Below are 552,765 nucleotides of genomic sequence, written 5' to 3' on the forward strand. Positions count from 1 at the left end.
CAAACATTTTATGAATTATCTAGAAAGACCACCCACTGACAAGGCAAAGGTCAGAGAGAGATCACCATCAACCACTTAACTGCATTTTGAGAACAGTCATAGCAGAGTAGGAAAGAAATTATTTGAGGTTTACTGAAAGAAGTGATCTAAAAGCCAGATTGTCATCTGTCTCAGGGTTAATACGTCATTTAGTAACATTGTGGCCAAATGGCTTTTCCTGAGTAGGTTGTGCGTAAGCTTTCCTCTTGGTTAATACTACATTTATGCAGCAGTATTGGTTTTCAGCTGCAACCTGCTGTTTGCAAAAGGTTTCTTTGTTATATATTATTTTAAAACCAAGACTAACTGACACTATAGTATGGTAATAACATTGACAACAAAAGCGTTGTCCATTTTATTTCTACAAATATTTGACACTCATTTACTGCAACAGGGAAATATTTGTTTAATTTGCATGATCAGAGCAAACATTTTTGCTGTACTTTAGGCATTTTATGGTTTTAAGAAACCTTCCGTTTTCAGATCTGTACATGGTTGGCACATATTGGATTACTGAACACCAATAATTTGTTGCAAAGAGTATTCAAATTTTGTGTCATGAATGCAGGAAAGACGCACCAATGTGCAGCTGATGCCGCACTGCAGAAACTGGAAGTGCAGTCCTACTCTGTGGTGAGTATTCAAAACACTCAAGTACATTCAGATTAGCACCTTAAACTACTCATGTGATAAAAAGTGTTATAAAAAGAGTAGAAAAACACAGACGATAGCTAGCTAGATAGTCACTGTTACAATGTGCCATTGAAGGTTTGTCATCACAACGCTGTACTTGTAAATTCAAACCTTCTGTGACTGGAAGTTGTTTGAACCAGTGATGCATTCAAATGACTTAAATAAATTAAAATAGTAGGGAAAACTGCTGAAAGACTTTTGTGGGCTGCAAACATATTTTCATATGAAAATAAATCTGTCCCAGAATTATATAACATTGTAAAGTAAACAACAAACAAAATTATATATTGCAAAATATTTTTTTAAAATATCTGGTAGTTCCTGATGGATACTAAATAACTTCAGTGCTTGGTTGACATGAATTACTCGCAATTCTGCATTTCAGATATTGATTTGAAAGATTTTTCCTCAAATAAGGCGTATGGTGAACAAACAAAATACAAACAAAATATTTTGTTCATTCAGCATGTTACAGTTAAGATTTCTTCAAAAGAGAAGGCTTCCTTCCACAATTAATTATTTTCTCTTACTTTTTCCACTACGACATTTCAGTCACAGATGGGGTTACACGTCCTCATGAGATCTACTTACTACTCGTGCCCATCTTCTCTTGCATATCAGAGCTTCTTTGCATGGCCTAATGTGTCCGAGTCACAGGGTTTTGGGGGAATTGCCTTGTGGGTAAGAGGCACTCAGAGGCCATGGGGAGGCAGAGTCATCTGTTAGGCCGCACAGAGTCTCAGTAGGGGTACGTCGAAATGGAAATGTAGATGATGAAGATGCTCTGGTAGGTAATGCGTCCCTGCAGCGAGATGGTGGTGGCCTGCACCTTGAGACGTACTAGTCCTGGTCTGTTGAGAGCCCTCAGGGTGAAAATGATCCCCCTGCCTGCCTCGTCTCTGATGCCAAACACTCGGCCCAATGCACCAGTCATTGATTCTTGCTCAAGTACTGTGAAAGATGTACGCTCTTGCAGGACGCCTGACTCGGAGAAAGCCGACAATCGTACTACATTGTGATTGGCTGGAATGCCAGAGGGGAGAGTGAGCAGCTTGTACTGCAGGAGCAGAGGAGAGCCTCCTGAGGCACAGTCCCGAGTGCAGGGTCTGTAGCATGTCCTGTAAAAACGTTCACCGACACATAAGCATTAAAATATTTTACAGCCACAATAACACACATATGTGAAGTATGTACAGTCTAAATATGACATTTAAACTACTTCAGAGTCATGCAATGTACCCGGGGGTTCGTCCACTCTGATAGGACGCAGGGCAGGGTGTATCCAGACACTGGTATCCCCCTCGAGTGTTGAAACACATCTGATTATGTCCACACTGGATGCCTTGCTCTGCACATTCATCTATGTCTAGAAGCAGAGAAAGGGGTTTACTGTGATAATTTAAGACCTAGACATCAAAAAGCTGGTGGCAGTGAAGGCAGACTGTTGTGTTGCCTCATGTCGCCTGTGTCTCGGCCAAAAAGTTGCATTGAACAGACAAGAAAGACCACAGCCAACTGCCAACTAGCTTTCGTTATTCAAAAAGGGAAACCACAAAACTGAGAGGACGTATTCAAGACACTACTTTATCAGTTAGCACATTAACAACACAACTCGATACTGAAAGATCAATGAATGTTTAGCGTGCGCTACTGCAAGAAAACACAAACCGTTTCTGCTGAAGAGCTCAAAAGTGAAAATAATCTTACCTTATATAACAAGTTTGTTTACTTTTCTCACAAGCAGGCAAAGGCCAAAACTGCAGGACACACTGCAAAAACTAAGGCGATAGACACCAACAGCCCAGCACTGACCAGTGGCCAGTTTGGTGTGTCAGGGCCCTTAAGGGGAGGAAGAATGTTACGTAATTACAGTTTAATGAAAGTTGTACCTTTACAGCTCCTGCCATTGGGTAAGAGCTGGTAACCAGGGGGGCACTGGCACTGGAAACTGCCAATGGTGTTTCGACACTCGTGTTGACATGGCTTCCTGAGCAGACACTCATCTACATCTGTACACAGAATAATGTGAGGTTGACCAGACATGATATGGATGTACTTTTGTGATATGAACGCAGTATCTGACAGTTTTGATGCACACTCACCAACACAAGTGCCGTCTCTGTTGGTGTAGCCCGTAGGACAGCTTTGTCTGGTGATGCGAGACACTCCTTGAGAACGTGAAAGGATCGGCCTGCCGAGAGACGACACCAGCTGTGGGCGAAGTCTCGCCCTGACTCTGGTGCCATTGGTGAATGTCTGCCTTCTCTCCAGTCCCGCACAGGAGCGCCCGTCTCCTAGCAGCACCGTACCAGGAGGGCACTGGCACCTAAAGCTGCCAGGCACATTGCGGCACTGATAGGCACAAGGATTTGGCGTCTGCTGGCACTCGTCGATGTCTAAAAGGTAAATCAAAGCTCATCTCGTGTGCTTGTGCCATAGGTGAGTTGTATTCTAAAACAGACAGCAGATATCATACCTAGACATGGCAGGCCTACTCCCTGGGATCGGTAGCCTCTAGGACAAACACATCCGTAACCACCGATTGTGTTCTGACAGATCTGAGTGTAGCGACACATGTGACTTCCATCCTGGCACTCATCAATATCTGAAAATGTGCAGTTGACAAAAATACAACAGCACAAATCTCAGCATTACAGTGCTTTACATATGCATCTCCTGTCACTGTTCTGATCAACTTAATTAAAATTTGAAAAAATGCTGAATGTAATAAAAGAATAACCAACACATAACTATGATATTTTTAGCATAACTGTGAAAAAGCAAACATAAAATAATGATTAAGACCATGTTGGAGTTGACTGGAGCCTCTAACTCATGCCTGTGATGCTATTGGGACTAAAGAGTTTCTTCAAATGAAGACCACACTATCATCAAGTTTGTTGCATTCTGTTATAATGAGGATCTTTTTGCTCTTTGGTCAAACGTTTTTCTCTGAGCACCAATTAATGGACTTTTAAAACTCTTTACCTTTCTCTGTGGAGGACAAACAGAGACGTCTTGCTGTTTTGTGCCCTAAAGCAATCCTTTGAAATCTGACCTGCTGTTATGCAACGTGAAATGCTTTGTCGAGATCTGGAGAAGCTGCCAATAATATCACTAATAGTCTTGTTGGCTTCTATGGATTCTACTAATGCAGACAAGACCAAGTGATGTGACCAACCATGTCAGATGTCTAGGGGTAAATTAAGCAGTGAAGGTTAGGGCTGGGTATTTTTTTTTACTACAATACTAATACCAGTGCTCTTAAAGTGATATAGACACCAATAAAGTGCATTTGCTTACTTTTTTTTCTACTTTTCTGTTAATGAAAGCATTCAGGTACCTAAAATATCCAGATGCAACAGGGATGTAATATAGCCATACGCATGCTGAACTGCCAGCACCATCAAATACACTTGACTTCACCACTCCACAGACTGTGCACACATCGCATTAAATGCAAGAGCGCCTCAAGCAATTGGCCATGAACAAAACCATACAAATAGTCTTTTCTTCTAGATGTGGGTACAATCGAATGCACATGTCATTTCACTTGATAAGTTTCAATACTACTTGATATTGATATACATCAGTTGATACCTTAAATGTATCATGTACTGATACCCTGCCCTAGTGACATCACAGATGTTAACCTCTTTAAGCCCCTCAAAGCATAAATGAGTTGATGCTGTGTTTCTGTATTAATTATGTCATGATTTATGTTTGGTCCAATATCCCATTTAGCACCTAAAGAATTTGGATAAAAAGTAAAGTATGATAGCCACCAACCCATGCAGGCTCCATTTTCTGATTTGGTCATGCCAGCTGGGCAGCTGTCGAAACACTGGTATCCTCCCTCTGTGTTACGGCACTCCTTGTGAGCTGGGCAGACGTTTCTCATGCACTCATTGATATCTGTAAGAGTGCAACCATTTCAACAGAGCTTTTAGTTATCCCCTTCTGAAATATCTTGATTTGAAAAGTACAATTAATTCATTTCCATAACTTGTCTACGCAGTTAATAACCCGTGGGAGTCCCACTAAGTTTAGGTGACAGACCGATGCAGCGATGTCCTGACAGCTGGTATCCAGGGTGACAGATGCAGCGGAAGGAGCCCAGAGTATTGAGACACTGGTGCTGACATGGGGAGAGAGCAGACTCTTGGCACTCATCCACATCTGAAACACAAAATTGACACATCTGGCTTTATAAATCTACTGTGCACATTTGGAATGTAGTATAAGATATGGTAAATGGTAAATGATCTTTATTGATTATTGCATGAACAAATATAATTGGATTCACCAAAAAAGGGACATGCATCACAACTAGTAGAAGATAAGTGGTAATGCCTTCATGTGAAATGTCGTGCAGACAGTATAACAGACAAACTTGCCTTCACAGCTGGTTCCTGTGATGCTGGGCTTAAATCCTGGTCCACACTTGGCCTGGCAGCGATATGTTCCCACTGTGTTGACACATTGCTGGTTGTAGTGGCACATGTGTGAGCCCTGGGAACACTCATCAATATCTGGTATTAAGTAAAACACAAGCATGAGGCCAAATAATACAAACAACAAAACTAATGTTTTTTCCATGACTTAATGTGACAGTTCAATGCCAAAACAAAATACATATTTTTCCTCTTACCTGTTGTGATATTTATCATACTAGATTGTTTTAATGTGTCTGCCTTTTCTCCAATATAATGGAACTGTATAGCACTCGGCTTGTGGTGCTCAAAGAGCCAAAAAATACATCTGAAAAAACTCAACAGCTGTGTCTCTTTCCAGAAATCATGACCCGGTTACTCCCGATAATCCACAGACCTTGTTGTCAGCATTTGCATCCAGGAACTATTTTCTCTCTTGCTTACATTTGCCTACAGTATCACCGTGCAGAAGGACGAGGGCATCTACTCCTTCAAGAGAAGCTAACTGCACATGACACAGCAAGATGTAAACATTAATGGTGTCCTTCTCAGTTGTGCTGTAACTTTAGCTAGCTCAGATGTGCTAGGTGAGCTAGCAATAAGTGCATGCTTCCTTCTGCACAGTGATCAGCTGGTAGATGTAGTCTGGTAGTGAGAAAATAGTTCCTGCATGAGACTGCTCACAACAAGCTCTGTGAATTATCTTGAGGTACCGAGTCATGATTTCTGTAAAGAGACATTGCTATTGAGTTTTTCAAATGTATTGCAGAGTGCCATCTAATTCCATTATACTAAAGAGAAGGCAGGCATCTATACAGCCAATATCTCAAACACTCGGCAACTAACCAAAGCAATCTAACTGATTAAAAGCACTACACAGTTAAGAGGAAAAATATGTTTGGGTTTATTGAACTATGAACTGTCCCTTTACCTCGGACATTACCATTGATTATCTAGTAATAAATCCCAAAAATTTCAGCAAGCATGTTTTATGTCTCACCATGGCATGTGTTGGACTCTGTAGAGATGGTGAAGCCAGAGGGACAGGCACAGGAAAAGCCTCCCATGATGTTGTTGCATGAGTGAGAGCAGGGAGACTGCAGCGCACATTCATCTTCATCTAATGACACATTGAGTCACAATAATAAAACGGATAGAGTGACAAATTTTCAACGATAAATGAGGCATAAAAAAGGGAAAGCAGCTTACCAGCACAGTAAGAGGCTGTGTCAAGAACGAAACCTTTAGGGCATGCGTCTCCATAACCATCTGCAAACAGAAAAGTTCAGAGCTGTTTCAACACTAAGATCCAGTATTTCAAGTGATGTAATGGGACTTTCAGTGATGTAATGGTACGCTTTAGTGAAAAGTTTTCAATCATTGTTATTTTTCCCCAGACCTGGTATGAGAAGGCTGGTTGTGATATGGAAGTCCAAAGTGAGAGTGAACATGTTGTAGACGCTGTTCATCCCGGAGACTTTGAGCAGCTGGAGCAGAGGGCCCTGGCGCTCCTCCTGGCCCTCATAAATAATAGTGTGATTACAGCGCAGCACCATGGGGTTTCCTCCTCTCTGGTGGGCCTGCGATGACCATGAGTACAGCTGCCCCTGGCCCGTCTGCACATATGACTCATCAAACTCCTGCTGGACACAAAACAAATCGGGTCAGAGAAATGGAAAAGGAACTTACGCATGTCAACAAATTCTCTGGTGAGACACTGAGGTCTTTAAATACACATAAGGAGAGCAGTGAACGCACCTGAAGGCTCAGATGAGATGATGTTAATGAAGGAGGCACAAAGCCGTTAACTACAATGTCGATTAGTAAAACTCCCTCTGAATCCAGACCTCTGGCAACATGGGTCAAACGCAGGATCTCCCCTGTTTAAACAGATTTTATAAAAAAAAGTACTTTACAAGCACAAGGGAACATGACGAAACTGTTTTGAAGTAAGAACCTCCATGTGTAAACTCATGAATGTCAGCGGTAGTGAGTGGTGCCATCTGCTGGTCATTTTATAAACTACAAAAGAAACTTGCAGAGATCAGACAAAAAAAAACAACTTTAGGATTACAAATGCTGTCTTTGTGTCTGTGTGGTTTGCACTGAAAACACACCACACGTTATACAGAAGTTAGTTAGAGTTAGAATTATGCAGGCTTTGTAGATAAATAACTTATCAGTATGCATTCGTGCTACATGCATATTTTTAATCATGTAACAGATGAACTGGCAAATTTTCCACAGCCTTTCTTGGAATATATGTTGACTTTAAATTAATCAAAAGCTCAAAATATCCTTTGGCTAACTCTCATTCTTGACATGCATACAGTATATGTAAAAAGAAAAAGGATCCGGGGCAAAACCTACCAGTTTCAAACTCCAGCTGAGACTCCTGTCTGAACTGGCCCTCAGTGAAGGAGTAGCCGTTTCTGGTTGCTCCACTCTGCAGCACAGTGGTCCAGTAGATGGGAGCAAACGCAGACACCAGGACCCGCAACAAGGGACCTAGAATCAAACAGCATCAGCTCTTGGCCTCTTACAAAACCACAGAGATACAATACATACAGTTTACACAGAACGAAGACAACATATGAAAAATGAGCTCTCAGAGAACAGAACATACTCCAACTGTCCCTCAAACTGTAAGTCATTACTGAGTGAAATAAGATTTTTTTCTAAAAAAATAAATAAATAAATAAAATATCAGGGCTTCCACACACACAAGGTCAAAACTTTCCCATGACTTTTTAAGATACCATTATAAATTTCAACAACCATTCACAATGCCTAACATTAACATTACTCCATCCCAAAAATGCTGTGTAATTTAAAAGTAGGTAGTGGTGTACAGCATAGGTATGAAAACTTTTGGATTTATGACCCTACATGTTAAAATACACTGTTAAAACATTATTTCTCTTATTTAAACATATCAGATTCGACATATTTTCAAACATAATTTCAGCAAGGTGGCATACATGGAGACAGAGACGGAATGGTGGGAGATAATCAAGATATATGCGTGATAAACAAAATGTCACAAATAAGCACATATTAGAGCTACTTTACACTAACAGCTACAGAAAATGAATTTGCTAACAGAGGGGGAAAAACCCTTCTTCAAAACTTTAAAGGATTTTACTAATTCCATGACTTTTCCAGGTTTTTCCATGACCATTGGAACCTTGTAATATATACTTTTTCATCCAAAAAAGGCAATATTTTTTAAGCTAGATGAGTGGCATTTCATGAATTTAAATCTGAAAGCTTTGGCTTTAAAGCTTGCCAAACCTTTACTGTGCACTTTTAAATAAGTGTGTCAACAAAGTAGAACTAAATCTTGGAGTCTGTTTCAATAACATGTTTGATTGCCCAACAATTATGTTTATACACTTGTGTCCAACCAAAGACCATCGTACAACAACAATTAAAGTGATTTAGAGATATTTCTGTTTGGACATGTGATATCAACCCGGGGGACATAATGTGCGATCACTCACCCACACTGGGAGGGATGTTGTCCAGGCGTGCCTGCATTGTGCTGCTCCCCTCTTCAACATTGTCTGTGATGTTGGCCTCCAGGAAGGACACACCAAACTCTCTCTCATTCACCATGCCTATCAGACTGCCTCTGGTCTTGCGAGGAGTCTCTCCTTTCAACACCAAAGAGACGTGCACTTAAATAATTTGCAATTATTCATAACATATTTTATTTTCTTCGAGCTGATACATGTTCATTAAATGCCCCAATCATCTCTTTAAAAATACTGTAACAACACACAGAGCTCAGATGCCCCGAAATGCCCTTTTGGTGTGTGTCAATCGTCTGTGAGGTAACCTTAATAATATTCTGTTCACACGTGAGCATTCAGTATGACAGTGCATAGGTTATGACCAGGACACGACATTATGTTCATTATGAGTTGTAATGTGTTGTGATACACTGAAACAAGGACATAATAATTCCAGCTATTGTATAAAGTGAAGAAAGACAGAAATAAATAATTCGTACCTGGACAGAGACCAGTTTGACATTTCCTAGAGTCGATACTGGGACCACTGCATGATCGACCGCCATTGGCTGGTTCAGGGTTGTTGCACAATCTGATTCGTTCTTGAAAGCCTTGTCCACAGGTGCTACTACACGGACCCCACTCCTCCCAGTTTGAGTAGCCTCCATTGACTATGTTAGAGAGAGAGAGAGAGAGAGGGAGAAGAGAGTAGGAGTTTTGAGTTTAGATTGTGAGTTTAGATTATTTTCAAAAATAAACAAACTTATAGAAATGTTTTCTGAAGGTAGTATAAAAGTGACAAAAATCAAAGCAACAAGAGACACTGAAATATGCAAGTCATTGCAGCCCATTTACACATATACAGACATTCTTTGTAAACTGATATTTTCTGACATTGTTTACATGTAAATGGAGTTTTAGGTCACTAAAACTATAGTTTTCTAAATGCAGATTTTTTAGAGAGTACCCGTGTGGACATGTATAATGAGCATTTGTGAAACTATAACGCCATCTCCTTAATTCACGCGATCACGCAATTGTTGCTTTGTGTCATGGGTGGTAGCATGCGTCAGAAACAACAACACAGACAAACTCACTTACCAGTTTGTTTTTGTTTTTGTTAGCACAGCTTGGATTAATGACTACTTTACACTTAAACTAAGTATTGTTGCACAAACAGAGGCATCTGCTGTGGCAAGTGTTCAGCAGAGTTGTTTTTGTGTTCCTGTGTAGACAGATATTTTTTACTACGAAGGTCGTGTGGAAATATATATATATAAAATTTTTAACAGAGGGGAAAAATGTGTTTTTAAGAACATCTGCGTATGTGTGGAAATGGCCTAAATGAAACTAACATTTGTCAAAGAAAAGAAGACAAAATGCATAAATAAGTGGAGGTGGGGCGACACTTTCTAATTCTTAGAAAGGGAAGCCAAGAGGAACAACATGTTATTACTGGAATGTGTGGTTGTTTATTTTTCTAATTAATGTCATATCCTGTGACGATGTGTGTAATTATAAACACAGAACTCACTCTGAACCTTGAGAGTAATGGTCCTCTCAGCTGTTCCGGCTTCACTTTCAGCCACACACTGGTACTCGCCTTCATCTGCAGCCTGTACATCAAACAGGTAGAGGAGGAGAGTTTGGCGTAATTGGCACTCTGAGGAACAATTTTCCTCTGATGGGGCCACAAACCTTCAGAACAAAACTATGTCTTAGATCACATCTAGTTTTATGATGAAAGAAAGCTGGCATTATAGCAAAGAAAGCTGGCGTTTTCCAGTCGGCAGTTCCACTGAATTCTTTGTCATAATAGATATTATTGGACCAGAGAGAGGAAATTTCACATTAGAGTGCTCTGTGGGAAGGACAGTCATCCGTCTGTGAGAAAGTCTCAACTGCAGGCTGTGCAATTACAGCAGCAGTTAGAGACCTAACAAGGTTACAGGCTAAAGAAAGAGGGGCAGAGTCTGGGAACATCCAGCCCTCTGTTCATCTCCTCCCTCTGTTGCTAATGCTGTTAGCCTTTCTGACTGAACTCAATCTGATTTAGGTGGGAACAGGACACTGCAGGACAGTCACACACTGTTCCTCCACCCAAGGGGACTGCAGATGAAGCTTGAGTCGGATGAATACTGTGCCTTTGTTTTCCAAAACATAAAACATTTATTGATTTAAGTAGCTCAAGGCGGCTTAATCATTCAAACTTGGTTTAACGAAACTTGCCTGGAGAGAAGGCAACTGCTCTAAAATAAAATTTAAAAAAAGAACCAAAAATAGAAGGAGCTCTGTATTTACACTGATGCTGTAAATGACCAAAGACCCGTTGTGAAGTGCTTGCATTCTGATGGAGCGGAGCAGTGGTTTTCCGTCCCGGAGCCAGCGGAGTACCGGGCTGGGGTCTCCGTGGACTGGACAGTCGAGCATAGCGGAGCCACCCTGGACGACCGTCTGAGACATGTGGGCTTCACCCTTCAACACCGGAGGCTCTGGAGACACACAGCATGTTTTTACAAGATCATCAAGCCGATTTAAATATCTGTAGAGAGTAAGCAGCCCAGAATAACCCTTGACACGAAACTCACCTCTGATACGGATAAATGACAGCGCTCGGATGGAGCCCACACTGTTTTCTGCTATGCACACGTAGGTCCCAGCGTCACTCGTGGTCACATTCTCAATGATCAGGGAGCTCCTGCCAGCCTCGTCCACAGTGGCACCTGGAACATGTTTACAGGATGGCAGCAGGTACTTAAAAACTCTTAAATACACATTTGCGGATAAAAGCCCTAAAAAGTATTAACTTGACTGTCGACTGTGTGGGTTTAAGAGCCTTCTGTTGGCAGACATGAAATATTATATTTATTAATATGTTTTTTTTTTGTACATTTATATCTACATACGAAGTGGGTCCTCTCCCATGGAGTCTGCCATGTTGTTTCTACAGTAGCCCAATATGAACAAACCAAACACTGGCTCTAGATAGGCCTCCATTTGCATTTTTACATCAGCCACCATAGTTATCCTTGGCAGATGGGAGAAGTTTAATTTCTGCAGCCTCACTGATAGGTACCAATAAATCCCACACACCGCTCCTTTAAATTCACATTGGTTAAGTCTTGAATGCTTTTGAGTCACGTCACCGCAAGAATTTTTAGTGTTGGTGCTATGGAAAATCATTTTAACAGCAGGGAAACACTATTCCACAGGGGAACATGTTTCGACATCTGTATACCCTCAGTGACCCTATTTTTCGCCCTCACTATGCTTCACAATTCATTTTGAGCTGACAACAGTGTGTTCACTTCAGAAACCCATTGTGTGCAAATAGCAATCCTCTGATAAATAAACAAATAACTATCCTAACACTAACAAGAACACCAAAAGACAATACCATTCACACATTAAAGTGCTTTACATATCATCACGTGCTGCTTCCTCACACACAGAGGTTCAATTATTTTTCAGTTTGTTCAACAGATGATTTTTGTCACATTAGCCCTGTACTAGTTTGGTAGTATTCAATTGCTTTGAGCGTGCTGTGTAAAAGACGCTCCTACCTGTGTAAGGACTGTTGTTGACAGTCCAGGAGATGACAGGAGAAGGTGTCCCCTGAGCATGACAGGACAAAGCCAGACTCTGCCCTTTGTTCAGGGTTACATCCCCTGGCAGCTCCTTGAAGACAGGCCTCATGTTGATGGACAGGCGGATGTCTTGCCTTGCAGAGCCTGCTGCATTGGTGGCTACACATGTAAACACACCAGTATCCCCTGGCTGTGTGGAGAAAGCAATCAGAACGTATTCTTATGCCCAGACCTGGACAGAGATGCATATTATAATGCAGTGAAGAACATGGGTTAACCGGCTAACCTCAGCCCTCTCGATAATCAGCTCTCCTGATCGCAGGACGGTGAATTTGCCTGGAAGGTTCGGCAAAGGAGCGCCATTCTTCTCCCAAGTGACTCTGGGCTCTGGCGAACCTTGAGCAGCACACGGCAGCAACGCCTGAAACCCTTGAATGACTGACAGGTCTGTCTGCGCAGGAGGAATCATGGGTGGCACTGAAATGCAACAACATCAATTTTATCAATAGAACCATTAAAGCAGCTACATTCAGTCTTAAGGGACATGAAACTGGGCTCACCTTGAATAACCAGCCTCATGTCGTGGCTGGCTCTGCCGGCGAGATTTTTGGCAGTACATGTGTACAGGCCTGCGTCACTGCGCTGGGTAGAAGTTATTGCCAAGGTTCCATTGGCAAAGATATGTATATGAGCGCCGTCAACCACAGGCCTCCTTTCCTTCTGCCAAGTAACTTCAGGTTGAGGCTGTCCGTCAGCCACACACTCCAGACTGACTGGCTGGCCAAGCACTGCAGTGTACTCCACACGAGGCACGCTCAGCACGGGTGGAACTGGAGAAACATGACAACAGCCAGTATAAATGAATTTATAAATGTCCAACAGAGATTTTTTTTAGGATTTACAAGAAATCAGTTTATCTATGTGAAATTATCACACAGAAACCATAATTTTCTTCCCGTATTTGAGATTGTTACCTTGAAGAACTAGTTTGGTCCTGCCAACAGCTACGCCCGCTTCACTCTTTGCCAGGCACTGGTAGGTCCCCGCATCACCGAGCGTGACACGAGAAAACTTCAGAGCTCCATTTGATAGAACAGCAAGCCTGTGACCTGTAATCGCACAATATAGCCTCATTACATGAGCATAAAGTCAGACCCTGTCCCACAGATTTCAGGGAGATGTATGGAATTTGACAGTAGAGCTGAAATGATTAATTTATCAGTTGTTAGCTATTAAATTAATTGCCTACTAATTTGATTACTGATAAATGTTCACAAGGAATCAGGAAGGAAATAACCTGTGGACGGCACAGGAAAAACAGTCAGACAGAATGGCAGGACAGTAAATGTTATGTTGTGGTAGTGGTGCTGCATTGTTTACAAAGAACAGAATAAAATATATTAAATTCGATAAATCTGTGTTTGTTATTGTATGGAATTTTGTTGGTAACTGTCCAAATCACCTGTGTTTCTCCTTGTGAGAAGGAGCTACACAAGATCTGGTTGTAAATTATGTTGCAGAGGATAACTAAAAGTCATTTTAATTTTCGACAGCAATGCCATCTATTGTTACTGTTACTGTAAAGTCAAAATTCTCTGATTCCAGCATCTTTAAAGGGAATATTTTCTGGTTGATTTTCTCCTCTGCAGCAGTAAACTGAATATCTTTGGGTTGTGGAAAAAACAAGACATGTGAGGATGTCATTGTGGGCTTTAATAGACATTTCTCAGCATTTTGTGATATTTTTTAGACTAAAAAGCTAATCAATTAAATGAGAAAATAATCAACAGATAATCAGCAGATAAATAGATGATAAAAATAATCAATTAACTTCATAAATTGCTATCCATTCCGTAAAAAAAAAGTTGAAAGTATTAATAATGTTCTCACAGTACACAGTCATGCACTACTAAACCTATAGTGTTACTGCAATTTAGTTTATTTCAATATTAATGTTTACATGACTATGACAGATTCCAAATGTCCATGTGAGCACGAGTGTCAGCATTTTCCGTACAGTAACAATGTTTTTTTAAATATGATTGTTCCAAGTGCTTGTATTTAATACATCATTACCTGCCGCTATGGGAACGCCCTCTCTTTGCCAGGTGATGGACGGTCTGGGAAAACCATGAGCCTCGCAGGGCAAAATGGTCCCATGATGCAACACCACTTGTACCTCTTCTGCCATTGGCCTGATCTCTGGGGGCTCTGAGTACATCGCAGAACAAATTGTTATATGTGTTTTACCATATGCGTTTTAACAGATTTCCACAGCAGCATGCAGCGATCTGTGACCTACCTTGCACAGAGAGAGAGATGTGTTTGTGAGCCACTCCAGCTGGGTTGCGAGCTGAGCATGTGTACCTGCCAGCGTGGCTTGGCACAGCAGCAGTAATCTCCAACACTCCTGCATTAAAATTAGTACAAATGATACATAGTCTAATGTTGCGTTCCAGGACACCATGATGTATGATATTATAAAGAGCCTTTACACATGTTATCTTACCAGTGGGAAGGACACGATAACTTCCTCCTCTGGCACCCAGTTTGGCTCCACCCTTGGTCCAGGTGATAGTGGGCTGAGGGCGTCCTTGTACGTGACAAGGCAACACCACAGGAGACATTTTCACAGCCGTGACTGTCGTGACATCGTCTTCAATAGACGGAGGGACTAAAAGAGCAAAGAGCAAAGTCATCAATCCAATCATCAGCTGTCTACTCTCTGCTTGTTGTGCAAAGCTTAGAATCAATACCTTGCAGGATGACCTCAATGACCCTGCGCTCCTCCCCAACATCATTAACAGCAGTGCACTCAAAGTAACCTTCATCCTCATTAGACGGTGTCAAAAGAACCAGGGACCCAGAGGACAGCAGCCTGGACACAACAGAGCAATTACATTTTTATGGCTGTGTGTATACACAGCGTGTATTTAAAGGGAATCTGACCAAAGCTGAGTCTTTACCTGTATGCACCAGGCTGCTGGCTGATATCAAGTGGAGTCCCATTCCTTTTCCAGGATACTGTCGGTGGGGGTATACCTGTTGTCTCACAGCTTAGAGCAGCTCTAATCCCCGTGGTCACTGTCACGTTGAATGGACCCGGACCAATAGAAGGACCCACTGATAGCAGACAGAAGAGATTCAGACATGCTGACCACAATACTGTATTTCAGGGTGTTTTAACAATAAGATGTCCTAAAAAATATTAAAGCATGACAGCATGACAATTTCACTATGATAACAACCAGAACCAACACGTCTCTATGTGTGACCATCAAATTATCAAAAAAACACAGGCAGTCATGAAATATTTCTTAAGTTTTCAATATTTACCAAACACCCGTAGATCCACTCCCCGGTGATCTGAGCCAGCCTGATTGGACACAGTGCAGTAGAAGCGACCAGCATCACTCAGCTGAACTTCATGCACACGCAAGGAACCCTCTGATAACATAGTGTACCTAAAACAAATACAGAAAGATTAAAGGGACTCTTCAACCTAATACCAAAATAATATATATTTTCCCTCTTACCTGTAGTGCTATTCATCAATCTATATTGTTTTGGTAGGTTGCAGAGTGTTGGAAATATTGGTATTAGTAACTCACACCAAAATAATCTAGATCAATAAATAACACTACAGGTAGAAGGAAAAATATGTTATTTTAAGGTCAACTTTAATTATTCCATAGACATCACAACATGTAGCTATGTCTGTAGTTTTGTTTTCACTTGGAAAAGTAAAATATAACAAGGACAAATTGTACAAGTTTCCTTTAATCAAAAAGTTAGGACCTACTTATTGTTATCATGAGTTATGGGGAAGCCATCTTTCCTCCAGATAACTGTAGCTGAAGAGTCACCCTCCACCTCACAAGGTAAAACCGAATCCTGACCGACATGAGCCGTCACCACTGAGCTGCTCTCCTTTATCACTGGTGGTACTAGAGGAATAAAAAGTAACATATCCATGTAGTGACTTGGGTTTAGTTTGTTGAGCTATTCCAAAAACCTAAGTATTTAAATCAGCTTATCATTGAGAGGTCGACTTACAGAGGATCTCCACCGTGAAAAACAGACTTGTGCTTCCAGCCATGTTGGTGACCACACAGCTGTAGTGGCCGCTGTCCTCAGGCCTGACTTCCTGTATCTCCAGGTACTGACCCCCTGCCAGCCGCTGGATACGACTACCCAGCTGACACAACAGGAGGAGGGTAGAAAAAGAGACAGCGAGAGTCAGAGGAGATGGTTTCTACTTCAGTACCTGTTTTGTTTTGTTTTCCATGTCTCTGTACCTGCAGTTTGGCCTCATCCTTGTACCACTCTATATCAGGAGGGGGGTCACTGTCAGCCAGGCACTCCAAGGTCAGATGTCCATTAACTGGCACTGTCACTGTTCTCACATCACCAGAGCCAAGGAGGGTTGGCGGGACTGAAACACAACCAGATTATTAAATGTTGGACCTCACAGAGGCAACACACTTAAGCACTCAGACTGAAAAATGCGATAATTCCTATATGACTGAAATGCTTCTTTAAAACAAAGAAGAGTCAGGTAAAGGCATGTGGCTATGTGGAGTAGATAAATTCAGAGGGTAGATCAGAGGTCAGATGTAAAAATCACATGTTTGCACTAAAAATACATGCTGAGCTTTCCACACAGAAGAAAACATTTATAAAGAAGGATGTGAGGTAATAATGTGTCTTTCACCACACATGATTTACAGTCAGTTGACCCAGGTATGTCATAATCAAAGCAAGAGGTTGACATCATGAATTTGGAAACTTTTACTTGGAGCATTAATCTCAGCAGCTTAATATGTCTCCACAGTGTTGCGTGTTCTCTTATTTATGGAAACATCCTGTTATTCTAGCGTGAACAAAAAAGTAGAACAAATGATGAAATGAGGATGCTGCATAATGTTATATAAATCAAAGCTGTCTGTTTCATGAATCACAATTTGCATTAAAATGTCCGTATACTGTATTAGCGTCATGTTGCGTGCATTACAGCAGTGCGTGACCGTAGCTGGAAAATGCTAATGCCAGACCAAGTCTGTTGTGCAAACACTGATTTTTACTCCAGAATGTACAAATGGCTTTATCCATCAAGTCCCTGGTGCAAGTAAGAGAGTAAGTTAAGAGAGAGGGGAGGGGACATGATATATTACTTCCAAGTTAAACAACACGAAAGTACAGCTTGTGTCACCTTGGACTCGAACCCAGTGGTTTTTTCCATCCTCTCCAGCCAGGCTGCTGGCCAAGCAGGTGTACAGACCTGCATCCTCGACCTTTCAGGGAGACAACACCAATCAGCTCGAGTGGTTCTTGTATAACAATACTGTATTTACCTTGAACGATCCTGTTAAAACCACTTTGAGTTGTTTGGTCGTGTTCATGCTTTTTTGCAACTTTTTTTTATTCCCATTCACAAATACATACAACATATTTTTTAGAAGACTGATTTTAAAAAATTACTATTCGCCGAAAGTTAAACTATTATCAGTTATTCTAAATAGTACATATACTAACACCCACCGCATGTTTTGTCAGTTCTTAACTATCGCAGCTTTAACTATGCGATATTATCAGATATTGTTTGTTTGTGATTTACCTGAATTTTGCTAATCCTGACAAAGTGTCCATCCTGCTGAACAATGTCAGTTCGTTCCAAGGGGCGACCATCTTTGAGCCAGCTGAGGGTGGGAGGAGGGACTCCCACAGCAGAGCACTCCAGCTCCAGCGGACTGTTTACTGCTACAGTCAGCTCTTCTGGGGAGGGGGAGCTGGTTATCTTTGGAGGCTCTGGATAAGAAAGCAGAATGTTTTTGACTTAGTTGTTGATAGTGTTAATATCTAACTAACTAACTCATTACATTATCCCTATAATATCTGGATTGACATCAGTTTTTTTTTTTTGTGTGTGTGTGTTCATATGCCTATAGCAAGCATTTATACCTAAGAAACCTGGAAAAAAACTGGTTTGTCTCCATTCAAAAGCATGAAATGACAACATAATGAGCAACTTGGCCAAATGTTTTGCAAGCTGAAAAAAAATAATAATGAAAGGTGACCAAAAAAAAATGACATGAAAATTAACTATGGTTGTGAGTTAGATATAATCAAAAAATAAAAAATAAACTAGAGAAAATATCAAAATAACTATATTTATAATTCTCATAAATCTATATTTAAAATATGTCACACATATACACACACACACACACACACACACACACACATATATAATAAAAAGCATTTCTTTCTTTTCATTTCTTTTTTCCTTTTTGCTTATTTTCTGTTGATTTCATTGTAACTCTTTACAGATTTTGATTTTGCTCATTTTTGGGCCATCTCTTGTTAAGTTGCTAAATGCCTCCTTCCCATGTTTTTGAGTCTTAAAAGGTTACATTTACAGATTGTGTTAGGATTACCGAGCACGGTAAGGTTAAAGCTCTTGGTGCTGCTTCCAGCCTGGTTACTCGCCACGCAGCTGTACAGGCCTGCATCAGAAGGCGCTACGTCAGGCAGCTGCAGCCGCGTCTCCTGTCCGTCCAGCAGCAGGTTGCGATGAAGGGACAGTGGCTGGCCATCCTTCATCCAAGTCAGTGTCGGAGGGGGAACGCCACGCGCTTCACAGGTTAATGTCACTAAGGACCCCTGGACTACTGTGACTGGCTCCACTGGTTCAACATGATCCACACCAGGGGGGACTGTGGACCACACACACACACACACATCTGCATGAAACCCTCAGATCCAAAACATGACTACAGGGGAAAATCAGTAGGTGGTATGTTATGATTGTACCTTGGACCTGGACATCATAGCTAAGCTCAGCGAGTCCAGCTCGACTGCGTGCCACACATGTGTAAAGTCCAGAGTCAGACAGCTGCACAGGAGAAATCCTGTTTCATGAAGAAAGGGAACATTTAGCATTACCTCACCTTTAAATCTGTTTACGAAAGATCACCTTTGTATTCTAAGCTGACCTTAGCACAGAGTCACCAGCTAAGAGGCGTGTACGAGGAGAGAGTAGCAGAGGGCGTCCGTTCTTCAGCCAGCTGATCTGAGGTGGAGGGTTTCCTGTCGTCTGACACTCCAGAGTCACAACACTGTCCTGTGTGACCTGTAGCTCTCTGGGCGCGCTGGTCTCACCAGAGATGGATGGAGGGACTGTGACAAGTCAAATCAAATGAAACATCAATCAGAAACATCAGCCCTAACACAGATACACATAAATTATGTTTAAACTGACCTAGTACGAAGAGGGTGTAGATTTTGCTCTCCTGTCCAGCTGGGCTGACCGCCAAACAGGTGTATGTCCCAGAATCCTCGGGACTCAGCCTCAGTAACGTTAGCGTGGTGCCATCAGGGGTCACACTGCCGGGTTACAAATTCTTAATATGTTTTCACATTAACATTGTGTTACTTAATACATTTTTTCTGTATAAACTATCTGTCCACCCCACCTCAAACCTAAGCGTTAGTTTCCCATCATCATTATCATCATCGTCCCACGATTTTCTCACAGAACCTCTCTCTGTCTCTCTCTCTCACACACACACACACAGACACAGACACACACACACAGGCCTTTGCTTTCTCTGGCTGATGCAGTTGCAATGACCACAGAAGCTGCTGAACAGCTGTAAAACAGCTGTTGATACTGTTCCCCATGATGAAATTAGGCGAAGGACTGTAAATGACTCCATTTGTCTATCCACACATCCCTCTGTCATGAACATTATCTCTCACGATGATGATTAATATTTCATTTTCTAAAACTGTTAGGGAGTGGTTTTGATCGATTCTTGTGCCGCTTGTGGAACAAATTCAACAGCTCTGAACGAGCAAAATTCACCGCATAAAGTCTTTCATATTACTGTTACTTCATACTGTTCACATTTAAAGCCCCGGCAGTAAACAGGGAATGTGAATGACTTACGCGATGTGACGGGCATCTGATCCCTCTAAAGTCATTCCATCTTTCAGCCAGCTGAGGCGTGGGGTGGGGGTTCCAGTTGCTCTGCACTCCAGGGTCAGCTCCTCTCCCATGGGCGCACTTACATCAGATGGGTGTTCAGCATCCAGAATGGTAGGCGATACTGGGTGGGACAAAGATTACAGCTTAATGCCACTGAAAATCACTGTTTTTATGGGTAATATGTATAATTTTCTGGGGTTATTATATCTAATTTTGCTCAAGTTTCTAGTTTACCCTGCACAGTGAGTGTGTAGTCTTTCTGTGTATGTCCCTCGCTGTTCTTGGCCACACAGGTGTATTTTCCAGCATGAGACAGAGTGAGGGGCCCCAGCTCTAGCCTGTTGCCTCGAACAGACCACTGCCACTGCAGACTGCTCTCTGGACAGAAAATACATCCACTTACACAAGCTTTTACCTGTGAAACATACTATTACTATTCCCTACCGTTGCCTCACTCGTACCAATAGGAGTTCCATCCTTGAGCCAGGTGATGCTGGGCACAGGGACCCCGGAGGCTTCACACAGCAGGGCCACATGGGAGCCGAGGGTGTAGTTTAGGGACTCATGCAGAGGGCCGTCCAAGACAGGTGGAACTGTGGAAATGCATTTGTATTATAACGAGTTATAATTTAAATAGCTACTTCTACTGCTACTGCTACATCTGCTTCTGCTACTATTACTGCTGCTACTTTGAACATTTTTGATCGACTACTAGTTCTGCATATTTTAAGCTAGCTAACGATTTAAATGTCAAAATGTTTTGTTTTTTTAAGGATGTTTAAGCTTCTATTTAATTTTTTTCTACTTTTTGCTTTTTAAAGTATGAAGCATTTATCTTTGCCCTTTTCAGTTAACTTCAACTCTGCATCAATGCAGCTTCAATTTCTGCCAGACTTTCTGATATTTCACACAATTATTTTTACATTTCTGCATTTTCATGGTTTTGAATTCATTTCAGCTTTCAGCATTCACAGCATTTTCCATATGAAATGCATTTTCTAGTGTAGAAAATGCCGACCACTCTCTTCTGAAGATAGTTGTTTACAGTGTTACTTTGAGAACATAGCAGAGGCATTCTCACCATGAATGGTCAGTCTGAATGTCCTGTCCACCTGTCCAGCCACATTGGATACTTTGCAGGTGTATGTGCCACCATCTGCCATCTAGGAACCGAAAACAGAAGGTTGTTGTGGTGAGGGAGGGGGCAGTTTGAGCACAGTCTATAGGAAAAGAGGGGACTTGGCTTATTCCCACTATGCTGGCTGGTTCATGTGTTCTGAATCAGCTAAATTAACTTAGAATAGACACGTTCAGAGGAGGGGGGAGAGCTGCATCTTATTACATATGAAGCTACTGTATGCCTCCACTTTTCCTAGTCTTTTCCAGTCTGTGTAATATGGATGCGTTGTTAATATGTTAGCGTGTAAAGTCTGGAAATCACCGTGAGCCCCTCTGAGTCCTTAAAAGACTTCTTGTAATGTTTTGTTTACGCCTCAAACATGGGTTATGTAAGGCAATTTTCTCCTGACCTGAACTCCTATGATCTCCAGCTGGTGAGGATCCATCTTGAGCCCGTTCCCTGCGGCCAGTTGCAGCCCATTCTTGTACCATGTGACCTCGGGCTCAGGAACACCGTGTGCTTCGCATCTGAGGGTGACCGAGGAGCCAACTTGCGGGGTGAGCGTGTCTGACTCAGCATCCAGACGGGGCTTCAGGGTGGGCAAGACTGATGGTTTGCACATGAAGACAAGGCATGATCTCACTTTGCTACATTCAGAATCACTATGATTCACTCGCAAACTATCCTCAATCACAGCTGGCTTGGGGTAAACAGATTTTTTAAGCCTAGACAATGTTTTGAGATTTGATCATCTGTATATGTAGCTGAATTGTGCAGATGGTGTCATGATGTGTTTGCTCACCATAAACACTGAGGAGAATACTCTTCTGGTCCTGGCCAGCTGAGTTGGTGGCTGTGCATACATATTGCCCTGCATCTTCCAGTCTCGCCCGGGGCAACTGCAGCATCTGGCCACCTGTAATACATATATATTTAACATGATATAAAATGTAATATCTGGGCCATCATTAGATTCAAACAAAGGAAATGCTCCTGACAAAAGAATTATTTGGCCGTTGCAGAGTGGCCGAGGTCTGACCTGGCAGAATGTGGATGCCAGTGCTGAAGTGGAGGATCTGCCCGTCTCTGGTCCAGGTGATCTCTGGAGGAGGGTACGCTTGGACGTCGCACAGCATTGACACCATGTGGCCCTCTATCACACTAACCTCCTCCTCCTTTGGGCCAATAATTTTTGGAGGCACTGAAATAGATACAACAGTTATGTTTGTACCCTTAGAGAACATAATTCATCAAAGATCATTCAGAAACATCCATTATGAATTACGTGAAAGGCACTGGTCCTTGTGATTCCATGGGAAAGTGAATACACAGAGGTAGAGTATATTTTTAGTTTAACAATTGCATGATGTGTTCAAAGTCAATGAACAATGGTTTAAAATAATCCTGATCTCAGCATTGACCAAATTAATCATGTTTATGATTTGTGTCATAACCGAGCACCCGTTTTTTGAGTTCTGGACTTTTCTTACCTTGCACTGTCAGACTGAAGAGCTTTTCAACTGTTCCCACCTTATTCTCAGCTACACACAAATACCCAGCCATGTCTGAAACCTGGACACTGAGGAGCTGAAAGATTGGGATTGAGGCGTTATCCTCAGTACAACACAGTCACAGTTGGATCTGTTTACAAGCTGATATTTGTCTGAAAGTCAACAATGACTAACCTGCAGCTGAGTCCCATCTTCACTGATGTGGTGCTGTGAGTCTGCGTGCACCGGCTGCCCATCTCTCAGCCAGGATATGACTGGGGCAGGGTGTCCAGTCACATCGCAGTGGAGGACCACAGTGCTGTTGACCACTGCTCCCATTTCCTCCATAAACTCCTCTGATGCTCCCATGATCACAGGAGGGACTGAGAAGGGAAAACACGACTGATATCCCCATCAGAAAATATTTTGTATCTCTTCCAATTGCAATATATTTTAATTACAACTAAATTATGCACTTGCTTACCCAAAATCTCCAGCTCAAAGTGCATGCGGTCCTCTCCGGCCTCATTAACAGCCTGACATGTGTACTTCCCAGCATCTTCTTTCTGCACTCGGGCAATTTGTAACACCTGCCCACCTGAAAGAACCAACCCACACATTCAACAGCAGATTTACCCATGCACATTAAGGCCCTGCCATGCATAACAGCCACACTACTGCTTTAAACTGATATCACCCTCTCTGACCTGGGAGGAGTACCACTCCATCAGCAGAGGTGAGTTTTCGTCCATCCTTGTACCAGCTGAGCTTTGGAGGTGGGATGGCATTACTCTCACAGGACAGGCTGATTGGATGACCCAGGACCACCTCCCTCTTATCTACCATGTCCTCGTTATCGTCACCCTCATGTCCCAGAGCCCAGGCCGCTTCTCTGTTAGTCACCCGCTGAAAGATGGGAGGAACTAGCAAAACAAGAGCATGTTTATGACAGGTCACTTTCTATTAATTCCCAAGGATTTAAAAAAAAAAAATCTAAAAATGTAAATCTATAAGTTTCTGTAAAATATTTTTTTTACACTGAACTTAAACACACCCTGAATGGTGACATGAAAGTCTCTCTTGTCCTCTCCTGCAGAGTTGGTGACCACGCAAGTGTACTGCCCCTCGTGGGACAGCATGGCGTTCTCTATGATGAGGATGTGCCCACTCTCCTGAATGCCGGCATGGACATTTCCAGTCAGCAACTAAAGATAAAAAAAAATTCAGTTGATATAGTTGGGGTGGAATATAGCTCCTATTTGCAATCTGTGGAAAGTTTATTTCTTCAAGAGCCATTAAAGGAAATCGCCAATAGAGAACACCAGAAGTAGGTCCTAAAACCTGGAAATGTAACATTTTAGCACCTCTGGTTTCCTCTATCAAAGTAAATGGGTTTCCTGAATAGGTTTTTAGTTAAAAGCATGAAATAAGGTCTGTGCTTATTACTAGCTGAAGAGATTTTCACCTTTGATCTAGAACGTAGGAGAAATGTCATCCCTGGGGCACTCTATGATGTCACACATTAAAGTCTAATAACAGGACTTAGAAAACACACCTTAATCTCTGACTGAACTATTGGCGGTTGATTTTATTGTGGGTAATGCAGGAGCCAGGTTTTGACTTGAAGAAGAATGCAGGGAATAAAAAAGATGTTATCTCTGTTTCTGCTGCACTAATTTTTTTTATCTTTTTTAAATAGCAATTGCTAACAATGTTATAGGAGAGCAATCCTACATTGGTAGAGTGCTCTTTTATTGCTTTCCAGTCTCACCTCAAATGTTAGTATAGGTATCAGTATCAGTGCTGGGTTTGAAAGGTTAGGAAAGCATCACTGGTTCAACCAAACATCTATCAGGTATTTAAATATCTGGCTTTTATAATGATGACCAGAAAAAAAACAAACAAAAAAAAAATAACATGGAAACAATACATCTAATGCTATCCACCTAAAATCCACATAATCCTCATGCATTTTCTGCTGCTCCCTATTTGGGGCCTGGTTTAACATGCACACAAGCACACACACAAATGCTAAACATTTAATGTTGCAAAAAATCAAGCTGCACATGAAAACATGCAGGTCAAGGAAAAAAACAAACAGGGCAAAACAGTATTATTACAGTTTATTACATCATATTTAATGACTGGATTCTTCTTCTACATTTTTTCCCATAAGGACTCATAGCACAAAAATGTGTGGAAGTGGCTTGTGCAAGAGGATGTAAATTCTGTTGAGGCGGTTGCAATTCATACTGAATGCCAGTAGAGGCTGATAGAGGTTACAACTAGCTCACTTAAGAAGTACATGTTTGTGGTTTTAAGAGATGTGTGAGAATAAGACACCAACCTGACCGTCTTTGAACCAATTAACCTTGGGCTCAGGAAAACCTTTGCTCAGGCAGGAGAGAGTTAAACTCCCGTTGATCCGTACTTTCTCTTCCTTACCACCAAACATTAGCGATGTAGAGTCGCCTTCTATCTGTGGAGGTACTGATGAGAGGGTGAAAAAACAGGTGTTTCATTAAAAGTTCTGTCTCAGTCACTTTAACGTGTACGTGACTCAGATGTCTCTTACCCAGAACACTCAGGGAATAATGTTTGACGGCGGTGCCGGCTGGATTTGTGGCCCTGCAGGTGTAGATGCCAGTGCTGTCTCCCTGCGCTGAGCCCAGTCGCAGAGCCTGTCCGCCACGGGTGTATGTGGACTGTGGGCTGGACACGATGGGCTGGTTGTCCTTCAGCCAGGTGATACTGGGTGTCGGTGAGCCCTCGACATCACAGGGAAGAACTGTGGGGAAACCCAGCACCACTGACACCTCCGAGGTTTCGTTGGGGCCCTTGATGGTGGGGGGAGCTGGAGGGAAAGCCCGAAACATGTCAATGATTAACAGCCAGTAAGATTTTTACTGGCACATAGTGCAGGATGAATAGATCCTCAGGGGATTGGCCTGTTTTGTGCAGGAGACCTTCTAAAACAGAAATGCAGTGTCCAATACTCTGAGCAATTACAGCAAGGGCTCTGTAGGTAACACAGAAATCCCTGAGCGCTGCATGAAGAGAATTCCATCTGTGGTCATAGACCGGGCAGTATGGTGTAAGTCGAATTATACAACTGTGCAGGCGAGGTCTACACATGAATTAAATATTGTGTTCACTAACTTTAAACACTGCAGCCACAGCAAGTTCGGAAAAGAAATCAACTCAATATCCCAGTAACTTTTAAAGGATTTTTTTGTCATCTATGTTTATTTTCTTTATGTGGGGAAAGAAAACAATTGAGAATATAAGCTGAATTCATGCCAGAGTGTATGTGTCTTATATAAGGTAACAACCTTGCACTGTGAGCCTGAACTGGCGCATCTGAGTTCCAGCGTTGTTACTGGCCAGACACTGGTAAAGCCCCTGGTCCCTAAGTCTCACTGACTTCACCTTCAGCACCTGGCCATCTTCCAGAAACTCCACATGAGGGTCTCCATCGCGGGACAGCACCCTGGAGAGAGGAAAGAACAGTGGATTAGATCAATACTATGGGTGGGTGGTGCTGAATGTCACATCAATAAACTGTTTGAGTGATGCTCACTCTCCATCGCGGCTCCATTCCACTCTAGGTGCTGGCCGTCCGCTGACTCGACACTGAAACTCCACCTCCTGGGCCAGTACCACAGTTAACTCCTGCAGCCGGGATGCTCCTGATATCACTGGCGGAGCTGTAACAATGTGCACATACATCACAAATACACTGGTTAGCACACATGGTTTTATGTATTTAGGGCTGGGACAATGCAAGGTCAGGCGCTGGGTGCTTCACCTGATGATCCTGTTATTTATGGAAGATATCTGCCCATTGTGATTAGTTGTTCCTCATTACATGACATATTATATGTGTTACTGCATTCCAAAAGTTGAACTTTTTTGTTTATCATAGGATGCAGCCTTCTCAAGATAAAAAATGGGCATTTGGGAATTAGAATGTCTACCCCAACAATGTTGTTTTGCACTGGAGCACGCCTTTCACATGTCTATATTGACAACAATGGATTTGAAGGTGCAAAAAAACACAGCATGTGTACATTAGCTTTGACTTTAATGGTTAGTCTAGTCTAGTTTTAGGTGTATGTTACATTAAGTGGAGTATTAAAGTTCAAAGTTCGTTAGGGGCATTAGACCACTGTTCTTGACAGTCCAAAATAAATAAATAAATAATAAATAATTTTGACTCTCTTACTCAATGTTATCGGTATCCTTACATCTGTCTTTCCCCCACTCTATTCTTAAAATACTAAATAACAGTGTCAGTCCGTGACAGCTGGTTTATGAGCTCACCTTGCACCACTATGTGATATTCTCTGCGGGCCTCCCCAGCTGAGTTTTGAACCGTGCATGCAAATCTTCCTGCATGTTCTGGCTGAACTCTGTAGATTCTCAGCAGCCTGTTTCCGTTCTGCAGATGGACCCCAGGACTGTCCACCTGGATGTACAGTAATCATTATAGTGCATCCTTTGTGTTTAATTGTAATTAAAGCAATGACCACTTGGTGGCATTGTACAGCTAAACATCAACAAGGTATATTAACATGCAGTCCACATTTGACATTAACTGTAGATGGGAGTTCGGGGTGAAAAGCACTCACAGGATGACCATCTTTAGTCCAGGTGATTGTTGGGGAGGGGATCCCAAAGGCATCGCAGCCCAGAGTAAGAGGCTGCTTCAAGGTGACAGTGAGGTTCCTTGGCTGCCCATCATCTTGGATCTCTGGGGGAACTGTACAAGTGCAAACGATTTTATTTACACTATGTTTCAGTTCAGTTTAAGATATTTTGTCAGGCCGGAGAAAAATAGAGGAAAATGACTTCTCACCATTTACTTTCAGCCTTGTCTTTCTCTCCACAGAGCCTGCCTCATTGGTAGCCACACACTTGAAGTCCCCGCTGTGGCTGGCAGACGCTGTGCTAATTATGAGAGCTCCATCCCTCGCCACAGAAAGCTCTGATTGTTCAGGGTGTATCTCCAGGCCGTTCTTGAACCAGCGCACCTTGGGATGAGGTGAACCTGCAGGTGCGGAGACAAGAGAGGAATTGTGAGCCAGCATAAACTGAGCTTTATTGATCACGTCTGACAGAAAGAAAAGTTACTTCCATCTCTGTGCTTCTCTACGGGGGAACTTAATGGGCAGGCAGCCCAGACTAGAAAAAGCCAGCTCTACATTTATCTGTTGGACAGCGGGACAGCGGGGGAGACATTGCCAAAGTGGGTCCTTGTAGCCTGCGAGCTTAAGATTTCAAGGTTAGAGTCACATAAAATAGAAAGACACAGTGTGCTGGAGAGATGCAAGATGTACGGTTTAAAACACAAGCATCAAGATTTATCACCAGACACTGAGGAGAGTCTTGAGTAGTAAGAATAGGAGTGGTCGGAGGAGTAGTTCAAAGGCACTGGTGTGTACGTTTAGGAGCCTGAAACAGATGTGTTCTGTGGATTACTGGGTGGAAAAGAGGTGGAAATGGTCAAGAGGAGAAAGGTGAAATGGGGGAGAAGGTGGAAGATTTTGTACTCAACACAACAGATTTCTGGGGACAAGGACAAACGCAGTGAGTCACCATGAAAGAGCAGGGCAGTGTAGGGGATCCAAATGCCACAGCTCTGTCTATTTACAGAGGTGTTACATATACAAACACCATGGACGAGGAAGGGAAATCAAACACTGAGTCCTTCCTCAATCCAAAAAAATACTAACCGCAGGACACACAGCACCAGCAAAGGTGATGTTATCGTCCATTGCCTCTCCGAACACATGTTTACAGTTAAGGAGCTCTAAGCAAATTCATTATCTCATTGCTGGGAGGAAACGCATACAGATGTTAGGCTTTAGATGTTAACAGATCTCATTAGTAGACTTTGAATTTACTTGTTGGGGCTGACGAAGTCGGAGATTATCTCTTCCATGTGTTTCTCAAATAATTACCTCGATCAAATGCAATGCGCTTGTTGGTGAATTAATAATATCCTCCTGGCAGAGACTGCGCTTTATCTCTCTCATACAGATAGATCTCAAGAGAACAATGAAGGAATCCTTGTTTCCTGCTGCTGGCTGCCTCTCTGGGGTGTCAAGAACATCATGCATTTCTGTGAGAGCCCTCAGTGGCCTGGTACAGTCTGCCTGTCTGCCTGCCCGTGTGACTTGGATGGAAGGAGGGCTAGAGTGGCTTCATCTTCCTCTTCCTGTGCTTCACAGTGCACCTCAGACATCTCTGTCCTTCATCTGCCAGCAGCAGCCTGTAATTAGGATTCCTCTCCCAGCAGGCCCCAACGCAGAGGAAAGCAGATGTGGCTCACTGAGGCAGCAGGCAGACTGATGTTCCAGCTGTTGCTCTACATTGGACATAGCCCTCACCTTCTCTCACCGTGCTGGTAACCATGACACAGCTCCACACAAACAATACCTGTTTGAAACAGGCTGTCAGATAGTAAGTATCCATCAGTGCATCGACAGACAAACACACTCACTGTGTCTTCATAAAATAGCGAGCTCTGCTCATCCCTCCAGGACTTTACCTTGTTCACACTGTCAGAGATGTTAAAATATAGAGACAACAGCGTGCCTTTGGGTGCTGCGATAAAAAGGAGGATACGCCTTTAAAGATAGCAGGGAGCTTTGTTTCTGATTTGACAACTAAAAGTTTACATTGACAGCGAAACCTTCCTTTGATGGTGCACGAATACACACATATCTTTTCTACATTATACATGGATTTTTCTCTTGTGTCATAAAAACCAACTGAAAAATGATGCATCCGATTTAGACTCTGAAAACCTTAGTCACGACCTGTAAATTGTACCTCTTCTAAAATGCCAGACCTTTTATTGCCACATTCTTCTAAGTTTTTCGGAGGCTGACTCATGTGTGAATCATTTCATACCTTCAGCAGGGCAAGGGATGATGACTTTGCTGTTCGCTACTTTCTCCATGATGGCATCTCCAGGTTCTGCAAAGGACGGGGCCTCTGTGAGGACAGAAAAAGATGTTGAGTGCTGGTTCAAAGTGAACAGTAAATTGAAAATGTAATGAGTATTAGTCCAATCACTAATAGAGGTTCTGGTGTATTTAATTAGGGAGTCTCAGTGAGATCAAGAGCATGAAAATATTCATCAGACTACCCCACAAACAGCATCCAAAAACATCACTTCTGAAGCCAGACAACCAACAATCAATCAGCAAATATAATTCATAACACTAATGAAAAGACTAATTAAAAAAGCATCAGAAGGCACCACTTTAAAATCTCTAAGGTACAGGAAAAAATCTCGACAGAAGCTTTCATTTCATTCTATTTAAAAGGTGCATACTAGCTCTACCATGGTTTAGTACAAACACATCTACTTGATCTTAGGGGTAGGGATCTCGGGAAAGCATCAAAGGGAGACTGAAGATGAGTAGCAGTCTGGGATAGAGTGGAACCAGGGGCATATAAATATGTCATTTGCATAAAAGCGGGAATTGGAGTACTGCTTAGGAAGAATAATGTTATCTATGTATAATGCAGCATTTCTCAAATTGTGAGGCGGACGCCCCTGAAGGGCACAGAGGCATGACAGGTGGGGCGCACGTGACCGGGGCTTAAAGGGGAACATCACCTAAATTAGGAATTCCAATGTTATTTTGATGGCCTAAGGACATTCAATAAATATTTGTGAACATTAGCTACTCTCTTTCAGAGCCGCACACCAGAGAAGTAAGTCTCAACTTATGATGTCATCAAGTATAAAGTCTGGAGCTGCTCCATAGATGATGAATAAGAGCTTGCTTCTGTGAACCCACAGAATGTTCGTTTTCTTTTTTTATACCCAAATGAGCTTTAATCTATATAGTGTTTTCAGTCCTGAAAAAGAAAATGTACCCATATACTCTCAATATTTCCCTGCCTGATTTCAGTGTCATCTACAACATCCTTCCCGATTCATTGTCTGTGGAGCAGACTTTATATCTTACGACATCACAAATTGACTTTTTAGGACTCCAGGTTTAGAATTTGGGGAAAAACTGTTCATGTGTACTGAAATTTTTAGACTACCTTAGACCATGAATTTGGAAAATGGGCGTAGTTCCCCTTTAATGGGATACAGATCTTATATTTTGAGGAACTAATTTTTTGACATCTGATTTTTTTCACAGTGGATCAGTAAACAAATTGTACTTTGGCAATGACAATGATGTTCATTTACAGATAGTCTTCAAGTTTACAGAATGAGCAGATAATTGACAGGTATGAAAGAGCTTGAAAAACTTTCTACATTTAAATGGGGTGGGGGTGGGTGGGGGCTGAGAGAAAAAAGTAATGGACCAAGAGTAGACCCCTGTGGCACCCCACCAATTGGCTACAATTGGCGACAACAGTCTGAGTGCAGAACTTACACAAGTTGATGGAGGCCTAAAAGACAGGTCGGTATACAGTACTCCATCAGAAGTGCTTTTCATATGGTCAGTTAGCTTTGGTTACCCCAACTCCCAGTCCTTTCCAAAGTTGGATTATGGGGGGGCCTGTCTCCGACCATTTTTGTAACTCAACAAAACCAACAATCTGTCATTCATGTCAATGTTTAAACTTCTTTCTCTCTAGCTCTATTCATTCTACTTCTTCATTCAGCTACAATAACTTTCTGTAACGTCTTTGTTAACAACTGAGTGAAATATTACAAATGTATTCCTGGAGAGAATGAAATTGTACTCCATTACCACCATACTGTAAGTTTCCCCCTTCCCCATGACAGCTGGTTTTTCTCTCCTCTATCAAGTGTGGCCATGTGAAACAACTACAAACACTTGATTTCTAACGTCATAGGACAACACGTGGCGCGAATCATTTCTTATCAAGTACAACCCGGCCTTCATGCTCTTGCAACATGGAGCTACTGTGCCTCCAGAGAATGCACCCCTAAAGACTGGGAGAGCTTAAACTGGGACACTGTCAGTGTATATAAATCCTCATATTGCAAGTGCTAGGAAATGGTTACTTAAATACGTTTTCCATGATTCACAATGCTGTACATGCAGCAGAGTTGTATTAATTTATGCTTATTCGCAAAGTGAACAAACAGGGGGTCTGCACTGCAGATAATCACCAAGAATTTCCAGCTTGATCTCCAAAGTCTCCTGTCCCGCGCTGTTCCTGGCCACACACTGGTAAGTGCCCTGGTCAGCCAGGCTGACCTGCTGGATCCTGAGTGGCGAAGTGTTCTTGACCCCAACAGGAAGTCCATTGTGAAACCAACTGACCTCAGGGCTTGGCTCTCCCTGGACCACACATGGCAGAGTCACTCTTTGACCAATCAAGGCTTTCAGGAGGGAAGGTGCTGGCTGAATTCTGGGTTTAGCTGAGGACAAAAACAAACATCCTAAATACATGTCTCACCACACCTGTTACACATCTATTTATTGACATATCTCAGATATTTTACATACTTTATGTTAGAAGTGACGTGTTCATATGAAAACATAAAAAAACTAAGGTTTCTAGATCAACTTTCTAACAAAGTTGCACAGAGTTACCTTGAATGTGTAAATTGTAGCTCAGGGACACGTTGCCTGCTGGGTTTTCTGCAGTGCAGGTGTACAGTTTACTATCAATCAGGCGCACATCAGTGATCCTCAGAGAGCCTGAAGGCAGAACAGTGAACCTGGAGAGTGGGTAGGGGTCAAGGACAAAGGGATGGAGAAAGTGCAGCACTATGAATCACTGAAAAACTACAGCCACTGTGTTTTAGGGGAATGAGTGTTTGTTTTGAAGCGATATTTCCCTCTCGTGTCTTATTTACATTACAGCGCATGACTGCATCTATATGAGCACATAAATATTAAAATACTTATAAAGGCTGCCCAGTGTTTATAGTATTGGTAAACCTTGACGGTTGTGTGTCTGCGAGGACACATTTCAAGATGTGGTTTTGCTTCTGTTTCTATTTTTAGTAGGAGATGAGTTGATGAAAACAGTTCCTGTAAACAGATTCAGAAAGTGTATTCCCAGCACAGCTACTGCCAGAAGCACATTGATAAAGTGATTCATTAGTATGCAAATTATGTATATAATATTTGCACATTTTGAGGAATTTGTGAAAAGAGAGGAGCATAACACTACATTGTCCATTGTACTGGATTTACTTCACTTTAAAGTGATTTTCTTGGCTCTAAATACAAAACAAAGCATGAAAGAAAGTCACACCAATAAAGACTTTAAATATGTTGTAACTATTGATGACCTCTTTGCATGTGTGTTGTTGGGTTGCAAGAAAGAAAAATGGATCTAGTGATGAATGAAAGTTATGGATAAAGAAAGCACTAAGTGGAGAATGGACCATAGCCAGGGCCTTGTAATCTCTGGTGAGTTGTTACTTTCACAATTACAATTGTGCAGGGTAATTACAGTGCAAAAAAGCAGCCAAAGTTTGACCTTGTTGGTGTCTCTGTGGGAAAGGTCATAGGCTCATACAAATCAATGCATTTCTTTTTGTTGACAGTAGTAATGTGCACAGCTGCTATTGTTTGTTTATCACTTAGGGGTCAGGAAATACAGATAATCTGAAATCAAAAGGTTAGCCTGATGGTGGTTCTACATGGAAGCTCACACAGATCTCCATTAGAAAGCAACGTTTATGCCAAGCCATTCATTCCTTTCATAGGTGTTTGTCACTGACAAACAAGAAGACAGGTGGAGGTGATCACATACATTACCCTCCACTCCAAAAACATGATTTGTAGCAAAAACAAAAGCAGCAGTTAAATGTAGGTTAAGAGTACGTAAATGTAGGTCAGCAACTTTAAAGGGGTGTGTGGTAACGAGAAGTGCACCAGAAGCTATCCAGCTGTATAAATGCATAATATGCGCAAATGTAAACACACCTCTGTGATTTATCTTAGATAAGTGTGTATGCTAAGCAACTGAATTCTAACAATAACATGTTCATGTTAGTGGAAATGAGCTCGAAGCACAAAGAGCTCTCTATTTCAGCTGCACATATGGTGTAATGTCGCTCCCCCACCTCCTCAAACAGCCTTAGGAGAGACAGCAACATTGGAACCAAATGACTGCCTCTGCAGTGGTCTGTGCTGCTCGCACTGCAGCGCTGCAGCTCGGCAATACCACAGTGAAGGCTGACACAAGCTCAAGCACACAAGACATGAACCACCCCTCTCGCCCGTCCATCACTCCCCACATTGGTGTCAAGTCATCTGTGTACACAGTCTGACACAAAGACTAACGGGGACAAATTGGCCTCATCAGAATTGGGTTTTAAAGTGAACAAATCCACTGACTGAGTGTTGAAAAGCTCTGGGTCCTGACCCATCCCCCTTCTACCTTTTTGTTAGTGCTAACCTTTTTCATGGCTATGGCTATGGCTAAATCTTACCGCCCACTGCTTTAAGTTATTTCAACAATCAGCACCCCCTGGTCATTTCCTCTAACCCAACAGTGTAGCTGGAGAGAATGAATCTCCCTCCTTCACAGCGTGCTTGTTTCCGCAGGTAGCGCATATGCAAAGCATGGCCTGATGTGGGGGTTGTTCACAGAGATGTGTTATTCTCATCAGACAGGACTAGTAAAGAGTCAGCATGTTGTTTTACTGCTGAAGCACCCCAGGGAATCTGAACATCAGGCAGACAGGGCTTGTATCTCTTCCTCTGTCAGTTCGTTTTCCTCCCCTCTTCCTGGCACCCCCTACTCCACCCCCACCTTCTTCTTGTTCTTCCTGGCCCCACACAAGTCATACTGTATCTGAGTCACCGTAGCTTACAGCCCACTCCGTCATTCTTCTATCTAGCCCCAAAACCATTCAGTCTGGTGTCTGGCCTGAGTCTGTCTGTCATCTATGCAGTCTGTGTCCCCAGTCAGCCAGCCTTGTCTACACCCAGAGTGACCACACATGAAAGTCAGGAATCGGCGAACCATGTGGGACCAGATGTTCCTCCTCAGTTTAGCCAGAGAGTGAAGCCCGCACACAGCTCTCCGGCAGACTGTTGCAGCCTCCGCCTAGCTGCCCTTCAAAAGTCATCACTAAATGAACTCCAAACATTAGCAGCAGCTCTGAATGGCAGCCAGCTTCAGACAGAGACCATTGTAAAAAGCTGAGTCAGAGGTTTTTGTCTTTTGTTTCATGAGGTTCAACTAATTTTTATTGCATCATTGACAGAGTGAGGTAAGACTTACCCAGCTGTGACAGGGGGGATGGGATGCCCATTTCTGCTCCATGTGACTAATGGAGAGGGACTTCCCTGGGCCTCACATGGGAGAACAATCTCTGTTCCCACCTCTGCAGCCATCTTCACTGTATTGTCATGGCCAGTCACACCAACTATCTTTGGTGTTGCTAGAAAAGAGGGAAAGAAGTTGCAAGAATACAATGTAAGCTTTAAGTTAAACATGCTTTGAATTACTAAAAATGTTTCATACAGTGAAACATACAGTCATATAGTCTGTCGACAGAGGTCAGCCTTTGTTAAGTCAAACACTGCCATGTTTGGGTGACTGCGGTGGAACATTTATTTGCCTTACTGTTGACACTGAGCTGGATTTCTCGGCTAGCGTAGCCCACAGGACTGGTTGCAGTGCAGATGTAGATGCCTGCATCATCAGGGGTGGGGTGGGGGATGTGGAGGTATCCATCAGGGTCAGACCGCAGAGTAGAGTGGTCCCTGGGCAGAGGCTGCCTTCCCTGGAGGAACAACAGGCGTAAGAGCAGACAGAATATACTGTGGATAAAAGCTGTCCGCACAACAGTGCTGGGGACACTAAGCTCGATTTAAGGTTTACAGCCCAACCTTTGATGTCTAATGTAATTACAGAGCGCCCCTTTAACTTGCTCTCTATCCCCAATACATGCTTGCAGGAATGCAGCCTGCTGCACAAGCACTTGCTTTGAACATAAAATTGCTTTTACAGATACACTTTTATCTGACAAGAAAAGAAATTTACTTGACTCTTGAGTGCTCTTCTGAAAATGTTTGGGAGAAAGCAAGGAAGACAAATATGGCTCAGTTCAACAATATGTACGTTGACCTCACTCAGTAAAGCTGGCTATGTAACGGTGTGGGGTGTTTACTCTTGCATGATTTTTGTTTATTTGGAGAGACCCAAAACTGCTTTTAATGACAATATACATCTATCTGTGTACATTTGATCATTTGGGAATAAAGTCATTGGATTGTGCCTAAAATAAGTTCACACTGCAGTCAGTATCACAGCTAAAAAGACACTGTTGTTGTATTTCTGTATATGACACATGTAGTGATAACATCTGATGATAAGCTGCATATATTGCATTCTGGGTGAATTAAGAAGTATTTAATTGCCGAAAAGATGGCCTTTTAATGAAACTATGATGTCCACGCAGTAGAAAGATGCTAACACTTTTGAAATTGATGCTACATCACCAGAGAAAAGAGAGAAAAAGGATGTTTTTTCTTAAGACAACCTACAACTATCAGAATGCACTGCGCCGCACCAGGCCAATAAAAGCTCCTGCTGGTGGGTGACTTCATGCGAACTCGTACGTGTGAAACAATGTTGGCCAGCTAGCAACAATCTCATGTTTCTGACAGCATTTGAGGCGAGAATCTTGGTTTATATGTGATCAGTGCTGCTTACTTAAACTGTTAGAGCTCTGTTTTTTCGGCTGTGCTGGATATCTAGGCACTGGTTAGATGGAGGGAAGTTTACCACAGTCCATTTACACTTACTACCCGTATAATTTTGATACAAAGCTGATTGAAAATTGGCAAAGTATCCCTCTGAGCATGTTGGGTTTGCACTAGTTCAGCCTACTTTGATATTAACCTTTGAGGCGTGATGTGATTCTTTTTTTATTCAAGTGTTGTACTGGAAGGTGCTGAAAGCAAGGCTTTAAATAGATTCCTAAGGTACAATTACAATCCTGAGTGATTTCTCACAGTCAAGCTGCAATATGGTAAAGTTGCCATGGTTACCTCCCTCCTGGTCAGGTTAATCAAATCTTGATTGCAATGCAAACTGTTATTGTCGGTGGTATTTTTAGAGTGTTCTGACAAACCAGATAAAATATAAAGCCAGAGGGAGAGACAGTTTTGTTATATGAGCACTGGAAAATGAAGGTAAAAATTGAAAAATGTAATTTAAATAAAATGTAATATTATGTTATTAAGGCTTAAACATTATATAAGTTAAAGTAGTAAAGAGAGAGCATTATTAGATGAAGATGACTAGTATTACTATCATTATAAATATGCTAAAGCTGATCAGATTAAGAGCCTATTGACGACTGGTTTGGCTCAAATTTTAGATCCCACAACTGCTAAATAACTGGATACTGATCTTTTGTTTAATTGTAAAACCTGATAGGGCTATTACTTCAACAGTTATTTACAAAGTCTTAATGATGATTCATTTTCAGGCGAATGAACTCAAAGTGATAACGTTGTGGGAATAAGAAGTAGCCAATTCGTCATGTATTGGTTTATGGGATGCAGCCAAAAGCAATCATTAAGAAAAGTGGATTCTGACAGCGAGTGTGATATCCTACCTTGGACCAGACAATATTTGGCTTGGGAACTCCGGTGGCCTTGCATGACAGTGTGATGGCAACACCCTCGTTGGCTATGTAGTGGTACGGACCAGCGTTGATCTCAGGGGGCACTGTGGAAGAAGTAGGTCACAAAACACAGCTGTCTGACTGGCTGTGAAGAAGCGGGCCCACAGCATTATCACTGGCCTTAACCAGCCAGCAGTGTCAGTGCTTGAGGCATTTCTTCATTACAAACCGATGATGAACCGTAATCTGGCCTGTCTGTCATTACATGCCTATGAACAAAAAGACCCTTTCATCAAAGCATGCAATAAATGAACCCTCTCACTTTAATAACAGCAGGTGGCCAAGTCATTGACATATCGTTGTTTTCCACGGTGAGTCAGCACATTGTTGGCATGACTGTGCAAACCATATACCCCAACACAGCTAGTGTCTCTAGTACATAAAAACTGTTTTCAGGAATAAGAACTTCAGGGAGTAGTTTGACATTTTGGGAAACTGGTTCGTTTGCTTTCTTGCTGAGAGTTAGATGAGAAGATTGATACCACTCTCATGCTGGTGTATGTCGTAATTAATAGGCTGGAGCCAGCAGTCAGTTAGCTTAGCAGGGGTTAACAGCTACCCTGGCTCTGTTCAAAGGTAAAAAAAAAAAATCTGCCTACTATTTCTTGTCTGTAGCAATAACATCCTGGAGTCTCTGCTGGTTGCCTGACAACTGCTCCCAGTCAAGAAATAGTCAGGTTTACATAACCGCCCCACAACAACTTTAGGTGTTAAAGGTTTGAAACAAAAGAGATATAATGTGTTCATTAGCTAGTGAGCTCCATTAGTCCCTGATTACAGCCCTTATGCTAAGCTAAGCATACTGGGAGCTGGCTCTCCCTACACATTTACTGAGGTACACTTAAGATAAAGCTAGTACCAGTTTAGATGGTTACCTTAGCTTAGCATAAGCAGATAGCCTGCTTTAGTCGGAGGATAAAACAAGACTACGAATCTAAAGCGCTGATAACAGCTCGTCTTAGCTTTAATGTTACATAGGCATAACAGGGCTTTTTAGTTAAATGCTAACATCAGCATGCTAGCCTAACACAGTGACAATGCTTATGTATGGCGAGTAGGTCAGCAATGTTATTCATCTTAGCTTAGGGTATTAGATTGCTCACATTTACTCATAAGCAGTAAACCCAAAGTACAGCTGAGGCTAATGGGGATGTTTTAATAGTCATAAATCAAATCAACAGGATTCATGGCCCCTTCTGCTGAAGCATGACTTTTCTGTGATAGAGAAGTACTCATCAACAAAGTTGTGAGGGTCTTGGACTGAATGCAGCAGACCGTGCGAGGATCTGCACAAACGGCATACGACGAGCTGCCAGTCAGACCAGAGGGGAGAATGGAAACCGAAAGCACCAGACGAAAAGAGGGTGGAGAGCCAGCATCAGGGTGAGGTTGACCTGCCTTGGACCAAGAGTTGAGTTGCCACTCAAGATAACAAGATCAGTCTTGAAGAATGTGCATCTTCCGTAACAGCATATATCAGCAAATGTGTTGATGAGGTGGTGATCACAAAGACAGTGACATCATTCCTGAGAGTTGTTGAGAGTGAATATAAACAAGTCCGCCAGCACCGACAATATTCCTGGACGTGTACTAAAAACTTGTGCTGATCAGCTTGTAAATGTTATAACTGACATTTTTAACATCTCACTCTCACAAAAGACTGTTCCCTCTTGCCTCAAGACAGCCATCATCTAGTCTTAATGACTACCGCCCTGTGGCTCTTACCCCCATTCTGTTGAAGTGCTTTGACAGCACATCAAATACAACATCCCTGCCAGCCTGGGCCCTTAACAGTATGCCTTCAGAACCAACATATCCACAGAGGATGCCATATCTACTGCTCTTCACGCAGTCTTTACTCACCTGAACAATAAGGACAGCTACATCACAATGCTGTTTGCTGACTTCAGCTCAGCATTCAACACAATCTCTCCCATGAAGCTGATCGGAAAACTTAACACTTTGGGCGAGAGTTTGAATTGGCAGTCACACCTTCTCTACATTAGTGCTCAACACCAGAGCCCCCCAGGGCTGTGTGCTCACCCCCCTTCTGTTCACACTGTACACCCATGACTGCACTCCTAGACATAAGAAGAACGCTACTGTGAAGTATGCGGATGACACCAGCATCATCGGCCGCATTTCAAACAATGATGAGTGTTTTATAAAGGAGGCAAAGACACACACCCCTGTCTACATCAGTGGAGCTGAACAGGAGCAGGTGAACAGTTATAGGTTCCTTAGGAGGGCTAAATTCCAGAGCAAGATCCTGGTTGACTTCTACAAAGGAGCAATAGAAAGCATACTGACTGGAAACATCACAAACTGGCATAGTTTGTGCATGGCCCAGGACAGCTACAGCAGGTGATTAAAACTGCCCAGAACATCACTGGTTCCCATTTACAGAGCATCAGCGACCTCCGTGAAGGGAGGTGTCTGCACAGAGCCCAAAGGATACTGAAAGACAGCAGCCACCCCAGCCACAGTCTGGTTACCCTGCTGCCATCTGGAGAAAGATACAGAAATATCTGCTGCCAAACCACCAGACTACAGAGCAGCTTCTTTCTCCAGGCTGTGAAACTCTTCAACTCCTCCTTTGACACCAAAAAGCACCAAATGTAGCAGGATTTAGGATCAACTTTAATTTCATTTCTTCTTAAACCACCTTTAAAGAAAAATGACAATAAATCTACCTTGTACCTTCAAAACCCACCTACCAGCACCTTTAAAGCTCACTTATTTACATATGACTCATTTGATCAGTTTAATGTCTACACAAGCTTAAATGTGAAAATGTTAATTTGTGGTTTTACAGGGGGTTATGTACTGGAACAGGCCAATGACTTCCTGGAGTATCCCCAAGTTACCTTTGGACCGAGCCTAGCTGTTTTCCCCTGCCTTCAGTCTTTATGCCAAGCTAAGCTAATCATGTGCCGACTCTAGCTTCAAAGTCAGCGTGGGTGAGGTATTGATCTCCTCATCTTACTCTTGGCAAGACAGCAAATAAGATGTCAGAATGGCTGACAGATCCCTGAACTTACCATGGACCTCCAGGCTGACTGTGATGTTCATGGAGCCTGCTACATTCACCGCGGTGCAGACATATGTCCCAGCATCCTCTGTGACGGCTCTTTCAATATACAAACTGCCATCACTCCTCACAAACATCCTCCCATTCAACTGAACCTGTGCAAAGGAGAAATGGCTGCTGTCACAAAGGAACATAACGACTGTCTGTTTGAGGTACTGCACATATTTAAAAGTTAAATACTACTCAGTCTTACAGGTTTTCCATTTTGGGACCAGTGTCTTTCTGGAAGAGGTATTCCATCCAGCAGCATGCAAGGGATACTCAGGGACTGACCGATGCCAGTGGTGACCAGTGGGGCACCTTGGGCCAAGAGAGGGGGCTCTGCAGGAAAAGGAAGCAACATAAATACTAAACAACCGCAGGAAAATGTGGGTATTTTAAGGCCACAGTCAGATTTGGAGTTGCTGCCATTGTTTCTAAAATATGGTGGTGCAGAGAGATAAGAGAGCTTAAAAAAGCCTACCCAGTCCAGTGACACTAACTCTGGCCTCTGATTTAATGGCTCCAAACTGGTTCTTGGCCTCGCAGATGTACAGCCCTTCATCATCCAGCCAGACACCTGTAGCCAAACACAGAGTAAACCAGCACTGAGCAAAAATAGATACACAGTCCAATCTATACATCAGAGACAAGCAGCATCTCTACACTTACTGAGAAAGAAAACTACTTATCTAGAAAAAAAGTCCATGTTAATAGCAGTTAAGTACTCTACTCAAAAACAAGTGGTATTATTGGGTTGACTGTGCTGTAATTAAGAGTTAAAAATAGAAAAGAATGGGATTAATGGGCTTGCCTCAGCTGCCAGCCTGTTGACACACATCTACCGCTCGGTAAATTCTCTGGAGATCACATGTTGGAACATCAACATATGATTCACTTCTTGTGTTTAGATAGTCAGGCCCATGTTTGAATGGGTGATGACAAGACATTACGCATTAAAGCAAAAAAGTGAGGAGCAGAAGGGACGAGGGGCGGAGAAGTTTGTGTGTGACATAGTATGGATAGACTAATTTTCTAAAACAATGACAGGTAAAATAAATAAATAAATAAATAAAGCCATCTGCAATAGGTTGAGCTAATTAGGTGAGATGGCAGCCACAACTGAAAACAATGACAGGAACAGCCCATTCAAATATGTCCATTCCTTTCTAATATAGCAGTACACACACTATAAACATTTAGACTCGGGAGCACGAAGTGGTTTGAGTGGCCCAAATCAGTCATAATGTAGGCTAAAATACCTCCAGAGTTCATAATTTAAATTGATATTGCCCTGATGGGAAGGCAGAAAAAGTACTTGGACAGAAGGACACCAACACTTGCCGAATTCAAGTGATGGGCCACTTTTTTTAAAGTTAGTCTTTCACGGATCAGAAGCAGGGTGGATGCTTAATGTTTTGAGAGTCACCTACATACTGTAACTTAACCGATGGCAATGACATCTTGTTACCCCCCTCTTGTAAGAAAGGCTGAATTTAATATGAAAGGCTGCACCTCTTCTATATATAATCACTCAGAAAATGTCAGTCATGCCAGTCAGTGCAAGGCCACCATGAGGCGGCATTAGCCTGCACTGCAGACCAAAGCTCTTTGCTGTGATAGTGTTTCAGGGATAACTCACTCTGGATTAGAAGATGTCCGCTCTCCAGCTGCATTGTTTTACTGTGGCTGTCTGTCCTTGTAAGAATCTGCCTGCCATCCTGTCTGCGCCAGGTCACCGCCGGCTGTGGGAAACCTCGGGCGATGCAGGGGAGGGTGATGTTCTCCCCTACGCTAGCTGTCACGTCAACCGGTGCCTCTGAGAACAATGGGCCCGCTGTGAAGGCAAGAATGAATTTTTCCTTTGTGTAAATCTTGAGAGAAAAAATAAGCTTAATGTGGAACACCAAAGTGTGGTCTCACCTCCAACCTCCAGACTGACAGTGCCAGCAGACGTTCCAGCAGAGCTGCTGGCTACGCAGCTGTATTGACCGGCGTCAACCTCTTGTACCCCTTGAATGTGCAGGGTCCCGCGGTGTACATCTTGTTCAACAAAAGGAGCAGAGCCCACCTCAAGGTCACCTGGAAACACACAGAGAACCAGTCCATTGCTTTCTTGCTAGGCAGTCGCTTTTATTTACACACCGTTTTTTTAATGTATGTATTTTATTTATTTTTACAGAGACAGATAGATGATAGTTCATTATACAATTATGCCCACTTTCCTCTACCCACAAGCCCTCCACAACCACCCTCTAAGTCCATGGTGCGAGTAATTTAAAAAAATAAAAATGAATAAATAATAATAATTTAGATTCATTAATAAGAGACAAAATAAGCCCATTTTTAAAAAGGCAAAGTTAAAAGTCCAAAGATTTACATGGTCTGATTGACATTTTAACAATAAGCAGGTGGTGACATATTACATAGCAATTCGCACTGGAGATCTAAACATTAATATACATGGACACGTTCAACAAATACATTATAACTCAATGTTAGCAACCAATAGTACCTAAAGTACACACTGTTTTTGACCTCAACTCACCTTTGAACCAGTGGACCAGAGGAGGGGGGATGCCTGTGGCTTGACACCCCAGAGTCACATCACCACCAACAGATACAAGTACGACCTGCTGTGCCACTGTTATCTTAGGCACCTCTGAAGGATGAAGAAGAAAGCTTATGAAGCAGTTTGATTGTGCATTCTTAAAGATTTTTCATATTATAGCATTTTACCAGATTTAAAAATAATAGTAATGTTGGCTTAGATGAATAAAAGCTGCAGAGGCAAATATAAAAACTAAGCCTACATTTCACACTAATTCTATCTCAACATAGCAGGGATAGATTCAGACAACCGAGCTGAAAGGATGAGCTGATCTATCTTACAAAGCTCTCGCTGCCTTGACAGATCAATGTTGTTAAAAATGACATTCAGAGACAAAAGTGTGTATAACACCAGCACGCCCCAGGAAGAGGCTGCCACAGTCCATCAGTATTGAGGTTTCTGTCAACCACTAACTGACATGCCTTGACTGAAACTTCAGGCTCACAACTGTCAGCGCTCACACAAACAAGGAGAGAAATATCCTATTGTGTAAGACAGGGCAGCATGTGGCCACGCTCGCCTGTAATCTACTCAGGGCTGGTGCACAACTCACACTTGATATCATTCACAGACTGATTCAGCACGAATTTTTCCTGAAGAATAGTCAACAACACAGATAAAGAAGTATTGTTTTAGTTGAAGTTTGAAAATTAATGCTAACAAAGATTATTCAGATTTTAGTTTCAAAAATGAACGAGAATCCAATTGGTAAAAAGGATAATTTCATCAACAGCATGTCTCCACATACGCATGTTCAACATCTTGACTTACCTGCATATGTAAGTGCCACAGACTGAGAGGCACTCCCAGCCTCATTGGTGGCCAAACATGTGTAGTTCCCAGCATCCTCTGGTAGGGCCCCTCTAATGGTCAGAACTCCATGTTGGTGGAGACTCAGCCTGTATCACGCAATCGACAGAATTCATGTCTGCTGACTCTTACTGATTGCATGTGCAGATGTAAATTGGCAATTCATCTCTAACCCTTTCTGCTATTCTTGGGTATCTTGAGAGAAATTTTTCTTTGAATATGTATTTTACACAGGCATATTAAGTACTTGTGGTTTGGAAAAAAGATTTTACATCAGTAGATGTAAATCTCCAAAGTGATGCAAACAAGATGTGGCAATCGCGCATGTCGTTAAAGTGGAATGTAATGACTCTTAGAGTCCTCTGTGCCGGAGGTGTTGAGTGGGCTGAGAGTTCCCTTACCTCGGCCGATTAGTGAGGAACATGTTTCCATGACTCCAGAAGAGCTGGGGAGGGGGGGTACCGGTCGCCGAGCAGACGAGGCGGATCTCGTCCCCTCGAGAGAAGGCCCGGTCTTGGGGGTGGACTACCACAGAAGGAGCCTCTACAATTGGAGTCAAACAAAAACAAATGCTGAGGATGACTCAGTGCCTTTTCATTGTTCCATGATGTCATTTATAACTTCCTTATCACAAGTTTAACAACAGTAAACTCCTGATGATGTGGTCTGCAATGCAATTACAAGCACATACCATGTCTGACATCATTGGAACAGAAGTTTCACATTTATATGGTTATTTTTGAAATTCACTACAAACATCTGAGCATGCACCCACAGCTGGAGCCACACTTTTCAACATGCATCAATTCTGGCTGATGAGGAACATTTTCTGACGAGGAAGTGGCTCAATCTGCGAGGGGGTTAAGCCAATAATGGAAAACAGATGACGGAGGCCAAAGAGGAGCCAGGAGGCCCCCAGTGTGTTAAGTGTTTAAGCAGATGACCCACAAGGTATTGTTCTAGCGTACCTGGGACGAGAAGCCACACTTTGATTCTGCTGTCTCCGTGAGCGTTGGTCGCCACACAGTGGTACTCCCCAGCATCCTGAGTCCGCACCCCGCTGATCTGCAGGGAAGAGTCAGACAGCAGCTTCACCCTCCCAGCGTGGGCCCGGATGGTACGACCCGCTCGGTACCAGGTCAAGTTGTGGCGCATGGAGCCTTCCACCTGGCAGGACAGCACAGCCACTCCTCCCACGGAGGAAGTCACATTCACTGCCGGCTTCAGGACAGGAGGAGGCTCTTGTTTTTGTGGAAATGCAACCAAAACATCAAACTGGTGTTATCAGCGGTGAACAAACAGTGCAGAAATAGTTTACTCTTTAATACAAATGTTTGTGCTGGCATGCTTTGTATCATGTTGATGTTTCAGCCATGAGATAAAAAATGTCTGGAAGTCATTTCAAAGCCTTGCTGTGACTGAGACGAAAGCAGCCAAGATGGCTGAGGAGGTGTGTGTGCTTGCATTGTTGTACGCGTGTGTGACATACCTCTAACAGTCAACTGTGTTAAGGCACGTCCCTGTCCTGCACTGCTCTGCGCTATGCACTCATACAGGCCTTCATCCTCAGCTGAAGCATGGGCAATCTCCCATGATGCTATTGCAGAATTCCTGCAACAAAAACACGCTTGGTTCATTCACTGTAATATGACAATAGCAACAAGATCCCATTTTACGTCACATTCAATTATCATCTCTGGCACAAACATACACACTGGGAATAGTTTTCACCACAACTCAGCTTCACTTCATGAATGTAATTCAAAGCAGAGCGTCAACACAGAGAGAGAATAGACGCTTTGTTAATTTTTCAAGATGACACAATCGAATATGTAATGTGCACAAAATTGACTGTATACATGTTTCCTGACAGAGGAGCCAATAAATCTCATCAGTCAAGCAGCACTAATGCTTTACAGACATGCTCACTGGTAAGAGTAGTGAGTGACCTAATTAGTGTATTTTACAGCAGGTAATGGGCGAATTAAGCTGCAGCATCTGCAGGAAGGCAAGCCAAATGTTACAAAGTGCTGAGCGACTCACTGAAAGAACTTCTCCTCTCCCAGTGCAATCCCACTCCTGGTGAATCTTAGCCTGTAGGGGACGTCACTCTCCACCGAGCAGGCGATCACAGCAGGCTGCATGTAGAAGCCCTTCACCACATCAGGCATGCTCACAGCTGGGGGATCTACACAAGGGAGCAAACAAAGATTAAAGGTCAACAGAGAGATTTATGAGGTGTGAGAGACACTGGAGTGGCTTTGTTAAATGCGTCTGGCAAGGAACAGGGCCGTCTTGCCTGGAACGATGTTGGTGTAGGAGACACTGGACAGCCTCTGGAAGCGGTACCCCTCCTCGTCTTTACCCGTCACCTTGATGAAGAAGCTCTGGGAGGGGGTGCGGATCTCCGGGAGACTCCACAGTCCTTGCTGGCCAAGGTCAGAGGGCAGAGGCGCGGGGATCGTGCGTAAGGAGCGGCCTGAGCCTGACACAAGCTCTACATGGCTGAGCTGACCTGGAGGCTTGAGGCCTGTACATTTCAGCAAAACATGGGCTGGAAGTCCTGAGAGAGGAAAAAGAGACAATGAAGTCATCATCTGCACATGTTCTCAGTCAAATAGGACACAAAGCAAACAGGGACATTTTGTGGCACCTTTTATTGGCCTCTCTCTGGTTTGGTTGAACTCTGAAACAGGTATACTGGAAAAGCCGGCCCGAAAGTCTAGATTGCTGACTCCTGTGACCCTCAGAGTGTGGCGCCCACTGCAGCTCACCTTTAGAAAGAAACCATTACTATTCAATTAGCCCATTGAATGGAACAGTCAAAGAAACATATTCATGGATTATTCACCAGAGCAGTACCTTCAGTTTCCAAGCCCCAGGTCTGGGAAACTTCAGGTTGACGACACGGGCGGAGTTGGGAATGTTCAACAGCTCTTTCAGGCCCTGCTCAACTCCAACTACACGACCTAGTACACAAGGACAGGATATATTCAAAGAAAATATGTCTTTGCTTGTTTGGGGCACAGAAAATATCATTAATTGACATGGCAGGAAAGAAAACAATATTAATGTGTTGTGTACCGAAAGGATCGCTGAGCTCGATTTGCGGTGCTGGTCCACTGAGTGACACGGTGACCTCTCGAAGGCTGGGGTCAAAGGGCACTTCCCATTTGTTCTCCTGAGCGCTGTCGTGGTTGGAGGACAGCAGGTGGACCTTCATGGCTTGAACTGTCTCCTCTACCCACTTTAAAACCTGGCAGGAGGAGAAAAACAGAGCAACATGTCACACTGATGGTGACACATTCGTCAGTGGACAAGGCTGGGACGTGTCAAACGCAAACTGTCAAAGATCCTTTCTCAACTTAGAAAAACAGCATGAGGACAGGAAGGACACAGTTGTGGCCTTTCCCTGAAAGCCCCCATAAACCCTTTCCCTGCAAGAAAAGCGCAGCAGGCTGCTCTTTGTCTCCGGACTATTCTTTCATCGCAAAAGTATTCCTCAGAGGGATTTTGCCTAAACAAAGGAAAAGTGAAACAGCTCAACTGTCAAACTGATAACATACAGTTTTCTGCACTCTCAAGCATGTATTCCCAGAGGAGCGTCTCTCACAGTTGAAGTCTGTCAGGCAGCAGTCCCCCTCCTGCAACACAGCTTTCATGAATCATGAGGTTTGTTCCTCGGAATAGAAAGCAGTGGTGCCTTTGTTTAAGAAATACATTTTAACTGTATACTCCACAGTATCAGCCTGACTAATGTGCAGGATCGTTTACGGACAGAAATGCCTGGCAGTTTCCCACTTTTCTGTTGAACCAGTTAAGCTTAAGAAGCCAGATGAGGTCAGACTGCGACACATTAGGATTGCAGGAGCTCACTTCTTAAATGAGTCATCCAGCACTCAGAGCAAAGATTACGCTAAGTCAGAAATAATGGTGGACAGTTTGATTACATTTAATGGCAAAAACAATAATTACTTAGACTATCATGTCTCAGAGACTCTTCAGAGAAATATCTCACAGTGTGGAATTTCAGTTTTGACAGGTGCTTGACCTTAAAAATCATTATCATGGTACTGGGGACACTTTTCTTTTGTTTTCTCTAAAATGAAAACAGAAGCAGAAAACCCCACTGATATTTCACAGTCTCATTTCAGTGGCCACAACAGACCAAACGTCTTCCATCTTCCCATTACTTAACAAGCAACTGCTGTCTAGTATTTGTTTTGACCTCATATGGAGAGGCATTATGGCTGAGCTGTGTCTGTAATGAAACAAACTGAAAACATTTCTCCAGCGGGGCTCTTGGAGACGGTGCCAACGGCAACACATTCTGAGACATTCACGAAAACGAGTGAAAAAAGTGAAACAAGAAAAAGCCTTTGATAATTTAATTATCAAGGCCTCCTCCGCTTTTTGTCTATCGCGTCCACTGGGTACTGACGGCAGCTGGTTCCTCTGGCTCGTTTTACAACTGGAAACAGCTGTAATGTCTGCCACATGTGTAGCCATCACCAGCAGAGCAGAAAACGGCGAAGAAGTGACCTACATCTGCCCCAGGACAGTGTCTATTTCTTATGCAAGAGAGCGGAGAGGAGTGGGCATTACTCAGATAAAAGGAAGTGGAGTGCAAAGATGGGGCGGCTTGCTTTCCGGGGCCATGGTAGGTCTGGAGGAGCACGCTGAGTCCTGCGGCCACTCCCTGTCTCAACCACTGGGAATGCGGAGGATCTTAAGTCCTGTGAAACCTCATCCGGCGTGTCTCAGTTGAACGGGCTTACAGGGCTGTTACAGGAAGGACCCCCCTCTGCTATTCTTAGAAGCATGACAGATGGGCCACAGAAGAAGGGTTAGCTAAGGCTGGGGTGATTCTGTATTCCCCATACTCGTCCAGGTGCATTACCTGCTAAAGACAAACATGGCCTTGCAGTGGTTAAGCACAACAGTTTGACTCCAGACCTCCCGGCGGGGAGGGGTCAGCTTAGTCCTTACCCAGGCTTAAACACCACAACTCCTGACATTTGCAGGAAGATGTCTCGCTACAAATCAAAGCTATTAGAGCGAATCAGTCCCAGATGGACCCCCGTTCCTTCTCAGTAGGAGTTTCTACACACCTGCCAAGGCTTTGCCTGCCACAAGTGGCCTGTATTTGAGAGGCAGCGACATAAACGGTGCCTTTATTTGGCGCACTCAAGAAGACGAGGATGAATGTTACCTGGGTTTCACTTATGTCTGACAACAATTACCAGCCCCTTAACTCACTACTGCATCCACGTAATGAGGAAACCATAAGGGCAATGTTATAAATGACTCTTCAAGGCACTTGAGTTGAGTGTGTGTGCAGCTTGCTGGGTAGAAACACATAACAACCGGCCATATCCTACGCTGCAATACCACATCTACATTACATGCATATTTAAAATCCTGTTTCTGTCTTAAGCAGATATCACAGTGGACATGTGGAGGCTCAAACATCACAGCCCTCATTTTCATTTAGCGCTTCAGGCTACGGATGACTAAGGATGGCATCATCACCACGAGGAGCACAGATCATGGTCCCAGTTTGGCAACACATTACTAGCAGGGCTTTCTTGCTCTTGGTAGCGGATCCTCACATTGATCATAAGTGGTCCAGTTTAAAAGAGCGTAAAGAGCGTGATACATACAGCTGACAATGAGCTGTTGTTTAAGCACTTGGAGCCAACTCCACTGGGGCAGCTGTGTTGGAAGGAGGGAAGCCGTGACAGATCATATCCTGGGATTAGAGAGTAAAATAAGCAGTCTGTTTTCTCTCCACTCTTCCCCCCCAGAGTCCGCAAAAAGATTTTGTATATTTTGATTCGGCCGCACTTTATTAAACTGCTATTAAGGGAGAATATTTTGGTTACATTTGTAGTACTTTTGAGGTTTTCAGGATTAAGGGATTTGCATTAATTCGGTAAAAGCATGCCACCCAAGAGCTATAATCACACAGGTCTAAAAAAACGACTGACGAGCAGTAATTCAGTGTGGGTCCAAGAAAAATGTGTTCATAAGTATGCACGTGTTTACATGTAACAGTACACTAAGAACATGTCAAAATACTTTAGGCTACTTCAGCACAAAGCCATCTGGGGTTGAGGTGTGAGGGCTAGAGTGAATTTGGTCTCTTATTCCCTTAATATCGCAACCCAGAAATCACATTCAAACACTCCTTAGACAGCTGGCAGGATTATGGAGTGATAATGAACTGAGCTGCCCCACACACAGCCATTGTATGTTTAGCTACATGCAATCGTGACTTGACAGGAAACAGACCCACGCGCACAAACACATCAGAGTTCAGGGGTTCAGTGGGCCACCAGTGTGCAGGGCCGTTGGCTCCGGCTCAACGCTGCCCAGCCATCTCCTGTGTTGACATGCAGGATACCAGTGTCTCTTCCAGAGGAAACTCTGGCTTCTTTTACGTCTGCCGGGGAAGTGAGCCCTGCTGTCTTTGGCTTCTTAGACAGGGCTTCTGTTACATGCTGCTTCCGATATAAAAGAGTCGCTCACCCGTATCATATGAACAGGAAGTTTAATATCAGCATCAGAATCATTTGATTACACTAAATGAAATCACCATTATTACATCAGTGGGTCAAATACGGTGTGTTTCTCTCCTGCAGTTCTACATTATTAGGTGATACAACAGGGCTGAATTTTACTTTAATAAATAATTTATTGTGTATATATGGGTTTAATAAGGCTTTGGTGACTGCAGTGCCATGCACTCTCTCATACTCTCACCTCATTGACCTGCTGCTTGTCTAGATGAAAGATTTGTCCAGAGGAGGTGGCAGCGATCTCCTCGTACGCCCTGTAGCCGGGCTGAGAGCGGTCCCCGCAGTCCCCGGTCAGCACAAATACCACCTGGGAACGAAAGGAGGGGGCAGGAAGAGTTAAGAGGATTACTACTGTTCAGTGTTTGCTTTCTACCGACTCGCTTTTCACTTGGCTCCAAAGTGACGCTAATGCTCATTGTCATGCTTCACGTAGAGGCTGAGACTAGAGTAACTTTGAAGAGACTTTCCCCTTGCTCCGCCGGGCGTCGGGGGAACTTCATTGGAATGTAGATCTTTCACAGCATGCCACGGTATTCCTTTTATTCCTGTTACAGAGTGTGATTAATGCAAAGATACTCAAAACTCTGTGGGCCCAGGCTTTTTATTTAAACCTTTAGATTTAAAGGTTCTTACATGGAACTGCTCACATCAAGGTGGATTATTTTGAATAACGGGGTCATGATTGCTGGAAAGAGACATTCCTGTTGAGTTCTTCAAATGTGTTTTTGCACTTTAAACACCTCAAACCGAGTGCCATGTAGTTCCATTATATTGAGGAGAAAGCAGACAACTCTAGGGCTGATATCTCCATCACTTGGCAACTCACACCAAAACAATCTAGATTGATAAATAGCACTATAGTTAGGGGGATATGTCTTTTGGATTTTGGGGTGAACTGTCCCTTCAACTGCTTTCCTGCTAGCATCATCTAAGCAACATTCAGTTCAGTATGAGAGAGTTAGATAAAATGCTTGCATTCATGTTTTTTGTATCATTTTGTTGCCGTCATCAAGAAGGACCCTCCATCATGTGTGATGAATATAATATATATATATAGTGCCAACACTGGACTAATGCAGTATTTAAGTCTCCAGCTCTGATCTTTGTGATCATCACAACCACGTCCACTTTCAAGGACTTTACCTGTGATTGCCGGAGCTGCACCAGCTGCAGAACATCTCTTTTTAGGCGGTAGTCTTTGGCTCTGGCATCAGTGAACACGTAGATGAAGGACCCAGGCAGGGAAACCTCCAAGGCTTTCTTTATGGCTCCTATGCTCATCTCGGGGCAGTCGCCACCACCCTGTGTGACAGAATCGCACAGGATCAAATAGTGCTGGAAGAAATAAACTCTAAATATCTTAATTTTAACTTAATTCACACTGATTTTATCCTTAAACAATCTGCCATAGTTAAGCTTCTGGAATAGAGGGTCCCATTTAGGAGAGACACAGATTAACATTACATAAACATTTAAAACGTAATACTTAAAGCAAATACAAAAAAACCCACAATCTTAGTCAAATCAATATCACTGCCTTACTTCTGCTTGTGCTTATAGTGTGTCTTGTTAGCAAAATTCAGACACATATTGCTGTGTTACTGATACTTCTGAGTCAGTATGTTGACTTTATGATTCTTCTCTACACAGCATTTCCTCTTTATTCTCCTTTCTGGCCACAGTAACTCTTGTTCTGTAAAAGTTACATAGACTCTCTTTAAGTAGTTACAAGTCTTCACAGCTTTAGCTCACATTAGTGAGGAACAAAACAGCCGTCCCGGGTCCTACAGAATAATCATGTCATGTGTTCTGATTCCCACCTGGACAAACAGTTCTTGCAGATCCTGCTGGAACTTCGTTGGGTCAGTGGTAATGGACACAGGGCCGATATCTGCAAGGTGGAAATGTCGTATATCACAACAGACACTTTTAAAATGAACAAAATTACATCCGCTTAATAGCAGATGCTCTGGCTGCTATAAAATAGAGTTTGCCTATATATATTCATCCCAAAAGAATAAGGGCTTTGGTTTAACCTGTCTGGATATTTCTTGAAACTCAACTAAACAACTACATCAGAACAAAGGGTTTAGTTGTTCCTTCTCAGCGGGTCTGCCTCTGTGAACAGAGAAAAAACATTCACAGCATCAAATCCCATATAAACCACAGTCTAATTTATCAGGACCAGAGTGATGCCCTGTAGCTTTTGTGCGAGACATGAATATCAATCACACATACCACACGGCACAAGAGTGGTTAGATTGGTGCACTGACAAAATCACAACGCTCAGGTTTTGTTTCACACAAATCGCTTCAATCTGGACAAAGTTCGGATGGCGATAATAATTTTCTGCAGCTGTAGTCAGCATTTTCTACAGAGCGACTTCCTCAAGCAGCAGCAGCAGGCTCCAGTGTGATGGATAAGAACCTGTCAGGGCCTGACACTAACTTGGATGCCTTTTGGGGCCATTTGCTGAACAGTAAACATTAACCAATACACAGAGGACGCATTGTTTTTGCTATAGAACACTGCTGTCTATAAACACAAGCCTTTCATAGTTATTACAGAGAAGAATCTTATCAGGTAGGGTGGAGCCTCATGATTTCTGTGTGTCTGTGCTTGCCATCCTGACTGTCAAATACCATTCTGAAGTATCTTTGTGAGACTAATGATACTGAGCAGGCAGACGTGTGTCAAGCTGATGACATTTCTAACTCATTCGCAATCTATTTTTCCAACAGCGGATGCTTTCAAGTCCTCGTCTCCTCCTTGAGAGGGGACTGTGAAACTCTGACAGCACTGTCACGCCTCTTTTGTCAGCCACCACGGCTTCGTTGCAATCTTGGAAGTTTACAAGGTCCCCAAGGGCAGGGCACATTAAACACAGACAAAATGTGTGGTGTTAGTGCAGCCTGAGCACACCATCCCCCCCTGACTGGCTAAACTGGGGGGCTCCGAGAGTTTTCCGGAGGCTTGGATGGAGGTGAGGGAGGGGTGGGGTTGGGTGAATGGTGGTGGTGGTGGTGGGGAGTGGGGTAATTACACACGAGCAGACAGCATATGCTTCTCATCAGTGCTCAAACACCCTCCCCCCATTAGAGCACTATTATTTTCAAGCTGCAGCTTTCACAATATTAAGAGGACAGATGCCAGAGGTGAGGAGCATTACCTGTCCCGCAGACTCCTCACTCTAAAAGCCAACATATTCCAGAATTTGACTTCAATGTGCTGCTCCACTGTCCAATGCACATCTACTTAAACAGCTGTAACATGTGCAACAGGTCCTGAGATGTGTTGCAGTTGTGATCATTAAAAGTAAAACTATGTAGATGGCAGTTACAAAAAAATACCAAATCAAGGGCTGTGTAACCAACATGCTGAGTTTGTAATATTTCAAAAAAGAAGGCAGCTGTGTTGCCTGGACCTGGCAACACAATCTGAGAATTTTAGCAGTTTTTTCACAGCTTCAATGAAGCTAAATTTTGTGCAATACTTCACAAATATATTAAGAATCGTGATTTAATATTCAAAATAAAGGTGGCTATTGTGTAAATGGCTGTTTTAAGAACAAAGTGTGTTTGGTAAAAAGTACCTGGGTCATGGAAGGGGACCAGGACAAAGTTTTTAATGGGTCTGGTCCTCCGGCTGAGGGTCTTCTCCAGGATCCGTGAGGCGCCCTCTATCACCTGTTTCAGATCGTCGTACATGGAGCCGGTAACATCGAACACAAAGGCCAGGGTCGAGGCGCTGTCACCGGATCCATCATCCTCCTCAGCCCGGGGGACTGCCAAGAGCCTGTGCGCGCCGACACAGAGCGCCAAGACTAGGCACTTTAATAACACACCGGTCATCTTTTTTTAGATAAACTGCATCTGTCTGCTGGAATGAGGCGAATCACATAAAAAAAAAAAACAATTTAAAAAGTTGCAGAAAGTTTCAAAAAAGTTTAGATCACAAGGCTATTCAAGGTCTGGGACTGCTTCCAATCGGTAGAAACGAGATCTGGAACAATACGGCTCAGCTGAAACACATTAAAATCCAGAGTAAAATACTTCCACAGGAGTACATCCGTGCGTAAAGTTTGGAGGAGTGTGTGGACTGGCTCTGTGTTGGAGAGCCCCTGGAGAGCTCTGACGCTTCAAACGGGGGCGGAGATGGGTATTAAAAGGTTCCCGAGACCCAACCTGATTTTTGTGTGTGTGTGTGTGTGAGTGTACCTCGACCCCACTGTGACTTCCACGTTTTAACCCTATCCTGCACTCAATTCGATTTTCTCCCTGGTGACGCGGTTTTCCACGGCTTTGCGCGCATTACCAGCGGAGTGTATTTTGGACATGCCGAGAACATTGTCTCAGTAACAGCCTCGTTTTTATAAATAGCCATCGTTTATATTCAGCTGACACCAATCTAATTTTATACACCCTGAGAAATCTCCCCTTGGCATATGAATGGGTGGAATAGCTTGACATGCCACACAGAAATGTCACATCCCCTTTTTACTGTGTGCAATATCTGATCTGGATAAAAAATGCGTTATTGATTATTAAATATTATTCACTTGACGCCTTGCTATGACACATCTTATCTAGGGAGATCACAGAGGAAGTCAGCCTTGATCTTACAAATGTAAATAATTCAGTGTCTTCTTCCAAATTTAAGTGGTAGGGACCCAGAATATTTTTGACACAAGGAGCTTCAGCCTCACTTTTTGCTGCATTTAGTACAGATGCTACATTTAAAACTTCCATAAAGATGTACCCAAAGGACAGAACAGTCTCCGGTCCAAAGCTCCTGACCACCTCCTCCTCCTTCTCTTAATATCACTTGCATCTGTCCTTGATGAGAGGAAAACAGGAAGCAGGTCTGAGCAGGCCCAGTGAGCAGCCTTCACACAAGCGCCACAGAGCCTCATTAACCCTCTGATCAACGCAGACACAGCACAGTTTTATGCAGTTCATTGTTCGTTACACAAGCAAACAGCACACGGAGGGAATTTGCATGTCATATTCTGTGTATCAAAGCATGACACACATTCAACATGACATTATTCTCCACCAGTGAAGCAGCTCAGTGCAAAACTGGGCTGATCGTCTTTTCATATCTGATTACAATGCAATTTTGACATTTTGCAAAGACACATTTAAGCCACAGCCATTTCACTTATTAGGGGTGGGCAGACTGATACCAAAATATCGATACTACAGACATGTTTTGTCTCTCTTCCACATTAAACACATTTGTATTTCATTAGAAAATTGTGCAAACAATGTTCCGTTGTACTGAACACATCCAGTACATGTTCTGCTTCTCCACTTTAACAAAATATGGTCGGGCACAGTGCACCATAGAAGACAGGCTCCAGCAATAAATGTTCAGGTATGTAGTAGCCTACTGAAACTTATATCTTTGTCCAAACAGATCCTCATTTTCAAACTGTAACTGGTCATTGTTTGTTTACTTCAGCAGACAGATTATTCACCTCATAAATTGTATGTACCTACATGAAAGTGCATAAGTCGCTTTTAATGATAAATAGTATTTGCATCAGCATTGATATCTGTATTGGATCAAATCCAAATTTCTTAGTATCATCCACCCCCATCCGTTATGTATCAAACCAATCAGCTGCTTAAAATGAACCACAAACCTGAACATAAACAAAATCAAACGTGTTATCTATTCATTTCAAATAGAAATACTAACAATGCAGGGATAGGAAAGATAGCCACTTAAATGCATTTATTCTGTGCTCTTATACTGTTAATCAACAGGAGAATGACATTTATCATTTAGTAAATTCTCATTTGCATAAGGCATAAAATCAGTGAAGCTGACAAAACATCTTAATGCTGTAAACTAGAACAATCCAAGAATGGAAAAAAAGGCATCGTCACATGCTCTGGCCTCACACAGGACAAATACAAAGTGGACAATTGCAACCACGGAGCTCGCAAAAGCTTTACAACCAGAGTTGATGTCTGTTTGTGCCTCTCAATGACCAGGGCTTTGTGTGTGCTGAGGGTGGAGAAGGATGCTCTCAAAGAAATAATGAGCCTGCAAGCAGTGAGAAGCCACCGTGTTCTTAGTCGTGTCGTTCAGGATGTGGCTGTGCAACACTGCAGACACTAGTGCTAACGGGGAAGTGAAAACACAAAAGGATGCAGAGACCGCAAACATAGTAAAATAATCCATAGAAAAGTCCCCGCTCCGTCAACACTCTAAAAACCCTGTTCTCTCAGGAAAGGAAACTTCAGAATGTGAGAGTAAAACAATCCCACAATAATGAAAAATACAGTGCAATACATGTCAACACCTTTGATAAAAAATAAAACTCCATTCCATACTCATGAGGAAATTCCCATAATCGCAGCAAAGCAGAAAATAAATTACCGCTCTATTTACATTATACACACTATAGGCCTACTGCTTTGTAACTTTTAGTGTTCACGTTATAACCAAGTAACACATTTTTCCAGATTCTCTCGGGTTTCAAGTCTCTCCACGTAGTGGTGAAGCAGCAGCACAGTTCCTCTGAGAGATTCAAGTGCATCCCCTTGGTTTACAGTATGTGAATAAGATGCACACGAACATCTGAGGGGGGAATTCAGTTTCTGAGACTGTCCACAGGGAAACCACAACACTGCGTTTGCAGAAATGCTCGTACACAACACTCAGGGGTGTACGCGGTGCCACATAGCTGTAGAAGCACAGATAAATGGCTGAGGGTTTTGCTGACATGTTTGACGTCTTCGCCACATCAGAGGATATATTTGTTTACAATCCGAACTGGAAATGTAGACGAACAGCTACTTGACACGAATGCTGTACGGCCGTGCGACTATAGTTTGCAGTCCACTTCTGGGTGAGTTAAATGCGGCTTCCTCCTGTCGCAGGTGTGATGGTGCTGGATTTGGCGCGTGGATGCTGAGCTGGATCCATCTGGGGAGTTGTGAGAATGATCACCACTGAATGGATGACAGTAAGTGGTGTCATGAAATGTGGGTGTGTAGAGCATGCAAGAGAAATCACTAAACAGAGCTGCTGCATTACTAAAATATGTCTTCACGAGCTTGCTTCACAGTTGACAAAACGCTGAGCAGGATGTCGGCAACAATTGGCAGTGGCCGGTGCATTACATTAGGCAGTGAGAGTGGAGGGCTGTCTCGCTCTTCACCCAGCACTGCAAGACTATTTGATTGCCAGCAAACAAGTGGGCCATTTTGAATTATTCATAGGAACAAACTGAGAGCAGAAAGTGGCTTCTTCACTTTGGTTTCAGCCCACGGACTGAATTCCTGTTCCTTTATTCTTTGCTCAGATGAGTTAAGAATTAGAAAGTATTATCCTGGAGTTGAAGCGTGACCTGGGATTGAAAATCACCCAAGCAAAGAAGTATGCAGGTGCTAGCTCATTAATACCCCACTCACCTTACATTCCTACACAAGTCCATCATAGAGAGACAATGCCTGAACAATAGAAGGGTCTGCCTTTGAACCCTCCTGAAACTCCTGCAGAGTCAGCTTTCCGTCTGCATTCTGGAAGAGGAACATGACACAAAATGAAACTGAAGCCCTTTAATGTTTTAACGCAGAGTTACCAGCAGGGGGCAAAACAGGCTCTTAAGCTAAATCATGTTACTCCTGTTCTATGCTGCTGGACTGGTCTTTGCTTCAGTGCACTTGGATGGTAGCCACTCTGCCAATACAAATCACTAAGTGCTGCTGTGCTGCACAGCTAGTCCAATGGGCTGATCTTGGCAGTGCTGGGAGGACAAACACACCCATGCAGGCTGCGTCTCGTCTTTCACTGAAGCTGAGTAGATTCTTGGGGCAGAGGGAGTGGGCATTTAGCACCGAGGGCTAGTGGTGGAGGAGACTATATATGATGTTTATAGACCGCAGGAGGTGTTAGTGACGCTGGGATAGCTACAGCTAACAGCTCTAAACTTAACAGTGTCCATGTCAAAGCCCTGAGGGTGGCAACAAAGGCAGATTCAGTCCTTTTATGAATAATCATTACTGCACTTGTATCCGTGTCAAACAAATCTTGATACTAAACTGCAGAAAGTAACAATCAATGGTACAGAAACTAGTGCACTGTCATTTATCATTTCAGTCTTTTGATATTATTAGAAAAAAAAAAAACTAACCTTGTCCATCATTGCAAAGATACGGTCCACTCGCTTTTCTGGTGTGTTTTCTTCTTCTGGCAGCTCCACAGTGTTCCCCTAAGATAATAAATCATTACATTCTGTAACATTCAAACAATTCAGATTTATGTCTGATGTCTGGTCAAACTTACCACCATCTGATATATGGCATCTACGATGTTCAACATCTCATCTCGAGTGATGTAGCCATCATTATCAAGGTCATATAATTTAAAAGCCCCTGTATGGAGAAAGATGTCAAATTATACTTTGGTAGGTGAGATCAGAAAGCTACTGTGACTTCAAAATAAAGATTAAGCTATATATTCATTGATTACAAAGCAAACTGTTCCATTTTTTTAGAAGTGGTGAACACTGAGTACTGACTGGCAGCCTTTCATGTTGACAGTAGTGATCACACTTTGCATCAGATTTTAAACTTGTGATTACAGCTTAAATTGCAAGTTGTCCAGGGTGTTCTATTTTCAAAAAAAAAAACTTGTCGACCTATTGGGTCATGACCCCCAGGTTGCATATGCCGGCTGTATCTCGCTATTAATCTCCTATTTGCCGTTCTAAAAGAACCCACTGGTTCTCTTTCATATGCAGTTTGTGGCAGTCAGTCCTGAATCCCGTCATTTAAATGTTAAATAACAGGGGAGGAGGGAGCATCCTCTTACATCTCAACTTTTCATCTAGAGTCCCCCGGGAAGTCACTGACAAGGCCTGGATGAACTCAGAGAACTCGATGCGTCCATCCTACAGAGTGACAAAAGGGAGAGAGAGAGAGAGAGAGAGAGAGAGAGGGAGGATGGGGGAGAGGAAATGGCCCAGAGACAAGATGAGCATCTTGCTTCACACTTGCTGTAGCTGTGCTTTCATGAGCTCCTTGCTGTTCTTTCATGATGTCCTTGCTGTACTCTGTTTAAAACGGGGCCAGTCGTTTGCTCCAAGTCAGCTGCTATTTTTTGCCCTGCACCTGGCTCTCTCCTGAGGCTGAAATATGTCACCTGTGGTCATTAGGAAGATGGATGCGACTGGCTAGTCGTCTAAAAGTTACAGCACACAAACAACCACTGTATATTAAGGCTGAAGATGTTTTCACACTTTTCTGAGGGTTCTGCATCATGAATAGGCACGGCAGAAAATTCTGTATGACAAGGTAGAAAATATTCTGACGCTTATTTCCTCTGAGCTTTGTTAGAATCCCATGCACCGAGTCTTACCACAGAAGCTCAAAATTTCCAATTACCCTCTCAAAATTGTGGCCTTCAGCGTTCTCCTGTGAGGCCACACTTGTGCAGCAGAGAGAGACATCTGCTCACATGGATAACAATCAAATGCAAAATGAAAGTGGCTCAAATGTCCCAAAATCAAACTGATTCATCAAAGTTATGACCTTCAGCCTCAGGCATCTGTGTGAGACTTGCTCAAATTAGTCGCTTAAAGGCGCTGCATAAAAAGCACGCCATTCACAAAAGTGAAAATAACAGCCTTTTGGGAAACAAGCAATGCGTATAATTGGACGTCCTGGTAGTGAAGCCTTCAGGCTTTGGTCAATTCATATTCTCACTGGATACCGAAGCATTGCATCAAAAAAAAAAGTTTTCCTACATTCTGCTTCGACAACTGCCTACCTGTGAGCAGAACACAGCTCTACTTTCAGACAACAGCCAAGCTCTCTTCGTGGCCCTGGGGTCAGCTAAATTTATCTCTACCAGACATCTGACCAGCCAGACAATGCTAAAGTCATGCATTGCTGATTGTATAAGTCATAAATACTGTTAAGATCAATACATTCTTTAACTATGGGGTGCCCGACGCTAATGAAGGTCACAGATAAACATCAGACGAAGGGGCTGTCTGATCTCCCTGACACAAAGCCTCTTAACTCAAGTCAATAAACCTCCAGGGAATCACCAGCATCCCAGGAGCTGTTCATCTACACTTTGTCTTCCTGAACACAATTTGAATAATCTACAGCTGTGGTGAGGTGGATTACTCCAGACAAATGTTGCTTACGAGAGTTTGGCCTTGTTAAAGCGTACGTTCTCAACAAATCCTCAAATCCTTAGAGGATGCCCCCACATAACAGAGACAAGAGTTCCAGAAAATACATACATATACTCCTCTTGAATTATAATTTGGCAGACACTCTTGGAAACTGATTCTGGCACAAAACTGAGGCTCACAATTATGTGTTACTACTGATGCTATGAGTCATCTTCAGTTCTCTGTTTATGCATTTTTTTAAGAACAGAATAATTTGTGCTGCTGACAGTGTTGGAGCAGAGAATTATTTCAATACAAATATGCAGTGTTATGATGTAAATGTGAATTATACTATTATATTTGTACACACTTTACAGTTATTAAAAATACAAAAAATAAAACTAAAAACTGGGGCAATCATTACACATAGAACGATGTGTAGACTACACTGCCTACACTCAACATGGAATTTCACATTTATATATTCTGATAAAACTTTGGCCATGAATTTGGATACATTTTTAAATGTCTGTATACAAAAAAAGACACACTAAAATGGAGCCTCCTCAGACACAGGGGAAATACAGGTGTTCTAGCACAGACAGTGTGATAAAAATCAAGTGTTTTTCTTACCATAAAAGGATGTAAATTGGTTCTGTTAGAAACCTCAAATACAAGTATGAACCTGTAAATGAGCTTAAAAGAAAATTCTCATTATTTCTAACCACCAAAGGTGGTTGAATATTTTTTTCTTCCTTGTAATAGGACAACAAAGCATATAAAATATATTACAAACCTTATTTTCATCAAATACATTGAAGACAAATGACGCAAACTTTGTGGGATCTCCAAAAGGAAAGAATTGCTTGTATATCTTCTGAAAGCCCACAGCGTCCAGCTGCCCACTTGGACAATCTTTAATGAAGCCTTTGTACCTATAAAATAAAGCACAGACAGAGATTGTTTTAAGGGTTAAAAATATCATTCATAATGCATTGAGAATACATAATCAAGATGAAAGTGGACTGAAGTCACCTCGTCACCTCAACAGCAGTCATTACTGATTCATCTTGAAAGAGTGTGCCAGATCAAAAAGGTAAAGTGCAAAGCTATTTGTCTCATTCACAGATAAGAAGATCACTCTAATCCAATAGCAAGCCCAGAGTGGTTAACTCTAATCAAATTACTCTCTAGTCCTCTTTTGATAATATGCGTGGCTGATAGATAAGTCTGTGAGCTTCCTCTCGCCCCCTGGAAATGACATATCTAGAGAGCGTCTTAATATCTCTATTAGCCTAAATATAGAAGCATCTCATAAGCAATTTCAAGCACAGTCACTCAGAGGTAGGCAGTTTCCTTGTACATCGTCATAAAGGAACACAGCAGCCTTGAAGTCTAACTGGACTGTAACAGGTCAGGGAGCGAGGAAAACAGTGTTAGACTTTACAAAAATAAATGCTAGATGAAAAGCAGGAGAAAGAGGGGAATAACAGAGGAATAATAGCACTCTTGTTTTAAAAAGCCTCGTAAAAAGCTTTTGCTCTTGATCAACAGCAAAAATGACGCACGTTCACACAAGGGAGCACTGCGTGTTCGTCTCTGATTCAGAGTAAGGCTGGGCTGTAATTACGGTCAGAGAGAGAGAGAGAGTGTGCTCTGATGAAGAATGAAGGCCAGGACAGATCTTTCCCACTCACACTCTGGCTCCTCGCTCCTCTTAAACTCTTTACTTTTAATCTGCCTTGGAGATAATGAAGCCAACTCCATACAGTCAAAGAGACGGCGAGGCGCTTTGAGAGGCAGCTGAGAAAAAGTTCAGCAAGAAGAGAGGCGAGAAGAGAGCAGAACCATGTAATTCTTACATTTGAATCAACTGGAGATATGCAAGGAAATGAAAGCCTAGCTCACTGTAATGCATAATACAATCTAATTGGTATTCAAAGTGCAGAGCGCACAATGCAGATCATAATCCAAACCTGACCCATTTCACCTGAATTCTTGAGTCATTTTTAATGTGTGACTATGGAAAATTATATCAGGCAACCAACATAAAAGGCTGAATTCTACTGTAACACACTGTGCCGCATAGTGTATATACAGTATAGTGCATTTAGTAGGGATTTTTTACTACAAAAAGACAACAGTATAGCTAATATATTTGTAGTAAAGTCACCTATTTTTTGTCGCCCAGGTGTAACCATAGTGAGCAACAGCTGTCATCAAATGGGAGAATATTAACTTCAAGTATCAGGTCAAGTATCAGCCAATTTAAGTTTATCACAGACAAAGTAAAATTGGATTTGTATTCCAGTGGTGATATGCTTAAATCAACATTAAATATGATTTATGCTGGAAATGCAGAAGAGAACATGACACATATATGCATGCATTATGGAAATGTCCCAGGGTTTCTCCCCTGTGGAGGAACCTTCTGGACTATATTGGTAAATAGTTAGAATGTGAACTGCCCGGTTCACCAAGAATTTGTCTCCTCTGTGACAAAACTGTAGCACTGAATTTAAATACATTTTAATTTAGGATATTAAAAACTGGCCTAATAACCTGTTTCCAGATGATTCTACGGTGTTGGAAGGAACTTAAGTTCTTACACTATATATACGTAGAGAGCTAAAATGATGAAAACTATTGCATGCAGAAAGATGTTGGGAAGACCGAACAGAAAAAAATGACATGATTAATGAACAATGGGAGAGTTTCAGCAGATGTATGTCTGGAGGGAACAATTTGACCTTGTAAAGACACTGATGATGCGGTATAGCACACTTGTGAGTGACACATTGCACTAGTGCCTGGCACATTACGGTGACTAAAAAACTGCCTTTTTTGTATTATTGTCTGTCAGCACCTGTTAGTGTACCTGTCTGCTTGTTTATTTTTATTTGTTGTTGTCTCATTATGTTTCTGACTTTCTTGTAAAAAATGTAAAAAAAAAAAAAAAGTAAACTTTAAAAAAAAACAGTTTCAAAAATGTGTCTTTGGTTGGAGTGATCACATTAATAGAAATGAATACAGAAAAAACATAATAACATCAGAGACAGCAACAGTCTGGGAGCTCTGATTAAGACTCAGAGGTCAAAACAGGTCTGCATTTTAAACCATTATTATGCCTGATTTAATAAAGGCTTTTAAAAGGGCACTCTACCAGTTGTTAGAGCTGACCCGTGTACCATTTTTTTGGGCTCCAGAGCTTCAGTAGTAAACCGCAGAGAAATACTAGAAGCTTCCGTTTGGGAAGGACCCACTTAGACAGTTCTTCATTCTAGGCTGAGATAGACAGCATAGCACTGTCTTTCAGTCTAATTAAAGGCATTCATTTTTAAGCACTCTATTACTTTACAGTCAGTAGCCGACTAATTAATTTTGCCAAACTTACATTACGATGCAGCACCATTTAAAATATTTTCTCCGCCCTCAGTTCGGATTTGAGTGGATATGTTTATTCATTATTTCAAAACATATGATGCAGGTATTGAACTGCGCGTGAAAATGCACATAGAATCTGTCCGTTCTTGATTAAACAACTCACTTTTTGCGCTCTACTTTTCTCTCTTTAGAACACGCCATGTGAAATCACAACTCTGACTCACTTCTTTCTCCAAATATTGTCTCTTGTCTCTCCTCTTTGTGTGTATGTCATTCACTCGAGTCACAGTGCTTATCAGAATGCACAGATTTGACTGGCTGAGTAGCATTACGCGAGATCATTAAACACAAGCAATTTGTCGATGAGTGTGCTCGTGTGCTTAAACCAATGCTGCAAATGCTGCAGCAGTTAAAACAGAATCACTTTGTCAAAATGTAATCTTTTCTCTTAATCATTAATTGGTTTCAGGTCTGGGTCTGACAAATAACCCTGATAATGTTACCAGGGTCATCTTGACTTGGGCTTGAAGTCATACATTTTTTAAGGAAAGTCTGCATTGCAAACTGAAGGTATGGCATTTGGAAGAAGTCTCAAGCTTAGTTACATAATGCTAAATGTAGGGTCTAAAGGGAAAAATTATATATTGCTGCTTTGATTTTGACTGATTCTTTACTGTTTCTTATGAGTCACTCAACTTCATGGTGCAGTTCTAAATCACTCAAGTGCCCCTTTAATAAAGACTGTTTCCTTGCATGATAGTTCCTGAAGATTTCTTTTCTGTGGCTGGTTTATACAATTATAAGAGAAAGTTATTGCATGTGAAAATAATAGAGCAGTGAGTTAAAAGAGTACTCAATCATTTTAGCACTGCACATCTATTACACTGTTCAACTCACAATGGAGGCTTTTTTTTTAAAAAAAGAGGATCAAATATTGTGCAGAAGAATCAGAGATATTGTCTTCTTTATTCCTCACATTCTTCTTCCTTCTTTGTATTGTTATTTTATAATAATAGCCAAATTCAAGAGATCCTTATCAAAACTGTTTGGTAAAATTATCTGTACTGAGTAAAACGAAACAAATTAAAATCAGTCGATATGTAGGATTTTTATTCAGTATCAGTATTGGTGGGGCTCCAGTCAAATTCTTCAATACACTGTTTGAGTTTTCACTCATCAGATATCCATTTTACATACATGCAAGTATGACTACAACATTTCAGATACTACAAGAGGGGTTACATAAGCACAAGACACATCTACAGTACATGGGTACAGTAATAAGGCACTGTAACCAGCATAAACATGTTTGCCCAATGTCAGCTATTCATCATAACAGAATCACCTTCATATGCCAAGAACAGATCATGTACAAGAAATCTGACTGGGTGACACTAGTGCTAAGACACACACAGTCAGACTGTACTTGAAGTGGTGTAACAGTGCAACTACGCACTGTACTTGCAGGGACATAGCAGACGTGACATTGTGCATCAGACCACACTGGGGGGCCAGCATGAAGATTAAGTATTTATAACTGGCACTGGTTCCTACTCCTTGGCATCTACCATGGTGGTTTGCTAAAGAGTTGTACAGGATGCCTCTCTTGCTCCTGACTAGCTGGCAGAAACATCACTGCGCTATGGCATTTTGTTATTGATTTCAGGTGAGCCTTGAGCATACTAATGATGTTCCCTTAGAGGAGAATTAAGAAGGGGAACAAATTTAATGCACAACACAGGCATTTATCTAACCCCGCTTATTCTTCTATGTCTGTGCCTGTGCTCTAATTACACGCCATCTGGCATTTCCCCTGGTAAAATTCCCTCTCATCCCTCACACTCAGCCGTGTTGATTGCTGCTGATCTTCAAGTGAGGACTCATGCAAACTTGCTGTAAAAAACAGTGACAGTGATGGTGAGCTAGCTGGCTGCACAGCCGGGGGGTGTTGGAGATTTAGGGGGGGGGGGGTATTCCACCTCAGTGCACTCAGTCAGCCCTTAGAGACAAGGCAGCTCTGAGGCTCTTGACCTGCCAATGCCCAGTGATATCTAATGCTGCTGCTGCTGCTGCTGATGCTGCTGCTGCTGCTGCTGCTGCGTGGCCGTGAATGTGCCCTGACTCCTTCCCCCTCCCATAAGCCCCCCAACAGGGGACATGAACAGCGACTAGGAGGCAGAGCTCTTCTCATGCATGCAGAATTAGGATGTGAAATGCAAAACCAAAGCAGGAGAACTGAAGTGTGAACATGGAGTGATCACTTTATTACTGTGCTCCCTCTTATGATATGCGCGATTCTTTGTTTTTCATTTCCAAAGAACAATAGCCCAAGAGTGGCATGCAGCAAACAAAAGCGTTGACTGCGCTCATGCTTGAATCATCTCTGTAAATGAAGATGTATTGTCTCTTTATCCATGTGCCAGCAGCTGTCAAACTGTGCCTTCAGAATAACATTCAGAAATACACACCTTCACAGTAATGATTACTCTCACCTTTCACCACAGTTCAGTTCTGTTACTCTGTTTTAGGGCTATGTTTTATATTTTGATACATATATATATATGAATATAAATAAGTGCATGATACAACACTGTCAATACAGCCTCAAATCACAAGAGCGAGACCTCCACAAAGTGATGCAGGTCGCACTGAATAATAGGTACAAAATCCGACAGAGAGGATTACTAATCGGTAACCTTGTGGAGGCTCTGTGGCTACGTAGCGATTAAGTGCTTGAAAGTGAAACAACCTCATGCCCCAGCCGTTCTGCAGTTCCCAGACATCCCTTTCACAAATAGAGCAAAAAGGTTGTTGAGGAATGCATCATGGAAATGTTTTGTATCGGTGTTATCAGTCTTCAAAGTCATTCAGCCTCAGTAAGGCTTCAAAGTCATTCTATTTTCAGAACTCATCTGTCTTCAGGGTAGAGTGAGGGAGATGGCTCCAAATCAACTATCAAACCAAATGTAAGTACACTATCCGTGGTTTCAAGAAACCAAATCCTGGGCAGAGTATATCAAAGTGGGTTTTTTAAGTGGGTCAAGATAAGACCCCCCTGATTCCTGTGAGCTTTGCCAGTAAAAACACAATTGCTAATATATGACTAGCCTCACATTAAGAATGGAATGAAAATCTCATTAAAAATTAATGCACACTTACCACTGCTGCACCTCTTTTTCTGTAACTGTAAGAGAAACAAAGAGTGACATTAGCTTAGAGGAAAACTTTGGTTGTCCTAGAAAAAAAAAGTAGCTTGCTGTTAGATACAACAGAGGAGCCAAGTAGTAGCATCGTTAATCATCTTGGCCCAGTCCTTTCACACATCATCTGACTCTACCAAACCTACTCAACAGTGTCAACATGCAATTATTGGAAAACAGCCGTGCTTAGCTGGGTGTAGGATTCATCGATTCTAGCATACTATCAGAGATGAATAATAATAATTTCTGCTGGCCAGGATAGTAGACGACAAGTGGGAGTAAACTCCAGGGAGCCACAAAAAGACAAACAAGGAATGAAGGGTGAAGGAATGAAGGTCAGCCACAGATTTAAGAAAGAGAACAGTTAAAGAGGCAGGATGTATTATCATGCCCACACACACAAACAACATTATCTGCCAGTATCTAATCAACCAATCCCTTATGGCTTTCCCTCGTCTTTTTACTTTCTCTCAAGTAACCACAGCAATTTTCAGCCTCTCGGCCTTTGGGGCTGCTAATGAAAACAAGGGCTGGAAATCAATAGCATTAGTTTAACCAGGTGGTCCTTTGAGAGAGACTTTCTGCGTTCATGCCACTGTAAGTCTGAGAGAGCCTTCCACTGTACCACTTCTGTTGAGCCTTGGGCGAAGCAATAGCCTTATAAACACAACAAACAGCTTGTTGGTTAATTGATAATGTCTTCTACTGTAATGTTTAACCTCACAGTCACAGTTACTGCAAAGGTAAGCAACCAAGGAAACAAAGCCAGCTCATGCCAAGACATTTACTTGTCAACGTCTGAAATTATCCAACACCCTCATATCACAGGGTGATATGGTCAGCAAATAAAAAAAAAAATATTAATGACAAATATATTCAACACTTTTCAACCATGTAAGCATGAACAACTTTACATGTATGTATTCTATAATGCGTGACTGCTGCAGCGCTGGAGCAAAATCATACTGAGGCTATCAATAAGAAGGCCAGGTTAGGTCGCCTTCACCTGCATATATCTCCACCTTCAATTTGTTCTGTTCCGCATTTCACCAAGAAACCCACTGCGTGACCCTTTCCTGGGTAATAAATGTTAAGGTCAATCTCACAACTGTCAGCCAAGCCAAGCTACCATTAAATTGGCCTCAAAAGTCAATGTAGTCAAAAATTGAGGCAATTTACCATGGCTTCGATCTAATAAAACATTTTATTACATAAGTCGGTCAGAAGCAATGGGCAGTAATGCAATAAGCCCATTGCAGGAGAGTGCTGGGCCCACTCAGCTAGTTGACCCTGCAGGGTCTGCTAGCACACATCGTGCTTGCTCTCTGTCACTTTGAGCGTCTTCATGGCTTTGACAACTTACAAAATCATCATGCTGTTACATGAGCCTTGCCTACATCCTGCAGACATTTTAATAAGACTGCTGGTATTTCTGCGTGATGCCAGAACAGTCATTGGGAAAAGCATTTCTGGTTTGAATAAAGCTCTCCTTAAGTACAGGTGAGGCTGCAACCATTTTCCACAGTTTTCACTCGGAGCAGAAAAAACACCATCTAGCCAGGGCCTTGGCACAGCTCTATGTTGTGTTTGATCAGAAAGTGTTTTATTTTTAAACACAAGGTTCTAATAATTTTCTTTTGAAGATTCGGGGGTTTTCAAACCTACAGCAGAGCAGCAAATGGACATCTTTTGAACTGAACAGACCTTTATTTTTGGCCTGGCCTTGTTGGTTGCCTGTCGACACAGAGGGCATTTGCAGGGGGGAAAAAAAACCACCCTACCTCTTCTACCACAGAAACATAAAGCACATAGACACAGATGAAATTTACTAAATCCCCAATCTGTCAAGAACCAAAGGAAAGTGTAGACTAAAATGGCAGACAAGGCCTCTCATGGGAGAGCAAGAGAAAGAGGCAACAGGATGAAGGAAAGCAGAAATGATAGGAGTCTCAAGTCAGGCAACAAAGAATGATCACGCTGGGAGAGAAGCTTGGTGCCCCTCTCAGCGATGCTAACCAGATAAGATCCTAATTATACTATTCCATTCCCAGCTCAAAGAGGGCAATTAGGGGATAAAGCGAAGGAGACAGGGCGAAAGGGTAAGAGAGAAAGAGAGGGAGAGTGTTGAGAGAGAGAGAGAGTAGAGGACAGCAGCAAACAGCCCAACCCAGCACGAAGCCCAATCTTCCCCCACAGCAATTTCCTGCCACAACAGCCTTCCATGGTTCTGTTGTGTAGAGACCCACTACACAAATAACACTGTCATTAAGCAGCCAATGGATGTCAACTCCCACCCACACCTGCACACTGTACTGCTCAAATAATAATAATAATATTAACACTGGGCTCCAAAAATAACATGCAAATGATTAAAACAAGGTCTCCCGAAGAGACATCATTGAGATAATTATAAACGTGGTCTCAGCGCAAATTTTGATTGAAAACTGTGGGAAGGGGAAAAAATATTTTTTTTGTTCAGCAGGAGATCATCAGTGAATAATTTGGTGCTAGCAAGGTTATAAAAGCAAATGCAGCATATGCAATGTCCCAGGAAGTCGACAGGAACAACACATCCATGTACTTGCTATGTTGCAGACTCACTTCAGTTCTTGTCTTTCCCACCAATCCCACCATTTCTGTCAGTCTCTGCAGCAATGCCACTTAGAATTCTGGCATGTATAGCATTGCATTGGTTAGACTGTTTATATTCTCTAAACATCTTTCTCTGTCTCTGTATTCATATAAAAACATACAGAGGGTCCATGTCCTGCATATAAAACCATGTTCTCATCTCTAAAACCCCTAGCTTGATAACTCATAACACTTCAGCCTTTCCATATTCATAAGTCCCTTCAGCGTGATTTAAAGATGCTGATTGCAACTTTTGCCAGGCCTTCACCAATCACAATTTGCTACACAACATTTAAATGTAAATTTAAATCAAACGGGGAGCTTATTCCCAGCTGACATTTAGCTGTAGCTCTGTTCTGTCGATAACAAGAAGCTGGTGTGGAATCCCAACACATCCTTGCAGGCAGGGCTATTTACTGTTGAGACTGTATGGAACACAGTGGGCGGACAATTTGATTATTGATTTCAGGTATCTATCACATACTATAGTCCTTTACCTTAAGCCAGAATGTTCCTTTGTCTGAGTCAGGTGAGAAAAAATGTTTTAAAGACAGAAAAAAAAGGAAGAGATGTATAGGTACTCACAGTAGGTCTTCCTCGTCAACTCCTCCACCACCTCTGGCTTGAGCTTGCTGTTTGATTTACCCATGATCTTCAGCTCTCCTCCACACCTCCAAATCCACCTTGGCACACAGCACCTGTTACTACCTCCTCTCCAGTCTGCTCCTCTGCCAAAAAACATACACAAACGAGGGCCAGTTTAGCTGCAATGATACCAGTGATATAAGAAAGACGCTTTTGTTTTGTTTTGTTGAAGAAAAAAAAAAAAAAGAAACTCCCATTCAAGCTACAAGAATCTATGGTTCTGTGTAGTTCACTCTAGCTGCCGTCATGATCTGCTCAGTCATCAGCGCTGGCACTCCAGACAGGCGAGTCAAACCCCAAGGGCCCTGTGAAGAAGGGGCCGGGCAGGTTGTTGAGTCTATACGAGCGCTGCTGAGTGCCTATGTGTTTGCCTCAGTTCTTCATAGCAAGTCTGTGGGCGAAGAGTGGCGTTTGGATGCGTTGCTACCTTCGTCCTTGGATACAAGAGTCACTCAGTGGCTGGGTTAAGCACACTCACTCCCTCACAGTCATTCTCTGTTCTTCTCACTCCTCCCACCCCTCCTTTCCCACCACTATCTCTACTGCTCTGGGTAAGTTACTGTAGAAAAGAATCCTCCCTCTTGACAGCTGAGATAAGGAGGTGTGTAAACTAAAACACAATGAACAGAGCTGGCTTTGGATGCTCCCCGCTGTACTTTGCACTCACTCAAAGCCTTAACTCTAATCCCTGGAATGTATACAGAGATGAAACAGTTAAAGAAAAGGTAAAAGGTTTTACTAATAATTTATGAAAAGCAAAAAGAAGTAAGGTTTCTACACAGTTTTCCAGTTCTGGATGCCAGCTGAAAAGAGATCTGGTCCTGCTCTTAAAATAAGTGTGTGAGCTGTCTACCAAGCTTAGAGGCGGATTTGAGGAGTGACAGTTTTCTTTTCTTCTCCATTCTGACTCATAATTCTCCCTCCTTCCTGGCCTCACGACAGCATGGTATGGTGATTTCCTCCTCTCTGTCACAGCAGACAGGAGATGAGGGATAATGGAATTTCTTTGTATCAAGGGCCTCGCGTCGGCATGCAGTGACGCCTAACCACAGCAGCTGTCTGAGCCACAGAATAGGAAGCTACTGAATGCACTAGGCACCTTCACTGCGAACATCTGTTCTCCGTGTCCATGGCCAGTGATGTCCTTCTGAGGGATGCCATGCTGGTAATCACCATCTTGTGTTTGCTCAAGCCTTGTGGTCCTGGGTGTTACTTAGACACTATGAAAATAAACAGACAGCCGTTACAAAGGGAATGCCAAGCTTTTGCCGTTTTCTTGTGCAAATGGGCTGTGTTGACACGTAGAGCCACAGATACATGAGCACTTGACTGGAAAAACACTCAAAAGCAGGCAAAGACCTTTCCACTGTCTGCCACAGCTGCTGAATACAGCCCTCAGACAGGGCACAATGTGGGGAGTGCTGCTGATGTAAGTGCTGAGGCTATCACTAAAGTAAACTGCTTTAGCAAAATTTAAATTACAGTAAATCCTAAAATGTTCGATTCCATTCAAGTCTTGTGAAAACGCTTAGCTAGGAGAAAACTGCATAACTAAAAACACGCACTTGTATTAATAACAAACGAACGGCTGAATTAAAGCATACAAAGGAGCGCTTTGTTTCCATATATTCATACTAGTTTTGGTTGACAGGAGTACAGAAACATATAGTCGCGGCAGCAGCAGGTGGGACGTTGCCTGGCAATTCCATAGCAACACACAGTTTATGGCTACCGGACAACAGCTTTCAGTGCGGGAAGCTTGCTAGTCATTGTACTCGCAACGTTAGATATACCCTCGCTGCTCCTTATTGCGAGTTGACTAAAAAAAAACAAAACAGAAAACTCACCTTGAAATGAACAAAAACGCTTTCACGTAAATGGACTTCAAGGTTTACCTGAGCTACGGAAGCGGAAAGTCACCGTCCAAGTCAGTCCCAAAGCAGAGAGACAGACGCTGTCCAACGCTGCTGTCTCCGTCCGCCGAGTTCCGGAGCGACTCGCTGCTGCGCGGATGGCCGCTCGTGCTGCTCTGATGCCGCCGTCAGGGAGTGACGTTGCTGCTGGCCAACTCAGCTCTGCGCGAGAGAGACACTGACGTCGCGGTACCATTGGTCATACAAGGACTCTTTGTATGCCTTAACAGCGTTAAAACGTGTCAGCTGGTATGAAGCACTGAGTCAATGTACCTAAACTCACTTTTTAACGCACGCTCTCATTTTCAGGGTAGAGCTTAAAGGCAGATATGGCACTTTTAGGGAGCTTGTGTGCCCATTTTTGTGATGTGAGTGAGCTAATGTCTGGGATAGCGTTTCGATGGGGGCTCACATAGCTCACAGATAGCTCTCTTTTGTTTTTGTGCTATGGACAGAGATACTGTGCATTTTTATTATCTAATCACTATTGCGAGCTCGTTTAACTGGAAATTTAAAATGAGAGAAGTCCTCTAATTGGATTAAAATTATATCAGTGGGCTAAAACAAATTCTTGCTGGAAGGATTATAAACAGGTCGGAGATCACACACACATTTTTGGGACTTAGCATTTGACCCATTGTATGTTAACTTCAGCAATCTCATAAGGATAGACAGGTTTTTGATTTCATGGGCCCCTGTTACCTATTTCAGATTGTCAAGGTGATAAGGTGCTGATTTCAATTTGAATTTGGCCAAAAATTAATCATCATTTCTTTCAATGTATTTTTATTTTATGAATTTATTCTCTTGAGACTCCTCTTTGTGGGAGCAGATGTTGCCATGATTTCTTATTTGTATGTTTGTTTGACAAACTGTGGCTAGTTCTTTTTTTTTTCTTTCTATTTTCTGAGAAATCAATTGCTATCCTTATTGGGCCTTAGGTATGTCTGCTCAACATGTTTTTTATTATTTATATTTTTAAATATTTATTTATTTTTGTTGTTTGTTTTGAAGGCTATGATATAATGTTAAAGATAAATTTATAGCACTGAAGTAGCTATTTAAAAGTGCTTTCTGCCAGTTTAGCACTGTAAGTTCATTGAGTTGGGGACTCAGAAGAGAAAAAGAATGGTCAAAATTGATGAGATAGGAGCTGCAATAGCCTGAGTTTTTGTCCTTAATAAGGCTCATGCACTACTATTCCCATAATGCAACTCAATATTCTTTTGTTAGACCCTCTCTATCTCTGTCCAGGTCATTCAACTGCACCTACAAGGTCTTAACACAAATTTCTGTTAAATATTTGACATTGTTATCTCCCCATGATGACATCAACTGCATCATTTTCTCAGATTTCAAAAAGCTCCCTTCAGAGCTACAAAGGACATTATACAACTGATTTAACAGGCTGAGTAGTAGAGTTGTTTCGATACCAGTACCAATATCTGAAATGTCTCCCATACTGCCTAACGCTGGGTCGGGTATTGGCGGGCACAAAAGTCTATGCACCAGTCAGATAACATGTAATTTGTCGATAATTTTTAAAGCAGCAAATCAATTCTTCTTTGCCGCTCTTACACAATACCTACACAACAAGTTGCACTATGCAGCCACTAGCAACTACTGTTTTAAAGAAGCAAAGAATTGATTTCTGGTAAAAAAATATTTTTAAAAAAAATTTAAAAGTGCAAAATGTCAAACTGGATAAGAAAAGAAAGTTCTGTGGCACCCATTCTCTGTATGTTGTTGTTCATGTTTTACAAAGCATTTCACCAGAGCCATGCCAAACAACGATAGCAATCAATTCACATCATTACATTACATTTTTGTTAATGCAGTGGTATCAGATTGGTAACTCTGTATCGTCCAATACGGAAGTTCAGGAATCAGAACAGTGGTACTCTACATTACAATTAAACTGATGTGTATGATTAGAAGTGATTTTAAAACTTTGCTGTGAGAGTTATTTCGGTAACCATTATACAAAAACTCTGCCAGGTCCTATGGGAGAAGTCTAAAAGCTTGAGAGTGGGATGTCAATTTGAGAGAGCAGGAAAATTCAGGTTGAGTTTATCTAAACATAGCCTACTATAATTACTGATTTGGAGAGCACAAGGCCAGCTGAGAAACACCACAGTATAGGAATGAAAAAAAAAAAAAAAAAGATTTCAGATGTACTACTGCATTTGCCAAGGGAAAAGGAAAGAAATTCAGATTGAAAGATGAATACTCTACAGTCTGCACATGTATTGATTGCTTATTAGGCTACATGAGGGACGCAAGGACAAGTCATTTTTTCCCAGCAGTCTCAATTTATCACATTGGTTCCTCATGCTTGTTACTTGTGCTGCTTGTGTTTGAGTCCAAACTTTGCAGACGGACCTTTTTCATGTGCAGCTTATTAAAATTCTGGTCCCATCAACCGCATGCCAACAGATGTTCAATTATAGCATTTGCCCATTAACAACTGCTACACTATCATTCTACAGCCCAATAGGAGCTTTCTGCCCATTCATGGGAGGGTTGGATCTAAATGTAGGCTGTGTGGCTTGGCCATCTTAGTATTCAGTGCCCTTCCCTGCAGTCCCCTATTGCAGTCAACTGCAGTTACAGTGGTCTCATAGGAATAGAGGGAACAGGGCTGAGCACAGGAGAAAGAGGCCAGGCCAAAAATGGGGGTAAATTAATGGAAAGTTTAAATCATTTCAAGCTGTAAACCTGAAAGCAGGTGTGATTATTTTTAGGAAAACGATTTATCTTAAACTCCAGCTATTTGGGTTAAAGTGAACTCAGATTACTCTATTTATTTGCACAGTTTACCACCAACAACCATTTAGCCCATACATTCTGGCTATATTAGTGTCATCTAACAAATTAACTGTACATTAGGAGAGGTAGTTTTCAAGGAAATGCCATAAATTAAGACAGCGGATTAATAACCGAATCGATAGACGTCACAAGAAAAATTGTAACACAGTCAACAATTTCTAGATACCATATTAAAACATGCCACTAATTCCCATTCCCTATTATCTTATAGTCATATACATGAAAAAAGTGAGGAAATTCTATTTCAAAGCATCAAATACTGACAGTCATTCCTCCTTTTCCCTCCTATCATTCAAACGTACATTACAAAAGCGCTCCCCCTGAAAACGATTAGGTGTAATTACTTGCAGATATTTGTCCATTTATCAGAAACCACACTCCCCATGATCATTAAATCATCATCAGCACAGGGGCGTCATTAAATGCCCCTGCAGCGTCTTTGCATCACCATGATATGCTGACATGTGCTAAAACAGCTGGGAGACTACTGGGAGAAAACCACTACCCGGAAAATATCTGTATATTTTGTAGAGCCACTGAGTTTTAGCACCCTCAGTATTGCATTACAGGCTGGAAAGTCGTCATGTCAGGGCTGGCATTTTACCATCAACACAATATTCATCTTAATTAGCAGCAAAAACACAAGGAGGTAGTAAAAACTCCATCAGCCAGAGGAAATATTCTTAAGTTTACACGTTTTCTTATGTTAAAACTTGAAGACAGAGTCGCTCCCACATAAACAAAGCGCATAACGATTTAGAGGAACATCCATATATTTGGAAAAACGGATGTTATGACCGTTCGGTGGTGATATTTTTATGTATGGCTCTAACTTTGATTCAACACCTGATCCATCACTTTGGCAGTTTTATAAATAGTCACATACCTAACAGAAATGCAGCTTCAGTGAGTCACACATAAAAGGCGTGCTGGATTTAGCTAAAACAACTGAGAACTTGCAAGATTAAAAAAGCAAGACGTTTGATTATTTTATCACTCACTCTGTGCTTAGTAAGATGTCCTTGGCAGCTACTTAAAGGACCAGCATGTAGGATTTAGGGGATATATTGGCAGATATAAAATACAATAATATGTTTTTTTAGTGTATAATCACTGATGTTCAGGAGGGGGAAAACCTCCTGAACATCTGAACAAGAAAAGGGTGAGCACACATTAGCAGGTGCTGGGCTGGCGGCCTGTCTGTGACATGCCAATCAGTGTAGGAGAAAAACTGACAAGTACCATGACACTGCTTTACTCAGTGTTTTTACTAGTTTAAATCTGTGGGTCCGTTTGTTTCGGAGAGAGACAGACCTGCGGATAACTCAGCTCCTGGGCGAAAACCTCCTTAACGTCTGGTTATCAGAGAAAAAGAGTGAGCAGGTGCTGGGCAAGCCGCCTGCCTGGGATGCTCCAAACATCATCGGAGAAACACTGATTTGTAACAAAAAGATGTTTTATTCAGTGTTTTTACTGCTTTAAATCACCAGTTTTGTCTGTTTTGGAGAGAGAGAATCCTCTGCGGAAAATGTGACTCTCCTGAGTTCACACTTAGCATTTGGGAGAAGTTGCAGCTAGTTGCAATCTGCAATCCTCACTGCTAGATGCCACTACATCTATGAGTAATACAGATTTGTATTTTAAACGTAAAATAGTAAAATTCTAACATCGACGCTTATCCTCCATACATTATGGAAACAGAAAAATACTTTGGCTGAGGCAAGTCAACATTTGTAGTTTTTTTTGCACACATGAATCTTTGACAACAGCATGACAGATGGAGGGAATAACAAAGGGCAGCAAATGAGCCAGAATCCTTTTATGTACAAGCCGGAGCCACTCAACATAAATGCATCTCAAAATGAAACACTGAGAGGTTGGGCTCCACAATACAAAATGTCATAAGCCAAATGTCTGTCCAAAAGGTTGTAACAAAGAAAGAACACACCATTTGAAAGGTTTTGGAGGATATCAATAATTAATTTTGACAATAAAATGTAGCTGCGAGAGAAGGACGCCAAAAATGTGGCTGAATCTATCTCACAGAACACTTCTTTCCACAAGCAACTTCCTCCTCCTTCATCAACGGCAACCAAACAACATTTTCCTGAGGCGTCATCTGTTGTGCCCACTTGAGTATCCCATATGGCTCGACATATATAATTTAGGATCATAAATATACAATCCCTACCCTCTTCTGAACAGACATGGGCATGAGGATCCAACGACACTTAGCGCAGTCTGTTGTGCTCGGTAAATCCAGCAGGGCACAGAGGTTTTAGTGGAGCGGCGATGCTGGTGTAATGCCTGTGACACCCAGCTGTTAATTCAGACTGACAACAGGCAGATATCTGGCAGACTAATGGCAGATGGGGCTTGAATCCTAGCTTCATGGAGATAAACTATACCCCCTCAGGAAGGAGAAGGGGATGGAGGGGAGAAGAAAGAGAGAGCAAACACTTTTTTTTTTTTTTGCAAGATGGTGAAACAACTTTTAAAGGTTTTTCCAAAAGGTGGACTATATTCTGGCTTTTTTTTGGACGTTTGTCTCATTATCACAGCGGCAGGTAAAATGTTGCCCATTTAGCAAGCTGCGTTAGAAGCAGGACGCAATCTGTAGGGCCCACTTTTACTGTATTTATCACCATCAAAAGCCAATAAAGTAGTGGAGTGTAATGACATATTTAAAATTACTTCCCCTTCCACCAAAATTATGAGAATAAAAGCTCTACTAATAGTTAGAGCCCAGTTAAAGTAGCAGGGGAAAATAATTATCACCAGAGGATAAAGCTTGTCAGTTGTAGTCTTACTGTTGTTTTATTGCTTCCTCTGTGAATGTCCTGCCTTCCAAATAAGCAATTTAGCATTAGATAAGGTTTTATGTCTGCTTTGGACATAAGGGATGTTATTTTGTGTTATTTTGTTACACTCTTGTGGGGCAGAGTGCGTGTGTGTGTGTGTGCGTGTTTCTTCCTCCCAGTTTCTTTCAACTGCAGGATCGTGTGTGCCCTCTATTGGCTACAACAGGCAACAACACACAACATTTCTTATGATAATTGGGATTAATTCAGCAGTGATTGCAGCAGTGAAAGGTCTAAATATAAATACGGGTTGCATCCAAAGGTGGATTTTGGTTACTAAATAAAGCATGCAGCTGCCAACTCTGATTCCCTCTCATCATCACAATGTTTCAAACACAAAAGTCTGCTAGTTTTCATTGCTCAGTGACTAAAGACAGGAAATAACACAAATTAGTCATAGTACAACAAAGAGAAAATCCACCCAATGAGAGCTGTCCTACTGGTCCCAAAAGTTTGAAAAAAAAAAAAAACTAGCAAATGACGTGTGCCACCCATCAACTTTGTCCCTACTGTTTACACAAACACGTTACTCATACCCTCTTTGCTGGGCTCCGTCCTGCTTAAGAGCAGAGTCACATCTTGTCCTGGTGGTAAAGCAGAGCAGGTAGACGCACAGGAAGAGGGGGAAACATGTTTTTTACGACTCTGCTCCGTCTGCTGTTACTGCGGCCTGGCTTCGCTGCTCTAATGACTTCTCCATTGGATGGGGTAGGTGGAAAGCTGCGGGTGAACAGGAGCACTGCGGTTAGTGATTCCGCAGCTCAGGACTTCTGCAAAGTACATTGAACTCTTCAACTTTAAACTGTTTATCATCCTGTGAAAACCCACGACCTGCAGAGAGTCATGACTGTGTTCGACTAGATTTACATGTTAAAGAAAAAAAAAAAAAAGCTCTAAAATAGTTTTGTGTTTTTATTCACTATTTGGGACACGGATCTAAATTTGGTTACACAGGTTTGAGGCTGCTGTTTCTAAAGGATCTAAAAATGGTGTTATGTTTTTGTGTCCTCTTTGAGCTTTTTCATCAGTCCTCCAGTCAAAGAGACACAGTTTCTGCTCCTGGCTATTCTGATGCCTCGGGTAGGTCTCTCTATGACTAAACTGTAAAAACAGTTTGAAGACTCAAAGATATCGTTTAACTAGAAAAACAGTTGGGCTACTACACACATGCAAATTACTGGTGTATGATGTGGTGTTTTCCTTGTTCACAGCAAATGAGCGGCTGCGTCGGTCGGCTCTGATGCCTGATATCACACATTTGGAGCTGCTGGTGGTGGTCGGGCCTGATGTCTATCAGGTCCACAAGCAGGATACGGAACGATACATCCTCACCAACCTCAATATTGTAAGTCTGAGCACAGCAGCCTGGGTCCTGTTGATTACCATTTGAGTGCCTTAAAGCCAATGTATGGGAAAATGTAGTGAAACCAGGGATGTTAAGAGTACTAGAATGTTTTACTCAAGTAGCTTTATGTACTTTACATGTAACTTTTGCAAAAAATGCACTTGGATTAAAGTAAAAACTAGGTTACTTAAAATGTACTCTAACTAGATGTTACTGTATTACATTTTTAAAAAAAAAAGATATAAAGCATTTAAAAATGTATATATGGTACAGGATCTCTTCAGGTATCAAGACACTTAATTTGAATGCCTTTTGACAGCGTTTTAATATCATTTTTGACCAAATCTAAGGCCATTTTTTTGTCAAATCATCTTTTTCTTATTTAAGCCTTGCAAGTAAAAATAAAGGTGATTATTGAGCTTCATATGTGGTCCAGTGCAGAGGTAGGTTTTAGGCAGGCATATGGTTAATAGAGTGAGTTAGGTTCATAGACATTTTTCCAACAGGTAAGAGCAAGTATAAAGTAAAAGGACATTATTATGTTAAGTGAAGGGTTTTAAGATTTTTAACATAAAAAATGTGGACGTTCAAGTTGAAGAGCTTGCACCATTATTGTAAAAAATAAAATTAAAGATGAATAAATTACATAAAACGTCTGTGACAGTTAATACCTAACAAATTGAAATTTAAGACTACTTTGTGACTTATAAGGCCTAATTTACAATTGAAGACTTTTTAAGGACCTACAGACACCCTGTCAAATTAAAGAACAAATCTAGCCTGCAAAATAACAAATCACACCACTGAGCTCTTCTGTCCAACAGTACATTTCCTCTCTGAACAGGCCACTACTAAAAGGTCAACATTGGTTATACAACCAGTGCAAACTTTGTAGTATTAATCTGAAAGTAAACTACACTCAGAAAATTGAACAAGAATAAGCAACAATGGGCCTAAATACCCACAATGCACAATTTTCACAACTGAGTATCAGTGTTGTGCTCACCTGTCTGGATGGCGTGCAGTCAGTCTCGTGCTCCAGGTTCGACGCCGCTCGTTCATTCTCATGCCAAAATAAAACGTCTCTGAGGTCCCCCAATGCCAATTTCAGTTTCCAAACATTTTGAGTTGAGACTGAGACAGAAATTTACAGCTACAAACACAAACTTTTGTTCATGTCGCCGGACGAGTAATGATATTTTCCTACTAAAGACGGCTGATGTGCTCATGTTGGGACTTGCAGGCGATTCCTGTCAAAATGTTTCAACAGACACCGTCAAATGAATGAGACAATGAGGCGAAACTTTCAAAACACTGGTTTGAAAGTGCTACAACGTTACAAAGTTTCGAATTTGACATAGATAAAACAAGAAAACGCTCCTAGCGTCCCTGAAACTTCGCCATATCAACAACAGGCCGACTGTCTACCGACAACAAACAATTCACCTCACCGTCATATCACTCCGCCACCCTTAACCTTTAGCCTTAAAATTGCAGGCAAAGTGCACCGTGTTATGTAGTCCCCTATCCAAAATTAAGGAACGCAGGCGTCGTTACCATTATTGTAAATTATTTCAGTAAACTTTTGAGGGTAATCTACAATATAAATCTGCAAAAAAGAAATATTAATTTGCCTCAAGCCATACTGGAATAATTATTGGATTCATTCTATTGCATTGCTGTAGGCCTACTTGAGTTAAACAAACAAACCAAAAAAACACAGATTTTTTAAAAGTACACAAGACATTACAAGTAACCTACACAGAAAAAAACCCACTTTGTTACAGCAACAATAGTACAGATTAATCTGATACTTCCACTCTGAAGGGAACAAACTTAAACCAATTTATTTACAGCACTGTCGGGTTGACACAAAGAGTAATAAAGTTAGAGAAAAATCTATTTAGATGTTGTTTGTTGAAATATTTACATAACCAGACGTGCACTCCAATGCTATAGTCCCATAACGCTCTGAACATCCCGAAATATATTCATCTGACATGTATTCCTATTTCCACCCAGGCCTCAGAGCTGTTGAGAGACATGGCCCTGGGAGCCAACATGAGGGTGCACCTGGTCCGCATGATCATCCTGACAGAGCCAGAGGTGAGTGGCTCAGTGTTATAAGTTCAATAGAATCAAGTTTATAAATGGCAAGATTTTAGAGGTAGTGGAGTAATATGATATTCCTTTAGCTGTTTTGTATTTTGAACACTGATATTTACTAAGCCAATGCTGTTATTCAGTGACTTTTTTGTGAGCAATGACACTAATCTTACTTAATCAGTTTCTTACTTCTGTTACTGTGCTCATTCTTCTAGCCAGAGATCCAAATGTCTACAAATATCACCTCCTCTCTTAGAAGTGTATGTGACTGGGGCAGAAGGATAAACCCCTCGAACGATACAGATCCACTACATGCTGATCTTCTCTTATACATTACAAGGTGTGCTACATGTAGCCGACTGTATTAGAAGTAGGTGTTTTATTAATATTCTATGAATGAACAAAATGTTTTAATATATGTCTACCATTATAAAAAAAGGTACGACCTAGTGTTGCCGGATGGAAACAAGCAGGTCAGGGGTGTGGCTCAGCTGGGAGGGGCTTGTTCCAGTGAATGGAGCTGCGTGATCACAGAGGACACCGGCTTTGACCTAGGTATCACCATCACTCATGAGATTGGCCACAGGTAAAGCAGACACATGATGAATAGTGAATCTACATTTTCTACAATATCTGATTCAAGTTTACATCGCAGCTTTAAAATCTTTTCAGGAAAACTTCCTTTTACAAATCTATAATTTATAAATAAATACAATTTTACACATTTTCTAGAAAGATGTAATTTGGCATTAATTGTACAGAAAGCGGAGAAAATGTTTAATTGGTACACCTTCATTTAATTATTTGAATAAAATGTGCAATAATTCATTAATATTTACTTATATTTAAATGAAGATTATCATTTAAGGACATTCCTATTTTCCCTATAATTAGCACCAAATAATAAGGCTCACTCCAGGGAAGTTGTTATAAATTATTAGAAAATTGCAGACCCATGCAAAAAAAAAAAAAATTAAATTGGTGCAGCTTGAAATATAGTGAATATAACAGCCAGTTTTAATGAAGCAAATTCTTACAGTGACCGAAGTTTTCATGCATTCACTGCAAAATGGGATGAAAACTTAAAATATCACCACCAATTTTTAAAAATTTAAACATCCAGTGTGTAGGATTTGGGGGGTACATTGGCAGAAATGAAATATAATATATGAGTGTTTTCTTTAGTCTATAATCACTTAAAAATTAGAATTGTGTTTTTGTTACCTCAGAATGAGCTTTTTATATCTACATTAGGAGCTGGTCGTCGTACACAGAGATCTCCTTGTTTCTACAGTAGCCCAGAATGGACAAACGGACATTTGTGTTTTTGCATTTTCATGTTTTTGATGTGAGCTTCAGAAAAAAAAAAACGGATTTTGTGACATGAAACATATTCATCTCTCATTAAAATCCTCCTGAATAATAAAAACTAAAGGACTTCTGACCAGGAGTTTCAGTTGCTTGCAATTCACAGTCCTCACCACGAGATGCCACTAAATCCCCCTAAATCTTACACACAATTCCTTTAATTAAAGATTGCTTTATGATATAAGAATCTCAAGAAATAAATGTTGAAATCCATACAATAAAGTACATTTAACATTTTACATTCAATCTACTTTACCCAGTTTTGGAATCAACCATGACGGCGTAGAAAATACCTGCAGCAGGAGTGGGTTTATGATGGCCTCAGACGGAGGCTACAACAGTGTGGATCTGACCTGGTCTCCCTGCAGCAGACAGCAGCTGTTCACATTCTTCAGGTGGGCCAACCTGTTCGGAGCAGCTGTGCATGAAAATGCTTCTCATTTATCATGCAGACCTGGGACTGTTGAAAGGGCATTTCATCTATAAGTCATTAATGTTTTCACTTCAGGTTGTTTTAACCGATTCCCTTCTCACATTTCGAGAAAGGTCGAAGTTATATTTGGTTGATTTGAAATTCATTGAAACCTGATTACATCTTAAGTATAGGAGCTCTGGGGGTAGTTTCAAAATGGCTATAGTCTAGACTTGATAATGAGATGCCTCTTGTATGAATGTCCCCAGTGAAGGGAAAGCTGAATGTGTAAAGGACCTGCCTGCACTGGGAGGATCCCTACAAGACTGGAAGCCTGGTCTATACTATGGAGTCGATGACCAGTGCCGCATAGCATTTGGCAGCACTGCGAGAGCCTGCTCCTTCACCAATCCTGACCTGGTAAATCACCTGTAATACCAGCTTGATACCACACGGTGGCATTTCACATCAAAAATATACATTATTACCACATTTGTAGTCATGTTTGCAATATTCGTCTCCTTTTTCATCAGCCAGCTTGTCGCGTCCTGTCCTGTCACATTAACCCGGATGATGACAGCTCCTGCAAACGTCTCCTGGTCCCACTTCTGGACGGGACAGAGTGTGCACCTAATCAGGTGTGTCATCAGTGATTCATTCTGGTGCAATCGCTCCTCAAGTGAAAGTGTTATTTACTATGACCAAAACATGTTTGTTCATGAGGTGCATTTCGTCTGTTCCAGTGGTGTCTGAAGGGGCGTTGTGTGTCTTCAGGTGAGCTCAGCTCCTCTGTAGTGGTGCATGGCTCCTGGTCTAACTGGTCTGAGTTCTCCCCCTGCTCACGGACATGTGGCGGGGGAGTCACTCACCGCACACGGAAATGCAATAACCCAAGGTAACAAATGTGATCAGCATCCACCATAGTGCTAAAGATCCTGTGACTGTACTTTTTTTTTTTTTTTTTTTTTTTACATATTATACACAATTTACTGAAATAGCGACAATAACACTTGTGTCAAATCTAATTTTTCAGACCTGCTTTTGGAGGGAATTACTGTGAGGGAACAGATATCGAGGCTGAACTTTGTCACCAGCAGGTACTGTTTACAATAGGCCTCCGTACAGTACAGTAGGTCAACACTATTTATTCAGTGGATCACTGTACCCACAACTTTTTGGTGAGCAGTCCACAGCCTGTACTTCTGTAACAAGCCTCAAAAAGAGGTCTTGATGGGATGAATCAGAGAATTAGAGGCAATGAAGTCATTTAAAAGTGAGACCCTGAGCTTGGGGCAAAGTGAGCGATATTCAGATGAATTTTAGATCCTTCCTTACTGAATGCCTACAGTGGTTTGGTGGCTGAAGTTGCAGCAGAAACCATTATCAGGCCTGAAAAAAAATCTCTGTTTGTCCTCATCTGAACACACATGTTGCAGACATGTGAACGTACCCAGCTGGAATTCATGGCAGAGCAGTGTTCCCAAACAGACCTCCACCCCCTCTACCTGCAACCAAACACTGCCTCCTTCTACACCTGGATCCCTGCTTTAGGCTTTGCACAAGGTAGGCTTGACCCTTCAACACCTGCAAAGACATCAGTTTTCTTAAGCTACATTCACATGCTTTTTACAGGCATTTAAACCCTGAAACCTGAGAATATTGGTTTGATATTTGTCAAACACACACAAAATGAGCAACTTGGCTATAAATATCCCACAAACTGCAAAAAAAAAATAGCAAAGGTGACAAGGAAATAATCTAAAAATTAGCTGGGGGGTGGGGGTGTCCAGAAAACTATATTTATAATTCTCTTAATTTTATATTTAAATTTATGTTACAGAAAAAGATTTTGTTAGTACTTCCTTAAGATAGTTTTACTGTTTTTTTCTTCGTGTTTTCAGCTAATATTCCTGTGGCTTTTTACTAATTTCTTGTTAATTTTTGGCCATTTCTAGTTAAGTTGCCCATGTTACTGTGTTTTTTCAAAGAAATCAAGCCAATTTGCTCATGTTTCAAAGAGTTAACGCTTTTTTTCCTTACATAAAATGAACCTCATCGCTTACATTTTTCTTCTTTGAACTCTTCTCGTCGTAACCAGGAGATGAGCAGTGCAGATATATGTGCCAGTCAAATGGAGAAAACTTTATAGTGAGCCGTGGCTCTCAGTTTGTGGACGGGACTCGCTGTGAGCCAGACAACCTGCCTCCCTTTGGCTCCACAGCTGCCTGTCTAAGAGGCAAATGTGAGGTAAAGAAGACTAAGTCGATGGCAAAACAGATGCAGTCTTTCACACTTTTGTTTCACACTCACCTCTTTAAATGTGCTGTTTATCTCTGATCAGCTGTTTGGCTGTGATGGTGTGCTGCACTCTGGGAAAGTGAGGGATGTGTGTGGGGTGTGTGGTGGAGATGGATCGTCCTGCAGTTTGACCTCTGACTCCTACACTGGCGGTCAGGCCAGAGGTAGAAAATAACAGCATGTAACTATTCAACACACCACAGAATTCAGCACATTCAATAATACAATTAACAGCAATGTTGGTAATTGATTACTCACTTAAGTTAGATAATTTAATAAAGCTGTAGTTGATAACTTTTCTAAAATAAAAAGAAGAAAGAAATTGAAGTTACTATATGCTGAAACTGCCACTATATTCTGACAGTTGTATAGGAGACAAATAACCTGTGAAAAATAGTTCTTCTATTGGCATTTGCAGGAATCCACTGCATCTAAACAAAAACATCCACTCAGAAATGACGAGTCCCTGATGCCACTGTCAACCATATCAATCACTACTCATAAACTACAATCAACTCTAAAACGAAGCTGCACTGATCAAATATGATGTTACTGTTACTGCGTGTCCTATTTATTGCCTGAAATGTTTTCATGAACATATTTTAGTGTACTGTTTAGCTGTAAAATGAGAATGTTTTCTAACCCGGCTGCCTTGTTGAAAACAGTCAAGTCAAAATTGACTCTCTCGTAACTCTCTTGTGTTACAGCTAAGCAGTGCACTAAAATATCTTTTTGAAAAGATTAGAGGTGAGAAATAGGTAATGTTGTAACATGTCTTGATTCATATTCGATCAGTGCCCCCTAGTTTGACAGTGTGACCGCAGTTCAAGAGCAATGACTGACATGATTGACAACTGCATTACAGACTCCTCGGCTCTGATTGGTTGTTTTTGTTCAGACGCAGCTGATTCTTGCAAATTCCTTCATAAGCACTAGGAGGCAGCAGAGACACATGATTATTTTCACTGACTATCCACCTCATGTCAAAATAGAGTGACAGTTTCAGCAAAAGTGACAAAAAGTTATCCTTATAAAATGTATCGACTGTATCTTTAATCGCAAACATAATCAAAAGATTTATCAGTAATGATGGTTGCAGCCCTAACTTCTGTATCGTCTTCTCTGAGTTATGATGAGTGCTTTCTGTTTCAGAGTACACCACCTTCCTCTCTCTGCCTGTGAATGCCACACAGGTTCATATTGTCAACAGGGCACCTCTGTTCACTCACATGGGTAAGAGTCTGCACTTTACAAGAGATTTATGTTTTCTACAAAACAGTTAACAGGAACTAAAACTTGGGAGTTGTTTTTGACGTGTGTCCACAGCTGTAATGTCTGGGGATCAGTACATTGTGTCAGGGATGGGGATTATGGCACTGAATATGACCCACCCCTCCTCACTGGATGATAACCACCTTGAGTATCACCTCCACCTGACCCCTGACCTTTTGCCTGAGGTGGAGGAGCTGCTGCTGCCAGGACCGCTGTCAGAAGAGATAAACATACAGGTCAGGAGAGAGAAAGAGAATATTTGATAGACTTTCTTCAACAACTGAAAACTTTCACACATTACATCTCTATACAACAATAAGAAAAAATACTCAGTGGAAATCAAATGGGAAAACTATGTGTGCAAATTTAAGTAAGACACAACGCGCTCACTCACAATTAAACCTTTTGAGACTGGGTGCTGAATCCTTAAAGTGGATATTAATGCAGTTAAAAAACCAGGACAGCACCCTGGTAATAGCATTTATTATTATTCTGACACAGACCAGCAGGGGGAGCCAACATTTTTATTATTATTATTATTATTATCATCATTATTATTATCATTATCATTATTATTATTATTATTACTATAACTATTGCTATTACTATTACCATTATTATTTTGTGTATTTATTCTATTTTTTTAATTATTATTTTTAAAGATGCAGAATCACAGTAATATGCATCATTTGAATCATTTAAAAAAATAAAAATAAATGTTGGCCATGCTGGGATGCACTGTAGGTGTTTTCATGTGTGGACTTATAATTAACTCCATCTGTGGGTTTTCTTTGTATTATTGCCATATGTACAAGCTGAAGAAGGGTGTCTGGCTCAAAATGTCTGTATGGCAATAATAAAAAATGCTGTAATCGGAGTGCTGTTCTGATTTTGACTGCAAAACTATGTGTGCGACATCTAACATTTATGATTATTTTTCTCTTTACAGGTCTATCGCAAATATGGAAAAGAATATGGAGAGAAAACAAATCCAAACATCAGTTACCAGTTCTATGTACCCACCAAAAATAGCGACTTGACAGACATCACACCAAAAGGAAAATGGGCTGTCTTCACAACACCCTGCTCTGTCTCCTGTGGATCAGGTAAGTAACTGTTAATGACGAGTCAAATTGAAAAGCACAAAAAGAATACCCAGCATGTCATTATATATTCACAGGCTGATTGCACATTATAGTCTTAGCTCTCTTGTTTTATGAGCCAAGTGGTTTTACAAATGAGATGAGGCATTTGTATGATAATGTGCAGCGATATTGACCTTTTTAGCAACCTTTTATCCCGTACTTACAGTGTCTGACTATTACGAGGACGCTGCGGTGTTGAATATGCCAAATCCATTTTTTCATTGTTCTGATCTAAGATGTTTTTAGTGGCAAATACCACCAAATGTCCACTGAACTGATTAACTGCATAATCACAAACTGTATAGCAAAAGCAATTATGTGAAACAATTTGTGTTGGCCATATGTTAATATACAATTTTAAAGGGACAGTTCACCCCAAAATCAAAACTATACTGTATATATATATATATTTTTTCCTCTTACCTTACCTACCTATTGTAGTGCTGTTTATCAGTCTAGATTGTTCTGGTGTGAGTTGAAAAGTGCTGGGGATATTGACTTTAGAAATGTCTGCTTTCTCCAGGATATAATGGAACTAGATGGCATTTAGCTTGTGGTGCTCAAAGCTTCAAAAAAATACATTTCAAAAACTCAACAGCGACATCTGTCTCCAGAAATCATGACCCAGTTACTCAAGATAATCCACAGACCTTGTTGTCAGCAGTTGCATCCAGGAACTAATTTCTTTCTACTGAAAGACACCAGACAACTGAATTACCAAATAGAAGGAAGTATGCATCTACTCTACTGGAAGAGAGGTTCGGGATTGTGATAGTGTAAGATCTTCCTCAGTTGAACTGTAATGTTAGGTACCTCAGTGGTGCTATGTAAGCTAACAGTTGATGCACGGTCCCTTCTGCATGGACATACTATGGTAGGAAGAAAATAGTTCCTACATAAAACTGCTCACACCAAGGTCTGTGGATTAAGTTGAGTAACCGGGTCATGATTTCTGGAAAGAGACATTGCTTTAGAGTTTTTCAAATTGTCCCTTTAAGCTCTTTTTTCTTCTTACAGGTGTACAGAAGCATGCAAATATCTGTGTAGATGAAAATACCAACAACCATTTGGAGGAACACAACTGTGAAACACCTCCTCCACCCATTCCACTCCACACAAGCTGTCAGCTCTCACCCTGTCCCCCCAGGTTAGACTCATACTGTTTTTTCCCCTTGGACTGACATACAGCTCAGCACAAATGGTTATACATGAATAATTTACTGTTTTACAGGTGGGATACGGGGGTGTTTGGGCCTTGCAGTGCCTCATGCGGTGGAGGAGAGAGAGTGCGTTCTGTAAGATGTGTTCAGGAAGATGGAGCTGACGCGGTGGAGGTTCCAGATTCTGAATGCCCACCTGACACAGCTCCAAATACTATTGCAAAATGCAACCTGGAACACTGTCCTGCCAGGTATGAAATCTACAATGTAGTTTTGATCAATAGGTGCCCAGGTATTTATTAAATGTAGAATTATATGAGGTGAAATATCTTATCTTGGCAGGAGATAATGCCTAATTTCAAGTGTTAGGAGATTATTTTTATAGGAGTTTTTATGTAAAAAACTACTTATGTGTTTACAGATGGCATGTGTCAGATCCAGAGGAATGTTCAGCTGTGTGCGGGCCAGGAGAAGCAAAACGCGTCGTGTCATGTGTCCGGCCAGAGGATGGTCGGGATGTTGAAGTGGATCACAGCTTTTGTTCTTTGCAAATTAAACCATCTGATTCTGTGCCCTGTGTGGTTGACGTTTGTCCCATTGGTTGGGAATCTACAGGAGAGGTAAAGTATTAAATCACCCAAACCTCATTCTTATTTCAAATTGTGAATCATGCCTAAACACTATCTTTCTTGATCAGGAACAGCCTCTGCTGAAATCTGGTCTGTCACCACGCTCTAGACAAGCTCCTGTGTACGTCTGGAGTCCTGTTATCAGTCAGTGCTCAAAGACCTGTGGCAATGGTAAGTGAAAAAAATATACTCACCATCACTTGGAAACAGCATGTCCTCATCAGATAGGATCAACCAAAGCCTGATGCTTGTGTAGGAACCCTGCAGGTGTGGTTCTCATGTGTGGACCACCAGACCAGACTGAGGGTGACTGACGTCCACTGCGATGCCTCCACCAAACCTCCTCCTCAGTCTGAGAGCTGCAACACATCTCCCTGCCCCCCAGTGTGAGACACAATACCTAACATATAACACACAATATTCATGTGTAATATAATGCAGTAAATCTCTTTAGTGCTTTGTCTACATTTTAGAGAAAGAAAGTCGGTTGTTAAAAATAAGGGTTTGGAAATTACAGCCGCACAATATTTTTTCCAACAACCAGGTGGCGCTCTAAGCAAGGAGTCTGCAGTGTAACATGTGGAGGAGGGGTGGCCAACAGGGTGCTGTACTGTGCCAGAGAAACAGAAGGGGAGGAGGTGGTGGTGGAGGATTCAGAGTGCAGTGACTTTCCCAAACCCACAGCAGTGGTTTCATGTAACGACCACAGCTGCCCAGCAAGGTGAATCACGCACAAACACACATGTCTGAGATCATCTTTTTGCAAAGGCAAAAAAATATAAATACCACTTTCATTCATCCAGGTGGAAGGTCTTCAGCACATCGGCCTGCTCGGCTTCCTGTGATTTGGGTGTAGCTCAGAGGACGGTGTCTTGCTTCCAGTTTGTCCAAGGCAAAGAGAGCGTGGTGTCGGAGGAAAGCTGCCGTGCAGCTGTCAAACCAGCCACCACAGTGCCCTGCCTGGTGCAGGTGTGCACCTTTAGGTGGGAGGTGAAACCATGGAGTCAGGTACATTTCAAAAGAGACACATGGACTGGAATTTGAAGATTAGATTACATTGATTAAAATTGTAGAGTCAATTGATAGTCAATTGATAACTATTTTAATAATCTATTAGTCACTGAAATCTTTTTACTCATTATTCGATTTGTGTGGTTTAAGACCATTTACTTCAAATAACTTTACATCCGCTTTACATCACAGACAGTCATGTTGCAAACCTTTTTACTGTGTTTTTAAGATAAATGTAATTGTTCCTCCATTTAAGGCCTCAAGCAGTTTTAATTTATTAACTGAGTTTTGAAACTTCCTTGAGATGTTTAATCCATCACAGTGATTATTTTAGATCAGTCTGCTTTCAGATTGCATTACCATACGATGATAATGTAACGTGGATAAAATGCAGTAGTTGACAAAGTACTCAGGTATACTACATAAGTGTAGAAATACAATGTTACAAGTAAAGGTCATGCACTCAAAATTTCACCTAAGTAAAAGTGTGAAAGTATTAGCATTAAAATAAAAGCAACTTACAATTTTAAAAGTGAAAATACTTATTATGCTATTAGAATAATTATATTTATTGATGCATTAATGTGTTCATTAATATAGTGTTGCAGCAGGTAAAGGTGAAGCTTATTTTAACTGCTTTATACACTACTGGGTACCATAAACTATAATAATATACACTAGTTTAAGCTCATTTATATTTTGGATTAATAATCTGAATGTGCAAAGTAACTATAGAGTAAAGCTATTGAATAAATGTAGTGGAGTAAAACGTACAATATTTACCACTGAGATGTAATAGACTATATAGCAGCAGAAAGTGGAAATACACAAGTAAACCACAAGTACCTTAAAATCGTACTTAAGTACAGTACTTGAGTAAGTGTACTTTGTTTCTTTCCACCACTGATAAAAAGTAATGCAGACCTGATGTTCACAGTGATGGATCACATGACTCAAGCAATTTTCTGCAAATTGATTTTCTTATTGTTTGGGGAAAAAAAGATTATCAATTGCTATCCAGAATTTGAGAAAAAAATCCATTAAAAACATTAAAATTGCACTTATGCATTCAAACTTGTCAACAAACAAATGAAGTATAACTAATTTCTTACTAAAGAGCGAAACTTGCAATCACAGCGGTATGGACGGACCTTTAAGAACAGATTTTTTCTCAGAACTTCTCTCTTTATTCCCAGACTTGCTACTTTTTTCTTCTTTAATGTGAGTCCTTGTTTATTGTGTGATGTTTTGCTCATCCAGTGTTCAGTCCCCTGTGGATATGGGATCCAGTCCAGAGCTGTGTCCTGCATGGGCCCGTCTAAGCCGGAGCCCCTCAGCCCTCTGTTTTGTATGCATATGCCTAAACCCATCACCATCCAGGGCTGCTACGCTGGTGGCTGTGGAGATGTGCCACCCACCTCACATGCCACCACTGCAGTTACACCTCAGCACCCACTGGATCATCCTTCTCCAAGTCCAACAGAGGCAATCACCGCCCCACTGGCCACTAAAACGACTGCCCCAACACCTAAACCCAGTTAGTCCACATCAATTAGCTGATGTCAGTGAGAGCTCAATGCAGCTGCAGAATTAATATGACCGTGTGTGCTTCTTACCAGGTGCATGTGGACAGCTGCTCCTGGAAGAATCAGGCGTGGTGGACTTGAAAGACGTGACCAGTAGCTGCACAGTTTCCATAGGTCGACCTCTGGATGAAGTCATTCATGTTAAAGTGGATTCTGGCTCCTTGGACTGCAGAAAAAGTATGTTTTATTAAATATATAAAGGATGATATTTCCTATAACCGTTGCAGCTAAATGAACACGTGTTACTTATGTGTTTTTACAGAAGAGTTTGTTGCATTTTTCGACCGACTGGCATTTGTGAGAAAATGCGAGCAGGTAGCGGGCAGCGAACTGACCACCAGAACCAATGTCCTGCTTGTGCGTCAAAATGTGCTCACCCCTGGGAACGGGGTTGTGTTTACCTACAGTTCACAGAAAAACACAAAGAAGAGCCATCATCGGGGTAAGAGTGCGTGTGTGGGCAGTACATGCAGAGCTGGTGTGGCAAGTTTTTGTTTTTGCTATCCAAAAGGCTGACATGTCTTACAACTCAAAAGTTTGGATGGGAGGAGGCTTTGCTTGCTGTTTTGAATGGGTGCAACTGTAGGTGAACTGAGCCCAATGTTTGAGTCTATTGCAACATAAAGATTCAAAATTGAATCTAGAGAGGTGTATGCAATATTGTGAACACTTGCAGAGTCTAATGCAATCCCATACAAAACCCTGCAATAAATACGGTGAAGCTGAAAATACTGTAAAGTTTAAAATGTTCTTTCCTTGTTGTGATTGTCCAACTGTGTTTTCAGCCTCTCACATAGATTTCCTGCATTTCTCTATTCAACATGATATTAAACTGAATATTTTGGGGGTGTTGGACTGACAAAATAAGACCTTTATCTTTATTTTAACCTTTTTTTGTTATATTACTCTATTTCATATACCAAGGGATTAATCAACTAATTGAGAAAATAATAGGTAGATTATTGATAATAAAGAAATCATTAGTTGCAACCCTAATAGTCAGGGTGGTGTTGATTCAGCTAACACATGTTTGTATTGCGTACTCTAGTGTGATTGTGTTTAGTCTCCTTCACCTACCCCATGAATTTGGAGGTGGCAACATTTTAGCACATTTAATTGCCTAGATAATGACTAGAGTTGAATCTGACACAGTTTTAAGAAAAATAAACCGTTTAAACTTAAGAAACGTAACACTCATTAAAAGGCGACTGTCAAGGTGTTTGGAATATTTTGTTGAGTTGAACTGTATTGTGTCTTTGCCCCGCAGATTGTGACATTCAGCTGTTTTCCCCAATTGGTGTCTTTGAGAATCCAACTACAACCAGCACTAACCACACCTGTCGAGTCCTCATCAACGCCCCTCCCTCAGTCAAGATCAGAATTCAAGCGCTGCACATTGGATTAGTATTCAACTCCACCAACTCCCCGTCTACATACATTATGGTGTGGACCAGCTTTAACACACATTCTTTCAATGTACTGCACACTTAATAGGAAAAAAGGGTAATAACTACTGCACTGTTTTGTATTTCTTGTTCAGATCCGGGACATGGATATGTTGAAGACCAACGTGTTTAAAGGCCAACAGCTGTTTCAGTGGCAGTCCTCTGGAAATATGGCTGAGATTGAATTTCATGGACACTACCTACATTCCAAAGGAAGCTTCAGAGCTGAATATTCTTTTGTGCGTCGTTGATACTCGATATTAACTATTTTCAGGAACTATTTTCACTGTTTTTAAATTTCTGTTCAACATTTATTTGGTCAAAGGTCCAGTGTGTATGATTTGGTGGGATGCATTAGCAGAAATGTAATGTAATTTTCAAGACTTTTTATAATCACCTAAAAATAGGAATCATTATGTTTTAATTTCCTTAGAATGTGCTGTTTATAGCAACATATGGTGCGTGTGCTCCTTACGGAGTCCACCATGATGTTTCTACAGTATGCCGCTACAAACAAACCAATCACTGGCTCCTGATAGGGCCGTATTGTTTTTGTGTTTTCATGTCGACATTGTAGTCCTCCTACACAAATGGCAAACCAGAGAAGTTTCAGTGAGTTGCAATGTGCAACCTCACTGCTGGGTGCCACTAAATTCTACACACTAGACCTTTAATACTTACATTTATGTAACAGCCATTAAGTTCTATTCTGTTGAGAAGAAGCTTAAGCTGGATCCTGTTTTTGTTCCATTCCTAAGTGCAAACAATTTTTAACTCTAATAAATAATAATCCAACTAAACCACTCAAAATCTTTAAGTCAAGTAAAGACAGTATCATTCTGCAGCAGGACTAAGTAAATTATAAATAAAAAATAAATATCAAATTTTGTGATTTAAAGTTTATATATAACACAACATAATAAAATATAGAATTTCCATCAAAGAAAGAATTGCCTCTCATCACATATGCAGTCACACATTGCACTTCCCACAATCCTTCGATAGCGGGTTTCCCCCTCTGCACCAGCACACTCAGTACATTGTGCGTCTATGTCGGCGTGGCGTTCTGCCAGCGACTCCGGCACCGGTTCAGTTCCAGCTCCCATACAGCCCGGCGGGACGCAAACAGCAACGCCAGGCTCCTGTGTGGGATCACTGCTTGGCTGTAGCTGTGTCTTCCAGGAGAGCTCTCATGGCCAACAGAGCATCCTCTACAGCCTGGGCAAACTTGGCAGCGTTGGTCTCGTCACAGCTGTTGAAGGCCGTGATGGCGATGTTGATGTGCTCGTCCATGGGATTGTAACACACTCCGTAGCCATCTGGCACCATCGGACCAAAGCACATCACACAGTCGGTCTTCGAGCCAACCTGGACATAGGGACGGGAGAGATGAGGGCAAGCAAACAAAGACAATGACAACATAATCATTTGCTCAGTAATAATAGACTGGACTTTCTTAGATACAAATATACCTGGCTGGTGGAGAGATTGTAATGGTGCGCCACAGCAAATGAGGTATCCATGAATATTTCAGGCATGGAGGTCAGGTCTTCAATACTCAGCATCTTAAGCCCGAGGAGGTGTCGGTCTATGGCTTGTCCATGAATTGCCTAAAAAAATTTCAATGTGTAAAACTGAGATTAATGAGATGGTGTTAAAAGAAACAAACAAGTTATGTTGATGATTTCCAGCTCTCACATCATACGTGTTGTCCTTATGTGTCTGAATGGCGTTCTGCAGCAGCGCCAGCCTCTCTGTGTTCTGTTGGGAACATTTACTGCTCAGTCAGACAGCTTATACGCCTTGAATTATACATTTATTGAGAAACTATAGTACTTGTACCTGTTTAGCTGGGTCTTGCATTGCTTGGACAAACTTAAACGACTCTGCAGTCGTTGCACGGATTGCATCTGTTCGGCCGCATTGGAACATTCGTAACGATGCACTCTCATATGTAGAGCAGCAAAAATTATACATCCTGGAATTCAAAAACAGCACACAGTATACATCATGTAATATACTTAAAGGTTCAAATAGCTTTTTGTCGCAGTTGCAAAACAGTCACTATATCCAGACAGTAGTACATGAGACAGATAAACTGTGAAAAAATCATGTTCTTCTGATGGCAATGACAAGAACTCATTCTGCTTTAGTGAGAAAAAACAATCAGAGCCAGGAGGGCTCACTAACATAAGTCAAGCATGGCTGATATAGAAAAACTCATTTTTCCTATAGCCTACATTGTTATATCCACTTTTTCCCCCACCTAATTTTAGTGATCATCAGGTCTCTTCTGTTGTGGAATTAACATCATATTATACATACTCTTATCGCTCTTATTGCCCACCAGCAGATGGAGACATATAATGCAATATAATATTCAGTCATTGTGCAAAATAAGAAAAATACTTCAACTTAAGGTTGGTGTTTTGTACATGTTCACTTTGTCAATTTAAAAAAATGGTTTGTGATATCACAGAAGTCAGCATGTTTGCTCTTTTCGATTTTTTCATTTTAAAGCCAAAATCTACTGATACTGATGATGTACCAATATTATCTTGCATCCTTAACAAAGACAAAAACTAGCTTTCACTTTCACAAAAGAAGCATGAGGTCTTCTCTGATTGGTTGTTTTTGTTCAGGTATGGTTGATTATGCAAATTATATCAGAAACACTACAAGGAGGCAGAGGAACATGATTTTTTTCACAGATGATCTGTCTCATGTACTACTGTCAGGATATAGACACTGTTATAGCAGAGATGACAAAAAAGCTTTAATGTCCATGTCCAACATCATTTTCAACTATGAAAAGGGGATTTCTTACCGGAAATAGGCCAGTTGAAGAGCCATTTGCACAAAGGCATCCGGACTCAGCTTATGTTGCTTTGGCACAGTTTTTCCAAAATGAGAAAACATAAGCACCTTCACATCTAAGTCATGCACCATTCTGAAAAAACAAAAACAAAAAAAAAATGAGTCAAACAAAATATTAAAAACTGATATTGAGACAACAATAATAATCATAACAGCACTTTACATACATGTTCATGTTTTGTTTGGCTTTCTCAATGTCTCTCTTGACCTCCGGTGTAATGTTGAAACGCAGTTTCAGAGGCATGGGCAGGGGAACCATGGGGGTTCGGACTAATTCAGTTCTCTGCCTGTTGAGAAAAAATTTGACATAGTCAATCTGAAATCATCTAAAAAAAAAAACCCAGAGAAAACGCTCATATAATAAGGGGAAGAAGCTTACATGTATTTAACAACGAAATCGATGAGAAACACAATGGGTGGACCCTCAGCAGGTGCGTGTTCATACACAAGACCACATGTGCCGTCTTCACCGACAATGAACTGAGGATAATTGACAAGCACGTTCAAATTCTCAACAATTGATATGATACTGTTTAACATTTCCAATTTAATGTGTCTCAAATTCACCTGTATTGTCTTGTCAAACCAGCGGTTGCCGCTGTTCCAGCGAGCTCCTCCACCATGCAGCATCTGGGCAGCAACACGGCTCTGATACAGTTCGTCTGACACACGTGGCATCGGGGCATCCAGACAAACCGTGAAGATACTTTTCTGGATGGCACGCACTGACTCCTTATTTATCTTATCTGAGGAGGAACACGGGAATACAACAGCCTTTAAGATTACATTTTATTTAAAACACTCATCTGGATTCTTTACTTTATTTATTCTAAATAGAGAATAAATTGAGGGATACTGAACGTTTTGTCTCAGGCTCTTTAAGTTTTTGCCTCTGCTGTGCTCACCCTTAATCAGGTTGTTATAGGCTTTTCCCCAGGTGTTACGGTGCTGTGATGTGAGGATGCCAATAGGCTCCTTGTTAGTCTGCAAAGAGGAGTTCCAGATCTTCTCCAACTGCATGTAAATCTGGTCGACTGTCAGCGGGGTGCCATCGCTGTGGTACACATCCAACACAAAGAACTAGAGAGAAAGGCCACGTCTGGTTAATTCAGCCGCAGATCCAGTATTTCTTTAGCAGTTGTACCGTTGATAATGACATGACAGACTCAGTTTCTGTTAAAATATTGAGAAGGAGAAGAACAGCAGTGCCGTCTAGAATACCTGGAAGTTGTGGACCACGGTGATATGAGTGACAGTTTTATTCCCGCTGGCGTGGTTAACAACAGTATCTCTCTTTGGACCAGGAACTCGACAGGATGATAGGATCTGGTAATACTGGTTCATGCACAGCGGCTTTCCACTCAGGTACTCCACTGGCAGGGTATCACTATGACATAGCAGCTTACGTTATACTTTTCCAGTGTCGTAAACCAACATTAAGTCAAAATGATAATGAGCTTTCTGCTATAACAGTATGATAACTGCATTAGTTGAAGGCAAACTCACGTGTCAATCATTTTTTTAAATTCCAAAACTCCTGCAATCAGTTTAGCAGCAAACCTGCACAGAAGACATCATTGTGTTATTGAGAAACTTATGATGATTCGATGGCTTGTTTTCTATGAATGTTCACATGAGGGGTGCACAGACAACACAAATGACCGGCGGTTAACTCTGAATGGAGACATTTACAAGCAAATGTCATTCCATCTGACCTACTGTACCCGGCACACCTAAAAGTCTAGCACTGGCTTCACAGGAGTATTTTTCTTTGGGGCCAGCGTGCTCACTGCATATCCCGTGGGTCACAGTAGTCAGAAACAGCTGAGCAATGCTATGAGCGCCCAAAGTGCTTTAAATAGCCTGCGTGTGGAGAGAAGCCTGCTCCAAGGTCGGCACGAAACTCCAGTTTCATATGAGCTTGTTTATACTGCACTTCAAAACAATGTAAATCACTTCAGGAAACAACTTTATGAGTGTGCTGATAGTTTGACAATTAAGGTAATTAACCGAAATTAAGGGAACCCAATGAATTTTCAGCCACACATTAGAAGTGCAGGCAACTCTTTTTGGATTGTTTGTTTCATAAGATAAACATTATTGTTACTGTGGATCCTGGTTTCTCACCTCATCTGTCCTTGTCGATCGTGGAAGTGCATGCGAGGCAGGACAACACCAGGGCTGGTGTAGACCGCCACCGGCATACGGCAGTCCAGATAGGCTGACTGCATCCACCACTCTGACAGCTGCATAAAGAAGTAGTCACAACGCAGGATATAATTACTTTTATATATATTCCTCTATTGCTTGTCTAGATTACACATCAAGGCAGGATTACAATTATATAGATGACGAATACAGAAAAACATTCAGCTAAAAAAAAACACAGATATCTACCCAGTTTTCTGTCTTGCGTGCCCTTCGCTCCAGGCCTTTCTGCAGCCTTTCCCCAACGCCACCCTTGAGGAACTCTTTCACCAGCTGCCGTGTGTGTTCCAGCTCCTCTTCACTGACGATGGGCTCCAGGGCTGCAAGGTAACGCTCACATGTCTGCTTCAAGGGCGGCACAGGCAGCTTAGGTAAACTTTCCTGATTCACCAGGGATCTCTCTGGGATCTGTGTTACTGGTCTGAGCAGGCGACATGGCTTCACCATGCCAGGCCGCAGCTGAAAGACACAATGTTAATCAGCAAAATTCTCCTCTGTCATTAGAGATTAGGATTTTGCTTATGTATTAACAATAACGTATATCACTGATAAAGTTTCAGAGCTGCTCTTTTGTCAGCAAGGATGGATTATAGAACAGGTCTGCTGGTACAAGCCCCGGGGCCAAAAGTGCCTGGGGCCCCTCTGGACTTCTCCTGTCACATGTGTCACTCACATTAACTCAAGGAAGGGACTCAGCATTATCATCAGAGACACAAAATTGACCGCAGGGATATTCAAAAAGACCACAAAATGATGGCAAAAAACTACAAGAAGGGGAAAACAACCACAAAGAGACACAAAGTGACCAAACATGGCACAAAATTACCCCAAAAAGACACAAAACACCCACAAGAAATCAAAAAATGACATAAGAGGAGACACAAAACCACAAAAAGATGCACAACGATTGCATAAAGATGTTAAATAATGACAAAAAGAGACAAAACCACAACAAAGTCTTTGTTTTTTGCTCCTATATCGGAGAGGTGATGGGTTGCATATGTCTTCTAACTCTCCCATGATCGTCAGCTGTGTTAACCAACTACATTGCAATACTGCTGATTCACTGCCATGATACAAAAGTCAAAGTGTGTCCTGATAATCTCACTATGTAAACCAGGAGATTGATTGGGCTGGATTGATGGTTGCCGTCTCACAAAACCAGGTGTCAACATGTTGTTAAATAATAAGTGTATGCAATTAAAACCTCAAATAGTGCAAGTAAGAGCAAGATTTAATGTTGTGAACAGCATTTCTGATTATTTGCAAAGTCATATCCTTTACAGTGTGGTGATTTAAGCTGTGAAACTGACACCAAAACAACCGAGGGAAGCAGTCATACTATTTGTTTGGACCCGCTGGTCTCACCTCGGCCAGTTTATAAATAGAAGGATGACACAGTTGAACCTCTGAAATGGTAGCTAAAATAAACACACATGAAAAGTAAGATGTGTCAGTGTCCTCATGCTGACTGGGTGTTTCCAGTATTAAGTCTGACATTACAAAAACAAAGATTTAAAATAACGATTTATAGATAAATTTGGATAGGAACTCATCAGACCCTTCGGAGAGTGTGAAAAGAAATTGGATCTCGATCACATTAATTTATTACATTTGTGGTGCCAGGCCTCTAGGATGGCACTAACGAACTTCCGGTAGACTCTTTCAAAATAAAATAATGTTTTGTTTTCAGCAGTGCATGGCACAAACAACGAATAGACTGTAAAGAGACTGTTAATACTTAGAGGGGACACCGTATCGAATGAAACTACTGTTATAGTGCCTTTTCCGGTGTCTTATGTTGAAAGCACGCGCAGTGGGTTTTGCTAACAGCTATGCTAACTGCTAAGCTAGGCTAACGTTATGCAAAATGTCACACAGCGGTGCTGCCAAATAACAGTCTAAATGAACACCGTTTCAAAACAAAGAGCGTACCGGACGTTTTGGCAACCTACAGTTGTGAAACACAAGTAACATTTTAAACTAATATTGCCATATTGTTGTTGTCCCGTAAAGCGCCCCACCCCCTTCACTCATTCTGGTGCCATCCAAACAAACATAACGTTACTGTGTTTGTTATTACGCACTTAAAATACATGCAGACTGACAAAAGCAACAGACTCACCGCGGACTTCACCAAAACACTCAGCATCTTGTCAAACGGACGCGTTTAAGTCGTTGACTGTCCCGGGAATATAGATGGGAAACCCTCGGACAGTCATGTCTCAAGGACAAGCACGCCGTGTATCGTCGGCTGTCCGCCCCCCTCGGACCCACCAAGCAAAGACAACTGCGAGCTCTCCACTAAAAAGCCCTGCCTTTCCAAGTGGAGTTAGGTGCATGCGTGCCTGCCGTCTCAAAAATATGTGACACAAAATCTTTCAGCAATAAGCTGCCTTGTTTAATCATGCATTTCATTTATTTTGGCCTAAAGAAATAACAGATCCCAGTGATCATTAGAAAGCATATATAAACTATTATCGTTTCATTGTAGTTATGGCAGAGTAAAAAAAATAGGCTATAGATATGATATCCCACAAAACTGGTGGTAAAATCATAGCAATGGGGGGAAAAAAACAAGGTCACAACAAACCCCTTATATGTACATCTACCATAAACTCACTTTTCTGCACACTTAACAAGTGCAAAGTAATATATTTCATCAAGAGTTGAAGTTGTGATTTAAAGTCAATACGTCAGTGTTTTTAAATTATGTTATTTTTATTGATTAATAAAAGCAGGCCCTGATATAAATAACACATTTACAGAATGATATTCTGCTTTGATCTGGTGCATGAGGCTGTACAGATCTTTAGTGGCCACATGATGGAGCTCTTCCAACATCTTTCCAGAGAAACAGCGTTAACTCATTTCTTCAGGAAACACAAACCAAAGACAGACTCCAGCACCCCGAAACAAATCACCAGAAAATAAGGGTTTAAATGAAAGTAACAACATATTGTAACTGTGTGAAGAAATTGCATCAATTGGCACGAGAAATGTTCATGTGCAAAAGTAATCCAAAATGGACATGATTGCTGTTTATCATCACATTTCATCAACATTTTTCAATAACAAGGGAGATAGAGAATTGCAGTCGTGTCATGGTTTATTTGAAAGCAATAAAATAAAACGATACAAAGAAAAAAACAATCATACAAATCAAAATGCTTCGATTGCTCTGGTCCAGCCGCTGCCTGTTAACAGTGTATGTTTTAAACATATTGTTTGTGTGGCGAATATTTGCTCAAGGTCCGTGTGCTGCCAACTCACAAACTCAGATAGTCCACCTGAACCCAACACTGAGATCAGGTTGGAGATGTTCGTGCTGTCCAACTGCTCCGAGTCTGAATGTAAATCATCATCAGTCCTCATCCTTTTACACGGCACCGGCCCAAAGTCTGGCAAATAAAACTCTGGATCAACAATATGATAAGTTGTGTCCATCTTTCGCTTTTTAGCGTAGCACTGCGCGCCCTGCGGCTGTTTTGACTGCGCGCAACAGTCTGAGTGGAAGTATCCATTCGTGACAGTAGTCACCACATGCGTGTCCAAGTCCAGGACAGTCTTTTGGTTGGCTTGTGCGTTTGGGATAGGTAACTCCCAGGAGGATTTGTCTGCACAACTCCAACAGGCTTCCGAAACCATGAGGTCAGAGTCACTTGGTGAAACCATTGCGCAGGCAGATGCGTCTTGGTGCGCCACCTCTGCAGGCTGGCCGTTGGGCTGGTGCGCTCCGCAGTGCCAAGTGTCCGACTCAACCCCAGTAAAGTTGCAGTAGAAGTCATCGGCGAACTCTGATAAGCTCCCAGTCAATTCAAAATATTCTTGCCTTTCGCGGACTGCAGCAACATCCTCATACTGGTGTATCCTCTGCGTTTGCGACAAGTTTTTGCTCATGTAAAACTGCCTGGCGTTTCTCAGTACGTACGTTACCAGTAAGTTCTTGTGGAGCTTGATGCCTCCTCTCTGCGTCCTGGAGCTTTGGATTTTCCTCAAAGAAATGGAGATCAGATTCTGTGCGTCAAATGCACACTCCATCCTCAGGCGGGCCACCCGTTCTTTGCTCTCAGTCTCTCAAATCGTTTGTTTCCTCACTGAAGAAATATGTATGTCTTTAGTTGAGATTCCTACTAGATTCGTGTAGACTGTGTCCATAGCGCTCCATGTCTTCCCAGTAAGGGCATGGATTTGCAACTCTCATCTTTCCTTGCCACGCCCTCACGTAGACATTGTCCAATGGGAGGGAGGCGGTGCTTCTGTTATACGCAAATATCACTACTAGCCTCATTCAGAATGCACGTAGGAGCGGGCATGCTGCATTTCACTAAATGTGTTCTGAGCTTTTTAAATCTCAGTGCGGACAAAAATCATCACAATTACTGTCCATGCAGAAGAGAAAAGAGCAGAACAGACCAGAACAGACCAGACCAGAACAGGACAGAACAGAACAGACCAGAACAGAACAGAACAGAACATATAGTTCAGAATTACAAAAGAATAGGATACATTAGAAAGTAATAAATTACAATAGAATGGAATATGGTGAAGTGTAACTGAATAGAATACAATACATTAAAACACACAAGTAAAGAAAGAATATAGCCTATAGCAGGAAGTAACAGAATAGATATGAGTAGATTTCAACAGTAGTTACAATAGAATAGAATGGAGAGTAATAGCATCAAATGGAATAAAGATTTATAGAACAGAATGGAATAGAGAGTTATAGAATACAAAAGAGTTATAGAATAAAATGGATCAGGGGTAATAAAATAGAATGGAATTGAGAATAATAGAATAGACTGGAAGAGAGAGTAATAGAATAGACTGGGGAAGAGTATTACAGAATAGCATTAAACAGAGAGTGATAGAATAGTATGGAATAGAAAGTTTTAGAATAGAATGGGGTAGATAGTAAAAGAATAAAATGGAATAGAGAGTAACAGAATGAAATAGAATAGAGAGTTGTAGAACAGAATGCAATAAGCAGAAACAGAATAGAGTGGGATAGAGAGTTATAGAATAGAACGGAATAGAGAGTAATAGCATAGAATAGAATAGAGTTATGGAATAGAATGTAATGACATAGAATGGAAAAGAGAGTAGTAGAATATAATGGGATAGAAAGTAACAGAATACAGTGGAACATAGAGTTAAAGAAAAAATGGAACAAAGAGTTATAGAATAGTATGGCACAGAGAGTTATATAATAGAATGGATTAGAGAGTAATACAATAGAATGGAATAGACAGTAATAGAATACAATAGGATAGAAAGTAACGACATACAATAGAACAGAAAGTTATAGAATAGAATGTAATGGAGAATAATAGGATATAATGGAATAGAGAATAATGAGAACAGTAATAGAGTACAGTAGAGTAGAGAGTTATATAACAGAGTGGGATAGAGAGTTATAGAACTGGATAGAATGAACAGTATTATAATAGAATGGAACAGAGAGTAATAGAATGGAATAAAGAATAATAGCATAGAATGGAATAGAGAGTAATAGAATAGAACAGGATGAAAATGATAGAATACAATACAACAAAAAGTTATAGAAAAGAATGGAAAAGAGAGTTATAGAATAGAATGGAATGGAGAATAACAGAATAGAACAGAATAGAGAGTAATAGAACAGAATGGAATATTGAGTAATAGAATAGAATGGAGTAGAGAGTTATATAATAAAATTAAATAGAACGTTTTAGAATAGAATGGAACAAACAGGAATAGAATAGAATAGAATAGAATAGAATAGAATAGAATAGAGAACAATAGAATACAATGGGATGTAGAATCATAGAATAAAACAGAGAGTAATGGAATGGAATGGGTTATAGAGTTATAGAATATATTGGACTAGAGAGTAATAGAATAGAATGGAATAAAGGACAATAGAACAGAATGGAACTGAGATTATAGAGTAGAATAGAACAGAACAGAGAGTGATAGTATAGAGAGTTAACAGAGTAGTTAATTACAGTAGAATGCAATACAAAGGTTGACAACGTATATTATAATATCTTTGATATTAATAGAATGGAATAGAAAACAGCAGAGTATAATAAAGAAGGTAGAAGAAGGTGGTTTTATTAGTCATTTTTCAAAACAAAGTTTAAAAAAAACAAAATTACATTTGTCCATCCTGCTACACCTTTGGAGAACATAGAACGTATACTCAAAGAATAGAATAGAACACACTAGAGAGTAATAGAATAGAACAGAATAGAACATACTGAAGTATAATATGATAGAACAGAGAGCAATAGAATGGAACACATCAGGGAGCAATAGAATAGAAAATAATAGAACATTTTAGAATAGAACGGAACAGATTAGAACACTTTAGGGTATAATATGATAGAATAGAAAGTAATAGAATAGAATACCAGGGAGTAACAGAACAGAAAAAAATAAAATATTGTAGAATAAAGAGTGCAGAATATAGTAGATAACATATATGAGTACAATAAAAATGAACATCGAGTTATAGAAAAGAACATACTAGAGAGTAATAGAACAGAAAAGGCAGGAAAAGAAGAGAATCTGACATATAAGAGTACAATAAAAGAAGCAGAGAGAAATATAATAGAACAGAGGCTACTAGAGAGTAATAGAATACAATAGAACATATCAAGGTAATAAAATAGAGTAATAGAACACTATAGAACAGTAACAAAATACAGTAGACTAGAATATTGTACATTAGAACATACAAGAGAGTTATATGATATAATAGAGTAAAGAGTAACTGAACTGAACAGAATACATAATAACATATGAGAGATTAGAATAGATTAGAATAAAGAATAGGTCAGAGTGGAATAAAACAGAATAGAAACACAAAAGTAGGAAAGAGTAGTACATAGTAGTAATTACAGTGAAACAGAAATTGATATAGAGTAACAGAATGTAATACAACAGAGCATAATGATCTGATATAATATAATACAATGTACAAGAGTGATAGCATAGAGCATATTAAAACAGAATCTAGTAAAGAATAAGCTAACACTGTTGAAACGAATAGAATATACAGTACTAGAGAGATAAGGAATGGAATCAATTTGATAAATAATAGTACGAGTAATAGAATACATTAGAACATACAAGAGAGCAATGTAGTACAATAAAATACAGTGCCGTAGTGAGTGATAGAAAGGCAATAATGCAATACAATACCCCAGACAGTAATGAAATAGAATAGAATAGAATATAGTTAAGAGTAAAAGAACAGAGTTGAATAAAGAGTAACATGATAAAATATATAGGAGAGTAATAGAACACCATAGAGCTGTTTTTATACAAGTAAATTCAATTCAAACTGCTTTCGATAGCCATACATACCCTTAGAGAAAGACCAAACAAAATATGTCACCAACACAATGTTAAAACTAGAACAATACTAGAGCATGAACAGTGCAGAATCTAAAACCCAGGGTAAAGGCAAACTAAAAATTGTAGGGTTGGATCACAAACTTGAAAATGTCAACATTTTCCACTTTCCTCAGATCCTCTGAACGACTGTTCCATGAAGCAGGGCCATAGCTTCTGCAGCTGCACTGAGAAGCGAAAACCTTAAAATAACATAGAGCAGAGAGAAGAGAAGGGACATGCAACAATATTCACTTCTATAAAGTAGCCTGCTGTACTACACTATACTACTCATACACGTTAAACTCATGCAAGTTAAACATTCTCACATATAGTACGTAAGTGTAATACACATATAGGCGCGCACACACACACACACACACACACACACAGGGTAAATTATGAATGTACTGTCTGGGCCTGACAGTGATGTCATTAGGCCTGCCTCTGATAATAGAAATATTGTCACCGCACGCCGATGTGTGAGGTAAAAGCTCTTTGTAGAGAGATTATCTGTCATCCGTGCCCCACATCTGTTTGTGTGTACACACACAGATGGCTGACATCATACTGAACACCTGGATATGACTTTGATTTCCTGCCAAATACGTGAATCAGGAGGATAGCCACTATTATGGTTATCATGCTCTGATAATGGTGTAAATTGGAGTCAGACATGTGCACTCTCTCTGGAATATGGTTTAAATGGCAGAGAGTAGATTGATATCTTGGTTTATGGTGCAGTGTGTTATTGTATGACATAGCATTGTGTTTTTTAGCTTAGTAATTTGTAGTGTAGTACAGTATAGAACTGGATAAATTGGTTTAATTTCATTTTCAAGTATCCTGAATGGTATTAAGTATGTAAGGGAAGTTCCAGCTGATGGCAACTTAATGTAATTATGCACTTATGACCTGCCTCTCCCTATGCTGTAATATACAATATTCTCATACTACTGTCACTGTCTAAATCAAACTGAAACAAAGGTTCTGGAACATATAATATGGTGAAAGTGACAAGGAAAGTATATCTGTAGAAACCTCTTGCTTTATTTTTTTTTAATAATCACAAAACATATTTAAATATTATTACAACTAAAAACCTAAACAATAGATGGGGACAAGTGTGTTATACCTTCAGAGCAAAAAGGGTGCACATGCACTTAATACAGTTTTGTATATCATCTACCATGTTTTGGATTAAGTCTTGCATTATGGGTGGCTAAACGGCAATGCAAGTGGGGAAAAAGGGGGTAGGTGCCAAAATGTTACACTGGAAAATTAAAAACATAAATAAATAACTGTAACAAATCATTTATTGAGCATCGCTAGAGAGAAACCTCAACCTCCAATCTTTGAGAGACAGAGCCAAAGGTCAGACCAAATGTCAAATGGACCTAGGATCTGTTTTGAAAATACTGCTATACTTACAAACACCCATGTTGACTTGAGTAATCTTACCAAGCTCATCACGTGAAGACTTAACTAATCAAATGCAAAAATACATACAGTAGTAATGGAAAGAATAGGGGTGTCTTTTATCACTATTGATCACTTGGATCTCAGTGTGCATAAAAAAATAATGTTAGAGAAATCAACTTGCCATTCTAAGGTTAAATTGTGTTTTAAATGTATCTGTGTTAGTAGATTAAATCTGAAAACAATTCTTCTTGACATTTTCAATAAACTGCAAATGTGTATTGAGTAATGACTAAAACATATTTATGCTTTGGCTCATAAATAGACAATAGACAAACTTGGATGGATGATCTTAAAACTGTCTCTAATTATTAAAAGTTCATGATACTTTAATCTCTGAGCATGGTGACTCTATGATATCTTGAATAAAACAAGATGTTAGTATATTGTATTTTTGTGGCATAGTGCAGTAGGCTATAGTATAGATACATAGAATACACTATAGAATACACTACAGTATATCTGCAGTATCATTGCTGGAATAAGGTGAGTATCAGGCTGAATCCCCCAAATACCATTTAATGTTTGCATATATAAATGGAGGGAGATTAGACATATGATTTTATTTAATTCTTTAATTAATTTATTTAGTTTTGTCATTAACAATGATGAAACTGAAACTAAGACTGTGATTTTAACATACATACATACATACATACATACATCTATATATATCATACATATACATATACACACACACACACACACACACACACACACACACACATATATATATATATATATATATATATATATATATATATACATATAGTCTTTATTTGTCCCAGAGGACATTTTTTCCACAAAGAATCATGCATATATATAGTCCACAACACATGACATACAAACTTCTATTTTCATAATATGTACAGTATAGTACAATTTAGATTGTATAGTTATACTTAGAATGACCACTAAACTACCTTGTATATTGTAATCCTACTCAATACATTTACCTCATAAATTCGACTTTTGTTGTGTATTTTGACATGTCTCATTTTTTTTTTTCAATTTTCATATCACCTAATGCAGTTTAATAGATCATCTTCACTAATTACAACTTCTAAATGTACTGTAGAGGTGTGTTAAAACACAAACAGCTACAGTTCAAATCTCACCAAAACTAAAAGTAAGTTTGGCTATTATGCATGGGAATTACATTATGCAGGTGTCTATTTTTCTTACATGCAGTATTACTGATGATATAATATAGCACAGTGTAGTATTTCCAATGACAATTTTGCAGTGTGTTTTAGATAAATAAAGAAAATTAGTTCTGTAACAAAGATTTACTGTACTCACATGTTTTGTTTCAAGAAGTGAAAAAATAACTTTTTATGACTAAATAACTAAATATGAACCACACAGACAACAGAGAGAAAGCCTCTTATAATTTTAAAGCATTTTTAGGTTTGAATGATCCTGTTATAAGACAACAAGCTGTACATACTGTACCAGCAATAGAAGATTCTCACTTAAGACAAACAAAATATTCCCATTACCTTGAGTTTTGTAAAAACATGAAAAATATCGCTTTAACCTTGATATGAACAATAAATAAATCTGACACTTAAATATAGTTAAGAAGTTAAAAAAAATGTATTAAATTGTATGAGCTGAAATAAAAAATAATATAAATGATACAAGATGTTATTTAAATAACTTAGATGATCTCACCTAAAAAAAAAAAAAACACCTAAGATGTGTTTCTTCATTAGTATTCAACTTATGTTATGACAGTTTCTTCACACTACTTGAGTTGATGAAGGATTTTAGGCACAATGTATCAGCCAGAAATCCTGGACAACAGACTCAGCCCCACCCATAACCAACTGCATCTTAACTCTAAAGAAACTGAAAAGTCAAGTTGTAAAAATTGTATTTCCGGCACTTTTCTTATTAATAAATGTATAGTTTTGGAGTTGGTGGATGACTCCAAACTAAAAGAGAATCACCGCTTAAACAAAGAGAATTCAGCTTTTCTATAGTGCGTCCTCCTAAACACAGAGCTGAGATATGCAGCTCTGTAGAAGATGCACACAATTACTTCAGAGGCGGGGTGCTTTATTTACATATGCAATATGCATAAGCAAGGTTACTGTGAGGGTGAAATAACCGCGAGATAGAAGCAGAGAAAGAAGGAGGGGTTTGGTATGAGTGTGTGATGTGTGTGTATGTGTGTGTGTGTGTGTGCATGTGTTTGTGTGGTGATGGAGAGAGGGTGTGTGGGGTTGGTGAGGGGGGAGGCAGAAAATTGGTGTTATCAATATTTAACCAACCCTTCCAGCATATTTATGGCAGACAATAGAGCAGACCTGCAACTGTCTCATGTGAGTGGAAGTGTATTTATTACAGACTGAAATAGAGGCTGTAAATAGGATGTTCATTGATATGTCCCCGCCACACTAGCATGGAATAAGTGAGGAGCCCACCACTTGGTACGCCATTGTGACGGTTGATTGTTACCAAAATAAACTATTAAAGCATCTACTAATTGCGCATCACAACCCCTGAGCACATCACAAATATTCATTAGGCGGACATTTCTACATGTGGCGAGCAGATGTATGTAATTCAATCAGTTTGAGAAGAAGAAGAAGAAGAAAAAAAAAAGAACTGAAAAAGCTATGAAAAGAGGGAGAAGAAATAAAATGTCTGGAGCTTTTTTTCACAGACCCATGGCCTCTCTGAAAATGTTTCCATGTGTTGTGTCTGAGCACACTGAGAGCAAAGAAGGAAAACATTCTCTCCTCCAAACCACATGCAACAGATTCTTTCTGAAGCCAAATAAATCAACCCTGTGTTTCAGATCATGTGACACTTTTTTGTGCTTTGTGTTATTCCCAACATATCCTGTTTCAAACACCCCCTCCCCCCAACCCCTGCCCCTCCACACCCCTATCCCAGAACTCGCTCACACGCACGTACAAACACTGCACTCACACACACTGCACTCACACACACACACACACACAAAACATGCACGTTCAGAGTTTCCATTTCCTGTGCGTAAGATCACCTGTACAGACAGAATGGCGTGCTTCAATGCGACATGCTCAGGCAGGAAAACAGGAAAAGGAGTTCAAGGGTGTCCAACATGAAATACTCACAGAGTTAGGGGAAACCCAGAGCTTGTGGCAGAACTCCAGTTTCTAAAGACACTAAGTAAAGTTTCACTAGTGCACTTTTTCTTCTCACTTTAGCACTGCCATCATGCGCTTGCTTGTGCAAAAACGTTCTAGAAGTGTTTAAAAACTGTCTGCTCGAGGACAATCAGTGCAAGTTAACTAGATTATGCAGCAACATACATAAAAAAATCTTTGCCTTTCTAAAAGAATAGTTCAGACTTTTGAGAAATAAGTTTATATTGCTTTCTTGCTGAAAGTTAGATGAGACGATCCATACTTCTGTATGTCTGAATGATAAATATCTAGCTGTACCCAGCACAGTTAGCTTAGGTTGGCACAAAGACTAGACACAGAGACAAACAGCAAGCCTGGTTGCATCCAAAAGTAAAACAAGACTTAAAGTTTACAGCCACGCTAGCAGGTCTGTGCAGTTATACCAATAACTAGAGGTGGACAATGTGTCTTCACTTCCTCCTACTGTACAAAAATAAAGACAAAATATTGCAGATATGGCCGCTGCCATCTTGCGCAGATGATGTCATTTGGAGACAGAATCTGCGCAGTAGCAATGTCCGCGGTATCAAGTTCCAACAGGTTTTTATCCCACGTCGTCACACTTTGCCACTTTGCAGTGGACTTCTGCGTCCACATATTAAGTATCATTCTGTGTCTGCTGTTGACATTCTGGGATGCTGCTACTGTGATGTCAACGCAGGCACATGGCTCTCCATGTGGTTATGTTTAGGCAACAAAAGCATGTGGAAACCAACACTGGGACATCAACAAATGCACATACTGGCACAGATGGTTAGGTTTAGGCAAATGAGGCACATGGTAAAGTGTAAAACAGCCAACACATCACATTCAGACAGGCGACCACCAGATTCATATAAAAGTCCGGGATTTGCTGGATCCACCCACCGCCCCTCTCGCCTGCCCTGAAGGGACTTTTGCACTGCTTTTATAACGTCGTTACCAGCAGTGTTTTAGCGGTCACCCAGCAGCATATTATGCAGATGTGAAAGGTGGCTTTTGGTGTGACGATCTTACGCAGAAAGCACTGCAAAAGTGACAGTATTGGACAAATTCAGAATGAGAACAGGCTGCAAGCTCCTACCCATACACCAGAACGAGCATCGCCATCGACTGCCAGCACACAAACTGAGACACACAGCTATCACTCGTGACATTATAGCTTACATGCCCTTTCATAGCATCACATGACTACTTGCAACCCAATTCTTCAGAAACATGAACACATCAGTGTAATAGGAACTACCTAAAATGACAGAAACAATATTTGGGAAAACATTTTTTGAAGTGTACTTTGACCTTTAAGTTTGACCCATGTCCCTTTCGCTAACAGGGGGAGGCCTATATTTCAACCAGCTACCAGGGGGGCATTATTATGTTTTGGATTCACTATGGGGGAGCTGTCATGTCCTCCATCTTTAATGTAGTCTATGCAACATACTGTTAGCCTAGCTTAGGGTAGCTAGCCAGCCTGGCTGTGTCTGTAGATAAAGAAGTCTACAGTTACACCAGTGTCTCTGTGCAGTTGTTGCCCACTTATAGACACAGCAGTGGTTTTTTTTGTGCTAGATACTAATGTCAGCATGCTAAAATGCTCATAATAACAATACTAACATGCTTATGTTTAACATTCATAAGAGTTAGATGTTCACCATCTTAGTTTAGCCTGACAGCATGCTAATATTTTCTTGTTTCTGGGGAATACGCTGCTTTGCTTTCTTGCTGAGAGTTAGATGAGAAGATCGATACCACTCTCCTCTCTGTTAATCTTATCTGGTAAATATGAAGCTGGAAAACCAGCAGCCAGTTAGCTTAGCTTAGCATAGTTTAGCATGGAAACAGGGGGAATCAGCTGTCCCAAGATTATCAAAATGCACTTACTAGCACCTTGAAAGTTCACTAATTAAAATGTTTTTTTATCTCATCGTTAATCAACACAATAAGTAACAAAATAAGCACATTAACCCAAATTTTTCATTAATGCATTCCATATTTTCCTGACATACTCTGCTATATCCATCCCCCATTTCTTTCCTCTAATCCATAGGTTTCACTTAGCATGTACTATTGTTATCTGGTACTTCCTGCTATATGTGACATGCCATACTGATCAATCGCCCCTGTTCTCTGTGGGGTAACACAGTGTTCCCCTGTGCATCTGACAGCCATCCCTAGCCCATTTACTGTCAAATGGGCTCCGCTCTCTTTGCCTGGGCTCAGATGCAGATTTATGCCAGAGCAATGCCGGTTCTTGCATATTAGATGAAAGCCTTGTTTGCATATACCCGCTCTCTCTCTCTACCCCCTCCTCCTCCTCCTCCCCTCCTTCCCCCTCTTTCTCTCTCTTCCTTTTTTCTGAGGCGTCACTTTAATATGTATGCAAATGGGCTGCGCTCCACGGGCAGATATGTGTGGAGTCCTGTCCTGCAGTCAGGAGGTGTAGGAGAGATTGTGTTTGTATTTATGAGGCATGGGCCCTGCCGCTCTTGGGAGAGAAAACGCTGCGAGTAGTGTGGTGGAGGCTCTGCAGTGCAGGCAGAATGCAGATATGCCAATAACAGAGGTCATGGTTGTCACTAATGATAAGAGGAGACAATTAGACAATAGCATAGCTGTAATGTAACCCCCCCTTACACCCTCTTATACACACACACACACACACACACACAAACAAACACACAAGCCCTCATATCCCTGCTCTGGCATGAAGCGAGCTGACAGACTGAAGGAGGAGACGCTTCTTCTGGAATGTTCTTTATATTGCAGCAGCTCTTCTCCTCAGCTCTGCTCAACCTGGATGGGGAGTCCTGGGTGATTGGTGTGGGTAAAAAACCAATCTATCGATCCCGTTCTTCCCTCATGGGGGTGAGGATCACTGTCAGGGGCTGAGGCAGAGGAGACAAGGTCAGGTCACCTATGAGAGAGGCACCCTTAACCCATTTTATCAGTCTGATGCTTCCCAGACAGGCCTCAAAAGCCTGTGATCAATAACGTCTCGGTAACAGTTTCAGAAACTGAAATAAATCAACAGCTTTCAGTTTGTGGCATCATCTTCAGCTTAGCGTGTGTTGAGTAAAGTATGTGTGCAGTGGCCTACAAAAGTCACAGATCTGATTTCAAATCAAAGGAATTCATTTCAGTGCGTGTTGTGAAATTAGAAGAAAAAAACCTAAATGAAAATAACAATGAATGCCTGGTATTATGTTCAAGACATTATAATATCTTGGCTTGGTGCCAATCAGCGATCTACTAAGGCAACACACACACACACATACACACACACACACACGCACACGCACACACAAATCAAATGTCTGTTTCCTCTCTCTCTCTCTCACACACACACACACACACACACACACACACACACACACACACACATCCCCTTCCTCCATCATGAATAAACCATACTGTGTCTATGAGTCATATACCACCCCCACATCCCTCTCTCTAACCCACTCCCCCTATTCGACGCTGCTAGAGTAAAAAACGCTAATTAACGTGATGGCTAGCTCCAGCTCCTGTCAGCAGCTTGTGGGGGCCTCTCAACCAGCCAGGCTCCACTGGTCTCTGGTTTGAGCAGCTCTCTCCCCAGCCGCCATCTCTGGAGAACCGGGGCCCCCCTCATTCATATTCAGCCCCAGTCGCAGGCACCTGGAAGCAGCCAGCACCACCTCCACTACCACCACCACAACCCCCATAATGTCTATCACCAGCCCCCCAGTCGCGCCCACCTCCTGTCAATGCTGGATCCCCCTACTGACACCAGCGAAACCCACCCATTTACCCCACCCTCTCTCTCTCTCTCTCTCTCTCTCTCTCTCTCTCACACACACACACACACACACACACACACACACAATTATTTCACTTTCTCAAACTAGAGTTCAATTGAAACACAAGTCCAAACTGAAAAAAACTCCATTTAGGAGATGTGGGAGCTAGAAACTCCATCTAGGAGATGACACAACCCAACTGATGGGTTGAATCACCCAACGGTGGCGAGAGAGAGAGAGAGAGAGAGAGAGAGAGAGAGAGAGGAGCTGCGTGCCTTGGTGGACTAGCTCGGTAACCATGACAACGCAGCCGGGAGAGCAAGAAACAGGAACATACAGAATCTGTTTCTGCTGAGACTTGCACATGTGGCACAGTACTGCTTCTCCTCCGAGAAGAAATGAAGGGGAGGCATGTGTGTGTGTGTGTGTGTGTGTGTGTGTGTGTGTGTGAGAGAGAGAGAGTGTGTGTGTAGGCCCCTTATGAAACATACATGCTGCTTCTCCAACCAAACTCACTGGCCTGTCCTAGTCACAGAGTGAGTCACAACACAAAAGATATTATGGTGAAACTGAAGCACACAACCCAGTGTTTAGTGGCAGGCTTTCTTCTTTTACTCCCCCCTCAAACTAACGAATAAGGTGAGGTAGAGGCTGCATGTGAAGAGAAAAAAGATTCAAAATATAAAGGCGAGAAATAGCAAAAAAAAAAATTCCCTCCACCGCTGCTGTTTTTTTTGCCTATTTTCTCTCCCTGTGCCTCTCCGCCGCTCCCCTTCTGCCTCTCTTTTCTCTTTCCTCTTGCTCCCTCTTTCTACAGGCTCAGTCTAACCTCCCCCTCCCCTTTCCTCAAGGGAATAAAGGTCGTAACGCAAATGATTACTCAAACCCGAGTTGCCATAGAAACGCAGTCATGTGACTAGAGCAGGCATGCATAGACCACAACAAAGAGGTGGATCAGGAACCAGCTCTGGAAAGAGCTGTAGCTCGCCTTGCTGGTGCCTCAGTGCATTTCACTCAAATTCAAGCTTTTTAAAAATAGGCGAGCAGCATGAAACGCAAGGGGGAGAGAAAAAGCAGAGGAGAGAACGACACTCTAAAGAGCGAGGACAGAGCGAGGCTGTAATGAATCTAGGCTGTAACACTGCAGTGTGCCATATATTCTACCATTCACTAGCATACCAAGGGTGTGTCCTATTCATCATGTCCTTCTTGAGGCAGAGCTCAGGCGCCAGTTGTCTGGAATTTCTGTGAAATGGCGTCAGTTGTAGAAATGTAGAGGGTGGTGGATTCGTGTGCTCCTAAAATAGGAGTTAGAGTACGGAACGGTAACTTTTTCGGTGTGCTAGGCTTTCAAATGATCCCCCCCCCTCCCCTCCCCAGCCTCCAAGAGCAAGAACTGCTTTGTGCTCAGTGTGTAGCTAGCAGTACTTGTTGGAGCAGTTTTCTTTCCAAAGAGATTTGAAAAACAACTACACCTAAGATTAACAAAAAGTACCAGCATGTAGTGAAAACACATTTTGGAATAGCATCAAAGCAAAAGATGTTTCAAATAGAGTAAAAGTTGACTTAAAAGTAGTGTTATTGTGAAAAAGGAAAATCTCTCATCATTTTACATCAAGTTTTGTATTTAAATCTTGACCTTTTTATCCCTGAATGAATTTAGCAAACAGAAAAACGTGCAAAAAACCTTTCGATATAACCTGAAAGAATGAAGTCAAATGAGTACTATGAGAGCTGCTGAGCACAACAGTCAGTGTGTGTCAGTTTAAAGGAGGAACCAACACCTGGAGCAGAATGAGAAGGTGGCCTGCCCCAACAGGATTCAGTTATCCTGCATCCAATCCACCCCCACCGAGATTAGTCCTGTGCCCTGGGTGAACCCTGCGACCTGCGACCATCTCTCACAGACCAACCGACACCCCCCCACAACACACACACACACACACACACACACACAGAGAGAGAGAGAGAGAGAGTCAAAGCTCCACATTTCACACTGCCTGAGCCAAACAACAATAATGCTATAGGAGATCACATATGCAGCAAGGAAGCCACTATGAGCACAGACTATGTTGATATCCAGAAAGAGTTTCGTCTTTGTATTAACAGCCATTAATTCTGGTGAGCTCCATCAACACTAGAGGAGCAATAGGACGGGGCGCATTTTTTTCTGATGAAGTCACCACATCTGCGGTTATGAACACTGTGTGTTTCAGCGTCTGTGCTCGCTTTCTTTTTCTCTCTTCCCACACACACAGATATCTGAATCCACGCTTGCCTTCACACCAGCAAACACACACAGCACGGTCTGTAGATGTATTGGCAAACACATAAACACACAATCTAAAGGGGGTGCGAGGGTGACCCCCCCCCCCACCCCCAACTGACTGCTGGCCATTTCCCTCCAAAGTCCACCTCGGCTCCCATGGGGTTTTCAGGCAGCAGCTGAGTGTTCAGTGATGTCTGCAATCATCCCGTGTCTAGACAATGTCTACTGAAAGACAAGGAGATGCACATTCGGCTCAGGCTGCACTCTATAGATGAAAAGGCCTGGTAAAGACCACAATGTCTTTCAGTTGGTGACGTGGTGGTTAATGAAAAGGTTTGGGCCAGACTAGGAACTCAGCCAACGAGCACCAACGTTGACAAAATAGGGGAGCATTATTTTTGGAAAAATGTGGAAAAAAAATCTGGTGAATTTCAAATTTAAAGTATTATTGTCCAAATTTACCAAAAAAATTGGAAAAAAAGATGTTTTGTTCTACAGGTTTTATTATCATGGCTGCACTGGAGTAGTTCATTTTTGTGTTGCTCAAGAACCCCTTATTTTTATGAATTGATATCAATAAAATGAGTTTTTAAAGGGTTTATCCTTTAGAAAATCCACTCTTCTATGTAGAATTAAGTGTCCTTGTACAGATTTTCATTTTTTTCTTAAGTATGACAAGAAACTTTCATACTCTGTACTGCTAAAGACGATGATGGTGTCAGGGACAGCTTTAGACCAAGAAGAAATTAAAAAATAACAAAAGGCTACCTGTTTTTTGTTTTTCTTTTTTTTTTAACGTGGAAAAAACATTCTCTATAGCAGGGGTCTTTTTCAGGCCAAGGGCCCCTTTGCTGAAAGAGGGACAGCAAGGACTCCCCACTACATTGTGTATATTGCCTGGGTCTTCAACATGGGGTCCTCAGGGTTAAAACAGGAGGGCCATCAAATTATGGTTTGGTAAAGCAGTTTATTTTTTTTATAATCAAAATTTTAAACATGTCCGAGAATATACATTATTATAAACCCAATATAAAGACTCCTGTTAGCTATATTGTGTGACATTGAGTTGCAAATCGAAGTGGGGCTACAATATCCTGTAGGCTGCCTAAAGTGCCATTGCATAAACATACCCATTTATGGTGCATACAATACTGAGCTATTAAAATAATAATTATTGGCAGATTTATTTATTTATAGATATTGAGGTTTTTTTTTAAGGTGAACAGCATTTTAGTTTCTTGCTCGAAGTCTAAAACTATCAAATCTGACTCACAAGAATGGCCACATGAATGTACATGAAATAATAATACAGTTTACTGACCAATATGTTACAATCATAGACTGTATGGACAACATGTCCCCTCTTACTACCCCACTATGCTTATGAGAAGCTAAAATTTCTGGATATATATGGCTGCTGAAATCTTGCGCTGGTGTCCTAATTCAGAGCCTTAGTCTGCAGATGATTTCCGCAGTGAGGGAGTTACCACCAAAACATTCATTCGACCAATCACAAGCATCCCCAACACGAGCGCACAGATTGGCACACACAGCTGTCAATCATGGTGGAAAAATCCCCTTTTTGTAGACTTGAATTACTCATTAAAAGCAAACTTATCATAAAAACGACCACTTGAACAAACATCAGGGTGATTAGAAATATATTCAGCGACAAAAACAACCTTTGGGAAAAAATTCTTTGGCGCATACTTCATATTTTTAGTTTGGTCCTCGTCCCATTCACTAACATGGAGGGGCGGGCTTTATGACCTATACTGCAGTCAGACACCAGGGGGCGATCAAGATAGAAAAGCTTCACTTTGGGGGAGACATCATGTTGTCCATCTTTATATACAGTCTCTGGTTTTAATAGCATGTAACTGTTAGCTAACTAGTTTACCTCACTGCTATGGATGCAAGTGTGCATTTTCTAAGATAGCGAAGGAATGGCCTACTTTACGCTGCCTTACTCTACCTCTGATTGGTGATTCTTTCGCTACCATAGGATCTGCAAATTTGTGTTATGGCAAGGTGCTGCGAAGGAATTCAGCGCTAGCTAGCTAACATGACTGCATAGGGATTCATAGTTAACAGTTAGCCTATCATTATAAAGTCCTGCAGGAATTAATCCTAAAACCTGGAGATGAGTAAACATTTTAACACACATGGTTTCTTCGTCTTTAAGTCAATGGGTTTTTGGTTATATGTTTGAAATAAGGTCTGTGGTTAATACAAGTTTAAAAGGCCTAAATGTTAAGCTTTTAGTGTCTTAAAAAAGGCGACTGCTAACAAGTGGCCAAATGAAACGACAGAAAATCGTCACGCTGTAAAAAGCTTTACAGCGTTGGTGTGGTGGTGATTTAAAGTCTTAACTTTTGTTTGTCACAGGGCTAATTTCCTGCTATATTTTAAAAGCCAAGGGGCAAATCTTATTGTTTTTTTTGTTGTTTGATGTTTTTTGTTTGTTTTTGTTGTCTTTCATTGTGAACTATAAATTATTATTATAATCATTATTTTAGAGGCCATGTTATCTTTGCTGATAAAATGTTAAGATTCATGTTAATGTGTATTTTCATACATATTTTAATTTTTGAAATTAAATAAATGCATTTTAACCTAAAGAAATGATAACTACCTGAAAGAAAGAATTTTAAATAAAGACCGGAACATAGCAAGTATGTTATATAAGCTTTTCATTTCAAAAAGCAAAAAGTACATTTTTGAATCATTGCGTCAACCTTGTTGACCATAAAGCCTTAAAAAGTGTTAATTTGTCAGTCTTGAGCCGCGTGTTGCCCTCCATATACCTTAAAATTCAAATTTGTTAATATCAAACTTTCTAGCAGATATCACATTACTATCGGGATCTTATTTTGGAATGACTCGTGCATGTGACAAGATGATTTGAAGAAAATAAAAGAACCACAACACCAGCAAAAATGCACAGAAGCTAGTGAAGCAACGGCTGAGAGACACAATGGGTTGCAGTGAAAGAAAAGGCTATGAGAGAATGAGCAGGTGTGGTGGGAAAGACCCATGGGCTTCAGGGAGAGAATAGATCAATAACTAATTTCAGTACCGAGCTTCACTCGCACTGTTTTCCAATAAATGCTGGATGGAGAGTACTGCCTTAGCCCTCCCCCCACTATCTCTATTCTATCACCTTCTACAGGCAGGGATTGGACTCTGTGGTAGAAGGCTGTTTTTTTTCTTCTTCCCAGCATTGTGATTGTTGGTTGGGTGGATTATGTTCCTACAGCTAGTGTATTGTATAAATGTAATCCAACGTTGCCATTTCCATTTCCATGTGTCCTCCATGAGCGCTCACACAACCATTCCACATATGCCGTCTCTGTAACTTTTTTTTTCACCGTTCTGCCTCCTGCAACCCCCCTCCCTCCCTCGCTCACTCTCTCTCCCTCATTCGACCAGGGCCAGTGTTGAGGTTTTGTCAAGAGATTCAGACAGACAGGAGAGTGAAGCGTGTGTCATGCAGGGCTGCTGCTGCTGCTGCTGAGGCTCTTCTCCTCAGAGGCTGTGACCTAGATAACCAAGAGGAGCTGGAGCGCTTGCAAGCCTTGGAGCCACTCCAGCTTCAGCAATGTCAGGAAGGGGTTAGTTGTGTAACACAATGTCCTATTTAGTTTGCTCGTCACACACACACATGGACGCAAACACATATGTACCCTATGGTGTTCCTGTACCGTCGCAGTATGTTTCTTCCAGCCACTGTTTGTTTATTAGCAAAGACGGAACATGCAGAATAGGGTTATGTACGTGTGAAAAAGAGGGAGAAGGGGCCCTAAATTCATCTGAATTTAAACATTAGCATTAAGAATGCTTGGTAAAACTTTCCATGCCAGCAGCCACTGCAGCTACACAGTGTCACAGTAGAACCATGTCAAAACATCTACAGGCTTCCTGCTGTTTTGTAGCATTTGATTCCTGCTTCTTTCTTTTAGCATTCGCTCAACTGAGGTAAATATGTAGCAGTTATTCCTCTATAAAAAGGTAACAGTGTGTGGCAATAATAAAAAGACGCTTTAATTGGAGTGCTGTCCTATTTTGACTGCTTTGATATCCATTTTGAGGATTCAGCACCCACTTTCAAATAGTTATATTGTGAGCGAGCATGTGGTATTCCTTTTTTTTTTTACTAGCCATTGAGTTTGAGCATCACATTCAGCGCTGCACTGCCACTTTCTGGTCAGTTATAAACAGTAACATGTTGACAAACATAAAATAATGTGATTTCACTGGATATAACAGGCTATCAGGACACTTTGTGAGACACTAGGCTGTTTTTATTGGTCCACTTTCATGTTAAGCGAGAAGACACACAATTCCACAGTACACCACCATCATGTTGAGGAGATGAAATATAGATGGAGCCCACTGCGCTGGAACAACTTAAATAGGCTGCACTGTGAATAACTAAATCTTTGACCCTGACATCTGAGCTGCTTCTGAGACGCAGGAACAACACTGCCATCTGGTGGCTTTTATTGTGTATTGCAGCACATTTTACACATTGATATGACTCACTCCACTGTACATTACTTTAATCACAACAGTGAAAACTTTGTAGTTTGCACAGATATGACTTTGTGTCCTAAAGTAAACATACACACATTTGTCTGTAGATTTGGCACAGACGACACAATAAGAATTTTAAAAAAGGCCCCAGTCGTTTGTTAGGTCTAGGTGCATTTATGGACAAATGCTGAGATATTTATATTAATTATTACAGGCCTGGTCAGTCTCCTAATTTAAATTTAAGGCAGTACATAAATTAGTAGCTTATATCATCAGCGCCGACTATGTTGGGGCTTGAAGCAGTCCCAGCCAGGCTTTGGTGTATATGTGTGCTCAGGAAGGATAAAGTCTTTCAGTCTATCTGGTAATGGCAAGGCTTTGACTTTGTCTTCCAGGGGCCACGGCTGTAGGTGGCTCCTTATGAAAGCCCTACAAAGGCATCCCAGAGCAGGAGGGCTCGTGTCATGCTCTACTACACGCTTGTGCAGGTCTACCAGAGCCTGAGCATAGGGGTGAGGGTCTGCATCGGGCACAGGCAGCTCCAGCCTGTAAGGCAGATGCGGCGTGGGGTCATCCACCCTTGCTAAGTCGAGCAACACCTCGGCTTGCTCCAGCAGCTCGGAGGCGTGACTTTGATCAGAGCACTGCTGCAGGGCTGCTTGGAGCCGCTGGAAAAGGAGGCTGTAACCTGACCAGCAGGAGGAGACGTGATAGGAGCAAACCAAAGAGGCTCCACTCTGGATTAAGAGCACAGCCAGAGGGAAGAGCAGGTCAAAGTGCTCCAGGCTCGTCTGTGTCAGGGAGGGCTCGCCGTCCTCGTTTAGACAGCAGCTGGGGTCCACACCGTGAGCCAGCAGGAGCCGCGTGGTTTTTAAGCAGAAGTTACCGATCTCAGCAGCGTCCTCCGCACTGGCCTCAAGAGCCTCCTTAACCAGAAACACCAATGATGACTCAACTGTTTCACCGTCTACAGTGGCAGCATTAATGTCAGCACCTGCGGTGAAGAAAACATCAGAATAGCATCACATCAAATCTAAATCAGTTAACAACTGCACAACTGAATAATTATTATGTCCTTTATGAAAATAACTCTTTGAGTATTTACTGGTTACGGCTCTTTAATAAGCATTTACTGCTTATATTAAAAGGGTTAAAAAAAAGGAGGGAAAAACAAACTTCATGCATGAAGCAGGAACAAATGCACTTGAATTAATTTAAAAAGCCTTTATTCAAAACATAGATGGGTTTCAACCCCAGAGTCTTCATCAGGGCGCAAAGGTCTGCACCCTGATGAAGACATTGAGGTTGAAACCGGTTGGTGTTTTAGGTATTTTTAAAGCAAGTAGCCATGTTTTGAAAAGTCTTTTTAACTTTATTCAAGTGCATTTGTTCCTGCAGTACACGTGAGTGCCATGTTTTTTTTCCTCCCATGTTTTGACCCTTTTCTTCAGAAGCACCTGCAATTGTTCTCACATAAAAAAGGAGCGTCCAGTTAGACCAGAGGGGGAAAACGAAACCAAAAGCGCTGGACGAAGAGAGGAGAATAAAGTGGATGAGATGCGATTGAGGCTCGCTTAGCAAAGGGAGATCAGAGACTGCTCTGCGTACATCTTCACAGAGACCTGTTTAACCCCTAACATCCCGGATCAGGCTGTTGCACTGGATGGGCAGACCTTGTTGGGAGCCATAAGGACACAAGACTCTGATGCAAATTCAAAAAATGCACTGCAGGAAAACTGAATGATGCCACCAGCAGCAACATGCCCAAGCAACTAGATGGAATTTTCATAGTAGCTGCTGAATTTAATCAACTCATCCTTCAGCTCCAAAGATGTAGCAGGATCAAGGACAAATGTAATTTTGGTTTTACTTTGTTAACTTTGTTTAAAAAATGACAAATAAATCTACCTTCCACCTTCTACTTTCAATCATCAGTAGGCAGGAAGCTAGCATCCCAATCTGTGTCTCTATTCTCATTTTTTTCTATACTTATTACTACCAACCTTATCTGGGGCCATTATTGCATCAGGACTGACTGCAAATGTGTGTGGACAGATGTGTAACTCTACAGTATCTCAGTCCGTGTGTGCGTAATGAGTTTTGTAAATGTGTACAATAATCTCTAAATATACTGAATTTTGTGAATGTGTACAGGAAACTGCAAATGTGTATTCAGAATCTGTGTGTGTGTAATCAGATTTGTGAATCTTTGAAGATCAGAAGGTGCATTAAAAATTGTACACGTGTAGCCAAATCTGCAGTGGTGGAAGAAGTATCCAGATCCTTTACGTAGCATAATTACAAACATCACCCTGGGAAATTTTTTTGTTACAAATTAAAGTGCTATTTTGAAAATGTAACTTAATAGTAAGTGAGTATAGTCATGAAAATGTACTTAAAGTATTGAAAGTAGCCAATTCAGACAAATCTTTAAAAAAAAAATTAAATCCCCCACAAAAACCTCAAATTAAAAAAAAACATAAACCTGTAAATATGTACATAGATCTGTGAATGCATAGATAAATCTGTATGCATGCATAGACACAAAATCACAGGGTGCTGCCACCCACTGGCGATATGTAGGCTCATCTGTAGAGCTACTGAGGCACAGTGCGGCAGAGCAGTACCGGCAAATGTCCTTACACATCTACAAATCACCACAGACATCTTTGCCACGGCAGAAGTTAGGCAAAAGTCACATGTAAACAAACAGGCAATTGAGAGACCTGCCTAGATTGTAACTGGACCTTTCAGCCATAAATATCTACGTATGCATACTAATTTGTCTAAATATTCACAGATTCTATGTACACATTTACAAATGTCAGTACACATTTAGAGTTTCTTCTACACACTTACAAATCTGATTAGGCACGCATGGATTGAAATACAGTAATACAGTATACCTCTTCAATAGGGGTCGACAGATTATTGGCCTGGTCGATTATCAAGGCTGATATTTGGAATTTTGCAGATAATCTGTGTCGGCAATCTGTGTTTGTTTAAATGATCTGCAATAACATTCATAAAAAAATGTGCGTAATATACTCAACCAAAACCAGGGAAGGCATTCTGCATGACATGCAAAAATGTCAGCACGGGAGGAACTTTTACTTTGTAAAACCTCAGGGAGCTATTTTTATTCATTCATCTTTTATTTAAATTTTCACTAAACTTTATAAAAAAAAAAAGTTGTAGGGAACTTTCTGTGTATGATCTTAAAAAGTCTCAGTTTTGATTAAACATTTGCAGAAGGCATTTAAACAAAGTTTTTGGTTGGAGTTTGTCATATTGCTTATTCTACTTTTCAACTGAAATATTTTCATTTTTATTAGAAGTGCATTTTAGTTCCAAATATCAGCTATCGGTCTCATTAAGTGCTAATAATCGGTATCGGCCCTGAAAAACCAATGTCGGTTGACCCCTACTCTCCACACACATTTGTAAATAGTTCTGCTACAACCTTCTTAAAACGGCATAAATTTTTAATCCAAATAAATAAAACAAATTATTTACCTGTCTGACAGATGAGGGTACACATACTAATCTATTTTTGTTAAATCCGTTGTTTTCCGATGTTACTGACTTAAAGATGCACGTGTATGATGATCACAGTCAGGATTTATGCTGGACTGTTTTTGTTGACAGCCTATATAGTCGCACACAACTGTCAGACATATATTTGCAATAGCTACATAAGGCCCTACATTTAAACAGCAGTAAAACACTTCAAATGAAATAACTTGGTGAATGAAGATGCCATTAAACAGAGTGACTAATCAGAGGTTTAATGGCAGAGTCAACGGAGGAAAGGGACTCAGTGTGCCAAGCGTCACCTTTAGGTCCACAGTGAAAAGACCCAGCAGCTGCAGCAGAGCTGCTATTCATCATCTTCTGTGGTGGGATGAAGCATATCTCAGATGCGATCTACGAGGAGACCCCCGGTGTGTGGAGGTCTTCCTGGAGAACGTGATCTTTGATGCCATCAGCTAACTGCACCGAGCATGCTAAGAGGAAGGCCGTGTGACTGCCATGACGTGACGTACGCGCTAAAGACGCAGGGAGGCTCTCTGTATGGCTTCGGTGGATACATAGATGCATCTGTCATTAAAATCCTAAAAATGGGTCTGCATAACATACGTTTAGGTATGAGTTGTCTTGACAACGTATTTTTAGGTCACACAATTGTTATTAATGAATTCATTTATTTGGCCTGTTTCTCACCTGGCAATTTGGTCGTTGATATCTTCATAAACTCCACATGATACCAGCAAAAGCCTAAAGTCAACCCCACATGCCACTTATCGTGAAGGACTGGAAATCTGTCTCTCAACCAAGCAGTGGTAGAGCAAAATCAGCTTTGAGAAAATTCTACAGTTAAAAATCTTGTCAGTCCGTGGCTTTTATGCCTGAATCACAGGATTGGTTCTACTCCATCTTCACTCATGTTTAAAAGTGAATGTGCATATTTTAGGCTGACAACCACTGACAGTTTACTTTGATCTAAAAATGCATACAGGTGGGAAGGTATGCATAATAACACAAGTTTCTGACAGTAGTGGTTTGACCGTGATCCTGCTTGAGAGGGTACTCGACTGACCAGAAGTGGACAAGAAGGCAAATTGAAGATGATGGGTGTTTTACAGTCCGTACCTCTCTGAAGTAGAAGTTGGATGTTCTCTGTGTTGTGCACGGTGAGTCCATCGCTGCTTGCCAAGGCGTGGAGCAAAGGTGTTTTTCCTTTGGAGACACGACCAAAGTAATCGGTTTTTAGAATAATGATTGAGTGACAGAAGAAACATTTTTGAATAATGCTCGGCAATGTAAATGTACCATGTTTATCCCTTGCATTCACATCAGCACCGAGGTCCAGCAGGGCGAGCAGGCAGGGGAGCCTCTCCGACTCCTCGCTGGCAAGATCCAAAGGACTGCTCTCATGGATCTACCAAGGAATATTTGTTTTATTTATATAAACCGTAAGAAAACAGAGAAGACACCACGAGAACAAGAGAGGATATGAATCCAAGTTCAACATTTGCCTCACCCTGTCTCTCTTTTCAACGTCTGCTCCGTGCCCGACCAGCAGCCTCACCATGTTTGGCCTGTTCCTCAAAACTGCTATATGTAGAGGATTGTAGTAGGACACTGGGTCTGGAGAGCATAAACAAACATCTATAATATACAAACTGAGTTTTATCACAGAGATAAAATACAAATCAGACAGATGAACACTGATGACAATAATGCATTTTCTTTAAATGATTCTGGGCAAAACTTTACACCGTACTTTCGTATAATGCTGGCTATGGAGACCGATTGGCCTTAACCCAATGCATATGTTTGAAGAGTTTTTGTTGATTTGTGTTTTCTGTGTTTGCTTGTGTTTGAAATATTTACTGAGTGCTGTAAAGGAGCAGATGTGTTGACAAACTTAATATTCTGCAAATTTGTTTTCAAGTTGTTATCTGTTGGGCTGTCTCACCAATTGTACTTGGCAGCAATCCAGCTTAGCAGCAGACAATACACATTTAAACTTCATTCTCAGTTTTGCGTGTCACAGAACTGCACCTGCACCTGTTTGTGACTTACTAGGTGCATCTACTGTGTGCATTACTGACAAATTCTCTAATATGTATATATTAAGGTCAGTGTCCAGAGTATTGAGTACAGGTCAGAGTCGATAATCAAATGCTGTGTGATGGCACAGTCATTTATATATCAACTTAAACCTCCTGTGTAGCAGCAGACATTAACAAATGAAAATATTCATCTAACCCTGATTAGTAAAGGCAAAACTGTTTTAGAATGGTAAGCCATTACATATCCCTTAAGGCCCTGATCACAGTGAGACACATTGCAAAAAATGCATCTCCAAACAAAACCACGGTTTTCCTATGGTTTGGCACTCCTGGTTCCACTGCTATTTTGCACCATGCATTGTGGTTTTCCAGTGGTTTTTAAACATGCATAAAAGTTGTACTGCTTGTGCATGTCACGCTTGGGTCAGAGAGCCAATCAAATTAAGCAAGAGGCGGGCTTTACTACTGTTTTGATGCTGATGTGATAGAAACAGTGCGATGGCAAATGCAGACGGAATACTGATATTAATGATATTTAATTACGGTGAAGGTCACCCCCATTATTCAAACAATGTCTGGCGAATGCTTGCATGGAGTTGTGTAAGCAGCCAGATCAATCCCTCTGTTGAGTATAATGCTATTTGTTATGCCAATAAAAAGGCTAGCTGGCTAGTTAGTGCCCCACTCCACAGGTGCACCGTGCTGTTTTGCACGACCCATCTCTGAAGCTGCCGCACCTGCAGAGACATGTCTGCGTGTGAGCAGGGCCTAAGGCGGCGCAACTGTTAATGCATACCATGATAAAGTTACAATTATCCCATAACCACAGTCAACTGTCAAACCCCTTCCATCACTCCATAAACAAGCACTGAGGATAACAAATGAAATGGCACCACTGTTTAATTCTGAAAAAGTCCAACTTGCTAAATTATGACAGCTTTATTAACTTTTTTTCTTTTATCAAACTGATTTTCAACCATGTCAACAATCTCGTGTCAGCTGCACTTTGTCAAAATGACACAAAATAACAGCAACAACAATTTAGCAGCCACTAGAGGTTCAGAACATGGCAACTGCAGGATGGCATAATGAAAAACGTTTATCATCTTTTGCAGCAAAAGGAAAACATTTTTGGAATACCCCACCTACAGAAATAAGAACAAAAAACTGATCAATAAACATTTAAGGTGAAACAGCAGCTAAAACAAAACCAAACCTGCATGTACACAGACAGAGAAACAGATACACAGAGATGGTACATACTGCACACACAGACACACACACACACACACACACACACACACACACACACACACACACACACACACACACACACACTAATAAAATGATGCACATACACATATACTGCCACTGATTAGGAAGAACACAAACATGCACCCATATACATAAGCAACACATGTAAAATGACTGTTATGTGATGTATATGTTATTTTCATGTGATCATGTCAAATGTATGAGAATGTCACTCTTTTATGTGCTCATTTTAACTTATGTACTCCTGGTATTGACAATATGCTGTGACTTTTTTTTAGCAGATAAGCCTCAACAGAGAAAGGGATCACACAGAAACACACAAGAACACTGTTAGTAGCAGCCATGACTATATACGCTGTTGCTTCAGCACAGTGCCAGTCACAGAGCTGGCACACGCTATTCTTAAACATGAAGGCCAACGATGATAACTTGAAAAAGAAAAGAGAAACTTTTACATTTTTTTGCATGCTATGTGGGAGAATTGTCAGTGTTAACTTTCTGGAAAGAAGCATTCAAGAAATGTAAAAGATGAATGGAGCAGCCTCTGCCAGGATCCACTAATTATGTCCCTGGGGAAAGACATTTTTATTACCACCAGAGGTCACCACAGCAGAGTCTGGCAGAGCCCTGGCAGGTTTCATCACAGCTGCAAGACACACTGCACTTTCCACCACAATTTACTACAGGGATACTTATTCTCTCAAGTGTATATGGATGACAAGTTGCTCATTTTACAGTATGCAGTTCCTTGTGTAAAATGTGAAAATGACAGGTCCACTCATGTTTCGTGTGTCATTATTTTTTTTATGCATTCACATGACAAATTGCATGTGGCAGAGACTCAAGAGCCTCCACTGAAACTGGAGCAAAGTAGAAGCTACTGTGGAAGGCTAGTTACTAGCCATTACAGCAAAAATATATTTCCCTTGGGGGAAAAAACGGATTAAAGGTTTAAAGTTTTAAAACTTTAGCACACTTCCAAAGTGTGATTGTCCCTCAAACTTGATACCCCTGCTGTTACAGAAACAAGTCCTAGATACTGGGGAAGTACGGCCGAATAAAACCAAGTTTTAATGATAGTACTGCACTTAATTCGCTACGAGGACAAGATGTATTTTTGTACAACAAATTACACAGAAGCTAAACGATGTACTGCTGTGGACGGGGGTCAGCAACGAAATCTATCTAAATATATTTCAGCCACCTAAAAAAACAATAACAGTTTAAATGTACGCTGTATTGAGAATATTTTCACTGCTCTTCCTCTCTGTCAGACGGCCTGTTTGGACCCCATCTATGCTCTCGTCACAACCTACCAGACTCCTTTGAACAAAAGAGTGCATTTAGCTTACTGAACGCAGGAGCTGCTGGTCTACTACTGCATCTATCTGTTAATTAGTTTCTGCTATCGTGTAACTTTGGTGAATCCAAAGTAACTCTTTTAAACGCCAAAGTCACACAATCACACAAACAAAATAAATGTTTGAGGCAGCGGTGGACCAGCAGCTCCTGTGTTCAGCCATGTTAAATGACTGTTTCTCTCAATGGAGTCTGGCTTTGAAGAGAGTGATACATTTTAAAGTTGCATATCACTGTCTGACAGCAAGGTGAAGCAGTGAACTTGGTACTTTATTAGATGGCTAAAATACATTTTGTTACCGACCTCTCCACAGCAGTACATTTCTCAGCTTCCACACTTCTGCCTGTTTCTCAAAACTGGGAGCGCACCGTGCCGACTGGCATCTACTGTTTTGTAATCTACTGTCAATGGATAAGTAAACCGCGGTGTCTTTCTAGACCCTGATTTAAATTTTGAATTCCACATAAATAACCACCTTAGAAATATTGCCAAAGTTCAATCATTTTTCAACCAGACATACTGAGAGACTCATGCACGCTTTTATCACCAGCAGGCTTGATCACTGCAATACCCTTCTCTCTGGCCGACCTCAGAAAGCATACAATAAACTACAGATTATTCAAAATGCAGCAGCATGTGTATTGTATTTGCATTGTGTTTATTTATATAGTTGTTTCTCTTTTTTATTGTCAGGCACCTTGTATTGCAATTTGTCAGGAAAGGAGCTTCATAAAAAAAGAAAAAAAACACTTGATTTCTCACCTTCAAAGTTTAGATCAGCTCCATGGCGTAGAAGGATTTCAGCTGCGTACCCCAGTCCCCTTTCTGCCACCTTAAACAGAGCGTAGCTGATGCCTTCATCAAACACTTCTGACTGGGACTCCCGCTCTAGGAGCTCTGCTAGAGAGCTACAAATACCAGACTCATCCTCAGGGCTTCGGAGTCTGGACACAAGAGCAGAAAGCTGTGTTAGTCCAACTGAAATGCAGTAAGTGTTTCTTTTTAAATGTACAAGCAGCAGTTAGGACACTATAGCTAAACAACTGCAACAGACAACTGAACATGAGCTACATTTTATTAATGATACCATTTATATCATGATCAAAATGACCTGCCAGCTTAGACTGAGAGAAATTGTTTTTGATAGCAAATGGAAAAAAAATTGATGGTCTACCACACAGTGGAATAAACGTTTGAACTAACTGATGTATATACTCTTTAAGAGACTGTATATATATATATATATATATATATATATATATATATATATATATATATATATATATATATATATATATATAAGCCCTTCTTTGAAAATGGACATATGTAATGATGATTTTTATTTTTTGTGCTTCTTTTTGTTTCGTTCTTCTTTCTATCTTTCTGAGGGGTATACTACGAGGCAAGTTCAACAGAGCCGGGCTCTCTTTGACTGAGGTGACTCGACAAAACCCCTAAGGCTTCAGTCAGAGCTAACAAGATACCACGAGTTGGTTATCAACTGTCTCTCAGGCTTTCTGCTTCAGACTCTTCACAGAAAACATGTCAAATGACGCAATGGATTTCACAGACTGAATGATATCTGTGATAAATACAGACAGACTCATCTATCAGCTGTAATGTAACAGCAGCATAAAAACAGACTTCTTTAAAAAATGGGCATGTGTAACCATGACTGTTCCTTTTTTTGTTTTTCTTTCTATCGCTCCCTTTCCAACATTTAAGATGAAATTTCTTGTTGCTTGTTTGAATCTGTTCATTAAGTATTGGTTCTCATCAATTTGTGTTTATTGCCATTTTGTTTTATTTTTATTGTCCGTTTTTTACATGGTCCAAATATCTATCTATCTATCTAAAGAAAGACATAAATTAAACTTGCGATTGTGTTGACAAACTAAAACTTATCAAACATTACTATTCAAAAACAAGAACAGGGGTACATTCTCCAAACACTTATCAGAAATGAGGAAAAGATGATTTTGTCATTGTCAACTATAAAATCAAAGTTACTTCAGCAAAACTCAAGTTTCACTGGGTTACAAAAATGCTTGATGTGACTCAATCGCACATCACAAAATAAAAAAATAAATGAAATAATATTATGACTTACCTGTCCTCGTGACTTCCGTCTCCCTCCTCCAGTCCAACCACACACATGACAGCGTCTACCAGCGGCTGATACTCATATATAATCCTGCGAAACCCGTGGAGGAAAGGCATGGCTCCTCCGCTCCTCACTACTCTCGTAAGTCAATACTGAAAACACAAACGTGCAAGAAAATACAAGTTTATATCAGCAGCTTCGCTTCAGATCAACCTGCGTCACGTTACGTCGAGGTCAACCGACAAACGTCGTCTGGACACAGGTGACACTTAGTGCAAACTGGCTGTTGTAGACGCTCCCCAATAGCCTAATAAATGTATCTTTGTCATTTCTGCTCACAAGACTAAGTTTGACTTTACTGTAAACATTAACTTACGTTCAGTTTTACTTGCTAACTTACGGCTAACTTAAGGCTGAGAAAAAAAAGTTACAATGTAGCATGTCAGCTAACTTAGCAGACGTCGAGCGCCACACACACACCCTTGCGTTGATGTCTAACGTTGAATGTATCTGTCATTTAATTGATAAATCATGAATTAACGAGTTTACGATAAATTTCTTTAACAAGGCAAATCAAGAGAAACTCACGTCAGTCGTTTACCTTCAAAACAGGAAGTTAGCTCCCCTCACTCCCACAATGGCCCGACAGTGTTTTCATTCCCCTTCAAACCACAAAGGTAACGAAGGTTCCTCTCTACGCTCAGTCCTTGAACACTGGCTAAACTTTCCTGCATTAAACAAGACGTGTCCAGCTTTCAACTTTAAAAGACCACTAATAAATGAGCAAAAAAAAAGAGGCATCTGGGTATACTCATATACTCTAGGTTCTTTTTTTTAATGGCAGATATCTGTTCTTTTCTTATCTTTTCTTATTTTTTACTGTCCTTTCTTTATTTCCTTCTTTTTTAATTTATTATTTTTTTTTACAACATTCATAGACTATTTGTATCCAACAAGACATTTATGAAAAATAGTGTAGGGTTTACTTTATAACTGTATGAGTGTACTTAGCAGTTATAATAACATGAATAATATTTACACAGGACTGGTTATTGTGAGTGTTTTGGGTGTCCTAACATGATGGTGCTCACCTGAAGGGTTTACACCAATATGGCACGTGAAAAATTCAGCAGCATCTAGCAGACAGCACAATATTGGACCTGAGGCATATTGTCAGCTACACCATTAAAACTGTGGTGATAAGCTTGGATAATTACAGGTTTACTCAGGAAGCAGCTCAGACTTAAGAAAAGAAACATTCCCTTCCAAGCAGACATCCCAACTGCAAACTGTGAACATATGTCAGACACAACGAATGTCCCCTGTTGGTTAATAAGCAAGTTTCCACATTTATTTATTAAAACAATTTATTTCTTTATAACGTAATGGGATAATTGTCTATAAGTGCCAAATTTCAAAAATCATAATGAACAAACGTGTTCTGTCATGTTTTTTGACAAACAATAATAACAGCTATTGTCTCATTGTGTCTGTTCCTTCTGGAGATCAAGTCATTGATTACCATTTGGCATTTTTAGTTTGATATACTGACAAAATGTGACCAACAAAATATTTCATTAACAACAAAAACAGTTCTAAAAAAAAAAATACATTGTCCATATGGCACATTAGTCCAAGACAGCAGCTTTCAGATTTTTTTTTTTTTGGATGACTACTCCATTATGCCGACAGCATCTGGCTGGTAACAGTCGCCTTTGTCCTGTTTAGCAAACAAACCCCTGCCGTGCCTGGGTTTGGTGACAGATGGCTCGCTTTGAGAGCCATTGAGGAGTGCTCTCTTACAAAAGATGTCATTTTTAACACTTCCGTTAGTCTGATTTTGAGCACAGTGTATGTTAATGCATTTTAACACAGCATATGTTGTTACTGACATACTGTATTGTGCTGCGGAAAGTAATTTCTTGCTGAGGAAGACATATTAGTTAAACTGACACGTCCTTCTTAAGAGCGTGACTTGGCTACTGGTAATATAATTGAAGTACTTTTATTTGTATTCTGAAGTGTATGAAAACAAAGAGGATGTGCTAAATATGGGAAGTTTGGATGGAGGGGCTCGACCGTGACGATAGTTGCTGCCAAAACAAGTGGACGTGTTTGCAGCACTTTAGATGAAACTCATACTGTCCCTACATTGTACTGATAAGGTATACGAAACAGATTCTATGTCATAAAATGTGTTATAACAAGATAAGAATAATTTAAATGACTACAATTGTATGTGTATGATGTAGGCAAAGCACAGTATCTTGTATGACTACTGATCCAATAATGGTTGATTCAAACTCTGTCTTTAGGTGGCAGCAGTGCATCACAGGCCTACTCATCAGCTCTCTGAGCTTGGAATCAGTGGTACACATCTGGCAGTATACAGCACATGCATGAGCGCACGGTTTTACACATGCATGGAGGCAAACATTTAAGCCATCATGTAAATGTAGACATGAGCAATGCAAACAAGCAGCTCTGGGAGAATCTGCTCAGCATACTGAGAGCTCCCCCTCTGAAGTGGAAAACAGAATGCAGTAATTTAATCAAGGTCTGATTAATTTTGTCGCTTTCAAGACCGTTTTTATTTTCACATCCAAGTCACCTGATCAATAAAGCACTGTTGCCTGAATGGATGGCGCCCTGCTCAGAGTCCCTCCAATGTGGCTGAGGTCTCTTTTGCTGTTTTCCAAACACGCTCAATTTACCCTCAGTTTTCGAGCCATGTGCTCATGAATAATCTACTTTGCCTCTCCTTTTACAAATCTGCCACCGATTAGCGCTGAAGTCTTTGTGCACACACCTGTCGGGGGGTTCCCCCCCTGCAGCAGACAGTCTTTCTTTCCCACTCTGAAGTTAATTTCTACCTTTGCCACCATGTGGTCACAAGAGCATACTGTTTCTTGTCAGACAACAGCAACAGTAGGTGGCAACACATACGGTGTTTAGCCATGAAAAAAAAAAAAACTTATCCCAGCTGCAGGGCCCCCTTCAGTTCTGAGGCTTAGCATTCATTTGGGATCTTGAGGAAGTTTGGAACATCTCCATGGCACAGCAAGTGTCAAGATTGTTCACAAAGTGTTGCATTTTAAGTTCCCATGGTTGTCAAAATGTAAGACTTGAAACAACTTTTTACAAAAATCCACTGAGCCACTCCTATTTGTATTCTCCTGGAGGAAATACAGAACATGCACACGGGAACATGACCTGAACTACTGAGCAGGTTTACTGTTTTCAGTCCTCTGTTAAAGCTTGACATTCAGCCAAAAATGAGCTCAAAAAGTCAAACATTTCACAGTGATACAGAAATGCAACTTTTGTCAATACCTGTCCTATTGGGAAGAAAAATGGGACCGATTACCCAGGGGTTGAAGCCTGTAATGAAAAGTTATTGGTTATTAAGTTATTAGTTCAATAACTAAATTATAATTGGCTGAATTAATCAGTTAAAAGCATAGACTGTATGTAAAGACGGACCACGTGTCCCAACTTACCCTCGCTATGCTAAAGTGGAGCTAAGATATCACAGATATGACCACTAGTGATTTCATTGGGGGCCAGAGTCTGCGCAGTAGCGATCTTTGTGGGGGTGGAATTCCCACCAAAACGCCCCGACCAATCACAAGCAGCGCCATGGAAAGCAAGCACATGGATTGACACCTACGGCTGTCAGTCATGGTGGAAAACCTCTTTTTTGTTGTATTAGATAACTCATTAAAACCAAACTTATCAGAAAAATGATCACTTGAACAAACATCAGGGTGATAAGAACTACCTTAAATGACAGAAAACATTTTTGGGAAAAATTTATTTAGTGTGTAATATGAGTTTTTTATTTGACCCATGTCCCATTCACTAACAAGGAGAGGGCGGGCTGTAAGACCTGTACTGCAGCCAGCCACCAGGGGGCGATCGAGATGTGTTAGCTTCACTTTGGGGTAGCTGTTATGTCCCCCATCTTTATATACAGTCTATGGTTAAAAGATTGAACTTTGTATAAAAAATATTGCAAGCTCTCTGAGGCCTCTCCCACCTCTCAAAAGAGAAATTTAAAAAAAATGAAAGAAAGAAAATAAAAGGAATATAGTAAACATTGTAATTTTTTTTAAAAAAAAGGTGCCTGGGAGAGACATGGATCATGAGATGAAGGGCAGGGGGCCCCCAGAATTTGGTGCTACACCCCTGTTTAATACTAAATGTGATGAAACAGCTCACAGGGATTTTAGAGATCAAATAGTAACGGTGTTAGTTGGTAGCAAAGCTTTGTCAAAAATATAACCCTTTGTGCTGTTTGTCCTTTTCTTCCTGTCTAATTTTGAGCTGGATTGGTAGGATGGAAGCAAAGATAGAAAAAAAAAACAAACAGCGAAGATAACTGCAGTTCCATTCCTATACCCCTTACCAGTAAATTGGCTCTTTATCAAATTTAGGCTCCATCTATCAATACAAAGAACGGTATCGAAATTACTTTGTTGGCCACAAATCATTGGCAATAGATTGAGCCTCTCTTGAAACAAGGCCATCATTTATCTGGTTCACATTTCCTCCTGAGGTGAAAGGGAGCAGGACACAATAAGACTTTTTATTTGTTCCCTAGGTGATAGATGTAACCCCCGCGAACCTCTGATTACGAGATTACTACAAGTAAAATAAGAATCTATTAAACATTTAGACCTGTTGGCACCCTTTGAGATTCCCTCTATTTCTATCAAATAGTGCTGTCAGGGGAGCTGGAGGCGTGGGGAGTCTCCCAACACGGAGGAGATTTACACAGCTACAAAGTATTCTGGGCCACGCAAAGCTGTGTAGTTTGTCCCAGGAGGGTGATGCATAAAAGAGGAGTTAATTACTGTGGATACAAAGTACTTTTAAGATGTAATAAAAAAGGACCACATAGAGAACTCTCTGGCTCCTGAAAAAGCTGCACACTCGGTGAGGTGAAAGGTGATAGAATACCAGTGGTGAAGGTGAAGGTGGAGGCAGCGAAATGATAATAGAGCGGCAGGGCATTGTGGTTTGGTCTCCCTCAGTTCCATAGCGAGAGCTGGAATTATCAGAGCAGCAGGTCTGGGCCTAATATCCTTTTGTGCTGGCAGCGTATTGCCGAGTGAAGATTGTGGAGGGAAATAATCAGCCCTTTTAAAGGTCAGGGGAAGTTAAGCACACCCAAAGTAGACCATGACACATTCTAGCTGATAAGAAATAACTGTCTGCAGAAGGAAGAATGAGGGGAGTTCACCTTGTTCCATTTATGCTATCATGATTGCTCAGCTGTCAATCAAATATAATGGCACATATGCAGTCCACCCAACTACACCTATAGGAAACTCTCGGCTCCAGTTAAAGGAATACGTCACCCTCAGAATGACCATTTGTAAATCAATATGCCTTGCCATGGTACCTTGAATTCAGGGTGGAAGTTTGTTTTCCTCACATCCACTAAAAATGGAGAACATATTGATTATTGATTGATTAAGGACAACAGCAAAAAAAAAACATGCAGTATAATCGAAGTCCAATTAACCCAACTTTATGCTCAGTACTTCCCAAAGACACTTCTCAATTTTGACGATTTCAGGATTTTTCTGTTTACGTATTTAATTACTAATTTGCTAACCCAGTGTTTTTTTATTATAATGTTATTAATTAGTGACCACCGAGACCTGAGTACTTTTTTCTCATGCATTGCATGGCTGCAATTACAATAACGAATCCTTGATCCTTGACACATGCATGCTCACAAAAAAAACAAAAACCTAGTATTGGAGTCTGGCTTTGAGGAGAGAATAAATACATTTCACTTTTAGTTCACTTTTGAATAGAAAGGTTTTAGTGAACATGCATATGTTTGGGAGGCACTGAGTATACAACTGGATTAATGAGACTTGGATTATACTGCACGAGTTGTATCAGAGTTTGTAAACAGATGTTTTGATATAGTTTTGCTGTGGTAAAATGTGGCCCCCAATATATTAATTATTTAATATGTTTCCCATGGAGAAACATATTTCTTTGTGAATTCAAGGTGACACGGCAGGACTACTTGATTCACAAATGGTCATTTTGTCAGTGAAGTATTCCTACAACATACTTTGAGGCAAGTGGAGTACTGCATTGAAATACTAACAGTGTGTTCACAGTAGCTTGATAGCAGTGTGTAATATTCGTGTAACAAAAACATCAGTGTAAATTGCATTGAATTAAACCTGACATACTATTTGGTTCAAAGCATAGACTGTATAAAATACAGTAAAATAATGCATGAAGCCACCGGAACTCCACCCCTTGGTTTATGAACTCGTGTTTTAAAGCCTTGAGTTTGGCATTTCTACAGTCGCTATTTCAGATCGGATTTGGATTTTTGGAGCCAGGATGGCCATAATTGGATGAGAGGTTGGAGCTGTGGAGGAGTGAGGGATGTATCTGACTCATAGACCATAGCGACGCCTTGTAGATGGCCTGTCACTCAAGTGGCTCCACCCTTAATTATGTATAACTTTTAGCCTTCATTAAATGTAAATGGATGAGTTATATTTTTTAAAAAATCACTCTGTACAGTTTTATTTATTATTATATATTATTTATTTATTTCTGCTGTAAAGTTGTGCATTTTAACAAGGGTGTCTATGGGGTGGTACTCATTTTTGGAGTCAGTCTCAAGTGGCCATTAGAGGAATTACAGATTTTTCAGTCCTGAAGGGTGCTATTTTATCATAAGATGATATGGCTGACATGTCAACAAACACTCGGCTATTTACACATTTAGCTGATATCTAGCAACATTAGTATTTATTTGGACTTATGTGAGTGGCCACCAGTAAAATGTCTGTCCAGTATTCAGTCCTCTTTCAGCTCTGATTTTGGTTTCCCCCAAGTACTGAGAAAAATAAATGCTCTATTTTACATTCACAAGCTGGTTGCTAATGTTGCCTTTGAGCTATGAGTCAGTTTCTAGAGCTTTCCCCCCTGAAACACGGCCATCCAGCTAATACACTATATGGCACACAAATCCCTGTAAAAAGCAAACTTTACTGCCTTTTTTTTGCAGAAAGACATGACGTGTTATTAAGTGAGCCTTAGAGATGTTGTTTGGTTTATTTAGTAACTGTTGGACAGAGCCAGGATAGCTGTTTTTCCCCGTTTCCAGTCTTAGCGTTAAGCTAAGCTAACCAGCTACTGTAGTTTACAATTGAATGGACAGAAATGAGAGTACATTTTAAAATAGAATTTTCTTAAAAAAAAAAAAAGGAATATGTGAACTTTCTAAAAATCTAACCATTCCTTTTCTATAAAAATTTTGGATTGCAGTTGCTAAAAAAAACCCACCCTATTTTTGGTCTCATTCTGTTTGCAGAGTTGTTAAATTGCTGACATCTTGTTATGAAAAGGGACCACCATTGCTGTCAGTTGAGTTTAGGCAGCACAATAAAAGACAAATCATGTGGGACTGGTGACTTACAGCACTTTGGGCTATAGGAAGGTCACTCTTTGCCTTCCCTCTGGGCATCAGTCTTGAAAACAGAGTGACGGCCCCAGAGAGGCTGATAAGTAAATACAGTTTTAATGGGCTGTGAATGGCTGGTGGTAATCTGCGCAGGCAGGAAGTGGGCAAGGCACAGAGGGCGACAGGGCATTCTGCTGCGGTTATTATTAATGCTATCATAGATCAGATAGGCCAGGGGAGGGGAATGAAAGGTGGTGATGAATTTGGGCCTCCTGTCTACCAAGTGACTGGAGGACAAGCTACTGAGGCTGGTTAAGGTCATGGATGAAGGATACCACCCAAAAGAAGACACGGGGGACGATTCATTATGTATAGTATAGGGGATAGGATGGTGTATACCCCTGAGGCCTATTGAAGGTCATGGGTTTAAAATGGGAAAGTTCAAAAACACAGCATATAGCGTGTTTCCACTCAACTATATGGTATCCTTAATATCTGAATATCCAACAAAAGACACACTGTAGGCTGTATGCATAAACATCAGGCCATTAATTGTTTTTCTTAAGATAAACTTCTGTGCCCTTGCAGGAAACTAACCTCCAAACATTCCCAAAGTAAAATATGATCGATGTCTGGAAAATTCAGTATGCTGTATGTTTGTGTGTCTGACATTTCAGTCTTCGGTTGAATTTCAAGGTATGAAAGCATCCAGATCTTTTTTTTTAAGTCATCAAAGACACGAGACCTTTCTCCAGACATCAAAGTCTCACGACCTGTCCCCAGAGAGGTCTGCCGATCTAAACTTCGCATATGTCAAGAAAACGTAGTCGCGTGTAATTTTGCCTCCTAGATATGTCTTCAAATATTGCCTACATCTGTTTCACAAACTCCATATTTCTGATGTGTCTTATCATCTTTAGGAGGGAGATGGATGGTGTGTAAGGGTTTTTTTTTCTTCAGGAAATGGACTTACCATGTGTAGGAATGAGAGAGGTTCGGCTACTTTTTTTAATGACTTGCAGCTACAGACAATGTAACCCAAGCCGCTCGGGCTCTGTCTGGTGTTTTCTCTGATTTCCAGCTGTTGAATGGACCGCAGTGTAGCGTGGGCTTCAAGGGATTTGTCTGAGTGTCAGGCTGTAGACGGGCTTCTTTTGGACAGCTACCAGCCTTTGTGTGAGTGATGTTCCAGCCCACCATTACAGCTAGGGAAGTGACTGCTCTACATCAACAGTTTTCTCCATCCACCCCACCACCTCTAATGCTTTTTGCAGCTGCACACGAGTGGATTTGTTTCCACGATCAAATTGCACACATTCAGGGGGAAGCGAAAGGTTGGCTCCTTAAGGAGAAAAATGGAATTTGAAGTCAACTAGAAAGGATGTATTGAAATGAGGACAAATGCAATGGCTATAACTGTGATTTCACAACCAGGAGTAGTATCCACACACACTCTGTTTGAAGGGCCTTTTTTTGACATACATGCTGCATACAGAGTCAAAGTATCAGGTCCGATACCACTTTTAGGCAACTTTGTGCTTTGCTGATGCACTTAAAGTTAGCTTGGCAGTAGTCATAAATGGACTGACAGCATGTTAGATGAGATTTAGATAGGGTCTGAAAGCTATATTCATCGAACTGATAAAATCGGTGCTTTTGCTGTCAAAAGTGTTTGGTGTATTTGTAGTCAAAACATGCATGTATATCTCCACATAAAGCACTCTCATATTGCACGCATACAATTTCAGTTCTAAAATGGTTAGGTTTAGTATTCGTCACCTTGTTGTGCGATTCATGTTCGATTAATAAACATTGCCTCCCTTTGATTGTGAGAAAGACGCTCATGCTGTTCTGAGATGCATGATTTTTCAAAGTACAAGCCAAACTCATGTTAGGTCCCCGAGTGATCACAGCATGGCAGACAAGCTGAGCAATGAAACAAACACTCATGAAAAGAATGATTAGACTGCTGGGTTACTCATCTGATATTTCTGTATTTAGCGTCCATGGATCTTTCTTCATCTTTCCTTCACAACACCATCTGGCCTGAACTGAAAAAAAAAGTTGGCTCACAGTTTAATCAATTATCAGATTACAGTAATAAACCACATTTGGTTTCATTTTCTGCCCTAAATGGTTTCAGTTTTGAAGAATTCATCAGCGGCAACAATTAAGTTTTGGAGTTGCAACAAATCCTTTCAAATTAAGAAACTACACACAAGACAATCGGTGTTATATGGAATCATGTGTTAAGTTGCAGAGTTTAGAGGCCCATGGAGCCACAGTTTGCTGATTACAGTATTACCCATAATACATGTTTGTCAGACGACTTTATGAACAGAGCTTGTAACCTTCATTTAGATTACTAGAACATATGAATAGGCTGCTAATGTTCAGTCAGTACTATGGGTACCGCCTTGGGTCCTGGCAATGCGGTTTAACTTAAATGTGTTTATCATAAGCCCTTTTTACACGGAGATTGCTCAATGGGGCCACCATAAAGTTGTTGTCAACAAAACGTCACACCTGTCTTCTACATGTCCTCTTTTACATGGACATTGATTCAGTGCTGTTAGTACCTCTGCTGCCAGCTTAAAGGTGAGACAACTCTGTCCCCCCATTCTGCACTCTACTCTACTACTTTTTATAATGAACAGTGAGGCAGAACAACAGCATGACATTCCTGCCTTGAACAGGCAGTGGAAAGGGGGCTATTGAGTGAACATCACAGAACATGCTAGAAGCATTGATGGGAAAGCTAAAGTTGAGTGTATGTGGAGAGGATTAGAGTAAGAGTAAACGAAAAGGCAAAAGCCACCCAGGGTGAACAAGAAAAGAAAAAAAGGAGAGAAAGAAAAAAAGGAGACAAAGTTTGCAAAAATGCACCTTTTGTAGTCTGGGGTTGTTATTTACCATTAGTGTTGGTTTGCTATGTTGTTTATTTGTGTAAATAATAATAATAGTAATAACTTGGATTTGTTTAGCTTATTTCTAGGTACCAAAGGCTGCATCACAAAGTAAGAAAACCAAAATAAATAAAAATATTTTTAAAAAGAAAATAACCAGAAATAGTAATAGTATTGATTTTTGGATTTCTCATCAGCTCTTGTTCTTGTTTGTAATAAATACAAGGTAATGGTGTATATAATTTTGGGATGTGTGTGTGTTTGGGGTGGGGGGGGGGGGCACATTTGCCAGATGTAGCAAATGTGCTACATCTGGCACTGTGTGTCTCTAAATAAAAATGGAACATAAAATGGATGAATGAATGAATGAATGCATCCAAATGTGACAAAGACAGTAGAAACTCAGTGTCACAGCCCTCACTGAACACTGCAGTGACTGACTGCATCCCTCTAACATGACGGAGTCGGGACGTCATCAGCCACACGCTCTCATCACATTGGTGATTTTCTCCCTGTCGGTCACTTTAACCGCAGGTCTCTAATCGGATCTTTATGGTGCCCTCGGTGTTAAGTGTCTTATTGCCTTCTGCCCGCCTCCTTCACACCTGAGCAGCTCTGTTCAGTTCACTTCCCATGCCACACGGGGTCACTAGTGCCTGCCAAGTGGCGCAATCATGCAGCCAGTCGGACATGTTCAGTAACAACTTTAAAAGTCATTCTTTTTGTCCTACGAGGGCAACGGTGTCTCTGGGAAACTGAGGCGTTTAGTTAAGAGGCAAAGTTATGACTTTGGTCAAATGCGTCCTATTTGGAGATGAGCTGCCCTTAATAGAAAAGCATTTGAGTTGAATGTGAATCGGTCAAAATAGTTTAATATAAATATTTATGCGTATAAATATCACCACTACCTGTGAAGAGCGGTGTGTTGCTGGAGCGCCACACGCCTCCCGATGTGTGCCAGTGCCAGTTAGTGTCACTGCTGTAGGCTTGCTTCTCCTCTGCTCCTCTCGACGCGCATTGGACGGCTGACAGCGCGTATAAGCGCCACTGAAACTCTACCCTACTGCCTGTCTACATAAACACCGAAAGATGAAGACTTGAAACTGGACTTTCGCACAATATTTGAGCCGCTTGGTGCCAGAGTGTAATTAGAGGTGGCAGCTTGGACATTTGGCTCCGGGATCAGGGCTGTGCGCGCGCTGCTGTGGCTGCTGCTTCTGCTGCTGCTGGAGTTGCGCTCAGGTCTTGCCTGGGTGTGGATGTATCCTTACCTGTGTTGCAATGTCAACTTCTTTACTTTTATATATTAGACTGTAACCATGCATGATGCCGGGTGGGAGCTGCCTCTGTTCATGGTCATGTTTCGGACTTTACGCACTGCATAGCAGCCAACTTCTGGTGCCTGGTAATGCGGAGGATACAGAGCAGACCAACTGACCAACTGAGGACAAGGGATTGAAGACGTTCCCAGTTTGGCAGTTTTTGTTTTTGTTTTTTTTTTTTTTTTTTTTGGAGGAAATTGTTTTGGAGCTCACCGAGAATCACTGTGAAGATGAATTACAACAGATGGTTCACCCCGGGTTTACGCATGTTATCAGGCGTCTTTCTCTCCCAAAAATGTTTAAATGAGTGATACAAAGCTGAGCGCAAGTTCCCTCTCTTCAGTTCTTGAATTTTCCACACAAAAACAAGTAGGGAAGACACGAGTGAAAAAGCTTTCTGAATTGTTTTGTGCGCGCACTATGATTTTTTAGCATTTGGAGATGACTAAATGAAGCGTGCCATTTTTTTTACTGGAAAAGATGCTTTTCATTTTCTACTTACAATGCTGCAAGTAGATTTTTTTCCTTTGAATTAAGCCATTTCGGCTTCCATACAATTTTTTGGGGGGATTGTCGTTTGCCAGACGGCTCTAAGAAACATGTTGCATATCCTTGCGCTTCAGTCGGCGGTGTTACTTTTTGGAGGTAAGCACAATGTCAACCTATTTGCCTTCTAGTCTACTGCTTCAGCTAAAGAAATGTGTGTTTCTTGCCAATAATATGCAGCCAGGCATAAAGAAGTTAAATAGAAACTGTAGCCAACACATAGCACGAGTTCAAACCAGGTTTAAGAGAAAAATCCTCCCTGAGACACACAGGTAACACAGGGGTCTCAATATCTGAACATATGTGCCACCACTCTGTGTTTTTTTGCATTGTAGCTAATTGAGTTACACTCCATGACAGCAATTAGAGTTCATATCTAGGCATACATTATGTATTATGGGGAACCCACTGCACCTGTACAACATATCCACAGCAGCTCTGGCCTTAAATAACATTTATCTCATGAATATTTCAATATGACAGGGATTCTCCTGTGTAACAGAAGCATGGTGGCTTTATTACCTCTTGGCTTGTCAAGTTATTACATCAAAAGTCACTTCAAAGCCCATTATTATTTGATGGGAAAAGTTACAGAGACCTGCAGTGGTGAAAGATCTTTATAGCTCAGATCACAACTTGACATTTAACGGTGCCGATCCCTGCATGTTGGGGACAAGATATCTGTTTTTTTCTCTCAATCTTTCTTGCCCAAACAGTGCTGTACATTTGCACATGACTTTGAATCAGTTGTTAAGTGGCACAAGGAGGAGAGCGGTATTTATTTTGGAGCCAGAATGTGCAGATAGTGGGGCAGCTGGTGGTCTGGCTTAATGAATCCCTTCGTCTTTCTTGTGGGAAAAGGGTTTAACCTAAAATGCTATTTGGGAAATTTTTATCTTCTACACTGTTGTGACTATTTTCTCTTGATAATACCTGTCTTTCTTTCTTATTTACAGATAGAACTTTACACTTAATGTATTGGAGTTAAGTGAAAGATTTATTCATCTTTGCAGCTGAAAAAATTCAATTTATATATCCACTGTGCTGAAAAACATCTTATTCAATAGCTGCGTTTGCCTTTTTTGCCCTGAGAGCAAGAATCATCATGCAATTGTATTCATATAAAAACCCACAGCCACTCATATCAGTTATGGTCAGATTAAAAGAAACACTTACACTGAGTTCCTTACAGAATTAAAGGTCATGCATTTCCAGAAGGTCAATACTAAACTGCATCTTGCATGTCTATTGTGCACATGCACCTTGATTATGCTTCTTCCTCACAGCTTAGACGATGACTCTGATTTGACAGTGCCTCTATTATGAGTGCTGACTCACAGGCTTGAAGTCGACGGTAATGATGTTTGCCATATGCCAAGGCCTTCTTGCTATCCATACACAGTGTGATCCTAATTGAGCATTGTGTGTCATAAAGCTGCAGGACACAGCTTCTCACTGTGAATAGTGATGAAAATTGATAACACACTCCAGGAAATGAGAGGATCAAATCCATGCTTGAAAAATGCCTGCACAGCACAATGAGGCCATAATTAGGAAGGGGAACCTTCTGGTATTCTGGTGACTATACTCTTTGTTTGGAGAAGCAGAAATTTTATCAGGGCGGGGAGATCTAAAATATTGCCTTAAAATCTGCTGAATAAAATGTCATTGTGATAAAGAGAAGATAAAAACTTAAAGGTCTTTTTCAGCTTTCAGAGAGCTGGCCTTGTTTCTCATATTTTAAAGAGTCTGTCCTCTCTATTAATTGAAGCCGCTAGGTGTGTTCCAGTGAGACACCTCGCCGGGATTCCTGAGTGGAATATCCAATCTTCCCTCCCTTCGTCTTATCCTTGAGCTTAACAAGATCCAAAAGGGGATCAAGCAAGGATAGCCTTCAGTCTACATCTTTAAGTACTAAGCACACAGCCCATGCCGTCTTATGTCCCCGCTATGTGTCTGTCCTCATGTGTCTATATCCCCGTTAAGGGATTCGTCTTGTCCTTTAGGATTTTTTTTTTTTTTTTTTTGTGGAACACCAACATTTTATCAACCCAGCAGTGATCCTTAGTCCCTTTCTCGGCGGAGAGTTTTTATCTGTAATTGTCTCTCACAAAGATCCACTGCTGTGGTCCTGCGCCCCAGTGCTGTGGCACACATCCAGCTCCTCTTCTCTTTGCCCCTGGCAGTCCTTTAAGCCTTGCAACTCATGTCCTTGAGCAAGCAAGCACCACGAAATGAGAGAGACAGAGAGAGAGGGAGAGAAGTGACATACCGCATGCACAGAAAAGGGGTTTGTTTTTTAAAACTCGCTGGAGAAGAAAAATGTGACTCGAATCAATGGACTGAAAGTTGTCTGTGTGAGATTTAGTGTGAGTTCAGTTGGAAATCTCAATGGTGCAAAAACATGTTAACTTCCAGCTGAGGGAGCGCACGATACCGATAGTTGTCGTCATGCTTTTAAAAAAATGGTTACAGATTTTCTTTGTTTGCACCCATTCATATGGCAGTAATTCTTTGGTTTAGGTTGTTGCACAATGTCAAAATGAAATTAAACTATCATCAGGATGGTTTTTGTTGAATTAAAAATGATCACCCGGCAACCACAAAGCCTGATTCCATCCACACTAGTGGTGCAGATTCATTGAGAGCTACTGATCCTAAATCCAGTTTCAAACCTTTAACAGCTCATCAATTATGCCTGTATAAGAAGCATATGGTCATTAAGATTTAAATGAGTTTGTCTTAAGTGGGCTTCCATTGGATAAAGACCTTTAATGTCATTTTTCCTGGTTTGCTGGCGTTAGCACGGTTATGGTGTTTATTCACGGATCAGAGAACACGAAGAGAACAGAAGAAATCCCTGGCTTGGTGGTATTCTTATCAAGTCTGTGCTTTGAGCAGACTGTGGTACACTTTTTAGATTTGTGAGAGAGGACACTGATAAAAAGAGGCAGATTTTCCCCCCCTTCTCTCAAATCCAATTTTGGCGTGGCTCTGGTGTTTTCCGCAGTTCTCTTCATGGAGAGAGAAAGGGAAAGAGAATCACAGTAGCAGCACGACGTAAACTGGGGTTTGGACTACTTTGCTATGTAATTACCGACCATCACAAATGTTTTATACGACTGGTTTGTGTGTCAAACTGTGCACCTTTTGTTTGTTTAATGACCGTTTTATGAAACACACTGAGTAGGTGGACTCTCATTTAAATCCCTTGTACAGCTCTTTCATGCTCATTATACTTAAAGTGTGTGTGGGAGGTATACATTGTGGCTTTCCAATCACTGAGTCAAAAAGGGGTTTTTGCCCCCATAAATTCACATATCATCAGTGTAATGTCCTATAATATTCCCACAAAGCACATCTGCCCCGCGTTAATTGGCTCTCTGTAACTGCCGTGATCTCATTTTCAATTTAATCAAATTTCATGATTAGCGAAGGTGAATGGAGGAAATCTGCGTAAAAGCTTTAAAGGGAGGGGTTGTGAATGTGTGTGTGTGTGTGTGTGTGCCTGAGGAGGGGGTCATTGTAATAATTGACAAACATGCTGATGCAGTGTTTGTGTGTTCTCTCATCAGTGGATAGTTGTGTCTGAATAGAGGACTTCCCCCTCATAAATCTGTCGGGTGAGTTCACAGCCAGACTGTGTGCTCCGGGGACGCTGCGTCGACTAGGCGCGGTGCATCAGAGGGAAAACACCAGAGACCAGCAGCTCGCTTCAGACTGCACGCTGTGTCAAACTTGCACTTCGGTGTAAATTCACTGTTAATCATGAACTCAGGCTGCAATGGACATTTTAATTTAGAATTACTAGGTATCAGATTTGGGACGCCTAATTTAAAACGCTTGTGTGCTAGAATAATGTTGAAACAAGACTAAGAGTCTGAAGCTGTGCAAGCAGTTCTGTGAGACTACTCACAATGACAATGGTCAGTGCTGATGTTTGTGGGTCCTCTGCGCAGGATTTAGGGGATATATCGTCAGAAATGGAATGAAATTTAATAATAAGTATGTTTTCTTTAGTGTATAAGAATCTTTATGTTTTTATTTTCCTAGAGTGAGCCATTTATATCAACGTGGGGAGCTAGTCATTGTTCATGAGATTTCTTTTCTTTCTACAGTAGCCCAGGACAGACAAACCAACAATGGGTCTAGACAGGACCATTTACATTTTCACCTTTTATCATCTTGACGTCTTTGGTTTAGCCATTATAGTCAGCAGCCCCTCCAGGACAAGCATTGGAGAAACACTGATTTGTAAAATTAAACTGCTTTATTCTGTGTTGTTACCACTTTTAATTACCTGGTCAGGAGGAGACCTCTGCGGAAAAGTCAGCTCCTGGTAAAAAAAAAAAAAAACCTCTTGAACAATTAACACTTAAGGAATACTAACAAGGAGTTCATGCTTGGCAAATGGAATAAATTTCAGCTGGTGGCAATCTGTAAAAACTTTGACCAACTAGTGACACAATATGAAGATGTAGAAGTTCATAAAAAAGCCATTAGAATTCATCCACAGGGAATCATGTAAGGCTGTACCAAATCTGTGCCTGGACCAAAGCACCACTGCTGTAGAGCTCGAGAGCTAGTTATTCAACAGACCTATGAAATATTTTTAGTTGAATTAAGAGACTCTTCTTTTGAATAATGATGAAAGGAAATAATAACTCTGCTAAAATATAATTGTGTTCCCCTAATACTTAACAGCTTAGAGGAAAGACACTGGGATGCAGTTTTAGTAACGGTTTCATCTCTTAAAGGGGACCTTTTATGCTCGTTTTCAGGTTCGTATTTGTATTTTGGGTTTCTACTAAAAAAAACCATTATTTTCATTATACTGTCTGTCTGAGGCGCTCCATTTTAGGACCTGTCTCTTTAATCCCTCTTCTTCTAATATACTACGCCTGCCCCCTGAGATTTGGTGATTCGGATCATCACTCGGAGACCCCTCAGTCGACTGAAATTGCCACAAGTCGAGTAGTCGGTTTTGTTTTACTTGTCAGTGTGCTGTGTAGTGAACAGCTGGGGATGTTTTGGTCCCTAGACTTTGCTTCTATCTTCCGTCTTCTGAATTTACATGCCACAGTAATTTAATACAACACAGTCTCTGGCTTGTGTTTGATAAGTAGTGTTGGCGATAAGTGTTGTTGCACACTGCCGATCCGTCATTACCGCCGTTAGATTGTTTACTATATTGCATACATGCCACTGTCACACTGAACCTCCCACTGTGCCCCATTGAAACTTCAAAATTTTGTATGGAAAAAAATCCATCAAAAAGTCGTTTTGAACTTCCAAATCTGATTTGACTGACATTATTCTGAGTTGGGTAAAGCCTTACACAAAGTTAATTCTGCTCTGATTAGTCAGCATTTCAGCTTCTTCCGGGTCTTCTGTATCTCTCTCTGTCTCTGCATCGTCATTGCAGCTGGTGAATTGACAGAAAAGTGGTAATGGAGTATATCGGTTCTTTCTACCTTGAAAATTGCCAATAAAAGCCTTTACACCACAATCTTTACAACTCCACATGTTTCAGCAGGAATATGATGAGAAATTTGGGAGAAACTGACAAAACTGGCAGCCACAAATACCCGTTTTCCTGATGTTAGTATGTAGCTACATGTAGCAGTGTAGCTTATATTATGGTAGCGCTTGCAAAAGCATGCCTGGAGCAGATAACCATATAAAGAAATCTGTCATGAGCTGACGTCTGCTTGTCTTGAAAATAGAAAAAACAGTTGTAAAAGAGTATACAGAATAATCTTGAGTTCTGAGGTTTTTGCTTACAGGGATCACTGTTAGATATATTTACCTTATTATTCGAAACTTCTCTGTTGTTTAATATGAACATCCAACACTGTAACATTATATGACGGAAAATAAGGAAAAGCATAATAGGTCTCTTTTTAACTTGTGGCAAGGAGATGCTTTCTTGTGTTAGTTTACTTTGCCCAGTGGGTCTTAATACAAAAACTCTGCTACATTTTAACTATAAAGTACTAGTTTTCCCAGACACACACTGCTCACACATCCTAACAGTGTTGAGATATGATGCTTTAGTTCCTGCAGATAATGTCCCTTAAAACCCCTATGCATGTACTGTCTTTATATTGTAACCTATTTCTTTTACTGTAAATGTTCGTGCTGCTTTTTCTGATAGCTGAGCGATTTTTTTTCAGCGTGAAAGAGAGGAGAGAATTATATTTGACTGTTTTGTTGTAATGTGAAGGCTATTGAATCATGGGGTACTCAAAAAACCAAACCAAAAAACAAGACTAAGAAGTGATTATGTTTTTATTACTTCAATACATTAATAAAATGTCATCAGCCTGGGAGCTTTCTCCAGAAACAAAACTTCTAGGACAGCATCCCACAATATTAGGTATTAATGTAATATATAATGCACTGAGGCTCAGACAATTTGAATACACCCAAGAACTTCAGTTGCTTGTAACTTGAGGTCTCATTTGCAAGCACAGATGCGAATAGGAGAAAAAATAGCATCAACATTTGTGCTAAATTAAAGAAATAACATAATGAAATTGGTTTCAAAATTATTATTTTGTATCAGAGGTATATTTTCTCTTTTTTGACGCAGTCATTGCATGGGTTTTTATGTTCTGTTCCTTAGCGGGGTCTTGCTTCCTTCCTGTCAGTGGGGATGCATCCATAACTCCAATTGGTTATGCATTTTTGATTTGAGTAATCACAGGCAGGTGGCTGGACAAAAGGCTGTCACTACATCTGAGAGAGCGGAGCACTTGGTTGTGTGCGGAGCTGTCACTGTCTATCAGAGGCATCAGAGCCTAATGCATTAGAGGCAATGATCTGACAGGTACATATTGTCAAGGCCCATTGACTTCTTTGTGGTGTGGCTGATTGATTGTCGAGATTATGTTAAAATGGGAGCCGTGCGCCTCTTTGTGATTCAGAGCGGTGTGCTCATGCAGTAGAACGCCAAACGGCAGCCTTAAAACTACCATTGAATTTTAATTTTAAAATATATTAGTTTTATCCCTTGAGCAGTCCGTTCTGTTTGTGAATAATCACTATTGTCTGCAGCAGCTGGAACAAGACTGGGGAGTTTGTTGTGCCCTCTCATCTGTGACAGCAAACCGATGTACAGCTGCATGAGGAATGACTTATGTTAGATGGAAAGGTGCTTCTGACACAGCACATTTTATAATCTGAAACAAAGAGCATTAGCCTAATCTAAAGCTCTTTTGGATATAAAAAGAAATCACTGCATGTAATCAACATATTTATTGTCAGTGAAGCAGCTCTGGGCTTTATATCAGCGTGACTTCACAGATTAAAATTTCAGCTGTGGTGGCTCACTTTTACTGATGTTTGCTCCTGTTCAGAATAATGACATTGTTTTTCTATCTGAATTATTAGACAAACACACATGCTTATCTCTTGTATAATATCGCTTCACACGAACCAAGTATCAGCAGTGTGCATTCACAGAGCAACAAAGCACTATCACAGTATCACAATACACAATAAAAATTTGAGATCATCAGCATCTGTGTTCGCAAGTCACAAAAACTGTTTATGTTTTGTCTTTTTTTCCAAAGAAAAATAAAGCGATAGTTTTTTGAAATTTTATTTTATCCATAAACATCAGATATAGTCAATGTCACTTATGCCCATAGGCGACGGCAGAGTAGCGATTGGTTGGGCTACAGCCCTACCAGAAATAGCCTTAGCCCCACGTTAACCTACCATTGAACAACCAAGAAAAGTACCATATCAACTCCTTTAATTTCCATCTATGTTTGCCTGTACACTGTGCTCTCCCACTGACACGGTCCAACAGCGCCTCCGCATCCTAACAACGTAATGCGGTGTCGTGTTATCACCTAATACATCCATGGTTATCACTGACTTGAGATCAGTAGGAAAGCTCGGACACGTTGCGTCATGACGTCACTCGTGCGCGGCCGCACCTTCGCCATGACATTTACCGCCTACCGCCGTCAAAACTAGCTAGTAGCTAACCGAATTTAAGTTGGGAAATTGAAATGTGAAAAAATGGACCGTTTCAAACGTCAGCGGACAGAAAATGTGCCGGGCATGTTGGATAACTTTTCATCCACACCTGAGGAGGAACGGGACAGGGAGGAGCCCGCTTCTTCCACCTGCCAAAGCGAGTGAGTTTAAATATATTTACATCAATCAAATCTGTGTCTCCCTCTCTCATTTTATGTGTGCGTGTGTGACACATGGTTTAAAAAGGTTTAGGGGCCGGCGTGTGCGTTATTACCCGCAGAATAGAGGTCCACGTCTGTTGCTTGGTGTTGTAAAAAGGAGTCAGTGGAGTCACCTCAGTAATCACCTCAGCTTGTGTATTAGGCTACTTCTTGTTGTTGTGAGGGCGGTATTACTTTTCATGTATTCATTATGAAATTTAGACATTGATTTGAGCCCCACCGGTGTATGGATTAGTCCCGCCTTTATATAGCTCAAAATAATTGTCTGTTGTTGTCACTGCTCAGGCCTACTTTAATTTTAAGATGAGATAAAGAGTTCTATGGGATTTAGTTTACATGGACTGTAATGCAGTAATATTTATTCGAACCTGACTGTTTAATAGTCTGGACTGACAAACTGGCCGATATAACATGTCTCAATTACACAGTTTGTCCACAAAAGAGCAATGAAAAGTTTATTCTTCAGCTTTAAATTTTCCCAGGGTATATACTTAGATCTTTTTTTTTTAAAACCTACATGAGTCGATTTTTTAGCCACTAGATGGCAGCACAGCAAGCTGTAAACTCTGACATATTATTAGTCTACAGAATCAAGTTGATTTAGATGGTGCTAGAGCAGCGACGCAACCCCCCACCAGCTACATGACTCTCTCAGCTACACCAGCTACACGATATATTCCTATACCACTCCTAATAAAGGGTCCAGCTCCAAAAATATGAAATAATGCATGGCTGCAAATGTTTTAATTGTGGCGGGCGGCCACAAATAAATGAATGCGTGGCGAACCCTGTAAAGTAAATGAATGAAGCAGATTATTGGTACATTTGGCCTCATATTTTTTAACTACAACACTGCGTTGTATCATGGCTCAAATATCCGCTGTGTTGGTGGATTTGTTTGTACTGGTGGTGGTATGTAGGTGCTTGTCATGTAGGTTAGTACGGCAAACTTGTTAGCAAACACTTGCCTGACATCCAGCAGACACGGAGCAACATGAGCATTTATTTGAAGTTGTGTTTCAGACCACCAGCACATTTAAGTCAAATATTCACTCTCTGTGTAGCTGTTTTGTTCCCACAAACTCCTGCAGGAAATACCTGCCTTTTAGCTTCTGAATGTTCCACTATGTGTATTAGCCAGCTGCTAACTTCTTATCTGTGTGCAAGTTTATGCAAAGCAGGTTGTGAACAGTGTATTTATCAGAGCTTTTTTTCAATGAAAACAGCTGGCTGCCACTACAAACACGGTTGATGAAAGCAGTGAGTGAATCCAAACAGTATATGGTCTGTAAAACCAAAACAAGCTAAAAGATGCCAAAACGCTGTGAAGGGAATTGCAGAGTCACCATGAAGTCACCATGAGTGACTTCATACACATTACTTATATATAGCTTATATTGTGTGTTTATGGAAAAAGGAAATTGATATTGACCTTTTCAGTGCAATGCACATATAACGTATATGCTTAGTGTGACTATAAGTGGTGTTCAATTAGACTATACGTAGGCGGCATCTATCAGCTTGCATTCAAATAAGACCAGCTGGGGTGAAAGAAAGTTAAAATCACTTTCCTCCGTGCGGTGTTGATTATGGGATGTGTTGTTTCCTTGCTGCTTTGATTTTTAAAGCCAATACTGGACAGAAACACTTCTACAGAACAATCATTTGTTCATTCACTACAACTCAGTTGAATGTAAATGGCCTGAAGTACACTCTGACCATTGGCTGGATGGTACTTGGTGTAATTGGAATGCCAGTGTATGTGTGCGTCCCCAATCAGTCTTGACACAATCACCGCTTCCTAATCAGTGTGAAAGTAATGGCCACCTCAGAGTACAATCAGTGTACAAGTTAGTCTGGCAGGAGTGGCTCTAACTTAATGAACTCCCAAGAGTGAACTCCCTGAGTCAGCGTGACTGTGTTCATAGACAAGGAGCACAAAAGACCTCCTATGCACTTTAACTTTCTAGATCTAAAAAGCATTGCCCTTTTATTTGTATATCACATGAGCAGCAATGATTTCATGCTGTCGTCTTGCCATGGCTGTCCAGCTGCCTGCAGTCATCGCTTTTTGGCAGCCTGGACTGTTCATGCTTCTTTGTTTCTCTCATGTTAGGGGACAGTGAGCTGATCACAGGGGAGGATTAGATTTGTCCAGTCACAACATAGACGGCATGGCAATAGTGAATCATTTGTCCTGTGGTGCTCAGTGGTGTTGCCCAGGCCAGGAGGGGCAGCGCTGGCAGTTAGCAGATCCTGCCACAGCTTGTTGTGAAGCGCTATCTGCTCCTGCAGATTCTCCTTTTAACCCCAAGGCCCTCGATTTCACACAAATTGGAAGAAGCTGTATCAAGCTGAGACAGAATGACCCCATTAATAATGAAGGGTTAGCCTCAAAAATATTACAGTTAAACTCAAATTGAGAAATAAAATTGTATAAGGATGTTAATGCAACACTGAATGCTGTCTTTCCCACAGAATTAAAATTTGGATGAGTATATTAAAATCATAATTATATTCATTAAACGTACCAGTATCATGGCTTATGGATGATAATGTCATTCCATCTATCACTTTGGCCCGGACAGAAATATCTCATCAAATATTGTACAGGCATTCATGTTCCCCAGAGGATGAATCCTTATGACTGACGTTAACCCCTTTGAGTGAAATGCCTTTAACAATTATTGGACGGATTGTCATGAACTTTGGAACGAAATTCATGTCCCCCTCAATTGGACTTACTTTTTATTGGGCACAGTTATCAGGTAAAAATTTAAATTTGTTCAATAAAAGCATAGTGCCTGCCAACACATATTCACCAATCTCGACTGTACTTTGTGTTAATTGCAAATTAGAAAATCTTTATGTACTAATACGCTAAACTAACTTATTCCTATTAACAATCGGTACACATGGGGCGGCCTCTAGCTCACCTGCTACAGTGTGTGCCCCATATGCTAAGGCCTTTGCAGAGGCCTAGGTTCGATTCCAGCCTGTGGCCCTTTGTTGCGTGTCATTCCCCCTCTCTCTCCCACATTTCCCGTCATTATAGCTCTCCTATCAATAAAGGGAAAAATCTCCCAAAAATAATCTTTAAAAACAACAACAAAACAATCGGTACACACAGACAAGCACATATGAATACAAATGTAAAATGTCAAGGCCACACCCTGTTTTGGGGGGTAGAAAACTGAAGATCCTGTAGATGTCAATGCAGGTTGACATGCATGGATTATAATTTTGACAAATTTGTATGCATTTATTTCTTGTTAAGCTATTGTTTTTTTATGGCTATGTCCAATAATTGTTTTACAACCTTGCCTGAACCTGAGTGTTTGTGATAAATTATTAAATTAAGGTTGATCACCAGCATGTCCCTTCAGTACTCCCATCCAAGTAGATAAATGACCCAACACAATGGCCGAGTATTGCTCATTTGGACATACGATTGAATCAACAAGTACTGTTGAGCTGAGTCTGTAAATAACCACTCTGTCAAGTGCCAATTGTTAGCTGGACATGTGAAAGAAAGAGTGTGACAGTCTTGACAGATTGGACATGGCCAGAGAACAAATTGGAGATCAGTGTTTTTGGAATTATTTTTGATGCAGCCAACTAAACAGCAACACTTTGGCATAGCATAATAATTGGAACTTTTTTAAAGTGAAATTTTGGAGACTAGTTTCAAAACCTCTTTTTCAAACAGCTGTTGCCGTTGATGAGGAATGCTGAATTCCTGAAAAAAGGGGAGCGGTGACGAGAGCCTGTTGTGGATGACGTATTGCCAGTCTGAATCTATATTGGCATTATCATTGTGAGCATGTGCGCATGCAGCATTTAACTTAAAGCACTGCCGTGCTAAAATACAGAATTGCAGAGCCTCGAGCATGGTTTAGGACCCATAGTCTTGTTTTTTAGTATTTTTTGAAAGATGTCAAAAAAGGTCATGAAAGTACACTACAATAGAAGACAAAGTGAGGAAATATTTAAAAAGAATTCAACAGTTCTGGGAAAAGTTGAGAAAAGAGGGCTGGAGGCAGATCATTGACTGTTTTGAAGGTGCTGAGTAAAACCTTTGAATTGACTCTGACCTTTATTGGCAGACAGTGGAGGAAGGCTAATGTGGTGGTTGTCTTTGCATCCATTAAAAGCCCAGCAGCATTTTTTACAGCGGTACACTATGGACAGTAAAGAGTTGTATGGATTTGAATAATGATACAGGCATTTTTAGGCATAGAAGTCATGTGGCAGTTTGTATCCTTTAATGTCGGCCTTACACCAAATTACTTTTCAAGCACTGAAATAAAGTGATGAGTTTTGTTAAAGTTATTAGATGCAGAATGGATGCCTTGGAGGTGCAAGAAAGTGAACAAGTTTCAGTTCTCTCAGTCTGTGGAAAAGGAGGTGAAACTTGTGGAGATGTGGAGTGAAGAAGAGTCATTCGTTAACTCAGTGTATCTAATCCACCAAACAGCACTTACTTTCAGGAGAAATTGTTATTTTTGAAACCTTCTCCTCACGTTCTGACAGTCTCCTCCCACAAATACAGAGCAGTTAACCAACAGCGGTTGGTAAGTTGAGGCGACAACATCCAGAATAGATTGTACTGATACCAAATTGAACAGAATACTGTCAACATATGATCCCTCTTATCTTATGTTTCAAGAGTTATGTGTTTTTGTGGACACATAAGGAATTGCTAATTTCATATTCTCAACTTGAGTTTGGCTGAAAATATTCCACCAGGAGCAGGATGGGAAATAATCTCAAAAGGAATCGAGTTGTAGTCTTGCAAATAATGACCCTGCAAGATCCCCAGAAAAAAATTTACATTGCATGACTAAAAACTCACATTATGTTTAGCTATAAGAGGGTGTCAGACTTTAGTCTTTTAAAAGTCTTTTCAAAGTCTATTAGTGCATGGTATGCATAAGTATAATGTGGCCAAAACAATATTAAGATTTGATTTGGATCTTTTTTGGCTCTGAAATTGATTTGGCAGGGTGAAACGCAGACGTATGATGGAGGCCTTAATATGATTTGCTCAGAGGTTAGCCTAACGACTCCCCTGCATAAGCCGGGGATAAGTGCAAACAAGCAGTTGGCAAGTGCATCTCTGCCCTGCTGGGTTGCATTTGATTACTATTGCTGTCTTGTTTCATGCTGTTTTTGTGTATTCTTGGAGAACCTTGAAGATTGTTGTGTGAAGGCCCTGTAATTAGATGTTCTGGGACTAAGGCAACCACTGAAATTCAGAGTGATGTAATCTGTGCTCCATCCTTAATTGCACATGCCATGTGCAGGATGGCTAATATAGCCCGCGAGAGTGAAGAAACTGCAAGCTTTTTGCCAGTTGATGCCTTTCAAAATCATATGGCATTTCTCTGCTGGGTTGTATTTTTTTATACGCTGTCTGGAACTAACACAAGCGTATATTGCTTTGACTTCTTTGTGAGTTTTATCACACAAACAGTGCTACCCTGCATTCTTGAAGCAAGCATGACCGCTTCAGCAATATCCGTGCCAAAGGACAGGGAAAAGCTGTGAGAAAATGTGGCTGCATGATAAAGGAGAAAGAACCTATAAAACAACTAAGCATGTCAGGTGTTGTACTTAATCTGGTCTTTTCAGAGATGGAGGCCGAGGTGGTTCATCTAAAGAAATATTCAGGACCTGAACTGCATGTCGACAAGGCAACTTTTGTCCAAAAGAGAAATATGTCTGGAAATATAATGTGAGCTGACCAGCAGATAGAGGTGGGCTGATCTCTGAGACGGCAGCCTCCTGCGAATGAAGACAGATGAGAATTGAAGAATCACTCTCTGACTGTTCCTGTGATATGGCAAAGTAAACATGAGCTCACCTCTGAGACAAACACTGAGAGACAGAAAAACATAAGTGCAGATCGTCTCACACAAAAGCATACAAAATACATAAAACCTGAAAGCGTAGGGTATAGGAGAATTCTATCAATTATTTGATAAGGGATCTGGAGTCGCGCTCAGTTTCATACAGGGAACTGGGAAGTGAACTTGCTGTAATAACTGTGCAGTGACTATATACAGCACTCAGTGTTGAAGAAAGGCTTAATCACTTTAATGTTTTGGGTATGACTAAACCATTCTGGACATGTTTTTTACACTCTCTGCTTAGAGATTCCCCCACATGTTTGTCTCCTTTTATCTGCTCAAATCTCTGAATAAAAGCCCCAACATCAAAAACAAGACTATCCTAAACTACGCCTGGACTATGGTCTGTTCACTCAGTAAAGGGTCCTACTATAAGAAATGTACATCATGTCCTGACTGGATGTGAGATGAGCGAGCGTCATCATTGTTTTCTACTAGAATATTTGTACTGCCCGTGTGCAGCGCAGCACAGCGTAATGTGGTGCACTGTAATGAGCTGAACTTTATTCAGACACCCGTTTCTGTTTCATTCTGTCATTCAATGGACAAGGAATGGGCGATTCAAGAGGTTGAAATGAGGAAATATCTATACAACACCCTCTCATTTAATTTCCTAAAATTAAATAGGGTTCACTCGAAAGAGTGAACTATTGACTGTAGTCTATTTGAAGATAGGGTTGCTGCTAATAGTTCCCACTTTAATTTTTACGTGTCTTTTGAGCTTTTAACCAAAGGTGATTTTCTGTCACTATGTGGTAGACAATAAAGTTTTTTTGATTCTTGATGTACTTTATTGTACATTGCACATGCACTTAAACTAATGCACAAGTTGATTCAGTGCCACATTTCAATAGGTGGGGCCTCTAAACCAAATCTGTTCAGGGCCTTAAAAAGTCTCAGGCTGGCTCTGCATGGTGTAATGTGAGTAGCATGGACAAGTGACAGTGACTTTTATTGATATGAGATATGCATATGTGACATTTCTTTGAAAGCTAATCCAGACAAATTCACCTGATGCATCGCACTTTCAACTGCGCCTCCAACTGTATCCTAATGTTGCTTCAGTAGCTCATTGCAGTTCAGACCACCAGAGAAAATAAAACAGGCCTGCTAGCACAGTCGCGCTCTCAGTCAGCTGAGTACGGTTTGTTTTGTTTTTCCCTCGCAGGTTTTACAGTATGTAGTCACCAGAATCATCCAATGAGCAAGTTATCTGTCAGTCTATGTGATTTTATGCCTGGTTTGTCTATGAATAAGGCAGTGTGAACCCTGAATGTACTGAACTGAAATGCTGAATTCTTTGGTGTGGAGAATGGAAACCAAATTATAGAACTGCTAACAGTCCCGAAAGGCTATTGCATGTAATAAGAAAATGTTCTTGTTGTTGGATCTTGCACTTCTCAAATATGAACAGCTCTAGCTTTAGTAATACATTTAATAAGATATCACTGCCTTGTCTTGGGAGCAGTAAGCATACAGATTTTTGGCAACACTGTTAATATGGTGGTGTTTTATAGCACATTTTTCAGTGCATCACGTAATTTATTAAAGGGAAGCAGCTGTGTTATACAGTTAGAAATATTTTACACCTGGAAGCACCACGACCTCAGCTGTCTGATAGAGGCTGAGCACTGGAGCAGTGTAAAGTTGATAAGGAATAGGTGATAATATACTCTCCCACCTGAGTATTTACAGGTTGTCGGAGTAATGTCAGAGCTTTTTGGAAGATATGTGGAGACATCCCAGAAGGCCAGGCATCATTATTATCAGCAGTAATACTGCTACACATCACATTACCTCAAAGTTTATTTTCTGACTTTTAGTTAAATGTTTCTCAAGGGACACCATGTGACTGGCAGGGGTAGCTCTACCGATAGCAAGCTAATTTGCTAGCATATTTACTGTAGGCTGTGTAAGCTAGCTCTTAGTATTAAGGCCGTATACTGTGGGTTTGGCAGTGTTCTATGTGTTTTATATGTTACAATGAATAGATTTCAGTAAGATTTTACATCTGAAAGTTTTTTTCAAAATAAACTTAACTTCCTCACAAAAAATATTTAGTTTCTTCTTGTTAAATGAATGTAGTCTCTTTCAAAGTAAACTTAAAAACTATTGGAAACCTTGTTTGCAGGTTCACTTCCTAAGGCAACAAAAGTATATGGTAATGTTAAAAAAAAAGTCTTGGTTTTGCTTAAATTAAGTTCCTTTTTTATACAATGCGTCAGGGATGACATTTGTCTGCAGGCTGACCTGGAAGCTAACTTCACCCTAGTTCCCTCATTAAAAAGCCTATGGGGTTTTTCCATTGTGTTTTGTATCATTGCAGAGAATAAGCTCTGTGGTAAACAAACATTTATGATACTGGCATTTGTTTCAGCAAGGTAATCTGCACAAATGAACACAACTCTCAGGATTTTTGAAGCCTAAATGCAATCACGAGAAGTAAAAAGCTGTTGTTAGGCTATAAACAAATTACGGTCGTGTCACCACCGCTACGAGGCTGTAGAGGTTCGGCGCAGTTCGGCATGATGACGTTCAATAGTCTCCTTTAACCACTTGTTAGCTTTTTTAAGACACCTAAAAGCTTCAAAGTTTTTTTATGTCGTAGAACAAAACGTCAAAACTCTCTTCAGCTTGTTTTAACCACAGAAATTATTTCATGGTCCAAACCAAAAACTCATTTGACGAGAGAACCAGAGGTGCTGAAATGCCAACTGATTTCCATGATTTAGGACTTAGTCCTGGGGTTCTCTAACCTAATGAAACGTCACGACATACACCACATAGCCTACGTCATGTAACATACGTCACTAAAACATATTAGGGCACCACATTGTTATTAAAATAAGTCAAATGACTTTTATTTTCATGTGGGAAAAGAACAATGGGCTCCTGGGTAATGTAATCCTGAGTTTGTGTGCATGAATTCATTAATTGTATATGTTTTGGAAGGAGTCTGACATGCTACAAGTATTTAATAATAATTTTTAATGTATTAATTTCTGTTTTGTTTTGCATTTTTCATCGATTAACTTTTTACGGTACCAGTAGACAAGCTGGCAAAGCTAATGAAAAAGTAACATCAGTTCACCGTCTGTCTTCATTGGTCATGCAACCCTCATGTTGCAGGCAGGTGTAATGACTTACAGGGTTACATAAGTACACCGAGTATACCTGACTATCTTTCACAGCACGAGTGTAAGGCTTCATGATAATGGCTGCCCCCCTCCCTTCTCTGCTTTTCACTGGAGTTCAGTCTAACATTAGTTAGCCAGGAAAACCTGTGGTGCTTGAGCTTGGCCTACTGAGGATTAACAGTGAGATTTTTTTGTTCTGCGTGTAGAGCTGCCCTGCATTCAAGAAGTGTTTGTAGAACTAAAATTATAATTAGCTTCTGCTTCCTTACCTACTTTTTCAACACATTAGAAAGCCCACGTCTGAAAAGCTGGCTCAAGAGGAATCGTCTACAGTCTTCTAGGATTCCCACAGACTAGTTTGCTGGCATGTAGAGTGAGTTGCTGTCAGTCACTGAAATTAAGTTCAGTTTGGCAGCGGACAAGGATGCTTTGAAAACAAAATGTGCCCCACTGCATTGCTAGTTGGAAATATATATATTTTTTAAACTAACAGATTTTGTCAGCGAGTGTGAAAGCACACTGCTTTCTCATTCTGATCTAGTTTGAAATAGAAACATTTCTCCCCTCTTGCTTTAATAGTTTTCTTTTCCTGGCCCAAAATAGATCAACTTGTTCATGGAGTTAGTTCCCACTCTGGCAGATTTTAGGTTAAACCGCAGATTTAAAGCCAGTCCATCTGGAACTGCAATAAAAGCTCCTTTCAGAAGGGAACATGGCAGTGTGGGATGAATGGACACTTCTGTAAGGGGATAGAAAACATCTTTTTTAAAAAATATTTCGAAGGACTCAAAAGTTCAGTACATATAGTGATTGCACTGACCTAGCTGTATGTATTCACACCCTACCGAAAACTAATTATGCTACTGAATGATGAGATGATAGACCTTGATGGATTTAAAACTTTAATGTCCCTGGATTTAGAGGTTAAAGATAGTTTTAGTGTTTTTTTTAGTGTTTCTGTCTGTGTTGTTTTTCTTTAGTCCCCTGGTACAGTTCAGCACAGCAGCACAGAGTCAGAGCAGAAAGGAGAAACCTTGACCTGTTTTCAAAGGTGCAAAGACAAGAACAGAGAGTAAGATGACATCTGTGCAACATTAACCGTTGCCATTGTTGTAATAACTACAGACCTAAGACAATGAAGATAAACACATGACTCGTGAGTATTGTTAAAATGCATCATCATTAATATGTTGCTAAGCTGCAGCAGGTTAACTCTTTGTGACAGTCGCCTATTAATTATTTGAAGTCTATTGTAACTAATCCTACAATCAAGTTTTTTTAATTGCGAAACATTGCTTGAAATAAAGTGAAAGACTGACGCCTTGTTTCCTTTTGCCAAATTAAATACATTTTCAATCTGCTATACCAAAAATGGTTCTAGACAACAGAGTCTGCACTGCATAAACATTTCTAAGTCAGTGAGATCATCTTGTATTTAGAGTCAAAATCTAGTCTTTTTTTAGTATGGATTGGATTATCTAGTGCAGAGTAGGCTATTTGACATAATCCAAGTAAATGTTACTTGCCCAGTTGAGTTTATGTATAGCTAGATACAACAGACATTGTTGTTATAGGCCCCCTCTGTGTGTACGCTTTGACGCTTATTTTAAATTATGAAGTTTCAAGACAAAGGCATTGTAGTTCAAGTTTAAGTACACTGGCCTGCATGATGGTCAGTTCTCAACTGTTTTTCTGGGAAAAATATTAAGCTTTAAACTTTTGTTCACTCGTTTATGTCGTATTCCATCGATAACAATAATTATTAACATGCTAACATTTGTTCATTTGTAGTGAATACCAAGTACAATGAACACTGATCTGAATATTATTATTTAATTAAACTAAATTATTGGACAAATTGAATTTTGACTGCGAAAGAAAAATTAGAGGATCATCAAAATTGTGAAGATTTGTCCTCTGGGGATCAAGAATGTCAACCAAATGTGCCAATCTTTGGAATAGATGTCAAGATATTTCACTAGATAAGTGAAAACTTTGACCTGCTGGTGGTGCTAAGGAAAGCCAAATTTAATTCTTTCAAGTAAAAGAAAGCCCTAGTATTGTAACTTTTCACTAAAATCTGATAGGACATCTTTGCAGTTTGAAAGGTTGGGTGCTGGAGACGGACCATAATGTACAAAACTGCCAAATTCACGTTTTTGTGAAGCCAAGTTTGTTCACTGTTTGTATTTTAGGTCCAATTTGATAAAAGCACGTACAGTATAGAATACTGCGCCTTAGGGGTTAGGGTTAGGGTTAACACTTTACTGTACCCTGTTTCCACACCATGCAGTACACAAAACTAATTATCCTAGTTCCCGTATCAGTTATAACTAAATAAGTTTACCAATGTAACAGAATATGACATAAGAAGTGCTGTTAGTCAAACAGAAATTTTGGACTGTCAATACCATTGTTAAACTTATAAATGAGTAGGACGCAGCTTATGTGTTTTGGCTGCCAACTGTCAAATCTTAGATGATGGAGCTTCGAGCAAGCACTTCAAAGGAATCCATTGTTTGATGTGGACTTGTGAATACAGACTGCAGCAAATTTTTTGTCTTTCTGTATTCGTATGGATTTAAGAGCTCAAATGTTTAAACACCCAGCAGCTGTTTTTTTTCCTCTTAGCATGACGGTTCACAGACAGTTCGCCTGTAACTGTAACAACACATACCAATTGTGTCTGTTTGACTGGCTGCTAGGACAGACTGATTCTGCAACTCATCAGGAACTCCTCAACAGTTAATTTCCACATTTTTATCAGTCCCTGTACTTTCTGCTGCTTGCTTTGTGCAAATGCACAGAATTTCACAACTCTTCATTTCTTGCTCGAGTTGAAACATTCTAGTTGAAGCAGACAAATCTTTGCCCCAGTTCACACCGCCTGGAGTGACTCTACACCTGCTCTCCATTCACATCTTTCTGTTGACACTGAATACGTTTGTACCGCCTCCAAATTTTGCTCTGCAATTTGCCTGAACGCACCATTCAGTTTCAAATGAAGACATCCATATTAAGTATTTGCAGTCTAATGGCACCGCAAGGTATTATCCAATCAAGGTCAATTATCAGCACAGTTATCGTCTATTCAGCAGCAGTGAACTGAAGGTCTAGTGCCGTGGAGCATAGAATAGAAAGCTTACAAGGGAACTCGGAGAAAAGACCATGGATTCATAAACACTGCGTAGCCAAGTCTCGCAGTGTGGCTGCATTTACAGGGATTCAGCCTTGTCAGGAGAGCTCCAGGCAAAATTTATCATCCTATATGTGAGTGACCTTGGGGAGAGGTTTACCAGTAGATTTGGGGTAGGAGCTGGGTTGGATAAGGAGGCTCTTAAGCATGCAGAGACAGTGTGCTACAGAACTCTTTCATTTACTAGCTGTGTTTTTCACACCTTGCTATAAATAAAGGGATTTGGGGGGAGACTCTTCCCTCTGTACCGACTATATAAACTGATTTAATTAACCTACGGATTTTACGGCTATCATCCCCAGGTTCCTCAGCAAACCCTCTAAAGCCTCACGATTTTGGCTTTAACTAATTCCAGGTAACAAATTGAGAGAGTTTTGTAAGTGGACCATAGTTGAACTCTGAAGTTAATATTTGTTTGAAAAAGTTTGCATTTAAGAGTCTTGACCCTGGGAGGAGAAAAAAAAAACATGTTTTGGCTGGATTCACACCCATTTCCATTATCAGAAGCGGCTGCTTATTATTCCTCACACTCATCAGAGAGGCACAGCGCTTCATTTTCAAGCCGCAAAATCACAGACGGGCGTCGCCGTCCATAATCAATCTGCTTTGCTTGTGTTGAATATTCTCTCAATTTGATTTTCTTTAGTTTCCTGATTTGGCGCAGTGTTAACATGATTTCTTGGTGATAACACTTAAGGAGGGGAACTACGATAGAGTCGAAGAACACTGAATTACAGTAACAGATATGATTTGTTTTCAAGTCATACACTGATTATTATCAATAGTCATGTAATCTTTCGTTATAATCCCATTTGCTGTGTAATTTCTAACCTAGCTCTCATCAGTAGGTGGCCAATAAGTCCTGCTAGGATTTGTATCCACTTGTTCCCTTGTCCTAACAGAGCTCACTCACCGTAAATGTCCCTCTGCACTCACAAAGAGGCTGACTGACTCTGCCCCGCGAATGCCTCTGTATTTAGCCTGATTTACGATATCGTTTTGCAATAAAGGCCAGTGTGAGGGGAAGAGATTCATTAAGGAGCCCAGTTTATGTTTTAGAGAAGTCCGGAGGGACAGAGGGAATACTGATTGGCACACAGATATGTGCTTGTCTCATCCTTCCAAGCCGAGCCAAAAACTCTCAGCACCCTTTCCCCTCCAGCCATGTGCACTGGATGGCTCAAAGGAGGCGTTGTTCTCTGCCCGCAGGATGCCCAGGATGCCCAGGGTACTTGCCGCCCATGTCTGCAGTCTCCTGCTGTGGTGCACAGACATACCAGGCCTCCTCGCAGCACCTGGAGGCCCTCCTCAGCATCCTTTAATGACATCCCTGCTGACCCCCCCAGCCACTAACAGCGGCGCCTGTTTGGGTCCGTCTCTTCCATCCACAGCTTTACCAAATAGGCCAGCGGCACGGCATTGCAGTGTTTACTCTTCGTCGGTCGATACTCTTTAATCCCCGAGATGATGCTTTCTCTCATGAACTCAAAATAGCTCTTCCTCCTCCCCAGTGAAGCCACAGGCCCATTACTCTTTATTAGCTCTTAGCGTCTTAAATGTGGCCATCCATTAGAGGCGAGGCAACAAACATCCCCAGCAGGTCCCTCAGTAGTCTGCCAGCACACATGCACACACACACATACACTAATTTAAACTGACCCTTAATCAAGAGCAATTATTGTGCATTGAATTCAGCTCATCTCCTAGATAGAGAAGAGTCACCTGGGTAGCACATTCTCTCAGAAGGATTCCAAACTTTGTATTGCGACCCTGCCTCCCTCCTCCATGACTCTTACTTATCAGCTGGGCGGACTCCACAGACCTCTATCTGCCTGAATGATTTCTTTTCTATGGAAGCTGGCATGAAGTAATACCATACTGTGTCATGTATTGATTCTTTTTCCAGTCCCTCTTTCTTGAATTTCTTGGTGGCTCAAAAGCATAAATCATCCGCAAATGATCCCTGAAGGAAATATTGTAATTATTATTCTTGACGCATGGTCACAAATTCAATAGCCCTTATTAATTGAACATGGAGAGAAATATGATGTGGGTAATTCAACGGGACGAGAAAGCTTTCCGTCATCCCTCATGTTTAAGACTGTCCTGTTTGGCATTCATGACAAAGCTCACAAGGATTCAGGGTCAGGATGGGGGTCAAAGGGAGTGTAATTGTAAACCTCAACAAACAGCAGCTTTTTTTATATTCTTTTCTGTTTCCTCTTGAGACTACCAATGCTGGGGAAACCCTCTTGCATGTGATCCTCGTGTAAGAGATTAGTACAGATTGAACATTTTAAGAGAATCCAGGTATCTCAGTAAGGAATCCCAATATACCCTCTGCATGTACCACTTAGCCCTTAGCCCTCCATTTTGCTTGTTCACATCTTGGAGTAGGATTTCCTGATTACTGTAGGGATAGAGGGGTGGGGTGAAGTAAGGCTACACGGACCTCCAAACTGAGGTTTTTCAGAGTCACACACCAAATCATGAAAAATCACTGGCAAGATGGTCGCACAAGCAACAAAGGATAAAAAAGATGTTGATAAAAGATTTGAAAAATAATGACAACCATCATGTTGCCTAATTTAATGTTTCAGTGTGATGGTTCTTTTCTTCATAACAAGCATAACCAACAAAAAATTGCCAGAAGGCCTAGTATGTTAATGTCTTGGTAGCTAACTAACTAGCTAGCTAGCTTATGACAGCTGGTTGGCAGCTGTAACAGCCAATCCATGGGGCTGCTCGTGATTGGTTGGATAGGTGTTTTGGCGCAAACTCCCCCTACATCAATATCACCACTGTGCAGAATCTGGCTTTCCGTATCCATGCCGGTAGTGGCCTGGTAATGAAGTCCTGTTTTCTGTTTCAAATCGAGAGCATCCATGCTTTTCTATCTCCAATAGATAAAAGGCATCGCCGTCAATGTCTATTGATGACCTGTCATGGACTTGTAGGATTGTACCATTTCATAGAAGAAGATTTTAACCACTACCCCCTTGTAACTATGTTTCAAGGGGCAAAGGGGCACTTGAAAATGGTAGGGTTAAAAATAAGAAATGGGATTGAAAGACCCACCTTTTTGTTCATTGTTGCTCACCATCTACTTTTGCGACTTCCTATTGAGCTTCCTGTCCTTGTTCCTCATTTCTTGTCTCTCCTGACGTGTGCGTGATGAAGCATGAAGTCAGTCAACCAACCAGCCAGCCACCCGGGCAGCCATTCACTTCTGTGTCCACCCATATTATTACAGCCAGGAGTGGACGGCAGGAACGCAGCCTCTCCTTCCCTGGTGTCCTCTATTGTGTGGCTTTTCATTTACTCAGCTTCTGCGAGTGTGAAGGCTGCTCTTCGCTCCGCCAGTCCTATTTCAGCTCTACATATCCTAGCGTGGAGCCCCAGTAGTGGGATGAGTGAGCCTGTATGAGGTTGGGTATAGGAGGGTAGCTGCTTGGCCAGTTAGCACTCATGTGAGACTTGTCTTTCTCCTCTGCACACCTCTACACAGTCATGTCTGACGGAAAAACCTCTGACTTGGAAACTCGAAAGCTTAAATTGACTGTATGTGCAAGAGTGGCATCAAATATTTTAAAGTGACAACTAATTTAATTCGAACAAACATTTTTGTGAGGCTATTACATGCTGCACGCTTGTATACTAGAACAGTGCTGACAGAGATTGTAAATCCATGTCTTCCATGAGACTTAAAGATTGTGTTCCACTGAGCTGTGTTATGACCAGAACAAAAGTCTTTCCTGTCTTAATTAAGTAATTTCCCTCAAAACCACAAATGTCATTCTCATGGTAGCGCTATAGGAAAGGTCATATGATCTTTAAAGTCATTAAGATCCATCATCAAGGAACTGTGAATGTCTGTACAGGATTTCATGACAATCCATTACAAAAATAATGAGATACTTCAATCTGGGCCAGAGTGGTGGATTGACCGACTGCTAGACTGTCTAAAAATCAAAATAACTACTTATGTGCAGACACACAGTGCTTCATAATGCCTATTCACCAATAGCTTTTGTACGAGGAAAACAGAGACAGAACACAGAAAGGGGGGGGGAACTCTTTTTCTCTTCAAAAAAATGGAAATGAAGAAAGAGCCTCAAACATTAGAATTTATCTGGCTCAGCATAATGCTGCCTATCGTTTTACAATTTAATGCCACACAATAGGAGAATTTAATTATACATGATGTGGATCATAAAATGTATGCTGAAATAGACATTTTTCTCAGTTGAATTATCATTATTTTTCTTTTGTCTTTGCCTTTCTCTGCCAGCTGAAAGTTATGTGTGTCCCTTTGTTGAAGAAATCTGATTTGCAAATTTGGTATCTTTTAACATTCCTTGATAATACAACACCCATTTCAGTGCAGCTGCAGTTAGTGATACATATCTATAGACCTTTTTTTATGGCTGACATTTTGACATGTCAGACTTCCATGATGCCACTGTCTTGATATCCATGGTAACAGTCCATGGGTCCATGGAATGTGGTCTGGATGAGATGTTTTTTTTCCACACCGTACCATGTGCCTCCTTACCCTTACCACTGGTGCCAGCGTGTGTGTTTCTTGATGTTCCAGCGTTGGTTGGCATGTACTTGTGTTATCTAAACATAACCACGTGCAGCATCATCCCACCATGTGCCTTTATGGACATCATGGTAGCTGCATCCTAAAACGTTAACAGCAGACACAGAGGGATGCCCAAAAAAGTAATAAATAGACGCAGGGGTCCTGCAAAGTGGCAAAATGTGACGAGTTGTGACTTAGGACACCATTACTCCACGATATCTTTACATAGCATATAGTTATATATATATATATGTGTGTGTGTGTGTGTGTATCTATGTATATATATATGTATATCTATGTGTATGTATATGAATGCTCTGAATATGATGTAGAGCTCTTTTAACAGATAATTCTGCTGTACTCTATTGTCACAGCAGTAATTCTGCTTATATAATGTCCAATGAAGTTAAGTGAAAGCTGGCATTAGGAGCACTGTGACTAGAGTGAGCCATTTGTAGGGGCCACAGCAGGCAAGGGCCCACACAGATTCCAAAAGAATGATTTTATTAAACAGAAATGCCTTGAGCAATATCCTCTCAGGGAGGTCCAGTTATCTGAGGCACACCCCTGCTGCACAGAAAAACAAAGAACTACTGCAGTTTGAAAAGTAGGTTTGTACTATGTTTTTCAATTTCTCCTCCCCAGAACAAAGGAGGGAACGATTCATCTTGAAATAGCTTTGTATGATTTATTAATTCCAATCCATAACACAGGCTTGCTGATTCTGATTATGTTGGATCTGGGTTTGGAGATTTCCAGGCTGTATTTGTCTGGAGATAGGATTATTTTCCAGTTTATAAATTCAGTGTCAGTTTTCAGGCACTGGTCCTAAACAAGGTTTGCATGCTTATGATGCTGCTCGGTGAACTGGCTCTCATCTGTTTGGGGGCACACACACACACTAAAATACACTGAAAAGATTGTCCTAATTAAACACAAAGCATGGATTAAAGACATTTCCGAGATTGAATTAAAGTTTGAATCACATCTGAGCCAAATCAGCATCAATTTAAACGTCATTTATCATTTATTCTGAGTGTCCATGAGTAATTATCATACATCCTGTGTACTCTACTTCTTGACACAGTAACAGTTTGGTGCAGACATACCAAGATCCTAATTTGTATTGGATTTTCTATTTTCTGTTCCATTTCCTCCTTTCCACTAGAATAGCTGCTCATTTCATGAAGATATGACTGTGCCTTAAGAGTTTGTTTGTACACAAGATGTGCCTCATTGATTTGCTTTAATTCAAATAACTCCTTTGATAGGTACACATGGTGCTTTGACAAAGCCCTGTCTTCCAGAGGATCTTCAACTTGCTTTTGTGTTGCACTTGTAATCGTAAATAGGGAGAACCATATTTATTTTGTCAGCTTTTTTTTTTCGTCTTTGCTGGTATCAAATATTACCAGAGCAGCCTTGCAGAGATTTAACAAACCTTGTAGGATTTCATTATTTTAAACCTTTTGATACTGCACAATGTGAAATCTGGTGGAATGATGGAACCGGTCTAAATCAGTGTCTTAAAGGAAAAGTGTATCAGATTTAGGCGGATTTAGTGGCTTTATTCGGGCGTCTGTGGCTCAAAGGTGAAGCGAATTGTCCTTTAATCGGATGGCGGTTTGATCCCTGGCTCCTCCAGTCAGCATGTTGAAGTATCCTTGGGCAAGATACCGAACCCCAAATTGCTCCTGATGACTGCTCCATCAGTGTGTAAGTGTGTGTGAATGGATGGCACCATGTACAGCAGCCTGTGCCACCAGTGTATGAATGTGTGCGTTAATGGGTGATTTTGACTTGTAGTGTGAAAGTGCTTTGAGTGGTCAAAAAAAGACTAGAAAAGCGCTATACAAGTGCAGGTCCATTTCATGCCAGCTAGGTGAGGACTGCATATGGCAACCACCTGAAACTTAGCCGGAACATAATTCCTTCAGTGGTCCTTGTTCACGAGGTTTTCATTGGTAGCCAAATTATCTGCAGAGGTCTCTTCCTTTCCAACACAAGCAGACCTGTGATTAAAACCAGTAAAAAAATGGAATAAAGCAGTTTCATGTTAGAAATCAATGTTTCCTCAATGTTGTTTGGTATCTCGGATACAGGCCGCTAACACCCAGCACCTGCTAATATGTGATCATCTTATTTCTCTGGGAACTGAATTACGCTCTCTCCGAAACAAATGGAATTAACTTTTGACCTCTGTGGTGAAACGCAAGTCTGCTGATTCACACTATGTGACATGAAAACTCAAACTTAAGATTAAAGTCAATAAATCTTCAAACTGAACACAAAATGACTGAAATGTAAGGTAAATATGAGGTGTAAATGTTTTTAGCAACATTTTCCATAAAAATCAGTTTCCATGGAAAACATAATTTCAGTTGAGTTTTAAATTTTATTTATTTTTTACCGTAAGTAGGCAGAATTCATTTTTATTTCAGTGTTGAAAACTCTCAGGTGTCAAAAACATATCTCACTTCTAGAACTCATAGAGAACTGGGGAGTTTTTAAACCCTTAAAAACACTAAATAATGCATATTTACGTTAAAAAATGTTATTTTTTTCTAACTCTCATGTCGCCAACTGGCTGCTAATTACGGAATGTAAAAACACAAATGGCCCTACCTGGAGCCAGTTTTGGTTTGACCTCTTTGGGCCACTGTGGGAACATGGCGGTGCAGCATGACGATCTCTGTAGACGAGGACCCGCTCCCTATGCAAATATAATCAAATAAATATAATAATATAATCTAATAAACTCATATTTTCAGGGGGTTATAAACTAAAAAAAATACTTATGATATTATATTGCATTTCTGCCAGTATAACCCCCTAAATCCTAGAAACTACATTTAATATGCATTTTCTTAATTATGTATTTGTGTGGAGTAAGCCATATGTGTGCATAATTACTTTGCAGCTTGTGCATATAGGCACACGTGAGCAAATTTAAATTGTTCTGTCGGCTTCAAAACAATAAATCACATCAACACAGAGATTAAAGTGCGCAGTCCTTTGCTTTCACTTTACCTGAGACAGGAGGGCTAAGACATGAGAGTGAGAGTAACATTACTGCCCAGGGACCTGCAGGATGACTTTGTTCTTGACTGTTCTGTCTTGCCAGACTATCAAGCTTTTCATTTGTCAGCAGCGCAATGCCACGTTTACAACAATACCTCTCGCCAACCAACAACACAAGGCTCCTGCTTGTTCAGGAAAAGTACAAATTGCTCTGTGGTGCTCTGCTGCTCAGAAGTCTGTGTTCCCTGTTGTAAACACAAGACCTGGATTGGAGTGTTAACTCTGAAGCAGCTAACTGATGCTGTAAGTAGGACTGATGCTGCCCTTGGGTTAAGGGTTGGAGCCTGCCTGCACCCTTGTATCCCCCAGTGGGACAGCAGGACTGAGGTCAAGAGGGGCAGTATGAATCACAAATCCCCGTCTGATTCGTAAACTGTCGGGACATTGATTTACACGGGTGATCAGAGGAAAGAAATCCTCTGGCAGCTTGCAGGAGGATGGGGGTATGCTGAGGGAGCGTAATCACACAGCAGATTGCTCTTGAGAAGAAGGTCAAAGCCCACTCTTATTGTGATTAAATCTTTTTTTATATGTGGGCTGTGCTGTTCCTCTACCAGTGGGACTATGGGTGGTAACAAAGGAGTCTGTACAGTGAACGTGTTCTTTAACATTGAAGGGGGCAAAACTGCACACATCAGGCATAATTGTAATTATGATATTAAATGATTTGATAAGCAGCCATGCCAGCTGTCTGTACATCTAAACATGACTGATGATATCTCCTCCTTGTGCTGCGTTCTTTACAGAGTTGGTATACAGATACATTCAGAATTTCCTAATATCTCACATTTTGGTCAGAACTGGTAAATCATATTGAGGTCCAATCAGGGTTCAAAAAAGAAATATTTTATTCTAAAATTTTGTTTTAGCTCATCAAAACAAGCAAATATTCTCAATTGTTAAATGTTGCGTAAACACATATGGACAAACAACAACTTTGCCTACCCCCCCCAAATCAAAACAAACTAAAACAAAATTGGCAGTTATGAGTTAGTACCAGACAATGTGTTAAAGTTCCACCAAGGTTGGATTAGCAACTTGGGAAATCGAGCAACTACCCTAGGGCAACAGATCCCCAGGCCCCTTAAAAGTCTAATTTATGTATTTCAGTGGTATTGCAAATTTCTTATGGAATATACATCTCTACAGTACAGTGCTTCAGTATATTACACTTGCCTTGGCTCTGTTTTCATAGATGAGTTAACAAACAAGAAGTATAGCATAACATGGTATTTTCTACTTTCAACCTCATAATGACACATAGCCCACAAAATGAAAACATCCTTATAAAATAGGTCACAGAGCTCACTGTAAGTTTAACAGAGCATCACAACATTGTCAAGTCAAGTCTGTTTTACTAAAATAAAGCCCAATTATCACAATGATAATAAAATGGTCTTTATCAAATAATGATGTCAAACAATAACAAATTCTCATTAAAGTGAAATTACAGCAGCAGAGTTTGCAGCAGTCATTTCCTTAAAGATTTTACATAAGAAAAATACATCTCGCAATGCATGCAGAAAATCAGCTTTTGAAAATAGTAATGTACAGTAAAATGATGTTTTACTGTTCATATAAATGATGTAGTTGAGAGTCTGAATAAACATGATTTGTGTTGCTAAGAGTTGAATTTTCACTGTAATTTCAGTGTTTTGTGTGTGGAAAAACCAATTTAGCATGTCACTATGGCTTTTTGCATTAGACTTTTGTGCACATTTCTTTGGGTCGGGTAGTATTATTGCAGCATAGGAGTAAACTTCGGTAAATATACTAAGTACAGAGGGGTGGGGTTTTAAATGAGGCTCCACAGCATATTTCTACCATGGGACCCCCTAACAGGTTTCAATACCTAATGACATAACAGTTACACTTGTCCAACAGTTGAAACCCCAAATTATTTATTTTATGGTAAAATAGCAGAGAATAAGATGGAATCAGTGAGTCCACAATGTTGAGTTTTTTTTATCCTTACTGATACTGTAATGGAAAAAACTCAGTCATCATTCCAAATGCTTGGGTCTTGTTTTTTTCCTGTTTTGTATAGTACACAAATACTTCACTATACTCTGCTTCTACATTTTCACAATGTCCATTAAAAACAACACATAATGCTTTGAGTGAGTCAGAGTTTGTAATTGGCAAGAAAATATATCTAACATCCCATTATGAACTGGACAGACTGACCTCTCCTCAAAAAACATCTGTATGTCTTGTCTGTACAAGCACTTTATCATTACGACACATATTGGAGTTTATTATAACGACCCATATTGATGTTTATTGTCAGGCCACAGCCTTTCATGCAGGACTAATTATGATGAAAGCAAAGCAGGAAGTCGGGTGATGTAGTATAGAGAGGAACAAAGTCTGCATTGAGAGGAATTAAGGCTGTGTCTGGTAACTCTATATTTGTGAAAATTTGTACAAAATTTAGTGTTCCATGTTTCGGGGATGATTTTAACCCTAACCGTTTTTTTTCCCCTTACGCTAACCATGTGTTTTTGTGCCTAAACCTAAGAAGACTTTAAGCACAACATTGTGCAACCATAACATAGCAAGACAGGAATATTTTGGAGGCCGCTCGCAAGAGTTTCACAAATCTATGGTTACCATCTAGCCACAACCAGGAGTTTGGGTGAATGGGTGGGTCAAACAAACACAGGACTTTTCAGTGAGACATGTTTTTATCCCAAGTAAAATCAAAAGTCAGTGTTGACTTAGTTTAACATAGGTGGGTCAACTATCTTACGTACTTAACTTAAGTCACATATGTAACAAACAACTTTCATGCATAACTTACGTTTTTTTCTGATTGCTTAGGCACTCTTCTTGAAACTTTAGGGTATTTTTGCAAAACTCTACACAGTAACAACAAAATAATGATAATAACCATTGTTCTAAACCTAACCAACCACTTTTGGTGCCTAACTGCGACCATTTCACAACATTGTTTGCAAAAACAACTTTTTTTTAAACTGCGACCATTAGTACATGCACCTGTTGCTGGTATTTTCCAACAATCACATATGCTGTTTTGGGAGTCACTGGCAATAACGTATTCTGTCATTTAGGAATGAACAGGTGCTGGAATGCAGTACTATACTGTGTAGTGACCAGTTGACCCATGATCATTGAACATAAAATGTTTAGTGCCCAGTTTTTTACTGTATCAAATGGCAAAAGCTTCTGGTTTGGCTTAAAGAGTGCCTGTATACATCAAGTGATCTTGTTCTGACTCATCTTCTGTCTCCTGTCTTTTAGTCGCTGACTGTCGAGTCTTAGAGGGATTGCAGAGATATTCCTCCATCCCCACATACCTGCCTGTCAACTACCAGGTGCTCAACGCGGACTTGGCGTTCTTTCTGAAGGAAGCCAACCAGGACTTCATGAGGAACTCTAGCCTGATGTCGCGGACTGAGCCCTTCTTCATATACCAAGCCAGAAGTTTGCCCTCAATGAACACTAGTTACGGACCTCTCTCTGTGGAGCAGCCGGTCCCTTTAGAGCTCCTACAGAGCCCAGGGACGTTTCCTGCCTCTTCTGTTTTCACTTTCAACTGGAAGGTGCAGACCTTTATCATGAATACCAGGATTCACTTGGCCAAGCCCAAAGTCCAGGTGCTGTTTTATGTCGCAGGCAGGGACTGGGACGACTACAGTGCCATCGACAAGCTGCCCTGCGTGCACATGTTTGCTTTCCATGAGACCCAGGAGGTGCGTGGGACTTGCCAGCTGAAGGGGGGACTGGGGTTGTGCGTGGCTGAGCTGGAGCCCTTAGCCAGCTGGTTCAGCCCACCCAGCGTGGTGCCTGGACGCCAGAGGAACCTTGAGATGTCCGAGGGCACACCGGTGGAGCTCTACTACATGCTGCAGTCCACAGAGGCGGGAGAGTGCCACTCAGAGGAGGCCAGGAAGGACAACTTCATCCGCTCGAGCCAGGAGGGGCTGTTTGGTTCCTACACCTCCACACCACTGCGGAGGATTGGTGGTGTGAGGCTCTACCAGAATCCCGCTCCACCACCCCTCGCTGAACACAGGCTGGATAATAACTTTATGGTCATGGTGCCAGCCACACCTATGAGACAGAGGGAAACCGTCTCTGCTTTTATCACTGTGTCAGCCTACTCTCCTGTGGAGATGTTTACTCTCAGGTAAGAAATTTCTTTTTGTTTCATGCAGTGTCTGACTGCAGACTTTCTGTCAGTGTCAGACTGTAGAATCCTGCAGCCCGTGTCTATTGACTCGTGCATTTTCTTTAGTCATTTCAGTCTACCTTTAAGAAATAGGCAGTATTGACACTGAAGTTGTTTTTCTAAAAATATATCCTCACTGAAACATGGCTAAATCTCTTTTTCTTTCTCTTCTTTCTATCATCAAATACTGAGGTTGTGCATCACACACTGGTTACTGGGCTTTATCTTATATTGTGTTTTATTATAACTACGATTTAGTTGTTCTTATTGACCTTTTTTTCCATTTTCTGAAGTCAAACAACTGAATGAGTATGAAATAATGATTTGACTGCAGCATAAATGCCACCTGTTAACCAAGGTAAACAGCAATTCCTGTGCTGCAGCTCTTAGACCGTTGATCAAATCAGTATTGATCGCGGAGTCGTCTGACAACATCAACGTAAACACAGGCTAATGACAACAACTTTACTCTGCGATTGGCTGTATTAGAATTCGAGATGAGTGACGAGAGAGCGAGTTAGAGGAAAGTTGGCTTCTTAACTTTACCTTCACTCAAGACTACATCTGTGATGGCATCTCTCATCCTTTTAGAAAAGCGTCAGTATTCAGACAAATGTGCGGAATGACTTGAGTAACAAGTCAATGAGTAACAAAGGTAAGCTCCTGCACACTGTCGAGGCTGTTAGAAATTTGATTCGATAACATAACGGGACATTCATCACACATTTTAAATAACAAATGACAACACGTTTTCACCAATGACTGATATAAGTAGATGGAGTCCATGGCAGCTCTCCAAAAGAGAGGCCAAATCATCTTGATCGCCCCCTGGTGGCTGGCTGCAGTAGGGGTCATAAACATCCCCCCTCCATGTTAGTAGGGGTGCACATGTCAAATAAATTTGTTTCAAAGATGGTTTCTGCCATTTTAGGCAGTTCTTATTACCCTGATATATGTTAAAACATTTTATGACGAGTTTGGTTTAATTAGTTACATGACACCATAAATAAGGGGGTGTGGCTCAGTGTGTCAGTCGGTGTGCGCGCAGTCAAAGGTGTGGCTCAGTATTGGGTCAGATGGGTGTATGGGCATGAACTCAATTCCGCAGCTCCACTTATTGATTGCTACTGCGCAGACTTTGGTTTCAAAAGCTAAAGATGGTGAAGACCCTAGCCAAGATATTTTGGCTTCATTTTTGTAAAGTGGGAGGAAATAGTGACACTTCGTCCATCTTTATACACGATCAATGGTCTGCACTTACAGACTCATAAAGCACACCAACACATCCTAGGAGCAAGCAATGAACCGTCTATAGCTAAAAAAATAATACGAGAAGCATCATTAGCATAGTCCCGTGATTGGGCGTGGCCTCCACTCCTCCAGCAGACACGCCCCCAGCGTTTCAGATCAGAGAAAACTGCATTTTTTCATGATTTTGAGACCTTCACATACTTGGCAATTTTTTTGGGTCATTCAAATTTTGACAGGTGTTTAATAACACATCTTTCTGTGATGTGACAAACTCATTTTAATTATCACTTAACAGGAAATTAATTTTTTTTTTTTTTGGGAGATTTGTTTAAGCCGTGATTTCAATTAAAGCGCAAAAGTCAAGAAAGGAAATATTCTGAACTCTACTTTCATATTGAACATTTCACTTCTGAAAACATGTAAAACACCTTGCTTCAAGTTCGACAGGAACAAAATAAAACTCACTTAAACTGTCTCGATTAGTTACAGTAATTTACTTTTCCAGGCCAAAAAATTATTTGGCACGTTACTTGTTCTTAAACTTAAAACACATGAGATAATATGTTTGTTAGTGAGCAGTTATCATACTGTGTGACGAAAGTGAACAGAATACTGGACTTGCAATATATCTCGCAGTACAGTATAGTTTTTATGGGTTTAGTGAATGAACAATTTGAGCTAATTTCATAATAACCTGATTCTAAAGTTAATTTGTTGCTTTTTCATATCTTATCACCTTAAACATTATAATCTCAGCCAGGTTGCCCAGCCTTTCTTCCACAGTGAAATAGCAAAAGAGGAGGGTTATCTCTTGGAAATAGCTTGATTCAGTGAAGCTGTTGATAGGTACTAATTACAGTGAACAGATGAGACAAAATGATTTAGATAATTAACACGCAATGCAAATGAGGATGTCATTAATTAAAATGCATGTCCATTAGTGTAATGACTGAAGCCGATCTTAATCACACTGGTTCAGAACATTTATAAACCTTCCGAGAAGCTGCAACGCGAGGTCAAGCCAGTTTGTCGACCTGCACGCAAAGAAAACAAGCAGTATGCTGAATAGCAGTATTTTCTGCCAGGCAAGGTGAAAAGGCACAGAGGCATCTTTAAAATGAAACATATTAATTTTTATATAAAGCTGTTCCACTCTTATTTTCCTTTTCCAGTTGTTTACTAATGAAGATCATTTTCCCAGCAAACAAAAAAAGATGCACAAATTCTGCTTAAGGCTCAAAATTGGAGCTATGGTAAACAAGTCCACAATAGCTGTGAAGTTTTAACAAGCCAAACAAATTCTCCAGACTTTTGTCCTTCCTGTGCTTCATTTAATTACCGAATAGTTGTCCCGAAGTGATAAGGCAAAGGGAACTTTTTTTCTTTTTCTAAATTGAGAAACTCTTTTCATCAGTCAAATGAACAGGCCAGGCTGGCCACAGAGGCAATGCCTGTGGTGTTTTTATTATTTGGCAGCGTAGCGCATGGCGGGCACAGGTTGGCCATCTGAGAGCGGCAGATATGGAAAGGCCTCTGTGTGGTCCTAGGTGATAAGGCTGTCCTCATACATGCATTTGTTAGGACGCTTAATCACCAGAGCGGGAAGACTTTGATCTCTATATTCACAACATCATTATCATCTGTGTACGACACAATTCTGTGTTAGCCATTGTTGGCTGTGGAGCCCTGAATGCAGCATGAGCTTATGATCCTGTGAAATCTGTCAAACAGACCTTCTGCCACTTTAGTTTTAAATGTTTATTAGATTCCCCGCTTTTGTACATTTAATAGCAAAACCCAAGCCCTTTGTATTCTAGTTTTATACCTCATTCAGCTCGTGTACACAAGATATCTTTATTAAAATGCTCACTTTCTTTCTGCACATGGGTGAAAAAGAGTATATTTAAAATAAAATTAAAATGGCCACTGGGCCCTTCAGTACCTCCTTCCTCTTCTCCAATTCAGTTTTCACCTCTGTCTCATCCATTATGCTGAAAGGCTCATGCTGTGATAGATGTTATGCAATGAAAAGCTAATTTCACATATTTTAATAGCCAATCATCCGGCCAATTTATTGCTTTGTGGATGCCCAGCATGGTATGCCTTGCTGGGGCATTTCTGTCTTGACATGCTACTTTTAATTTGATGGGCTCTGATATGATTTGACCTCCTCTGCGTTAATAGGCTGTGTCACTCAGAAATGTAAAAGTTGTACTTTTTTTTTTTTTTGCTGTAGTTGACTTTGCTCATATTTAGTGGGATTTTGGTGCTGTTTTTAGTCACACTCATGAGTCGTCCTGACATGTGGGTACATGTCTATGTCCTGTTCCCTCTCCATTTGATGAGCCAGCTTCTGCACCAGAAAAATAACATGATTTTCATTTAGACGAGGCTGACTGAATATATTTAAAGACTATTTTGTCTGTTGTTTATAACATTTATTTTTCCATTTGATAAAATGCATAACCATCATTTGAAGGGCACCTGTGCCAAGGTGAAGAGATTCATTTTATACCAATGTTCAAAAATAGGTCCCTGATAGAATAAGGTACTTTAGGAGAGCGCATGATTACAGTGTTCACCAAATGCTCATAAGAGGATCTTATTTTATTCTGATGATACAAGCTACCTCTCATTTAACTAAGACTGTGCTGAATTTCACATTTGGGTTGAATTCCTCTCACAGTTTGTAAAGCACTCCAATATTTATTTTTTTATCCATGTTCACAAATTTAAATAAAAGTGTCAAATATTGTAACTGTATAAGTGGCTCAGGTTCAGTGAGTCAAATTCTGGTTTAAAAAATTAGAAGAGCTGTATACGATTCAGAGCATATCAGTGATTCAGGCTCTCAGCATGGAGGTCGCTGACCCGGCAGCTAGCAGCTAGTGGTGCTGACATTGCAAACAGTGCTAACAAGGACAACGTTCTTACAGACCAAACAGCGTTAATGTCTGTGGGGACTGGAGAGTTTGCAAATCCCACTCTTTTGTCTCAAAGTCTTGGACTTTTGCATTTTACCACTCTATTCACTGGAAACAAACAAGCAAAACCCCCAAAACTTCTTATGTTGGAGTCAGCAATACCATTTCCCTGAAAATAATAATAATAAAACAAAAATAGCCCCTGAATTTTAAATATAATTAGTGGGAGACAGGTTTGACATCAGCTAAACAATTTCCTAGGGAGAACTGTGTACTGTACAGTGACAGGAGTTATAATCTATTTAAAAAACAACTTTACATCAAAATGTTTTACGACATTTTCAGCAAGTCTACACATCTTACAGTTATTTCACTTCCAGGTGATATAAATCTAAAGGAGATTTAGTGAATATACAGGGAGTTCTAATATGTAACATCTTATGCTGGTTTTAAAAAGTCTTGTCAATGTCAAAGGACATCATCAATATATAAATTACTGTGAACAAAGCTGGATTAGACAAGATTAAGTCTTTGGCAGCAGTATATTCCTTTGCTGTATTCCTTCTTTGATAATTCCCTTCTTCACTGTGGGGGAAAAGAAACCGTATCACATCACAGACTACTGTGGAGCTGTTTTATCCTGAGCAGGAGTTACTCCCTGTAATGTCTTCAAAAAAATGGAGACATTTCTGCACACCAGCAGATTCTGCTGTGTTGCAGGGGAGTCGATTGAAGGAAAGGACATCGAAAAGGCACTTAGGCCTGTGAGGCCATTAAATTTAATATGCAAGTTATGTATAAGTTGGGCTCATTATCATAATATGTTTTCTGGTATCACTGCACAAGCAATTAAGATTGTTATATGTCATTGATAATTCATTATTATCTCTCAGTATTAGATGGTTCATATGCAAATCAAATGCAATGAAGGAAATTAATTTAAAGGATATTTTCCTCCTGCAGTCTCCGGTGGTATAAAGGAAAAAACCCAGAGCACAAAAGGAAATTGCTCTATTTTCTGTCTTGGTGCAGTGCTGCCATACAGCACAAGTCACTGTACTGTGAGGGTCATTACACGTGCATTGTCCTCCCTGGCTGGGCTCAGCCATTATTTTAACAAAAGATTAGTCGATTTAAGTAACAAAACAATTTATGAGAACAGACGTTTTTCCTAGCATACTGTAGTTCTCACTTGTTAGTATATAACAGACAAAAAGCTCACAACCTACTGTAGAGAAGTAGAGGACCACTCACACACCACTAGTGAATGCTGTTCTCATGGACCAGAAATTCTATATAACCTATATAATGTTGAGCCAGTAATATGTGTATAACCCACAGAATGGGAGGCTGCAATCACGTGATCAATGTGCTGATGGGACCGCAGAAGAATGTAGTATAAAGAGCAAAAGTCCACATAACGAGTCAGGTTGGGCTGGTGGATGGGTCAAACAGACGCCCGAGATCCTGTGACAGGACAGCAACAAAAATCCTTTATTGTGCCGCAGACATAATGCCGCTCCAGTGTGTGATTTTAAATTGTGTGCTGGCGATACGAGGCGAAAGAGGTGTGAAGGGCAGTGGTGAAAGAAGCATGTAGTTCCTGTGCTCAAGTAAAAGTACTAGTACCACACTGTGAAACTACTGCTACAAGAAAAAGTCCTGCATTGATTATGTTAGATGAGTAATCAGAAAAATCTTAAAGTATTAAAAGTAAAACCAAACCAGTAAAACCCCACCCCAAAAAACTCAAAATTATTCCAATAAAAAAAAGAAAAAGACTTAAAAACATATCAAAATAGTTTGTTATTAATTTTCTGTCAACTGGCTAATTTAGTAATCACCTAGTCGTTTTAGCTGTGCCTGTGTAAACTTTTTGGTAATGTGGCATATTTTACATATAACTCTTCTCATGTTTTTATGCAAAAAATCTTAATTTGTGAAGTAATTATATACTAAATTGTTCATATAAATGTAGTGGAGTGAAAAATATTTCCCTCCGAGATGTAGTGGAGTAAAAGAATAAATTGGCATGGAAAGAAAATACTCAAATGAAGTTTAATTACCTCAAATTTGTATTTAAGTACAGTTCTTGAGCAATTGTACTTAGTCACATTCCTTCACTGGTAAGGGGCGTGATGTGTAACACAACAGCGTCGGCCTCTAGTGTGCTTTCTAAACCATAGCAAAGGCATAAGCGTAAGGAGCTCCCAGACCTCTTTGTCTTAGCAGGTTGTCAGGTACTGTATAAAAATTATTAGAGTAAGGGGGGTAGCTGAAGTTTATGTTTTGCATTTTAAAAGAAAGTTATTTTGTTTTGCAGTAGATGCAGCAGAACCAGAGATATTGTCTTTTTGCTCTATGCATTTTCTTCCCTCTTGTCAAACCTGGTGCTTACATTACCCACAATGCAATGTGATTGCTTGAAGACTCAAGATCAGCATTTTGGTTGTCATGATCTTGTTTTTTTTTTTGAGCCAGAAGTGAAAATCTTTGGACAAAGGGGTGAAGTTGTGGAGGAGCGAGGGCTGGATCTGATTCATAGACTGTTGCCATGCAGATAGCCTGTCACTCAAAGTGGCCCCAACCTTAAATATGCGTAACTTTAAGCTTTGATCAGACGCAAATGGCTAAGTTATGTAAACATTCCCCAGTACAGTTGTCATGAATGTTGAAATTAGCTTTAGAGACCAAAACCATTTTTGTACCAGTAAATATGTATAAGTCTGCTGCAAAGTTGAGCATTTTAACATGAGGCTCTATGGGGATTGACTCATTTTTGGAGCCAGCCTCAAGTGGCCATCAGAGGAACTGTAATTTCTGGCACTTCCACATTGTCTTTATTTTGCAGCCTCTTGCTCCAGGCCCCCAGATATTTTTTCAAACTTTCAGTCTTTAGCTCCAGCTGATGTTGACTTATGTGTTTAAGGCAGTTTATCAGATTTAGTGCAGCTCTCTCTGGAGACACAGAAGGTTTCATTCAACATTTTAACATATGCAGTACTCTAGACCTGTAAATAAACTGATGTGTAAAAATTAGTGAGGTTCCCCTTAAAATTTTCTTTTAATCCTCTCCATGACTCAGACAAAATTGCAATACTAATCCTCTGAATATCTCAAAATAATACAACTCGTTTCATCATCATTAATAAAAAAAAAGAGGCAAAGCATTTTTAAGATGAAGTATCCCACTTCGGTTAATACATTCAACATTTGTCACTTGTTCTAGCCAATCTGAATGAAGATATACTTACAAATAAATGTTTTTTACTGCCACTCAATGAGTGAACTGTGCACAAATGGTAGCTGCATGATCACTGCATTATTCTCACTTTACCCTGACCAAATTATAAAAATAAACATGATTGAGATCACACAGTATTGTTGTTTACAATGTATAAGGTCAGTCTGTCAGCCAGTCTATAATATTAAAACCTATTGGACTGTAAATGGCCACAGTCATCACAATTCCTCTCACTTCACTGATTGGAACAAGTTCACAATGATGCTGAATTGCATTAAATATATCTGTGGCACCCCAGTGTAGTTCTGCTCTCTGTTATGATGCAGACTAAAGTTTAGGGATGAGTGTGTATTGGTTAGTGATAAATGAATTCTTTTAACTGATAAATGTAAAGGTCTTCCTGCAATGCGTTTCTCAAAACTGCCATAAATCTCACAAGGACAGCTGAAATAAAACATTCATCTGGGGTGAGAAAAAAGATAAAAGGCCCGCTGGCGCTCTCCTGAAAAAGTCAAATATTCTTCTCCTCAGCCAAAAGAAAATGTAAAATATCATCCCTCTTCTGCATCTTCAACAGACTCTTGTGCAATCAACAAATTAAATTTGTCTAAACTGATATGAAGTGCTTCGAGAGTGCATGCAAGTGACCTTACATTCAGATCTTACAAGTGTCTCTAAAAAGATTCTTTGTTTGATCTTGCTGCCTTGGGCGTCATTTTCCTTTCCCCGTAAAAGGCACAGAAATGGTAAAGATTGGAATAAAATTGGTTGCAATGACTCAAAATTCAGTATTGTCATCAGTGCAGAGATAATAACAGTTATTGCTGTCGTACTTTCATCTACGTTTTGTATGCGTGCGTTTGTAAAACATTGTGGAAGCCGAATATGCTTGTATGTATTTGCTTGTGTGTGTGATGCAAATGTATGGCAGGTGTGTTGTGGGTACATGGCTATTTGTGTGTGTTTCTGCTGACGTGTTTGCCAACCAGATACACACTGCTGGTCGTCTGCATGCAGTTTTTTTTAATCGTTTGTCTCCCTTGGAGAACACTCCACCAAACATTTGTTTGCAAACAGATTTCAATAAAACTGTCAGCCTTTTGCAATCACATTGTGTATGCATGTGTGTTTGTGCATGTGTCTGTGTGTGTACAGAAGTGTTTGTGCACGTGTTTGTGTGTGTACAGAAGTGTTTGTGCACGTGTTTGTGTGTGTACAGAGGTGTTTGTGCATGTATGCTGACACGTCTGAGTGCCATGCCATGCACGCACTGTGAATACTAAAAGTACTGTATGAGCGACTGTGATAGAATCAATTTGCCTCGTCTTTACAAGGCAGTGCATCAGTGAACAAATTATCTGCCATTACGCTTCATTATGTGTGCTGATGGACAACAGTGACTAATATATGCTAGAAGAGATTGCCTAAAATATCTGCACGGACAGGATAGAATAGAATTGAATAAACTAATTTTACTTGAAAGTGTCAAAACCCCTCTTATCTGGGTTACAAATCCTCAAGTATATGTTATATACACAGTAAATATATACATTTCAACTACCTACCCTATTGCACATATAACAATAACATTTTTACATTTAAAATATTTTTTTTGCGTACTGTTTTTGAGAGCATTAGCCCAGCTCATGGTGATTTTATTACTGATTGATGGATAGGTTTACATTTTTGAAGGCTATCTTAATTCAGTAGTCACATGCCATATGACTTTTATGTACTCATGCCCTCTCTCCACACTGGCCGTGATGTGATTCTTTGCAGATGACGACACTGTAATACATGGTGGACAAAATCCACAGCCCTCGTGTGCAAATATGCATTCTAAAGTTCAGCCAGAGCTAATATGAGGCTTTAACAGTCTGAATTATCCAAATCTAGTGGGTATCTTCCAAAGTTCACACTCTTCTTAGTGTGAGATTTCCTCTTTGTGTTCCCCCAGACTAGCTGCTTTCTTGCTGAGATGAGGGATACATTCTGGTAGTCACATTTAGGTTTGTAGCCGGGGCTCAAAATCAGTAATAAACTTATGTACAAGCTATTGCCAGGATGAAGATACCTGGATATTTAATTTGTCTTATCTAAAGCCACATATTTGCATTATAAAGATTCAAAAATGCATTTTGTGCACAGAACAAGGAATATGAAAGTGTTTTAAAAGAGATCAGATTGGAGAGCATGGATGCTTACAGAAACCTTCACCTCTTTCAATGAACATGCAGCACATGAGTACTGTATTGAGATGGACTTGAAAAATTCCAGACATTTCCTTTTCACGTTCAAAACCTGAGAAAATAGTGAAGAAAATGGTTATCTGACGTACATTTAAAGCAGAGAAAAGTCTGATACAAAACAGACAGAACAGAGAACACAACAGAGAAAAGCAGCAAATCAAAGAAAAGCTCAAACTAAAGAATATACACTAAATTAACTATGAAATATAAAATATATATTAAATATATTTTATATAAAAATATAAAATATGAGGTAAATGAAATAGTTGCAGATTCATTTTCTGTCAAAAATTCAGCAACTTGTAATTGATTAATCAACAAATTGCTTCCTGTAAAACCCCAGACTGCCCCCCCCCCCTCCCCCACCTTGTTTTTTTTATTGTTCTAGCAGTGTGTTAATTTACACAATAAACAGAATCAGTCCTCTAAATCTACATGCAAGTGAAGTCAGCTGTAAGGACTTGTGTCCACATTGTGTTTTTCTTCAGCAGGAGTGTGGTGGTAGGGCACTGGGGAGTGCTTCATTCTTGTGCTTCATAAAATATACGCTCCCAGCGCTTTGTCTAGGTGGTTGCATGCGGCTGCATATGCTCTTTCCTCATTGGGAATGATTGAAAAAAGACATCAGTGCTCAGAAAAAAAAAAACAACGGTATGAGGACACAGGCCCTGCGGGTGAAACAACTAATGTGATCCTTTACCTAAATAAGAGTCCAAACTGCGAAAATATTCCACTACAAGTAAAAGTCCGGCATTCAAAACTCATTTAACTAGAGGTATTCAATTATAATTAAAAGCATCAGAAATAACAGTACTCATTGTGCAGAAAATGTTTCCTGTCAGTGTTTTATCATGTGTTTGAATTTCAGTGTAATATTACTACTGCATTCATGTATATGTTGCATTTTACCACTGTAGGTTAAAAGTTAAAATATTTGTATGCCCTTGTGCTGGGAATAGTTGAGGCTGGATATCTCAAGAACACCTTGAGGGAATTTTTTCAAATTTGGCACAAACGTCCACTTTGAGTCAAGGATTACTTATTGGTGGTCATAGATGAAAGGTTCACTTTGCTGTGACCTTGCGTCCGTCTCATTCTCATGAAGACAATATCTCAAGACCACCTTGAAGGAATTTCTTCAAATTTGGCACGAACGTCTACTTGGAGAATGAATTGGTTAGAATGTGGTGGTCGAAGTTCAAAAGTGAAGGTCACGTAACATCTTTTTGGTTATAACTCAAGAATTCTTATGCTAAGTAGGACTGATTTCAGTGACTATTAGGATTTCACACAGATGTCTAATATGCTAAAACACATGTTACAGTCTTGCCATCCTGTGAGAAACATGCATCCCCAAAAGTCAACCCTTCATTAAAAATAACGGTCCTGTTTTCTGCTTTGTGACGCATTTTCCAGCTGAGCTAGATTTAAATAGTTGATCTTGAGAGCTTGAATTTTCTCAACTCATTATGGAACACTTAAACCTTCACTTTATCGGAAACATGTAATCTGAAAAGTAACTAAAGCTTTCGGCCAACTGTAGTAAAGTTGAAAATAAAATATTTGCCTCTGAGATGTAGCAGAGTAGAAATAAAATACAACCTTTAATTTGTTCTTAGGCACAACAGTTGAGTATAAGTATTTATATCACTGGCTGTAAGCATATTGTTTCAGCTCCAAGCTTAAAGCTGTGGACCACTAATGTCTTGAGACAAAGGTCCTAATAGAACTAATACTTCACAGAAATAAACGAATAACTACTTAGGCTGAAAAATGGACAGCAACATAAATGGAAGCTGGCTAAAGTATAAGACCACAACACACAGATCACCTCAGTGGTCACACACTCATATCCGATTCATTATAGTGCAATCTCATTTGAAAGCCATCATCGCCGGCTATAAACAGGCACTGAATCAGCAGCCACTGGGGTGCTTCTGCAGGGATAGAATATGTGATGAAAGACTAAGAAAACGCCTTGTCATTTATTGGCAGGCATTGAAGCCATAAGCCATTTTCCTAAAACAGCTCCTTCATTTGAAAGTGGGAGAAAGAAGCACTCCGGGGACCAGATATAGATGATTAAGACTAAACGTATCTGAGAGAGAGAGCTGCTTCAAACGTGCATTAAATAAATCTTGTCAGATGTCTCCTAGTCATTATGAATAATTTCTTTGTAGTTTGTTTATCTTTAGTCTGTGAGAGGTTGCAGTGTGATTTGGCAACCTGCAGCAGATTGCTTGTGCATTTCCAAAAACAAACTGTCTCCTTTCCTGTGAAAGTGGCTAATAGTGTCAACAGCAGAGACTTTCCAGAGCCCCCTCGGATGCAACAATACACATCCCTTCAAAAGAAAAAACAACGCACAGCCCTGTGAATGTTTAATTTTGTTTTTTCATGTAGTGATTCTCCTCACGTTTTCATTAAGGCAGCACGACGGGTGCCACAAGGTGTCAAACATCGACGTCTCTTATGCTGAGCTAGCCGATTTGAATTTGTCCCATTATGTTTGTTACATTTTTATTAGCTGCTCGAGTGTGTGGCCTTGCCAGCGGCCGAGTGAGGTCCTGTTAACAAACACTGCTGCCAAGATCCGGGTGCACACAGGGGTGGCGGTGCTGTAATAGAGCAGAGCAGAGTGGTGCATAGCTCCCACATCCAGCCCCCCCCATGGCTCCCACACAGCTCAGTGGGGGGTCCTATCATCTGCCTCGGCTCCTTCCAGTCACTCTCTTCGTGGAAATAATGTATTGCACACCCAGGAATAGCATTCATATATAATTAGAGACCAACACAGATACTCTGTTGGCTTACTTATAACCTATGAGAGTGCTTTCTTTTTGCAACTCGATGCCCACATTCAGAACGTATAGTGTGGCGTTATATTTGTGTCTCAGTTCTCAGAATAAGAATATTACAGAGCCAATGTATCACAATAAAACTTGTTTAGCAGGAGAGGCATCAAAAACAATGCAGAGCAAAGAAATAGGTCACAATATGAACACAGTAAATACGTTAGTTTTTTTCAAGTAATTCTGTATCATATCTTAAAACCATGAACCTCTCAGCATGCTCCCCTCAGAAACATCCTCTCTGCTGCCTGTATGCAACAATTAATGTGTGCATGCTGGAGTGGGTCTCCGAGTGGGAGTTGCCATTGATGTCTGATACTGTCGTGGGTGCTGTGGACAAATCTACTGCAACCACATGGGACCAGCTCTGTAGAAGAAAGGAGGGAGAGCGATACTCGATGTGTCTTTGTGAAATCTCTGTCTGTAGTTGTAGTTCGTGTTTCTATATACGTCCCTAATGTAAAGATGTAGAGCTCACCAAACTAACTGAGCAGACTGAGGGAAACATCAAGGTTAATGTTTCATTACAATAACATCGTAATTTTAAGACTGTCAAACAATGAATTTTTAAAATTGAGATTAATTGCAGAATTTCAATAATTAATTGCAGTTAATCACTTTTTTTAATTGCACTTTCTCAATTCCATTAATTTGCATTTGAAAGCAAGCCATATTGACAAGATAAAGCAATTCTTACCAGATCTGGTGTCTTGATTTGATCAAATGACAGCAAAAATCAGAATAGGACTATCATAAAGTGGGCATGTCTGTAAAGGGGAGACTCATGGGTACCCAGAAAACCCATTTTCATTCAGACATCTGGAGGCCAGAGGTCAAGGGACACCTGTGGATTTGTCTTGCTTTTTTTTTTATCAGCAAAATTTAGCCCAACTTTAGAGCTTTATTCTACTCCCCTTACTGAGAAATGAGACATGACATGATTGGTAGCATGTAATGACTGGAAATGTCAGCCCATGATTCACAAGTTTTAAAAACATAATGATCATATAATGACCTCAGTCACATCACGATAAATGTGTCAATGCTGACAGCCCTACCTTTTTAGTGTCAGTTCTTGTGGTGCACAAATAAACATCCAAAGTAGGAAAAAATATTTGTTCTTCAGTCCTGACCATGCAAAAGGGCAATTTGATCACAGTACACTAATGTAATAATTTGATTTGAGCATATAAAATCCATGCTCAATAAATTTATTTGCATGTTGTTTTTTGTTACCCACATAAATGCACAGTAGGCTAATAACCTCTTACTCTGTAACAATTACTTGCCCCCTCTTCTTGTTGAGTTTGTATTTTTAATTTCTCTACAAAAAGTAATAAATAATAAAGTAAAACATAGACAGCACTACCACAATGGGAGACTAAATATATATATATATATATATATATATATATATATATATATATATATATATATATATATATATATATATTCAAAAAACACCAATAACTAGCAATAAAAAAACTAAAAACTAAAATGTCAGTTCAAGGGTTCTGTATTATACAATTAGTGCAAAAAAATAAATACTGAATGGATATACATGGGCTGGAATTGCACAGTAGGGACATACGTGCATGTTTACATACTGTTTATACATAACATGAATATGCTTCCATTTTTTTCTGTTTAATATGTCCCATTTCCTGCTCACAATTTAAACACAAATAAAACTCCATTGATTAAAAAAAACATAGCTTTGACAGCTGCTGTCTAAATGTTATCCAAGCACTTCCTCACCACCAGTAATCCAGATTATTATCTATCTTTCATTTTGATTGACTGATTGCTTTAATCACTGCCTTGACCGTTACAGTTAATATTAGAATGTTATTGTATGTTGAACGAATATTAAATACATTGAACCTCACCATCAGATACCCTGCTGGAGAGCTAATAGAGGCCAAGCTCACACCACTGATGAATATATCGACAAGAAGAGAGCCTCAGTGATCACAATACGTTTCCCGCTCTCCACATTATATATGCAGCGGTAATTATTTCTTTGTAGAGTGACTGAATTAAATTACAATAATTCATCTGTTATTTGGTGGTAATTAATGGGTCAGCTTATTCGGTCTCCAGTCTTTTACTCACACTTTCGTTTGCCCCCTTTTATTCCTCTCTTAGCATAAACACGATCAAAGCCTTGTTAATTACAGTCTCTACGCTAGACTGTTATCTTGTAGTGTCATCATTAATTCACGGTCAGTATTTTATGGATTCGTGCAGGCTTATAATAATAGTTGTCCACCCCGAATGGTTTAAATGTTGATTTACGGTTGTCTTTTCAAATGAATCGTGTTTTAATTTTGTAAAGGAGCATTCTATGATTTGGTCCAGTACACTCATTCATAGTCATGCGCGTTATAAAACACAATCTGCCGCAAAGCGGATGCAGAGAAGAGAGGTTAAGTTGATTTTCTAAAATGTACTAAAAGAATCATCCATCTGTCACCCTTGTGATGCCCCTGGAAATACAGTATGTCACGCAGGATACACTTAAACCTCAAATCCTTGGCTCACTTTGACTGTACTGTCCATTAGGCCTTGAACGATGCTCAGCTTATTAGCAGCGGGGAAGTACAGAAATATGATTTAACGCCGTTTCTTGGAGGGAACACAATAAGACAAAATGGAATGGTTTCCTTTATTCATTTCCATGGACTTTAATGTGCCGTTAAAACTCTGTAATTGGCGCTGGTAACTGGTTTTATTTTATCTTCCCTGACACTTGTAGCCACTTGTTCACTGACAGTGGCTAATTATATCAGTTAGCTGCATTTTTGCTGTTATGGGAACTAAATATAAAAGTAGTCAGTAGTTAGAAACATTGTGATTCTCGAGGGCTCTCTGCGTTCCTCTGACATCCAGATAGAAATAAGAGGATTATCTTTCCAGCACATAGAAGTGCAATCAACTTTATCAGATGCTTAGTAGATTACATTTGGATGACACAGGCCACATTTTTGTGAGTGAATGCTTTTTTTTTCTTCTTTAGATGCCTAATCTCCAAATACACCCCATGACAGTCTGTCCTTGAAGGATTGGTTTGCCATTTTTGAAAATATGCTTATTTGCTTTTTTTGCCCATAAGAAAGTGGATACCTCTCTGATATCTGTATGGTAATATGTAGCTATACAGCACAGGTAGTCCACAACTTAACTTAGCATGAAAATAGATAGAAACAGCTAGCATGGCTTTGTCTGCCTTCAGAATCAGCCTTCCATTATCTTTAAAGCTCACAAATGATGTCTCCTTTATTTAATCTTGCAAATACCAAAGCTTCAATACCACACTTGAATACTGCAGATTTGTGGGTTGACTATTTCTTACACAGGCAAAGTCATGTTCATGAATCTTGTTTTTTTTTTTGTATGGATTAATTGAGCAAAAATGTAATGTGTTGGTAAGTGAGCCTCAGAGGTGCTTGAAGGCAGATTTTGTGAATGTTGGACAGTGATCAGTTATTCTGTTTCCCCTTGTTTCCAGTGTTTATACTGAGCTAAGCTAACATGAGTTTGGATTGGAGTCACATGACTTGAACTCAAGTCAGACTCAAATCACAAAGTTCTTGACTTTATACTCAAACAAAATCAAACAAGAGTCGCAACTCGACTTTAATTTTAACAGCAATGACTCGTAACTTCACTTGGACTTGACCCTTTTGACTTGAAAATATTTGATACCATCCCCCCCAAGCCTAAACATTAAAAGGCAAAGTTATTTAAACAGTGTTCAACAAATCCATTCATTTTCCCTTTGAGTCGTAACAACTTCCCATAACCTTGTTTTAACAAATAAATACAGATTTTAAAAAAGCATTAATGATAAATGCACATTATGACTTCTTTAGGACTCAAAATAGTACAGGACTTGAGACTTGGGACTTGCAAAACAATGACTGGACCCCACTCAATGGTATCAATCATTCTCATTTCACAAAGCGCAAAGCAACAAGTATATTTTACCACATTGTCTAACTATTCCTTTAAGGACAGCTGATTTCCCTTTTTTTCTGTAACATTTACAAAACACCATATTAAACAACCAAGAATTTAATTGTCTGAGAACAGCTGCTTGTAAACTGTGTCTGTCGCAGTTTTACTAATCAAAAACAAGACATGTTGCAGATTTGTGTATCATCCATCTGCTCATTTAAGAATATGAACTACATTTTACATAGTGCTGTCCTGTCTGGGGAAACATATCGCAGATGGCCTCTGGTTCAGACTCTGCGGTTTGAGCTTTAGATTTGAAGTCAGAGAACATGCTGCTGCCTCTGAGATCAATGTGAGCGTGTTTAAATGATCCTTCTGTGCACTCTGTCACTTTATCTGTGAACAGTTCAAGAAAAACTTGTATTACACTTGTATTAGTTGTAATCTGTGCTTTAGACCTTAAGCTACTACTGAGCAATTTGTGCATTTTAACATGGATTATACATAAGTGCCAGAGCATGTCAGTGGAGCATAAGTAAGCAAGGAGCACGAGTGAAAGAATTATGATGGAGCCCTGAGTGGATTTTTTTTAAACGATGCAGAGTTGCCTTATCTCCTGCTCACTTCAACTCCACTTTCACAACCCAATTATGAGAAAAAATGTTTGTATTATACGTTTTTGCAAACCATAAATACGTTAAATTCAGACATGTTGAAACTTAACAATGCTGTGGTTAACTTGTGGTTAGATTAAGGACAAAAATCACTTAGTTATGGTTTGGAAAAGATCATGATTTGGCTTAAAACACCCAAGTTTGATGGCAAAAAAGCAACTGGAAAAGCAGGGACAGCTGGGTGAAGAACACAGTTGTGATCCTTGACCCATCGAGGCCCATTGAGATCATTCAGTAGCTAGAAGGGGCTGTGCTTAGGTTGGGAGCAGCGGTGCTCTGTATGGGAATTTTAAGGAGGTTTAGTAATTGCCTTGAAGTAAATCTGCCAATACGATGGACCATTGGGAGCCCCTTCTTTCAATGTCTTTTTTTTCTCTTTTTTTTTTAAAGATTTTTTGGGGGGGATTTTTCTGCCATCATTCAATAGTGTGTTTGTAGTGTGAAAGGGGGAGAGGGAGGGGATGACATGCAGCTGCTACCATTGTGGGAAGGATATAGCCTTTGTACATGGGACGCTCGCTCTATCAGGTGAGCTACTGGGTGCCCCAAACATTGCAATGTTTTGGCTAAAAACACCAAAGTTCATGCAATACCAGTAGACATGCTGCAGAAACAACCATCATTGTTGGTAGCTGTCTTGCCTAGTTGACACACCATCCACCATCCCCTCCATCTCCCGACGACAAAAGTCAGCTTATATTACGTTACTTTAGAAACCTTGGTATGATACGCATGGTTCGCAGAAAAAGCCCAGAATGCATCTGCAATTGCGCACAGAAACTATTTTCTGTTATAAATCTGCTGCTGCAAGCTGATCAGTTGAAGTCTTTCAAAAGGAAACGGAATAGTCATACGGGATGAAATTAAAATACAGCGTTTTTTTTTCTTCTTTGGTAAGCGAGCTGTGAGTGATTTGAGTGGAGTAGTGTGAAATTTGGGTTGAGCGTGGAATGATATTTAGCTGAGCAGGGGGGCAGCTCCCTGATTGAGGAGAAAAATTCTCACCGCTTCACTCTGCTCAGATGCTCTGATAAGTGCCATAAATGTAATTAAAATGTAGTTAATGCTACTTTTTAAGTCCGCTGTAACCAAAATAGTGCGCCAATCCAAAGACCCGAAATGCAACAAATACTTAGAGCTACACCCTCAGCATGAGTCGGCTTAAAAAGACAAATTTATCGACATTTTTATGATCCTCAGGTCGGATTTCTTTGGCCTACAGGTTGCCTTGCCAATCCGACATTTTACACATAATCTCTGTCCTGATTCTGATGACCCCTGTCCAAAAAACCCTGTTGGAAGCCACTTCAAATCTCGGATTTACTGGGTTCATCCCCACTTTGTGTGTCAACTAGTGTGTATCTGGCTTGCTGCATCCAGGAATCAGGACAGTAAAACATGAACCCAGTCACAGATCTGCTCTCCACAGACAGACAGAGATACAGTCTCTCAGCTCAGCCCCGCCCGCTCAGATCTGCAACAAATCAATGGTTTCAGGCAGAACGCCATTACACCTCCATATAGCAGGTATATTTTTCCCTTTTTCTGCCCAACCTGACTGCTGTGCAGTGGAAGTAACAAGCATACCAGGAAGGCTTTTAGAGTCTCCTGAGACAGAATCACCTGACATCAGTTTCAACACATACAGATACTGTCCAACACAATGCAGTGGGCGTGAAACACCGCGCCCGCATTCACATGTTAATTAAGATGCAAGAAGCACTTTGTATTAAGATGAAATTCATTCCTCTCACTGAAAAACTAACGTGAGATACTTTCAAACATATAAGAAAGTTTTTCTGTGTTTCCATAGCTACCAGCTCATCTCTCGGCCACAGGTGAAATGGGTCTTTTCTCAGAGCAATTCTTTCCCCCTGCTACTGACCATCAATCATGAATCGTGTCAGGAAAGAAAAGTGTTCTGACTGCTGGATGATTTTGTATAAGAACTCAGAGCTGAGGCAAGAGAGTCCTACTCTGCGGTCCCAAGTTCAATACTCCACAACTTAATGGAATATTTTTATTAGTAATTCAATCAACCATGACATGAAAAAACAGATTAAACTACCGAAAATATAGAAGTGAAAGAAACCTGTCACTGTAGTCACACAGAACTAAATGAGACAAATTATCTGTGAAGAAAAAAAACATATTATCCTGCCCTATTGCATTGTAGTGCCTCCAATGGCTTTACTGCATGTGAGCGAAAAACAACCAATCAGACTTGAGGAATGTCTGAAACAGCTGTCACTGCGGTCAGACTGTCAAATGGGCAGCACTGATCAAATGTGACTCGAGATTCTGCTAGTGCATTTACTTTTTCATGCCTTGAATGTTTTCAGAAATGTATTTTAGTGTACTGTTTAGCTGTTCTCATTTTACATCTAAACAGCACACTAAAATATGCTTCTGAAAACATTTAAGATGAGAAAAAGGTAATGCAGTCTGACCACAGTTCATGAGCAGTGATTGACATGATTGACAGCTGCATTAGAGACTCCTTGGCTCAGATTGGTTTTCATTTTGCCATGGTAGATTTTACCGAATATAGTGACAATTTCAGCAAATATGACTCAAATGTAATTTTAGAAAAGTCTTCAAATGTAGCATTATTTGCATAATATGGCAGTAATATATCCAATATATCATTGGATCATGATTCAGTGAGTAGCACTTTTACTCTTGTGAGGTGAAGCGAATTAGTATTAGTATTTTACACACCAATAGGAAGTGTGATCTATAATGCCTTATATTTTAAAAGGTAAGCTCATCATAAGTTTTGTATGTAGCGTTTGGAGAGTATGTCCTAATCGCAGTTGTCAAATAAATGTAGAGTTAAAAGTTCTGAGTGGAGAACAAGTGTAATGTGGCATGAGAGAGTGATGCTCCAAGCGGTACCGTCCACTATACTGTACTATAATGATCACATCATTGTTATTATTATTATTATTATTATTATACTTTATCCTTGTTTGCACCTTACTCTTTCAAAGCATATTCAGATTACAGCTAAGAGAAGTCGCAGAGAGAGCGTCTCTGAGTTGCCAGTGATATAATTTTTAAATACATCTGTATCGGCTTTTTGTCAGATTAATATTAGCAGCTCTGGTGTATAAAAATGTGCTGCTCTTAAATATTATAACAGGGTGTTTAAATTATATGATGACACATAAGCAAGCTGCACTTTCTGACCCAGCAGCGACCAGTCAGCCACTGATCGTGTGACAGCCCAACAATTTTAACCTGATTGTGAGACATGAGAGCTGCTCCAAACCCAGATCAGTGAGGGATAATCCTACATTAAGCATGATACTAACAGAACACAACAAAGGCAACACAGAGTAAACACTTTACTGAAACAGTTCATCTGAGGTTTCAGGAAGAGGCAGGCAGCGATTCAGTTTTTTTTATGTTAACAGAGCAATAATTGGGGGATGGAAAGAAGTGCATTATGTGTGCACACATATTTGGGTTTATGTGAGTGCTCTCTTTAGGGCATATTTGATTTTGTTATTGCGATGTGCACACATTTGTGTGGGCGCAAAAGAAGCAGATGAGTCATTGTGCATACCTTTTTGAGGCTATGCATATGCACAGTTAATAATCATGATTCCACCTGCATTTATGACATCAGCTGCTAATGCTTTCCCACCCATGGATGTGTTCGCATCCTGTGACTTCTCCCCCTCTCAGACCTGCTGCCTGTCACTGCTCAGTGCCCCCACAGTTTACTACAGTGCACATGCCCACATGTTCTTGTATGCTTCCTCATAATCCTGTATCTGTTTCAAATGTTAAGGTGAGACCAATCCAGGTGAAAACAAGTTTTTTTTCCATGCACTGGTCAGTTTTTGAGATTTTGCATTATTCTACTTCCATCACAATTCTTGTTTCAGATGTGTGGAAAGAAAACATCCAAAATACATATTTAGGTGTTTATTTTAGAGTAGATGTCTATCCTGGAAATATTTGCAAAAAAGTGCACATTTAATTAGATAATGCCCAATTTTCATATTTAAACCTAAAATTTCAGAAAACCTAATACATAATGTAACACAAAAACAACAGTCTTAATGTAACAACTTACACACCCACTAAACCTTACAGTTATATTTGATGTCTATATTCTCAAGGTTTTTACAGAGAAGTTTATACATACATATATCATTCACAATCTGATTTATATGTAACATTTTATTCCTAAAAACAATTTTTATTTTTTTATGGGTGTTTACAGTATTTTCTGATTTATGGAGTAATCAAAAGAGACATCCAAAATGACAACACAGTGAAACAAGAATTTTGAACTTGTCTTTGTCCAGTATTCAAATTACTGTTCTGAACATGTATGCAAATCAGGGCAGATTTTTATCAGACAGTGCCTCATTTGCATATTGAAACATAAGTTTTCAGAAAACTTACTGCACTGTAGGTAATCAGCTGGGAAAGTTTCATGGTGGTATATATTATTTAAACATTTTCACCCCATTTCCTTGTAGTGTCCCAAAGTTTATGAAAATATATGAAATAATCTAGATCTAAATATTGAGGAAAATACATTTATTTAGGAATCACGACTTTGATCTCTTTATCATTCACAAATTAAAAAAAACAAGTTTAATATGCTATTGTGCTGAATATGCTATGTTGTCTGACACTGTGAGACTGTGAACTGTGCTATTTATATTAAAACTTTGCTGATATGATACTGTGTAGGTAGAAAAGATTTTTTTAGCATGCCTAGAAAGAAGGCAAGCCTCTTGACACAGTTCAGGTTCACAGAATTGGTATATAATCTCATGGCAGGTGCTGCCACTGAATGAATAACACTAAATGAAAAAGTGGTGGACTTCAGCACACTGTGACATTAATTCATTAATATATGAACCACCATTTTCCCTCTGCAATGTATACCATATGCATTTTTATTGGTACTGTTTTCATCTTTTTATCACAGTGCTCTGTGTGCTAACACAGTATGGATTTACATTACTCATTACACACCACTTTGATACAGAGCAACCTCCGCTATACTGGTCTATTGATGCAACAAAATGCACAAGGCCTTCTCTCTGCTGGGCCATGTCTTACTGTCTTTATGCTCTACTGTGTTTACTTCTGTCAACTCACCTATCATGAATAAAAAAAGTCTTTTTGGCTTCCAAACACAGGTCTCCATTATGGAAAGCTCTATGCTGACTCTGTTAAAGCATGACAGGGCTGCTGCTGATAGAGCCACAACACTTGCATGATAAAGGAAAATCTACAACCTCCTTTTTTCTTTGCTCCTCAAAACAGTGGCAGCGCTGCAGGAGAACAGCAGTGACTTGAGAAATAATGTCATCAAAGAAGAAGAGTGTTCACACAGGCTGAATCAGTGATTAATGTGACATACTGTTTATTTTCACAGCTTGATTGCTGACTATCTATCTAACTGTGAGTCTTGCAGAGAGTAAGCACACTGAAAACTTCCACTAAATTTTCTCACAAAGTATATATTTGATTAGATTTTAAATATAGATTTATGCAGCCTGCTTGCACCCAGGCCACTATAGTTACTGCAAGGCCTTAAAGGTATAACTTGAATTTCATTTACTTCTTAATTTGCTCCCATGTTGATTTTGTAGGTCCAGCTGGATTTCAATCTGCCACTGCATTGCAAGTTAAAACACACACATGCATGTGCACGTGCGCACGTGCACACACACACACACACACACACACACACACACACACACACACACACACACACACACACACACACATTTTCATAGAGTTTCATACATGACCGCAACATTTAGAGTTATCAGTTTACATCTAGTTAGATTGTCAAAACTTTAATTGAGTGCAGTGCTTATCTGAAAAGGCCTATAGATGGCATCATGCTGGGTCTCTAGTCACAACTGAATGTGTCCTTGTAAGATTTGATATAGTAAGTACTAAATGAGAAAATGTGAACTACTTTCAAGTTGCAAAAATGCACATTTTTTCAATGTATTTAAGCGAAATGATTTAAAAGGGGATGTATGTGTGTCAGATATATCCATTTCTCCTTTGTCAAGTATACCATATTGATAAACCATTTCCACATTCAGCTGGCCCCCTGGATGGAAATGGAGCAGAGCTCTGCATTATCAAAATGCAAGCTCCCTTATTTACATTTCATCCTCTTCTTCCTGTAATAATCTTTACAGGGAAAAGAGGAGGAACTTCAATCTTTGGAAGAAACTGTTATTAACCCGAGGAGACCCTGTTCTCGTAAACGGAATATGGAGATAGAACGTGAAATGACTTAAAGATTAGATTGTATGCTGGGAAGTTGCGGTGGAATAATGTAATATTTGGCTTGCTCAAACAGTATGGCGTTTGGGCTTCTTGTTTCAGTGACCAATTTGATGGAGATGTAATCTCTATAAACAGATATATTCATATGTATGCAGAATCTGTAGGCAATGATACAAGATTTTGGTATTTGAAGCTTTTTAGTTTGCGGTCTGAGCAGTATTGACCTATCACATTTCAGCGGGCATTGGTTTCCTCGAGGTAAACTGTCTGTGTGGAAACCAAAAGAAATGGAAGGCATTCGCTTAAATGCAGTCCTGGAATCCATCGTCTATTGTCTTAGAATTTAGCTTGTTTTTTAGCTTTTAAAAAAATGCATATCTGTATTTATGGATATCTGTTTATCTACAGTACGTATCCTCATACAAAGGTTTGTATGGTATGTAATGAATAAGCGCCCTAAGAGTGACATTATGTACTAAAGGTAACAATACTGACTTAAAATAAAGTTATGTAGGTTAGGTTTCGGTAAGTGAGGTTATGTTGGATAGGTTCAGGAAAAAAAAACATGGTGACAACATATCTTAGAATAACTTAAAGTTTATTTGGTTTCACATGGTCCTGAACACTGGTCTCCTGGGGGGAAAGTCCCCCCTTATACCAACTTTCGGCTTTTATCCTGTCAGCGCATTGGTTGCAGCCTTCGCAATTGCATGCATTGCACATGAATAACTGGCTCATAATTACATGGGTTTTATATGAATGGTGGTACTTAAAAAAAAAAAAAACATTTTTTGGGAGGCATTTTCCCTTAATTAATAGAAAAGCTAGTAGTTAGGTAAGGTAGGAGAGAAATGGGGGGCTGACATGTAGCAAAGGGCCGCAGGTCAGAATTGTACTCGAGCCACAGCAAAGGGCCCAGCCTATATGGGGCACACACTTTAAAGTGAGCGTGAGGCTGCCCTGACAAATGGTGGTACTTTTATGTAGGCTTGGGTGCTATGTCATATTTCATACCTTCATACCTTCCTGAAATTTTACTGGGGTTTATGGTAAAACCAGTCTCTCTGTGAGCTGGCCTCTGGCTGTTTACAGTCCTGTAACTTATCTGTCCACCACTGGGTGTCGCATTGTCATTAGAGACCTGTGCTGAGCTCTTGTGGTGCGTGCTGTGCACTACATACAGTGAGTTTAATAGAAAGAGGGGCGCCTGTTTTTATGACGGTATGGAAAAACGTACCTACGTGATTTCTATATACCCTGGTATACCATAAAACACTGATACTACTCAAGTCTACTTTTATGTACGAACAGTGCAGAACAGCCTGCAGTTCATAGAGATTAGCTGAACTGTTGTCTGGACCTGTCTCAAGTTGCTGATCGAACTGTAAGTCTTGGCCCAGATATCTGTGGGCCATACGGGAATCCCTGAAATATTGGTCAGTGCCCCCAGAGGCTTATCGTTGTCAGACCAATAGCTGATGTAAACTGAGATTGATCTAGATGCATCTCACTTTAATTGACTCATCTCATGAAAATGCTAACTCTGACTCCAAATCAAACATCATTGTTCTGCTTGTTTTTAGAATACTGGAGGTAGATTCTGTTCAATATTTCTAGCTTGTCTCACTCTCACCCTAACACCTCGGGATCTGACCACTCAGATGCCGAACTCTGGCATTTTACATGCACCTCCAAATTTGGTTATGTTATTTAACTGTCTGGCATTTCCAAAGGTCACAACCTTTACTTGTTCATTCGGTTTCTACGATGTCAATGTTTCTGTGTTCAACATGAGTTTTTCCGGGGCAGATGTCAGAGGTCTGGGCCTTGTTAGGGCTGCAGAAGGAAGCCAATCGGCACCAACAATCAATTCTCAGCAGGCCCTCTGTGATCTTTTCTGCCTGTCACTTCTTCCTTGCTTTCCCAGGCCTAATCAATGAACCTAAGGTTTATCTAACAGGCTGCAGAATTACACTTCGAGCAGATCTGTAAAGAGAATCTTTGGTGCACAGCAAGGACTCAGTGACATGCCCATTGGTGCCCAAGCAGGAAAAAAAACAACATACTAAAACAGCTGACCCCAAGTTTCTCACTGTCAAGTTAAAAATCTAAAATTGCTCTTTTGTTTCACAGGGGTTTAGCTTTTTACAATGCACTTCTGCAGAGAGTAGTCCTGTCCGCTGCAGTACTACCTTACACCGACATTGAGAATATGACAGCTCCTCGTGTAGCATTAGGCGGTATCTGATGGGAAGGAAAAGAGGAAGCGTAGCAGAGTGGTTGGTCTGAGTGGCTAAAGACTGCAAGAGATGAACCGTGGTGGCCTCGTTCTCTGCTGTGAAAGGAGCCCGTGGGTCCATCCTGCAGCAGGAAGGTTAGGGATTCATCATTGACCAGAAAATTCAAGTGTGTGTGTGATCAGGGTGGCTGGCCCAGCGCTGGGCTAAATGGAAGACTAATGGGCAGTGGGAACGAGCCTGACGGGCTCTGAGGAGCCCTGTTCTCTCTCCCTCCACCTGTCATCCATCACATTTCCAGCTGATACTGGGAGATAGCTGTCCCACACTTGTGGGAGGGGGGCCAAGGGAGCAGGCAGGAGGGAGGAAGGGGGGGTACCAGCTGGCTGGAGACAGAGACAGGGACAGAGATGCGGCTACTGCATGCTATTAGGGGCATTTAGTGTTTAGCAGCCATTCTCATCTACAGATTGAGGCTGAGAGAAGCCTGCTGTCAGTTTGGGTGGGGATGATACCTCGGGCTGTGCTCAGACTTTAAGAGCTCTAACAAGACCAAGCTCACAATCTTTATCATCTTCCGAGCTAATTATAATTTCCAAAATATTAATGAAGTGGTTGTTTTTTTATGATGCAACACCAGATTGGAATAAAGAGGCTGAAATGACCACAGAAAGCAAAAGATTTCTTAGTGACCAGCATAATTAGCATCAAAGCTTAAGCAAGTAGGTCTGAGCATTTTGTCTTATTGTCACTACAAAAGACATAATAGAGCTCATAAAACAGGTTGAGAGTTCAGGCGTTTTTTTTTCTCCACTGTGGAAAATTCGGAGGAACCTTTTCACATAATCATTTGCTCTGCTTTTTCTCTGTGGGACAGAGGACACTAGGGGAAGTTCTCACATACACACACGCACAAGTACACACACTCACACATGCAACAAAAGCTAGTGAAATGGCTTTTGAAAGTCCTTTTATATCAGCTCAGATTAGAGTTCTTTTAAAACAGATGTCACCTTGAGGGCAAAGAAAAGAGATTATGGATTTTTTTTGATCACCTCTCTACTAGGTGTCCTTTACCGTGGCAAAGCATCAAAACCCTCCAGGCAAAATGGCCCTCAGATTGAATAACAGTAATTAGAAAAGGTATCCCTGGAAGATTTGGTGTTTATTGTTTCGGTGTGAATAAAAAAAAAGGGAACAAGTCATTTAAAAGCGAGATCAGAACAATGAGAGTTGAATGTGAAACGCAGGGTCTGTGGATGAGATGGATGGGAAACTAAAGCGTTCAGCATTGCCGTAGAATTTAAGAGAGGGCTGGTTGGCAGTGAGGATGCATTAAGCGCCCTGTGGGTGCTGATAGGAAATGCTATAGTGGGAATTTCTTGGTTAAAATTATTGATGAAATATAATCTTCTTCATTTAACAGACTTCACTGTAGGGTACTGGGACATTTTCGAATGGTCGATGTCATTTTCTGTTTGTGCCTTTCTCAGAAACAAAGTATCAATACACTTCAGAATAAATCCTCTCTGATTGGGGAACAGATTCAATTGTTTGTGTCTGCTGACAAATTATTGTTTCCCCCACTGCTATGATAAATGTGTATTTGTGGGCATGCTGCTGTTTTGAGTCCGCAAGTACTGCATGCGGCACAAGAGGAGCTTTGTTGTTATATTGATAGTGGCGGCAGGAAAAACTACTGTGCTGAATTGTATATTATAATGCAGTTCAAGTCAACAGTCCTTTAAAATACTAGCAGTAAACTTCACTTTAGCGCTTCCTATTTAGCATTTATAAGCACGATCTGAACATTTAATAAAGTAAACAAAAATAAGGCTTTGCTAATGTACTTGGCAATGTACTGTATATCTCCTCCTGTGGGCACAAATAAGCAGGGTCCAGTGTATAAACAGATAATGAACAACAGTAAAGAAAATCATAATTCTAATTATATTATGTCTTCACTGGAGACAAATACTGTGCATAAATAAGGTTACAGGATAATATAATTGAACTTTTTGAGGCTGTGGTTTGCGGTGTTTCATTGGATTTCATTATGAAGTGTTTATAAATTGTTTGCTACTCCAAAAAAATAATGTAGATGTAAATTAACAAATATTCTGTACAAACAGCTGAATCAGTATTCTCCTCGTAGCTGAGCAATTAAGCCAGGGAGACGTGTATGCCTATTTCATATATATATTATGCACCTACTGCAAAGTGTTGGTCACAGCTACTGTTTGCGACTGTTTTTTATTAAATTTTGCACTTTTTTCACACATACACATTGACATTAACAGTGTTAACAAAAAGAAGCTTATTATTTAGCGTATTTCACATATTTAGCAAAGAGAAAAAAAGACATCTCAGATGAGAGAAATGAAACAAAACAGCAACGTCATTGAAACCCTCAGCAACACACAGCTATTTTAAAGTGTCTGTGCAGCATGATGTCCCAGATTCTCCAATGAAGGTTTCCACACAAAAAAACCCTGCCCTTCCTCTGGTAATGTAAGTCCATGTGTCATCAGTTTTTCTCCATGATAGAGCTGTCATGCTCCTGGCCTATCCAAACACCTTTTCCCATAGTGCCTTTTTCTTCTAAAAATGTATTATGGCCAAAAATGATTGCAGTTCTGTTCTTATTAGTAAATCACTTAAAAAATGAATTCAAATGGTGGTAATGGAAACAAAACTAGTTTGTTGGTTTACGAATCAGCCAGTGTGGTGCACATTTAAACAAAGGATCCAGGGAGCTGTTGGACATGGTGAATGAACAGTTGGATGGTGGTTGTCGGATGATTTTTTTCTATATAGAAAAATAATAAAAGCAATAATAAAAAAAATTACAGCTTTGCATAGTATTACATTGATAATAATAATAATAATAATAATTATTATTATTATTATTGTTAAACATGTATTTATTTTATATAATTTTGTAACAAAACTTTAAATATAAAAAAATATTATAATTATACATACATACATGTTTTACAATACATTTTTTACTGGATTTTCTTTTTTTTTTTTTATAGATTTTGAATAATTCCCTCTGTTTCAAAACTAATTTTTTATGTCATTTTCTTGTCACCTTTTACTAATTTCTTGCAATTTGTGCTGAATAATTGGTAAATGTTTTAAATAGAATTTGAACCATTTTTCTCAGGTTTCAAATGGTCACATAGTTTGTGAATGATATCTGACCGAAGCACAAGAAAACTGATGTCAATCCAGGTGTCAAAACATCAAAGTCAGCCACTTAACCTAATAGTTATTTATATCTCCTCAAAACATTTACTGATAATCAAGGATGTTTATATTGGATGAACAGAATTAGAACATTAACAGGTGGTATGCCGTGTCTCAAAAGTGTGCAATTAGGAAATAAAAATTAATGAGCTGCCACTGAAAATAATTGCATTCGCTGGTTAATTATTTGTCTCACCTTTAAAACCTTGAATGCGCTACCATGGGGAGTCTCTCAATCAAAACAAGTACAAGAGAAAGAGCAAAGCCATCATTGCAGGCAGTTTCTTCCTATTCTGATTCCCTCAGTGTTCATTGTTCTGGAGGTCTTTACCCAGAGCTGTATTATCCACAGAGCCCCCCTTTTCTCCAGCACAAATGGAACCGGTGATATAAACCGGTAAAAACACTGAACAAAGCGGCATCGTGTTACAAATCGGTGTTTCTCCTATGCTGTTTGGCTTGTGGCAGATGAGTCGCGGCATTGGTGATCAAAAGACGCAAACCGTATCCATTGATTAAAAATCTCTCTGGGTTTAAATATTGTTGGAACTGATTTTGATAATGTGAGCACACAACAAAATATATATCATTGGTCTAGTGTTTTTTAGACATTTTATGCAGAAAAGTTACATATTATATCCTCCATCAAAATGAAACAATTTAAACTCCTGACTGATACTACATGACACCCTTAAACCCTTTGAGAAGAAAACTTTGCTTACCTTAAGCTGTCATGCATTTTGACCCTACATACTCCCCCACTTGTACCCATGCGGTGGTTGTGCTGTAGTCTTTGTCTTCTTTGACAGTTAATAGAAGTAAAGAGGGCACAGTTGGTGTAGAATTGCCAGCATATACAGTAAAAACTTCTGTGATGCGTTTCCTCATGTGATATCTGCCGCCCACAGGTTTTCACCAGTCACACTTCATCCACGTATTCCCTCCCTCACCTCTTCCTGGTTTTCAGTGTATCATCTTGTATGGCAGTGGCTCTTGACACTTTTGTGTACTGTAGCTGTTAAAATGCAAATTTCACAGGATTCAGCTTTCCTGTTCTGTCGGCAATTTACTGTGTGACGTCCGCATCTCCTTGCCGCTGAGCAGAGGACGCGAGTGTCAGCTATATCCATCCTCCTGAGCCTTGGTAAAATGCCACAATATCTTTTTTGCACAAACGTGCAGCACTACTTTCACGCTGCAGAGGAGTCGGGGAGACCAGCGTGCTTACAGGCAGCCTGCTCTCGGGTCTCTAATGTTTGAGGCCCTGACATTGTTTGCACTTCTGTTGTTTGTGTTTTAAGTCATTGGCAGCTGTAGAAAAACCTTACGTCATGCGGTTTCCTTGCTGCATACAGATAACAGAGATAGCTTAAAGGGGCAGTTAAAACATATATTTTCCTCCTTCCTGTAGTGCTGTTTTTCAATCTAGATTGCTTAAGTGCGAGTTGTTGAGTGTTGAGGATATCAGCCATAGAAATGTCTGCCTTCTCTTGAATATAATGGAACCAGATGGCACTTGGCTTGTGGTGCTCAGCACACCAGAAAAATACTGTAATGGACTGTGTTTTGTTTCTGGTTAAGTGTTGAGACTGTTACTGTTTACAGACAGTAGAAGACGGGAAACGTTTGGGATTCGGGAGGCTAAGCGAGCGACTAGCACAGAGTCCAAGAGCAGTAGGCTGTTTTATTGTGTTGTGGTGTTGGTTACGACCACAGCAGTCTGTATTTAGGGCAAAGTTAAGGCCAGCGTCTTAACTCCCTGCTCATCGAGGGATGTTACAATACATTTGAAAAACTTAACAACAAAATGTCTTTGCAGAATTCATGACACGGTAACTCAAGGTAATCCACAGACTTTGTTGTGAGGAGTTTGATGTAGGAACTGTTTTCTTCCTACCAAACTACACCTGCCTACCATGTCACAGGGCAGAGGAAAGCGTTTGAATACTCATAGATGAGAGGCTTGTGCTCCTGTCAGTGCGAGATAAGCTGAGTTGTAACGTAAGCTAGCTCAGTGGTGCTAGGTGAGCTAGCAGTAGATGCACGCTCTGTTCTGCGTGTTGATATGATCAGCAGGCGTAGTTTGGTAGAAACAAAATATTTCCTACATGAAACTGATCACAACAAGTTCTGTGGATTTTCCTGAGTAACTGGGGCATGACTTGCGGAAAGAGACATGGCTGTTGAGTTTTTCAAATGTAATTGTTTGTGCTTTTAGCACCACAAGCAGAGTGCCATCTATAGTTCCATTATGATCAAGAGAGGGGAGACATCTCTACGGCCGATATTGCCAACACTCGGCAACTCGCTCATTGTGGGGAGATGATTTCAAGCCCCATTTTTACTCCTACTGTAAAAAAAAAAATAAAATCTGGCAGATAAAGTCTCTAAAAGGCAGATGGCTGATAGTGTATTCATGTCACACTGCTTTGTAATGCAACATGAGCATTATGCAGGGCACCTTGCCACCTTCAGATATCATACAAGAAGGGCAGGCGGCTATCTTGCAACTAAAAAGTTTGTAATGTGGATCTGCTGCATTTATTAAACGTGTGGCAAACAGAGACGTGTTTGCTCATTGCAAATGTACGTATCACATCTGTTCCCAAGAGGAAAGTCTCTTCAGTGGCCTTTCCTTCAACTGTGGTGAGGTGTGTTATTTGCAGTCATTTGCTGCTGTACAGAGAAGTGCACACAACCTCTGAGAATACCTCTCTTTTCTTTGTGGAGTTCACGGTTGCCACTGTAAAACAGCAGTGACAACATTGGCACTTTGTAAACAAGTGGTATTAATTGTCACAGTCTCATTAACTCGCAGTTTATGCCGAGTAAACAGCCTTAGCTAAGGTGAAATGAAGCATACTGCAAATGTGTACTTAGTGGGGAGTAGAAACTGTGTGTGTGTTTGTAGGTGTTTCTTTTTGTATACCTACAATGGCTCAAGGTTGCTGACAGAAAATGTGGCATTGCGAAATGAATGTCAGAGAGAAAGAGAGAGGCGAGGATGAACAATTAAGTATGAATGGACAATGGAAAACTCAAAGTTTACTCAAATAGTATACCTCTCCCCCTTCCTTTCCTTTCCTTCCCTCTTTTGTCTCCTCAGTGCCATCATGACACTGAGTAATCAGAGACAGATGGTCATAAATCAGCCTCTTTATTATAACACACTCCTGTCTATGAAATAACTAGCTGTGAAACAAGCATCAGTTAATATGCATCCGTAATCCACACAGAACATGACACCCACTTACTAATCGACACTGCAGACTGCCATGCACATTATCTGCTCCTGCTACACACACGATGGCAGGAGACTGATGACGAGGGAAGAGCGACTTCCGCAGATGAGGGCCATGTGAGAGGAGCTGTCCGTTATGACAGTGTCAGGTGTGTCATGCTCATGCCCGCTTATGTTGACGGCGTAGGTTACTTTGTGTTGTTGCTCAGCACCAACTCTCTTTGTCCCCTGTCACCTCCTACGTACATAAAGATCCTCTCTTTATTCTTGTATCAGTAAAGACATTGAATTATTCATATGGTAGTTTGTGTACAAATGAGCTTAATGCCTGGTTATGAGACGAGCGTAAGCCCGGGATGGTTGTACTCAAAAGATAGATGGAGATCAATACAGCAGTGCTGTATAATACCTGAGAATAAAACAAAGTTGCCAACAACAGTTGACCTTGGATTGAAAGTGCTGAATTGTTTCTGTTTGTGAGATCTCAAGAAGTGTTTGCACACTGTGTACGGTCACATATCATCAGTGTGAAGGCCCTGTCACATCAGCCTCTACAACAGCAACATTTTGTTGCAAAATCTTTTCATTCCAATGGAATCGCCGCAATAAAGTGGATTTGTGCATTTGGTTGGCAAGACAGCTAGCTTGGAGAGCGAGTAGTCTCCAAACTTAAAGCACACATGGATGAACTTTGCTCTGCTGCTTTGTGGTTTGACTAGAGCTAAACATGTTAGTTTCTATTATTTATGGTTTTGATGGCCCCCCGGCGTCTTCCCCACGGGTATATGGGTTGGCCCGGGGGCGGTGGGCTGGGTCGTCATGGTGGGCCGTGGCCCGCCCCGTTAGGGCCGAGGGTTGGGGGGGCTCTGGCCTCTCTGGTGCGTGGCGGGCTCCCCGCCGGGGGTCGGGGCGGGTCCCGGGTTGGTGGGGCCCTGTGGCTGTGGGCTCAGATCGTGCCGGGGTTGGTGGCCTTGGGCTGGGCCGAGGGGCCTCCTGTCCCTTGTCCCTCTGTGGGCTTCCCCCGGCCGGGGGGATGTTGCCTCTGTGTTCCCTTGCTTGTTCCCCCTTGGGTGGGGCACGTGGCTCTCTCTGGGGCACGTGGTGTTGGGTCTGTCGTGTTCTGGGGGGCTGTTGGGTGCTCTGGTGGCTTGGGTCTTGGCCTGCTTGCCCCTGGGAGTTTGGGGGGTGTTGTTACGGCCCCCCCCATCAACTACAAACCACATCCAATGACAAACCCTCACACACACACACACACACACACACACACACAAACACACACACACACACACACACACACACACACACACACACAGCACACAACTATTATACAAACACACACGTACAACAGTTACAAATATGGATGTTATCCATGTCAAGGTTATGTTGGGTAAGTATTAATGCAGTCTGTTTTTTTTTTTTTTTTTGGGGGGTTCTTTTGTTTGTTTATTTATTTATTTAAAAAATAAATAAATAAATAAAAAATTTTATGGTTTTGATAGCCCAACATCCATTAACCGATAACTAGCGAGGTCATTTTCTATTAAAAAACAAGAAAGAAAGAAACACAAAATTATGTCAAATTCAAGAGGCCTTTCAAAAAGTCTGGTGCTCCATTGACTCAATGAGCCTTAGTGCTGCATTTCAAAGAGCTCTGGTCTCCACTGGTTAGCGAGCCTTGGTCACTCTGGTCAGCCACCTTGGTCAGGTGGGAGTTAGTGGCGTTGCTCATTTGGAAACTACTTCTGGTAATGCTGTCCTGGTAGCAGGAGGCGCTGCTGTGGAAACATGGGAGACTCTTCCGGTCTCCCCTCAGGTAGCAAAAAAGACTTTATTTCCACAGTATGAAATTACCTGGATCTTTTGCAGTATGGGGCCTATAAAGCATGCATGCTGTGCCTGAGCAGGTAATTTCTGCCGACAAGGAGAATGACTTCCGGTTTAGAGTTTCGCTAGCTTGAATGGCGATCAAATAATTTAATCTTGCTGCTCTTTTATACTTTTCAAATGTTATAAAACCAAATGGATCAAATCTTGATGGTGAAATGAGTCATTTTGCAGGTCTTTTTGTGCTTTCAAAAATGTATATACTTAGTTACAGACATTTCTTTCCCAATGGAAGTGAATAGGAAAATGTCTTTCGATGGCACATGACAGACCCTTACGGTGTAATTACACTTCATGGGGGGTTGAGAGTAAGTGGCTTCATTTTGAGCCACAAAACCCCTTTAGCTTACCACCATTAGCTGTGCTGACATAGCTTACAGTGCGAAAAGTGGTAACATAGTGGATTTTGCAGCTCAAACTTAAGCTGATAACTCAAGAGGGCAACCTGGGCACATTGTTCCATAGCAACTCAGTTGGGCTGGGACACCGTTACTAACAGTAATGCCAAATGAGCCTTGCTGCTAGCTAGTTAGCTCCCCCCAGACCCGCGTCATGCACAGTGCAGTAAACTGAAGGGTAGCAAAATGAATTAATTTATAGGCCGACAGAAATATTGTATTACTGACGTAACCAGAGGTTTAAATTTGAGATATGTTGATGTTTGTCCAGAGCTGCAACAGCTGTTTTTTAGTTTTGGGGTTTTTTTTGCCTCATGAGGGGGAGTGGAAACAAGCTAGCACAACAGTTTCATACTATCACCTCAAAAGGTAATGTTTGTGGTCATTTTATAGTATTTTTCCTTGAGTTTGGTCCCAACCAACACTTGCCTCATGCTTGTCTCTTAGGTGGCTAAACCAGCCATTTTTTTTGGCACAATGGGTTTTGTAGAGCATTACTGAAAACAGCTGCCTGTTGCCTCTCGAAACTAATTTGATGAGCGCAGTGAGAGTGAACCAAAACGGAAAAAATGGTGATCCGTAAACAAAAGCATTTCTGCAGAGACGTGTGAAAAGGATCTCCTTTGTCCCTGTGAGCCAATTCTACACACAGTATTCATTTGATCCTATGATAGTGGGGAAAAAAATAATGCAGCTTTAATAAAAAAGTACAGTACGTCTACCTATTGTCTGTCAAGGTGATTTATGTGCTGTCATCTCATCTCAGTGTTTTCTTACATTTCCCAAAATGCCTTTCAACAACCTTATAATCTTGTAATAAAAGAGAGGCCCATGTACCTTTCTGACAATGTGTTTCATGCAGCTGCAGCTGGAAGAGAAAATGGTCTAAGTCTGTGTCTTCCTCTTTCATGGTGGAGTTCTCTCTGCATAGGGCTAGAAAGAAGCCTGTGTTCTTTGCTGCCAGGCTTTTATGTAAAATCTGTAAGATTTTCAGATGCTTGAGGGCAGATGTTTCTTTTAAAGGTTTTCTGAAACCTGGTGGCAGTGATTACCTTTGTCTCAGCTGTGTTTTTAAGACCCGTGTTGTTGGGCTTCAGTCGGTGCAAACGTAGGTGATGCATGTCTGCAGTGCTCATTTCTGATGTAACAATCAAATGTTTATGCGCATGCAGGCGAAACACCGATGCAAGTACATGTGAGTCCATATGGAGCTTTTCCTCTTCTCTGTTTACAGTCACACTGCATTGTCAGTGTGTGTGAGTGTGTCAGAGTGAGAAACCTGAAGGACACTGGTCCCTGGTGGGATGGGAAAGAGCCTTGTGCCTTAGCGCTCCAGGGCTGCTGCTCTGACAGGTGAGACCATGAGCTCTCCTCAGCTCTGTGGCCACATATACAGGACAAGGACACAACTTTCGCTGCCTACTTCAATACAGTCTCACTTGGCCTGTTATAGGCTGTGTCATCTGTCAATCACAACTGAGTAATGTAATGTCAAGTGCACGGGCCAAGGGCACCGTCAGCTGTGGTGATAATTAACTCTCCAGAAGACCTTTGAGTCATATAACAGGGGTCAGCACACCCCGCTGTAATTCTGGCATTAGATAAGAATTGTCCTCCATGCGGAGCAGAACGATTAAAATGATATACTACTAGCTTCAATTTTTATTAGGGAAGGTCATTTTGTTATTTGTGATGCAAAAAATATCCAGAATTGGCCGTCACATTTGAAAAGCTCAGGGCTCCTTATGTGATGTTGGCCCAAGATACCTGCCGAGTCATAAAGAAGTAAGCATTAACACTTAGTTGACAGTTTGCATTACCTCCTTCATCTGATCTGTGATTGTAAATAGCAGTCTTTCATAAGCAGTCTGCATTAGTGAGATTTTATCATGTGAGAAAATAGTAGATTTTATGACAGCCAAATTGTAGGATAGCCATTTTGCATTATTTCTCAGGGGAAAAATCTCTAACCAGCAGGTTGAAATCACCACAAAGATAAGGTCATAACCAAAAAAAAACCAGAATGAATAACATGACACTGGTGTTCCTGTAGTGGCAGTGCTGTCAGTAATGCAGTCACAGACTTGTTCCTTGGGGAAGGTGATAAAATAAAGATCAATTACTTCATTCAGTTCAAGGTCAATGTTTTTGCAACAACATAAATACACCGTCTCACTTCTGCAAATACAGCTACACTACCTGTTGGCAGTGATAGCTGTAACCTTGAAAAATAATCTTAACTCAAGATCCAATTACTAGCTTTCTGGGGTTAAGTCACATAATGACAACAGTGCAATATCCATGACAGCTGAGCAAACAACCACAAGTGAAGACACTGAAAAGTGAATGAAATCTGCAGTAAAAGCTTGTGAATGCACCGAGTGCATGCTGCACTGAACAACATTTTTATATTCATGATGTATCGTATGACTATATGTAATGTGAGATTGGTTGCTTGTACTAACAAACACACTGAGAATTACTACCCAACACATTTTCTCAGCTCTACAGAGCATTTTAGTGTGTTTTAGTTCATGTGTTTTGGTTTTAGGACTCCCAGCTGCCTTTTTGGTTCAGTCTCATGACTCTCATCGTGTCATTTCTGTTCAGCCCATTATCTGCTACCTGACAAATTGCAGACTGTCAAAGTTGGCAAAAAGTATGGCTGCACAATTAATTGAAATATTATTGAAATTGCAATATGGCCAAGAGCCATATCCAAAGAGCAGGAGCTGCACTTTTTTTGATGAATGTAAAATGTGTCACAACATACCGTTATAAATAAAGCATTATTGTACTTCTGAGATGCCCAGCCTACAAATCATATTCCGGACTTCATCAATATTTTTGAACTATATGTTTTTTCAGTGAAAATAAAATGCAAAAATTACCATCCCAATAAAATTGCATTGTAGTAGTATCTGTAAAAAATAATTGCAATATGTTTTTTTTTTTTTTGCATTTCCTGCAGCCCTTGCAAAAAGCTGGTGGTGCACATATCACTGACTGCTTTAAGATGATTTTGTTAAACTACTCAAAGGTCAAAAATAAACTTTCGTGCTCCATTATGATAAACTTTTTTTTCCAATCGGTCTTTGTAAAGAGTAGAATATCTACAAACCATACAGATGCCAACAAACTTTACAACAGTCATGTAGCATCTTACTCAGGGTGAAAAATAGCAGCCATCAAATGTGGGTAAATAATCAGGAGTGGAGGATAAAATTGTCAAATTGTCAGACCATCTGCCACAAACACACCAAACACAAACATACAGTATGTCCTCATTTTTCATTTTTCACTTTTCATTGATAAAAAGATGCACCCACTCGTTACTGTATCAGCTTCCCCTGCTACCTCACATTAATCCAGTCTGAACTGCTCAGTGTGTCGCAAGAGTGTGGTCGAGCAAGAAGGAGTGACGGTGGATTTGTTCAGAGTAGACAGGTTTTGGAAATTAAAGCAGAGAATAAATAACCAGTAAAAATGTCTCTATTAGTAAATAAATAGTGTAGATTTCAGTTTGCCTTCAGTTTTTGTGTCTTGCTTCCAAACTGCCGGGTGAAGTTGGGGTTAGCCCTGAAGTGAGCATCAAGTTAGACCCTGGAGGCAAAACAAAGTCTCCCCTGTGCCTCCTGACCACAGAGAGCGATTAAAAAAACACCGCAATGGTGAATAATTTTGTTTCTTTGTTTTCCAAGGCTAAATACTCTCTGTGTGAATTGAAATGTATTGAATGTATATTTTTGCATGTAGGCGGGTGCATCCATGCATGCCTCTGAGAAAAAGGGCTTCTCAAAACACTGGAATTTTCCATGCATGTAGTTTTATGTAAATATATATCAATCATTACATGAAAAAAATCTTTGCATTTAATGATGTCTAAATGATCTCAATGTTATTCCTTCATTTAGCACATGCATTTCAAAAGTAGCAGGTCAGATTTCTGAGTGGCAGTCAAGAAGTTCACACAGTTAATTTCGAGGTGAAGAGAAAGTCCTTAACTCACCTAATTCACTACCTAAACAAGCACTAGTTGGATGACAAAGTTTCAGAAATTTAGGTGCCAATTTTCCCGATACAAATTGAGTCTTTAATAGACTGCAATGCTTTCTCTGTGCTATATCAGGCCGTTAGTGGCTCTCTGTGGTTTTGCATGATTAGAAAAGTTGTGTCGTTACATTAGCGGCCGGTGTCTCCTTCTAATCCCATTTGCCTTGTGGTCACAAACAAGGTGCCAGCAGAGCCACTCAGCTGAAGGCACAGGGAATCCATGCTTTATACGAAGAAGCCCTAATTCAATTGACATTACTGGCTGGCTTTAATGGATTTTACCTGGTGAGGCTGCAAATTGAATATTTTAAGGCATATCAACCCCTTTGGAGTAACTGCAGAGAAAAAGGTGCAGCTTTAATTTTGTGAGCATTTGGTAACAAGGCTGCGACGTACGGCAGATTATAATCTATTTTTCTAAGTTCGATTTGATTTGTCTTCAGCAAAGCACTGTCCCTCTTGGTCCCTCTTGCTTGTAGTTTGGGCTTTTATCTCCCTCAAGCAATTTGATGTTCTTACCCACTGCTTTTGGTTTCTGGAACACAGTCTCACACCACATACACACGGCTGCATCCTTTTGTACACCTCAGTCCCCCCTCGGCTCCCAGTCTTGTCTTTCTGCGAGGAGTCAAACCCTTTGCTGTGTCATCTCATCGAGCTTCTGAGGTTGTTATTGTTTTATCTCTTCGTGTGTTGATATCCGTGCGAGACGGGCGGCCGTCCTTCCCCTGCTCTCTCTGTAAAGGTCAGTGAGCCGCGGATGAAGTTGTGTCGATCAGATGAGTGCCACAGACTGACAGCTAATTTTCATCAAAGCAACTGTGAGACGAGGGGGGCCGAGAAGCGGGACGCCCGGGGGGCTCTCTCCTCTCTGAGGATTCTCCACTACTTATCAGGCTTACTGACTCGCTGTGTGGAGATATGGCCCTGCAGTCGGCTTAGATCTAGAGTCTACTCCGAAAAAGTCGCAATTCGCATGTAACACCAGTGTATGTAGAGGGGGGTAAACAGCAACAAGGTTGTCAACAACACAGTGCTGTAACATTTTTCATTTCTAGAGCAGCCGCATGATGATTTGCACACGCCAGCCTTTGTTCCTCTCATTCATTTTTTAGCCTCTTTCCTCTCCTCTTTCCTCTCCTCTTTCCCTTTTCCAGTATTCTAAACATGGTTTGCATTGATTTATTCTCTTCCACCAATTAAAAGCAATTTTGTGAGCATTAGAGTAAGCTATGCCGGGAGCCGTTTACTGCGGCAGCCTGTTCATTACCTTATTGTGTATGTGTGTCTGTGTGTGTGTGTGCGTGCGCGCGTGCATGTGTGCGTGTGTACCCGTTTGTCTCCGTGTGAACTCCTGGGTGCCTCTGTTATGCTTATTTCATCCTGTGAATGTGTCTGCACAAGCGTGAGTGTATCCTGCGTGTGTGCAAACGCCTGCCTCTCCATTCATGTTTAGGTATACATGAGCAGATGGGTGCGGGTGTGTATCAGAGATTCCTTGCACGTGCAGGGCATTAGTTCTCTGTTCGCAGGCTAAATCCTCATGTTGTTGAAGCGGTGTCAGTTGCCTCTACCACGACACAAAGCTTATCTTTTACCAACTCCCGTACCCCCTCGGGAAGAGGAGACATGGAGGCGGGAGGTGTGGAGGGGTGGATGAGGGGATGTGTGAAAGAAGACAGAAGCTCCTGGCTGGTGTAAATAACCCTGGGCTCTGGAGGAAGGTTAGGAAGCCAACGCCATGCTGTGTTATCCCTGAAGGACCTGGTTCCCTCTGCAGCCACCCTGTCCTCCCAAACCTGACAACAGCTCTCTGCCATGATGGCATCGCATCAGTGTGTCACTGCATACAGGTCTCTATTTGTCAGTAACCGTCATCGGCGCTACAGCTGCCATCAACCCTGTTGATGTACACCTGCTGTGTTAACATTGCATCCGTATATATTACAGATGGAGGGCTGAATGTTTTTGGTGTCAGCTGGGGAGCATTTTCCAACTCTAGCAAAGCACAGTCAGTATGGTTACATGCACATTTAATTGAAGTTATGGTTATAGCTTGATTAGGCCATTTAATAGGACGACTGTCCTTGTCCCAGAATACGAGCACTTTTGGAAAATCGATTATTAATGGAAGTATGTCCGACTCTGTCACGGTAGGTGGTGATATGCCCCCTTTTGGCTAGTTGCTATTGGACCATCTTCCTTTTGACCTATTACGTGACATACCAAACAAGTTAGGAAGCAGCAAACGAGTTGCATGTTGAACAGTGACAACACTGATAACTATTTGGCGCTGTACATTTCGTACATACTCTACCCTTTACTTGGTACCTTTGTCTTCTTTTATTTTCTTCCTTTATTTTCTTTTGTTTTTCCCAACTTTCTTCTATGAATGTATGCAGTGTGACTTCCAGGTCGAAGCCCAGTATGGCAACTAGGAACATGTGCAGGGCGCCTAGTCCAGTTTATGTTCGGCTGAGGCGTATACATCAAAGAGTAGTTTGAATCTCAACCACATTATCTGGGTGTGTTAGTCTGACTTTCACAAATTCACCCTAATACAGTTTCAGTCGCACTAACATGTTTACATGTATTTTAAAGTCCAGTTTTAGTTGGACTAACACAATAATGTGACTCTTTCTAACATCATGTAAACTCATTGAGTGATAAGTGCTGTAACTTCATGCAAAACCTGGTGACTGAAATAGAAATTTGGTCCCCCAGCTTTAATCTTCCAGTGTGATTATGATGACAACACAAGTTTTTCATATTGATGATGTCAAATACCTTCCTTCCTTTCTAAAATTATGCTATGCAGAAATTTTCGGTGAACACAACATTAAAACTTGCCCCCTCCTTCCTGCATTGGTTGTACATACACTTCAAACTACTGTACTATACTTGACATTTGTTGAAATGGAAAAGCCACTACTTGAGCGAGGTAAATAGCCGGCAACTACCTGTCTGACAGAAAACAGGCCAACCCGTCATTCTCTCCTTCAGCGCTTGCCAGTGAATGTGAAAGCCAACTCCAGATTCACACCTGTTCTAGGAAAAAACAGCTTTGTCTGCTTGGTGTTTCATCTCGCTATATTTGAGGTTCTTTTGGGGGTTTTTTTGGCGCAGGGTCTACAGTTTTAAGGCCCTCTGTTTAATGTTTGGTGTTACTACCTTTTCAAGCTGTTCTCATGCACCGTTTGTATGTATACCTATGGAAACCAATGCACCACAATTCATATACAGCCAAGAATTAGCCACTAATTTGTGCATAACCCACATAATTGGGAAGGCTGGTATCACGTAAGTGATGCACTGAAGAGAGTAAAGAAGGAAGTAATATAAAGAGTGAAAGTCTGCACAAGCAGGTGGGTGTAGTTGGTAGATGGGTCCAACAGACACAGGACACAGTGCTTTTGTATTTTGTTTGTTTTGTGTGTGTGTGTTTTTTTTAGGGGGGGGGGTGATTTTCTCCCAATTTTTACTTACTTCTTGCAAATTTTTTGAGTCATTCCTTCTTAAGTTGCTCATTGCCCTTTTCCCACAATTTAAAAGAAGTCAAGCCAATTTGCCCAGGTTGGGTTAAGGTACATCGTCACCATGTTTCATTTGCTTTACCTAACCTAAGTTACTTTACATTCCTAAACCTGATCTACGTAACTTTATTTTAAGTACCTAACTTTATGTTAAGAAGTGCATAATTTTATATTAGATATGTAACGTGACAACAACACTTACAGGACACTAAATTGTTAGATATAATACAAACCGCTATCTGTGCATTTTTGGAGGAAATCATATGAACCGTTGTATGACGATATGTTGATCTGGTTGCTACATTTTTATGAAGCCCTGATGTCACCTGCATGCTGTTATTGGCTGGGGGCTACACACCCAGAAATGTCTTTAACGCAGCAAAATAAGAAAAAAAAGAAGCTATAGGGCAGAGTCTCTGCAGAGAAATGCATCACCACACACTTCTAGTGGGTCATAAGTGATGCTTGAGAGGGATTCCTTCTGAGTCTTTACTTTGTTTTTGGGAAAAATCCTGCATAGTATAACTTTATGTTTTTCAATTCAGTGCTTTTTGCCTGTTCATGGTGTGAAACATTGAATTAAACATTTGCAAAATAAACACTGTGACATTTTGCAGTAACATATAATCTGCAAGAGGGGAAAAAAAGCTGAATTCATCACTGCGTCGACATGGAATAATTATATCTTTTGTTTGTCAAAATCATTGTGGCAGCGTACCAGTTTGCTGTTGCAGTTCAGGGACAACTTGCAGTTGGAAGTGATTAGTGTCTCTCAGCCAGTGTGCAGCACTGGGAGTGTAGAAGAGGCTGAACAATACTGCCTAACTTTAAAAGCAGTACACATGTTGTAAGTGTGCACACATACTCCTTTTTGTCACGTGAGGTAACTATGGTAACGTAGGAGCTCGGAAAACCTTGAGATGACTTAGTGACATGTTTGGATGAGGCAAACTTAGGAACTGGAGGCACTTTTTTTAATGTCTTTTAGAGCCGCCACCTCACACTCAACACTGACACGGAGAAGGTGCTCCTATGATTTGAGACAATTCCAGGATGATATAGGATCCTCATCTTTACGTAATGCACCCTTTGACCAACACAGCAGATGAAAGCAGAGATGAGACATCGATGTGTGAGCAGCAGAGCCTTCAATATAGTTTCCCATTTACTAACCATTTCCTCTGGGCATGCAACTATTTATTCCCCCTATTTTCTCAAACTGGAAATGAAATGAAAAGAAGCAAAAACAGGCAAAAAAAAAAAGGAAGGAAAACAAGTGTGCGGGTTAATCTCTGTTGCTGAAGGCAACATTGTGACATTATCTCTTCATCACAGCTTAACAGCGACCAGCTCCTATGAGTTTCTGCATTTGTGTTAGGGTGTGTGTGTACATACATGTGCAAACCACACATGCATGAGTATATATGTGCATGTGTAGATTTGAGTTTGTGTGCATGCTGGCAGATTTTCATGTGCCTGGTTGTGTGAGTTTTGAGAGCGTTTGCTGTTGTGCTCAATATGAAAGGCATCGTGTTTACCTACACACACACACAGACACAGACACACACAAACACACTCGTTCATCTACAGATTAGCCCGCGGCTGCCTGCCCCCATGCAGAAAAAGAGTGGGAATACAACACTTTCCATCAGCCTTTGTTGAGCCCCACTACCTGCTCACTCTAAATCAGCTCCTCTCAAATACACTGTAATAATGTCCTCCAACAAGGGATGATACTGTGATTCACAGGCTCGACAAACTATTACACAAACCCTCAAACTAACTTACTGCAGTCAGTCATGTTGCATTTATAAAAAGAGATGTTCTTGCAGTTGCTGTATTAAATTAGAGTCTTGTTTGACTGAAAAAAAAATCTGATGAAACAGGAGACGGAAAGCTGTGCAAATATTTTTTAAGTCTTAAATTATCTCACATCCGAGTATTATTGACTGTTTCTGTTTCTCTCTGCTGCTTTTTTTCTCTTCTCTCTCCTGCATGGTTTTCCCGCCTCTCGCTGTGCTCTTGAATGTTGTGAAAATCCAATTAGGTGGACACATTCTGCGAGAACACCACAAATCTGCGCTCCATGATAGCAATCATATGAATTCTTCAAATGGGATTTTCGATGCTCCCCTCTCGTTGCTCACACCGTGTCTACACAAAAGACGGAGTAATTGGCAAACAGATCTCCATACAAAATGTGTTTCCCCTCTCTTTTATGGCCACTCAGCATAACAATGGGTACTTCTGTAATCTCTGCTGTGTGATTCAGAAATGAAAAGCCAGTGAAATATGTCTCTTGATATGTGGTGAAAATGACTACTACTGTAGGCAGAGTATGTTACCAGCACCTACTTGCTCTCCCATTGACATGTGAGCAAAAGGCACATATTTGTCTAATACTTAATACTTATTTTACAGAGTCACTTCTCATAAGCAGTGACATGTCCTAAAACAATCCTGTTATACGCAAAAGCCAAAATATGCCTGTCTCTTTGCTGTAATAAATGCTAATATTTACACGGATACAGGTGGGGAATTGTAATTGCTTTCTTATCATTCTAGCTGACATTATGTTGCATGCAAAGAAGGTGCAAATGAATAATTCATATTAAGAGAAAAGGCTGATGTGAGGCTGATAGAGTGAGGATATTATGTTTACCTGACCATGCTGATATCTAGCAGACATTGAAAGTCTGTCCCCACCTTGTGCTTATATTACAATTTTCACAAAAGGACTCAAAAGTGATGTGTCAGTGCATTATATTTCAATCACTCTGTTGTCCCATTTACATTTTATGATGATTCTGAACTGTTCACAACCTCTGAGCCCTGTTTGTCTAAAAATGCTGCTCATTTTGGTCTCGTAATCTATAGTATCTGTTTTCCTTCTCTGTTGAATGGTCAAGATGAGCAGCACAACATTGATTTAAGTAACTGCAGAGTGCACAGTCATGCTCTGTGCCTGCAAAAACACTGAGTCAGGCACTCAGCTTCTTTCCTACCTGCCTTTCTTATTTTATTTCTCACTGTTTTTCTTCCCAAACTCCTATCTACATGGGGTTTTACTTGCCTTTTTTTGTCCTTTTCTTTTTGAAAAAGAAATAAACAAGACCAAGGTTGTGTTCAAAATTGCATGCTCACATATTGCATACAAATTCAGTACTTTATATATGTGAGCTCTTGCTTTTTCCCGCTTAAAGCTACACTAGGTAACTCTTATACAAAAAAACCCAAAAACTTCTTGCCATATTTGCTATGCCCTAGCGGACATGGACGTATGACAATACTTACTAATACTCATGCAGACCAAAGCAGAATCTTGTGGCTACGCAGAGGAGTGCACACCTGCTGTATTGGCTCTGTGAGCCTGTATTAGAACACAACAATGCTTTGAACTAAATGTTTAATATGCTCACAATGACAAGACACTCACCGGGTACAAAGGTCCATCCATCCATCTACTTTCATCCACTATTCCAGGTCCAGGTCATGATAGCAGGCTGAGCGAAGGAGTCCAGATTTCACTCTCCCGAGCAACGCTTTGCAGCTCTTCCTTTGGGGAGCCTGAGGTGTTCCCAGTCCAGATTAGATATTTAGTCCTTCTAGCATATTCTGGGTCTACCCTGGGGCCTCCTACCACGTGGACATGCCTGGAAAACTTCTAATGGGAGGTGCTTATGAGGCATCCTAATCAGATGCCCAAACCACCTCAACTGGCCCCTTCTGAGGCAAAGGAGCAGCAACTCTAGTCAAAGCTCCCTCCGGATGTCTGAGCTCCTCACCCTATCTCTAAGGATGAGGTTAGCCACCCTATAGAGGAAAGTCATTTCGGCCTCTTGTATTGGCAATCTTATCCTTTTGGTCACCACCCAAAACTCATGACCATAGGTGAGAGTTGGGACATAGGTGGACCATTTAATCGAAAGCTTCGCCTTCTGGCACCACCCCCTTATCTCAATGACGGTTTGATGCAGCGTTCACATCACTGCTGAGGCTGTGCTAACCCGCCTATCCATCTCACACTTAAAAAGTAAAGAATGGTATAAGATGATTCCATGATTGCAACTTTTGGGATGCCACATACCATTCTCCGGCATCCATTGTGCAATGCCCCAATCCTTTTCATATTAACTCTGGTTTCTTGCCAATATTCAGACCCTCAGAGTTAGATAGACTTGACATAACCCTAACCCTAAGCCTGTGGATAATTGCAACCTTTAATTTCCCTAAACTTGCCTCAACATCTTCTGTGTACCCCTGTCCATGCTAATAAGGCTGCCTTTATTAGGGAAGTCTCCTCAAACTCAAGGAAAAGAAAAGGGGTCATCATTACCAAAGTCATCTTGACACTTTGGCTGACCATGAGTGCCTGTAGAAACTTCTGTGCCAATCCACACCAGGATCCATTGTCTTGGCATAATGGAAATATTAACTAAATTCTATGGCAATCCTTCCATTAGTTATTGACATACTGCTGTCTGGACCAAAGTAGCGGACAGACCAATATTTCTGTATCTAGAGCCATGCAGCTTGCATGGCTACCTAGCATTAATAAACAAGAAGCTTCACACTCTTGCTTAGTGCTGTCTAATAGCTAAGAGGAAGAGTTTGCAGGGTAAATCCATCAATAATACCACACTGCATGGAGACATGACACCCTGCATATGCTCCCAGACATACTCAAACACAGTATCACTAAAAAACATTAAAAGTCTTTCTTTTTTAGATTTTTCTTTATGACTTTGCAAAAGTTTCCATGTCTTATTGAACAATGCAGAAACAAAATAAGCCTATTTTGATGTGTCGTTCGGAATTGGAGTGTGGGCGTTTGGCTCGATTTAGTTTTCATTTGCCGCTGTGCATGTATGTGTGTGTGTGTGTGTGTGTTCGTTACAGTGTCTGCTCTTGCGGCAGTTATGGTCTGTGAAGCAGCAGACTCGTAGATGAGCGCGGTGCTTTACACTGTTCCATTAGCCGTCAACCACAAACCATCACAAAGTACCGTCCTCCCGCTGTCTCTCTGCCATTCCCCCCTCACTGCAGCTTCTCTCTTTTCCCCTGTTCCCCACTGAGCTGTTGCATTCTCTGTGCACTGTTTATGTATGCAGGATGGCACAATGAAATGGGAATCGCCTCCTTGGGGGAGCTGCTGATTGTGGATGCATATGGTCCTAAGAGGAGTCAGTAGAGAGAAATGGTCAGAGTAAGTTGCCAAACCCCCTAATGCAAGTGAGCCAGGAGCAGTCCAACTCAGCCAGATGGAAACAGGCCACCAAGGTAACTGGAGTGCAGCCAGGGTCATGGGACACAGACCACTAGTTGGGAACTCCTATTGTCATCCAAACTCGACCTTAATTGGATTTCCCCGAAAATGTTTACCCCTTTCAGTGCCTCGCTGAGAAGTAGCTCTCCTGTTTATCTCATCGCTATTTATTAGGGGATCCCCTGAGGAGTCCAAACATACAATCAGGTGTAAGGATAGATGGGCAGTAGAGAGAGAAGAGAGACAGAGTTGAGAGGGAGAAAGAATAAAAGGGTATAATATACAGTCTTTGCAGCATGATTTTCTTTGCTTTTTATCCAAGAAAGGGTCGTGATGACATATAGGAATCCGGAGTGGACCGCTCTGTGCTCTCTGATTGCCTCTGTACCTGCATTCACTTCCCTTTGTTCAGCTCAGCTTGGCTCAGGCTTATGACGGCTCCGATGAATACTCGTCAGGTTCTCTTATGATTTCTGACAGTTTTGAGCAGTTGCGTCTAGTCTGACTTTAAACTGTCAGCTAAACGCTGTTACCTTTTTACACTGTTCCCCTTCCTCCCTCTGTGGGCCGTTGTCTCTTTACTTTCCCTCTACTTGTGTAGTACTTGGTATTCAGAACATTCATTCTCGATTGTAGCTCTGCAGGTTCACAGGAGACCTATTCAGAGACTAAGGAGAGCCCAGGTGTATTGATATAAAGTGTTCCCACCTCATTCTTTTTAGGGGAGTGTCAGCTTGTCAAACTTTGAGCAGAGTTTTATCCAATGGCTGTCTGGCTTGCCCTTGAGTTATTTGAGTAAGAGTGATAGTTTAGTTGTCTTAAACGTCTACACAAGACAGCAAAGTTAAGGAAAACATAAAGATACAGCTACCTGAAATATCACACATTTTGTGAAGTGTAGAAGACTTTTCTTTTTTTCCATACAGGTGGCATAGGATGGCAATGTCATTTGTGAAAAGATCTGTCATTCGTTCCACCACTTTGGTCCAGATTGAAATATCTCAATGACTACTGGAGAGAAGCCCATTAAATTTTGTACTAGCATTTATGTTCTCATTTTACCTACATAACACTTCCATATTATCATTAGTGGAGGAATTTAAGTAAGTACATTTACTTAAGTACTGTACTGAAGTACGAAATCAAGGTACTTGTTCTTTACCTTGAGTATTTCCATTTTATACGACTTTACCACAGAATACCGCCAAGTACATTTTTCTGATACATACTTTTAGTTAAATAAAGTTTTCAGTGGAGGACTTTTACTTATAGTGCAATGTTTTTACAGTGTCATAATAGTAATTTTACTTAAGTAAACAACTAGGTAACATTAAGCTCCAAGTAGCTAAATGCCACAATGAAAGAATACTCTGTTACAAGTGAAAGCACTGTATTTGAAATCTTAAGTAAAGTTACATAAGTCGAAGCAAATGTACTTAAAGTATTAAAAGTAAAAATATTAATTTTGCAAAAATGAATGTTACACTTTTTATCACAAACTAAGCAGCATCTTAATGTATTTAAGGCAAAGCCAATTTGACAGCTTTATACTTTTGGGTAGATTCATTTACAAAAATATATATTTTAAAATCTGGTAAAATCTTGATCTCAAAAGGAAAAAGTAATAGCTGTCATATAAATGTAGCAGAGTAAAAATAGAAAGTAGAGTAGTAATGCAAAGTAGCATACAATTTAAATATTCAAATAAAGTACCTCAAAGTAAAGTACCTGTAGATAAGAAAATCAATTAAGTAAATATATTCAGTTACACTCCACAAATGAGTTTTGATAAATATGAAGATTGCTTTATTTTTAGGAGCTGGCCTATTTGAAGGCATATATTCCCTAGCCGAGGTTCCAACGTGAATCTAATAGTCACTGGACGACTGCTGTTTAACCTGCAGGAGGCTCCTACGCTGGCTGGTTACAAGGCCAAATTGACCATTAAGTCAATAAAAGGCACTTCAACCATACTCTAACACCTACTCAGTAAGCTCGGATATGGTCTGTGGAGTAATGACTGGCTCCCCTCTGAGACTCTACTGCGTTTAAAACATTCTGAAGCCTCACTGGAAAGCACTGATAGACATCCTGGTCACTGAAGTGTAAAGAAACCAGATACAAGACCCTGCTGCTCCCGTTGGGACCCGAGGAGGACTGTGCATGAGCTCTTTGTGTTACAGTTGTATGCTCACTGCCAGTAAGATCCTCCTCAGCATTTTCTTTCTTGAACAGTGGATCTTCCATTTAGTGGGGAATGAAAAAAATTCCACTCTTGGACTGACACTGTAAGCTTTTATTTTGTGATGCTCTGTGTATTTCAGGATTTTCAGTAGGTTAAGATGAAGTGTTGTAATTTACTTTTTGGTGTAGCCACTTCTCCTCCACCTGTCCCAGCTAAAGTAGACAAGTTGAGGTGATTTAACAAAGAGGTGCTTGTTGCTTTCAGTCAAAGGAGGATGAAAGGGAATACAAATATAGGCCTCTTGGAAAGTACACCGTGAACACAGAGGTTCTTTGAGGTTTCAAATATATAATATCTTGAGGTGCAGTTTTATATAATTCACTAATTTAAATGTTGTTGCAGCTTGCTTTAAGTTATACATAATCAAGGGCGTGGCCACTTTTTATCTGCCCTTTCATCATCAAGTACGGTTGCTTCATTTCCATAAAACAATTGGTGACGTCATAGTGACTACGTTCAATTTAATGTTATAATAGCTGGTGGGACAGCTGGGTTTGGCTCCAGCCCCCCCGCGACCCTTGCGAGGACAAGGGGTTACGGAAAATGAATGAATGAATAGCTGGTGGGAATAACAATAATAATAATAATTGTAATAACTTTATTTATATAGCACTTTTAAAAACAGTTGTTTACAAAGTGCTTTGACAGACAAAGCAAAGGCAGGAACTCAGAAAATGAAATAAACATCAACAAACAGAGAAAGGTCTAAATTAGTCAAACAAAAAGGCCAGAACAAAATGCATATACAAAAGAGTAACAAGAATCAAGCAAATAAAAAGAATAAGAGTAAATAAAACAGCAGATCACGAAAAAGGCAGGTAAAGTTCTGAACAAAAAAAATGTTTTAGAAAATATAAGAATAAATGCAATAAAAGACGATAAAAATAATATAAGAAGTAAACACCAGATCATGCATTTTACACATTAAAACCACAGGAATCTTTTCATTAGACTCTCCCTATGTGTTAAAGGACCACACTTTTTAACCTCCATGCCCGTTTTGTGACTCAGGCCACTTGTTTGAATTTGTAGTCTCCAAGTGTGAAGTGAGATAACCCTTATGACATTACTAGGGTTATTTTTCAGACTTGATGGAGCTTGTCCAGAGCTACAGAGGACATTTTACAACTGATATACACAGGCTGAGTAGTGTTCAACATTATGAGTACAATATGTTTTTTTCCTTTAACATGTATGGTTTTAACATTATTGTAGTCTTCTTTTGGCTGTGGCTCAGGAAGTAGAGCGATTCGTCCACTACTGAGAGGGTTTGTGGTTCGATCTCCAGCTTCTTCAGTAAACAAGTTGAAGTAACCTTTTTCAATATACCGAACCCCATGAATAATTAAAAACTCAGTAGCAATCGGCACCTTGTATGGTAGCCTTAGTGCCTAAAGTGCCACTAGTGCTACTAGTGTATGAATGTATGTGTGAATGGCTAAACTTGACTCTGAGTGGTCCACAAAACGACTAGAAAAGTGTGACACAAGTGAAGGCCCATTTACCATTCTTTTCTATTTTTGTTGTCTGCTTCTTAAACCAAAAGCTTATTGACATTACTATTACCATTTCATAATGATAATAGTAATCATTTACTATTAATCATTTAATAATCTTCTATTTCTCGCTCTGCGTTCTATTGCAAAATTCAGATTGCGCAGTATCTTCTTGATAATTTCCCATGGGGAAAAAAATTACCAATGAGTGTGACAGGTGCCTTTTTTTCCCCAGACAATGTAGTCATAGCAAGTGGCAACCTCCAGATCTAAAAAGTGAAGCCAATACCTCCGTGCCACGAGCTTGCACTTTTTTAAAGGCCAGCAGAGGGCGACTCCACTCATCGCTCAAAGAAGTCAGAAAAAGTCAATGAGAAAAGGGCCCTCCTCCTGATTTGATTTATTACCTCCATAAACATTTTTCTAATTAGCTTACCGTCTCGGTCTCTATAGTTCAAGTCCTGTTTAATGTATGATGTTCATTTTGTAAATTATGGTCCAAATTAGAGTAAAATAGACAATAAAGCAGGGTAAGCTACCTTGGGACTGACAAGTTGCTACCGTGGCAATGTCCTTGGGTTCTCAGTCCACCCCTCTCGCCACCAGAGCTCCACCCTCTCATCCTAATATGGTCACCTCTGGCTTCAAAAAAAAAAGAAAAAAAAAGAAAAAGATGATGAAGGCTTCATAGTCATATTTCAGGCTTCAAAATGGCAGTAAACAAACAAATTGGGTGATGCAACGGTGGCTACATCCACTTCCTTCAACAGTCAATGGTTCATAGTGGAAGACAACTGATGCAGAATTTGGGATGCCTCATGACCTCATGACAATAACACAAACACGTCAGATTTCTTTAGCTCTCTCCTGCTCAGACAACCTCACGTTGTGTTCCACTATGTTTACCCATATGAGCACAGAGCGCTCCTCGGTATCCTCAATGCGCAAATAAAAACATGAAATGCTTTAATTTAAGTAAACCTGTAACCTTTTAACTATCATCCTCAAGTGAGGAGCGTTAAACTAAATTAATTTCACCTGTGGGTGCAACATCACACCCTGTACACATACGTTTGCCGCTCACCCACACATTCTCTTTCAGCCGACTGTGAAGGAACCAACTTTACTGCTGAAACATGATGAATGATTCAAGGTTTTCTTTCATTCATGAACCCAATGTTTGTTGATGTTGTTAGGTAGAATGTTAACCTTACAGTTCACCTCACGTCACAGAAGCTGTAAAAAGAAGGCAAAGTGGTTGGTTGGTAGCCAACATGTAATGATGTTTCTCAGACAAATCAAGGCAATAATTTAGGAGTTTATGATTGCCTACGCTGACACGGATCTCATCTCAAAAGACAACCAGAATTATAATTAATTATACCTCCACAAACAAGTTGCAGTTACTTTTTGCGACTGTGTCTGTCCACACTCATATGTAGCTATGACATTTTATAATTCTTTAAATAAAAATGTTGCCCTTCTTTTCCAGAGTTATGACGTTGAATAATGGCGAGACAACTGTTTAGGCAGAGCATTGTGATGTCAGAGTGAAGTTAACCTTTGACCCTCTGATTATAAAATGTCATCACTTCATCATTTTATCCTATTGGACATTTGGATGACATTTTTGTCATGATCAAAGTATGGATTCTTGAGTTGTGGCCGAAGGCATGTTTTGTGAGGTCATGGTGAAAATTGACCCACCAAATTTTAATGACTTCATTCTTGCGTTCAAGTGGATGTTTGTGACAAATTTGAGGAAATTCGCAGAAGGGCTTCTGGAAATATTGCGTTCACGAGAATGAGACGGACACAGGTAACAGTGACCTTGCCCTTTGACCACCAAATCTAACCTGGTCATTGTCAAGAATGGGACAGGTGGATAACCAGAAATTTTTGATTGTGTCCTCTGATCTCAGAGGACACAATCAGACTTATCATGTGGCCAAACCTAAAACTTGTTTGCTTTCATTCATAGACACATAACAGAGAGGGAAGCAGCTGGCAAAAAGCTTCAAATCATATTGGCGAGACTGCAACACAAATAGATGGTTACACACATAAATATACATATGGGGTATGCACACTTACACACAGTCACATTCACACTGACCCCTTGGTGTAGTGTTTATCTTCATTCCCATAGAGAAAGGAAGCACACCATCTGTCACATTACCCATTTTCACTTGGCATATAACCTTCTTCACAACATGACATTACATCAAAGAAAGAAGCATGACTGGAGAAGGCAGATACATTCATTGGCATACAGACAGGCAATCACATAGTGCATGTTAAAGTGGAGCAACAAATTCAAGATGAAAGCAAAGTCCTATCTTTGGTCTCATCTGCCAACCTGGTATGGATCGGCTGGGGAAAGTGATTGGGCCTTCTTTTATAATTTAGTCTTCTCTTCAATGTTGGAACTTTGCTGTCAACCTCAGACAAAATCACATGTTATGGAACATTAGTTTAAATCTATTTTATGTCAACACTTTCACCCTTGGATCACTCTGTGGCTACAGTGTCTATACTTTACAATATGAATTACCTCTAAGAGAGATTTTCATTTCCGTTTTTTTTTTTCTCTCATAGGCATTTTCCCCCTTTTGTAGTCCACTGAGCCAAGGACATTGACGCTGTAATTTTGCTGCAGTCAAAGAAACCTTTTCATAATGTCCTTTTCAGAGAGTGAATCTATTACTGAGGGAGGTAAAGGAGGAGAGGAGTGGCATAATGGGATGGTCACATCCCACTTATACAGCGCCCTCATTTTATGGGAAACAGCACATTCACTGTGGATGGCAGATCCCAAAGTGTCAGCGAGTTGCTTTTGATTAGTTAATGTTGTAAAGCTCTCTTTGCAATCAAAACGAATTACATTTTAGCAAAGATGTACAACAGCACTCATAAGACTCTTTAGAAAATACAAAGTAGCATTAAAATAGCAGGTGTTTGCTGTGGTTTGATTTCATGATTGACCAGGGAACACATGAGATAACACACATGTTTAAAACAATCATCCTCTGGGGGAACAAAAACAGTGTGATCAAAACCACGATAACAGCTGGGACATCCTTTGAAGAAGAAATAGTGCAGTGAACCATCTGGATAATGTATTTCTAGTCAGAATGACAAAAAAAAAAAAATCATTGTCTGTGTGGACGCAGCTGCTGTGCATGGATCAGCTCGATACATCCAATGACTCACTGAAATGAGGATCTTCTTGGAAACGGAAAAAAAATCTTTCAGCCTTATATATTCATAAACATGCCTTTTCTTTCTCCACAGAGTGAAGTTGAAAGAAGGAGTGACGTTTCTTGGTGCTCGTCCCAGCAATCCCACTCAGTGGATAGTTAGCCAGGATGTGAGGAGTGAAGGCCATCGAGTGGTGACTCTCCACTGTCGCAGGAAGGAGTCCGGCTATGATCAGCAAAGGTCAGCAGATAAATCACTTCACTGTAAATGATGACACCATTTTTTTTTGGGAACATGACCCTTTTGTTATCTTTCCTCAGTAAAGTGATAAGAAGAACATACATAAGTTGAATTTTTGGGTAACTTTGGGACATGCAACAACTTTTAAACACAACATTTACATATTACTACCTTATAAAGTTGATACAAACATGCTGCTAAACAGTTGCCCATTTAGTACTGCACCTGCAGGGATCATACATTTGGTCGTATGTGTGAGTGTGTGTATCTGTCTGTCTGAAGCTGATCTCACAAACTGCTGGACTGATCAGCCCAGGCTTTTGTTTGCACATTTAAATGTATGCTCAAGGACCCTCCATGGTTGCAGTGATTTACAGTTGTTGAAAACCGTATTTTATTAACGGTTTTATACTGGGGATTGACTGACGCAGGTGATCAAAAAAAAAAAAATCACATAGCAGAAGCAAAGAGTAAAAGAGATTGCTGGAAATTGTCATGGCTAAAAATAAGAAGCCATACAGTCATTTGCAGGCCACATTTTGGTCTTCTTAGTGGCTCAAAAACTGACATCCATAGAAACGTTTGGACCCGTTAACAATACCTGATATGTTCAACATGTTCTCATCCCAAGTCGTCACATATTGCCACTTTACAGTGGACTTCTGGGTCTACACATTGTGATCTAGGTATCCTTTTGCATCTGCTGTTGATGATCAGGGATGCTGCTGGTGTCAACAGTTGCACATGGTATGATGACACTGCACGTTGTTATGTCTGGGCAACACAAATACATGGCAACCAATGCCAAGACATCAACAAATGCACATGCTGGCACGGGTGGTTAAGTTTAGGCTAAAGGGCACAAGGTAGTGTGTAGAAAAAATATAACATTCAGATGGAAAGCAAACACCAGACTTGTTAGATCCATTCACCACTCCTGACCCCCGTTTTATGGGGACCCTTGTGTTCCCTATATTACGTTGTTACCGGCAACATTTCCGAATCTGACCGTCTGCCGGTGTATAATAACATTGCAACCGGTTCTATCTTGCCGCATTCTCAGCTATTGCAGTCTTGCTGACAATAAAAGTGGCTTTTGGCATTTGGACTTTAGACCAAAAGCAGCTGTTGACGACATTGGAATGACAGCGGGCTGGATATGTTATGATCCGGTGTGTTTACAAAGCTTTTTTTTTTTTGTTGTCAAATACAGGAACCATAAAACCAAAACTGTGAGCTGAGAGATGCTAAATTTAAGGGAGCTGCAGAACTGGGTGACAGTTCTCTGTTGGATCATCAATGCTAATGACCCTTTTCACATTACATTACAGTCATTTTTTCCATTGTTAGTATAAAAACAACTTACCACAGCTTTAATTTGTGTATCTGCAATATTTCAAATGAAGACTCGTGTTCATCTGTGCTTTGCTATTTTTAGTTCATTTAGTATTTTCACATTTAGTTGAAACGGTAGCAGTGCTTCACTTGCTGTCCTTTTTTCTGAAATATACTTTTTACTTTTTTTTTGCTTGTATTTTTCAGCTGCTACGGATTCTCATTCTCTCACTTCTGTGATACTCAGCCGTTGAGTATTCACCATCGCTTAGTCTGCGGTGGTTCAGTCTCCTAAACTTTTTTACTGTCCTTAACATCACCACAATTTTGAAAATACTTTTGCGGCTTGTTCACATTTTGCAAAAGATACACGGGCACTGAACGTGTGAAAGTGTGAGTGGTTATCTAGGGGATATTCCCTCTGCTGAAATGACACACTTGACATAAAGGCCATTGGATATGTCTGTTGAGACTCCTGTGGAGAGGCAGAAGTTAACAGACCATTGCGACATCCCTTCTCTCTCTCTCTCTCTCTCTCGCTCTCCATGCTCTCCATTTTTTTTATTTGCATACTTATTTTCTCCGCTGCCATATCCTCAAAGTTGTTTTGGTCATTTCCTATCTGTATTCACGTCCATAATCTAATGTGTGAAGTGATTGCCAGCAGTGGGAAAAAGGTTGCTGTGTTAATTAAGTGCTGATTGAAGGCCTTTGTGTGTTTTAATGGTTTTTCCTTCTCGGATCAGGAAGTAGTTTTAATAGATCTAACTTTCTAGTGACAGGTGTAATTTTATGGATTAGAGCAGATTTGGGGTTGGGTAAAGCTCCACTTATTTTTGCTCTTTAGCTTTCGTTCCACTTAGCAAATTCTAAACCACTCCCTTAAGAAAACAGGACACTTGACATGGCAAACTTTATAATCAGACTTGTGTAGGGGTTATTTAAGTGTAGAGCAGTCTATGAAACATGTGTAATTTGAATCTGTTGGTCCAGTGATTTGTTTAGACATGCTGCTATTAGTGGATCACTACCAGGAATGATTATAGTGTAACTGCATTGCACACAGCACGTTAAACAGAGATATATGGGTCTGCCTTTGAACGGCTATAAAATCAGAAGCAGCTTATAAAGACTTTCTTTAATAGATGCCTCATACAGTAATTTGTGGTGTGATACTGCCAAGCTACATTGAGACCGGCAACGCAGTTGTGTCGTCCTGATTGTTGATGCTTACACTTACATCTCAATGGCATTTTTTTTTTATTGTTTGTGTGTTTTTGTTTTTTTACGTGGGCTTAATAATATTTTCACTTCATGTACACAGTACAACTTTATCTGAATTTATTAGCAGTCCGTTTCAAATACGAGCTGCCCCAGGAGCTCAAAGTCGCCTCCGCAGTGAAACTTCTTTTCAGACCCTCCATTCACTTGTATAATAAGTTTTGACAGCTCAGTCTTATAAACAGAAAGTTTTTGCCTGCCTGAAAATATACAGGGATGAAAAATATCATGTTGATAATAGCACAGACAGTGTGAGGACCCTTTTGAAACTGAAGAAATGATTATATTTTGCACAAAGGAATAGTATTTTTTAGAGGCTAAAGCTGCTCAAAAACTCACAGAACTTTGCACACGTATTAAAAGTGGTAAAAATGTTGATTGTATATATATCTTGTGCCCACATGTGCCAAAATGGCTCAGCAGTGCCCCCCTTAAAGAATTCAACAAAGTAGACCATGTGATATGTTTCACCGGGTTGTGTGAAAATTTGGAGGCACATGTGACATCCCATGACCAGAAAAAGTCTCTTGGAGGTAAAACCCATTGAAAAGTCCACTTTGCTTTAACTGTGTAATTTCTGTGTATTTTTTGACATTAACAAGAGTCATACTATAACAAACTCCTAGAGATTTAATCCGATCAACTTCAAATTTTATCTGTGCCATCTAAAGATCTTCAAGATAAAAAGTTGTTGAAAGCTTGCATTGTCATCAAACAGTTTGGCCTTGGCGAAGCATCAAATTCCATGTTTCGCCACAAAACAGGAAGCAGTTTGTAACTCCGCTGTAAATCGAGTCAAATCCTCCACAGACTTCATCTGCTTTTAAAGAGTCCCAGACTGGATACATTGCACCACCTACTGGCAACAGGAAATAACATAGCTTTAAGACCTTAATGATCCTTTATTGAGAAGATTGTGACTTTCCGGTGTCGACATGACAAAGGAAGCTGCTGTAACTTGTCTTGACATCTTCAGTCTGCCCTAGATTTCACTTGCTGGATAAGAGTCCAGGCCTAATGAGATCTACTTGCTCATGTTAACTCGGAGTGATAGCGCCACCTACTGACAGCAGGAAGTCAGCCTTATGTGACAGAGATTTTACATGAAATTTACATACTTTGGTGTACTCATTATATACAACAATATGTTGTATAATTAGTGTGTGTTCTGTAACACCACATAGTAGACACAGGAAGTGATACACAATTTGCAAAATGTCTTTTCTTGCGCCATACACTTAGAGCAGGAAACATCTAAGTCGTGTGCACAGTGCAATGGTTAAAAAAAATTAAATTTTCCTTGTATCTCTACCCACTTTTGATTGACTTAATTGACATGATATCATGACTAAGACTCCAAGCAAGCTGGGAGCAGCATCTGTAAGGAAATGATTTCTGTTAGCAGATTTGTTGTTGCTGTACAGCACATATGATTTTCCATACTACTTTTATATAAGTTTAACAAGAAGTCTGAATGCTGAAAGCCATCCTCTTTGGCAGATGGTGTCAGCAGTTTCTCTGGAAATGTAAATAGGAAAAACAGCAAGCATGAACGTGTTTAAGGGTGTTTTTTTGTGGAATAAAATTTCCTTTTAAAATCCCAAAACACTACTTGCCGGCTTGAATATGCGAGGGGGCTGGCCGAGTTTGTCCAAGTCGAATTCTTGGCTTTAACAATAACTCTCCCGAGGAGGTAATATATTATGCCTGTGCATGGCTGTAAGCAGAGCTGCAGCATCTTGAACAACATAAAAAGGGGAATTTCAGCAAACTGCAGTGGCGAGCAGCAACACTTGGCAGCTGGCTCCTCTTCGCCTCCGGAGCCGTTCTCCTCCTTTATACAGGTATTTTTTCTCTGTGCTCTGTCTCACGACCTCTCCTTCTCTCCCACACAGACACACATGTGCTCCGTTACTGTAGAGAAATCATGTTTTATTGATTTACTAAGTGAAGCAGCCAGAGACAAGAGTGAGCATATTTAGTCTAATCCCTGCTGTTTGGGCCATGTACGATGGACTGCTCCTTAATCCCCAAAGCTGTCAAAGTCACTTCACAGAGCAGACCAAAGACGCCCCGTGATGGCTATACAATACACAATGCTCCAATTTTTCTTTCGTCTTGTCCTCCCCGCTCCCAGTCATTTCAATGAAGCTCTTTTAGAAGGGGATTAGACATAGCTATCTCATCTGTTGGGCTGTCATTCAGCCCGCTTTCTTCTTTTCTGCTCTTTCCTCGAGGATAGGAGGATGATGAGCTGTGTGAATGCAGTAGGTCAAACAAATGTGGATCCTGTTTGCGTCTTAATTTTGGCTTGTTTTTTTTTTAACAACAAGATGAAAATAATTATCTATTTATCCACATTGCTTCTATTCTCAAGAGCCCCTCTCCATAAAAGTATTTTGTTTGACGAATGACCACCTCAAATTATTTGATGTTTTTGACTCTTGATTACCAGTCCTTATCCTTAAAAAGCTGTGCACAAACCTTGTAGGGTACAGTTAAGCCTGGATAATATGCTGTCCCAGAAATAGTTGTGATAAATGAAATTATTTTCGTTTTATGCCACTGACACAATGATAATATTATAGCATGTTAATCCTTTCAAAGAGCAATGAACTTTTAATTCCTAAAATATAAATATATTTAATATATATTATTTATATATATTAAATATATTATTTAAACATCAGTATTGGAGGGGGAAAAATATAAAAATATCCTAAATGAATAAAGCATAAATAATAAATGTGTAAACACTGAGAAAATATGATATGGTATGGACATGACCTTGAGCATTTTAGCTTAAAGGCATTCACTTCCAGTCCTGTTGAAAATGGGCTCGAAAACTTTCTAGTCACACTTCAGAAAAGTATGGTTTACTCTATAATTCCTGCAGAGTTAAGCATTGGTATCAAATCATTTCTCCCATAATTTCCCAGTGTTCATTTATTTATTTATTTTCTTCCCTGCATTACACGTCCAGGCATACCCAGCCAGACACTTTAACTGTTGGGTTGCAGCCAAGGAAACACATTGCTTTCATGGAAAGCAGACGGAATAATTAAACTACAGGGGAGCATTTTTGAAAAGATGAATTATCGATTGTACGCTACTTTTATTTGTTTTGCTGCACCATTTCCAAACGCCCAAAACATATTCCATGTATTCAATCTTCAACTAACTATATGTGGTTTTTAAAATGAAAACTTCAGCAGCATGGTTTGCAGGGGCGCACCGTATGGAGAGGCAAACCAGGCAAATATTTGTATGTGGTGGGAATGGGGTGGGGGCTTTTTTGCCTAAGACCCCTCTTAAATATGGGATCACCCCTGATGGTTTGCACATTTAAAACTGTGTGTATGGAGGAGTAGGAGTGGCTCAGCTGCCCAGGGTTAGCAGCTGTTAACAAACTATATGACAGTAGCTGCTCTCATGATTGCAGTGAGGTTGGATTTCCATCTTGACACACACTCATACACACACTAGGACTGAAAATGGGATCGCAGCTCAGACTGTCAGCCGTGCGACAAATGGATGGCTGGCACTGCCACAGGGCCTTGGATTGTGGACTAAGTGTCATTGAATAATGTGCATGGGACTAATTGAAGCCTGTGTGTGTGTGTGTGTGTGTGTGTGTGTGTGTGTGTGTGTGTGTGTGTGTGTGTGTGTGTGTGTGTGTGTGTGTGTGTGTGTGTGTGTGTGTGTGCGTGTGTGTGTGTGCCATGATGGGAGCCCAGCCTCACTGCGAGCCCGACAGCATGGGGATACTGATGGGTCAGGTGTACTCCATGTGCAGGTTCACTCAGTCACTTGAAGCTGCTCTCCCAGGCCAGCTGAGCCGCTCCTTTCTTCTCATCCACAGCTGATGCTCCAACCACACCCAACTGGCTGTGAATACCCATTTTAAAAAGAAATGTTATGAGTAAATAAGCATTGCCATTTTTTCTTGCTGACACGCAAGCTTTGGATTGACACATCATCTGCTTTACAGCTAAACATAGTATACATTTCTGTCAGTATCTGTCAAATGACATGGATTTTATTCATCAAAAAAAAACATTACTTTCAATGTTATGGCATATTTTGAATGTGTTTCTCAGCCCTGCAGACATCTGAATCTTCCTATGGTAATGCAAACCTGCACACTTTCCCTGACTGTCGGCATCCAGCCTAATAAAAGCAATACTGAGGTGACAGTTTTTCATCAAGGGCTGCTACAGTGTAAAGACAGGTCGGGCTTTTGACTGAAAGTAACAGAGCTGAATTCACCCTGAAGGAAGCGCCACCAAACAAGCTGATGTTGGTTCTTTTCAATTTAGTGAAAGAAATCTATTGAGCGTGCGATAATGAGTTAATAACTGTCCGGGATTTTTGTCATGAGATGTTTTAATGAAAAGCCAGATCTGCTCCAGTTGCATGCTGGGTCACACAAACACAGCACTTTAAAGCTGTAGTTCTTTTTTCTTTTTCTTTTTTTTTTTTTGCCAAATCAGACTGAGTAACAAAAGCTCTTTGGGAAAAACACCAGACCCCCTGTAAGAGCTGGAAATTGCTGAAATTACCCTTCATCATCAGATTTACTGGGGGATAATGTGGTGCATTATTACTTTTAAGACAAAGTAATTAATGGATGGATTATTGACGGCTTTTAAACATATGCATTAATGAAGTGGATGTTCTCATTTGAAATTAATTGACTGACCGCCCGTGAACTGCCATTGTCCAATCATAGCTTATAGCACCTGTAACTAGGCAGCACAGGCCTGAAAATGTGTATAGTGAGCTCCAATAAGGACAATATTTTGCACCTGAGGATTTTGGTATCTACTTGTCAATCTTATTTAGTTTGCTGATAATATGCATGTGTCTTTACTGTCACAGCTCTGGAAAGAGATGGAGTCATTGGTATTGTTATTGGTGACTTAACCTAATATGATGAACCAAAAAGTGTGCTGTGAAAAAGGTCCACACAAACAATGCTGCTCCTTTATTTCTACTTCTTCTAATAATCATTACTGATGACTTTTTTCCTCAGTCTTATAGCATGACATCATGTATGTAACCATCAAGTGCGCATGTAAAACCTTTTATAGGCTTCTTATTTTAAAATGAATCAACTGCAAACATTACAAAAGTCAGCTAGGGAGTGAGTTTTCAACCAACTCTGATTTCCGTCAGTATAAGCATGAAATATGCAGGTGACAGTTGTCAGCTTTTTGTGGTTTCTGGCGAGAAATGAGGAGCCTGCTTTAGCTTTCTTCTGTTTCTTTTGTCTTAAAAAATGGTTGTGAATTTCAAGAAGTAAACATGCCACTTTTATTATTGCAAACTTCTTGCCGTGCAACAGTAACCAAGGAGAGACAGGCTTTAAATACTTCATCAATAATGGATTTGCTGTAAAATAATGATGGGCTTTCTTTTACCTGACTTTTTGTAAGCCTGCATGACAATGGATCATGGTCTCAGTGCGTAAGTGTGCATTTACAGCCACATATATATGCAGATTATTTTCGAACCTTCCATCATATTATGACGGGAAAAGGATGCCCTTTCTTTGGCAGGTTGAAATTTTACGTGACGGTGCTACAGTACATCAAAGAAATCAAAATGAGTCCCTATAGAAAGGGACAAAATTGCTATGTGTACTACACACAACACTGGCTGAAGTGCACTCTGGTAGATTGAAAAGTTCACTTTGTCACCATTAAAAGCGAGATCATTCAAAACAAAAGCAGTCCTGCTTCCTCAGCATGTCATAAGCCATAAGTGGAGGCCTCAGTAAAAGTGCCATGTCTGGGCCTTGGTAGTTCATTAAAACTGTCTGGGTGCAGATGGATCTCCCTTGTGAGGCACGACTTCATTAATCCCTCACACCATACCCAGCAGAGGGACAGCAGGCCGTCCACTCATTACAGCCACTCCACTGGAGAGCCTGTCCAAGCAAGGAGCAGGAGGGGCGAGATGGGGAGGACATATATGGGCCTTTTTAAATATCTTTTTTAATTTCCCAAACTTCAAACTGCCTCATCGCTGTCTGTTTTACATTAAATCAAATCTGCATAGAGTTCGGATTAATATGATTAAATTCAACGTACATTAATTTCGCCATAAAGATACATGACTTTTCCTCTAAAGCAAGCTTGTAAATCTCATCAATGTGAACGGTTCGGATCCCAGAGGGAAAGAAATCACGCAGCTATGTAATAACGGGTGAGATTTGGCAGCGACCTCACAATTTATCTCAATTTCAAAGTCTAGAGAACCTTTAAGAACATAATTATTTATAGTTTCTGACATTTACTGCAAAACTGCAATGAAACAAAGGACCCTGGATAGCTTTTCTAGTCCCCAAAGGCCCCTGAAATGTGTTAACCATATTAACTTGTGGATGTATCATTCTTTTATACCTTAAGATCTCTGAGACAATTGTGCCAACACTGTGAGCGATGCTCTGCAGCAATGAAAAAGCTACAGTAAGAATGACAAGTTGGGAGAAATTGACACATATTTTTTTTCACAATCAGTTCATGAATAGGTCAGTGCTAATTCTGTGAATTCATATTTTGTTTGAAGTTACTTGCTCTTGATTTTTCAGGGTTTTTTTTGAAAGGTGCAACAGCCCGGAGAATGAGCCACACGCCAAATATCTTTAATGCTGTATCATGCTGCATAAATCAAGGCTGAAATGAAATGCCCCAATTACATTAGGGGCAAACAGGAATGTTAACTTGACAGTCTTAATGCTAACACCCTTAATAATGAATCAGCTCCGTTCCCACTGGCCCCCATTTACCGTAAAAACTCTCACCGGAGCCTCATTGGCAGTATTTACCAATACAAAACTGTCTACTCTGCTCTATTTCCTCAGTCATCACTTAATGATAGGAATGGCGTGCGATCGATGCCCGTGCGTGACAGCCAAGACATGTCACAGCTTTTTTTTTTTTTTTCTTCTTTTTATCAAGACGGAGTGAACACTAGGACTCTTATTAGGTGCCATATTGTAAGGTTGATGAGAAAGGAACATTCAGATTGTACCTAATAGAATAGATGTGGCTTGGTTTCCTCTATCAGCAGCAGAGCAGAGATGTGGCATATTCTGTGTCTCCCCAGGACAGCCAGCTGATTACAGCAGTCAGCCCAGATTACATCTGAATGTTCCTGCCTGCTGCTCTGTTCCATTGCCAAGGAAACAATATGGGGAAATAATGTCCCAGTGTGCCTCATTGCACCTTTCCCCAGTTCACCAATCAGACAGTAATAACACTCAATGGGGATGGTCTGATCTGTACTTTATACATCTACACCAAGTGAACGTGAAGTTGCAAAGGTAACCATTGTCAGAGTTTATTCATACATCATATCGGCTTCACACGGTGACCTAACTGGTTTGTCAGTGACATGGGGAGCAGTTGCATTGTAACTCAGACGGACTCAAATCACGCCATGATGGATGCTGTCCGTTACAAATTATTTGTGGCCGCCAGCGTGTAGTCGATGTGCAGTGGAGACGATGAGAACGAGCTGGAGAGACAGATTGAGGTTTGCATGTGTCCCAGAGAGTTCATGTGTTTCAGATTTATAAAGGTTTATGGGTGAATATCCTGCTCTTAGAGGTTAATCCTCCCGAGGATTAGATCCTGGTTACCAGCGTTTGGAGTGTTGCATTACCAGAGGTTTTCTTTTGTGTGTGTGTGGTTACCTACAGTAAAACTGCTTTTTAAAGTATTTAATATAACAAGTAAAAGAGCTATTTGCTAGGTCAATATATTTAGGTAAATATTTATTGTCCATTCTTTGTTTAATTGCATATTTGTACACAAAAGTGAGCAGTTCCACCATGGGTCATACCTTTAATAAGTCAGCTTTTGTTCTGTTGCTATCTTTTGGTTTATGCAAGATTACTGACAGCCTGCGGTGGAGGAAGTGTTCAGAGCCTTTACTCAGATAAATGTACCAGTACCACACTGTAACAATAAAAATCCTTTACTTTTTTTAGTTTAATAAGCAACATGTACTAAATTCAAATGCAATCCAAAATTATTTTTGAAAAAGAAAGAAAAAGAATTACTCAAAGTAAATTAGAGAACGACTTATATGTTTATCAAAATAGCAATAAAATAGTTTATTTTCTGTCAGTTAGCTAATTTACTTTCAAAGCCATGACAAAGATCAGCAGTAGGCGAAAAATGTTGGCTCTTTAATGATTTAGCCACTACAAAAAAATGCGTTTACCTTGTTTTCCACATTTTTGGAGTTCCTGGAATCCTTCCTGTGTATCCTGTTGCTTACTGTTTTTGTACCTAATGTAAAACATGTGTTGATTATATAAAACAACCACTTATCTCTCTTTTGACTAATTTATGTATTGATTAATTGTTTCAGCTGTACTTGTATTAACTGTTGGGTAGGTTGATTTTTAACGAAACATATTCTATAAGGTTTCTGATTCCTTTTATTCACGAATATTAATTGTGAAGTAATTGGTAACTAAAGCTATCAGATATATGTAGTGAACTAAAAAGTGCAATATTTCTCTTGGGAATGTAGTGAAAGAAGAATTATGAAGTGGCATGAAAAGAACACACTCAAGTAAAATACAAATACCTCAAATTTACACCTAAGAACTGTGCCTAAGTAAATGTACTCACGTAGTTACATGATACAGTGTATCAGTAAATAACGTACTTAATATCTATAAAGACATGAAGTGAAAAAGACATACAATAGCTTAAAAGATAACAGGGTGAAAACTTTATTGTATAGGATATTTCAAAATGATAAAATCCTTCCCAAAGTGTTTGGAACTTACATTATAAAGATTTTTTTTTGAAAATTAGGTGCTTAAAAGGATGAGACTTTAACCAGTTTCATGATAAACCGTGGTAAAACTCCCCACAGTCAGTGTTACCGTTTCGAATTTAAATGGTCATTAAAGCTGCGATTGACTACCATACTTTGAAAAACTCACGGTAGGTACTGTCCAGCATCAACTAAATTTAACCACCGTCTCCCAGATGCAGACTCAGCATGCAACGTGGGTTTGTTTTGATATTCTTTTTTACTGAGTGGGTGTGCAGCAGGCAAACCCAGTGATGGTACTGATCCCTTGTCCTCATCTACAGTGACACAGACACTCAAGCAAGCAAAGACAGGCCGTCTTTAATGTCAGTGCACATTTGATATGATTTGCATCTGTTTACAAAGGGCAGTGGCTATTTTATTATTTTAATGTTTATGGAACAAAGTGCTGCTAATTTTATCTGTGGTTAATATTATTTTAGTGTGTGCATCAGTATTTTTTGGACATTTTAACAATGCCATGATAATACTGATAACTGTGATGATTTTGGCCACAACGAGCATGATAAGAAATGTTCATACTGCTTTATCTCTGGAAGTACTTATTGATTAATTGCAGTGTGCATTGTTATCATTCTTTCAAGGGAGCAAACGATTAGGCTAAGCCCGGAAGAAAAGTGTTCCTTAATAGCTATTGTTTTAAATTAATTATGTGTATGATTTTAAAACGTTGATAAATACTAGGGAACAGTGACATAGCTTGGGGATCCATCTGACAATCAAAACGCATCCGGTTATAGAAACAAGCATCTTTGTCATCATCTCCTTCATGAACACAGATGCATTGCCCCATATTCCTTGACAGAAAGTACACATATAATATTTTATTGATACACTGTATTTACAAAATATTTACACTGTAATCTGGGGACCATCTAAAGGGAAATACCACCTAAATTAATAATTCCAATATGTTATTTCCAGGGTTTACAAAAGTTCAGCTGATATTTGTGAATATGAGCTGCTCTCTCTGCAGCCAGAGACCAGTCTCAAACTTGTGATGTCATTAAGTATAATGTCTGGAGCTGCGTCATAGACAGTAAATGGGAGACTGATTTTGTGGACAAGCATGTTTGTTTTCTTTTATTTACTCAAATTAGCTTTATTTTATTATAGTGTTGTCGGTCCAGAGAATATATCCATATACTCAGAACATTGTCCCAGCTGCTCTCAGTGTCATCTATAAAATCTTTCACTGTTCATGTTCTGTAGCAACTCCACATTTTATACCCTATGACGAAACAAGTTTGAGTTTTAGCACTCCAGTTTGTGAATTTGGTAGAGTTGCTGGTGTTTACTGATATTTTTGGACTGTCTGAGATTACTGAAATAACATGTAGGAATTTTGAAAATGGACATAGTTCCCCTTTATTTAAATTTAACAAATTGCTTAATAGATTTTTTTCCCATTCATTAGGAAACAGTGGTGTTACTGACTACTTTACTGGATGGGACAGACTGAGTCCTCCCTGCACTTACACCCTCCCTTGTGAAGAATTGGGAGCTTTCTGTTTTGTTTTGAAATGCTTCAGTGTGAAACAAAAGCCCCAAATAAGCACAGCATGGATTTATTTCCTGTGCTCTCGTCCCATAAATAAATGCATGACCCTACCCTCTGCAGAAATTTCCTTATGTTTTCTGAGCAGTCAGACACAGTTTAGACCCGCAGTTAGATCAAAATTGTTGCTGCGCTCGCTGCAGGTAGCACTCAGCCAGGGAGGCAAAGTGGCTTGAGATGTAAACATGCAATTGTCTACAAGCATTCTGACAAACATCCTAGTTGTTTCTCTTCTAATTATGTCTTTGTAGTGTCTATCGGACAAGCACTCAGTCACTTTGGATTGCATTGCAATGAGGCGCGCCTCATTCAGACTCTACTGATGAGCAACAACTGAGCAGCAAGAATAAGCTCCACTACTCTTATAATTCACCAGTCAAATGCCCCACAAAAGCTCCTTCCCCGTAGATTTATCTAACTGAATAGGCAAAAGAAAACTTGGCCTGCAGTTGGCTCCAATTAACCTCGGTTTAGCTTGGCCTTCAAGATGATTGGCTTTTAAACCAAAAGCCTATTCCACTTAAAGAAATGCCTGGTCTGGCACCAAAGCTGTCTCATTTCTCTAACCTGCATAGGAGAAATATTTAAATAAGCCTATTAAAACAGGCCCAGGGCTGTTAAGAAAGGTATAGAAACAGTATTCAGGGGAAAAATACAAGAAGGGGGCTGGATGTTGAAGAGCTCAGCACATGGAACACAAATGGGCAGCTCTGCTTTCAGTCAGAAACAGATTCAATCAAGCAGAAGACAAACAGGAGAGGTACGAGTCACATCCTCTTGTCTGCTCTGCAGCACTTGTGCGTGGCAACACTGGCAAGCAATCTTTTGCTGTCCTCTGTTATCATTCCCAGCATAACAGCTTGAAAGCAGAACTCTGTCCAGCCGATAATGTGCAGAGGAAAAGTATAGGACGCCACCGTAGGCTGCTCCTCTCCTCTCGCCTGTTTAGCGGGACTTACCAGCCCTGACACGTAATCAGACCCGTGTGTACACCTCAGTGGGCCACAGGGGTAACAAAACCTGCACCCTGAGCGCCTCCACACAGCAGGGACCAGCGCACATGTTCATGCCTCCAGATGAAATGCCACACTTCGTACACGTCACCTCTTCCACCTTGAGCCTGTGCGCGCAAACAGTCAACACAGATTCACGGGCGCGCGTGCACACACACAGACAAGATTCATGTGAGTGATTTAAGTTGCAACCATAGGTGATGGTAAAGCATCTGAAGCTGTCCTTGCCTTGTGGAGGTCACAGTGAAAAGACACAGAAGCTGACAATGACTTACCTCCACCGCTATTTGTGCCAAGACTATATTCATGATTAACCACCATTAAAAAGACCTTGATGCACATGTTATAAATAGCTGATGTGTCTGTAGGTGCCAGCAAAGCTGCAATAGCGTCTTAGTCATGTTGTCAGACAAGCAGCTCACGCTGATACAGTCAGACATTTCAGACACCTGTCGTTAGTGCGATCTAAGTCAAACTCTTCAGATCAAGCCACGCTTCCCACAGGCTGTAAGTCAGCAGGCAGCATTAAATGACTGTGCTCAATATGTAAATGGATGCCATTAAAGCTCTCTTTCTTTAATTAGTCTTTAGATTTCATGACCGAGTGCTTCCAATTATGGATCAATGTCTCATTTCTGCGCACGGACCTCTGGGTGTGTGGAGGCACTTTTTTCCGTTACAAAATGCTTTATAATTTCTCCTCTGCCAGGACAGCCGTTCACATCACACTCCCTAACTGCTGATCAATGAGAAAATCTGCTGCTGTAAGCCTACTGATATGTGTATTATGTGCACCGGTAAGAATTTTTTTTCATATGGACGTGATCAGATTTCAGCAAATACTCAGTTTGATTCATGGAACGGCCTGTCTGGATTTGTGCTGTTGATGTGTGGATGCGGTGTATTGGGGAATATAGGGATGATGTGTGTGTAATTGCTCTGGTAGTAATTTAGCACTGAGCTCATTAAATGGTGCATAAGAGGGAGCTAAATTCTGCTTAATACCTAAATGCACTCCTGACTGGGAGTTGGGTGTATACTGGGAGGTGGTGCTGATATAGCGCTTTGAGACTGTAAAATGCTGCTCATGAGTTTTAAAAAATGGCCGTTAGGGTCCACAAGTTCAGTTCCTAAAGCCTGTGATAGGTGCTTAGAGGTTTTAGGAATCCAAAATGTTAACTAATCTAACTGTTAATTGGTGTGAGGCCTTCGTTGTGTATGCCGGGATTTCACAATGAGAAAAGCTTGAAATGTTGTTGTTTAAAGGGGAACTACCCCGATTTTCAAAACTCATATATGTTATTCCTATGGTCTAAGACAATCCAAGAATATTATTAAACATGGTCAACTCTCTCCCTTATCCAAAAACAAGAGTGCCTAAACTCAAATTATATGATGACATAGGCTATACAGTATGGAGCAGCTCCATAGACAATGAATTGGAAAAGATGTTATAAATGACACTGAAAGCACCCAGGGGAATGTTATAAGTATGCAGGGTTCCCAAATCATGGAAAACCTAGAAAAGTCATAAAATTTAAGAATTATATTTTCCAGGTCTGGACAAGTCATGGAATTAGTAAAAAACATTAAAAGTTTTGGAAAAGCCATTGAATTTTGTTTTGTGTAATCAAATTCTTACTAGTATAACTTTCCATGTGATGTAACATAACGGCAAATTCGTTTTCTGTAGCTGTTGATGTAACGTATCTATAATATGCGGCAGTGCGTAATGTTTTGTTTACCATCACATACATTTCTTCATTTTTTTTTTCCTGTGTTCTGTCGTTCCCCCTGTATGCCAGCTAGGTGAAATTATGTTTGAATAGAAATTGATTCCAATGTGTTTAAAAAATTACAGGCAAGTTTGGCAAACTTTTTGATTATTATTATTTTATATTTTGGCTCCTTGAAAAGCCATGGAAAAGTTTTGAAATTTTGTCCATGAAAATTGGATTTGGAATTGATGGCATCACTTGTTTGAGACTTACTCTCTGGTTTCGGTTTTTCTCTGGTCTCTGGTTTTGAGAGAGAGTATCTCATGTTTACAAATATGAATTGAACTTTCCTCGGCCATGGAAATAACACCTGAATTCTTAATTTAGGTGGAGCTCTGGTTTAGCTTTATTTCTGATTGTGAGTCCTGAGTGCAGTGAAGTAGATTCAGAATCTGAAGCAGGCGAGGTTAAATGAATCCTCTCCACATGTGAAGACTGTAATGTAGACTATTAATTATCTTTTTGTGTTTGCGTCCATAAATTCACAATAATATTTTTTAATTCAAGATTAATTCAATAAATAATCAAAGGCTTTGTGATGTAATTACTGTGCTTTCACAGTAAATGAGCAGTCAAATCCTCATTGCAGCATTCAAAGTGGAAGCAAATTGACCATTTGCGATTACTGGGCAGCCTTTCCGACAGGCTGCTAATGCACTGAACTTTTATCGTCTGACAGCTAGAACACAGTCAATGATTTGCATAAACAGTGATAAATGTGCAGTGAAATGTAAGAAATCTTGGAAAGAGAGTATAATAGAAACCCTCAGCACATTTGGAAGCCAGTTTTACTACCAGGTGAGCATGAAAAGTAATGCACGCTTAAGGGAAAACTGATTTTTAATGTCAAAGTAGAGCCAGTGTGTGGGTGCCACGTAGATTTATTGTGAGTCTCCGAATTAAAATGGATCTCATAAGGAGTCCTCGGGAAGGTAGGAGTTGTGCAGGAGCTGACTCTCCATCACTGCCTCTCACCCCTCTGATCCATGGCACTGCATTAAGACTGGGGTACAAGGCAATCATGCCCACACAAGCCTCTGCATCACTTCCTCACCAACGCTGTAATTATCCAAAACAAAGCAGCTCTGTTTACACATATGTTTATGTGTAACAGCAGGAGTACCACTTGTGAATTTAAGTGTGCACATATGCTTGTGAAAGTGCACGTGTGTTGTATATGCAGGAGTTAACATTTAAGTGTGTGCTGTCGCATGTTTGTCTGCCAGCATCATTTTTTTTAAATTATCTTTATTAAAAGGTTTCTATTGCAGTCACATGAGGTTAAAGGGATAGTTTGGATTTTGGAAGTGGGGTTCTATGGGTTACTTAACCATGGTCAGTGTATTACAAACAGTAGATGTTGTTTGGCACGCTTCCAGTTTGGAGAAGTAGGCTTGACATGGAAGTTAGGCAATGTACTGCTGTGGGTAGGGGTCAACAACAAAATGTATTTTAGCCACCTAAAAAAAAGTCTCACCTAAAAGAATCAATATCACTTTTAGTATAAGCCATCTTGAGAGTATGTTATTTTCAATTTTTTACACCCTGTTCCAACGGGGAAGCTGTTAACTGCTCCAGTTCCACATCTATGCTCCCATCAGAGCTTCCAGACTCCATTGAGGATAACAGTAATTTTAGCTCACTGAACACAGGAGTTGCTGGTCTGCTGCTGCTGATCAGTTAGTCTGTGTTATTGCATGACATTGGTGAATCCGAACTAACCCTTTAAAATGCCACAGTCAAACAGTAATACAAACAAAATAACCTTTCAAGGCAGTGGTAGAGCTGCTCTGTGTTCAGTGGTGTTAAATTACTATTTTTCTCAGTGGATTCTGGCTTTGAAGGGAGAGATATTACAGCTTTTTTTCCCTCTGAAAAACACTATTTCACATTAAAGTGAAGCAGTCAAAATATTGTAAATATAGCTTACACTTAAATTAATATAATTTTTTTAAAAGTGGCCTTTTTTAAGTGGCTAAGATACGTTTTGTTGCTGACCCCCATCCACAGCTGTACATTGCTTAGCTTCCATGTCAGACTCCAGCCTGTTTCTTCAAACAGGGTGGGGGGGGGCATGCCAACAGACATCCACTGTTTTTAATATACAGTCTATGGGTAAGTACCTCATACAATCCCACTTCTGAACAATCCCTTTAAATATTCGGCTCCCAATTTAAATCTTTGCACTACTTTTTCATGAGGTGCTGGCACAGATCGCACTCTGCTTTTACAGCAAATTCGACATCTGGCTCTGTTGTCCTCACTGACCTGCTTGAAAACACATGCTGTAATATTGAGCGTATCCTCTCTCTGACTCTTGCACTCTTGTTTTGTGTCGCACAGAGCTGGAGCTTAACTTTAGACATCCTACAAGCAGGAAGGAGGAGGGCAAAGCATAGGTTGCAATTGATCTGATGGTCTGGGCGCCTCTGGTCAATGACTCTTGTGTGCTCTCCAGGTTCTGTTGCCATGCCAACGGTGGCTGAGCTGAAAGGACCCCAGGTTTTGTGGGTCTTTAAGGACTTTTCCTAGGAGGACAGGCGCTGCCAGTGTCACAGCACCTGCAGGTGCAAGGACAGGCCCCGGCCGGTCACATGATGTCACCCTGCAGATCAAACAGGGGGAGCATGTAGACGGGAGGGAGGAGGCGGCAGGAAGAGAGAGTTTATCTGCTCAAACATTTGCATCAGTGCCCTCAGGGCTCAGTGTCTGCTGCCCCCTAGTGTGTGAGGCTGAGTTATCAGCAGCTTTGACGTCCGTTCCCTGTGGTTAATGCTTGTAATCCAGCCTTGAGATGAGTGCTTTGATGTGGGGAAAATTGAGTGTAACTGTCTGGACAAGTAGCAATTTATTATAATGCAATTTGCCATTTAGATAGCTTTGCTATGAATGAGGCAGATATAGAGTGCAACTGACTGGGAAGTGATGTCTGATGCACAAAGGTCTGAGGTCACCGGTGATGATAACTACTGTCATTAGGGATCCATTACACCATGGAGCCTACTTCAGCTGATGGACTCTAATGATGTTGCACTGCAGAAAAGCATTTAGTTTTGATTAGACAATTGTTGGCATGGTGCATTTCATTAGCTCCAAGATGAGATTTTGTTGTCTGGGAAATGATATGCCACTGTTTGAGTCCGGGCTAACAGACTGCGCCTTGTTTCCCTCAAGGCAATCTGGAGCAAGTTAAGAAACAAATGTAATAATGGAATATTCCCCTCCTGACACTCTTCTACTTTTTACATCCAGCGTCCTTCCCCTCTTTATGCCTCCCCAGACAAATTGACTTTTAACTAGCCTGACTGTCTGGAGATGTACTGTCTCTATTTTGTTGCTGCAGCATATTATTGCACTGTTAAAATGTATGTGTAAAATATTGTCTTTTAGTCTCCGTGTAGATGCTGACCGACCTGCCAACTAAACAGTTTTATTGAAGTGGCAGTAAATTATTTAAGTGAAATAAATTAAAGCTGTGACAAAAGCCCTTCTGTGTCCAATTCAAGGCCATATGAGGCAGTCAGTTACTAGGAAAGACTCCTTTTTCATGTACTTTTTATCATGTGTGAGACAGTTTATGTAGGGAGAGAGTGACCCCAGCTGAGGAGAGAGAGAGAGCGAGTTGTGTGTGTGTGTGTGTGTGTGTGTGTGTGTGTGTGTGTGTGTGTGTGTGTGTGTGTGTGTGTGTGTTTGTGTAGGAGTAGAATATTTCGGCTGATGAATGCTGCAGAACACTGTTAAGTTAATCGGAAATTTGATCCCCTTATTGGGTTTGATGCACACAAGCCAGAAGCCCTCGCTTTGCGCCCATGGTTCATTATAATCGTATAATTAATAGCACTCAGCCCTTTTCTCTGTGTGCACGTTAGAAAGGGGCAAAGAATAAATGATTAAATTAAAAGGAATTCGATGCTTATTAAAAGTGGGTTTTAATTCAGGCACTGTAGGTTATTTGAAATGTAACAGCACAATCTTTTTTATGAGCTCCTGAAGAATAAGATAAATGGAAATTACATTTCCCAGAATGTATTTCTCGCCTTTTGGGAAGAACAAAGCTGTACGGTGTAGAACACCTTTTAAAAGTGTTAGTGCCTTAATTTTTTATTTTTTTTTTAAAGGAACTTTATGTCTTTATTGGATAGCTGACAGTAGAGATGATAGGAAATGAGTGCACAGAGAAGAGGAGAACAAAATGCAGCAAGGGTCCCCCAACAAACAGAAACTGAAAACATTAATGGAATTTCTGGTCAGCACCATAGTCCCTACAACATGTGTCTGAGTGGACATTTTTACAATGATTTTGTGAAGTAGCTCACAATAAACATCTCCAGCACCTCCTACATATATATGATCGGTGCTGGCAGAAGTATTCGAACGTAGTAAAAAAAATACTCAAAACCCTGCATTAAAACTGAAGTATGGAGGTATTATCAGCAAAATATTCTTAAAGTAGCATAACGTGACCATTGTTATTGTTAAATCATTATAGATTACACTATACGATTATTATTCATTCATATATGATTCATTGATGTGATCAATTTAAACATTTTACCATTGTAGTTGTTTAATGGAGGTAATGTAGTCACACAAAAAAAATCTATATACAATCTCAACAAAATTACAAGTTATTACGCATGTAGTTAAGTAGCAGCATGAAGAATAAGTACACTACTTGAGTAATTTTTCTTTCTCTGGTTATAATCACAAAATATAGATTCAGGAGAAAGAGAAATTATTTAAAGGGGCACGCCACTGAATTTACACATCAAAGTCTATTTGTAGATCTTAGTTTTAGTGAATATGTGAAAAGACATTAGTATAAAGCCTTTTGTGGCTTTGCAGAGGGCGGATTGAAACAGATATATTGCCTCCAGTGAAATCATTTGGGTCAATTTGGGCTGAAGACTAATAGTTTAAAAGTGGAAAATCAAAGAACATCTGGGTTTTTGGAGTTTGGGGCAACATTAGCCGCTATTGGCAATTGAATGGCATTTTGAGTAATGCAAGTGGCAGGTTTTGACAAGAAAGACGAATGTTAGGTATAAAAAAGATGATGTCTGTGATTCTGCTGCGTCTATTTTGACTTTTTCAAACTGTCCATCATAAGTCTGCTCAATTGCAGCCCAGTCACCAAAGAAAATGTTAGCCATGTTTTGACCCTTTGCTCTGTTTCCAGCAGTGTTTTAGGCATGCATAGAGGTTGTTTTTTTTTTTTTTTTTCCCAATACATCATTGCTTTTCCAGTGAGAATTATGCCCCTAAAATGAGTATTTTCGGCCATAACATGTTCTCTTCCTAACCATAACAAATGCTTTTTTGCCTAAACCTAACCACACGTTAACCACAGCATTGTAAAAATGTGAAGTTTCAACATATCCGCTATATAATAATTTGAAAAGGTCACTTATAAGTTGTTTACAGAAATGTGAATTGCCAGCATTACACTGACAATTGTGTTAAAAAATGGCTGACCAGTAAAGGACTAAAACCTTACCAAACTGCAACCAATAACAGTCAAACATGATGGTTTGTGTGTGTGTGTGTGTGTGTGTGTGTGTGTGTGTGTGTGTGTGTGTGTGTGTGTGTGTGTGTGTGTGTGTGTGTGTGTGTGTGTTAATCTCTTTCCAGCTATAGGCTGGATGTCCATTTTGATAAAATCAAAGACATTTCCACACGAAATGAAGCAGAAAATGCAAAAATGTAAGCACAGAAATCAATCAAAATGCAGGACATTAATTGTTTGATGCTCTACATTTTCGAGGGGAGGACCCCAATCCACCCCCGCATTTCATATGTGTCCCCCCTTGCTGCCTCCTCTGGGTTGTACTAGGAACAAACAAGCTGTGGTCATATGTGTTGGAGGATAAGCAGAGTTCTCTTCTAAATATTCCATTAGAGAGGAAAGAAGTTGGATATATGATTTTACCTCAGGCTTAAATTCGTGTATGGAAGTATAAAAAATACATTGACCACTGTACCTCGCAACACTTTCCTCTATAAAGATTTCATTTGTACTCCTGAACAACATCAGAGGCTACTGTATAAAGTGCACTGGACATGCGCAGGAGATTATTTCATGGCATGACAGCGTGGAATGTATTCAAGAAGAATTTGTGTGTCAAAACAGGGACGTGTTAAAAGATTTATGCTTCCTGTTGTAAAGAGTGTAACCAGAATCTACATTGTTTTTTTTTTTCATCACACTCCCACATCCCCAACGCCGCATTTAAAAAGAGAGAGCTTCTTTTAACAGCCCAGTTTAGTATTTCCTTCTTTTTTTTTCTCTGTCAGTTTAGAGGTGTGTAAATGAATGTCAGTAGACGCACCATAAATCAAAAGATATTGGTTTAGTATCTTGGAGGAAATGATAGCAACATGAGGGATGCTCCGGCTCGCCTGATTGTATCACCAGACTTGCTGCAGCCTTTGTGTAGGAAACACTTCAACATGTTTGAAATAGAGGTACATGGACCCACACACACACACACACACACACACACACACACACACACACACACACACACACACACACACTCGCACTTTAATGCATATACGCCTACACACCAAACACAAACCCATACGACGGCTCGCTATTAAAGTTTAATCAAATGTAAAATTGGTGTCGTTTTGAATGTCATATTGACAAGTTAATGTTGGGCGCTGGTGGCTCCCCGTCAGCAGACACTTTGTATGGCGAGATCTTTATAGCTTACATCCTGGAGAGCTCTCAGACTGCAGAAATACGTTGCAGCTGTCAGGTGAAAGGGAAGAAAAAGGTGCTTCGAATGTGGTGTTTTTCTTTCCTTACTTAGAGTCTAACCTGGAAGGAAATTCTATATTGACACTTTTTCAGCCGAGGAATACTTGGAATCGGTTGGAAACCCTCTGTAAATGCGATTCTTGAAAAGTTGACTTATTTCAAGGGTGTGTACTTTGTGACGATCAGCACTGACAAGCCATCACAAACCTGCACTTTTCGCTCATATATGTCATAATGGTTCAAATGTAGACTTCACAATTAATACACTCAAAGGAGTGTTATCTCTATTGTTTTTTCAATGTCTTATTTTTAAATCATCACATGAACCCAGTCCCCAGCCTTCTCTTTTATCTTAAATTGTCTGTATTCTTGTTCGATCTCTCTCGTTCTTCCAACCGGGCTCTAACTCTCCTGTGGCCACTACATACAATATATCTCTGAATAACCATGAACCTCGAAAGCCACAGAGGCAGCTACACCTCGCTGACATTTATCACTGTTATTCTCATTCCTGTCTTCCCTTTATTTGAAACTGTTTCAGGGGGAGTTTACACCTTTTTTTTTTCCTCCTGCCACTATCTTTCTTTCTATTCTGGACAAGGCTGAATTGAAAAGGTCCACTGGGTATAGGCGTCTGAGGGTGCTTTTCCTCCTACGCTCCCTCCCAACTCCGCAACCTCCACTTCAGAGCCCTTTGGCTTCTCTCCTTCCCCCATCTCCTTTCGTGTACTTTCACAGAAACATACTGGGAAACGGCATTCTTTTGAATATAAAAGCACTGATGGACTTACCATGCCTGGCTTTTTCTCAAGTTCCCTCTACCTAACTTGAAGAAGTTGAACATTTCTTCTATGCAGCTTTCCATACTCAAACTCCAGTCCATATGCAGTGGTTTTTCTTTCAACATTTAAAATGCTGTACAGTTTTCAGGGTTGTATGCATTGACATTTTGGCTTTTGAATGCATTTGTGACTATAATACATTCAGGGTCAGAGGGATTTGCTTTGATTGCAGAGCAGCAAATCAGAAGGCTGTGACAATGTGACCAGTAAAGGACTCTAGTTTCTGGTCAGGGCTCAGAAGAGATTGTGCTGCATGCTGTGACCAGCGTGGGCCCTTGCTCAGAAATCAGGCCTAAAAAGAGGCCCTGACCTCTGAGGTGGATGCCCTTTGAAAGTGGCTCTGCTCCCCTCGGGCTGAGAGCTGAGATTCACCGACAGCTTAGATACATTTGAGAGAAAAATCTCTTGCATAAACAGTCCTATTAACATTAACGGTTCAGTGTGTAGGATTTAGTGGCAACTAGCGGTGAGGCTGCAGAACTAAAACTTTTTCTGTGTGCTGACACGAAAACACAAAAACGAGAATGGCCCTTTCTAGACCCAGTGTTAATTTTGTCCTTTCTAAGCTACTGTAGAGATAACACGCTGGATTCCATGGAAGAGGACCTGCTCTGTGTATAGATATAAACAGCCCGTTCTATGTTAATGAAACATGATGATTCTTATTTTCATGTCATTCAAAATAGTGAAAACAGTGTTCTGCCAATAGATGCCCCGAAATCCCACACACTGGACCTTTAACTCTTTCATATACTATTATTGTTGTTATATCCAACCAACGTTATATGTGTCTGTTCATCATTCCCTCCATCTGTCCTTTTCAATCTGTATTTAATGTGACCAGTTTAATAGACTGGGTTGGGTCACCAGTTAAGGCAGTAGTTACCCCGGCATTTTCAGACCAGAGCTACTTTTCCATAGTTCTAAGAACCACCCTTATTATTGTGTCTGCACTGCAAGAATGAGGAACAATTATAGTTTTTTGAGCTTCATTTTAAAAGACTCTTTTGAGCTCCTGTTTCACGCTGGTTACTCTTCCAGAACAAGAGGAACCTTGAGTGGTGTAAATGTAGGCTACGGTGATTGGTCAAACAGTGGCAAATGAACACTGGCAGTGTTATCTGTGCGAACAACAAACAATACGAACAACAGCTCGTAAAGTGAATAAATAGATGAAAACACAACCAAATGCACTGACCATGAAGTCCAGGCATTAATGAGACAGGGAAACATGACCAGATTTTGACTCACTATAAAGAAATAAAAGAGGCTTTGATAGCCGCCATAGGCCTTTTCCTATTTGCGGTGTGAATAAATAGAAAAAAAGGCTGAGAAAGTATGTAGGTTTTGGGGAGTGCTCCTCAGTAAATAGCTGGTTTCATACGAAAATGCCCCATCAAGGTCATGTCTTTAGTATTTTTTCAAGAAATGTGGAGTTTTTTTTTTAAACAACCCGAGGAGGTGTTTTTCCAGTTACAGTCCAAATTCTTAAGTTTGACAATTTGAAACGAAAACAATAAATTGATTAAAATATTAATTCGTCTCCATCACCTTGGAAGGCTTTAAAATACAGTATAAGAAGAACTAAAAAATTGCGGACAAAATAATTGAAGAATTTGAATAATTAATATTAATGTTGAAAGGGGACATTTTTTTAACTTTTCTGTATTAAAAAAAAAAAAACATACAAAGAAAACCAATAGCAACAGAAACCAGTTTGAAAATATACTCACTTTGGTCAGATGGTATTAATCAGAACCATAATCCACCCATTAATAACAATGCTGCCTACAAATACAGAATTTCAATGTGTTATTTTCACTTAGGAGCTTTTAAACATAAAATCGGGTAGAGTGAAAATGATCAGTCAATTAACTGATTGACAGAAAAAGAATCTGCAACTATTTAGATATTTAACTAACTGTTTTAAGATTTTTTTTCTTATGTCATTGTGGCTTTTGAAATGTTAGCTGGACAAAACAAGATCTTTGAAGAAATCTTTGAATGGAGGAAACTGATGGGTAAATGTTAGCTGTAACTCAAAAAAAAACTTTTTTGTGTGTTAAGATTCATGAAATACAGCTATTTTTCAGTCTCTTGAAGAAAGGGCTTCACTCATTGTTGCAGCTCTACTGTTTGCAGCAGAGGGCTGTGGTATAATTGAGCTTGTTGACGAAATTGCACAGGAACATAAGAATTTGTAAACTGATGTGCTGCATTGTGCATTTGACAAACTGTAGCTTTTGTATGTAGTAGAAGATTCTGTAGAGATGTAAACACATGTAGTGCCCATTATGTTTAATAGTCAAGACATTTGTTGCATATCAATATTTGTATAAGACTCAGACAACTTCATCTGGCATGAGCGATGAGGTCCACAATGTTTGTAGGCACAGGTTCATGCATAGATGCTCTTGGGGACAGTATATACTGCGTATGCACATACATGTATGCATAGCTATTTTGTGCCTGTGTGTGTGGCTGCATGTGTGTGTTTGTGTGTGTGTCCCGGCTTCATTGTGCTGACTGGTTTATTGCTGTTCCAGGTGACGGAGCATGAGAACAGCGGAGCTTCAAGGTGCTGCTTTCAGGCACCACTGAAGCCACAAATTTGATTATTTTTTCCTCCACAAGTAGTTTAGAGTTTGCATGAGGCCCCCCCTAACACACACGCAGCTGTCTCACACTGCCGTGGTCCGCATCTCCTCTGGTTCCAGCAGTCTGCATTATGCATCTTCATCTGCCATTCTGAATCAGCAGCGTTATGTGCGGCTCTGCTGAGGTTTAATATGGCCCTGGTGGTATGTACTCTACATCTTACTCTGTGTATTTATACATAAAACATACAAATTTTGGCCTGAGGTCCACATGTTTTTCCATACGTCATTTTGTTGTTCTAAGGTGATGATGATTTGAAAAAGATAGATGTCTTGAACTACAAGTTGGAGAATGAAGAAATTGAACCTGAAAATGTCCCTTTGTTTATCCCAAAAAGCCTTTCTGTCTGTCTCTCTCACAGTCTCTAATGCCCATTGGGCGGGGCATTGGGCAGCATCAGGGGGAGATTAAACAAGGAGTGTCACACTGACATAGTGAGTTGATAATGGGAACAATAGCAGCTCTTTCAGTTATAGATCTTTCTCTACAGAAATCTGTGAAAAAGGAAATTCCTCCAATAACTTTGTCCTGATTCTGTTTATTCATTTTGACATTTAAATCTATAGTTCTTTAACTGTTTTGCAATCTAAATTCAATGGCTCTCTAACGTGCTCCATCAAGATAAGATGGTGCTGAATCACCTTTGCTTGGGCAAGAGCTTTTTCGACTGTGTAATTAGTGAAGACGGGGGCCTGACAATAGAAGTTTGCATTTGTTGATGACACGTCTGAAAAGGACACGTGGAAGGTGTTTAGAATATCGTGCAAAGTTAAGCTGTTTGTGTAAACCTGAAAGCTGCCTGCTAACACTTGGTTAATTAACCTTTTTATAATTGTAAAGATAAACTATTGATCAATTTAAACAACAGCAACTTTCTGGATTAAACATCTATTCCAGTTTCTCATTTGCAGGGTTTGCAGTTTTTCTTATTTATTAATATTTTAAGTTTTTAAACTGTTTGGCCAACACATTCTCACTCCCAACTCATGAAATATGACAGCTTTGGGCCCTTTACGCTTCAGTCCATGACACCATAGGCATAGGAACCCCTCTGCCTTCAGTTTTGAAAGCTCAGTGTCAATTTATGCTTGTTACATATAAAGTGTCTTTTTAAAATAAACATTTGTGTTAACAGGAAACATAAGTTTTTGTCACTAAAACTACTTTAGGTTCAGGCAACAAACTTATGGTTAGATTTAGAAACACAGATCATGGTTTGGATTACAGTAAGTATGATTATTACGGAATTAAGTTAACAAAAATGTCATGTGAAATAAGTCATGTTACTTCAGGGAGAGTCGCCCTCAATGTAATGCCATACAGTGGTAACATGCATTTTTTCCCCTTGCTACGTAAATGCCATCATACCGTCATGGTGTCGGCAGGTAGGCAGTGCAGTAGAAACATCCTTGAGAACTATCAGCTGGGTTTGTCCACTCTGCGGGGAGCAGCAGGTGGAAAACTAGTTCACATAAACAAAGTAAAACATGTTTTAGGGGTATTTATCAAATACAAAGTTGTGTTTCTACGTTGTGGAACTAAAATCCACGGGGTATGCATGCTTGTTCTGGTCTGAACACCAAAGCAAGGGTGCATCCAGTGGCTCATTTGAAACAATGAACTGCATCCATTTTTGGCTTAATTCCTCGTAACTTGATTTTGCAATAAAAAATCTTTATGTGGTTTTTGATAGCAGACACATATAGGTCGTTTGCCTGAAATTGTTACATATGTAGGCAAAAAAATCTCAGAGTCAAAGAGTGGAAGGTGAAAAATGTTAAAATTATGCTCTAATGTGACATGTCATGAGATGGTTATTATGTTATGTTGTTTAAAAAAAATTCAGCGCTGACTTCTGGTTTCACAAGGGACACAAACAGCAGTCTCCTGGGTCAAAGTCCTGTGTTTGTTTTCTCGCACTTTATATTATTTCAATGTATGGGTTTACATTGGAGTTAGTTGACAGCCGGTACGGTACGTGTCATACAGATGCTAAGGAGTGAAATTTGACGCCCTCATCCTCTGACCAAGCTGTTGTATTCGACACCCTGGGGATGAGAATGGGCTGTTCATTCAAGCAAACCAAGTCATTTAAAGACATCACCCTTGCTTAAAGAATTTGTGATGTGCGTTTTAAAGTACTTTTGAATTTCTAGATCTAAAAATTAAAGCAATAGTTGGACGTTTTGGGCTCATTTGCCTCTTTGCCAAAAGTTAGATGAGAAGATAACACTCTCATACCTGTTGGGGAAATATAAGACATTCTCTTTGTGACAGGAGGCAAACAGGGTTTATGGTAATGTCTTTGTTTTTTTTTTCCCCCTGAAAACTCCTGCAATGACACTACCAGTCGTGTATTGTCACCAGTCTTCCCAGTCACCTCTCTATTTATGTCAACCACTGGCTTTACATTGTCATTCTGATGTATAAAATGCTACATATCGCATCTTAAACAGATACATTATGGTGCTAAGCTATTCACTCGTGTTTTATTGTGTGTCACTGCGGGTCCTGCGGATCTGCTTGCGTCGCTGTGATTAATGGGCATCCTGAATGTGCCTAAACAGCATCCTCGCAGCCATCTCTCTGCTATTCTCAGTGAGTCAGTTGTCAGCGGTCTCGGGCAGCACCTTGTCAAGTCTGATTTCCTCTTCCAGTTTGGTGTCTGAAGCCAGAGGGCCAGCTGCTTCCAACTTTAGGGCCTGTTATCTACTGAGCCCCTCTCTATTGCCTTTGGCTGCCCTCCGGTCGTCTGTCTGGCCTCAGATTTAGTCAAACCACGGCTAGTTTACAGATAATTATCAGGCTGAGGCCAGCTGTGTGGCACGCATCCACAGGCCCTTTGTTGCTAATTGAATTAGACCCCATGCTGGAAGTGACAGAAAAATGAACAGTTTCCCCCAGCGAGCCATGTGATTAGCAGACTTGGAGAGCGGAGGTCGGCTCAGGATGGCATGCTGGAGTATATGGTTGATGTCTGCGATTCAACGTCTGGGTCACATTCAACCTGACACCCATGTTTCTGTCAGGTTTCACTTTATGACGCGTGTCAATGGGGGTCAAGCACAGCAGACAATCAAAAAGGGGCCTCTGCCAGGCTTTCTACGTGAGGTAAAGAGTCCAAAAAATGTTTGTTTATTGTTTCCTCTTTTTGCCATCTGCTTTACAACTTAGCGGCTAGATAGATATACAACCTGCAGCAGCTTCAGTTTTTAAGAGTCCTCATAAAAAATGCTATAAATAAACCACTTTCACTGTGAACATTGTATTTATTACAGTTGCAGCTTTCATGATTTTTTACTAAATCACAAACACATTCTCCACACTGCAATATAGTTTCCATTCATTTCCATGTCATCGATTTTTAAGTTAAAGAGCGGCCAAAGTGAGATGATAGTTTGCATGTCTCTGCTTATGTCCATCTCATCTTTGCACTTCCCCGCAATCCCATTTATTCTCTCCTCTCCACTCGTCCTCATTTTTATATGGCTGTCATCTTTTCAGGTCTTCTTTTGAAGTTGTGTGTTTCTGTCACAAAAACTGCTAAATTAATAGCATGTCTGAATGTTAAAAATGAAGCAGAGGGACTATTTTTACCCGACAATGTGAATTTGTATAACCTCAATATTTAGTTGGCATTTTTATTGTAGAAAGAAATATAAAAAGCTCATAAAATTCATAGCATTCATGGCTGCTGTTAAACTTTGCCAAGTGGATCATGCGAGGAGGGAAATAATTGACATTTCTGAAGACAACAAAGCTAATAGTCAACTTTTCTGTCTTTTCTGGAGTCCCTTTAACATTGTCAGAGTGTGAGCTCCTGTACTTGGGAGTTAGTGTACAGTAAACATTTCTGCTGTATGACGACCTTCATTCTTTTCACCCGTCTGTATCATTGCATGCCTGAAGTGTGTTACGTTTGCCAGAGCATAAGTCTCCATGTGCTGTAGAAAGTAGGCCATTTGTGCTGATGGCTGACACAAGTCCTGGGTGACGCTCGCTGAGTCCGGAGCTCTCAGAGGTTTATTTCTGGACATTGAGCGCATCATCTGTTTACTTTGTTTGCCTGATAAACCTCCTTGTGGCTTTACCGGTTTGAGATTAGCATCTGTCTTTTTTTCCACACAGCATTGTGGGACGGTTATGTAAGTCCATGATGTCGTACTATGCCTTCAGTGGCGCGGTACTGTGATTGGTAAGCCGTTATGAAATGTGACACAAGTTATTTGGTTGTCATCTTAATTATTCATACACACCTCTGTTGGATGTGAAAATTGGGTTGTTGTGCTCTGCTGCGCAACAAATCTTTCATTCTCTCAGAATAAAGCTGAATAATATGAGAATGATGTGGAAATAGTGTCAGACGTATGTGAATACGAGCAGTGGATAAAGCATTTTCTATTATTTATTGTTTTACTGTTTTTAGTCCCCTATTCATAATTTACTCACATTTGCTCTGTTGTCTTTCCAAGATGTACCTCATATGTTTTTTCTCTGTCTCTCGTTTTGCTTGCTTTTATGAATTTTCCTTGGAAAGATATCTTTTTTTTGCGGGCTTCACAGTATTTTCTACGTGTTACATGCACCCTCCTCTCCAAACAAATATGGATTTATTCACTGTCCTCTTCTCTGTCTCTCTCTCCCTTGCCATGCACGAATTACAAGATGCTGTTTTGTGCCGGTGTGCCATAGAGACCATGCATGAAATTTATTGGCCCCGAGTCCCGCCATTTGACACGCAAGACGTGGCTAACAGATCTTGTGCCATTTCCCATCTCCTGCGGCTCCCGTGTAAAGCTGACCTTTCCTGCCTCCGGGCTATATTTAAACTCTGGGCACCAGAGACTTATGACGCCACGGGAAATTTTATTATCAACGCTCTCCATTTGTCTGACTTAATTCGGGCCCGCCGTAGATCGTGCCAAAGTATGTCGTATATTTGCTACAGCAAACAAGGGCACCGGTGACAAACCCGACCATCAACACGTTAGCGGGGGTGACGCCTGCTGAAGCGTTCCTTTGAACTGCTCTGAGGACCAGAGCATGAGCTGATGGCTTCTATTTACAGTGCACATCGCCTGTGGAAAAGAGTGAAAAGAATAAAAAGGGCTGTGGTATTATTCTGTGAAGCAGAGGGTTGACCAGAGAGGCAAACACAAAAGGACTTGACATTTTAAAGAATCTCAGCTGGTAAAATGCCATACATTTTAGCCACAGACACATTCGTCAGCCTTCGTCATCATTAGAGAAGACAGCAGGTTGAATCAGCACACATTGCACACGTGCCTATTCTTCCTCAAATTCTTCACAGCCACCTGCTTTACCATTCAGTGACACTCTCTTTTTCTCTGTTCCCTGGCAGGTCTGAGATGGGGGTTCAGAGGGTGCTCCAGGTGGATCTGAAAATGGAAAGCTTTCCAGAGCCGCTGGGCAGCCGCTGGATGGCCTGGCAGGTGGAGTACCCGGCCAGTCGTGCCGCCACACAAGAGGCTGAGACGGAGATCCAACTGGCTCAGGAGGACCTGGCGGGCATCGTGCCCCTGGCCATGGTGAGTGATGCCACTTCCAGCTCTGTGCCACACCCACATAGATGTCTGCTCTCTCATCACTCTAAATGTGAAATGTGGAGCACCATATTCCTTTGATTCTACACTTTGAATCGACATTTGCAGATGTTTTCTTTCAGCGCATGAATCATATACTTTGCACTGTAGATTGTTGCACTTTTAATCATCACTGGTGGCAGCTTGAAGGAGAAAAATGAATGTGTTCAAGAGCTGGTCACATTTTTAGTTCAGATTTTCAGCGAAGAATTTAGTAACAAAAAAAATTCTTTAATAAACATTTGATATTTGATTTGATATTTTCTATTACACCTTGTAGAGTAAATGTTACTACATTTCCTGACATTGAAATGCCACTGACAACAGTTCATTCTTATACAAAAAACAAAACGAAAGAAAACACTGAAATGACCAAAAATAATGCCACACATATACAATGGCGCAATCAGAAATTTTTAGTAGGGGTCGCCAGATGGGGCCACAGAGGTGGCTCAATAGCTGAATTTCAGGAATTCAATTATGCTGTTGGAAGATTAGGTAAAAACTGTCAATGTCAATACAAGAGTCAGATCATTTTGAGATGATATATTTTGGTTTCCTTTTTTTTTTTTTTTACATATAATATATAAAATTACTTTTATGATGTGATGTGCATAGACTTTTACATAATGTGTCATGAATCTGTGTGTATGTGTATTAGATGATTGATTGTTTTTCAGTTAGGCTGATAAAAAGACACATTTAAGGACTGATGGTAAGGAACAAAACATTTTCTAGGAACAAGCCCTCTAGGGGAGATTCATGAGTACCCATAGAACCCATTTTTGTTCCAATATCTTGAGATCGAAGTTGAAGGGACTCCTTTAAAATCACCGTGCCTGCCTTCCCTTCACCAAAACTTTGCAGCTTTATTAAGCCCCTCTCCCCAACAAGCTGTGCTGACCTCGTTGGTACCAATAGATGCCTTAGATTGTCTAGTTTCACAACTTACCACTAACTTATCTTACTTTAAAGAGAGCCCAACTGCATGCTTGTTCTTCATCCGCCTGCCTACGTAGACCTCAGGTGCATGTGGTCCTTACCAATCCTTAATAATACACAATAAAAAACAGGCAAAGGAAATATTTGTTGAATGAAAGAAAACTTCTAGAATAAATAGAACACTAATTATGAATAACTACTACACAAGTAGTAGTAGTAGTTTTATCATGACCAGCTACAACATCAGTATGCTGCACTAATGCATGAGTAATAATTAAAGCACCCATATAATGTATATACAGTTTGACTCTGAGAGAGGTCGTTCTTCATAATTTCGCATTTAATTTCAAGTATTCTCTCCTCAGTCCAATTTTAATGGCAAGACTTCAACACGTAAGAGAGTACTTTTACATTGTTCTTCTTTTGCTTGAGTAAAAGGTCTAAATACTTCCTCCACTCACAAGAGAAGTCAGAGCTATAATGAAGGTCTGTGCCCGCAGACTGTGTTTAGGAGCGGGGCAGGAAGAGAGCATCTGTAGCTCCCAGCAGGCCTCAGATGGGATCCAGAGTGTGGCTCTCGCCTGAGGGTACGCCTGGAGCTGTGTGTCTCCCTCAGCGAGGCACAAGTACTCTGTTGTGTAGATTAACCAAAGCTCCCCTTATAGAACTTCACATCCAGAGCTTTGTTCAGCGACCCATAGTGCACTGCTTCTGATTTAGATCAAGAACATTCAGGTGAAACAAATGAATGACATCAATTTGTGTTGACTTAAGACTAAAACAAAAATGGCATTCATTTCTATTTCAGTGCATCTGATCTGCATGATACAGACCTGACTGTTGTGTTTGTGCTATTCTCTAAGTATTGCCCGTAGCTGTGGAGATGATAGATGCATGTGGGTGGCTGTTCCTGGATTCAGAGGAATGTGGCGCATCCTCACCCACTGATCCATTCTCAGGATAATTGAAGCAGTGTGTTTAATGCTGCAGTATTGTTCGAGTTCCTTCTCTCACATCCTTTTCATGTCACTGATTTATCAACAGCGTGCTTTCCTTGCTCTAGGAAAATATAGTTGGCTCTCACACCTTCCTCTGACTAACGATGATTTATATGATTATCTCGCAACGGCTCTACTCATGGGCGCCTTAATGCATGGGCTTACTAGGGCTTTTGTCTCGGGCCCTGGGAGTACCAGGGACCACGCGAGACATGAGCTTTAAAAAATGTTTAAATATATATATTTTAAATTATAATATTATACATTAGCAGAGCTACCATGAACATTGTTGGGTCAAATAAGTCACAGAGGTTTTTCTGTGCAGCCGTCTGACTCACTGGATGCAGACTGGGGCTATATGCCTGCCATTGGCCGGCTAATTTAGGCCACCATTCTTCCCGCCTTCTGAGTGTTACTGTTCCAAATTCCCTTCGCTATGGGAAACAACAACAACAACCTCTGAGCTAACAACCTACACCCTGAAATGGTCGTTTTTACAAAGTTCAGTCTCACACAGGCTCTGCCCTCTATTGGACTCTATGGGTAATACTCTCTTCCTATCACGAGCATGCAGTTGCCCTCTACAATGTGCATAAACATAGCTGATTAGGAAGTGCTGACCCGAATATGTGCAAAGCCCACAGTTTATAAACAGTGTAAAATCTGACAAGTTGATCTTACTTAAAAAATCTAGGAAACTGATTGCCTTGAGGGAGGTAAGTAAATTTAGCTAACTTGATTTTCTTAAGGACTTAAGGACCTTTTATGCTTTTTGGATTTTTTTTTGTTTGTTTGTTTTGTAGAGCATTTTTTGTGCTTGTAAAAGGTCTCCTTAGTAATAAAGCCCAAATTCCAAGCCAAAGGGAGCTCTCTCTCCCTCAGTAGACACGACTCCTAAGCTGCCTGAAACAACTTGTGTAAGTTTCAGTGTTTATTTCTGTAACTTAGTGACATCACAATGTAACAAATATAGAATGTAATTAGAGAGAGACAGCTGGACAATCAGAGCAGACTGGGCTCCTCAGGAGGCAGGACATAAGCTCAGACAGACTGTTTCAGACAGAGGTGCTGCAGCTAACAGCAGTAGGAGACACATGATGTGTAAACCTATTCTAGTAAACCCCAAAATACAAATATGATCCCGAAAATGAGGTTACACTACAAAATTAAGTAAATACAACTAAAATGTAAGCAAACCTAACAATTTGGTATGACATACAGACATTTAAATGTATAGTTATATCTACTCGCCTTTATCAAGGCAGTCGATTTGCTAGATTTATTAAACTAAGATCAGCTTCTGAGTTTACAGTGTAAGAGTACATATGCAGCGTCAGTTTCCTTTTTGTCTTCAGTGATGGTGATTGCCCACTGTCTTTTGACCACTGCAAGGTTAGGCCAAAACTTCACCCAGTTCGGTTGCATAATGGTTGGCTGGGGCTCCCTATATCTCCACTGCGGCAGCCTAGGTTATGAAGAGGTAGGCGGGCTTTGGGAACTAATTAACTTTAGCCGGTCAGGTTCAGCGTGGTTGGGTTGATGTGCCGACTGTGCTAATAGAACTAGGGTTACAATACTGTAACCTCTGATTTGGACCATGCAGTAAGACAAGCCTGCTTTGTTGTTTCAATAAGTTGTTGTAAAAAATGTACAGTAAATAAAACAAGCTGTGAACACCCCTTAGAAAAGCCCAGACTCTGTCTCGCAGGACTCTCATGTCTGAAGTTGAGCCGTTTTCTGACACGGCAAATTGGTTCTATTTTCCACATCTTTTCACCCTGGCAGTCAAAGTGACACTGACTTCACCAATGTTCTGATCTAATCCATTTGACCCAAGCTTCTATGATACTGTCAAATTAATTTTCGGCAACAGCCTCATTCAGCTAGCAAATGGGTGGTGCTGTAATGTTAACAGGTACAGTGAGCACATCCAGAGCTCAAGTATGGTCAGGCTTCACCTTTAGTGCAACAATTATCAAATCATGTTTGTCTTTTTTTATCAGAGAAAGTTCAACACGGTTGACATACGTCTGTTACTGTTTTTTGTGGTATTTTCTTTTGCAGAGCCATTCACATCCCCATGTGCAAGTGTTCTGCCAAAACAAGTAACCCCAGACACTATTTTTCAAGAGCACCATTGCTGCATTATGGATTTAGTGCTGGTCAAGTTAATGTGTCAGCCTGAGAATTTTTTGTCCCTATGAGAGAATGTCGTGTTGACACAGTGCTGTGCAGAAAGGTCTGGCAACACGAGGCTACTCATGCTCAGTATGTAGACCTTTATCTGCATTTTGTAAATCCTCAAATCACAAATCAGAGTTTGCTATCATCTGCTCATTGAAAGTCACGTTTTGGATAAAATCTTTTTATTAAATTAATTCTGTGAATGAGTGTGCACCCCTTCAATCAACCTTGCAGCTAACATGAGTTTTTCAATCAAATCCTAAAACCGTCTGCTTTTTTATATTCTGCTCATATTACCGACGAAGAAGGGCTTTTTAATGGCTCTATATAAATCATGCAACGTTTTTTTCACAGAGGCAAAAATCTATTTCAATTAACCTGATATAACAATTATTTTCTAAACTTGGCTAAATCAATTAAGGACAGGATAATTTAGGCAGGGGCCTCTTAGGAGATAACGATGAATAGTTTTTCATGTGTACTAAAACAGATGATATACTGTATGCGTGTGTGGGCGCGGGGGTGGGGGGTGGGGGGGGGTCCCCGTGTGGGTGTTGATTTCTCCCGTCCTTGCCTTGATTTGCCATTCTGTTCAGAGGACCTGTCAGTGAGTCAGTGAAGCAGCTGCTATCGTGTCAGAGTGTGTGTGGATACTGTGTATTGAAAGGGATCAGGTTCACTGATCAGTGCATACCTTTGATACTAACATTTCAAACATTTTCGTCATCGGACTTTCACTGAAAAGGCTTTGATTGGGACAATTTTATTTCTTTTTATTTTGCCCTCTCATACAGCTAGGTGCTTTCTCTTCACTTCTCTTCATTTTCTTCCAAGTGTTTCTCCCACACAGACAGCTTCCAAAGGTGCACAACATCTCCAGTCATGGTACTTAACACACAACACAAATACTTATACATGGAGACACATTCAGAACTCATTAAGTCTGTCTGTCTCCCTCTGTCCCCTTTTCTCTTTCCTTCACTCTTACACACTCTCTCTCTCTCTCTCTCTCTCTTTCTCTCTCACACACACACACACACACACACACACACACACACACACACAAGCATATAAGGCTTTTGCAATCTGCATGCGCCAATATGAGAGAAGCACACAAGCGAGAAAGAGGAAGGCTGAATTAGATTACTTGGGATCACTGTGGCATGAAAGGCCCACAGATAAGTTCCTCTCCCTTCCCCCTGCTACACTCCTCGCTGATAGAAAAGAGGAAGTAAGGTAATGTAAGAGCAGTGCCGTCAACCATCCTTACACATACACACACAGACACATCAACCCTCCACCGCCCCCAACCCATCACCACCTTGCCTTCGCCAAAGGGAAAACAAAATCAGTGATTCCAATAGAAAACAGGTTTCTGCACACAGAACTGAAGTCACTCAGAGAGGTGAAGATGAAGATGTAGCAGAGACTGCATATATACTCCCATATCCACATGTTCAATCAATTAATCCATTTAATTGTCAGTCATTTAAGGCACAATTCCAGTGAGATGTAATCCCACCAGATCCTTAAATTCATGCATGAAAAAGAGGGTAATAATAATACATGTGTATGATTTCAGGGACGTTGAGCAGTCTAAGGCTGCATCCTTGTTTCCTGCTGACCCTGTTTTAATATGAAAACTCCAGGTTGGGTTTTTGTCTGGATGCATAGAAAGGAAGTACTTTCAAAACAAGAAAACAGACCCCCATGTTGGGATCTCGATTAAGTCTTATCAGGCACATGTGGGCACCCCTTTCCCATTGGCATGGTTTCCTCCAGCAGTGGACAATGCTCCTGGTACCTGTCACAGAGTTTGCTTTGCAACGACTCCCAATCGATTTTTTTCACCACATTTAACTTATGATACTTTTTGTAATAGTCCCACCTTGTCTTTTGTCCAAGCAAACAAATCTGGTTTTACTTTTTTCGCTGTTGTATTTTCTGTAACTAAGCAACCAACCCCGGAGTAGACAGCCTGCTTCCTAACTGCGTATGTGCATACCCTGTGTACGTGAATGGTCATGTGAGATTTTTTCAGTCGTGTTGGTGTGTACAGAAATTCTTTTGGAAACAGTGCTAAAACGCTTGTGTGCACGAACATTGTTTTCATTTTTAAAATGTCATTTTAAAATTAAAACGTGCTAGTGTGGATGTAAGCTTAGGCAGTGTCCTCATTTAGGATCCTAGTAGCCTGAGGGTAGAAGCTTGAGCCTCTCAGTGCTGGGATGGACCTCAACAGGGAGAAAAAGCCATTATGCGGATGGCTGGGATCGTATTCTTGCAGCACCTGGTGTAAATATCCCTTTTTAAGATGCAAATCTCAGAATACCTGGGGAAAACCAATTGTGCAATATGGGAATATCATCAGGGAATACCACACAGAGTAGTGGCCAGACCTACAGTAATAACTCAGAGATGTCTGCCCACAACAGCACAGATCCAACATCATGTTTTACTATTTCTGCTCCAGACTGTTGGCTGTAATCATTAGTCTTCTCCAGATGCACAGCAGGAGGAAAAAAAGAGTACAAATTGACTGACCATAATACATTTTCCCCTGCTCTGAGGTTCAGATTTGGAAGCTTTACACAAGGAGGTAAATCTTTCTTGGCCTTGTTGGCAGGTACTTATGTTAGAAAGCAGTCTTGTAGCTTAAAAACCTGCTTTTTGACATACTCCCCTCGCTTCAACTGGAAATACCATCCTTAGTTCAGATTGTCACAGATTAAATGCAGTGGTTAGTTAGTATTCAACAACTGGTCTGAAATATGTCGATTTAGCCCTTTTGCCAAGCTGTAAACATTACTCACTCACCTAAACAGAGCAACATCGACGCCTCCTCTTTCACACCACTGGTCGAAAGCAAGTTCGATACTCAGTCTTGTTTATGCCTCTATTGTTTCATCTCCTATCTCCTGAGAAAAAAGCTGGATCTCTGAGAGCCAAAGAAATAAGCAGAACATGGCCGAAGGCTGGTACTGCAGACTTTGTGTTGATCAACAGCATTAGCTATATCACATTGCAGACATTCAAAAAAAAATTGCTCAATGGAACTTTTTGTCTAGCTGCCTTCGTAATTACGGTACTGTAACTAACAATGAACTAATAGCCTTTTTGTCGTTATTATGGTTATTGTTGTTTTAGCAATAGTGGATCATTGTTGTGATCTTTGATCTAGACAGTAAATCAAGGTTACAGACAAAAGAGAGAAGAAAAGAGGAGCAGAGGAGGAACAGACTTAGAGGGAAAAAAGGGGGTGTTTTCAGAGATAGCGGAGAGGGAGAAAGACGGGGAAATTCTGCACTCCTTTTTAATCAAGTTGAGAGGGGAGACTTCACAGAGCATGCTGAAGGCATCTGTTGACACAACAGCTCTGTGGTTTTGCTCTAGAAGGTCCTTTCATCTGTAATTAGCACTAATTAGTGTAATAAGCTAGACTGTATTTAGTCGTAATAGAAAAGCTGCCGTAATTCTGTTTTGACCAGAAATAATCTCATAAACTGAACGAGGATTCATAACTGACCGTGTCTCTAAAGGTTGTAATGTAATAAAGCTAATGACTATTAGAAATGAGAAGCTTATTTTGGGTTTGATCACATTTATGGCCTATTACTTCAATGGCTCCTCAGACCCGTTCCCAGCCCATTTGTGTCGTCTTCTAAATTACTGTGCCCTTGCCGGAATTGATTATTATAAAAAGGTCTTTTTATTGCATTTTCCCAGCCAAGTGATGGGCTCTGCCATGGGTGACACCTCTGGGAAGGCAGAGACATCGTTTTGAAAGACGAAACTCTTTTCTCTTTGAAGAGGGCTCCTCTGTGTGTTTGCCACAGACCCACCTGCATTGGGAGGGCTTAGAGCGCTGCACACCACTTTGTCACCAATTTCAAACCGTGAAGCAGAAGTTCTGCAAATGCAGCAATTATTTCAAAAGCAGAAAATGAAAAGAGTACTCAAAAGTTTGAGTCAGTTTAATGCAAGGAAATGCCTCAGACTTTTTTCTGCGGACGGTAATACTGTTTGCCTGTCCTGTCTCGTCTTCTCTTCACCTTTTTTTTTCTTTTCCTCTTGTTCTCCACCTCCTCTCTCTCCCTATATTGGCTCCAGACAAACATACATGAATATATTAACAATGTAGATTAATTGCCTCCCTTGTCACCCTCCGCCTCCTTGTGCTGGCATCCTCCATTTTACTTAAAGTGTGAAAAAGCTGTGTGTTTTTTTGGGTCATCTTGAGATGGATCTTAAAGGCAGTAATTGGATGCCTGAGCAGATTTCCCCCCTGCACAGTAGGAGGCTGGTCCATTATCTTTCACCATCGTGAAGTAATACGCTCCTGTCCAGGCTGCCCTCATCATCATTACCCATGCTGTGGATGCCTGGTGATGGAGAGGGAGCAGGAGGACAGGGCATACATCATATCTGGACTCATCAGTCTTCCTGTTCCAGGCGAGACACCAAACTGTGCTCACTCACGCGAGCATTCGCGGGCATAGAGATGAGGAGAAATGAAAGCAGCCGTTTGCATTCACGCACCGCTCCAATGTATCGTTAAACAATACATCATCACCCCGGCCTTCTCCGGCCACTTCTGCTCTCACATGATAAAGCCATCTATCAACATCCTCCAATGAATGTTTCATTTTACTCCTTTCGATTCCATTCCCTCTGTTGCAATGCACATCTTCTCTGCCAGGCAAGTGAGATCTGGAGAGCCATTCATCAAACGCATAGTTAGACATACAGACACGAGCACTTATATGCCAGCTAATCCAGAAATGTCGCATGGACGCTGGTAACATCATGCAAGCTGTTTATCAAAAGAGCATGTACACCTTGTTTTAATGGTCCCATATTGTAAAAAGTCAGATTTCCATGTGTCTTTTTTTAGGGGCTGTGAAATGATACATTTTTTACATCATGACTAATTGCAGAATTTCATTTTTTTTAAATCAACAAGCTCTATTTGCTTTATTTTATGCAGTCTGGCACTTTATTTTACCCTTAAAAAACTTTTTTTTCACTTTCCACAATAATTATACATTTTGATGTTAAAATATTAGTAGGGCTGTCAAACGATTCATTTCCTTATTCATGATTAATTGCAGAATTAATTGTGCTCGAATCACATGTTGTCAATTCCATTATTTGGCATTACAAAACAGTTATGAGGTATGTATAGACAATGTAAAGCAATTCTTACCAAATTTTGATGAGAAATCAAATGACAGCCAAAAACTGCATGGTATGAGCATAAAGTGGGCGTGTCTGTAAAGGGGGCACTCCTGGGTACCCACAGAATCTATTGTCATTCAGATATCATGAAGTCAGAGGTCAAAATCCGTCGTCGTCAAAATCCGTTTTCCATCGCCAAAATGTAAAAATATGAAATTTTTTCAGTTTTATATGATAGCGGTATCATCACTTCAGCTTTAAGACTCAGGCCAGTACAGTCTCTTTTTTCCGTAAATTTTTGATGTCAATAATTGGCTACTATACAGACTGTTAAAGTTAAAGTTGAAACATAAACATGAACATTCTAAATACATTCCTTTGTATTTCCCTTTTAAATGTATTGCAGTGTATTTAAATGACATCAGCTGACAGGAAGTAAATAATTAAACCAAGCAGCAGTCAGAGACAGTGGATAAACAGAGGGTCGGTTCCAAGTGGCATACTTTTTTTTAATTACTTTTAGTAGGTTCATAACTGCCCTTACAAAGAATATACTGTTGCATGCAGTATGCACATAATCAAGACATATTCATTTTTCATAACACTGTGTCCTTTATTTACACCCTCTTTCTCATATACCTGTTACCATGGAAATAAAATAAAACACCATTTGCCAAGCTTGGCAGAGACAGAGGTCAACCCAGAGGGTCCTGCTGTTGTTACTTTGCAGAGTTTAATTTTTAGGTTACAAAGGTATACATTGTGGATTCTGAAATGTTATATGCATTAAAATAGCCTATAGATGCATTTCTCTATCACTGTTATCTTCATTTTTTTGTTGTTTATAATCATTGACTATTTTGTTCACTTAAATAATTTATACTCCTGCTGTTACCGTTCGACTGGTCGTCTGTTACTTTGAGGCGCGTACAACTGTCATTGTGGCCTCTGTCAGCTGTCAATCAGCTGTCGGGTCAGACTAGCCAGAAAAGCATGCTTACTTGCATACTGCAAAATCCAACAGGATGTAGACCATCCACACACTACATTTGACATACTATTTATTGGAACATACTAAATATTTTTTTGCCATACTATATAGTACCATGGATGTTGGAACGCACAGAGAGATGGCCCACTTTAGATTCATTTCCTGTATCTGTGTCATGTGGGTTTCGCCACTGCCGCGCCCATTTAGGAGACTACAGCAGTCCTAACTCTCTTCATTACAATATGAAAAATGAATGAGAGTACAGATTATGACCGTGCCCTTAGTCCCATAGTCACTGAAGTAAATATTTGATCCATCTGTCACAAGCCCCAACCCTTCTTAGCATTCTGACACTGAAATTGCTTTTTTTTTTTTAGACACACAAATCAGAAGAAAATAAAGCTGGTCTCTGTTTTTGCAATATACTCTGACAAGATCTGGCAACAACTGACGTTATCTTACACTCACAAAATAAGGAACAAACATTACATTTGTACTGTTTATAGTGTTGTATTGTTTTGAATCATATTTTTCCATCCACACAACGTTTACTACACTTCCAATCAAGATGGTATGTGGGTGAGAGACTACCATACCCACTTAGGAGACCATAAGTGAATACCATTTGTATACGATACGATACGATACGATACGATACGATACGATACGATACGATACGATACGATACGATACACTTTATCGTCCCCACAGGGGAAATTTGTCTATTTATCAGACAAATTGTATTTATCATTGGCGCAACTTGTGATGAGGCATGAGTATCCTTGCTGCAGCTTAGCAATGTGATTCTGGTGAAACACTATAAAAAGATAGAGAGGGTCGCTACAGCGCTGTTACAGTCTTTCACCCATGAGCAATATCAGTGCAGAGACCATAGACTTTAATAATACCTAGACACTGGACCAAAGATAGTGGCTATTCATTCCAATGGAGTTGCTCACCTAGCGAATACACCAAAAGTTTTCTTGCTTCTGAGTGTCTCCTGCTGGCCCCGCCCACAAGTTCCCATTAACCTCATAGACTTTACATGATGTTATGGATTTTAAAATTGCTTTTCTTGGCTCAAGGAAAGTTCTACAAATAAAATTCCTCCATAGCTCAAAAATGTAGGATAGAAAAATTCATAATTGACACTGTACGCAGTTCAAGGTCAGCAGTTTTACAGATGTCTCTTTTACAATGGTGGAGGAAATTTTCTTGCTGCAATACCGTAAGTGGCCACTGGGATGCAAGGATGAGCGGCTTCCTAGGGGCTTAGGTAGAGATGCTGAGAGTGCAGATGTGGATGACCCACAAACATTGACCAGTCAGAGCACACCAAGCTTTTTCAGGAGGGGGCTTTAAAAAGACAGGTTCTAAAACGGAGCATTTCAGACTGAGGGTAAACTCAGGTTTATTCAGGTGGACAGTATGCTAAAAAATAATGTGTTTTTTGACCATTAAATCATGTAAACATGATCTAGTAGAAACCCAAAATACAATGTGAGCCCGGAAATTAGCATAATTAAAGACCTTTAATGCACCTGATTTTAGTTATTGAATAACCTCACTTCCTGTAGTGCTGAGTCTTTGTTGCATGTCCCTGCTGTTTTAGTGGAAGAGGATAAAGCATAGCTTTTCTTTCCCCCACAAAGCATGAGTCATACAGTTTACAATAAGGAGCTGATGGATGGACCCCAAGCGAGCAATCCATTAGCATCTACATCAGCTTGGAGGCTGATGATGAAGTGGTAGCACTAATTGAGGCTGCCGCAGTATGCACATGTGGCGTACTACATGTAATACTAATTAGGACAACAGATTGTGACAAATGGTCACTTAATCCAGAACACGATCAAAGTCCTTGGTGCTGGATGGCCTAACATTTTTCATGTTCTTTAGCTCCTTCGCTTTCAACAGGATGTAGAAAGTATTAGGATGTACTGACATTCATTTCCATTGCAACTGCATGTACGGGAGCAAGTGAGGAAATGAGTAGGTGAACTGCTGTACCTTTTCATGACACTACCACATGCTGGGAGTTAGTTTTAAAAAGAATGAATGCACAAAGGTTTAATAGCAAATTCTTCTAATGTCACTCAAGAAGACAATATACCCCGAAGTGCTTGAAATAATTGAGAGGCCCTAAAGTGAGTGGGATGGGTTTGTTACCCTTTAAAACACACACTGGCACAACCTCCCTTGTGCGATATGTGATTAGGGCTTTAGATGAATACATTCTGCTGCTGCAGAATCTATTTCTGCAGCGCTTGCTCATTATGGCGACATTAGGAAATTATCACTCAGCATCAAGAAAGCTAACCTTCCCACGATGCTTAAGAAAGCCCCTTCAGCAGCAAGGTCAAATCACTTGTTTACTTGCCACTATCAGAGGTTGACCCACAATGCATCGTGCCTGCATTTGTGTAAAAGTTCATTTCTGCTTTACCCACAGAAAAAATGGCAAAGACCTGCACCCCTTTGGAACCACTTATATTCTAGTTTCTCTAATTGAATGCTGTGAACCTTCAGCCCCGTCACTGCAGCCATCTTTGTTCTCTTAACTCTGTCAGTTGTGGTGAAAATAGTTTGTACATTAAGGAGAAAAAAAAGAGAAGCGAGGATGAAGTGAAGGGCAGGATCCAGGCTGACAGATCAATCTCAGAGTGACAGGGTCTGCACTCGTCCATATCTCACATCTACACATAATTGTTAACATCCCACTTCACGCTCTGGCCAAGTTCTATTCATTCTGACTTAAATCTCGGCCCACTGAGGTTTGCGAGGAATGTGTGTATTTCTTTTTTTTTAGAGGTAATGGACTCTACAGTGAAACTGACCTTTGTGCCTGCTGAGAAAGGCCTGTGTCCAGAGGGCAGCTAAGCCAGGCTAAGCCAAGCTAAGCTGCCAGTATGGATCTCGATCAGAGCTGGGTGAAGAAATCAGACCAGAGATCGGGAGGTCATCCCCCACAGGCACGGTTGGCTGTTGGTGAAGAACTCTTCATCGATCGGTTGAGTGTAATAGATATTGGGCTGAAATTGAGCAGACTGGTGCAGGCAGGGTTGTTTCCCTGCTTTCTTAGCCTGCAGGCCCCCAGCTCAATGGGCAAACAGCAGGGGCACCAGTGAGACATCACAGCAGCGGAGCCAGCATCAGTCAAAGCGCCCGCCAGCTCCTCTTCCCCCGAGCCCCCGCAGCTCTCTCACTCATCTCTAGGTGAGCAGAGAGCTGCTTGTGTCCCTGGTGCCTGACCTTGATTCTTCTGGAGCTGACTGTTGTTGAAATTCTCCAGGGACACCCGTTCCTCCCTCCTGACCCACTGATCTAGATGTATTACAGGTATGGTATTCATGAGGATAGCAGGGGATTCATCCTATAAACGTGAAATATTGTACTCCAAGGTCCAGCCATGTTTTATTCACAAGCTCCTTTTCACAGCGTGAGGTGCAATTCATGGCCACAGGACTCTGGAGGTTGGCTCCGTCCCACCAGCACCAGCCAACGATAATTCCTAACTTTATCTTGAAAGTACAGACACTAATAAGCCCTCTGCACAGGCATGTTTATAAGACCCTGAAGGTGAATGGATGCAGCACAGAGTACTATGACTACAGTTCATATACCATTTCCTATCACATCTTCCTTCACATTCTGTGTCTCTTGAAAATAAAACCTTTAGATAGACATTTAGGCTAGGTTGCACCAACAAGGATTAATTTAATCTAAGTTTAGTAAAACTAGGTTTGAAATGAGTAAATTTAGATTTATAATTATCATTACCATTAAAAAAGTTTAAGTCAAGTTTATTTATTTAATACAGAATTAAAAATAAATACATTATAAAAAGTACAATCAGCATGCTGTCTAAGTATAAAAGAGAGTTGGAGAGGAAGTGTTAACTGTTTAAACGGTTGCTTCTCTGTAACAATAAATGTTGCTAGTGAGCTATAAAAGTTGCTAGCTTAATGGTACTCATAATTACAGTTTCCTTTGTGAATCAGTATCATCATCATAAAAGTCAAGAGGGTTGAGTCTGTGTCTCTACTTTCTTCGAGTCACTTAATTATTTTGCTCAGTCCATCTCAAATGGCAGCCATTGTAAAAGTTAAACTTCCTAAACTGTAGGTTCAAAGTTAACCCTGGACCACAGTTTAAATTGGAGTTTAAAGTTTTGGTGCAACAGAATGAAATGTAATGTAGGTTTAGAGTAAAAACTAAACTGAGATTAAAAGAGAGGTTTAATTTGATTCTTTCTAAATTTAGAGCCCGTTTTAAAGATTGGTGCGACAGAAATAGGATTTAATTAGGTTTTAAAGTCTTTGTTGGTGCAATCCAGCCTCAGTCTCTTTAGAGAAATGAATTATACATGTCATCAACTGTGTAGACTAAGAAATCAGGGACAGTTCATAATGTAATTAATATTTGTGGGGGGACTTGTCCTGTCAGCAGCTTGTCACTGTGACTGTTCCCCACAGTCAAAGTTTACCCGTATATCATGTGCGCTCATAAATAATTTACAACTGAAAGTGTTTCAATGGACTAAAACATCAATAGCATCTATGAACTATCGGACGAGGAGGGAGTTCTTATCAAAACGTCATTGGTTGCCCTTCTTTTGAAGTTTGCGAGGGCAACAATACAACATAAATCAGTCCACCTCTGAGTCCACTATAAGATCAAGAGTTTCTGTTTAAGTTTATGCAGCACTTTTTTCCCCTTCAGGTGCTGTGAAAAGTGTGGAAAAGGATCCATGCCGACTGTTTTGTCTTTTGATTTTCTCTTTCTCGCCTTGATGCTTTCACAGTCACATTGCCTCGGTCATCAAAAGTCAAATTCAGGCCAGACATTCAGAAATATAATGCTTTATTCTTTTATTTCAGTCAGAGACACTTGCAGTAAGTCAAGGAATTCAATATTTAAAGCAAAAGGTTATACTGTTAGATTTTTTTGCAAAGCGGGCAAGACTGGTTTTTGAGGGACATTTCATGAGTAGCAGAGGTTTCTGTGGAAGAATTAATCCCCCATAAAAGGGATAGTTTGGATTTTTTTAATGGGGTTATATGAGGTACTTATCCACAGTCCGTGTATTACCTACAATAGATTGTGATCGGCATGTCCCTATTTTTTTTCTAGCAGCTTAAAAAAATTAATATCAACCCAAGTGTACGCTATATTAGGCTATTTTTACCACTTTACCTTCTCATCAGACAGCCCCTTCATTTGGAACTACATTTTCTCAACTGTAGAATTGCCATTTCCCTACACATAAGCGCAACTGTGACACTCAGTATATTATGATGCAGATTAGCTGTTTGGGACTGTGAGTGGTTTAGGGATCAGCAAATTACCAGAAACAAATGCAAGAAAACAAAATAAATTACTTATTATAACAGTGACAACAAAATGACATTCACTGTGGGACAAGATGTTACCTTTATGAACCAGAGTAAACAAGAAACTTCCGTCGAGGGAAAACAAACAGGCCAAGAAAGAGAGATGTGCAGGAATACAGAAGTTCTGTTGTTGAGAAAATGTAGTGCCAATAGAAAGGGGCTGTCTGATGGTAAAGTAAAGCTGTGAAAATATTCACAATATAGCATCCACTTATACAAATTTAAATGTTTTTAGATAGATCTTTTATTAAGTGGCAAAAATATGTTTTGATGTTAACCTAAATTCACACAGAGCTGTAAAAAGCTAAGCTTCCATGGTGGTAGTCTTGCTTCTCAAAACTGGGAGTGTGACGACTGACATCTACTGTAGGTAATACACTGACAAAAGATGAATACCTCATTATCCACTTCAAAAAAGATCCAAACTATCCCTTTAAAGGAAGACTTTGACATTTTGGGATCTATGCTTTTTTTCTGTCTTTGATACCTCTTAGAAGAATAAGTCTTTATTATCACATGTTAATTGTATAGCAAAATTTGTCCTCTGCATTTAACCCATCATCTATGGAGCAGTGAGCGACCGCGTGCAGCGGGGACTAACTCCAGATCTACGGCGAGTGCCTTGGTCAGGAGTACTACCTACATGTTTTTATGTCTGTCCGGAGAACCTACAGTCAGTCTTCTTTCACTTTATTAAATGAACAATATGAAAAGGTTAGCACATAAATAGAAGATTGGGGTGGTAGAGGGTTTTTTGGGCAGCAAAGAAACTGAAGTGAGTGTATCAACAGTCGGGTCATAATGGCAGCATCTCACACCTGATTGAGTGTAACTGGATGTTACTCGTCCGCTGGTAGTCAAGCAGTGATTGTGAGACATGAGATAAGCAGCTAAGTCATCTAATGAAAATGTTGCATCAGAACTATTCCAGAACCAATACTACGCTCCATACTTGGTTATTATGAAACTGTCCAATACAGCATATTCGTGTGCAGGTATCTATTGTTAGGAGGTTAATATTTTGCCAAAATACAGACAATTTGCAAGAAAAAAAGCTAGTTCAAAAAGGACTATAGGGGATTTTAGGAAAAGTTACACCTGCAAATGTCCCAAGGGCCACTCATTAATAACAGCAACCAGCCCAACAGTTCAGCTCATTGGCATAGTACTTTCACAAAGTACTTTGACAGGAAATATGAAGTGCCCTTTATATGATGTCTCTCAATAATTGAATGAGGAACCTGGACATGCCTGCTAACTGCAAGGCACCACTCATCCTGTCCATGTGATCCCCATCATGATCTCCCATTACCTCTCCTTTTAAACAGACACTTTCCGCAGCGAATCCCCCTATCAAAGCAGCCATCGAGTTAATCTTCTCCCCACCAGCTACAGCCAGCAGTAATGAGCAGATCGCCCCCCTGACCAGCATGTACCTCAGACGGGGCACTGCCACTCATTGGAGATGAGCTCTTTGTGCACCACGCACTGTTGCCACCTCCATCCAGTTGGCTGGGAAGCAAGGAAGTGGGAAGAGGGGGAGAGGAGAGGGAAGACTGGAGAGGAAGTAGCTCATTGTTTGAGGAGCAAAGAGTGGGAAGAGAAGAGAAGGGAGCAAGAGAGAGACCCTCATTAAAAGGCAGCGTGTTGGCTTCACAACCATCCCACCACTTCAATGCGCTGTCATGCAGTGATGTATCGCTCTGCATGGTGCTACCAAGGCCTTTATTCCCGCTCTCCTCCATGTTTCTTGCTTCTAGCCAATTAAACGCCCACTGGAATAGAAGGGAGGAAGTGCCACATTGAGCATTGCACAATGTGGAGAGAGGAGCTGATGAAAGGACATGTCTCTTTTAGTCTGCTTAATAGCTTCAGGACACTGTCTGAGTGGCGTTTAATGTCTACGGCATATCATTCACTATCCCTCTACTCCCATTTCAGTTTCCTCACACGTACGCATCACCAAGGGATGAAAATGTTTATCAGAACTATGAATATTTCATTCAGAGTAGATTGGGTGACTATTGGCATATTTCATGGCCCCTTTTAAACTGTTGCTCTAGAAATGACTAAAAGATAATACACAGAGTCCTATGACAAGTCTTTAATTGTGGTGGTAAAAGCACCAGATTTTGGCTTACAGGTTTTTCACCACCCTGACTTGTGCTTTTGGGTTTATCTGGTAAGCTTGTTGGCTTTAGGACAGCCACAACAACAGGGAACTGACAGAAAAGAGGCGTGCACAAGAAGCATATACACTGTGTTTACCACCCTCTCTTCTCTCTGCCGCACAATGAATAATGCAGGCCCGAAAATCCCCAACTCAACACTGTGCTTGACCTGTTCATTTGTTGCCGTTGCCGGGATGGTGAGGTCAGACTGTGGATGTGTTAGTGCAGGCTAGAAGCAGAGGCTAATCGCTACAGCAGGACGGGAAGCAGCTTCGCTACTTCTCATGCTGCCCGTGTCACTCAGGCTGACACCATAAATCTCACTTATTTTCAGATCCAGCCGAGACACAGGCAGAAATTACGGCCCAGAGCACATTACCAGCCACAGCAGCGTGCTGAATGCTAACAGAGAGATCCTTGATAAAGCAGACAGGCAGTTCTCCCACAGATTATTGAACAAAATCTGTGAGACTTGAGGGGCAGATTGGCCAGCAAGAAAAGCACAAACACCGGCGTCAACAAATGAGAATCAAATGGACTACAAAGTATGCTGCATGCATCGAAACTTCTTTTAAAATATTAGCACATTGCACCTGTCCCTCATGTTCTTTCTACGAGCAAAGTGCTATGAAAATATCAATATTTTCCTGTTATCTTTTTTTCTTGTGCATACTTACTGCAGAGGAGGCACACAGAGGTGAAGGACAAAAAGAAGTCAAAAGAACTTGATTCACATAAATTGAATTCATTAGCTAATTTTCATTTCTCATTTTCGCCCCTGCTTCCTGTAGAAGCTTGTTTGAAAGGAATGTTTCACCCACAAAATAACCATTTATGTATTAGTTACTGAACACAGTTTATATTTATGAAGAAAGCTGCAGTGCTACCTTCTCTTCTCATTGGAAATGACTGAGAAAAAACAGTGCTCAAATAAAAAAAAAGATGTATTGAAACAGGCCCTAAAAAGTTAATTTGGCGGTCCTAAAGACAATGCCAGCTTTAAATTCATAGAGCATACCAGGCCAAAATATTAATTGACAATATACTTCACATATAGTAAGTGGCCATGGTGCAGTGTTAGTGAGATAATCCATTCAAACCATTGCACCTTTGAAAAAAAACTGCATGTTGCGTTATTTTCCGATAACATCTCAGTTTGTAATGGATTATTTGTCAATAAATCACTGTCACATTTATCTTGAAACAATAGTCAGTAATTATGAGCTATTGAGCTCATTACCAACAGACTCAGGTAATACTGCAACGTACATGATGTGCAAGATAGAAAATCGAAAACTATTTTTACTTTGCAACATGTCGGCATAATCTTTCTCCAATTCAGACTGTTTAATTGCCAGCCTCATTACCTCATCTGATTACTGTAAATTCAGTATAATCAATAATTATTGTAATCTTTCATCCTTTTTGTTCCTAACAACCTGTTCTCATTTCTAGTTAGTCAAATACCAACCCTTTGTAACACCCCTTAGCATCTAATAGCGATGCACAGGGCAACCTTTCGCATTTCTGTGTGACGCACAGCTAAAACACATTGGCTGCGGTTAGTTATATTTAAGCACAAAACTACTACCGACATGTTTTCGTTTAAAACTAAGTACGTTGTAATGTAATGTAACATGACATAAATGTATCACATGAATCACGTCAGTGCATGACATTTGACGACTAACACAACATTATGTTAAAACGTCTTTGACTTTTGGTCTAACTTTTGGTCTCCTGAGTGAAAGTCCAGTTTTGTTTGACCCATCTGACTCCCTACATGAACTTTCTCTCTCTTAATACTATGTCAGTTGCTTCCAGCGTCACATATTGCCACAGCTGGGTTTACAATGAAGTTAGCTGCTTAAATATTTAAAGGTTAAATGCTTTAAATACATTGAAGTTGGCTGAAAGCTTGGAACATCTCATTAAGATTCTAAAGGGCACCTTTTGTGTCAATATTGTACACTGGGGGCCGTGACAAAGCATCAGCATTTGACAGCCTGGGAAATAGAACGGGCCTTCCTGAAATAAATTAAGTCATTTGGTAACATTTTTGTATCCTGTATGCATACACTTACAAACACAAATTACTCCGTGTGGCACATTTGATATTAAAAAATTTAGGACCATAAAAACAAAGAAGATGCAGAAGTTAAAATGCATTTTGGTCAAATTCCTCTTAACCATGTACAGCATCTCATGTAAGAAACTCACTGGTCTCTGATTGTAATAAAAACTCTCATCAGGTCATTTTTCAGTTTCGCAGAACCAACTTTTATAGCGTCTTCTTTCAGACTACTGTAAAATGACTGAGTAACGCTGCTGATGTGCACCACTGGTCTCCATTTTGTGTTTAATTGCGCTGTCCATGTGTGAGTGTGTGGACCATTGATGCATCACCGTGGGATCCCGCTGTGGCTTATTACTGCCAGGCCCTGTTCGCTGCAGCTCTCAACCTGCTGGGTCATCTCCAGCTGCTGTAATCTAACATTAGCCTCCGCTTTCACCAGGTCCCAACCATTTACCCCATCATGTATTATAGATGACCCTCTGGAAATGGAGGAATCCCAGCAGACACAGAATTAATTTACAGCAACCCTTGATTTTAAGGGGAATTGAATCAAAGTCAGAGGCACAGGGAGAGGGGGGTTATATTGCTATATAACACTGTCACAGTCTATAAAATTGTAATGAAAAGCCATTTGAAGATTAAGTGTTTTTTTGTGATTCATCGGTATCTCTTGGCTCGACTAACAATCATTTCACTCCAAAGCTGACTGGTCTCAGTAATTGATGCTTACAAACGGCCAAGCTCCTTTCAACCAAACTTAATCCTCCTTTTCTCTTTTTTTTTGAATGACTCTGATTCACAAGCTCACAAATACAGGGGGAAGTCTTTAGAAAGCGAGTTAACAGGGCAGTGTACAAATGTTGTGTACTTGCCTGGTGACAATGGTATACACATGAATGTGGTGACAGGGAGTCGGGCACTGTGGATTGGTCCTGTCTGCGCTTGTCAGGTTCGACAATATTACTCTAAACAAATGTGACATTTTATTCAACAGGCGTCACTCAAGAGTAAGATTTCTCTGTTAAAAGAAAAAAAGGTAATACTCACTATGTCAGTAGAATAGCACTGAAATGTCTTCAAGCGTCAATGCATTGCCCAAAAAAAAGGTGTCTTGGGGTTCCTGCCCATGGAAATGTAAGAAATCAGCTTTCGTGTAAGAGTATCCCAATAACAGAATGAAAAGAGCTTATAATTATAGGTTTTTATCATTCTGTACGATTAACTAAAGAAAGTAACGTCAGTTCCCCTATAGCAAAAAGGCCATGATGATCGTATACTATTGAAAAGTAAATTTTGACCTCAGCGGCAGCTATTTACCGAGCCTCCCACGATTTCATAGCAATCTGTGTAATTGGAGAGCTCTTTGGGCTGAATAGACAGAAGAGACAACCCCTATGCATGTGTGACTTAGTGAGAAACAGTTACCTGAAACTCCTCTTAATTGGCCCCAATTATCTCCTGTGACAATCGTGGTGTGTGAGTGTGAGTGTGTGTGTGTATGTGTAATGAAAGGTTAGGATGTATGTTCAGAGTGATGAAGCTGTGCCACTGAACTTAAAGAACCAAGGCTGTCTAGACTGCTGAGGCACCTCTAATACAGCCCGGGGCCAAATTACATTTTACATAGAGCCTAGTTAAGGCTGATTGGACAAGTGCTAATTTACACAGGATGTTCCTGGCTGAATTGTGGCAGGTTAAGTCTCCCCATCAAATTTATACAATACATTAAATACACTGTATTATTCTGCCCTACAAAGCCATAAAATAGTAATATTTCATCAAAACTGAGATGAGATCTGACTTTTCTATGTCTGTTATATTACCATATGAATGTATTATAATTTTTGTGCAAAGAGTACTGTAGCAGTCTCAGCTTTTGAATCTAGTGAAAATAATGCGGTTGAGTGTGGTAAAACTACCTTTATATCAGATATTTAAAGGAGCTGTATGTACTCAGGGCATGGATATATAGCAGTAAACAACAATTTGCTATGTATAAATATAATGGAAATATGTCGTTCTGCACAAAGGATGAAGTAAGACTACCTCTGTGTGTGTGCTGTTACCCGAGCTCCTCTGTGGTTTGTTGTGGTGCCTGGTCTGGCCATATAGTGCAAGTGAGTCCCTTTTTGTTTATCTTACTGGCTAGCTTATCGCCAGCACCCTGAACTGCACTCACACACAGGTTACAGCTAAAATTGGGACACAGTATGTGTTTTTTGCAGTCTCGTAGCCATGGCTGTGCCAGGGGGTGCCCGTCTACCCAAAGACAGAGGTAGCTGGCACACCCAAAAATCAGATGAAAAATGCATTTTTAAATATAGCCACACTAAAATGTTTTGTTTCTGTGGATTGCTACAGCGGAGGTTAAACAAGAATTAAGCGCAAAAATTCTCTTTATCACAAAGCAAAGCAGGCTGGCTTTTAATCTCCTCAGTGATGTTTCAGTACTACGGACAGCGCACCTGTGTCCCACACACGCACCAGCAGCTACACATAACAAACAGCGCTGTCCATGGTTCTGAAACAACCGCTTTTAATAGTACACAGATACACAGATGGACAGCCAGTTACCTAGTAAAACATATATTTACAGATAATCCCTGTGAAACTTAGAGTGTAAATGATTAAAATAAGGGCATTTCATGGACAAGAAAAAATGAAAGAACACTGTGTTTGGGTGGAAAATGCATTTTCTCCATGACAATTATCCAAATGCTTTTTAAGGTATTATGAAGGTATGAAAAACTTTGGTTACAGTTTGCTGAAAAGACTGAAAATTTTATCTCATCTTCACTTTGTAGTATTGTCCTTCGATTATTTTTATTTGATTTTATTTTCTTGGAAATTCTTATTATATTGTTCCAACAGTTTATCTCAAGATTTTTCCTGGTAAATTGTGAAGTGGTAGTTGATGGAGTGCCTAGCACACTTCTAGGTAGATAGATGGGTAGGTTACAGAGGAGGAAGGTGGTATACTCTGCTATATATTTTTAATGCCTTTTTGGCTGATAAGTGGATAAACTGTAAATTACCAGAAAAATAGGTGGGTATACCTGCGTGTTCACCGCTGTTCCTGGTGCTAGTTTTGTTTTTGTTGTTTACTGATTTTTAAAAAATCTTTGTCAGAAAAGCCCCTTATTAATAAAATTTGTTTTATTTACGATGCTGGACCTATTAATTTTATCTTCAGTCCGCCCAGCCTCCCTGTCATCTGGAAGATGGATGCTCCAGCATTTGCTGGAACTGTAGAGTTTTCACATTGAGAAAAGAGGCCAAGCATACTGAAGGTAGAAAATGACATTAACTATGTATTCCAAACGAGGCAGAGTTTGAGACGTCTCCCGGCAGTACTCTTACTAGGCAATTACACGTGCACAAGAGGAGGGTAATCACAGCTACCACAGAGACTGCAGAGAGTGCCTTCAAATTGCTGTGAATCCAGTACTCCATGAATAAAAGCAGGATCAACCCTGGCAACAGAAACACTGTGACTTTGCATTACTGATGATGTGTCTGCGCAGAGAAGCAAATGAATCACAGAAAAATGCCCATGTAATAGTGCGTGAATAATTTCCGCACAGGAAATATAATTCTTTAAGCATTTCATTTATCTCCTGTCAATAATCGAGTAAAATCAAAATGCTATCTGGCGATCTGTAATTTTGGTGACTAGCCAACCACAATGTTATGCTAATTACTTTCATCAATTAGCTGGCTGAAGAGCATGGCGGTGAGGGGAATGTTTTATATTCATCCCGATAATTACATTCACAATAATTAGAACAACCCTTGAATAGTTATGGCTAATTTCATATTTAGAAATTCAGCTCAGAGATGCAACAATATCTATTCCAAAGTCAATGAATACAAAATGTTGGATACACTGTTAAAAAGTGTAGAAATTCTTTCCAGGGGACCAAGGTGCACAGTGGACCTGACACAATTGAATTTAATTGACAAATACATGTATTTTAGCCGCTGTAACACTTTCCTGGACAAAGTGCTCACCAGCTGCCATCAGTCATTAGCTGTCCGCCCAGCAGTGGCTCTGATTTCACAGTCATTCACCCCATAACCACTAATTGCGTGGTGATTGTGAAAAGCCTCTTTAGGTCATTTTCAATACTACTTGTTACTTGCACTTTTTCTCTTCTTTCTGATCTGATAATCACTGATTGTCTGTTATTTGGTGGATTAGAGATGTGCCAGGCTTGATCTCTCTTTCTGTCTCTGTGTGTAGGACTCTGAGATTTTAAACACCGCCGTGCTGACTGGGAAAACGGTGGCTGTCCCAGTAAAGGTGGTGACCATTGGAATAGACGCCTCTGTGACCGATGTCTCTGAAGCAGTCAAGTGTCGCTCTACAGACGAAGATGTGGTCAAGGTAAGTGAGATGAAACCAGAGCGAGAAATGAGCCTGTGTTTGTTTCCATTTACCTGTTCATAAGCACTTTGAAAAAAAATTACATTTAAAAAAGAGTGAGTAGCAAAAAAAACTTAAACTTGAGGTGAAGAAGTTGATGTACAATAAAAAGCAAATTTCAAAAAGTATAATGCAAGCAACTTTAAGCATCACTCATCCTTCCATGTTTCCATAATTTTGACAATACTCAAATATTCCCACAATGATGGATGAAAACATGTATTTGTTGATGTTTTTTATTTGCAGATTTTCTAGAAATGCAGTGAAAATTTGTATTACATTTGGATGTAAATTTCTCTAAAAACACTTTGCCATCGACTGACTTTAAACAGGTTGTTCACATGCACTCTTTATATGTATACCTTTCGAAAATTAATGCACCACAATTTGCATATAACCCACATAATCATGAAACAGTAATGTGTATATTAACCACAAAATTGGAAATGCTGTGATCCAGTAACTAATGTACCAATGCGAGTAAAGAAGTAACAAGTGTAAAGAGTGAAACTCTGCCTAAGGAGGCAAACAAACTAACACACAAAACACAGGACTTTCCCCCCAGGAGAATGATGTTTGGGACAATGTGAAACACAGCTAACTCTGACTTATTTTAAGGGAACCTCATCACCATGTGTCTTTTCCTAAACCTAACTTTACTTGCCCAAACCTAACCATATCTTCGTAGGTATGTAACTTTATGTTTAGTATGTAACTTTCCATTAAGTGCATGAGGCGAAAACTCCCCTGGTTAGGGCACTGATTTTTTATATATCATTCGAGCCATTGTTTTTGCATTTCTGTAGATTTCAGACAAACCGTTCTGCATGCAAATGTTAATTTGATATGTCATTGATAAATATTATATTGATTTAATTTAATAATTTAATAATAATAATTTATTTCAAATCAAATAAATCTTATTTTGTGCAATTTATTTACCATAAGGCACTGTCCATCCTGGTTATTGAAGCAATGCAATTGCAATATAAAACCCGTGTGTTCAATGACTGACATTATGCAGGTAATGTGTTACAAACACAGCATTATGTGAGCACAATACTGTGAGTATTACAAACGTGAAAGATGAGAAGATTTTCTATGTTTAGCACATCTATATAAATCCTCCTGAACGGATAAACAAACAACATGAAAGTGTGTCTTTGATATGCAGTGACTGCTGACAAGTTGCTCAAGTTTTCCTTTATTTTTAGAGCCCCCTTCAAACCCGGGGCACAAGGCACCACAGAGTAAAAAGTCCCTTGCAGTGTTATACAGGTGAGCCCTGGAATCAGTGGCTTTGCTCTCCAAAAAAGAAAGAAGAAACTGCTCTCCCACAGAATCCCAATGACCTTTTTATAATCTATAGAAAGACTCAATGAAAAACCAGAGAGAGAAATCACATCTGTCTGCAGTCTGTTTCCAATTCTACGTGGCAGAGATGTTGCTCTGTATCTAGACACGGCCCCCTGCTGTGCCCAGGGTGCTTTCCAATTGTGTTTGAACCTGTCGAGATCAGACAGAGTGGCTGCATGCAGCAAATCAAACTCAAGCAATATACACTAAAGTGCAATGATGAAACTAAATCAAAACCTAAAATAGAGGAAGATATTTTGCCACATCAATATACTTTATCATGTCTGATGTGAGTTAGGGTTGGTTAAGTGAGTCCCAGCGGGAAATTAAATTGCAGTTAAAGAAGTTTGAAAGAGCTACAGCTTTGCCACTCAAGTCGCTAAGTCAGAGGATTCATCCTGCGTGTTCACTTCTTCTCTGCTCACTCAGGGAAGTTCTCTAATCATAGCCCCAGATCATGGATGTAAACATGACTAATTTATCTCATTTTGACCTGGGGAATTGGTGAGCAGCAAACGCAGAGTGACGTTAAACCTGAATAATGAATCACTGTGAACATCAAATGGTGCTCCTACTCACTTGTGGCCTCATAATTACAGTGGAATTGAAATAAATACCTCGGGTCACATACTTTTTTCTTTAAACCTCTCTGGAGATTTGTCTTGTTTAAAGAAATTTTGTCTGACATATATAGGCTGAAAAAAAGGCTCCATAATTTTGCACGCACATTTTTTTTCCGGACTTAGTTGTTTAGACAGTTGAGTTTCTGGACAGTGTACAGTAGCCTGGTTGACTGTATAGACTGTGTTGGCTGTGGGTGTATGTGGGTGGGTTACAGTGCAGTACAGGTTACATACAGAATGGCTCATCTACTAAACATGTATGTTTGTTAGTTGTGAACTCCACGTGATGTAGCTACATACAGAGAGGACATTTTTAAAGATTTAAAACAGCTATAACAAATATGATTTGTTATATTTTTATTAACAGTGGATTGCATGATTACTTGTTTGTAAAAGGGGTCATTTATTTAGATGAACCGGAGGGCAATTATCACCTACCTCTGTTTACTGTTTTCCTCCCCTCTCAGCATGTTTTTCAGCCAAATAGCTCTAAAATGTTATTGTCCGCTACCTGCCCAGCACCATACAGAGAGCAGAAAAAATTAGCAATCAGCTAAATAACTGAACTGAACATTTTTTAGAGCTAAAAAAAACAGATTTTTTTATAGATGAAAAGGAGATCACCAAGCATCTTCCAGTTGCATCGGTCGATTCTCTGTTGAGGACAGCAGACTTCCAAAGAAAGGGACTGAAGAACACTGATTGACCTGATAACCTGACTACCTTGAATGAGTCTTTATTAGTGCAAATACCAACACTTCAGAACTACCGTGTCGACATTAGACTTAAAATGGAGAAAATACAGTATATTGTTTACCAGGAACCAAAAACAGAGCTAAAAGAGAGAGAATATTGGACTTATATTTGCCAGGTGGCCAGAAATACGACTCAGAATGAATGATTTTGTTCCTGGATGTATGAATAGGCAACTGGCAACACACAGGCACACGCCAACACACGTGGGCGTGAGCACACACATGCATATGCTTATATTAATTTTTTTCCTCTAGAAGTCCAAACATGCTCTGGGTACTTCATGCTTCCATTTTCAGTTGAATTCACCTTTGACCACTTGCATTTTTGAAGAAAAAATGATCCTATTGCTCACAAAAAAAAAACAGATTGTCAACAGCACAAACATAATCCATAGTTCAGTTATGTATTAATGAATTTCCAGAGCAAATCCTCCATCTCCTTGTTAACCCTGAACTCTGCTTAGGCCTACTCAAGGTCACGCTATGAGTGGGCTCTTACAGCCGCTGCTTCCACTGAGCAAGGCTGTTGGAATATGTACAGATCTTCCCCTTGCACTGAAGTGAGGTCTGAAGCTTATGCAGAGGAGTCTGAGCGGCTTAATTGCTTCTGTCAAGCCAACTCTGTGTACAAGCCAGAGACGGGCTCACCCCACCTTCATGCTCCCTACTCCCATCGCTCATATCTGCCATGGATTGTATCTGTCTGGTGAGTTGTTAATTTCCTGGGCTAGATCCAGAGACAGCCTTAATGTCCTCTGTAAGTATTCTCCCGTTAGCTGCCTAATGCGTCTGATTAATGTGGCAGAGGATCCTCCTGGACGTTTATGATACTTTGTGAATCAGAATGACGGAGAGTGTGTAATTCGCAGAGACAGTCCCACCCTCAGTCTGCCACAACACACACCCTGCTGGGAGAGTGACTGAGGGGTTAAAGGGACTGCTGATTAATTTTAGGTGTCTATGTATGTTAAAATATTGATTTGGAGCTACGTGGGCCACCGACGCAGCACAGCGGTGTAAGCATGTCAGTGTAATGTATTGGGATGGCTGGGTGTCAGCTGCCATGTTTGCCATAATTGTTTCTGCTTAGATTGTCTGGGAATAGATCAAAGAAATGCCAGCAGGCAGTTCATTTGCCTGTCATGGGACGTACTGTAGCAGAAGTGTTTGTTAATAAATCCCACACTCATTTAAACGTTCTGTTCCTACTACAAATAACCTGACTTCCCTCAGCTTATTGTGAATGTGGCAGGACAAATAAGACGGATGTGATAAACGTATTTGTCAGCAACATCCATGTTATTGATCATCCATATTTCTGTTGGATTTGGTCAGTGAGCCTCACATGAAGTCCCGTCAGACTGCAAGCTAATGCTCGTGCAGACAGGTTGCAGAACTTGTGAGAGAAGGCGAAACGGGCTGTCAAAGGCACTTCAGTATCAGCCGACTGAGTGCAGTGAGAGAGAAAGCGCCGAACAATGAGGGGGCTGATAAGGAGCAGGGACTCCTCTGACATCTTTATCAGTTCAAACACACTCTCACACCGGGAGCCCTGACAGAGCCCAATCTGCTCCGTGACTGACTGTAGCCAGGGGAGTGACACCGCCCTTGTAGAAATGTTCAAAAGCTTCATTAAGCAACTCTGTCAGCCCCTGATACACTGCACTGTCGTGTGGCATTAGTGCACAAGTAAGGTACTACTATGTATGCTCTGTACTCTTTATTGGCTGTAGAGCAAATATCCACTGATCCTACGTGTGTCCACTTGAGGATGCAGGGCTTGTGCAGTCCTTAACAGAAGTTCTCTGATGGTTGGCTGTAGCCTTGAAGGATGCCCTGCAGCGCTCTTTTTTACCTTTCTAATGGGGATTTCTAGAGATTTTTTTTCTGGTGCTCAGGCCAGCATACATACATAGGTCCACTGCTTCTGTCAGCTTGCTTTTGGGTGGGAAACCTTTTTGTACCATTTAAAAATGATCACCTCAATTGAAAAAATGTTTACAGTAGATGTGAAACTAAAATGTATCTTTGCTCAGAATTAGGTACAAATACTGTTTAAGTTTTATTTAATTTAATGATGTGATAGCTTTCTCTGTGTTAGTGTTCTGCAGGATTTGTGGATTTCTGGTCCCAAGTGATGTATGTATGGTTTTACCTGTAATATGACTGGTGCAATATCATTATTTGCATTATTTGAGTTAGTATCTCGAAATAATTAGTATATTGAAGCAACAACTTGCCATCAAAATCCTGACAAGCTTTCTCAAAATTAGTTAGTATCGCTAAATAATGACTTAATATGCTGAAAAAATGAGTTTGAATCTCGAGAATCTTGAAATAATGTGTGAGTATCTCAATTAAGGTGAGTTAATATGTTGCAATGATGAGCTAATGTCGCTGTAATGAGTTCTTGGAAATAAATTCCCTTTAAATAATGACAACCCTTCCTCAAAATAAAAAAATAATATCCTGAAACAATGGCTTGGTATCTGTAAATAATGATAAACTTCTAAAATAAAATAATAAATAAGTTTCTTGAAAAAAATGAGTTAGTGTCTCCAAATAAAGAGTTGGTATCTTGAAATAATAAAATCATATCTCAAAATAATGACTTAGTATCTTAAAATAATGACAAACTTCTTCAAAATAATGACTTAGTATCTTAAAATAATGACAAACTTCTTCAAAATAATGACTTAGTATCTTAAAATAATGACAAACTTCTTCAAAATAATGACTTAGTATATTGAAATAAGTTTGCATGTTAAAATATAAGTATCTCAAAAATTACTTAGTCCTACTTTTCTCAAAATAATGTCTTAATATCTCAAAATAGTTTCGGAAAATGATATGTTCATATTGATTCTCATTATTTTGATGTAAGTAAGTCATTATTTAGAGACGTTTTCTCATTTTAATGGTCTACAAGATCTTGTGGTAGAAAATGGCATTCGTAAACTTCACCAGCCACCGGGGCAGTGTAGCTAGGAGGCCCACGTTGTTAGCTGTTAAGTCCTATGTTTAATTTGAGACTTTGTTTGTGACTCTTTATATTGCCCTTTGTGATCAAATCACTGGGTTATACGAAGTATAACGTCAAGAGTTTTAACTGTCTGATCGTTTGCCATTATCACAGCCAGAGAGCCATGAAAGAAAAGCAGCAAACCTTTTTTTTAAAATGTGGGACTGACACACAGCACAAAGTGAGTCAGAGCTGACTGTGACACAGCAGGTGTTGAGATAAGATAAGATGTCCAAAAAGTAGCATCTAGTGGAAATCAGTGTTTACATTAGCCGGCTCTAAATACCTTGTACTTTCTGAGTTAGGTAATTACCTAGCTTTTTAACTCCTAATATTGATTGCAATACAAAGTTAACAGCAAGATCATCCAAATTTTTAATGCTATAAAGAGACAGATGTCCTAAATCACTAATGGCACATAACCAACTCTGTGTGGGCTTGTTGAAAAAGTTTTTCTCTTTCAACACTGGCCCTCAGATGTCAGTCAACCACTGGGAAAACAAAAGGAAAGAACAGAAAAATTCGCCCACCAAGAGACTGTAGATACCGTTTCTACAAATATGTCCAAAAAGAGGTTTAGTCCTCTTTTGAAAAATGTGCACAAAGCAGCCAATCATCATGGTATATATATATTTCCTGACACAAAAGTGAAAAGATTTTAAGTTACAGAATGACTAGAAAATTGAGAAAAAACGGCGCTTTCTGAAATGATAGTCGACACCTTGATTTGTGGAAGAACTGCTGAAAGAACCTTATGTTATGCTTAAATTGAGCGATAGAGAGAGTGAATGAGCTCCTTCAGGATATAATGTTTCCTGTGCATTCCCGCCACACAGTGGTTTTCTGAGAATGCAACTATTCTGATACACAGAGCACAGAACAAAGTGTAAAATCAGTGCAGCAAATCTCCAAATATCTTCTTTTATTTATACCAACCAGCCAAATGCAGTTTCCACAGTAACTCCTCTGCTGGCTTCACTCGAGAGGTGATGTGAAGTGGAGGGAGCTCACACAAAGCTATGGAATCTGTCACACACAAAGTTTTCTTCCCGGTCACAGCGGATACCCTGCTGCGGCTTCATGATTAATGGCTATTTATGGTTTTATCTCGCTGTGGAGAAATAACTTGGAAGTAGAAAAAAAAAAGATATTTCCCCAGACCATCTAACTCCATCTGGTTCCAGTTATGGTAGTCTGCTATATGATGGGATCAATAGGATTGACAAAGTGCCCAGAAAAAAAAGCAAGGTATCTCTTTTTAAGACATAAAGATAAATAACCTTATGTGTGCGTGTGTGTGCTGGAGATCCATCCTGAGATCCTCTTTGCCTCTTGTGTTTTTGCGTATGTTGAGTGTTTGTTGTGCATGCATGGCCATATCATAAGGCTTTTAAGAGACAGAGAAAGAGGGGATTCTGAGCGTTAATCAAACGCTGGTATGAGTAAAGAGAGAAGCTTTAGGGGGGGCGGCAGTTTCAGAGAGTCTGAGCCAAAGCAACAAGGAGTTGTGCCTTTCCGATAGCACAAATTTGGCTCGCTCATTCCTTTTGTAAAGCAATTTATGAAACAGATGGCTTTGAGTTTGGTCATTTTATCAAGAGACAACGGCTCTCCTCTTACTACTTTCCATCTGTTGGTTTCTTCTTTTAGCTGTAGGCACAACTATAATAGAAGAGCAGACCACGACCTGTTTTCCCTCAGGTTCAAAGACGTCCTCCATGCCTCCCTCCCTCTTTTCCCGAGTGTGGAGCACATACAGGACCTTTCATCTTGTTCAAAGTAGTTACAGGAATACTGTATCAGTGGGGAGCTCAGGAGTGTAAACCTTATAATCAACTCGGAGAGCCCGGGCCACAGTTTATATACCGTATAGTATATTGCAAAGTGTAGTTCACTGTGTAGTCATCTGGTGCAACTGTCAGAAGAGCTTCAATTTAAATGTCGTCTCCCTTAATCCTCTCCTCTTCTCTCACACAGGTGTCAGACAGGTGCGACTATGTTTTCGTGAATGGCAAGGAGATGAAGGGCAAGGTGAAGATGATGGTGAACTTCACCTACGGATATCTGAGCGCTCAGCTGGAGCTCAACGTGTGGATCCCTCGACTCCCCCTCCAGATTGAGGTGTCAGATACGGAGCTGAGTCAGATCAAAGGGTGGAGGGTGCCCATCATGGCCACCAGTCAGAGGTACAGTGCTGTCAATTTGTGCTCTCTTATTTAACAACGGTTTTATCTACGGTAAGGTTCAACCATAGACTGTTTACTAGCAAAGATGGACAAAAATGAAGCCAAAATGTCTCAGATACAGCCGTTGCCATTTTATACTGGTGATGTCATTTGGAGCCAGACTCTGTGCCTTAGCAATGTCCACAATGTGGAGTTTCTGCCAATACATCCATTCGACCAATTGTGAGCAGAGACATTGATCACAACCACATCAATTGGCACACACACAGCTGTCAATCATGATGTCAAACCACCTTTTTATAGCATCGTATAACTCATTAAAATAACTACTTTAAACCAAACTTACTGAGAAAGGAACACTTGAACAAACATTAGGGTGATAAAAAAATACCTAGAATGATGTACATTTTCTTTAGGAAAAATGCATTTGGTGTATGCTAACATTGAGAAGGTGGGGTTTATTGTCATAATGTTTTAACTTCAATTTTCGGGAACTGTCATGTCGTCCATCTTCATATACAATCCCTAGATTCAACCTCAATGTTGTTTTGGTTTTGGGTATTTCTGTTCACAGGTGGATAAGAAATGTACTTCCCTGAAGTATATTTTTTCTGGTTCCTATACAAATTGTTTCATTTATCAAATAACAACAAAGACTTAATGTCATGAAAGACAGCCTTTTTATCCCCCTTGCTCTCAACTTTAAAGCAAACAGCCCAATAAATTCAGTATGTGTATTAATCATATTTCACTAAATTAATTTATAGTTGGACTTGGCCCAAATCCTCCCCAAATGCCACTAAATAAACTGCTTACTTGCACTTTGGCTCATGAATTTTACCTGCTGACGTTATCTTGTGAGTGCCCGTTTGCATGTGCAACTCTCAACAGAGAGGACAAAGAAGCAAGATGACTCACCCCTTAGCTACTTCCTTCATCAGCCAGAAAAAAAACTTATGTTTAATTCTTTTTTATGGCTTGCCCAATTGGGAAATTGGTTTGCTAGATTTACAAGCCCAACCTGGCATTTTACTTGCCCTCAGGCAGTAAGGCAACCCTTGTTGTTTAGCTTTGCTACAGTAACAGAGCTCTTCCCCTTTAAAAGACTCACTGATGAAGTATCTTGTAGCTTATTCCCTATTTCTCAAGATGAGATTAAATCAGAGAAATAAAAATAATTGGAAGGTATTTGCTTGGCTAGCTGGATAGACTATAAGTTGGCTCAATCTTTACTTAACGTTTATTCAGGGTTTTTTTTTTCTTTTTGCATAACAAGGCAACATTCTGCCAAGCGCTTATTTTCTCACTCCAGTATTTTGTGTCATCTGTTGTGCAATGTGTATTTCAGGCACAATTTCCAATTATCCAATGAAACAGCATTGGGGTCATGCCGCAGAAGTTAATTTGAGTGGAACCAAGCTTGATTTATTTTCTCATTCTCTGACAATAGTGTTTCTAGACTTTGCTGTTGGTATCACAGAGACCCTCCAGATCAGAGCCCTTTGTCCACTTTTGCCGCAGCACCAGCTTCATTTAACGAATAGCCTTTCTTCCCGGTGATGTATTCGATTTCAATCATGGCAGCCTCAGATAAGATAATGATGAAATGTTTGACTGAACACCACTCCACCTGTCTCCTCCTGACTTCAGTCCTGCTGACAGTTCTTGGCTGATAACAAAATAGCTGACCTGTGCAATACGCCTTGTCATTACGACCAGTTAAAGGTGGCCTGCCATTTTGCCTTTTAGTCGTCAGTAGAACAGAACATTATTAGAGCTGCCTGGAGGTCAGACTTCTCCCCGTGGGCCTCATCACCAGCACCACCTCTGCCAACACCGCTGTGCAGTGCTTCTCAGCAACTGTTGAAATCCATCAATTGATGGAGCAGCTATCAGCCTACCTGCAGTAATTACTCCTGGAATAGCGTCGAGGTTGGACTTGGGCTTGGAGTCATCCCACGCACTAGTGTGGCTACTCTAATTATCCCTGCACCCCTCTTATTTTGAGTGACAGAGGTACAGCATTCGACTAATGCCATGGCTTGTCGAGGATGTTGCTTTCCCAGCCGTGTGCTGGTACGCCTTTATCAGCAGGGACAGGCCGAGTCGTGTTGTCATTGTTGACGCCGGCGCCACAGCTGATGGGCAGCAGAGAGCTTTGTTTCTCCCTGTCTTCCACTCGTCTTTGTTTATCAGGGGATAACAGGCGTGACCTTGCAAAGTGTGCCTGTTGGTAAGACTGGGCATCAGTCCACCGTCCTTAAGCCCAGAAGGAACTGAGCCACTGTGCGACAGTGGTGGGACCTTCCTCTATCAGCCAGGCTGGCACGTAGGGGCCACGTTGATGGGAGAGAGAGAAATGAGACATAAAGAGACATCAGACCTGTAAGTTGGATAGTTGCAAAAGTACTCTTCACACAGTTTTTGACTGGCACTGCCTGTATGACTCACCTCTTCCCTCCCTAAACCCTGTCAGAACAGGGACAAGATAAGCCTTCGCAGACAGCAAACCTAAGTGTAGGCGTAGCACTCAGGCAAGCACCACTCCTTTAACACGTCTTTCAAGATATGCATATATCGAGATTCCTTTCCCTCCTTGTTTTATAGCGTCTTTAAAAAAAATCTCTTGCGGTTAACTCTCCAATCTGAGCACCCTCTTTTTACTGTAAAACAAACTTGTGCTTGAATTCCTTACGAGATCCAAACAATAAAAAATTTTTAAAAAAACAATCAAGCACTGTCAAACAGAGCTGCATATAGAAGCAGCACTGCCTATTTCCGTCCAAATGACCTTCGTCATGTTATTTTAGCAGAAAATAAAATGCAACAAAATGCCAAAACAAATACAGTCACATGATTCACAGGGCACAACAAAAATAAACATGACACACACACACACACACACATTAATATGCAGCATCTCCTCTGAAGTCAGAAGTGGGCTTGAAAGTGAATGAAGCGGAAAGAAAAATTGCTTTGTGAAGCAGGTTGTTCTCGGCGCTGAGTGTGATTTGTTTATTAGATTAACCTTAGATTAGATTCTGCGATGGCTGCACAAGCGCTGGCATATCAGATTTATACCGCAGCTAAAATGGTCGGACTTCACTATCAGCTTGTTTACTCCTGAATCCATTACATCTGACTAACACCTGCATGTATAAATGTCCTTATGAATATACTGTTCAAACGCTGATTCAGTCAATATGTCAGCACACACTCCTGTAACATCGGTGCCATTTGTCAAGTCATTGGCCGTGAATGTCAAATAACAAATTGTGTTTACGCTCAAAACACTCACAATACGATTCAAAAGGATTTAAGCAAAGCAGTCAGTGGTGAGAAACTTTCAATTACTGCTGCTGGAATAATTGGAAGATGGTGACTGGAATCATTGGCAGATGGTTTTCTCCTCTGCATATAATATGTAAATGAGTTGAGAGACAGTAGAGAATAGGAATTTGTGAAAGGAGAACAGAAACTTAAAAGATGGATGCAAAATGAATGTTTGATCACAAAAAGCATGAATCACAAACCTTGTTAGTCAGATGGAATGAGAAATGTATCTGAGGAAATGCCACGTTTTATGCAGACGGTGGTTCTTTTGTTTATATGTGAATTTGAAGGTTGGCCTTTAATTAGTCATTGTGGGCAAAAGTAACCCAGTGAAGGAAACTCGATGCATTTGATGAAAGTAAAATTATTGACCAGAAGGACTCAAATAATAATCCTCGCCTGGGAGTTTGATGCAGTGTTTCACTTCTGTGTGTAAAATGGCATAAACATCACAAGTGGAGGAGTTAGCATTCATGAATATGCATTAAATGTGTCATGTAGTGCCCGCTTAGGCACAACTGATCTGCTTTTTTAATCTAGTGTGACAAGCATTTATAAAATAGTGGCAAAAATTAAACTTTTAAAATACAACTTGGAGACATGTTGGCACTGTTATACAAAGGGCAGACTGCAGATTTACAAACAGATCAGCAGACATCCATCCAAGTCTGGTATATTGATAAGACTTAGGCTAAGAAAACTAGACTGATATCCATTCATTTCCACGTCTTGTAGTCTGTTCGCAAAACTACAATGAATCCGACCATGTCCTTATTCATAAATTCTTTCCTGACCAGTCTGGACCACATGTATATCAGATATTCCAGCATGTTCCCAGAGCGGCTCGGCCATGCAATCATTAATTGACCAGAAAACGTATTTTCTCGATTAACTTCTTTCTCAGTGATAAGATTCTACATGGTCACACTCTTTTGTGCAAAGGTTTTTGGTTGTTTTATATCCTAGATTCCTGTTTTTATCAATCTCAGAACCCATCTGCTTTTGGTCTGACAACGATAAGCCTCTGGGCTAAGTTAAATATTTTGGGAGATTCAATGTAGCTGGTGGATATCTGCCAAAACTGTCTCTTCCATGTGTTTGTCATTACGGATAATCTCTATAAACGGATATCGGCATATGATTGCAGACAAAATTTTTTTAAAAAAAGAAAAAAAGTCACACGATGGCAGGTTTTGAGACTGCATTTTTGCCAAAGTGTTCTGCCGCTCCACACAAACCTGTTTATCTGCCACTCACACATGAGTTGTTAATAAACCAAATCACTGTGGCACTAAATCCTCTGGGTAGACAACTGGCAATTGTTTTGAGTTGCAGAGATATGTGAATTTGACAAACTGTCTTTTTTTTTGCTGTAACTGTAAAGAATTGTGGTCCCAACCCTATCTGACATTTCATGTACTGTGTTGCTTTGCTAGCATCTTTGATTAACCAAATCTACCAGCTAAGCAATGTACTGCTGTGGATGAGGGCCACAGCAAAAAGTATTACAGCAACCTAAAAAGAAAAAAAAAATCTAAATCAGTTTAAGTGTATGCTATATTTGAAATATTTTCCCTGCATTGCCTTACAAGGCAGCGGTAAACAAGCAACTCTCATGTTTTAAAATGACTGTTATGGAATCTGATGGCTTTGAGTTAACAGCTTCAGTTCCTCATTGGAGAAGTCTCCTTGATGGCAAGGTTAAGTTGTGAAAATATTAAACATAGTTTACACTTACACTCAGTGCCATTTCATTTGTGTCCGTGACGCAGGGTTTTTCTTCCTATCGTATCGTGTCATGTCGCGGTCGCGGTCGTATCGCATCGTCGTGTCATGTGTCGATCGTGGTCGCGGTCGTGTCGTATCGTATCGCGTCATGTCGTGTCGCGGTCGTGGTCGCATGTCGTGTCGCGGTCGTGTGGTGCGGTCGGTCGTGGTCGTGGTAATCGGTCGTGTCGTGTCGTATTGTATAGTATCATTTTGCATCATGACATGTCGTGTCGTTTCGTGTCGTGTTGTATTTGATCAGATCAGATTTCATCTTAGTATCCTATCAACAAGCATTGTAATTGGTCAATACTTTTTGGACAACAAACGGAAACTGAAAGCTTCAGATACCAGTATCTTGCGCAGATTCTGCATACATATGCTACAATTTGTTTATAGAGATTTTTTTTCCTTCTTTTTGTGTGCTCTTTTTACTGGTTTGAATTTGGCTGGATGTAGTTAGAAAAGGGTGATGTAAAACCTTGCCAATCAGGCAAAATCTGAATCTAAATTTGGTGAGTGGGTTGTTTGGTCTGTGTCAGTCAAATCCAATCAAACAACACTCACACAGTCCCGATGAGGCAGACTATCTGTTTTTGAGTGTTAGACTCTTGTTTTATTTTCACTTGGATTGTTGCTCATTTGGTGATGAATATGTTGATATAATATTCAGGAGCTTTAAAGTTACAAGACACAACAATAGAGAGAAAGTTAAATTGTCAACTCGGTTTGTAATTGGACACTACAGTTAAGTATAAATTCCAAGCTTTTATCACAAGAGCTTCACTTGGCTGGATCACTTGCTCAATCCCAAAGGTTTTCTTTTCGTGATCCTACAATATCTACAGTAGAATATCTGTTATTCAGTTGCATGTGAAATCGGTCCTGCCAGTGAGGGTTTTAAGCCCTTAACTCCAAATCTCACTGTACTCACAGCTTTTCTCTGGAGCGTGCAGCTAACATCTTTATTCCCACAGCTTCGCATGCAGTCAGATTTCTCACGGGATTCAGACAGAAAAGAGACAAGCAGAGCGGATAATCTCATGGAAAACAGTTTAAGAGATTCATTTATTTTCCTCTCCCCTTTATCATGATCGCAACCTTTGCTCATGAGTGTGTGCGTGTGTGTGTGAGAGAGAGAGAGAGAGAGACAGAGGAACAAATGGCGATTATTAGACAGAAGGGTGGGTGTGAGTCTACAGTGCAGTATATGATTAGTAGTTTTGCTGACAAAGCAATTTTTCTGTTTGAAAGTGTCCCAACTGTGCCCCAGTGAAATACTGAAGAGCTGTAACAGCATTTATTCTCCCCGATCAACCATTCAAACATTGCTTCCTCAACATCTTATGGTGCCTCATCTGTTGTTTGTTGAAAAAAAACCCAGTTTAAAATCTAATGATATCACAGCAGTGTTGTAACCATTTAAACCCAGTTAGTCATACTCAAAACAATTTTCCTTGCGAGAAAGAGCTGAGCCTCTGTTGGCTGATTTGTTGCCTAAAGTAATAAAATTAGATTTGCTTGCAACAAAGCAATGAGAGAGGCTATTAAGTAAAGCAGTAAGGAGGTGTATGCACATTTACAACCCAGACCAGGTGCTACAGAATGGTAAAGGAGAGACACTGAGAGAGAAAAATGATGGCTATATGCTGGATTGATCTTCTCTTAGAAGTTTAATCAACAACATTGCATCATTACTTGATCTTTAGCAGGTAAACATCCCTGTGTGAGTTACACTGCTGTGTGTGTGTGTGTGTGTGTGTGTGTGTGTGTGTGTGCACTCGCGCATATATATAACAGGGAACATACTCATCGTTACACAGTCACCAACAGGGAACGCAAAACTAATAGGGACATTTTTTAAGTCCCCACTTGGACATGCTCTAAATCATCATAAAATCATGTGTTATGGCCTCTGGCGAAATTTTTCAGATTTTGCCAAGAGGGGACCAAAGTGTGTGTGAGTGTTTATATCCATATTCAGAGCTCTCCCTCCTGGTTGGAGCTGGTATTTGAACGACCCATTCACACACATCGCTTTTAACACTCCTCTCCCCAGCAGCCTTTCAGACTGCAGATGGGCCGTTAAACAGGCTTTAGTAATGTTAATGTGGGTGACATGAAGGCCACAGAATGTAATGTATCAAATATGATACAAATAGCATGATAGGGTTAATAAAGACACCAGTCTCCTGAAAAGTGATTTGTTATTAGTCTTTGCATTAAAATTCAAGGCTTGGCTTTAGGTGATTTCATAAGTTTTAAGCTCTATACTGTATTAAAATAAAGGGCTACCCAGAAGGCAGGAGAGAAATCAGTATTTTAGAGCCTTAAAAAAAGCAAGAAAACTATAATCCAAGCAGAATAAACCTTTACATAAAATGATCAGCAGTAAGATTTTTCTTTAGGTTTAATTATGTAAAATGATGTAACATCAGACCTTGACTAGACCTTTTAAAGTTGTTCAGTCCCTGACGATACTGACTCTGACCAGTTTTCACGAGCACTGAATGTCAATCGCTTTTCAATATACTTCAATATACACTCTCAGTCTGTACGCGATAGAAATGTAATTTGTTTGTGGGTGCACATTATAGAAAAACATGTCCAAACATAGGATAATGCAACATGAGTCCACTGTTGGCTGGTACATAATGACAATTAGTTCTCTTGATAGCATGGAGGACGCTCACACTCCACCATGTAAAGAATAAATAAAATGAGATAGATAAAACTTACACAAAAAGAATCTCACCTAAATAATTCAAAAATTATTCCTCAACTATGATTACAATGACTGTGATTATTATAATTATAACTAATATTTTATAACAAACTATAAAGGCTCAGTTTTAGTGGATGGCTTAACCATCTAGCTTGACACTGTTTTATTAACAACGGCTTCCCCAGAGGGCAAGGAAATATTTTTAAATCTAAAGAAAGGAGAAATAACAACAATACAATAATAATAATAATAATAATAATAATAAGGGTAGAAAGAAATGGAGAGAAAATACCAGCAAGATCTTTACTAATTTTAATGAATTGCTTAAATTAGTTTATTATCAGAATTTAACTTAACCTTGAGATTAGCTCAATCCTCCAAAACTCCCTTTGAGTTTTTAGATGCACTAGAAGCACTAGATTTCTGTCAATCTTACAATGTACATATGTTTTTTTTTTCTCTATAATCACAGGAATGCATTTTATTTGCTGATCTACCTTACAGGCAAAAGAGGTCCACACTTGTGTAGTATAAAGCAACAGGGGTCCACAGTTGGTTGGTACATAATGACACAAGTTACTGTAAATATATCAAACTAAATCATGTAATTTTTTTTTTGCTTCTAAAAGGATCTGTAAGTATGTATTTTTGTAACTGAATATAAAGGCTCAGCTGCTGTAGATGTCTCCTACCATTTTATAGCTTGACACTGTGTTTAAAAGGGAGCTACCCCAGTCCATTCTCATTGTTAACTTTTCAAATACATTCCCTCTGTCAGTGCTTTGGCATACCTGCATCAATCTGGATCATGGCAGGATGATGTGAGATGAGAACATAGCCGGACAGAGCCAGCGCATTGTTATTATACGCCAGTAGACAGCCAGACAGCACGAGGCACATCTGCATACATCTTATGGCTAGCATCACTTGAGAATATGGATGGATTTACTCAAAACTTCCATTTAACAGTTTTTACAAGCAAAAAAATGCCATGCAAGTTTTAGGTTTTATTTTTGAGGATTTAAAGTTTTTTTTCTATTGGGAAAAGAATATTAAAACAAAATGTTATTTTTTTTAAAAAAGGAATAAAGTTTCATCATCATTGAATGATGCCTTTTCAGAGCCAATATTTGCATAAATGAAGCAAATAATTTAAAATAGCTTTGTTGGTCCAAAGTCTTCTTTGTAAAACATCAGAGCCACTCAGAAATACTTAGAGGGCAACTGAGGAACTGAGTGGATTAGTTGTGGGCAGACATACAGTGAAAATCAGATTTTAACTGGTTAAAATAGTTAAGAATTCTGTATAGTTGCAGTGATTTAACAAAATTGCAGGGTCTCCCAGAATTCACAGGAATCAGCTGAATTTGGCATTTATTGTTATGGTTGAAATCCAATGTATGTGTGCCCATCTATAGGAATCCATTTTATTTGTCGCCCACATTACAGAAAAGAGGTCCACACTTGAGTTGTATAAAGTGACATGAGTCCACTGTTGGCTGGTATATAATGACACAAGTTCCATCTTAGATATATAGTATAGAGTGACATTCCCATTTCAACATGGATAAATGACAAAGAATAGGAAAAAGAAGTTAGATGCATTATTGTTCAAAGAAAATAATCTTACAAAATGTAATAATAAAATTATTTATTTTTTTAGGAAATTGGAGATAGAAATATCATTTTAGTTTTTTCGCATTGCTTTTTGAATCGTGCACCTGAATAAGTTTTTGAGTTGCTGTTTAAGAGTGTGCTCCTTTTTACCTTGTGTTGAAAACACATTGACAACCCATCATGATATAAATGACTAGAGCAATCTTTTAATGGTATTTATAATATGGGAGGTTTTGTGAGCAATCAGTTTGTCTCAGTTACAGGGATAAGTCAGTTAGAGGAATGATTAACCTCTGAAACCCTCTGTTCAACTGCTGAGATGAACTATTTCAAATTCTATAGGTTTTTGGCTGTACTTTTATTGTACTTTAACTTTAAATTCTAAAAAAGGAAAGTCAGTCCACACTTTGTCCCTCTGGCCTGTACAAAATGACACTTCTTGTTTTGTTTTGTTTTGTTTTGTTTTATATTTTCTCCAATGTTTTAAATTAATCTTAAATCTGCATTAGACAGACAAAAATTGTATATACACATTACTAGATCTCAAGAAAAACCAAACAACTACAACTACTAAAACAACTAAAGAAATATAAAACAGCCAACAATACAAAAACTGCAGAACTAGGATCAAAATAGGATCACCTTTCAAGTAAAATAAAAAAATAACGCTGAGAGATCTGGAATGAATTGTTCTGCTGTACGACCTTTTAAAGTCTTCTGTTGTAGGAGAGGGAACTGAGAGTTTTAAATGGGTGTACTGGCATGCAAAATTACCAGCACATTTATGGATTAGGTCTTTAACAGAGGCTGACTACTCATTTTGTATTGGATTAAATGATTTGCCATCTCTCTGTGTGCATGCTGCAGTGACCAGAGGGACTTATTATTATTCAACACAGTTTTGGTTTTATATGAAGAATTTCAAATTCTTAAAGGGTTTTAGTTTATGATGTAAGATTAAACAATCCTCCACATTGACTGAGTGGGAGTGTCCAGCACCCATGTGCCTTTAAGGTTGCCTCTGAGAAATGAGTGACTTGGAGAGGGTGAGGGGTCACGTGCAGCTCTGTGCCAGGCCTTGATTCTCTGCAGTGGGGTTGGTTTTGTTGTTGACGATGGTCAATAGGCCATTCCACATTAAGCTTCAGAGATGCTAATTTATATTAGCTAGAATGTTACATCCAACTTGACTGCCTGAGACATGGGTCTGTCCCCTGTCCTGGTTAAGCAAGTGGCACACAGTGCTTATTTTAGCTGGTACAACATCTCTGGATTATTGGGAAGAACATCCTAAAAGCTTACAGATTGGGTATATAATTCTCCACTCAAATTCCCACTAGCTTGAATACTGATACAAAAGTAGTACTTTTTTACTGGATAGTTAAATATTTGAACATATTTAATTACCTAATAATTACATGAATTTCATGGCAAACCATTGTGATGTTACATAGTTTATTGTGCCAAGTTAACATTTAATTGTTCTAATCATAATAAAAGGTTTGGTTTCAACTATAGGAGTAAAACAAAACTAAAGAGTAAGAGTGATCGACTGATCATCATCTTAAACATATTCAGGAAACAGACATAATATGTCAGAATGCAACATTGAGTCAAAGAAAACATGGTGGATTATTGTAGTTTTGTAACATAGGTTTTGTTATTGGATCTGTAATGTTGAATTTATGTAGTCCATTTTCACCTCCTGAACCCTTTTCATTTGAGCTGCAGTGATATAAATTTAAAAGGTTTGGTCATAAATCAGTTTGAACTTATATATGAAAAATAAATAGTTTTCTAACCTATAAAACATTTAATGGGGGCAAACGTATGCATGCTTAACACAGCGCTGAGAAACAAAGCATTTTTAAGTGACTGTAAGATTTAAAACAGCAAATGCAACTTAAAATGGCCTCCCAACTAATATGTCAAGATCCACTACATGGTATATTTTAACAGTTTAACAATATACCATCAGTAGTGTATCAGTGTATCAGCGCACTATCAGTAGTTGCACTTATTTATTAGTTATCAAGTAGTATTGACAAAAGTGAAATTAACAGTCTGTTAACAGCCAGCTTAGGAAAGATGACACTGACATGTAAAATTATCAGCACATTTATGGAGCGAAATGCATCCCTAAAGGAGGTTAAATATTCATTTGTTTGTGAAAAATTGTTGTTCATCTCTAAGATGTTAAACATTTGATTCAGTGGTGCTCTGCATTATTAAGTAAGCAAGCACATGGTGTTATAGATATATTGTTAGATTTATGAGCCTTCAGTTGATGAAGCTGACAAAAATATGTAATTTCCTCTACACTGAAGAGGTGGAGTGACCAGCACCCATATGATTCTCAGATCCTAACTTTGAATGTTGAACAGTGAGACTGCTGCCACTGAGAAGTGAGTGACCTGCAGTGAGTGAGGGGTTTGACTCTGTGCAAGTCAGTCTGTGAAAATCTGTCAGGCCTTTGATTCCCTGCAGTGCGGGGATGGTTTCTTCTAGCTGACGATGGTCGCTAGCACATGACACATTGAGCTAAGGGGTTACAACTTTTCATATCCAAGATGCTGTATCTGATTTAGACTGACTGAAACATGGCTTATTCTCCCATCCTGGGTTTAACAAGTAGCACACACTGCTTATCTTGGTTAGTACAACATCCCTGGATTATTGGGAAGAACACCCTGAAATTGTAATGGAGTAGGGCATACAATTCTCCACTTTAATTCCCATTTTAAATACTGTTTTTTTTTCAAAACTTGTACTATTATTTATATTTAAGTAGTTGAACATATTCAGTTACCTAATGATTACATCTGTTATTTCATGACATACCATTTTGTTGTTGCACAGGTTATTGCCTCAAGTTTACATTTCATTATTCTAATTATAATAAAGGTTCTGTTTTAACTAAAGAGGTAAAAAAATACTACAGAATTAGATACTCTGTAAAGCATCTACAAACATTATTTAGATAGTTAAAATGTTGTCACTTCATTGATTGTATGGAGTAAAACTAATTTGGCCCTTTTAAATGTTTTATAGGTGAGCTACATAAAGAGTACATGTTTGTGTCCTGATTGTGTGATTATCATTTTAAACACATATATGAACAGAAAGTCAATGTTGACATGCAACTTTGAGCCAAAGATAAATGTAGTGGGTTATTGTTGTTTTGCAAACTTTGTAACCTATTAAAAATTTAATGAAGGGCAAACATGTATGTATACCTTACAAAGTGCTTAGAAAGACATTATTTATTAAGTGACTCAAAAGATTTAAATAGCAACTGCAACTTTATAATGGTCTTCCAAATAGTATTTCAAGATCTGCTACATGGTATTTGTTAACAGTTTAACAGTTTATTACCATTAGCAGTTGCAACTTTATAGAAACCATCCAAACAATGTTTATAAACAGTTTTCAAAACCAACTATTAATAGTTAACAAAGTGTTATAAATATTTGGTCTATCTATCCAAGAGATATTTATATTGTATAATTCTACTTTTTTGTTTTACAAAGGTTTACAAATTAGTTGGAAACCATTAATACTTAGTTTATGTATTTATACAAGACTGTATAAGTCTTGGTATTTGACTAATAAAATAACAATCTATAACATTACTTATAATGGGTAAAGTTAATTAGTTATCATTTCTTCATTGGTTATCAAGGAGTATTGACAAAAGTATAATTAACAGTCAGTTAACAAATTATTAATGATGCCTATAATACAGTATTGCCAGCTTCAGAAAGATGATACCGACACGTAAAATTACCACATTTATGGAGTAAGATGCATCCCTAAAAGAGGCTGAGTATTCATATGTGTGAAAAAAAATGTTATTCATCTCTGTATGATCTATGTACATTTGATTCAATGGCTTTGTGCATTCTTTTTAGAAAGCAATCTGTCTTTTATTACATTCACACACAGTTTTATAGCCATATTTTTATATTTACTTGGCCTTCAGTTGATGAAGTGGACAAAATATGTAATTTCTTCTACACTGAAGAGGTGGAGTGACCAGCACCCATATGATTCTCAGATCCTAACTTGAGTGTTGAACAGTGGAGACTGCTGCCACTGAGAAGTGAGTGACCTGCAGGGTGAGGGGTTTGATTCTCTGCAAGTCAGCCTGTGAAAATCTGTCAGGCCTTGATTCCTGCAGTGCGGGGGATGGTTTCTTCTAGCTGACGATGGTCGTTATGGTCGTGGAGGACATTATTACATTGGGCTTCAGGGTTGCTTACTTCTCATATCCTAGATGTTGTATCTGACTGAAACATGGCTTTTTCCTCTTCCTGTGTTAAACAAGTGGATGTTGGGTAAGATAATGTTAAACTGTAAAGAGTAGAAATACAAGCAGAATTCCACATTTGTCGTCAATTGCACAATTGACTACAAGCTATTCAAAAAAAGGAGTTAAACATGTTTTTCACATGAAGAAACATCTGCTGGGAAGTGACATAATAACCACATGTATGTAATATCACTGAAATAATTGAAAGGTAATTATTTATTAAGTGGCCCTCTAAAGCAGTAGGGCATCTTTGGCTCAGTGGCTCTGTTTGTCTGAATTTTAACGCAATGGCCATCAGAAACACATTAACATTAGTTAAACTTATGCTAAAGAGTTGTTTCAGTTGACAACACTGGAATGTAAAGACCTGTAAAGCTGAGTGTCAATGTAAACTTATTTTAGCAATCTCACATGCCTTCATGCACACTCTCTGTGCCGCAGTGACAATGCTGTATACCAGCCCTGTATTTGCCAACTAATTTACAACTCTATGTGTTACCAACTATAGTTATCAAAAACAACCAAAAAATAGATATAACAATAATAAAAACTTAGTTCTGGGTTGCACAAACCTCTTTGAATGGGGTCAACAGAAGATAACTAGTGAAGGCCCATTCATAGATGTGTATCCTGCTGTGATGGTTTTGAGATGAGGTGTTGGTGGCTCATCACCATTTCAATGCCCATCAAAAAACACTAACATACCAGTTAAACTTTAAGTGCTAAAGAAAGGTTTTAGTTCACAATACTGGAATTTAAAGTCCTGTAAAGCTGAGTGTCATTGTGAACTTATCGTATTATTATATTATTTATTATGTGCCTTTCACTTCATGCACACTCTTGTGCACTGTGACAATGCTGCATGCCAGTGTGTGTAGTATATGTTATAGACTGTAGTCATTAAAAAACAAACATCTTTGAATGGGGTCTAGATTAGATAATGCTAAAATACACTTACAAACACAGGTGTTTCATCCATCACTAAAAAACTATTCATTTTGAACACAATGGAACACATTACAAAACAAGATATTTGGTGTTCAAATCCATTACCTATCATAATAGCATGAAAAGGAGCCTGTATCTATAAATGCAAATTAAGACTTAACTATGCAAAGTGAAAGCCAGATATCAGCAAAATCCAGAAACACTGCCAACTTCCCCGGACCTGAGCTCATCTGTCACGTCACAGTGAATATTAAGACAAGTTATAATTGTGTTCACATTATAGCCTTTATTTTAAAAAGCTACAATGGCAACATTTCTGTTGCCAATTTACTAAACAATGAGAAGCTTTACTGAATAGATACATTTTGTATTAGATATTTTTCTTTACAAAATGCACCTTTCTATTTCTTTTTCATTAATCTATGGTGGAGTGTGAATATCACTCTGTCCTATCCAAAAGGAACTTGTGTCATTATGTACCAGCCAACTTGGGACCAATTGCCGCTTATTCTATATGTGTGGCCCTTTTTTCTGTAATGTTGATCAACAAAGAAAATGCATTCTTATGCATATAAATTGAAAGCACGCACATACATTGTAAAAGAGATCCTGTGCTTGTAATAACTCTTAATGGGAATTTCCAGTAAAAGTCTGATAATAAATCTATTTTTATGATTAATCAGCAAATACTATTGCTGACCTTTATATCGTTTTGGTCCTTTCTGGGAAACCCTTCATTGTAAAGGTGAACATCTAAAGTAGGAATTCCAGTATGTTTTTTCCATGGCCAAGGGATCAGCCAGTATGTGTGATATCTCTGATCTAGACACTAGAGAAAGAAGTCTCAGACTTGTAATGTCATGAAGTATAAAAGTCTGGAGCTGCTCTTCTGCTCATCGAGAGCCTAATTTTGGGGACCAACAGAATGTTTGTTATCCCTCAAACCCAAATGAACTTTATTATATTGGTGTTGTCAGTTCTGTAACAGAAAATGTTCCCCATATACTTATAACATTGTTCTGGCTGTTCTCAGTGTTATCTAGAAAATCTTTCACAATTTCATATCAATGGAGCAACTTCACACTTTATATCACATGACATCACAAGCACTCCAGTTTTTGGATATGGGAGCGAGTTGCCCATGTTTACTAATGTTTTAGGACTGCCTTAGATCATAGAAATAATATGTATGTATTTTAGAAATGGGCATACTTCCCATTAATACAGTATCAAGCCATAAAAGGTTAAGTCAGCCACTAAAGTTGAGCCTTTATATTCTGTTACACAAACATACTAACAAATCATATTTGAAGAAGAAATGTAACATTATTCAGATGAGATTTTTTTTCACAAGTATTATTAAATATGTTTGTATGTGCTTTACATGGTTGAGTGTGAATGTCAACTGCTATCTAAGAAGGAACTTGTGACATTATGTACCAGCCAACAGTGGACTCATGTCATTATATCCTACTCAAGGGTGGACCTTCTTCTGTAATGTGCACCAACAAACAAGTTGTATTTTTAAGTACAGACTGAGAACACAAGTATATTGAAAACTTGATTGACATTCACTACTTGTGAAAACTGGTCAGGTAAGTATTTTGGAAATTGAACAATTTTTAAAGGTCAAGTCAAAGTTTGATGTTACATAATTTTAATTTAAAACTCCTTTTTAGTTTTCTTACAAAAGGAAATGGAGTGTGGACATTTTTTTTTTTCTTTTTAGAGTGCAAAGTTCAAAGAGTACAAACAGAAGTCGACTTATGAAGGCCCATTCATAGATGTGTATCCTGTTGTGATGGTTTTGAGATGAGTTGTTGGTGGCTCATCACCATTTCAATGCCCATCAAAAAACACTAACATACCAGTTAAACTTTTAAGTGCTAAAGAAAAGTTTCAGTTTACAATACTGGAAATGTAAAGTCCTGTAAAGTTGAGTGTCATTGTGAACTTATCGTGAACATTTATTATGTGCCTTTCACTTCACGCACACTCTCTGTGCACTGTGACAATGCTGCATGCCAGTGTGTGTAGTATGTGTTACAGATCTGTAGTCATTAAAAAACAAACATCTTTGAATGGGGTCTAGATTAGATAATGCTAAATACACTAACAAACACAGGTGTTTCATCCATCACTGAAAAACTATTGTAGAACACAAAGGAATACATTACAAAACAAGATATTTGCTGTTCAAATCCATTAACTATCTGCTATAATAGCATGAAAAGATTTAGAGAACCTTGAGAAATCTCTGCATAAAAGGGACAAGGCTAAAACCAAAAATGAATGGCCATGACCTTGACCCATAAAGCTGCACTGCATTAAATACCAACATGATATCACAAAATGAGCTTAGGGACACTGAAAACCACTGACAGTGAAACACAGTTCATCACTGCATCTATAAATGCAATTTAAGACTCTACTATGCTATGAAAGCCAGATTCAACAAAATCCAGAAACGCCCACTGACTTCTCTGGACCTGAGCTCATCTGTCATGTCACAGTTTGATTTCTTTCTTTGAAGCAAACAGCTTTTAAGGATTAGTCACAGACTTGTGTTAAATCATTTTATAGTGATTAACTAATTAAAATAAATATATTATTTATTAAAATAAGTAATTATATTGTTGATCATTTTATGTATAATGTTACTCGCTTATAGATTTATTTTTCTGAATTTTTGGTGATACATTGGTAGTTACAATTGGTCTGTCTAAATATACATATATATATATATATATATATATATATATATATATATATATATATATATATATATATATATATATATAAAACAAAGACAACAATAAAGTTATTAACAGTAAATAGTAAGATAAAACTGAATTCACAGGATTATGGAGCCTTTCTTTAAAAGATATACTTTGCTTTTGGCAAGTATTATTTCTGTAATATTTATTATCACAAAAATGTTGATATATTGCAAGCAATAAAGTTTATATACCCATTTTTAAAGATACAAATGAAGTTTAGTGAAAAAGAAGCACTTTATAGGTGAGAGAACCAGGATAAACCAGTTTGACTGCAGTATATGGATGTCCCCCTTTGATAGGCAGACGCCAAGGCTTCAGGTCCCTCTTGGCAATTTCTTTAAAAATTTGTAAAAATCACATTTGCAGTAATATTGTGAAAGAAGACCTCAAAAGTAAATTTTCAATTCTAGTTTTGTATTTTTAAAATGACTGCTAATAAAGGTTCCCTCTTGGATAGTACACTTAGATAGTCCCCTATTATTCATGTTCGCATGTATGTGTGTGTGTGTGTGTGTGTCAACGTTTGACAGAGCTCAGTTAAAGTTAAACACTGCAGAAAATACAACAAACCACACATCAGTGCAGAGCTCAGTGCTCTGTTTCTCTTCTCATCTATAAAGAATGTATTTATGACTATATCATAATACTATAATAACTATCAGTTGTGATGTCGATATATTAGTTGTTATTAGTATTTAGTAAAGACAGAATACTTTACAACTACAACATTAAAAATGTATTGACCAGAGTTGGAATAATAGTTTAACAAATCAATTCATGTTATGTACATTTAAGTAGTATTAGTATGAACAAAATTACAGATTATTAGATAATGGACTTTTATTATTATTAAGCCTTTTCTTTAAAAAAAAAAAAAAAAATGTGTAGCCCACATATTTAGATCGAGGGCGTGTTATTCTTTGTTTTATTTCTTAACAACGCAGCCAGTGCTAGCACCTCTTGATGCCAATGTCAGCATGCTATTGGTACATATATAGCTGTCCATCACGATGTCAGATCCCCTTTTTACGGCATAAAATATCCAATAAATACCAAACTTATCAGAAAAAACAAGCATTCGGACATACAGTAGTGCAGGATTTTAAAAACTACCTAAAATAATAGAAACAATTCTTTGGAAAAAAAAAATATTAGATGTGCACTTTGATCTTATAGTTTGGCCTATGTCCACAAAGAGGGGGCGGAGTTTATGACCTGTAGCCAGCCACCACCAGGCGGCGTTTAAGATTTTTTGGCTTCAGTTTTTAGGAGCTGTCATGTCCCAATATTTTTATTTTACAGTCTATAGCCTGTGCCAGACTTCACCAAATTTCATGGCAATCAAATAGTTGTCGACTTATAGTGCTAAAGTTGGGATTACCAAAATTTTTAGGATTCATTCTCTGGGCACCATGAATGGCTCCACCAAATTTCATGAGAATCCATCCTATGACTGCATCATTTTCAACATCGCCATCCCTTGAGCCGATCCTCCAGCATGACTTATAAAGATTCCAGTTGCTCCCATGTTGAACATCGGACTTTCACTTTTTTATAACCAGGTCCACACGGGACAGCGAGGACGAGGATGATGAGGACAGACGAGGACGAAGTTGCACCCTGCAGTACCAGCACGCCATGGTCAGAGTCCTGACCCATTTTGTAGCTGAGTCAGCTGATCCCCGAGGCCAGACCAGTTTCATGCTGGGCTCTGATTGGCAGGTGGACATTACAGAGCTAGTGTGGGACTTCCTGAAGGTAGAGGATCCCCAGATTGCACAGCTACTGGACAGGAGGATTCTGGTGGGACTCGACATGGGGATGACCACTATCCAGGTAGGCCATGTCCTTTAAAAGGGAACTGTATAAAGGATTTCATGTGTAGCATTTAGATAGATACCGTTACATAATAATCCCACTTTGTTCCAGATACAACGTCATTCTTATTAGTGATTAATTGTAGACAAAATTGTTAACAGAGACAGTCAGAGAGACTGCAATCAAACCCTCAGGTTAGCCTAAACTGCCCACGCAACCATCTATCCCAGTATATAGACACACTTCACGGTTCACCTTTCCCCTACTGCACTTTCTTTCCTCATGCACACTTTGATAAATAAAATATTTTCAGAATTGATAGAAATGGCTAAAACTACGAAAATAAGTTGTAAAAACATCTGAACTATTCCATAACTCAGCAAAGATCATAATCTTTGTCTCATGCTCGCAGCATTGTTAATGATACAGTTGAAGGGAGTGCGAGCAGCTGTAACATCCCATTTGTGCCAGTGCTTCCCAAACTAAGACCTTGTTTCCTGTTGCTTCCTGTGTCAAAGAAGATCTATCCACTTGTCCTTCTCTCGGCACATGCTTTGAGAAGGGAGAGAGGAGAATCCAGAAGCAGCTCCTGCTAACAGTGAATAAATTCATTCATTGTGCCATCTGCCATTGTGAGAATCTCTCAAAGCTTCTGTCTGCCTCCGATCTTGTGACTTCAGTTCATTGTACATTTCTTCCAAAATGTGATGATGTAACAGTGTAGAGGGCACTATAGAGGCTGCCAATAATCTCGGCAAAGGTCTGTTTCACTAATTATTCCCAAGGTCTCAAAACTCATGCAGTAATGATTTTACTACTACTAAGTATCAAATTGGGAACATTAAAAAATATTTGAATTAATAAATCAAAAATGTACATGTATTTGTGCACAAATACCTGTTCGGATAATATACAGAAGGAACATGAACATATGGTTTATTCCAGGGACGATAACAGATGCCACTGGTATGACTCGCACCTCCTTTTGTCTTGAGCAGACAGGTGCTTACTGGTGTGTCACAGTCTGTTCTGCAGGCTCGCAGCAGTGAGTGGTTCCTCCCCCTCGGCCCTTTGGTTTGTCATGCTGTTCAAGCTAACTGGATGAGTATCAGCCTCCTAATGGCATCAGTGTGAGTGGGATCCGCTCCCTGGCATTGAGGACTCATTCATCTGTCTGTGTGCAGACATGTCTTCACCTTCCGAAAACATCCACACTCTCACAAAACAAGCACGAACTGGAAAACATGACGGGCGCGAAGGTCTGTCAGCTGTGCCACGCGCCACACAGACTGATGCACAAGGAGGAATTTATCAAGATATGCATGCAGACAGAGTCCCACACGCCACACATGGCATTCATCATAAATACAGTTAGACTTCCTGTTTTTGAATTGGGGTTAAAATGTGCCTTTCCTCTGGATTACCAGTATTAATCAAAGGGAATGGATTCTTACCTACAGGAGGTGTTGGAGTTGGGAGGCAGCCAAGTTCCAGTTGATGTTTGATCTACACAGCCTGAGTAAAGAGATAAAATAAAAAGTAGGTTTTGCATATTGCGCAGGGGCTCGTGAGCCTTTTATGTTAGATGAAACACTTGGAAAGACATTTTCTTAAATCACCTATAACTCATGGTAATCCGCTTTTTCGTGTCTGTGACATCTTCTCTGCAATGTGCTCATTGATGTGATGCTTTTGCATTCCGCCTGACAGGAATCCCTTGTCAATCAAGCTGTGTGACCAGCCTTGACATATTTCTGCTTCGGATATCCTGTTGATGAAGTTGCTATAGGTAGTTCTCCTTTTCTCTGTTCAGTTAAGGTTGCTCTCACTGCTGATTTCTCCTGGGAAAGACTTTCCCAACCCTTTGTGTTTAGAGGAGGAAATGAAAAAGCTTTCATGAGCAGGCTATACAATGGGTTGAGTCACTATTTTAGAGTAGCACAGCTGTAATAGATCGTACCAGAATGTCACAGGTTATTGCCTGACAATCACGTATTTGAGGGGAATGTTGTGGACGAAAAACTTTTCACTTTAAAGGTGCTGTATGCGACATTCAGAACCTGAATATAGCAGTAAATGACTATTTGCTGTGTAAAGATGTATTGGAGTAAAGGCTTCCTGAGCAGAGAATGCTACGTCTGTGTGTATTGTAATCCGAGCTTCTCTGTTCTTTGTTGCGGTAGACGGTCCAGCCAGGCAAGCATGTTAGTGCATGTGAGTCCCTGTATGTGTTTTCCACTGACTGGCTTATTGTCACCACTTTGCACTGCACTGCGCTGATAATGCTGCCCCATGGTGAAACAACATTTATTGTGGAAGTTTAGTGCCCATCCTCTAGTTCCCCCAGTGTTAACACTGTTAGCGTTGTCAGCACAGTTGCCATTGTTACAACTGTGTGAAGCTATTAGCATTAATAGCTGCTTAAGGACTCAGCCACCACTATCTTGAGAGCCGTGTGCAGTGTGAAGACTCTGAATCATTGAGTGTGTTTACACTGACATGAAAAACCTGTTTGTGAGCTGGATGTTTGGACCCAACCAACATGTATGTGGGGCCCTTATGGGTAGTAAACAGCCTGAAAAATGGGTACTATATGTGATTGGCCACGAGTTCCATTATGGCCCCATGCCAAATGCCCATATGTGTGGGTTTACACAAGTGGGCCCCACAGGGGTGATGCTTGGGCTACCAAGGTCCCAATTTTGTATGGGTCCAAAATGGGCATCTTATGATGGGCTCACTTGGGTAAACCCATCCAGTTGGCAACGGGTCATTTTGATACCATGGACAGTTCCATATAGGACTAATTTTCAGCCCATACTACCTACAAGGGCCCCTCATACAATGTATGTGTTTGGACTGTTAACACCATATTCTGTTTTCAGAAACCCACTTAGACCTTATCCTGCTTATGAGAAAGCAGAAGATGCTAGCTGGAGTACTCTATGCAGGCAGACAGCTGTTGGTGATCAGAGTAGAGAGGAAATTAGCAGTTGTCAAGTGGTAGTAAATGTACTGTAGTGTTTATATTTCCTGTCTCACACATCTCTCATCCCTTCTTTCTTTCTTTCAAACTCCACAGGTGTTACAGACTTCAGTAATCAGTAACCGGGTTACTAGTATTGATCATGTAAACAGGGAATATGAATATGTGCTCATATAAACATCATTTTCCAAATAAAATTTTACCTGGGATAAGCCTCGTAAATGGGTTATTTGTGTCCATGTAAATACACTCATAGATATGCTCTGAATGTGGCACACAGCTCTTTTCAAATGTTGCAGCTGTAATCTATAATATTATCCTTTTTTTTTCTCCACTGTCTTTTGCCCCTCCCAGGTGTTGTCTCCTTTGTCTGACTCGATCCTGGCAGAGAAGACTATCACAGTGGTGGATGACAAAGTGACCATCACAGAGTTGGGGGTCCAGCTGGTGACGGGCCTCTCCATGAGCCTGCAGCTCAGTCCAGGAAGCAACAGAGCCATCCTGGCAACCACAACCACACAGGAGATTCTGCAGAGCCCCAAACAGGCCAGTATACTACAAGCAGAGCTAAAGCTCCGTATTCTGTTCATCAACAGAAATTTATTCAAACTTCAGCAACTACTTTGATAATCTATTAATTGATTTAGTGTTATATCAAAAAAAAGTCCAAATACTTTGCTGCTTCTCAAATGTTGAAGATTTGCTCGTTTTTTTATAGTGAACTGAATATCTAAAGGTTTTGGGATGTTGTTCAAATGGAACAAGCAATTTGATCATTCATTTTACCTCACCTTGACATTTTACTGACAATATGATTAATCTTTGATTTGAGTAGATACAATGTATAATGAAGAAAATTGTTGCAGCCTTGTATATAAGAGAGCTGAAGTGAAGTTTGTAAAAGAAATAAGGCGTGAACTGAGCTTTGCTTAATAGCTCATGTCTCTTTTAGCCACCGTAGTTGAATATAAAGCCTCTAATCTAATAGATTAAAAACAAAGACCAGTAATTATGTGCAAACACAATTTAGCCAGGTCTGATTAAGACAGAGAATGATGCTAATTAGTTTTACACCAGTAATTATTATCTCTTAGCATATTCAGTCATTCCTCAATGGTTTGAAAGCCATCTGAAAAAAGACAGACTTTTAAATATCTTCTGTAGCCAAAATATGTGCATTCTGCAGCCTTGATTACTGTGCTCTTCAAAACAAAAGACTCACTTCCGGAATCCATTTAACATCTGAGTCCTTGAATGAGCTATTTTACAATCAAAGAAAGGCGTGAGTGTGCATGTGCTCGTGCACACGTGTCTATTTGTTTGTTGCACACCATCCCTAACCCTCTTAACTCCAAGGCCTGAGAGCTAGAGTGTGACAGAATGTGTTTCCTTGGGCAGCTAATAGAAACGGGAGCTTAATCTAAGGGCATGCAAAAGCAACTCCACAGCTTCTGTACTAAAATATGACTTACAGCCCAAACTTGGCCGTTCTGTCATACTTTGCCTCCCTTTCTCATTTGCCCTGGCTACTCTCATTGTGGCCCCTTTGATCTGCCCATCAAGTGCTCGCACAAGTTCTCTGAACTGCTCCTTTCCATTCCTCTCCCTTCCCTTTTTCCTCATGTAAGGATGGTTGGGGAGGCCATTTATCTCCCCTATCTCCACGTGCAAACTGTGAAGATAAGCAGGCAGCTCTGCACTGTAAGTCCTCGGGTGTCAGTAATTAGGGAGCGTTGACAGACCACTGTGGGGATCTGCCTTTAGGGATTTGTCCTTCGGCAACATTAAAAGGCAAATTGTGAAACTGCAGTAGGGGAAGGCGTTAAGATGCCTATGTATGGCAAATCCTCACTCGCATGAGCAGTGTTTAATGTAACTGTTTGATCTTTTCTGCCTATCTTCCAATCTGCATCCCCCTTCAGTTTAGAGGGAATAGCCACTGAGATAGCAGAACATGCAAATAAACATTCCGCGTCTCATTCTTCGTAATGATCTTTACTTAGCAAAGCAGGGTTTCCCACACATTCATTTATCTGTGGCGGCCTGCCACCTGCCAGACGGAGCAGTAGAAGGTCAGGCACAGTGGAAGTGAAACTTAACTTTTCGGGTCTAAAAGTTTGATTTCAACCATTCTCTGCAGCTGCTCCAAATATCCGTCTATCTGATGGATTGACAGATTGACTATCTAACCCGCGACTAAAACTGCAGCTCAGGACAAAACCAAGTAATGATGACTTCAGCCTGCATGACCTTTACGGACCCGCAAAAATGTCCGAATTTAGAGAGGGGACACAGAATGATAAGGAAGGGCCACATGCATACACAAAAGAACAAAAAAACAAACCTCCCATTTTCATTGTCAGCTACTGCCACATATAGATTCTAATTCTGTGGGAAACACTGCAATGTGATATTACACATTACCTGAACATCTGGTTGCTAATCTAACTACCTACCACAAAGGAGGCCCTGCAATTTCATAAGATTTAACTGCTAATACTTTAAAAACTATTTGATCTTTTCCAGTTTGATTTCATGAAATGAGGATGGATGCAGTATTTTTGCAATATTTCTATTTATGTGTAATACAAAAGCACAACATGTTGCTTATGTGTCAATACACACGCCGAGTAGCCCAGTTGGCAGTTGGTAGATGGCGCCCCATGTACAGAGGCTGTGTCGCAGCTGCAGGTTCAGTTCCAGCCTGGGCCCTTTGCTGCATGTCATCTCTTTCTCTCTTTCCCCCTTTCACACTTAAGCTGTCCCTTGGCAAAAAAAAAAACTCATAAAGTAATCTTAAAAAAAGTAAAGAAGAAGTTGACTTTACTTTAAAACTTTACTTTCTCTTCCTCTCTCTGTATATTGTTGCCTGTGTGTTCCCACAGGAGGCCCTGATCAGTGCCTGGCTCCAGTTCAGCGACGGCTCTGTGGCTCCTCTAGACCTGTATAATCCCGACTTCTTTGTCCTGACGGCCACCTCCCTAGATGAGGAGATAGTGACAGTGCAGCAGAACCCCTCGTGGAAATGGCCTGTCATCGTGACGGAGGCCGAGGGCCAAGGCCTGCTGGTCAGGGTAGAAATGACTGTCTGCGAGGTCTGCCAGAAGTTCAAGCGCCGCAGCATCCTGGCAGCGGGGAACTGTAACGTCAGGGTGAAGTTTGGTCACAGTGACAGCTCAAGGGGGGGAGGCAGCGACTACAGTCCTGACGGAGACGATATGGAGAACAGAGGCAGGCTTTCCCCGTCCCAGGACAGGACTGGGCCTGACACCCACTACTATGGCAGCTCCATCTCTGACATGGAGGATGGGGTGTTGAGGAGAGCCACCACCACTAGAAGCGCAATAATGCGTAGACCCAATGGGGACAAACTTTCAGATGATGGTAGCCAAAACATGCCAATCGACTTTGCTGACTTCCCTGCTCAAGTGGACCTCCCCCGTGGCCGCAATATGGACGATGACCTCATGCAGACAGCTCGTGGGCTCACAGACCTGGAGATTGGCATGTATGCCCTGCTCGGAGTCTTCTGCCTCGCCATCCTCGTCTTTCTCATCAACTGCATCTCCTATACCCTGAAATACCGCCACAAGGAGCTCTCGATCGAGGGCCAGGAGAACATGAACCATGCCCACGATTGGGTTTGGCTAGGGAACGAGGCAGAGCTGCTGGAGAGCCAAATCAGCCTGTCGCCCCAGCAGGAGGAACAGACTTCCATGATGGACTCAAGCAGCGGGCTCGAGGAAGGCAGCCACCTGCTGAACGGAGGCTCGGCCCAGAAGAACGTGCAGGGCCAAGTGCACCGGGCAGCAGACACAGGGTGCATAGCCAAGGACAGCAAAGGAGACTCACCCACCACCAAGAGGAAGCGAGTCAAGTTCACCACGTTCACCACCATCCCATCAGACAGTAACTACCCCACTGTGAACACACTGACTGGAAGCCACAGCCAGGACATTAAGTGGGTGTGCCAGGACGTGGAGCTGGGAGACTCCAAGGAGTTGCGCAATTACATGGAAAGGTTAAATGACAGTGCTTTGAAAGAGGTGGCATAATGTACTGCGTGCACTTGTAACAAACTCACCCTTATGCCTTTCAGAGGACAGTGGGTCTGGACCGAAACCGGACCCGGATATTGACTTTACTCCAAACTGCCAAAGGGTCATCAAATTAAAGAGGACTGTCATCTCTCCACAAATGGACAAAAATTGCAATGAATGAGGACGTCAATTTCTTTTTTCTTTTTTCATTTGTTTATCAGATGATTTTTGTCATCACTTTATTACTACAGGGTTTAGATAGAATAATCCCAGGACTGATCTGCAGCAACCTGTAATATCCAGACAAAATGTAGATTTTAAAATGAACAGTAACCTGACTAGATAGATGTTCTGAATGTGCGTGCTCATTAAATGGTTTTGGAAGTTTTGTAACATTTTGGATATTAATTTCTTACGCCAGATCCTTATTCCGTGGAAGAGTTCTGGAGAGGCCAAAGCAAGCAATGACAAATTTCTGCATGTCGATGGTTAAAAAAAAAAAAAAAAAAAAAAAAAAGAAAAAAAAAGGCACAACTTTCTGGTTCATCCTCATCCTCTTTAACATGGCAGAAGACCTGTTATGTATATACTGAACAGTCTCCAAAGCATTGTATCGTTGCTCTGTATATTGTATTTTCATAACATTTAAGAAATACACAACAATGTGAAGAGCGTGTATCAGCTTTTATTGATCGCAGCATCACGAGGGCATTTATTTTCTCGAATCCTGAGGTCAGCTGATGAATGTGTTTGAGGAAAGGGAGCCAATTACACATTCATCTTTGTTAAGAGTATTTTATGAGATGCAATTTACACACAGGCCACAAGCTGCTCCCCTTTAATGCTGGCTGGCGGAGGGAAGCGGCCATTAATACTCTCATCTCGTCTATTAGAACTCAGTACCGTAACATGACAGCCAGAAGGGGCTTTTAAACTGAAAGGCTGGACAACATGGTAATGTGACATTTCCTACTACCACCCCACAGTTTAAAGTTTTGTGAGCTTTGAAGAAAATGCCAATTAAGGTGTCATTAACCTGTGCCCCATAGCCTCCAGAAAAAGCACACTGATGGACAAACTGGGATGAAATGCACTCTTCACTCTCTCAGGGAGAGAGTGGATACAAAAAGAGATAATTACAGGCAAGGTGGGAGACGTTTTCTTTTTGGAAATGGATCTTTTATTATTCAGATAATTGCACAAATAATAATCATCTCTGAAAACTTCCTAAACAAAGGCAGTCGGCTGAAAAATTGCATTTTGCTCAGTGAACGTTATTATCATCACAGTGGTGTTGGCTGATTGCATTTTTTTGTGTTATTATTTTCCATCAAGCAAAGAAATGTTCACATTATGTTAACTGTTGCTGCGGCATGGCTCAGATTGTTAATCAGCGACGCTCACGACTTTAGCTCAGAAGAAGGGAGGTGAGATACTTAAGCAAATGGTAGAAGTACCTTGATTGTAATTAGTGGATGCCATTTGGATTATGTCAACAATCTATGCTGAATGGAGCCCCTCCAGACACCTGTACGAGAGTTCAATGGCTTTTTATACTTTTATTTAGCAGATGAAGAGGCTTGTGTACTGATTCTCTTTCTACATCTGTGGTGCTGCTATTAATCCACTGCACGCTGATCCAGGAAACTGAATTAACACAACAAAAGGAATCGATAAATTGATTTCAAATTGAAATATAACAAGCCATGATGGGTATTAAAATAATTAAAGCAGATCATTAATTAGCTGTTTTGGGAGATAAGCTAGTTTGTCTTCTCGCTGAGAGTGAGATGAGAAGACTGACAGCACTCACTGTAACTGTACGGTAAATATGAAACTACAACCAGCAGACTGTCAGCTTAGCTTAGCATTAAGAATGGAAACGGGGGGAAAAAGCAAGCCTAGCTTCGTCCAAGTCTAACAGAAGCAACCCGTCTCTACGGCCGTACAAAAACCGAAGTGTAAAAATGACACGCGGTTTACGTGATGGTCGGTGGATTCTTGATCAGTGCAGGTACTTCCTGGAGTCCTTCAACCCTGAAATGGGTTCGCATTTAAGCACTCGTGGTTCCCTCATCTCGCAATATTTTGAATGGATTTTTGGTTAGATGTCTGAAATGAAGCCTTTACATGTGTTAAAAAAGGCAGTTGCTGAGGCGGCTAGATGAGACTACTGAGCATCATCATGATTAACAAATACACACATGACATACATGAATGGTATCAAGAAAGCACAGAGGTCAAGTTTGAAAGATATGAAACTAATACTGACGCCAACTGGTTACAGTATTTTAAACTGTTCAGTAAAAGTAAATAATATAACAACCTCAGCCTAGCCATTCTATTCTTAAAGTCCAAATCTAAACTACTGGAATTGTATCTTGCACATACATGTATGCACACACACAGGAAAATTCTCTCTGCTACGCTTTTGTTTTCGTTTCTGCTCTGTCCTCAAATGTTTTGTTTTTTCACTGTTATGCGATCTGCTGTCTCCTGTGTGATTTTCCTGCTCCTGTGGCTCTATCAGTGGCTGCAGGGGATTGAAGCGGGGTCCATGTGCAGCCAGCGTGTGCTCTGTGTTGGGACCATAGCTGCTGTGCTCAGCCTGTGGACTGTGAAGGGCGAGGAGAGCCGGTGCAGGTCTGGGAGGGATTTAACTGTCAGCCACAAGGGCCATGATTGATGGAGGGCCCTGTGTAATTAAAACACCACTGCGCCTCTCTTTCCGTGACCGTCGTCGGTGGCTTTGGCCTCTTCAGGTAGCAGCAGAACAGCCCATTAAAGAGCCACCGTCTCCACCCCCTTGGGCTCTGGTTTTAGACGTGTTCACACCTGCTGGGATGTGGTGGCACAGGAGATATAATGATTGTATTCACTTCCATTCTTAGAGCATGGTAACTCAAGACTCATTTTCGTTGGCCTTGATGCCTTGACTTCCCTGAAAGGAAAAGAAAGAGCCTTCCCCAGGCCTCCATCGTAAATGGATTTTTAATTAAATTGATGATGTGAGACCAACAAACTCACACTAATGGTTGGCTGTGCTCCCTGTGGTCCTAATGTGCCGGGCCTGTATTTGCAATTTTCAAATGATTATTCGCTGCTTGATTTATGTTGCTTCCTTTGAATTCATTTTATAATCAGTTCATAGTACAGTTTTACAGCAACTAAACACAACAAACGCACTGTCGCAGAGGAACAAAGGAGCAGCCGACAAGGTCAGCGTGACATTCAGGTCTGACCGATTTTTACAGACGGAGCCGCAGGGAACCAAAGACAACAGCGTTCATAAACAACACCCTCGTGCCAAATCTGTGTCTTGTAAACACAATCTCCCACCTGACCAGGGCACCACAGTGGGGAGACAAGTACACACACACATGTTCACACACACACACAGAGTAACTTGTCTCACCAGCCTTGTAAGGGCTCTTTATTGACTACAAGGAGTCAAGCCTCTCACCTCAATTCTAGCCTTATAGGATTAGGCTGACATTATTATATAGTTTTCTTTGGATGAAATACTATAGTATGACATTTTTATGGCATATTATATTATAGCTTTTTGTGCTATTTTGGAGGACATAGTATAGTATGACTTTTTTTTTTTGCTATTTTCATCGACATACCATAGTGGTTAGACTTTTTTGTGCTATATCTGAGGACATGCTGTAATATGACTTTTTGATGCAATTTCGGACAATGTCAAAATTGTCAAAATTTGACATTTTTGCCATACTATAGTATGCGATTTTTGGCCATTTTTTCAACATGCTAAATTATGACGTTTTTGGCCTTTTTTGGCCGTTGTTTCCATTTCTTACACTATGAAGCTTCTCTACAAGCTATAATATGTCGTTTTCAGCCACTTTTGGGACATGTCGAAATTTGACACTTTTGCCATATTATAGCATGCGATTTTCGGCCATTTTTTCAACATGCTAAATTATGACGTTTTTTGCCTTTTTTAGCCATTTTTTCCGCTTTGTATAGTATGACGTGTCTGCAAAAGCCACTTTTTCGACTTGCCAAATTATGGTGTTTTCGGCCATTTTTGCAATTTTCTATGTTATGGAGTGTCTTAGTATGCTTTAATGATCTGTTTCCAGCTATTCTGAGATGTTTTTGGGAGATGTCAAATTTTGACATTTTTGCCTTACTATAGTCTTGGATTTTTGGTGACTTTTTCGACCTGCAAAATTATGGTGTTTTCGACCATTTTTGCAATTTTCTAAACTATGGAGTGTCTTAGCAGGCTATAATAATCTGTTTCCATCTGTCGTAAGCTGTTTTTGGGACATGTCAAATTTTGACATTTTTGCCTTACTATAGTCTTGGATTTTTGGTCACTTTTTCAATGTACCAAATTATGGTGTTTTTGTCTATTTTTGCAACTTTCTATGCTATGGCGTGTCTTGGCAGTATATTATAAGTTGTTTGAAGCAGTTTTGAGCTGTTTTTGAAATGTCAAATTTTGACATTTCTGCCTTACTATAGTCTTGCATTTTTGGTCATTTTTTCAACATGCCACATTATGGTGTTTTCGGCCATTTTTGCAACTTCCTATGCTATGGCGTGTCTTAGCAGGCTTTAATAAGCTGTTTCCAGCTATTTTGAGCTGTTTTTGGGACATGTCAAATTTTGACATTTTTGCCTTACTATAGTCTTGGATTTTTGCTAATTTTTTCAACATGCCAAATTATGGTGTTTTCGGCCATTTTTGCAACTTCCTATGCTATGGCGTGTCTTGGCAGTATATTATAAGTTGTTTGAAGCAGTTTTGAGCTGTTTTTGAAATGTCAAATTTTGACATTTTTGCCTTACTATAGTCTTGGATTTTTGGTCATTTTTTCAACATGCCAAATTATGGTGTTTTCGACCATTTTTGCAACTTCCTATACTATGGCGTGTCTTAGCAGGCTATAATAAGCTGTTTCCATCTGTCGTAAGCTGTTTTTGGGACATGTCAAATTTTGACATTTTTGCCTTACTATAGTCTTGGATTTTTGGTCATTTTTTCAACATGCCAAATTATGGTGTTTTCGACCATTTTTGCAACTTCTTATACTATGGTGTGTCTTGGAAGGATATTATAAGTTGTTTGAAGCAGTTTTGAGCTGTTTTGGGGACATGTCAAATTTTGACCTTTTTGCCTTACTATAGTCTTGGATTTTTGGTGACTTTTTCGACTTGCCAAATTATGGTGTTTTCTGCCATTTTTGCAATTTTCTATGCTATGGAGTGTCTTAGTATACTTTAATGATCTGTTTCCAGCTATTTTGAACTGTTTTTGGGAGATGTCAAATTTTGACATTTTTGCCTTACTGTAGTCTTGGATTTTTGGTCATTTTTTCAACATGCCAAATTATGGTGTTTTCGGCCATTTTTTCAACTTCCTATGCTATGGCGTGTCTTGGAAGGATTTTATAAGTTGTTTGAAGCAGTTTTGAGCTGTTTTTGGGACATGTCAAATTTTGACATTTTTGCCTTACTATAGTCTTGGATTTTTGGTCACTTTTTCGACGTGCAAAATTATGTGGTTTTCGACCATTTTTGCAATTTTCTAAACTATGGAGTGTCTTAGCAGGCTATAATAATCTGTTTCCATCTGTCGTAAGCTGTTTTTGGGACATGTCAAATTTTGACATTTTTGCCTTACTATAGTCTTGGATTTTTGGTCACTTTTTCGACGTGCAAAATTATGGTGTTTTTGTCTATTTTTGCAACTTTCTATACTATGGCGTGTCATAGCAGGCTATAATAAGCTGTTTCCAGCCATTTTGAGCTGTTTTTGGGACATGTCAAATTTTGACATTTTTGCCTTACTATAGTCTTGCATTTTTGGTGACTTTTTCAACGTGCCAAATTATGGTGTTTTCGGCCATTTTTGCAACTTCCTATGCTATGGCGTGTCTTAGCAGGCTTTAATAAGCTGTTTCCAGCTATTTTGAGCTGTTTTTGGGACATGTCAAATTTTGACATTTTTGCCTTACTATAGTCTTGCATTTTTGGTGATTTTTTCGACGTGCCAAATTATGGTGTCTTCGGCCATTTTTGCAACTTCCTATGCTATGGCGTGTCTTAGCAGGCTTTAATAATCTGTTTCCAGCTATTTTGAGCTGTTTTTGGGACATGTCATATTTTGACATTTTTGCCTTACTATAGTCTTGGATTTTTGCTAATTTTTTCAACATGCCAAATTATGGTGTTTTTGTCCATTTTTGCAACTTCCTATACTATGGCGTGTCTTGGAAGGATATTATAAGTTGTTTGAAGCAGTTTTGAGCTGTTTTTGGGACATGTCAAATTTTGACCTTTTTGCCTTACTATAGTCTTGGATTTTTGGTGACTTTTTCGACGTGCCAAATTATGGTGTTTTCAGCCATTTTTGCAACTTCCGATGCTATGGCGTGTTTTAGCAGGCTTTAATAATCTGTTTCAAGCTATTTTGAGCTGTTTTTGGGACATGTCCAATGTTGACATTTTTGCCTTACTATAGTCTTGGATTTTTGGTCATTTTTTCAAGGTGCCAAATTATGGTGTTTTCAGCCATTTTTGCAACTTCCTATGCTATGTAGTGTCTTAGCAGGCTTTAATAAGCTGTTTCCAGCTATTTTGAGCTGTTTTTGGGACATGTCAAATTTTGACATTTTTGCCTTACTATAGTCTTGGATTTTTGCTAATTTTTTCAACATGCCAAGTTATGGTGTTTTTGTCCATTTTTGCAAATTTCTATGCTATGGCGTGTCTTGGCAGGATATTATGAGTAGTTTGGAGCAGTTTTGAGCTGTTTTTGGGACATGTCAAATTTTGACCTTTTTGCCTTACTATAGTCTTGGATTTTTGGTCATTTTTTCAACATGCCAAATTATGGTGTTTTCGGCCATTTTTGCAACTTCCTATGCTATGGCGTGTCTTGGAAGGATATTGTAAGTTGTTTGAAGCAGTTTTGAGCTGTTTTTGGGACGTGTCAAATTTTGACATTTTTGCCTTACTATAGTCTTGCATTTTTGGTCATTTTTTCAAGGTGCCAAGTTATGGTGTTTTTGTCTATTTTTGCAACTTTCTATGCTATGGCGTGTCTTGGAAGGATATTATAAGTAGTTTGAAGCAGTTTTGAGCTGTTTTTGGGACATGTCAAATTTTGACATTTTTGCCTTACTATAGTCTTGGATTTTTGGTAACTTTTTCGACGTGCAAAATGATGGTGTTTTCGACCATTTTTGCAATTTTCTAAACTATGGAGTGTCTTAGCAGGCTATAATAATCTGTTTCCATCTGTCGTAAACTGTTTTTGGGACATGTCAAATTTTGACCTTTTTGCCTTACTATAGTCTTGGATTTTTGGTGACTTTTTCAACGTGCCAAATTATGGTGTTTTCGGCCATTTTTGCAACTTCCTATACTATGGAGTGTCTTAGCAGGCTTTAATAAGCTGTTTCAAGCTATTTTGAGCTGTTTTTGGGACATGTCAAATTTTGACATTTTTGCCTTACTATAGTCTTGGATTTTTGGTCATTTTTTCAAAATGCCAAATTATGGTGTTTTTGTCTATTTTTGCAACTTCCTATGCTATGTAGTGTCTTAGCAGGCTTTAATAAGCTGTTTCCAGCTATTTTGAGCTGTTTTTGGGACATGTCAAATTTTGACATTTTTGCCTTGCTATAGTCTTGGATTTTTGGTGATTTTTTCGACGTGCCAAATTATGGTGTTTTCGGCTATTTTTGCAATTTCCTATGCTATGGCATGTCTTAGTAGGCTATGATAATCTGTTTCCAGCTATTTTGAGCTGGTTTTGCTATATATGTCAAATTTTGACCTTTCTGCCTTACTATAGTCTTGGATTTTTGGTCATTTTTTCAACATGCCACATTATGGTGTTTTCAGCCATTTTTGCAACTTCCTATACTATGCCGTGTCTTAGCAGGCTATAATAAGCTGTTTCCAGCCATTTTGAGCTGTTTTTGGGACATGTCAAATTTTGACATTTTTGCCTTACTATAGTCTTGGATTTTTGGTCATTTTTTCGACATGCCAAATTATGGTGTTTTCGGCCATTTTTGCAACTTCCGATGCTATGGCATGTCTTGGAAGGATATTATAAGTTGTTTGAAGCAGTTTTGAGCTGTTTTTGAGACATGTCATATTTTGACATTTTTGCCTTACTATAGTCTTGGATTTTTGGTGACTTTTTCGACGTGCCAAATTATGGTGTTTTCGGCCATTTTTGCAACTTCCTATACTATGGAGTGTCTTAGCAGGCTTTAATGAGCCTTTTCCAGCTATTTTGACATGTTTTTGGGACATGTCCAATTTTGACATTTTTGCCTTACTATAGTCTTGGATTTTTGGTCATTTTTTCAACATGCCAAATTATGGTGTTTTCGGCCATTTTTGCAACTTCCTATACTACGGCGTGTCTTAGCAGGCTATAATATGCTGTTTGCAGCCATTTTAAGCTGTTTTTGGGACATGTCCAATGTTGACATTTTTGCCTTACTATAGTCTTGGATTTTTGGTCATTTTGTCAAGGTGCCAAATTATGGTGTTTTCGGCCATTTTTGCAACTTCCGATGCTATGGCGTGTCTTGGAAGGATATTATAAGTTGTTTGAAGCAGTTTTGAGCTGTTTTTGGGACATGTCAAATTTTGACATTTTTGCCTTACTATAGTCTTGGATTTTTGGTCACTTTTTTGACGTGCAAAATTATGGTGTTTTCGACCATTTTTGCAATTTTCTAAACTATGGAGTGTCTTAGCAGGCTATAATAATCTGTTTCCATCTGTCGAAAGCTGTTTTTGGGACATGTCAAATTTTGACATTTTTGCCTTACTATAGTCTTGGATTTTTGGTCATTTTGTCAAGGTGCCAAATTATGGTGTTTTCGGCCATTTTTGCAACTTTCTATGTTATGGCGTGTCATAGCAGGCTATAATAAGCTGTTTCCAGCCATTTTGAGCTGTTTTTGGGACATGTCAAATTTTGACATTTTTGCCTTACTATAGTCTTGCATTTTTGGTGACTTTTTCAACGTGCCAAATTATGGTGTTTTCGGCCATTTTTGCAACTTCCTATGCTATGGCGTGTCTTAGCAGGCTTTAATAAGCTGTTTCCAGCTATTTTGAGCTGTTTTTGGGACATGTCAAATTTTGACATTTTTGCCTTACTATAGTCTTGGATTTTTGGTGACTTTTTCGACATGCCAAATTATGGTATTTTCGGCCATTTTTGCAACTTCCGATGCTATGGCGTGTCTTAGCAGGCTTTAATAAGCTGTTTCAAGCTATTTTGAGCTGTTTTTGGGACATGTCAAATTTTGACCATTTTGCCTTACTATAGTCTTGGATTTTTGGTCACTTTTTCGACGTGCAAAATGATGGTGTTTTCGACCATTTTTGCAATTTTCTAAACTATGGAGTGTCTTAGCAGGCTATAATAATCTGTTTCCATCTGTCGTAAGCTGTTTTTGGGACATGTCAAATTTTGACCTTTTTGCCTTACTATAGTCTTGGATTTTTGGTGACTTTTTCAACGTGCCAAATTATGGTGTTTTCGGCCATTTTTGCAACTTCCTATACTATGGAGTGTCTTAGCAGGCTTTAATAAGCTGTTTCAAGCTATTTTGAGCTGTTTTTGGGACATGTCAAATTTTGACATTTTTGCCTTACTATAGTCTTGGATTTTTGGTCATTTTTTCAAAATGCCAAATTATGGTGTTTTTGTCTATTTTTGCAACTTCCTATGCTATGTAGTGTCTTAGCAGGCTTTAATAAGCTGTTTCCAGCTATTTTGAGCTGTTTTTGGGACATGTCAAATTTTGACATTTTTGCCTTGCTATAGTCTTGGATTTTTGGTGATTTTTTCGACGTGCCAAATTATGGTGTTTTCGGCTATTTTTGCAATTTCCTATGCTATGGCATGTCTTAGTAGGCTATGATAATCTGTTTCCAGCTATTTTGAGCTGGTTTTGCTATATATGTCAAATTTTGACCTTTCTGCCTTACTATAGTCTTGGATTTTTGGTCATTTTTTCAACATGCCACATTATGGTGTTTTCAGCCATTTTTGCAACTTCCTATACTATGCCGTGTCTTAGCAGGCTATAATAAGCTGTTTCCAGCCATTTTGAGCTGTTTTTGGGACATGTCAAATTTTGACATTTTTGCCTTACTATAGTCTTGGATTTTTGGTGACTTTTTCGACGTGCCAAATTATGGTGTTTTCGGCCATTTTTGCAACTTCCTATACTATGGAGTGTCTTAGCAGGCTTTAATGAGCCTTTTCCAGCTATTTTGACATGTTTTTGGGACATGTCCAATTTTGACATTTTTGCCTTACTATAGTCTTGGATTTTTGGTCATTTTTTCAACATGCCAAATTATGGTGTTTTCGGCCATTTTTGCAACTTCCTATACTACGGCGTGTCTTAGCAGGCTATAATATGCTGTTTGCAGCCATTTTAAGCTGTTTTTGGGACATGTCCAATGTTGACATTTTTGCCTTACTATAGTCTTGGATTTTTGGTCATTTTGTCAAGGTGCCAAATTATGGTGTTTTCGGCCATTTTTGCAACTTCCGATGCTATGGCGTGTCTTGGAAGGATATTATAAGTTGTTTGAAGCAGTTTTGAGCTGTTTTTGGGACATGTCAAATTTTGACATTTTTGCCTTACTATAGTCTTGGATTTTTGGTCACTTTTTTGACGTGCAAAATTATGGTGTTTTCGACCATTTTTGCAATTTTCTAAACTATGGAGTGTCTTAGCAGGCTATAATAATCTGTTTCCATCTGTCGTAAGCTGTTTTTGGGACATGTCAAATTTTGACATTTTTGCCTTACTATAGTCTTGGATTTTTGGTCATTTTGTCAAGGTGCCAAATTATGGTGTTTTCGGCCATTTTTGCAACTTTCTATGTTATGGCGTGTCATAGCAGGCTATAATAAGCTGTTTCCAGCCATTTTGAGCTGTTTTTGGGACATGTCAAATTTTGACATTTTTGCCTTACTATAGTCTTGCATTTTTGGTGACTTTTTCAACGTGCCAAATTATGGTGTTTTCGGCCATTTTTGCAACTTCCTATGCTATGGCGTGTCTTAGCAGGCTTTAATAAGCTGTTTCCAGCTATTTTGAGCTGTTTTTGGGACATGTCAAATTTTGACATTTTTGCCTTACTATAGTCTTGCATTTTTGGTGATTTTTTCGACGTGCCAAATTATGGTGTCTTCGGCCATTTTTGCAACTTCCTATGCTATGGCGTGTCTTAGCAGGCTTTAATAATCTGTTTCCAGCTATTTTGAGCTGTTTTTGGGACATGTCATATTTTGACATTTTTGCCTTACTATAGTCTTGGATTTTTGCTAATTTTTTCAACATGCCAAATTATGGTGTTTTTGTCCATTTTTGCAACTTCCTATACTATGGCGTGTCTTGGAAGGATATTATAAGTTGTTTGAAGCAGTTTTGAGCTGTTTTTGGGACATGTCAAATTTTGACATTTTTGCCTTACTATAGTCTTGGATTTTTGGTCAGTTTTTCGACTTGCCAAATTATAGTGTTTTTGTCTATTTTTGCAACTTTCTATGCTATGGCGTGTCATAGCAGGTTATAATAAGCCGTTTCCAGCCATTTTGAGCTGTTTTTGGGACATGTCAAATTTTGACCTTTTTGCCTTACTATAGTCTTGGATTTTTGGTGACTTTTTCGACGTGCCAAATTATGGTGTTTTCAGCCATTTTTGCAACTTCCGATGCTATGGCGTGTTTTAGCAGGCTTTAATAATCTGTTTCAAGCTATTTTGAGCTGTTTTTGGGATTGTCCAATGTTGACATTTTTGCCTTACTATAGTCTTGGATTTTTGGTCATTTTTTCAAGGTGCCAAATTATGGTGTTTTCAGCCATTTTTGCAACTTCCTATGCTATGGAGTGTCTTAGCAGGCTTTAATAAGCTGTTTCCAGCTATTTTGAGCTGTTTTTGGGACATGTCAAATTTTGACATTTTTGCCTTACTATAGTCTTGGATTTTTGCTAATTTTTTCAACATGCCAAATTATGGTGTTTTTGTCCATTTTTGCAAATTTCTATGCTATGGCGTGTCTTGGCAGGATATTATGAGTAGTTTGGAGCAGTTTTGAGCTGTTTTTGGGACATGTCAAATTTTGACCTTTTTGCCTTACTATAGTCTTGGATTTTTGGTCATTTTTTCAACATGCCAAATTATGGTGTTTTCGGCCATTTTTGCAACTTCCTATGCTATGGCGTGTCTTGGAAGGATATTATAAGTTGTTTGAAGCAGTTTTGAGCTGTTTTTGGGACGTGTCAAATTTTGACATTTTTGCCTTACTATAGTCTTGGATTTTTGGTCATTTTTTCAAGGTGCCAAGTTATGGTGTTGTTGTCTATTTTTGCAACTTTCTATGCTATGGCGTGTCTTGGAAGGATATTATAAGTAGTTTGAAGCAGTTTTGAGCTGTTTTTGGGACATGTCAAATTTTGACATTTTTGCCTTACTATAGTCTTGGATTTTTGGTCATTTTTTCGACATGCCAAATTATGGTGTTTTCGGCCATTTTTGCAACTTCCAATGCTATGGCATGTCTTGGAAGGATATTATAAGTTGTTTGAAGCAGTTTTGAGCTGTTTTTGAGACATGTCATATTTTGACATTTTTGCCTTACTATAGTCTTGGATTTTTGGTGACTTTTTCGACGTGCCAAATTATGGTGTTTTCGGCCATTTTTGCAACTTCCTATACTATGGAGTGTCTTAGCAGGCTTTAATGAGCCTTTTCCAGCTATTTTGACATGTTTTTGGGACATGTCCAATTTTGACATTTTTGCCTTACTATAGTCTTGGATTTTTGGTCATTTTTTCAACATGCCAAATTATGGTGTTTTCGGCCATTTTTGCAACTTCCTATACTACGGCGTGTCTTAGCAGGCTATAATATGCTGTTTGCAGCCATTTTAAGCTGTTTTTGGGACATGTCCAATGTTGACATTTTTGCCTTACTATAGTCTTGGATTTTTGGTCATTTTGTCAAGGTGCCAAATTATGGTGTTTTCGGCCATTTTTGCAACTTCCGATGCTATGGCGTGTCTTGGAAGGATATTATAAGTTGTTTGAAGCAGTTTTGAGCTGTTTTTGGGACATGTCAAATTTTGACATTTTTGCCTTACTATAGTCTTGGATTTTTGGTCACTTTTTTGACGTGCAAAATTATGGTGTTTTCGACCATTTTTGTAATTTTCTAAACTATGGAGTGTCTTAGCAGGCTATAATAATCTGTTTCCATCTGTCGTAAGCTGTTTTTGGGACATGTCAAATTTTGACATGTTTGCCTTACTATAGTCTTGGATTTTTGGTCATTTTTTCAACATGCCACATTATGGTGTTTTCAGCCATTTTTGCAACTTCCTATACTATGCCGTGTCTTAGCAGGCTATAATAAGCTGTTTCCAGCCATTTTGAGCTGTTTTTGGGACATGTCAAATTTTGACATTTTTGCCTTACTATAGTCTTGGATTTTTGGTCATTTTTTCGACATGCCAAATTATGGTGTTTTCGGCCATTTTTGCAACTTCCGATGCTATGGCATGTCTTGGAAGGATATTATAAGTTGTTTGAAGCAGTTTTGAGCTGTTTTTGAGACATGTCATATTTTGACATTTTTGCCTTACTATAGTCTTGGATTTTTGGTCATTTTGTCAAGGTGCCAAATTATGGTGTTTTCGGCCATTTTTGCAACTTCCGATGCTATGGCGTGTCTTGGAAGGATATTATAAGTTGTTTGAAGCAGTTTTGAGCTGTTTTTGGGACATGTCAAATTTTGACATTTTTGCCTTACTATAGTCTTGGATTTTTGGTCACTTTTTTGACGTGCAAAATTATGGTGTTTTCGACCATTTTTGCAATTTTCTAAACTATGGAGTGTCTTAGCAGGCTATAATAATCTGTTTCCATCTGTCGTAAGCTGTTTTTGGGACATGTCAAATTTTGACATGTTTGCCTTACTATAGTCTTGGATTTTTGGTCACTTTTTCGACGTGCCAAATTATGGTGTTTTCTGCCATTTTTGCAACTTCCGATGCTATGGCATGTCTTGGAAGGATATTATAAGTTGTTTGAAGCAGTTTTGAGCTGTTTTTGAGACATGTCATATTTTGACATTTTTGCCTTACTATAGTCTTGGATTTTTGGTGACTTTTTCGACGTGCCAAATTATGGTGTTTTCGGCCATTTTTGCAACTTCCTATACTATGGAGTGTCTTAGCAGGCTTTAATGAGCCTTTTCCAGCTATTTTGACATGTTTTTGGGACATGTCCAATTTTGACATTTTTGCCTTACTATAGTCTTGGATTTTTGGTCATTTTTTCAACATGCCAAATTATGGTGTTTTCGGCCATTTTTGCAACTTCCTATACTACGGCGTGTCTTAGCAGGCTATAATATGCTGTTTGCAGCCATTTTAAGCTGTTTTTGGGACATGTCCAATGTTGACATTTTTGCCTTACTATAGTCTTGGATTTTTGGTCATTTTGTCAAGGTGCCAAATTATGGTGTTTTCGGCCATTTTTGCAACTTCCGATGCTATGGCGTGTCTTGGAAGGATATTATAAGTTGTTTGAAGCAGTTTTGAGCTGTTTTTGAGACGTCAGATTTTGACATTTTTGCCTTACTATAGTCTTGGATTTTTGGTGACTTTTTTGACGTGCCAAATTATGGTGTTTTCGGCCATTTTTGCAACTTCCTGTACTATGGAGTGTCTTAGCAGGCTTTAATAAGCTATTTCAAGCTATTTTGAGCTGTTTTTGGGACATGTCAAATTTTGACATTTTTGCCTTGCTATAGTCTTGGATTTTTGGTCACTTTTTCAACATGCCAAATTATGGTGTTTTCGGCCATTTTTGCAACTTCCTATGCTATGGCGTGTCTTGGAAGGATATTATAAGTTGTTTGAAGCAGTTTTGAGCTGTTTTTGGGACATGTCAAATTTTGACATTTTTGCCTTACTATAGTCTTGGATTTTTGGTCACTTTTTTGACATGCAAAATTATGGTGTTTTCGACCATTTTTGTAATTTTCTAAACTATGGAGTGTCTTAGCAGGCTATAATAATCTGTTTCCATCTGTCGTAAGCTGTTTTTGGGACATGTCAAATTTTGACATGTTTGCCTTACTATAGTCTTGGATTTTTGGTCATTTTTTCAACATGCCACATTATGGTGTTTTCAGCCATTTTTGCAACTTCCTATACTATGGCGTGTCTTAGCAGGCTATAATAAGCTGTTTCCATCTGTCGTAAACTGTTTTTGGGACATGTCAAATTTTGACATTTTTGCCTTACTATAGTCTTGGATTTTTGGTGACTTTTTCAACGTGCCAAATTATGGTGTTTTCGGCCATTTTTGCAACTTCCTATACTATGGAGTGTCTTAGCAGGCTTTAATAATCTGTTTCAAGCTATTTTGAGCTGTTTTTGGGATTGTCCAATGTTGACATTTTTGCCTTACTATAGTCTTGGATTTTTGGTCATTTTTTCAACATGCCACATTATGGTGTTTTCAGCCATTTTTGCAACTTCCTATACTATGGCGTGTCTTAGCAGGCTATAATAAGCTGTTTCCAGCCATTTTGAGCTTTTTTTGGGACATGTCTGTAACGGGTGTGCTTAGGACCCAGATGCAGTACACAAAAACGCTCTGGAGGTCGGTAATAACTTTTATTAATACCAACACAAATAAAGTTCAGCTCACAGATAGTCAGTTCGTTCTTCAGGCGGAGAGCCCTAGCAATGTCTCTGGGTTTCCCACGAAGAGAAGAAACGAAGCCTGTACCCACTGTGGCTGGTGAGGAGGAAGCCCTGTAGCACAACAAGCCGACAACACGTGTGGAAGCGTCGTCGGGGATCGAGCAGAAGAATGGTCGAGGGCAGGCAGGGGTTCGGTCACCAGAAAGACCGTCCGCGGAGGCAGCAGCACCAACAGGGAACAGGCAGAAAAAAAGTCGAAGCCAAGCAGGGGAGTCTTTACCAGAGAAGCCGTCAGATTTCCGGAACGCCGAAACAGAGCACGTGGTCGAAGACAGAAGGCAGGTAGGTACACTGGGAAGCAGGCGAGGAGAGCAGGTCGGGGACAGGCAGAGTCGGCAACGGAAGAGCTGGCAGGTAAACGCTGGAAAGACATGCATAATAGCAGAGGACGATCTGGCAATGAGTGAGCGGGCTGGAGTGTCTTAAATACTGGGTTGATTGGTGATGAGCTGCAGCTGTGGGCGTGGCTTGCAGGTGGAGCAGAGCAGAGGAAGGGTGAATGGAAAAATACTGGCAGCGGGGGGAAGAGGAAATGCAGGAATCATGACAATGTCCAATGTTAACATTTTTGCCTTACTATAGTCTTGGATTTTTGGTCATTTTTTCAACATGCCAAATTATGGTGTTTTTGGCCATTTTTGCAACTTCCTATACTATGGAGTGTCTTAGCAGGCTTTAATAAGCTGTTTCAAGCTATTTTGAGCTGTTTTTGGGACATGTCAAATTTTGACATTTTTGCCTTACTATAGTCTTGGATTTTTGGTCATTTTGTCAAGGTGCCAAATTATGGTGTTTTCGGCTATTTTTGCAACTTCCGATGCTATGGCGTGTCTTGGAAGGATATTATAAGTTGTTTGAAGCAGTTTTGAGCTGTTTTTGAGACGTCAGATTTTGACATTTTTGCCTTACTATAGTCTTGGATTTTTGGTGACTTTTTCGACGTGCCAAATTATGGTGTTTTCGGCCATTTTTGCAACTTCCTATGCTATGGCGTGTCTTGGAAGGATATTATAAGTTGTTTGAAGCAGTTTTGAGCTGTTTTTGGGACATGTCAAATTTTGACATTTTTGCCTTACTATAGTCTTGGATTTTTGGTCACTTTTTTGACGTGCAAAATTATGGTGTTTTCGACCATTTTTGCAATTTTCTAAACTATGGAGTGTCTTAGCAGGCTATAATAATCTGTTTCCATCTGTTGTAAGCTGTTTTTGGGACATGTCAAATTTTGACATTTTTGCCTTACTATAGTCTTGGATTTTTGGTGATTTTTTCGACGTGCCAAATTATGGTGTTTTCGGCTATTTTTGCAATTTCCTATGCTATGGAGTGTCTTAGTAGGCTATGATAATCTGTTTCCAGCTATTTTGAGCTGGTTTTGCTATATATGTCAAATTTTGACCTTTCTGCCTTACTATAGTCTTGGATTTTCGGTCACTTTTTCGATATGCCAAATTATGGTGTTTTCGACCTTTTTTGCAATTTCCTATGCTATGGAGTGTCTTAGCAGGCCTTAATAAGATGTTTCCAGCTATTTTGAGCTGTTTTTGGGACATTTCAAATTTTGACTTTTTTGCCTTACTATAGTCTTGGATTTTTGGTCACTTTTTCAACATGCCACATTATGGTGTTTTCTGCCATTTTTGCAACTTGCTATACTATGGCGTATCTTAGCAGGCTATAATAAGCTGTTTCAAGCTATTTTGAGCTGTTTTTGGGACATGTCAAATTTTGACCTTTTTGCCTCACTATAGTCTTGGATGTTTGGTCATTTTTTGAACATGCCAAATTATGGTGTTTTCGGCCATTTTTGCAACTTCCTATGCTATGGAGTGTCTTAGCAAGCTATAATAAGCTGTTTCCATCTGTCGTAAGCTGTTTTTGGGACATGTCAAATTTATACATTTTTGCCTTACCAAAGTCTTGGATTTTTGGTCATTTTTTCAACGTGCCAAATTATGGTGTTTTTGTCTTTTTTTGCAACTTTCTATGCTATGGCATCTCTTGGCAGGGTATTATAAGCTGTTTCAAGCTATTTTGAGCTGATTTTGGGACATGTCAAATTTTGACCTTTCTGCCTTACTATAGTCTTGGATTTTTGGTCATTTTTTCAACATGCCACATTATGGTGTTTTCAGCCATTTTTGCAACTTCCTATACTATGCCGTGTTTTAGCAGGCTATAATAAGCTGTTTCCAGCCATTTTGAGCTGTTTTTGGGACATGTCAAATTTTGACCTTTTTGCCTTACTATAGTCTTGGATTTTTGGTCATTTTTTCAACATGCCAAATTATGGTGTTTTCTGCCATTTTTGCAACTTCCGATGCTATGGCATGTCTTGGAAGGATATTATAAGTTGTTTGAAGCAGTTTTGAGCTGTTTTTGAGACATGTCATATTTTGACATTTTTGCCTTACTATAGTCTTGGATTTTTGGTGACTTTTTCGACGTGCCAAATTATGGTGTTTTCGGCCATTTTTGCAACTTCCTATACTACGGCGTGTCTTAGCAGGCTATAATATGCTGTTTGCAGCCATTTTAAGCTGTTTTTGGGACATGTCCAATGTTGACATTTTTGCCTTACTATAGTCTTGGATTTTTGGTCATTTTGTCAAGGTGCCAAATTATGGTGTTTTCGGCCATTTTTGCAACTTCCGATGCTATGGCATGTCTTGGAAGGATATTATAAGTTGTTTGAAGCAGTTTTGAGCTGTTTTTGAGACATGTCAAATTTTGACATTTTTGCCTTACTATAGTCTTGGATTTTTGGTCACTTTTTCGACGTGCCAAATTATGGTGTTTTCCGACATTTTTGCAACTTCATATGCTATGGAGTGTCTTAGCAGGATTTAATAAGCTTTTTCCAGCTATTTTGAAATGTTTTTGGGACATGTCCAATGTTAACATTTTTGCCTTACTATAGTCTTGGATTTTTGGTCATTTTTTCAAAATGCCAAATTATGGTGTTTTCGGCCATTTTTGCAACTTCCTATACTACGGCGTGTCTTAGCAGGCTATAATATGCTGTTTGCAGCCATTTTAAGCTGTTTTTGGGACATGTCCAATGTTGACATTTTTGCCTTACTATAGTCTTGGATTTTTGGTCATTTTGTCAAGGTGCCAAATTATGGTGTTTTCGGCCATTTTTGCAACTTCCGATGCTATGGCGTGTCTTGGAAGGATATTATAAGTTGTTTGAAGCAGTTTTGAGCTGTTTTTGAGACATGTCAAATTTTGACCTTTTTGCCTTACTATAGTCTTGGATTTTTGGTGACTTTTTCGACGTGCCAAATTATGGTGTTTTCAGACATTTTTGCAACTTCCTATACTATGCCGTGTTTTAGCAGGCTATAATAAGCTGTTTCCAGCCATTTTGAGCTGTTTTTGGGACATGTCAAATTTTGACATTTTTGCCTTACTATAGTCTTGGATTTTTGGTCATTTTTTCAACATGCCAAATTATGGTGTTTTCGTCTATTTTTGCAACTTCCTATGCTATGGCGTGTCTTGGAAGGATATTATAAGTTGTTTGAAGCAGTTTTGAGCTGTTTTTGAGACATGTCAAATTTTGACATTTTTGCCTTACTATAGTCTTGGATTTTTGGTGACTTTTTCGACGTGCAAAATTATGGTGTTTTCGACCATTTTTGCAACTTCCTATACTATGGAGTGTCTTAGCAGGCTTTAATGAGCCTTTTCCAGCTATTTTGACATGTTTTTGGGACATGTCCAATTTTGACATTTTTGCCTTACTATAGTCTTGGATTTTTGGTCATTTTTTCAACATGCCAAATTATGGTGTTTTCGGCCATTTTTGCAACTTCCTATACTACGGCGTGTCTTAGCAGGCTATAATATGCTGTTTGCAGCCATTTTAAGCTGTTTTTGGGACATGTCCAATGTTGACATTTTTGCCTTACTATAGTCTTGGATTTTTGGTCATTTTGTCAAGGTGCCAAATTATGGTGTTTTCGGCCATTTTTGCAACTTCCGATGCTATGGCATGTCTTGGAAGGATATTATAAGTTGTTTGAAGCAGTTTTGAGCTGTTTTTGAGACATGTCAAATTTTGACATTTTTGCCTTACTATAGTCTTGGATTTTTGGTGACTTTTTCGATGTGCCAAATTATGGTGTTTTCGGCCATTCTTGCAACTTCCTATACTATGGAGTGTCTTAGCAGGCTTTAATAAGCTGTTTCAAGCTATTTTGAGCTGTTTTTGGGACATGTCAAATTTTGACATTTTTGCCTTGCTATAGTCTTGGATTTTTGGTCACTTTTTCAACATGCCAAATTATGGTGTTTTCGGCCATTTTTGCAACTTCCTATGCTATGGCGTGTCTTGGAAGGATATTATAAGTTGTTTGAAGCAGTTTTGAGCTGTTTTTGGGACATGTCAAATTTTGACATTTTTGCCTTACTATAGTCTTGGATTTTTGGTCACTTTTTCGACGTGCAAAATTATGGTGTTTTCGACCATTTTTGCAATTTTCTAAACTATGGAGTGTCTTAGCAGGCTATAATAATCTGTTTCCATCTGTTGTAAGCTGTTTTTGGGACATGTCAAATTTTGACATTTTTGCCTTACTATAGTCTTGGATTTTTGGTGATTTTTTCGATGTGCCAAATTATGGTGTTTTCGGCTATTTTTGCAATTTCCTATGCTATGGCGTGTCTTAGTAGGCTATGATAATCTGTTTCCAGCCATTCTGAGTTGGTTTTGCTATATATGTCAAATTTTGACCTTTCTGCCTTACTATAGTCTTGGATTTTCGGTCACTTTTTCGATATGCCAAATTATGGTGTTTTCGACCTTTTTTGCTATTTCCTATGCTATGGAGTGTCTTAGCAGGCTATAATAAGCTGTTTCCAGCTATTTTGAGCTGTTTTTGGGACATTTCAAATTTTGACTTTTTTGCCTTACTACAGTCTTGGATTTTTGGTCACTTTTTCGATGTGCCAAATTATGGTGTTTTCGGCCATTTTTGCAACTTCCTATGCTATGGAGTGTCTTAGCAAGCTATAATAAGCTGTTTCCATCTGTCGTAAGCTGTTTTTGGGACATGTCAAATTTATACATTTTTGCCTTACCAAAGTCTTGGATTTTTGGTCATTTTTTCAACGTGCCAAATTATGGTGTTTTTGTCTTTTTTTGCAACTTTCTATGCTATGGCATCTCTTGGCAGGGTATTATAAGCTGTTTCAAGCTATTTTGAGCTGATTTTGGGACATGTCAAATTTTTGTTGAAATTTTTGTCTTACTATAGTCTTGGATTTTTGGTCATTTTGTCAAGGTGCCAAATTATGATGTTTTTAGTTATTTTTCCCACTTTGTACACTATGACGTGTCTGCAAGAGCTAATATATGACGTTTTCAGCCATTTTTGGAACATTTAAAAATTTGACATTTTTGCCATAATATAGTATGCGATTTTTGGCCATTTTTTCAACATGCTAAATAATGACGTTTTTGGCCTTTCTTGGACCTTGTTTCCACTTTGTAAACTATGAGACGTCTCTACAAGCCATAACATGTAATTTTCAGCCATTTTTGGGACATGTCAAAATTTGATATTTTTGCCATACTATAGTATGCGATTTTTGGCCATTTTTTCAACATGTTAAATTATGACGTTTTTAGCCTTTTTTGGCCGTTGTTTCCACTTTGTACACTATGACATGTCTGCAAGAGCTAAAATATGACGTTTTCAGCAATTTTTGGGACATGTCAAAATATGACATTTTTGCCATAGTATAGTATAAGATTTTTGGCCATTTTGTCAACATGCTAAATTATGACGTTTTTGGCCTTTTATGGTCATCGTTTCCACTTTGTTAAGTATGACACGTTTCTAAAAGCTCTAGTATGTCGTTTTCAGCCATTTTTGGGACATGTCAAAATTTGACATTTTTGCCATACTATAGTATACGATTTTTGGCCTTTTTTTCAACATGCTAAATTATGACGTCTTTGGCCTTTCTTGGTCTTTGTTTCCACTTTGTATGATATGACGTGTCTCCACAAACTATAGTATGTCATTTTCACCCATTTTTGGGACATTTCAAAATTTGACATATTTGCTATACTATAGTATGTGATTTTTTGCGATTTTTTCAACATGCTAAATTATGACGTTTTTGGCCTGTTTTGGCTGTTGTTTCTACTTTGTATACTATGCGTTTCCAGGAGTTATAATATGTTGTTTTTAGCCATTTTGTCATTTTCGGTGACTTTTTCAACATGCTAAACCACTCTGCATACTATGACACATCTCTTCAAGCTCTAATATTTAGTTTTTAGCCATTTTTATAACATTTCAAAATTTGACATTTTTCGACATACTATGATATGGCCTTTTCAGTCATTTATTCGACATGCTACATTATGATGTTTTGAGCCTTTTTTGGCCTTTGTTTCCACTTTGTATACTATGACACGTGTCTACAGGCACACGTTGTTTTCAGTCATTTTCATGATATGTCAAATTTGCCATTCTTTACATGATAAATTGCAACGTTTTTCGCATTTTTTTCTTTGCATTTTTTCCACTTTGTATACTATGTTTTTATCAGACATTTTTCTAACATGTATAAATTTGACGCTTTTCAAAATCAGTCGGTTCTTTTCTTTGACATACTATATTTTATTTTTTTTGTAATTTTTGCAATGTTTTTGATATGGCATGTGTCAGCAATGTTTTTTTGTGGTTTTCAGTTGTATTTTGGACACATCACATTTTGACATGTTTCGTCATACTATAGTATAGACTTTTCCATCGTTTTTCCAACATGTTATATCATGGTGTTTTTGGTTGTTTTTGCAACGTTCTATGCTATGACCTAGCATAACGTTTTTGGTGGTGGCCCTGAAGCCAACAGGGTTGGACGAGGATATTTGCCAGAAGTGCTCAGTGACCAGTCCAAGCCTGTGATTGATGCAAAATAAACTATAGTGCATATCTTAATCATAGCAAAGGAAAATCTTACCCTGTGCAACAGTTGTGTTTTTGAACAGCAGAGGAAGTCTATGGCACGGAGGAATATCATTGATTTGATTTGTGATGGTTTTTTTTTTTTTTTTTTGTTTTGGGATTTTTCAGAGAAATATTGAATACTACGTGCATCCCACCAACACCAGTGGACAATCAGGTTTAGACTCTCTGAATGTGATGTAAATACACTTTCACACACAGCAGAATTAACATATACACAACGAAAAGTGTCAGCTATGACTCAAAAAGCCCTAGGCAATAAACAACTAGAGAAGCAGGTGAAGCCCTTCAGCAGCATGAGATAAGGACACAACCATGTCATTTAGATATATCGGCCCAGGTGGAGTAGCAGGGCAATGTGCACAGGGGAGAAACATATCAGCCAGCACCCAAAGACAGGCCGGAGCTTTTCTTTGCCTGCTGGATAACAACAGGTCAGAGGGCTATCAAGATACGCCCAGCTGCACGAATGGCATTCCTCAAAATGGTTGAGAAAAATATATCTTGATACCTGTACTGTTTTATAGGAGTCAAGCGCCATTCTGTACAAATAAGACGCTCTAAACCACAGGACCTGCACGTAATAACCAAGGTTGATGCCATAAATCCAGATGGATGTACGCTGTTAAACGCATTTTATGGTTGCTTATTTCACAGATCATCCGTCTGAATGAACATCCTTAACCTGCCACCATGCTCAGTCCAACAGAAAACAGTTTTCAAGTGACAAGACTGGCACACCTTCTGCAACAGGCGACTGTCAGAGGCTCTACATAATTATGTTTAATTTTTTGTTGCTCATATTCACAGTATGACTACATTGGGGGTAGTGTGTAAGAAAAAAATCAACCCTGATTTAAATAACTTGTCTCTCGTCCAACACTTTCCCGTTTGAATTCACAAACATAAATGCCTCAAGGATGCCGACGAACAAAGACTGCTCAGAGAAGATAATTAGGTCTATGTACTGTAAATGTGAATGATTGGTAATTAGTGATGGGCGATTTGTGTGCTTGGCCATTTTCTTAAACATTGTGTCTGCATTAGCTTATCTTAATTAACATGTGATGATACCTCCTAATCCCCCAATTACTGGAGGAACATCTTCTGGAGCATCTGCCAGTCGCTCATTACACAGGTAAGACTTAGTAATACAATTAAAAGCAGCTTAGCATTTTGTAGATTATGTTAGACTGCCACATGCCCTCGAAAAGCCATTCACAGTAGATGGGAGGGACAAAAATGTCTGACATACAGCATGAAAAATGGTCTTAATTAAGCAATAACCATAATGGACATGGAGATAAAAACACACTAAAAGTAAAGGCCACTGACTGAAATCTGTAATCATAACTTCATCTTTACTGTCAAATTATTTTTACACTCATGGATGGACTACTCAACAGGCTTAGTGGCACACAGGCCTTCACCTGCAAAACGTCACTCAAATTATTATGTACCCACCAGGAAGAGACACAAACAGACAAATCAGAGATGCAAAGGACCTCCAAGGAGACACAAAATAACTAGTCTACAAACAGAGACACAAAATGACCTCAAAGGGAAAAAAATGACTATAAAAAGGGGCAAAACAACATGAAAAAGACACAAAATGACAACAAAAAAAGAGGCAAAATCACCATGAGACACTAGGTACCTAGTGTCTCATAGTCTGCCCATGGATACACTACTTTAGCAGTCTTTGAGCTTGTAAAATGCGTTTGTTCAAAATGTTATTAATCTCACAGAGTGGCTATTGCAACGTAATTTGTACAAAATACTAAGACCAAGAGCCTGCAGGCATGCTAGCAGCTCTGTGAAACTGTACTGTACACAACAGTACTTCCAGCTAAATGTTTATCTTAGCATGTTTACATGTTCACAATGACAATACTAACATCTTAATGCTAAACAATTAGAATGGTTATCCCACAGCCCTAATCAATCAAATAGTTAAAGATTTTTAACAGGAAAAGCAAAAATTTCATTATTCTAAGTCATCAGAATTAATCTTCTGAGGACCATGAATGTCGGTACAAAATTTTACATCACTCCATCGAATAGTTGTTGAGGTATCTCAGACTGGAACAAAGTGGTGGACCTACAGACCAACATTGTCATAGCTAAACTCAACCCACGCAACTAAGATAGTTTAAAAAATATATACTGTCAGATTTAGAACTCTATAAACTCCAGAGGCGATGCATTACCTTGGCTCCTAGAACATGCTGACAAAAAAAGAAGAAAAAAACAGTAGCAGGTATAAATGTATGCTGGAGGTGCTCTCTCCAAGGCACTGTTGTTTGCTTAAAGCCAGGCCAATAAATCAACTTAAAATATTGGGAGGTCAGTACCAAAACTATATATCTCAGTGTTATTGCCTTGCAATTCTGCCTCCATAACCACTTCGATGTGTCAGAAATTCCTCTCAATGTGAGAAACAAGCCGCCACACTAGAATTATGACCCCGAGGCATTGTGTTGGTTTCAAACATCAAGCTGTCTGCTCAGTCACGGCTGTGTGGGCTCTCTGACCAAATTAAACAGGAAATGGCCCTCTCCGAGCCTCATGGCTGTGAGGGCTTAGCATTAAAAAATGATCTGGGATGACGTGTTGATTTCAATCTGTGTCTGATGAAACTAAGAAGAAATATACTGCCTTCCCCAATGGGAATGCAAAATGAGGCTTTACACCTCTGTGTTTGCAACCTCTTTCCAAACAGCCTGCCACAGGGTGTGTTTTTTGTAATATAAATCATTTACACAGTCTACTTTGGGTTTCCCTTAGGAGCAACAAACCATAGCCCTAATCATGAAAGCATCCTGGCAGGCTTTAAAGGCACAATCCGTGATTCACATTTAAACAACAGGGTCACGCTGCTGCCTGAATTTAAAACATGCTGTTGTCACTCTGAGCTATTAATGTTTTCTGATGCTTAAAATATCTGTTCAGTAAGACTTGTGAATACAAAAGTAAACTTAATGATATAGAACTTTGGAATATGTTTAGCATACTGATTTGTCCACTAGATTTATTAGTCATGTTTTAAACAAAGTTTTGCTTAAAACATGAAATTATAATTGGTCCTTGATCCTGCCACATCTTTGGAGGTGAAGAATGAGTTGACAAAAATCACCAGTTACTAAGAAAATTTCATCTGGTTGCTTGGGCATGTTGCTGCTGATGGCATTGTACCATTCCTGCAGTGCATTTTTTGAATTTGCATCAGAGTCTTGTGTCTCTTCAGCTCTAAACAAGGTCCGCCTATCCAACGCAATAGCTTGATCCGAGATGTTAGGAGTAAACCATGTCTGTAAAGATGTGCGCAGAGCAGTCTCTGATTTCCCTTTGCTGATTGAGTCTTAATCGCATCTCATCCACCTTATTCTCCTGCAACAGGAAATTAGCCAGCAGAAGGCTTGGTAGAGGAACAACTCTACAGAAACAGTCCAAGTCGGGTCAGCCTTGCCATGATGCCAACCCCCACCACTCCTCGTTCAGCACTCTCAGTTTCATTTCTCCCCTGTGGCCTGACTGGCCGCTCAGCATGTGCTGTTGCTAGGGGATCCTCTTGTGGTCTGCTGCATTTAGTCCAAACCCCACACAATTTTTCACGATGTTGATAAGTGCTTCTCTTTCGCAGAAAAGTCGTAATTCAGCAGAAGGGGTTGAAAAAATAGACAAAAAATAAACTAAACAAAAAAATAGCAGAGATTTGAGGAGCTCCTAGCTGCTGCATCTTTGTGAATCTACATTAAGGGACATTCATTTTCATTGCAAAATTCACCAATATAAGTGCCCATCTGGGTCAACCTTTTCCTAAATTTTTGGGGGACCCAAACATATGCCTCGTTTGCCTCTCCTTACAGTGCACCCCCGATAGTATACCTCTAAGTGAATTAGGGATGACAGCAGCTAAAGTTCAGACATCTGAACTAGCTTTGCACATTAAGCCTTTTTTGGAGAATGGTTAAAAAAGAAAAACCCAATTCTCAATTTAATAAACTTTAATGGCAACAAATATAACCACAAAACAATATTCCAGTTCTGCAGCATTATTAAAACAGAATATAATTCCAAAATGAACACAATAAATCTTTTTGATGAGGACTGAACTGACTATGCAAGTATATATAAAATATGCAATAAAACAAGGAACAGCCATTTATCCGACCGATTAAACACAAACTAAAATCACTCTAACAAGGATCACATACCATCAGTGAGTTACTCTTCATGCTTTTTATGTGCTGTTACAAATGTAACTTTATTTATACCACAGGGTAAACACTGTTCTAGGCTCCCAAAGGCAGTTTTTTTACATTTCCTGGAGAGTTATGCCACTCGGCACTATACCTCGAGCCCTGAGAGTTTTCTGGTTTTAATAAAATTCAGTGCCTTGTGCTGTACCTATTCTGAGAGCTGAAGAAACACACACACACACACACACACACACACCTTTCTTAACAGTATAAAGCTAAAACAAATGCTTCACAGTCTAATAAATACAACAAAACAGAAGCTTCTTTTTTAAGATTTTCTGGCAAAGCTGCAAAGCCACGATAACACTGTAAAACGTCGCTGACAACAAATACTGTGAAAGCTGTGCTGTATTTTGCTCCAAATAGAAAGAAGATGTCAATGTGAATAGGTTACATTCTTTATTTTTTATATATCAAGTCTGCACTCCTTTTTTAATCATGATCCAAGTGTTAATGCAGGGGATATTTTAAGAGCTACGCTCAAAGTTGCCCGCTTAGCTTAAGGTTCATTTCTAATTAGTTGTTTGTCATGCGGTTTTGCAGCTTGACCAGAAATTAAAAAACTGCGTTGAAGCTTCGTTGGAGTCATGGAGTTTTTTTTAGCATGAGGAGTTAAGATCATTATTCATGTAGGGTTCTGTTTGAGGATTTATAGTGGATTTATGTGGATGGATTTATTTGGATTTACAGTATGTAATCACAGGCGGTGGTAACAAATGTGGGGGATTTTTTTCTCTCAATATTAGATTTGAATAATAGATTAGACAAATAGTGATTTCCTTTGGATTCTCCTCAAACAAAAGCCCTATTCTGTCTCTGCAATGACTTCTGCGAGTCTGCACCACTTTAACATAAAATTACGCTCAGAGTTAAAACAAAATCCCCATTTAATGTGATCACAATTATATGACTGCATAGGTTTATGAAGCTCTCTTGGGAAACATGATCAAGAAATAATGCTCAAGTATATTTAATTTCAGACTACAGATGGAAGTCAAGAAATCACTGAATTTAAATACTAATGTAATTGTACCTGTGCCAGTAAAATGGTTAGCAAAAATAAGACTTTTGTCAGAAAACAAAAGGTAGTAATCTAACTATAAAAACAACTGAGCATTTTTCATGATTCAAAAATATCTAGTTATTATTTTTTTTTTTGTTGTTGTTGTTTTATGGCACCACTCCTCAGTTCAAGTGCAAATGATCAAAGAAAGGCAACGGGAGTAAACACACAGGAGTAAAGGAGTAGAGTAGAAATGAATCAAACATGGCTTCTGAATTCATCTCTATACTTTCTGAGGCACCTGTGCAATCATCCAGTTATGTAAAACCATTATAAAAACAGGATAAAGAGTCGCCACTTAAAAGCTAAAATAAACATAAATATGACAAGATAATCTGTGACCGAAAGAAGTAAACCAATATTTTACAGAATTTGATTAGTAGATACCTCTTCCACAGGGTCTTTGGGCACTGAGCGATGAGACTGGAAAAGGCAGGTACGGTGAGGAGGATATGGGGACGTTTGTGTAGGTCAAGAGGAGGTGTGCCTCTGCCTTTGGCTTCCAGCTTTGCCCCTCTGCTTGTCATACTTGAAAGAGACAATGAGGAAGACCAGCAAGGTGATGCCCTGGATCCCTGCCAGGAGGAAAAAGTAGTAGTGCAGAGAGCAGTCATTGATGTTACCTGGAAAGAGAGAAAACAAGGACATTACTATAATAGAATATGTCACACCTTAGTCGAGACTCCAAACAGCCGAGACGCAAGACTGGCATTCATGCTTGAAAAGTGCGAGCTGAAAAATAACAAATATGGAAATTTGGAGAACAAAAGAGTCAGTCACGACATATTCACAGGGCCGACAGCAGGAGGGTTCTTTTATCACAAATTGCTGCTGCGTGTTGAAAGATTACCAAAGGCAAAGGTAAACGGCCATGAGCTCGCCAGTGTGGCAGGTTGCGGTGTTTTTTTGCGAGACATAAAAGGCGGGCTTGAAGTGAGCATGGCAGGGAGACGCGATGCTGTCAGGAATTAGGATTCAGCGGAGGGGCTTGTTACTTCTCATCTCACCACAGTGAGACCCTCTGAAAGTGAAGACGGTTGACCCCGCTCTTCAACGTTGATACAGGAAGACAGTATTGATGATTGGGGGACTGAGGCGTCAGAAATAACAGAGCAATATGGACCCTCAGCTGTGATTCGAGCCAGGGAGTCTTTCATCGGTATTAAAGGACGATTTGTTTCCTCACGGGAATGGAATTGCAATAAAAGGGAGAAAAAAACAAAGTGATGCTTCCACTATGATTTGCTGTGTAACTGATGCTCTGGAGGGAGGGGACTACAGACAGACCGAGCTGAGACTGACACAACTGAGGACATACAGTAAGATTCAAGTCACCCAGGCTAGACTGCTTTGACTGGGAGGTGGGGGAGGGGGTGGGGGCAGTAAAAGATGTTGGTGGGTAATACAAGTTATTATTTAGTGCTGTATGCTGAACTGCTTCATGTTTTTATTTAAAGCTCAGCCATCACCTTCTGTTCAGCGTTTGTGGACATTTGAGGCTTAGATCTGACCTCAGTAGAGGGATCCTCCCCTGGGAATTTGTATTTTTTTTTTATAAACAAGCTCAGTTTTGTGCTTTTTTATGCAGTGACATTCAACTTATGGCCCGAGGGCCAAATCCGGCCCCCTATATGATGCCTTGTGGCCCCGCTACCATTTTCTAACTCACAATAAAATTGAAGTGATTGGGAATTGTTTTTGTGCTTTAGGTATACATAAGGTGCCTGAGTGCATAAAATAGAGCTTGTTTATAAATTAAGTACCAGTGGAGGATCCCTCGCATCCCCCAACAGAGGTCCTTGCTAAGCTCCTAATGTCCTGAAATCTGAGAAACGTTCTAAAATCCTAGAAAAGTTCCTTAAATCCTAGAAACGTGCTTAAATCCCATGAAACATCCTGAAATCCAAGAAACATTCTAAAATCCTATAGAAATGTCCTAAAATACTAGAAATGCCCTAAATATGAGAAATGTCCTACAATACGAAACATCCTAAATTACAAGGCATGTCTTAAAATGCGAGAAATGTCCAAAATCCTACAAATGTCCTTAAAACATAGCAACATCCTAAAATCCTACAAATGTCCCAAAAATCCTAGAAATGCCCTAAAATTGAAGAATGCTGTGCTGTGACCGGCTCCTGGCATTGCCCCCCTCCCTCCCATGCCTAGAACCGGCCTCAAAGCCACCCATTTTTTCGTCTACTGGGTCTGGAGACTTTAACCAGCAGCCTTTAAACTCTTACTGTCTTAACATTTGCTGTGATTGAAGTGGTTGTCCCCATTCAGCAGCAAAGCTCAAGAGGAAAGCTCTAAACAAATCCTGTTTTTGCCTTGCTGGGATTTTACACAAAGGGCAAAACAAGAACAATTGCCTTTACTGTTCAAGTATGGAGACAATTGGAATGGCATTAGAGCAGCTTTTGTCCTCTTGACCAATGTCAAGCAGTCCAATCGACTTTGTAGCCAAACAGAATGGGATGAGGCTGTTTGCTCCTTTACTGGACGAGGAGACATTTTGGGGGTGAGCTGGCTGTTGAAGGGACCATTTTTACTTTTTTCCTTTCTGCTACAGCATATTCAAGAGCGTGTCTCTTTCTTTTTGTAAGAGGCTCCATGTAAGGCACAGTTTCTCAAGTGGACAGAGATACCTATAGCTTACATCCTATATTATCGTCAAATGAGTAAATGTGAAGCCCCAGAAGCAAGCTGCCTCCTTTCTCAGAAAGCTCCCATTAGCTGCTCCATGTGGAGCTGTCACACCGAATAAAGAGCCAGAGAAAGAGAAGTAAGCTTGATTTTAATTATATATGGGGGCAATTCTCAGTTCAAGTTCTGCCTATTCACATTATAGAGAGTGTGTGTGTGTGCGTGCGTGTGTGTATTTAAGTATAGCCTAATTAGACATGTCAATTTAAAGTTAAAAGCCCCTGGGTTGAGATGGTGCTTCTAAATCAAAAGGATTGAATCATTTTATAATAAGTTCAATGTGATGCAGGTATACAAGCAAAGCGTAAATTATACATACTATGTGAGCTGTTTGTTTTTTTTGTGTGTGTTTTTTTTTTTGCAGTTCTCTAAACTTGTGAAGGCTTTTCTTTTGAAGTAGAAAGTACAGTATAGTTGAGGTAACAAATCTAAAGCTTGAACAGTTGAATGTGTTGTAAACAAACCCTTATAGAAAGACGTGCAAAGCGGGAGATCTTGGGGGCCCAAACTGCGTGAGCGTCTCTAAGCACACCTGCAATTTTGGTTCATGTACAATATGTGCAGCAGCGTTAAGTGCAAAAAATGGGGCTGGCTGAAGTTCAATATAGATCAGAGGGTGTGGTGATTAATAAATACACTCTCAGCCAGTCACATCGCTGGTCTTATCGCTACGAAACAGCTGTTTCAATCACAGTGAAGCATGACATCAATAGCTCAACAAATGGACAAACGCTCTCAGAACTCTTGTTGTGTGGATGGTGCAGAGCGGCACAATGTGAACACACAGGACCAAAAAGTAGTCAGAAGTAGATGGTGTTTTTTTGTTTTTTTAAAACAGTGATACTAGTACAGTAACGATTGAAATCAATACTTTTAGAAAGTTATTTAATCACCATTTAAATTGGTGAAGCCGCTAAGATTATCAGTCTTTACGATTTCAGTTTGTAGATAGTCTTCCCATCTTAGAGCAACTACAAGGATAGACCGTCAGCAAGAAGATTTTCTTTGGAGAATTTTATTTTTGACGTTATATTTTGTGGTTATGGCTGATTCTGGGGCAGGATTAGCTAAGTCATTAGATAAGAATTGCCCAATAAAAAAAAAAAGCTAAAAGTGACAGTGATGGAGCAGAAAAAGAATAAGAAAAAAATAAGACTTTCCTCCTTTTCAGTTCAAACAAATATATTCATTTATTAAGCCCAAATAAATATTCAATTATTATTTATCTATTATCAGGGTTCCCACACATTTTCATGGTCAAAATTTCCACACTCTTCCATTAGTTTTCATGGACCCATACTTTTTTTTGTTGCCCCACTTGCCTGGCATTTTTCAAACATCAGTTTCAAACTCTACTCAAACATAATTTCAGCTAACTGACATACAGGAGGGGGGAGACCGAACGCGGGGCGGAAATGACAAAAACAAAAATGATGGTGAACAATTGTTGTCCTAAATTGACATATATTAGGGCTAAATCACGTCGTAGGCAACAGAAAATACATTTGCTGTTATGTTATGTTAAATTATGTGGAAGGTTATCCATAGAAGACTTGTGTAAAAATGTCTTTACACACAACAAAATGTAATGACTTTTCCGAAACTTTGTATGATTTTAGTCAGTTTCATGACTTTTCCGGGCCTGGACAATTTGACTGTTAAAATCCATCACTGTATAATTTCAACTGATGTGATTAAAACAAGCCAGAGATTCACACCATATGCCTGTATAACGCCCAGCTCACTGCAGCACAGTCAGCTGTCTCACAACACATCCCCAACTAACATAGAAGCCTTTATGTTCCTGTACATGATTTAACAGGGCGTCCTCTGCTACTGATCAAAAAGCAGGATTAACTCATTTAAAACTAGTGATCCCGGTGCTTTGCATGATCACTTGCGATCAGTAGAGCAGATCACACTCAGTAATGTCACCACGTGTACCGTGCATATAAATAATTCTTTTTACCAGTGTCTCTGTTGTGGATAATTAGAAATCGAGGAGAATAAAGAAACACCGTCCTTTTCACTGGGCCATCTCTATAGCTTCAAACCTTTGATCTCAGAACAGAGAGCTGGCTGATGACTGTGAACTTCTGCCAGAGCACTAATGAAATGAGTGGCAAATGGAAAACCTGATACTTTGACCTCTGTCGCAGTTTTAACTAATATTGCTGTCGTCTTAATCTGGTCAAAAGTTGAAGTTGTGAAAAAAAAAAAGAAAAAAAAAAATTAGAACCAAAGCAGAGTTTGAATAATTCATGAAGTGTAAAACAATGTGCTTGACAGGAGAGCACGGAAGGAAAAGGGAAGTGCATTTGCAGCGAGGGTGCTTGTATTTTCAATCGATAATTCCCCTTAACAGATAGTAAACCAAGAGTCTGTCTCTGCAGTCTTAATTAACAGAGCAGTATTGCTTACAAAAAGCAAGGAGCATGGCATACAAATTATGTCCAGGGAATATTCAGAGCGTTTAGTACAATATCATTAGTTTAACATAGAATATGGACAGTATAAAAATAAGAGCAGGATTTACAGCAACATATTCTCTTGAGTTTGCTCTCAAGCAGGCACTAAAAGTCAGCATGAGGCATGTAACAAAACCTGACTTAAGGACATTTTTTTCTCCTCTGCAGGTGAGAATGTTTTTACCACAGCCTTAGGATTATTCTGACCGATGACTGGATCTCAACCTTTGTTCCTTCTCCCCTAACTAGGATCCACTGGGAGAAGACTACTAGGTAAAAAAAAGAAAAAAAAAAAAAGGCATCGTCTAATTTTTTAAGAACAGTCTGGAAAATTGTGCAAGGTTTCAGTTTTGTAATGGTTCTTGCTCTAATTTCATTATACATTAAGTTAGGCTCTACCTCCTCCTTCCAGCCTCTGCCCCCCAGGGCCCACTTGGCTGCTAACTACTTTCAGAAATATGGAGGGCTAATTACAGCAGCAAAAGACTAAACAAGGACTTGCTGTAAAACACATTAATGAAGCCCCATAAATATTTGACGGTTATTTTAAAGGCAAATTCTTAGCGTGGGAGGGAATGGTGCAAACCAATCAGAGTGAAGCATTTTAGAGCAAGCGTCGCTGTAACACAATTTCTCCAGATTTCTACATGTGGTCCTGTTTTACAGCCGTGAGTTAGTAAATGTTGTGATTACACTGATTGCACCAGCAGCAGGGGTCAGCCACGTAATATCGGAGTGGTATAAATTTGTGGGACAATTTACCTGCGAGCGGGTTTGAGCAGACCATGTGAGTCCAGATGAAACGGGTCAATATCAATTTAACGTTTGAAAATGGATCAATTGATCCAGACCTTCAGTGCAACGACCCAACATTTTAATGCTTCAGTGCATTCAATGCCATCCTCTGCCTCAGAATGAAATCAGAGAGGGAATCAATGCATGTTTGTTTCAGCTATAAATATAGTTATTTTCTGCAGCTCCCCTCTTGCTCATAAAAACTTTATGATTGATGCTTAAATTTCGTAAATGACCACAAGACACTAACTGTATCTACGTGCCCTCCACTGCCTCTGACATGTCTGGTACACACACCAGAAATTACATTTTCAAATAGAGCCCTTTCAGACAGAATAAGAGTTCATGTTAAATTTGCCAGATCTGACATTAAAGGCTTCCATTAAAACACTGACATTTCAGTGAGTGTGATCCAACACTTCACGAGCAGGATGTGCGAATGTCAGCCCGCTCTGAATGTCTGAACACGTCCCAGACATCTGATATAAGATCAGTCAGGACTTGAACGCTGGTCAAAGAAAAAGGCTATTTCCTGTCACATGACCACAGTGGCTCACAAAAAAACTCATTCACTTTGAGTGAATGACACTTTCACAAAGCCAGAATAAATGTAATGCAACAAAAGACATTTTCTGGAAACAAAAAGCTCCTTGTGTGTAGAGGATGACACTTGAGAAGAAAGCAAAGGTTGATCTTTAAATGACTTGACTTTGGAAGTTACAATGACTCCATGCTATTGTTTGACAGAAAAAGGATGAGATGGTGATACATACTGGGCCTATAAAATATTGAATAAAGAAGTGTGATGGATGACTAATCAACCAGATGTAACCATGCACACAACATGCTGTGGGATTTAAAGGATCAATGATTTTAACACACCAGCCCACTATGTTTTAAGTTTGAGAGCAGATGTTGCTGAAATACCACAAAACCATTTTCACCACTGCTTTGCAGACTGATGCCGTGGGCTTTTAGTTGCACATGTGGTCCGTCACTCTGACATGCCAAATGGTAAAGACATTCACAAAGACAGAAAACTCAAAAAACAAGAGCCTGGCATGAGAGGAGTTTGAATTTTGTTGCAGTTTGTAAATAACGCAACATAAATAACACATATCACACATATAAACAAGGTGCAAAAATGTATCTTTGTTTGTCACCTGGCGAAATTTCGACTGAATTTTACCAGCCACTTAATACATAACCTTTTTTGGGGTGGCTCGTGAAAGCAAATTGACTAGCCACATGCATATTCTACCAGTTAGTGACTGGTGCTAACGGCAGGGAAGTGGATGGTGCTAATTCTATTCTCTGCATGTGAACCTGACACAACTGAGATTATGCTACATGTGCAACATGTAAATGTTTCCTATACTTGTTAAATATTGGCACATCTGGAACCTTAATTGTCTCTTGATGAATGCCTGTGAAAGGGCTGCAACTAACATTAATTCTCATTACAAGGTAATGTTTAACCCTTAATTGTGCACATGGTGTAAACTGAAGATTAACTGCCAACATTGTGCTGAATATTTCAAAGGAAAAACTCCTCTAAGTCAATTGCTTACTTTCATAGTGTCTCATTGGGTACAAATTGATGACAGCATTGTTTAGTCAATCCTTACAGGGACTCGCTAGAAACCTGGATGAGCGTTGTTTTGCAGGCCCCAACAGTGCACACTTTAGCGAGCTTTGTGACTGTCTCAGCCTGCATGTGCTCTGAGTGAATGTTTATGATAATCTATGTGAACGTTTGTAAGAATGCAGTAATAAAAATCTGAATTATTTCAATTTGATGAAAAGAAGAAGTTGGACTGGGGGGCCAACTTTGCGCTGGTTTTATTTCAAAAGTGAAAAAAAATTTGGAAAACCAGACTGAATAATACACACTGCAAGTATGAAGGCATACAGCATATACTATTCTTCATGTTTTCTTATAATTTGAATATTTGGTCTCAGACCTGTATACATGGAAATTGATGGTCTGCCTTGTAAGCTTGTTTGGACTGGGCATTATATATTGATAAAAGAATAGAATAGAGTAGATTTTTGTTGTTGGACATGATTTTTTTCCATCAAAATTTTAACATATTTTAACAGTATTTAGTTGTACATATTTCACAGTATGATGTTATGATGGTCAGTCTGAGAATCTAACAAAAGTACAAGGAACAAAAATCTGAGTGTGTTTTCTTAAACTGACTATCACAAAAAAAAGAAGACAAAAAATAATCTCTGTTTTAAGTAACAGTTATGCGTGAGGTCTGATGTAGGTTTAATGTTGGGGTTAAGGCAAAGATTAAGTTATTTTTTTAGGGTATGGCTTTGCTAACTTATCCAAAAAGTGACAGGACGCCCCGATGCAAGCCAATGAGAATTCACAACAGGCACACAACACTCACACCTGAGGCGCTCCTACCTGGTGAAATACCAGGTTTTTAGTTATTCAATTCCTTTTAAGACCACTTTAATTGCCTATGTATCTTTCAATTTGCCATGAAAAGACACATTTGATAACTAAAATCACATGTGCAAATACTGGCCTAAACTGAGTCAACCACACTATTCACTAAAACATGTACACTGTTAAAATCAAATGAATCTTCAAACATACATCTCTCTTGCATTACTGTAACAAAGCACTCAATAGTAAGAAACTATCCTATCCTTTTGTCTGTCTGCCATTAATAAGTAATATTTGTGCCTTTTTCCAGAAGTCATTATCACAGACTTGGTGGACGCATCATGTGACACTTCACTGATGCTGACTAAAATTAATGCAAAAGCGGGGAGAGACGGAGCAACAGGAGAGCTGAGCATCCACCAGCGCCATTGCCAGACTAGCTGTGCCATCTCAATGTAACGCTCCAGGGACAGCTTTACTTAAGAGATCCAGGGCTATGTAATCAGACCCCCAGCCTGTGATTAATGTTGTTCATCTGTCTTCAGGCCCATACAGCTCAGTACAACTTAGCTTAGCTCACCCAAGATGCTGTTTACTGCACACCATTTTGCCTGCAGCCATGGAAATAAGTTGAATCCATTCCACCTAGAGAGCCATGAGATGTGGAAGAAGCTAACATCCAACAAACTGTGAAAAACAACCACAAAAACAAACCACATGATTCCTGACTGTACCTAATGCCTAAGCTTTGTGTTGTGTCTCTTTTATCATTGGCCAGGAGGATGTTTTGTTCCATTTCAGCAGCTCACCTTTTAAATGACTTGTTTTGGAAAGCAAAAAGAAGTCTTACAGGCAATCCGGCTGTACTTTAACTGCCCCTCGAGTGAAGCAAGGCTGAGCAAAGGATGGATTTATGAAGCGTGCCAAGCATCTTCCAGTGCTAACATCATCAAAAGTACCTCCCTACCTGTCGGCACACTGTATTAATGAGCTATTAGGTGTTTGAGGGTAAACAATTTACAGTGTTGGCTTATTTACCGCGTGCTAAGGGAAAAGTGCATCTGGGTTGGGAGCCTCCTCTTGCTGGGGAGCCCATCCATCTGCTGCCACCACCACACTATTCATTTCACCACTTGGATAGATTTACACAAACCTTTTGTCGTCAGGCTGACATGTCTATTTATTATGGGAAACCCTCTTAAAACAAGAGAACTGCACAGGGTGTTGCCCCACACCCCACCCTCTCTCTGCATTTAATTTACAAACACTTTAAGTGGATTTTAAATCAGCGCAAGCTATGAGCATTCTTAAGGTACAGCCCTAAAAAAACTTTCTGCATTCTGAATCAATACCAACAATTCTATTACGAGTCCATACATACAGTCGATGTGCAAAGTCAATAGTGCACTCTACATGCACTGAGCATCTAACAGCAGGCTTGACAGCCGTAATGCTCAATTCAGGTGGATTATGGACATCCCCAAGAAAACTCTATGAGCGAAGATCAATCACCTCTGTGCTGGAGATATTTTGAAGAGAGAAGCATCATTCTTTAAATTGAAGCAAAGACAAGGTCATCTCATGTCGTGCATGCAGAGTCATGATTCCCATTATGGAAGTCGTAATGATGATTAATCAAATAAAGAACATGTTAAGCTTTAAACCTGCAATATGGGCACCTGGAAACAACAGTAAAAACACTGACATGTATATACTAAGCAGGATTTTTCTAAAAACATTACATTCAAAAGCAATCCCTCTCAATCATCCCATCCAAGAGAATAAGTCACTATAAATCTGTTTGAAGGGGGGCAAAAAAATACTGCGATATACTGTGAAACTGCCAGAATCTTTAAAAATACGGGGATATAAATTTTAGGTCACACTGCCCAACACTAATAGCTGCTTTTATTTGTTGTTTTCTGTCTCTTGTGTGTGGTTTGCGACAATGATTTCACACATTATGAGAGTATAAACTACTATTCTCTTACCAAAGTCTTTGTGAGATGACATCCAGCCAATCTCCTTGAGAGAGACAATAGCCAGCAAACCGTAGCCCACGAAAGAGCCAATCCCAGAGAAGAAAAAGAATAGCCCCATGATGGCACTCTGCATGGACCTCGGGGCTGCAGAATATGCAAACTCCAGACCTGCAACAAAGAAGGTAAAAAAATGATATTTGTTGAATTATTGTGGAATATGTGCAGTATAAAATCATGAAAATTTGTTTAAATGCTAAAAGCTGAAGCACATAATGGCAAGGCAATAATAATAATAATAATAAAATTATACAAATTATGCTTTACGGGCAAAAGACAAGAAAAATAAAAATATTTTAAAAACATATAAGAATAACATCAGATTAATAAAAACACAGTTAAATATTTTGTAAAAGTACATACAACTTTAAAAACCAAATTGATAAAATGGATAAAAGTACCATGAAAACTAATAAAAAGCTTCAGAAAAGAGAAGCTTAGCTAATCTTAAGCTTAGTTTTCAAAATGGCTACAGATAGGACATTTCTTAGGTCCAAGGGGAGCTGATTCCAGCAGTGGGCAGCTTAATGGCTAAAAGCTGTTATTTACATTTCGTTTGAACTCTGGGAACCACTTACTGACCAGTCCCTGCAGATCTGCGATATATTTTGGTTCTAGACCATTGAGTGACTTGCAGACAATAAGCAGGGTTTTCAAGTCAATTCTATGTTTAACAGAAAGCCAACGCAAGTAGGTAAGTATCGGTGAAATGTGCTCTCTCTTAGAGAAAGCATAAGAAGGTACACCTGTAATATCATGCGATCTAGTCATGTGCTCTGTCTGTCTGTGACACGTTGACTGTGGCTGTTTCCATGTCAGAATATTGCATGTGAGACCAAAAGGCTTCCTCGGCAGCCACTTGGCAGCTAATTTTCACAGTGGCGCTGGTCTGTGGTGCCATTATTGGGTATCTGCAGTGCTTGGTACTAGTCTCGAAAACCAGTAATTTCTGGAAAATACATCACTCAGTATTTACTGTGTCATGAGAGAAAAAACTGAGTGAGAAAATGGGCATGGGACCAAAGAGAAAGAAAGATGAGGAGGAAAAAACATCAAATGTGTGTCTTTTTTTGCCTAGAGATCTGTCTGCCTGCAAGCTGACATTGATAATTTCATGGCACCTCGAACATGTGATTTTTCAAATGAGGCCCTATAGCTACATCTGTCAGGAGAGATTAGGGAGCTGCGGTTAAATACATTTGCCTTTTAAGACCTTCCTTGGAGGGAGACATAGCACAAATTAATGTGACGAACGGCTTTCTTACAGATACCTGCACTAGTTGTGCAAAAAAAATGCTTCGGAAGAAAAGAATTGAGATAAGAGCATGACAAACATAAGGTTATTATTCAATAGAAAATGTGAATGACCTTTACCAAAGTTCACAACGACGCTTTTGTTTATATCCTAAGCTAACCTTTTGATAGCAAAAAACACTGGTCAATAGCTATGCGTCTCACAGCGACTGCAAAGGTTGGTGAAGATTCCCAGATGCAGCTCTGCACAGTAAAGGGGACAGCACAGACCAACATTATAATGTTACGTGAAATTCAGCTCTTGTCTGTCGGTGACAACAAATAACTCATGAAATAATCAGAGTGATCTTGACCTTTCTCAACCAAAGGGCAGAATTATTGAGAGAAAAAAAGGCACGGAATTTAAAATGTATATATCATTTTTCCTCCCTAGGGCATCATTGGAGGGGTGATTTTTCTTTCTTGGTAAAAAAACATTAGCCTTTAACATTTCAAAAGTGCAATACATAATTAAAAATACTGTAGGGAATCATTTTGCAAAAGTTTTTTGCATATTCTTATTGCCTGAAAGCAGACAAACTCAGTTGGTGTACAAGCAAAGAATTACCCATCCTCCTACAAGACTAGGGATTGCAGCGAGGAATGTTGGACGGCACCGGAGGTTTTAAACAGATTTATTCAAACAGAAGAAGACTAAGGGGAAATACTCCTCTAAACCAGACATATGTCACATTTCTGTCAGCCAATTTTCCTTGAAGTAAGCTCTGCGGGATGGTATAGAGGGAGAGAGGAGAGTAAGTTTATTTTAAGGATCCCTATAGCTTTGTTATGTCTGGATTTGACTTTCATAGGGACGCTGGCAGTTTTTGTGGAAATTCCATGTGTTTTATAGAAGCCTTATGGAGTTCTGTTCAGGGGGTTTATAATACCCAAGCTTATTAAACACATTTCAATATCCATGGATTTTAAACCTAAAGATGACGGATGTGAATGTTCATTCGTACAAACACCCTGCAGTGACTGGATCGGCTTGATAATCGTTCCACTGTGGTGAGAGGAAAGAAAAGTCTTAAATATTAATGATTCAATCTTCACTCTTGATATAGAAATAAAGCGAGCGCTATATTGAAGAGCCTACAACAGCATGACCCGTAGTAATAGGAGAATGACTCAATCATGGCTCCAGGCCTTAACAAACTCAAATCAGTGAGATAACTGAGGCCTGAAACCATGATCTGTAGAGACCGTAGAAGAAAAGATACGAAGGGAGAAACGAAAAACTATAGACACAAAACAGATAAACACAATACAAGGCTGATTTCTGTTGTGTGTAGGATAAAAGAGGCCCACAGCTGCCACATTGCAATGTTCTATATCACAGTCTATGCATTTCTCACAGATACAAACTCCCCTTTTTTAATATAACAGAATATTGTCGCTGTTGCTTTCGCTCTTCTCAGTGACTCTGCAGCTGCAATTTGATACAACACAAGAGCAATTTCTCACTTTGTCACATGATTGTATTACTCGGGCAATACGGCATTACTTCTCATAGCTTTTAATGAAACGGCATTTCCTGTTTAGGTCAGAGCTCAAAAAAGATTTTTTTTTAAACAGAGCCAGTTTACTGAGCCATTTTCAGCCCTGAGAGTATCAGCAAGAAGTCTGCGGCTGTCAGTTGTGGCATGAACTATTCTGACCTGCTTTGATTCAATGTTTTTCTTTTTAATCATTTTTCCAGAGAAGAACAGGGAATCTATTTCTCTGGGGAAAGCAAACACTGCTACATTTTCAGTGAGCGATTATGGGTGGCCTCATATTGATGAGCATGTGTCTTTGGATGATATTTACTGGGATGAACCGCCTGAGCACCACCAGTAATACAACTTTGAATACATATCAGACTTGGGCCATATTCTCAAGCTTCCTGCTGTTAAAGGTTGTTCCAAGTGCTGTAAAAAAATCCAAGAACTGTGATATTTTGTAGGAAATTCTCTTTCCATGAAGATTAAAGCTATTCCCAAAGGATCTCAACCATTAGGACAGCTTCTAAGGTCACAAAATAATGAATAAGGAGGATTATTACAAAACTTAGGGCTTTCAGAAAGAGTTAATATACCCAAGTTAACTTCACTTCACTTCACTTCACTTTAAGCGATATCAAGTCATGCAGGTAGCTGTGGCTTACTGTGCCAAGGTTTTGAGATATCTACCTCTGGAACTTTGGCTGCCACCCCAATGGAGATTAATCAAATTTTGTTTGTGCTCTACAGTGAGCGATCGTTCACCTGCTGTTTTTTTAAAAAAATTTAATATATATACTGATCATATCATAGAAGCAATATCTCTAGTTGTACAGGACCATTGTGGACAATCTTGCACATCAACGAGATGGAGCACAGTAACATATAGTTGGCTTTATGCAGCATTCACATGGAATCAATCAGTAGAAGGTAGACAGACAATACTTTCACAACGGCACGGTAAAAAAAAACAGTCCAACGGAATGGCAGGATATGTTGCAATGGTGATGGCATATTGTTTACAAAAAATTGAGAAAAAAAAGTAGATTAAAAAAAAAAAACAATCAAAAAAGTTTATTTTTTCATGTAATTTTCTAGTAATGTCAATATTTTTCAGATCACCTGGTTTTGCCTCGTGTGAGGGAGCTGCCTAACATCTAGTTATACATTTCATGGAAAAAAGTTACAAACATCTTAATTTTGAATGTCTACCGTTACCATTGCTGATATTCTCTGCCGGGCTCACCTATTTTACTGTTCAGGGACCAGATGCATAAACCTATGTAGATTAATGATTAAAACTGTGTGTATAGACAAAGCTAAAATACGCATATGCATTCTTTTAGTCAGATTTGGAAAGACGTTTGTATGCCTGATTTTGTTATATAAATCTCGATCATATTGCTGGCGTTTTGGAAGGGTAAAAGCATTTGCTAATGTTAAATCGTGGCTTGATGATCTTGTCAGGACTCTTGAGGTGGAGAGGATAAAATGTATTAGAAATGAGCAGGTGAACTTATTTGATGCCTTCTGACCAGCTTTTTTTCAGTATTTGAAGAAAATAACAGTTTGATGCCATTTGCAGATTTTCACTATCAAGTAAATATAGGATCCTTTGATTTTGTCTTGGTTTTCATGGTTGGGTGATTTGTTTCTCTTTTTTTTAACCCCTTTTCTTCTATTGTGTTATTTTTAATAATAAAAAACCTGAAAGAGAACGCTGTCTGTTTTAGTTCTGGAAATGCACTAATTATCTTCATACTACAGTTGTTTATTTACCGATAATGTCTATGTTTGTTTAGATTTGCTGATGATTTATGCAAAATGACCCCTATAAAAATGCTTTCAATAAACCTCGATCATTTCCACACCCACAGTCCACCATGTTTGCATATCACTACTTGTGCCCCTCCACCATTTTTTTCAACCTGTCAGTAAGAAAGATGGTAAAAAAAAATAAAAAATTGTAGCTTCACTATCTTTGGTAAGGTTCTCCAACAGTGCCAGGACAGCTGTAATAACACACGGCTGTTGTGATTTGTAGTGTCTTTGCCACTAATTCATCACATTTCTGCCAACCATTGTCACGGTAAAATCTCAATTATTATGATTTTTGACCGCCAGAAAGATGATCAATGATTAACTCATACTATCATATTAAAACAGATTTTACAAAGTGCTTCACAGAATAACATTAAACCATCACTAACAGGGAGATGTGTGCCAATAAAAATGATGATGAAATGTATCACTTATAAATGATCTAAAGTTATATTTATAAATGTGCTTTTGATTGACATTTTACACAACATAGTGTAGCCTGCAAAAAAATTATTACAATCAGTGAAATTGGCAAACATCATATCACCTGCAGGGATCTCAGCTAAAACTGTGTGTATGCCAGCTCTGAAAGATGCGTCAGATGGACATATTCTCACCAGTTTATGAGTGACAAAAGGCATACGTGTGGTTTTTGTACATTGTTCATCCACTCTCGTCCACTAAAATGATATCTGCTTTGTCGTCTTCCAGCTCTGATTCCATGTGAATGCAGCACTACAGTAAGCCAGTGACTTTTCCTTTGTTCCAGCCATCACTAGAGTCCATAGTATAACGCTTCTAAATTGGAAGTTGATGCATAACATTCGTTTAAGGATGTTTAAAGCTCATTCACTGCCTCTTTGGTTTATATGCAAATAAAATTGTCATCACCCTTAAAGTGTTGGACTGATAATTAAACATATCATATTCTGTGTATTCAAGTGTATTACGTCCCTTTGAATAGTGTGTCAGCACTAATTGGATAATTAAGAGCTGAACTTGCAATAGAGTGTATGTCGGTACAATTTGTCAGAATTATCTCTCTAGAGTGTGGGTGTGTGTGGGAGAGAAGGCACGGCTCACATTGTGATTACTATTTCATATGCTGGTATATATTTAAGTTCATGGTGGTAAATGTCAACACACCAGCTGACTGAACATGGGGGTGAAAAGTTAATGTTCTTATGTTAATTGTGCTGCCACTTTGACTCTACCCTCAGGGATACATAGTGCGGTGTTAGGTTTAGGTCTGTGCATTCATTCATCTTATTATCTACTGTATCTGTGTGGACAACAGGCAGAGGAAGAGCGCCTATGTGCTGATGGTCACTGGCTGGTTCAAGGCTCAGCTTTCATCATCATTTCAGTTTTGAAAAGTTACTTAATCCACACCTTATTTATAAAATGTTCCCTTTATTGAGCGATGTCTTGCAGTTGTGTGAGAAAATCAGGATAATCAATTATCGATTGACTCTCTGGGCTATTTACTCTGAAACAAATTAAGCTGGTGCTGGTGATGAATCAAACAAACTGGTCAAAAAGAGTTTACACATTAGTCTTCATTGCATTTTGCAAGACAAACGGGCGCTATTTTTCAGCGTACAATCTATCCAGAGTGGCTCAGCGTGAAGGGGAATCAGACCACTGCAAGATACTGTATTTCACTGTTAGTCTGAATCATCATGTCTACCTGACCACGGCGGTAAATGAGACACAGGAGATGTGAAACGACTTTACCTGCAATGCTGGCAAAGATTTCGCTGATTCCTATCAGCACATACTGAGGCACTTGCCACCATATGGGTAAATCTGCAGCGTAGTATGTAACTTTGCCAAGCACCTGGTCAATGGTACCATTTGATTTGACAATCTCCAGCCGTTTGGTCTCCAAAATACCTGAGGACAGACACAGAAAAGATGCACATGAGCTCAATAAAGGCACAGTCAAATGCAAGAAAAATTGGACAAAGCATTGTCCTAAAACACCTCACACAACACAGCCTTCTTTGGTATACCATCCTCAAAATGCAAGGTCACAATTCTGCAGGCAAATGCTATATTATTTGCTTCCCTGTTGGCTCAGACTTTTTAAGTGGGAGTCAAATACAGCACTCTAATTCTTACAGTGGTAAGAGGAGGTGCTCTCTCTTCTGCCATATGAGAAACTGTGATATAATGTAAGCAAAGCCTGCAAAAACTCCTTTTTAACCTACAGTCCTCTCAAAGAGTTTGCTGAAGTCTTTTTGAATGCACTTTTTGACTTGTTGTAACTTCAGTACTTGAACAGATGTAAGTGCATATTATTATACTGTATTTAAAAACATTTTTGTTACCTGTGAACTAAAATGGATGTCCCTGTCTGTCTTTCAATGTTTCATTTTTATTTCCTCTTTTATTTCTCTCTCTCATTTGTTTTTCTTTTTTGAGCCTTGGAATTTAATTTGCCTTGTTGTATTATGTTTGCCTTTATACCCACAACCTCAAAAATATATAATTAAGTATTCAAAGCAAACAAACAAAAAGAAAAACACTACACATACACACACACACACACACACACACACACACACACACACACACGTATATAATCTAAATTTCTGCAACATAAACTAACAGGGCATGGGGTGAATCTTAGGGCCTCTATATTTCAGTCAGGAAAAGAGCCGCTTGTTAAAGTACTTAAAGTCCATGACACCAACAAACACTGCCAGACTTAGAGGATTCAGTGACACTCCATTAAGCATCTAACTAGTTTTAGGACTACCCTACCACTTCATTAAGATCACATCTGCGTACTTCCATATTATGGCAGTTAGTAATGGACCAGTGCAGAAGGCTAAATAATAAGACCCAAAGAGTTGTCATCAACCGCTTCAGCCTGCTAAAAGCTTTATTCGATAGAGCTATTATCATGTAACCAGCGGCTATTTCCAGATAACTCCCAGAGACAGCCTCCTATCATAACTACACTTAATGCTGTATTTGAGAGGAGTTGTAGCCTTGTAATCCGGCTATCCTATAATACCAGCCGTCCATCTCAGGCAGTGTGGCCACTGGTCTGCCAAGAGCAAGAGTTGCACTATAAACACACTACTGCCTTTTTTTTCCCCCCTTTACTAAGCATCACACATCAGACAGCCCAGCGTGATCCATGGCAACTCTTCTCCAGCTTTTATGAAAAATAGAGATGCTTTTGGACACCTAAAAGCCATTGAGCTTCAACCAAAGAAGATTATAAAGTTAAGAGAATGTGATAAAAATGTGCTTAAAAAAAATCTCTTCAAAAGCAATGTCAGCGCAGCTTTTCAGAGCTAACCCCAGTGTGTGGCTGAAGTCTGGGACTGCGGATCAGAAACAGTGCACTGTCCGCCTGACAGCATGTCTTCAGTTGTCCCTTTGCACTACAAGGGAGGTCCAGCTGTCCTCATGCCACGAATGTCAGAGCAAACGATGAAATCCTGTGAAATATCGCTGCACCAACGACATCATGACAAATTCCTGCACATTTGTTGCACGCGGTGATGAAAGTGATTTTAACTCTGAACAGCAGTGCTGTGGCCAATGTTGTGGACACAGAGTGGCGGGGCTGACAATGCGATGTGTTGGACTGGCTATTCTCTGGGCAAAGGATGCCACACTTGGTCGTTCACAGCTCTCCATTTGTCAGTGTCTGAGCACAACATGATTTCAGCTAGTGGACAGATGCAAATAAGCACTGAGGACACACAGAAAGCCAGCTGACGGAAAAGCAGTTCAAAATGTAATAATAACACTGTAAGGCAGCTCCCTGGAGTCAATGTGTGTAACTGAATTAATGTGAGGAAAGGCAATGCTGGGGATAAACAGCACACATGCTCAGCAAAATATTCTTGGATGAATAATTCTTAAAATTAGTTGCAGATACAATATCATTAATACTGCATCTAAATAACAAGTTTTACACAGTCTACTGCTGTACAGATTTGATCCGGTCGTCTGATTTGACTCCAAAAATTCAGGTCAGAACTATGTTGCACACTAGTTGTGTATTCACCTACTGTTCTGTGACCAATGGCCACACCACTGCACCATCATAAACCCTTTCTCTCCACTCCTAGGACTCAAAATTGCTTTCTGCAATATTTGGAATTCATTTAGTCTGAATTCAAATGCAGGGATTGCACTTTCTTTCAAGAAGCCAAATGGAAAAGTAAATACCTGAATAGCTTTTGAACATCAGAAAATGAACATGTTAGAGCACCTTTCCTCCCAGGAATGCTCATGTCCTCTGAAAGGAAAATATTACTTTAAACCGAAAAGTAGACACATTAGATTTGGTTAATAGACCTTTCACCGCGGCTCTCTGATTGAAAAGGATGTTTTTGATGGGCTAAGTCGGGCTCTAATAACTCGCTAGAACATCTGAAGACTCTCCCTCAGCAAACTTTCTCATCTCCTCTTCTCCATGTTTATATAATATAAGGCAGAGGGATAAGTGCAGCCCAGCACCCTTTCCTCTCTCTCTTTCCCGTAATAACACAAGAAAAAACAATCTCTTAAAATTCTTGCTTTAAAAACCAAGAAGCTTTCATCATTGTACCATCATTCAAAAATATAACTTATTGACCTTTGGCAGTTTTCTTTGTTCTTTTTTGTAGATTTGTGCCTGATGTATAAACTGATTCATGGTCTTGCACCACCACCACTTTAACAAAGTTTCAAAGTGCAATACGTTTAGGAAAACTGCTTTTGGATGATATGGATTTTTATGAACCACGGCAAATACATGGAACTCTATTCCCACCTTTATCAGAGAATGCACAAGTTTAAGTATTATTTGAACAACACTTAAAATATGGCTCAAGACAAACAAATCATGTGATCACTGATCTAAACACCTGTATGGAATCAACTGTGTTCCTTGACTATATAGTGCATATTTTGTATAAAGTATTTTATGTGATATACTGTTCGTAAATTTGCAAACTGTTTTGCTTGCAAATTGTTAGATTTTAATTGTCCGTGTTGTACTCTCTGTATTGTTTTGTACTTTTTTCCCTCCCAGGGACCACAGATGCAAATTAGCCATATAGCCAATTAAAATACAGTAAACTAAACAAAACTAGTTGGGTACTCGTCCCTTTAATCTATGTCGACGTAAAGATCATACTCAACATTTATTTTATATTAAGCTTCTTGAATCAGCCAGTAATAATAAGTAAATTTGGATTTGAGCTGATTATAAAGGTCCTTAGTGTCATGAAGTGAGCTTTACCATTAAAAAACACCCTGCTTCTTTTTAGTTATAGTGATACTGAAGCACATTTAAATACCGAGTAAATACCACCTTTACACATTTTGCTGTCAGATGACTATAAAGACGCAAGAATTATAACTTTATTATGCAGACAAGGATTAAGAAACTACCAGATTGTGAATATGACATGACACATACAGTAAGTATAATCTTATTTGATGGCTCAAGTGTTTGTGTTGCAAACTGCATTCACAGGGCTACATGCAGCATACCAAGTTGCTTTTCAATCTGGACTCAAGAAGCACTTGGTAAAAATCCTTTGAAACAATGGGTTAAACTTAATAATGGTTTAGCTAATCAGATTACATTATTTGTTTTTTTTTTATAATGTTGAACATCCATAGATTTGTTACTCCCTAATTTATCTCCATCTTAGTTTGTATGAACAAAATATTTAACAAACTCACAATAAAATGTAATTATCCCTCAGAATTGTTGTCAGATTTGATTCAGTGCATGGTTAACAGTCAATTGGCAATCTGGTTGAAGCACGCCAGTCAATATCTAAAAGGTCACTAATGACAGAACATGTTCGTATTCAATGTTGCGGATGTATTGTGCATCTGAGAAAGGGCAGTCGTTGTGGAAAATATAATGTGCATTGATTCTCAGGAGTGCTACTGATTTGCTTTCTTCCTGCCTCCAGGCGTGTTTCTCAAACATTTTAGCCTGGATGTATCAATGCTGCAGCACCCACTGACAGGCCTGGCTGAGACTTTATTTCCAAAATAATCCAAAGCCTAGCAGTGAATAGGACTGAGCAGCGCTGCTGGATGCGGGTGCAGTCATTCAGGACCGGAAAGTAAGATGCCACAGCTCCCCCTGGGCTCTGCAGGGCGAGGAGAAAAGGCAAAACTCTGGGGCTAGTTTTCCTTTGGCCAAGCAGAAAGTGATGTTTTGATTCAGGGACTATTAATACTTCTCAGTCCCACAATGAGAAACGGCAACCATTAACGATCAGACAAATACCAGTAAATCATACTTAGAACAGATTAAAAGACGCCTCAGCAGCAATAATATATTCTCATTGTTGGTAAAGAACTGATATATTAGAGCCAAGTCCTACAAAAACAGTATTTAGGATTTAAATGAATAAATAGTGAAGCTGTGGCACTAAAGCTGCGTTGCTTGCTACTTTGTGACTACTGACTGCATGTGGCATTAACCAAAAGTACTCACTTTATTTGTTTTGCCAATTTATGTTACGGTGTAGAGAGAGCACGTCTGATTTTGCACTCACCCGCTGCCACGGCCGACCACATTACAAAGAACATCCCCACTGCGATCCTCTTCAGAGAGGAGGGCAGCAGGCCGCGGCGTTTCAGGATGGGGTCCACCACTTTGTCCTTAAGGGGAATCAGCATGAGGATGAGCACTGCGTCAAACATGGTGAGCCAGGCGGCAGGGAAGCGGAACGTCATCTGGGGGATCCAGAGGACAGAGATGAGGTAAAACTGTGCAAAAAAGCAACAAAGCATGAAAACTACAGAGAATGTCAGTGCATTGCAACACAGGTCACAGGGTGTTTGTGTGCATATGAGTGTGCATGTGAGTGTGTACATTTTGGACTTGGTATTGCTTTGGCACCCCCAGGTGGTCAAAACCAAACATAATAAAATGAAAATATCTCATAGTAAAGAAAGCACACAGTCAATTCAATAAATAACTATGAAATAGGTAGAAGAGTTATAAATGTTGTTATTTCTACAATGATAAGTAGTGGCAGTAGTTTTTTTATATGCTTATCTATCAAATGTGTAAGTTGCATACAAGACAAAGTATATCTGTTTGGATATAAATAACACTTTCCACCACAAATTCTAAATGTAGAACCACAAAGTGTAATCTATGAAAGGAATAATTACACAGTGCAAACAGACAGGATGAAATATCAATCAGAGGGGAAAATCCATTCTGAGCAGCACACAACGTACAAGTTAAGGCAATATCTCACTGAGGGAGCAATGAAAGACTGCAAACTGCTGGAGATGTTTTTTGCAATTCAAATTCCAAGTGCCATCTGAGCTCCCGATGTGTCTCTGCTTTAACACTTCTGATAGCATCATTTATTCTCAAATTGAATTTCCATTTCTCGGAATAACCGCTGGCAATCTATACGCAGCTCCTTAGAGAGTGTTTTCCTCCCTTGTTTGCGCATTATCATATTCAAAATGAAAGAAAGTGCTAAGGGAGACTTTTCCTTTGCCAAGGAAAGCCTGGCATGAATGAAGGAGGTGTCCCAGCAGGCCCAGGTCTGTGGTGGGCATGATGTTCTGTTTTTCTACTTCCTGAAATGGACTATATACATATGTACTGTATGTACATATACTGAATAACATGGTTCCCAGATTGGTAGGGCTCTGCATTGTTCCAAAATAATGACACCAGTTTCAATGACAGTGGACTTTAAGTAATTCAAATAACAACAAAGTACTTCTTTTGATACCTTTCCCCCCCCACTTCATCCAATATGAATAGAAGAATTCAGTTCACCAGACACCACGGCCGTATAGTATAGTCATACTTTCAAATATTTTGGTGGCATCTCTGCCAGTGGTGGACAAAGTACACAACGCTATCACTTGAGTCAAAGTATAGATACTCCTGGTCAAACGATACTCCAATACAAGTTTAAGTTGTTGAGTCAAATTATTACTTTAGTTAAAATAATGGAGTACTTGCTTTTAAAAAATACTAAAGTAGTCAAAGTACTTTTTCTCTTTTAATCTCAATGCATTTTTCATATTGTTACAGTGCATTTACAGAACGTAATGACTCTTAAACAACCCAATGAATGCACTGACTTGGTTGTAGAAGCAAGTAAATTGAACAAGTCATAATTTGTGGGCTCGGTTAATTTAACTTTTTTTTTTTGCTCATCATTTTGTGGTATTATATCTAAATAGAATCAAAACTTAAAATTAAAACAATCATTAACAACAACAGGACTCGACTATCTAAGCTATCGGCTTTCATTTGGACCAAACAATGTCGATGGCTTTCGCAACTGTATATTAATTCAACTTCTATTACAGCATTGCCAGAAATGTGAAACAGCTTGACCTTTCCTCTCCACCTGACTCTACAACGAGGCATGTGAGGTAGAGAAACGGGAACACTACTTCGACAAACAAACCACACAGACAACAGCATGATCACAGTTTATGGACTTTTGCATGTTAGAAAAGAAAAAAATCATCCGCTGAGAACCTTCATAGAAATGTAGTGGAGTCAAAATAACAAGTTTCAAAAATACTGACACTTACTTATAAAGTACAGATACTCAAAAACTAGTACTTAAGTCAATGTACTTCATTACTATCCAGAATTGATCTCTGCACAGTGATGTGCCAAATCCTTAAAATACACCATGCTTGACTTCACCACACCAATCCACAGACTGTATTGGTTGAAGCTGTTGCAGTAGGGGGCCGATCACATGTCGCATTAAATCTAACAACTGTGGTGACTGGCAGTAAACAAAACCATACAAACTGTCTTCTTTTTTTTCTAGACTTGAGCACATAAAGGACTGAATGCAGGTATCATTTCACTGGAGATGTTTCAATACTACTTGGAATTGCTTTATTGTGGTCGATACCTTAATGGTAATCACAACCGATACCAAGCCCTACAGGCTGGAAACTCGAAATACGAGGAAAAAAAAGAAGAAGCTGGCAACCACTTCTCTGTGTCTCAAAGAAATAAAATAGTAGTTTTGAATTAAAAGTACAAACACTTTACAAAATGTAGTTCAAACCAGTACTAATGCAAAAAGTCTAAAAATGACTTGTATATTCATGGAGACACAAAATAAATGCCACTGTGTTAGAGTAGTAATCTAAGGATCTTATCTTATTCTAATAAATTACAACATGTTCACTCCTCCCATTCCCAGTTGCTATTATTATTAGTATGGGCTCTGTTTGCTTGAAGAGACAGTATTTGTTCAGCTTTGCCATTGAAATGTGTCAGGTGAGGTGAGGGAGCAAATCACAGAGGCATCTAATCTCACTTCCCTTTTGATGTTGCGAAGTGTCGAGGCTGGTAGCAGAGAACGCTCAGTTTTGTTTTGGATACTAGATAAATAGTGTGTGAAGGGAAAGAAAAAAAAACACCAGTGTATTTCTTAAACACAGTTAAACACAGTGGGGTGTGAGTAAACAAAACTATGTCAGACAGTTTCAGTGTCACAAGCCTCTGTGTGCATATTGTTGAAATGTGAGAACATATAACATGCTATTTATATAGCTCAAAGTTACATTGTGTGGTTTACAGGCAAGTGTTTCACTTCATGTTTCCAAGAAGTCAGCACACTTAAACTGTCTGTTCAAAAAGAACAGGTGCACTATACATACTACACTTCCTAGTAACCCATTTCATCACCTCTGAGTTTTTCAGGAGCCATATGGAGCCATGTGGAGTAACCGAGGGGGGAAACTGTCATCAAAGCCCTCCAGAACATAACAGACACTCTGTCAGAGGCAGACATAAGTACAGCAGCAACACTAGTCAGGAGGAATCAGTTGGAGGCGCTGCTGCAAAGGCAGAGTCACAGCCAGGTTGCTAATCTGCGAGGTATTAGTCTGTGAAGTAAAGTTGTGACTTAATCCCCAAGGTATTACCAACCTTTGCTGCTGCCTCCAGCTGTTGCCTACCATTGTGTGTCAGTGACCTACTGACTCCTTTAGTGTCAACAGTGAAAAATCTAGTTTAAACCTACTCATGAGAGGGCAGGTTTGAGCTCCACATTGGTGCATTTAACTAAAGAGAGTTATTACGTCACCACACTGCTGCTACTTTTTAAATGAAACAAAAAAACAGGTACTTAAATTGAGAGCGCATCCACTTAACGTTACCTGTTGGGGGTCAGCAGATACATTCGAGGCACTATTAGGAATCCTAAGATGAAGACTCTGTAGGATGTACGTTGTCTGCATCTGCAACACAATAAGGAGATTAGAGTCCCAGCATGAGGTAATTCTCCACTTCATGACCACCAGGGTGCCTTGTACAAAACCATTCTTCAACAATACTGAAGCGGATAATAATCTTTCCTCGTATTAACACATGGCGTGTACATATCTGCATACAGAAAGCTTTAGTAATAAATGTGAAACATAGCTCATAAATTTTTGATTCAACTAAAAGAGGAACACCGCCCAAATTAATAATTCCAATATGTTGTTTCCAGGGTAAGGTGCTCCCTGACCTTATTGTTTTCTCAATTTGCAGACATTCACAGCTGCCGTTCTTCTTCTTTCAGTTAGCTGCCAGCTGCTTTTTTAATATCCCGTGGTGGGTCGCACACATCACACATCATCAGAAAGTCACACCCATCCTGCCGGCTGTCCCTTTTATACAGATGTTCTTTCAGCACTGTTACTATCTCCCATGCCAGCTTAAAGGTCAGACAACTCTGTCCCCCTAATCTGTGATCGTACCTTTTATACAGAATGGCAAGGCGGCATAAGGGCACGATATTCCTACCATGAACCGGCAGTGAGAAATGGGCTTTTATTTCTGATCATGAGCGACTCTGTCTCAAAGCAAAGCCAGACACCAGAGAAGTAGGTCTCACACTTGTGATGTCATAAAGTCTGGAGATAGACAATGAATAAGAGCCTGATTTGGTGGCCCCACAGTCTTTGTTTTCGTTTTTATACACAAATGAACTTTATTGTGCTGTAGTTTTCTCAGTTCTGAAACATAAAATGTGACCATATACTCAAAACATATATCTGGCTGCTCTCAGTGTCGCCTAGAACACCTTTCACCATTCACTGTCTATGGAGCAGCTCCAGACTATTATACTTGATGACATCACAAATGTAAGTTTTAGCACTATATTTTTTTAATTTGGGAGAGATTAGTCCATTTTTATTAATATTTTTAGACCATAAGAATAACATGTATAAATTTTGAAAAGGGACGTAGTTCCCCTTTTCTTACCTGGAAGTACACAGTCCAGTATGGGATTAGGGCGAAGAAAACTGGGAGGATTTTCACCAGGGCTTTCACTTCTTCTACTTTCTCTTCTGGATATTTTCCTCCATAGGTCACTTTGGCACTGTCTAGTAGTGTTGGTTTGTTGCTTTGTGGGAATAAAAGAGAAAAAATAACCTTTAAAATAAATATTATTTTAAAACTACAGTGTGATTGATAACATAAAATAAACATATGAATAACCAAATGCAGACTACACTTCTTTTAAACTCTTTAAGTGCAAGTCTTAATCAGCCTTTTTTGTGAACATCTTACCCTTAAATAAAAGCACTTCTAGAGACAGGGAAGAAACTTTATTCTAAATCCTATAATCCACGTCTCTGGGGAAAATGTCTTAATATGGAATTCTTGAAAGGCTGCAGGATTGGCCAACTTAAAATATTCAATGTCAAGTTTTTGAACCAATTGTGCTGCTTTGGTTCAAAGTCAAGTAACAGCACTTCAGAATAACTTTTCACCACAGGGAATGAAGATGAATGCCCAGACATTCATCTTCAGAAAAGAATTATACAGGGGGATCAAAGGCAGCTTTAACATAAAGGTCTACCAACAACACCTAGCTGTGTTATTCGCCATCCCACTTAACTTTGTCATGAACAAAATATACTTGCTTCACTGTTGGAAAGAGCCTTCCCATTGAGATTGATGAATGCTTTGCTACAACACAGCCATTGTCAGCATGCTGTTTGTCATTGAGGGAATGACTTTACCACTTTAACTGCCTGACAATATAGTTTCATATCATCTTTTTCCCACCACTACATAAAAAATGCTCTAAAATGACGGACACACAGAGGCGACAAGCCATTCTCACCGCAGAAGGTTGGGCTCCTTTGGTTTCTTTGAACAGCAGGCAAAGCCCAGGATTTTGAACATATCTGTGAAAGCACTGCCATCAGCAGGCTTGGTGATGAAGACTGTACGGCCCAGGAGAAAGACCAGGAAGGAAACCCCGAGGCACACGGTGGGGATGATGTAGCCGAGCTCAAAGCTGAAGTTTTGCTGGATGTAGGCCACACCTCCAAGGGACAAGATGGCTCCTAAGTTGATGCACCAGTAGAACCAGTTGAAGAATCTGCGTGTGGCCTCTGGCCCTCTGTCTTTGACCTAAAATCACAAACAGCGCAGAATGATGGCAACCAGTCATGTCATTATGAGCTGATCCTACATACAGGGAGAATGTAAAAAAAGGCTTGTCTTATAGAAAAGACTTTGAACTCTGAATATTTGCTACAGCTGTGTGTCATACAAGTCTGATAGTCAGCTAGCAGCAATTTCCAGCCATAAAAGAAGTGTGATTATCAGCACTTTGATTTGTAAGTTTTCAAAGTCACATGAGGACTATAAATCCAGGAAGAGCAAATCTCATGCATTTCAACTGCAGTTGCTTTCGTCAACAAAAATTCAAACATTAAATCCTGACAAAACAAGACAAAAAACTAACTGCACTATATAAGAGGAACAATGATCACAAGTTGAAACTCACAGGGGATGTGACGTGACATGGAAATGACTGTATTTAGTGTGGTAATAATATAATTAATGGGGAAATCCTTTTGCATCTGCCATATGAAACTGCTTGAAGTATAAGGCACAAAGAGAGATTTTTTCATAAGTTAGGTGGGGGAAAACCAAAATAAACAGCAAGTTTTTGTTTATTCTTTATCTGCTTACATAATTTGCTATGCTAGCCTACATCATTAGCGTACCAAAACTGCAATAAATTCAGGCAAATGTCTTTGCAAACAAATATTATTATTCTCATAATGGCACTGATCCATTCCCCATGCAGTTATCCCCGCTGGAGGAAAAGATCTTATCAACGTGTGATGAAGTGGATATGTCTTTTATATATGAGCACAAAAGATGCAGCACTACAGCTACAATTAACTACTGGGGAGATAATGTCACTGCATTCACAAGCCAATGCTGAACATAAATCTTCCTGCGGTTGTGCAGTGTCAGTTACAAAATTCATCATCACCCTCAAACTGACCACCTGATTGCCATGTATTACAAAGACCTGCATTACTTTACACATGAAAATAATACATAGATAGAACAGGGTGCCTTTATAGCTCTTACATTTAGTTTTGGCACAGGATCAATCAGAGTGAGTGGTTGTGCTCCCTCCAGCTTTTAGTCATGTCAGGACAAGACAAACAACTAATTTATTATCTTGCTTCAGTGTTGACCCTCCATCAAATACAGAATATGATCAGGAAATATTACAGTGATCAAAGGCTGATAGACAGTACATCTGCAGTGACTCATAAAAGGACAAGAGAGTCAGACAATGACATTACAGTCTTCTACTCTGTATTCTGCTTTAATGTCATTTCCCCAATTTTAAGATTTATCCACCACCAGCTGCCTACACAGATGCATCAGCAGCCTCGGTAAAACTGTAACTTCATGATTACTATGATCAAGCTGCATATTAATAAAGAAACACTCATAGTCACTATGGCAATCGCAAGAGGGTGCAATTATTTCTTAGACATAATTTAAGCTGCTTGTAACAGGAAATATTCAATTTTATTTAAACTAAGCAAATGTCAAGTATTAACAGCTCCCACTGCCACTTGTTTAGGACTTTCATTAAGGGGAGGATTAATGGGAAAAGTGTGCATTTAACTGATGCAGTTCATGTTATCTTAAACCTAAAAAAGTTTATAATAACTTTTGTTTGACAGTTACTGACACCAGTAAATTTAAGCAGGTTTATTCCAATATCGCTGTTCTTTTCATGTTGCATGCTGCTGTAAGATGTATCCGTTGCTGTGGTTCCCCTTTGTTTCCCTCCAATGTATGGATTTTGTTTGATGTTGTCTATTGTGTGTGTGGAACATGATCAAAAGGAGCATTGACAGAAATGTTAAAATCTTGTAATGAGCGCAGTGGGCTCAAGAACTAATCATATTCAATCCTCCAGCCCCCTTTGAAAGGTTTTACTCTGATTGTTCTGAAAAACAATGACCCTATTGATGAACTTCACCATTTCTATGACTGCTTCTTCTGCTTCTGGATAACCTGACATTATATTTGTCAGCAGACTGAGAGATGCTCTTATTACCACCATCTTTTGTGTTTGTGTGTGTGTATATTGCTATGAGTGAGTGTAAGAGAGGGCTTGCCATTGACTGTACATTATGCTCTAAAATGTCAGCTTTATAGTGGAAATGCATATAAGTAGCCACGATGATCAAGGCCATGCATGTCCAAGTGAACTGTCATGGTGCAAAGGAAATCCCATCACATGTCTGACCTCCATATTGTCACACTGCATACCAAATGTTATACAGGCCAAAGACAGAAAACGCATCTCATTCAAAGACCTTCAAGCCTATAATGAACTCCATGTCTACTTTGGCATTCTTTACTTAAAGATACAGTGTGTAGGATTAAGGGGAATATATTGGCATAAATGGAAAAAGTACATTTTCTAGAATCCCCTGTAAGAATCGCAGAGTTTTTGTTACCTTACAATGAGCTGTTTATATGTACATAGGGAGCTAGTCCTCATCCACGGAATCCACCATGTTGCATTTGCAATGTTTCTACAGTAGCCCAAAATGGACAAACACAACACTGGCTCCAAATAGGGCCATTCGCATTTTTGTGTTGGCCACCCTAGCCAACAGCACTCTGTGATGAGCAGTGCCCTAAAACACTGATTTTTTTTTTTTTTAATCATTTTTTTTAACATGACACTGCTTTTTTTCTGTTTTAATCAAATGATCCGTTTAATTGGAAGGAAGAGGCTTCTGCTGATAATGTGACTACTGGTGAAAACTTCCCGAACATCTGGATTTTAAGTTAAACCACAGGGTCTGTTTGTTTTGTAGGGGAAGCGACCTCTGTGGCTAATATGGCTCCCATGAAAAACCTCCTGATCAATGTATACTGAAAAAGGAATTCTGATTTTAATCTGCCACTACACCCCTTGAACATTACACACTGTTCCTTTAATGCAATTTTAGCAATCTGAAAGTAATATTTCATACTTTACCTGATCTGCCCCAAAGGGTGTGATGTTGGACTTCACAGTACCTACGCCCAAAGCGACTAAAAAAAGTCCACCATAGATTACTGGGCCACAATATGCGGAGCGAATGGGGCAGGTTACATTTGGTGGAATGGTAACGCCATTGGTTGTGTTCAGACACTCAGCAGGTTGCACAGGGAACGCTCCCTCTGGACCACATAGCTGTATCCTGGTGTTATCATTAGAAATGAAAGGGAAAAATAGCATGCCAAGAAAATATAGGATCAAACTTGAAGCAATTGTCCAGAATTTCCCAAGGTATGCATCCGCCAGCCAGCCTCCAAATGGAGAAATCAGGTAAGTGACTCCCATGAACATCAGAGGCGCCTGACTCGCCTGGGTGCCCTGCCAGTAAAAGGGGTCACTGTTGAGAAAAAGGACCAGATTGGATGTGATGCCGTAGAATGCAATCCTTTCCAGTGACTCAGCCAGCAGGATGGCTGCACATGCTAGTCTTCTACCCTGGAAAACTGAGGGTGGTTTGGGTCTGCTCACAGAGCCTGAGTCCAATAGAGGGGTGCTCTCACTGGCATCCCTGTTGTTAGCCATTTTCGACCAACTTAATGGCTTAGGTTCTTCTTGATTAGTATGAGTTCAAACCTGCATAGAGAATGCAGAAGGAGTAAAGCATGTTAGTAAAACGTGGTCGTCGGTGTTTACACATAGAAAACAGCTATAGTTAGACCCCCCGTCCATAACACATGTAAAACAGGCACTTCGCTAATAACTTATGAACCTGAAGTAAGCTAACGTTAGCATGACGCTAGCTTGGTAAGAGTTTGGTTTTACATTACCTTTAACTATTGAAGCACGTCCCAGTAGTCTTCAACTATCTCCATTAACCTAGGTATTATTACCGCTCAAATGTTTAACTTTGTCACGTCCTAAATCAACACTTTGTCAAAGGAGAACTGGAAGTCAACAAAAAAAAAACAGTGTCACAGTACTATCGCGTGACACACAGCACACAGTCAACAAACTGTCGCACTTGTGTTGCTCCGGAGACGATCTATAAGAGAAATTTACCCGACGTGCACAGCAAAGAAAGCCGGAGCAGCCCATCCGCGTGATTTGGAAGTTTGTTCCGCTGACGAGGACGTTGTACAATCGAGAGAAGGAAGTGGTGCTGCGGTTATTATATATTTTTTTCTTTTTTGTTGTCCCTTATTCTGCAATTTACACATTTGTCAGGACACAGAAGTGTGCTGTGGGCCACTTTTACTTGGTCTCACATTCTGGTATAGAAATAAAATGCTGAAATGTGGCTGTACAGTATATGCTTCCGTCATGTGTTTCCAGGGGGACATATAGGAGACGGACTTGTAAACATTTCAAGCGTGGGTGCTTTTCTTATCGGTGCACTGCTGCCACCTCGTAATACGCTTTCGTTGTGGCGCTCGAGGCTAGCCTTTGCTCCAAGTTGCAGGCATGGTTTCAGGAAATGTGATAGGTGGTCAGTATAGCGAGCAAACAGCACATAGAGGATCTTTCCGCCGCATTACTCACAACAGGTTTTCACTAATGTTTTAAGTAAACTAGTTAGCTCATCAGAGCAGCCTATAGTGAAGGTATGAAATTACTCTTTCTTGCTTGTCTCAGCCCCCAAACTGGGAACCACACCACAGCTGAGAGGATAAGGTAATTTACGTTGTTGTTAAGTGTAGCTAGCTAAAACAGCCGTTGATTGTTATAATTTACCTGTTGATTAGGCAGCAGCTTTGTAGGTAACTTAACAAGGGCTACCTCAGATTATAGCAGTGTATTTTACTACACAGTACCTTAAGTAAATCAGCTAACACGTCATTCATCTTCAGGAAGATGAAGCTTAAGCCAGAAAGCAGTGTACAACAGCATGAAACCAACAGCACAACTGGTGACTGTTGTTCAAGGCTTTTTAGATAGTTTAGGGACTGATGGTTATTTATAAATGGGGAGGATGTGTTGCAGAACGGGGCAGAAGTTATAGGTTTCGTTTTAGCTTTAAGGTGGGTGGGGGGGCATTCAACTTAAAATGTTTTTTTCCCCCTGTTTCTTTTAAATGAACCAAGAAACCCCAAATTTGCAAGTGGGTTTGAAAGGTGTGCTTTCTTTAAAAATCTCTAATATTACACTATTTCTCATTGCCAGAAACTGTGAAATATCTTTATTTATGGTGGAGGGGTGGGGTCATGAATGGTTCCTGCAAATCTTAGTCTTACAAGGCATTACATTCATTTTTTCTATATTTAAGACCTTAATTGGTATAAAAATGCCTTGAATCAAACAGTCAAAATACTTAAAAATGCTAAGACATTGGAAGATGGATAATTACAATTTCATTTTTCTGATGCTGCATCATAAAATCTTACAATAATTGTTAATGTCTTTTTTTAAAAAAAATAATTTACCCAATTCAATGTCATGCAGATCAGGATAGAGGAACCAACAACACTCATATACATTTAGAATCTCCAATTGAATGAAAAATTAACAAGGTTTTTTTTTTTCAAGGAATGGCTTTTAACTTGACCAAAATGTCCTGTTTTATGTTGAATTAAACATTTTGGCAAAATTGTTCTAAACCCAAAGTGACTGATTTCAGTTCATGTTTGTTTTTTTCATTTTTGGTTATTGTAAAGTTAATCTTCAATTCTATTCTGAAGGGGCATTTAAAAAAAAGTCTTAAATCTAATTTTCCTTAAGCCCTAGGAACCCTGTCATGTTGTTCCTCAAGTCCCTGAGAGAGGCACTGCTAAATAGAGCACAGTCCCTTAACTGTCCTGTCTTCCTACCAGCCATCCACAGTCTTATGTTTCTTTTATTTCAGGTCCCACATTGAATCAGCAGGACACACATGTGAGCTCAGAGATGCCGCAGAGTTTCGGTCTCCAGCTGAGGTGGCAAACCTAGTATCACAAAATCCTCCATTTGAGGGTGCATTGGCCATTCACCTGTTTAGAGCCGGCAGACTTCTCTTAGGTAAACATCCTTGCTGTTATACGATCTGTTTGCTTATCTCCATACAAGTAATTTGTGTTTGTCAACCTAATACCAGACCTGCAAGTATACTGCTACCTGTGCCACAAATGTCAGGACCTTTCCTGTTTTCTGTCTAACCTTTACACCAGACATCCAAGTACCCTTTGGCGTTATCTTTGGTGGAACAGATATAAATGAAGATGTGAAAGTTGAGCAGAAGCGTGTGGTTATGGAGCAGGTTCTGCTGAAAGCCAGGTGATGTTGCTGCTATTTTAACCCAATCAATTGCAAGAAGCTCCAAACTGAATGAACATTGCACAGCCTTTTTTTTTTTAAAAAAAAAATGTGTTTATTATATAAGTTTATGCTAATAAACACCATGAATTAGACCTACTATATGAATCTAAGATATGTAGTAATTGTTTTGTACAGGAGACTTTTTAAAATCTCATTGCAGAAAAAGGCCATGTAAAGCTAATAATATGCCATGAGAAATGTCACCTTTTGCATCTATTAGAACAAGTTATATGTTGCGAGTGATATATGATTGTAGCCATGCAGTTACTTTAATTTGTCAATAACAGACACTATATCAATTATTAGTACCAAATATGTAAAAATGCATCACAGTATGTTTAACTTACAGCCTTACAGGGGCTGTATACAGATTTCATCATCCGTAAGAGTGGGCAGAAAGTAAATATAACCTTTCACACCTCTTTACTGAAACTGTTCACATTAAATTACAAACACTTCTAATTTCGTGAAGCATTTGATTTCAAGTCTTGGACATAAGTTCCCACAGCACTAAGTTGCTATGGGAAATACATGGGATATTGCCATAAATCAAGCATATGTGGCTTATTTAAATACAGGGATAGCATTTATCCTTGTGGTTTTGTTTTACATATTACTATCAGAATGTCATGATTACTGCAGTATTGAACATCATTGTCACCGTAACATGAATTGTTGCAAGGCATTTGAATCATATTTACAGGGGCATCAGTTATCTGTGGGAGAATAAAGGACTGGATCTGCACATGATCCTCCAGTGTCTGGAGTACTGGCATGAAAGGATGAGGCAGAACACATGCAGGCCAACTCCAGCTGTGCAGACTGTGTGTTTTCCTCTCACCTAGTTTAACTTTGCAAACTTAATGTGCACACAGCCTTATCAGTATCTTGCTCTGTGCCAGGCCAAGTGCCAGAATGAAATGACTGAAAGTCTATTAAAATTGCATTTTTTTTAACTACAATATAAGGCTACTGTTTTAAAATCAAATAATACATTTGTTAGAGCACTCACATAAGAATGTAGCTTTAATAGAGCGCTGAATATATTTTGAACTAATGAAATATTCTCTGTCATAATTTGCAGGGGGAGGTGTGTAGAAACAGTGTTTGCAGCTTGCAGCTCTCTTTTGCTGTCTGCAATCCTCTTCACCATGTTTCAGTGCTATCATTTGTGTATTACATTTTAAATTTAATTGATTAGGAAAATGTTGTTTTTCTCTAGCTAAGTCTATAAAAGCAAATGTTTGCATTGTACGTTTCTGCAAAGCACGAATATGTACCATTTGCATTTTAAATGTGTATCATGTCAACATTTTTAAAGTGACCAACAACACAGGTAGTTTTTTGGCAACCAAAAGAAACATCACAGCACATCCAGCGGCTTTTATGCTACCAAAGTGGAGTGTTTTAAGCCAAACCATGATCTTTTCCTAACCATAACCAAGTGGTTTCAGTGCCTAAACATAACCACACCTTCAATATAGCATGGGTGAGAGAGGATAAGTTTCAGTGGTTTGCAGAAACGTTGAATGCGAACATTTTTTCTATTGACTTGGTGGTTTTCTCACATGGCTCCATGGTGGATGAAGAATACAAAGAAACGAGAAATTTCCTGATGAATTACCAATGAGCATATGACTGGATAAATGAGACTTGGATTATAGTTGTTTGAGAGTATGTAAATGGATGGTTTGATGTAGTTTTGTTGTTGTTAAATGTGACACTCGTTATTTCAGTTCATCAAGAATTTTCTTTGTTTGTGGTATTCTTTGTTCACCATGGAGGCTTGCAAGAAAAAAAAAAGTTTTTCACAAATTCAACACAATACAGGGCGAGTAATTGATATACAAATGATCACTTTGTAGATGAAGTATTCCTTTAACACCCCTTGTGGCGCCAGGGCCGCCCTGTGCCTTAACGTCAGACCCAGGTGTCACTGTTATTATGATGAAAATAGTTGGTCAGGCATCCATCAGAGGGGATAATTGCCTTTTGGGAGAAGTGGGAAGATCCAGGTCTCATGACTTCAAACATGTGAATCCACGCACCTCCCGCTGCCTGTGCCTTCTCACACAAACCTTGATCATGATATTCAGTCACCAGCCCGCTGGCCCATTTAATAATGCACGCTCACACACACAAATTAATATCTCCCCACTGTTCTCTGCTCTATATTCTCTTTGTTTTCCTCTTTGTATTCTTGGTGTATTCATCCTTAAATCCTTTGCCTTCATACCACAAGCAGTTTTGTATGCTCTCATGTATTCAGCCTTACCCAGAGACTTTGTGTTTTACTGGTGTTACCACTGCTTTTTCCTCTGTTTTTGTCAAAATTGTCATTCCATGTAAAAGGCTAAAACTTAGTGTCAGCCATAAAAAGTCTTGTTTTACTCAAATGGCTTTAACAGGGGTGATAATGAAGTGTTCCTTTTTTTAACAGGTTTGCAGTTGCATTTACTGAAAAACTGAAAGAAGAGGCAGAATTATTTTTGGTATGATCATACGCTTTTGTATTTTAATAGAATAACTGCTGTAGTTGATATCTAATAGGCACTGATGCTTGATGTGCAAATTTGTGTCTCAAGTGGCATTTGGTTGATACCAGTTCTACTCAGTTAAGTTTTACTAGAAAATGTCTGCACTGTTTGTGCCTAATTGGTTGTTCATCATAGGTTCATGCCTGCCTGCTATGCTACGTGACCCCCCACAATAAACTTAGCAGTTAACAAGACTGTCATAATATAAACATTTAATATTACAAAGATGTAATGAAAAAACAAGCAGTGAGGGCAAAAGTTTTTTGTTTACCTTTTACGGCACATCAACAGCTAGCAGCATCGTGACAGCTTCAATAAATACAACAGAAGGGCTTTTACTATACAAACACAATATCCTGCCCTGCCCCGTAATAGTTTGGCATTAAAACAATATTATCGTGTTTTATTTTCAGATTAGATTCCAGCCGTGAGCTGCAGATTGAGGCGAGTGGCATGCTTTATCTCTGCCATTTAGTGCTGACAGCAGGCAGACAGGACAGGCACTGAGAGGCATCGCCACGCTTTTTATTGTGACAGAAAACACACATAGGGGATGAATCTAGTGTGATAACATCCAGTCAATTTCCTTTCCATCCCTTCTGATTTATTTTGTAGCACCCCCATTATCTTAGCAACTGCTTTCCCTGACTCTCTTTTAAAGTTTGGATTTTGATTAAATATGTTTGGAGCACAACAAGCGTTAATTGGCTGCGTCCATTGTCTCACTAAAAGAGACCAAAGCACAGTTAGTAATAATCAAATGTAATTTGTACAAACAAACACTGCCAGTAATTACTGATCAATTTAGAACACTTATGTATTTATGTTTTAGTATGTGCTTTAACCAGAATTTTCCAATGTGTTTTTCTCTGAAGCTGTCCCAGAGCAGTAAGATCTATGTCCAGCCCCAAGGTAAGCTCTGCAGGATGAATATCCTCGGATGCTGTGCATCCCTGACTCGCCATTGAAGTGTTGCATTAATCAGCTTTGACATTTTTTCTTCCATTATCATGCTGTCTGCAGAACAGAGTTGTATTTGCTCTTGCCATAGGCCACCATGCCATGTAGGACAGCCCAAATCACTCTTCCATGATGTTTCCCACCAGTAGTCTTGTTTGGCAAATAGTGTCTCTTCATAGATTAGAGAGCCCTGAAACAGCTGCATGGCTGATCCCTGACCAATGAATGCTTATTTTTTATGCATGTCATCAGATAGCGATCACTGTGACATGGATTGCAAAAGTTTTGTTTTTAAATACATTAAATCTGTTTTGTTTGTTTTACATGCAGGAGAAATAAATATAAATCTTTTATGCAAACAGTATGTGTCAAATATGACTAACGATTACAAAGAACGTTGGATGTGATTGATGTGTCTGTTTTTGAGTGTGTCACATAAAGTTTAAGAGCCAATACCGAAACTTTTAAACCTACTTATTACTTTAAAGGAATACTTCACCCACAAAATGACCATTTACATATCCGTTAGCCACCCTTTGTTACCTTGAATTCATGAAAAAGAACTTTTTTTCTTGCATGCTACCTTGGAAAGCTGCAAACAAATTGATTCATTGATTAATATGGGACCACGTTTAACAACAGCAATATTATATCAAACCGCCTGTGTATAAACTCTCACACAACTCTAACACAATCCAAGTCTTATTTATCTAGTCATATGCTCAGTACTTCCCAAACAAATGCATTTTTTGCAAAAATGCATGTGTTTGCAAGAAAAGTTTTCTTAACTAATTCAAGGTAACACGACATGGGTAATTAATTTTAAGTATTCTGTAAATTAAAATCCACATTGACATTATTTTGTTAATTGATGTTATCACTGTAAAGTCAAAGCTTTAACGAGAACAATGTACCTTTTATTTGTCTGTGTTATTTGAAAGGTATTCAGACAGAAGTGAGCAAGAAATTCTGCTGGACTGAATTCTTGAGGAGCTCAGGTACTGTTACTGTTTTTTTGCCTTCAGTAGAAAATATTTCCCAATCAAAGGGAGGTCCATGCATCATCTACTTTAAGCAAATAAATATGTTTTTATGCCTCTGTGCCACTGACGGCTGTGGACGGCGGTATTATGATTTCAGGTTGTCCGTCTGCCGTCTCATTTCATGAACATGATAGCTCAAGAATGCCTGTATGTATGCCTGTATAAATGTATTTTTTCAAAATATGGTCAAAGGTCAAGGTCACTTGACCTCACAAAACATGTTTTTGGCCATAAATCAAAAATTAATTTGCTAATTTAAGCAAAGTGTCATACAAATGTCTAATAGGGTATGTTAATGAAGTGCTGACATTTAATATCCAAAGGGTCAAAGGTCAACTTCACTGTGACATCATAATGTTCTGCAAAACCCCAATTCTGGCCATTATTCAACGTTATAACTCAGGAACAGAAGGCATTCGGTCAGTTACTGAATAAGTTACACTAATCTTGGGTGTCCAACTTGAATCTGTGCTGATTATATAGATCTTCTCTTCTAGTGGATTAAAGATGTGTGTGAAGTATCCACGTTTTAGAATTTGTAGCTTCCTTGAAGCAACAGATATCTGAAGCATTGTCAACTCTCATACGAATTTGGACTGGTATAGATATAAACTGTAACTGTACTTGGATTATTACGCGAGGGCAGACAACTCTCTGAGTCTGTAATTGTAATTTTTTATTATTATTATACCGGTTTGTGCACTGACCGTTTTGTGACACCTAACTCAATAAGATGTTTCGCTGGACCATTAGGTTCGGCTAACAGCACAGTGGAATGTTCAAATGACCCTCAGAGGCAGGAATACATGTAAACTTATGCCGGCTTTAGTAGAAAAATGGAAAAGCTCACAACACAACCAGATTGGTAATATAACAAAAATGTCAACAATTGCAGGTATCAAATACCACCTTGGCCAATAGTAGTTCTATCTTGGATGCACCCTTTTAACGTGATTTCTGTGTATCACTTTAAATACAAGTTATCCTCATTTAGCTCACAGTTCACAATGAATAAAACAAAACATAATATCAATTTGAATTAAAAACACCATTCACTTAGGCAGGATGTCTTACACACCCCTAACCATGTACAGTTCCAGATAATGAGGAGGTAAGTGTGTTGAACTAAGTTCAAAGAAAAAAGTTAAAATAAAAAAAAAGGGCGGGGGCAAGTAAAAGTCTTAAGTTCCCGGGAAGTCAAAAAAGAGATAAGTGTGGGAAATTCAGAGTCCAGGGAAGATGTGCAAGTGTGTGTGGGGTGATTGAAGAAGAGGGGATTGTAGCACAGGCTGAGTGTGATGGTGTCTGCAGATACTGGACCGAGCACACTGTAGAGAGTAGCTGAACCTTTCTAGTGACCAGTGGGTGTCTTGGTCTTTCTCTCTAGATCCAGGTGGGAAGGCTCACCATCTATTTCGATGGATAACAAATAAACAACCTACAGTCTGTTTAACCTGTTTTTAACAACATGAAATCTGTACTGACAATGACATCACCATTCAAATCATGAAATATGTATTAAAATCAACTTTTTAAATAAAATAATATGTTACTGCACATGCTATTTTATACATATTTTTAGTATACATCCCCTATAATGGTGCAAATTGTGACTACCACAATTTATCTGCCATAGCAACAATCATTAACCAGTGAAAAATAAAATGACTTCAATCCACTGAATACATCTTGAAAATAAATCTCGTGCCCAACCCAACTATACACTACATACACTATAATACAAAGCAGTAAAATCATTAACTAAACAAATGCAGAATATAGTGAAATCCTTCACCAAAAGGCAATAGTCATGCTCACCAATCTCCGTGAGTGGGATGAGGACCGAGAGGAAATATGACGGCGCCCAATAAGGCCAGGGGGTTTCTAAACAAACATATAACGATGGATTTCTTTTACTGTTCAAATACCGCCATAGAAGTTAGCTCTCACTGTTGACTGAATTACATTAAAGTACATGTTTATGAATCACATTTATAACCTTGCTCCTAGAAGCGGAAAGAGGTGGAAACCCTCGGAAATGTCCTCATTTCCAGACCAAAGGGAGCAGATCATGGATGTATTATAAGGAAGGCACATGAGGCTGGTGGTTTAGCACATTAAGCTAGCGCAAACGAGCTAATAGGTAAATGGCAGCTAGCCTAGCCAGTTGAATTAACTCACATGTAGTTACATAAACAAGCGACCGATTTAGTGACAGTTAAGTTATGTTCAGTAGACTCTGTCACAGTCTTTTCTCCTGGTTTACTTCGTTCTTTTATTTAATTCGCTTTACTCAAGACAGCATCTCCATAACTGCTCAGTGTCTCTGCACAAGCGAGTGGACACACTAACCGCTACTCAAAACACCTGAGTATGTGGGCGGAACTGTCTTCTGTTTGCGGCTTTCTGATTGGTTGAAATAACACTGTCACTTTATTCTCTGCCATATGTATTGGATGAAAGTATCCAGATAAAATATGTTATAAAAGAAACAATAATTTAAAAAAAGGGAAATAAGAACATTTATGTCAAAGTTTTTTTTCTTAGAGGAGGTAAGATTACTATGGCATCTTAATTTATAATTTAAATGTCTTTTTCTCGAATTTTTCTCACATGTAGTTCATTTTGTTATGTGGTTACACCGTCATAGCAGTGTTCTTCATACTTTGAATTTACTGTATTTTAGCTTAATATTTTGTGCTCTTCGACATCTTCCTGGCAAGCCACATTTTGGTCAGGAGCTGAGTCAGTTTGGTCTAAGTACTATATACTTAGCTGACAGTCATGTCTCATCTAGTTATTAAGGCTGTGCGTCAAACTATAAGCAGGGATTGTTGTGTTCGCATCCACAAACCCCTAGTGAGACAGGTGCTGGATATTGTTTGATGCAATAAAATGGAGAAGTACCTGCACACTGAAATTTAAGCTCCCTTATAAAATAGGTTTTATGACACCCGCCATATACAGATGTGCCACATATTTGAAACACTATTGTACATAAAAGCCCTCTGCCATATTGTAGACTGCATGCTTCTCACCTCCACTATCAGTCATAGACTGTAGTGTAACGCAGTGGAGCCACCACTGGGAGCACGATGGGGTGTACATTCATACACTCCCAACCTGAACAGTAGTCAGGGAGCATAAATTTACTCTGTAAAATTGTCAATGCATCAATGTGGTGATCAAGGAGATCAGAGCTTGTAGCAGAATTCCCTTCTCACCTCCAATCTTCCAATTCCCATTTGAATAGCTCTGTAAACACCCTATGCATCCTTTCCACAAACAGCCTGGGCTTTAAATTGGACATTGCAAGATGATGTCCATCCCAGGTACGTTAGTGCTCATATAGAGCACCCTTGACTACAGAAAGGAACAATTGATTAATAGCTTTCCAGCCCAGGGCCATTTGTCACCACGCTTCACAACCAGTGCAAGTAATACTAATTGCCCGCAGTCACTTCTCCATTTGTTATACTTGAAATAGGAGTCACTACCATTGTGGTTTTCCTCTGTGATGTGATGAAAGCACTGTATTGTGACTCATGGTTGCTTTTAGTGCTGCAAACACTGTTCTAGTTTCTGCATATGCACTGTGTGATTGGGTTCATTTGTCCTAGTCATTTATTGCGGATGTGGATCAGACATATTTATTATCAGTAAGAAAAAAATTGCTATATCTTCTGTGCCACAGTGTTATCACCACAGTGCTTTAACAAGACAACACATGCTCTTGGGTTTTACTTGAGATTGAAGGTAATGAGGACGACCTCCAGGAAAAGAGTTACATTTCAAAATAAATAACCGATCCCGCAGTCTATACTTAAGACATAATTGCAAATGTGCCTTTGCAACAATAACAGTGCTTATCTGCAAAATTCAACAGCAATCCCACTTCCTGGAAATCATGACCTGGTTACTCAAGATAATCGACAGACCTTGTCTTTACATGTGGGAACTATTTTCTCTCTACCAAACTGCATCCACCAACTGTATGCACTGCTAGCACACCTCACACCACTGAGTTAGATTGCATTGCAGCTCAGCCATAGAGAATGCCATTAAATGTTAACATTGTTGTTTCTTGTCCATGAGTAGATGCATGTTTCCTATTGCACAGTGATACAGCTGGTGGGTGAAATCTGGTAAAAAGAAAAAAAAGTTCCAACATGAAATCCCTCACAACAAGATTATTTTGAGTAACCGGATCATGATTTCTGGAAAAAGACTTTGCTATTGAGTTTTTCAAATGTTTATTTTGATTCTTTGAGCACAACAAGCCGAGTGCCTTCTTTTTCCATTATATTGGAGAGGAGGCAGGCCTCTCTATGGCTGATATGTCCAACACTTAACTCTCACCAAAACCATCTACATTGATTAATTGCTGTATAATGTAGAGGAAAAATACGTGTTTTTGATTTGGGAGTGAACTGCCCCTTAAATGAAGGTGTGTAGAGGTGTGAGTGTTGGAAATAAACATATTCTGTGTGGCCCATTGTTGCACTGGCGGTAAAAAGAACTCCACCAGTGAACATAAAAGAAGCAAAGCAGCCTCTCCCACCTGACTGAAGATACACGCCTGTACTGTATGTGCGTCTGTGTTATCCTTCGGGTGTCACGTGCCCTCCAAAGGCACAGACTTCAGCACTGGGATCCAGAAGCTGTCAGTCCATGAAAGACCCTGTATTTTGTTTGTGGCCCCTGCTGTGTGCCTCGTGAGGTGGGGGGCTTACATGAAGAACAGCACTGTTGAGTGAGCAGCAATGCTTTGAATCACTGAAGGATGAGAGGAAACAAGCAGGGGGTCTGTTGTTACCTTGTCCAGCTGCTTGATCCTCAAGGGATCGCATGACTATTGAGTAAATTACACAGGATGCTTTCAGTGTATGAACTGGTTCAATTTATTAGGAATGAAAGGATGAGGGAAGGGTAGATGTCAACTTTAATGCCTGTCATCATCTTATAGTGTGAGATCAGGGGACAGTGTTTGTGCCGTAGGGGGCATGCCATGTTTAAAAATGGCGTTATGTTTTTTTGTCATCATATTACAATCATGAGTTTTCCAACTGTTGTTTCCATATTGAAAAAAAAAGTTAAATGTGTGGACATTAAAAATACATCACTTCTGCTCAAGGAAAAAGATGCAATGTTCTTTCTGACTAGAGATATTTGAAATGCATATTTCTCAATACTTCGTTCACCCCAAAGTGTTAAGTCACAGGCACGATTACTCAAACTCAGTTGTTGTGATCTGTATTGGTAGTTTGGGTCTGTATTGGTTGTTTGTGTTGGTTGATTAAAGAAGGCAAGTGTCAAGTTCTGTTTTATAATATTTCAAGTCATAAATAATCCACTCGGTCGTCTGGGATGACCAAAATGTGGCTGTATGTGCAGTCCTGATATCTTGACTTCTCAGATATGATGCAAGCAAACACCTGCAGTGTGGGCACAAACTGTTTTCTGTTTGGAGCCTCAGAGCTGCTTTAAAACACCACATTTACAGCAGAATGGTTGATTATCAATCCTCATACTGACTGAAGGAAGTAAGACACAAATTCTTTTGAAACTGGTGCTACAAGACCAGAAAAAATGGCTATGTCATTTGATTCTGAGCAAGATGTAGAAAACTTACAACTACCAGAATGCACTGCGCTGCACCAGACCAGTAAACTCTCCTACTGGTGGCGTAATGTTAGCTTGGTCATTTTGACACAGAAAACAATATGGCAGCTTGCTGGTAACAAATAATCTCATATTACACTTGAGAATTGCATTAGAATATGTTTCTGAAAACATTTTAGGGGAGAAATAGGCAATTCACCAACATAATCGGGTCCCTCTCTTCCTCTATGGTGTGGGGCATATAAAAATGTGGAAGTACAATGTGTAGTTCACGCACCAGCACTAGAGCCAGCAAAAAATCATGTCATCCGGCACATTTGAGCTGATGGATTAGCAGGGATATCTGGGTGCTGATAAGACAGAGGGAAGTTTACCATGGTTCATTTACACATATTACCCACATTGTTATGATACATAGCTGTTTGCAAAGCAGGTTAGTATCCCTTTAATGGTATCTCACTGGTGTAGCTTTGTTAGTATGTGTAATTTGATTCTCAGCAAACTTTTTTTTCAGTGGCGTTGTCTTTATTTTGTCCCTGCAGTATCTGTTCTGTGTACCATGCTGTGCCACGCAACAGATTAATAGGAGCTGTTCGGATAGATATGTGCTCCCACATCCATGTGCACACACACTCACACATACTGATTAAAGCATTAGGGGATCATTCAAAATGCCCTTCTGAAATCAAAGGCAAACCAACAAAATGTGTTTTGCATAGAACTCACAGAACTGCAAAAAGAGAGAGAGAAAAGTGCTGCTGGCACAACAGATGATTTTTACAATTTTGTTTTTCTCCCCCAAGGAAAGATGAATTGCGTCTTAGATCCAAAGGGATTTTTAAAAAATTATAACTTTGAATTCATTTTGACACGTGTGCTTTGGTATGATTCCAGCTGTACTCCATTATTTCCCTGCATCTTGTACTGAGGTAGTGACGTTTGTTTCCCTCAGCTGACGCGCCTTCACATCCTGTGTGAATCAATGCAAAGGAGTTCGATACATTCTGCAGATGAAGAGCTGTTTTTGACAATCAGCTCCCAGGATCAGGGTCAATGCCCAGACTCCACGCCGTCATTTTAAGATGCTCTTTAATAGCATTAAAAGAGCTGCCTCAGCCTCCTGATCTGGACTTATCTGGCAGCAGGGGATTTCACTTGACTGTCACTGCGCCTTAAGCATCTGCTTGTGTCTGTTTGTGGTATTATATTCAAAATGGTTTGTTTCTTGGTTTGTCACAGATACTTTCGAAGTACATTTTATTATGGGCTTAGTTTGTACTTAAATTTTGGCTCAACACTTCTCACAGTACCATTTTAACATTTATGATTTATCCTTTTGGTTCACTGTGGAGCATAAAAGGTCAGAGATTAAATTAAAAAATTATTTTTAATTTAGAGTAAAAATTTTTTAGAGAGTAAAAATTATTTTCTGACACTTCTCTTACTAATTTATGTGAAAATATTCTCATACATCTGCTTGTATTGGTATAAATGAAAGTTTATCCAGTAGACCTCGACCTAAAAGTGTTACCTTTACACCAACCCCATTTAAGCTTGCATAAAACCAGGACTGCCTTTTCAAACACTGGGCACAGCAGCTTTAATGGCTTTGTACATATTCTCACATGAGGTTTATAACCACTTGGTTTTCCAACCAACTGCCAGATGAATTGCCATAACATGTTTACAGATATTCATGGTCTCTAGAGATAAAACCTACTGACACTGGTGATCCCCTGACCTTGCCTCTAGTGCCAATAGCAGGTTTTCACTCATCCAGTGAAATATATTAACATCTAGTTCACATGTAAGTTTTTGTCATGTGCACAGCAATTACAGGAGCAGTCATTGACAGTGAAATTCTAGTTTTCAAGCTCCCTCCAGTGATGTTAGTACAAAAGGTGTAAGAAAGAAGCCAGCTGTAAAAAATAGATTCCAAGACATAGACGTAAAACACAAAATAACAAAAAGTTAAAACAGAATTAACAAGATAAACATAAAAATAGAGGTGGAAGAAGAGCAGTTGTGTTGCGGTCTTTTGTCTTTCGACCGTTTGCACCATAGTCCCATTGATGGGGATGGGGGCATGTCCCTCTCTGTGGCTTCCTGTAGTCCACTACTACTGGACAAAGTGACACAACGTGTGGTACAGACATTCATAGTTCCTATATAATGTATCTCAATGACTTTGATTGTCCCTCAATTTTATATTTAGCACCATCATCGGGTCAGTATGTAATTTAACTTGTGTTACTGACCAAGTACTTGCAAAGAACATGGTAAACATTACGCCCACATCAGTATTTTAGCAGACAGAGAGAAAAAAGAACAGCATGTGCTTGAATTGCAAGATTGCTTTCGCTCAGTATGAGCATGAGTCTGAAGAAAGTATTACTTTTGTTAGTGTCCAGCACTCAGCGACTCACACCGAAACAATCTAGATTGATAAATAGCACAAAAGGTAAGAGAAAAAATATCTCAAATATATTTTTGAATTAAAGGTGACTTGTCCCTTTTACAAAGGATCCTTGATTATATTTTTGTAAATGGAGCGTGTTGTCTCCATACCACAAACGCTTCTCATCAGCATGTCAGCATTTTCATTGTGAGATTGCTACCCACTAAGCAGCTGTGAAGGTAATTCCATTCCACCTCCACTATAGAAACTTTATAGAGGAAGTGTGCCGTTGCCATCTAGTTAAAGTTCAGGTTCTCCTAATTGGTGAGAAGTCAGAGACTTACAGTCCAGTTTATGTGTTACCATCATGATAGTGCAGGGCTGTGCTGTTGGGTTCAAGACTTTTATCTGTTGCTTTTGGACGGCTGGGTACAGAACAGTAGTTGTTGGCAGTGAGCGGAGTTGTACGCCTGCCAGTTTCTGACTAATCTCTGGATTGATCCTGAAAGTTGGATGATCTGGGAAAAGAGGCGATTTAGTGGCACTGCCTCTCAATTAAAGCAAGGTTCTCGAAACGTTTGATGTCGTTAGCACGATGTTGGGTTAGCTAATTTTAATCTAGGGCTGTTCAGTGAGCAAATTGCCACCCGAACACTGCGGCTCTGTAGTTATGATGCCGTATTACACACTGATTAGGCTGCAACCTTCCAACGTTTTCAGCAGTCTATTTCCCTGCTGAGTGTTACAACTCTGATCAGAGAATTGTGCGAGCACATTAGTCACTGCTGTCTTATTTTCCTCATGACCTTGGGTGATGTATTGCTTTCATTATCTGCCGATGTACACGGGATGTTCATTATGCAGTGTTTTGATATTGTGGTGCTGTCTTTCTGTGCATCTGGCTTCTCTCCAGGTGTAAGCGCCGAGCACGTGGATGAGCTGCGTGTGTTCCTGTTGGTCTGTGGCCTCAGAAGAGTCAAAGACCCCCTCTATCTGGTGGACATTTTTTCAGGTATACCATGCAAATCATTATATTTACAATCTATTTTGGTTATTTAAAACATAAAACAAGTAATATTGCAAGCAGGACAGCAAAGAGAGGGGAGTGTTTCTTGCTGGCATGTTTTCAACCCTAATGTCAGGTAAACACCCACATTGCAAAGCCTCTGTGACTGCGTTTCAGTAGTAGCTCGTGGTAGAGGCAATGGCAATGTCCTCATCAATTAGGAATGAAGTTAGATCTCAGCGGTTGAGTTTCAGCTAATTAAAAAATTTATGTGAAGTGCAATGAGATTCTCCTGACAGCTCATGCTGGCCCTACAAAGACATTTTGTTGTGTTATCTTGTTGAGTCTTGCCTTCATGGTGTTTCTTTTTATTTTTTAAATGATATCTTATATATGGATCTAACATATTTAGCTGACAGAATCGCCACTGATTAGCAACATCAGTGGGTTCTTTATTCAGTTCTCTTTTATAGTATACAGTTATGGTAATAAGACAGCAGTAGAGGGCGTCGAATTGTATTGATGTTTCATTCAGATGGGATAGCTTTAATGTCTCAACTCCTTACATGTATATGTGTGGATTTGCACATTGCATTTATAGAGATTTAACTTCTATCCACATGCTTAAAAATGCAAACTAGTAGTGGAATGTAACTGAATACATTTACTCACATACTGCACTCTCCGTTTCTATTTTATGATACTGTGTCCTTGTACTCCTGTACATTGTGGAGGCCTATAATGTACTTTTTACTCCATTACACTTACACAACAACTTAAAGGAGCAGTGTGTAGGAATTTGCGGTTTTGAGAGGACTGCAACTAGCTGAAATTTCTCCCATGAGCCAAGCATGAACTCCTGGTTAGGATTCCCTCAGTGTTCATTTACTGGGGGCCAAATAATCCACAGAGGTCTCCTCCTCTCCAAAACAAATGAACACGGTGATTTAAACTATTGAAACACTGAATAAAGCACTTTTACATTACAAATCAGTGTTTTCTGATGCTGTTGGCACGTGGTAGACTGGCTGCGAGCCCAGCACCCGCGAGTGTGTGCTCACCTTTTTAAGCTAACATTAAGACATTGTGGAGGTTTTTACCTGGAGCCGAAACATCCAGAGTTTGCGTTGTCTCAAAAAAAAAAAAAAAAAACCCAAAACACACACATAGTGATTCAAAGTTGTAAAACACTTGATGAAGTAATTTCACTTTAAATATCAATGTTTTTCCAATGCTTTTCAGTTCGGCACAGAGGGGCTTCTGACTAGGATGGCCAACATGAAAACATGAATAGCCCTGTTTAGAGCCAGTGTTTGGTTTTTCCATTCTCGGCTACTATAGAAATTTTGCAGTGCAAAATGCACAAAGACCTGCTTCCTATGTAGATCTGAAAGGAAGGTAAAAAAAACACGATTCTTTATTTCAGGTGATTATACACTAAAGAAAACATACTTATTATATCATATCACATTTCTCCCAATATATCCCCCTAAATCCTACAAACGGGACCTTCAATCTGTTAGTTAGCTGCAGATTACAAATACAAAAATTAATTAGAAATTCTCATTTATAATTATACATTAAGCCAACCAGCAATGTATGAAATACTTAAAGTAACCCTTATCTTTACCAGCTTCAACATGAACGTGAATTCATCACGAAATATTACACAGTATTATAACTTGTAATGAATCTGAAAAAGGGCCATTCTGCATAATGGTTTCTTTTACATTTGGTACTTTAAGTATATTTTAATGCTAATGCTTTTTCACTTGTACTTGAGTAGAATTTTGAATGCAGCACTTTTACAACTTAGTTCTTCAGTAAAAGATCTGAATACTAATGCAAAAAACTGCTACACATCTGCTGTTCATTTTTCTCCCCAAACATTGTTTGTTTACAAAATCATTTTCATTTTGCACATTTCAGAGTGGCATTGTGAGAATCCGCAGAATGCGTTGGTCATTATTGGGCCAAAGGTAAGTACACCATCACTATACCTGCCGTGTGTCTCTTCCTCTGTGCCGTGGCTCTCTGTGCTGTTGACATGAGACAGAAACATCCCCTGTGAATGTAGGCGACCTCTAATTGGATGTAGCAGAGATACTGGCTTTAGCTGTTTAGCTGGAATTAACTGGGAGTGCTGGGAGGAAAAGGCAATCTTCTGCAAACAGGGCGAGGGTCAGCAGTGGTTTTGTTTTGTGTCTAACTGGCTGACTGCTGAATGTGCCGTTGCATTGCCTGCTCCAGATTAGCACTTGACCAGTGACCCTTATAGAGCTACCTAATTTTAATAAACAAGGATGGGCATATACATCGAGACTTGTGCTTGTATAAATTACAGCCAAAGCAGTTTGTAGACCTGTCTCATGCCATCATTCTTCTGTTCTGTGCATCAATCCTGGCGTCATTAACTGTACAAATACAGGCAAAATGTCATTAAATAATTGGAAAAAAGCAATTGAACTCATACAGTCAGCCGTGATGTAGTATACTCATGAATCAATCAGCGAGACAGTCTTTGTACATACGCTCTAAAAGTTATTTTTTAACTGACTGCACCTTTATGTGAGCGTTATATCCCAGCCAACAGCAGCAGCCTCACTGCTCCCCCAACTGCCCCCCCCCATTTCATTTCCGATCTCCCACTCATTGATTTGTCTGTATGTTTGTCTTCATCTTCACTCCCCCTGACTTGCTTTGATATGACACCAATGTACAGTATTTTAGTGTCTGTTCTTTCTTTCAAACAGTGGTGTCAGGCAAAAGGTATGTTCTGCTTTAGATTTGCTCACAAAAAACAACTCAATTAGACATGGCCAGGGGCTTATACACCGTCTGACTGCCTCCTCTTGCTCTGCTATGCTTTGTTGTTGTTTGATGAAATGGTTCAGAGGAAGCACAGACGTGATTCATCTCGACACCCCTGAATCACATTCAAAGCCTGTTTGCTTGTTTGTCTGAGAAATGAAAAGCCATATATTATTAGTAGTATTAGTATAATAAACATGTATATGCGTGACCACCAAATTTCTCATTAGGATTTCATTTTTGGTTAAGGATAAACATTTCTGAGTAGATTTAATGAAGTAACCATATATTCTGAAAAATATATAAATATAGAGACAGACGTTAGGATGAGACATGCTTTGCCCAAGCTGTCATGATGAACTATAAATCCACAGCCACTTCATTCAAGTAATAAGCGCTCTGGCTGCACTGCATCTGTCATTAAGAGGAAAATTCAGGTCAGTTTGTCAGCAATGACACATCTCACTCCCCTGTAACTGGGCTTTGCATAGCACCACAATGTGCAGCATAGTGTTTTTGATGTACACTTTCTAAAATTTTAGGTTCTGGGAAGTTAGCAGGCTTTGCATCAAAGATTTGCAGCTAAAAAACTAGAAAATATGTGGCCAAGTGCAAAAACAGCATTGATGTCAACTCCAAACGGGATTCATTTGTAAGAACTTAAACATTGATGTTGCGTCTGCCTTCCCCTTCTGATTGGTCACGAACAGTACACAATCACTACGGTGCTTAAAATCATTTGTCTTTGCTAATACAGCCTTTATCGTGATCTATCCCCTGCTGGTTTTACAATGACTACTAAATCCCAGATTACACCAGGATACATAAAATGTTCTCAGTTGAGATTCTTTGATTTTAATGCACACGTGCCGTAAAGCAGATTCCATTTGGAAATTCCATGAGCTGTAAAACGAAAGCGAGAGAGAGAGAAAAAAAAGTAGCAGCTTGCTTGGCAGCATCTTTGACCTAAATTGCTATGCTTTGACTTTTCTGTGGGCAGGCTAATGCACGCAAATCCCACATTGCAATTAATCAGATTGGCCACCCACCCCACCCTGACCCCAATCTCTGAAAATACAGGATTTCCAGAGAATGATTTGCTCATGATAGAAAATATTAATTGTCATTGTTTATTTCATCCCTCAGATTAAGTCATCCTTGATGAAAACACGCAGGTTTCACTTGTCTTAGTGACGTTTCTGTCCCTTTTAGATCGATCCCGTATTTACCGTTGAAGTGGAAGCTGTTGTTAAGAGGTAAGCCTTCGTTCTCGTTTTCTTTTCCGCACCAGTTACACGTCATACAAAAGGAAACGTGGATTGCTTCTCCCCTTTGAGAAATTTCAAGATTGCTTTTACTTCTGTTAATCCCATGTGGCACAAGAAAATATCCAAGCAAATATATTTATCTTGACATAATATGAAGAGAAAGAAAATCTGAGGGGAGTGCCAAGATCCTCTTTTTTTTTAGAATCTGTCCTCCCACTCTCAAGCCTTGGCTGATCTTTCCGTTTATCGCCGAGGGCCTTCACCACAACAAAGCTCTCTGCGGCAGGAAGCTGCCCTCTCTGGTTAGGACTCCACCTGGACTCTCCGTGCATGTCGCACATAGTGCAGCTGTGTTTCCGGCCCTTAGCCTGTCACTGCCCTTTAGCGTCATTCACGCCTCCGTTAGCCCCGAGTCACGCAGAACTAAGCTTTGCCACTGTTTCTGCAGAACAGCAGGGGTCTTCTTGGCCCAAGAGAGGAGCCAACAGGAGCTTCATGCCGCCATGAAAAGATGCTTTGCCGTGGTTAACAGCTCCGTCTCAGAGGGCATGTCAGCAGCCATTTTGGAGGTAAACATCTTCAGGGCTCATGGGTATCTGAACAACAGCATCTCCCTGCTAAACACAATTTTATCTTTTTAAAACTCATCCTTTGTCATGCAGAATAATATTTTAGTGATGAAATTTGCTTAATAAAAGTATATACTAAGAATATGCCATCCAAAGCCTTCGAAAAATCCAAACTGTGAATATTTACAGGAGTCCTTATCTCGCTGTTTCTTGCTCAGCTACAATGTTATCTGACCACTTCAGGGACAATTACCCAAATTAATTGCTCGACTCCAATCTTCCCATTCCTGAGTGAGCAAAACCTGCAAATCCACTTAATCTCTTTTAAACACAGTCGATTAAGACAATCCACAGTAGGCTTAAAGTCTGATTAGTATGTTAGCATGTTTCACTCAACAACCTGCTGAAGGTATTAGCTGATACAGATTGTTAATTCTGTAAGTGAACTAAGGCACTGAAGAGCAGAATGGCTGAGTTGTACACCTTCCAAGGTGCTTAGGTGTGTTTTTTCCCCCATGATAATGATGGGAGAAATAACTCGGCGAGTGAGAAACCTTTGTGACGTCAATCTATGCAGATTTTGAGTGTTTATCTCTCTGCTATAACAGGCCATGGATCTTGGGGTGCCGGTGTTGGCCAGGGACATTCCAGGAAATGCAGCCGTGGTGCAGCATGAGATCACTGGCCTGCTGTACTCATCTCCACAGGTATTCAGTGACAAACACTGACCAGGTCGCCACATGCATTAAGCTCCATTAAGCTTTAACACTAACTATGTTGATGGACTGCAGAGAGGATATACTGCATATAAACTGTCACCTTAACCGACCAGAACAGAACTTACGAATACTGTAAGTAGTGCTGAAGCACTGTCTCCCGATGACTGACGATGTCCCCTTTTATCTGGCGTTGATTTATCTTAAAAGGTCTCACAGTTTTAAGAACTTTAAATCATTTTGTCAAACTTTGTACTTTAAATTCTAATCATTAATCTCAGCAGGTAAAATATAACAAAAGGAGCTGATGTTTCTCCAGGTGCTTAGATTAGGATCAAAAAGTGCAGCCCTCGGGGACAGAGCAAAGATACCACATTACCATGCACTGATGCAACACATTGCAGCACGCATGAAAGTGCAAAGTGGAGAGTTCCCCTGAGAGCTTTTCAGTCTGATATATGATGAGGTTTGTTGCAAAAGGAGATTACGATAAGTCAGGGGCGTCAAACATACGGTCCGCAGGCAAGAACCGGCCCACCAAAGGGTCCATGACTTTGCACATTAATTTTGATGCTCTTGTAAAAGCCTATGAAGTGGCATGTTTCAGGAGCAAGTTAACCCTTTGAAACCTGAGAAATTTGGCTTAATTTCTTTCAAAAGCATGGCAAGACGGCAATGAGCAACGAAAGAAGAAAAGTTAGCAAGAAATTGGAAGTACAAGAAAGTTACCTGAAGAAAAACAGAAAAAGAGGGAAAGATTAAAGAAAAAACAATACATAAATGACTTTGGAAAATGTTAACAATAAATTTGAACCATAATTTTAAACATGTTATTATGATAATTATACAGTTTTTCATAGCTTTTTTCTCTAGACATTTTTACTTAGCTTTTAAAATATATATATATATTTATATATATCTATATATATTCTAAATCTACTATTTTTTTTCCAATTTGCGAAACTTTTCTCACCAAGTTTGTCATTGCCTTTTATCCCATGTTTTTAAAAGAAATCACACCAATCCTCTCAAGGTTAAAAGGTTTAAGTACTTGTGAAAGGGATCTGCAAGCAGCAGAAGAGAGTGATGTCAGTCCAGGTTTCAGATGTAAAAGGCTGCTTCAGAGGCTTTTCACCGTGACCTGAGTGCAGCACTCTGTTCTAACAATGGACACTTACTGAGGTCATATTATTGAACATTGTGCAAAATATGTTCTCAGCCTCAGTATAAAAGACTCTGTATCAGACTAATAATCTTAGAACAGTATCGCTGGAACCCTACAACCAAGGCTCTGCATAAACTTTTGATTTGTAAATGGTATGTAAAGCAGCAAATAATTTATCGTGCGTCCTCAGTAACTTCCACCTTAGTGTGGTGTGATGATGTCAGAGTTAATACACAGGAGTTAAAATGTATGCACATGAGTAGCAGACTGACTGAATGTGGAAAAAACTGAGACATACTGTTGAAATTGCACTTATTTTTGCAAGACATCTCACACTGTTCATCTTCTGTTTTGCAAAAGCATGTCCTTTTCAGAATGTACATATTTACACGAAAAGAAGAGGAAATATTTGCACTTTTTGCTATTTTTAGGTTATTCATCACTGGTTTTACAGGTCCAGCCCACTTGAGATCATACTGGGCTTTATGTGGCCCATGATCTCAAACTAGTATGACACCCCTGGGTTAGGGCAAGTTGACAGAAGGCTTGAGCGTGGAGCTGTGAAGACACCATGCTCTTGCGTGATGTTGTCGTAACAGCAGAGATAAGTCCTCTCCAGGGGGGGGTCACGTGTGCTCAGCTCAGCTGCCAGGAGGAAGCTCTCACAGATGGTTTGCGGAGACTTGGGTTGGATAAACCACGACCTCCGCCAGGACCGACGGGCAGCAAGTGCTCATCTTTTAGCCAAAAACTTTTCCCACAGTGGATCACACTCCAAACTTTTTTTTTTTTTTTGCAGGCTTTAAATATCCCCTCTTATTTTTGGATTGACAGTGTTTCTGCTTCTTTAAGCCTTCAAAGTAATTACTCGAGGAGTATAGGTATCAAGAAATGTGTCAAAAGAAACAAACACACGAGCACTTGAAAAGCTTTAAATAGAAAAACGGCACTTCCTGCACGGCTCTATAATTTGCACTAAGAGTGAAGTGATTATAAGCGCGCTGCTCATAAGTTGAGCTTTAATCCTGTTGCTGAGGATTTATAGCTCTCATATGGCCATACAGAAGAGCCGTTTCCTACCAAGAGCCTCTCCAGACATAATCACATCACTTGAATGAAGTAAAGTGAATTGGCCTGCTGACTGGCAGTGGCTAAAACTCTGTGTGCCCATTGGCTCTCTACTTCAGTGAATGTTGGCTGCCATGTTGCAGAAACACTTTAAGGCAATTTAACTTCATTTCTTTGGCTTCTTTGACTCTGCTGGGGCAACAGATGCGCGCTAGGATTCAGGATGCCATGTGAATACAACACATCTCAGTCAGTGCTCAGCAGTGACACCATTATTCATTTCTTAATTATCTCAATTTTATCCTCATCTTGCCCTCCCCACATCCCTGTGACAGCTGGTGCGGTTGTATTGTTTAACTGTAGCAGTCACTTTGTTTGTTTTCCCCTTTTTTCATAAGCAAACGAGAGGTGGCAGCTATTAGGATACACTGAAAAGGTTTATTGGACAGCCGTATTTGGATCTGGAGCCACAAATATCTCCATCCTTTGGCAATGTAGAGATTTTTTTGAAGTATTTACTAATCAGTGCACAGGCTCTTATCTGAGTTCTGTTCTCGTGCCTCGGATTATCTTTTATGCTTTTAAAAAAAACATATCTTCAGGCAACTTCAATGGCAAGCTTTAAGTGGCATTTGGCAGCAAAATGAGACTCGTTTTTTGCCTTTATCCCTGCCAGGAATTTGTGCATCAATCTCAGAGGCTGTTGTCAGATCATGAGCTGAGAGAGAGAGTGGTAAGGAATGGAAAACTCTACGTGGAAGAGCATCACGGCATGAAGCAGGAGAAAGAAACCTACCAGCGGCTGGTGGACACTCTGCTCTGAGCACAAGGTCACAGCGTTCGACCCCACTCTGTATACTTTCTCAGGAACTAAAGGGACAGAGAGCAGGGCATTACATAGCTGCATTCAACTTGCAGAGGGATAATTTATCACAGATGTCTTTTAATAAATCAGGCTACAAAGATACAAATTTATATAGTTTTGTCTGCACTGCCAGATTGAAATTATGCTGCAGAGCACTTTGAGCCAAAGACCTATAAGAAAAATTTTAATAAATTTGTATGTATTTGAAAACAAGGATGCACTGTTATTTATGGTTTAGTAAAAAAATATATATATATATTAACAGCATGGGTTCTCTGTTTATTCATTCTACTTAATAAAAGAGGCAAATAACTCCCCTGGTTGCTCCTGAGTGGTCGGTGATCTAAAAATCTATTATCATCCCCTCTTCTGAGACAAAAACATCCATTTATCACGCTGAACAAAATTCTGAAAGTGACATTAAATCGTGATTTCTCCTCAACTGCAGCTCATCTACTCATGCTAATAACTGTTCCAATATTTCTCTTCCTTCCTGTCTGTATGCTGCCACATTCATTTTTAATAAAGTTCAGTGATTGGGTTGCACACATTCAAAGGCCTAGCAAAACTCAATTTGTTTAAAGGGCAGAGGGGTGCAAAGGGTTCATGTAATTTGCCTTTACAAAGGTTGAATTTGGCAACATGCTGGGGCATAGGCTTGTTAGGGAAACCAACCAGGTTACCAGAGATTGTATGCCTTATAAGAAAACTTGTAAGCGCTTAAAGGTATACTGTGCAGGGTTGTTGGTTGCTGTTTGTAAGATTAAGTAAAAGTGAACCCCCGATTCACTTTCATTTGGCCTTTTGTCTCGCTATTTACTCTTTTTTTTGGCGCTTTGTCTCTTGAATGCCTGCTGCTTACAGTCTGTCACCTCGGTGCTCCCTTTTCATAAAGCCCCAACCTCACCTGAAAGCTGTGGCAGTACATGCAAATAAACATCCAAAACAAAGAAAGTTAGAGAATCCAAGCAGAGGGCAGAATCTCTGCAGAGGAATACACCGCCACACACCTCTAGTGGGTCATAAGTGATGATTGAGAGTGATTACTTTTGTGTTCATCAATACATGTTTTGTAAATTCTGCATAGTAAACCTTTAACATAGAAAATCAAGTGAAAGGCAATATTCAAGATTAGTGTTTTAATGAAAAAAATGAAATTAGATCAACTTGAACTTACAAAGAAAAAGGTCTTGGACATTGCATTAATAGAAAACACCTATTTCTGATAGAATTATGTTTGATCGCAGCCATGTTTATGGTGAAACCCATATCTTTCAAACTGAGGTCTGTATTATAACTGGTAACCAATATATTTGTTATTGATACTTTTTCAGTGTGTCTTTGTACTCTGTAGACCAGCATGTGAGTGCAAAAGTTTAGAGAAGAAGATATCCACATGCAGCATTAACATTTGGTGGCTTTAAACATAGTGTAAGTCCATCTGCTCAGCCATCTAACCCGCATCCACACTCCAGTATTAACAATATTATACAGTACATGTACATGTAAAAGGCCTTTGATAGGTAATGAAATGTGAAGGGGGGCAATTCCAAAATCACATATTCTAGACAGTTATTGGAGTTAACAAAGGCATTGAGGTGATCAAAGCCACATCTACTGTACATGTGAGGTCTGATAGGGTTCTGTATTATAACGGGTCCCCAGGCTCTGCAATGGGCACTTGGGGTTCCTCCTCACAACTGTCCTGCTTCCCAACCCAATGGATGCCATGGCCATTCTCCCTGGGCGGGAGATGTGGCGAGTGCTGGCGCTCCAGAGTGGAGAAGGTGGTGAACTGGACTCTCTTCCTCTTGCTGGTGGGTGAGTGGAGGGACTCGGTGTGCATAGGTTTGCTCCTGAGGGAGCCCACGCAGCTGAGGGGCGAGTCTGTGACTGAGGCCAGGCAACTGGGCCTTCTAGACAGAGAGGCCGACTTATCAGGCCCAATATCTATGACCGTGGTTGTAGTCTGGGAGTCTTGCTGGACAGGACTGCCAGGCACGCTCATCACCAGCTCGGCGTCTGTGCCAAGCCATACCCAGTCGTGCCTGTGCCCTGTAGGCTCCTGGCCATGAGATGGAGGCTTCTTGTGCCTGAACTTGACAACATACGAGATACAATTAACCAGAAAAACCAGGATGGCCAAGCAAAAGACGCCCAACAGAGCGTACATGCCTATCTCTAGGTCTGTGAGCGGCCTGTTGGCCAACATTTCTTCACCACCGATCTCTACTTCAGCTGTCTCCTGCCCGGGTACGTCCACTCTGGTGGGGAAACTGTTATAGTTCACCAGGTTCCCAGGGGCCTTAACAGTGCTGGTAAAACCAACACTGCTCATATCCTCCGCGATCATATTGTCTGAGCCATATGCTTTGCTGCTGTCACTGGGGCTACTCATCATGCTGATGTTCACCATGCTGGTAGGACTGCCGGAGTTTCCTGAATTGCTGGTCTTACCCACTCCTCCGAGGCTGCCGCTGGTGATGAAGGTTCGCTCGGTAGATTTAATCGTGGTTGTGATCTTTTGCATTGCGCTCTCCTCTCTGTCTGAGGTGGAGCTGCGCAGTGGAGGATCCTGAGATGGTTTCCTCTGCTTTCTCTTGCCGTCCATCTCTTCCCCATCATTCCCATAGTCACTGCCATTGGCATCTGCGCTGCTGGTATTGCTGTCTGGGCGCCGGCTGTTCACCTGAAACTTGACCTTGAGGCTTCCGTTACCCACAGCCACAGTGCTTTTGCGTTTGGATTTCTGGCAGGACTCACAGATGGACATCTCTACTCTGACGAGGACTCCCTCACCTTCGCCCTCCGCAAGCACAACTGGAGGCGTTCCCTTAACTGACACTACCCCTTGATCTAGAGATGTCACTGTCACTCGGTAGAAAGCAGGGTCATAAATGTCGAGAGGCGTCTGGTTGCCATCACTGAACTGCACCCAGGCACTGACCAAAGCTTCCTGAAAGAACAGAAAATAGGCAAATATGTAAATGTGCTTTTAATCGACAGTTAAATGACCCCCTTTACACCTTGTACTAAAATGCATCTTGTACCCAGATTTAATCTAGATATGATTTAACTGGAATACATTTACACCTGTTATTAATATGTGTCCCCAATGTCCATATTGAGATCCGACTGAGATCAGATCGTTCTGTCCGGTTTAAAGAACCACGCAGTCCAAATGCCCCCCATCCCACCACTGCAATTTGGGGTTTCAGTCGCTTGCCTAAGGACTGACATGTGGACAGGAGAAGCCTGGGATTGAATTACCGATCTTCCAATTGGTAGACCCACTCTATCTCCTGAACCATCCCTGAAGGCAACAGTAAGGTCGATGTGGATGAAACAGGCCTACCTGATTGTGAAGACAGTGATTGACAAGAATACATTAAAGATGAGGGAGACACTGCATTAGTGTTGGCATCAGATGAGAGAAAGACCATCATGCGCCCCATAGATTAGTTTTTTTAATCAATCATTTATTAATGACCACATGACCAAGCTTGGTGGAATTTGCTTTCCGTACAGCATGGTGGGTAAGCTCACATAGCTTTTGTATGTGGATAAAAAATGCACTTGCATTTAAACTTGTGTTCGGTGTTGTAACAATGCGTCCCTGACCACCTCCAGACATGGTTTGGTCGATTGGATCACAATACGTCCTCAGTGTGTTTTTGGTTTATTCACACTTTCATGTGGTCAAGCACTATCCAATTGCAATCCCAACACCCAAAATGCATTTCAATGCAAGGTGTAGCAAGGGTTCCTAGGCAGGTTTCCATTACAGATTTGCACAAATAATAAGCAATATTGAAATGTCAATAAAAAACAATTGCAAGATGACTGTGTTTCCATTGAGTGATGTTTTGGGACTTTTCTCATGGTGTTATGCGACTTCTCTTTTCATGGTAACATTCCAAGAAGCATGGTGATGGATGTTCAAAACATTAGAGGGTTTATTCATATTGCAGCCACCACACTAGCCGTCATTATTTCTAATCAAAGGCGACATAGGCTTGTTATGCGAGCAATAATAAAGAGGCAAGCCCCTTACACTGGGAGGTGACAGTCTCCAATTTCACAGAGGAATTGTGGATTCAAAATTTCCAGATGATCCTCTCAACTTTTAAAGAGTTATGCAATGCAACAACACCTCTTGTAGCGACTGCAGCATTATGCGAAGGAGCCAGTTCCTACTGACAAGTGTATAGCCAAAGCATCTTGTTCCTTATAAAAGCAAAACAGTTTCCATTGCACTTTTGCAAAATATGGCGTTTTCAAATCTCCTGAAATAGCAACTCATGTGAATGTAAAAACTTTTTGTGATAAATGGGAGTTTTTTCAAAATTGATGTGTTTCTATTAGGCATATTTTATAGGGGTGTAATGATCCATCCATCTCTCCATCTTCATCGATATATCGATTAAATGAGCAACGATCATGTAACATCAATGCAAAGTGTAAACATTGACCCATATCATCCTCTTTTCGTGGCGCCTTTATTTTGAAAGTCTGTTTCACCGTCACACAGCGTCCGGCAGATGATGGGGAGCAGCCGAGAGAAAGATGAGGAGGATAACGCTGTTTACTTGGGAATAAAGTGTGGAAATGTTTTGTTTTCAGAGAAACTGCGAGTCAACAGAAGCCATACTGAGGAAACACGACGTACCTGCCGGGTCACCTCACTGACTTCTCGCTTAGTTGACTGAAAAAAAGTGCATGTAAAACTGAAAGTCATCTGTGCTGTGCTGTCGGGAGGTGCAGGGACTTACACCAGCGGTGAGTAAGAGAGAGCATAAATGTAGTAAACTGGTAGAGGAAAAAGAAGGAGAGGAAAAGTAGAGGAAAAGTCCGCTAGCCGCTAAGCTAATTCCTGCAAAGTTAAATGCTATAGGCTTATGCTAAAAACATTAGCATGTTATATATGAGGGAGTTGTTTTTGGAGTTTTATACATTAGTGAAAAGTTCTTGTTGTTAGTCCACGTTTTGCGGATATTTGGAAAAGTTTTAAGGAAAAAAAATCATGGTCAAATCTTGGTAGACTTTGTTATATCGGCAAATATCGTATCATTGTCCAAAGTATCGTGATGAAACCAGTGATTTACACCCCTAATATTTTATATTTACAATTTCGATTTGCGCAGTTTGAGGGTTATTGGACACCTGCATATTGAGACATTTATATGGGCTCTGACTATTACCTGTTTAGGGCTCTGTAGAACCTCCTGTGTGGTTGTGGTAGCCAGGATGGCCCTATTGCTCCCAGCACTGAGCTGTAAAGTCATGGAGAGGCCTGTAACCAGCTGGACTCCCAACTCAGTGATGGTCACTTTGTCATCCACTACTTTTATAGTCGTTTTAGCCAAGATTGCATCCGACAGTGGAGAAAACACCTGTAACAGAACAATATCACATACAGAAAATTAATTAGGGTCCATCAGACTGCATCTCTTTTGAGGGACCAATTCGGTTCATCAGGTTCAAAGTTAAACAAAGTAAACCAACCCATCTAATCCATAGTCTAAATAGTTGCTTCTTGCTTTGATATTTGTCATTCAGGCAAGATTATACCGAGTTTATTACCTGGATGGTGGTGGTCCCGAGGTCTCGTCCTGACAGCACCCTCCCTGCCTGCAGCCTTGCCACTCGAGGGTCCTCCACTTTCATGAAGTATCGAACTAGCCTTGTGACATCCACCTGCCAGTCCGAGCCCAGGAAATAGACCTTGGGATCCCGAGGGTCTGCCTGCTCTGCCACAAAGTAGGTTAACACCCGCACCAGGGCGTGCTGAAACTGCAGCATGCAGCCCTTCCCTTTCCTGTCGTCTTCCTCGCTGTTCCAGCCAGTTCTGGGACATGAGCACAAAAACACACGTGAAAGTCACACCTGTCACATGGTAAATGCTTTGACCTTCTATACTCCAATCACTCAATCCTGTCTTTTTGCCAGATTGGATCACGTTGAGATATTGTAGTACATTATGTAATGGAATCAAGACCCTAAACCTCTGGAGAGATATGATTTGGATTTGTATGGGCTACAGGATGCTTCTAAAAATCCCATGGGGTGAAAAATGGTTTGTTTGTGTGTCTCACCTTTTTGAGGTTAGTATAGGAACCCTCCAGCTTTTGATCTGGCTCAGCTCTGTGTCTGACACCTCGATCTGGAGGGGGAGTCGGGGCATCCACACGTTCAGTTCGAGCTGAGCACTCAGGTAGCTGTAGGTAAAGTTCACCATCAACTTGACTTTGCCCTTAGTCTCTTTGCCATTCAGGAAAACATAGTCACACCTGTCCGACACCTGGATAAGAGGAGATAATATATAAAGACAACAATCCATCAAAACATGAACACCTTATCTTTTTAATTTCCCTGATAATATCAAAGTGTTTGTGTAAGTACGCTTGAGTAAACAGTCTATATCAAACTCCGAATGAGATTGTTGTCAATGAAGGGGATGTTAGTCATCTAACCAATGACAAAAAATAATCAAATATTCTCATAAAAGTCACTTTTTTAACAAATAGGCCATTCTTACAACAACAAATGGCCTTGCGGCAGTTTTGCACTGCATGTGTTACCACAGTAATGTCAGCTTGCCGTAATAAACTACTGCGATGATCACCGGTCCGAAGCGTTAGGAAGAGGCAGCATTGCAATTTTATGTTAATCAAAATATCATGTGGTGCAGTGCTGAACATCAGTCCTTCACAGCCAAATGCATTCATTACAATGTGATTTCAAAGGTGACCTTGGCAAGTTTAGGCAACTGCTCATTAAGATCTCATGGACATTTTGAGACACGAGTCAGGAGGTTTTCCTTGGTCCTCTCAACAGCCACTGCTTTAAACAAATTGGATAATTAACGCAGCATTGAAATTCAGTCACCAGCCCCCTGGAAGTGCACAGGGGAGTGCAGACGGAGGAAAAAACAGTGACTTTGACAGATAGCCTAAGGAGGAATACAAATAGCAAATAGATTCCCGCTCTCATTCGCGTGAACCCGACAGTTTGCTGGAGGATGTGCTGTCACAGGGACACGCTGTTTTTTTGAGAGGATCTTGTGTCATCAGTGCGTCTGAGCATCAGTCATCCTGCACCCATGACCAGAGCTTAAGCCTCAGAATGACCGCATCACTATGTGTCATCCTTGCTGTTAGCTGAGATGCCCTGGCCTCTTCCCTGCGAATAATCCTATACTTGATTTATATCCAAACAGCAGATTTACAACATCTGGCACTGAAGCCCTTGAACAGTTGTTATCGAAAATTTCATGCATGGAACAATTGACAAGGACTGATATAGTTTCTGTGAAGTAGTTTAGAGTTTTCGTGTTTGTTTGGTTTTTTTTCTCAGTTTGGAGGCAGTCAGCCATAATCTAGGACACTTTGCTCATTTCTTATTTTTTAGAGAACAATCTTTGAATGAACTTCCATAAGCTATTTTCAAATAATATTCTGAAGCGTCACTTAAAAGGGAATGCCATTTTAATGTGTCATCCGCCCACGCATCCTAGTCACAATCTCATTGTGCAGCCAAGAATATCCCTCAGTGTTTTTGGTGTCAAAATAGATATTTGTTTCAAATGGGATTTGACTTTCATCACTGGGTATTGTTTTTAAAGACAGGCGGAAAAAAAACTGAAATGCCCGCTTGACTGACACAACTGTGGCAGTAGTTTCCCCGTGCAAATAACACAAGTTAAATAAGTTTTAATGAGTATGCTGAGTTCATTTTTCAAAGGGGCAACTTAAGTTCAAGCGTTACACTGAGGTCAGGCCTGATGCAAATCATTTAGTCAAATTGCTTAGCCACGCCACGAAAGGTCCTGATTAATCAGCAAAGTAGACATCTATGCTCAATATGTCCGTGCTTAAAATATTCAAGTGTCAGTCTGTCACTCCTGAACTGACAAAGAGAATGCCTGTGCATGTTATTCAAAACTCTCCATCATTTATGTACGTTTGAAAGACCTTTCCATCACGGCAGATTAGACTTTGTTTTGCTTTTGTTTTGTCACATGAGCTATCCATTCTAGATAAATCCTGCCCCATCTATCACTAGCAGATTTGGTACTCTTCAGGCACACCAGAAGAGAAAAGATATCTGAGTCAAGCTGTTAGACTAAGAAGATTAAAGGGAATATTTGTGACTGAAGCTGCTCTCTGGTCAGCAAATACACTGAGAGCTACAGTAAGCTTAGAACAACAGCAAAGACAGCTACATTACAGGGTTGAAAAGAATGATTTAGTCCACATCCGGACTTGACATCCGCACTTAATCCTGCTTTTCTTATGACTGACGTCCATCTGCACTTAATACATGTGAATTTACTGTATATGCTGTACTGCAGATCTCCTAATGTTTATTTATTAGCCTGGACATCTGTTGTTTGCTGAAACCGCTTTAGCACATATTTGAACAGCAAAAAAAAAAAAAAAAACTTGTATCAGATCACTGGAGTCCACTGCATGTCTTTATTCTTTGTTTACAATTCCACTTTACCCTTGAGTAAGTACATTCACAGCCTCTGACCTCGGGGGCCGGGGCCCTGACTTTCAATTTCATCAGTAAACAAAGCCTGCTTTTGGCAGTCAGCCGTGCTCAGGTTCGCAGGATAAAAGCGGCGAGTCGCGGGAAGGGAGCACAGTGGCAGACTGTGAGGTCGTTTGTGGCGAGCGATTTAGCTCAGTGGTTGTTCATTGTCGTGGAGATTGATGGGGATGTTGTCGAAGCCCAGCTAATAGTTTGTTTTACAGTGTGGAAAAGAGACAGAAAGCAGAGGTGACTTTGGTACAACTTATTTGTCCATTCTGTCCTCACAATCACACATGAAAACAACCTTGCACTTTTTAAAGAAAAAAATTTCTGCCACTCTAAACTGCCTTCCTGGCCCCTAGCATCAGACAACGCAAAAACATCTCACACTGTTCCATTTACCAGTAGGCTTTGAGTGCTTTTACACAATACCATACTACATACTGTATCTTCATATTGTATTTTTTTTAATACATTATCATTTTAGGATGCCTCTTGAATAAAATGTGGATTAATGCACATTGTCCCTTTTTAAATAAATAAATTGCAAATTACAAATTACTCCTATTACAAAAGTGATTAAAGGGACAGTTTGCCCAAAATACACATTTTTCCTCTTACCCGTGGTACTGTTTTTCAGTCTGGATTGTTTTGGTGTGAGTTGCAGAGTGTTAGAGGTATGGGCCATAGAAATTTCTGCCTTCTCTCCAATATAATGGAACTACATGACACTCAGCTTGTGGTGCCAAAAAAAATACATTTAAAAACTCACCAGCATTGTCTCTTTCCAGAAATCACGACACAGTTTCTCCTTGTTGTGAGCAGTTTCATGTAGGAACTATTTTCTTTTTACCAAACTGCACCTACAAACCGCATCACAGTGCAGATGGTAGTGTGCAGCTATTTAACATTTCAAGATGTAAACATTAATGGCATCCTCCTTGGCTGAGCTGTAGTGTTAACTAGCTCAGTGGTGCTGGGAAAGCTAGCAGTAGATGCACGCTTTCTTCTGTGCAGTGATATGGTTGGCTGTGGATTGTCTTGAGGAAGTAGGTCATGATTTCTAGAGAGACTTTGATGTTGAGATTTTTTCACATGCATTATTTTGGTACTTCGAACACCACAAGCCAAGTGCCATCTAGTTCCATTATATTGGAGAGAAGGCAGACATCTCTACAGCTGATATACCTCAAACACTCGTGTAACTGTCCCTTTAAGCTTGAATACAAAGGTAGCCTATAACAAAAAAAACCTACTCCACCTCTTAACCCAAAATGAAATAGTTTTAAAAAGCCATTTACATTACAGTAAAATCATTTTGCTAAGAATGCGTGAAGACATAGAAGCAAAATAATGATTTATCTGATGTATCGCGTTATTGTTCCCTCTGCAGTGTGTGGAGGCGTGTAACAAGGAGCAGGAGGAGTAAATCCTACCTTGAGTACATCTTCATCAGTGGAGCTGCAGTCTGTGTAGTCAGACACATCAGTGACCACTCCGTCTTCCTCCACAGCCACTGTCCTCACAGGCATCACCACCTTCTTTCCAGTCAGCACCGCTGTATTCAGGATCTCTGTGTCCTACAGAGAGACCAGTCAAAGTCATCACATATTGCTTCCTTCAATAGAATAATAAATCGCATGCGCTAAATTTGATTTTTACATTTTTGACATTTGGTGAATATTTTCATGTAATGGAAAAAAATGGTTTTTGGGATGGGGGCACTGTGGGGCGCAAGCAGAGGAGGAAGGTAGGAGAGACGGGGGCGATGAAGTGTGACTCAGTGACTCAGCAGTCTTGATGAGTTGAGAAGGCTGGTTCCCCTTTGGGAAGCCGAGGGGGGGTTAGAGATAAGACTGGGTGACGGCCAGGTCACTGCATGGAAGGGAGAGCTACTCCAGACTTTTTCTGCACAGGCATGTCCCTCAGAGCGATGCCATATCCACTCAAATATGATCATATAACTAGAGCCATGGACATGGACTAAAAATAATCTCGAATCTGCAATACAGCCTGTTCTTTTATGCTTAGTGTATTATCAAAAAGGGCAACTGCGGCAGGTAAAGCAGAGTCGACCACTAATCACAGGGTTGCTTGTTTGAACCCTGGGTCTCCTTGTCCATATGTCCTTGAGCAAGTCCTAATTTCTCTGCGATTCTCATGTAAGTGACTTCAATTGGCCTGTGAGTGCAGTATGTGTGTGAGGACGGGGAAATGACAGCTTTGGATACAATGCTTTGTAAATATCCATTTAAAACTCCATAAATTGTTTTTCCCGTTTCTATGTACAGAACATGAAACAATGTAATGGCTGTGTTTTGTCAAATTGATATGAATGCAGTTTAGGGCTGCAACAACGAATTGATAAAATTATCAAATGTGTTGGCAATGAATGATTAGTCGTGTTGCGCGATTATTACGTCACTCGCTGTGTCGCAGGACTGGTTACGTCACATGCAGACAGGAGAAGCCAGTGTTTTGAAGAGGCATGGCAGAGGCAAAGAGGACGTTTTGTATCAAAATTTCAAAAGTTTGGAGCACTCCATGTTATGCAAAACAAGGAAGTGTGTTAGCTGCAAAATGTGCAAAAGTGACACGCATGGCACGGCACGGCATGCGAGCACGACAGTTACGATGCAGCATCTAAAACGAAAGTGAGGAGGAGAGCTCAGTGATGTATGTTCAGTTTAAGTAAGGAAACGTAACAGTATCTTGTAAAAGCTGTCAACGTTTAGTTTTTGAATTGTTTCATATTTGATTTCGCAGTTATTTATAATTTAATATTATATTGACAGCTCAGGGATGTTTAAGCAACGGCCTGTTTATGCACGGAACTTTTTGCACCGTTGTCAATGATAATCTGTTTTTGATCAAAGTGATGGGAGAAAAAAAATGCCTATTTTATTATTATTTCTGTTTTTATTTTTTTTTAATCTGATTAATCGAAAAATTAACTGACCGATTAATGGCTTATCAAAATAATCTTTAGCCGCAGCCCTAATGCAGTTATTATTTATACTGTAGTAGCTGTATCTGCCTTTCTCTGTGTGGTGTTTGAACATAACACGCATTTGTGCATTTGTATGCATGTGTGGATAATCAAAGCACGAGAATGAAGCAGATGGATATGTGTCGTCCTCGGTAAAAAAAAAAAAAAAACACACTGTTTTAAATGAAGTTGAAATAATTGAGTGTCGTGTGAGTAAATTAGTATCAGAGCAGTGGAGCACAGCCCGGTCAAGTTCTGCGAATGATCAGTTGAATCAAATTTAAAGAGACACTTGGCCACTCGTTTCAAAAATGAAGCAGATGGATAAGTGTCCCTCGACTGTAAAACTGGTTTAAATGAAGCCGAAATAACTGAACATCTTTTTTTTTTTTTTCCAAATGTCATTACAATATAGTTAAATAATCCAGCTCTGAAGGCTGTGTCAGGGAAGCGTCCACCATTATATAGAAGTATTGAGCAGCAGCATTGGATGGAGTTCACAGAGCAAGGCTCAGAGTGATCAGTCAACGCTAATGTCCCCCCGAGCCAACCATCAAATCTCCTCATGTTTGGCCCTCTGCCTGAGGTCAGCTTCTAATCCGCAAGAGAGATGAACCATGTCAAATTCACGGATCAGGATACTGTAGCATATCCTCATAACTTCAAGCACTCCGGCACCATTATGATGGAAATGTGGCAGACAGCAGTGTGAAATATAAGTAACCTGCTGCCCAAGTATATAGAATAATGTATAATAATGCTGAACTTTTAATTGTACATATTTCATCAGTAAGAAACTAGGGTTAGGGTTAGGGGTTAGAGTAAAGGGTGGGCTGGCTGTATTATGTGCAGAGTTAATGCAGATACTTAAAAAGTCTTAAAAGGCATTGAATTATCTAATCTAAGAATAAGGACTTAATTGCTGTTAAAATGTCTTAAATCAATATTTCAAAAGTGCTACAAATGGGGATAAAGTAGGTTTTTCTGGGGGGGTTCTGATTTTGCATTGTAAAATCTCAAAATAATTGGTGACTTAAAAAAAGAAAGTTTACGTAATGCTTTACATTAATGTTATTACAGGTCATGTTTTATGTTACAATAAGTATTTGGGCAAAATTTTCCCAAATCCTAAGTAATTGATGCCAGTTTATGTTTTTTTCTTTAATTTTTTCTTGTAGCAAAATTTGGTCTTAAATTTAATTCTTAGTGGCATTAAAGACTCTTAAAAAAGCCTTAAATCCCACGTGCCTTAAGTCGTAGGAACCCTAATTATGTGACATGTTAAGCAGGCGTAAGAAAAAGCCTGCAGTGACCCAGGTGACAGATAACTCAAATTTAATATGTGTGACTCAAAATGGTGTGAACTCTTGTGTAATGTTCCGTATTTAGTGTTGTAGATTATATCATAGATTAATTATAGAGGTAGCATGATAAAGAGGCTTGCGGCACCAAAATAGAAGCACATGAAGCAGCTGTTAGGAGGAGAGGATGACCACATATTGCACGCCAGAACAGAGCAGAACAACACAGAGGAGAGACATCAGCTAGCTGACAGTCAACAACACAAGGTCACTCCCTGCTCAAAATAGAACCCATTTACTAAACAATCCAAAGCATACTCAGCCGTCTGCGTTTGCAAACCAGACAGGAATGGATCAGAGCAAAGTGCAATTTATGATATTTTCATGCACCGAGGCTCAAAGGATGCAGTCCAAGTGTTGGCGCTATCAGAGCTGTCAGTAACGTCGATGTCGGTTTTAATGATGATTAGGTGTGACATGGAAGCTGTCAGCCAACTCACCATTACAAGAGGGGCCAGGCCAACAAAGTCTCTCTGGGTGGTATAGATTCTCATGGCTCCTTCAGTCTTGGCGATGTTTTTGGACGCCGACGGTAATTCCAGCCTCCATATGATCACCTGACTGTCAAGTGGGCTGCTCAGCTCCTCCACCTCGAAATCCATTTGAAGCACCTCCAGCAGACTGCTCTCAAGCCTGAATAGGAAGCAGGATTAGTTAGATGTGCATACCATGCATGCATACATATGAGTCTAAAATTCCAATACAGCAAAATGTTGTGTTTTATTTAAGAGTTTCTTGAAAATAACTGTAGAGATTAATATGGAAATGCAGCAAAACACACTGTAAAATAGATGTTACTGCAGCTTTTATTATGTTATTATTTGGGGCAAGAAGTGCCACATTTGTGTTTCAAGTATATACTTCTGTCTATAATGCAAAGACAGAATCTCTCCATCATGTCACTGATACATAATAGGATTATTTTACCATTGGTGTCTGTGAATTCCCCTCCACACATTAAAATACTGTAGAGATAATCATGTCTGAGTAAAGGTGCAGATTATACCGCAGTGTATCCTGCACTTCAGCCTGCGGTGCGTTGCTCTCAGTACAGGACACGTTGTCGTAAATCCATTTGATCATATGTGAATCGACAGATAACTTAACGGGCACACTGTGACCAGGGCCAAACTTTAATAGTTCGTATAGCAGAGGTGTTGACTCAAGTCATACGATCATGATGGACTCAATGATCTGATGACTCTAGACCCGACTTGCAAAATTAAAGACTTGTAACTTGATTTGGACTTTAACAACAATGACTTATGACTTCACATGGACTTGAGCCTATTGATTTCAAAATACTAGATGAGTTCCCCCAAGCCCACAGATTTTAAAGTATGCCATTAAAAAAATGTGACACTTTTTGTGTACAAGAACTAATGCTGTCAAGAAAAATCTAATTGCAATATGCAAAACGCATAATGGGTCAAAAATTACAGACTGAGACACCACAACTCCCAAACAAATTAATACAAATTGTCAAAAAGCATTCATGATTTTTGTTAATTCAATTAATTATTTCTCTGTTGTTAAAATGACATTTGGTGAAAAGCACAATTTGACTTGGTTAGGACTCGAAACTCAATGTTTAGGACTTTGGACTTTGGGACTTGTCAGTCTTGACTTGGAACTTGATTGCAATTTACTTGTGATTTGCAAAACAATGACTAGGTCCCACCTCTAAGTCAGACAGTTTCACAATTTCAAGTGTCAAGCAGAATCCCTTTAACCAGAAGTATAGAAATATGGTGTGGTGACATAACTGCTGTGACATATTAACAAGTCAGAATGGCCTCATTCACTGTACGATACAAAGGCATTATGTATTATATAGACTGCAACAACCAGCAGACCATGCATCCCTAATGTAATGCAATTATTTCAAAAAGTTGAACTAAAAGTACAAAGAAGCCCGACAAAGGTTTTGACTGGATTTTTGGATACCCAGCTCAAAATTCCTTATGAATATGGCACTGTGGAAAGAAAGTGAAGAGATTTTCAAAAGAGGGATGTGATCCCAGCAGTTGCGACAAGACACAATCCTTTTTTTTGGTAGAGGGCTTTGCATTTTCTCAAACTAAACCAAAAAAGAATAGAGCTGATTTTCTCTGTGCTGGCCCTCGAGTTGACGGTACTGTTAAATGTGAACTGAATAAAAGGTGGACCGAGGACAGCAGCATCCTGCATTCACAACAAAGTATAAGCCTTTGTAACTTATAATGGCCTCTCAGTGATGCCAGCTAGAACAGAGTGTCCTAGCCATGGATTCAATTTTCCTCCATGGTCCAAGTTAGTATCCTGGGTTTTATTTCTTGGCACAGTATTGAACTACAGAAAAGATATATTGGTGGACAAAAACACAATAAGCATGCACATACCCACATGGACATTATCAGACCCAGTGCATCTGTGTGTGCATGTTATAAATATCTGTGTCAGAGCAGTGCAGACACAGTAAGGGGCTGTTTATTGCGTGAAAACGACCTCTGAAGGGCTGCACACCAGCCGCTTTTTTGCATTAGAGCAACAACAATTGGAGAAACGGCAAATCATATTTTGTTAATCCTCCATTAAGTTCCAAACTCAACAACAAAGTAGACAAAAGTCCTTCTCTGTATCCCCTTCTGACTCCATTATATCTGCCCTTAATAAGGACAAGACAGAGACTTAGAGTAATTGAATAATCTCAGCATATTGCTCCGAGACCTGAGATTAGAAGATAATAATGGCATTCTGGTCAAGTATCAAAACAAGATATGCTTGACTCATAAGCATGCATATATCCCCTTAAGTATGCATTAACACAGATATAAGATAGGGCATGCTGCCCATGCTATTTACGCCCTCAGTCATTCTTGTGAAGCTTGCAGGGGGATGACGCCTCAACAACTTGATTATGACCTGCAGTGTGTCTGTGAGTACTAGCGCTTTAATATTGAGATCCAAACCAAGCTGCAGCAACAGAGGATAAAAAAAGCTTTAATATACAGATAACAGCAAATACTTTTAGTGCTCGCTTAAGACAAAAGTCAGAGAAATCCCCACAGTGGTGTGACAGTGGACACTCTCTGCAGGGGTTCTGTTAGTTTCATGACATTTTAGAGAGGATAAGCCGAAATGACTGAGTGAAAGAATATGTTAACCCGTAAAGAGGCTGTGATAAACAATGTCATAATCCACACCAAACGGGGGAAAACAACTTAATGAGGTCAAACCAATAATGACAAGCACACATGAGGTCAGAGTTCTGTTTCTATTTAAAGCAAGCTGTGCCTGTGTTATATGACTTCTAATGAGTCAGTGTCAGATAAACCCACATGTTATGCTTCAGGAAGTTTAAATTTATCCCTGAATTTGGGTGAATTCATCTTTTTTAGATTAAATTGAAGCAAAGTTCACTCAGACAAGCTATTTTTTTTTGTCTACTTTTATCAGTATTTTTCTTTCATCCTGGGAAAGTTGGCTGCATAGCATACACTTGCTCTTTTCCAGCCATGCCAACCATTCACACACAGATTAGAGCTTTAGTTTTACAAGCGTTTCTTGGAGCTGCTCTAGAGGCAGAAATAATCTTACTGTTTGAGTTCAATCTCAGTGGATCCATTTTTTTGGGGAGAGTTGGCAAGCTTGAATAGCAACAAAAAAAAAATTAAAAGCAAGTGCACAAAACCAGCACAAATAGTATTCTCCTGAATGTATGTTGCCTTCAAGACGGCTGGTCAGCAAGAAGAACGGATGGCTCACCTAGATTTGAATCGCACTAGTGGTGTAGGTGTTGGTCCTCACCCTACATCCATACTTAAATATCTAATCGTATATCATTCATGGTCCACAGAGGATGCATCCTAACGACTTTGGTGAACCCCTTACTTTTCCATTCGTGTCACCATGAGGTTGGCATTTGTGGTTTTACGTGAGGTGTTTTCACAATCATTGGATGGACTGCCATGAAATTTGAATGAATGGAGTATGAATGATTGAATTATAATCGCATTGGTCCTTTAGTTTTCATTTAGCAGCATCATCAGGCCAACATTTAAATCAGCCCAGAACTTGGTTTTGTAACCAAGTATTTGTACAGCTAAAGACATTAAAAGCTGTAGGAGTCATTTGTGTTTAACAAATGTCAGCATGCTACATGGTTTGCACCATGCTCAGAAAAAATGGTGCATCCTAACTGTGTTGACCAATTATGACAGAGGGAGGTCACATTCAATGATGAGAAGTCACTTCTTTGACAGAGGAATGTCCTTGTCTTTTCTAAGTAAAGAAACTTAGCCCCTCTGCCAGGCTCCTCTACTCAAGGCACAGAAAAACTGTAGGCCTTGTGGCTATTTAGCCTGATTTGGTCTAGTTGCTGCCTCATGTGACAATTGATTTGGACCTGTCCGTTCAGGTTTTTTTGCCTTAAATTGCTTAAGAGTTTACCATGTTGTTTCCATAGCAGCCCAGAGCGGGCAAATCAAACACTGGCTCCAGAGAGTGCCTTTGCGTTTTTGTGTTGGCCTCTGTAGTTTTGCTGCAGGCTTGGCACAAGGAAGAAGTTTCAGTTCTGCAACTTAAAAACTGGACGCCACTAAATGCTACACACTGGACCTTGCAGCGTGACCTTCCTCTGTCATTATTAGCATACGAAATGCAATACTAAAATGATCAACATGTTAAACACTACAATTGCTTGACATGAGAATGTTAGCATTGTCATTGTCAGCATGCTAATGTTAGCATTCAGCTCAAAGTACCGCTTAGCCACGGCACTGCCCCACAGAGCCACTAGCATGACTATGAACTGTAGTCTTTAGTCTCAATTTGCTTATTAGGTCTACAACGTCCAGAGGATATAGCCTGTGTAGGCTAATATAAAATAACTTAAACAAAGGTTTAACTTTAGGCTCCAGTTGTGGTAAGGCAATACAAGGAGGGCTTGAAGGGACATAAACTTTTCACTCTGTCTTTCTTGTGCCCTGGATTCTCAGGAGGCGTGGGCCACACTTATATGACTTGACTCTTAAATAAACCCAGCTCACCTTGGTTCAATGAAATGCACTCAGCTGAAAATGAAAAGACATCTGAGATAAGCTGCTTGTTGGGAAAAGGATGGAGCCCTGTTTAATGAGGTTATGGGGCAAGTTAAGTACTTCTTAGGAGCCCAATGAGTTGGATCAGACCAACCTGCAGATGTCTTGTAAATAGTTTTAGTGCCATGTTTGAAAATGGCTCACTACAGTATAGCTATAACTTTCCTTCTTGCGGCTTTTAATCCGAGGTTAAAATGGGTTTTACTGCACACTAGAAATGCATGGATGTGCACAGTTTTTAGAAATGATTAAAGCACAGATGAGAAGTGGACAATAAAGGGGGGGTAAGCAATAGTTGTTTACGGGGGGGTGGGGGGGGGCAGCTTTACAGGAGCACCTGCAGCCAGACTGTGCTTAGAGAGAATAAGAGATGTCCTCCCAGGACACAGTATGCTCCTGCAGTAAGCTGCTGTCAGGCTTGTACAGTGCAGATGGTTTGTCTTTTACTCCACAGGTGCTGAGACAAATACTGATTCTCTTTGCAGGACATCCATTTCAATAGTGCTACTTTTATCAGCTAGAGACACTGGCAACCCAACAGTACATGACAAATTCCCCTTGGGCCTTAGGAGTGTTATTCGTCCATCCAAACAACAGCAATTTACGCCTATAAATATGTAAAAACTCTCAGCCACAACAAAATGACACGCATAGATAGCTGGCAAACAAAGTAATGTGAGGAGAATAGACTTGCCTTTTCCCAGGTATGGGAGCCTTCCTCTGACAAATAACAGCAATGGCTCCATCTGCTCCCATATCCAGAGTGATGTCCCACAGTAAAGAGTTACTGGGTGTTGCTGTTCGAAAGGTCACACCTTTCTTTACTGTCGCTCTGTGGAAAGTCAGAAACGAAAAGGTCATGAATGTGGTAAATGCAAAATGTCCAATTTTAACAACCAAAGGATTCAGGGCGGTTTATTTTTCCAAAGTTAAAGTGGTATATATGGACAATTAACCAAATAAATATTTAAAACATTTGTCTGACTAGGAATATGCTTGTGACAAATTAATATTATTATAGATTAATCCCATTTTTGTAGATTTTAAATCAGGTTCCTCATACAGGATATATTTGATTTGTTCATTCATATTGCCAGGTTATAACAACAAATCCAGAATTTCTGTAACAAGAAGGCAACCTAATAAATGTATTATTTCTCACAGAACAGTGATCACACTTCATTAAAGCAATCATATGAAAGGAAAAGTGTAAAAAATTTCAAAACCACTGCTTTACTACCACCTGTGACCCCCTAACAGCCCTCAACAACCCTTGCATTTGAAACAGCAAAGAAAACATTGTTTTTTCTCTTCATCCTCATGTGTGCTCATTATTTATTTATTGCAGTACTAATGGATCGTTAGTTTTCCTGGCCTCTAATTTGTCAATGATAAGCATTATGCAGCTGAACATCTACACCTCCCCGGCGGGCCTCCTCAGCATCAGCAGCTTGCATTGGGTCAAATGTTAATGAGATATTCTTCTACAAGAATTGTGATCAAGTAAAGTCAGAGGAAGCACACATGCATAAATCCTGTCCTCTGTTGCAACAATACTGATAACCCATATGGTCAACTATTCTCACAAAATATTGCTCCTTTATTATACTCAAAGCCCTGAGACCCCCTCAAACAAGTCGTCTCAAATAGCTCCGAACAACATCCTCGTGTAATTCTTTAGTTTTCATCTGCATGCAAAGCTGTGTGGTTCATCTCTGAATCTTTGAGATAAACACAAAGTGTTGAGCGCATTACGAGTCTCTGAGGAGATGTAATCTATGATATGCACAACAGCAATCTGAGCTCAGGGTTTGACTTTGAAAACCAGGCAAAAGAACAGGCGACACTGCTCCCTGTTCAGCACAATGAAATAAATCACTCCACCAACATGTCCTAATTGAAACATTTAAAGGTACAGTTCACCTCATTATAAAAAATACATATTTTTCCTTTACCTCTTTCTTGTGGGAACTGTTTTTTTCTGCTGAACTACATTCGCCAACCGCATCACTGCACAGAAGGAAGTGTGCTTCTACTGCTATCTTACCTGGCACCAGTAAGCTCACTAACGTTACAGCTCAGCCAATGAGGGCGCCATCAATGTCTGCATCTCGCACTGTTAAGAGCACAAGCCTCTAGTCTATGAGTAGATTCTGGCTATATTTGAAAAACAAAGTAGCAATGTCTCTTTCCAGAAATCATGACCTGGTTACTCAAGATAGTCCATAGACCATGTTGTATGCTAGGAATGATTTTCTTTCAACCGTATCTTTGCACAGACGAAAGCGTGCATCTGTTCATGGATGACAGACTAATGCTAGTGACAGCACAAAATGTACACATTGATAATGCCCTAAGCTGTGATGGTAGCTAGCACAGTGGTGCCAGGTGAGCAAGCGGTGGATGCACGCTTCCTTCTGTGTGGTGATACAGTTAATGAGCCTTAGTTTGGTACAAAGAAATTAGTTCCTTCATGAAAAAAAAAATTGTATTTAGGAGTGAACTGTCCCTTTAAGATGGCCTTTTAATGTATCTATGGTGAGCTTAGTGTGCACATTTGTATGTGGCTATATGTGTGAGCCCTTGTTCATGTCAACATCTGCACATCCAGCATGTAATCTGGAAGAATGGTCTCAAGTGGCCACTGATCTTAGCGTGAAAGCCTCTGCTTTAAAGCCACACCAGCCAACACAACGGTGCCTTTAACCACAGGAGTGCAAAATAGAAAGGTCTCCCTTTTTTTCCTCAGAGAAAGAAAGAATAGGTTTGGCTCATCTTGTAGCATTTATGATATTGCTTGAAGTTCAAACAGACAAAGAGCTCACAGGTTAAAGGCCAAGATTAAAAGGGGATCACTGAGCAGTGTCTTTTTCAGTGGTGGTTTTAATCTCGTGCCATCTTGACCCTGGAGGCTGCTGGTTTCAATTCCAGTTGCACACAACAGCAGCTGATTCATCTGATTATCACAGGTTAAGCTGGGGGGGGAAGGGGTAAAAAGTGAAATCATCTGGAGCTGGAAAATGAAGAACCCGAAAGTCTTCTGGTCATGATTGCACACTGCTGAATTCCACAGTTTTAGAGTCAGTGGACACGTAATAGCCTTATTATTTACAATAAAGTAAGTGTGTCAAAGCCTCCAGCCTCTCTCTCTGACAATTTTACCACTGAGGACTCTGCAGAAGACATATCTCAGGAAACAAACTGAACTTACAAATTGAGAATTTCAGCTTATTAGATCACTTCTGGCTCTGAGTGGTTCTCATCAAATTAAGTAAAAAGGAGCCAAATGCTGTAGCTGCTGCATGGTCCCTGTGTTGCTATAGGAAATGAGACTAGCTTCTCTATGTACTGTGCATCAGAGTGAATGACAGTCTGTTGTTATCATTCTGATGGGTCCTAAGAGGAGCCAACACACAGGGGTAAAATTAGCAAAGAGAAATACATGTGCATTTGATGTAAAGAGGCTATGACTTTCTGGAAGATGAGGTGATAACAAGAGGGAAGATGCTGCTCCCTGTTATGCATGTAGATTACAGAACAAAAGAGTTACTATTTTTATTTTGATACTCTGTGACACAATATGCATTCTCAGAAAAACATTAAGATTATGACTGTCGCTATTGCAATTTCTAAAGCATAAGCAGCTGCCCTTTTTGTTAATGGAAGATATTCTTTTTTGTGCTGCACAGTATCCACAACCTGCATTTACTGTAACAGAATATATTTTATTTCATCCTATCTTTCCAAATGCATAGCTTCTCCTTTTTTCAGTGTTTTTTGTTTGACCTTGTACAGAAAAAAAACATGAGCCATATCACACATATATTGTGGGAACACACAACCACAGTGAATTTGCTATTAGACAATGACGAATGTGCATCTTTCACAAACAGCTAAAACCTTTGCCTATAAGCAGAGGCGGAGCAGGGGGTGGCTTTTGGGGCTCCAGCCCGATATGTTTTCTCTATTGCTCTGAGTCTATGCTATTCCCTAAAGAAATATACTTTGTAATATAACTGAGTAAATGTTCTTCTGTTGACCTTTTATTCAATATAGAGGTTCCAAATGTAGCAGATTTACCTTTAAACACTCATTATTTTAGCTCTACTCCAGCATAATAACAATAGGTTTTAAGATTGGTAATGCTATTTACATAAATATCCTATCCAGCCTATGGTATGTGTCTTAAAAACATTAACATCAGTTTTTACCCATTACTAAGTAGCAAGAGTGAAAATTAGTCAGCCTTATCATTTGTTGGGTTATAGTTTTGGTAATAATAATGACAGTTTAGGAACAATTAGATACAAAATGGGATGTAGGCTGTACAGGGTGATTTATTTTCCTTGGCAACTATCATGTTTTACCCAAATGTTGTACAGATTTTAAGGCAAACTGTTTACTTAAATAGCTTGAAAAATATCTGCTGTATATAGGGAAAAATATCTCCCCAGGGGAGCATAACCCTGGACCCCCCAGTTTGGGCTGAGCTCTAATGTGTTCAACATCTGGCTCTGCCTCTGGTGTTATGCCATTCGCCGAGCACTGTTCAGTGTGATTTTAGTTTCGTTGCAGCTCAGATTCAGTCCTCTCAGAATGTGTTGAGAGTTGAGATGTACTAGCAATTCTTTGAGCTCTGTTTCCTATGTCAGATCTTTTCATCACTTGCTCTGACAGTTGCTATTTTTGTGACTGCTAAGGTCCTGAAAAACTCCCAAACCAGAAAGTGTGTTGTGTTACCGTGAGATAATCCGCAACCATGAGTTGTCGTTGTCTAGGGGTATGATTCTTGCTGCCAGTGCGAGAGGTCTTCGGTTCAACTCCCGAACGTGCCCCCATTTGTCACAAACTAGTTCATTGAATGTGACAAAGAGGGAGTCCAAACAAGAGATTTAGTGAAACAATCATAATTTTTTAAACTGAGAGTAAATTAAATGAACAGTGGCGTGTGTGGATCAGCCAAGTTGGTCATGAAAGTCATGCATGGATGTATTTCAGGTGTGCTGTGGAGGTGTTGTAGGTGCAAATCCAAAAGGCAAAAATGCAGGTGGATTAATGATGGCTGCATTCCACTTAGGGGAGACCTTGGTATTGTCTTGGCTGACTCACTGGAATAGCTTACTGGTAAACTTAATGGAACTGAACCATTGTTAATGTTATCATTTTCACCTGTGTTTTTCCTGCTATGACAAGTCAAAAGGTCCACTGCCTGATGCGTTTGACCAGGACAGTCTTCAAGACAGTGGGAGGGGTTTCACACCATGTCATCAGGTGTGGCCTAACTGCATGCCAAACACCTCTTTACAGCCTCGTGTTGGTAGCAATACGACCTTAGTGTAGTTTGTTTATGGCCTTAGGTTAGCGTTTTACTTCTGTCGATTACATTTAGTGTTCAGAAATCCTGAAAGTGGTGTTCATTTGTGAAGATTATCTTGCTGAATAAAACATGTAAGAATCACTGCATTTGTTTACTACAGATCTTATTTTCTGAAATGATGCAAAATCCAATAGGAAAATTCCCATAGGCTTTTTGACGAGGTAACAAAGACAACATTAGCTTCTGGGATGGCCTAAAGAAAAGCATCATCCTTGGGGCACTCTATTAATTCTCTTATTCACTCTAATTTACTCTATAAATTAGCACTATGCACAAAATTGAGCTGAGGCTGCTGGGAATGTGATGTGTTTTGTATAAATCAAAAGTAGACAGAAAACTTGCATTATTATTGGGATTAATATTGGATTATTGATATTTACTTTTTACAATATGAACGTCTGAGCCAATTATTTTGGCATCCCATCGAATCAGATGTGAAATCCCACTCAAAACCACAAATGTTAACTTCATGGAAAAGTCCAAGGATCACTAAAGTAATAATGGTTTATCCTCTGGAAACCATGAATGTCTGTACTAAATGTAATTGCAATCCAGCCATTGAAGTTTGTTCGTCTGGAACAAGGTGGTTGACTGTTTAACCATCCTTAAAGTAGCAATAACATGGCTAAATAAAAATTATAAAATGTCATTCACATGTAATGTATTGCACATTTCACATGTGAAATTTATCATAGAAATGCATTAAAAAAATGTCCTTCCACAACATGCATGTTCTGTATGTAATTGCACCACTGATGCCGACTGTAGAGAGTTGCAATGCAAAACAGCATAATCAGTGAGTAGAGCAGGATGGCATTCACAGCGTATTAATGAGAAAACCTAGGAGGACAGTTAATCTAGTAATGACTTCTGTATAACATGCCCTGCTGTGATGAAACACCTCAGTGTATTGAGCTGCATGGAGCAGAGTTTAACTAATAAAAAGTGACAGTAACAAGAGAACTTATCTCAAACCCTTTTTCTCTCCCAGCCCCCTTTATGCTAAAAAAAAAAAAAATCCCCTGCGACTGAGAGAGGTGTTTTTTCTTATGAGCGTTTGGGAGCTGGGACCAGTGTCCACGGCTTTGGTTAGCAGGCCCTGAGGAGGCAGTGGGCAGGGGGAGGCACCAGGGCAGAGAAGATGGATGGCTGTGGAGACTGAAGCTGACAGTGTGTGAGAAAAGCAGCTCTCAGGTGCTGCACCTGCCATCCATCTCACTTCTGACCAGGCAAGGCATGAGTGGCACTGTTCTTTCACCTTTTACATACTCTTCATTCACTCACACACACACACGCATGTAGAAATGCTAACACAAACTGGTACACAAATAGGTTGTTGGCCCTTGGCCTTCATCAGTCAGTTCCGTTCCCTGATGTATTTGTGGAATGCTGTTGTCTTAAAACGTATCTGAAAGATCACAGAGCCGTGGCCAACAAAGGAAAGTGAAACAATGAGACAATTCAAATAAAGCAAATACCTAATACAATAAAACAGAGCCTGAGTCTGATCAAAGACCTACAAGATAGATTGTATTCTCCGTGTGAGCTGGCCCAGATGCATTTCATCACCGACGCTGCTATCGAGATGCTACAGTACATAGCGTTTGTAATTACTTCCCTGATATAATTTGTGTTACCATCTTTGGCTTTGTGAACACATCACTGCAGGGCCGCTGTACCACCGGTGAACCCCAGAGCAATCGGAAACAGATGCAATGGTTAATTATGCAGGCAAATGCCCACCGTTTAGCCAGTCTGATGGCCAGCCATCGGCAACGTGCTTATCGTACTTATGGAGCAGTTTAGGGAGTTGGGGAGACGTTCATGCCAACACTCCTGCCAGATGGCAGGCACCACAGCACTAAAAATGGATGTGAAAGTCCTATTTGTCACACAGATGAATGATTAGGTTCCCTGGTTGAAGAGCTCGCTGACACGGTGTCCTGTTGATACAGACGCTCAAGTTTATTTATTGCCACACTGCTGCTTTTAAATAAAACCCACACAGCAAGGCAAACTATTGTGCTTCATTGCTGACTTTAAATAGCCGTTAAGAAGAAAGCAAAAACAAAAACTGTGAGCTTATACTTGTCACTCAGCTTCCTGAGGATACACTGAGGGGATCATCTAATTACCCCTCACATGGGCATGTGATGATGGCGTTACAATACTTTATCAGTGACCTCTATCAAACCCTTGCTGAGAATGACAGGTTCATTTTGCAGGAACGGACAGGTGTGGCTTGTCTTTTTCTCAATCGACCTCAAATTTGTATGTCCCCTGACTCCAGCTATAGACATCAATAACAGGTTTATCATGCTGATGAGAGAGTATTAAGCAAAGCTTAATGGGACATTCAGACAGTGATAAAGCACACAGACAGCTGTTGAGGACCGGATGCACAGGGCTTGTTAATGTGCTGATAAGCTGGGGGAGGGTGGCTCTGTGTTTCTGAGGATGTGAGTTAGAAGAACAGTGAGTGCATTATGTCACGTTTATAGGATACAAAAAACATAATGTCAAAATTCAGTCATTATTGCATAAAGTATGGACTGCCCATCACATAAGTTTAATTACTGCAAAGTGTTCTAATCAAATGAGAGGAGAGGAGAGGAGAGAGAAGAGACAGGGAGAAAAAAAGCAAGAAAGAGAGAGAAAAAGATAGAAAAAAGAAATTACAGGAAAGGAAGGAAAAAGGAAGAAAGGTAAAAGAGAAGCGAGCAGACGAGAGGCGACATTTCTGCTATCTGCTTTTTGTTCAGAAACACGTGTGACTGAGTAAATGAATTAAAGCAGCAATGATTAAAAGTGACAGAATGAAAAGGGGGAAATCAGGATTGCTTTTTGGCTTCATTGCTTTAGCAAAAATCAAGAGACAGAAAGAAAAGGAAGCCAGTTAAATAATTCAAACACATTGTCAAACCCTTTAAAATACATTAACACGAAAGTCTGTAATGCAATTTAACGATTCTCAGGTTCTCTTGTAAACAGACAACCCGTGAAACGTTGGACGAAACACCTGAAGCATCATATTTCTCATATTTCATATAGACACAGCAGAGAAAACAAACCTGAATGAACTGTGAGAAATGTTGAGACGACTGCAACTCTCAAACCTGAAGAGGACAAGTGCATCCATGCACGGCTGTTGGCCCGATCAATATTCACCTATTGCAGCATTCACAATTGATCTGAGTAAGTGACTGTCTAAGTGAATGAACACAGGAGCAGGTGAAAAGGGCATTAATAATCCATGACTGCCCCCTCACCTGCTCACCTCCACTCATGCATGTATTTGCAAGTCAAGCCGGACGTAACTCAGAAATTATTTATTTTCCAGGAAGTGTTGATTGTGTACCACAGCGTTTTTCGATCTAAGAGGACAGGCTGTACCTATTGAGGAACTACCACACTTTTGGCCTTCAAGGACTTTGTTGTTGAGCCAGTTTTTAAGTCAGGACACCTCACTGGACATCATCCAACCACACTGCAAACAGCAAGATAAATGATGATTTATTATATTCTGTGAAACCACATATGAAGGAAGGATTTATGACATACTTTACTCATGATCTAAATCTACACATATAATGAATAACTGAGACGATGTATTTCACACCTCTTGACAGTCCATTATTCACTGGCTTGGAGTAAAGCAGATAGTGTCTAGAATAATAATTTTAAAAAAATCAGTCTCTAATCAAGTTAGCGTAAATCTCTACTTGTCTTACGCTGACAGCTAACCTCGACAAATCTCGCTTCGCTGCAACGTGATTCTCTTTGATCTCCGTCTGGATGATGATAATAAAAGGCATTATGCTGCGGATGACCATGGAAACCGACAATGAAACGGTGAGAGCGAGATGGAGGCATTTAATTCATATCCAGTTTTGAGGTGCCAATCTCTCCCATTGCATCACTTCACCTTGAAAGGGTGAGTAACAAAGTGACGTCTTGAAAGAAAGCCGCAAGATTAGACTAAGTCTTGTTTTTCTTTTTGCCTTTGTTCATTTGTATTTTTAGCCTCCAGAGGATAATAACTTTGGTGGTTGAGACATTCATTCTAAGGAAACATATATGCTTTAAAATCTGTATAAAATTAGCCTCTATTACTGAGCAGGTCACAGAGACCTCCAGAGGAATAACTACTGCTTTTAGATGGAACTACACATGCTCTCATCTCCAGTCAAAAGGGAACATTTTGCATCGCAAAAAGAGAACAGAGCCTTAAAATTAAATTGAGCTATGCTGGTAATCCCCGTGATCTTCACACATTCAATAGCAGGGCGTTGATATAGCACAAATCCTGAGCATACCCTTTAAAGCGGAGCAATAATGAGTCACAAGCTACACGTGACCTTATTTGATCCATGTCAACCTTGATGACTACGGCTCTTGAAGCAGCCCTTAATGTCATCAGGCTGTGCTCACTCAAACATGTATTTCTCTGATTTGACTCGAATAATCTACCGCGGTTCTCGGAAAGACAGTTAACCTCGATCATATTTTCAGAGATAATGCCTTAATCCATGCAAAATCTCATTTCCTTCAATATTCCCTTATTTTTGATGGAGCTGAATTTGTGCAAGAAGGAGAGAAGAGGACTAATACAGTTAGTGAACACTTCACCAGATTGAATTCTCATTGACCAATTAATTTGGACTTCATTGAAACTGCAGAGCCCTCTGAATTGATGGCAGTATGGTGCCTTAGTGTATGGTAGGCGTAGATTAGGGGAGGGAGCACAATAGGCACATCCCAATAAATATTTAGAACATGTGCAGTTGTCCTGCTCTAATGAAAACATGAAATTGGCAGAGGACTTTTATTTTGATATTTACACCATGAATTGATGACGAAAAGGCACAAATTAGTTCATAAAAATTGCAGGTACCAGAATGCAGGAAATTAGGAATTTCCCATGCAGGGTTTCCCACTAGAGGTGCAAATCACCAGTTTCATCAAAATACCATATTAAATCATTTCTTTGGGCAATAATAGAATATTTTCCTATATCATTAAGTCTGCAAGATACAGTTGTGATGCAGACTTCCTATTAAAAATTCAGATTCGATTCATTTCCATTCAGGGGTCTGTGATTGATATGAGATAGCCTATCATATGCTTATTTTACATCGGTTACAGAGGAAGCTGTCGACCATTTCTTTTATTGCTTTGTACATTAAAGATAAAGACATTGCATAAATAATTATTAATAACTGTACAGCACATGTGATAAGTTAACCTTCAGGACTTTCAGTCAGAGAGCCCTTTCTGGGAGTTTTCATTTTAACCCAAGTTTTTTCCTAAAACTTCAGGGCTAACTAGCTTTTGGTCCTTCAGGCAAACTTCTCCCAACAGCCATAAAACATGGATTAACAACAAGGCCATTTAACAAAATTATAAATTCGTCTCAGTAACAATTGTCAAGGTTCACTGACAAAACAGTTGTTTTTTCTCAGTCACACAGTGTTAGCTTAAGCACTTAAAGGTAATTGCATAAATTAGCCTGGGAGCTAGTGGAGTTTAGTCTAACAATTTACATAGATTATTTATACTTTTTCTTATTCACCGCTGGTTTAAGACACTTCATCTCCAGTCAGAACAGCACAGTTGAATTTTAGACTTTTGTGTTTGTTTTTTCCATCTAACAATGTTGGAATAGAGCAGCTAATGTTGCTGTAGCATTAAGTTAATGAGGTTAGATCCAGGTCCAGGCTGGTGTGTCCTCTAACTCCCAAAATGCCATTGTTTACAAAAAACCAAAAACAACTAAATTTTACTGTTGTTATTGTCACCCCCATCCTTAAGCTTCTGCTACACATACATTCTAACTCTGAGGGAAACACTGTTGACAAACTCAAAATCGTCTTGCGGAGGACCCCCATCCCAACCACTTCATATGAGTCCCCCTCAATGCTGAAACGAAGCCTCCGTCTGTGCTGTAAATCTTTACAGTAAAGCCAGCCTCACCTGCAAACTGTGAGGCAACTGAAATCACAGTCTTACCTGAGAGTGAAGTTAGTGAGCTGAGCAGAGCTGGCCATGAGTATGTAGAAGGTGGCGATATCAGTCTTCTTCAGCGGTTTGGAGGATGTCCGTATAACAATGGCATTGCCAAGCTTGAGCCTAGAAAGCGTTGCCATTCCTTTAGGCACCTGCAGCAGACGCACGCTGCCAATCCTCTGCATGGCTGTGACAGGAACATACTCTGCCTGCTGCTGCGAGCCACCCCAACGACTTCCATCTACAGAATTACACTTCCCGTTCACTCTGGGCTGTGCCTGGTAATACAGCTCCACAGGGTTCCCGGTAGTGGGGTCCTGCCTTTCCCTACTGGTGCCCTCTGACCCCGGAGCAAACCAGCCGAGCGGTGGAGCCAGCTCAGCCATGCAGGTTCCCCTTTCGCCTCCCATGGCACAGGAGCCCCTCACCTCCTGGGTCTGCCAGAAAGCATACACTGTCACACACGGTAGCTCATCCACAGTTCCTTCCCCCCTGCCCCAGTCCCTCCCTGCGACATAGAAGAGCACACGCACTCTGGGCTTAGAGGAGAAAACCCGAGGCGTGAGCACGAAGGCCTGGATTTTCCAGTTAAAGGTAAAGACCTCTGGAGCGTTGAAAAGCTGCACAGACTGGACCAGATCTAGAGGCACAAGCTGCTCTGTGGACATCATGCCGTAGCTGGCGTTGACAGCTGGCTGCCGGCTGGCTCTTAAGATAACAAAGGGCTGCGTGTGACTCTGCATGCTGGAGTTCCTCATGAAGTCCTGCCCAGCCTCCTTTAGGAAGAAGTACTCAGCATCTCGCACCTCGTAGTTGACTGGCAGAAAGACGGGGAAAGGCACTGGGCTCTTACTGTCGGTCAGCTCTTTACTGCTTAGATCTGTAAAGTGAAAGTAGAAAATTGGGTTTGTTAAAAGCCATGGGGATGTGTCACAGTACGTTTCTAAGCAAGTGGAATTCTACTTGAAACAAAAACAAGGAATTGAGTCTCTACATTTGAGAAGAAAAAAAACTAGCAGCAGCGTTCCATGAACTAACACTTGAGCACAAAAAGTCAGCCAAGGCCAAGTGATCAACTGAGTGGGGCATTAATGTATTACACTAAAAGGCCTCTGAGCTTAACCTAAAATTCCTATTGCAGAACACATAGGTGAAATAATACAATTTACAACAAGAAGAGCTTAAGAGTGTTTTGTTTCTGAGGTCAGAACAGAGCAGGAGTCGAAGTCTGTGGCTCTGCTGAGAGACTGTACAATAATTATTGGTGTGAGGAGGGGAGCTGAATCTTACATTTCACTTTGCGAAAAGGCAGTGCCCTCCACAAGGATTTTACTATTTTCTTTGAACCCTTGTCTACACTGAGAGAAAAAGGGCAACAGCTTCCCAGCAACATATCAAAGTACTACAACAGTGTTAAACTGGTGTTTAACCCTTTGAAATCTGGGCAAATTGGCCCGATTTCTTAAAAAAGTACAGGAGATAAAGGCAATGAGAAGAAATGACCCAAAAATCTGCAAGAAATTAATAAAAAGACAAGAATATTATCTAAGATATTAAGGTGCACCTTAATGAACAGTCCTGCATCAGGTCGCGTACCTGGTGGGTGACACTCAAAAAGGTGATTTGTGGGTGGTATTTTGTTTTTTATTTCTGCTTTGGCTCTGGGTGAAAAAGAACATGCAGGTTGGATTGCAGGTGTTTGATGACAAATATATTAATATAAAATGAGAATAATAATTCAATTTAACATTTTAATCCTTTGACTGCTGACTTTGAGTATCAGCCTTGTCTTCTGCGCCAGCTAGAACATGAGCCGCTTCAATCAGGTGCGTCACTAACAGGCACATTAACTGTGGAGATGTCCTCCGAAATATTATGAGAATAAGCAAAAAATACTTATTTAAATGGTATTTCCTGATTTATCTAAACTCATTTAAACTATGACCTACATTTACAAAGGAAGCCTGAAATTAAATAGACATTCTGGAAGAATTACATCCCTCATGTTTGCTCCCCTTTCCACCCCTAATAATTTTCATACAGTCCTTTAGTGTCATCCAGGTAAAGATAATACACTAAAAATTTGTTTCCTACAGGATTTACTATTTAAAAGCTGTTTACAATTACTCAGATGTACTGTGTCAAGTGTTTCAAAATGTAAAATGTACTTTAAAAATATCGCCTATCATGTTTCAGTGTTATATTTCCATATTTCCTTTCCACTGCCCCACTTCCACCTCTCTCATGGATGATCAGCTTTCACTATATGGGGAGGAAAGGTGGAATCTGATACATCTGGCACAAGATTGAAATCTGCCATCAAAAACTGAGATTAAAATGGCTTTTCAGATTGTCAGCAGGCTGTGAATACCCAGCAGATCCTCCATGAAAAAAAACAAGAATCATGGAGCATCACCATGTAAAGTAAAAGAATATATTAAGCTAACTAAAACAGAAACACATCTGAGAAGTTATCTATATTATTCAGTAAGATGTGTATTTATAGCTTTGTGTTGGACGGTACACAATGATCACGCGGATTACTGTCTGACTGTTAAATACTGATCACAAGTGCATAGAATGACCTTTAATATGAGTGAGTAAAAACAAACCAACAGCCTAAATATTCTCTGATCTGGTTTAAAGGCTTAATGGCAAGTGTTTGTCTCAGTGGACATGAGCAGAGGTCACCCGGCCATCATGTGTCCTCATTAAACGTCCATTTTGATAGAATTATGAAGATTATAGCTGCTGACCTGAGTGTGCACTGTTTATCTGGTGGCTAATTGCCCTACTTGATGAATTAAGGACAAAAACACTGGTGTTTACTCTGCAGATTATAACAAAATGGATGAAGCTGCATTAGTATGGTGAAAAACAGCTTCAGTAACGCCCAAACAAATCATCATCCCATTGGTACACTGCAGCTAACAATTAGGGTTGTGTCGTAGGCGAGTGTTTCGTTCCAAATAACAAATCTTTTGTGTGAATTAATTGAACAGAAATCACTTCCTGAAACAGTTCCTTCATTTCTCAGTTCAGTTGAGCGCTTATTCAGCTGAGTGAGTGATTGAAGTCTGTCATTTGCAGCCCTAAGTGATGGACAGTCGCTGACTGGCTCAAGCCTGCCCCTCTCCCTCCCTCTTGAAGTATGAAGTGGTACCAAATAATTTAATAATTTCGTGTTGCCAAAGTTTAAGCACTTCAGATTTCAGTTTGCAAACTGTATTTTTATCCAAATAAATTCTGCGTTCCCAGTTCACTGGTTAGTGATCCAAATTGAGCGTCAACGCCAGGCAGAAACCTCCGGGGCTGAAAAATGAAGCCAAGCACAAAAGCTGTAGTTCCTTGAATGGCTTCTTGAGGCTGGTTCAAAGAGTCATTCAATTCACATGAAGTTAAAATATCCAACTTTACAGCAGAAATAAACATATTTAAACTATACATATTACAACTCACCTATTTACATATTATTAAGGCTTAAAGTTATGCACAATTAATGTTGTGTCCGCACTAAGTGAGAGGTGGGTTCTCTGCAGTGCCAAGTTGCTACCATGGCAACAATGTTGGCTAATGTAACCGTTCACCTTAGATAGAGTATAGGTGTAGCCATAGCTGTTGCTATGTTAGTGTTTTTGGTTCAAGGAAGCAAATTTTTATGTTTTGGTTGCCTAAAAAAGTTTTGTTCAGCGTTTTGTTGTAGTAAATCACCCTCAAAGGAGTCGTATTCAGTTATTCTGTAACGTACATTTTGTCGTGATGGTTTTAAACCAGGTTTTAACTAAAATTAGCTTTGAAGTTATACTTATCACAGTCTACCACAGCTCTAAGTGCACCACACTACCACAGCTAATAGCTAATGTTAGGGTTATCTCCACCCTCTTGTCCAAATATGGTCACTTTTGGCTACATGGCGACGGCCAAAGTGCCAAAACTTGATGCTTCAGTGTGTGTGTCCAAATAAAAACCCCAATGGGTGACATCATGGAGACCACATCCATTATTTTATACTGTATATGGTTCAGCCACGTTAAAGTTACGTGAGAGGGACTACATGTAGTAGGAGCTCTGGTCGGGCAGTGAACCGATCTCCGAAAAAATAAATATATATTGAACGGATTCCAGTGATTCAGTACGCTAAAAAAAAAAAAGAGGCTTGGCCCATCACTTCTAACAATGTCTAACAAAAGAGATAATATTTAGATCTATAGACTTGCACAAGACATATTTTTGAAATTATGACAAAAGATGCCAGATAGAGAGTTGTCTGTCACTGAATAATTAATTGTTATTTATCCAAGAAGGAAAGCTTGAAGCTTTTCTATGTCAGTATCAGCTGTCCCGTTATGTCCCCCATGGATGCTGGCATTTGACGCGTCCGTCTATCATGGCCTCTTTTGCTTTTTATCCTCACTCATCCAGCCCGGCAAAGAGCCTGTCACGATGGTCTGACAGTTCACACGGCAATCACTACACTGAATGTGTCAAAATCATGTCAGCCCTCGGAGGAAGACAACAGCATCTTTTTTTTTCCTTCTTCTTCGCTCTTCCACGCACAGACAAGCGTGTCAGTCATGTTCACCGAGTGGGCGACGCACTACATGGGACAGAGGGACTGGAGCTGGGGACGTGGCTGTCCTGGCTTAGCCTACCAGTGGCCACAGTGACAGATGTGCTGTTTAATACCGGAGCTGGCAGCAGCTCCGGCTGGAGTGAATATAAACTGGCTCACTGTCTCCTGGAGGGAGAATGCACCGCCAATGTAGCAACAAAGTACTTCACATGCAAGCTCATCCCTTTACAGTTGTGTTTGATGGGTCATCTGCGCACTCCTTGTTATTTCACACACTTTTCATTTCAGAAAATCTCAAAAGAGACTGTTTAAACGACGCATGTGTCGCATACATCTATTTGCGGGCACTGTCTGTTTATGATTCATCGCCAAAAGGATGCATCCTACCCTTTGCCAACATTTTGGATATTTAAAACGTAGCCAATGTAAGCAAAACTGTACTTCTGTCGTCCTCTCATCGTGATGAGAGCACTGCCCTCAGCTGATAAACATGAGAGCAAATCCGCCACACCAGCTGTTCCAGCCTCTCAAATCACTCATTTTGAGGACCCTGAGCTCCTCTTCCTCCTTGGCTGAGTCAGAAAGCATCAGTGTTGCCATGCAGATGCTACAACCGCCTCTAAAAGCCACCTCTCCAAGACTGCTCTCCTGCAGACTGTCCGATGCCTTGTGTTGCAGCTTTTTTTTTTTTCCACTGTATGTAGGCCAAGTGCTTCATATGAGTGGAAAAAAAACAAGATTGCCTTTATGCCAGGGATCAAATCACATGTTAATCAAGTCTTAGTTCATCCTCTTTGTGTCCAAATGAAAGTGCTCCTTGTATGAAATTAGGTTTTGGGGTTGTTCATTTGTAACTAACACTAGTGTACCTTTGAGTGAAAGCAGAGAATCAACTTCAAGCATGGATTTTCATTTTTAAATGGATATGTGTCTTTTCATGTGTTCGGTATCCCCTAGTTTTTGTGTTTTTAGCTTTGCCACATGTATGAAGCAAGTAAGCGCTTTACTACCATGCATTAAAATGGAAATAGGAAGTAAACTTGGTATTTAACTTTGAAAAGTGCAGAGCAGAAGCTGAAATTTTGTCCTGTGGTGTATCTAAGTAAGTTTACTTAGGGATTAAGACTTACAGATCCATTTCAAAACAATGTTCCCCATCACCAGTTTTATTAATAAAAGCACTGTTGTATCTAATGAGCTACATTTTTGCCCTGCAGTTTGTCTCACGGCTCAGTATTAAAACATTTTCAGAGGCATGTCAGCCAACTTCTTCTCAGCGCGCTTGTCTTTTAGCATTATTTCTCCAATTGTAATCAATCTTTGTATTATTCTATTAAAATGCAGAAGAACCACTGTGAATTCTAATGCGCAGTAATGACTTTTACCATATGTGCAAAACAGCTTGCAGAAGTGAGTTGACTCCCAATGGCATCGCAGAGGACAACAATGGGATGTCTGCATTTTAATCAGTAATTGAGAGATTAACAGAGTTTTTGTGCCTTAAAGTTTCTCTGTCATGCTGTCTGTTGAAGGTGTTTCATCATGTTTTTATGTTAGTGTTATGTTTCACATTATTTACAAATGCACTGATAATGTTAAAACAAGAAAGTGTTGGCAATGACCCAGATGCTAATTACACTAATAAGGCACCTGTAGCAGCATCACTCTCCCTCTTACAACTAATGTTAGCTCTCTGTGTTTTTATCTTTCAACTGGCTGACCTTTCCAATAGCTGTGCCTTTAATAAAACACCAAAAAGTCTCATTAGGATCTGAGAGCTTGCTAATCAATAAGTGCTTAAATACAAAGGTTTGAGTTTTTTGTAGGTCAGTTAGCAGTCACCTTGGGAGGTAAGCAGTGACTCACAAGAGAAGAAGACAAGCTGTTAATACTCTCACGGATCTTTTTTTGAAGTTGCAAAAAGTTAAGACATCTTTCGACATTGTGGGTAATTATCAAAGGGCACCAAGTGGGAAAAACTGTGATCTGAAAAAGGTGTGGAAGACATATGTTAGAAACATAGGCAGTAAGGTGGTGTCTGCTATGAGCATCTAATTGGGGTATAGTGATCCCAATTAAATGAAAAGTCACAAAGACTTCAAAGTTCACTACCTGCTCTCAGATTTTAGGGCTATTACTATTACAGCAGCAGTTGGTAACTTGTTAATATATATATATATATATATATATATATATATATATATATATATATATATATATAAATTAAAAAACACCTTTTTTTGTATTTGCTAAAATTTTCTCTATATTTACATGACCCGAAATGAGACAGATAATCTGTGAAAGAAAAATATTATTCCTCTGCCTACTATATAAATTTGTGCAGGAATGAGTCCTAAAACCAAGAAATGGGTTAGCTTTAGCACTCACGGTTCTGTCGTCTTGAAGTCAGTGGGTTATTTGAATGGGTTTTTGGTTAGATGTCTGAGGGTCTGTGGTCAACACAAGTATTACAAAGGTTTGTTTGTAATACAGAGCTATTTTCAACAATGATGTGAAATCCAATGGAAAAATACCAGAGCCCCTATGACAAGGTAACCAGGGTGATGCTAACTTCCTCATTGGCCTACAGACAAATGTCATCACTGGAGCATGCTATTGCCTTGTAGCTCCTCCAATGGCTAGTTGGTAGGCGGTTCTTGGTATTTCAGACGTCTTTTTGTAACATGGCAGCTGGGTCAGAACCGTTCTCATTTTACCACCAAACAGTACAATATGTTTGGTGATAAAATGGTGGCAAAATATGTTTTTGAAAACATTTGATTTGAGAAATAGGCAATGCAGTAACAGAATCTTGATTTATATTTGATCAGCGCTGCTTTGACCGTTTGACCAAAGTTCATCAGCATGATTGACAGCTGCTGTGGTGACTCCTTGGCTCTGATTGGTTGTTTTTGGTGTACCATGGTCAATTCTAGTGAATGCCATTACAAGCAGAGAAAAGAAGAGAAGGGACATGATTTTTTGACAGATTATCTGTGTATGTGATATGTACTTCTGTCAGAATCTAGCGACACTTTCAGCAAATACTGTATTACACATAGTTCTTTTTATAAAAGTTACCAACTCCAGCTTTAACCAGAAATGATCAAATATAATGTTCAAAACTTTTTTAGTGGTAGCTTATTTATGTTCTGTGGTCAAGACTTTCTTGCTGATTTGTTGTCGTGCCATTTACTTTATGTCATGATGGTGAATTATGTGCTGACAACAGAGGAGCTGTGAAACAGTTCTGGTCTTTGGCACTTTCCAGGATGAAAGTTGGATTACTTATCAGTCAAATCTCATGATCCAGTTAAAGTGCTCTTGACAGCATTATATTCTCATTTTACATGGAGTGCTTTATATAAACATACACAGAGGAGGCTCTGATCATATAGCATGTAATGCCCTGAGGGCCTGAGATTGTGGAGAAGATGGGCAGAGAAAGTGAAAGAGGGTTTAAGCTTACGCAGTGATTGGTAGGGATTGCTATGTCCAATGAGACTCTTAAAGCTGCTTTTAAAAAAAATCTGTTTTACCACAATTTCTCCATTTTTGTTATCCTTTTATCCACATAAATCAGACCGCGTGTGTTCTCTGGAAATAGCCATTTATGAGGCAGTTATAGGCTTTACAGTAAATGCCTTTGTGATGTGCTTTTTTTTCCCCTATATCTTCTTTTTTCATTATCAAAGTTGGGAATTTAGATTGTCTGCGTCTTGTTTGCCTTGCTGTGTGTGAAAATGGGATTTTTTTTCTTTTGCAGACATCCATAAGGGAAAGCAATACTTCCCAAAGGGAAGCAAAGTACTGAGCATTAAGCCATGGCTCAAGTTGTAATATAAACCCATCAAGTATTTTACCCCTCAATGATTTCATCCTAAATGTTTAATATCCCCACTCGCTGCCGTCACACCCCTTTGCCACAATACATAAATGCTCATGTTTGGCTCACTGGAACGCTGTATCACTGTGGATGTAAGTTTGTGGCACAAATGGGGACCTTTATATATTATTTAGACTTGTAGAGGAGGCTGTTTTACTGCTGGCATGGCACTGCTGAGAGAGGGCCCACCCCCCATCAGTAACATGTGCACAAGATGGACAGTTCCCTCTAATAGCTCATTGGTTTTCAGCTGTTTTCATTAAATACAGCGTGGACACAGTATGAATGCTTAAACAATCCCAACTTGAGGCTTCAGGATAATTCACTGACAGAAGCTGGTCTTGCACTCGTCCCTGATGGCTTTAAATACATCACAACACGCAACCAATTACTTCCAAGTCACTTACCTTGCGTGAGAACTGCTGTGATTGTTGCAAAGAATATTTGTAAGATCCTCCAGCTCTGGTAGTAAACGCTCATTTTGGCACCCGGCGCGGCTCGCTGTTCCAGGCAACTTCCCAGTGTCCGTGATTTAGTATCGCTTCAGCAGAGCGCGGAGCGGATCGTTTCATCCATTCCTGCAGCTCGCGAAATTATTATAATCACACCTGTGGGAGTATAAATTGTAGTGTAGTCCGTGCTGCAGGTGACATCGAGATCTGATCGTCGGCAGGTTCCCCGAGTTGTGCGTAAAAGTTGTGCGTAACGATCCTGGAGATGTCTCCTGAAGACTTTGTGCCCGCTAAGGAACAAGATGTGGGAGTCTCTCGCTGAGACTGTGAGACGGAGAATGTTGCGTTTCGATCGATATGACCCCTCGAGGCGAAATATCTCAACTAGTCCTCCAGATTGAGTCTGCCGCCGCGGCTGCTAGGACTCTGCGGTGTTAAACGGCTGTTAGCAGATCACTGACTGTCTTGTGCGCAATCCTCGGGGCACTAAACTCATCATCTGTCACTGCTCATCCGCTCAGGAAGCCACGTCCAGTACGCAGCTGGTAGGATTAACCCTGCGTGGGTTTGACTTATGTCAGAAGAAATGGTCAGACGTGACACATTTAGTCTACTGATTGTTGATCACTGAATCATTAATGTGGAATTTCTGTAAGTTGACCCAGATGTAACATACAGTGAAACTCTTCGTCTATAGTCATTAAATAGGATTTATGTTGAGATATGCAGCGGAAATCGGAAGCATGGGTGTAGTTGAAGTTACTTTGCTCACCTCTGTCTTTTTAGTGTGAAGTTGTTAGATCATCTTGAAAATAGGATTTAAAAAAATACAAATATCATATAAACAGTATGTTTTACGGGTAAAATATATGCACGAATTCATACTTTTATGAAACTATATTTTAATTTTGTTTTACCCCACGATTGTGAGGCCATTGGATACACTGCATCAACCACTTGGAAAAAGTAACTTAAAGGAACAATGGAGTAGATGTAGTGGCAGCTAGCGGGGACGATTGCAAACTGCAACCAGTTTACTTTTCTCTTGGTTCGAATTTTTTCAGTGTTCATTATTCGGGAAGTTTTTACTGAATTCTCCAAAACAAACAGACCAGATCATTTTAACCAGTAAAAACACTGAATAAAGCAGTTTCGCGTTTAAAAAATCAGCATTTTTCTGATGCGCTTGTCATGGCGGGCTGCTAACCACAGCGGCTGACGTGAAAACATGATTGGCCCCATCTGGAGCTAGTGTTTGGTTTGTCTATTCTGGTCTACTAGAGAAACATGACGATCTCTGTAGACAAGGACACACTCTCTATGTAGACATAACGGCTCACTGTAAAAACACAACGATTCTTACTTTAAGGTAATTCTGCACTAGAGAAAACCTTGCTATATCTGCCAATAAATCCCCCCAAATCCTACACACCGGACTTTTAAAGTTTCCCTGTATCTCTGTAATTCTCTACAGTAGTGGTTCTCAACCAGAGGTCCTGGGATCCCAAGCTGTCCTTAAGGGAGTTCCAGGGGTCCTCAGAAAAATGGGCAATCGTGTATTCTCACTATTTGATCTCCATATAGAAGTAAGTTTAATGTGAGTTAAAGTCATACGCATTACTATTCTGATCACAGGTTTCACTTTCTCCACATTTATCTCCTTAACCGTAACTGACAACTATAGACTTATGGTACTAATCACATCAATGAAGGTCCCTGAAGCTAAATCTTATCAAATGGGGGTCTGTAACCAATGTGTGTCAATTTAGGGGTCCTTGACATGAAAAAAGGTTGAGAGCCACTGCTCTACTGCACAGTTTATTCTCTTTTCTGCCTTGTTTAATGTTTAAGGTTTTTTTTATTCATAAAAAATTAAGACTAATTTTCTACACAGAGAGCCAAGAAATTGCAACCTTGACTGCATGAACTATAATAATGACACCAACCAGAGCAACTCAGGCTAATTAGGGCAGAATTGCATCACACTTACCTCATTATTACTGTTCATTCAAAATTCAGAGATTGATCAAGCAGAATCTTCTTCTTACATTATGAATAAACCACAACATGAACACTTTTCTTTTTTCTTTTTTTACATATTGCCTTTCAAAAAAAAAAAAAAAATCACGCCAGCTATTTAATTCCAGTGATTATTACATTCTTATGGTCCCTGAATGGTTGATAGCATCAGGTGGATTTTTAGTGCCCTCTGATGGTTAAGAGGAGTTCCTATGTCAGTAAAAGCAGAGGTGAGTGACTGAATATTGCTTACAGCTCTGTTGCATCAGAAACTGTTGGGTTTTTCAACTCATTTTGGCTTATTTTGTTAACACAGAAGCTGATAGATGGAATTTATATTCATACAAGTATTCACATAATATTTTTATGTGCAGGTGCTGCGTGAATGATGTTAACACTTTTGCAACACCCTGTTTTAGCAATGTTTTTTTTTTTAAACAGGGCGGATGTCAGGGGGATGAAATGTGGTCGTTTTATCATCCTTCTGAAACAGAACATAATATTCACAAGTCAGTAGTTGAACTTGGTGCACATACTGACTCTTTTCACTCCAGCAAGGTGCTTGTCTGCAGACTTGTAGGGTAAATGTAATGGGGCTTTATTGACTAATAAAGAGGATTAACCATCATATCAACACTCAGTGTGACCAAACCTTACAGTATCTGTAGACAGGAAGAAGTTGCCACGAGCTACTGCTGAGAGCTTATTCGAGCTCCTCCCTGGCACTGCAGCACTGTGATAAGCAGCAGCAGCATCTGTGTGTTGGGTCGCTCCAGTATGCTGTAGAGTACTGCTGTAGGATAATTTAGATCCTTTCCTATATACCTGCGCCTTACACACAGAGGAACAGCAACCACAGTGTGCACTAAGAAAAGCTGAGAAGATTTACCCCTAAAAAACTGGTGCTGAAGTTGTGCATTCATGCTTCCCAACTCTGAACTGGAGACTGTATTAAGAATATGTGATGCTTGTCATATATGCATATAAATGCAAATATTCCACAAGATCCAGCAGGCTTTAATTGCCAAAAGTCAACAGAAGCTCATGTCCACATCCCTGCTGAGTAAATTAAACAGTTTTGACTTGAGGAATTGGCAGCTGAATGCTTGAGTAATCTGCCAACCGAATCTTCATTAACATAGTGGAGGCATGCTCCTGTGAGGAAACAGCCTTTTTAGTCACCTTATGTAGTGGGAAAATCACTTGTCAGGAGTTTCATATATTCACCCATCATTTAACATGACATTAAGCTGTTCAACACCACCAAAAAAAAGAAAAAAATCAGATTTTTCTGACCCTCCTCCAGCGACGCTTGATGAGAAACATCCACAATGGCTCGCAGATGCTGAGACGACATATGGCGAAACCTGTCAAGAATATGTTATAGACACTTAAAGGACAGAGGAAACAACACAGGCCCCTGGATATGCAAGTTAGGATGCTGACATAGATGGATGTCATAGCAGAGATGTGCCAGAGTGAGGAGAGTGGCCATAAACCAGTGATAGATGTGAGTGCCACAAGGAAAGGGAATGTGTTTTCAATGTACATCATCCTTCTGTTTGACAGATAGTGCCAGCTCCTGCCGAGGTGCATTTAGCCACACACGATGCTCTAATGTTCCCCGTTCTCATTTTCATTGCAAACTCAGAAAGTGAGTGCACTAAAATTTACATATCTTTACAATAACATTGTTACCAACCATTCAAGGTTGAATATATAGAGTCATAGGTAGGCTATTTATGTGTGCATGCATGTGTGTGTGTGTGTGGCCTGATCTGCACACTCCAGTAACTAGGGCTTTCCGCTGGTTCTCCGTGAGTTAGTTGTATGTTTTTCTGTGGGATTCTACTTGACAATAATGCAGTTGTAAAAGTTTGTAATCCCTTAATAAGTACTCATGAGTTTCTTACTCTAATAAGCCATCAGTACCGTTCTGTTGTTAGAGGATTGTTCTGAATTTCGAGAAATGGATAGGATCGATACCACTCTTATATATCTAACTCTTGGCAAAAAAGCAAATAAGTCTTTTTCCCCAAATGTTAATCTATTCCTTATATAATTGTTTTTTTGCTTTTTAAGTAAATAAATAAAATTCACTGTGGTCCAGAGTCTCTGCAGCACTTCTGCAGCAGCTCAAACATGAGCCAACCCTACCCATTAAGCGATAAGCCGTTGCTTAGGGCCCCCTGGTCTCTGTGGGAGCCCGAGAAAAGATTATTTTTAAATAAACATGAGACAATGATGAAATCAAATTAGGATCCCTAAACACAAAACTGACAACATTATGTGCCATTTTTGCCAAAAATAAATAAATAAACTCAGAGACAGGCAAAATGGACAATTTAGTTAGGCTGAGTAAATAATTTATTGTCCCCTATGAAATAAGAATTCCCAGGATTATGTGGTATAAAAAAACAACACATTTTGTTGTTGTATTATGATAAAATAAACAAAATTAATGAACAAGAAAAGAAAGAAAGTCAACACCAACATGGACAAGTATGTTTCACCAGCTATTTTTTTGACAGTCCATGATTTTAGTTAAATAAATACCATTAAAAAAGGGCCATTATAGGGTCAGGGGGTAATATGCAAATATGCAGATTTTCATATCTTGTCAAGCTCTACAGGTAATTTTTTTCCTTGTTTGCATTCTTTAAATTTATTTTCTGTTTAATTTTGTTATCTCTCCTCTCTATGTGTACCTAAACCAATAGTCACAAAACACAAGTTGGTTCAGTGCCATGTGAACTGCCATCCATCCACAGATCCATACATCAGTAAATGGTTGATCAGCCAATATAAAGCCAGCAGTAACAGTTTAAAGATTTTATAAAAAGGGTCTGGTTAAAAACATGTGTTCCCCTTTTTAATATTTCTCTGTAAATGAGAGACTTAAGCACCTGTAAAAAGAAATTTCTGGAAGAATAGTGTGTCGAGTGTTAAAATTCAACACCAGTGTGCTGGTGTTTGCTGTGTGGTGCAGACTGGGTCTGATCTCAAAAATGAATCTTGAATCTCTGCTGTAAGCAGCCTGAAAGTTGTGTTCACAGCAAGTTTCACGCTGTTGAGAAGTTTTTTGAATTAAGAGTTATTCTCACCGGATAAATCAACACCTCTGCATACGGCTCAATATTCAAATCAGCTGAAGGTGTTTAATTAACTCACAAGCAGCAATGACATCATGTTGATTTTTAAACACTCATTATTCTTTCGAATGCAGACTGCTGTGCTACTATGAAGGCAATTGTCCAGAATAAACAGGACTTTAGCAGAGTCTGTAACACGCAAAGTGGGCTTTCGAAAGTGACAAGAGCTTAGTAGCAACCAAGTGTCTATAGGGTTGAACAGCAGAAAACCTCGTGCATTTTGCAGGTGGCTTCCGAACACAAGAACAAACTGCAATCCAAAATAAAAATGTAATGTGAATACGCATGAAATCTGACAAGTCTCACTACACCCACTAACGCTTCAGATCAAACAGAGTCTTCTTAAAACCGTGTCAATACATTACACTGCATGCAATTACAGCTCGGGATGCTCCCACCTGCAGTAGGCTCTATCTATACCTTCTCACCCACTAAACCTTCAAACAGTGTACATTGTTCAAACTGCAATAGATAACAATCCCTCTACTTATGGTACTGAAGCCCACTTTTTCCATTATATTCTGCAGTGGATAAAAATGGCAAAAGACAAATCTTTGATATGCTTGGAAGTTTCTTTCTGTGAAATAACAGAGAAAATGGTTCCTGTGTCCTTAATAGAAGGGAGGCGGCTGGAGGCTTTTTCAAATTACATGCCTGTACAGCATCCATTGCACACCCACGTAAGCAGCTCTCCAAACATTAACTGCAAGTCTGTAAAACTTGAAAGGTACAAAGAAGAAACCTGAGCAAACACAAGCTCAGGTGGCTGAAATACACACAGGAGCAGGATCTCTCTTGATTTTACAGGGTCTCAGAGGCAAACAGGTTAGCTCTGCACCTGTGTTACCAAGAGAGAGTTGCAAACATACATCAAGACTGACCTTACAGTTGATCCTGATTGTAAACTGTTTATGTTAGGTATAGAAGCAACTCAATTGCTAGAATAAATGTTCGCTTTGTACATTTCTTACATTTGCATGTTATTATGGAGTGGGTACAGATCTAAACTTTCCGTTTTATCAATGTTATGCTTAATATATGGTTAGGTAGAAAAAATACTTGGATTATGGTTAAGAAAATATCATGTTTTGCCTAAAATACTCAGTTTTATAGGAAGAAAATCCCTGTTAGAAACAGAGTGATGTCACAGTTCAAAACAACCACTTTGCATGCCACTTTCCCTCCTAAAAAAACGGTGATAGGTCACTAAAAAAAACACATTTGGGCGTTGAAAAGCTGCTGGAAAATCAGCAATGATTCTGTAAAAAGAAAAAACAAAACACAAACGTCGAGGTTTGGGGCTCAAAAGCCGATGGAAAAACAGTGGCAGGTTGCAAGAAAAACACCCATATTTAAGCTGAGGGGGCACTGGAAAAAACTGCGACAGGGTTGTTAAATACACCCACATTAGGGGGCAAAACAGCAAAACAACGCCCCCTTCACTCTCTGATGACAAAGTGAACTTATGTATTCTGTCACTTTAGAAATGTTAATATGATATTTATGAAATACAAGAAAAATGTAACCTGTTCATGTTTTGCAGGGATGCACAGTGCCAATATTTCCTTCTGGTGTAGGGGGTGTTAAAAACACAGAATAATTTCATGTTGTGATTGTCACATAAAGTCGAAGATAAAAGTCCTGCCGACACTCACGAGTGGAAATAGTGATTCTTGCAACAGCAAATTTACTTATTAGTTCAGTCCTTTATTTGAATAGCATACCAATCGTTGTTTTTCCCCAACTCTTGTGCAGAGTAATGCTGTCTGCAGCTTCCTAATCCAGCCCAAACTGGGCCATGAGAGACAGCTCTCCATGTTTGGGTTGAATACCCTCAGGCAACCGAAGAAGAGTTTGTTCAGCCTAATCTCCACTGTGTGATGTGTGACTTCTTCCCCTGCTGTCGTACTCATGTAATCTGCTGTTTGTGCCGCTTTAAGTCCGGGGAGCAGCGAGGGGTTGAAGCGGGAGACTACATGATGGGAACTGTCATCTCTGTCCCATCGATGGGTGCTGCCAGTATCCTGCTAATCCCCGGAGTAATCCCACCACCACAACAGAGAAATCAGACACACCAAGGCAGGCAGGACAGGACTCTGCAGCCCTCTGCACAGCCAGTACGTACTGTAGTGTGCACACACAATCACACACATACACACACGCATTGTTAACACAGCAACAACAGCCACTTTACAGGAAGGCTGGCTCTCACGCTTGATTGACGACTAAATTGATGTTTACATGTCTCAACAAATAACAAAATGCTTGAAGCAACTGAGGATTGTTTGCATTTTGAGTGAAACCGAGTCACTTCTCGGGTAAAAAGACAAAGAAGCATCCAATCTGGGATGTGTGTGACTGAGATCTGTGGCATATGTCTGTGTTGCAATGCGTTTTCATGACATCTAAAGTAATCCAAGGGGAGATTTCAGTTAAATACTCAGTATATGATGTCTCCAATTCAAAGCAGAAATGTTCTTCCCAGAGAAATCATCCGACTTTCTGCATAGGGTTTACTCTATTTTTCCTCCTTGTATAGATGTTTCTGTGAAAGCGTTGGATGTTGAGAATCGTTGAGCCGAAGCAAAATTTCTAAATAAAAAAAAAAATCTGTCACCTCCTTGTGTCATCTCACAGCTGTCTGAAAAAGCACAAAGCAGATGGAATGTGACTGGGTGAAAAACAGATGTTTGGTTGCTGCGAAAAATCTGCTTCTCACTCTTCGATACAAACATTTCTCCTTTCTCATATTTTCTTTTTTGCCTAATGAGGAAGCTTTGATGTCTCTGAGAGGCTAAATAATTCTTTCTGGAGGCTGCTGTCTTGACAATTATCCAAGAAATATGTTAACTATAGTGACATAAAACAATAATAAGATCTCAATGCTGAGAGATTTGTTTCCTTGTAATGACCGAAGAAGAAAAGAATACATTTAAGGCAATTATCAAACAGTTGGTTTGTCTCCCACCAAGATCATCTGTTAGGCACATACTCCTCATGTTTTCACAATTGTCTCATTAATTTCCACTTTAGTTATCTTAAGAAGGTTGTAGGGGAAATGAAATCAGTGATGCAGTATTCAGGCCACAATTAAGCATAGATATCTCATGGAAGATTCATACGATCCCCTCATCTATCTCATTCATCTATCATTTATTCCTACATTTTTAGTCATGCTAGCAGCATGGCTGTGTGAAAATATTGGTTGCTCAGTCCACACTTCGGTATGAACTGAAAAATCTCGACAACTAACGGATGGATTGCCCTGAAATTTTAGGCATATATTCATGTTTATGTGCAGTCACTTGATGGTGATCCCCTGACTTTCCATCTAGCGTCAGCATAAGGTCAAAATTCCAATACGTCCATGTACAATTTGCATGATTAGATTACTAAATGGGGCCTATTGAGCACAGACCCTGAAAGCCCAAAGAGTTAGTGGGCTCCTAGCCTGCGTTTGTAAAATGTCAAATGTCCAATTAACATGTACTGACCAGGAGAGACTCAAAATTACCACAATGAGAGGCAAAACAATTACAAAGAGACATAAAGTGACTATAAAACAACGAAACCAAACAAAATCCCCCGAAAGAGACTAAAATTTACCTCAGTAACACCCAAAATTAACTCATAGAGACCAAAACAACCACAAATAGACAAAAAAAAAAACCTCAAGAGCAGACACAGAAAGAAACATAAGGAGAAACAAAAAAATGACAGGGGACACAAAATTTCCTCAGAGACAAAAAGCAATCACACAGAGCCACTAAATGATGACACAAAATGACCACAAAGAAATACAAAACCACGATGCATAATAACTACAAAAAGACAATAAACTACCACAGTGTTGGCCCTTTGCATAACTGTGCCCAGGGGCCCATTTTCTCCTAATACGCCACTACCAATGATACTCTGGTTTAGGACCAAATACATGCCTTTTGTTTGGTGCTAATTAGCAAATGTTATGAATGTGGTAGGCTAATACCTGTTAAACATTAGCATGTTTGCACTGTCATTATAACCATGTTAGCATGCTGGAATTAGCATTTAGTTCTGCCATGTCAAAAGTACCTCACATAGCCACTAGCATAACCATAGACTCTTATTCTATAGCCTACAGATGCCAAAAAAGAAGCTTCTCATGTTGGGGTTGTGAAGATAATAACCTCCTCATTTCCTCTGTCTTCTTTTGTTGAAACTGTGTAGAGGTTAAGTGTTAAAATGGATAATGAAGGACTGTTTTATGGCAGCAACACTGGCTCTTTGACAGCTATAGTGGATTAAATCTCAACTATGATACAGCTTAGGTGACAGCTCCAGAGGTCAGACAAGGAGACTGAACGGACTCCTGTTTCACTTGCTGGCAAGCTGAGAGGCCTTGACCCAAATTTAATATGTTTGCCAAAAGGACATACATACTCAGTATGAGGAAGTTGTTTGCTGCGCACCTTAACGGGGAAAGAGAACCAAGAATAGATGATAAAGTGATGTCATGTCTTGTCCGTAATCGGACAAGTGAACTAAAGGGCAAAGATGACAGGTTATTTAAGTGCAAGGACAGTTAAGTACAACGCAGGCAGGCAGCAAAGATATCAATCCACTTTGAGCTTGGCCCATAAATGCTACCCAAAGGACCTATGAGGCTGATGAGGTTGATGGAGGGGTCAGAGAGAGTGAATTGCAACACCCCATTGGCTGAACATTAAGGTCATGAGGTGGACCTTGGTAGAATCAGATTGTCAAGGATGAGAGGTGCCGGTGGCGACGTTCAATAAAACATGAGAGCAATCTTCTCACCAGGAGTAAAAGTGCTCGGCAGTTCAACTCCAGGCAGCCCAAACAGATTTCCCCTGTGAGCCAAAAGCACTGCAGCTGCTCATTCACCACGGCCGGCAATCCAAGCTGCCATCAAATCGACAGCCGTTGCCAGAAATAGTGCTGAAAATTGGTCAAACTATCACACAGTATCTGACCTCTGACAAAGCTTATCTTGCACAAGAAAACGTATGGAGCTGAAATGATAGTGTCTGTCTGCTCCAGCTCCTCTTTCTGCCTCATTAGTTGCTGATATTGGATAGGTTATCTCAGCTTACAGCACATTTTAAGGTTGCAGCGGGCTCACCTTATCCTGAAAACGCTGCAGCGGAAAGGTTACTTTTTTGTGAGAATATCACACCTGAAACTCCTTTTGAATATGATGATTAGATTTGTGCCTGCTGCTTCCCCTATATGTCTCCTGTGTAGCAATGAAGGTGTGTCAATGATGGCTACATCCTGAGTTTGTTCCGTAGCTGAAGGCTGCCTGCTACAGGGCATGAAATGAGGAGACAGATGATAAGCTTCTCCCTCACGCTCTGGGGAGCACAGTCAGCTATGATGGAATGAATCATGACGGGCAGGAATCTCAGAGTCACATAAGTATGTATAGACCAACACTGCACGATGCATTCACAGCAACACAGTATGGACAGGTCGATATATTGGGACATGGCCACTAGATTCTTGGGCTGCTGGATGCATGGGATTCCCTGAGGACTAATTATGTCACAAGAGTCTGCACAGTATGGTTGCATATGTTGTTTGTTGTCATTTACTATGCCCTACTCCTCCATTAAAGGAACAGTGTGTTAGATTTAGGGCAATAAAGTGACATCTAATGGTGAGGACTGCAAATTGCAACTAGCTGAAACTTCTCTGGGTTAGAAATCGTTGAGTGTTAATTGTTCGAGAGGTTTTTATTGGGAGCGGAATAATCTGCAGAGGTCTCTTTCTCTCCAAAACAAACGGACCCAGTGATTTAAACTGTTAAAAATGATGAATAAAGCAGTTTCACGTCATAAATCAGTGTTTCTCCAATAGTGTTTGGCACCTCACAGAAGGGCCGCTAGCCCAGCACCTGCTGATCTATCCTCACTTTTTTTCTCTAATAAACTTAAGATTCCTATGATCAGTAGGTTTTTATGAGAAGCCAAATTATTCAAAGAGGTATCTTCTCTAAAATAAATGGACCCAGTGATTTAAACCAGTAATAACACTGAACACAGTAGTATCAAGCAGCTTGCCCAGTTCCTGGGTGTGTGCTCACCTTTTTTCTCTGATAACTCAGGATCCAGACTTTTAGGAGGTTTTTAACAGGGGCCAAATTATCCACAGAGGTCTACTCCTGTCTAAAACAAACAGATCTGGTGAGGTTAAATGTGTAAATTAAGTGAGTAAAGCAGTAACACTTTTTAAAAAAAATCACAATTTTTTGACACTTGTTGCGGATGGGCTGCTAACTACAGTGGCCCACAAAACACAAATATGCGAATGGCCGTAAATCGATACAGACTCTGATGATAAGGACTGTTCCCTATGTAGATATAAACGACTCATTTTAAGGTAACCAAAATATGAGGATTCTTCTCCATGTCTGCCGATATTTCCCCCAGAAATCCCACACACTGGACCCACTGACGCTGAAAAATATAAAAAAGCGTGTTTTATTTCTAAGAAAATTCCTGTACACGAACAGAGACAGAAGCCTAAGTAGTAAAGCAGACTGTAAACATCAAACTTTCAAGTCTTCCCCTTCAGCATTCTTAAAAACTCTGTGCAGGACCAGAGGGGCTCCACATCTTAAGCCCACTTTCCCTTTCACTGATAGAGTGCCAAGTTCCAGGAATTACCTGGCAAACTGTGATCAGGTCCAGAGGATTAGCACAAATATTCTCTTCCAAAAGTCAGACTTTTTTTTTTCGTCTCCGGAGGGTGGTTTAGGAGAAGGCCAACGAGTAGATGTCAGAGCTCAACTTTAATTTATGTATATTTCTTTTCGTGCAAGCTCACAACAGCATGACATGCAGGCTGAGCAGTTAGCCAGCCATGTTATTAGATTTTTTTTTCTCACTGGGGAGGATAGTGCGTACATGAGGAGTTTTAGGGCAGGCAACATGTCAATCTAACAGCAGGTGAACGAACAGATATGACATTGTATGTAATCATGTTATGTCATAGGAATAATCAGGTGAAATGTGTGAATGTCAAAATATTCAATTAGGAGGCGGTGCAGTGGTGCGACTGTGCTGCCATCTAGTGCTCCAAGGCTGCACCTCGCTGCTTGTTGAGCTTGCAGTGGAATGTAAAATGAATTCAGCTCTGGACTGCATTCATTTTCCTTTCATTTATCTCCTGTGAGGCATGTGTGTGTGTCTGTGTATGTGTGTGTGTGTGTGTGTGTGTGTGTGTGCATGCGCATCACTGGGGATTTCGCCTTCGTACACACTTTTATTCAGAGCATCTTACAGTGCCAGAAGTGCACACGTCTCCTGTGAGGGTAATCCCAGAGGGAATCAAAGCCATAGTCCTGGCAGTGTTATTGCCATGTTTTATCCATTTAACTTCACAGTTCGTATCTGTATCCATGGCTTGTGTCTCCGTCACGTTTGACATTGATGCTTTGCAGTTCACCAACATTTTAAATTAATAAATAAAATAAATACAAAAATGAAAAATCCTAACAAACCTTTAGGGGTATTTACCCATGTGGATAGCTTTTGGCTTTATTTTCCCAGATTTTGAGATATTGGCTGAGATTTTTTTGTCAGATCCTCATAATGTATTTTTTATTATATCTAATTCCAGGATGTATATTACAATCTTATGAGTAAATTTTAAGTGAATTGCATTTTTTTAAAAAAAAAGAAAAAAAAGGAGACAAAATAGTCTTAAAATAGAGTACTGCCGACAGGAACATTTCCTGGATGGACAAGTGACTACTGATTTTCTTAAATGTCATTTTTCTATCATTTGGCTTCCACACATGAAATTTTTGCTTTACCTTCATTGCAGTGGGGTTGTGAAAGAAATCTTAGAAACTTGGGGAAAAAACTGTTTAAATGGCTGCACACCACTAATAATAATCAAGGGTATTATAGTTAACTAAAGCTAAACTAAAAACTAAAACTTGGTGTGTTGAGTTAAAAATAAAAAGTGGACTTTAGAAAAAGAAAAAAAAAACGATTTGAAAATGGATTGTGTACTTATAAAACTAACTTAAAATAATGTGTTCAGTTTTACTCTTTGTCAATCTGGTCAAATTTGTCAGCACACGAGCACGAGGAGGCATATTTGACAGAGATGTCTACATGACTGTGAGTCAGTTTCCTTCACACAGTGTTGTGTTTGTATTGTAATACCTTTTCTAAACTTGAAGGTCTGGAGTGATTTAGGGACATCTATTGGTAAATAATAGTCATAGTTATGTTTTCATAAAATTTTAATCCTCTGAAAATAAGATCTGTTGCTTTTTTGTTATCTCAGAATGAGTCATTTAGATCTACATACAGAGCAGCTTCTCTTCCACAGACTCCACCATGTTTTTTTCCACAGTCGCACAGGGTGGACAAACCAAACATTGACTCTAGATAGGACCATTCTCGTTTTTGTGTCGACCACTGTAGTTCCCCTACATGCTTGGCTTACAGGAGAAATTTCAGTTCTGCAACCTTAACAGCTAGATGCCACCAAATTCTACACTCTGGTCTTTTAAATCTGGCCCCTGAAAAATAACCCCCTATTGTGACAAAAAATAAAATACTGAAATTAATAGAAAACAAACTAAAAATAAACATTTTTAGACAATAAAAACTAAACTGAAACAGGCACTAAAACCAACTGTATTTAATAAAAAAACGAATAAAATAAATACAATACAATAATAACTATGGCCATAACTGAGAAAGTGTGACTACTTTTATTTTGAATGAGCCAACCCTTAAAAAACAGCTTTAAGCATTGACCAGTGCGTATGATCAACAAACATAGCCTACAATTCTCCCACCAACCAGTCTCTTAATCCATGCTCATGTGTAGGTATTGTCTGAAAAGTGGAAACCTGTGTTGTAGTGTGTGTTCTTAAATGCTTGACATCCTTATATCTTTAATCTCTTTAAGTGTCATTTAACCAGCTGACAAACAGAACCACAAACTATTTGCGGGTCATTAGCAGTTATAGCGGTGGAAGGAGAAGTAGCACCACTAGTCCTTTATTGGACCTACACTAGCAAATCCTTTTGTCACTCCAGGTGATACAGATGTCACCTCGAGTTTTGTTATTGCTCTGCTGTCCTCCACAGGCTGCAGTTGTACTCTGCCTCTGCCCGTGTGATTGACTGTGTATGCAGCAGGATGAGCCGCACCAGGACAGAGCCACTTATCACTCCGGGAGCAATGGATGACCCAGGAACAGAGATGCAGCCTGGACCGCACACTGTGTCATCTGTCAGCCAGCCGCGTAGGTGAACCGGAGGATGAGAGGAGATGAGCAGAACTGAGATTTAGAGCCCGGCCTTCCTCACATTATCTCCCCCTCACACCATTGCTCATGTTGTGAAACTTCCTGGAGCTAAGAGCCGCTGGAACAGATTTTACAACTGGGGGAATAAAGGGACAGCTGAAGGATGAGGGGAGGCATGCAACACTGTTGTGGCTGTATTTCTAATGAGAATTAGGCTCCAAATCACTGTATTCATCAAGTACAATGATTGTCAGGGAATTTGTCTTGTCAGCACTGATGCAAGGACGTATCGACAACTCTGCACCAACGCCAGCTAGACAAATCTCAGTACTTTTAATCTCATTTTAGGAGAGGAGGTTACAGTTTGAGTACAAAACTTCCACTTCACACTTAGCCTTAACCACAGCAGATTTTTTTTTTACCGCAGATGGTTATCACAGCAATGAATTAACCCTTTGAAACCTGAGCAAATTGCCTTGACTTCTTTCAAAAACACTGGAAGAAGGCAATGGGCAACAAAGAAATTAGCTTAAAAATCAGCAATAGTAAAAAGTACAAGAAAACTACTTAAAATTGTATATTAAAACTAAAAGAAAAATGAAAAAGAAAGTTTTAAAAAAGAAAATGCCCCAGAAAAAAAAATGTTGTAACTTAATTTTAGATATGTAATTATGAGAAATGAATGATTAATTAATTACTTATTTAGTCATTAATAATTTTTCCCTAAACACTTTTCCCTAGATTTTTCCTTTCTTTCCCTGGACATTTTCTCTTGCTTTTTTCTTTTTTTAAAAAATATAAATCAAAATGTAAATCTACTTATTTCTTGCAATTTGAGGAACATTTCTAACCAAGTTGCTCATTGCCTTTTCCCCCATGTTTCTGAAAGAAATTGCACCAATTTGCTCAAGGTATGAAAAATGATAAAGATGGTGTATAAAGAATGCATTGCACAAAAAAAAACAACTTTATCCCACAGCTGCATCAAAATAAATGTACAAAATGTTAACCAACCTGACCAAAGACCATTATATATTAAAAAGCTTTTCCCATAATTGTCTGCATGTAGAGTTCAGTCAAGTGTTCAGTCTGCCGTGTGTGAGATAGTAAACCACACAGCTCTCCATGCAGGAAGAGCACAGGGAGGGATGGTGCATTCAGTGGAGCTGACAGCTACCTACCTCTGATTCAATGTGATTTATATCCACACAGAGCTCGGACGTGGCTGGTGCATCGGCAGGTCAATTTGGTTTGGGTAGAAGAAGACTTGTCTGATTGATAGAGTGGGGGCCAGCTATGTTCTCCACGCTCGGCTCCCCCTCCATCAGGGCCCCTGTTACAGCCGATTAATCCTCTGCACACAGAGCACAGGCTCTGGCAGGGATTTTGTGTGTGTGTGTTTGGGTAAACCTCAATCTCTGACCTAAGACTGCCTCCTCCTGGAAGCAAGCTGTCGTCTGCTTCATGTTGGCATAGCTGCATTTCCAATCTACTAAGCCAAGGAAATGATCTGGAGTCCTCTGTCACCTGCTGTGGTAGGGTGAACCTGCAGAAATGATGATTAATCAAATATTTTGCTATCACCAGTAGATGGCAATATCTGCTAAAATATGAATTTGATGATCTCTGTATGACATACTCCTACAGTCCTGTGAGATGAACTGACTATGGTGCTGTATCAGGTAAAATGGGACAAATAAGGTTTCACATTTTACTTTAAATTTAAGCAGCCATTCATCAGTCATGTGACTGCATTGTTAATGCAAATGTGCTTTACATAAAGCAATCATTTTATTGATCTGAGATCACTTGGATAGGCAGAGCAAAGAGTAAAAAAATCCACCTTTTACACTTCCACAACTTACAAGGGAATCCATGTGACATGTTGGTGATAAGAGTACTGGAGCTAAAACTATAAGGTTATAGCAACAAACATGGTTGTAGTATGCTGTGTTTTATGATCTGTTTGACTTATAATCAAAATATTTTTACAATTAATTTAATCGGGTATTTTTGCAAAATGGTTTAGAGTGAGTACTTACAGTAATGCATTAAGGTAAATAATGGGTCCTTTTTCTGAAGTGAAACCGCCATGTTTTTAGGCTTTCGGGTGCCATAAAATCATGACTTATCCTACCGTGTGTCACCCTGTCATACAACAGACATTTGTTTTGTAGTTTTGTAACTTAAAAAAACTTTAATGACTATGCATTGAGTCCATGTTGGCTACAATAGTCCAGAAACAGCAATCACTGATACACACACAAAGCACACAGTATGATCTGCCCTGATCTCCTCTGCAGTAGTGTTTTTCCTGTTTAATTCTGTTCCGCAATCATACTTAGTGTTTCCTGTTCTCTGTTGTCACTGACATCTCTTGTTTCAGAGCACTTCATTTGCTGCTCTTCTGTTTACCTGCCACTTTTGATTATCTTCCACGCCCTTTTTTAGTTTCACCCGTCCCTCACTAGTCTTGAAGTCTACTCACCTGTTCTCACTTCCCTAATCAGTGTCTTCCTCCTTATGCTTGCTCATTTCCTTTGTTCTTGGTCATTCAGTCTTCATTTTTGGCTTCTTTTTTTATATACATTTTTGGTCTCTTACCTGCTTTCGTGTGCCTGCTTGCTTTCACTTGCGTTATATTGTGACTGTAACCATTTTGGACAGCAAATTCATCCAGCTGCCTCATCTGTTGCCTGCTTTTGGATCCAATCCTGCTTCCTGCTCTCCAAGACAGTAACACACACACACACACACACACACACACACACACACACACACACACACACACACACACACACACACACACACACTAGATCATGCTTTTGTACTGTTTATCACAGCCGTGATGATAAACAGTACTACAGCACTCCCTCTCGTGTGATATTGCTGAAATGGCTTTTTGGCTAATAAGTGGGTATGCTTTTAACAGCCAGAAAAATAGTAGGGTAGACCCAGTATACCAGATTATACTCACCAGTACACCTCTGGTACCACCTGTAGTCCAACTAGTTAATCAGAGAGTGACCATCACAGTCACAATATGCTCCAGCATTTATTGGTATGGTGAAGCTTGGTGTATCTGAGGATCATTGGAGTAAGAAAAAATGAAAACGCAAAAGCCATTTAGGCCATGGTATAAAAAAAAGGTAAAATGTGCTAATTTTATTGTTTTGTTATAAAGTATTGTTTGTTAGCAAAGTTGTTTATTTGTGTTATTTCTCATCAGCTCAGGTCAGGCTTGACTAGGGTACCCAATGAGGTAGGTTTGGCAGTGTGTCTTTATGATACAAAAAAGTGTTCCAAATTTCCTGACTGCACCCAAATGGGAAATCATTCACCCATTAAGAATATAAAGATTGATTAAATAGCAGATGCTCCGATTTATTTGTACAGTTACATTATTCCCCCGAGTCTCTGCTTCCACAAGACGACTATAATCAAATGAAGGGGAGCAAAGAGCAGTTGACTCGTTGCTATATCAGTCACAACAGCACAGCCAGCCCGCTCCCTGTAGTTCACTTCAATCCCACAGTCGTGCTTTCTCTCAGTGCCCGCCCCGTGCCTGGCTGTGTTGGATGAGACTTGGATGAGGGCCTCTCGCATCTTCAAGGCTCGGAGCGGTCAAAGTGCTGCCTGATGTCCCACTGACCCAGCCCACCTCTGAGTATCTGTCCAAGGCCTCCCTTTTCTCCTGAAGCCCCCCTCCTGAAGGCTTTGTATCCCTTTATCCATGAGATCAGAATTCCAGATCAGGATTAGGGTCAGTGTCTGGATCAGTTGTATCAGATATCTATTGAAGCATATCTCTCCATCTCTTTTTCTCCTCTCTGGCTTCGCTGGTCCACCAAAAAGACGTTTTATCTTGTGTTCACCGTCTCCTCTCTCCTGGAGATGAGTGACACATCAGAGATAGCCTTCAACTAATCCAATCCTTTATGCTCCGTGAAAGTAAGTCGCGAGCCTGTAGCCCTTTCGCACTTTATTTGTTGTCGTTTGAAATCATACTTAATGTCATGCTCGACGTCGGATGAGGAGCTCCATGCCTTTTTAAATTTCACTCAGCCAGTGATGTGACTCTCAGGAACAGAAGAAACTTTCAACATCAAAGCAAGACAAGAATTCTTGCAGTCAAACTGTTGGTTATTGTTGGAGCTGCTCCAGGAAATGGTTTGATGAATGCATTGGCAGAGTGCCTTTCAAGCCGGCATTGTTTTTTGGTTGGTGAGATTTCAAAACTTCCCACACTGCTGTCATTATACAACACTGGACTCCAGACAGTATGGTGTGATGTATGCAAGGCCACGATGGATAAAATTACACTTTCTATATCTGTAGCATCCATAAGAAGTCTGCTCTGATGATGCTAAGCTGAAGAGCAGACTTCTGCTTTGCTGTCACATGATTTGCAATTGTTGTCACTCTCGTCAGCTTTGTTTGCTAATCTGTCCAGCAGGTGGTGCTGGAGAGCTGAAGTTCTCAAAGACATAAAATTGGAGGCTTAGTTTGTGTGTGTGTGTGTGTGTGTGTTTGTGTGTAAGTGGGAAGTATCCCCAGAGCTTTACCTGACCTCCCATTCCCCTCTGTTGCACACACCTTGTCAGCAGGTTGGGCCTTATCTCTCTCCGACTGAACTGAGCCATTGAGCGCACACTTGACCTTGTCATTATCTTGTACCTGGTTTTGTTTTCACTCTCCTTTCTCCCTTTTGTGTGTTTCCTGACTTTCCCTTTCCACTCTATTTGTACAAAGATAAGAACGGAGTCTCTATCCCTCACCGCACACACACACACACACGCACACAGGCAGACACACACTCACACACCCTCACACACCCTCACACACCCTCTCTTCTCTCTCTTTCTCACTGCTTTGTTTATGAAAGAAGCCTTGTGTTTATAACAAAGAGAGGCTCTGACCATGACCTTCCGTGGCGGTTTGAGGTGTAGTCAACACCACTAAGTCTTCTTCCTCTAATTTGCAATATAGAGGAAGGATCATAGTTTTTTTATCCTGACTACAAAGCATATTTAATGTTGTATACGGATGCTCTTCCTGTTAAACTTTATAAAGACTCCATACAATGAACTACTTGGATGATAAAGAAAGGCAGGAAGAGGAGGGATGCCTTTAATCTCATCAATTATGTGCAGTATGAAGCTTAAATAAAGAGAAAAAAGTTATTTGAAGAGCACCATATTGCAGATGTGAGTGGTAGATATTTTCAAGTAGAACTGTTAATTATATGCCAAAAATACTTTCATTAAAGAGACAGTGTTTGGGGAAATAGACCTATTTGCTTTTTTGCCAGGAGTTAGATGAGAATATTAATTTCACTCTCGTAGGCCAACTGTGCATCAAATATGAAGCTACAGCGAGGAGATAGTTTGCTTAGTTGATCATAAAGAAATAGAAACAGATCATAATCATAGAAACAGCTAACTTGGCTCCTTTCAGAAGTTATGGCTAAGCAACTGTCCTGCACATAACCCCTATGAAATCATAAATCGTTGTTTTTGCACTTTTTTTTCCAACAATGTATAGTGTAACGTCAGTTAAGGAGCTTTAGCATTAGCTCACGTTTAGTTAAACTGACTCTCTGCAAAGAAGGCCCCCAGAAAGTGTGCCAGACTTTCAAGCCATTTTTTTTGTAGTTGGGAAACAGTGTGATGCCATTTGGCCCTAAAATAATGTTTCCCATACACTTACATTGTGAAAGAGATTTTTGTAAATCAGTGGATTCATAGTTTTGAGTGTCACAGCCCCCCTGAAATGAGCCCCCCTGACTCATTTCACTGTCAGGATTTTATCCATTCACTTTGACAACATTACAAAAGTCCATGCTAGAGGAGCTACATGATGAAACCATTCTATTCCCATTCAAGTTAGCAGAGGGCTTAACCAGAAGTTAACTGCTTAGCTTGCTAAAGTTTTGGTGTGCTTGCTCTATGGGATGTGGGTAATTTTATACCAAAGAAGTCAAACGTTTTTGGCCTCATGTATCACTGAACAACATTCATTAAAATGAACAGGGCCACACCTCTAACACTGTATCCAGTTCTCCCATGGAAGACACCGACTGGCTGTTCTCTCCCTGTTATACCGGGCCACACTGCCTGCATGAGCACAGCATCACAAAACCTGTTGTTTTTTATTTCGGTGTTACAGACTAGAGCAGCCACACTGCTGGCATGAACACCACTGCTCAGACATGGCCGTTATGCTGCTCATCTGCGGTTCATCTAGAGAAATGTAAGACAGTAAAAATGGTCTTTTCTAATTCTATTGACTCTTTACCACCTTTTGGTACAGTTTTGATGTCTGTTTCTGTCACAGACATGAGGAAATACAAATACATCTGTTTTACTCAACCTTTCCTGTTTCTTTTTCCAAGTAAAAGCTCTCTGATAATGAGACGCATCACTGACCATAGTTTATGTCTTCAGTATGTAGCCTAATATATGTGTAGATGGAGATGTTTTGTCCTGATAGGTTTAACTTTCAGTGTATCTAGAGGAGATTGCTACATTCAAGAGTACAGGTAATTACAGTAGAGGTTAAAATATGCAGCAAGGAACCGATGCCTTGTATTCCACAGTTTTGAGGTAACATGAAAAATCTCCACCAAGCACAATTTTGATATACCAAACAATAGACATCGCTCAAAATTCTGTTCCGTTAACATTTCTGACAGTATTCATCTGACATGAAATGAATGACGGAAAACTGTGGCGGTGTTTAGGAGCTCATTTTCACTGTAACCGAGTGATGCAGTTGAGTTTCAAAGTTGCTTTTTGAATTACAATACGCATATGCTTCCCATAAAGCAAGCCTCAATATATCTGTCCATCAAAAGGTTCACTGACAGCATGAGGGGAGATGTTGCTCGCCTTTGATTCTAATGCTAAGAGCATAATTTATGTAAGATGTTTGAATGGCTTTTTGAGTAAGAATAGATTAAAGGAAGTTTCATGCTTGAGGAGCCAAAAAAGTGCCTGCAAAGCACTGTTTTTAAAACTCCTGGGGCTGCAAGAGGGTTGATGAACAGGGCGGGTGCAAATGGTGATTAGCTCACGCCATTTATTGCGCTAACAAAACAGTGTGCCAATCACGGCCATCCCTTGAGTTTTCCTCTCTTTTCTGCAAATATGAAAGACCTTGTCCCGACAGTGACTTCAAAGGTGGCAGCGGCAGGCCCCATACCAGGCCATGGCGTCTCCCTGAGCCCTTCCCCTCCACACATCAAACCCCAGCTGACAAAAGCAGCTCTAGGTGGCATAATGAGACGCATCACTGCTTTCAACTATGTGTGAAGTGTGACATTCTCTGTCTTCTTGTGTCTTGTGTTGACACTGCGGCCTGTGTGTGAGGAGTTGACCGGACAGTCCAGACAGCCCCCACTCCTTGGACGCGAGCCACTGAGGGGCAGCATCAAAGGCCTGCGAGTTCCTTAGGTCAACAGTCAGGGCCGTGTACACACTATGCTCACACAACTGGCTCAAAGGGAGAGGACAGTTTTAGTGCAGCCCTCCCCCTTGTAGCTTCCTCAAGATTGTTTCTTCTGTGTCCAGAGGAAGGCCTGTGGACCAAAACATCAACTGATAACTCAATTTTCAAGAATCCTTCTTGAAAGGCTGTGCCAGTTAACTGTGAAGCCATGCGAGGGTTTATATTCACGGCAGGCTATTCTGTTTGTACATATACGTATGCAGTGAAGAACAAAGAAGAAAGCAGTATGAAGACCAAAATTCTGATAAAGGAGGCTTAGTCAAACAACACTGGGCTTTACCCCAGGACACCAATGTTCAAAACCCTGTCAAACCAAGTGAACTTTAAGTATTAAGGAACATCACGACCATCTTTCTTGTCCTAAACCTGACCTACGCAATGCTAAAAGCGTAATCTGAACCCCTAACCCTTACTTTTCTTGCCTACATACATAACTTTATGTTAAGTAGGTAACTTTATGTCCTACCGGCCCATTCTCATTCTGAAGTTGTCAAATACTACCGTTTTATCAATGACCTTGGCGTAAGATACTAACAACCAAAGCCACCAATCGCAGCGTTATGATATGCTGCTGGACGACATCAATTTCCAACATAGTTGGATGGAACCTTTGGTGGCGCTATTTTACGCCACCGGTTGGGCGGATGGCATCTGGTGCGGTGATATGATATGATATGATATGATATGATATGATATGATATGATATGATATGATATGATATGATATGCGGGCGGGCAGTGTCAGGTTGATACACTGCTTTTGACAACATGATATAAGGAGCATGGGGGTGCTGATAGGGTGTTTAGGAGGGGCGGTGAATGGGTCCAACAAACCCTGGACTTTCACTTGCTTTATCCAGTATTTGCTTGCCATATGGATGTAGAGCCAGACCTTTATGTTATTTCCTAAACCTACCCACATGCTTCTGTTGCTCGAATCTAACCACCTGTCCCTTTGTAGCCTAATTCTAACCACCCACTTTTATTGGTTGCAGCATCCCAGAGTGTCACCAGCAGACGCAGGTGGATACCTAGAATGTAGACGCGGAAGTCCACTGACAAAGCAGCGATTAAGGGACAACTTAGGGTAAAAATGTGTTGGTACTACACAGGAGACAGGTGTACACCTACATACATAACTTCATGTTAGCAAGGTAACATCATTTATGGGCTGCTAATTTGTTAGATATCATACAAACCATTATATGAGGATAGGTTGTTCTCGCACATGTGCACCCTATCAGTTAGGAGATACTGAGAGGCATGCTCCTGCCTTGTGACTGACTCTCTGGTATTTTTGGAGGTGATGAAGGCCATTATCAGTGGATTAACAGAAACTAAGATGGTGGGGGCTCACAGTGTTGGAACATACTGCCCTAATTCTCCCTCGTCTGTATCCCATGTATTACCCTTGTCCACTGGCTAGGATAAGATCCCTCGGAGAGGCGGAAGCTATGCAACCACGCGCTGCACCTCTCATATGACCATAATGTCGGAGCCAAAAGTAAAAAACAAATTCAATAAGCTGCATAAAGCTGATCCATGCTCCAATCCACAGACAGCTTTTCAGTAAAACAGAGGAAACCTGGGCTCAGAATCCTCCAGAGGCACATAAAGTAGCATTCAACATGTCACAACACAGCTAAAAAAACAAAGACTGGTTTCTGCTCCCTGGAAGCACACACACAACAGCTGCATTCATATTCAGCCACCATTCATCCCGATTCATGGCATAATACAATTGGACAGGTGGATTGATAATCTAATATGGCTTAGTTTTTTTATCCTATTCCTCTCACTTTTCAAATAGTTTACTTGGAGCCTGAGGGTGTGAGCCATCCTGTTTTCTATGGCCGCCGAATTACCTCAGAGCGCGCAGTGCCTAGCTCGCTGCCAGAGAGGGAGGCGAGTATTGTTTTCATGACAGAGATCAATGGGTGGGTGAATGTGCTTTAATTCTGCAGGAGCTCCTCTCCCAGGCTAATAAATGCAAGCCTCCCTGCTGACTGGGCTGTCGTGCTGAGCCCAGCGGGGGTCAGCCTTTTTGTGTTCCTGTGCCCAAATTATGGAACCATCAATACGCTCCCTGGAACCAGTCAATAGAAGCCCGCTTTGTGGCCGAGAGGAGACCAACTTCAAGGCTGATCAAAAAAAAAAAAAAAAAAAAAAGGAAAGAAAAAAACCCTAAGCTCTGACACATTTACCAAATAAGATCAGGATCAGAACGTACAGATATATTATACATTCAAAAATTCAGAGCTGCTTGTATTACTTGCGCAACAGATATTGGGTGTGTCTCACCAAAGGGATGCATCCTGCCAAACCTGTTTTCCGAAACACTTTGTTAATAATTATTTACATGTTGCAAATTCTTTTGCCGTGTGAGGAGTGTCAGTGCACTATAATTGTGCTTTGAACATGAAACTGCAGCCACTTGAGACTCATTTTAGTTGTCTATGAGGAGGTAATGTGGAGATAAAAGTTATGCCAGTGGCTCAAATATTATCAATTTAAGCAAGATTTAGAGAGATGTTAACTTTTAAAATTCTCAAAATTTTGTTAGCACAATTACTGAAATCCATTTTTGAGCATGGGTGTGCTTTTGAGGATCCCTGAAACGCCACTTTTTCCACAAAATACTACATTTCTGTTGCCTGAACCAGGGGTTGTGACACACTTTCTTTTGACAACGCACAGGCGATGAAAACTGTTGTCATGCATGAGTGTGTTTCCATACTGCCTCACTGCTGCTTGTAGCATCAAGTGAATTATTAAGTATCCAGCTTCAAAAAGCTTGTAAAACTCTGTCCTCCTCAAAACCTCAAACTTTTTTCTTCCCCTCTCCCCTTTTCTCTCCCTCTTTTATTTTTGTTGGCTTCTCAAACATCAAGTTGTCTCCGGATTTTCAAACGGGCTGAAAAATAAGAGTTTCCCCAGCTTGCAAGCGCATTCAAAGGGCGCGTTCTTCAGATGTGCCACCTTGCAGCGTGGTGGTGGCTGTGCAGGAACAGGATCATTCAGATATGCTAATGGATCAGCGGGGTAGCTCCAAGCGCGGCTTACCCCGCTTTAAAAGACAGCTGCCTTCTCCCTTTCTTTTCATGCCCTACTCTCAGCCTGCCTCTCTCTTTCCCACTCTACATTGATAGCAGGTTGAAATTTAATAACCATTAAATTTCTACTAATTAGACAGATAGAGCAATTAGCCGGGTGCATGTAAATCCAGGTTGTGAAATATGTTGGACAAAGAGAGTTCAGAGGATGAGTTTGGGCAGTCGTTGAACGCAGCTGAGGTTAGAGTCGGCACAGTGTAATGATATCATGCTCAATGCGGAGAGCTGCAGATAATAGAGCCAGTGCCCACTGGCCCTCCCCTTGGTAAAGTGGCCCTCTGTGTCAGTGCCTGTGTATGAGCCGTTGGCTCTGTCGCCGAAGCCCCAGTCCCACACTCTCCTGGGCTATCTATTCTCTCCAGCCAGAGTCATGCTGCGCAGGAATCCTGGGTGATTGGGTTTCTTTCAGGGGCCTTATAGTCAGTCATAAATCGGAGGGGATCCTGCCCGGCCCCTCGCTCTCGCCCCTAACCCTGGCTCCAGCTGGCAGGGGACGATTGTTGGAGAGCCGAGGTCATTGCAGGGTCGCTCTCTGTGGCGCTTCTTAACTCCCCTTGCCTATTTTTTTTCTACCCCTCCCCTCCACTATTTCCCCCCCTTTTTTCTCTGTCTCCCGGCTGAGGTTGCTAGGGCTTGGTATTTGCTTTTTAAGACCATGTTGTAATTACAGAGGAGCTCTACTCCCCTTGCCGCCTCTGGCTCCCTCTCCTCTTTTTTTTTTATCACTGCTGATTGGTGGTAAGAAGCTATACTGGGGCCATCTCACCCCCCACAACAGGCTTTTGTGCTGCCTCTTCCCTGGGCACACACAGAACTGATTCATTCACATCTCCTAACCTTTACAGAAGCAGAAAAAGACCGGGGTGGCCTCCTCACACCAATCGGACAGCAAGCAGAGGAGTGGAGGTGGGAGTCACCTAGAGAGGAGAAATGGGTGCAGGATTCCCAGCATTCGCATGGACACAACAGTACCTTCAAGACAAACTGTAGAAATCAGGTATTAGCAGTCTCACTGTAGCAGTGACCTAATCTTGCAGCAGAATTATAATTGTGTGTTGGCTCGACCCCACGCTCACACCATTGTGAGCATTATACTTGTGAGTTGGTGTATCTGTGTAAACGCTTGTCGGCTTTGGTGTGTCTTTGGAGTGTCGTAAAGTTTGATTGATTCAAAATGACTCAGTAGTGGCAATATCAAGCCCAAGTACCCAAATTGGCTTCACTTTAACTCGCAAGATTCATGGACAAAACAGTGTCTTTTGCTGGACCCATTTTCCCAACAAATAAAATATGTGGGGATGCATGATACGTTATCGGCACATATTGGCTTTTAAATAGAATATCAGAATCAGCCAAAATGCTGATTTCTACATGTCATTTTTTTTAATTGACAAAGTGAACATGTAAAAAACATTAACCCTAAGTTAAAATAGTTTTCTTATATTGCACAATGACTGAATACGACATATCTGTACATTGGAAAGCATTGTATTTTATGTCTCCATGTGCAGGTGGGCCATCATGATAAGAGTATGCATAATTTGATCAATCCCAAATGAGTTGTTACATATTGGCATGTATGATATTGGCAAAAAAAATCCAACACTGTGCATCCCTAAAATGATGCTAACAATACTAACATCAGCCTATAAAATTTTACATTGTATAAATTTGCCTAGCTACTAGCAGTTTTCCTCTACTCATATAAAGCCTGGAGCAACTGCAGCATTTACCAAAGAAAATATATTACAAAATTACACATTAAGTGTCCTCAACTTCTGTCTAAGTAAGAACACATCTATGCAGAGGCAATGACGTAGGCACGGCATCAATTCGACACAGAAGTATAAATCACGCTTTAGGGGTAGATATGTTGGGGTTTGTTTCTTTTTAACATATCTACTGTGACTCAAAATCTGAGTTGAATTGTTATTGCAAAACAATAAAATCCTATTACATTGGTCAACAAAGCAGGTTGCTACGGGCTCAGGCCACATTTCTTTGCTGTATAGACCTATAGCCGCTTGTTGTTTTGGTAGGAAGAGTCTGTGTTTGCTGTTATAGCAGCACTACACCACAGAGAACATCAGACGCAGCCCTGACGTGTCTCTTCTGTGGGATTGCACCCCTCTGCCAACATCTGGGACCGTAAACTGAGATCAAAAAGTGACAGTGAAAACAATACCGCAATGACAACAAACATGCCATTGGACAATAAGAGAAGGAGGAGTACCCTTAAACCACAGTTTGGCCAGGGGGGTCCTCACAGAGAAGGGTGCAGTCATTTTATTATCTCTAGCTGGCTCTTTTGCATGCATTGAATTTAATCTGATTTGTAATAAAACAAAAACAGCTGTAAGTGCGAACAGCAAAACAATGCCGGGATAAGAAATAAAGTACATGCAGCTGCTGCTCAAACAGTCCTGGGCCTACTGTAAGAGACGAGGCCTGAGGTGCAGCAGCCAATCATAAATATACCATACATATAGGCAATAAAGCACAGTCTGGAACTAAATGATTATATCTGCCTCATAAATCCTTTAAAGTGAGTGAGGCATTTGATGCTATGCAGAGGCTTGTCTTTCCCCTAACACACTTCAAAACAAACGGAACTGAAATATCACAAAAATGCGTACAGTGTATAGCTATAGAAGCATGGCTTGTCTTTCATGTGTATGGAAAAGTGCCACAAACTAGGCATTGTTCCCTATGAAATAGGATACAGGCTTGGAAGAGCCATTGTTCTATTTCAGTTTGCTTGAATCTCCTCTGTTGCATGCTGGCTCGTTGCTTCACCGTTCTGACTTCTGACAAACAGCATCTGCACCAGGGACGCCACTTCCTCCCACGAGGCAGATGGGAACAAACCCAGTATAATCACTTCAAATAAACAGGATGCCATTAATTGTTTGCCCCATCAATTGAAGTGTGTCCCTTGGTATTCAATGAGAACTTGATTAATCATTTTAATGGTTTGACTTATTGCATGCCAATGAGGAGAGATAAAATGTCTGGCAAGGAACAAATCAGTGGTTGAAGCCCACATTACTCTGCAGAGGCCAGGCTTATTCATAACTATAGACAGCTAATCTATTCTAATGTAGCTCTACCATAAACACATGTGCCTATGGAGAGCTGAAGTAAAGCTTTTACATTCTGTTTCAAAAAACATCTTTCAGAATCATATTGACTTGTAAACATGCTAATAACTACAAACCGTTTAAACATAAAAACATTCAGCAGTATGTCTTGTTGTGCACTCTTCATGCCTTTTTTTCAAACAATATAATATTGCTATTTCATTTATATTTACGTTTCCATGACCAGCTTGACAAAATCCTACGTAGCTAGTTTGTATGTAACCTACATAATCACGAGCCAGTAATTTGTGTATAAAAACATAATGTAAAGTAACGCATAATAAAATAATCAGGAAGGCTGCGATCAGGTGACTAATGTGTTGACAGGAGTAAAGAGGGAAGTAGTATAAATATTGAAAGCCTGCTTAAGGAGGTAGGTTGTACTGGTGGACAGGTCAAACAAACACAGGAACTTCTCTCAGGAGACCGGTGTTCTTTAAATTATTTCAAGGCAAATCGTCACCATGATTATTTTCCTACATCTAACCTTTATAACTTTACTTGGAATAGACATGGGATGCCATTTTTTTTAAACTTTTTGATAGCAGTCATAATCTGTTTCTGTTGCAATTTATTGCATTTTGCATTTCTTTATACACCACTGCCCACCTTAGCCCTGTGTGAAAACTTTTTTGGAATATCTTGCTTGTTTTTCTCCAAACTTTCCACGCAAGTTTCTTTGTGTGCAAAATGAAAATGTGTTGTAATGGGTTCATGGAAATGCATCTACAGATGAAATTATTTGGTGGTTTTGGATTAAATCAATTACGATGATGGGATTTATCCTTAATTGATAAGATCGTGATAGATGCCATTTTAACTCCGATTATGGAAGGTAATCCCGAGGCAATTTTAATTTTTTTCTGAAAGAATTATGAAAGACAAGCTAAATGAGAGATTGTGTTGACTTACTATTTGAACAGAGATTAGTACAACTGCTCTCTGTACTGTGAGTGAACATGTGTGCACAGTAAGATGAAACAATATAGTGCATGTTAAGGATGCCAACAAGAAATGTTATCTTCATACCTCTGAGCTAAAACAACACTGTCTATCATTACATCTCACCATGAACTGTACTGCACTCAGGAATGACAGTACTTCTTACACATATCAGATGTCAACACTGAGCCAAATGTCAACAGGCGTAAACAAACACCTCCAGACAGCGGAGCAAACAATTATTAGAGAGAGAGCAAACAGAGGGAGTCTTGGCTGAACTGAGGACTTCCTCCCGGGGTTGTCAGATCTGTCTGCTTTGACGTCGTCACGGCGTCAGGTTAACAGCCCAGCCGTGGTCAGATCACAAGGGCTGTGACGGCTGGATGAAAGGGCTTCACCAAAAGGTGCTAATGGAAACGTCCTGAACCTGTAACACCAGCCTCTCTGTCAAAACCACAGAGGGAGAGGAGGTGAGAAAGAACTGAAATGCAGAGAGGCTGCAGTTGTTTGTCCAGACCGAAAGAGAGGGTCATGGTGGTGACAGCATGTCCTATTCTTTATGGTGATAGAGAGAGGATAGGGGACAAGGGTGTCAGTCGTCACAAGGGAGAGGAGTTGGGTGTTTGGAAGGGGGGTGGGGGGTACCAACAAGGTTGTGTCAGCTCCCAGAGGACAGGGGTCCAGCCGAGCCGGTGTCCTCTTTCACTCCCGCTGACCTGTTTGCACTACAGTGGGCCGTCCGCTGTCGACCTGTTTAGACAGCTAACACTCTGCTGACTTTGAACCCACATCGTCAACAGCACTGACACTCAAGACGGCACTTAAGACACACAAGTTTTGTTTACTCTCCTTTTGGTCTTCCTCTCAGGCGAATTGAGGCGCAGATCTTCTCGACATCTGTAGTGAGGATGAAACAGAATAATAATTGGATGCAACTATGAAAAAGGCTGCTGTCCTTCTTGAGAAGTTCACAGAGATCTTATCCTTATTGTAGTAACACCTGGTAGATGATAAGGGAGAATTTAGAAGTTGGATTGGGTTGTTACAGCTGATAGAAGCTATGACATGCACAAACAGACACACAAACACATCTCCGCTGTGGAATATTGTCCATTACGTTGATAACATGAACATTGATTAAAAGATGTCAAAATCAGGTGGCGTTCAGACGAAACACATAGCAAAGTGAAATAGCTTTGGGCAACACAGACTGAAGTAAAGAAACATCCATCTGAGTTGAAAATCTTTCAGTTTTTTGGAAAAAAGCCCAGCCTACACTTAGTCAGAGGGTTATGACTCCAATTCATATATATACAAATAATCTGGAATTTCTGGTGAGCACTGTCATCAGCTCCTGTAAAATCACCAACTGGTTAGCGGACTCTTATTTTAAAGCTTCGAGTTTGGCATTTTGGCCGTCGATTTTTTGGAGCCATAAGTGACCATATTTGGGTGAGAGGCTGGAGCCCATGTACAGTTGTCATGAAGGGGGAAATTCCCTTTAATAATAATAATAATGATAATAATAATAATAATAATAATAATAATAATAATAATAATAACAATACATTTTATTTATAAGCACCTTTCTCAACACTCAAGGACACTATACAAAGATAAAACAAATACAATAAAACAACAGAATCTACAACCCAGTTTTAATGATCAGAACAGTTTTTTGTATGGGCAAAGGACATTTATTCTGCTGTAAAGTCAACATTTTTGCATAGGGGTCTTTCAGTATTTACTGACTTCTGGAGTTAGCCAGTTGTGGACATTCAAAGAACTGCAGTTTTTGGCAGTTGTGTCAGCTTCACTTTGACTCTGCTTCATTTCTGTGAAGGTTCCCATTATTTGTTATATTTGCTTTGAAGTCAGCTGAGTATTTTTTTTTCTTTTCAAAAATGCAAACATCCTTAAAGTTTGATCATGCAGTTCTGTGTGTGGTTTGTTTGTCAAAGTGGTGGTCCCGTACCTCTAAATCGGTCATGTGCTACTCAGATTGGGCTGCTCATCATTAGAGACAGGTAGAGGAGAGGTCATCAGCAGGCAGTTGTATTTGGTTATGCGGTGTTTCTAATGGCTACAGCAGCAGATGGAGATGAAGATTCCCCACCAGATCACCCATGACCAAATTTCTAGTCCATGTTTGATGTTTTTTAAATGAGGAATGATTGGTATTTATTTTTAAATGTTTGCTCTTTTACAATGCACTAAACTTTATCATGGCCTACAACACTTTTCATTTACTGGTTCTACAACCCAGCCAGTATTTGTATGTGGGTAAATGGTCTGAAAAAATGGGATTGTCCACAGGTTGAATTATTGCCCCATGCCAATCCCTACATTGGCGGGTTTATCCACAGCCCCTCATAAAATGCCCATTTTGGGCCTAAACCCACTTGGTACCGAAGTAGCTTTAGCATAATCCATGTGGGGCCTAACCCCAACCCATACGCATTGTAGGTTTGTTGTTAATCGTATAGTCAACAAGCTTAGGTTAGCTATCAATTTAAAGTTAATATCAAGAAAGTGTTGTCATTAAAACAAAACCCATGCATAGCTTCCACATGATGGAAGAGCCCTATCACTGCTCTGAGCGGGAAAGATGCCCCAAGTCTGTACAGCAGGCTAACAGCCACTGCAGAGATTGTTAAGCTGGCATTCCAGCGACCATTTCAGCCAACTTTGTGCAAATAACGTGAGGCAAAAATTCACTTGTGTTTGTCAAAAAAACACAAATTCTTTTTGACTGGATTACCATGATAGTTTGTATAAAGAAACTTTGTTTTAAATGAAGTAATGGTGACTTTTAAAGGCAGACAAGGAACTGCTCTGAGCTTGCGTCCATAAATACTTTTGCTAAAAAGTTAAGAGCTCAAACCTGGCTTGAGTCTGTCACACCCAATCTGCACCAGTCTCTCGCACATCATAACAACAGTCATCTTTGAACATTCAACGTGCACTTTGACTTTGCTTAAGTCACTGGCTTCTTATCGGCAACACCACCAATAAAACTGCTTTTAGATCCCTCTACTAAAGCCTCTCCATCAACATCCTTTCCCGTGACGAGAGGCAGCACAAACCGTGAAGCAGAAAAAGGAATGTGTGTTTGTGTGATGGATAGAGATGAATGCATATTGTTTCATGTGTTGTTTAATCATAGTAAAAACAGCCCTTCCCCAAAGATATATATCCTGCATACTTTGGAGATAAAACTGAAGCGTATCAAACAGGATGTATGAAGCGTGCATGTCAAACAGGACGAGTTTTGACTGACTGTCGTTGTGGCTTCTTAACTTGGCAGTGTTGGATCCGTCGCAGGTTCCCTGTTCGATCACTCAGGAGGCACTGATGTGAAATGGAAATCGCTGGGTATTAAGCTTGATATCAATGTCTGGGACATCTCTTGAACACCAAACAGTAAGAAGTCAAACAGCCATTGCACTTGCTCAGAGTGTGAGGGGAGGGGAAAAAACCCCACAGGCACATTCCATAACTGGGTTACCAACAGCTGCCGCTTTGACAAGGGCTGAAATGTGTGAAAACAAGATATTTGTACTGCTACTATCATTTATTTTATTTCTGAGGCAATTTACTGCATTCAAGACTAGAGATATAAAGTTTATACTCCTTTATTTCCAAATTGTGCCTCAACTTAGGGAAAGTGTCACACTGTTTTTGTCTGTAAATTACTCCACAATGATATAACCTTTAAACTTCAAAGGTTGTACCATTGTTGGGTAATTTTTCCCTCAAAAAATGAACCACAAGCTTGATCACGCTGCAGCGTCTATGTTCTGGGGAGGGAGAATGACAGGTTATTTAGTGCTGTTTTGATATTTGAGCCCGAGGAATGCCTACAGATACAGTGATCCCTCTGTCTGAAGAGGAAGCTTCACAGATGAGGTAAGACTGCTTACAGCTATGAAACAATATCTGAAACAGATTAAAAGACATTTTCCTCAGCTTGATTCATGTTCCTTTTCAGCTCGCCCAGGTGTTACACCTCCCAACAGAAGGGTGAAGGGAGCGTAAAAGATGTGCAAATGCGCTCTTGCATGAGAAAAACAAAGAGGGTTCGTATTTTGTCAGGACGTTGAAGCCTCCAGTGTCGACTGACAGACATTTTAGATTTCTTATCAGTTTTCCGACATCTTTTGCCACATTGTTCTACTGTAGATAAAGATTGATGTGCAAGACTGTGTAAAGATCCGACACAAGGAGAATTACATCAGAAAGAGAGAAAGACTTTTGGTCTGCGGTTGGTGCAGACACTGATTGTTCCAGCTTGTCTTCATACCTGCTCAGGTTTCACTGCAAGGCTTGTCAATCCCTCCCAGGACTTCAAACGCGGAGCGGAATCCTTCACCTGCACCCTCACTCATGCCTTCACACCTCGCCGACAACCTGCAGCGCAAGTAGAGCGGTGGTAAATTACCCATAATTACCTAGATTTGAGCTCAACATAACAAAGACATTCTCTTTTACTGTTGTGTTATTATTGGAACATCACATTGGAGCTAGCTCTCTCTAATTAAAGCTGACAACTTTCCAATGTGAAGTTATCTGCTGTGCGGCACTGAGAAAACTTCATCTGTGCCTCATTCTTTGTTCTAGCGCCGAACATAAAAGCAAATAAAAAAAAAAAACGGCCAGAGAAATGTCTGTGAAAGACGCTCTTCAATGATCTCGCGAATCTAAATAAACTTCAGAAAGATAGGCTCCACATGTGGTTCCTTAAAAAAGAGATCCACGCAAGCAAATGAGAAGACAATGACAAAACTTGGCTCTGCATGCCTGCTTCTATCCAGAGAATCACAGCTAATAACGGCACAAGACAATGCCGTTCCCATGCTCGCTTTTCATGCCACTCTCATGCTTGCCATTAGATGTTCTCATTATTCTGCCCTGTGTCTTAATGCAAAGTGAAAACAGATTTGGACGGCAATGAAAAGTTACCCAATCACTCAGATCTTGAGCGCTGTGTGAAATCCGTTTATCCCTGATCATTATGACTGTGTTTTTCTGTCTGTATCGATAGTCATTTCCTTTCTCCCTGCAGCAGCCTTAGAGTCTCCGATGTTGGCGCTGAGCACAGCACAGCCAGCGCAGTCCCACGGAGTGCAAGCAAAGGAGGAAATCAATAGAGAAAATATTGCTGCAGGCTCACACATTTTTATCTTGCTTTGAACGAGTCAGCTTTAATTTTGCTTTGATCTCAATTTGCTGCTTTTGGGATAGCTTGGCTGCACATTGAACCAGGAGGAATAAGCTTCCACCAGGGCTTTCTTACAAAAGACCCTTTCAAAAGAGGCCTTTTATTTTGCCTATATGCGTCAGTGTCCATTACTGGTTTACACGGAATGAAGATACAAGGAATCAAAACAACTAATACTGCAGGACTCGGACACAGTGGTGCACGACGTCGTGCGCAGACGGTTCGCCAACTGCACTTTATCTATTCTAGTCAGGGAGGATTTACGGCCAAGCAGAGCAAATGTTGGACAATGTTAGCGAGGGGGCCACAATAAAGAGATCCTTAGTACTGCTGTCAGAAACAGCTCAGTGTTGTTGTGGGGTAACAGGTTGACAGCATGCACAGCTGGCGTTGTTCTCACTGCTCCGCCACACCACTCTTCTCCCCCACACATCATTAGAGCTGACACACCAAAGGGATGGCGATATTATAGCATCACCTAAGGTCTGCTAAAGATGTCTGCCCTTCCCTCATCCTTTTCCAAACCAGTGCATTCTTAGGAGCGGAGTTGTTTGGGAATTTGTTTCTCTTTTCTAAAGCAGAGACAAAAGGGGGTAGGATAAATGACCAGGCAGAGAAAAGACCAGCGCCTTGCTGGGGAGAAAGGGAAGGGTCTAATCTAATTTGGTTAGAAGAGGATATGTGTGTGTGTGCGTGTGCACATGTGTGTGTGTGCACATGCATGGCTGCAATGCACAGTGTGAGGGGACTGTGGGAATGGGACAGGAGGGCTGCGCTATTGAATGGAGCCTCCAGAGCCAGAAGCAGTGGGGAGTCTCCCCAGACGCGCTGATTCCGGGGCCGGCCACTCAAAGAGGGATTAGACCAGAGAAGGCCTTCCTGATTAGCAATTCACACTCAAGTGCCCCCACGAGGACCTCGGGTAATAATATTGCCATCAGCGTCCTTCACCGACGCAGGCAATAAAATGTTTTTGACTTTTCTTCCCCCACTCCTCCTCCTCCTCCATCTATAACGTCAACTAATCGCTCTCATGTTTTAAAGAACTTTGCAGAACCAGACGTCTCCGCTGGCTCTGTTGTGACTTTTCTGAACAAAAATACGTTTTGCAAGCAGTTGACTGTAACTGTTTTGGTTCATTGCTTCGTCTCAAGCTGCTGAACTCCAACAACTCCCCACCCTCCTCCTCCTCCTCTTCCGCCACCACTTCTTCCTCTTCTCTTTGCTGTTAAACGACCACCACATGAAAGCGTATGATGTAAGAACACCCCACTAAACTAATATTGCTGTTTCAAAGCAGCCTCAGCCCAGATGTTACTGGGCTTCGTTACAAACAAAATTCATTACAACGCTGTTTATTGCAGATTGGCTGACAGCTTTCCACCACTCACATAAAGCTCCACCGTCCTTATAATTATACTAATCTACTCTATAAACACTTGAAAGGTTACAATAACGCAGTGACTTCCTCTTATCAACCACGATACACAATGAGCGAGGTCGGCAGGTTAACCTTCAACTGATGGGACTCTAGCTTTAATAAGAGCAGTAAAACAAAGCCGCTTTTAATGGAGCAAAGTGAAAAGAAGAGTGAGACAAATTAGTCCTCATTAATAAGTTACTTTATTGAACTATTTAAACCATATGAGCAAAGAATACTGCTCGCTTTGATGTTGACAGGGCTCTTCAATTATTAATTGCTTGATTCATATGCGTTTCCTCAAAACGTCTGACCCTTTACTAAAACTGGCGCTCTTATTAAAGCTCCAGCATTTCAAACAGGGCAGAAAAATACCATGAATGATATTACACCGAATTATCTTTGCCTGCAGTTGCCAAAAAAGAGGATATTTTAGGATAGGACAGACTTTTTCTTTAATATTCACCCATATGCTAAAGTTGCCACAGTCATGGAAAACCTGGAAAAGTCATGGGATTTCCCAATCACATTTTCCAGGCCTGGGAAAAATCATGGAATTTGTAAAAAAATATATATATATATATATTGAAAATTTTGGAAAAATGTCACGAATTTTTGTTGTGTTTAACCCTTTACAACCTGAAAAAAATGGTTTTATTTTTTAATTGCGTTTTTCAAAACCATGTGGTGAAGGCAATGTGCAACTTTATAAGATAAAGATATAGTGAAAAAGTTACAAGCAAATCTATTGTAAATAACACAAAAATGACCTAGAGTGAGTGCTGTACTTACTTTATATATTCTATCATATTTTTTTATGTAACATAGTTTTAAATGTAAACTTATCATAATTATAAATATAGCTTTCAGGACATTTTTCCATTTGTTTTGATCATTTTGAATAATTTTCCCCTTTTTTAAGCTAATTTTTAGGGGTTTTTGTCACCTTTTAATAATTCTTGCAAATGGTGAACATTTCTTGCCCAGTTGGACTCTACCTGTTCCCCCCATGTTTTCAAAAGAAATCAAACCAATGTGCTCAAAGAGTCAAATAGTTTGTGAAAGGCATCTGAATGCAGCACAAGAATCCAGGTTTCAAGGGGTTAATAAATTGTTACAGTTATCTTCTGTGGATAGCCTTCCAAGAAATGCAGCATAATGTCAATTTTATTTTCTGTAGCTGTCAACATAACGTAGCTCTAATATGCATCTGTATGTACGTATATGTATGTGTGACGTTTTGTTTACTCTCACGTACGTTTCATTATTTTGTCCCCACTTTACATTGTTTCCTTCATTTATGCTAGCTAGCTGAAATAATGTGTAAATATTGAATCTGATATATATGTATGATATATATAAAAAAAAAACAGGGCAAGTAGGAATAGAAAAAAATATTAGGGTGTTTTGAAAAGTCATGGAATAGTTTTGTCTATTCATCAAAATATGTGGAAACCTTGATATTCAGATGCTTTTTGGTTTTTGGCACCAACCTCTTCACCATTTGCAAAGTGGCAATAAGAGAGAAAATAACAGATTATGTTGATAAATAGGATCATCCTGAGCTAAACGCCGAATGCGTGCGATCAGGAGGGAGAACAGGATCCTTGGACAATGTGCAGGGCATGTGGACAAATAGTCTCACCTCCAACTGAGTGTGTTGTTTCTTCTCATTGTGCCCTCTGAAAGGGAAGAGGAGGGCCATAGTTAAGAAGATTATAGCCCTACCCCACCCGTACGTTTAATCAACATGCCCTTTCAACGCCGACAACAATGCCAAACATGTCTAAAACGTCCCCCATCTCTCCCATAGCATACCTCACATGTTGGAACAGCATGCGAGTCATTCAACCGCAGCAATTAAGAGAAAAATACTATGATTACTCTTACGGATACAGAGTTAGTGTAAGCGGATCGCGTTCCCCCATCAAAGAGCTGATGGTGTCAATTTCAGAAATGTCACCATCAGAGTGGTGTGTTTGATGCCCGTCTAATTTCAGACTCTGCAAACAAAAATGTATTAGCTTCGACTCATTTTTACTGATCAAAATTCCCTTAAGAACCCAAGGAGCTTTGCTTCCTCACCCTTCATTTCTTTCATCCATGGTTAAATATGTAAATAAAATGTCTAAAGTCATTCTTCAAAGGGGAACAAAAGAAAAAAGGGGGCTGAGGGAAAAGACAGCCATAAAATTCCTCCGATTCTCCATAACATTAGCCAGAGGGGGGCCAGCTTCCAGCCAGAGCCTAGCAGCAGGGGAGCGAGCTCGCTCCATAGAATCACACATCGCAAATCCCACACACAAAAAAATAAAATATCTTTTCAGCTTCAGCCATCAAAGGCCCCCCCTCCTTTCACTTTATTAGTTACAGAATTATCTCACAGTTGCTGATTTCTCAGAGATGGAGCTGCACTGCTTTTCTTCATGTTGTGGTTGCAGAGATGAGATAAAGTTGCAGTGTGTGAAAGAGTGTGTTACGCACTTGTGTGAGTTGGAATGAGCTATAGAAGGGGCTGTATATGAAACAGACGGAGAGAAAAAAAATCATAAAAGAGACGGTAGCTGCCGAGGCTTCAGATGCTAAAGACTGAACAGGCCCCGATTCCTCCCCTTTACTTCTTATTTTCAAAGAGATATCATCATGACCAAAACAATCATGAAAGAGTGGGCGGCAGCAGGAAAGACAGGATCGCGAACAGAACAAAGGCGATGAATTATAACAAACCAGCAGACTGTGTCTTCTTATTAGACTGTGTGACAGTATTATCTTGTCAGCGTCATTACACCAAAGGCAGCGATAATAAGGGCAGATATTTGCTTTAAAATATGCCAGACAGGGTTTCCTGAAAGCTGGATGATCAGTAAATGGAGAGCAGAGTCGGCCCTGGCTCTGGGAACACATTGATATTACATTATTCTTCTTCAAATTAAAGCTGTCATCTCTTTTTGTTCTTCTTCTTCTTCCACACATCAGCTACATAATAAAGGTCTAGTGGAGAGGGAGGGACGAAGCAGGCATGTCAGCTGTTGTCCTTGTCTTTGTGAGGGGTCAGGATGTGAAATGCACGCTGCTGCTACGTCTGGGCTTTTTTGACAAGGATAATTGTTTGCATAGCTTTATGAATTTCCCACCAAACACAAAATACTGCCAGGTTAAAAGAACGGTAACCATAAGGCAATCAAACTGGCGTGGCAGCTAGGAACACATTAGCATCTGACTTTTTGAATTAAGGTGTCGAACATGAGATATTTTTTCCCTCAAATTCGGACCAAACCCCCTTCAAACGTTAACAGCTGGATAAGTGGAATCTGAGAAGCACATGTGCTGCATAGGAGGAGGGTATTGTGTTCATAAGTGTATTCATACCCTATATTTATGCTCCTGCTGCACACACTGAGCGCTAACAGCTGAAATGCCACCACTAAGATATGCTGTGCTTAAACCATTTAGGCACGCTGGTGCCAGGTTTCTCATCTTGCCTGGACACATTTCTGAAATACTTCTAAAAAGCACTCTTGTAAAAATATACTAAAAGCACTCCTGTTTACTTGTGATCAGTATTTCACCCTCGATGAAGACCACAGCCAGGCTGGAGAATAAATCTCACCACCACAAACGTTTTACAAGGTAATGTGAGCGAGGTCTGGAGGATCTCACACACACAAAAAAGGGCAAAAGGCCTCATAACCCGTTCTTCTCTTGGCCCGTCACGCCATCCAGCTCCTCCATGAGCAGGCTGACGCTATATAAAACCAAGATGGAGTTCTTACTCACTGTACCAACAATGCGTCATCAGGGTTTACGCATGCCATTTGTTACAGCAGTGCGTGTTGATGTGTTGTACTCGGGTTTACAATATGTCACTGCTGTGTCTCATGTCGGCTGGCTCTCTACAGGAATTGTTTCGCTTTAACAGGCTAATAAAAGCCCATCCATCCATTCATTTTCTCAACCACTTATCCTGGTCAGGATCACAGGGGGCTGGAGCCTATCCCATGCATCTGGACAGTTTATCACAGAGTTAACACATACAGGCCGCCGACAAAGGAAAAACCAATATGAAGTGTCTCAAAGCCCAGACACACCAAAACGACATCAAAACACTAGCAGCAACAAAGGCCGACTCACGTTGCCTTTGTCTCAGTCAAAAAGTTGCACTCAAACATCTACAAAGACGACAGCCAATGGCCAGTTAACACGTACGTTCTGCACCTGCGTGACAGGAAATACCAGCAGGTAGTGATAGTCTTTATTCACCATTCAAATAGCTAGAAGACCAACAGGACGGATTCAAGATGCTAGTTAGCCAGTTAGTACATTAACAACAAAACCAGATGATGTTGAAAGAACCAATTCAATTTACCATGTGTTAGCGAATAGCAACACAAACATCATAAAGTGTTCCTGCTAAAGAGCTCGATGGCTGAAAAATAATCGTACTTTCTATCACAAGTTTTGTTTTGATCTCACGCCCTTTTGACTTAAACCATTTGTTTACTCTTCTCTGTTTTTTCTTCTTGGGCACATATAGCTAAATGGCCCGTCAGCGTGATTTCAATCACCGAGAGGCTTCACTGTCTCAGATTTCGATTCAACTGGCTGAATCTGCCAAAAAACAAAGGCAACAAGGCAACCGGCAACTGGCAACTGGAAACCGGCAACTGGCAAACTGCAGCGACAGGTGCTAACCAATCGCCCAACACTGACAAATGCCAACCGTCAAGTAGCTTCAGTGCTCCTTGCCAAGTCTGTGGAACTCTTCACCATCCCGCCACAAGATTTTCCCTTATTTAGAAAAGAAACTTAAACTTAAATAATTCAGATAACCTCTTTGAGATCAAGATCTATTTTACCAGAGAGACCTGCAGCAGAATAAAGAACAACAAACACAGACAGATGGAAAAGGACATATAGCATCAGAGACAATGACAGACATTACTAAACAGATTTGCAGATAAAAGTTTAAAAGTGGTGTTATGGTGAAGGTGGTGGAAAGCATTTTCTTACACGTTGATCCAAAATCTTTCCAGGTGTTAAACTGGGTTGAGATCTTGTGAGTCTGCAGGCTGTAACCTTTTTTTCACATTATTTTTGGTACTCAGCTTTAGTTAGTGAGCCTTGATGTTCTTTATTTCAGATTTGTCCTTTAATTTGCCCCCCAGTCCATAATCAGGGGGAGATGGACATTTCACGTGGCCCTCCACATATCCACTGGCATCCACGTTATCAGTGGCCACTGATTCAATATGCCAGCATAACATCTTAAAAGAAAAAAGTTTACTCTAGGGGACACAGAAGTGAATCGACCCTGTTTAACCAGCAGCAGTGGCTTGTTAGTGGCGTTTTCTCAACATGAAAACAGAAGCCAGAGAGTTAGACACTAGTGCTTTATGAATGTTTTTTAAGTAATATGATTAATTACTTTATTTTCCAATGAGAAATATCTTAGCTTATTAAGATGTTAAGAATGACTCCACTATTTATTTTGTCTGTAAGGCAAGCTTGCCATTCACTGTGAAGTGAGTCTCTTATAATAAGAATCTGTGGGTATAATTATGGGTTTACAGAGGGCGCAAGAAGAGATGATTTAAAATGTTCAATAAACTCTCAAGGATTCCAAAACAAATATGTATATATGGGTGCATTCGTGATGTCACTCCCTGCTAATTTAAAGTCAGTCATATGGGCCATAAATTTAGACAATGCAGACTTTTGTGAGAGTTCATTTATGGAGTGCAACAACACATGAGAAATGGACATCTCAGCAAAATAGTGCAAATACTCAAACTGTCCGCATCTGGTGAGAATACAGGTGTCGCTGTGACTGAGGCCAAGCAGTATCTGAATTATTGATATAGTCCCCTCACAATGTCACCACTTCAGGCTGACATTTGTAAAAAGGAATTTAGCCTTCTTATTTGTTTGCTGGACTACTTCCTTCATTGAAAAAGACAGGAAAAGACTGCAAGGTGTTTAATTTTTTCCCCACTAAGAATAACACTGATTCCCATACAACTAAATACTAAACGGATCCTAAAATGGGAAATGATTTTATCAACAGCCTGACATTTGTTCTCAATGAGTGGTTTGTTCTGTTTCATACAGTATACACACAAACACAGAGCCATTGTTTCAGACTTGTAACACTGACTGTATTCTTCCTGTTGTTGTTATGTCAGTGAATATTGTTTGGAAACTCACCTAACCTATACTAAGGAATAAATAAAACATACTCCACATGAACTGAAATGAGTTATTAGATTATGTAAATCCATTTCTGTGTCTTTTACCAAAAAAGGAAGGTCTGTCTATCTGTCTCTTTTGCACGAGTCTGTAAATATATCATTGCATAAAATATATGATATCATTATTTAAAGGGGGAATCCACCATAAAATATAAATAATGCATGCAGCCACTTTCATCCTAAATGGATTAGCATTAATTTTGCTTATAGTGAAAGGTCTGTTCTACAATCATTGCATTTTTCGGCTTTTCTACATCAGAAATGATCAGTGATTCCAGTCAGTCCACAGGAAGTGATGGAAAGTAACTAACCATGTTTACTGAAAGAGTTTAATGTACTTTACTTGAATGTTTCAATTTGATGCCACTTTGTACTTAAACTCTGCTATAATTCAATGGAAATGTTGTACTCTTTACACCACTACATTTATCTAACAGCCAAATGTTGCAAGTTCTAATTTATACACAAAACATAGCCTGCTGTGTATCAAAAAATAAAATACAATGCATTTTTTTAAAGTATATCATAAAAACAGCATACGAAGTAGATACATCAGCTGCTTACAACAATAAGAATTTCCAATAACACTAAATATATTAAAAATATTTTACTTTTTATACTTAGAGAGGAGAAAAGTGGGACTGATTACCTGGGGACCCAAAGGGAAGGGGACCTTTAAAAGTCTGGAATGAAGAGTGCTGTTGATTGTTTTTTCAGTGCCATAACTAAATTAAATTGGCTAAATAAACCTGTTGAAAGACTGATCTTTTTTCTTTTTTGGGAAGCTTTCTGAGGACCTACGTTCCCTATAAAGGCGCAAAATGTTTTAGTCCACTGCTGCACTAGGATTAATCTCTTAATGCAGCTGAAGTCGACTGAGCTTTTGCTAACATACACTGTCATGTCTTTCCCCAACAAAGGGAAATCAGGGTTCTGAAAAAGGAAAGAAAGGCAGAAAGGAAAAGGAAAAAAGGTAAACTGACTTTGTAATAAAAATTCAAAATGTGCTTGAGAGACATGGAACAAGACAGTAAGGCCCACAGAGACAGCTTATTAGGTCCCAGAGTTTGGTGACTACTTTTTTTGTCACACCATTTTCACATTGTGGTATCATCACTTTTACTTACATAAACAATCTAACTTCTTATTCCACCACTGATCGATGAGCAGCTCAGTTTCTGAAGAACAGCATCATCTCTGTTCTTAGACTGGTGCATGTTCAGTCACGTCTAACTGTGCAGTATAGGAACAACATGGAATTATTTTTTGTATATATTATTTCATTATTAAGGCTAAGTACAAATCCATTTTACATTCATCCACTTAGCCTATATGAAATACAATATCACAGGTGGCATTGGCTCAAACCATTTAAAATAAAAAAAATAAAAAATATGAAAATCTCGTGTATCTGCACAAAAACACATGGATTGCAGTGGTAAAAGGTGTAAGAATGTTCTGCTTTACTTGCTATTTTAAGGGAGCTGAGGTGCATTCTGAAACTTATTTCACAAGGAAAGCAATAATAGTGGAGGGAAATAATAATAAAAACTTGCCCTGCAGTCACATATGTGCAGACAGTTTAAGTATCAGTTACCAAAGCTGTGGTGTTGGTGCGCCTGTGGACCGGTGCGCCTTGCTGTGAGCCATATTGCGCAACATTTTGGGGGGGATTCTCTCACTAAAATGTGTTTCTGTCCTGTTGAAGTCGAAGTTTGCACAAACAAACAGAGAGAGGGAAGTTTGCTGCGAGCCTTTGAAACTGCTGTAATGAACAAGCTGTTCCGCACGATTTGAAAATAATCCGCGTGTCAGTGTCATCTTTCTTATGCAAAGTAGCTGTCTTTGAAGGCGGATCTTTTGGCAGGTTAGACCGGGACGGAGGCTCCGACCAGCTCAGACGAGCGCTGCCACCAAACGCATCCACTGCTTGCCTACGGGAGGAGCATAATCCGGTTTCTGGGACGCATTTATTATTGTTAACCAGGATATTAATTTGAATTATTTTGCAAACTGATTCATTGTTTCTGCGAGTAGCCGTCCGCGCCGCATAAAGGTCCGGAGGAAATATATTTTTGTTGTTTTTCCCAAGTTGTCGCACGAGGACTGACATCGCGCAGCTGCAAAGACAGATACTCCGGAAAAGTGACATGAAACGTGCGGATAAACGAGTGGGTCTTCTGGAAACAAGTATCGGAACACATAATCGCTCTGTTTTACTCACAGCAGACTGATATGCACCGTGCAAGAGACTGAACAAGTAGCTCCAACACTTCACAGAGCGCGTGAAAGCATGGACCTGAACGCACGCGACTACCAGCGAGGAAACACTGTCGGAGCGCTGCAGGATTTATGTTTTTATTCTTAAAGCAAACACTAACATGATGAAGCGACCTTGCAGGAGATAGCTCTGTACGTTTTCATCAAGATTTCATCACTGACTTTTTAATGAAAGAAACTTGTGTGTTGTGGTGAACATTTGGCCTAATTTTTCTAAAAAATCAATAGAGGGAGAATGCCTTCAACTGTTAGACTGAGCCTCATCTGTGTGCTGCTGGTCCTGTGGAGCGGTGGGGGCTCAGCCATTAGCTCAATAGACCCTGACTGGTCAGGAGAAGGGAGATGTCAACACATCAACATCCCCCAGTGTAAAGACATTGGCTACAACATGACACGGATGCCAAATCTAATGGGCCACGATGACCAAAAAGAAGCAGCGATAAAGCTGCAGGAGTTTGCCACGTTGATACAGTTTGGATGCCACAGTCATCTCAAATTTTTCCTGTGTTCACTGTATGCTCCCATGTGCACGGAGCAGGTGTCCAACCCCATCCCAGCGTGTAGAGTCATGTGTGAGCAGGTCAAGCTGAAATGTTCTCCCATCTTGGAACAATTCAACTTCCCTTGGCCCGACTCTCTGGACTGCTCCCGGCTGCCAACCAAAAACGACCCAAACAACCTCTGCATGGAGGCACCCAATAATGGCTCTGATGAGCCTCCCAAAGTCTCCCACACCCAGCCCCCAGATTTCAGGCCACAGCGGCCTCTGAGCGGGCAGGACCTGCACCTTAAGGACAGCGGCAACAAGCAGACATGCAACAATCCGGGCAAGTTCCACTTTGTGGAGAAAAGTGAGTCCTGTGCCCCCAAATGCTACCCCAAAGTGGATGTGTACTGGAGTCGGGGAGACAAGCAGTTCTCTCTGGTGTGGATCGCAATCTGGTCCATCCTCTGCTTTGTCTCAAGCGCCTTCACCGTGCTCACTTTCCTCATTGACCCACAGCGCTTCAAATACCCCGAGAGGCCGATCATCTTCCTCTCCATGTCCTACTGTGTTTACTCTGTGGGCTACCTCATCAGACTTTTTGTGGGGGCTGACAGAATAGCCTGTGACAGAGACAATGGGGTCCAGTATATTATCCAGGAGGGTCTGGAGAGCACCGGCTGCACCATTGTGTTCCTCATCCTGTATTATTTTGGCATGGCCAGCTCCCTCTGGTGGGTTATCCTGACCCTCACATGGTTCCTGGCTGCAGGGAAGAAGTGGGGTCACGAGGCCATCGAGGCCAACAGCAGCTACTTCCACCTGGCGGCGTGGGCCATCCCGGCTGTGAAGACCATCATGATTCTGGTGATGAGAAAGGTGGCTGGGGATGAGTTGACAGGTGTGTGTTACGTGGGCAGCATGGACGTCAAAGCTCTCACAGGCTTTGTGCTCATTCCTCTCTCCTGCTACCTTATTATTGGCACTTCATTCCTGCTGTCTGGCTTTGTGGCCCTCTTCCACATCCGTAAGATCATGAAAACAGAAGGCGAGAACACAGACAAGCTTGAGAAGCTGATGGTTCGCATCGGGGTCTTCTCTGTGCTCTACACTGTCCCGGCCACCTGTGTCATTGCCTGCTACTTTTATGAAAGGCTCAACATGGACTACTGGCGCATCCTGGCAGGGGAGCAGAAGTGCGTGGACAGCAGCGGGCCGGAGTCAGATGAGTGCATCATGAAGACTTCCATCCCAGCCATTGAGATCTTCATGGTGAAGATCTTTATGCTGCTGGTGGTGGGCATCACCAGCGGCATGTGGATCTGGACGTCAAAGACGCTGCAGTCGTGGCAGAACGTGTTTAGCAGGAAGCTAAAGAAGCGGACGAGGAGGAAGGCGGCCAGTGTGTTCACCAGCAGCAGGCCTTACATCAAACCTCACCCATCTCTCAAAGGGCACAGTACTAAGTATGAGCCTACACGGCCCCCTCCAACATGTGTATGAGCTGGCTCTCTTTGTATAAACCCAAAAATACTTGTAAAGCCCTTAACCTAAATGAGACTTTGTAATCAGAGTGTCATCAAAAGAATCAAGGTTCATGTTTTATTTATGCAAACTGCGTTGAAGATAATGCAACGTGGGGTTATTTTTTGTGTGTGTGTCTTGAGCCATCTCATGCAACTAGAGCTGCCTTTGTTTGAGGAAAAAAACTCCTGGATTCACTTATCCTACTGAGGAACTTGGTAGAGACAGAAAAAAATCGTATTGTTCCCGAGACAAAAAGAGTGGAATAAACCATTTGGATGTGCCATGGGGTCACTTGAATAATGTGCAATAGATGTTTTCCTTACAGGCAAAAAAAGACACTTGTACTGTTAGTGACAGATTACAGACAATGAAAGGACCCCACAGACAATGGAGGCAAATGGTCAGAGAGACGAGTGTTGTGTTTGGAGGCTTTTTCATGGAAATCGAGGCAGTGTCACATGTATGTTTGAACTGGAGTGAGAGCAGCTGTTGAAAAGACCTTACAAACTGCCCATTATGAGGCAAATCCATGCCATAAATTAATCAAGCACTCGTCATTGAAAAAAGTTATTTGTACACACAGTTTGAGTTTTCCTTTTTTTTTTTTGTTCTTTGCTGTTTTATAGCACAAGGGAACGTTTGTATATATTTCTAAAAAACTTCAGATTTTATAGAAAAATTAATAAAACGTTCTAGTTTTAAATGTTTGTAAAGTCGGAATTGTGTGCTTAAACTGTGTTGTTATTCACCTCTGCTGGAGTGAGTCTCCATTCTCATACAGCTGCATAGAGCGTGTGTTTTGTTTGTTTGTTTGTTGTTGGGTTTTTTTTAATTGAAGCACTTGAGCTTCTCTATATTGTTTAGATCAGTTTTGTTATTATATCAAAAATATCGAAATAATTTTCCTTAACTTGTGGATGTAGTGGGACATCAAAGCTGGGTTTTAACAGTGGGTGTGGCATTCAGAAAAGCTTTAAAAATAATTGACGGAGACAGTGTTGTTTACATGTCCAAAGGCAACTGAAAGAGATGTTTTAAAAATAACAATTACTGATTGGTTTTATGACCAGTTTAAATCAACTCATCAATGCTCTAAATGCTCTGTATATCTCTAGATGTGGGGAAAAAATGCACTTTTACATATAAAAAACGAAGCACGCTTGACATGTTGGTGCTTAAGTCAACACACAGGAAGCTAAATAGCAGCATCTCTATTCTTGTTCTTAAATGTTCACAAAAAAACAATAGGACATTAATGTATGTCCCCAGTGGCTGCTTCAAAGACAAGTTAAAGCCAGAAAAAGAAGTTAAGGGGTTGTCCATGACCTTCCATTTGATGTTTTCAATAAGGGTTCTTACCAGTGATGGAGGATGTAATAAAAGAAGTATTATATTACACTGTAAAATGACTCCGTTACTGGTAAAAGTCCTGCACTGAAAATGTTACTTATACGAAAGCATGCAAGTAAAAACAGTAAAATTAATATTAGTATAAAGTAGTAAAATTAATGTAACTCAATGGAGATTTCAAAATAAATTTAATAAATCAAAACAATTGGAATAATTTTAAAGGAAAGCAGCAAGTCCTTATATTTGAGAATCTGGAACCATGAAATGTGTTTGCATGAAAAAATGGCTTAAAAGGTTATTAAAATAGTCACCAACGATAGCTCTAATCAACTGACTAATCGTTTCAGCCGGATTTGTATATTGCCATTTCTATTTGTACGTGTGCAGAAATCTTAATTTTAAAGTAACTAGTAGCTAAAGTTATCAAATAATTGGAGTGGAGTTTCAGTATAATATTCCCCTTTTAAATGTGGTGGAATAGAAGTAATACGTGGCATGAGATTAAAATACACAAGAAAAATAAAAGTACTTTAAATTTGTAAGTATTGTATTTGAGTAATTGTACATTCTACTGCATATAGTTTCAGATATGGAGTTAACTTTAAGACAAAGTCACATGTACACCATATTTTTCACTCAAACGTGGTGTGTTTAGCACTTAAAATACATAATATTAAATAAGAAAATCACCATGAACAGTGTGCAGAATTAGTCAGCATTTCAGCCAATATTCAGCAATATTCATATTCAAGATGAAAAGTGAAAGTGGGTGGTGTCATCAAAAGGACAAATTAACATTTTCACAGTTGTGTTTATGTGACTGAAATGTTATAGCTGTGGTTTTCATCAGGGTGCTGATGATTTTTTTTTTTCTTAGATTCCTCACTGCCTTTATGCTGAAAGCTTATATAACCCTTTGTATAGTTTTTCACCCCAGCTGAAGTGGATATACAACTTTATTTCAGTCCACTCTTCTCCTCTCTCCTTCTCTCTCGCTGTGTTGCATGTGTCGGTGCGTATCAATGAAGGGGGTTATACAATAATCCAGCTCTCATTCAGGACAGGATTAGACCGTTTGAAGGGTTTGACTTTGAAAAGAGGATCGCTGCAAACCAAAACTACAGAATATCTGTCATCTCCTCTTATCAGCAAAGCATAGTGACATTTCTAAAGACGCATCTGGCCTGGATTTGAAGTAGTTACATATTGACTGAAGCGGTTTTTCTAAAGCGTGAGCAAACTGAATACATTGTGTGAGATGTTTGGTGCTAAACGATCCATGCTCTGTCAACAATTTTTTAAGGTACTTGCTCCATGCGCCACAAGTCTAGTCTTGAATCTAAGCAACTGCAATTGTTTGTCTTGACGATGCTGTCAGAGCAACAGGAAAACATGGATACTTAGAGCCACTGGCTGCATGGACAAGTATGTCGAGACAGAGCCACATTATGCAGGAATATGATAGATAAGTAATAAGCGTGAAGTTATGCTTTTTTATATTTGGGGGGGGATATGTAGTTTTTGGAGTACAAGACCTTTTCTACCTTTATCTGCCTCACTCTCAAATCTTTTTTTGAGAGTCTAAAACCTATGGTAGAGAGTGCTCTCTGGTTTAATAAAGTTTCAGAAGTGCAGTAATGCTTTATCCCGGAGGGCATTCAAGTTCCAGCGTCAACCCAACCCGTTTTAACAGTCAAAAGCACATGACTCACAACCTCTATGTGGCTGAATCAAAGTCAGCCAGTGTCTATTGATACTATGAGTTGCGAAAAAGGTGTGAGTGCTTCTGAGAGCTTCAACAGAGGCCACCTGGATAACAGCCCCTGAGGTGTCTGGGAAGGCTGTAAATATAAATGACAGTTACCACCCCCCTCCAGGGCTTCTTCAGCCAAGCAGGCTTCACTTCTCTTCTTCTCCTCTCTTCAAAGGGTGAAAAAATCCTGCTCAGAGCAAGGGCAAAGTATGGCTGGCAAGAAAGTTTTTTTTCTATTCAAAAAAAAATCAGACTCAACTGTATGTGTCGTTGGATTCAGGCCGTTAAAAGTATAGATCTTATAATGTCAGATCACAGGCTTGTCTCTCAGCAGAGTGGAACATCTTTCGTCTGGTGTTGCCGATCATTAAATGTTGCTCCATGCGATGACAGATTTTATTTGACAACGCGGGGGAATCCCGCCACAACCATGTGACTAAGGCTGATGAATCTCAGACCTGCATATCTCCAAACGTCACAGCATACTCCACTTCCTGTCTCTCATTCTTCTCGCTGTGCCACGCAGGAGATAGCGGCGTCGGTGTTGGCTTGTGATTTGTTGACAAAAAGGAGCTTCTGTTTGTGATCAGTGTTGTTGAAACTGCATCAAACCTTTGATAATGATTTGATTCAATTTAATCTGACTGGTTCGCCGGCACGCCAGGATTTCCGGCTTTTCACAGTCTGTAATTGAGCTAATGTTAAGTGTCTTTGTGGAACCGAGCAGTATTACAAACATAAAGTCGAAATGACAGAACAATTAAGCCTCCTCTGCATTGTCAGAGGCGGATTCTGGTTCAGGGGGAGAGCAGCTATGACACATCACCACCAGCCAAAAACCTTAAATCTCTGCCTCTGTATCAATAAATGACTTCTTCTCTGTGCCATGTTTTTGTATGCGAGGCGGCGGAGGAGCCTGTGTATCTTTACTTTGTCTACTGCTTTTGCAAGCAGTCATAAAGTTCTCTGACACAGTGACATAAATCAAGTTGCTGGGATGACTGGCAGCCGAGGTAGGTTCTCTTTGATCAGGCTTTGTGGAGACGCCCCATGTCCTCATCCTCAGCTGCTGCAGCAGCACCTGTTTACTAGTTCAGACCTGTCTGTTTGGAAAGCAGTGCTTAGCCTCTCAATGTCATAGACTCATACATGACGCACACACACACACACACACAACATACACACAAAGGAATTTGGCTGGTGCTTGGAGGTGGGTGTGATTCTTCCAACATGTATGCCCCTAATGCGCCAGACCCATACTGATTCTTGGCACTTGTTTCTCTTAATAGACAGCTGCTCTAAAATGTAAATTTGTCGCCTTTTTTTTTTTTTTTTCTTTTTTTTTAGATTTCTGCCTCCTTTGGCTGAACCAGTGAAGGAAAAAATAGTTGGTGCATCATCACAAATGAAACTACTTTGTTTTCCTGCTGAAGAAGTAACTCGGAGTAAGAGGGTTATTGAAGGAAAAAAAAACTTTAGAGAGAGGGAGCTGCAAGTTTCACAGACCAAAGTGTTATCAGAGAATGCAGTGAAAGCACACTTTCATCCCTCAAGTTCTTCTGGTACATAAATCCACAGTTCTGAGGATTATGGTTGAAGGAGTTGTGGGTGGGCTTCATGTTCTGAATTGATCTATAGCAAAGAATCTAGGGCAGTCTAAGAGTACAGTATATATGCCCAATCTGCAGTAACAAGCCATGCTAGCAGCTCACAGACACACACCTCTGTCTGCAGTTGTTCCCAGCCACTGCTGAAGGTGAGAGTAATTACATAAAAACCTGGCAACAATGAGTTCTCTCCCTGCAAGGCGGGGGCAGGGCACTTTTTTAAAATGCATAATGAACTGCCTCGCAGGCCCTCTGCTGATCAAACAAGTGTTTGATAGTGGCTTTGGTTTGAAAGAGGACTGAATATGTTTATTTGCATGTGGAGAAGTGAGTGACTTTGAGGTGGAGATCAGGCAGATTAGTGTTAACTGACAGAGACCTGTGCAAACAGACACTCCCCCTGCATACAAGCAGGGCAGCGGCGCACTTCCTCGGAGGACTAGTTAGGCTGAATGCAACATCAGACAGACAAGAGCATGGCAACTCCTGCTACTTTTCAGACATTGTTCTTTGTATGCTAGCCTCCTCCCCCTCAGCCTGGCTCTCTTTTTTCTTGGATTTTGGCTCGTGTGGTTTGATGCATGTGAGAGCAGGCACACTGATGGCTGGCAAACTGTGAGAGAGAAGACAAGCAACAATTGGTGGCTATTAGTCAAAGATATTTTCTTAGAGTTCATTTTAAAAAAAATTCTTCAGAGTCTGTTCACAAATAGGCTCACTTTTGTTTAACATGAGCAGTACATTTATAGGAAAAACCATGTATATTTGAAACCTATGGAAATGAGATGACAGGTCCAAGGCGATTTTCAGCAGATACTAGGTTACTAGAAAAGACCTCAGTGGCTCCTTTATCACTCCCCGTTTAAGGTGAGAAATGCGCCGTTCTGCTGCCTCGTTGTTCTGTATGAAAGGTACAATCACAGAATGGCGGGACAGAGTTGTCTGTTTGAGCTGGCAGCGGAGGTAGTAACAGCACCTAAATGGTATCTGTATGAAAAGGACAGCCAACAGGACAGGACGATGGTATGACAGGTATGACATTTTGACTACGTGTTATACGTGTGACCCACTGCGCTAGATTTTAAAAGCAAAGCGGCTGTAAATGTCCACAAATTGGGAAAACAATGACATTCGGAAGCTCCTCACCCTCCAAGCAGAGGATAAGATAAACTGCCACACAACAGAGACAGTCAATGATTGTTATCGCCATGTTATTCCTTTGCTGTTGTTTATAAAGGGCTGCAGAGACTTCCATTATATGTCATTCTAGGCAGACACTGTTGTGTTAAAAGTCACATCTGCCACGCCTCTTTTGGATCTGCAATGCCGGCATGCTCCCTGAAATTACACACTGGTGTGGAATGATGCCACCATTTTGTGGTTTTGTGTAAAAATGCAAATGTGCCATAAAGAGGGGACTTTGTAGCAGCCCCTTAGCGCGATCTCTGGGGCTAATATCGCATCAAGATTTAACCTACTTCAAGCAGCTTCACCATCACTCTCATGTAAAACTTGCTTTATAATGCTTTTGTTCTATTAGCAGACAAAACTGTCTGCACACACCAGTGGAATAACTACACAGAACAAAAGAATTAAGTTCCAGCTTTAATCCTCAAAGCAAAAGTTCGACATTTTAGGAAATATGCTCATTTGCTTTTTTCCCCCAGAGACAGATTAGAGGATTGATACCACATTGGACTCAATCTACTCATCTGACTCTCAGCAAGAGAGGAAATAAGCATGATTCCCAAAATGTCAAACTATTGGCCTAACACGAGGAACATGATTCACGTTCTGTACCATCGCAATAATGGAAATGCAACATTCAACACGACATTGCAGATGTAAGGTAGAAGCGTTGGCGCCCATGTGCTGCAACGTGACTGAGAAGGCAAGAGATTGTGTGGTTAGAGGGATGTGAATAGTCTGGTGTCAGCTGGAAGCAAGGTTTTCGCCATGGTGATTTAGCAGCAGACTCTAATCTGCCACCTTCCTAATCCACACTGCAAAGAGCTGTGATCATTTAAAAACACAGCAGAATTACAGGAGTGGGTGGGGGTGGGGGCTTTACTTTGTCGGTGTACATTCTCAAACAGACACCCCCACACATATAGAGACACACAAACAATCTTATTTGTGTGGATATCTTCAGATGCAATGATTCGCTGCAGAAAACTTCATAAATTACATACAGTGATGCACATGTATATATTTAACTGCATGTATATGTGAGTGCATGTGTGTGTGCACCTGTTTGTACCATGTAAGTGGCGTTTTTTTAGAGCTGTTGTGAAGGCAGTGACAGGATTGATGGTGGAGTGGTGAGAGTGAGCACGACAGGATACTGTCTACATGTGTATATATTTTTGAGTGTGTGAGTTTACAGACAGTATAGGAGCTATAGAGGGATAGACAGAGGGAGAGGGATGATGATGGATCTGGCAGGGCTCATGAACACCGCTGGGAGAAAATGCCTGTGGTTCAAAGACACTCTCAGCAAACTTAACAAAGAAAGATGGCACAGAGGGGGGAGAACATGAAAGGAAACTACAAAATCAGCTGTCACATAAACTTGGAGAAAACATCCTGGCCCTGATGGTGGAATATACTGTAGATATTTGACTATTTTTTTTTTTAACATAAACTCAGTGCATTGGACAGCAGGATTCACAATAACACTGAATAATACTCGACTAACTTCAGGTACAATTGTTAATCAAAAATCTCACAACAGTATGTGAATCTCTTTTTTAACAGCTGCCCATTTGCTTAAAAATGAAAATGAATAAAATAGTGCAACTCTGTCAGTGCTTTTAGCATAATAGTGCAGCGCCATATGGCACCTTTCATGTGTGTACAGAACACCGCTGGATGGTGTCAGGTGAGAACGTGGCAGGACAGAATCCATCGCAGTGTTAGTATACGCCAGCAGACCGCCTTTACGTGCAAGGGTGGCGTCACTTGAGAATGTCAGACAGAACCTCTCACATGCGCATGAAACACGGCAGGACGGTGTCAGGTTGAAATGCTGTCAGTTTAGAAATGATGCAAGGAGCGCAAGGGCACATATAGGGGGGCTGGGAGGAGAGGTGGATGGATCGAACAAACCCTGTATTTGATGCAGGAGTCTGGTGTTGGCTTCCCGTTGGAGTGTTGTGTTTCTACACCTTACCATGTGCCTCCTTCCCCTTATCCTAACCACCTGTGAATTTTTTGCCTAAACCTAACAATTTGTGCCAAAGTGTGCACTTGTTAAAGTCCCGCCTTTGGTTGCCATGTGCTCTTGTTGCCCAAACAAATCCATGTGCAGCATCATCCCACCATGTGCATTTTTTGATATCACAGTATATTACAAGTATACCAAAATTCCACTTAATAGTACTGTGCTTGAATAAATCTAGCCTGCTGTGTTACACCACTGAAATCACGCTGTACAATGTGAAGTTGTTTCAGACTCAATCCATGAACACACAATGACAGCAGGAGGAAGCTAAAACAAAAAAATACAGTGTTTGTTTTTGCAGACAGCTGTGGTGTTCAGTGACTTGTTATCCGCCCTATCAGTATTTTGCAATTCAAAGTCTTGTTTTTATATAGTTGTAAAATTCAAGGTAACACAACTATACAGTTTGTCAGCCTGCTTGTGTTTTTATTGTTCAGGCTTTGGCCACATTCTTTTCAGCATGGCAAAAATCATTGCAGCTTGTAGAGAATTTCTTTTTTTTCTTGGGGCATCAAGTTAATAGGACTGGGCACGCACAACACATAACATGTGTCGGTCTACAGCGGTCCAAGACAATGTCCCATTTTGCTCCCAGCTTGCTTTATGCAGTGACAGGACTGGAAGCAATTTGGGGTAAGTATCGAGGAACAGTTGAGGAGATGATAAACGACTTTATTGTTGGGTTGTGCGACTGTATCTGATAGCAGTGCACATGTTCCTTTGAGTAATCAAGCTAAAGCATGGCAAAAGAATCTCGGTTTCCTGGACACTGGTGGCGGGCCAGATTGTCTGGTCCTGATAATGGTAATGGGAGTGATGGCAGCAGCCGCTAATCTACACAGAGAAGGGGTCAGGACCCACTTATCTGGCCTGAGTGGAAAATAGCGGCCCACTTAAAGGGCCAGTCTGTGATTGAAGTATGACAACCCAATTGGAACGTTGTTGCCCAACTGCTGTCTTTGTTTACATAGTGACTTACCTGCTTTGAGGCATTTTTTCACACTAAAATTTATTTCCTGAGCTTTTGATGTGGGACTCGAGGCGGCTCCAGGTTTGTTTAAATTTGTAAACTTGTCAACACTTGAATAAAACGCACTTGTATTTTTACTTACGGTGGGTTAGGAAAGTTTCCAAAAGACTTCATTCTACATGTCAAAGTCTTCAAGAGCAGATGTGAGAATAGCAAGCATTTACAGGGCCAAATAAAAAATACTGATTGTATCTCATAAAACAGCTGCCTTAAGGCCCAAGCTGAAGGCATGCCATCACACTCTGTGGGTGCTCACATAAGCCTGCAAACTATGTGTCCACATATTTAGTGCACAACACCTGTGCAGTGTGCTTATGAATGTTCACAGTACAGTGTATCATAAGCAAGAATGGCTGACATGGAAATGACGAACTAAATTTAGCTCTCTGTATGATCATTGCCTCGAGTCATGGACAACACTTTGAACCAACATAGCTAGATTCACAACACCACCATAAAGACAAGCCTCTGTTCCTCTGCTCTTCAAAGGAGATAAAGAAGCAGCGCTGCAGACGACATAATATTCTATTAGACGGGAAACACATGACTAGAAGTAGATGAGGATTGGCCGATGGGGTGATTCTGTTATGGGAATGCCACTCTGATTGCAGCCTGCACAAGGAGTGCTTATGTGCTTGAGAAATGTGTTTTGTCTTTATGAATGACCTAGTTTATGGTGTCTGCTATTACCAGGATTTCTAGCACTATGTTACTAACTTCTTTTTTCTAACATCAGTGGTGGAATGTAACCAAGTACATTAACTACCGTACTTAGGTAGAATTTTGAGGTATTTGTACGTTACTTGAGTATTTTCTGTTCATGCCATTTTGTGCACCACATTGCCGAGGGACATACTGTACTTTTTTACCACATTCACCTGATCGCCTTAGTCTCTAGTTTAATTACAAATTACGATTTTTATAGCAAAACATGAGAAGAGTTAATAAAATATGATGTTTTGTTATAAATCAAATTACCAAACAGTTACTGCTGAAACAACTGGTTGAAAAATCAATTAGCCAACTGACAAAAAATGATTTGCCAACTATTTAGACAAAAAGTCTTTTTCTTTTAATTTTTTAACTTTATTTTGATATTTTTTGTTTTGTTTTGTTTTTTGTTAGTTTCGTTGTTATTGTTTAGATTTTTCTGCATCAGCTACTTTTACTTTTAATACGTTTCCTTTAATACTTTTCTGATTGGAATTACTTACTTTTACTTAAGTAAAATTTTCAGTGCAGGACTTTAACTTGTAACAGAGTATTTTCACAGTGTGATATTAGTACTTTTACTCAATGTGTCCCACCTTCCCACGACACACACCTGGTGTTGCTCAGCGTTGCATGCTGATTGCTGGGCGGAGCTGGTGGCACTATATGTGGGCAGGTGTCTGCTCAGTGTGTGCAATGTCTTCCGTGTGTTGGCGAGATCTAGCGTGGCCTATGCAGCCGGGTGGCATTTGGCGTGGCTGCTGTTGCGCTTCGTCTTCTCCGGTCTTCTCGTTGCTGTCTGCTGGCTGCGGGATTTGGACCGGAGTTGTCCGTGTCGTGCGGTTTCATTTTCTGAAGTGAAAGTGGCTCGCTGTCCTGACTCTCATCCCTGGCAGGGAATCTGTGCTTTCCGGCTTGTTGTGGCCTGGCACTGCGGTGCTCCACACTCTGGCCCAGTGACATTTACTGCTGTTTTGCTGCATCTCCGGACGCTTCTCCTCAAGGTAACTGCATTTTTAAGGAACGTGATCTGAAATTGGGTTTGGTTTAGTGGCTTCGAGTGGCTCATCTCACTACACAAAACAATCTTTGTGCTGGTGCGTTTTACTTCGTTGTTGTTTCATATTTGTTACTAACCTGAGTTTGTTTATGTTTAATTACTATATACTTTTGCAGATTTGTGTTGCATGTTTTTAATTATTGTTTTTTTTTTTCGTGTGTTGAATTATTTTTCCTTTTTTGCGAGTTGACCATTTGTTTTCAGTTGGCCAAGGGCCCGTGCAATGTTTTGAGTTTTTTCCAGCAAATTGGCTGTTACTATTGTTGCATGTCCTTAATCCAGATTTGATCAGTTGAGTTTTTGTTTTTTTTTTTTATTAAAAAGAGATGTTAAATAAAATTGTATTTTTACACTGAGGTTGTGTCTTGTCGGGGTGTATTCAAACCTGTGTCCTTCCTTGTTAAATTTCCTGGGGGTAAAATTCCCCCCAAGTGGCATTGTCGAGCAACCTCCCTTAACTTATTAAGTTTATTCTAAAAATCTTATGCTACCCCCTCTTGCCACGTCTTTGCGTTTTGAGCAGGTTACACCCTTAGACAGACGTGATTTCTATTTTATTGGTATTTTAAGTTTTATAAACAAGTCATTGTGCCACTGGGAGACTGTCAAATTTTGTGTGTATGTTGTGTAGTAAGACACAAGACAGCAGTATTTGTTCAAAAAAAGAAAACTAACCTGTGGTTTTAGGGCTCTATTTGGTGTGACGCTTTGGAGCAGCTTGCCCTCTTGTTATGGAGGAGATGCAGGAGCTCAGAGACCTAGTGGCCCAGCTTAAAGCAGGAAATTAAGCGGCTGCTTCGGGAAGGTGTGGCTCCCCAGGCGGGTTCTAGTGTGATTGCTTCAGGTCCTTCTGCCGCAGCTAGCGGTTCCCTGCCTGCTGGCACTACTGTCACCGAGCGGCTGGTGGTTGTGCCCAGAGACCGTAGATGCCCCATGTTCAATGGTAGGACAGGCATAGGCATAGCTGAGTGGCTGGAGGAGATACAGGCATGCATGCGTGCTGGCCATCTGTCTGCTGCTGACCAAGCTTTCTTCATCTTTGATCATTTGGAGGGGCAAGAGAAGAAATATTGCACCAGTGCTGAGAGAGGTGACCCAGAGTTGTATGGTTGTATGGTTGTGTCCAGTCATATGTAACCGTGCAGAAGCCTTCATTTCTAGGAATCAGCAGGATGGGGAGAGAGTGCTGGAGTTTTCCTTGGCTTTGATGGCTCTTATGGAACAGGTGAAGCAGAGTGCACCTGATGGCTTGCTTAATGCTGAAGTTCTACTCTGTGATCAGTTTTATAGAGCATGACGTGGATAGCGGTCTTCGTAAGGGCCCTGTGATTTGTCGTTGTTGCTGGCGACCAGGTCACTTTGCAAGGAAGTGCGATGGTGAGCGGGTCCATGTTCATGCTAGTTATGCTGCTGGCCTGTCCTCTAATGTGGCCAGGCCCCCCAACTCCTGTCACCAGTCAGAAAACCAGAGCCCACTGAGCTGCAGAGTCACAGCTCAGATGGGGAGTCAGCGGACTCACAGGTAGCTACTGCGACAAGGCTAATGGCATCATGTCCAAGCACTGATGTTGTCATGGGTGGGGTTACTGCCCCATGCTTGGTGGACACCGGTTTTATGGTGTCCACAGTCACAGAGAGCTTCTACCTTGAGCATTTTGCACCTTGGGGACATGATCGCCTCCAGTCATGTCATTGGTTGCAGCTCCAAGCAGCTAGCGGACTTGCCTTCCCTTACATCGGTTATCTGAAGCTGGATGTTCTGCTTTGAGGCAAGGTGGTCCCCCGTTGTGGGATCCTAGTAGTAAAAGATCCTTCTCTTCCCAGGATCCTGGGGATGAATGTCATTCACCGTTGTTACCAAGAGCTTTTTGGAGCACATGGCCTCTCTCTTTTCGACCTGCCTGTAGTTAAGCAGTCTTCGGATCCAGTCAATGAGGCAGTGCAGTGGTGCCACAAGGCAGTCATTCAACAGCATGATAAATCCTCCAGAGCTGTCAGAGTTCAAGGATCTCGGGTGATGCGAATCCTTGGTGTGGTAATGAAGCTGGTGGCTAGCACATGCTCAGAACAGTTCTCTCAGTCATGTTTCACTTTTTGAGCCCCCTGAGTCTGGCCTGCCAGCTGGGCTGCTGGCCTCCCCATGCCTTGTTTCAATTGTCAGAGGTACAGCCTACATTCCTGTGGTCAATGTTGGGACAACTGAGGTTGTACCTTACTGATGCACTTGCTTTGGTGTCCTGAGCACTGCTGAAGTTGTTAGTGTCCCCCCAGGAGTCACAGAGGTCCAGAGCAGGGTGGTGTTGAAACAGTGGACTAGCATATGCTAGTGTTGCTCAGCCTGTTGCATGCTGATTGTTCGACGGAGCTTGTGGCACTATATCTGGGCAGGTGTCCGCTGCTCAGTGTGTGCCCTCCTCTGTGCGTGCAATCTGTCAACCGAGTGTTGGCGAGATCTAGCGTGACCTATGCAGCTAGGTGGCATTTGGCGTGGCTGGTGTGCTGGTGCTTCATCTTCTCTGATCTTCTCATTGCTGTCTGTTGGCTGCAGCATTTGGACCGGAGTTTTCTGCATCATGTAGCTTCACATTCTGAACTGAAAGTGGCTTGCTGTCTGGACTCTCCTCCCTGGTAGGGAAGCTATGCTTCTGCTTTCCGGCTCGTTGAGGCCTGGCTGCACACTGCAGTGCTCCACACTCCGGCTCAGTGACATTTACCGCTGTTTTGTCTCTAGGAGCTCTGTCTCCACAAGCTTGGGATTTCTATGGGATTTCGTTTCTACACGTCTTGTCTCCACGGATCTTAACTTTGCCTCTGCTATTTGCTCCGGATGCTGCTCCTCAAGGTAACTGCATTTTCAAGGAGCATGAACTGAAATTCTCCCCCCTCCTGCCACATTAAGTAAAGGATCTGAATACTTTTTTCACCACTGTCTAACATACCCCCTCATCCCAAAGTATGCTTTTCAAGTAGGCTACCTCTTCGCTGATCAGATGTCCCAGCAGAGTTCATTTCAATTGATTTTAAAGTGAATCTTCAATTGTAACTTCCCCCCAATCTCAAACACATTTTTAAGTGTGCAGTACTTCTTTAAGTAACAATGCAAAAAAGTTGATATCGTCACTATTTTTAAAGAACGTAATTCTCAATGTTTAAAATGTTTTGGACAAGTTTGCATTATACGGAAACTTTCAGCCATTTATCCTTTAATTTAAACAGAATGTTTTTCAACTATTTAAGCATTAGCCAACTTTTAGCTGACTATCTACTATATCTGCCCACCAACGATGTTAAGTATTGATATTTGGTTGAATTATGTTATGGCCGGTGACCAAAGTTCAGTGTCAGACGGCTATGACAGACAGACGACATTTATATTTTTTGTGTTGTAATTCGTATTGTTAAGTAACCAGAATCCAAGTTACAAGAAAATTACATAAAAATAAGAACAAAAAAAGTAAAAACAAAAACAAACAAGAAATGTCCTAAAACGTGCTGGGAAAAATATTTTGGAAAAAAACATTTTGACCATTTTCCTGCAATCTCTATGTCAACATAATGCTAGTGTAATGTTTTATAAACTGTTATTTAAACTGACTCCTGTCCCGATGTGTGTCCTGTGCAGTCAGTCAGCCTGTTGTAGCTAGTTGTCTGGGTGTTATTGTGAGAATGAATTTAATAAAGATAAGCATCGCATTCTTTAATTCATTTTAATTTTTTAAAATTAGCTAAGCTAGTACACCACAATCTTTCCACACACCCCCTGGCAGCTGCAAAATTATCCCCTGGGGGTGAAAGTACCTCTGGTTGGGAATCATCGCTCGAACAGTCGTGAAATGAACTGAGTTGACTTTAAACTGGAAGGCAGGAATGCATGTGTGCCGATTTAAGCGCTGTTTAACCCTGTGGAATCAGTCTTTCTGGTCTGAATGCGGCAAGAGGCTGGAAGCAGGTCAGCAGAGGTCAGAGAGGACAGCTAGAGCTTCTTATGTGAGTCGGACACTTTTGAGGACCACTGCAAGGGGCACCGAGTCAGTTCATTGATATTCAAGGATTTGACCCGCTGACAATGGGGATGTCACTGAGGTTAAGACAGCCATGCCTCTCCGCATTGTGCCGGGCCGAAAAGCCAGGGGGTCCCCCGGCCCCCCCACCCGCCTCTGCATGGTTGTCATGGTGAGCAAATCAGTCCGGCAGCAGTATGTCACACTCATGTGGGCACATTCTCTCTTTCTTCCTCTTTTTCTTTGCTTTCCTTGACTTTCTATCATGCTGTTTCACCGAGGGGGCTGCCAAAAAGAGCTTTCTGTCTGCTGACAATGCCTGGTGTGTCATGGACATCCCCATACATATACAGTGCAAAGAAGAGCAGACTCTGAAACTCCAAGGGCTTCCCTTCCCCAAAACACATGGCAACAGATATATTTCCTCTCTGTTGTGGGATCTGAAAGGGTGTTTTATATTCGAGAGCATGTTGGGTCAGGTGGTGAATCTACGCTGCAGGTCACCAAGTCCAAGTAACCGCCAATCATATTTCATCCCACAGCTGGAGTGGAGGACCAAGTGTCATGTGTATTATTACATGAGCTACTATTGTATCCCAGCACCAGTCTGTTTAACAGCAAAGGACCAAATGACCACAAGTAAAGCTCACTGATAGAGCAAAAATCAATCAACAGAAATTAATTTGATTCCCTCGCAGAGCATATGTTCTCCATAACCTCACTGTGTCTTCTAATGGAAAACAATTGACTGATGTCTGGCACTGCGGTGTCTTGTTGTCACACAAATATGTTCCTAGAGCCAATGTCAAGGAGATAAGGCTGAAGGGAAAATTGCAGCTGTATTTAACAGCAGAGCTGGCGAGTCAGTGCATTCAGGTGATGGGGCATGTCTGTGCTTCACCCTATCTGAACCTGACGGCTGCTGCGGTTGGCACTGTAATTACAGAGGTTAGGCATAAATCACAGAGCACTAGGTTGGAGAGAGGTACAGAGAAAGAACGAGGAGAGGGAGGCAGAGAAAGTAAAAAGAATGAGACTGCTATAGCCCCGGGGCCAGAGGAGGCCCTGACACTCAGAAACATACTGTTCCCTCCTAAACGCTCTCCCCATTTTTTTTTTAACTTTCTTTTTTCTTTAGGCGCTCCCACACAGTCAAACACAAACACACACTTGCACTCTGTCTCTGACGCTCCACATCCGTCCTGTGCGAGTGGCAGTCGGACTATAGCGGGTCCTTTTACGGGTCCTGTGGGTTCCCGATTACAACTCACTCCCTCATCCTGAACACATTAAAGCAGCACGCACCAGACCACAGGAAATAATGGTTGCAACTGCTCATGTAGATCTGTGCTACTCTTTTTGTTTCCATCCCCCTTTGAAGGGACATTTTAGATTTTGTACCAAATGTGTCACAACCAACGTCTTACACCGGATCTATTCATGATTTATTTGGGGAATATACTCCTCTTATATTTTTGCCAACATAAAATCAAACCCGCCAGATTCCATTTAAATTAGTTATGATTTTAGCATGTATAGATCCAGCAAACTTTCACATCTAATTTGGTAAATTAGTGGTTTATTTCAACCAAAGCAGAGTTGGTGATAGTTTGAACAGTGGAAAGACAAACCAAGACCATTTTTTATCTTATTTCTCTCTTTCTTTAAATAATTTGTGTTTTACGATGATAAAATTATTATTTATGTCAATGGAGTCTGGTGGCTTTGCCGACAGCGACTTTAGGTGGTTTGTGGTTACACAAAAAGGATCTTACTCTTAATAAAGTCTATCTCTGTAGGGAGCCTTAATGTCAGAAACTTAAAATAATAATCTAAATGTCAGCAACAAAAACAAGCACTTTTACTGCATGTAAATTGAGTTTTTATTGCAGCCTGTTTTGTCAATGCTGCAACGCTCTCACTCAGTACTGGACAAATTTCAAAAGTGATTGTTTTCAGTAGTGATTTATAAGCAGAAACGTGTTAAAATAGAGTCTAGGGACTTGTAAGAGACAGATAAAAATAAGAAGTCAAGCTTCAAAAGAACTTGATCCAATATTTTCATTAATGAAGTAACATTTTTCATAAGACCATGCAATCAGCAGCGTTACTTTATAGAAGTTAAGAAAAATCCCTTCAGAGCCACAGAACACAAAACACAATAGTTTTATGATGTGATATAGCTATAGTGGTAAAATATTTGTTACTACTATATTTGTTATATTTTACACAGAGATTGTGGCATAAGATATTAAAATGCTATTAGCTACTAAATCCCCCAAACAACAATGGCATCATACTACTCTAGTGTGTGATTTTAAATGGCAACATCACAGAACCAAAAGGTGTTACATTTAACATAACAGCATTGGGCTTTCATGTAACCTATAGCATGTGTGTCTGCAGTGCTTTCTCAACAATAACATGGCAAAAACAATCAACTTCTCGGCTGACCTCATCCTTTGCCGCTAACTGCTCCTAGCTGCTTTTAAAATCTCACGCAGTGTGTTGCACCTATAACGTTTTGTTAAATGTGACACCTCTCCTGCCCATAGTCCCATCATGCGTGCTTTACTTTAATACAAACACAGTTTCAGTGCTGTTACTACTTCCTTTGTGGGCTTAAAGGCAAAACACCTCTGTTCCCATATTCTGCTTTCGAACATTTTGTATAGAATGGTGAGGCAGGAGAAAGGCGCGGCAGTCCTGCCTTTAACAGGCAGTGTGAAAGAAGCTATTGAGAGAAAATGACTTTCTGTATCCCATCGCAGCACCAGCCTCAGGTAGCCAGCTGGAAGCAGACGGGTTATCAGGAGGCAAGGTATCATGAGAGTTAAGTGAGGAAAAAATAGAATTATCATGGGGTTTTTATTTATTTATTTATTTATTTTTGTAGATTATTTTTTTTGCCTTTATTCAACATAATAACTCCAGAGTAAAAATGAGGATGACATGCAGCAGAGGACATAGCCTTTTAACATGGGGCAGCTGCTCTACCAGGTGAGCTACTGGGTGCCCCAGTTTTTTTGATTGTTTTTTAAATATGTTGTCACATATGTAAAGACCCAAAATGAAGATTGAACTAAGTAAGTGAACAATATTTGTACAGGAATGATTCTGTCCAAAGCTTTTTAATTCAAATAAGCGTTTGATCACTGTAACCGTGATCATTATAAGCGGTTTCCACTGTATTTTAAATCCTGCATTGATAACATTTATATCTACTTGCGAGCAGTCTTCTTATTTCCCGCCTTTGCTTGCACTTTGCAGCTTATCTTGGCATGTCACTGTCACCCGTTGATCAGTGGTAGAAAGTGAAACCATTGGCATTGTGTATCTTGTCAACTGCAAAATTGCAGACTGAACTCTGTAGGGAACCTTTAGGATTGGTTAGGTTTAGGCATAAAAACAACTTGGTAAGGTTTAGGGAAATTTTGATTTTGAAATTATTACTTACTTATCTGCCTTATCTGCATGGTTACCATGATACTCACATAGTTACGATCAGGGTTAAAAGAAACCCACATTGACTGCCAACCATCTACCCTGATGTCCTCCCTCTGGATTTTATCACTCCATAACAACGTGACATGACTCCCTCCCCAATTTCAACAGCTGCGTTGTTTTGAGGCATTTGCTGAAACAACTTGTGCTGTTGTTTACTTGAGAGGACAGTCTGCCTCATGACAAGTAAACTAAACTCCATGTGTAAAATACCCCTTTAAACAAAACAAAGAAGAAGAAAAAACACAATGAAGAAAGAAACTTCAAATGAGGACTTGTTTCACATATTTAAAAAAAACTTTCATTCATGTAGAGATCACTGGTGTATGATCCTCGTTGTATTCACAACGGAAAAGATCTCTTCTGAATACTTCCAATAAAAGCAGCAAAAATGCTTGATCAGTCAAATACAATGCATGAAAAATAATGTTTAGAGGAAGTCTTTGATGTTGATCTCTTCATGCTTTCCACGGAGGAAAAGATTTTCCAGGATCTTAAAAAAAATACAGGAAATCTTCGAAGCTCTAAATGTGATCGTGTAATAAGGTAACAAACAATCAGGTAGCCATTTAAGAGAAGGACCTCTTAAAGGCAGCACTCTTTTTTTTTATACCTAAACAACTGAATAGGTCAATCTCCACCGGCAGCTAAAACGACGCACATGACCATCTCCAAAATGATATATATTGCTATCCTAATAGGTACAGTTTTGAATGCATACTTAAGATTGTGAAAAGGTCACTATTACACTGTGAGGTTCAGTTAGCTTTTGAAAAAACATCAAACAAGCACTGTGGTTACTAAAATAATGTCACATATGTCACGTGACACACGTCATGCGACATACATCACGTCACATACATCACAAGCGTACTTTACTACATATACTAGTATACTAGGCTATGTCGTAATTACAAGAAGCATAGATGTGGGAACACAGACAATGGCCTCCTGGGTAAAAGTCCTGTGCTTGTTTGATCCATCCATTCACCCCCATCCCACTCAGCGTCTAGGTCCTTCTTTAATATGTACATCATTATGAGGGCTTTTTATACTATGTGACATCACTTCCCCCTCTGCTCCAATTGTCAATTACTCTCTAACTTAAGTTACTTATGTTATAGAGGGCTGCAAGTATAATGGTGTTGTGTAGGCTAACGCTGGTGTTAGCGTTGCCGTGGTTCCCTTGTCAAAAAGTCAATCATATTTTTCTGTTCGACTTTTGATTATTCCTGCGAAAGTTCTCTATGGCAAGCAAAAGTTTATGATTGTTTTGTTCAGGCAGATAATCTTCACAAATGATCACCATTTTTATGATTTTTGAAGCTGAAATGAAATCGCCAGAAGTAAAAAGCTAATGTAATGCAATAAAGGAACTACACTAGGGTCACATGAGGTGACATCACTGCTACTACAAGGCTGAAAGCGGTGTTCGGTGTATTGATGTTCCTCAGTCACCTGTTAGCAACTGCCTTTTCTTTAAACACATAAAAGCTTCAAAGTTCAGAATTGGGGTAGTCACGGATGTATTTAATGTTGTAGAGCAAAATATGAAAGCCTGTTCAGCTTATGATAACCATGGACGTTATTTCAGGTATCTATTGAAAAACCAATTCGAAAAAATCATTGACTTTGAGATGAGGGAAGCAGGAGTACTAAAATGCTAACTAATTTCTGGGTTTTAGGACTAATTTCTGCACTGCTTTATTACTATGGCTATAAGCTGATTGCACAATTGACCTTTTTGGTCACTTTTATTTGGTGAGATTGGGCTGTTTAGAGGAGTAGTAACTGTAATCAAACTCTAACATAAAGCATGAGCTGTTGTGTTTAGATAGGGCTTGGAATATCACTGAATATACACTGGATCTTTTTGAATATTTACCATCAATAATAAACAATATACAATCAGCTTTTGTTGAAGGACATCACCCACAACACTGAAATTCCTGAAGATTTAGAATCTTTCTTTTCTGTTTAGCAGTCAGCTATATATTTCCTCTTTATGATCAAATCTTTCCTTACTCTGTTTAACAAATATGTTATGCTGGAGGGAAAATCTATTGACTGTCACTATAAAACCCACTGAGTCTGAATCATTTCATCCTTTGAGCTGTGAAAATAGCTGTGAAATGGGGCGTCTGCTGCCAGCCAAATTAGGACGTATGGAAATTACCATGTCTGTGCCGTGGCTGCAATATGCTCCATCCATACCAGACAAAGATGCAGACACTGCACTCAAGGTCAATGCTTTTCATGTACAGATAATGTTGCTAAGAAGACAATCAACACTTCTCATTGCATTTAGAGCCAAAGACCATAATATGATTTCTACTGATCCATAAAATCATTACCAAGAAGCTTTTAACAGGTTCCAAGGACCATGGCTTACTTTTTGAATAAAATATAAACAAGGGAAAATATCAAACCCATTAATCTTTCATTAAGCTCGCCGGATAAAAAAGAATCGCTTAAAGTATCATTCGTTACCATCACTGCGAGTGCAAAAGCCCCCTGCTAACATCAAAGGCTTCTCAAAGAAACAGAGCGGGAGAGAGTCAGTTAGCTGAATTTGGCTGAGAACCAGCTTGTGGTTGGCTTTTAATTTCGACTGACTCATAATGGCACCAAGGAGGAAATGGGGACCCGGTCTAAAAAGGTTTTTGTGGCGTCGAGGCCCTTTTTTGAGCAAACACTCGCATAAACAATGCGCCGCAGTTATTAAGAGAGCCGCGGATCCAGACTGGATGTTGACAAAGGTTGAGAGCTCATCCTCATCTTGCACAAGTCTTTGTGTCATTGAAAGATCAGAGGCTTCTCATGGCCAAAGAATGGGGCAGACTTCATTTCAAATACATATACTACACACACACATACACAGACACACACTCGTGCAGCAGAAGGAGGGGCGGTTGGCATGTTTGTGAGGGCGATGTAACAACACTCTTTAGGAACAGACTTCTGCTTTATATGTTTGGGTGGGGCATCTTGGTGCAGCAACTGTTTTGCAACTGAAGGATCATAAAATAATTTAAAATATTCTTATGCAACATGTTTGAACCTCTTTATTAAATCACTTTAAAGTTGCTCCCATTGTTTTTGCAGAACAAGCTGTTGTGGTTTAAGACACATTAAACATATACGTCCTTCAGTAGTGTCCACTGTAAGACAGATAGGCCACTGTTTGCATTGAAAGACAATGATGCACATGTCTTTTACATTAGCTCTCTACCGTCATTTGAAAGCGCTAAAACAGCCTGGCAGTAATGCCAAGTAGGTTAATAACATGCAGTGGATTAAGGTTTTAGTATAGCTCTGCACTGCTGCTATACTAAAGAACTGATTTACCAGCGAATAAAATAAACCCATCCCAAACGTATTTCCCCGACCTGCATCCCTGTCAAAATACAGTGACACATTCATTTCTGTCTGCAGCGCACAAAGCGAGCAAAGAAGACTCTCGATTGACTTCAGAGGCCCAGTATATTACATGAGTTAGTCATGGCTCATACTGAATTAAACATGGGAAGAAGAGTTTCTTTTTATCTGCAGCCAAAGTACTAAATCTGACCACTGCAACCAATACTAGCCCACTTCAAATCCCCCCTTTGATAGTGAAAGCGTAGGAGCTTCAAATGTATCAGTTTGTCCTCATTTTTTAATGGGTTTTAGTCGCAAACACTGGTTGATGTTTGCAGCTGAAAACAAAATCACACAAAGCACACTTTTTCAGCCTGCGGAGCAAATGTGTCATAGTTTTTGTTTACTCTTTCATATCTGTGTTTATTCCATGTTTCCTGCACAGGTAGATTTAATCAACCAACAGCAGGGTGACAGTTTCCCTCTAAATCATCTCTGTTAGGTGCAATAATAATTACAGTGGACATAAAGAGAGAGGCTCGTGTGATCTCCCACTGTTATTTGGAGTTGGATGATAGTTAGATAATGCTCTGTTCAGCTCAGAGGTGTCACAGGCGTGTGTTTTGGTTGTGCAGGACTCGTCTTTTGCTGGTGTGGAGTTGTGATATTTTTGGACAAGCAAGGATGAAAGCCGAGGGTCCTGTGGCTAATGAGATACTGAGGCAGTGGGAATGATGGTTTTAATTACTGCCCAGGACTGGTCTAAAGGGGGTGGTTGCTGAAGAGCATGCTGAGTGTCCTAGGTTGGGAGTTCAGACTGATGCCAGTCATGCTGTGCCTGGCTGCCTTTGATGCTCACTCCCCTCTGCTTTATTCCCACATTGTGCTTATTAGATTCTTTGCTGCTGATGCTTCACTGCACCTTTGTTCAAACCAATGCTTTGGACAAAGCGGCATAACCACTGAGATTTCAACTTCAAACCCCCAGAAAGTTTCAGTGATCCAGAAGGCAACTTAATCTTTTGTGGAAATTAAATCTGCAGGGCTCCCATTGTGCGGTGGCTCTCTGGCAAGAGAGGGGGTGGATTTTGAGCTGGCTTGGTAAAGAGCATAATATTTATTGTTGAAGAATTCAAAATGCACAAGTCCAAGCATCCAACCATGTATTTATACTCAAAAATGAGCGCTAAAAATAGGCATTGCTTCTGAAATGATGAATTGGGGAGGATTCCTCCCTGCTGTCTGCTCACTTTTCAGGGGAAGAAATCTACAGTAGATTCACAAGCAGGCTGTGAGTCCTCCGTCTCCTCGGCTGCTCCCAGCAGGAGGGTGTTGCTACGTGTCTGCTCTCTGTTCTCCTGCAGCCCAGCTGTGGACCAACCCTTGTTGACTTTTCAGAGATCACATGGCATCCTCACTGAGGCTGGCTCTAAGGGGGCTCTGCCTCTGCAGGACTCTGCTATGGTCAGCACGGGCCTCCTCCTCCTCCTCCTGCTGTCTTTACCCCCTGCCTCTCCAAGAAAAAGGTTGGGCTGGTGTTTGAACACACCATGCATATTCACAAACACAACTTCTTAAAAATTCTTTCATGCAACTGTTAGATGTTGCAATTACTTCTCTCTAAGCAAACTGAAACATGACTGACATATTTTTTTCTACTTTACTTTTACTTTATAACATTAATTTATTCGGTGGACAAACCCATGCACAAAAATTTTTCTACCCAGATTTCCTGTGTCTTTATACAAAAATAATTTTCAACAAGTCAAGGCCAACAGCCAGAGGTTGTTGTTATCAAATGAACAGGAAACTATATTTGCCAAATAAATGGAGCCTGAATGGGATATGTCCTTGGCGCTCAGGCTTTCAGGAAGTGAAGATAAGGGGTTGGAGTCATTTATGAAAGAAGGTGCTCCATGTTTTGAAAGTTATTGTGATGATAATGTGCGAACTCAGTCAAGGTCTTGGTCATAGTGTGTATAGGATTTTTCTCTTTATGAGTATTTGGTGCTCTAATGGTGCTTTAATGATGCAGTATTGGTGGTGAAAGCAACCAAATCTGTCCACGCATTATTGAATTCTCTTTTAACCTCCAAGACATTTCCTTTTTGGATTTGAAATCCCAAGCTAGAGAAACTCAAGACTAGCTGGCGCTATTGAGGTTCAGCAAAATTTTGACAAAAAGGCACCAGGCCATTGATATATGATGCACTTTTCATTGACCAAATGTTGAAACATTATTTTATTCAGTGTATAGGTTACACATTATTACAACTGGAATATTAAAGAATTTCTTAAGACTTATAACTATAACAAATGAAAATTGAAATGCTAAGGAATAACTATTCATTATTACGTGCTTTTTTTCATCAAAGCCACAGGGAGCCACTGAAGAGGGGCTAAAGAGCCACGTGGCTCTGGAGATGCAGGTTCTGTCACAGTCTGCTCTGCCTGTCTGCTACTGCTGTGGGATTTTTTCCATTTACTCCACCCAGCCACTCCCCCTCAGCCTCGTCACCTCCACCTGGTGCTCTTAGCTGCTTTTCATCTCCAATCAAGCCAGTATTTAAGCAGCCTCACTCCACTCACCCTTTGCCAATTTGTCTTCGCTTCCATGCCTGACCTACCAGCATTCTCTCTTGGACTGTTTTCCTGGTTTCGACTCGGCTCACCTCTGACTACCTCTCCTTGTCTCTGCCCCGGTAAACCTAACAGCCTTCTGTCTCCAACCACGAGTATTGCCTGTGCACTTCCTTGTTCTCGTCTGCCTGTGGCTGTGCAGTGTTCTACTGCTCCGGCTCCATAGAGAGAGATCGCCATTCTTCCGGCTCCTCTGTCCACTCCTCTGTGTGAGTGCCAGTGGTTTATTGTTCTGATGGTACATCGATTACCCGCCTGTCCTTGTTGATCCCTCTGCCTGCTCCTACTGGAATCGTTTGCTCTGCTTCCTGCCTGCCTGACACCAACCTCGACACCACCAACCTCCTCCTCGACCACAAGCTCTGCCTGCCCCTCCCTGGAGTCCGCTTTTCCCACAAGCTCCCTGCTGTAAGTGTTTCTGCAACTTACCTAATGCATTCGCCTGCCAGTCTGCTACATGTTCACAATTTCCCCACTCGAACTCTTAACTATCACCTGTGAACGTGAGCTCACCCCAGTCTCTCTACGAACTCTGCTCGACCCATGAACTCTGCTCCACCCCAGAACTGATAACTGTCCCTGCTTTTCTGCACCCTGATTATGCTCACCTTTGCTTCATTCAACCTGCCAAAAGATTAAATAAAGGTCATTACCAACTACTCACCTGCTCTGTTGTGCTGCAGTTGGTTCCTACCACACCCCTTACAATTTCTAGACTTTGCGATTGTTAATGGAGCAAATGAATCAAACCCCAATAATAAATTGTCACTAGTGGGGGTTGTGAGGCTCCAAGAAAATGATCCGCTGATCTACAGACTTCTCTTTTGCCATGTAAGTCTGTTGGAAATGGTAGGCGTTTTTGGGGGCCCCATGGCATCACGTGATGAATGTAAATCCACCATTTGGCCACAATGAAAACTGGCTTTAAAGTCTCAGGACCTGGGCTAGAATAGTAAAACAAGGAAAATAATTCTGTGTTAACCCATCTCTTCTCACAAGGCCTCTTTTCAGCCAGTCATGTCCGGTGTAGGCTATGATGAATGTGATGGGCGAGCACGGCAGTCGTTCTCTCCCCTGCTGTCGTCTTCAGCTTACTTGGGGGGAAAAAAAAAAAGAAAGTGGGTCGAATTGTAGCTGTGTCATGAAGTCATTTAGATATGTGTTTTGTAAATTTACACAATTTGTCCTTGTACTTTACTTTCTTGTAACTATTGTCAACTGCAAATTTACCCCATAGCAAAAACTTCCTTAATGTCTGTTTTAACTAATGAGATGGAGTTTTCAGTCTGTTCATCTCACTTTTGTAATTAATTTTAATACAGCAAAATGGTATTGTCAAGCACACAGACTGTCATAAAAATGGATCAATTCCGCAGACCATGATATACCGTATACCACAATATAAATATATATAATAAAATATTGAGTCTTGGGGTCTGTGTATCAATGCAATATTGCAAAGCAAAAACTTTAGGTGTATTGATTTTTACCCCACCTATAGTTGCAATACATATAGTGCTATTTCACATATTAGGTGACAATTGTGAAGAAAATCAGCCTCTTTATTCCTTTGTTTTTATTTGTATTTAGAATAGAGCACATATTATGTGTCTTATTTTGGTGAACAAACGTTTTCAGCAATAAATGAAATTAATATCTTTCGGGAAGATGGCATTCTTCATTTCAAATCTGCTTAGAAATTATGCTTTTGGAAGTGAACCGTAGTCATTTTGACAAAACCGACCATTACCGTACACCATCACTAACATAGCTGGAAACTATTGGGTTTTCTGTCTGGATTATAAATAGAGCCCGCATTTGTTTTAGGTTGAACGTACTGTATGCTTGGTCTGACTGCTGTATTCTGCACTGGCGTTGAAACCCATGGTGCAAGTTTGTGTGCATGTGTTTGTATGTGTGATGCAGCGCCTGCGTCTTTTTAAGGGGGAACACAGTGATGGAGAGCAGATTAGGTTCCACGGCAGGCAAGCGAATAATCTAATTTTCCTAACCCGCTTACTGATATCATGGCACGGTAGATCCTTATTATTCTGAATCCCCTCTTGCTCTGGTTTTGCAATCAGGGGTTCAAGCTTAATGAGACCACTGTGATTTATGTAGAAAGAAAGCTTTGATCCTGTTTTGTTTTTAGCATTTTGACACAGGAAGTGAGATTGAATGCTATGAATAACATATGTACGTTCCTGACAAGGATGGTGGACGTTCTTGGTTGTGATGATAATAATGCAAGAATGAAGGGTGTGTATTTTGTGAAAGTGTAGCCAGTTTGATATACTAACTGTGTTGCATGTTTCCTTTCATCAGCTCTGGGCCGTAGTATCTCACAGAGCATGATTAGCGTAAGTGTGGAATCCACGCCGCTGGGGGCTGCAGGGCAAGCTTGAAGCCTGAAGCGCATTCATCAACGTCCCTGGCAGGGTGCACCTTTCTCAGCCTCACACTGCTCAGCTTGCAGCCCTCTCCCTGGCCACGTTTTCGTCTTTTTCTTTCATTCGGACTCTTTTTTTTTTTCAATGGCCTTTGTTGTTTTTTAAGAGATAGCATGGTTTTTGAAGAAGAAAAATGTTTTTTAATCAAAGCTTTTACAGTACTGAACTGCTTGTATCAGGTTCATATTGTTGACAACAAGATATTACTGTGTCTGTAAAGTTGAGTTGGATCTGTAACTGTTATAATGCTCTTGACACATACACCCTGGGGAATCTCTGTGTCTTATGTGGCTCTCGGTGTGACTTTCCCTTTTTTACGCCACAATCAGGTTTGATGACACTGATGTCCCTGCCTTTTTCTTCATCTCCCCTCAGTCTTCTTCCAGCAGGTAAACAGTGACTGAAGCAGAGTCCTCCCAGACTGGTCCCTCAGGTCTGAATCTGTAATCACTCTTAGATCTCAGACATGAAAGACTTGCGTACATCTTCCTAAAAATGCCCTCTGAGGTGCCAAGTTCAGTTTCAAATGGCAGAATGTGGAGAAGAGAGAGAAAGTTTGGGAAGAAATAATAGCTTGTGATCAGGTACCTCTTAAAAGTACTTCATAGAAGTTTTTTTTTTTTTTTGTTGAACTTTGTAAAAGCATTCTTAACGCTTAAATTTCTGAATCATTCATTTTTCATCATGATCATCAGTTACACTTGATGGGGAAAGGGAATCAAAACTAAGCAAAGCCCCCATGTCTTAATCATAGAAATTAGATAGAAATATAGAAACTACAGCAAATTATTTTCTGTCTGTTAGTCAACACTATGAAAAAAAGCAACGGGCAATGAGTTGGAATCAAATCCAGTCCCAGAGGGAGTTCAGCCTACATGGGATGCACACTCACGGCGAGCCTTAGGCTTTTGGGGGCCCTAAGCTGGATTTGGTCAGGGGGCCCCATCATAATCACGTGTTGCCACTTCACATAGCAAGGAACCAACTTATGTCATGTATAAATTAGTTTAAGCACACATAATGTACATATAAGCACATAAAGACTGGAACCTGTTAGCAGCAAAATTCTGTATTTCTCTAATACACCCCAACACTATAAATGGTCCTTTAGACCCCCCTCCAAATGTAATTCATGTAACTTAAATCATGGGCTGTCAAAGAAGAGCTTGTGAAGACACTTCTTCTAGCTTCTGTTTATTTTCATTCTTGTCTTGCTCTTTAATTTTGTTTAACGTATCATATCCATATGTTGAAAAATGCCATAGTATTGGTATGTTGAAACTGATGAAAAGGCCATCATTTTAAATGTTAAAAAAGTCATAGTATGGTGTGTTGAAAAATGCCAGAAAATAGCATGTCGAAAAAAACTGCCAAACAAGTCATTTCAGTCGTTTAAAATGTCAAAAAAGGCATAGTATATTACATCGAAAAATGCCATAATAAAGCATGTTGACATTTTTTTTTTAACAGTGCATTGTTCAAAATGTAAAAAAAAACCCCAACATATTATACTATGTCGAAAAATGCCTTAGTATGGCATGTCAAAAAAACTGTCAAAAAAAGTAATAATTTCAAATGTCATAAAAAGTCATAGTATAGTATGTTGAAAAAATGCCATAGTATTGCATATCGAAAAAACTGTCAATTGTTTCTAATGTCAAAATTAGTCTTATTATGGTACGTCAAAAAAGTGCCATAGTATAGACTGTTTAAAAAAAATGTTGATAAAATCTTTGTTTCAAAAAGTCATAGTACAGTCTGCTGAAAAGTGCCTTATTATAGCATGCTGAAACAACTCTTGAAAAGGTCATTGTTTCAAACCTCATCCAATAAGTGTTTGAATCTGATACACATTTTCCTGATGCAAATTTACCATATTGTTCCTTTCATTCACACCAAGCAGTTGCCTGAAAAGCTCAACTGGACATTTGTCAGATTGTTGCTGATTTATAAAACACCAACTGTATCAGAGCCCCGACTTTCATCAGAAGCAGAGGTTGAAACGTGGAAAGCCTGACTCTGCAGGCCCATATTTACCGTATGAGCTTTGCTGACATCTAATGGTCTTCAATGAGATTGTAGCGCTAAAAAAAAGTGCACACAACAGCGCTATAGGTGAAACAGATCACTGTGATTGTAATTCTTTGACTTTTCTGATTAACCGCACTGTTTGTCAGCCCTAGCTTGTAAACCATAAACTGTATTGTAAACATATGTACCCATATGTTATACATCAGCTTCTCATCAATAATTTCTAAACGTCAATGTAGGCTAATAATTCTCATCATAAAGTAAGCACACAATTGCAGACATAAAAACAATGGGCATATGTTTTCTGGACACTTTGGGAAAAGCTTGGACTGACTGATTATAAAGTTTACCATATCAGACTTAAATAATAATAATTATTATTATAATAATACATCTGACATATATAGTACTTTCCAGAGTCATTTAAGACACTTCACATAGAGGAAAAAAAAGGGAGGAAAAAACCCAACATAAAAACAAACTATCAACAGTCAATTCACAGTCAAGACTGGCGTACATACTAAAGATGCTCTCTGAGGTGCCAAGTTTAGTTTCAAATGACGAATGTTGAGAAGAGAAGGGCAATTTTAGGAAAAGAAAAAGAACAGCTTGTTTTTCTCAATCACTGATTTTTTTTTAGACATCATAATAAAATAGTCATATGTCTAGAGTCAGTTAATTATGGTCTGTCAGTCAATACTTTTAAGAAAAATCATGGTCGTGCTTTATTTCCATTCATATCCTCAATCTGAATCCATGTCACACGCTACCTTAACAGTAATATTTTTAGCATTTATACAGAAAACGGTTCAATCAACCTTCACTTAGTTTATTCACTGTTTAAACTTTCATGATGTATATTTACCACAGAATATGTGGCTGATGTTCACAAACTGGAAAATGTAAAAGATCAAAGTGAAATTTTGGGTGAATATTCTAAATTTCTGTGATTAACACTGAGCTGCTGTCTGAAAAGCTCAACTCGACGTTTTTCAGGTTGTTGCTGATTTATGAAACAGCAACAGCATCCTGCGTTTCATCACTCAGTGAAGCAGGTTGTGAAAACACAGACAGCTCAAGTCTGTTTATTTACTGCACGAGCTTTGTCGACACCTAGTGGTCCCAAATGAGATTGCACTGTCAAACAGTTGCACCTACAACAGCACAAGGTTAGGCGGATAACTGCGCTTAAAAAAAATAGTTCTGAGGTTTTTGTGCCAGTTATTTTTTTATTAGCCTCTCAATAACGTCTTCATCGGATGTATTCTGATTACCGGGACACGTAATATAAGATGAAATCCTTTGTAAACCAAAGATGGGTTTATTAAAATTTTGTGGGTTTTTTATTAATAGGAAGCGTATGAATTTCCTCAGTGAAAAGGCTTACATCGTAATTGCTCTCATCAGCGTGTCTGCATCTGTGGGAACTTTGGTCAACAAACTGCGAAATTTTGCAAGACTTTTCTTCAGAAGTGAGTATGCCTAAAACTTAATTAAAATTGGTACAACATATGTTGATATTGACCTGAATTTCTATGCTGGAATCGAAGTTCGCCATCAAGTTTAAGTTTAAATGCTCATAGAAATAAGCTGTAACCTTATACCACCTCCAGGCAGCGCGGTCATGGCTGCTTTATTGCAAACTGCACTAATGTGAAGGGTAACTTATTTTACTAACTTTCCCGACGCTTGAATTTAATATATTACCGTCATATCCTTGAAAATGGAGATCTGTTTTTTATGGGGTAGACTTTGTTAGCATGTTATCGTTAGCCAACTAGCTAATCGTTAACTTATCTTTGCAGGTTAAAGGGTGGGTAGCTTAACGTTAATTAGCAGGCGCCATCTTGTCCGCAAGATGAAAGCTTGTGTGGCGAATTTAAGCAAGTTTGCCTGATTTATAGTGTTTAACTAATTGTTTTGATGGCTAAGTGTTTGTAGAAAAAATAGTAATCATAATTTAAAAGGGGGGATTTTAGGATTTCAACTTCTTGTTCAAGTTATCAGGTAGGATTGTAGGAAAATCCTTTCCCAACATAATTATTGATTTGCACCTGTTTTTTCTTTAATGGTAGGATAATCTTTGTAAACAGTTGTATCACTTCAGACTGTCCCAAAATGACTGGTCGGGCACGAGCCAGATCCAGAGGCAGAGCACGTGGTCAAGAGACTGTGGCACCTGGAGCGGTAAGAGCAGTCTGTACTGTAAACTCTGGGTACTTTTACATGAAAATTTACTTTTGTATCTCCGTAAATCTTGTATGACTCGTAATCATAAAGCACCATGTTCAGATTCAGTCTACTAAATATTATTAGTTAAAATGTATGTCAGTGTGTAGATGATATTGTCTGTATTTAGTAGATTTTGACGTGTGAGATTTTTGTTACCATCCAAATGAGTTGGTCAGTGTAACTTATGTTATTATGCTCAGTAATTGAATGCAACATCAAAATACACTGATGATTTACAAACCCAACTTTCCTGTCTGAGGTACCTTTTACAGGAGAAATAGTCTCCGTACCGCAGTTGAATTTTGGCGTAATCAACTTAGTTTGAACAGAGTCCTCGTAAAAACACATATAGGAAAAATAACTGACTTTCTTTCTGATAGAGCCAGGCACGAGAGCCTGCCCCAGCGGCTCCCCCACATTCAGAGGGAGCGCTCGTTGGTAGAGGGAGGCAGAGAGGTGCTCCGGGACCCTTTCCTGAAGAAGGTACGATCAAACAAAGTCATGATTTGTGTATTATGTCAAATGAATTTGGCTATTCTTAACGTTTACAATTCTGCAAGGACATGCAATTAATATCTATATATTTTGTATGAATGCCTGTTTTACGGGCCTATAAAATGTACAATCTATTCTTGCTCTCATACAGTGTATTAAATGTTCAAGCTTGAGTTTTGCATTGTAATGTTCTCATATTAGTCCTGAGTGTCTCAATTTGTTTTTATCAGCTATTCTACAGATTTCAGCCGGATTTCAGCAGGTGAAGCTGGGAGAAAGAGGTGGACGCCGCCGGGATTTTTATGATGCAGGGATTAACACCAGGCAGGCTATGGAACATGTCAGGGAATCAAAGTCTGGTCAGTCATTATTTGACATTAATGTAACTAACACATATAGCAAATGTACATTTTATAATTTATTGGAGGGATCATGAATTACTCTATAAAACCGTGTTTGTACTTTCTCAGGAACATCTGGGTCTGCCATTCGTTTGACGGCAAACTTCTTTCGCATCCTGTCCCGCCCTCAGTGGGTGCTGTATCAGTACCATGTGGACTTCAAACCACCAATGGAAGCTCGTCGCCTGAGATCTGCCCTCCTCTTTCAGCATGAGGAAGTACTTGGCTCAGCACGGAGCTTTGATGGGGCTCTGCTTTTTTTGCCTCGCAGATTGCACAACAAGGTAATCTAAACTTCAAACATTGAGAAGAAAGACATGTTTTGAGAAAACATATTTCTAATCACAATGTTGAATGGTCACCAACAGGAATCATTTTAATCATTAAAGCCACAGAGCTTGCATGCTACGAGTCATCAGTTCATCATTAGCACCCCATGGCCTCACTAACCAGTTATCAGATTGTCTGACTGTGAACATGAGCAAACAGTTTTTTTCTATCTTTGTCTAAGATAGGGTTATTTTGCTCAACCTGCCCACTTTGAAAATATATTACTGATGATTCTATGGTAACTACATTTGGATGGATGGTTTGATTGATGAACCATCAAACTTGTGTTCCCTCTAGAAAATGCTGGTTTTCTTCATTACTGCGATTTCTAAACTTGTGTTTAGGAGACTGTGCTCCACAGCGAGACCAGGCATGGAGAGAAGGTTCAGATTACAGTTACCCTGACAAACGAACTGCCACCCACGTCGCCAGTGTGCATCCAGTTTTACAACATCATATTCAGAAGGTAAAACATCCTCTTTGTTTAACAAATGTAGGGACTAAAATATGGGATGCCTCAGACAAAGTACAGCGTGTATACCAATATGCCGAAGAATTTTGGATCCTTAGAAACTAGGGCTGTCAACATAACGGTTATTTTTCTGTAATTAATCGAAATTACCGCATTATTTTGACAGCCGTAGTTTGAAAGTTAACAAAATTAATGCTGATTAATCGTGTTCTGTGGTGCCCTTTAACCCGGTGTGTCATTGAAGGCTACAGTAGCTTTGTAACATGAATTTTCATACCATTGGAGTACTTTAAACCTGAAATATCACAGAGCATTCAACAGCAAACCCAAAGGTCCAAGCTAGCATAGCCTCTGATACTAGTGCTAGCAGCCAGCCTCATCAAGCTTCTCTGAGTAAGCCTACCTGTGACCAACGAACTAACTCGCAAAATGGATTGCAGTGGACTGCAGACCAGTTTCGGCGGAGGACAGGGGGTTATCAGAGGCTTTACAAGTAGCATCCTCTGACTCAGCTTACAAGCCGCCTTGGTGAAGCACAGTTGTGTCCAAAATCCAGCAGCTTTATGGAACAGAAAAGAGGAAAATCGATTTAGTGTTGGGGGGCGATTATATTGCGCTGACTGTGGCTCACTGGACTGTGTGTGTTACTGCACACGTCATGTGCAGTCAGTGGAAATGTTAATCATTTGCATTTATCACACTAAAAATTATTTAATTATTCATTTCTTCACTCATCTGCTAAAATATAGCTGAATTAAAATTTTACAAATACTTTCACAGCAAAAATTGATGTATGCAATTAATTTAGATCAATTAATTAGATTAATTATTTTAATCGCTTGACAGCCCTATTTTAAAACATCTAATTGCTGTTATTCCATTTTCTCACATTTTCCCAGGATCTTGAGAATTCTCGACATGCAGCAGATTGGACGCAACTACTACAACCCCAAGGATCCACTCAACGTCCCACAGCACAAGTATAGTCATTAGCCTCACTATTGTTTTCTGTCATACAGCTCTGTCTTGCCCAAAATATTTAAGAAGATTTAAAATGTCATTTTAAGCCGTGATTCTCCATGAGGATCTTAAATAACAGAGTGTCTTAAGATGTCTTAAATTTTATAAATAATAGGAATCTGATTTTATTGTCCAGCCCTGATCTAAAGGCTAAAATAATGGTCCCAGTAGACAGTTTAAAACCCAGCAAGACGCTGGAGCCAAGTAACGGGCAGTCTTCAATGATGGAAACCATCTTTTTTCTTAAATTTGGGATGAGAAACAGTCAGTCTCTGTGTTTTCCAGACTGACCATCTGGCCAGGTTACACCACCACCATTTTGCAGTACGAGTCAGCCATTATGCTGTGCACTGACGTGAGCCACAGGGTGCTGCGCAGTGAGACAGTCCTTGACTTTATGTACAACATGAGGCAGAAGGTTGGAGATCACCGCTTCCCTGAGACCTGCACCAAGGAGCTTGTTGGACTGGTTGTCCTCACCAAGTAGGATCCACATTTCACACACATTCTTAGATTAATATGCACAAGTCTTGCATCTTTATAGTGCTGGGCTCAGAACTGATGTTTTATTGGCTCTAATTTTTCTCTGACCGCTTCTCTATTTCAGGTACAACAACAAAACCTACAGGGTTGATGATATCGCATGGGATCACACTCCCAACAACACATTCACGAGGGGAGACAAAGAAATTTCCTTTAAGAACTACTACAAGACTGTAGGTGTCCTGCAGTCGACGCAAGTATTAGTGTAACTGGCACAATCATTGGTATCAGTGTTTTTTTAGCGCAACAGATGCAAACTGAGAGTCAGAAATACAACAACATACTCAGTTTGAAGTACTCTGACCTGGGCAATGAGTAGACTCAATAGACAAGTGTGGACTCAATAAGACAAATGTGAATATTACCAAAGCTGAATTTTCAGGCTTAATCCTGTAAGTGATACACCAAAATAATAACCTTGTCCTTCTCTTGAACCTTCTCGTTCAAAGCAATACGGCCTGGAAATCACTGATGGAAACCAGGTGCTGCTGGTCAGCCATGTGAAGAAGATGGGTCCTTCTGGAGGTCCTCCTCCCGGCCCAGCCATGCTCATCCCAGAGCTGTGCTATCTTACAGGTAACGATCGTATTTTCCAGTGTGTGACTATTCAGACCAACGTTTTAGGAATCTAATTGCTTCGCCTATATTAACAGTGTAGATTTATACAATGAAGTGGTCTTTTTCCTGAAACTAAGGAATAATTTTTACACTAATTTGTTGAGAGTTTTGACGTGCATTATCTGATCACAAGTCTACTGCAGACTCTTGTGGTTACTGGTGATTATATTTAGTCCATTTGGATGTCATCGACAGTAAATTATACCCAAGCAGTGAAATTTGTGATGTCTTTTTAAATTACAACTCACTGTCTTTAACAGGCTTGACCGACAGGATGCGAGCTGACTTTAACATCATGAAGGACTTGAATGAACATACCAGATTGTCCCCAGAGCAGAGGGAGGGACGCCTCACCAAATTTGTCACTACTATACAAAAGTAGGTGATGATGAATGTGTCACTGAGTTCAGTAGTTTAGAGTGTTTGATCTGTGTTTTAATGGCCAAAAGGCTCATTCTCCAAAATGCTGCAAGCACCCATTTACATTAATGGAATAGTTCAGATTTTTAGGGTTATATCCACAGTCATTGTATTTACTACAGTTGATGGTGGTTGGCACGCGCTAAATTTTTGCGTAGACAGGAGTGGTTGAAGCTCCAGCACTGGTCTCACAGTAAAGCTATTCTTAATACTAGAGGCTTTGACCTCTTCTGATTTATTCACCTTCTCCATGCACCTCGGTAGTAGTTGTGCCAGAAACCCTCACACTGCTGAAGTAGACAGGAGTAACACCATCAAAGGTGAGCAGTGCACTGCCCAAAACATCTCTATCACTTTAAGTGTACCTTATATTTAGAATATTTTCCCTGCTTTACTTTGCATCAGACAGCACATTCTGTCTGGAAATTGAAGCCATTCTATTGCTCTCTTCAAATCTCCACTAATTTTTTTTGTTTGTTTTTTTAAATTGCAAAGGTCATAATCCGCATTGACACCAACATCAAATGACTTTGCAGTAGTCACGGGTATTTATTGACTCCGGCTCCATTTGGCATTGATAGCAACAGAGCACCCGAATGAACACACTAATTTAAGCCCCTCATCGGCGAGATACAATCAAGCACCACCACTAAATACAGCACACACTCAAGGCAATTTTTCTCGAATAATAACTACATACGTTAACCTGCTAACCCTGCCCACAGCACTACATTGCTTAGCTTCCATGGCAGTAGTGCTGCCTGCTTCTCCAAACTGGGGGCACGACCAGTGCCATCAACTGCGAGTAATACACTAACTAAGGATAAGTAACTCATGCAACCACAATTTTAAAAAATCCAAACCATCCTTTAATCAAAGGTCTCTCCACAGTAGATGGACCGAGTAGCAGTTCATGGCCAGCCGTTTGAATGGGTCTGACTAATGCATGGTAGCTTAGATGTGATCTCAAGGGCTAAATTCTAATTATTCTTCATTAGCTCCAACTTAAGAGTGGAGAAGATGTAAACATCACAAGTGCAATTTGTCAGAGATTAACCTTACCTTTTTCCTGCCTGTTTAGATACTATAATTAAAAACAAAAAAAAACAGTCGACCATGAACGCTCTTCACTGTTTCACTCAAAGTTGTCCTCACATCAACAGCTTGTGTAATTAGTTTGTTCATATGCACAGTTGAAATAACAAGTTTTCCTGTAAACATCTTTAGGCATCATAGTTCCAGGTTTTGATTTAAATCCTAAAAATTATTTCACAGGAATACTGATGCACAGGCGGAGTTAGATAAGTGGGGACTCAGCTTTGATAAGCAGCTCATAAATCTGACTGGCAGAGTCCTTCCAGTCGAGAGGATTTTCCAGGGACAAAGATCGGTATAAAATGCTTCTGGTTACTTGATTTTTTTATTTTATTTTTTTGAATTATCAAATGGATTTATTTATGTGCTCTTAATTGAGAGATCGATATAATGTGTGCCACCTAGTATGAGTACAACGCCTGGGCTGCTGACTGGGCCAGAGAGATGCGTGGAATGCCTGTGATCAGCTCTCCTCAGCTGAATAACTGGCTCCTTTTTCACACCCCTCGCAACGCCAACGAAGCTCAGAACCTCCTGCAGGCCCTCAACCGAGTCACAGGTCCACTCGGTATCCGAATGCAAAGAGCGATCCTGTGAGTTCTAGCATAAGAGCAGTGTAACAAAAGCTACCTTAAAGAGTCAAATTATTTATGATGCTCAGACTGGTGCCTGAAATCTTTGAATTTTAAGTTTTTTTTAGCATCAGAAAAAGTTTCTAGTCACTGACAGTGACAGTGCATTACAGTACATTTAAATGCACTCCTTTGCTGGTGAAGTATGCTCAGCTAAAACTTTGATCATTTTCATGGCTGCGATTTGTTCAATATATATGTCAAAATATAGTGCCAGGAAGGTGTTCCTGTGATATAGTCCACCCTCATTGATATAAATGGGCGGGAGAAAATAATTGAAAACATAACCTTGATGAGGGTGGGATTTATTGCAGGACCTGTACATTAGACTACATACGTCTTGACTTAGGTGTATGTCAAACTGGCAGCTGAGTTTATTAGGGCTGCAACTGACAATTACTTTGTTTCCATTGTCAGGTCCTTAAATGTCTTGTTTTGTCCTCCACACAAGGATAGTCCGTTAACTGTCATAGCGGGGTAAAGAAACCAGAAAATATTGTTTTTGAAGAAGAAGAGAGTGACTTTTTTGTTCTCTTAAAAGATTACTCACACCAAAAAATGGATCATCTGATAAGTTGGCTATTAACAGTTGACAACTAATCACTTTATGATAGCTGCCCCTAGAGTATAACTGTGTAATATCTCAGGCACTTAGAATATGTTAATGTGTTTCAAATATATTATTTAGTAATGGAAATTCACTGTTTTATTTTTTGTTCCTTAGTTTATTGCTACCTAAGTAAATCATGATTATTGTTTTCAGGTCAAATTATTCAGCCCTGATTGGGTGGTTATCTCAGTAACTGTAAACTGTCCTTAAATTCAGGATCAAATATGAGGATCATCAGGAGGCTCTCCTCAGAGCCCTGCAGAGCAACGTTGGACCCCAAACACAGATGGTAATTGACTGTATATAAATTATGTAAACATGGATCACCTTCATGAGCCCAATTTTGCACTTAAATGTCTGCATTGTACTCATGGATACAAGGTGTGTGTTGGGTTTTTGAGACATAGGCACAGAGATGTGCCTTGTCATCAAAGCAGTATAAGACATTCCAGTTGTTTCTATGTTAGGTTGTGGTGGTCCTCCCCAGCAACAGGAAGGACAAGTATGACAGCATCAAGAAGTACCTCTGCGTGGACTGCCCCACTCCCAGCCAGTGTGTGGTTTCCCGTACCATCAGCCGTCCACAGACAATCATGACTGTGGCTACCAAGATTGCCCTGCAGATGGCCTGCAAAATTGGAGGAGAGCTCTGGAGTGTTGAAATCCCTGTAAGTCACTTGCACACAAATTGATATGTAAAGTGAAGAAAATAACAGTTAAGGTGGGTTTCGGGGGAAATGGTGTTAAGTAGGTGAGTGTATTAAGCTGGCAGATATGTGACACCGTGATTAAATTTTTTTGAGACATTATATGGTATCAGTTTAATTTCAGACACAAAAAAAAGACACTAAACCGGATGTCACAACTGAATGAATACATTTTGGGGTCGGGTTTTTTTTTCTCATTGCAAGTATGGGGCTAATTGCATTAAGACTTAAGGCTCATTTATACTCCCTTTTACATACTTAAATAGACATGTCTGTTTCAAATGTTGTAAACATTACTGTCATACTTTCATGAGAGGACAGAGTGCAGAATTGTTAACACAGCAACAAAGGAGGTGACAGTGGAGGAGGTCGTAATACCTTTAAAAGGAGGCAACTTTGTAAACAGTAGGGGTCTGTCTTGCCATTGTATACATCCTGATGTGGATGGAGAATACTACTACCCCACATATTTTTATATATTACAGATTTGTTCCATTCTGTCATTATTTAAATCTCTTCTTTGTCTTCTGTGGTCATTTCTCGCTGCTACACTACCTCCACGATCTCCTGTGGTATTGCTCCGTTTTTGTCCGTATCTGTAAGCTTTCAGAAAATGTGCACAAATACAGAAGAAATAAGTAAGTCAAAGGGCTCCGTCTGTTTCTGCATCTAACGGTGAGCATAAATGAGCCCTTAGACAAATACATAATCCATGTCAAGGGAATATTTTTCTTCTTACTTATTTGCCATCTTCACTTTACCTGTTTTTGAGGGTTGAATGCTTTGGTTATGCCACATATTTGAGTCATACAAATGTGATATTCACTTACTTTGTATTTCTGATTGAGTTATGTGTTACAGATATGAATCATACTGTTTTTCCAGACCTAGCTTGTAAACCTGCGGTAAATATGATTTCTCTGCAGGTTTTATTGATTATGTTTTTGTGTCTAAGGTTAAAGAAGAGGACAGTGCATTAACTTCTGAGTTTTTGAGTCAGAGGGTTTAGTTGGGTAAAAGACACATATTGAAGTATTGCTTACTTCTCCCACCCCTCTGTGCAGCTCAAACAGCTGATGATTGTGGGCATTGACTGCTACCATGACACTACTGCTGGGAAAAGGTCCATTGGAGCTCTAGTGGCAAGCCTCAACCAGACCATGAGCAGGTTAGTGTATTTCCAAAATGTACCTTGGTCTGCAGTCTCCATTTGCACAATTTGTGTGAAATATCTAATTTCTTTATCAAGGTGGTTCTCAATGTGCGTGCTGCAGCACAAAGGCCAGGAAATCATGGACGGACTGAAGATGGCCTTGAGTTGCAAGTTGCTTTTCATAATTCTCCAAGTGCTTTTAAATTATAACATGGATGTAAATTCATCAGCCGTCTTTGGCACAACTGTCACAACTATATATTTGTTTCCTAGGTGCACTGAAAGACTATCTGAAGTTCAACGGCCACCTGCCTTCGCGCATCATAGTGTACCGAGACGGAGTGGGAGACGGCCAGCTATACAGCGTTGTCAACTATGAGGTTTCTCAGATCAAGGATTCCATCAAGTCCATGGGGCACGACTACATGTAAGTTTTTCATGTCCAAAGTTTTCATCCTTAAAAGCCCTCTGAAAAAGCTGCTGCCATTTAGATGTTGTTTGTCAAATTTCCATGATGCTGATGAAAGTCCCATGTATTAGGCCCAATTCCTATTGCACACTGAGGCAGCGCATGACAGCAACCTCGCCAAACCGCAGCGTGTTTTATGCTCATTGTGTTAACATTGAGTGTCGTGGCCGCAACCCTTCTGCAGGGCTGCCTGCTGCTATGAGTACTCTATTTCCACATTTATAAGCACAAATTCTACTCATTTATGAAGCCGTGCGAGCTCCTGCATCGTCAACAGTGCTGCCAATATTTCAAAATAAAATGCCTTGTGTTGGCAGAGGTCTTTTATTTTGAAGTAGAAGCAGGGAAGTTTGAGTAAAACAGACATTTTTTATTTCCTTATTTCTGTGGTAGAGAGACTTAAATTACAGTAGAAGGTGATATAGAGTCAATATAACTATCAAAACATCATTTTAACTGTCTGTTTCTGTTGCACACTGCGCGTAGCACAGGGAGAAAATTGGCTAGCACCCATTTCTCTAGCTGTACCACGCTGCTCATGCAGGCAGTGTGGATGCTCTAACTTGTTAACATGGGTGCCAGAGGAAAAAAAAACATGGCAACGCTCATGCACTGCTTCCATGTGTAATGTGAACGGGGCCTTAAACACTGCCGTGCCCTTTGACTGTGAGAGACGTTTAGAGCAGCAGGTGCTGAAACTCAAGTAATGTCATAAACTCTGGTTAGTATATGAGCGTCTTTGTACTTCTGATATCAGCAGTGAAGGAGGAGAGTTCAAACACCAAAAGAACAAATTCCCTTTATCTTGTAAATTGCCATTTTTTGAAGGAGCCTTTCCCTGTGCTCGTCGTAGGCCCAAGCTGAGTGTGGTGGTGGTGAAGAAGCGCATCAGCAGCAGGTTCTTCGCCCACATCAACGGCAAGGTGTCCAACCCTCCCCCAGGCACCGTTGTTGACTCTGAGGTCACACGTCCAGAGTGGTATGTTTTGTATCTTTTTGTGAATCTTTTCTTTTATCTGTTGAGTAGTAGTGGTAGTTTACTTTGAAACCCCATTGTTTGCCAGGTATGACTTCTACATTGTGAGCCAGGCTGTCCGCCAAGGAAGCGTCAGCCCAACCCACTACAATGTTGTGTACGACACTAGTGGACTGAAGCCTGATCACATGCAGCGACTTACCTACAAGCTGTGTCACATGTACTACAACTGGCAGGTAGGCTGGGTTCATGGGAGCAAGAGCTCTGCGTACCAATGGATTTCCGTAGTGAATTATTTGTGCTGTGATTGTCCATTTATGTAAAGTGCTAACTGCAAAAGATTTTACAAAAGCGAATACTTTTACATTTACTTAAGATTTCACACATTTAAAGTGATGCCGTGTATATGTCTGGGCTTTTATTATGAAGGGTAAAACGAAAGACGTGAAGCTATAATGCTGAGCCATAGACAATGTGAAAAACAAAGTTTTTGCCATCTTAGCTCAGACTACATAGCCTCCCCTCTACTTTCATAAGTATAGGTGCAACTCATAACTGTCGGCACAAGCAAAGCTCTTTAGCATGGCTGGTGGCAAATGAGAGCAGTCTGTCTGCAGTTCAACTTTTTAGTTAAGATTGCCTTGTATCTTAAAATTTGGAAAATTGTTAAAACTTAAACTTAACAGCCGACTTAGACAGCACAGATATCATCCCATCAGCAGCAAAGGGAGGAGGACAGGAGAAATGAGTGGTACTGTCTGATGTCTGTGTTCTCTTTATATATATATATATATATATATGTGTGTGTGTATATATATGTGTGTGTGTGTGTGTGTGTGTGTGTGTGTGTGTATACATATATGTGTATGTGTATATATGTATGTATGTATGTATGTGTGTGTGTATATATATGTATATATATATGTGTGTGTATATATATATATGTGTGTGTGTGTGTGTGTGTGTGTGTATATGTGTATATATATAAATAATGTAAATTTAATTGATATTATAGATTGGTTTTCAGTGAGATATTTAGTGACTTTACAGTTGTAAACATAGCTGTTGCTGTTCTAGAAACACAGTTATATAAATATCAATTTGAACCCTGTACTGAAATTATTCTGTTTTAAAACAAATATCTTTTAAAAACAATGAAAAAATGGTAATGAAAAAAACAGATATGAGTAACAATAAGGAACCAAAACAATCAGGACTGTCATATAGAATAGTGTCAATAAAATCATTTTAATAGCATCCCTATTTCTGTCAAATTATAAAAACAATTCTAAAGGTTGGCTCCTTAATTATTAATAGCACATTTTTATGCCTCCCAGCTGGCGACAGCCATATTTTTAAAAAACATTTTGAAACTGTTTTCTGTTTTTTTGTTTTTTTTTTGAATGATAATTTTTATACATACTGTACAGTTTCATTTTATAAGTATTTACAACATAATATACTATTGCATAATTTATTATATTTTATGACATACTATAAAATATTTTTATAACATACTGTACTATATATATTACATATTGCATACTTCACTCTGACATTTTTTACATTTTTACATAATATGTTGTGACATTTTTATTTTATTTATTTTAGCATATTTACCATGGCATACATTTGATTTTTTTATTATTATTTTTTTTAAAATGTTGTTGACATCCTGTGCTGACATTTATTATACTTAACATATTATAAACTCTGAGATTTTCATAATTTTAATGACATACTATACTTTGACTTAATATATATTTTTGTGCATATTATGCAGGGAATTTTTAATTTTTTTGTTACATTATATGCTATACAATTTAAAAGTCTTATCACATACTACACATACAACTTTTGTGAGATAGTTTTTACAATATACCATACTATGACTTTTTTTATACATGCTATGACTTTTAAAGAGATTTTCACATCTTTACTATGAAATGTTTGAGAAATACTTAACTATGGCCCATTAATGAGTTAACAACACTTAACCTTGATATTTTTGATTATCATTAGTAGTTTAGAAAGTTACGGGAAAATAATAAATAACTTAATTTATATAGCACCTTTAAAAACAGTTGTTTACAAAGTGCTTTGACAGACAAAGCAAAATCAGGAACTCAGGGAATAATAAAAATAGACATCAACAATCAAGCCAAACAGAGAAAAGTGTAGGACAGTCTAAAAGGCCAGAACAAAATACATATTCAAAGGAATCAACAAGAATAAAGCACAATTTGGTCTTCAGAAAATGTAAAAATAAATGCAATAAAAGACGACAAAAATAATAATAGAGGAAATCTAACAAGATGACAAGATGAGACGACATCACATCTGTGAGGCATACGACTGCTCGGCGGTAATTCTAGTTGAAGGTAAAATGTTTTGATACTTTTCATGCGTTAACTGGGGCCTTTGCCAAAGTTAAAAAAAAAAAATCGGGGGCATGTCCCTGGAACCCACTAGATGACTTCATGCCTTCAGTACTGGTAAGCTTCACTAACAATCTGGACAAAAAGTTCATTTAAAAAAAAAAACAAAACATTTTCTCACTAGCACCCATGTGGCCTTGAAATTGGTGCGTTTAAAAAGCTTGTTTCACCTTTGAAGGCTGTACTCATCTCTGAGGGTCTTGGCACAACTTTGAAAATAATGTACTGAAATTTTTAATAGTTCAGTACAACCTATTTTGTTTAGAGAGAACATCATTTAGCCCAATAAATGATCAAAGAAGTGATTTTTGCATTGTTATAATCTAGTTTCTATTCTCTTGTTGCTGTAGGGGATCATCCGTGTGCCTGCTCCCTGCCAGTACGCCCACAAGCTGGCTTTTCTCGTGGGTCAGAGCATCCACAGGCAGCCCAATGTGAAACTGAACAACCTGCTCTTCTATCTTTAAGGATAAAATGTTATTTGTTTTGCCTTGAAGTTTCCTTGTGACGAACGGTTTGTAAAGTTCTGTAAAGTACAGTTTGCATTTTGTTTTAAACCGGTCTCTTGGGTTTAAATTAATTTTAAGTTTAGCTAAAGCAAAGAGTGTGTTTGTATTTCTAGCGTCAGATAGCTGTGTGTATTGAGTTACGCAATCCAAGAGGTCCCTTGCATAATTTAAGTCTGATGAAAGACATGATTGAGAGTTCAAAAGTTAGCGTATGTGCTAAAATGATCAATAATGCTCCTTGTTTACTGTAGGAAATACATTTGAGGTTTGTAAAGTAAAGTGGTTTATCTGTCGCAAGTATCTTGGATCTGTAAGAGTTAATCCAAGCTGATAGTCATTGTTGTATTCATTTCCAACTTCTTTGCCAAAATAAGTTGAGCTGAGCTTTTTCTTTTTTTTAGTAATAAATGGGTGTTTGTGATAGATGTCATTTCCTTTTAAGTTAAATGACACATGCAAGCGTTACAAAATATCAAATTTATTTAGATGTTTTGTTTTCTTTTAGTTTTCCGTTTTTTAGAAAAGATTGCACATGCACACCCACACAATAATTTGTAACCATCAATATAGGCTGATAATTCTTATCATAAAGCTAGCACACAATTGCAGACTTTAAAACAATATGGTCTTCAAGACACCATGGGGAAAGCTTGCACTGTTTGATTATAAAGTTAAATGTACAAAAAAGGCAGTTTGAAAATCAAGTATAAACATTTAAAAACAATTTTACAAATGGACAAAGTACAAAAAGAGCAACAGTCACTCAAAATGAATAGAAGCAATGTCTGAAGACATGGTCCATAAATAGGAAAAGGTGTACATCAGTTTACCGCAGGTCAACATGGCTGTTCGGCCGAGAATTGTACAGAAAGTATTACAGAATGTTTTGCATACATTCTTTTTTGGCAGTTTCAGTTCAACTCTTGTGTGTAGAAAAAATAGGCTAGATTTAGTTTAAATACATGAGGATGAAATGGAAAACAATGTGTGAGGAAAGAAAGGTGGACTCAATTCATCATACATTCACTACTCTACATTAAGGTGTAGATATAGATATATATATTGATATACAGTACTTGTATCCTGCACCAACCGAACTCGGGACACACTGAACAGGCATCAATGACAGATTGGCTTAAATAAACAGATTTCAGATCTAATAAATTTCGGGTTGGAAGGGCAGAGGGGCTAGCATAGCCTTGTGTCTCACCGGTAACTACTGTGAAAACAGACAAACCTTTAGTCTTCCAGTGAGGCCCAAAAGTGTGTTTCTGTACACAGAGACACTGGCCAGGTTCATTATGTGGTGTTTAAATGTCGTCAGACTTGAATGGCATTGACTTGGGAAACATTTAAACCATCACCCAAGGACAAAGATTTAAAATTAATATCAATAATTTCCTCATTCATGCTACTAACTTCATTAATTCTCTGCTCTACCAGCTGAGCTACTGGGCGCCCCAACAAAGAGCTATCTACAGAGGCTTTTGACATGCTGTTTTTGAAGTTTTGTTCATCATTCTATATAATAACGTATCTCGGCATGCTATACTATATGGTTTTCAGCAGTTTTTTAGACGCGTCATATTTTGACATTTTTCACCAAACTATAGTATGGCATTTTCAATCACTTTTTTGACATTCTGTTATTTTTTTGGACTTTGTTTTCAACATTCTATACTATAGCAGACTTCAACGTGCGATTCTGTGTTGTTTATATAAGACTTTTTTTTAAACGTCATTTTATGGCATTTTTCGCCATACCATTCTATACGATTTTTTGTTATCAAAATGTCAAAATATGACATTTTGATCGTCTTTTCAATACAACACACACAATAACACAATAACACACAAACACAATAACATGTCTCCACATGCTATTCTATGTTGACTTCAGCTGGTTTCTTTTGACATTTTTCACCTTACTATACTATGTGATTTCTGGTAGTTTTTTCACATACTAAAATATGACATTTTTGGTTGTTTTTGCTCATTTTTTCATTTTCATTTCATTTTTTCAACATGCTATATTATATGATGTGTCTCAACGTGCTATTCTATGTTATTTTCAGCCATATTATTGACGTGTCATTTTGACGCTTTTAGCCATATTTCTGACATTTTTCTCTTTTTTTTGACATATATTTTGACATTTCTTGACATACTATACTATGTGATATTTGGTTGTTTTTTCTATATGCTAAAATATGAGGTCTTTGGTTGTTTTAGGTATTTTTTCCAATAAACTACACTATAATGCGTCTTGACATACAATACTACGTTGTTTTCAGCCTTTTTTTTTAACATGTCATATTTTGATATTTTTCTACGCACTATACAATGCGATTTTTTTTTCCAACATGCTAAAATATGTTTTTGGTTGGTTTGGTTAGTTCTTTCAACATGCTACACTATGACATGTCTCAAAATGCCATGTCATAATATGACATTCACCATACTATACTATGCGTTTTTTTGTCATTTTTTCAACATGCTAAAATATGATGTGTTTGGTTGTCTTTGGTCATTTCTTTAACATGCTCCAATATAACGTGTCTAGAATGGTGATTCTATGTTGTTTTCAGCATTTTCTTTGACATCGTATTTTGACATTTTTCTACATACCATACAAAGTGATTTTTGTTGGGGGTTTTTAAACATGCTAAAATAGTATGTTTTTCGTGGTTTTAAGTACTTTTTCCAACATGCTACACTATATTGTGTCTGGAATTACTATTCTATGTTGTTTTCAGCCCTTTTTTTGACATGTCATATTTTGACATTTTTAGCCATACTACTATGCGATTTATGGTCATCTTTTCGACAAGCTAAAATATCGTTTCTTCAACATGCTACACAAAAATTATCTGGAAATGCTTTTCTATGTTGTTTTCAGCATTTTCTTTGACGTCATATTTTGACATTTTTTGACATACTATACTATGCCATTTTTTGTCATTTTTTAAACATGCTAAAATATGATATTTTTGGCTGTTTTGAAAAGTTTTTTCAACATGCTACACTATAATGTCTGTTGATTGTTGAAGGTGTTAATTTCAGCCTTTTTTTTTTAACTGTCAATTAATGAAATTTTTCACCTTACTATAGTCTTGTATTTTTGGTCATTTTTTTTGACATGACACAATAAGATGTTTTTTGACAACTTTCTGTGCTATGGTGTGTCGGCAGGCTATTCTACGCTCTTTCCAGCTGTTGTCAGCTGTTTTTGGGACATGTCAGATTTTGACATTTTTGCCGTACTATAGTCTTGAATTTTTGGTCACTTTTTCGACATGCCAAATTATGGTGTTTTCAACCTTTTTTGCAACTTCCTATGCTATGGCGTATCTTAGCAGGCTTTAATAAGCTGTTTCCAACTATTTTGAGCTGTTTTTTGGACATGTCAAATTTTGACATTTTTGCCTTACTATAGTCTTGGATTTTTGGTCATTTTTTCAACTTGCCAAATTATGGTGTTTTTGTGTTTTTTTGCAACTTCCTATGCTATGGCGTGTCTTAGCAGGCTTTAATACGCTGTTTCCAGCTATTTATAGCTGTTTTTTGGAAATGTCAAATTTTGACATTTTTGCCTTACTATAGTCTTGGATTTTTGGTCACTTTTTCGACATGCCAAATTATGGTGTTTTCGACCTTTTTTGCAACTTTCTATGCTATGGTGCGTCTTAGCAAGCTTCAATAAGCTGTTTCCAGCTATTTTGAGCTGTTTTTTGGACATGTCAAATTTTGACATTTTTGCCTTACTATAGTCTTGGATTTTTGGTCATTTTTTCGACTTTCCAAATTACAGTGTTTTTGTGGTTTTTTTTGCAACTTTCTATGCTATGGCGTGTCTTGGCAGGATATTATAAGTTGTTTGATGCAGTTTTGAGCTGTTTTTGGACATGTCAAATTTTGACATTTTTGCCTTACTATAGTCTTGGATTTTTGGTCATTTTTTCAACTTGCCAAATTATGGTGTTTTCGACCTTTTTTGCAACTTCCTATGCTATGGCGTATCTTAGCAAGCTTTAATAAGCTGTTTCCAGCAATTCTGAGCTGTTTTTTGGAAATGTCAAATTTTGACATTTTTGCCTTACTATAGTCTTGGATTTTTGGGCACTTTTTCGACATGCCAAATTGTGGCGTTTTTGTGTTTTTTTGCAACTTTCTATGCTATGGCGTGTCTTGGCAGGATATTATGAACAGTTTGAAGCAGTTTTGAGCTGTTTTTGGGACATGTCAAATTTTGACATTTTTGCCTTACTATAGTCTTGGATTTTTGATCATTTTTTCGACTTTCCAAATTACAGTGTTTTTGTGTTTTTTTTTGCAACTTTCTATGCTATGGTTTGTCTTGGCAGGATATTATAAGTTGTTTGATGCAGTTTTGAGCTGTTTTTGGGACATGTCAAATTTTGACATTTTTGCCTTACTATAGTCTTGGATTTTTGATCATTTTTTCGACTTTCCAAATTACAGTGTTTTTGTGTTTTTTTTTGCAACTTTCTATGCTATGGTTTGTCTTGGCAGGATATTATAAGTTGTTTCTAGCTATTTTGAGCTGTTTTTGGGACATGTCAAATTTTGACATTTTTGCCTTACTATAGTCTTGGATTTTTGATCATTTTTTCGACTTTCCAAATTACAGTGTTTTTGTGGTTTTTTTTGCAACTTTCTATGCTATGGTTTGTCTTGGCAGGATATTATAAGTTGTTTGATGCAGTTTTGAGCTGTTTTTGGGACATGTCAAATTTTGACATTTTTGCCTTACTATAGTCTTGGATTTTTGGTCATTTTTTCGACGTGCCAAATTATGGTGTTTTTGTGTTTTTTTGCAACTTCCTATGCTATGGCGTGTCTTAGCAGGCTTTAATACGCTGTTTCCAGCTATTTATAGCTGTTTTTTGGAAATGTCAAATTTTGACATTTTTGCCTTACTATAGTCTTGGATTTTTGGTCATTTTTCGACATGCCAAATTATGGTGTTTCTGGCCATTTTTGCAACTTCCTATGCTATGAAGTGTCTCAGTAGGCTATAATAATCTAGTTCCAGCTATTTTGAGCTGTTTTGGGACATGTCAAATTTTGACATTTTTGCCTTACTATAGTCTTGGATTTTTGGTCATGTTTTCAACTTGCCAAATTATGGTGTTGTTGTGTTTTTTTGTAACTTCCTATGCTATGGCGTGTCTTAGCAGGCTTTAATAAGCTGTTTCCAGCTATTTTGAGCTGTTTTTTGGACATGTCAAATTTTGACATTTTTGCCTAACTATAGTCTTGGATTTTTGGTCATTTTTTCAACGTGCCAAATGATGGTCTTTTTGTCTTTTTTTGCAACTTCCTATGCTATGGCGTGTCTTGGCAGGCTTTAATACGCTGTTTCCAGCTATTTATAGCTGTTTTTTGGAAATGTCAAATTTTGACATTTTTGCCTTACTATAGTCTTGGATTTTTGGTCATTTTTTCAACTTGCCAAATTATGGTGTTTTTGTGTTTATTTGCAACTTTCTATGCTATGGCGTGTCTTGGCAGGATATTATAAGTTGTTTGAAGCAGTTTTGAGCTGTTTTTGGGACATGTCAAATTTTGACATTTTTGCCTTACTATAGTCTTGGATTTTTGGTCATTTTTTCAACGTGCCAAATTATGGTGTTTTCGACCTTTTTTGCAACTTCCTATGCTATGGCGTATCTTAGCAAGCTTTAATAAGCTGTTTCCAGCAATTCTGAGCTGTTTTTTGGAAATGTCAAATTTTGACATTTTTGCCTTACTATAGTCTTGGATTTTTGGGCACTTTTTCGACATGCCAAATTGTGGCGTTTTTGTGTTTTTTTGCAACTTTCTATGCTATGGCATGTCTTGGCAGGATATTATGAACTGTTTGAAGCAGTTTTGAGCTGTTTTTGGGACATGTCAAATTTTGACATTTTTGCCTTACTATAGTCTTGGATTTTTGGTCATTTTTTCATCTTGCCAAATTATGGTGTTTTCAACCTTTTTTGCAACTTCCTATGCTATGGCGTATCTTAGCAGGCTTTAATAAGCTGTTTCCAACTATTTTGAGCTGTTTTTTGGACATGTCAAATTTTGACATTTTTGCCTTACTATAGTCTTGGATTTTTGATCATTTTTTCGACTTTCCAAATTTCATTGTTTTTTTGTTTTTTTTTGCAACTTTCTATGCTATGGTTTGTCTTGGCAGGATATTATAAGTTGTTTGATGCAGTTTTGAGCTGTTTTGGGACATGTCAAATTTTGACATTTTTGCCTTACTATAGTCTTGGATTTTTGGTCATTTTTTCATCTTGCCAAATTATGGTGTTTTCAACCTTTTTTGCAACTTCCTATGCTATGGCGTATCTTAGCAGGCTATAATAAGCTGTTTCCAACTATTTTGAGCTGTTTTTTGGAAATGTCAAATTTTGACATTTTTGCCTTACTATAGTCTTGGATTTTTGGTCACTTTTTCGACATGCCAAATTGTGGTGTTTTTGTGTTTTTTTGCAACTTCCTATGCTATGGCGTGTCTTAGCAGGCTTTAATACGCTGTTTCTAGCTATTTATAGCTGTTTTTTTAGAAATGTCAAATTTTGACATTTTTGCCTTACTATAGTCTTGGATTTTTGGTCACTTTTTCGACATGCCAAATTGTATGCGTTTTGTGTTTTTTTGCAACTTTCTATGCTATGGCGTGTCTTGGCAGGATATTATGAGTTGTTTGAAGCAGTTTTGAGCTGTTTTTGGGACATGTCAAATTTTGACATTTTTGCCTTACTATAGTCTTGGATTTTTGGTCATTTTTTCATCTTGCCAAATTATGGTGTTTTCAACCTTTTTTGCAACTTCCTATGCTATGGCGTATCTTAGCAGGCTTTAATAAGCTGTTTCCAACTATTTTGAGCTGTTTTTGGACATGTCAAATTTTGACATTTTTGCCTGACTATAGTCTTGGATTTTTGGTCACTTTTTCGACATGCCAAATTGTATGCTTTTTGTTTTTTTGCAACTTTCTATGCTATGGCGTGTCTTGGCAGGATATTATGAGTTGTTTGAAGCAGTTTTGAGCTGTTTTTGGGACATGTCAAATTTTGACATTTTTGCCTTACATTTTGTCCTGGATTTTTGGTCATTTTTTCATCTTGCCAAATTATGGTGTTTTCAACCTTTTTTGCAACTTCCTATGCTATGGCGTATCTTAGCAGGCTTTAATAAGCTGTTTCCAACTATTTTGAGCTGTTTTTTGGACATGTCAAATTTTGACATTTTTGCCTTACTATAGTCTTGGATTTTTGGTCATTTTTTCAACTTGCCAAATTATGGTGTTTTTGTGTTTTTTTGCAACTTCCTATGCTATGGCATGTCTTGGCAGGATATTATAAGTTGTTTGAAGCAGTTTTGAGCTGTTTTTGGGACATGTCAAATTTTGACATTTTTGCCTTACTATAGTCTTGGATTTTTGGTCATTTTTTCAACTTGCCAAATTATGGTGTTTTTGTGTTTTTTTGCAACTTCCTATGCTATGGCGTGTCTTAGCAGGCTTTAATACGCTGTTTCCAGCTATTTATAGCTGTTTTTTAGAAATGTCAAATTTTGACATTTTTGCCTTACTATAGTCTTGGATTTTTGGTCACTTTTTTCGACATGCCAAATTTTGGTGTTTTCGACCTTTTTTGCAACTTCCTATGCTATGGCGTATCTTAGCAGGCTTTAATAAGCTGTTTCCAACTATTTTGAGCTGTTTTTGGACATGTCAAATTTTGACATTTTTGCCTTACTATAGTCTTGGATTTTTGGTCATTTTTTCAACTTGCCAAATTATGGTGTTTTTGTGTTTTTTTGCAACTTCCTATGCTATGGCGTGTCTTGGCAGGATATTATAAGTTGTTTGAAGCAGTTTTGAGCTGTTTTTGGGACATGTCAAATTTTGACATTTTTGCCTTACTATAGTCTTGGATTTTTGGTCATTTTTTCGACGTGCCAAATTATGGTGTTTTTGTGTTTTTTTGCAACTTCCTATGCTATGGCGTGTCTTAGCAGGCTTTAATACGCTGTTTCCAGCTATTTATAGCTGTTTTTTGGAAATGTCAAATTTTGACATTTTTGCCTTACTATAGTCTTGGATTTTTGGTCATTTTTTCGACATGCCAAATTATGGTGTTTCCGGCCATTTTGCAACTTCCTATGCTATGAAGTGTCTCAGTAGGCTATAATAATCTAGTTCCAGCTATTTTGAGCTGTTTTGGGACATGTCAAATTTTGACATTTTTGCCTTACTATAGTCTTGGATTTTTGGTCATGTTTTCAACTTGCCAAATTATGGTGTTGTTGTGTTTTTTTGTAACTTCCTATGCTATGGCGTGTCTTAGCAGGCTTTAATAAGCTGTTTCCAGCTATTTTGAGCTGTTTTTTGGACATGTCAAATTTTGACATTTTTGCCTAACTATAGTCTTGGATTTTTGGTCATTTTTTCAACGTGCCAAATGATGGTCTTTTTGTCTTTTTTTGCAACTTCCTATGCTATGGCGTGTCTTGGCAGGCTTTAATACGCTGTTTCCAGCTATTTATAGCTGTTTTTTGGAAATGTCAAATTTTGACATTTTTGCCTTACTATAGTCTTGGATTTTTGGTCATTTTTTCAACTTGCCAAATTATGGTGTTTTTGTGTTTTTTTGCAACTTTCTATGCTATGGCGTGTCTTGGCAGGATATTATAAGTTGTTTGAAGCAGTTTTGAGCTGTTTTTGGGACATGTCAAATTTTGACATTTTTGCCTTACTATAGTCTTGGATTTTTGGTCACTTTTTCAACATGCCAAATTATGGTGTTTTCGACCTTTTTGCAACTTCCTATGCTATATGTATCTTAGCAAGCTTTAATAAGCTGTTTCCAGCAATTCTGAGCTGTTTTTTGGAAATGTCAAATTTTGACATTTTTGCCTTACTATAGTCTTGGATTTTTGGGCACTTTTTCGACATGCCAAATTGTGGCGTTTTTGTGTTTTTTTGCAACTTTCTATGCTATGGCGTGTCTTGGCAGGATATTATGAGTTGTTTGAAGCAGTTTTGAGCTGTTTTTGGGACATGTCAAATTTTGACATTTTTGCCTTACATTTTGTCCTGGATTTTTGGTCATTTTTTCATCTTGCCAAATTATGGTGTTTTCAACCTTTTTTGCAACTTCCTATGCTATGGCGTATCTTAGCAGGCTTTAATAAGCTGTTTCCAACTATTTTGAGCTGTTTTTTGGACATGTCAAATTTTGACATTTTTGCCTTACTATAGTCTTGGATTTTTGGTCATTTTTTCAACTTGCCAAATTATGGTGTTTTTGTGTTTTTTTGCAACTTCCTATGCTATGGCATGTCTTGGCAGGATATTATAAGTTGTTTGAAGCAGTTTTGAGCTGTTTTTGGGACATGTCAAATTTTGACATTTTTGCCTTACTATAGTCTTGGATTTTTGGTCATTTTTTCAACTTGCCAAATTATGGTGTTTTTGTGTTTTTTTGCAACTTCCTATGCTATGGCGTGTCTTAGCAGGCTTTAATACGCTGTTTCCAGCTATTTATAGCTGTTTTTTAGAAATGTCAAATTTTGACATTTTTGCCTTACTATAGTCTTGGATTTTTGGTCACTTTTTCGACATGCCAAATTTTGGTGTTTTCGACCTTTTTTGCAACTTCCTATGCTATGGCGTATCTTAGCAGGCTTTAATAAGCTGTTTCCAACTATTTTGAGCTGTTTTTGGACATGTCAAATTTTGACATTTTTGCCTTACTATAGTCTTGGATTTTTGGTCATTTTTTCGACGTGCCAAATTATGGTGTTTTTGTTTTTTTTTGCAACTTCCTATGCTATGGCGTGTCTTGGCAGGATATTATAAGTTGTTTGAAGCAGTTTTGAGCTGTTTTTGGGACATGTCAAATTTTGACATTTTTGCCTTACTATAGTCTTGGATTTTTGGTCATTTTTTCGACGTGCCAAATTATGGTGTTTTTGTGTTTTTTTGCAACTTCCTATGCTATGGCGTGTCTTAGCAGGCTTTAATACGCTGTTTCCAGCTATTTATAGCTGTTTTTTGGAAATGTCAAATTTTGACATTTTTGCCTTACTATAGTCTTGGATTTTTGGTCATTTTTTCGACATGCCAAATTATGGTGTTTCCGGCCATTTTTGCAACTTCCTATGCTATGAAGTGTCTCAGTAGGCTATAATAATCTAGTTCCAGCTATTTTGAGCTGTTTTGGGACATGTCAAATTTTGACATTTTTGCCTTACTATAGTCTTGGATTTTTGGTCATGTTTTCAACTTGCCAAATTATGGTGTTGTTGTGTTTTTTTGTAACTTCCTATGCTATGGCGTGTCTTAGCAGGCTTTAATAAGCTGTTTCCAGCTATTTTGAGCTGTTTTTTGGACATGTCAAATTTTGACATTTTTGCCTAACTATAGTCTTGGATTTTTGGTCATTTTTTCAACGTGCCAAATGATGGTCTTTTTGTCTTTTTTTGCAACTTCCTATGCTATGGCGTGTCTTGGCAGGCTTTAATACGCTGTTTCCAGCTATTTATAGCTGTTTTTTGGAAATGTCAAATTTTGACATTTTTGCCTAACTATAGTCTTGGATTTTTGGTCATTTTTTCAACTTGCCAAATTATGGTGTTTTTGTGTTTATTTGCAACTTTCTATGCTATGGCGTGTCTTGGCAGGATATTATAAGTTGTTTGAAGCAGTTTTGAGCTGTTTTTGGGACATGTCAAATTTTGACATTTTTGCCTTACTATAGTCTTGGATTTTTGGTCATTTTTTCAACGTGCCAAATTATGGTGTTTTCGACCTTTTTTGCAACTTCCTATGCTATGGCGTATCTTAGCAAGCTTTAATAAGCTGTTTCCAGCAATTCTGAGCTGTTTTTTGGAAATGTCAAATTTTGACATTTTTGCCTTACTATAGTCTTGGATTTTTGGGCACTTTTTCGACATGCCAAATTGTGGCGTTTTTGTGTTTTTTTGCAACTTTCTATGCTATGGCGTGTCTTGGCAGGATATTATGAACTGTTTGAAGCAGTTTTGAGCTGTTTTTGGGACATGTCAAATTTTGACATTTTTGCCTTACTATAGTCTTGGATTTTTGGTCACTTTTTCGACATGCCAAATTATGGTGTTTTTAACCTTTTTTGCAACTTCCTATGCTATGGCGTATCTTAGCAGGCTTTAATAAGCTGTTTCCAACTATTTTGAGCTGTTTTTTGGACATGTCAAATTTTGACATTTTTGCCTTACTATAGTCTTGGATTTTTGATCATTTTTTCGACTTTCCAAATTACAGTGTTTTTGTGTTTTTTTTTGCAACTTTCTATGCTATGGTTTGTCTTGGCAGGATATTATAAGTTGTTTGATGCAGTTTTGAGCTGTTTTTGGGACATGTCAAATTTTGACATTTTTGCCTTACTATAGTCTTGGATTTTTGGTCATTTTTTCATCTTGCCAAATTATGGTGTTTTCAACCTTTTTTGCAACTTCCTATGCTATGGCGTATCTTAGCAGGCTATAATAAGCTGTTTCCAACTATTTTGAGCTGTTTTTTGGAAATGTCAAATTTTGACATTTTTGCCTTACTATAGTCTTGGATTTTTGGTCACTTTTTCGACATGCCAAATTGTGGTGTTTTTGTGTTTTTTTGCAACTTCCTATGCTATGACGTGTCTTAGCAGGCTTTAATACGCTGTTTCTAGCTATTTATAGCTGTTTTTTTAGAAATGTCAAATTTTGACATTTTTGCCTTACTATAGTCTTGGATTTTTGGTAAATTTTTCGACATGCCAAATTTTGGTGTTTTCGACCTTTTTTGCAACTTCCTATGCTATGGCGTGTCTTAGCAGGCTTTAATAAGCTGTTTCCAACTATTTTGAGCTGTTTTTTGGACAAGTCAAATTTTGACATTTTTGCCTTACTATAGTCTTGGATTTTTGGTCATTTTTTCGACGTGCCAAATTATGGTGTTTCTGGCCATTTTTGCAACTTCCTATGCTATGAAGTGTCTCAGTAGGCTATAATAATCTAGTTCCAGCTATTTTGAGCTGTTTTAGGACATGTCAAATTTTGACATTTTTGCCTTACATTTTGTCCTGGATTTTTGGTCATTTTTTCAACTTGCCAAATTATGGTGTTTTTGTGTTTTTTTGCAACTTTCTATGCTATGGCGTGTCTTGGCAGGATATTATAAGTTGTTGGAAGCAGTTTTGAGCTGTTTTTGGGACATGTCAAATTTTGACATTTTTGCCTTACTATAGTCTTGGATTTTTGGTCACTTTTTCGAGGTGCCAAATTATGGTGTTTTCGACCTTTTTTGCAACTTCCTATGCTATGGCGTATCTTAGCAAGCTTTAATAAGCTGTTTCCAGCAATTCTGAGCTGTTTTTTGAACATGTCAAATTTTGACATTTTTGCCTTACTATAGTCTTGGATTTTTGGTAAATTTTTCGACATGCCAAATTTTGGTGTTTTCAACCTTTTTTGCAACTTCCTATGCTATGGCGTATCTTAGCAGGCTTTAATAAGCTGTTTCCAACTATTTTGAGCTGTTTTTGGACATGTCAAATTTTGACATTTTTGCCTTACTATAGTCTTGGATTTTTGGTCATTTTTTCAACTTGCCAAATTATGGTGTTTTTGTGTTTTTTTGCAACTTCCTATGCTATGGCGTATCTTAGCAGGCTTTAATACACTGTTTCCAGCTATTTATAGCTGTTTTTTGGAAATGTCAAATTTTGACATTTTTGCCTTACTATAGTCTTGGATTTTTGGTCATTTTTTCGACGTGCCAAATTATGGTGTTTCCGGCCATTTTTGCAACTTCCTATGCTATGAAGTGTCTCAGTAGGCTATAATAATCTAGTTCCAGCTATTTTGAGCTGTTTTGGGACATGTCAAATTTTGACATTTTTGCCTTACTATAGTCTTGGATTTTTGGTCACTTTTTCGACATGCCAAATTGTGGCGTTTTTGTGTTTTTTTGCAACTTTCTATGCTATGGCGTGTCTTGGCAGGATATTATGAGTTGTTTGAAGCAGTTTTGAGCTGTTTTTGGGACATGTCAAATTTTGACATTTTTGCCTTACTATAGTCTTGGATTTTTGGTCATTTTTTCATCTTGCCAAATTATGGTGTTTTCAACCTTTTTTGCAACTTCCTATGCTATGGCGTATCTTAGCAGGCTTTAATAAGCTGTTTCCAACTATTTTGAGCTGTTTTTGGACATGTCAAATTTTGACATTTTTGCCTGACTATAGTCTTGGATTTTTGGTCATTTTTTCAACTTGCCAAATTATGGTGTTTTTGTGTTTTTTTGCAACTTCCTATGCTATGGCATGTCTTGGCAGGATATTATAAGTTGTTTGAAGCAGTTTTGAGCTGTTTTTGGGACATGTCAAATTTTGACATTTTTGCCTTACTATAGTCTTGGATTTTTGGTCATTTTTTCAACTTGCCAAATTATGGTGTTTTTGTGTTTTTTTGCAACTTCCTATGCTATGGCGTGTCTTAGCAGGCTTTAATACGCTGTTTCCAGCTATTTATAGCTGTTTTTTAGAAATGTCAAATTTTGACATTTTTGCCTTACTATAGTCTTGGATTTTTGGTCACTTTTTCGACATGCCAAATTTTGGTGTTTTCGACCTTTTTTGCAACTTCCTATGCTATGGCGTATCTTAGCAGGCTTTAATAAGCTGTTTCCAACTATTTTGAGCTGTTTTTGGACATGTCAAATTTTGACATTTTTGCCTTACTATAGTCTTGGATTTTTGGTCATTTTTTCAACTTGCCAAATTATGGTGTTTTTGTGTTTTTTTGCAACTTCCTATGCTATGGCGTGTCTTGGCAGGATATTATAAGTTGTTTGAAGCAGTTTTGAGCTGTTTTTGGGACATGTCAAATTTTGACATTTTTGCCTTACTATAGTCTTGGATTTTTGGTCATTTTTTCGACGTGCCAAATTATGGTGTTTTTGTGTTTTTTTGCAACTTCCTATGCTATGGCGTATCTTAGCAGGCTTTAATACACTGTTTCCAGCTATTTATAGCTGTTTTTTGGAAATATCAAATTTTGACATTTTTGCCTTACTATAGTCTTGGATTTTTGGTCATTTTTTCGACGTGCCAAATTATGGTGTTTCCGGCCATTTTTGCAACTTCCTATGCTATGAAGTGTCTCAGTAGGCTATAATAATCTAGTTCCAGCTATTTTGAGCTGTTTTGGGACATGTCAAATTTTGACATTTTTGCCTTACTATAGTCTTGGATTTTTGGTCATGTTTTCAACTTGCCAAATTATGGTGTTGTTGTGTTTTTTTGCAACTTCCTATGCTATGGCGTGTCTTAGCAGGCTTTAATATGCTGTTTCCAGCTATTTATAGCTGTTTTTTGGACATGTCAAATTTTGACATTTTTGCCTTACTATAGTCTTGGATTTTTGGTCATTTTTTCAACTTGCCAAATTATGGTGTTTTTGTGTTTTTTTGCAACTTTCTATGCTGTGGCGTGTCTTGGCAGGATATTATAAGTTGTTTGAAGCAGTTTTGAGCTGTTTTTGGGACATGTCCAATTTTGACATTTTTGCCTTACTATAGTCTTGGATTTTTGGTCACTTTTTCGACATGCCAAATTGTGGCGTTTTTGTGTTTTTTTGCAACTTTCTATGCTATGGCGTGTCTTGGCAGGATATTATGAGTTGTTTGAAGCAGTTTTGAGCTGTTTTTGGGACATGTCAAATTTTGACATCTTTGCCTTACTATAGTCTTGGATTTTTGGTCACTTTTTCGACATGCCAAATTATGGTGTTTTCAACCTTTTTTGCAACTTCCTATGCTATGGCGTATCTTAGCAGGCTTTAATAAGCTGTTTCCAACTATTTTGAGCTGTTTTTTGGACATGTCAAATTTTGACATTTTTGCCTTACTATAGTCTTGGATTTTTGGTCACTTTTTCGACATGCCAAATTTTGGTGTTTTCGACCTTTTTTGCAACTTCCTATGCTATGGCGTATCTTAGCAGGCTTTAATAAGCTGTTTCCAACTATTTTGAGCTGTTTTTTGGACATGTCAAATTTTGACATTTTTGCCTGACTATAGTCTTGGATTTTTGGTCATTTTTTCAACTTGCCAAATTATGGTGTTTTTGTATTTTTTTGCAACTTCCTATGCTATGGCGTGTCTTAGCAGGCTTTAATACGCTGTTTCCAGCTATTTATAGCTGTTTTTTGGAAATGTCAAATTTTGTCATTTTTGCCTTACTATAGTCTTGGATTTTTGGTCACTTTTTCGACATGCCAAATTTTGGTGTTTTCGACCTTTTTTGCAACTTCCTATGCTATGGCGTAGCTTAGCAGGCTTTAATAAGCTGTTTCCAACTATTTTGAGATATTTTTTGGAACATGTCAAATTTTGACATTTTTGCCTTACTATAGTCTTGGATTTTTGGTCATTTTTTCAACTTGCCAAATTATGGTGGTTTTGTGATTTTTTGCAACTTCCTATGATATGGCGTGTCTTGGCAGGCTTTAATATGCTGTTTCCAGCTATTTATAGCTGTTTTTTGGAAATGTCAAATTTTGACATTTTTGCCTTACTATAGTCTTGGATTTTTGGTCACTTATTCGACATGCCAAATTATGGCGTTTTTGTGTTTTTTTGCAACTTTCTATGCTATGGCGTGTCTTGGCAGGATATTATGAGTTGTTTGAAGCAGTTTTGAGCTGTTTTTTGGAAATGTCAAATTTTGACATTTTTGCCTTACTATAGTCTTGGATTTTTGGTCATTTTTTCGACATGCCAAATTATGGTGTTTTTGTGTTTTTTTGCAACTTCCTATGCTATGGCGTATCTTAGCAAGGTTTAATAAGCTGTTTCCAGCAATTTTGAGCTGTTTTTTGGACAAGTCAAATTTTGACATTTTTGCCTTACTATAGTCTTGGATTTTTGGTCATTTTTTCGACGTGCCAAATTATGGTGTTTCCGGCCATTTTTGCAACTTCCTATGCTATGAAGTGTCTCAGTAGGCTATAATAATCTAGTTCCAGCTATTTTGAGCTGTTTTGGGACATGTCAAATTTTGACATTTTTTCCTTACTATAGTCTTGGATTTTTGGTCATTTTTTCAACTTGCCAAATTATGGTGTTTTTGTGTTTTTTTGCAACTTCCTATGCTATGGCGTGTCTTAGCAGGCTTTAATACGCTGTTTCCAGCTATTTATAGCTGTTTTTTAGAAATGTCAAATTTTGACATTTTTGCCTTACTATAGTCTTGGATTTTTGGTAAATTTTTCGACATGCTAAATTTTGGTGTTTTCGACCTTTTTTGCAACTTCCTATGCTATGGCGTATCTTAGCAGGCTTTAATAAGCTGTTTCCAACTATTTTGAGCTGTTTTTGGGACATGTCAAATTTTGACATTTTTGCCTTACTATAGTCTTGGATTTTTGGTCATTTTTTCAACTTGCCAAATTATGGTGTTTTTGTGTTTCTTTGCAACTTCCTATGCTATGGCGTGTCTTAGCAGGCTTTAATACGCTGTTTCCAGCTATTTATAGCTGTTTTTTGGAAATGTCAAATTTTGACATTTTTGCCTTACTATAGTCTTGGATTTTTGGTCATTTTTTCAACTTGCCAAATTATGGTGTTTTGTGTTTTTTTTGCAACTTTCTATGCTATGGCGTGTCTTAGCAGGATATTATAAGTTGTTTGAAGCAGTTTTGAGCTGTTTTTGGGACATGTCAAATTTTGACATTTTTGCCTTACTATAGTCTTGGATTTTTGGTCATTTTTTCGACGTGCCAAATTATGGTGTTTCCGGCCATTTTTGCAACTTCCTATGCTATGAAGTGTCTCAGTAGGCTATAATAATCTAGTTCCAGCTATTTTGAGCTGTTTTGGGACATGTCAAATTTTGACATTTTTGCCTTACTATAGTCTTGGATTTTTGGTCATTTTTTCAACTTGCCAAATTATGGTGTTTTTGTGTTTTTTTGCAACTTCCTATGCTATGGCATGTCTTAGCAGGCTTTAATACGCTGTTTCCAGCTATTTATAGCTGTTTTTTAGAAATGTCAAATTTTGACATTTTTGCCTTACTATAGTCTTGGATTTTTGGTAAATTTTTCGACATGCCAAATTTTGGTGTTTTCGACCTTTTTTGCAACTTCCTATGCTATGGCGTATCTTAGCAGGCTTTAATAAGCTGTTTCCAACTATTTTGAGCTGTTTTTGGACATGTCAAATTTTGACATTTTTGCCTTACTATAGTCTTGGATTTTTGGTCATTTTTTCGACGTGCCAAATTATGGTGTTTTTGTGTTTTTTTGCAACTTCCTATGCTATGGCGTGTCTTGGCAGGATATTATAAGTTGTTTGAAGCAGTTTTGAGCTGTTTTTGGGACATGTCAAATTTTGACATTTTTGCCTTACTATAGTCTTGGATTTTTGGTCATTTTTTCAACTTGCCAAATTATGGTGTTGTTGTGTTTTTTTGCAACTTTCTATGCTATGGCGTGTCTTAGCAGGCTTTAATATGCTGTTTCCAGCTATTTATAGCTGTTTTTTGGAAATGTCAAATTTTGACATTTTTGCCTTACTATAGTCTTGGATTTTTGGTCATTTTTTCAACTTGCCAAATTATGGTGTTTTTGTGTTTTTTTGCAACTTTCTATGCTATGGCGTGTCTTGGCAGGATATTATAAGTTGTTTGAAGCAGTTTTGAGCTGTTTTTTGGACATGTCAAATTTTGACATTTTTGCCTTACTATAGTCTTGGATTTTTGGTCACTTTTTCGACATGCCAAATTATGGTGTTTTCAACCTTTTTTGCAACTTCCTATGCTATGGCGTATCTTAGCAAGCTTTAATAAGCTGTTTCCAGCAATTTTGAGCTGTTTTTGGACATGTCAAATTTTGACATTTTTGCCTTACTATAGTCTTGGATTTTTGGTCACTTTTTCGACATGCCAAATTGTGGCGTTTTTGTGTTTTTTTGCAACTTTCTATGCTATGGCGTGTCTTGGCAGGATATTATGAGTTGTTTGAAGCAGTTTTTAGCTGTTTTTGGGACATGTCAAATTTTGACATTTTTGCCTTACTATAGTCTTGGATCTTTGGTCAGTTTTTCGACATGCCAAATTATGGTGTTTTCGACCTTTTTTGCAACTTCCTATGCTATGGCGTATCTTAGCAGGCTTTAATAAGCTGTTTCCAACTATTTTGAGCTGTTTTTTGGACATGTCAAATTTTGACATTTTTGCCTTACTATAGTCTTGGATTTTTGGTCATTTTTTCAACTTGCCAAATTATGGTGTTTTTGTGTTTTTTTGCAACTTCCTATGCTATGGCGTGTCTTAGCAGGCTTTAATACGCTGTTTCCAGCTATTTATAGCTGTTTTTTGGAAATGTCAAATTTTGACATTTTTGCCTTACTATAGTCTTGGATTTTTGGTCACTTTTTCGACATGCCAAATTTTGGTGTTTTCGACCTTTTTTGCAACTTCCTATGCTATGGCGTAGCTTAGCAGGCTTTAATAAGCTGTTTCCAACTATTTTGAGCTGTTTTTTGGACATGTCAAATTTTGACATTTTTGCCTTACTATAGTCTTGGATTTTTGGTCATTTTTTCAACTTGCCAAATTATGGTGGTTTTGTGATTTTTTGCAACTTCCTATGATATGGCGTGTCTTAGCAAGCTTTAATAAGCTGTTTCCAGCAATTTTGAGCTGTTTTTTGGACATGTCAAATTTTGACATTTTTGCCTTACTATAGTCTTGGATTTTTGTCACTTTTTCGACGTGCCAAATTATGGTGTTTCTGGCCATTGTTGCAACTTCCTATGACATGAAGTGTCTCAGTAGGCTATAATAATCTAGTTCCAGCTATTTTGAGCTATTTTGGGACATGTCAAATTTTGACATTTTTGCCTTACTATAGTCTTGGATTTTTGGTCATTTTTTCAACTTGCCAAATTATGGTGTTTTTGTGTTTTTTTGCAACTTCCTATGCTATGGCGTATCTTAGCAAGCTTTAATAAGCTGTTTCCAGCAATTTTTAGCTGTTTTTTGGACATGTCAAATTTTGACATTTTTGCCTTACTATAGTCTTGGATTTTTGTCACTTTTTCGAGGTGCCAAATTGTGGTGTTTTCAACCCTTTTTGAAACTTCCTATGCTATGGCGTGTCTTAGCAGGCTTTAATACGCTGTTTCCAGCTATTTATAGCTGTTTTTTGGAAATG

The 552,765-nt window shown here is 39.9% G+C and overlaps 12 protein-coding genes and 1 long non-coding RNA gene across 25 annotated transcripts; 5 read left to right on the forward strand and 8 right to left on the reverse strand.

The window, feature by feature from the left end:
• Positions 1–357: 357 nt before the first annotated feature.
• On the reverse strand, positions 358–54,714 carry hmcn2 (hemicentin 2). The gene is made up of 81 exons (XM_042487704.2): positions 54,147–54,714; positions 52,374–52,444; positions 51,697–51,855; positions 50,738–50,860; positions 47,057–47,228; positions 46,835–46,941; positions 46,626–46,746; positions 46,272–46,535; positions 46,016–46,160; positions 45,462–45,583; positions 44,941–45,213; positions 44,374–44,515; positions 43,934–44,061; positions 43,100–43,213; positions 42,475–42,633; positions 42,194–42,388; positions 41,036–41,131; positions 40,766–40,893; positions 40,523–40,667; positions 37,413–37,525; positions 35,411–35,570; positions 35,066–35,225; positions 32,413–32,540; positions 31,986–32,237; positions 29,786–29,869; positions 27,726–27,917; positions 27,499–27,629; positions 27,191–27,335; positions 26,448–26,574; positions 26,200–26,357; positions 25,443–25,721; positions 25,215–25,357; positions 23,922–24,072; positions 23,575–23,790; positions 23,352–23,465; positions 23,063–23,250; positions 22,868–22,964; positions 22,417–22,578; positions 22,180–22,293; positions 21,787–21,983; positions 21,339–21,420; positions 20,719–20,850; positions 20,492–20,635; positions 20,219–20,378; positions 19,529–19,653; positions 19,263–19,446; positions 19,081–19,178; positions 18,705–18,983; positions 17,885–18,075; positions 17,480–17,561; positions 16,566–16,702; positions 16,324–16,465; positions 16,070–16,214; positions 15,604–15,731; positions 15,234–15,390; positions 15,024–15,145; positions 14,777–14,941; positions 14,570–14,677; positions 14,344–14,478; positions 13,242–13,376; positions 12,828–13,097; positions 12,554–12,744; positions 12,244–12,457; positions 11,269–11,403; positions 10,982–11,172; positions 10,215–10,296; positions 9,181–9,351; positions 8,669–8,821; positions 7,536–7,673; positions 6,924–7,045; positions 6,565–6,805; positions 6,375–6,434; positions 6,166–6,285; positions 5,130–5,264; positions 4,792–4,911; positions 4,522–4,647; positions 3,209–3,337; positions 2,835–3,128; positions 2,622–2,741; positions 1,972–2,098; positions 358–1,850 (listed from the first exon to the last, which is right to left on the reverse strand). Exons 1-81 carry the CDS (start codon positions 54,403–54,405, stop codon positions 1,472–1,474), a joined length of 12,603 nt encoding a protein of 4,200 aa, XP_042343638.2. The 5' UTR covers positions 54,406–54,714; the 3' UTR covers positions 358–1,471.
• A 1,564-nt stretch (positions 54,715–56,278) lies between these two features.
• Positions 56,279–72,758, reverse strand: ncs1b (neuronal calcium sensor 1b). Of its 4 annotated transcripts, none has more exons than XM_042488943.2 (10): positions 72,451–72,758; positions 71,655–71,775; positions 70,496–70,630; positions 67,239–67,263; positions 61,492–61,630; positions 59,384–59,462; positions 58,856–58,944; positions 58,704–58,781; positions 57,982–58,089; positions 56,279–57,493 (listed from the first exon to the last, which is right to left on the reverse strand). In XM_042488943.2, exons 3-9 carry the CDS (start codon positions 70,557–70,559, stop codon positions 57,991–57,993), a joined length of 573 nt encoding a protein of 190 aa, XP_042344877.1. In that variant the 5' UTR covers positions 70,560–70,630; positions 71,655–71,775; positions 72,451–72,758; the 3' UTR covers positions 56,279–57,493; positions 57,982–57,990. The 4 variants fall into 4 exon arrangements, with proteins under 4 accessions (XP_042344877.1, XP_042344875.1, XP_042344876.2 ...); XM_042488941.2 differs by having other exon boundaries at positions 70,496–70,638; positions 72,451–72,752; XM_042488942.2 differs by lacking the exons at positions 71,655–71,775; positions 72,451–72,758 and having other exon boundaries at positions 56,279–57,519; positions 70,496–70,656.
• A 5,843-nt stretch (positions 72,759–78,601) lies between these two features.
• adamts13 (ADAM metallopeptidase with thrombospondin type 1 motif, 13) lies at positions 78,602–94,735 on the forward strand. Of its 3 annotated transcripts, none has more exons than XM_042487757.2 (29): positions 78,602–78,866; positions 79,175–79,238; positions 79,370–79,503; positions 81,526–81,609; positions 81,825–81,949; positions 82,049–82,195; positions 83,238–83,372; positions 83,659–83,809; positions 83,923–84,027; positions 84,133–84,284; positions 84,423–84,486; positions 84,826–84,952; positions 85,488–85,636; positions 85,731–85,851; positions 86,840–86,920; positions 87,014–87,195; positions 87,909–88,065; positions 89,122–89,251; positions 89,336–89,515; positions 89,686–89,884; positions 89,962–90,064; positions 90,150–90,279; positions 90,438–90,614; positions 90,697–90,901; positions 92,165–92,441; positions 92,524–92,667; positions 92,753–92,932; positions 93,758–93,933; positions 94,031–94,735. In XM_042487757.2, exons 1-29 carry the CDS (start codon positions 78,789–78,791, stop codon positions 94,184–94,186), a joined length of 4,113 nt encoding a protein of 1,370 aa, XP_042343691.2. In that variant the 5' UTR covers positions 78,602–78,788; the 3' UTR covers positions 94,187–94,735. The 3 variants fall into 3 exon arrangements, with proteins under 3 accessions (XP_042343691.2, XP_087933138.1, XP_087933139.1); XM_088077012.1 differs by having other exon boundaries at positions 79,187–79,238; XM_088077013.1 differs by lacking the exons at positions 78,602–78,866; positions 79,175–79,238; positions 79,370–79,503; positions 81,526–81,609; positions 81,825–81,949 and having other exon boundaries at positions 82,049–82,164.
• An 84-nt stretch (positions 94,736–94,819) lies between these two features.
• Positions 94,820–101,322, reverse strand: LOC121944088 (carnitine O-acetyltransferase). Its single transcript, XM_042487758.2, has 14 exons — positions 101,146–101,322; positions 99,210–99,479; positions 98,940–99,058; positions 98,319–98,372; positions 98,034–98,199; positions 97,718–97,892; positions 97,380–97,558; positions 97,192–97,292; positions 96,980–97,099; positions 96,763–96,885; positions 95,778–95,913; positions 95,634–95,696; positions 95,408–95,545; positions 94,820–95,303 (listed from the first exon to the last, which is right to left on the reverse strand). The coding sequence occupies exons 1-14, from the start codon at positions 101,170–101,172 to the stop codon at positions 95,088–95,090; spliced, it is 1,887 nt and encodes a 628-aa protein (XP_042343692.2). The 5' UTR covers positions 101,173–101,322; the 3' UTR covers positions 94,820–95,087.
• A 400-nt stretch (positions 101,323–101,722) lies between these two features.
• Positions 101,723–103,219, reverse strand: LOC121944659 (immediate early response gene 5-like protein). The gene has a single exon (XM_042488525.2). The coding sequence runs from the start codon at positions 103,059–103,061 to the stop codon at positions 102,183–102,185; it is 879 nt and encodes a 292-aa protein (XP_042344459.1). The 5' UTR covers positions 103,062–103,219; the 3' UTR covers positions 101,723–102,182.
• An 18,148-nt stretch (positions 103,220–121,367) lies between these two features.
• On the reverse strand, positions 121,368–132,682 carry asb6 (ankyrin repeat and SOCS box containing 6). 4 transcript variants are annotated; one of them, XM_042488799.2, is made up of 7 exons: positions 132,544–132,682; positions 131,949–132,094; positions 130,601–130,782; positions 126,669–126,775; positions 126,458–126,566; positions 126,278–126,364; positions 121,368–122,618 (listed from the first exon to the last, which is right to left on the reverse strand). In XM_042488799.2, exons 2-7 carry the CDS (start codon positions 132,056–132,058, stop codon positions 121,897–121,899), a joined length of 1,317 nt encoding a protein of 438 aa, XP_042344733.2. In that variant the 5' UTR covers positions 132,059–132,094; positions 132,544–132,682; the 3' UTR covers positions 121,368–121,896. The 4 variants fall into 4 exon arrangements, with proteins under 4 accessions (XP_042344733.2, XP_042344732.2, XP_042344731.2 ...); XM_042488798.2 differs by having other exon boundaries at positions 132,531–132,657; XM_042488797.2 differs by lacking the exon at positions 132,544–132,682 and adding an exon at positions 132,423–132,526.
• A 10,441-nt stretch (positions 132,683–143,123) lies between these two features.
• On the forward strand, positions 143,124–321,682 carry LOC121944861 (transmembrane protein 132C). Its single transcript, XM_088077016.1, has 9 exons — positions 143,124–144,265; positions 175,558–176,446; positions 230,827–230,973; positions 262,426–262,612; positions 286,844–286,987; positions 294,760–294,968; positions 314,013–314,286; positions 317,609–317,800; positions 320,140–321,682. Exons 1-9 carry the CDS (start codon positions 144,220–144,222, stop codon positions 321,307–321,309), a joined length of 3,258 nt encoding a protein of 1,085 aa, XP_087933142.1. The 5' UTR covers positions 143,124–144,219; the 3' UTR covers positions 321,310–321,682.
• Positions 321,683–348,083: 26,401 nt separating this feature from the next.
• On the reverse strand, positions 348,084–380,820 carry slc15a4 (solute carrier family 15 member 4). Its single transcript, XM_042487887.2, has 9 exons — positions 380,577–380,820; positions 379,747–380,382; positions 376,549–376,841; positions 375,681–375,822; positions 374,588–374,668; positions 370,969–371,149; positions 366,170–366,328; positions 359,787–359,945; positions 348,084–350,042 (listed from the first exon to the last, which is right to left on the reverse strand). Exons 2-9 carry the CDS (start codon positions 380,329–380,331, stop codon positions 349,891–349,893), a joined length of 1,752 nt encoding a protein of 583 aa, XP_042343821.1. The 5' UTR covers positions 380,332–380,382; positions 380,577–380,820; the 3' UTR covers positions 348,084–349,890.
• A 325-nt stretch (positions 380,821–381,145) lies between these two features.
• On the forward strand, positions 381,146–406,393 carry glt1d1 (glycosyltransferase 1 domain containing 1). Its single transcript, XM_042487969.2, has 12 exons — positions 381,146–381,420; positions 382,589–382,740; positions 382,890–382,995; positions 385,478–385,529; positions 386,450–386,486; positions 387,476–387,532; positions 396,511–396,609; positions 398,533–398,582; positions 400,627–400,670; positions 401,131–401,251; positions 401,860–401,958; positions 404,877–406,393. Exons 1-12 carry the CDS (start codon positions 381,353–381,355, stop codon positions 405,021–405,023), a joined length of 1,032 nt encoding a protein of 343 aa, XP_042343903.1. The 5' UTR covers positions 381,146–381,352; the 3' UTR covers positions 405,024–406,393.
• Positions 406,394–406,556: 163 nt separating this feature from the next.
• Positions 406,557–443,792, reverse strand: LOC121944237 (transmembrane protein 132D). The gene is made up of 9 exons (XM_042487968.2): positions 443,284–443,792; positions 434,421–435,297; positions 423,729–423,866; positions 418,394–418,586; positions 415,040–415,183; positions 411,161–411,366; positions 410,649–410,913; positions 410,267–410,458; positions 406,557–408,021 (listed from the first exon to the last, which is right to left on the reverse strand). The coding sequence occupies exons 1-9, from the start codon at positions 443,354–443,356 to the stop codon at positions 406,714–406,716; spliced, it is 3,396 nt and encodes a 1,131-aa protein (XP_042343902.2). The 5' UTR covers positions 443,357–443,792; the 3' UTR covers positions 406,557–406,713.
• A 14,375-nt stretch (positions 443,793–458,167) lies between these two features.
• On the reverse strand, positions 458,168–461,805 carry LOC148189797 (uncharacterized). Its single transcript, XR_015776484.1, has 3 exons — positions 460,757–461,805; positions 460,384–460,500; positions 458,168–459,325 (listed from the first exon to the last, which is right to left on the reverse strand). It is a non-coding gene; the product is annotated as an uncharacterized LOC148189797 (long non-coding RNA).
• Positions 461,806–487,124: 25,319 nt separating this feature from the next.
• Positions 487,125–490,382, forward strand: fzd10 (frizzled class receptor 10). The gene has a single exon (XM_042488823.2). The coding sequence runs from the start codon at positions 487,887–487,889 to the stop codon at positions 489,636–489,638; it is 1,752 nt and encodes a 583-aa protein (XP_042344757.1). The 5' UTR covers positions 487,125–487,886; the 3' UTR covers positions 489,639–490,382.
• Positions 490,383–519,423: 29,041 nt separating this feature from the next.
• On the forward strand, positions 519,424–533,927 carry piwil1 (piwi-like RNA-mediated gene silencing 1). 5 transcript variants are annotated; one of them, XM_088077022.1, is made up of 21 exons: positions 519,424–519,854; positions 520,476–520,569; positions 520,995–521,097; positions 521,340–521,468; positions 521,580–521,794; positions 522,185–522,306; positions 523,212–523,292; positions 523,618–523,815; positions 523,940–524,048; positions 524,325–524,451; positions 524,754–524,871; positions 526,189–526,303; positions 526,414–526,601; positions 527,467–527,539; positions 527,718–527,918; positions 529,022–529,125; positions 529,207–529,277; positions 529,384–529,537; positions 530,433–530,558; positions 530,644–530,791; positions 533,344–533,927. In XM_088077022.1, the coding sequence occupies exons 2-21, from the start codon at positions 520,501–520,503 to the stop codon at positions 533,458–533,460; spliced, it is 2,568 nt and encodes an 855-aa protein (XP_087933148.1). In that variant the 5' UTR covers positions 519,424–519,854; positions 520,476–520,500; the 3' UTR covers positions 533,461–533,927. The 5 variants fall into 5 exon arrangements, with proteins under 5 accessions (XP_087933148.1, XP_087933145.1, XP_087933146.1 ...); XM_088077019.1 differs by having other exon boundaries at positions 520,490–520,569; XM_088077020.1 differs by having other exon boundaries at positions 519,426–519,854; positions 520,458–520,569.
• Positions 533,928–552,765: the final 18,838 nt, after the last annotated feature.

The sequence above is a fragment of the Plectropomus leopardus genome, chromosome 4 (genome assembly GCF_026936395.1).
Source record: "Plectropomus leopardus strain MGB_pleo_1.0 chromosome 4, ASM2693639v1, whole genome shotgun sequence".
Classification (NCBI taxonomy): Eukaryota; Metazoa; Chordata; class Actinopteri; order Perciformes; family Serranidae; genus Plectropomus; species Plectropomus leopardus.

Excerpts from the sequence above, each read along its gene's own strand:
- hmcn2 (XM_042487704.2), bottom strand. The coding sequence starts at position 54,405 with ATGACCGGTGTGTTATTAAAGTGCCTAGTCTTGGCGCTCTGTGTCGGC. Across the intron at positions 14,678-14,776 it reads TTATCGTGTCCTTCCCACTG|GAGTGTTGGAGATTACTGCT; the intron begins GTAAGATAACAT and ends ATTTTAATGCAG. Across the intron at positions 5,265-6,165 it reads AGAGTCCAACACATGCCATG|ATATTGATGAGTGTTCCCAG; the intron begins GTGAGACATAAA and ends ACTTAATACCAG.
- ncs1b (XM_042488942.2), bottom strand. The coding sequence starts at position 70,652 with ATGTTTTTTGGCAGAGGAGCAGACTGGAGAGGAGGTAGTAACAGGTGC. Across the intron at positions 59,463-61,491 it reads ATGTATTTGATGAAAATAAG|GATGGACGCATCGAGTTCTC; the intron begins GTTTGTAATATA and ends GTCACTCTGTAG. Across the intron at positions 58,782-58,855 it reads ATGCCATATATCAGATGGTG|GGGAACACTGTGGAGCTGCC; the intron begins GTAAGTTTGACC and ends TTATTATCTTAG.
- adamts13 (XM_042487757.2), top strand. The coding sequence starts at position 78,789 with ATGTTTTTTACGACTCTGCTCCGTCTGCTGTTACTGCGGCCTGGCTTC. Across the intron at positions 78,867-79,174 it reads TGACTTCTCCATTGGATGGG|CTTTTTCATCAGTCCTCCAG; the intron begins GTAGGTGGAAAG and ends GTCCTCTTTGAG. Across the intron at positions 84,028-84,132 it reads CAGAGTGTGCACCTAATCAG|TGGTGTCTGAAGGGGCGTTG; the intron begins GTGTGTCATCAG and ends CGTCTGTTCCAG.
- LOC121944088 (XM_042487758.2), bottom strand. The coding sequence starts at position 101,172 with ATGCTGAGTGTTTTGGTGAAGTCCGCG. Across the intron at positions 98,373-98,939 it reads GATCGACAAGGACAGATGAG|GTTTGCTGCTAAACTGATTG; the intron begins GTGAGAAACCAG and ends TCTTCTGTGCAG. Across the intron at positions 95,697-95,777 it reads TGCAAGACCCAGCTAAACAG|AACACAGAGAGGCTGGCGCT; the intron begins GTACAAGTACTA and ends TGTTCCCAACAG.
- LOC121944659 (XM_042488525.2), bottom strand. The coding sequence starts at position 103,061 with ATGGAGTGTGCATTTGACGCACAGAATCTGATCTCCATTTCTTTGAGG.
- asb6 (XM_042488799.2), bottom strand. The coding sequence starts at position 132,058 with ATGCCTTTCCTCCACGGGTTTCGCAGGATTATATATGAGTATCAGCCG. Across the intron at positions 126,365-126,457 it reads GAATGCAAGGGATAAACATG|GAAAAACACCTTTGCTCCAC; the intron begins GTACATTTACAT and ends GTGTCTCCAAAG. Across the intron at positions 122,619-126,277 it reads CCAACTTCTACTTCAGAGAG|GTGCTGACATTAATGCTGCC; the intron begins GTACGGACTGTA and ends TCTTCACCGCAG.
- LOC121944861 (XM_088077016.1), top strand. The coding sequence starts at position 144,220 with ATGTTGCATATCCTTGCGCTTCAGTCGGCGGTGTTACTTTTTGGAG. Across the intron at positions 144,266-175,557 it reads GGCGGTGTTACTTTTTGGAG|TCGCTGACTGTCGAGTCTTA; the intron begins GTAAGCACAATG and ends CCTGTCTTTTAG. Across the intron at positions 230,974-262,425 it reads TCCGGCTATGATCAGCAAAG|GTCTGAGATGGGGGTTCAGA; the intron begins GTCAGCAGATAA and ends GTTCCCTGGCAG.
- slc15a4 (XM_042487887.2), bottom strand. The coding sequence starts at position 380,331 with ATGGCTAACAACAGGGATGCCAGTGAGAGCACCCCTCTATTGGACTCA. Across the intron at positions 376,842-379,746 it reads CACCCTTTGGGGCAGATCAG|GTCAAAGACAGAGGGCCAGA; the intron begins GTAAAGTATGAA and ends TTGTGATTTTAG. Across the intron at positions 366,329-370,968 it reads GTGGTCGGCCGTGGCAGCGG|GTATTTTGGAGACCAAACGG; the intron begins GTGAGTGCAAAA and ends GTCTGTCCTCAG.
- glt1d1 (XM_042487969.2), top strand. The coding sequence starts at position 381,353 with ATGAAATTACTCTTTCTTGCTTGTCTCAGCCCCCAAACTGGGAACCAC. Across the intron at positions 385,530-386,449 it reads AAGAGGCAGAATTATTTTTG|CTGTCCCAGAGCAGTAAGAT; the intron begins GTATGATCATAC and ends TTTTCTCTGAAG. Across the intron at positions 401,959-404,876 it reads TGCTGTACTCATCTCCACAG|GAATTTGTGCATCAATCTCA; the intron begins GTATTCAGTGAC and ends TATCCCTGCCAG.
- LOC121944237 (XM_042487968.2), bottom strand. The coding sequence starts at position 443,356 with ATGAGCGTTTACTACCAGAGCTGGAGGATCTTACAAATATTCTTTGCA. Across the intron at positions 410,914-411,160 it reads CCTATACTAACCTCAAAAAG|AACTGGCTGGAACAGCGAGG; the intron begins GTGAGACACACA and ends CTCATGTCCCAG. Across the intron at positions 408,022-410,266 it reads TTCTACAGAGCCCTAAACAG|GAAGCTTTGGTCAGTGCCTG; the intron begins GTAATAGTCAGA and ends CTGTTCTTTCAG.
- fzd10 (XM_042488823.2), top strand. The coding sequence starts at position 487,887 with ATGCCTTCAACTGTTAGACTGAGCCTCATCTGTGTGCTGCTGGTCCTG.
- piwil1 (XM_088077019.1), top strand. The coding sequence starts at position 519,698 with ATGGGTTTATTAAAATTTTGTGGGTTTTTTATTAATAGGAAGCGTATG. Across the intron at positions 524,452-524,753 it reads AGAGCTGTGCTATCTTACAG|GCTTGACCGACAGGATGCGA; the intron begins GTAACGATCGTA and ends TGTCTTTAACAG. Across the intron at positions 530,559-530,643 it reads GAGGTCACACGTCCAGAGTG|GTATGACTTCTACATTGTGA; the intron begins GTATGTTTTGTA and ends ATTGTTTGCCAG.